The sequence below is a fragment of the Lepidochelys olivacea genome, assembly GCF_965140295.1.
Source record: "Lepidochelys olivacea isolate rLepOli2 genome assembly, chromosome: 9".
Classification (NCBI taxonomy): domain Eukaryota; kingdom Metazoa; phylum Chordata; order Testudines; family Cheloniidae; genus Lepidochelys; species Lepidochelys olivacea.
In genome coordinates this window covers 5,689,718-6,263,596 of record NC_140419.1, presented here as the reverse complement: position 1 = coordinate 6,263,596, position 573,879 = coordinate 5,689,718, and the positions used below count along the sequence as shown (strand labels likewise).

General features: G+C 48.2%; 12 protein-coding genes across 37 annotated transcripts; 5 read left to right on the top strand and 7 right to left on the bottom strand.

The window, feature by feature from the left end:
* Positions 1–19,841: 19,841 nt before the first annotated feature.
* PSMD1 (proteasome 26S subunit, non-ATPase 1) lies at positions 19,842–165,453 on the bottom strand. Of its 3 annotated transcripts, XM_084640172.1 has the most exons (27): positions 164,715–165,453; positions 157,441–157,554; positions 154,552–154,635; positions 143,268–143,311; positions 142,154–142,227; positions 141,721–141,890; positions 140,596–140,801; positions 139,192–139,335; positions 138,334–138,560; positions 136,144–136,204; positions 133,432–133,560; positions 132,202–132,290; positions 130,970–131,048; positions 129,082–129,255; positions 127,222–127,333; positions 126,092–126,288; positions 125,573–125,668; positions 124,874–124,938; positions 66,756–66,870; positions 63,733–63,849; positions 48,866–48,968; positions 37,237–37,406; positions 31,847–31,939; positions 29,887–29,985; positions 27,080–27,226; positions 20,692–20,847; positions 19,842–20,060 (listed from the first exon to the last, which is right to left on the bottom strand). In XM_084640172.1, the coding sequence occupies exons 1-26, from the start codon at positions 165,325–165,327 to the stop codon at positions 20,701–20,703; spliced, it is 3,669 nt and encodes a 1,222-aa protein (XP_084496298.1). In that variant the 5' UTR covers positions 165,328–165,453; the 3' UTR covers positions 19,842–20,060; positions 20,692–20,700. The 3 variants fall into 3 exon arrangements, with proteins under 3 accessions (XP_084496298.1, XP_084496299.1, XP_084496300.1); XM_084640173.1 differs by lacking the exon at positions 154,552–154,635 and having other exon boundaries at positions 164,715–165,452; XM_084640174.1 differs by lacking the exons at positions 154,552–154,635; positions 157,441–157,554; positions 164,715–165,453 and adding an exon at positions 147,463–147,626.
* On the top strand, positions 80,980–94,006 carry HTR2B (5-hydroxytryptamine receptor 2B). The gene is made up of 4 exons (XM_084639707.1): positions 80,980–81,060; positions 81,624–82,328; positions 90,287–90,487; positions 93,055–94,006. Exons 2-4 carry the CDS (start codon positions 81,980–81,982, stop codon positions 93,942–93,944), a joined length of 1,440 nt encoding a protein of 479 aa, XP_084495833.1. The 5' UTR covers positions 80,980–81,060; positions 81,624–81,979; the 3' UTR covers positions 93,945–94,006.
* Positions 165,454–177,006: 11,553 nt separating the features above from the next.
* On the bottom strand, positions 177,007–182,322 carry LOC311525868 (uncharacterized protein C2orf72 homolog). The gene is made up of 3 exons (XM_084638267.1): positions 181,645–182,322; positions 180,027–180,142; positions 177,007–177,260 (listed from the first exon to the last, which is right to left on the bottom strand). The coding sequence occupies exons 1-2, from the start codon at positions 182,225–182,227 to the stop codon at positions 180,051–180,053; spliced, it is 675 nt and encodes a 224-aa protein (XP_084494393.1). The 5' UTR covers positions 182,228–182,322; the 3' UTR covers positions 177,007–177,260; positions 180,027–180,050.
* Positions 182,323–186,269: 3,947 nt separating this feature from the next.
* RPL35A (ribosomal protein L35a) lies at positions 186,270–193,885 on the bottom strand. 3 transcript variants are annotated; one of them, XM_084638796.1, is made up of 5 exons: positions 193,784–193,885; positions 193,244–193,286; positions 191,068–191,220; positions 188,483–188,627; positions 186,270–187,471 (listed from the first exon to the last, which is right to left on the bottom strand). In XM_084638796.1, the coding sequence occupies exons 2-5, from the start codon at positions 193,252–193,254 to the stop codon at positions 187,346–187,348; spliced, it is 435 nt and encodes a 144-aa protein (XP_084494922.1). In that variant the 5' UTR covers positions 193,255–193,286; positions 193,784–193,885; the 3' UTR covers positions 186,270–187,345. The 3 variants fall into 3 exon arrangements, with proteins under 3 accessions (XP_084494922.1, XP_084494924.1, XP_084494923.1); XM_084638798.1 differs by having other exon boundaries at positions 186,270–186,325; positions 193,784–193,884; XM_084638797.1 differs by having other exon boundaries at positions 193,715–193,846.
* Positions 193,886–193,919: 34 nt separating this feature from the next.
* On the top strand, positions 193,920–230,222 carry DRC9 (dynein regulatory complex subunit 9). Of its 4 annotated transcripts, XM_084638793.1 has the most exons (12): positions 193,956–194,095; positions 194,890–195,023; positions 197,849–197,927; positions 205,914–206,061; positions 209,142–209,389; positions 210,733–210,861; positions 215,111–215,192; positions 220,974–221,135; positions 223,671–223,745; positions 226,786–226,917; positions 228,351–228,452; positions 229,975–230,222. In XM_084638793.1, the coding sequence occupies exons 3-12, from the start codon at positions 197,923–197,925 to the stop codon at positions 230,107–230,109; spliced, it is 1,218 nt and encodes a 405-aa protein (XP_084494919.1). In that variant the 5' UTR covers positions 193,956–194,095; positions 194,890–195,023; positions 197,849–197,922; the 3' UTR covers positions 230,110–230,222. The 4 variants fall into 4 exon arrangements, with proteins under 4 accessions (XP_084494918.1, XP_084494919.1, XP_084494920.1 ...); XM_084638794.1 differs by lacking the exon at positions 194,890–195,023; XM_084638795.1 differs by lacking the exon at positions 197,849–197,927.
* A 6,391-nt stretch (positions 230,223–236,613) lies between these two features.
* Positions 236,614–337,910, bottom strand: LRCH3 (leucine rich repeats and calponin homology domain containing 3). 6 transcript variants are annotated; one of them, XM_084638272.1, is made up of 22 exons: positions 336,928–337,908; positions 300,864–301,008; positions 295,606–295,732; positions 292,214–292,319; positions 291,930–292,066; positions 290,808–290,917; positions 278,538–278,631; positions 277,491–277,611; positions 274,544–274,692; positions 271,531–271,607; positions 267,534–267,629; positions 267,008–267,059; positions 266,659–266,808; positions 264,845–264,892; positions 263,636–263,689; positions 259,753–259,833; positions 256,963–257,011; positions 256,345–256,458; positions 255,531–255,649; positions 252,172–252,309; positions 249,577–249,654; positions 236,614–241,004 (listed from the first exon to the last, which is right to left on the bottom strand). In XM_084638272.1, exons 1-22 carry the CDS (start codon positions 337,325–337,327, stop codon positions 240,879–240,881), a joined length of 2,571 nt encoding a protein of 856 aa, XP_084494398.1. In that variant the 5' UTR covers positions 337,328–337,908; the 3' UTR covers positions 236,614–240,878. The 6 variants fall into 6 exon arrangements, with proteins under 6 accessions (XP_084494398.1, XP_084494403.1, XP_084494401.1 ...); XM_084638277.1 differs by lacking the exon at positions 259,753–259,833 and having other exon boundaries at positions 336,928–337,906; XM_084638273.1 differs by lacking the exons at positions 236,614–241,004; positions 259,753–259,833 and adding an exon at positions 243,467–247,124 and having other exon boundaries at positions 336,928–337,909.
* A 1,540-nt stretch (positions 337,911–339,450) lies between these two features.
* Positions 339,451–364,425, bottom strand: FYTTD1 (forty-two-three domain containing 1). Its single transcript, XM_084639732.1, has 9 exons — positions 364,230–364,425; positions 359,270–359,401; positions 353,570–353,715; positions 349,778–349,890; positions 347,014–347,110; positions 345,794–345,858; positions 344,687–344,761; positions 343,612–343,738; positions 339,451–341,773 (listed from the first exon to the last, which is right to left on the bottom strand). Exons 1-9 carry the CDS (start codon positions 364,402–364,404, stop codon positions 341,678–341,680), a joined length of 1,026 nt encoding a protein of 341 aa, XP_084495858.1. The 5' UTR covers positions 364,405–364,425; the 3' UTR covers positions 339,451–341,677.
* On the top strand, positions 364,277–431,133 carry RUBCN (rubicon autophagy regulator). Of its 3 annotated transcripts, none has more exons than XM_084639729.1 (21): positions 364,277–364,397; positions 384,031–384,184; positions 390,218–390,301; positions 393,381–393,540; positions 394,926–395,032; positions 396,117–396,273; positions 397,827–398,390; positions 399,266–399,310; positions 402,615–402,710; positions 403,258–403,373; positions 405,730–405,931; positions 406,288–406,389; positions 412,127–412,187; positions 413,237–413,369; positions 417,107–417,252; positions 418,443–418,507; positions 419,966–420,204; positions 421,172–421,233; positions 422,233–422,386; positions 424,982–425,072; positions 426,281–431,133. In XM_084639729.1, exons 2-21 carry the CDS (start codon positions 384,146–384,148, stop codon positions 426,442–426,444), a joined length of 2,787 nt encoding a protein of 928 aa, XP_084495855.1. In that variant the 5' UTR covers positions 364,277–364,397; positions 384,031–384,145; the 3' UTR covers positions 426,445–431,133. The 3 variants fall into 3 exon arrangements, with proteins under 3 accessions (XP_084495855.1, XP_084495853.1, XP_084495854.1); XM_084639727.1 differs by lacking the exon at positions 364,277–364,397 and adding an exon at positions 371,011–371,135; XM_084639728.1 differs by lacking the exons at positions 364,277–364,397; positions 399,266–399,310 and adding an exon at positions 373,068–373,218.
* Positions 431,134–431,150: 17 nt separating this feature from the next.
* Positions 431,151–440,874, bottom strand: LOC311526567 (deoxyribodipyrimidine photo-lyase-like). Of its 2 annotated transcripts, none has more exons than XM_084639730.1 (10): positions 440,736–440,874; positions 438,726–439,240; positions 437,957–438,102; positions 437,253–437,435; positions 436,091–436,249; positions 435,466–435,664; positions 434,732–434,884; positions 434,369–434,490; positions 433,739–433,898; positions 431,151–433,478 (listed from the first exon to the last, which is right to left on the bottom strand). In XM_084639730.1, the coding sequence occupies exons 2-10, from the start codon at positions 439,108–439,110 to the stop codon at positions 433,324–433,326; spliced, it is 1,662 nt and encodes a 553-aa protein (XP_084495856.1). In that variant the 5' UTR covers positions 439,111–439,240; positions 440,736–440,874; the 3' UTR covers positions 431,151–433,323. The 2 variants fall into 2 exon arrangements, with proteins under 2 accessions (XP_084495856.1, XP_084495857.1); XM_084639731.1 differs by having other exon boundaries at positions 433,339–433,478; positions 434,732–434,879.
* Positions 440,875–452,546: 11,672 nt separating this feature from the next.
* Positions 452,547–459,050, top strand: MUC20 (mucin 20, cell surface associated). Its single transcript, XM_084640319.1, has 4 exons — positions 452,547–453,474; positions 455,494–455,607; positions 456,938–457,023; positions 457,835–459,050. The coding sequence occupies exons 1-4, from the start codon at positions 452,556–452,558 to the stop codon at positions 457,907–457,909; spliced, it is 1,194 nt and encodes a 397-aa protein (XP_084496445.1). The 5' UTR covers positions 452,547–452,555; the 3' UTR covers positions 457,910–459,050.
* Positions 459,051–471,458: 12,408 nt separating this feature from the next.
* MUC4 (mucin 4, cell surface associated) lies at positions 471,459–490,187 on the top strand. Of its 2 annotated transcripts, none has more exons than XM_084638438.1 (13): positions 471,459–471,628; positions 475,175–478,057; positions 478,719–478,823; positions 479,127–479,266; positions 480,123–480,287; positions 480,681–480,836; positions 484,177–484,307; positions 485,047–485,135; positions 485,748–485,927; positions 487,139–487,291; positions 487,979–488,098; positions 488,807–488,851; positions 489,938–490,187. In XM_084638438.1, the coding sequence occupies exons 1-13, from the start codon at positions 471,568–471,570 to the stop codon at positions 489,940–489,942; spliced, it is 4,233 nt and encodes a 1,410-aa protein (XP_084494564.1). In that variant the 5' UTR covers positions 471,459–471,567; the 3' UTR covers positions 489,943–490,187. The 2 variants fall into 2 exon arrangements, with proteins under 2 accessions (XP_084494564.1, XP_084494563.1); XM_084638437.1 differs by having other exon boundaries at positions 478,716–478,823.
* Positions 490,188–494,426: 4,239 nt separating this feature from the next.
* On the bottom strand, positions 494,427–572,563 carry TNK2 (tyrosine kinase non receptor 2). Of its 10 annotated transcripts, none has more exons than XM_084638966.1 (17): positions 571,182–572,561; positions 553,353–553,671; positions 528,251–528,428; positions 524,975–525,045; positions 522,006–522,215; positions 521,242–521,394; positions 520,655–520,932; positions 520,230–520,356; positions 518,318–518,464; positions 517,144–517,238; positions 506,998–507,192; positions 503,435–503,526; positions 502,354–502,398; positions 498,420–499,732; positions 495,882–495,977; positions 495,259–495,386; positions 494,427–494,563 (listed from the first exon to the last, which is right to left on the bottom strand). In XM_084638966.1, exons 2-17 carry the CDS (start codon positions 553,548–553,550, stop codon positions 494,557–494,559), a joined length of 3,333 nt encoding a protein of 1,110 aa, XP_084495092.1. In that variant the 5' UTR covers positions 553,551–553,671; positions 571,182–572,561; the 3' UTR covers positions 494,427–494,556. The 10 variants fall into 10 exon arrangements, with proteins under 10 accessions (XP_084495092.1, XP_084495094.1, XP_084495099.1 ...); XM_084638968.1 differs by lacking the exon at positions 571,182–572,561 and adding an exon at positions 554,367–554,441; XM_084638973.1 differs by lacking the exon at positions 506,998–507,192 and having other exon boundaries at positions 571,182–572,563.
* Positions 572,564–573,879: the final 1,316 nt, after the last annotated feature.

Sequence of the window (573,879 nt, the reverse complement as noted above, 5' to 3'; positions counted from 1 at the left end):
CTCTGGGTGCTGTTTCTGTTGTCAGAGTATTGCTTTGAGTCTCTCTCTCTGTGAATTGCTTTGAGAACAGACTCTGTCTTAGAATGTACTAACACAGTTAGCAGCTTGCAAGTTTCACACACAGAGGGAGAGAAACAGCACCAAAAACCAAGAGACCTCTTAATTAGTAATACCCTGGAATTGAAACTCTGGGGAATCAAACTCATTTGTGATTTTAATACAGAACTTCTTTAATATGATCCAACACAAAAAGGTGCGATCGTAAGCCAACCCGACCCCACAGTGTGCTGGGCAGTGTCCTTTTCCTCAGTTTCCCACCTTGCAGCGTGAAAGTCTGACAAACGGCTCTTCCCTCTCCCTCCGCTGTGCCCCACTCGCAGCCGCTGCTGACGCCTCCTCACAGGCTGGTGCTGTGCACTCTGTCGCCGGTCACTCGGCGCGGCTGCCCCCCCTCGGCTACCAGCCACGCTCTGCGGTGCCACGTTCTGAGGTAGCATCACTTGACCCAGCTCTCAGCGGCTTTGCACTGTCTGTCCTATGCATTTCGTCATCACCCTGCAGGTATTTGCCACGCTTCCAGGCAAGGGCTCAGTGGGGGGGGTCTCCCAATAGCGCTGGGGAGGGATTCCCACAGGGGTCTCGCTTGCCACAGCCGGCATTGAATGGCAGCGATTAGGTAGCTACTTGCTAACTGCCTCAGTCACCACCTCTGTAATGAGCACATGCAGGTGTACTGCCCTCTACTGGTGATGATGGAGCCGGCGGCTGTGGCATAAACACGGCGGGCTGGCCGACGTCTGACTCATCCCTATTACGTGATGTTGGGAGCAAAGCATTTTGCCTGAGGACAGATGCATGGCCCCTTGCTATGCAGCTGAGCCCAGGAGAGTGCATCAGAGAACTAGGCCAGCTGGATACAGCAAATGGAGGAGAACCTGAAAATGTTCCAAGATTTAGTTCAGATAAACACTCAAAAGAGCTTAGGGGATTCTCTCACCCCTTTACACCGTCCAGGCCGGAAAATCTTATTTAAATTTTAGTCATGCCTAGAGGCTCCAACAGAGATTGGGGCCCCATTTGGCACAGTCCCTGCCCTGAAGATCTTACAATCAGAATAGACAAGACAGGCAGTGGGTGACAAGAAGGGTGGCAGTGCGAGAAAGAAAGGGTTATTATCCCCATTTTTCAGATGGGAAATTGAGGCCCAAAGAGTTTAAGTGACTTGCCCAGGTCAGAGAGGAAGTCGGTGGCAGAGCTGCTGAGTCCCAGTCCCGTGAATTAACGATAAGATTTTCCTCTTACCTGTAAACCTCATACAAGGAAAGCATGTCACGAGATTGCATTTAAATGTCCAGTCAGGCTGAAAATATCACAACACACATCCTGCCCCTGACTGTATGTCTACACTGCAGTTCCAAACCCACGGAGGGCCCGGGCCAGCTGACATGGGTAAGGGGCTGTTTAATTCCCGTGTTGATGTCAGGCTGAGGCTGGAACCCAAACTCAAGGACCCTGCGAGGTGGGAGGGTCCCACAGCTCAGGCTGCAGTCCCTTAGCTCAAGCCCCGCGAGTCTGAGTTAGCTGGCTCGGGCCAGGCACCGGTGTCTAATTGCAGTGTAGACATCCCCGGCTGGTACTGAAGCCTGGAAATGTGGTTGGTGACGAGGCAGTTGGATGTTTCCTTATGAGCTGCCACCTAAACACCTCCTGCCTGAACAGGCCCAGAGCTCAGCCTGTATCATGTTCCCGATCTCAGTGGAAGATACAAGCTGACCGAATGGCAAAATACACCCTCTGCCAAGCCGGCACTCGATCTTTACCAGGAGCAGCAGGCGTCTGGGCTTCGAATGAGAGAGGAGGGTTAAATCAGAAGAGGCAGGGGAAACAGGGAGCCAGGACTCCTGGGTTCCATTCCCTGCTCTGTCTCGGACTCACTGGGTCCCTTTGGACAAGTCAAGCTCTTGGCTCTTTAAAACGGGAATAAATCCTCTCTCACGTGGCGATGACAGGGTTTAACGCTTGAATCCTGGGGCTGTGTGTCCCTGTCACAAGCTTTTTGAAGCACCCAGGTTTGTCTGACGGTGACAAAGCTGCACGGAAGAAGCCGTAGCCCAGAAGGGTGACATAGGCGACAGCAGCTGCAGCGGCTGGGCCTGCGGGCTGGGACCCGGCTGAGAAGCACCCTTGTTCCCAAAGCCGACGAGACAGCCTGGAGGGAGGGGGAGCTTTGGAGATGTTGCTGGGAAAGAGCCATCAGCCGGTGTTCTCCATGCACACAGTCACAAGCACTCAGGGGGAAATTACCGCACGCCGGTGGATCCCGGTTAGCAGACGAGGAAGGGAGCGGACGTCTGCTACGGTTGAACTCAGCTTCGATGATGAGGCATTGCAGCTACAGGCTCCTGTCCCCTTGCAAGACACGGTGTCGCTTGGCCGCAAGCTCCCGGAGCAGGCTCTGCGTTCGTGGAGTCTGGGCCCATTAGCAGTCTGGGAGAGTGCCCAACAGCTGCACGGAGAGCCGACGGAAACAAGGGGCTGTGCGGGGGGGACACACAAAGCAATAAGCTCTCCCAGCAGGAGCCAGGATTGCGGCTGCACTCAAATGCTGAGGTGTATTCGCGATGCAATCCAGCCAACGTTCAGGACAAGCCACCCCGACTCGACAGCCAGGGAGGGATTTCAGCTCCTTCACAGCTGCCAGAGGACACCCTCAAACTGACGGTTACAGAGCATCTGAATGGCACAAACCTCCCTTGTCCAGAGCTAGTGGCCAGAAGGAGGTGCGGGGGGGGGAGGTGGAGAATAGCCTGAACGCTGCCCGTTTGCCACTTCCAAACCACTCTAAGGAAACGGCGTTCTTGGGGTTAGCACGGCCTGCCAGGAAACCCGCCAGCGCCATGGCTGAGGGCACAGGGCCATTCTCCTGCTTTGGGCCATGGCAGCCATTTGCCTGAGCAGGTGGAAAGATGCTGACCACCGAGGAGAGAGAGAAAATTGTCCAGGGCAAGGAAGGTCCTGACTGGAAGGGGCAGCCTGAGAGCTTTAAGAAAAGGAAAACGTAGGCAACCGGGACAAATCCCCGACAAGGAGAGATGGCTCGGATGAGGGAAGGAGCGCCCACCCCTCCGAAAAGAACGGGCAAAGCCCTAAAGCGGGGGATGCCAGATGTACTCCTAGCGCGGCCCATCTCCGAGCACAGACACGGGCCGGCTGGCCCAGAACAGGCCGCAGCAGGAAAGCTGCACTCAGTGGGGCGAGTGGATGGGCACGTTGAGAAGCAGCAAGCGCTCGCTGACTGAAACGAATCACACACCTCTGGGCAGCTGGTACTGCGCGGCCAGGATCCAACTTGCAGGCGCCCGCTGCACGAACGGCTGAGCTTGCAAAAACCCCTCGGCTCTCGGCAGTGGTCAGTCAGCGCTCGGGACCTGCCAATCTGCTGGCACATCCTCCCCTTTCCTCACACCCAGGCTCGCAGGCACAGTTCACTTTCCTTGGCAACAGGTGCGGCTGGCTGGCGAGAGGCGGCTCCGAATCTGCAGCGACAGCAGATTGTGTGGGACAGCCAAACCGCACAAAACCCCTCCCTCGGAGACAGGCGTGGAGGAAGCCACTGATGCCAATGAGAACACGGAGGGAAAGGTAGGGGAGAACCGAACAATGAGGGTGTGTGTTGGAGTTTATAGCGCTGGGCGCTCGCCTTCTCTTAATGCTTCAGCAAGATGGATTGGCACATTTATTAAGAAGGATTTGGTGATGGGCCAGGGCCCCTTTTAAACGGAACCACAGAGTAAATGTCCACAGAAGGGCAGAATACTGGATTGGGAAGGCATGGGGCCCGAATTAACATTGTTCAGGGCAGACTAACAGGCCTGCTATTGGTATTATACTGGCACCTGGATGCCTGGCTAAGTCACAGCCCCATTGTGCTAAACTTTGTATAGACACAGAGAGACAGTTCCTGCCCCAAAGCACTGACAATCTTAGTCTAAGCCAAAGAGATGGAGGAAACGACACCCAGAATGGGGATGAAGAGGAAAGTTGGGGTACCAGTGATACAAGCATGTTTTTAAACCCTAGTACAACCTGTCAGATTGTTGTTAACAGAGACAAATAAGCCTTTCCACAGCGGTATCCTGAGCTCCCCAGCTGGCCTGTCGGCTTTTTGAGACCTCATGCATGTTGTGTATTCAAAAGAAAAGCTAACGCTTGAGAAAGACCACCCAATATTACAGAAATTAAGGGCCTGATCGAAGAACACCACATCACACACCCACACAAACAGAGAGAAGAAGAAACAACCCATCTGCAGTCAGGGAATGTAGACGTAGAGCTGAACAAAGGATCACCTCCAGAATTGAATGGCCACAAAGAGAAGTCAAAGTTAACCCCCACAATTTCCTCTTTAAGCAGCAAAAGGTCGAGTTTAAATGTTGTGTGCATGTGACATGGTTTAAAAAATGTTCATAAAACCAAGCATATTCAAGTCCCTGAGCATGACCGGCAGCAACGCTAAGGAGAAGCAGGCTATCTCATGGGTGAACTGGAAAACAGGACGCAGTTGCAAACTGCAGTAGTAACAGCGTCCGTACTCTACAGCTATATTTTAAGAGCTCATAAAAATAATAAACTCTTCTGGACTTTGGCTTAACTGTAGATCTAGCTGTGAATTTATTTTTCCACTGTGGAAAGTTTAAACAAAAATGAATGTTTCTTCTTTTTTTTTTTCTTTTTCAATTAAGTTCAGCTTTCCACGAAAGATTGTGAATTTTCATCAGAACCATGGAATTGTTTCAGTTTAAAAGTGAAACATTAAAAATTCATTTTCCAGAGTTCTAGTTTTTCAATGAAAATCAAACTCTATTTTTTGCAAAAATAATGATAATAACAATTAACAACAACCATTTGGTCTAAAAAAAAAAAAAAAGCCAATTCCCCCCCGAGAAAGCTACCAAAACCTTTCCAACTAGCTGTAGGGAGCTATAACCTTCCCCTCACTATGCAAACACCATTGCTCCAGAGCTGGTTCTATGGGAGATTCCATACCCCATCTGCCCTGAGGCAGGGGCTGCTCCTGTCTGACAGCAAGTCAAAGGTAATTTGATCCGCCCATAGGGATCTGTCCTCCGAGGCCCCATTTGTATCTGGTGCACTTGGCTCAGGAGTTTGCAGACTGGAGAGTAGCCTCTCGGTGGACACCTTTCCACCACCTAAGCTAAGGGTCCTCTAGCACCATAACACAGTCCATGGCTGTCTTCATCTTTAAACCTCTGTTGGTGAGAGAGACAAGCTTGTGAGCTTACACAGACCTCTTCTTCAGATCTTCATGCCAGGCCTGGAGCAGAGCTCTGTGTAAGCTCACAAGCTGTCCTCTTTCACCAACAGACGTTAGTCCAGTAAAAGATATTACCTCACTCACCTTCTCTCTCCAATATCCTGGGACCAACACAGCTGCAACGCCACGGCATCCATTACACAGTCTTTGGCGCACGTACCATTTCTTGTGTCTGTGCAGCATCGAACACAATGGGACCCTGTAGCCACAACTGGAGCCTCCTTCAGTGCAAATAGTATATAAAAATAATGGGGAAGCGTGGACTGCAGAGACAGCACATCCCAGCCCTACAACAAACCGAGCAATACATGCAGCCCGTTCGTCAGTACAGATGCAACATTTCCTGACAAGACAGATCTGGGTTTCAAGCTCCCAAGAGGTTATTCTAAATGAGGAGTGAAAATGGAATGAACTGAAAAACACTCAAAGCTTTCTTATCAAGGGTAGGGACGATGGCTCGTTGTTAGCATCAATAAAGGCCACGATCCATTTCAAAACCAGATGATCATGTCGAAACCTTGATTCCCTCACCCCGAGACAGCCAGAGGACACGGAACAGTGGAGTGTACTTAAAGCATGACCCCCAAGCAATATTTCAAAAGCTTTAAATCTCCATCCAAATCACCGCAACACCCTGCCAAGAGCTGCCGCTGGGCAGTGCCCAGGAACAGTCAAGTTTGTTTTCTTAAATGGATTTTTATGTAAAATAAATCACCGAAGAGTTGGAAAACACTGAGTAAAGGAAAGCAGAAAACTGCCCAGGGCCAAAGCAACAACCGGTACCTGCACAGCACGAGAAAGCTTGAGCCCTGCGGGTATGCTTGGTTATAAAATGTAATGGCGTCTATTACTTCTGTTCTGAAAAAGTCTCCTTTAAAAAGGGAAAAGACCAGCCGGGACAGGACAACACAGACCCCGTTTGGAATCAGATACATTCCAGCACTTGATGAAGATAAACTGGACCCGAGTGCATGTGTGTGTGGCAATTTTTGCCTCTGCCCCTGCCATGGAGAGGGGGAAATGAGGGTGCAGGGCTGTCAGCAAACCCAGCCAGCGCAGCGTGAGACTGTGTAGGCAAAGGCGGGTCACAATCCGGGCGGGAACGGCCCCTTTTGGTGAGACTGCTCCTGGAATACTGGGCAGTTCTGGCCTCCAACACATTGCGGGAGTTCAGAACAAAGCCAGGAAAATGATTAAGGGGCTGGAAGAAGCAAATTACAATGAGTAAAAGAATTAACTTGTACAGTTTGGCTAAGTGATGGCATCGGAGGGCAGGAGACATAATTGTCTAACATCCAGGGAGAGGAAATATTCAGAGTGATCCAAAGGGGGTATAATGGGCTGAAACCAAGAAAGGGATGTCATAGGCAGAGCATCAGGAAGACTTTAAACACCAGAGATGCCAAGAGAAACCACAAAGTTTGCTGCCGCTGCTTCTGCTTCTCCAGTGTCACCATCTTGAATTTCAGGGCAACCTTTAGGGTCACGGAGGTGGTGTCAGTGTTTAGACCTTTCTGCAGCAGTAGGCAGAAAGGCTCCTCCAACCAACCACCGTTACTAGGTAGGACACTAACCTTCTATGAATCTATGAATCTTCACTGCCCAGTGCAGGAGCAGGTCAGAACTAGGAGATTTCTGGAGGTGAGAAGAAAGAGGAGGCAGCCAGCTACTGGGGAGAGAAAAGGGGAGGAGTGGTCTGGCCAGTGGCCAGAAAGAGAAACTAAGAGCAGACCAGTTTGCTCCATTGAGTGATAGAGCTGGGTGGTGAGAGAGATCCAGGCTGTTCAGAGGCTTTGCTTTGTTTTATTACAGCAGCTCAAATCTGAAGGAAAATTGCCCCACCCAGCGACGGTCTGAACACCCCTTTCGCTAACCGCTACAGATGGGTCAGTTCACACAGAATTATTCACACCAGCTCACGCCACAGAAAACAGGCTGCTCCTCCAGGGCTTGCAGCAATGTGTCTGAACAGCACCAGGCACAACGGGGTCCTGGCTTGTCACGACTGGGGCACCGAGGCTCTACCAGGATAGCACGATGGCAGAGTTGTTGAAACCTTTGGTTTTCATAAAAACATAAGAATGACCACAGTGGTCAGACCAATGGTCCAACTAGTCCAGTATCCTGTCTCCCACAGTGGCCAGTACCAGAGCTTCAGGGGGAATGTACAGAACAGGGCAATTTTGGAGAGATTCACCCGTCTTCCACTCCTGGCTTCTGACAGTCAAAAGTTTAGGGTTGGCCCGAGCATAGGGTTGTGTCCCTGACCATCATGGCTGACAGCCATTGATGGACCTGTCCTCCATGAACTTATCTAGTTCTTTTTTGGAGCCCAGTTATACTTTCGGCCATCACAATATCCCATGGCAACAAGCACCCCAGGTTGACTGTGTGTTGTGTGAAGAAGTCCTACTTCTTGTTGTATTAAACCTGCTGCCTATTCATTTCATTGGGCGCCCCATGGATTTTGTATTGTCGGAAAGGGTAAACCCATTTCTCTACTCACTTTTTCCATAACATTCATGAGTTTATAGACCTCTATCCAACCCGCCGAGTCATCTCTTGTCTAAGATGAGCAGCCCTAATCTTGTCTCTCCGTCCTCCTATGGAAACCGTTCCATTCCCTCAATCATCTCTGTTGCCTTTTCATTGACTCCTGAGCAGCCTGAGCTCACCTACCCACTGATGAGCTGAGTTCAGACTCATGCTTCTTCCTTGGATGTATCAGTCCAGCTTAACGAGTCCAAAGAACTGGCCCTCAACTACTACTAGAGGAAACTAGTGGGCTTTTCATAGAATCATAGAATCATAGAATATCAGGGTTGGAAGGGACCCCAGAAGGTCATCTAGTCCAACCCCCTGCTCAAAGCAGGACCAATTCCCAGTTAAATCATCCCAGCCAGGGCTTTGTCAAGCCTGACCTTAAAAACCTCTAAGGAAGGAGATTCTACCACCTCCCTAGGTAACGCATTCCAGTGTTTCACCACCCTCTTAGTGAAAAAGTTTTTCCTAATATCCAATCTAAACCTCCCCCACTGCAACTTGAGACCATTACTCCTCGTTCTGTCATCTGCTACCATTGAGAACAGTCTAGAGCCATCCTCTTTGGAACCCCCTTTCAGGTAGTTGAAAGCAGCTATCAAATCCACCCTCATTCTTCTCTTCTGCAGGCTAAACAATCCCAGCTCCCTCAGCCTCTCCTCATAACTCATGTGTTCCAGTCCCCTAATCATTTTTGTTGCCCTTTGCTGGACTCTCTCCAATTTATCCACATCCTTCTTGAAGTGTGGGGCCCAAAACTGGACACAGTACTCCAGATGAGGCCTCACCAATGTCGAATAGAGGGGAACGATCACGTCCCTCGATCTGCTGGCTATGCCCCTACTTATACATCCCAAAATGCCATTGGCCTTCTTGGCAACAAGGGCACACTGCTGACTCATATCCAGCTTCTCGTCCACTGTCACCCCTAGGTCCTTTTCCGCAGAACTGCTGCCTAGCCATTCGGTCCCTAGTCTGTAGCTGTGCATTGGGTTCTTCTGTCCTAAGTGCAGGACCCTGCACTTATCCTTATTGAACCTCATCAGATTTCTTTTCGCCCAATCCTCCAATTTGTCTAGGTCCTTCTGTATCCTATCCCTCCCCTCCAGCGTATCTACCACTCCTCCCAGTTTAGTATCATCCGCAAATTTCCTGAGAGTGCAATCCACACCATCCTCCAGATCATTTATGAAGATATTGAACAAAACCGGCCCCAGGACCGACCCTTGGGGCACTCCACTTGATACCGGCTGCCAACTAGACATGGAGCCATTTTCTCTGAATGACTGACTTGCTGCACTCCACAGTCACTGACCAATAGCCAAGCTGGCTAAGATGACATCAGGCAAACTTTCATTTACTTGGAAGGGGCTAAGGGAAGGAATCAAGGTCTTTGGATGTTCTGAGGCTTTGGTCTCGTTGTTGAGAACAGGGCCAAATTTGCCTGGACTGTCCCATTTTTGGAAAAGAGACCTCTAAGAGTCTGTGCCTCTGTTCAGGATCTTAGAGCCAAGCGAACAAGAGCACCAGGCAGTGGTATCTAGTTGTGATGTTTTGGGGGTCACCCAGATGAATAAGAGGTTCTGTCACCACCTGCCTTGTAACCTGGGGTGCTCTAATGCTGTACTGCTGTAGCACCAGGAGCCTGTCCTCCAGCACAAGCTCTCACCCAGGCTTCCACCTGCCTAGTTACCCTTCCAGGGTGACACCACCAGCCCTTCCTGTCCCGAGTCTCCCCAATTCCATCCTCCCCGAGTGCTTAACCACTGGACATTTGGATTTCCCCCCTCTGGTTCGTCACTCCCGAAGGTACGAAACCCACCCCTAGTCATCCGTTTGCTCTGGCACGAATACTCCCCACAGCTTGCACAACAGAGACCTGCTTGGGGTAAAAACAAACAAAAAGGTTTATTGAATAGAAAAATCACAGATTCAAAGAGGAAGTTGCCAGGAGCTGGCACTGGATGACGGGGATGGATCACTCTATAAATTCCCATTCCATTCAGTCCCCTTCAAACATCTGGCACCACCCACTGTGGGAAGACAGGATCCTGGACTAGATGGACCATTGGTCTGACCCAGTCTGGCTGTTCTTATGTTGTAAGAGGATAGCAAACGTATACAAGTTACACAGTAAATAAACAAAGACGCCATGTTAGGCTTTACACTTCCATATTAGATAACTCGTATCAAAAAAGGAATTTTGCCTATTGCCTTTGAACAGGTTCCCAGTGTACCCCCTAACTGCAGGGGAGAATCCAGCATTTCACAGACCCCTTCCTGCTTAGAGGTTGTCCATCAGGGCTTGTCTATAGATACACCGGTGCAACTGCGCTTCTCCCATCAGCGCTGGTAATCCACCTCCCCAAGAGGCAGTGGCTATGTTGGCGGGAGAAGCTCTCCCGTCAACATAGTACTGTCTACATGGGGTGGTGAGGTAGGTATAACCACATTGCTCATGGGGTATGGCTTTTTCACATCCCTGAGAGGCATCGTTATATTGATATAAGTTTATAGTGTAGACCTGGCCTCAGTTTCTGGATGGATTTTACTTCAAACCTCTTCCGTTCTAAAAGGGTTTGCTGTGTATTTTTTCTTCCCTTCAGTCAATCTAACGATTCAAAGTGGGGGAATTCCAACTTGTCTCAATGTCTTTCCGTTTTGATGGCACTCTGTTGTCTTTTCCTGGGCTGGTGAATGGATGGGTACTTAAAGCTGATTTTGTACAGACAACTGGTTTGGGAAGCAGCCGCTCCCAGCCTGATCACTTAATCACCCCGTTGGCGCATTGCTAAAGATGTGCCACAAGTTACTATTTACATTTTTCTCTATATCCCCTCACACACATTTATAACCAGGGTCTGTCTACCGCTGAGGTGGAGTGGGCCCTGTGTGCGCATGCCTGACGTATGCCTACCAAAACCATTTCTGTCCGCTCAACTCATCAAAGGAGAAAGGAAACGCAGAGTCCAAAAGAAACGCCACAAAGACACCCTCAAGATAAACATCAAGAGATGTGGCATCGACACCACACACTGGGACACAGCAGCCCAGAATAGGGAAAACTGGCGAAGACTGGTCTGAGAAGGGACAATCACTCCTAAGGAAAATCGCTTTGTCCTGGCCACGGAAAAATGCCAGAAAAGAAAGGACAGACGACTGTCGTGCAGCAATTGTGGCCAGACCCTGCCTTCCATCACCACCTGAAATGTCTGCCAACAAGTTTGTGGCTCAAGGATCAGACTCCTTAGTCACCAAAATACCCATACAAAATAAAACTTGTGGAAGAGATCATCCTCGACCTCGAGGGATCATCGACAACATATCACATGATGACAATCAGCTACAGAATATTACAAACTCTCATGAAAGATCTTACTCAGTATACTTCCATAGCACAATACAGCATGCAATCAGTTGGTTCAATTACTCATTTTTGGGGCCTAAACCTTCTGTGTCCCCCTTAGGGTGTCTGGACTCTGATTGTCCCATTAGTGCACAGAGCCGAGGGGCTGGGAATTAAGACTTATTGCAGAAAACGCACATTCTGACATTAGAGTCAGAACACTAAACAGTAGAAAAATGCTCAATCATTTTTACAGGAGCAGGGAAAACTGTGTGTGCATGCAAAAGCAACAAGGGGAAACGGAGCAGGTAGACGCCATCATAATTATATCAAGACGGGAAAGGACATGGGGCGGAGGGATGGAGGAGAGCAGAGCTAGGAGACAGCATTACAGAACTGGAGCTGATAACCATTTTTATTCAATTGTGCTGTCAAACTCAAGTTCATGTCCTCACCTGACCTTTGCCCAGCAGGCTGCCTGCAAGGGATCAGCCTAGCACAGATTTTCTAGCTCACAGAGGACTACATTTCACCAGCACTGTGTATCTATAGCTGGGAAAGTACCTTAGGATCCTTTAGTAGGGTATCATCATCATGGCAAATCCCAAAGAGATGTAGCCTCCTTGCAGATGCAGTGCTAGATCAATCTCTAGCTAAGACCTTACAACTGCCTGGTTGGATGGTCAGCTTATGTCCACCCTTCCTCCAGCAGGACAGGAATAACAGAAGTGTGAAACTCCTTTGAGATTCTTTTCAGTGTTCAGCCACAACTGGTCAGGAGACCGTTTGGCTCAACTCTTTTAAGGTGGACATTTGAGAGTTTAGTTTTCAGTATTTCCCTTTCAGAGAGACCTAATATCTTGGACCAGCAGGAACCAGCCTCTCCGATTTCTTCCAATGCCACCTACATCCAGCGGTGTGTGTGGGGCCTGATAAGCTTAAGAATTTTGCTGATCCACAGGAACCTTTATCAGCACCTTGAACCTGTATGAAACTGACATGAAATTTGCCCTCATGGAACCAACATGACGACAGCACCTCAAAAAGCAACCAGATTATCTTTATTCTCCAAAGTCAGAGCAACAGAACATCCTTCATGAACATCCCTGACCCATCTCAGATCCGGTCATTATTACCTAAGCTAGTCGATGTGCCACTGTCAAATGGAATTTGCAAAGCAGTAGCAATTAATTGGGCGGGGGGGGGGGCGCAGGAGGAGAACCACAGAAGAAATGAGAACTCAGCCTACCAAGAAACAGAAGCACGTAAATTCTTCAGAGAAAAATGCAGGGACTGCCATCTTTAACAGACCAATGGGCCATGCTTCAAATGAAGTTCAAAACCTCCAGAATACAGCAAATTAATATGCAGTGCTGTACATCCAGAACACACCTAATATAGTATGCAATACATGAGGGAAGCATCTTCATGATCACTGGTCCCTGGAACAGGGGGATTGATGGCCCTTGTCTTTCTATCCTACCTCGCACGGATACAAATGTTCTTCCTATTGAAATAAAAATCTAGTCTTGCTTTGAATCTTACAGCTGTTTGCACCAACATCCTGTGACAGGTAGTTCCACCGGTTAATCAGTTACACCAATATTTCATTTTCTCTCTTTCAAATGTGTCACCTTTCACTTGCCAGCGCACCATGCTTGAATGCCTGAAACGAGTAAATGAGAAGCTCAGCTTTGCCTTCTCTAGATCATCCATTTCACAGACCCCACATCTCACTTCTACCCAACCAGACCCCTAGTGTGGTCATTCAGTTATATGAAGCACACCACAAGTCTGGTGCCTCTTCTCTGAAAGGGAGAGAGTTTACCCTTTATCCTTCTGTTTTTATTCAGACTCGAGTTAGTGATGCTGTTATGAAATATATTCAAGAGACCAAATAACCAAGGTCAGTCAGGTTTATTTCTCCTAGCCAATAACAACAGAATAAAGGGAAAGTTCTAGAGGATATCAGTCTCTGGGAAGCCATCATGTGTAGCATTTTTACATTTACTTTATGCAGGTGTGTTCCCCAAGTTACATTTCAGCTGGTAGTATTTACTGGATCATTTGACAAGTTACACATTTCTTTACATGTCACTAAAATAAACCCATCAGTCTGTCCCAGTTCCTTTATGTGTTGTTCTGTTCCTTTCCTTATCTTTGTTTTAGATACTAGCATTCCAGGTACTGGTCCATGAAGGTAACTTCTAGGTTTGTACCAGGGTAGAACAATCATTATGTCTTGTCCTCTTCCTTTGGGACATTCCAGTCCTGGCCTGTAAGAATAAGTCTCTACCTACTGCTATGGTAAAATACTCATATGTCCTTATTGTGACAGCTTTCTTTTCTATTTAAGCCAAGTCTTACTTCAGCCAATGCAAGGGGTTATGGGATACTTAGCATAAATTTACAGGATTATAGTAAAGGTCTACGTAGGCCAATTTAGGCTACATAACTGCTATACTAGTTGTGCTTAATGCATACTGACGTGTATAGGGTGCAGATAATACATAATATCTAGCCAGCATACATTGTTGACCAATTTCTTCCTGAAAGTAGTGCCTTTCTCCTTATCTTGTCCAGCGTTTCTCCATCTCCTCTCCACCCTTCCCAGTTTTCCCTCAAGGAACAAACAAGATTAAAGGTCTAGAAAACATGACCTACGAGGGAAGAGTGAAAAAAATTGGGTTTTTTTAGTTTGGAGAAGACAAGACAGAGGGGACATGATAACAGTTTTCAAGTACATAAACGCTTGCTACAAGGAGGAGGGAGAAAAATTGTTCTCTTTAATTGTTCTCTAAGAAACAATGGGATTAAATTACAGCAAGGGTGGTTTAGGTTGGACATTAGGAAAAACTTCCTGTCAGGGTGGTTAAGCACTGAAATAAATTGCCTAGGGAGGTTGTGGAATCTCCATCGTTGGAGATTTTTAAGAGCAGGTTAGATGGTCTAGATAATACTTACCCCTGCCTTGAGTGCAGGGGACTGGCCTAGATGACCTCTTGAGGTCCCTTCCAGTCCTACGATTCTATGATTGTCTTTTAATTAGTGTCTCTTTGCCTCTGACAAAGCTACACATCATGAAGAGAAGAGCCAGGGGCTAGGAAACATTTTTCTGTATGCACCACTTTTTGCTTCACTGTTTGAAGAGCGTGGTTCCCACCGATGCTTGCTCAGTGTACTGATAATACAAAGAACCAGATGAATGCTAAATCTTAATGCTTATATTGACACCAGAGGTCCCATTCATAAAGACTCTTCATAGAATCATAGAATATCAGGGTTGGAAGGGACTTCAGGAGATCATCTAGTCCAACCTCCTGCTTAAAGCAGGACCTAATCCCCAACTAAATCATCCCCGCCAGGGCTTCGTCAAGCCTGACCTTAAAAACCTCTAAGGAAGGAGATTCCACCACCTCCCTAGGTGACGCATTCCAGTGCTTCACCACCCTCCTAGTGAAAAAGTTTTTCCTAATATCCAACCTAAATCTCCCCCACTGCAACTTGAGACCATTACTCCTCGTTCCGTCATCTGCTACCACTGACAACAGTTTAGATCCATCCTCTTTGGAACCCCCTTTCTGGTAGTTGAAAGCAGCTATCAAATCCCCCCTCATTCTTCTCTTCTGCAGACTAAATAATCCCAGTTCCCTCAGCCTCTCCCCATAAATCATGTGCTCCAGCCCCCTAATCATTTTTGTTGCCCTCTGCTGGACTCTTTCCAATTTTTCCACATCCTTCTTGTAGTGTGGGGCCCAAAACTGGACACAGTACTCCAGATGAGGCCTCACCAATGTCGAATAGAGGGGAATGATCACGTCCCTTGTTCTGCTGGCTATGCCCCTACTTATACATCCCAAAATGCCATTGACCTTCTTGGCAACAAGGGCACACTGTTCACTCATATCCAGCTTCTCGTCCACTGTAACCCCTAGGTCCTTTTCTGCAGAACTGCTGCCTAGCCGCTCGGTCCCTAGTCTGTAGCAGCTCATGGGATTCTTCCGTCCTAAGTGCAGGACTCTGCACTTGTCCTTGTTGAACCTCGTCAGATTTCTTTTGGCCCAATCCTCTAATTTGTTTATATCCCTCTGTATTCTATCCCTACCCTCCAGCATATCTACCACTCCTCCCAGTTTAGTGTCATCTGCAAACTTGCCGAGGGTGCAATCCATGCCATCCTCCAGATTAATGAAGGTGTTGGACTGACCCTTGGGGCACTCCGCTTGATACCGGCTGCCAACTAGTTATGGAGCCATCGATCACTACCCGTTGAGCCCGATGATCTAGCCAGGTTTCTATCCACCTGATAGTCCATTCATCCAGCCCATACTACTTTAACTTGCTGGCAAGAATACTGTGGGAGACCGTCTCTAGAGCTTTGCTGAAGTCAAGGAACAGACTTCCTTTCCAATCAGGAGTCTGACAACTGCTACTGAAGACTCCACTGAAGAGCTTTAAGCAACTAATTGGAGAGGAATCTAATTACTCATTCCTTTAACCTCTTGGAATAGGAGACCGTTAGAACTCCACCTTCAAGTCTCCTATCAGTCCCAAGCATGAGATCATCTGAGGCTTTTGAATGTTGCATGTGTCAAGGGAAATGCCAGAAGATAACATTGTCTAAGGGAGGAGTGAGGTCAAGGGAAGAGGAAGGAATAACATTTGTACTGAGAGCTCTGTGAAGTGTAATCGGGTCATCTTGACTGCGCCCTACACAAAAATCAACCTGAAGGGTTTGCGAGGGGAAACCGGTGTGCAAAGTAGCTCATTGTGAACTGCTTTGCTTGCGCAGATTCAGTCCGGAGCTAGACTGAGAATCAACTCCCAGGGAATGAGCAGGGAAGTTAATACGACATTCCTCTACTCAGTTTCTCAGTTAAAGAGCTTCAGGCCAAGCTAGTGGATATGGTGGGGACCATTTGTCCCTATAAAGCATCAGCAAGGTCTTTCAGATCACCTACCAATATGCACTCTCCAAAAGTACCTACCATGGGCCACCAGTGTGTGGTACTGTCACCTACACGCTACGTTCTGGCTGGTTGTGACTGATACCCTTTCCCTCGTCTCCTCCTCTTCAGGTCCTGGACATGGTGAACCCAGAACAGCAAAACTCTAACACCTTCACAATCATTCCTTTCTTCTTGGAATGTCTGCCCACTAGAAGTCTGGTCAGGCAAAGGGAAGAGTTTGCAGCAGCTTCCAGCCCCACCATCGTCTGGAGTGGTTGAAGCCATAGGTAACAGTGCAACAAAGGGCTTGTCTACGCAAACATTTACTTCCCAGCAAGCTGGGACGTGAGTCTACCCCACAGAAGCCTGTTACAGACTAATTGTTGTGTGGACCCTGCTGACGCACCTTAACAGTTCATTCATGTGCTTTGATCCAGTGCTCTTTGAAACAGGAGTCAATCAAAGCACATTAAACTGGTAACATGTGTCAGCAGGGTCCATGCAGACAGTTAGTCCGCAGCAGGCTAGTGCCAAATAGATTGACACCCCAGCTTGCCACAGACTAATTGTTCACGTAGACAAGCCCAAAGAAACTTTGAGACTATAGCATGTTGGATGGACACCTGATTTTGCATGAGCATTGCCTGCAGTAGAGGATTTAAACCAGTAAATGCAAAGCACTGCTAAGGGCAAAGAATAGAGATGCAGCAGTGAATAATTCTTCAGTTCTATAAGCTGCCTTCTGAGAAATTCATGCTTCTCCTAATGTGCTTATCAGCATGGTATTTTTCTCTGCCTCCTCTCATATCTTCTTCCAAACCACATCTGCCTCACATAATTGCCAAAGAATAACTCATCTTTCCATTTCGCAAACTAGATGATGGATGGATGGAAAGATTGCCTAAAACATAGGCAATACTGACTGTGTGAAGTTGCTGATATGGAGAGGAAGGATGGTCTTATGGTTAAGGCTAAGATTTTGTCATGGTTATGTTTAGCAAAAGCCATGGACAGGTCACAGGAAATCAGTAAAAAAAAATTCACAGAAGATGTGACTTCTCTGTGACTTTTACTACTGCGGCTCCATGGTTTCCCCACCACCGTGGTAGCTGGGAGCTGTGGGGATCCCAGTCCGTCCGCAGCAGCTGGAAGCTGCAGTGGGGCCCCCCCTTTGCCCAGGGCAGCTGGGCGCTACAGGGTGACCGTATTTCCCAAAGAGAAAGTGGGACACACCCAGCCGCTCACCCGAGGCGTCTCCCTCCCCCGGCACGAGGCTCTGGCCCCTCGCTGGAACCCTGAGGAGGGCCCCCTCAAGAGTCTGTCACCTGTCTCTGGAACCTTTCAGGGGGCCCCCTGTCGCCGGAACCCTGTCAGGGCTCCGCTGGTTGCCAGCTCCAGAGTCCTGCAGCCCCTGGGGCAGAAACAGAGAATGTCACAGAGGTCTCTGGAAGTCACGGATTCCATGACCCTCCGTAACATAAATGTAGCCTTATTTATGGCTAAAGGACAGGAAATCAGAATATTGGGCTCTCTTCCTGATCTGCCACATACATCGTGAGTGACCTTAGAAAAGTCACTTTTCCTTCTGGTGCCTTAATTTTTGTATCTGTAAAATGGAGACACCACTTCCCTATCTCACATGGGTGAGGTTCACTGTGAGACTAAAGCCATAAAGGGAGGCAATATAGCCTGGTGCATAGGGCTTCAGGAATTCAATTCCTAGTTCTGTCACTGGCCTGCAGGGTGACCTTGGGGAAGTAACTTCCCCGCTCTGTGCCTCAGTTTCCCCATCTGTATAACAGGGATACTGATACTGATCTCCTTTGTAAAGCACTTTGAGATCTAAAGATGAAAAGTGCTATTTGTGAGCTGCTTCAAATACTACGCTGAGAAGCCTAATAAAAAATATACACTAATAAAAACCGGTACCCTTTCATAGGCTGCCTCTCCCCTGAGCTCTGCAAAGCCTCATTTTGCTGTTTACACTGTGCCAGCCTCTCCATTACTCATTCAACCATTCACAGTGTTATTCTCTTCCTTTATTTCTTGTACCATTACACCTGTGCTGGGCTTTGGATTCTAATAGTTTGTGCAGGGGCTATCCCTTTGATTCTATTCTTTTATGTACAATAATGTTTTACATAGACCAATGATAGTCTATTTTGTGTCAAGGCCCAAATTTCTTGGTCAAAGTATAGTCAAGCTCCATACTCCAGAGAAAAATAATAAAAAATAATGATGATAAATAAATAAAAATAAAATAAGAAGCAGCAGTAAATAAAAAGATTTCTGGGTTTGTCCAAAAGTATCTGGCAGTCCAGATTTGGCCTGCAGCCCGCCTCTTGACTACCCCGACATAGACTGTAAAAAGCCCCTTCATGCTTATCTCCAATTCTACTCTATGAAAAAAAAAATGTATCTGAATCACGTTCTTAAAAGAACCCTGGGTCAGGACCAGCACAGATTTAAGGAATGATGCTTTTAGCTTTGGTGAATCCTGATTAAAGTCTTGGATGGACAGATGCTACTTTTCTGCTCAACACCTTGTAAGGTGTATTTTACATACCTCTACCAAACGGACACGTAAATTCTGCAGAGAAAGTTGGCCAACTGGTCTATTAATGTAGAAATTAATAAACGTCTTGCTGGAATAAACGAGATACATGGAAGATTGGTCTTGGATATTTTACAGACCTAGCTATGATGCAAATGATTTTTTCATTAAGTTCACGTGGGACAATATTCTTTCTTGGATGCGATACACTTAATTAAAAACTTGTCAGGTTTAAGGGCTGGTTGTTTAAAGTGATGCACCTTAGACAAGAGGCTGTTTTACAGTTGGCCACATCTGAGGTTCTCTGACTTGAGTGTGACGCAACCCAAAGCATCACTGCTAGGGCACAAGAGGTGAAGCCCTAGCAATTTAGACAGTGAATGGAAGAGTTGCATTCATTCTTTCTGACTGAGGCAAATTCCATGCTCCCAGCCATAAATTTGTCCTTGGCCAATGATTCACTCTTCAGCGTAGGAACTTGCATGTCTGGACTCATCCTGTCTAATTCCAGAATGCACTTTTAGCCGACTGACTAAACCAGCTACATTTCCATATTGGGAGAAAAGAATCAAGGCACACAAAACAAGGGTTTGCTGGGGTGTAAACAAAAAAGTGCATTTTGAAGCTACTAATTTTCTTTTTCCAACACGGGTGCTCAGCACCTTTGTAGCACACCAAGGAGACCAGCAGAGATCTATCCTTGTACCTGGATGACCGGTGTAAAGATTACTGCTGTTCTTAAATCAATGAGGGTCAACTTTGCCAATGCCTCTGGGCAGATGCTGGGGAGCAGGGCAAACAAACAAAATCAGTCCGTCGGATTAGCGCCAGGGCTGAATCAGCCTGGGTTTACTGGCATCCCTTGGCATAAACAAGCATAAAAAAAAGGAGCAATGTGCATGGGTCATTTTTAAAAGGCATCCTTATTGTTCTAGTCTACCATAGGTTAAGGCCTGCCAGCAGCACTGGATACAGCCGGGCACACCTATAAGAGGAAACCCACCTAATATAGGAAGAAGAGGGAGTCAGAGGATGACTCAGAGCCTGTACATTCAAGTGCTGGGAGGCTGATGAATCTTCCCCTCCTTTAGATAAACTGGGACGTCAAAACAAAAGCAAGTTTTCCATCAAGAGGTTTTAATATATTCATTTGAAAACAAAGTTTTGTGAAAGAGTACACTAAACGGCATATATCTCTTCTGCACTCAAACCACAGACCATCAGCATCAGGTCAGCGCAGAGGTGATGCTGCATGCATTGAATGGCAGGTCTCCATAGGAATTTCCTTGTGTGTTTCCAATATCAGACAAAGCATCTTCTTTAGCAGAGCTTGTCCTGGAGACGGAGACCAGAAAGGTAAAAACATTAGCTGAGGCCATCTTCTGCCCAGTCCCAAAAGAGCCCACATTTGTATGCTCCTACAAGCAGCTAAGACCCTCTGGGTCTGGTACTGAAGCCCCAGTGTTCGTGACACACCCAGTTGTTGGCAAGAAACGAGGTATCCCGACTGACCACTAATCCATGCGCATTTTTAACCCTACAATCAGAAACAAGGCAACTGGATTCTGATTTTCATCAGCAAACCAGCATGTCAGCTCAGTTCCACACGTCCCATGCTATTTATGAAGGAGCCTGCAGTTAGATAATGTAATGCCTGGAGTAGGTGGACTTTGGCTCACTCCGTTTAGTTCAGGGATACGGTCACAGAAGCTGAGATTGTGGCTCGTATCCCTCTCTGTGCACAAGCCTGTACTGCTGGGACAAGAAGACTAAGGTTGGAGAGAGGGAGCCTTTCCCTTTCAGCTAAAACTGCCATTGTGAAAAAATCAGCACAATGTACTTCCATCGACACAAAACCACACGACCCCTTAAAAAAAAAAGAGCAAAACGTTTAAACACTGGGTCCTCTGATGGATGGAGTTTTTACTCTACCCATTAATGGAGGAGCTAGAGAACTGCACCATACCTCAGGATCCTAGTCATCAATGTACTCAAAAGGCTCTGGTGGTTCAGGTTCTTGCTCCTCTTCCTCAATCTTCGGGCCATGGGCTGCCACTGGTTCCACCAGCTCCTCCATATCTGCACTGGTGTCCTTCAGAATGATGATGCCACCAATGGAAAGCTAGAAGCCAAGTGCAGAGAATGTGTCAGTGGCTAGAGACATTCAAGAATACCTCTGTCTCGTGTAGGATTGTCCTTGACCTAGGACAGAAACAGGACCCCAAGTCCCCTGGGTTACAATCACCCCATCAGTGTGAATGCTCCACTCAAAGCAAGGGGTGAAAACAGCTTTCCGTGGTTTGTTACAATGAAAGCAAAGTATTCTCCCATTGTACATACCAGTGTCACACCACCAGGGGCAGACAAAATGTAAAGGGACAGGAGGGAAGGGTTAAATACATTGATTTATTAAAATGCGGCACTTGGAAGCTTTAGATTGTCTCAAATGTTTATGAATCAAATTGGAAGCTAGTAGGCTTTACGGCCAGTGTGTTTATGAGTTACTGAAACACTCTGAATAGAGGCATCCAGTCATTCACATTCTAGCCTCATAACAAGGGGAATGGAATAAGTGACCGTGCCTATGGATCTATGGACATGCATATAGCATATGCTTCTGGATAATGTCACGGTGTTGTGCCCCTCTGTGGTTTGGGACTTTGCTACCTTGGAGTGCCTCACTTTCTAGGTAAAAAGAACAGGACGACTTGTGGCACCTTAGAGACTAACCGATTTATTTGAGCATGAGCTTTCGTGAGCTACAGCTCACCTCATTGGATGCATGCAGTGGAAAATACAGAAGATGTTTGTTTTTATACAGACAAATCATGAAAAAATGGGTGTTTATCACTACAAAAGGTTTTCTCTCCCCCCACCCCACTCTCCTGCTGGTAATAGCTTATGTAAAGTGATCACTCTCCTTACAATGTGTATGATAATCAAGATGGGCCATTTCCAGCACAAATCCAGGTTTTCTCATACACATTGTAAGGAGAGTGATCACTTTAGATAAGCTATTACTAACAGGAGAGTGGGTTTGTGTGTGTGTGGGGGGGGGGGGAAACCTGGATTTGTGCTGGAAATGGCCCACCTCTATCACGCGTTCTTACAACTATAATACCCATCTGCTGAAGTGAAGAACCAGATTGACAGAGCCAGAAGAGTACCCAGAAGTCACCTACTACAGGACAGGCCCAACAAAGAAAACAACAGAACGCCACTAGCCGTCACCTTCAGCCCCCAACTAAAACCTCTCCAACGCATTATCAAGGATCTACAACCTATCCTGAAGGATGACCCAACACACTCACAAATCTTGGGAGACAGGCCAGTCCTTGCTTACAGACAGCCCCCCAACTGAAGCAAATACTCACCAGCAACCACACACCACACCACAGAACCACTAACCCAGGAACCTATCCTTGCAACAAAGCCTGTTGCCAATTGTGCCCACATATCTATTCAGGGGACACCATCATAGGGCCTAATCACATCAGCCACACTATCAGAGGCCCGTTCACCTGCACATCCACCGTGATATATGCCATCATGTGCCAGCAATGCCCCTCTGCCATGTACATTGGTCAAACTGGACAGTCTCTACGTAAAAGAATAAAGGGACACAAATCAGACGTCAAGAATTATAACATTCAAAAACCAGTTGGAGAATACTTCAATCTCTCTAGTCACTCGATTACAGACCTAAAAGTGGCAATACTTCAACAAAAAAAACTTCAAAAACAGACTCCAATGAGAGCCTGCTGAATTGGAATTAATTTGCAAACTGATTACAATTAACTTAGGCTTGAATAGAGACTGGGAGTGGATGGGTCATTACACAAAGTAAAACTATTTCCCCATGTTTATCCCCCCCACCCCCACCCACTGTTCCTCAGACGTTCTTGTCAACTGCTGGAAATGGCCCACCTTGATTATCACTACAAAATGGTCGTCCCCCAGCTCTCCTTCTGGTAATAGCTCACCTTAAGTGATCACTCTGGTTACAGTGTGTATGGTAACACCCATTGTTTCATGTTCTCTTTGTATATAAATCTCCCCACTGTATTTTCCACTGAATGCATCTGATGAAGTGAGCTGTCGCTCACGAAAGCTTATGCTCAAATAAATTGGTTAGTCTCTAAGGTGCCACAAGCACTCCTTTTTGCGAATACAGACTAACACGGCTGCTACTTTGAAACCTGAGTTATAACTGGGAGTTTATTGTGTCTAGGTGCCACCCTGTTGGCTACACTGTATGTTAATGAAATAAACGGCCATTCTAAGCTACCTCTGCTCTTCCATTATCTATCTCTCAGCTTGCTTGAAGGTGACATCTGGATCTGTGGATTTATGTAGTGACTATAATCTGGCACTTTCCATACAGCTTTAAAAATCAAAACACACCAACTGTTTCATGAGATTCAGTCTTTGCAAGACAAACCAGAGTCAGATCTTGGCTCAACCCCTCCCCAGAGACTCTCAGAAGCAGAGCCAAATCTGATCATCAGCGTCCATTGACTGAGAATTCCATTAGCAGAACCTCGTAAGACAAAAGAAGAATGAAGCACAAAACATACAACTTGCCAAAGCTAGCGGCTGCCTGCAGAGGTACGGAAACATGGACACTGTGTCGAGGCCTGGCTGGAATTATAGCCTTCCACACATTTGAATTCCAGGGTATAATCGGCATCTCAAAGTGACCTTTTACGAAGGGGCCCCACCAGCAGAAACTTTAAAAACCAGCACTCTGTGTCGACGCTGGGAAGCCACCTTGGTCCCACTGTTCCATCATGGCAAGACACACACTGCTCTGTTCTTTCAGGAAACCACTCGGAGACAGAGCGGATACTCCACTCACTGACTGCCTTTGTACTGGGGGTGGCTTGGCTCCCCAGTGAGGCTTCGGGCCACCGCTGTCCTCAGGGCTCCACCACTCTCTGACTGAGACACCGCGCTGCCCCTCGCCAGGCTGCAGTGCTTCTTCCCGCACATTTCCCTTCTGAAGGGCAGCCACGTCTTTACTCCCATGCTGCGTCAGGCCCAGGGCTTCTCTTCCCCAGGAGCAGACAAAACACACAACTGCACACGTCAGCTGAGTTTAGGGCTGACGACTGTGCGCATATGAACATTTCAATTGCAGAACTGAGCTCGTACTGGGCTGGGCAGCAGCTCTGTCCAGGCTGGGAGGTCAATTGGGCCACCTCCTCGTCTTAGAGATCTGGGACAGAACCACCCCTTCCCAGCTGTGTGAAAGAAGCTGTTCTCAAAGCTTCCACGTGCTGATGAAATACCAGTGAACGCAAGTGTATTAAAAACAAGAACTGATTTTCTGGGCAGGGTATTCATTGCCAGGGTGCACGCTCTCACACACAATTACGAAACAGAGTAGGCCCCATGTTCATCCATTTCTTGCACAATAACAAAAGCCAGCAGAATTTGACTCAGTCCATTTGCAGCCTGACAATGTGTTCATTAGCCTTTCAGTGTACCACAGCGTTTCACAGACTAGCTGGCAAACCCATGGGCTATTAGTAAAAGGTCTTTTCCATCTCCCATTTCCATAATCCGATGCCATTCCCTCTGCATGTTAACAAGAGACCAGGACTTTTTTGAGGTCAGGTGCAGTGGAATAATAAATCTATTCAGTAAATAATAATAAATAATAACAAATCTATCCTCACAAGCGGTCCATTTCCTGGACACTACTGTGCTAATAAGCAACGGTCACAACGACCACCCTATACCGGAAACCTACTGACCACTATACTTACCTACATGCCTCCAGCTTCCATCCAGGACATACCACATGATCCATTGTCTACAGCCAAGCTCTAAGATATAACCACATTTGCTCCAATCCCTCAGACAGAGACAAACACCTACAAGATCTCTATCAAGCATTCTTAAAGCTACAATACCCACCTGCGGAAGTGAAGAAACAGATTGACAGAGCCAGAAGAGTTCCCAGAAGTCACCTACTACAGGACAGGCCCAACAAAGAAAATAACAGAACACCACTAGCCGTCACCTTCAGCCCCCAACTAAAACCTCTCCAGCGCATCATCAAAGATTTACAACCTATCCTGAGGGACGATCCCTCACGCTCACAGATCTTGGGAGACAGACCAGTCCTCGCTTACAGACATCCCCACAACCTGAAGCAAATACTCACCAGCAACCACACAACAAAAACACTAACCCAGGAACCTATCCTTGCAACAAAGCCCAATGCCAACTCTGTCCACATATTTATTCAAGTGACACCACCATAGGACCTGATCACATTAGCCACGCCATCAGGGGCTTGTTCACCTGCACATCTACCAATGTGATATATACCATCATGTGCCAGCAATGCCCCTCTGCCATGTACATTGGCCAAACCGGACTGTCTCTATGCAAAAGAATAAATGGACAAAAATCTGACATCAGGAATCATAACATTCAAAAACCGGTAGGAGAACATTTCAACCTCTCTGGCCACTCAGTAAAAGATTTAAGGGTGGCAATTTTGCAACAGAAAAGCTTCAAAAACAGACTCCAAGGAGAAACTGCTGAGTTTGAATTAATATGCAAACTAGATACCGTTAACTTGGGTTTGAATAGAGACTGGGAGTGGCTGGGTCATTACATATTACATATTGAATCTATTTCCACATGTTAAGTATCCTCAGACCTTCCTGTTAACTGTCTAAATGGGCCATCTTGATTATCACTACAAAAGTTTTTTTCTCCTGCTGATAATAGCTCATCTTAACTAATTAGCCTCTCACAGTTTGTATGGTAACTTCCAACTTATCTGTATGTATATATGTTCCATTCTATGCATCCGATGATGAGGGCTGTAGCCCACGAAAGCTTATGCTCTAATAAATTTGTTAATCTCTAAGGTGCCACAAGTACTCCTGTTCTATTAAGTAAAAACACCATCTATGCACACAACCCACTGCATAGTAATAAAATCCCAGCACAAGTGATAATGAATTTCACAGCATTGACACCCAATCTAGAAGACATTTCAGAGCTATATTAAGATCTAAACTCAGTGAGCACGATGTACTAGGCTGAGCTTCAAGTCCCTTAAATGTATCTGAGAACACTAAAAAACTTGACTGCTGCAGCCCACCAGTGGGATAGCAGTTCTCACAGCTCTGACCTCAGGGACGCTGGCTTGGAATGGAGACCACTGCCCTCTGTTCTAGGCAGAATACAGGCCGCTAGCACTGGGAAAGCAGCCCTTGCAGGCCCAGCCATGAATGACAGCAGCAGCTTTGGGGGAGACAAGAGGAAGGGAAACATACCATCCACTCTTGAAACATCAGCTCCTGGAGAAGGGGCATGAGTGTTGCAAGGCCCTATGTTACACTCCAAATGAGGTTTCTCACTGCCATCCTTAATCATTATGAACTGCCATTTCCCACCACTACAAAGAATCAACTGGACTGACGTAGCCTCCTGTCCATCTGCCACTAGTCCGCTGTGCATCGTGGCCGGGCAGATTTCATTATTCCCGAGCCATCCCTGATATATGGGGCTGTAGACAGTTCTCCACTGGTGGAAATTTCATAGCTCCCCAGGGCAGCTTTTTCCAGCGAAAGTTAAAATTTTCCCTGCTGCAGCGTAGAACCCTTGACTGGCTTTTTTTCCTTACTTAAGGAGAATAAACCGACCCCTACTTGCTGTTTATACCATACGTTTCAAATCTGCAGACCATTCTAGACTGAACATGCCCGCTTCTCAAAAACGTTGGCACAAATCTTCATCCCCAAACCTTTTATCTTTATTGCTTGCACTGGAATGCTGTCCAGTCCATCTGCCCTTTCACCTTAGCACCTATGGAGGAGTGCAAGACAGAGAGAGAGTAACGGTAAGCTAACTCCAATTCTCCGGTGACCCTACAAGCTACAGATCCAGGCTTCAGATTGCAGTTACTGCAAATCGTTACACAGTCTTATGATGGTTCAATTCCCCAGTCCCCCATGAGGTTTTTATTAGGTGTCAATGGGCATATCATCAGTTTCTGGGTCAGGATCTCTGAAGAGAGCACAGGGTAAGAGAATGTAAAGTAGCAGCATTAGAGCATTATAAGGGCCTAGAGTAGCTCTGCCTTCCAATAACTACAAATGTGTGAAAGCAATTGAGAAGAGGGACATAAGGAAGTAAAAATGAGACATGGGGATATATCATGTGGCCTCTAAAACACAGTACAGCCATCAGCTGTTATGGTTTTAGTTCTCAGGAGCACACACAGCTGTCCTGTCCACATGCAAGATCCCAGGGCAAAGCACGTCCGCTGGGAACTCTCCAAGTGTGAGAACAGGGTGTTAGGTTTGCACAAGGTAGGTTGCACCCACTGGTTTAAAAGGCTGATATCGGCAGCTCTCTGTCACGGTGAGGACTTTCAGCTGAGCAGGCATGACTCTGGCTGGGTTATCCAGCAGCTGGAAGTTGGGTTCGGGCTCCTTTTTCTTTTCTTTCTCTTCCTTCTTCTCAGTCTCATCCTACAAAACACAAGGCCACCATGGTTTACCTGCAGCCTTCAATCCTCTCACATTTGAGGCTGGGGTCAAACTTCCTACTTGATCCACACAGCATGAGCAGTAACTCAAAAACCTGTTTAAGAGACATTCTCTTAAGATAAAGGAGTCAATCAGGCTAATTCCCCACCACAAAGCACAGTGAATACTTATATAAACCCAAGGCACCTGAATTCCCCCAGAGCAGAACCTTATTGTAAGAGCAATCCAGATTCCAGGGGCACAAGAGTTAAATAAGAGGTTAGAGTGGCCCAGCAAACTTCCACTTTCAATAGCCACTCAATAAAGCCCAGGACTTTTCATACTGCATGTTACAACCTGGCACACAAAAGGTGCCAAATGCAGGTGGGATTTTCCTAGCTATAAAGCTGTCACTGACATCTTATGTCATTGGCAGTCATGGCAACTTGACCAAAATGACTCCATCCTGGTGACTCTTTACAGACGGTTCCAGGTACAATTCTGCTCAATTCCGGATTCAGCAGAGGCTGCAATTTGAGACAGAAGCATTTATGCAGCCTCATGAAAACATTTCAGAGTGTGGGTTACCTTTTCCCTTCTGCTGGTCACAGTTTGACAAGCGGGGAGGAGGTCAGAGACTAACTAGGTACTTCTAGAAAGCAGCTGTGTGATAGGCACCAAATGTAACGTTCAGAGCAGGCACCCCTTGTTACAGCAGAAGGCACCCTCTCAGGTACCAGATTCACGAACAGCAGCAAATTCCAAAGGACTCCAGCAAACCTCATATGAGCTGTATGAGAAAACGGGAAAGCAGAGATGCAGCCAGGACCCTATGTCAGCTCAAACACAACAGGGGGCAGCAGTCTCTCTTTGTCTAGTTGCTTTTCCTTCTCAGACAACTCAGTGTGTCTAGGTCAGCTTTCCACACAGCTGACACACACAGAGCCCTTCTGACTCACCGTAGCCTTTCTTCACTTTCACGTGATTTTAGACCACAGAGCTGTTTGGAGGAAGGCTCATTTGCCTGGCACGTTTTGCTTAGTGTACAGTGCTGTGTGAATAATACAACCCAAAGACTATGTTAATGTTACAGTTGTGCTTTGGAAGGGTCAAGAAACACAAAAGTTAAAGATCCCAACAGCTGCTTTAACTCACGTGCAACTATGTTGCACACAGATAATAGTAGTACACAGCCTGAAAAGTGAATAGAAGTTAATGCGTTAGAAGTTGTCCCGTATATTGTGTGCACGCAATGTGGTCACGCTCACGTTGCCGTAGGCACGTCATTTTAAGTGTGCCACCTTGATGGTACACTGCTGTTTTTCCACATGCCATTTTGTTTTCCATTCGACAGAATAAAGAAGCTGCCCCTAATTCATAACCTCAGCGAGGCCCAAGCAGACTTTGACATAGACACCTCGTTAAGGTGAATGAGGCAAAACGAAACCCAATCTCAGCAACTGCTGCTGTTTACCTGGAAGGAGTTTTCTGCAAAGATGGGTTATCGGAACATTTATTATTTATATAGTGCTGGGTAAGGGGAGGTATTTGGAAATGGAAAAACAATGGAATTTGAAGAGTACAGAATTTACAAAACTTTGGGAAATGCTGCTAAAGCGATGATGTCACCCCACAAATCCAGAATCTGCAATTCTCCCCCATACCTGCGATCTTTTCACACCCCTGATTTTAAAGCAGATTTTGGGGAGGTTTTTGCTGACTTTCAATATGACAGTTTCTCACGCACAAACTGTTCCAGCAGCAACAACTGCATGTTGGGATATCACAAAAGTAATGTTCTTCATTAGGCTACGTTAAGAATTTTAGCTGCCTGAGTCGTCTCAGAATCAATTCCATCAATCGTTTATAATCCAGCTAATTCCATCTCCTTTCCCACAAACTTGCTCCTGAAGATACTCCTCAGTGTGTCCGACTTGCATATAAAGTTTCACGTTCTCAGGCCAGATTGTCAGCTGATGGTAAGTCAGCAGAGCTCCATGGAAGTGACTGTAGCTATGGTAATCTACACCAGCTGAGGACCTTGCCCGCAAAGTTCAGCTATTGTTGGAGGATTGGGGGGTTGGGGGGGTTGCACACTGCAGAAATAAAGTCCAACAATGGTTTAGAATGGAGAAAGTATTTCCCCCCCTCTGATAGATCAGCACGCATGAAAATTATAGGCAGAAAGATAAATATTTTCAGAATGTAATGGGGGTGTGAAAACAGTGGGTTAGAATTTAACTAGCTTGGGAACCTTACCTATAGCAAAAAGAAAAGGAGTACTTGTGGCACCTTAGAGACCAACAAATTTAAGGTGCCACAAGTACCCTTTTCTTTTTGCGGATACAGACTAACACGGCTGTTACTCTGTTACCTATAGCAGTCACCTCCAAGCAACTGTTATAAGAAAGATGGTTAAAAAGTCACCAGTGGTGCACCAAAGAACAGGAATTTTATTACATGTCTTCCACAGCCCCACAAGAACCTTGTGCCTGGATAAGTTACTCAATATATTGAATCATGTTAACACGGTTCTGAGAAACTACGGTAATGCAGGTGATGATGGGAACAGAGATGTGTATAGGAGCCAGTGTTCATGTGATACACAGCCCCCCAAACAAAACTCGCTGGAGGACATTTTGATATTTATGGCTTATACCCACCACTTCCATTTTCTCTTCTTCCTTTTTCTCTTTCTCTTTCTCCTTCTCCTTCTCCTTCTTCTTGGCTTTTGCGGTGATGGACAACACAGCAGTAGAAACCTGGACATTTCAACAAAGAAGGCTTTCAGAATGGCTTCAACACTGTACGCAGGGCTCATCTCCCAGCCAGGCAAGCAGACCAAAAGGAGAGTCAGCACTGTGCCAATTTTCAGTTTCACTACCCACCCACTACCTTATAAGCAGCACAAACAGAGGAGCACGCAGAAGACGAAATGGCAAGCAGGAGTGGAAAAGGGTGTTACACAATCAGATCTGGTTAGTTTCTGTAAGTGAAGAGAGGGCAAGCTCCCTAATGTAGAGATTACTCAATGCTGTTTTGTTTTCCCTACTAAGGGATTTCTTTAAATTTGAGGAGTGACAAGGAATTCTTACCACGGGAAAGTTCGCTCCCATGGTTTCAGTGACAAGGCAACATCAAGCCAGAAGAGAGATTCTTGACAATGTCGTAATCCTTTTCACCACTCCTCTACCCCGGCACTACTGTAATCCACAGCTGTTATGGGTAACTGGCACACAATAGCAGACACACTGCAACAGCCCAGGATGTGAAAAGTTTCATCCGAGGAAGAAACAATTGGGCTGATCTTCTCTGAGTGTCCACAGCATCTTTTCAACAATCAGTGTTAGACAACACCACCACCACCACCACCGGGTCAGCAGGCAGACCCGTGTCAGCCCTGCCCGTCCGTTCCTGCTCCTGGAAAGATTATCTATTCCTCTAAGGTTTTGGTGGAGTCTTAAGGTGCCATATCAAGGTATTCTAAGGGTGGGCCATAATCAGCCACGGGGTTTGAATTTTGGAAAGGGCGGGATATGTCCAGAAGCACCTGCCACTGTGAAATTTCTTATGATATTACTTGCCTTTGTGCACAATCCGGTCCTATTCCAAGGCAAAAACCAGCTGCTTGGTAGTAGTCTATTGCCCTCATTTGGGCTAATTTCTACAGGCTTCTGTTCTCTAAATCCGAGAACCCCTCATTTCTAGTGTTCCGTTTTCTTAAACTGCTTAGCAGTTTTCACCAGATGCCACACACATTAGCAAGACATGCCTGAGTACACACCTCTGCTGCCTCTCTCTGGTGGCTGGCAGGTCTGCTCTGCCTGCTGCAGTCAAGTCACGGATGGTGATGATCAAGTTCTATAGGCACATGAGCTGCCCTCCTTTGTGTGAGGACACCTATCCTGCCAAAGACGACCACCTGAGGCTCAATTTTCTTACCTGGACGTTACCATTTCTACATTTACCGTTTTGCAGCGCACAGGCCCACAAATTCTACCCATGAATGCTTAATGCCTTGCGTTAGCTGTTGGGACACTTTGGACTTCTGCCCTCAAGGACTGTTATTTATTATTTGTATTACCATTGCACCTAGGAGCCCTAGTCATAATCTCACTGTGCTCAGTGCTGTATGAATACAGAACAAAAAGATGCTACGCGCAAAGGAGCAATATGTACATGGTAAATACGCCTGTAACAGCTCTCCTGCTCATCCGGCTAGTCAAGGAAGGCGCCAGTCAAATCCCAGCACAAAGATTACAAGCGACAGTGAATTCCAGACTCAGCAATGAGAGAGACAGAAAGGTGGTGAGCTCAGTGAATTAAAATCAATGGGCCAATTTTTATGGCCACCCTCACCCATTTCACAAAGCTCATGTGGCAATAAGAAGCGTCCAGGTATGTTGAGTGCAACTGCTATTACAAAGGAAAGAAGTCCGTGAGGAAAAGAATGCTGCTACACGGCCAGAGTTACGTAATATTTACTCTCAGAGATACTAGCAACTGACAATCTTTTCTTCATTCCTAAAGGAATACGTTGCCATGGGCTAATGCTGGGAAGGTTAATGTTCATAGTGGATGAGTCCACAGAGAGTAGAAAAGTCAGCCGATCAGCTTACCAACCTTTTCCTTCTCCTTTTCTTTTGGTACCTCCAGAGGGGCAGGATATGCAAAGGTAGAGGGCTTGCAGTTGGATTTGTACTGGACTTTTGGCATCTAAAAAAAAATACAGACTTTTGAAAGAATTGTTACAGGAAAGTAAAGGGAAAGAACCAAACGATAGCTCAGTGGTTTGAGCACTGGCCTGCTAAACCCAGGGTTGTGAGTTCAATCCTTGAGGGGGCCATTTAGGGATCCGGGGCAAAAATTGGGGATTGGTCCTGCTTCAAGCAGGGGGTTGGACTAGATGACCTCCTGAGGTCCCTTCCAACCCTAACCTTCTATGATTCTATGAGGTCAGCAGAATAGCTGCCTTGGTTGCCTTTTCCTCCTTACAAAGTTAAACACAAATCATCTAAAGTACAAAAGCTTCCCTTTTCCCCCTCCGGAAGCTGAGAAGCTGCCATCCGTGGCAAATGTTCAGCTGTAACATCGTTATTCAATTATGATATAATTCAACTCTGGTAGGGCATTTTCTGCTTCTCCAGCTTACTGCACACTATGCACATCCAGCTGTTTCTTCATTGTTATGATGCTGTCATGGTTTAGCTGTGGCTGTCTTTTGCACAAAACTGGCCTTAAGACCTAAAACAGGATCAGCTTTATCTGCACACAGCAGACTAGACCACGCATCTTCCGCCATTCACTTTTTCCAAGACAGCAGTACAAGTTTCACTGGTTTCACATTACATTACGCTCCCCCGGTTGGATACGGCCAGACAGCTTTCTTCTATCTATCCATCCAAATATTTATACTGCACTCACCACCACTGTATCTAAGCTGCTTTTCCTTCCCAACACATGTCTTCAGCGTCAGAACAGGTAAGAGTTGGCAGAGGCCAAATGAAAGAGCATTGAAAGCTATATGACCTACAAGGTTTGAGCCAGTAAAATTGAGTTGCTCAACTTACATGAAAAATGTTGTGCACCTTAAAAAATCATCACAAGGAATTAGAGCACAATTAGAGCTGAGAGCCCCAGAAAGCTGAGGGAGGAACGATGGCTGTGTGGTTGTGGCACCGGATGTGGATTCAGGAGATCTGGGATCAAATCCCAGTACTGCCACCAATTCCCTGGGCGCCCGCTGTTAGTATTTGAGAGGTGGTCTGATATTACCACTGTGACGTTGCACTCTGTATGATTTTATGAAAATATGCTAATGAGTGTGAATATAATGGAACTGGAATATGCTTCACGCAAAAGGTCTCTTGTAAGGTATCATTACAAAGCTTATAAATCTACTGAGCGTGGTCATCCTATTTGTATAAATGTATCACTCTTGTACCTGAAACTAGAAATATGAAATATAACTCTGAGGTCCTATTGTAGTTGTGCAACATGTGGGCCATTAATGGTGGTTTGGAATCTTGATGGCTCCTATCAGCCAGGACAACTGACTGTGGATGGCTCTGTTTGCAGGCAGGCCTTGCTGTGAGTCAGCCTGGGAGGAATGAGGGCTTGAGGTCTTACAGTGACATGTGATCATGTCACCTGCTACTGGAATCCATCTTTAACCTGGTACTTTTCCATTTAGAAGGAGGGGTGGGAACCCAGAGAGACAAAAGATTCCCGCCTTGTGCCAAAGCTATATAAGGCGGTAGAACAGAACAAAAGGGACTACAGTCATGAGAAATCCCCTAGCTATCACCTGAGCTGGAACAAGGGCTGTACCAGGGGAAAGAATTGTGCCCACACCAGGAAGGCATCCAGTCTGTGACAGAAGCTTATTGAAACATCTCTGAGGGTGAGATTTTATCTGTATTCAGCTTTCCTACTGTATTAGACTTGGGTTTTTTATTTTATTTTGTATGGTAATTCACTTTGTTCTGTCTGTTACTTTTGGAACCACTTAAATCCTACTTTTTGTATTTAATAAAATCACTTTTTACTCATTAATTAACCCAGAGTATGTATTAATCCGGGGGGGGGGGCAACTGTATATCTCTCTCTATCAGTGTTATAGAAGGTGAACAATTTATGAGTTTGCCCTGTATAAGCTTTATAAAGGGTAAAACGGATTTATTTGGGATTTGGATCCCATTGGGAGTCGGGCATCTGAGTGTTAGAAACAGGAACACTTCTTGAGCTGTTTTCAGTTAAGCCTGCAGCGTTTAGGGGACATGGGTCAGACCTGGGTCTGTGTTTGCGGCAGGCTGGCGTGTCTGGCTCAAACCAGGCAGGGCACTGACGTCCCAAGCTGCCAGGGGAAACAGGCTCATGGGTAGTCTCAGCACATCAGGTGGCAGTTCCCAAGGGGGTTTCTGTGATCCAACCCATCACAACGGCAATGGGGAGCTTACACAGAAATGGCCTTTTGAACCAAGCTCCTTTCAGACTAACTGAGACATCACTCGTTAGCTGCACACAGAAGGGTGCCATCATTTAACACTAACATACACAGAACGGGAGAGCATTCCGGAGTCGCAGTCCCTTGGCACAGACAGCTCTGCTCTGACGTTATGCCGGGTGATGGCAAACAGCTGTAGCCCTGTAACTTGGACCAGTCCTGCTGACTGCTTTGAAGGTAAGAACTGTAATCCTGAATTTAACCCATATTACACAGGGAGCCAGTGCAGAGCAGGGGGGTGACAGCTTCTCAGAGCCCTGTACTGCTTTATTTGGAACCTTAAAAAAAAACAACAGCTGCTGGTTTCATTCTTTGGCGGAGAGAGTTACATTAGCCAACCCAGGGGGATGGATTCAGGGGTCACTGAGGCTAAGTCTGATCCTCACAGGAGGGGGCAGAGTAGACAGAAAGAGAGCTTCCCATGACTGTAGCTATTTGGAATCCAGATGTGGTGAGAAGTCCAGAGCTCACCATGGCCGATGGCTGCTCTCACGCTTGGAGGCCCTTGATGGAGGCGGATGCCATGGAGGCAGTGAATTCTTCAAAGTGCTTCTCTCTCTCCCCGCCAAAGTCACCTTAGCTGTTCCTGGAGGAAGTTGCTGATCTCAGCCAGGTCCCAGCCCAGCTGGGATACAGCGCTCTATGGGTGAGTGAAGGTGACGGAACTGGGTTCAGTCTGGGCATTGCTGGCGTTCCAGTCTATGCTGTTCCACAATCTCCTCTGGTCGTTTTACGTAACTATGGAACAGGATGAGGGAGAAAGTGGATCCATGTGGGACTCCCCAGGGAGGCTGGAGGCTGAAGGCTGAAGACCAGGAGCCCCTCATGAGTCTCTGGGTATGATCGGGTGATATTGAGTTGAGTTGGAGATGTAGTTAATTAACAGTGGAACTTGAACTGGTCCCACTCTGGAGGCTGAAGACCAGGAGCCCCTCATGAGTCTCTGGGTATGATCAGGGAAGAATGATAGGGTGATATTGAATTGAGTTGGAGATGTAGTTAATTAACAGTGGAACTTGAACTGGTCCCTTCATAAATGTGGGGTCTTAGCCAGGGCTTAAATTCTCTTGAAATATTTTCTGAAGCCCCCCATGCCCTCTCCATTTTCTGCCTACCAGACCCGGGGGGGAAGGAGTGGAGCTTGGGGCTTCTGCCCTGTGGTGGGGCTAGGGGTTTCTGCTAGGTGCTGTGACTCCAGCCCTGTGCAGCCCCACGGACATCCTGGAACTGGCTCACGGGCCCCCAGAGCCATGAAAATATTACCAGAGCTGGGCTCCAGACAGTTCTAGCTGAATTTAAATCCTGGTCTTAGCACAATTTTCACTGTAACAACAAACAAGAACTACAGGACTTGGGCACTGTTACTATATCAGCAGTGCAACAAGCGTGTTCCCCAATCCCTTCAGTGTTAACGGAAGAATCAAATAAATACTTTGCTGAGGGGAGGATAGCCCTCGAAGTGCTACAATGTAGGGAGAGGAATTAGCTGACCAATTGGTCCTTTCACTACTTTTATACCTCGGAATCCAGAAAGCGTGTCCTATTTCTAGCCTCACTCCTGAATCCTCATGGGCATAGTTTGACAGTTTGGTGGGTTTAGAATCTACCAATATTTTAATGAAGCTAGTGCCATTTGATGAGAGACTCTGAAATTGCAAGGTTTCATCTCCCTGTAGTGAAATGTACACAGTGCAAGAAAGAAAACCAGATAACCAATACAATACGCCAGTGCACATAAATAAGCCTGCGAAAGATTGCTGTGCACGATCGGGCTTTTCCAGCACAAAGAGGGAGACTGCAGAACAAACTGCAAAACATTCAGGCTTCCATCACTCTAGATTCTGACTCAACTCAAACTGCCGATTTACCAATGACTTTCACTAGTGTCAGAGTGAAATATTGGCTCCTCTCATTCCACGTTTTAGGCATATTTTTCAAACCCAGAGACTGAAGCATCACATCCTTAGCCAGGAGGCACTAGGCTTTCTGTAATGGGAAGCTTTAAAGTGTAACCTTTTGAAGGGCTTACCTGATGCAATCTTTAATACTCAGATCTCTACCCACAGGGACTGCATGATTCAAATCCCACCAGTCACCCACAGTAATATCAGCACTGTCTACGCTAAGGCTCAAACAAAATTGAGGCACTACGATTAATATTAGCTTTTCACACTCTTCCAGCTACAGTTTCTAGCATACTTTAGCTAGCTACAGTGGATGAGGTCAAAATATGTTTAAAGCCATCTCCTAGCCTATCCTATATTACAGCCCATGAAGAGGTCTTAAAGCACCATTACCAAGGCACACTATAGTGTTTCAATGGGCACAGTGCAGTCAATGCATCTTTGGAACTCTTTCCTCAAACAACTGGACTCCTTCAGAGATTTACAATAGGGGCTGTATTCATATCCCCCCCACACTGTAACATCCATGATTTCTCTATCTCCTCCCAAGAAGGCAAGGTTATATAATAAGCAGCTAGAACATGATGGCCAGGCAAACTGTTAGAAGCTGGTTCAACAGGAACAGAGTTTAAAAAGAGTTCCCAAACTTGGATGGTGCCCAAAGCTCTGCCAGGCTGACCTCCACAGATTCTCTGCAGATGAACTGACAGCATTCAGAATGAAAAGGGGGTAAACCAGAAAGCTAATGCAGAGGCCAGACACAATGGTACTGGTACAACGTAAGGACCCCAGGAAGTTAAAACTTACAGACTGAATTCCCTTGGCGATGAAAAGAAAATGGTTAGGAAAGGCCTTGCTCTCTTTGTGCCAGCAACTCATAATGTACCAGCAATTCATCATAAACATTCAGATATTGATACTCGTCAGCACCATGCAGAACACATGATTCTTGTGCTGTTTGTAGTAAGATTCCCTTCATGAACAAACTCGCAGAAAGCTAATGATTGGTGCTTATGATGGAAAACATTATGGAACGGCAGGCAGTTGTCATCCAGCTATTTCATCTCTCATCAGACTACTGTATCAACCATGGAAGCACATACCTTAAGGTCCTTGTTAAGGCCAATGACACAGGTTGGGGTGTAAGCCAATGACAAGAAGTGTGACAGGGGGAACCAGAACCAGAACTGAGTGAAGACCAGTACCCCCACCACTGAAGGCATGTGAGTATGTCCTGTCCTTGACTGCAGCGAGATAGTTACATTATGGCCACCTGAGGAGAAGGGGAGAATCACAAACAGAGTCAGTTAAGAGAGGGCAGCCAGTCCGCTTCTCAGCGCTGCTCAACACAGACACTTCAATGAGCTGCCTCTGAAACAACTGCCAGGAAGACAGCTATAGCAGAAACTAAACCACAGTGTCCTCAACACTCAACTTGAAGAGCAAACCCTCTGGGACGCAGTTCCCCTATTAGTTCAGCTTCTGGTCTCAGGTTATGCACCACCGCCTGTGGCAATGGAATTTACAGTGGTGCTTTGGGCAGCTAGTTATTGTCCCAACATGGAACCAGTGGAGAGACAACCCCTCCCTGCCCCCAGCAAATGAATTTTGTCAAGAGGGCATCGAGACAATAACACTTCAATTGTGGTATGGACAGCGGAAGGGTCAGCGCATGAGCAAACAGCCAGACCTGTGGTACTGCCAATTTCACCATGCAAATCACCGACAGATCACAGGAAACACAGACTGTGCATCTGGTTTTCTATGATATTCATTTAATAGGACTGTTCTTACAATGCTAAGGCTTATGCCCTGAACTGCTATTGTCCTACAGATAAAATACGCCTATGCTTTTATTCATCCTAGTAGAAAAAAATGTAAACAGCAGCAACTTCGACAGTAATTTCTAGAGGTTATCAATCTAAGCAGCAAAGAGACAAGCTTGTGCAAGCTTTGCAATAGAATTAAATCTCTGTCAGACAACAAAGTCTTTAGCTTTGTACTAGCAAAGCAGAGACCAAAACAACTTAACATGTTGACGAAGTGCAGAAACACTCAGCTAGAAACTGAACTGGAAGGCAAGGGCTGCGGGCAAAGAGCGAAAGTGTAAATCTGATTTTCAGTCCTCTGATGGGTTTAGCAGACTGAGTTGAAGAGGGCAACAGGCAAGTCCATTACCGCTGACGAGGCCAGGTGCAGAGAGGCTAATTGTGTTAAAATACAATCAAGCACTCATTCCGAGTGCAGTGCAATTTATAACAGATTCCCAGACCCAGATCAGCATTCCTCTGCCCTGCATAAAATAAGTAGCCACCTGAAGTGGAGCTGCTCAGTGCTGCTGCTGCCAGAGTTTGGGAGATGCACCAAGAAACAAAGGATAATGAGATCAATTTTTGCTAATATGCTAGCTGATTAAAATCAGATCTGCTGCTTATGATCAAGCTGGGAAAACCATTGTTTAAAACACACACAAAGAAAGGAAAAGGATTCTTGCATTGTGCCATCCCAATGCTCTGCACACCCACTTTCTCTGGGGCTTTCCTGTTGTCACCACAAGATTTCACACTCATTCCTTTGCCTTCTGAAAGAAGGCAATGCGGTGCTGTTTTCTTACTGAGGAAAGAGAAGGACGCCATCTCATCTTACAAACATCTCCTATGTGCTCCACCCACTGCTCTCTTGCAGTTCCCCTCTTTTTGGTTTATTGTTATCAATTATTTGTACTGCAGTAGCAGCTAGACACTCTATTCAGAGATCAGGACCCCACTGCAGTAAGCACTGTACAAGCACAAACATACTCCCTGCAAATAAAGACATTGCACGTTCCTGGTTTCTAGCCTTTTCTCCCTTTGTACGTTTAAGCTTTTAGTTTACTGTGTTACTATCTATATGATCATAAGATAGACTGTGAAAAGCAACCAACTGCACATTGCTGAAGCAACTTTAATCTTGTTTTATTCTAACTACTGGAATTTTATTTTCCAACCTTTTATTTTTAACCTTCAGAATTATATTATCCACTCCTTGGAATTTCCTGGCTGAGTGACAGATCTCAGAGATACGTTCATGCCATTTTCTCTGCTCTCCATAAATGCACACTCAACATTCACATCCACATCGGTTTTGTGGGGGAGCAGGAAAGATGGAAGGACCTTGTGTTGCATAACAGTTATTGCCTTAACAATTAAGCAGCAGCACCAACAGGCTCAGAAGAGAGACATTCCAGGCCAGAGATGATGCCTCTAATGAGGTCTTAAAGGAGATTAAACATGGAGAATCTTCAGGGCTCCTAAGATAACCATAAGATTCACCCCCCACACCTATATTGCTACTGACACAAAGTCTGTTGGACCTACAGTGTGTAACCCTAAAGTTACCAGGATCTGCTATGCTAGATTTTATATGGACTCATAACAGCAAAGAACACAAACTAGGTTATGCTGTTATATACCCCAGTGAATTCAGTCCTTAAGTGGCTGTGCTGCAAGCATCTAAGGGCTTGTCTACAGTTACCGGAAGCGACTGATGCATCGGCGGTCGATTTAGCGGGTCAAGACCCACTAAATCGACTGCCGATCGCTCTCCCGTCGACTCCAGGATCAAGAAGAGTAAGGGGAGTCGATGGGAAACACTCTCCCATCAAGATGTGTAGCGTGGACCCCACGGTAAGTAGATCTAAGCTATGTCAATTTGAGCTACGCTTTTCATGTAATCCAAATTGCGAAGCTTAGATCGACTTTTCCCTTTAGTGTAGACAAGGTCTAACTTCCATGATTTCCTCCCACCCAGTTGTAAGTTTGTCTGATGGGACAAATCCCTTGCTGAAGACACTGTGAGAGCATGGCCCAGTGCAACACGATGGTGTTCAGCTCATCATTACTGGGTCACATCAACATACAACAGTGTGATGGTACTTCACAGCCCCTGGAAAAAAATGCCCAAAGGCTCCCCCAACACTACCATGCTGATTATTTTTTAAATCAGCAGAGGCACATAGCTTACTTCACCTAGGACAGCACGAAGACCACCTGTGCTATATTTCCAGAGCAGAAAGGTCAATATTTCATCCAATAAACCACCAAGCCTCTGGCAGAGTCAATGTCAACTTGTGTCCGCGAGGTGATTCGCATATGCAATAGAACACAAAAGACAGCACTCATCTAGCAGGCAAAAGTATTAATGTACATAATGGCTTATGTTTCTAATAGCTAGAGTTACTGATGGAAGGTATGATTTTAAATTGGAACTCTGTAAACAGAGGCGGGCAAGGATGGGAGAAAGGAGCAGTGCTTTTTCCGTGTCTCATAGGAGTTGAAAGCAACACTGAATTGGAGGTATATGAGGGAACCCCTCTGTGCAGCTGAATGTATTCTTGCAAGAAATCAAAAGAGTTTAGGATTTGAAACAGGAAAAACATTTCCTGACAGATCTATGTTTACTGGGGTAACAATACTGAGGTGGACTTACAAGCACAAATCCAAAGTGAGCTCTTCCCTAAGTAATTTGGAAGGAAACTTCTTACCTCGCCCTCCTAAGAGGTCTTCCTAGCATCACAACCACACCAAAAATACATGATGGCTTGGTCGCACCTGCCCTTACCCCTGTGGATTTTAACTTCTTCTTAGCCATTCCTTATTAGTTAAGCTTCAATTCTGAGCTCTGTGCTACCCAGTATAGGACATAAAACCAAGATGGTACCTGGTGCAAGGAGCTCACAATCCAAAAGACAAAAGGACCCATTCAACTATCTTTGGCGCACTCCTTATCCACCCACCTCCACCACACTCTTGACTGAGAGGGAAGATAATCCCCACTAAAACAGGGCCCTGCAAAGGGCAGTGCACTGTCCTGCACTTGACTTGTTTAAAGTCTCGGTACTTTACTTCTGTTTGTATTTTCCTGTTAGAATGCAACTGTATTTTTCTCCCTTTGCATTTAGTTAACACAGATGTCTTTTGTTTCTTCAGTAGAAACTGAAATTAACTTGGTTGTGTTCTCACAGCCTCAGGATTGCCAGTGCTGTCAATTTTAACTCAGGAGCAATTTAGTTAGCAGCTGCTCCTGAGCCAACCACTGGAGCAGAAAATGCATTTTGGGGGCAGTACATAAATGCTGGCTTATCGACCTTGGCTGGTGTTTCCTTCTCACTTGTAGAGAGGGGAAGATTTAAAACCAGGATAGATACTTAGAGCACAGAGGATCTCTTGAAGTAGGTTAAACTGTGAGGTCTAAAAGAGATCACAAGTTCACTCCTAGAGCTTTAACCTACTAATACATACTTTTTCAGATACGGTCTGTCAATTTGGGAAGGGACAGAGAAAGAACCCTTGTCAGCTAAGGACAAGAGAGGAAAAGACTACACAAGCTTAGGAGTTTCGGGAGAAAACCCAGTTAACATTAAAAAAAAAACCCTGTACACTGAAACTAACAAGGCAAGTCTCTAGCGAAATGCAGCTGCTTAGGCCTAACAATTAAACACTGACCAAGTTCTTTATTTCCACTTCAACAGAACCCCCCTCATGCGACACCACAAGTCTAATGACTACATCATTGTGGGAGCAAAAAAATGTGACAGCTCTCCCCAACTCTCTGAAAATGCTGCCCTCTGTATTAAAGCCCTGTCGCTGGGATAGAATTGCTCCCCTTTTCCTTCCCATAAAGGATTACAAGTTCAACTGCACCAGCTACGGCAGATGACACTAAGCTTCTCTGCCTGTAACAGTGAGTCAAGTTTCAGCCTCTGCCGTTCCCTGCCTCAGAGAAGCATTTCTAGTAGAGCAGCGAAGATCAAGGGAATTCAGGGATTAATGTATGTTCTTTTTGAAGAGTCTCCGGTGAATGAGGTAGCAGGTTATGAAAATTTTAGTCCATGGCTTTCTTTGAATTCACACACACATTGAGAGTATTCAAATGGAGACGTCCAAGACTGAGGAAGCTATCCAGCTAGAGAGGACTTCTGTTATGCTACTGGGGGAGGATGATATGGCTCTGGGAGGTCATAGTGGATCACAAACTAAATATGAGTAAACAGTAGAACACTGTTGCAAAAAAAAAAAAAAAAACCAATCATTATTCTGGATGTATTAGCAGGAGTGTTTTAAGGAAGACACAAGTAGTAATTCTTCCACTCTACTCCGCGGTGATTAGGCCTCAGCTTGAGTATTGTGTCCAGTTCTAGATGCCACATTTCAGGAAGGATGTGGACAAATTGGAGAAAGTCCAGAGAAGAACAATAAAAATGATTAAAGATCAAGAAAACATGACCTCTGAGGGAAGATTAGAAAAAAATGGGTTCGTTCAGTCTGGAGAAGAGAAGACAGAGGGGACATGAGAACAGTTTTCAAGTACATAAAAGGTTGTTACAAGGAGGAGGGAGAAAAATTGTTTTTCTTAACCTCTGAGGATAGGACAAGAAGCAGTGGGCTTAAATTGCAGCAAGAACGGTTTAGGTTAGTCAGGAAGTTTTTCCTAATGTCCATCACAGTGGTTAAGCACTGGAATAAATTGCCTAGGGAGGTTGTGGAATCTCCATCATTGGAGATTTTTAAGAGCAGGTTAGACAAACACCTGTCAGGGATGGTCTAGATAATACTTAGCCCTGCTATGAGTGCAGGGGACTGGACTAGATGACCTCTCGAGGTCCCTTCCAGTCCTACGATTACTTCATACACTCTCCCCCTCTCTTCACACACACACACACACACACACACACACCCTACCTCTCTCTCTCTCTCTTCCAAGCTGCTGTATGATAAATGAATAAGATGGAAACAAGATTTTACCTGAATTTTTTAACTCGATACTGACAGAGATAAAGCTCAAAGCAGGTCCACATCTATGAAAGAAAATCTATGACCCAGCTGGCCTGAGGCTTCATGGCAACATGCTACACCACAGGAGACTATGGTTTGGGAGTAGCCTTGAGTCTTGTGCCAACCAGGCTATTGGAGCTCAGGTCTGATAAGGGGGAGGGGTGATGGCGGAGGAAGGAAGATGACTGTAGTGATGCCAATGTCTCCTACCAGCCATGGTCCTAAAACATAAAGTTCAGTGTCTGTCCTCTGACCAAGCTGCAGCAAGTGTGCTGTGAATGAAGCTCTCAGATGTAGGATGAGAGGATTCAAGGGGGGAAATGGCCCGTAGTACAACAGGACAGGAGGTGGAAGTCACATTTGATTGTGGGAAGAAAAAAAAAAGGTTACCTTCCTTTCGTAACCGTTGTGCTTTGAGATGCCTTGCTCACGTCCATTCCATTCTAGGTGCATGCGCACCCTCGTACACAGTCATCGGAGACTTTTGCCTTAGCGGTATCCGCGGGGTCGGCTGCGGCACCCTCTAGAGTGCCACGCTCATGAGTTGGTATATCAGGCACCACCGGCCCTAGGCCCTCTCAGTTTTTGCTTGCCAGCAACTCCGACAGAGGGGCAGGAGGGTGGGTCATGGAATGGATATGAGCAACACATCTCAAAGAACAACAGCTATGAAAGGTGGGTAACCGTTTTTTCTTCTTTGAGTGCTTGCTCATGTCGATTCCATTCTAGGTGACTCACAAGCAATATCCCTGGAGGTGGGCTCGGAGTTCACGGTCGTGCATTTTCCAGCACTGCTCTGCGAAAGCCAGCATCATCTCGAGCTTATTGGGTAAGCACATAGTGAGATGTGAACATGAACAGACGACCAGGGAGCAGCTCTGCAGATATCCTGAATGGACACCTGGGCCAGGAAGGCCACCACCGAGGCCTGCGTTCTAGTTGAGTGCGTGGTGACAACTGCCAGCGTAGGCACCTTCGCCTGATCATAGTAGAAACTGATGCAGGCGGTGATCCAAGATGAAATCCTCTGGGCAAACACTGGATGACCTTTCATCCTACTTGCTACCGCGACGAACAACTGAGTTGACTTGCAAAACAGTTTGGTCCTGTCTATGTAGAAGGCTAGCGCACTCCTGATGTCCAGGGAGTGCAATCTATGTTCCTCCTCAGACTTAAGAGGCTTTGGAAAGAAGACTGCAAGAATATGTCCTGGCTCGTATGAAACTACAAAACCACCTGGGCAGGAAGCCAGACACAGTCGCAGCTGGACCCTGTCCTTGAAGAACACCATATAAGGCGGTTCCAGGATGAGTGCCCTAATCTCGGAAACCCTTGGGGCAGAAGTTATCGTCACCAGGAATGACACTTTCCAGGAGAGCAGAAGAAGAGAAGAGGATGCCAAGGGCTCGAAGGGCGCTTTCATGAGCTATGTGAGTACCAGATTAGGCTCCCAGGGAGGGACAGGATCCCAGACTTGAGGATAGAACTGCTCCAGACCTTTTAAGAACCGGACCGTCATGCCATGCACGAAGACCGATTTGCCCTGAAATGGATGAAAGGGACAACCCTTGGAACTGAAGATGCACAAGGTAGTCCAGGATCAGCAGCAGCGAGGCTTGCTCAGGCCCAAACCCTTGGGCCGAAGTCCAGCACGTGAAGCGTTTCCATTTACCTAGATAGGTGGCTCTAGTGGAGGGCTGTTGCTGGACTCACGCTGAGCACTCCTGCTCTTCCGCAGTCAACCATGGAGCAACCAAGCTGTGAGGTGCAGAGCTGCCTGGTTTGGGTGCAGGAGCCGGAGATGATTCTGCGACAGGAGATCCAGCCAGCAGGGCAGCAGCATCGGGGCCAACACCGACAAGTCCATAAGCGTGCTGAACCAGTGCTGGGGAGGCCAAGCCGGGGCAATCAGGATGACTTTGGCCTTGTCCTGCTTGACCTTCTTGTGGAGCAACAGCGCTGTCGGGAAACCATACATCAGATACCCCGACCACGGGAACAGAAAGGCATCCAACAGGAAGTCCCTGTCGATCCTCCAGAACAAGCAGAACAGGTGGCACTTCCTGTTGTGGCGAGTCGCAAACAAGTCTCCCTGGGGAAACCCCCGCCTTTGGAAGATCTGGTCAACCACATCAGGTTGGAGAGACCACTCGAGGCGAGACGAGAAGGTTCTGCTGAGGCGATCCACCAAAACCTTCCTGGTTCCAGGGAGGCACACTGAGTGGTCCAGCACCTTGACTACCAGGTCCAGGTCATGCCTGTTGGGCACGTAGACTGACATTAACCATGCCTGCAGCAGGCAGAGATGGAGCCGGGCAAGGCGGACCAGGTAGGTGCAGGACGCCATATGACCTAACAATCGTCAGCAGGTGTGGGCGGTGGTGAGTGGATTATCCCTCACCCAGGAGATTATGTTTGACATGAAGCGGGACTCCAGAAGGAATGTCCTTGCCCGCATGGAGTCGAGAACTGCCCCGATGAACTCTATCCATTGCACTAGGGTTGACTTCTTTTCGTTCACTAACAGGCCCAAGTCATGGCATGTGGCTCGCACCAGATTGAGGCTGCTCTGCATGTGATCCCGTGATCTGCCCAGATGAGCCAATCGTCAGGATAAGGACAGATCTGGACCCCCTGGGGTCTTAGGTAAGCAGCACTGGGGGGGCATGCGTTTTGTAAAGACCCACAGGGCCAAGGATAGGCCAAAGAGGAGCGCCGTAAATTGGAAATGGTGCTGGCCCACGACAAAACGAAGGAACCGTCTGTGTCCTGGCAAGACAGAGATATGAAATAAGCATCTCTCAAGTCAAGAGCAGCATACCAGTCTCCCGGATCTAGGGAGGGAATGATGGAGGTCAGGGATACCATGCAAAACTTCAGCTTCTTGAGGTATTTTTTGAGCCGTCGGAGTTCGAGAATGAGATGTAGGCCACTTTTTCCTTCGGGATCAGGAAATAGCAGGAATAGAACCCTTTCCCCCTCATTTCCGGAGGGACCTCCTCCACTGCCCACACTTGTAGTAGGCGGTTTACCTCCTGAACGAGGAGTTGCTCGTGAGAGGGGTCCGTGAAGGGTCCCGGTGGACTAGCCTGGGAGGGCCTTGCCACCGCCTCGTCTGGAGAGGAAGAGGATGACTAGACTACTGGGGGAGGGCCCGGGGCATCTTCCCCTGCAGGGGAAGGAGGTCTCGGGGTGGGCACCTGCTCCTCCACCGCAGCGCCCACCGGCGTGTCCTGCACCAAGCCTGGTGCTGCCGATGCCGAGTGAGGTTTGTCCAATGTGGCGACTGAGGACTGGTGGGACAGGGGCATCGGCATAACGGGCATGCCCCAGGTGTTTCAATAGGGCCATTGGGTCAGTCACTGGCCCTGTTGCCAGGTCGGCATTGCCACTGTGTATGCACCTTTCAGAACCCAGTCGTGTTGCTGTGTAGATGAGGGACTGAGCCCCATCTCCATGCCGGAGAAGTCCTCTTCCTCCGGAGACCAAGGCGGGGCCGTCGAGGCCTGGGTCTGTCGGCTAACCGTTGCTGCAGATAACCGGTGCCTGGAATAGTCAGACTGGTGCCAGGAGTAGGGAGAGCGGCGCTCAGCTGGGAGTGTCCCCAAGGCCTCGGTGACGGTGACCGTCGCCATGAAGACGGCCGGTATCGACAGTAAGATGATTGGCATCTCTCTAGGCGAGCCCTGGCGCGAAGGCAGAGACCGGGAATGCAGTGCCAGTGACCTGTTGTGGCGAACCGGCGACCTGGGCTGAAGAGAAGACCAATGGCATGATGACACAGGGCTCTGCCTTGGCTCTGGAGACCGGTAGTGCTTGCTTGCCTTCTGGGACGCCTTCATGGCCAGCTTGCCCTCATGGGGAGCCTTAGCTGGGTCCATCCTTGTTGCTCTCCGGGTGCCAAGAGGGCGCTGACCGTGCCATCAGCCTGGTTCCCCTACTGCTCCCTGGAGTTGGTGATGGGTCCTTAGGGGGGTGCTACTCCCTGTGGCAGAGCCCCCTTGCAGGTCCGGTGTGGGCGGGTGGCCCGAGCAGGATCCTATACCCAATGTCCCTTGATCTGGCTTGCTTGGTGCCTGGTCCCTCTTCTTGGGCACCAGCAAAGGGGGCACCGAAGTCGAAGCGCTGTGTGCTGTGCCCAGCCATGCCAGCTCCAAGTCTGAGAGGAGGGCCTTCAAGTGAATGTCACGTTCTGTGTCCTGGGACGCAAGTTTTTACAGATGTGACACTTCTCTTTTTATGGGATTTCCCCAGGCACTTCAAACAGCTGCTGTGCGGGTCACTAACAGGCATAGGCCTGTTGCAGTCAGAGTCGGGTTTAAACCCCTGAGACTGGGGCATGCCCCGCCTCCGGCAAAGTCCCCTCCGGGTCCTTAACTGACTGACTGACTGCTTACTTCCTAACTAAACTACTATAAACAAACTATTTACAGCTCAAGCACAGAGCTCAAGCAGGAGGAAAAAAAACCGCTGACCACTTGTGAAGCAAGGGTGGAGGGGAGGGATAGCTCAGTGGTTTGAGCATTGGCCTGCTAAACCCAGGGTTGCAAGTTCAATCCTTGAGGGGGCCATTTAGGGATTTGGGGCAAAAATTGGGGATTGGTCCTGCTTTGAGCAGGGGGTTGGACTAAGTGACCTCCTGAGGTCTCTTCTAATCCTGATATTCTATGATTCAAGGGAAAGAGGCGTTCATAGAATCTCAGGGTCGGAAGGGACCTCAGGAGGTCATCTAGTCCAACCCCCTGCTCAAAGCAGGACCAATCCCCAATTTTTGCCCCAGATCCCTAAATGGCCCCCTCAAGGATTGAACTCACAACCCTGGGTTTAGCAGGCTCAAACCGCTGAGCTACCCCTCCCTCTGACCCTCCCCGGGCGGTAACAAGGAACGGAGAGCGCATAGGGCCCGTGGTGCCTGATATACCGAGGCATGAGTGCAGCACTCCAGAGGGTGCCACAGCCGACCCCACGGACACCGCTACGGCAAAAGGCAAAAGTGTCTGACGACTGTGCACGTGGGGGCATGCACGCCTAGAATGGAATTGACATGAGCAAGCACTGGAAGAAGAATAGGAACATCTGATATCATTAAATTAAGAGCCCTGCAAGAGTGAGCTCTTGAGAAAGGAAAGGGCACATCTTTTAATTTGTTTTCCTTTTCTCCATGGAATCTTTCCTTAATAGGTCTTGTTGTTCAGCACCAGGAGTTATAAAGGCTTTAGTAGTTTAAATCCATGGTGTAACACTTAGTCACTAGAAGTCGTGTAATGAAATTCTCCAAACTGGCAAGCTACAGACCTACGCAGATGCCCTCTGATGACAACAGCTTTGGCTTTTCTGTAATAATACTGATACAATTAATTGTGCTTCCTTCTCTGAACCTTTTCCCCAACAATGAGGAAACATGCTCACTAATGGAGTTAAAAACATAATTTAACACAGAACCCAAAGAAAGCTGAGAGACAAATACCGCAAGGTTTCCAAACTGACTTGTGGAGAAACTACTTTCAATAGAAAGGAAGCAACATATGAACACCACCTACGTACTGTAAATCAAGGCTCTGGATGACAAATGGATTCAAAGGAAAATGACACTTTGAGCAGAAATCTGGAAAAGGATTACCTTTAAAGTTTGGAACAGTTTTACACTGAAACTGTGTTGAAGAGGTTTTATTTTTGCAGTCAGGTGAAACCCCCTGAAAACGAGGGGTTTATGGAAGCTCCGATACCCCTGTAACTATCATACCCTTTGTGATAAGCCTCCGCCTGTGAAACTCACATGTAATGATGAATAGCTCTAGATTAGCCAGAGCTCCAGGCTTCCAAATCCTTTTCACCATTGGCTTCAAGAGACCAAGAACACTTCCGGAGGCCCTGGTCAAAGTCTTAGAACTTTTTACTGCTTTAATATTAAGGAAATTACCTGCATCCAAGATGCCCTGGGCCAGGATTGCTCCAAACTTGGCCATAACATCATCATGCTTGTCATTAATGACTTTGGAATAGAGCTGTCTGAACTGGCTGACCTGTAAGAGGAGAAAGAAAACCAGAGGTAAAATATTGATTCACACCAGTAACAGAAAAGCTAGCCACAGAAAACAGGGAGTTCTTCCTCTGTAAGGGTTCAATCACATTCAATCACAGTAGAAAGAGGCAAGTCAAACAACTAGGATTCTTTTATGTATCTCCAGAGTAGACATGACATCTGATGGTAGCACCAGTTTCCCTTCATTTCCTGTTTCTGCAATAAGCCCTCCCAAACGATATCTATGCCCCCCACGCCTAGGAACTGAAAAGGGCCCATCAAAAAGACTCCTGCCATTCCCAGGCATGGCTAGAAGGTGGTTTGAGCAGGCTTCTTCCCCTATGGTCAATTTTGCTGTTGGTAATCCCCAAGTCCTCTTACCAGGTACTCACTTCAGCTGCAGGTAAGTGAGCACATATATCTGCACTCGGAAACAACAGCTGATCCACAGTGAGATTTCCAACATTCTAAACGCAGTTTTAAAACTCTATCAAGAGCTGATGCTCACTTCCTGCCATAACATACTTCCCAATACCTATTAAACATTTTCCCAGAGGACCTTCTTCTCCAGAGAACAGTCCAGACCAATCAGTGACTTTGCCCCCACTGATGAGCGTTTGAAAGAGACCCTTGTATTTCTGCTTGTAAGACACACTGTGGTTGGAGTAGGTCAGGAGTTCTCCAGCAAAACCAGTATTTGATGGAAAATGCTGGTTTGTTGAAACCAAAATGTTCCACAAAAATTTGTTTCAATGAACTTCCTATAAACACAGACAGTGTTTGACAAAACCTGGCCTGGCTTTCTGCCAGCACACCTGGCAGGCTGCTGGGGAGCCCAGGCTTCCAGGACTCCTGGCTCTGTGGCAACCCTGCCATGAAGACTGCTCCAGGGCTGGAGATCCCAGGTCTTCCAGACTCCTTGCTCGGAACCACAAGCCTGGAAAGCCTGGGGGCTCTCAGAGGTTTCAGGCTCCCTGCCTGGGACAGGGCTGATGGGGAACTGGGACCCTGAGAGCGTGGAATTTTGGAAACAAAACAATGAGCATTTAAAATTACTTTTTTCAGATTTCCATTCTGTAGAGATTTTTGAAATTTCTATTTTTCTTCTTTTTGAAATGGAATGCGTTTTTCACAATGTCCCATGTCATGGAAATTATGACATTCAACAGCTCATCTTCCACCCACAGCTGCCTTCTTAGGTATTTTATAACTGACAATTACTATAACAAATTGTTGGTAAGACTTGGAACAAGGATTTCAGCTCAGGTGTGCCTGATTAGGGAACAATGTACAATCATAGTTTCTACCCACTGTGTACAGGAGACCTCAAGCACTGGAACTGCACTAGTTCAGCCGGTCCTGCCTCGCTCCATCCCACAATGCACTGCTTCTTATTTTGAAATTAACAAAATGTCCTTGCTCCCAGCAACAGTTCTTCAGGAGACCCATTATATATTAGTGCAACCATGGGCAGAAGGTGTACAGGGCAGGAATGCATCAAAAGAATGGATATACGGAATGGTGCAAGGACAACAGTAATTGTTGCAATCAATATCTCTATTTCCTTGTCTAGTGAAGACCAAAATATGAAGTGCCAGAAGTAGGATTAGAATTCAGGAGGTCCTGGCTCCTACTACTGAGTTCAGACTATTAGATTCCCCACCTGCACCTCATAAGAAAAAATATCCAAAGAAAGATTGTTCCATCAAGACCATTAACATGACTCATAGGACTTTACGGTCAGAAGGGATCATCACGATCATCTAGTCTGCCAAGTCTTGAAGTCAACAAACCAGAAAACCATGTTAGGAATTACATTTTATGAGACCAAGATTCAACAAGGCTGGAAGAAAACAATCATAGTCAGTGAGGACCAGGAGAGGACTGGAATCCAAGAGATATTTTACCATAAAATATTGCTAGGTTTTATAGTAAAAATGTTTACGGGAGGCTCAAAACACTATGTGAAACTGGAAACAACACACTTCAGGGCTAAAAGGAATCAATCTCTTGTTCCAAACTGATAGCAAACGATTTCTCCACTATACTTCATGATGCAAATTCTGGACTAGAGGTATTAAGAAGCTGCTGAAAAATCTATAGTTAGAGAACAATGGTTTCTTTCCAAACATGACATGCTGTCTCTCAACACTGCTGATTTATTGATACTTACAAAGGAAATGGGATCCTATCCAAACAAATATTTGTTTTCTTTCAGTTACTGTTTTGGAACTAAATCCGTGTTACCTGAGCTAGTTTTAAAATTGGTTCAGGCCAGCTCATTTTAAAAAAGATAGTTTAGTCAGTGACTGTGGATGGGTCAAGCCTTGGTTTAGAAACTGTCCTTTAGCCAATGTAGTGTTCCATCCAAAAAGGTTTTTCCTCAGACAGAAAAAATGCACTATGCTGGCTGAATCACAGCTGCCTTAAAGGGAAAGTGCACTGTACCCCATCCTCTTTCCTTGCCCTTCTGACAATTAATTCTGGTTATAATAGCAATCAGCTCCTTTAGAAGTCACCACATTTAATCTGGAGGCGCTCTCGACCAGTGGCTCTCAACCTTTCCAGACTACGGTACCCCTTTCAGGAGTCTGATTTGTCTTGCGTACTCCCATCCCCCGCAAGTTTCACCTCACTTAAAACTGCTTGCTTACAAAATCAGACACGAAAATACAAGTGTCACAGCACACTATTCCTGAAAAAATTTGCTTACTTGCTCATTTTTACCATCTAATTATAAAATAAATCAACTGGAATATAAATATTGTACTTACATTTCAGTGTGTAGTATATACAGCAGTATAAAAAAGTCCTTGTATTAAATTTTCGTTTGTACTGACTTCAGTAGTGCCTTTTGTGTAGCTTGTTGTATAACCTGGCAAATATCTGGATCAGCTGATATACCCCCTGGAAGATCTCTGTGTACGCCCAAGGTGAGAACCACTACTCTAGACCAGTGGGTCTCAACCAAGGGTTTGGGGCCCCCTAGGGGGCTACAAGAAGGTTTCAGAGTAGCAGCCGTGTTAGTCTGTATCCGCAAAAAGAAAAGGAGCACTTGTGGCACCTTAGAGACAAATAAATAAATTTGTTAGTCTCTAAGGTGCCACAAGTGCTCCTTTTCTTTAAGAAGGTTTCAGGGGGTCCGCCAAGGAGGGCCAGCATTAGACTCACTTGGGCCCAAGGCAGAAAGCTGAAGCCCCACCGCATGGGGTTGCAGCCTGGGACGGAAGCCAAAGCCTGAGCAATGTAGCTTTGCAGGGCCCTCTGTGGCATGGGGGCCCCAGGCAGTTGCCCAGCTTGCTACCCCCTAACACCAGCCCTGGCTTTTATATGCAGAAAACCAGTTATTGTGGCACAAGGTGGGCCGTGGAGATTTTATAGCATGTTTGGGGGGCCCTCAGAAAGAAAAGTTGAGAACCCCTGCTCTAGACCATCATCATGGTGAAGGACACACCCACTCAGATCAGTAACCACCATTTGTTAAACACCGATTGCTACTTTTCTTTTGTTCTCCACGCACATTACACTTGTAACCAAGGAGTGACAGATCAGCCATCTTTAAACAAAGGACAATGCAGCTGAACAACAAAACATTTCTCAACAAGGATAGAAGGCAGAGACTTCAGGAGGATGCAATTACTCTTGTTATTCACTCTTTCCAAGAGAACAGTAAATCAAGCCAAGTTCTTGTTAATAAGGTTCTTCCTCGGCCAATTCCCCCTCATACTGAGAATTGCTTTTGTTTTTGTTTTTTTTAAATTAAAGAACCTAAGTTTCCTTAAGGCTGTGAATGCTAAAACAAGGAAGCAATTAAAAATTTTATATATACATTAAACATACACACAATGTACTCTCAGTATTTGAGATATCTTGTACCAAAAAAATCCCCTCTATTTTATGTTTTACTTATTTTTGTTATGCTATCATGAATTTTATAAATGTAAAATCTTGTACCAGGGCTTAGAAATCATTTATTTATTTAATATACATGTTTTTACTCATGTTTATCATGCCAGATCTCTTGTGCCCTGCAAAGAGACATCCGTTTGCATTTAGTGTAATATTTCTAATTGCTCTTCCTAGTCACAGGATCTGAGATAGTGTGTGTCTTAACAGCTATCTCCTTTGGAATCTACCCTGGGTTTTCAATTATAAGAACTATGGCTTCCGTGGCATTCAATGGGACAAAGTGAATGAACGTTTTGAAAAGGAAGCCGCAAGCACTAGTTGTGGCCTCTGTCAGTGCTATCTCAAACAAACAGGGACATATACAAAACTATAGAAGATGGAGCAGAACAGTATGTTGAAGAGACTAGTTTGAGTATTAGATTGCCTTTCGTATGAAGTATTGTCACCTCGTTCCTGTGGCTCTGGGCCCTGTTTTTTGGGTTCAGATTATTTATAAAAACTGACAGCTGCTACAATGCTCGGCAAAATTGCTAGCCACGTGGCCGTAATCTGGAATTTACACAATAATCAAATCTTCAGAGAAACAGATCCTGTATGAAGCAAAGAGACATTCAGCAGAACTGCTAATGTTCACACTGGCGTCTGAAGTCTGACAGTGAAGTGCCTCTGTGCACAGGCCAGAAAGGCCTGGTTTGGGAAATGAGAGGCAGATCTTGGGGCAGGGGCAGGAAGTTATTCACTTCCATCTGTGCATCAAAGCCCAGCAAACCTTAGTCACAAACTATTTGTAGATGGTTTATGCTGCTGACACTCACGCACGTTAAATACATTTCTTTTAATGAACTAGAACATACAAATCAAATGTATTAGCACCAAGCCTGAACCAAGAACCTGTGAGCAGTGTCATCACAGGATCAATGCAGGTCCAGCAGGGTTAGCCATGGCATGAGGAGTGTAAGGAACCAAACTAGAATAAAAGTCATCTTGCTGTCACTAACTTTATCAGGCCACTCATACCAGAGCTCCATATGAAACAATACGGCCTGTGTGGAATGGGCACAGAGCAGCTGTTAATGAATTAATGTCTAATAGCTAGAATGAAACTATTTCAGATCAAGTTGTTATGCTGTTTACTATCTGAAATGAAAGACATTGACTACCACTGCAGGAGCCATTCTGGTCTTGGATAAATACTATGGGTGATATTTACCCAAATTATTTATCCAAGAGCTGATCTGACAGTTTACGTGCAGGGTCATCCTCAGTAGTATTTGGGTTGAGGCGATTTTGCTGGCAGTTCCTAGATACGAACACATGACAGCAGGACTCCATCAGGGTGTTTTCAGACAGAGGTTCCCAGCTGTAGATCTACAAGGGCAAGCATTGGCTGACCTTCACAGTGCAGCGCAAGGACTGACCAACTACTGCTGGTGAGGTTTCTCTCATGATGGACTGGAGCAGTACAGGTAGGTAGGTAGGTGCTGGCTATTGAGGGCAATTTACTTTAATCTGTTCCTTGTTTTCAATTCAAATCATGTTGTCAGATGTCACAATGAGCAGCACATGACAGTTCTTAAATAGTTTTTTTAAACTGTGGTATGAAGCCCAAGGAGCTTTGTTTTCCACCCCCGTAGTATTTCTCGGCACTTTCAAGTTTTACAGTATTTAGAAAGGTCAGCTCAAAATTTATTTTGTGTTCTCCTGGCAGTAACCCAAAACATTTGAGCAGTGACTCATTTGATCTCTGGTAATAATATATAAAGATTTACCATCTTGATAATTAAAAAAGGCCAAAACTATAGGCCATCATTTCATTGAAAGCTGAACTATCCACAAGCAATATCTGAAATGCTGAGGAAATAACCCAGGCTCACACAGCTGAGGACAAATGCTTCGAACACAAGAACAAACACAGAACTCTGATATTTTGTTTGATGCAAAACTAGATGAAATGGTTCATTTGCAACTAACTTTCTGGCAAATAATTTTTTTTAAATGAATGAAAATCAACTTCTCCACCCCTGTGCTTAATGAGCATCACACATAATATGCAGACTTTGAAAGACTGTTTACGAAGAAGGAGGGAGTGCTTAGTCATTGAGCAGCACACTGAAGACAGCTGTAGCCAATTGGTGCAATGTACACAATCCCCCTCACAGAACCAACCAATCATTCAAGGTCAAGATTATTTAGGGAGCTGTGGCTCCAACCCACCTCAGCTCCTTTCCACGTAGACATCATCTGTATCAGACTTAGAAAAGAGTAAGGTTTTGAAAATGGGGAATGGGTGGATCAATACGAGTTTATTGTTAGAAGAGCTGAAGTTACTGTGTATGCACACCTTTCTCCTTTGAGTAGTGTCACTACAAAGCCCACAGCTGGGGAGATTCATTCGTTATTCTTGTACTTCCCTCCTTTACAGATTTGTTAAGGCTAGTTAATTGTTCTCCAGCATTGGGAATCAGACCTAGCTGTCAAATCTAGAGGAACACTTCATAAAGTAGAATACAAATAGAATACCGGGTAGCAGAAATGCATCTCTCTGTAACTATTCATCAGAGACTTTCTAGGGAAGTTGCTTTAGACAAAGTGAAGTATGTGTTTTAAGACTTTCAGACACAGGGACACCTTCAAAGTAGGTGATCGTAATCCTTGTGTATGATGAAGAACCTAGATACAGTAAAACAGTGCTTGGCAAATGCCTAATAGATAAGACAGCACACTAAGTTTTATTCATCAGAAAATCCCTGATCAGAGATGTTATGCCACCGCTTTCCATCCCCCCTCAGCTTTATCCACACAAGCTAAATCTAATCTAGGCAATTTTCATATGGACTTTGCCCTATTTAAATAAAAGCTAAGAGCATAACATCTAAGCTATTCAACCTAGCCTCTTCTGGTGCTAAGTGAAGTTTAGGCAAGACTATTTGGAGATTAATGGATTGGTTAAAATGGAAATTAGAAATCACTTTAGTCAGCTATTTAGGATGCTGCATAAAGCCACCTTCCCCTTATGACTCTCTGTATAAATGAGGGCTGGCCCTCAAGGCTTGGATCTCACAGACTCTTCTGGCTGAGGTCATCATTGCACAGAACATGGATCTGAGGGATAGAGGATACAGAGAGCATCCTCTCAAAGGTTCAAATGGCGATTTTATTAATGTCGTGAGTATTAGGATTGAAGTCACAGCAAGGCGGCAATTCACAAATAGGTGAAAATACATATTTAGTGCTTTCAAAAATGTCTTCACAATAGAATGTACAAACACTAAAGATCCTTCTATTAGAGGCTGGTAAGCAGATCTGATTGCCAAATGGTCCATAACAGGGGCCAGGGTAACAGTCCAGGATTGGAGGACTTGGGTTCCTGAATAATGCTCTTGCGAGAGACCTACAATGGAAAGTTTTTACTTTAAGCACAGGTTTTCCATGCTGGGGGGTTTATTATTATTAATTACGCCTCCCCAGAAAGATTTTCTGCATCATATATATATGTTCAAGTCAGAGTTCAACAAAATGCAAACATGAGACTTCAAGGCTCAGAGATTTTGGATCTAGAGGAAGAGCTCAGCACTGGTCCTCAGACAGATCCGCAAACGCCAGCACTAGGACTGGAAGTTCTGGTAGCAGGGCTAGGAGTGGTCAGAATAAGATGCAACAAGCCAAAGTTGGAGCTCTCCATTTCTCCTGAACTCTGTCCTGTCTGATTCTGTGAAGATATCGAAGCTAACCCACAGTAAATCAGATTTAACATGTCAGACAGGTAGTGTTTCTCCCCCTTTGCTTTCCTAACCAGATTTGCAGGTTCCTAACACATATCATGAAGTTGTCACATATTTGTATTGCAATGTTCTCATTGTATCTATAGTGTAAGGTTGTGTTTCACAAAGTAAGCCATTCCTGCTGCCTTCCTGGTTAAGAAAGAAGGTGGATTTCATGCAAGACAAACAGAGAAGTGGAGTTCTGTGCTGTGCTGTACATAGCTAGTTTGGTTCTTCACACTTATACCTAACAGCAGAGGTTTAAAAAGGAATGTTGGATATTCTCCCAGCGCTGCACCCAGTGAGGAGGAAAAATTAAAGTTTCGACTCCAAAGAAACCTTCTCAGTTTTGCACAATCTTTGCTACATAGTTTGTAACTTCCAGAGAAGTATAAATAAAATCTTGGCTTTGTTTGAACTACTGAAGTCCACTTGCCAGAAGATTGCACATGATGCTTTCATAATTTATAATTCCATTAGGCAGCCTCCCCTCCCACTCAAAGAGGACTCTGTCCCATGCAGAGATAGAAACAGTGATCATCTAAGAGTTTGTTGTTGGGGTTGTTAGAGAGACAGCTCTATGCATGTGTTTAGGTGATAGATTTGCTTCCTCCCCAAGAGATGGAATGGATCATAAAACTAACTGCACATCATACATTAAAGGAGACAAACTACAAATTGTACAGATATGGCTATAAACTATAGCACTCTCAACCTCCAAAACAGAATTTAATCCAATCTCATGGGTAACTGAAAAGGTGGGTTTCATGCAATGATACAACAGACAGAAGTGGAGCTCTGTACTGTTTTGATACACACCCTAGAATTTTTGGTTAAAAAAAAAAAATCAGATTTGCCCCATTCTACTATGAGTGCAAAAAGATGATTGCTTTTGAGATAGTCTTGAAGTGTTAAGCCATCAACATAACAAAATATTGTTTGTAAGCAGCGCTCGGAGGGAGATGAGGGAAAATAGAATTTATAACAATCACCAAGTTCCAAACAACAAGGGATAATTAACCAGTCAGATGAACTCATTTAACAAACAAGGCTTGTGAAATAACCATGATGCCATTCAAGCAAGACTCTGCTTAGTAGTTTACAGCAACCACCTCCACAACCATTAATTCTCTAAGTCCATTTTACCCAGGGCTGATGCTGGAAATGTATTTTTTAATCGAGAATGGTACCCTACAGTAAATGGGGTTGTTTGAGAGGCTGTAATCCGCGTGGAACCTACTGCAAGTTAAGTAACCATTCTTTCTTCTTCATGTATGTGTCATGGTGGATCTGACTGTAGGTGTCCTCCCTGGACAGCCAGAGTGAGGAGTTTCAGCTGTGTTAAACAGTGACAGAAGTACTGATCTCACAAATTGGACATCTAACCAGATTGCCATGTCAAGTGCATAACGTTTAACAAAAGAAGTGGGCTGCTCCACATGGCTGCCTTGAGGCTCTCCGAGACTGGCACATTTCTGAAACAGGCAGAAGATGCTGCCAGTGCACCTTGATTTCACAGGGAGAGACTCACCAGCCAAAAAATAGCAGGTGGAAATGGTAAGTGGATCACACAGTGAGAGTCTCTGCAACAAGATAGCCTGACCTCTTGTGGTCCATGATGTGGCCACAGAGAGGCAGGGAGACAGCCTGAAAGCTTGTTTCTGTTGAAACAATAGAAAAAAGCTTTGGAGATGTCAAAACCTGCTTTCCTCCCAGTGAGGGCAGCTTCAGAAAGGAGACTTAAAATAATCATTTGGCTTAGGTGAAATCCTGAGACCACCTTAGTGTGGAACAGTAGGAATGTTACACAGGCTAGTCTGATAGTCCTTGGCTCCAGCATGTACTTGTGAAGTTCCAGGTTGTCTCAAGACCATGTGCCTTGTATTTGAAGATGGGTCAGGTGGGTGCCCCAGCCTCTTCTTGATGCATTTGTGATAAGAGTCATTGTTGTGAAGAGAACAGAGAATGGTACCCCTTTCTCACAATTACTGAGTCTAGCCACCAAGCGAGCTCTCGTGGGACTTGAAGCAAGACTGATCCTCCTGTTCATGAGACATCTGCAAGGGGAGCCTCAGTTGTAAGGGTTGTAGGTGAAGTCTGGCAAGCAGCATCATGTATGTGCATACCAACATGTGGCCTAAAAGTCACAGGCACGTACTTACTGTTGTTGGACTAGCCCACAGGTCTTTTACCACTGACTGGAGGGATTGTCATCTGGCAGGTAGATTCTTGCCGATCTTTAGTTGATTAAAGCTCTTGTGAACTTTATCAGCTGTGATAATGTGAGGAAATGGTTTTTCATAGTTCACCAGAAGACTAGTTGAGAGAACAGGAAAAGGATGTATTGAAAGACTGTCAGTCTCCTGCTGGGACTGCCCCTGTTCAGCCAGGTATAGGTAGATGTGAATTCCTTGTGAATTCCTTGGTGCCACTACTGCCAGGCATTTTGTGAACATGCTTTGTGCCGTGGAGAGTCCGAAGTGTAGAATCATAGAATATCAGGGTTGAAAGGGACCTCAGGAGATCATCTAGTCCAACCCCCTGCTCAAAGCAGGACCAATCCCCAATTAAATCATCCCAGCCAGGGCTTTGTCAAGCCTGACCTTAAAAACCTCTAAGGAAGGAGATTCTACCACCTCCCTAGGTAACGCATTCCAGTGTTTCACCACCCTCCTAGTGAAAAAGTTTTTTCTAATATCCAACCGAAACCTCCCCCACTGCAACTTGAGACCATTACTCCTTGTCCTGTCATCTGCTACCACTGCGAATAGTCTAGAACCATCCTCTCTGGAACCACCTCTCAGGTAGTTGAAAGCAGCTATCAAATCCCCCCTCATTCTTCTTTTCCTCAGACTAAACAATCCCAGTTCCCTCAGCCTCTCCTCATAAGTCATGTGTTCCAGACCCCTAATCATTTTTGTTGCCCTTCGCTGGACTCTCTCCAATTTATCCACATCCTTCTTGTAGTGTGGGGCCCAAAACTGGACACAGTACTCCAGATGAGGCCTCACCAATGTCGAATAGAGGGGGATGATCACGTCCCTCGATCTGCTCGCTATGCCCCTACTTATACATCCCAAAATGCCATTGGCCTTCTTGGCAACAAGGGCACACTGTTGACTCATATCCAGCTTCTCGTCCACTGTCACCCCTAGGTCCTTTTCCACAGAACTGCTGCCTAGCCATTCGGTCCCTAGTCTGTAGCTGTGCATTGGGTTCTTCCGTCCTAAGTGCAGGACCCTGCACTTATCCTTATTGAACCTCATCAGATTTCTTTTGGCCCAATCCTCCAATTTGTCTAGGTCCCTCTGTATCCTATCCCTACCCTCCAGCGTATCTACCACTCCTCCCAGTTTAGTATCATCCGCAAATTTGCTGAGAGTGCAATCCACACCATCCTCCAGATCATTTATGAAGATATTGAACAAACCCGGCCCCAGGACCGACCCCTGGGGCACTCCACTTGACACCGGCTGCCAACTAGACATGGAGCCATTGATCACTACCCGTTGAGCTCGACAATCTAGCCAACTTTTTACCCCTGTAGAACTCTGTACTGATAATGGTTGGTCCACACTGGCCCCCACTCTCACCAATTCTCAACACTGTGCAGGGCTTGGTGTACTCCTTTCTGAAGGCTCTGCAGTGTTTGCCCTTACGGAAAGACACGGATATCCTTCTCGAGCTTCTGCACTGGTGGTCAGAGCAGCCCCTCTTGGGGCGTGATTTCCATACCAGAGGTGTCGGTGCTGGTTTCAATGCTGGAGCCAATGTCTGTGCCAGATCTTTTCTCCATGCTAATTTTAGGCATTGCCTATCTGCTTGACAAGACACCAGAATCCTACTAGTGGACAAACCAGGATTGTTCGGAGTCCCTTTCCTTGGGTCTGACAAAACCTTCAAGGACTGACCCAGAAGATGGAGCATCAGCCTTGCATCTCATGCATTCCAGCAGAGGACAAGCATACCAAGCATCTGCTTGGAATATGCAATTTCCCCTGGCAAGACACACACATACTGGTGTGTCTTCACAGGGATCTGTCCATTCTGCAGTGGACTGAGCTTGAAGCCCACAGATTTTCAGTCTGACACAAGGAGCCCTGTATAGAGAAACGGGGGCGGGGGCAGGGTCTAACCGATAGAGTTTGGTCCAGACAGGTTGGAACAGTTCATAGATCAGAAGTGGTTTGGAAGACTGTGGAAGGTTTTGAAAAAGTTTAGAATGAGGTAAGAACTAGTGGGTCAGAGGCTTGCCATGTTCCGTCTTGCTGCTATAAGCGTAAGAGTGAACTGAGGGCGGATCACAGCTGCCCTGCTGTTATGTCCTATGGGAGCACCCTGATAGCCCAACAATATAGCAGTGTCTTTCTCCTCCCAGGACTTCAGAAGCTCTGGGAATTAACTACACAAATTAAAAAAATTTCAAGCCCAGACCTGTATCTCTCAACTCCTTCCCATCCTTGAATTTCATTGCCTTTAGGAGCACCCAACACCTTATTTTCAGAAAGCTACTATGAGAATAGTTTTTCCATGCTGCAAGTTACCCTGGCTCTAGAGTCTAGCAAAGCTAAAGCCAACATTCACTTTCATTACTCCTGATTAAAAGAATCTCTCTTCAGACTAGTAAACCGCACTGAAGAAGTTTTCCAAGGATAATAATTCTTAATTGGCAATGTAACCCCAGTGCATCCAGATAAAGTACAGAGAATTCTGATTCCCATTACCCTAGAACCATAAAAATTAGAGATATGAAAAACTAGGACATCTAGTCCACCTCTCTGGCAATGCAGGATAGTTTCCTGTAATACATAAGACTTCCACTCATTTCCTTTAGGAGGCATTCCACAATTTATTACATCTGTGAGGAAATATTCCTTTAAATGTCATTCAGTGCTTTCACAAGGAGAAACTACCTTAATCTTTCATGAAGGTCAACTTTGGTTGCTCTCCTAGAATAGTTTTCTGATCAGCAGCAAGGACTGAACAAGCAACCTTTGGCTGAACTTCTTCCTTGAAGGAGGGTGAAGCTGATCCACTTTGGGTTTTGCTTATAAATTAGCTATTTTCAAGTGTCTTGGTCCTGCTTGTATCCCCTCCCCCTCTATGCATGGTCAATTAAATTACCATCTACATCTAAAGTAAGTAACCGAAAATTCATAAGTGGCAGCTTGTAAATAGTACTTCACTTTTTAAAAATATAATGGTCACATGGTACCCCGGCTTGTTTTATAAACCACTCAACCCCAATTTTATGCCTCTCATCCTACATCTGCCTGGTCAACTGTGTTTTGTTAACCTTGGGAAGAGCATCCAGGTATACACCTCTACAGTCTGAGTTTTCAGTCCCATTTTGGTAAAAAAGTCTCCCAATTTTCATCAACCCTTAAAAACATCTAATTCTGCAAGTTATTTCCCTGGCTGCACTTTTCTTTGGATAATCACCAAAAAGTCTTTTGCATAACACCGCTCAAAACCCGCTAGCATTACAAATGGACTCAGTAGGTAGTTCATATGCAGAATCACTCTGAGGCAATTATCTGGCCCCTATAATCACAGTATCTGAATGCTGCACAATCTTTAATATATTTAGCCTCACAATATTCTGTGAAGTAGGAAAGCTTTATTATCCTCAGATGGGGAACTGAGGCTATGCGATTTGCCCAAGATCACACAAGAAGTCTATGGCAGAGCACAGAATTGAACCCAGGTCTCTTAAGTCCCAAGCTAGAATCCTGACCTCTGGACCATTCTTCCACAAAAGTTAGAGATTGCTTTATCATATCTAAACTTTTCCTTTCCTGAGTTTATTTCCATAGTAGAGATACATTTACTTCATATAATTTGGTCTACGAGGATATGGGGATTTGCTAGACCTTTATTTTTCACTGCATAATCTAGCAGAATTATAATAGTGATATAAGGCACATTCAGTCTCTTCCAAATGAAATCCCAGTGTTTTTTGTAATAGAGTTAGGACACTAGTGATATCTAACAGCAAAATCACACAATCCCCAGCAGACTCACACAGAAGTGCTTGAAAATATTTTAAAAAAAAACCTTGTCTGCGCAATTTCCCTTGGAACTAGTTATTCTCCCTGACCCCACCATTAAATGTGTGTTTCTACCGGAAAAAGCTTTCTGCTGTCTCAGCAACTAAGTGCAACTAAAAAAAAAAAAAAGGTGGGAGGGTGGGGTTGGGGGGCAATAAAAGGATGATTTTTTTCAAAAGTTAAACTACACTGCAAAACAATGCCATTGAAAGTTACCATGCACAAGGCAGTGCTGTTTTAGCAGTATGCAGTATAACCAGCAAAGGCTTGCTGCATCAGTACCTCTCTGGGCTGATCAAATGTGAGAGCTCCGAATTGTCAGCATCTGATTCTGCTAATGTGGAACTTTTTAGTCTACGCAACAGTTTGCATATTACTACCTATCATATTCACAGGCAATCTAGTTTTAAAAACTAATAGTGCATATTAACCCATTTGCCTTCACAGTGACAAAACTCGTTTTTGAAAAAATGAGTTCACTCTTTAGTTGCTGCAACTTCTTAGGGCAGCAAAATTGTCCCAAGCGAAACTGAAGGACAAGCCACAGCAGAAGTGGAATTACTGCTATGCAATATAACAGGACTTTCCCTGATAGCAGGTACGTCAAACGTTGCCCAGGACTAAATCGAACATAACAAGAATCTCTTTAGTAAAGAAGAGAAGAAAATATGTTCACACATGCTACGCATGCATAAGTTTAAGTGCCTGTTAGCAATTCCAATCTCGCTTTCATCCCCTTATCCAGGGTTTCCAATTTTGGGGGAGAAAATGTAGATGTACTTATATAACACCAACAGTTAAAACAGTGACAGTTTACCTGACCTGTGCCAGTCAGTGTCCATCTCCCATTCAAAAGTGCATGCTCTACCATGCCAAGAGTTTGCACTATTCTAAATTTCGCTCTTACAATCATGAGCTCTTCAAGGTACAGACCCCCTCTCTTACTACGTGTACATACAGCACCCAGCACACTTGGTCCCTGAAACATCATCATTACCCAAGGCCATTTCTCACCATACAAGCCGATGCATAACCTATGGCTCACCTTTGGACAGGTGATCTCAGTCTGCTGAATCATGATAAGGGCAGATGCAATCAGAGCTCCTTGACGCACATAGTTCACAGGATCATTTGTCATTGGCTCAAGCAAATTAATTGCTTCCTAAAAAACAAATACACAAATTAAGCTTATTACTTTTCAAACAACAGGTTTCAGACAGTCTAATAAAGGGTTATTGAATTAGGCCCATCAGCAAGGTGGCAATGAGGTATAGTTTACCATATTTATATTTTGCCCCTCACTGTGATATCTGGGCAAATTTTACAGAAATGTGCACTTATGCTAGTGGACTTTCGCTCAAAGCTAGAGGAGTTCGAGGAATTTGCTGAACAAAACAATGCCAGAATGACTAAAATCTGCATTTATTGCAAGCAGAAATGTGAAAAGTATTTGGCAGGTTAGAATTATTAATAATGATAAAAATATCATACTTTGTACTTCTATATCTTGCTCTTGCCTCACTTATACACTGCTTCCCTTTCTAGTGAGCACAAAAGGTAAGTAAATGTTACCTTCATTTACCCAACGTGTAAAAAGCATAGAGGTGTCAAATGATTTGCCCAAGGTTATATAGTGAGTCAATAGCAGAGTAATACAACATAGGTCTCCTAACTCCCAGTCCTGTGCTTTATCCACTAGTCAAAGCTTTTAATTCTAAGAAAGAACATATTTCGCTTCTAATACAAGTGGTGCTATCTCCACAGATATACACATATAGTGAATCTATGTCTTGAAGACCGATATGTTGCTTCAGAACTTATGATTGCTTTCTTTACATTCCATGGCTTGAGGTCAGTTGACAGTTACAAGCGTGAAGCCAACATGACATACAACAGATGCGTCACTAAGCATTTCTAAAGCATGTATCAACAAGTATTTCAGCATCGCACATTGATTATGTAAAGAATCAGGAACTGTCCAGAAGAGAGTTTATTGTATGCGTGGATACCCGGCGCTCTCGTCCCTTTCTGTAAAGTAGGTGTCAATTTGGTATGTTGGCAAACTGAGCATCATATACACCTTTTATCTCTATCCACAGGAGTGCAGCCACTTTGTAAGTCATCCTTTAAAATGCTCTTCTAATTGCTTACGAAAAACAGTTACTACAAATCAAAATTATATTTTCAATAGGGCTCTTCAAGAGCAAGAGTAAAACTACACAGAAAAAAGGTGTCGTAACTACTTGTACGTCCCTAGGTCTCCAGGGATCGGCCTCACATGGGCACCTACGGGGCATTCTGCAATACTTTGGGGGGTGTCTTTCTGAAAGGAATTCATCCAGGTGAATGCAGAAACACAGAATGCAAATAGCGATCAGTAATACCTAGTTTGTTCATAAACATTCCTAGGACTCCACCCTGCTCTAGAGTGGACATCAAATTACTTTACAACTTAGTTACTGTACTACAATCTTTTGATTGTAAACTGGATTCCATCCTGTTTTAACTCTCTTTTGTGCAGGGCTTCCATATTGGCAATGTCCACACCAATGTCGTAATTTCCTAGGAATACATCAGAAAAACTCACAAAAGCAACTTGACTTTAACCAGAATACTAATGCCAAGAACCATTTCTAGGTGTTACATTGCAACATCAGACCTACTTTTTGCCATGTGAACTTTCTGTGCTCTGTCTTCTTACATGTATTCATTTGTGCCTCACAGAAACATTGTATGTGTTCAATACTATTTATAGAATATGCATGATGGAAGTGCCCTTCAGCCTAACAAAAAGCTTAACTTCATTTCCAGTCTCTCAAGTTACGATGTATTAACTTAGCCTTTAAACAGGCTGATATAAGCCCCAGAAGACACATTCAAACATAAACAGATGCTTCAGATCTTTATTTAAGAAATAAAAATAAAGCACAGAACCTCAGCCAGACAGGTTCTAATATCTTGATCATACAAATTATCTGGAAATAAAACAGATGTGGATTGTATAACTATGAGCATTTTCATTAATGCTGTCAGATGCAGCATGTCCATGAACATTAGTTCCTCAATGCCACATTCCATTTGAAAAGAAGTAACTTAGAAGAAAATATGGCTTCCAATTTGCTTTCAGGCTATATGCAAGTCAGTTTATGAGTGCAGACAGAGAATGTCATAACTATGTGCACTTCAAATAGGTGTATTCATGAGTGTGCAGGAACATGTAAGAATCTAGAAATGGATTTTTAATAAAGGCTAGGAAGCGGGGGGAGGGGTGGTGGTGGGGAGACAGGGATAAAACTGGAAACCACAGATGAAGTTATTGACCTTTAGAAAAACCTTGTACCACAGCAGATTGAAATCTGCTAATCCGATCAGTTAAAATTTAGTCCTCCTTGTAGCAGTAAATAAAGTTATATTTCCTAACTATTCCCCACCTACCATGACAGCTAAACACTATACACATAGTGCTCACTCCCCTAAGAGAAAGAACCCTCAATGTACAAGCATTTAAAGTGCAAAATGTTAGATGAAGCTTCATTTTTGCTCTCTGACTTTGCTATGTGGCTATCATGCCAATTATGAAACAAAGAAAAGAGTGTCAGGATAATACATATGATTTCGTTTTTTCCCCCTCAGGGCTAAAAAAATAAAAAAAATGTAAGCCAAAAAAAGGTCAAACTCTGGGGTAAACCACAAATGTTTGTGTCTTGGAACAAATGTTTGTGCCATATCCAGAGCTGTACAAACATGCAACCCAACAAGTTAATTGGCAATTGACTAGAGTTAAAAAACCCTTTGCTATAGACAAACTCTAAGAGGGTGGAAATTGTGAACAAATGTATTTTGTTCTGCCTCATCTACTTGCTCTTCCTACAACCAGAAGAAAAGATTGCTTCACTCAATGCAATAAAGCACAGAATCTGAGGAAATGCGGATACACTCCAACTGGCTGGAAGACCGTGTGTGTGAAAGAACTCTCTATTTCTGTGATACTTTTCATGAACGTTATCTGTAGAAGGAAATATAGCAGAAAGAGCCTTGGAGTAGCTATCATTGGCTTTTTGTCCTTACCTTATTTCCTGTGCCAGCACAGCAGATGCCCAGAGCCATGGCAGCCCCATAACGCACATGTGGGTTGTAGCTTTCTGACAGCAGAGAAACTACACTGGGACACTGTTCAGGAGTCCTAGGGAAAGACAAAAAGAATAGCTCGGATTATTATATCATTTGAGAACTTAAAGGCTTTACTTCTTGACTATATTGAAAAAAATATATCCTCCTTCCACATAATTTGCACATGTTGCCTTTTCGATTAAGCTACACAACTGTGCTAGATAAGGACAGGCATGCCCTGTGAACTTCCCTCTGTAAAGTGCTCTATTGTGCACAGCAGATGACACGCACAAGTCCCATTGGTAAAGGTTTATAGATAACCGACAGCGTTACTTTAAAATGATTAGAGTGCTGGGATCAGGGGACATATCTGTGAAGACAGAAGTTCTCTTTGTCCCTCAAACCCACACACCAGTGGCAACAGCAGGACAAGATTGCTTCTAGGCGAGAGAGGTGCAGAGTCCATAATCCATTCAGTACTTTGTCTCAGTCAGTTGACACCAATAGACTAAAAATGGTACAGACCCAGCACATTTCAAATATGCCAGCAGTCGGCTAGGCCTGTCAATTCACTACAGTAGTGGAATTTCTAACCCAGAGCCTGTGGCAATGAAAGGACGGTGAACATTTAATACCTGCGAAGCAGCACACAAGCCGCTCACATTTGTGGGGATATTCATTTCTCTCCAGTATTTACAGATCCTATTTTATCATTTAATTAATCTGAGAGACATATACAACTCTTCAAACTAATGTGAACAGCCTGTTTTAACATTTCAGATGTAGAAAAGCAGAAGTTCTTCAAAGTGAGCCTACCGAAGTGAACTCTCCCCATTCAAAATAAGCCAGCGTTCTCTTCACAACCAAAGCTCATAACTCACTAGCACTACAAACGCTCTCACATTTGTCAAGGCTAATCTTTTAAGTATAGCCTGCTTGACAACGCTACTGACAACAGCAATATATTGAGAGCAGTTAGCACATACTTGTTCCTGAAAAAGAGGGAAGGGAAACTTTGGGTCATCATTCAGTCACTGCAGCCATCTAGGTATTTCTATAGTGCCCATCACTGTATTATTTAGGCACATCTCACAATACCTTCCATTCTAGACTGCTCTTGTATGGATGCCTGTAATTTTAAACCCAGATTTAACACCACACAACTTAACCCAGTTTCTATTAAGAGGCAGCTGTAACTAACAATTTGACCAGGAGGTGAGCCAGGAACTCCTGGGTTCTAGTTTTTAGTTCTGACTCAGTGTGTGACCTTGGCCTACTCACTTCATCTCCCTGCAACAGCTTCCTCTCTGGAAAAATGGGAACAGAAAACCACCTCACAGGGAATTTGCGAGGATTAATGTTTCCACACAAGTAATACAGGACATCTAGAGTAATTAAAAGGTCAGCATTCCATCAAAAGACATTCAGGTCAAACAATGAGCCAGGTGAGCCACCAGAACAAAAAAAGACAATTTACAATTCAACATTTGGTTTTTTATTTGAATGTACACTTAACGTCTGGGAGTGGCGACCGTGTCTTCCTCTGTTCTATACAGGACTAACTTCCCTGACCATACTTAAAACTACGTGACCAGGTCCCAGATCCACTGTCTACAGACACCCAAAGAGCTTCTACTCCACAATTCTGTGCTGCTAACCTTCCCCTCACAAATTCTCCCAATAGCTCTCATTGCTATCTTCATTGAAACTCCCCTATACAACACTCCACGCCCACCGTTGCCTCCCACTGCCAACTAACATCTGCTGTTGCCTGCCATTTCTGCTTTTAATGCTGCTGAAGCAGTTCATCTTGACAGGCCTCTCAACCATCCAACAGTAATGGCACCAAGTGGTTGTATGGGAATAAGATGGTTGGCTCTCATAATTCAGAGGGAAAGCCATGAATTCTGAGCAAGTGCACACCCCCTCTACCTAGCCACAAAGATCACTTCCCCTTCCAGCATATCCCTTCCTGCTTCCAAGACTCCCGCGCTAAAACCTATAGATAGCACAGAGATCATCCAGTCCAGCTCTTTCGGAAGAGTAATGACAACAGTTGAGAAGAAAAGCCAACAAAAGGGGAATGACTCAAGTTTGTTTCTGTCAAGCCAGGCTGGGAGCTCACTGTCTCCAAGATGCAGCCTTGACTAAGAATGTAAATAGAAGGAGGAAGAGCTCAGGGTCAGTTAAGCGAACAGCGCTGGATCCTACCTTGCAAGCTAGAAGTAGGCGTGAGGACTATATAAATTATAAGAACTCACAAAATGATTTATCTTCTAGCTCAAACAACAGCTCAAACACTGACAGTGTCTTTAAAAAACGAGCTATTGTGGAGACAGGGAATGACAAATCCTTTAATAAATGAGCCTAAGCATTCAGCTGTGCAGAACATTTAGGCTGGTGTACTAAGGTTCTTAACACCTTTGTGTTTGCTTTATTTGAACTTTTGTTGAACAGGCAGACAACAAGCCGAAGTATAGAAAAACATCTTTGGGCAAAGATATGATTATAGTTTTGCTAGCATCAATAGCCACATGAATTAATCATGCTGTGAAACCTAGTTTTCTGAACCTGAGCTTAATGACAAATGCCTCAGAGCCAGGATAGCCTGCTACTAAAAATTTAGGATTACTTTAAACCAATTTATTATAGAATTCTCAGACAGATGTACAACAATCAAGAGGATTTCTGACAATTGTTTGGAATGCTTTTATCTATAGCCCATCATTAAAGTAGTGAAATGCTATCTCAAGGGTGGTCTTATGTAGACCCACTTTTGGAAAACAAAACATGAAACAGTAAGTAATGAAGTCTGATGATATTTTCCAGATACTTGAAATGTGCAAAGCTAATGTACCTGTCTGAGTAAGGAAAAAATATTAGCCATTAAACTGATACAAATATTTACTCTTTGGATAAACTGAGTCTCATCACTAGACATGCAGGAGGAAAGCATTCTCTCTTAGTAACTGGAGCTCTCAATACAGACCAGCTTTCTCACAGAATCAAATTGTGAATTATTTGCATGCGTATCTACTCTGCTGACCACCAGGCAGCTAAGCCTAGAAAGGCTTGACTGTATTGTGGATGTACAGAGGTTAACCATTTGGGGAATCCCATTTCTTCTCAATAACCCCAGTTTGCTCCACAGTAGAGTCTCTATCATATGTTTTCCCACCCTCTGAAGAGCTAAAAGGTGGAAGCCAGGAGAATGAGCTAAAGTATGAAACAAGGTTCTATAAAACTGCTTTGACAAAAGAAGAGCATAGTGATGTTAGAGGACAGATTTTAGCATCAGTGCTTAATGAGTAACACTTGCCAGCCTCTCTGTGGGTAACAGGCTTACAACAGTCTACGGCAGAGGTCCCCAAACCGTGGGGCGTGCCCCACTAGGGGGGCATGGATGTATGTTCAGGAGGCACGTTTGGGGCCTGGGCCAGACCCCATAGTGGGCAGGGAAGAACCACCACCCAACTCTGCTCCTGGCCCCAGCCGCTGACCGAGGCCCCCGGCCAAGGCTCTACGCTCGCTGCCACCCCCAGCTATGGTCCCAGCCTCAGCCCCTTGACCCCTGCCCGCTTCCCTCCCCTCCCGGAGCCACGGGCCCACTGCCAGCCCCAGCTCCGGGGTGTGGGGTGGGGGTGTGGGTGTGGACAGGGGTAAGAGAGGCTGCAAGGTAAAAAGTTTGGGGACCCCTGTTCTAAGGTTTATGATAAAGACTTGATTTGGGACAAAATGGTGGCCATGTTTAGTGCCATTTACAAAACACAATGCCATTTTGCAAAGTGATCAGATGAAAATCTAAAAAAGAGTAACAAGTAACAACCAGACTTGTATCAAGTATAAATCTTACACATGGAAGTAAGCATGACACACCAGGATAACATTTTGAGATTCAGCGGATAGGAATCTCAATGAGGATTCAACTTTGCACTACAGCTTTTAGAGGGGGAAAATGTGAAAACAGATATACTTGACAGATTTTAAGGCCACAAGGGACCATTATGATCATATAATCTGTTCTTCAGCACAACACAGGCCATACACTGAATATCACCCAGTAATTCCGGCACTAAAACCCATAATGTGTGATTAAACTAGAACATATATTTTAGAAAGACATAAAATATTTATTCTTAAATTGAATTATCTGGGTTCCTTCCTTTTGTTTCTAACAATATGAACATGGCTTTTGCACAAGCAAATGTCAGAAATCTTTTTTTAAACAAATTAAAGTTTTGTCTTATATAGCCTGACCATTTAAAAAAATTGTCATTTTAACAGCACTAGCAGATGTTGCTCTAACAAACCAGTTAAAAGAATAAACATCCCAAAGGAAGCCACATCCTTGTCCACTATTGGAACAAATCTTCTGAATTAATACATACCTTATCAAGTAACACCATGTAATAAAACCATGGAGCCCTCTTAAATGCATGCTTACTCAAGGACACATCCGTTAAATGCATGCTGTATTGAAGTCTTAGTTTAACAGGTTTCTTCTACAGTCCAAAGCTTTTCACTTCATCAGTACAGAATCTGGCCATGCTAGTATATCTTTGTCAACATCTGATACAGTTTTCTTATGAAGTTCCTTCCCCCCATGAACTGAACACAAGACAGCTTTCAATGCCCGCAACTTATATTTTCATATGTAGCCACACCCCCAGCGCTTAATTTGTAATGAAAGATGTTGGGGATCAAGCATTTTTTTTATTTATTTTTTTTTACTTTCACAGCTGACATGGCAAGCCCAGAGGTGCCTGGGCTATGAACTGCTTGCCAAGCCCAAAGGTGCCAGGGCTATGAACTGCCAAACCTGGCAAGCCCTGGCACAAATTAAGCACTGCACATCACAAACTTTCCCAAAGACTTCAGTCTCTATCCCTACCATTTCCCAATAGGAAAAAAATTACACAAGTATTTTAAAGTGAACTGGAAAGCTCTTTATCTCTCTAGGCCTAAATCCAGAGTTTAGCATTTCTCCTACAAGAGCTAACATCCTTATGCTGCTTTACACCATTAGTAAAAAGGAAATCACTGAAATCTTATTTGGGTCCTGACAGATAGTTGAAAATTGTGCCTGTGTCACCTGCCAAGTGGACTACTCAAAGAATTACTGCAATACCGAACCTTCCAGCTCTAGTACACCAGTTATGAATCTATGGCTTGGGCTTATTACTATCTGATGGCTGCTCAATGGCTCCTATGTGGAAAATGAAGCTCAGATCTTGGTGAACCAGTATCCATATCCCAAAACACACCAACACAACTGGTGCCTCTTAGTTGACTATCTCAGTAGAAAGGCCAGAGACTGAATGGGCCCAGTCCAGCAGCTGACCCCACTAGGATAGGGTGGAGACAATTTCCAGAAGACACGGTCAGGAAAGATTTTACTGCTTTGGTATCTATTCTGAGGATAAAAGACTTCAGTCTCCATGTCTCAAACTGGCTCACGTTACAAGCAAACAAACAAAACCTTTAAAAAAAAAAAAAAAAAGATTTAAGGGAGTCTACCAGGACAGCAAAAAAAAAGATTCTCAACAGAATAAAATGGCTGATATTTTATTAGCTTTACTCACCAGTTAGTTCATCTGAAAACCTCTAAAGAAAAACAAACAGCTCATGCAGCTAAGGATTTTGGGTCTTTACAGAAACACGGGGCCAGAACAGAGACAGCATAGAACAGCCTCTTTAACTTTATCATCCAAAGGACCTGGTCCATTTGAACTATTATCTCATTAGTTCTTAGAGATGCTAGTCTCCTGTAAACAGATAAATCAATTAGCAACTAAGCATAGCATTGAATGTTCCCAAAAACATTATTCAGAGGAGCAAAAATGTGGGATTCCTCACCGCTCCCAGGGATGAGAGCTTTTCCTAAATCCACAATGCAAAACTTCATACAGTAAAAGCAGAAAATCATATATGGTAAGATTGTAATAAAGTCCTTGCAGAGGATTCAACCAGTCAGAACACAGGGTGGTCTGAGTACAAAAACATCTTGATCAGCTGACCATGGATGGTCATGTTTCAGTGGTAGTCATGAATGGCTTCCCCTGATCTCCAAAGTTATCAGAAGTTTCCTTCCCTTGCCCCTGTGACCCAATTTTTCGTAACATGTATGCTGGGATATTTTAAGGCATTTTATTTGGGGTTTCCCTTGAAAATCACTTACAGTCCCAACTACTGCAGAATGCAGCTTAGTGGACTTGTCTAGAAGGATCTCATTGAGACATTCTTTGGTGTATGCACCCTCTTCTCATTCACATTCCTCCTCTAAACTCCCTTCTTGCAGAAAGTATATAAGCACTACATTAAAACAAACTTAGCTCCTCTGCAGGGGTCTCCCAGTGTCTAGCCTGCTTAGGTTCTTATATCATGCTCATTTTCCAAGGTAACAGCATTTCAGTGCCTCCCATTTTCTGTGTCCGTTTTGTACACTGTGCACTCTTCAGGACAGGGATTGACTTTATTTCCTCTGTATATTTCAGCAACACTTAATTAATAAACCATTAATATACAGAGAAGATTAGCAATATGTACATAAGGCTGCTGAAAGTAAACGATCACATCATGTGTGCGGTAAGAACTAAAAATGGAAGTGTTTGAACCATCACTGAAGTTATGCAAGCATTTATTTTTTTTAAAGACTCTAAATATTTTAGGATTTTACAATTTAGAGAAAAATAAGACTCTTGAAAATTAAAGAACAATGCCAAATATACTTTTAAGAACTTCTTAATTAATTCTCCCTGCATATTTTTCAGAAAGTTCCAAATATTTATGACTTTCCCCAACTATTGGACCTTAATAAATCATACAATATGAAACTATTTCCATACAGGGAATATCTGGCATGCTGATACTGCCATGACAGATGACGCAGAAAAAGTTATAATTACTTCAGCAATAATGACTTCACAAAGCGGAAAAATTGACATCTAATCACAAGATCTGGAGTCATTTCTACAGAGAGAAGTATCAATGGTTCTTTACAGACAAGGCAAGGCAAGGCAAGGCAGTCTCTACCCCAAAGAGCATGCAACTGAAGAAAAAACAGACTATGGGGAAGGGGGGAGAGAGAATGCAACAGGATGTTATGCAGTTTGGTTATGTTTGGCAGGCATTTTCTAATTCTGCTCATCAGCTCCTCTCTCGAGAAACTCCAAACCTTTGTCAATCCATTCCCATGCCTGGAAAAACTCAATCCAAGCTGTGCCCAATCCAGCTTCATTCCCTGCAGTAGCTTTCTCTAAAATACTTCCAGTTGTATATTCAGTGCCAGCTAGACAGAGGGAACTTCCGAGAGATTTAGCAGTTGGTCACCCTCAGGGGAAGCTCTTCTTTACACTACTGCATTACATCTACATTAGGGGTTGGCACCAGTTTGATGGCATAGCTGTAGTTTCACTTGTGCAAGTTTATCTAATATGGAGAGGGAAAAATTCAATAAAATAGTATCAATGATCTCGAAAAGAGTGAACAATGAGGTGGAAAAGTTTGTAGATGTTAAATGAGGAGAGTTAATTCTAGAGAAGGCTGTGAGGAACATGAGTAGGATCAGGCAAGACTAGACGAGGGAGAAGTATGCAAGTAGATGAAATTAACACAGAATCACTCCTGCTCTGTTAGTCCCTCAAATTGTCAGTTATATTTTAAAGATTGGAAAATGACTAGATCTAAAGGACAAAAATGAAAAATATAAGATTGTACACAGCTAAAGCATAATATCTCAGGATATTTCACTTCTCCCCTTGGACCTTCCCTTATCTCCTGGCTTTCTTTGCGATCCTGTACTATGCTAGGTCTAATGGCTGGAATCTCCAGAGTTCAGAGTGCCCTCAATCACCAAAGGCCTCAACAGAAATTGACAGGTTTCAGAGTAACAGCCGTGTTAGTCTGTATTCGCAAAAAGAAAAGGAGGACTTGTGGCACCTTAGAGACTAACCAATTTATCTGAGCATAAGCTTTCGTGAGCTACAGCTCACTTCATCGGATGCATACCGTGGAAACTACAGCAGACTTTATATATACACAGAGAATATGAAACAATACCTCCTCCCACCCCACTGTCCTGCTGGTAATAGCTTATCTAAAGTGATCATCAGGTGGGCCATTTCCAGCACAAATCCAGGTTTTCTCACCCTCCACCCCCCCACACAAATTCACTCTCCTGCTGGTGATAGCCCATCCAAAGTGACAACTCTTTACACAATGTGCATGACAATCAAGTTGGGCTATTTCCTGCACAAATCCAGGTTCTCTCACATCCCCCCCCACCCCCATACACACACAAACTCACTCTCCTGCTGGTAATAGCTCATCCAAACTGACCACTCTCCAAGTTTAAATCCAAGTTAAACCAGAACATCTGGGGGGGGGTAGGAAAAAACAAGGGGAAATAGGCTACCTTGCATAATGACTTAGCCACTCCCAGTCTCTATTTAAGCCTACATTAATAGTATCCAATTTGCAAATGAATTCCAATTCAGCAGTTTCTCGCTGGAGTCTGGATTTGAAGTTTTTTTGTTTTAAGATAGCGATCTTCATGTCTGTGATTGCGTGACCAGAGAGATTGAAGTGTTCTCCGACTGGTTTATGAATGTTATGAATGTTAACAGAAATTGAGGCACTCAGAACCTTCTAGAATTATGCCCTTAGCTTAACTTTGTGGTTGTAATTATCAAGCATAGCTATGGGGCTGAAGAAATGGTAGCAGTTCTTTAAAAAAAAATGTATATATTGTAACATAGGTTTTCCCTCTCCCTGAGCAAATGTGAATTAAAGTTTTAAGAGAAAGAGTTAGGCACCAAACTGGGGCAAACGACCAGGGGAGGAAGGCTAGCCAAAGTAGCAAATATTCAGTTAGTGAGTCATGCATCCAATGAAGTGAGCTGTAACTCACGAAAGCTCATGCTCAAATAAATTGGTTAGTCTCTAAGGTGCCACAAGTACTCCTTTTCTTTTTGCGAATACAGACTAACACGGCTGTTACTCTGAAATGAGTCTCTGCTGTTACCTAATGGAACTTGCAGAAGGAAATGCTTCCTGGACAGCTATTCAGACCTGGGCAGGTACAAATCCAAACACCATCACACAAGGAATTCAGCTTTCTAGCCAACTGGAATCAGAGATCCACAGACTCTTAAGAATATCCCCTATACCAGACCTCAATACCACTATATTAACACTTTTTTGTACCAATCAAGGAAAGCTTATTTTCCCATAGGCTGTGTGTAAAAAGCACTCCTTTTCACTGTGAGAGAGAGAGAGAGAGATACAGACACACACAGCCAATCACAGTGGACAGTAGTTGCCTTTACTTCCTTAAGACACGTTTTTTCGTGCAAAATAGCAAACATCACAACACAGGACTGAAGAAAAATATGTCTCAGCAGGCTCTAAAAGTGAGCCCATTCTCACAGCAAGGAAGCAAGAGCCATTTGTATGGTACAACGCCAGAATACAATCACGTGTGAGGCACTCCAGAAGAGTACAAACACTTAATTTTCACTTCAGCAAGGAACAGCCCTCACTGCATAAGTCAAAATAGATGTTTCTCAGACATGTAGGATTCATAATAGAAATTTCTAGAACAAGTGATGTATTTAAAACCAGCTGGAGACAGCGAGTCCCTTCACAAGAGGGAACAGAGAATTTAGGTTGACAGAGTTACACTTTTATTGCTCATTTTCCCCCTTGAAATGGTTTAAGGTTAGTTCCTAACATGCTGTGAAAGAGAAAATTTAGAAATGTGACAAGTGAAAAATAATAAACCCCTTTGAAAATAACGACGCAGATCCAATATAGGCCGATATCAATAACTTATGTGACTACATCCACAATTTTTCAGAGCGCTAGTGTGTATTTTTCTCCAGAGGTTTTACTTCGGTTTCTTGAATTTGAACACGTGAGGCCAAGTCCTCGACTTCCTATACCCACACAAGTGGTCACACTGAAGTCAATGGGATTAATTTAATCCCTGCGGTATCTTTTAATGTACTTGGGTACTTTTCTGGATTTTTGAGCGGGGGGGTGTTAGAGATTCAGACACTAGCAACCGTTTCATTAGCATATTGTCATATTCCCAAACTCTCTTGCAAAGGGAAAAAATAGTTCAGCCAAGTCTCAACCATGGAGGAAGACGAGACTTATCTACATTTTCACAGTAGGTGCAAGCCTGGCACCACTGAAATCAATGGGAGCTTGGGTGTGGCTTCAACAGGGCTAGGATTACACCAAAGACGTTTTTCAAAATTTAAAAAAAATAAAGTAAAAGCTGAGCAAGGGCTTGGAAGATGGAGATAACATGCTGATGTAATGAGGTCTTGGAATAGATGGGGGGCGGGGTACCTTGTATTGCTGAATAAGAGTCACAAAGGAGTATATACAAGTGATGTCACTGGTTTGAATTAAGCCGAGGTCAGTGGCAAGCAAAATGCTTTAACACCTACTGTCTGGTGGTCAGTATAAAAGGTGTGGGTGACCTCAATCCAGATGTGTACATCAGAAAAGTCAGCAGGGAGAGAAAAGACCTTGCGACTGGGCCACCAAGAAGTTATTTTTCCGGTCTACAAAAGGACACCAATCTACATCCTACGTGGTGTGTTCCTTGCCTACGGCATGGCTTTGTCTATGCTAGCACATTTCACAGCCTTGAGTCACCCCAGAAGAGCTCCACTGAAGTGAGCAATGGTGGAATTGAAGCTGTAGGGTAGACAAGACTCATTCGTTTTGATCGCTCATCCGGCCCCTCTCAAGGTGGTGATTTATGGCTATGAAGTTTGCTAGTGCTAGGACAGCACAATTTGGCTTTAGCACATGGAAGTGTCTTCTACTTTTCATCCTCTCTTCCTTCATTTCCCTCACTCTCTCCCACTTTCTCTAGCTACCTCTTAACCCTCAAGTAGCTCAACAAATCAGAACTACTAACAAATAGGACTGGATTTTCAGAAACAGAGTCCATTTTGTGCCTACAAATAAATGCAGGTGCATTTCATAGCACTTAATCTCCACTTAGAATCATACAATACCAGGGTTGGAAGGGACCTCAGCAGGTCATCTAGTCCAACCCCCTGCTCAAAGCAGGACCAACCCCCAACTAAATCATCCCAGCCAGGGCTTTGTTAAGCCTGACCTTAAAAACCTCTAAGGAAGGAGATTCCACAACCTCCCTAGGTAACCCATTCTAGTGCTTCACCACCCTCCTAGTGAAAAAGTTTTTCCTAATATCCAACCTAAATCTCCCCCACTGCAACTTGAAACCATTACTCCTTGTTCTGTCTTCTGGTACCACTGAGAACAGTTTAGATCCATCCTCTTTGGAACCCCCTTTCTGGTAGTTGAAAGCAGCTATCAAATCCCCCCTCATTCTTCTCTTCTGCAGACTAAATAATCCCAGTTCCCTCAGCCTCTCCCCATAAATCATCTGCTACAGCCCCCTAATCATTTTGTTGCCCTCCGCTGGACTCTCCAATTTTTCCACATCCCTTCTATAGTGGGGGGACCAAAACTGGACACTACGCCAGGTGTGGTCTCACCAATGTCATATAGAGGGGAACAATCACTTCCCTCAATCTGCTGGCAATGCTCCAATTTATACAGCCCAAAATGCCGTTAGCCTTCTTGGCAACAAGGGCACACAACCTTCTTGTAGTGTGGGTCCCCAAACTGGACACAGTACTCCAGATGAGGCCTCACCAATTACGAATAGAGGGAAATGATCACTTCCCCCAATCTGCTGGCAATGCTCCTACTTATACAGCCCCAAACATCACTTATACAGCCACTTGATGAGGCCTGCAAACCAGGTAGAGATCTGTGGACTAAAAACTGCCCTCATGATTATTTTCATTATAAAAATCATATCTGCAGTTACATGCAGGCATAAAATCAAAGACCTAGTTGAAGCCTTGAGAAAACTGGATAAAAATGGTCACTAGAGTGATATTTTCTTCTCTTTGCATTAATTTCAGTTTTATTTTCATGTGCATGATATTGTTTATTTTTCTGATACTTCAAGAGGGAACATGATGGTTAGATGCAGGTGGCAGTTACCGCACCTGGACTTTTCATTTCCTAAAATAATTTTTTTTCAGAAGATAAAATGTCTCGGACCCTATGAGACCCCTAGGGATTGAGATAACAGGAGATCTTCCGTCCTAGTTCCCTTATATAAAATAAGGGGCATACATTTTTCTGGAAATTCTATTCCACCTTCTATTATGCAGATATAAGATATGTGTGTGCCATGTAGACATGTCAGAAAAAATGGAAGTAATTCTGTAGCATTTATTTTTCATAACGTAGGCAACTGTATTAAGGCATTGGAATACTGGATGTCATTTGTGACTCTCCATCCCATCTGCTCGGCAGGGAAATAGAGGATCCTTAAAATAAATTGTTCACCGTAGTTGAAAAAGATATTGACAGCCCACAATAGGAAACAATTCTATGTTAAATTTAAAGCTTACAGAGCAAAGTGGGAACAGAGTGTTTTTTTAAAGCAGTATAAATAGATGCAAGTGCTGGTACGATCATCTCTTTAACCATTCACATATTACTTGCCCAGGCCTAATCTGGTTCCAAGTGGGAGGAACAAGCTATCATGTTATTAATGTAATTTAATTTTCCATTCATCCATGTGAAATTAGTACAAAATATGAGCATATTAGTACTATATAACCATCACTGTAATACAATACGAATGTACAGAATTAACATGGTGGAAAGAATATACTACAAACAGATTCTATGACCTGAGCAATAGGACCATGAAATGGTTAAAATACAAGTATGCATATTTTATTTTTTTCCTATTAACCAGCAAGTATTAAATGGGGGGTGGGGGGGAGAAAAACCTTTTCTTTGACATAAAGAAATCCTAAACTACTTTATCTGTAATGTGCACTGTTAATCTTAAGAGGTTGCTGTTCAGGTTCAAAAAATGTCATATATTAAATTATTTCCATAATATATTTACAGCAGATTTTTCTCTTCACCTATGTGGATTCCAGGAAGTGGATGCAATTTTTAAAAATTAATACAGAATGAATCATGATTCACTGGGGACCTGGTCCTGACAGAGCACGACGAGTATAAGCAATTCACTAAATTTAATGGTCTGTGATATACAAGTTGATCTAACTGATCTAATGGTCCCTTCAGCCTTAAACTGTAGAAATCTATGACCTCACCTATGTCTGATTATTACACACTTGCCATGTGGCTGTCCTCAGAAGTAAATTCAATTTCTGTTTTATAGATGGGATGTATGATCAAGTTAACAACTTTCAACTGTGTTGGAAGGTAAGAATAGAAAATACTCTTAAGTAATAAAAAGCAGCTGTATCTAGGAAGGCTTAAAGTGACAGTGCATGCATTTAAAAGGATATGTTAGAACACACTTTTCTAAAACAAAACACTTCAAAGCCTAACAAACTAACAGAAGAGTTTACACTAACTCTCAACTTTCCAGGGTTAACTGTGCTCATGTTGAGAGAGAGAGAGAGAGAGAGAGAGAGAGAGAGAGAGAGAGAGAGAGAGAGAGCGCGCCGAGAACTACTTTGAATACAGTTGTATACTGTAGTGTGAAGCGTGGTCATACACTGCATCTGCACATCCAGACACAGGGACAAGGAATGTACACTATAGGTCTGGAGCACTAAATAAATAAAAAGGAAATAACCTTCCTTGGCTCTTTTCCAGCTGTAAAAAAAACCCACTCATTTATTTCCTTGTTTTCAATCACTGGAGCTGGATGCACTGGAATGAGTCAATCAACAAACGATAGCAGCAGATGGCAAGTTTTGCTAACAAACGCAGAGAAAACTGCACACAGAATGAGAGGCAGGAGAAGAACTGTGAAACACTCAAGAGACATGTATTAAGCATGTAAGTAAGATCCCCAAAAGACCAGGAGAAGCGGAAAACCAAGAACTTTGCTTTTAAAAACAAAAAACAATGTGGCGAGAATTATTTTTCCCCTCCATTCAATACCAGTTGGAGAAAATACACACAAAGAACTTGACTTTAAAAACAGAAGAAATTCAATCTTGACGTTTAAAAACAAATGGGAAGGTATGGACAAAGGTTTTTGTTTTAAGAAGATTCCAAGAGGAATGAAAAACTTGTCTTCTAGAAAGTGATGTTAAAAAATTATGTGCTGAAATCCAGCATGTGATGAAAAAGAAGATCAAACTGCAGAAGAAATTTATCCCTCTCGAACCCTCAGGGAAACAAAATCCAAGAGAAATCTAAGGTAAGGCTTTCTTCACAGAAAACCTGCAATGAACCAAATCTAGAAAATATTTAAACATATGGCTAGTTAAAGTGTCTGCTTGTAAGAGGGAAAAGCAAGCGATAAGACTTCAGCAGAGTTTAGAGCTCGGGGAGGCTGTGTTTAATTAAAGTCTTGCTCAAGCCTTAAAGAAAGGAGCTCCAAACAGTGCGGATTTTACGTGTCCCTCCCATTTAAATAATGAGTAACTTTAAAATGTTCGAGTTCCATAAATTGTCTACGACTCTCTTGAGATGTAGTCACCAGTGTTTTACTGTTAGCTGCTCTCTGACCTACATCTGATAAATGAGGGACTGTAGCCATTAAAGAAATCTTCTATATCATTCGCAACCATGCTCTGGGGGATGATAGCTCTTTGGGGAAACAGGATTCTTAACAGGGGAAATATAGGTACTGTACTCTGCCAACATGCATGCTAATATAGACTAGACACTCAGAGGAGGAGTTGTACATACACAGCATAAGCATCAGGTTTTTGCACTTTGTAAATAAAAAATGATGCAATCTATATATTTTGTATGTAGGGGGAAGCTGTCGGCATGCAAGTTCACACACCATATTTCCTGCTGTAGGAAGACACAAGAAGCAAAAAACTGTCGCCTTCTCGCAGCCATTGAATTCTCTCATAAACCCTTCTGAAACCTAAGCTTCTCTAGAAGAGTAATCAGACCATTGGACCCTGCCAGCCGGAGTCAATACTTTCATTTTTAAGAGGAACGTGCATGCAGTAAGGAACGGAATACAAGTTTAGATCTAACGCTCTGGCATGGGTGCAGCATATCACAGCATCAGATGACCAGTTTACCTTACTGACCATGCTGACCTTTCTTCAGGATCGTACCGGACCAGAGAGGAACAGCCAGCTGCTATATCTTACAACATGTCTGAGCAAAACTCAATTCCTGAATACATCCTGCTGGGTACAAAGACGTCCTATCCCTTAAACGGGTATGGATCTGGCAATGGATCTTTGACACAGCTCTCAGTAACAGGGGAATTCAAACAGAACTACTTGAATGATGAACAGGGGAATAGACCACGGTGGGCAGCTCTGCTGACCCTAATGGTTATAATCCCCACCATTGGGGGGAATATACTTGTTATACTGGCTGTGTCCCTGGAGAAAAAGTTGCAATATGCCACAAATTACTTCCTTATGTCCCTGGCGGTGGCAGACTTGCTGGTTGGATTGTTTGTGATGCCGATTGCCCTTATCATCATACTGTTTGGTAAGTATTTCAATTTGTTCCTGCCATCAAGCTTCCATAAGTGGAGCAAATATGCTAAATATACTTTAAATAGGACAACTGCTTGTTTACATACCCCGCTTAATTGTGATAATGTTATTTTCTGTGAGCATATCTGGCTAAACACTTCTCAATTCCCCCTACCTCTAATTATAAGATACATTTTCTCAAGACGCAAGCTTAAACAAATCTACTACGAATATCCTTTCCCTTGTCTCCCACCCCTTTATCGGAGAAGCTAACTACACCTCTGAGGAGCAACTACAGGTACCACACACTGGACAAAAGGTATAGGGTGAATGATTATTAGCAGTGCAATGTTGAACATCCACTCTCGTTAGATATTATACTCATAATAGAAATTTTCTCTTTCGGAAGTGCTAAGCAGTTTGGGATAGTTGCATTGGACCGAATAGCTTTTCACCACATCTCAAGGAGTTGGTACCACTCAGTGAGAATAATTTTCGGTATCATTTATATAACCCAGGTACGCGTTTCAGATAATCTCTGGGATCACTGACGGCAACAATTCTAAGGTGTCACTTGCAGAAAAACTGATTTTTCAACTGCCCTAGGGAAATGGCAAAATTCATAATGCACTCCAAAGAGAGATGGTCCATCTGTCCAGCTAGTCCAATATCAGGCCATCTGTGCACCTGATGCAAGAGATCCAGGTTTCCATTTACCCTGACTCATGAGGAATAAAACAGATTTTGATGAGATTATACGCTGGAGTTTGACATTTTCTTGTTTATTCCATAATGACTAACAAAAACATTCATATTTTCAGGGACCTATTATTTAAAATGTTGTATTTATACGTAATTTGGTAACAATTTTATGGGAAATTTTCTGAATGGTTTTTCTTTTGTTGTTGTTGTTATTGTTTAAACTTGCTTAAAATTTTTTTTTAGTTGTAATTTTTTTTTTTTATCTATTTGGCAAATATTCAGATGTATAACAGCTACAGTGATGTTGTGTCTATTTTTTCAAGTGAACCCCATGCAATACCCCCATGCTGGTAACCAAACCTTTGAGATAAAGTGTACCACTGACCCATAACTAATGACAGACAGCAGAAGTTCTGTGTTTTTATATTAAATCTCTAAGGGTTGATCTTGGGACAGCAGACACAAATTTAAAGTATTCAATGCATAGCGGTAATCAGCAGACCTACCTCTCCACAAACGACTGCTGTCAATTTGGTGACAGTTTCTCTTAAGTCATAAAAATGCCTCACAGTTAGTTTCTCTATATAAAGTGTTACTCAATATATAAAGATGTCAAACTGACTACAGAACAATCAACACAGTAAAGATAAGGGGCATGTTCTTTTCAAGCAACAGTTTCTAGAAAATGACTATGCATAACTAGTATACAGTTTTCCAATTGGAAAGAAAAAAATCTGTTTCAAAATGTACACAAATTTTGAGATCTTAATATAAAATTTTCATAGTTTTTCTTTAAAAAAAGCTCAAATAAGACTAATCCCCTTTCCCAATACCTCATTTACAGAGCAGAAGACAGTGTAAGAAATATAGGCTGAAAGAAGACACCTTAAAGAATCAGAAAATTATTAATAAATCATCATAAATAAGCCAAATCCGAATAGCAGCCAATACAATGTGAAGCTAAACTTTATCTTTCTGAATTTCACTAGTCTCCCAATAACCGATTTTGCCTAATTTTCCTACTTTTTCTTTTATTGCTACTTAATCTCTCAATTAATCCGGAGCTAAAGCTGTTGTAACCAAGGTTAAAACATGCTAGGAATCTTAATTTAGAATTCAACAAAAGCATCTTTCATGTTGCAGGATGTTTTAAAGAAAAAAGTAAAATTAAAAATAATTAAATGGGTGTAGTAAGGCCATGGCAGGCACTTCACATAACTGACCAATGCTAAACACTGAAATTACTTCTATAAGATGTCTCCTTGGCAGCAAAATAGAAAAACATTTTGCCTCCTCAGCAGCTGGTGGAAGATGCTGAGGTGTTTATAGAAAGTTCAGACCAGGAGCAAAACGTTAGGGGTTGTTGGACTGGAACAAGATGGTTAAGCACACAACAAGACCACAATATCTAAGGTTTATTAACCAGATAACTATTTGAACAACAGAGAATAATCACTGACAGAGGCAGCCAATTAAAATCTACCCTTCCCATGTTTTCAGACAAGAACATTTTCATAATAGTGAAATAAGCATGTGCCAGCTATTGATACAGAATACAAATATTTTGTCTCTGATTTTTGACTTGTATCTCATTACATGGCAGATATGTGGGGAAAGGTGTGAACTATTTAAAATGCAGCAGCAGCAATCACTTTAATCTTTGCTGGTAACATGCAACAATATGTTTAAACGTAAAATCCACGACAGAGACGGACTCCACCCAGCGAATACTTACAAAAGTTAACACTAATAAACTTAATTGTTCCAGTAATAGAGGCTCTTTTTTACACATTTGACCTGTAACAACTTCACTAATATAGTGGTGTTCTTAAATGAAATAGTATAAACTTCAGAGTGAGTGATTGAGCCATATTTCAATGCTGATGGAATGCACATGGTGGCTTTAATTTAAAAAAAACTTTAAAATGTCAGAATGTGTGAACTGTTCATTGTTTTTATTGAACTGCTAAACTGTTTGCACTGCTTTCATTAACAGGTTAGCATGTTAGTAAATGGAAGTATGCTCTGTTGTCTCCATTAATAATATTTGGAACCACTGGCTATAGCCGACGAAAGCTTATGCCCTAATAAATGTGTTAGTCTCTAAGGTGCCACAAGGACTTCTCATTGTTTTAACAAAAGGTTTTGTTACTGATCTGCAAATACGATCAACAAGTACTTGTGGAAGAGGGGATAGGAGAATCATAAGGTTGCAAGAGACTACAAGTGTCATCTAATCTAACCCCTGGCAAGATGCAGGATTTGTTGTGTAAAGATCCTTCTCTTTTCTATGAGGTTTGAGGCTGGAAGCTCAGTACCTGAGATTTTAGGGAGAAAGCTGGTTGAGAGTATATCGTGATTTTCCTTTAACTTAAAAAAAAAAAAAGAAATCAGTATTCCTAGTGTTGATGTATTTCAAGGGCGCAAAATATCCTTTAAATAAAATAAAAGAACATGTCGATTTTCTGAACAGTAAACTATTATAATGTCCATCACCCAAGAAAACTGGGAATCTCAAGCACTCTCATGCCAGTTATAGTTAGGTTACATTGCAAATCATTCATCTTTCCTTCATTTATGGGAATATAGTGAAGATAGAAAGTAAACAATTGTGAAAAGACTCCAGAAATATCACCAAAAGAGATCAGACCAACTTCATGGATGGCTGACTATTTTCAAAATCTGCAAGACAGAAGGAAACTAAAACAGTTTCAGGACAATTTTAATAAAAAGCATCTTTAGTTAACTATTAAATAAAGGTACTTTGGTAAATAACTTCTCCCCGACTACAATTTTAGTTATATGGATCAAGAAAATTTAATGTAATCATTCAAGCTGAATAAAAAAGCAAGAAAAGCAGCTAGGAAATCAAAGTCAATGAAGGCCCCGCCATCAAGTATTTTCATCAGGATAAACCATACTTGAGAGGCTACACACGCAGTAACTTCTAAAATAAAGCCTGAGCTTACATCGATATGGAAGAAAAAAAAAAAGTCAAACTTCCACCTCAATAAAAAAACCTTACATCAACAAAATGACTCATAATGAAATCCCTTACAGGCAACAAATTTCAATAGACTATAGAGCACATTACAACAAAGTTGAAAATAATAATTTCCAACACTTATGTGAAGGACTTCCTTTATCTCACTTACATGAATACATAATTAGTGCCGTCTAATCATAAGCATTCAAAGAATCTTTCAAGGGCTTAAATCAGGAGCAGCTCCTCTATACTGTATCTAGTTTTAAGGATTACCTTGAAAACCCATATTCCCTATAAAGCTTTCCTTCTCATTTCAGTAAATCAAAGCCAGAAATTGTCTGTAAAAACCCATCGTTTACTCAAGACAAACCAAAAAAAAAACAAAAACGAACATTGGAGCTCCAAAATCAGGAATATTTTATTAAGAAAAACACAAGTAATTGGGACATTTAAAAATTTACATACTTTTCAAAAAAAATCTACATTCCTATTACCAAGAGGCAGCATTACAGAATAAGCTTTAAACACACAGCTAATTATTTGCCCCAGACAAAACAGACATTTGTGATGGGAGAAATCACTATTTCTAAAATCCCAAACTAAACCAGACCTGTTAAAAACTTTACCTCCCTGCTCCATTATTTCATGTATGCGAGTTTTACTTTCAAACCAGAGTTTATGAATATTTACACACCGGGATAATACATTTATCCAACAGGTTACTATAATGCTCAAGGATCGAAAACTGTTCTACAAGTATTTGAGGAAGGCTCTATTATGTTTCCTCTCCCAATCCCCAAGTTTCAGAAATATCTGAAATGACAATTCACAGACAGAAAACTCTACTATGTACCTGAAGAGGTGGAGATCATGAAAATGCAACCATTAAATATATTTTTGGAAGGCAGAGATTTATTTTTAACAAATATTTTTCTTCAACACCTTCTTACATGTCTGCCAGTCTTGGTCAGGATTCTATAAAGGGCAATTTGCCACAAAATGGTAGAGAATCATGTAGAGAATTTTTTGTTTTATATACTAGGATTGTTTGTATGTACCTAATATTACAGGATACAGAGGACAGAACCCATGCCTACTGATTTAAGTGGTGGCAGGATCAGGTAACTGAAAGGGCCCTGTTGGCAGTGCCAGATTGGGAAGCAAACATTAGTACCCAGGGTAACAAGACCAGCAAAGCAAAGAGGATAGCCAAAAATGGTCCTCAAACACTCCGATGAAGTGGATTTTAGCCCACGAAAGCTTATGCTCAAATAAATTTGTTAGTCTCTTAGATGCCACAAGTACTCCTCATTCTTTTTGTCATTTCAGAGCATTCATCTTTTATCACACGTATTTGCAAATAAGTCAACAAGATTAAGGAATACAGCAAGAGATGTCACGTTATTAATCTAGCAAAGTAGTTCTCAATCAGGGCAACACTTACCCCTGGTGGGTACGTAGAGGTCTTCCAAGGGGTACACCAACTCATCTAGATAATTGCCCAGTTTTACAACAGGCTACATAAAAAACACTAGTGAAGACAGTACAAACTAAAATTTCATACGGACAAAATGAGAAAGTAAGCAATATTTCAGTAATAATGTGCTGTGACACTTTTGTATTTCTATGTCTGATTTTTTAAGTAAACAGTTTTTGAGAGAGGTGAAACTTGGGGTATTCAAGACAAATCAGACTCATGAAAGAGGTTCAGTAATCTGGAAAGGTTGAGAACCATGATCATATTGAGCAATTCTTAATACAGAACTACAAAATGACAGTGTTAAAATTGTAATTTTGTTTCAAACAAACAAAGATTTAGGATGACTATATCCCTCGTTTCTCATCAACTACTGTATTCAAAAACTCTGGAGTAATTTTTGGTGGAAAAACCATATCTTACACAAGTTCATAATATGAGAGGCTGCTACTCCTCTCCTCCCTCTATCAAAGAAAAATATAAACAGAAAAAGGTTTCTACATTTACATTGTGGTCAGCAATTACTAAAAGCTTTGCAGATCTTATAAAAATTTTCAAGGCTTCATTGCATACAAAAAAAACTTGAGTTCAGAACAAGGAAAGGACAGCTCCATTGCCAAGCATTAAAGGATGCCTTTTGTAAGGAACGGGTTAACTGAAAATGAAGAAAATCCATTTTACTGCAATGCACATGTCCCCTCTCTGCAAGGCTACCATTTATGAGATACCATCTAAGGAGTACTGTATAAGGACTTTTGATAGGAAACACTGAATCATTCATTTGAAATTCAGCTATTAATGCCAACTGAACATCCTTTAGTATGCAAAATGTACACGTTTGCAGTTCACACCTCATTGTCAGAACTGTGCTAACTTCACTTATTTCAGCCATAGTAGAGTTCTTGCCTTTTTAGAGAGAAGCTCAGCATTCCAAAAACTTACCAAATTAATTGGTTGTTTTAACTACTTATTTTTTCTGGCATGCTGACTTACATAGTTGGTTGAATGACTGCACGACAGGCCTTTTAGGTTAAAAAAAAAAAAAAGATATATCTTACAGCCTAATGAAATTGTGCACAGAAAGGTAAAAGTGAATGTGTGTTGAATGCTCTAATAATGTATTTTTCCATATATCTGCACCCTACCTCATTAATCAACTTTAAATTATTTTCTGTAACTAAGTTTCCGCTCTGCCTGATACTCAGGAATCATGCAACTGAATATCAAGACTTGTGGTTAGTTTATTCAAAAGTAGTTAATCTTTTTCCATTATGCCTGACCTCCTATTGCAATCTCACCTGGAGCTCACTACTTTAGGAGAGGTGCAGTAATATTCTCAGTCTCCATCCATTTCTTTCCTTGTCCAGATGGCTAAGTCTCAACATATACATCAGGGCAGACCAGCGTAATTTAGCCTGTTTCAACGCAATTTTCCCCATTCCCCTTTGCTTGAAACTCAAAGCCACTGCACCACCATATCATTTCACAATAGTCTCAGCGCGAAATCAAGCTTCAAATCTTAAACTGCTGCAACATTACACCGTTGATAAAATAACGGACTCAGTTACTACATGAGTTCATTTAACATTCTCAGGACAGTCAGTCCTTGTTTATTCACAGCAGGGAGTTCAAAACTAAATATGTTTAACCCATCATTTTACAAAGAGCTGATAATTTTCTGGCAGTACCTTAACTGCACCTACAGATCAGTATGTTCATATACATACAAAACACTAAAGCACCTTTTAAACTCAACAGCCACCCAGCAGCAGTGGCTTGTGACACAAACCACTTGTAAATGAGATCAATTAGTTTATAAAAAAAACTGAATAGCTTCATTAATGTCCATTCGCTGATGTTCAGCGTAGAAAATATTTATGAGATCTTCACTGGGGAAGACACAGCTCTCAAATACCAACCCTTTGGAAGGTGAAAATACAAAGTGAACGTCCCAATCCTGAACAGAAAGCAGCTGATGGACTATTTTACTTCCTACACAGATAACATTAAAGCAGATTAGCCCTAGTCAAAAATACAACTTTTAAGACTGTGTGTAGAAGCCTGAGCTATTGCTCTTGAAAATGACGTGAAGGGGAATTAGTCAATTTCTTTTGAATAAAAATAGGTATCCACTCACTGATGGCAGAGTCCTGTTGAGCCGCCACACATGTGATGCAGTGACACGGCAAACCCTTTCATTATAAAACTGTATGCACTAGAAAGACTGTTCAAGACATCCCTAACCCTGGAACTTAAGCCATGTCTCTCCATCGCTATGACAGACAAGTCACCACTTATTTTCTCCATTGTTAAATATACCTCTAATCCAGTGGACTTTATGGAGATAGTAACTGTGAAATACAATCAACATGGTTTGTTATTAATCTTGCTTATTACAGTAGTGTCTGGGGACCAACCAAGATCAGGGCACCCTATTGGGCTAGACACTGTACAAAGTTGTAGACAGTCCCTCCCATGAAGAGTTTACAAGACAGACAGACAAAGAGAAAGGGAAATAATATACAAGACATCACTGTGATGGCAGCAAGCATTAGTTCTACCATTTTTGGCAGGGGAATTTGGGGCTGGGGTGGGGGGGAATCATATGAGGGATTAGCTAAAGAGAAAAACAAACAAGGGAAGGAAGAAAGGAGAGGAGAGAAAGGTCTGAGGGCAGGTATGGAGTAAGGTATGATTCCAAAGAGTTTATTAAGAGGCTTCTATGACATGCATGAAGGAGAAAATACATACTGAACACTCAAAGGACATTAGAAATAAACCTAATAGCTTTCCTGTTTTCTTTCAGATAACGCATGGCCGCTTCCACCTGACTTGTGCCCTGTCTGGCTATTTCTTGATGTCCTCTTTTCCACAGCATCCATTATGCATCTCTGCGCCATCTCACTGGACCGTTATATTGCCATAAAAAAGCCAATCCAGGCCAGTCAATACAACTCTCGGGCTACAGCTCTCATCAAAATAACTGTGGTGTGGCTTATTTCAATAGGTAAGTGGGGTTTTTGATACTGGAAAGGGGAGAGAAACCCTTTCACTACTAAATCATTAGTTCAAAACTGGGGCAAGACTGCAAATGGCAAAGTACTAGCTGACGGCAGCCTATATCAACGGAGCTGATCTCGGTCCATTTCCTAGTGAGCAGGTGGCTACGTCACAAAATCCATTTAACAGGTACTAGCTGGCCGATTTATTGGAGAGGTCAAGGACTGAATAGGAACGAAGTTCAAAGATTTTTTTTTTCCACCCACAGAAGGATGCAACACACGAAGGGGCAGCATGGGGTGGACTGCATTGCAGCTGCTTATGTTGCATCTTTTTTAGGGATGCAAGACTTTAGGTTCCAGTGCCGGCAATCTGATGCCTGTCAGTAACAGATTTGATTTTAAGCCCTGAAACTGTTGCTGCTGAAATTCCTGCCTCATTTAAAACTACCCAAGGAGAAAAACCCTATGGATAATAGGGTTGAGAATTTTGTTTTAAAGCTGTGCAGAAAGAGGGATAACTATGTAAAAATTTCATCTTTCAATCATGGATTCAAGTAAGTGAGCTCCCAGTAACATTCATTTCAGAAATTAAGGTGTGCTGTCAAGATACAAAAAGTCAAAGCTTAAGTGTTTAAAAAAAATCTATTTATAAGTGAAATGCAAAATGTAATGGTTTATATCAGTGGTTCTCAACCAGGGGTCTGGGGCCCCTGGGGGGCCGCAAGCAGGTTTCAGAGGGCCGCCAAACAGGACCAGCGTTAGACTCGCTGGGGCCCATGGCAGAAAGCTGAAGCCCCACAGCATGAGGCTGAAGCCTGGAACCCTGAGCTCTGCTAGCCAGGGCTGAAGCAGAAGCCTGAGAAACTTAGCTTCTCGGTGCCCTCTGTGGTTTGAGGGCCCGAGCAATTGCCCTGCTTGCTACCCCTTAATCCCAGCCCTGGCTTTTATACGCAGCAAACCAGATGTTGTGGCATAGGGGGGCCGTGGAGTTTTTATAGCATGTCAGAGGGGCCTCAGAAAGAAAAGGGTTGAGAACCCCTGGTTTATATACACTTTTAAGTGTTTTTTGAACTCTTTGTATATGGCATATGGCTCATCTTTAATACATTTGTGCACAAACGGAACTTCAGACATCGGTTTCAGAGATCAGAGAAGCTAAAGCATTTAGTTCAGATAACTCGTTTGCAATGACAGTAAGATACAGAAGTGGTGCTAGAAAAGCAAATAATGCCACACAGAATGAGCCACACCCTGCCAGGAGCATAAACTGTTTTCTCTGGGTAACTTAGGCTACTGATACAGCATAGGTGAAAAGAATTTATAACTATGCTCTTGACCTACATATAAAGAAAAGGAGGACTTGTGGCACCTTAGAGACTAACAAATTTATTTGAGCATAAGCTTTCGTGAGCTACAGCTCACTTCATCGGATGCATGTATGTATCCCTAACAACAGAACTCCCAATATGAATACATTTAGAGGACTACTTTGATGACTGGAGAAAAGATTTATCTCTACTTTAACAGGAGAAAGGAAATTCCAGTGGAGGCAAGACACTTAGAAGCTGACCTTTTAATATCTGATTTACTTCTAATAATCAGCACTGTACTTCTTCCTTTCTTCTTATCTATCATAAAAAGTACTCAACGGCTGAGCCCTGGCTTCTTGACTCAAAGGTTAATTTGAGTCAGTCTTTGTTTTAAATCTTTGCTGTTTCCAAAGGTGTGTCTGTTATTAAGGAAGGGATCAAGTGATTGAAGGCTAGGTCATTTCACAGCTTTCAACCGACACCACTAAGAATGCTGGGGAATGCAGAAGTACAGTAAATCCCTAGATCTTACTGAAAGGTGTTGTAGAGAGTAGCACGAACAACCTTCATCAGACAGGAACCTGTTTTTATCGTCAGATAGATCTTTACCAATAGAAATACTGACTGTAATTTCCGTTAGAGAAAATTAATTTAAGACAAGCCCTCTGAGGTATTTTTTTAAAAAACTGTTAAAACAGCAAAGCTTCATTTAAAGACTCTAAATAGCCAAGAGACTTTAAACAACAAACCTATACTGAGCACACATTGCATCACTTTAACCACTTGTATATTCAAGAGAGTCAGCTCAGGTGAAAGGCTGCTGGCTGACTGAGTCTCATCACTTGATGTGCTTCAAGATTAAATAGAGTCAAATTGTGCCTATTTTGTGGATTAGGTCTTCAGAAACCCCAAAAGTTACATTCAGGAAGGGTAGGAGATAGTAGGAAAAAATGTTACTTCAGTATTGCAACTGCTCCAGAGTTTAAATTAATATTAAGGTCTACCCTGATTCCTGAATTGTTTAAGTGTTGGGGTCACCCTCAGTTAAACAAGGCAAGCTTTTAATACCAAGCTTGCTGAATTTATTAAAGTTGTATTTACCCAAATCTCCAGCTAATATTCTTAACTACAGATACTGCTGTGCTCACTTGCTCAGTGTAGCTCTCTCATATCATGCTCCCTTAGGACACTCTGAAAATGCAAAACCAAGTGAGAGATTGAAGAGGATACCAAGCTGAACTATTTCTGTTTTTCTTCTGTAGGCATTGCCATTCCAATCCCGATCAGAGGTATAGAGGATGGAGACGGCACGTCCACAAACATCACATGCGTCCTGACACCCGATCGTTTTCGTGACTTCATCCTATATGGGTCACTAGCTGCATTCTTTGTTCCGCTTGCAATTATGATAGTCACTTACTTTCTGACCATACAAGTGCTACGTAAGAAGGCCTACTTGATCAACAAGCCACCTCAGCGCCTAACTTGGTCTACCGTGTCTACAGTATTCCAACGGGATGGAACACCCGGCTCATCGCCTGAAAAGGTGGCCATGTTAGATGGCTCCAGAAAGGATAAGGTTTTGCCCAGCACAAATGAAGAGATGTTCATACGCAGAATGTCCACTGCTGGAAAGAAGTCTGTGCAGACCATCAGCAATGAACAAAGGGCCTCAAAAGTCCTGGGGATTGTATTTTTTCTTTTCTTGTTGATGTGGTGCCCATTCTTTATAACAAATATAACTTCTGTTTTGTGTGACTCGTGTAGCCAGGAAGTTATTCAAAGGCTCATGGAAATATTTGTTTGGATAGGATATGTATCCTCAGGGGTGAACCCTCTGGTCTACACGCTCTTCAACAAGACTTTCAGGGAGGCTTTCGGCAGGTACATCACCTGCAATTATCGGACCGGAAAGCCAATGAAGGCCTTTCGGAAATGCTCCAGCAGGATCTCCTTCAGAAACTCAATGGCAGAAAACTCCAAACTCTTTATGATGCACGGGATGCGAAACGGAATTAGTCCCGTTATGTACCAGAGCCCAGTGAGGCTTCATAGCTCACCAATCCAGTCATCGTCAGCCATTCTACTAGACACATTGCTGCTCACAGAGAATGAAGTTGATAAAACAGAAGAACAAGTGAGCTATGTATAATGGAATGAAAACCATGTCCACAACTAATTATACGACTACATATTGTACGTAAATATGCTTTATGAAGGATATAAATATTATTGTCTTCTGTTATTTATAACAAGCAAAATCTTACTAAAGCTATATTATATTAATTCATCTCCTCTAAAACTATGGTTCCTTTATCTAGGGTCCCCTCTACTTTACCAATTTAAACACAAATATCCCACAGAAGTAATAGCAATTTCATTCAACTATAGTGAATATCAGAGCATTGTAGTTTAGAAGCGGAGGGGTATAAATAAAAGAAGCTAAGGCAACTCTTGAGTGTGTGACTTTGGTTTTCCATTATCTCCAGCCTTTTCAAAGTACATTTCTAGGAAGACACACACACACCACTACTTTAATGCTCTCCTTGATCTTATGCTTAAAGCAGATAGGACTCATATAGGCTGGTATTCTGCCCAAGATAGAAGGGATGAAACAACCAAGTGCACACAGGCTTGTTGAAATGCCAGAGTTCTGATTTAAACATCTGTCGAGCATACAGAACATATGACTTTATGATAGCACACAAGGGATCAGTACAGATTTTTATTGGATACTCTCATTCTGTGTATCAAACTATGAGGTAACACTGTTCCAACAGCAGTAACCCACACTTTGTTTCCTACTCACTCCTACTGTGCCGTGGGGAAAGGGTGCCAAAGGAAAATCCACTGGTATCAGAGAGAAATTTTCCCTCGCCCATTCTGCAGGGAGCAAACTCTGTACTTGCCAGTATAATGAGATAGGTTTCAGAGTAACAGCCGTGTTAGTCTGTATTCGCAAAAAGAAAAGGAGTACTTGTGGCACCTTAGAGACTAACCAATTTATTTGAGTATGAGCTTTCGTGAGCTACAGCTCACTTCATCGAAGTGAGCTGTAGCTCACGAAAGCTCATGCTCAAATAAATTGGTTAGTCTCTAAGGTGCCACAAGTACTCCTTTTCTTTTTATAACGAGATAGAAATTCCACATGCTGAAATTGCCCCCATGTGTTGTTTTCTGCATAAGGGAAAATCTCCTACCTTATTGAATTCTTTTTCCCCTCTGCGGCACTCACACATGGGTTTGTTATTTTCAGATTACTCATGAACATTGAGCTGTTAGTTTATTTTATCAGAAGAAAAGCTGAGGCATTTATTTTAGGAAGAAGGATGACATGGCACTTTTCTACTTTGTGTGTGCAACGGGAGGTCAAGAATCTAAGAATGCCTCTTACAGTTACCCCAGTTATAACTGATCTAATAGGTCAAATTCCCATTTTGGGTCCCTGTTAATAAATTAAATCACCTTCCTTGGCCCAATATTTACACAGTCACCAAATGAAAAGACAGAAAAGCCTTTTGCCACATACACTGGAATGTGTGCTGATGGGGATCCTTTTAAACCCTATGCATGAAATCCTAGCCTCCATGAAGTTGATGGAGATCTGCCACTGGCTTCATGGAGTCAAGATTTCAGTCTGAATACACAAGATATACCAAACTGATTCTAGATTTTTGCTAAAATTTGGCCATCAGGAATTTCATTGCCTTAACTGGGGTCAGATGACCTTGGGACAAGTGGACATCGAACGATATAATTGAAAACAACATCAATCAGTTCCAACTACTAGGTCAGGCAGGGTTCTTTTCAACGGGCGGAGAAGAGGGGTGGAATTCAAAGATTCAACACATACCTGGCCATCTATCCTGAACACTTATGCTTTCCACTCTCACAGAATGCCTAAAATATTTTCAGAACGTTAAACAAGTTATGTAAGCTCATTTGTAACTCTGGCACTCATCTTTTATGTAAATATTTTACAATATTGCCATAAAAACAAGATTTACCAACTGTCTAACAACAGTTAGGGTTTCCTGAAAATTCAGTATTTTGGTGGCTTCAGCCTTTACCTCCTCAGATAAAGTTTGTGAAACTGTGGTCTGCTAAGCAAGCATGTTTTAAAATAGTTTGTACTAAGACAGCAGACAATATTAACTTGGTAACCAAACTAAGAGTAATTAGTAATGCTGATAACTTGGGCCCTGACCAGCTACAGATATCTTCAGATTCTATCCTGTTTCTTTTTGGTTTTCTTTTAAAGAGCAGGAGGAAGAGGCATTCTTAAAATTAAGCTCAAACACGTATAGGGAACTATGAAACCTAAAACTAGTAAAGCGGTCTTTACTCCCTCTGGAACGTGATCGAAGCACAGCCTCTTCCTTCAGCTTTGAAGCAGTTATTGCTTCCAGCCTCATACCCCAGGGTACACCAGTGTGCATTAATGACGATAATGCACTCACAAACATATGAAAATGTATTACCAGGGAAATAGAGCAGGGTGAAACTCAAGGCACTTAGGCCTTTAATGCCTTAATTTATCAGCAGGAGAGAACAATAACGTTACTTTGTATTTATACAGCAACTTTCATCAGAGGATGGCAACACCCTTTAAAAAAGGGATGAAGTCACTTTCTTAAGAAGAGGAAATTAGGGAGCTAAGAGCATGTGACTTTCTTCAGACCAGAGTGAGTCAGTGGCAGAGTATGGAAAAAAACAAATCCAAACCCTCCTGAATTCCAGCATCCTGCTTGACGACTGAGCTTTTCCTAGAAAAGGGAAGATAGCAATGGTAGGATATTTTTCTTTTTTTTTTTTTGGGGGGGGGGGGGGCATAATGCCAGTTTAGCTCCTTCAGAGTAGGTAACACTGGAAGCGCTAATGAAATTGGACAACTTGTTTTAGGGTTCACTCCTACACCCTTTCAAGCCAGTGGGAGTGTTGCCATCGACTTCAATGGGTGCAGGAACAGGCCCCTTGGATCCTGCCAAGGTGATGCTGTTCTAATCAGGTTCAGATGACATGGAGTTTAAAATGGTGTAAGCAGCCAGTAGCCTAACTACACTATGGCTCCCAAAGCTAGTACCAACAAAGGGACCTACTAGAACATTTCCACATTGGCTAGACCTGTACACTAATGCACCTCAACTGAATTAGAAAGAATTACAGATTCTTAATTAGAATTAAAGAATCAGAAAGAATTTACATCTAACAACTTTCTGCAGCCCTTGCAACAGAGTCATCTATGACACAAATCTACAAATATGTGCTGCTAAAGGAAAGGGAGTCCCTTTATCTCTCCCAACAAGCTGTAAAAACCTAACGCAATGCCTACTGCAGATCCGGGGGCTCAAAAACTTTGACAGTTCCAGATGATTACATCAGTTTCTTCTTGGGAAGGAAATCATAATTTCCCAAAGCTATTTTAATTTTTACAGTCTGCAGGCACTCTGTCATCTTTTCACAGTTTTCATTTATAACCTGTATCAGCTTCAGCACAAAGCTTCCCCCCACTCCCCTTCTTTAAGCTTTTAATGCTCCTTTTTAAAGCTAATAAAGCCCATGCAGCAAAATTATTTATCTACAGAATGGAAAGCACTAAAGATAACATCCTTCCAAATACATTTTGTATAAAAGAGAACCTGAAGTAACAATACCAGAGAATTCCAGGAAAGGGATTAAAAACTTGTTTCATTGGTAGTTATATTACATTTTTCCTACCCCGCCCCGCCCCTCATTAAGCAATAAAAAAAAAAAACAAAACATTGGAATCCTTTTCTACTAGTCTAAATTTCTGCTTGATACCTCTGTCATCATAAAGCCCAGTAGCAATGGGTTGTTACAGCTGTGAATAGCAGCCAAACTTCAAGGGAGAAAAAGCTGAAAATCAAAAGCCTCAATTCGATCTGCATTATCTTCAAAATATTTTTAGAAGAAAAATTTAGTTTAAGGGCAACAAAAATATTCAACCAACTTCAGGTATATACCTAATGGAAAATACTGCACATTATCACTCATCTTATAAGGAGGATGCTCTGAAACCACACTGGAGTATAAGTGTGTTCAAATTCAGATTTGCACTGTTCTGGTAGCTGTGTTGGTCGCAGGATACTAGATACAGAAGGTGAGTGAGGTAATGTCTTTTATTGAACCACCTTCTGCTGGTGAAAGAGACAGCTTTCAAGGTAGACAGAGCTCCTCTTTGGGTCAAATTCATGGGTGGTCTGATCACAGCAGACAAGTAAATGCACTAGAACGATTTGCAATCAAAGAAATATCAACCTTCCTGAAGGGGGAATATTTAAGACGACAAACTAACCCCGCACGCAGTTCACTTTGGATTGTCTAGCACCATAATAGTGCCAAGAGACTAAGTTTTTGAGGAGCAGGGCATGGGTTCATACAAATTAGCAAGTCATAAAAAACGGTCAGATGGCAGACAATTACATCCATCCTCATGCTGAACGTGCATATCAGGTAAAATCCCTCAACCTTCTTCAGGAACTGTTCTAGATTTAAAAAAACAAAAACAAAAAAACAGCTCTCTAATGTGCTTCTGACGAAAGCTACTGGATGCCTAAGGAAAGCAAGTGGTTTATTTAGTCATGTAGACCCTATCTTGGGAAGGAAAAACAGGATTGGCAATGAAAGGGTACAGCAAAAGCACAGACAGCAGTATTAGAAGTTTCTCCTCTCACTCCACCAACCACCTCAACTATGGCCGAGGATGGAGCACCCTGAAGGAGCGAAAGGTAATTTAGCTCATCTGCTGTCTCCGTCACAACTTTGGTAGAGCTGACAGTCTGTAATAAGAATCCCAAGTCAAAGTCCAGTTTGTGTCCTAGTCGTAGGCCTGGTCTACACTAGCGGGGGGGATCGTTCTAAGTTACGCAACTTCAGCTATGTGAATAACGTAGCTGAAATCGACGTACTTAGAACTACTTACCGCGGTGTCTTCACTGGTAAGTCGATAGCTGGCGCTCTCCCGTCGACTCTGCCTGCGCCTCTCGCCCTAGTGGAGTACTGGAGTCGACGGGAGAGCGCTCAATTTATCACATCTAGACTAGACGCAATAAATCGACCCCTGCTAGATCGATCTCTGCCTGTCAATCCAGTGGGTAATGTAGACAAGCCCTTAGTGTGTCCCACAGGATGACTTCTGTGAGAGTAACAGCAGAAAACAAACCCCTGAACAGGCTTTCATGAGCAACTACCTTACCCAAGCAAACATGTATTTCAACAAACCCTCTTTCACCCAGCAAGTAGTGATCGAAATTTCATTGCCAAGGTTTATGTACATCAATAGAAATGCCTATCAGCCTGTCCCAGTTACCCAATTTAGACATTGAGTAAGGAAACCTCAGCCATGTCACAAACCATATCCAGGAAGAGATTGTGTAAGACTAGATTTTAACTTCAAAATCCAGAAAGGAAAAACAGGCTAGTTAGAGAAGAGCATGATTCTATGTAGAGACAAACATCTTGGTGAGAGGACAATTCACAACAGGATATGTCTTCACTACAATTAAAAACCCATGGCTGGCCCATGCCAGCTGACTCGAGCTTGGGCTAAGGGACTGTTTTCATTGTGGTACAGAGATTTGGTCTTGGATTGGAGCCCAGACTCTAGGATCCTGCGAGGTGCGGAGGTCCCAGAGCATGGGCTGCAGCCCAAGCCTGAATATCTTTGACCATGGGATGGAGTTTCAAGAAGGAGGAGTTCCAGGCAGAGACGGGCTCCACCTAACGAAGAGAGGGAAGAGCATCTTCGCAAGCAAGCTGGCTAATCTCGTGAGGAGGGCTTTAAACTAGGTTCACCGGGGGAACAAGACCAAAGCCCTGAGGGAAGTGGGATACCAAGAGGAAGCACGAGCAGGAACGTGCGCGAGGGGAGGGCTCCTGCCTCATACTGAGAAAGAGGGACGATCAGCGAGTTATCTCAAGTGCCTATACACAAATGCAAGAAGCCTGGGAAACAAGCAGGGAGAACTGGAAGTCCTGGCACAGTCAAGGAATTATGATGTGACTGGAACAACAGAGACTTGGTGGGATAACTCACATGACTGGAGTACTGTCATGGATGGATATAAACTGTTCAGGAAGGACAGGCAGGGCAGAAAAGGTAGGGGAGTTGCACTGTATGTAAGGGAGCAGTATGACTGCTCAGAGCTCACGTATGAAACTGCAGAAAAACCTGAGAGTCTCTGCATTAAATTTAGACGTGTGAGCAACAAGGGTGATGTCATGGTGGGAGTCTGCTATATACCACTGGACCGGGGGGAGGAGGTGATGGACGAGGCTTTCTTCCGGCAACTCACAGAAGTTACTAGGTCGCAGGCCCTGGCTGTCACGGGAGACTTCAATCACCCTGATATCTGCTGGGAGAGCAATACAGCGGTGCACAGACAATCCAGGAAGTTTTTGGAACGTGTAGGGGACAATTTCCTGGCGCAAGTGCTGGAGAAACCAACTAGGGGCAGAGCTCTTCTTGAACTGCTGCTCACAAACCACGAAGAATTAGTAGGGGAAGCAAAAGTGGATGGGAACCTGGGAGGCAGTGACCATGAGATGGTCAAGTTCAGGATCCTGACACAGGGAAGAAAGGAGAGCAGCAGAATACGGACCCTGGACTTCAGAAAAGCAGACTTTGACTCCCTCAGGGAACTGATGGGCAGGATCCCCGGGGAGAATAACATGGGGGGAAAGGAGTCCAGGAGAGCTGGCTGTATTTTAAAGAATCCTTATTGAGGTTACAGGGACAAACCATCCCGATGTGTAGAAAGAATAGTAAATATGGCAGGCGAACAGCTTGGCTTAACAGTGAAATCCTTGCTGATCTTAAACACAAAAAAGAAGCTTACAAGAAGTGGAAGGTTGGACAAATGACCAGGGAAGAGTATAAAAATATTGCTCGGGCATGCAGGAGTGAAATCAGGAAGGTCAAATCATACCTGGAGTTGCAGCTAGCAAGAGATGTTAAGAGTAACAAGAAGGGTTTCTTCAGGTATGTTAGCAACAAGAAGGAAGTAAAGTGTGGCCCTCCTTACTGAGGGAGGCAACCTAGTGACAGAGGATGTGGAAAAAGCTAATGTACTCAATGCTTTTTTTGCCTCTGTCTTCACGAACAAGGTCGGCTCCCAGACTACTGCACTGGGCAGCACAACATGGGGAGGAGGCGACCAGCCCTCTGTGGAGAAAGAAGTGGTTCGGGACTATTTAGAAAAGCTGGACAAGCACAAGTCCATGGGGCCGGATGCACTGCATCCAAGAGTGCTAAAGGAACTGGCAGATGTGATTGCAGAGCCATTGGCCATTATCTTTGAAAACTCATGGCGATTGGGGGAAGTCCTGGACGACTGGAAAAAGGCTAATGTGGTGCCCATCTTTAAAAAAGGGAAGGAGGATGATCCTGAGAACTACAGGTCAGTCAGCCTCACCTCAGTCCCTGGAAAAATCATGGAGCAGGTCCTCAAGGAATCAATTCTGAAGCACTTAGAGGAGAGGAAAGTGATCAGGAACAGTCAGCATGGATTCACCAAGGGCAAGTCATGCCTGACTAATCTAATTGCCTTCTGTGACGAGATAACTGGCTCTGTGGATGAGGGGAAAGCAGTGGATGTGTTGTTCCTTGACTTTAGCAAAGCTTTTGACACTGTCTCCCACAGTATTCTTGCCAGCAAGTTAGAGAAGTATGGGCTGGATGAATGGACTATAAGGTGGACAAAAAGTTGGCTAGATTGTCGGGCTCAACGGATAGTGATCAATGGCTCAATGTCTAGTTGGCAGCCAGTATCAAGTGCAGTGCCCCAAGGGTCGGTCCTCGAGCCGATTTTGTTCAATATCTTCATTAATGATCTGGAGGATGGTGTGGACTGCACCCTCAGCAAGTTTGCAGACGACACTAAACTGGGAGGAGAGGTAGATACGTTGGAGGGTAGGGATAGGATACAGAGGGACATAAACAAATTAGAGGATTGGGCCAAAAGAAATCTGATGAGGTTCAACAAGGACAAGTGCAGAGTCCTGCACTTAGGACGGAAGAATCCCATGCACCGCTACAGACTAGGGACCGAATGGCTAGGCAGCAGTTCTGCAGAAAAGGACCTAGGGATTACAGTGGAAGAGAAACTGGATATAAGTCAACAGTGTGCCCTTGTTGCTAAGAAGGCCAATAGCATTTTGGGATGTATATGTAGGGGCACTGCCAACAGATCGAGTGATGTGATCGTTCCCCTCTATTCGACATTAGTGAGGCCTCATCTGGAGTACTGTGTCCAGTTTTGGGCCCCACACTACAAGAAGGATGTGGAAAAATTGGAAAATGTCCAGTGGAGGGCAACAGAAATGATTAGGGGACTGGAACACATGACTTATGAGGAGAGGCTGAGGGAACTGGGATTGTTTAGTCTGCGGAAGAGAAGAATGAGGGGGGATTTGATAGCTGCTTTCAACTACCTGAAAGGGGGTTCCAAAGAGGATGGATCTAGACTGTTCTCAGTGGTAGCAGATGACAGAACAAGGAGTAATGGTCTCAAGTTGCAGTGGGGGAGGTTTAGGTTGGATATTAGGAAAAACTTTTTCACTAGGAGGGTGGTGAAACACTGGAATGCGTTACCTAGGGAGATGGTGGAATCTCCTTCCTTAGAAGTTTTTAAGGCCCGGCTTCAAAAGCCCTGGCTGGGATGATTTAGTTGCGGATTGGTCCTGCTTTGAGCAGGGGGTTGGACTAGATGACCTCCTGAGGTCCCTTTCAACCCTGATATTCTAGGATTCTATGATTTCTACACTGCAATTAAACATCCCTTTAGCCCAAGCCCCACGAGCCCAAGTCAGCTGGCATGGGCCAGCTGCAGGTGTCTAGTTGCAGGGTAGACATACCCAAAGAGTGCAGTTATGAGCGGGGAGGGAGGATATGAAGAGGAAAATGGGGTAGGGAATAAAAAAAAAGTCATATATAGGGCAGAAGAGTCCTCATTTTAGCAACAATATCTACAAGACTACAGAAAAACTAAAACAAATTACCTCCATTAGTAAGAGGCGCTCTAATATGAAGGAACTGCTGCAAGATATTGTTGGAGGGGGTAAGCAATTTGTTATACAACAGCTAAATATTACACTGTTCAGGGCGCAGAAAAGTCAGATGGATAGACATTCCAGCTGCTAGCATCAGCGTGAAGTAGCATAAACTTGTTTGGAAAATAATCCTTTTGCTGTCGTTGCACATTTCCTTTTAGCTGCACTTCCAAGTGAGAAAGCTTTGCAATTCTCAACTTCTAGTACGTATAGGTATCTGCATAAACAAAAATGATTTATAAACATTTATAATGCAGTTAATCACTCACCAGCAAAACTCAAGCCCTTTTTTGGATGAAAGCTACACTCTTTGTTTAATAAAAAATGGTAAAAAAAAATCCATTTAACCCTTAAGATCTGAAATCTACACAAGTACCAAAAAAAATAATCCGTGTTTGGGCTGCAGTTCTCTTAATTCTTACAGAACATAGCCCATGCTGTGCTAAATCAACCAGCTGGAAACCCCTATATGTACCAGGTACAAAATGGAATATTAAGTTATGCAATTCCCAGTTTGCTTGATTTTTTCTTTGTTACAGAAACTCAGATTTGGTAGTTTAATTGCCTTTTTAAGTTACAAGACAAAAGATGAAAATGCCTTAAAACGGAGTTAAAATACACACTAACATGGGACAGAACGGTTCCTTCAGAATTGTTACGCTTGATCATACTGTTGTTTATTTCTTTAAATTTTTAAAATATATCTACAGATACTTATCTACTGCTCCGGCTGCATGTCCCATAAGTCAAAAATTACAACATAAACAGAGACAAAAGGCCTGCTCATAAAAATATCCGCCTCCACTCACATCCTCCTCAACAGCCTTGACAAAGGGGGTGGAAATTATGAGCTTTGCAGCATGCTCAGCAGTTAACAAATCTGGGATCTTGTAGACTAAGTGGGGGGAGCAGGTTCTAAACTCAAGGAACACCCTCTATCCCCAACAATCAAGAATGCCCTCCCAACAGCTCTGCTGCCTCATTTGTGGCAGTATACGATGAGGAAAGAGGGGTCTCAGGCAACCCGGTGCCATGCCATTTAGGGCTTCATAGGTTAGAACTCAATATCCTGAATTCTGTTCAGAAGCTTACTGGCAGCCAGTGAAGTTCACAGAGCCCAAGTCTAGCGCGCTCCCACTATGAACTCCACTTAAGTGGGCTACAGCATTCTGCATTAGCTTCAACTTCCAAAAGGTTCCAAAATAAAAAAGTTCCACATAAAAACATATTAAAGATTTGTTTAACATGAAACATACAACGTTCTGCGTATTAGAAAACTAGCTTTACAGCTGTTAATACAACTCTAGCAAAACTGGCATGTTTTCCATGGAGTTTATCGGGGGTGGGGGGGCAGTATTTGTTTAAACTATTTCCTTACTACAATGGAAAAGTCAACTTCAGGAGCTTGTAAATAAAAAATGTAAGGCAGCAGAAGTTGGTAGTGGTTTACAAATTTCTTTTTATGACGTATATCGTATGTAACATCAACAATGAAAGTAAAATAATCCAAGGGCATCAAATTTTTTGATGGAACTTTGAACAACATGGAAACTAGCAATGTGAAACTGCAGAAAGCATCTCTCTGTCCACCAGAAATTGCTATAGGAGCACCTGATCCTTGCCTTGCAAAATGGACACAGAAGTACCAATATTCTGACTCATACCTAAGACATGTATTTAATACCACCATAAAATGACCTTACTGTATAAAACTTCTTGATCGTTCTGATTAAAACATACTTCTGTCTGAATTTTTTAAACTGCTATTGTTATACAACTAACCACCACGTACTAATTGAAAGCAGAAAAATTCTCTCTTTATATAGTGTTTACTAGTTTTGCATTTGACAGCACTTTCTAGATAGCCACTTTTGAGGTTTCTCTATATTCAGTTTCTCCTCAGTTTGCAAGGGTCTTCCAAACAGCAGCAAGGCAGACAGACTTTTTTTTAAAAATAGGAAACTAATCACAGGAACTATCATCTTCTTTTGAATCTGCATTTATTTTATTTTTTTTAATTGACTAAATTGCAAGCCCCATCTGTTCAGAAATTTTTAAGGCCCCCCCAACATCTTTGTATGTGAATCCTTCCCAGATATTTAAAAACAAAAAGAACAGCGTCCCTTTAAATGGAAAGCTCTTTGTCCTATACGGAATCATGTTTACATAAACACGCTTCTAGAAATACGGTGGATTCTTTTATTTTACAAGAGCAAGGTTCATTTCTCATAAAGTCACTAAACAGTGCATAACAAACGACTTATTTTGCAAAATACGCAGGTATAATATTCTCTAGTAAATATCCAACAGTAAGTTTCTCTACCATAAAAGTTATTAATTCTTCACCAAACAATTTCATTTCATAGTTCAAGTATCTCAGTATTTTCTCCTGACTTTACCATGAAACTTCCTTTTCTGAACAGTCCATTTTTAAATTATCCAATAAAAAAAAACTCCGCTAATTTCATGCATGGTTCAAGTCTCAGTGGGATAAAAATAGGTACAGACTGCTGAGCCACCTAGCTCAGGTTTAAACCCAACACATCAGTCCACTTATGCAGCCTTAGCATTCCAGCCTACAATTAGGGGTTGAAGACACAAAATTTTCAAAAGCCCGTAAGAGACTTAGGAGCTTAAGTCCCATTTGCAAAGGTCTTGTCTACACATCAAAACGTCCCCAGTGTGGATTCAGTTATACCAAAATAAAATTGCTTATACGGTATAGTTCACTCCTCTACGGAAAGATGAATAAGTGCTGTTAGCATAAGCTAATATAACTGCGTCCACACCTAGGGAGTACCACCACCACACACCTTATCGTTAACTGAAACGGGTTTATTGATAGAATTTCCAAATGTAGCTCAGACCTTAAGCACTTGTGAGAACAGCTGTGCAACTGACAAATTTTCCAGTTTGCAGACAATTCTGAAAAAAAATTAGATGTGGGTTGACCCAAAACAGATTTTTTTTCAAAATTTCTGGTGAATCAAAAAGCAATATATATATAGAGAGAGAGAGAGAGAGAGTTGAATGAAATGCTTAATTTGACCTGAAATGTTTTGTTTTCATCTTTCTTTCCCTATTTTTTACTAAATAAAATAGGAGGTGATTTAGAAATGAGAGTCAAACGTTTCAATTTGAAAATGTAAATATGAAATTTTTTTTAAGTGGTTTTCAACTAAAACAATTCACCAAAACAACACAAATTTGGGAAATGTTTCAGTTGACCTGAATCTGCATTTTTCGCCAAAAAAATTCAGTTTAAAAATTTCACCCAGCTCTACTTAGGAACCTAAATCCCACTGACTTTCAATGAGGGTCACACTCCTAAATCACATAGCACTTCTGAAAATTTTACCCATTGTCTTAAAAATCCGATTTTTGGAACAAGTTTCCTTGCGTTATACTAACATGAACTCTGATTATTAAAACTGACAAATTTGTAAAGTTCTAGATCACTTTCATGATGAATGCTGTTTACTTTCTGTAAGACACTCTGCTCTGGTTAATGAAAATAGACTAGTCAGTTTCACTAGTTTCTAATAATTTTCGACTTTCGGTTCTCCTGTACCAGCATAAGGCGAGGGTTGCAAACACTCACGGAATTTTTAAATCCAAACAGTTTTAATTTATTTTTTTCCCTAAGTTATGAAGGCATTTCTGCTATTAAGCTTTTGTTTTTAAGAAAAAAAGGTCCCTTTTAACAGGCAAATAAAGATAAAATAGGTGGAAGGGTAAATAAAACGCTTTTAACCTTTTCTGTGCAAGATTAAACAATTGGGTAAATTTGCTTCTCCAAACGTTTCCCCTTCCTGATTAATATGTCAAGAACATAACAGGTTCAGATCATGAGAGAATGTCACTTAGGTCTGTATTCAATTAGCCAGAAAAGTTGCCATCTGCCTTTTGCACAAAAGAAGGCTACGTGAGCCTTAAAAAAGATTTTCTAAATGTTGAGGGAGAAAATCAAGTGTTTGGGTTTCGTTTTTGTTTTTTATTTGAAACCAGCCCTCAATTGCCAAGATGTTGAGGGTCTTTATAAAAAAAAATACCAGAACCTAAGAAATCATTCATGATATCTCATTAATACGTCCCTACTATGATGAGTTTAGTATAAGCTACAGCATTCCACTAGCCGAAAATATATTTGTCAGGTAATTTAGGCCCAAATTTCTAAACTTATTATTAGAAGTACAATAAAACCTCAGAGTTACGAACTGAACGGTCAACCACACACCTCATCTGGAACTGTAAGCACTCAATCAGGCAGCAACAAAAACCAAAAAAAAAAGCAAATACAGTACAATAGCATGTTAAACGTAAACAACTAAAAAAATAAAGGAAAAGTTTTAAAAAAGATTGGACAAGGTAAGGAAACTTTTTCTGCACTTGTTTCATTTAAATTAAGGGTTTCAGAGTAACAGCCGTGTTAGTCTGTATTCGCAAAAAGAAAAGGAGTACTTGTGGCACCTTAGAGACGAACCAATTTATTTGAGCATGAGCTTTCGTGAGCTACAGCTCACTTCATCGGATGCATATCGTGGAAACTGCAGCAGACTTTATATATACACAGAGAATATGAAACAATACCTGCTCCCACCCCACTGTCCTGCTGGTAATAGCTTATCTAAAGTGATCATCAAGTTGGGCCATTTCCAGCACAAATCCAGGTTTTCTCACCCCCCCCCCCCCACACACACACACAAACTCATTCTCCTGCTGGTAATAGCCCATCCAAAGTGACCACTCTCTTCACAATGTGTATGATAATCAAGGTGGGCCATTTCCTGCACAAATCCAGGTTCTCTCACCCCCCTCCAAAAAACCACACACACAATCTCACTCTCCTGCTGGTAATAGCTCATCCAAAGTGACCACTCTCCCTACAATGTGCATGGTAATCAAGGTGGGCCATGTCCAGCACAAATCCAGGTTCTCTCACCCCCCCCATCCTCCCCCCCAGGGACACACACACACACAAACTCACTCTCCTGCTGGCAATAGCTCATCCAAACTGACCACTCCCCAAGTTTAAATCCAAGTTAAACCAGAACGTCTTGGGGGGGGGGGGGCGGGGAAGGAAAAAACAAGGGGAAATAGGCTACCTCATTATGCAAGGTACCCTATTTCCCCTTGTTTTTTCCTCCCCCCCCCCCCCCCCCCGCAGACGTTCTGGTTTAACTTGGATTTAAACTTGGAGAGTGGTCACTTTGGATGGGCTATTACCAGCAGGAGAGTGAGTTTGTGAGTGGGGGGGTGGAGGGTGAGAAAACCTGGATTTGTGCTGGAAATGGCCCAACTTGATGATCACTTTAGATAAGCTATTACCAGCAGGATAGTGGGGTGCGAGGAGGTATTGTTTCATATTCTCTGTGTGTATATAAAGTCTGCTGCAGTTTCCACGATATGCATCCGATGAAGTGAGCTGTAGCTCACGAAAGCTCATGCTCAAATAAATTGGTTAGTCTCTAAGGTGCCACAAGTACTCCTTTTCTTTTTATTTAAATTAAGATGGTTAAAAGCAGCATTTTTCTTCAGCATAGTAAAGTTTCAAAGCTGTATTAAGTCAATGTTCAGTTGTAAACTTTTGAAAGAACCACCATCACATTTTGTTCAGAGTTACAAACAACATCCATTCCCGAGAGGTTTGTAACTGAGGTTTTACTAAAAAAGAAAAGGAGGACTTGTGCCACCTTAGAGACTAACCAATTTATTTGAGCATAAGATTTCGTGAGCTACAGCTCACTTCATCGGATGCATACTGTGGAAAGTATAGAAGATCTTTTATACACACCAAGCATGAAAAAATACCTCCCCCCACTCTCCTGCTGGCAATAGCTTATCTAAAGTGATCAGTCTCCTTACAATGTGTATGATAATCAAGGTGGGCCATTTCCAGCACAAATCCAGGGTTTAACAAGAACGTCGGGGGCGGGGGTTAGGAAAAAACAAGGGGCAATAGGTTACCTTGCATAATGACTTAGCCACTCCCAGTCTCTATTCTAGCCTAAGTTAATTGTATCCAATTTGCAAATGAATTCCAATTCAACAGTTTCTTGCTGGAGTCTGGATTTGAAGTTTTTTTGTTGAAGAATTGCAACTTTCATGTCTGTAATCGCGTGACCAGAGAGATTGAAGTGTTCTCCGACTGGTTTATGAATGTTATAATTCTTGACATCTGATTTGTGTCCATTTATTCTTTTACGTAGAGACTGTCCAGTTTGACCAATGTACATGGCAGAGAGGCATTGCTGGCACATGATGTGTCATAAATATAAAGGGAAGGGTAAACCCCTTTGAAATCCCTCCTGGCCAGGGGAAAGCTCCTCTCACCTGTAAAGGGTTAAGAAACTAAAGGTAACCTCGCTGGCACCTGACCAAAATGACCAATGAGGAGACAAGATATTTTCAAAAGCTGGGAGGAGGGAGAGAAACAAAGGGTCTGTGTCTGTCTGTAGTCGGTACAAATCGTCTGTAATAACCAGCCAAGCCTAAGAAGGATTGAACCTGTTTCTTTGACTTTGGGACAGGCCACTTTTGGATAGCATCCACTTTGGCCTGTAGGGGGCTGACAGTTCCTTGACCCACCTGGTGTCCAAGGTAAGTCACTCTGTTTAGGCCTATTTGACACTTCTTAGCCTTAACAGTTAGTCCTGCCTCCCTTTCTTGTTCCTTCTTCAGCTGCATGAGTTCTATCTGTCTTTCATGTTCCCTTTGTCTTTCCTCAGCCTGAAATTTGGCTAATTCGAGCTGTAGTCGAGCCGCGGATTTTGCCATTCTAACCTCTCTGTTTTTACTAACTTTACACCCGAGGTTTAGAAATAAACAAACAAAACTTGGCTGTAAAATTTTGCTGTGCTGGAATAGAATACCTATTCTCTGATAGTGATTGTCAGCCTACAGAAAAAGACAATTCCCTTGTCTCTGCTCTGGGCCCAAATTAAAGTAAAAAACCTCCAACTACTTGGAAACCTGCTTACCCAGCCCAAAGAAAAAAAAAATTCCTTTTCAAACCTGTGCTCCTTGTAAAACAAAAAAAATCAAAATCCTAAAAAAAAAACCCTGCCACTTTTGTCTCCAGGCAAATGGGTAGAGCACACCCCCCCTATTTACTTTTAGGAAGAAAAGAAAAAAAAAACTCTGGGTTGGAAGACTGTGAATTTCCCTGCAGGAGTTAAGTACCCTGCCTCCAGGCAAAGAAAACCTGCAATTCACAAAGATAATCCCCTTTTGTCTCTGCTTGGCCACAAAGCAGAGAAAAACCAAGCTACTTTCAGTTTCAAAGCTTTCTGGACTTCTTAAAAATTCCTTTTTAAAATCTGTATTTCTAGTTCAAAAAATCTCAACTGGATCTCAAAATGATTTCAGGTTAATCCCACCACTGTGCCACCATGTCAAGGTTCCTCCCCCACTCTGAACTCTAGGGTACAGATGTGGGGACCTGCATGAAAAACCTCCTAAGCTTATCTTTACCATCTTACATACATGTGTGTGTATGGGGGTGGGGGGGATGTGAGAAAACCTGGATTTGTGCAGGAAATAGCCCAACTTGATTGTCATGCACATTGTGTAAAGAGTTGTCACTTTGGATGGGCTATCACCAGCAGGAGAGTGAATTTGTGTGGGGGGGTGGAGGGTGAGAAAACCTGGATTTGTGCTGGAAATGGCCCACCTGATGATCACTTTAGATAAGCTATTACCAGCAGGACAGTGGGGTGGGAGGAGGTATTGTTTCATATTCTCTGTGTATATATAAAGTCTACTGCAGTTTCCACGATATGCATCCGATGAAGTGAGCTGTAGCTCACGAAAGCTTATGCTCTAATAAATTGGTTAGTCTCTAAGGTGCCACAAGTACTCCTTTTCTTTTTGCGAATACAGACTAACACGGCTGTTACTCTGAAACCTTACTAAAAGTTCTAAGACTCCATTCCTGTTCTGTCCCTGGCAAAGACGACTACAGACAGACACAGACCCTTTGTTTCTCTCCCTCCTCCCAGCTTTTGAAAATATCTTGTCTCCTCATTGGTCATTTTGGTCAGGTGCCAGCGAGGTTACCTTTAGCTTCTTAACCCTTTACAGGTGAGAGGAGCTTTCCCCTGGCCAGGAGGGATTTCAAAGGGGTTTACCCTTCCCTTTATATTTATGACATGATGGCATATATCACATTGGTGGATGTGCAGGTGAACGAGCCTCTGATATTGTGTCTGATGTTATTAGGCTCTGTGATGGTGTCCCCTGAATAGATATGTGGGCACAGTTGGCAACGGACTTTGTTGCAAGGATAGGTTCCTGGGTTAGTGGTTCTGTTGTGTGGTATGTGGTTGCTGGTGAGTATTTGCTTCAGGTTGGGGGGCTGTCTCCCAGGATTTGTGAGTGTGTTGGGTCATCCTTCAAGATAGGTTGTAGATCCTTAATAATGCGTTGGAGAGGTTTTAGTTGGGGGCTGAAGGTGATGGCTAGTGGCGTTCTGTTATTTTCTTTGTTGGGCCTGTCCTGTAGTAGGTGACTTCTGGGAACTCCTCTGGCTCTATCCATCTGTTTCTTCACTTCCGCAGGTGGGTACTGTAGTTGTAAGAATGCTTGATAGAGATCTTGTAGGTGTTTGTCTCTGTCTGAGGGGTTGGAGCAAATGCGGTTGTATCGCAGAGCTTGGCTGTAGACGATGGATCGTGTGGTATGGTCAGGGTGAAAGCTGGAGGCATGTAGGTAGGAATAGCGGTCAGTAGGTTTCCGGTATAGGGTGGTGTTTATGTGACCATCGCTTATTAGCACTGTAGTGTCCAGGAAGTGGATCTCTTGTGTGGACTGGACCAGGCTGAGGTTGATGGTGGGATGGAAATTGTTGAAATCATGATGGAATTCCTCAAGGGCTTCTTTTCCATGGGTCCAGATGATGAAGATGTCATCAATATAGCGCAAGTAGAGTAGGGGCGTTAGGGGACGAGAGCTGAGGAAGCGTTGTTCTGAGTCAGCCATAAAAATGTTGGCATACTGTGGGGCCATGCAGGTACCCATAGCAGTGCCGCTGATCTGAAGGTATACATTGTCCCCAAATGTAAAATAGTTATGGGTAAGGACAAAGTCACAAAGTTCAGCCACCAGGTTAGCCGTGACATTATCGGGGATAGTGTTCTTGACAGCTTGTAGTCCATCTTTGTGTGGAATGTTGGTGTAGAGGGCTTCTACAGCCATAGTGGCCAGGATGGTGTTTTCAGGAAGATCACCGATGGATTGAAGTTTCCTCAGGAAGTCAGTGGTGTCTCGAAGGTAGCTGGGAGTGCTGGTAGCGTAGGGCTTGAGGAGGGAGTCTACATAGCCAGACAATCCTGCTGTCAGGGTGCCAATGCCTGAGATGATGGGGCATCCAGGATTTCCAGGTTTATGGATCTTGGGTAGTAGATAGAATATCCCTGGTTGGGGGTTCCAGGGGTGTGTCTGTGCGGATTTGATCTTGTGCTTTTTCAGGGAGTTTCTTGAGCAAATGCTGTAGTTTCTTTTGGTAACTCTCAGTGGGATCAGAAGGTAACGGCTTGTAGAAAGTGCTGTTGGAGAGCTGCCGAGCAGCCTCTTGTTCATATTCCGACCTATTCATGATGACGACAACACCTCCTTTGTCAGCCTTTTTGATTATGATGTCAGAGTTGTTTCTGAGGCTGTGGATGGCATTGTGTTTCGCACGGCTGAGGTTATGGGGCAAGTGATGCTGCTTTTCCACAATTTCAGCCCGTGCACGTCAGCAGAAGCACTCTATGTAGAAGTCCAGTCTGCTGTTTCGACCTTCAGGAGGAGTCCACCTAGAATCCTTCTTTGTGTAGTGTTGGTAGGGAGGTCTCTGTGTATTAGTATGTTGTTCAGAGGTAAGTTGGAAATATTCCTTGAGTCGGAGACATCGAAAATAGGATTCTAGGTCACCACAGAACTGTATCATGTTGGTGGGGGTGGAGGGGCAGAAGGAGAAGCCCCGAGATAGCCCAGCAGAAGCAGCTGTCCTGAGAGTATAGTTGGATAGGTTAACAATATTGCTGGGTGGGTTGAGGGAATCATTGCTGTGGCCCCTTGTGGCACGCAGTAGTTTAGAAAGTTTAGTGTCCTTTTTCTTTTGTAGAGAAGCAAAGTGTGTGTTGTAAATGGCTTGTCTAGTTTTAGTAAAGTCCAGCCACGAGGAAGTTTGTGTGGAAGGTTGGTTTTTTATGAGAGTATCCATTTTTGAGAGCTCATTCTTAATCTTTCCCTGTTTGCTGTAGAGGATGTTGATCAGGTGATTCCACAGTTTCTTTGAGAGCGTGTGGCACAAGCTGTCAGCATAGTCTGTGTGGTATGTAGATTGTAATGGATTTTTTACCTTCAGTCCTTTTGGTACGATGTCCATCTGTTTGCATTTGGAAAGGAAGATGATGTCTGTCTGTATCTGTACAAGTTTTTTCATGCAGTTGATAGATTTCCACTCCATACGGCTAAATGCAGTGCCTTGCATAATGACAGGTTTCAGAGTAACAGCCGTGTTAGTCTGTATTCGCAAAAAGAAAAGGAGTACTTGTGGCACCTTAGAGACTAACCAATTTGCTGGTAATAGCTTATCTAAAGTGACCACTCTCCTTACAGTGTGTATGACAATCAAGGTGGGCCATTTCCAGCACAAATCCAGGGTTTAACAAGAACGTCGGGGGGGGGGGGCGGGGTTAGTGTATTCTTTGTAATACACAGAACAGAGTGTGAGAGTCTTTGCCCCCTCTAGTGGTTTCCACAAGAAAGTAAAAGTCTACTACAGCTGCCAACTGAAGGAGTTGTTCATTAGAATCATACTTTTAGCACTTTAAGTCCAGATTCAGGCCACCTAACTACAATTGTTACATTTATAGATCGTTTTTGCATTTCATAATTCTCCTGAAGTGTTTTCAAATCTCACAGCATTGTTCTAATGCAGTGGTTCTCAACCAGGGTACCCCTGAGGGTATGCAGAGGTTTTCCAGGGGGTACTCAACTCATCTAGATTAGTGTTTCTCAACCTGGGGGTGTCACAGGACAGGTTTAGGGGGGCCACAAGTGCAGGGCCAGCACTAGGGGGCAGCAAGCAAGGCAACTGCTCAGTGCCCCACGAAGCTAAGTTATATTATTCAGCCCCCTGCCTGGGGTTTGGGCTTTAGAAAAAAAAACAGGCTGAATCACACTGAAATGTAAATAGAATATTTTTATTCCAATCGTCTTATTTTTTTAACTATATGGTAAAAATGACAAAAAGTAAGCAACCAATTTTTCAGTAATAGTGTGCTGTGATACTTTTTTGTATTTTTATGTCTGATTTTGTAAGCAAGTAATTTTTAAGTGAGGTGGGGTACATGAGACAAATCAAATTCAAAGGGGTACAATAGTCTGGAAAGGTAGAGACCTGTTCTAATGTATGAGAACGTAAAAATGAAATTGACTATAAAGGCCATTCCTAAGCTGAGCAAAGAGCAGAGTGAACGAGAGGTTGTGAAAAATAAAGAGATTGTAGGTTTCAGAGTAACAGCCGTGTTAGTCTGTATTCACAAAAAGAAAAGGAGTACTTGTGGCACCTTAGAGACTAACCAATTTATTAGAGCATAAGCTTTCGTGAGCTACAGCTCACTTCACGAAAGCTTATGCTCTAATAAATTGGTTAGTCTCTAAGGTGCCACAAGTACTCCTTTTCTTTTTTTTAAAGAGATTGTAAGAATTCTTACCAGTTAGTGTGATGGTAATGCAGGAAATGAAATTTAAAATTATTTTTATTTTGACAGTTCCTCTTAAATGAAAAAAGGTCAGAAATCATAAATTTAAATGCTGTTTTCCATCAGCTACAATAAATATTTTAAAAACCACTTTGATATTATGTAGCACATAAACATCAGCAAGGAGAGAGGATTTGTAGCCCATGATCAGCAGCAAAATGAGCAGGATGAGGGGAAAGCAGACAGATACACTACAGCATCAAAGTAAACACACCACTGAGCCTTCCACTTGCTTTCTGTGCTACCCTGCAATCCACTCCCTGACCGTCAAAACATTTCAGGCTTTATTCATGCTTCCGTGCTGCTTTACAATAATATTTTACTTTGACGAAGCCTCCCTTAAGGATTCATGCATTTAAAAAATGAAGCCGTAAAACCCAAAACTTTCAAGCCAATGCCATTTTTGGCGTTACTAGCTACAGATGCTTATTACCCTGAGAGAAAGATTTCCCAGTATACAGTTTACTTTGAGAATTTATCCCAGTAACATGAAACCCTTGAGAAAAAGATTTAATTGATTGCTCCATCTTTGTGAGGCTCTAAGTTGAAGAAAAGCCATATCAAGTTATACAGTCTCTCCCGTCAGCTCGGCCACTGCAGGATTGGGCCCTACACTGTATTCTCCCAGTACTTTGCTACTTGGAACATACAAAAAGAGACTGGGCAAAGCTGCTACTGCTGTGTTCCTAAGCATGACATGCAAATATACAACTGTCATCCAAGTATATAACACCATGATAACCCACAACCTTCCTGAGACCCTACGTCTTGCTCTCTACTCTCATAAGAGCATCTCTCCCCACAACCTGATTTCATGCACAGTGGAGCACTCCTTGCACTGCTCAACCTGATATAAGGGACTTGCTGAGCAAAGACTAGCCCCCTTGCTACAGAAATGAAGACTTCACTGTGATCTTTCCCCATCCCTCCAAGCAACCAAGAAACACTTTGGAGTGCAGTGTTGAAAGAAAATTTCTGAACACTATGATCAAGAGATGACTTACCATGCCTATAGTTATATGAGACACAAAGATAAGAAGTACTACTGTACTGCATTCTAATTTAAAAGTGAACCATAATGAGGGAGTTCTTTCACATCCCCAAGTCTCCTCTTGCTCTAAATGCAACTCCCTCTCTATCTCCTTAGCAAAAAGCCAAGAAATCCTTAAAATAAAAAACTAGGAGGCACTTTTCCTTACAGTGCATGAACAATGGTCATTTATTACAGTGACTAAAGCTACTGCATTATTTAAAACTGGAGCAAGTCTTCTCTCAGCTTTGGCTACTAATGCAATTTTTTAAAAATTTTCGCTACTTAAACAAATTATTTACAACATGCACTTTACAATGTCGCAGGTCATCTTGAAATCGGAGCAAGATTTTAGCACTCTCGCTAATGGTGATGCCACCTTTTCTGATAACCATTACCTTATTTCTGGCTTAAGGCACTGAGTTTCTCCCTACCCCGTATCAAGGTTGTTTTTTGTGCAGAAATATTTGTTAAGATAATTCCACCTGTCTGAATTTAAGTTGTAACCCATAACAAAAATCTTCAAACTCACTACAAATGGGAGAAAAGGGATCATATATTTTAAAGGATAGAAGGGACCACTGTAATCATTTAATGTGACCTCCCACCTAACAGGCCATAAATTTCACCCTGTAATTTCTGCATCACGCCTAATAACTTTTGGCTGAACCACGGCATCTCTTTTACAGAGAGAGACCCAATCCTGATGTAAAGATTTCCAGTGATAGAGAATGTACCACCTTCTTTCATAGATTGTTCCAGTGGCTAATTACCCTTGCTGTTAAAAGTTTCCCAGATCACAAGTTCATGCTTAAAAAAAACCCTGTTAATCACCAAGTTAGAGCTATAAAGGTTGATGCTTTCAAAAAAATCTAATGTCAGCTATAGATTAAAATGTATTTCACTGTGGCCATGTCAGTGTCACTTACTTAAAGGCCAAAAATACGCAGACACCTGCCCAGACCTGTGGCAGAGTTAGCTCCATGAACAATTATTTTCAGGGATTTGTTCTATATGCATGCTACTGTACACTCCCAGCCTTTCCTAGGTATAAAATACGCAACAGAAGTATCTATCTGACCAAAGGGTTGTGATCTCAGGGAAAGTTAATGTATTAAATCAACCACCTTTCAAGTACTGACAAAATAATTAACAATTAGGAATACATGGCACATGGACTAATCTGAGAACCACAATTCTCTGCTGCATACTGATTATGTATTAAAACTTTCCTCTGCTCATTAATGTTTTTGGCATCAAGCCAACTCTTAACTGTGAAGTAATTTCAGATCCAATAGCCAAACACAGTATCATATACTTGAAAAAGAAAAGTCAAGCTGTTTTTATCTTTGTTAAGACTATGCTAGAGGACTTGTTTACAGATTTACTTGTCGCCCAAGGGGAAAATATGTTTAATAGCATGTGATGGGGCCATTAACAATAATTGTCCTACAGCAGTAGCACTAATTGCCTAGGGAAAACATAAATCATTAAGCAAATCCATTCTCCTATTTTGTGATCATCTCCACATCTGTCACATCAGAACCATTTGCACAGAGAATTCAATATGCCCTCTTCCTGTGGAAGCCTTGATCATACTCCAGCACTTAAAATGAAACATGTCTTATCCAGCTTCGGGCTTGACCCACTGTGCTCAGAGATTAGGCCGAATAAAAATGTAAGGATTTTTCAAGTCAAACGGGACAACTCCCATGAAGAAATAATTTGCAAAAGAGTAACAACGCCCAACTGCATGTGAAACATCAGAGGACCAGCAGTTCACTGAACTTGCTAGGAGTTGGTGCCCACTCCTCTATTGGCTCTCCAAGGCAAGCACTTCCAATTAGCCTCCAGCAACCCATGGATGTTACTTTAGATCTGAACTTGCACAGGTTTAGGAACCATCTGCATGTGGAAGATGCTGCAAGGGCCACAGAGCAGAGTTAGTAGGAAGGTGAAGGTATTTTCGAAAGGGGAAAGGCAATAAACTGACAGAACACGGCGGCTGAAAAAAACATTTAAAAAAAAACTTCTAAATCAGGGGGCTCGGCACAAGACTGGGCTCGGGTGTAAATACCTCCAAAAGCCAGTGTGAGATCAGCCCTTCCTTTGCTGACAAACCGAAGAGGAGACTGACACTGCCTTTCTAACAGATGTCAGCATCTGGAACAGCACAGGCGCCTCAGCTCACAAACAGGACTAAGAAGCGTGTAAAGCGCTACGTAAAAAGGGATCTTAAAATGGCCACAAACACGGTCACTGTTTCCTCCTTCCCACAACGAGCCCGAGGGCATGCTGCAGTAACCAGCTCCTGACCTGGGTGCCTCAGTACCCGTGTGCATAAAGGGCAAGCACAGTTTTAGCAATTTAAAGGCTGATCTCCTTCCCATGCTGCAGTCCAGCTACTTCAAACGTTCTCTGCAGGCAGCTCGCTCATGTCCACCGAGTACAAAACAGATGTAAGCCATAAACACGCAAGGGCTTTGATTCCTGATTTTCAGAGGGGCTGAGCACCCACCATACTGGAGTTGATAAGCAGCCCAATTCAAGCCATCGCTTTCTAAGACAAGAGAAGCCATAGTTTATAAATAAATGTTTTTTACCATCATGCAAGAATACGTTGGTCTTTAATTCTCCAGTGTGGAAGGGCAGAGGCAGAACAAGACTCATAGTGGTTTCAGGGTGCGAACATGGGCATGCAAGACACTATTCAAATTCCTCATCTCTAGCTCACGAGGTTTTCCTAGATTCCAATGACAGAAGAGACCATTGTGAGAGACCATCTAGTCTGACTGCCTGCATGGCACAGGCCAGAGAACTGCCCTACAATAATTCCTAAGAGCAGAACTTTTAGAAAAACACCCAATTTTGATTTAAAAGTGGTCAGTGAGCGAATCCACCACAACCCTTGTATATTGTTCCAATGGTTAGTTATCCTCATTGTCAAAACGTTCACCTTATTTCCAGTCTGATTTTGTCTAGTTTTCAACTACCAGTCATTGGATTTTGCTATACCTTTCTCTGCTAGACAGAAGAGCCTATGATTGAATATTTGTTCCTCACGTAGATACTCTCAGACTATGATCAAGTCACCCCTTAAGCTTTGCTTCGTTAAGCTAAATAGATTGAGTTCCTTGAATCTCATTATAAAGCATGGTTTCTAATCCTTTAATCATTCTTATGGCTCTTCTCTGAACCCTCTTCAATTTATCAACTTCCTTCTTGAATTGAGGTCACCAGAACTGAACACAGTATCCCAGCAGCGGTCGCAGGAGTGCCAAGTGGAGAGGTAAAATAACTTCTGCTCCTACTCAAGATTCCTCTGGTAAGCATCCAAGGACTGCATCCAATCCTTGGCAGTACAGAGGCCAGGTCAGACCCTGCTTGGTAGCCTAGCATTTAAAGCTCCTCACTCTCATATTGGTTGTTCAGAGTCAGAGGAAATGCTGTAGCCAGGGAAAGGATTAAGGACAGGAATGGGCATAAGGACAGGTTCAGGACTTTCAGCTCACCTGGCTAGATTTTAGCATGCCCAAGACCTGTAGCTTAGTTTAAAGAGATGCCATGTGCTCTGTGCAGGTCCTATTCTCACTACTCGCTGGGGGTACTGTGGAGGTAGAGATGCCAGGTTACATGTCAAATTTAGGGAAAGGCACAGCAACAGAAAATAAAAAAGATACCTACAGAAGCAGACTGGTATCTAGTGCCCCACAGAGATGTCAGGATACAGTAAACGGTTTAAATCAGAGCCCTGAAAGCCTCCCCTTGTAGTAAGAAGTTATCAATGACCAATTATGCTTTGTGTTGGTGGAGAGGGGAAAGTGATGGTGAGATCAAGGAACAAAAATGTTGTGCCAGAACCTGTTTGGATGAAAGATCCCTGCAAGAATGGAAGGAGCGTGTGGAATTTTCCTTTTGTTTACAGACATACAGAGGTCACTTAAACAGTACCAGTTGGCCTCTGGAGATGCTAGCTCCCTGTGTGGTGAAGAACGGGTTGTGCCCATGTGCATAGTAGAACAGCTCTTGGGAGACACCTGCTGCCCATGCAGGGAATTCAGAATATTTATAAAAAGAGTTCATTATGTCAACCAATATGCGCTGAAGTCTTGGATCACACTCAAGAGAATCAAACTGAGTAGTTTTCAGATGACGAATAGGACAATTTGTGATCAAGACTATCAAGTGACTAGTGATTTGTGGTAACCCCATTTTTGGGCACCCAGCTTTAGGCACTTCTAAGAGGCCTGCTTTTCAGAGAGTGTGAATTCATTCTTCTTTGACTTACTGACATTCTGTAAACAAAGGTCTTAAATGGTAAACTCCTAAAATTAAAACAAACACATAATTAAACCTGACAACATACTGCATGTCTACTCACCCTCTTCTTATCTATTCAGAATGCCACTGCTAAACTCCTCTTGGCTCACTGCTCTGAGTACATCATCCCTTCTTTTTAAGTCCCTGCACTGGCTCTCCCTAATCCAAAGCATCAACACAAACCTCCAGTCTTTTCTGACAAAGCCCTCCACATTTTAGCCCCACCCTAACTGTATGCCCCATTAGCTTATTGCAAGGTCAATTCCGGCCTTTGCTCCAACAATGAAACCAGCCTCCATTGCCCAATTCTCTGATAAGCACTTCTATGTTTTCACCCACATCGCCCCTTACAAGCGGTGAAAGCTCCCAGTCAAAATCCAGAAAGCTATCACCTTGTTCTCCTCCAAGTCCCTCCTCAAAATTCACTTCTTCCATAGAGTGTTTGGGTAAACAGCAACCTGACTGCAAGGCAGAGGAAAGCTGCAGTCATTCTACTGACCAGCTAAGAGTTGTGTGTGTCCTGTTATATTTGTTATCGTGTCTCCCAGACCCTACCCCAGCTTCTTTGTTTGTCTCCTCCACCTGCTATGTCTTTGTCTTAAAGCCGGTCCACTCTTTCGGGCATGGCCTGACATTTGTGATAGGTTTGAACAGCCTCTAGCACAATGGGGCCCAACCTGGTTATGGCCTTTTCCACACTGCAGTAAGTGTTAAATAACGATGCAGCAGGTATTTTGCCTTCTGCTTGAAATAGCCAATAAAGAAATAATACTTCACACAATAATATTTTTCACCTCCGCTTCTCACAGGACTTTATGAAAGCAAATATAATTACCCCATTTTAAAAACAGGGCGCACGCACCAAGACAGCCAAGGCCACACCTATAAGTCAATGGCAGTGCAGGAAGTAGAACCCAGATGACCTTCAAGTCCTTTTAGCCACTAGAAGATAATGCTGTCATTCACACCAAGGCCTCCAATACTAACCAACGGTCTGGACAGTAACTCTCTTGAAGTGTCCATGCTGAAGCAGTGATGTTTAAGGAGTCTTTTTACTGAAATACTTGCTGTTAATGAGATGATGGGGTTGCTGTTCAGAAAGCAGGCGTGGCCCTCTCCCCTTAGGACTGGCCACACTGCCTCTAACAGACTGAGTGAATGAACTAGAGTGGAATTGGGAACTTTACTGTACCCAGGCCTCTTGGGGGAGGGGGAGTCTATCTACACAGCCAGGCAACTCAGACTCACAGGGCTTGGGCTGCGGGGCTGTTTCACTGCTATATAGAATTCTGGGCTTGGGCCCAAGCTCTGGGATCCTCCCGCCTTGCAGGAGCCTAGAGCCCAGGTTCCTGCCTGAGCCCAGATGTCTACACAACAGTGACACAGCCTGAAGCTCATGAGCCTAAGTCAGCTAGCACACGCCAGCCACGGGCACCTAGATGATGTGTAGACATACTCTGGCAGCATGTCACCAAGCCAGCCCATGTGCTATTTATATCATTTGAAGCAAATGCTTATCCCCCTTACGCAAACCTCTATTCTTGCCTGCATTTTTGCCACTAATTTCCCAGGAAGTACCTGCGAACTGCCCAGTGAAGACTTTTAAATACCTAGGACATCCACCCGGTAAGCAGATCTTTGCGCTAACATGTGAAGGCTACAAAGTCACAGAGCCGGGGCATCTAACAGCGATTTAGCTTCTTCTGGTTTCATATCAACGCGTGTGAAATCACAGATAACGTTTCTTGTGAACGTACACTGCATGTGGTTGCAATGTATCTTTCAGAACCATATTGTCTCTTACACTTAAAATCTCAAAACCCCATTATATGGAGATAGGCCAGACAGTATGAGTTATACAATATTCATCGCCTTTTTCAGACAATACAAATCATGTGTATTTGTATGTTCCTGGAATCACAGGGGGAGTAGAGCAAAATCCCAAGGCTGGCTTTGAAGTCTGACCACCTGTCAGATAAAAGAAAGGACTGATTTACCTGTTTTCAAGATGCTGGGAGTCAAAGCAAGTCTTTGTTATAAGACACTGAGTATAAACAGACTCAGGGTCTTCTGTTTGACTCAGCAAATGGATAGGACTTTTGGTCCTGGGGGGCCCCCCCAACCCTTACTGAAGTGTAGGAAGGCCTTTGGCCTACCAGGACCCCATAGGGCTGATCAGCAACTACCGAGTATGCTTAGTAAGCATGTAAATCCCTGCATTGTTTTTAGAGGTTTTCCCTGTGATGCTTTTGCCCTAAGAATCAATGTAATCTGCTTTGTGAAGGCTGGGTGGTAGCTTGCATAACCCCCACAAAAAGAGTAAAATACAGCTGCTGGACCCCAGTCTGACCTGTTGGGGAAATCACAGTGAGACACAGAGAGACTAAGTCTAACCTCCACCCCGATCTGCATGTAGAGGGACACCAGTCTCTGCCTGAAAGGGGTGACTGCTAGGACACCTGAAACCTTAAGAGGGTGCCCACGAGGAGGTTAAGGGTGGGGTGTGTTAAAGGGGTGGATAACCCTGAAATGGCGTTCCTCCACAAAGTGCTTCTTCTACAGCCACATGGGAGACCCTTAATTAAAGTTCTGACTTCCCAGAAGTTGATTCTTTAGTGTTTGGAGCAAAGCAGAGACAACAACACACTCAGCTCTGGGGACAGCAAGTGTTCTCCGTTGCTACTGCAAAGATGACTACTGCCCATAGAGAAGCAGCTCTCCTCAGGCAGAAAAACAGCTGTGCCAATGTGGAAGTGTGGGTAAGTAAACAGGGAGTCCCAAAAAGCACCAGAGATAGGTTGCCCTGGGAGGGAAGCGACAGAAGTACTTCCATACAAAGGCTGACATGAAAAGCTTTTTATTCATTTATTTAGATACTTTCACTATTGGGAAATTAGCTCACCTCACAACTGTGCCTAGTATGGCGATGCTACCAGCAAGCTTAGTAACTGGGCAATCATCCTCTCTCTGGTTTACTCATTAATAAGCAAAGATTGTTTTCACTCACTATCCCCAACACCTTATTCTATTAGTGTGAGCGTTAGGTTTAAAAAAAGACAAGGGAATACAAGGGTTTATGGCAAAGCACAGGACTGGGAGCAGCAGAGTCAGCTCTTTCATAGACTTGTTGTATGATCTTGGGCAAGTCACATCACCCCTTGTGCCTCAGCTTCCTCCACTGTAAAATTAGGTTGACGCCTACCTAACTCACAGGGTTCTAGTCTAAATTCATTAAGTCCTTTGAGATCGCCAGACAAAAGGCATCATAGAAGAGCAAAGTATTAGTAATACAATTTTACTTACCCAGAATTATCCCATGTGTTGTGCAGACTGCAGACCCACTCTCTAGACTTGGGCATGCAAAGGTGGGATTTAGGGGCCTAGAAGGGGATACCAGTACCAATATACAAGAATGACAGTCCAAGTCTGAAACTTGGCCTCCCATGTCAATATATGAATGAAAATTTCAAGTCAAGTTTCCATCTTCCCAAGTTGATAAATAAAGACACATGCCTATGGCATTGTAAAGTGCTACCCACAGAATCGGTGAGAGAGTGATTTGACATTAGGAGAAGATGGCCAAAAAATATTTGCTCCTACTAATTTCAGAAGATGAAAGACTTACTTGAAAGTACATGTCCCATTTTGGCATTACAGCCTGCATAACTAAAAGGTGGTTTTCAAATGTAGGGGCTATTTTTAACCAAGTCTGATTTTCAAAACAATCTCCTACCTTCAGAGTTAGTTCTAGAGAAGCAACTGCTTCCAACAACGTTTTAGGCAGTCATCAGGCAGACACATTTGTTTTGGAAGGGTCATCTCAAGGGTGTCTAGTAAGAGACTGTATATTCGACTTTTAATTAACTTATCTTGCAAATGGAATGAGGAATTCAAGTTTTCCAACTTCATCTCACTCTGTTCAGGCAATTGGGCCATATGTCTGGAGACCTCCTAAATAGCTCATTAAGTTGTCTGCTGAATATTTATTTAGGAAGTCTACTGCTATAAATGACTGCGGTTTCTTTAAAAAAAAAAAAAAAAAAGAAGTTACTTTATCCAATATGTACTGAGCAAAACTGCTGTTCAAGTGTTACCCACCCATGATTTGATAAAACCAGACACATTCCCTAAATCTGTAACTAGACTTCACTTGCTTAACTCTACTTGGCAACTCGCTGTGGAAAATTTCAATACAAATTTAATTAAAGACACAGAAGTTTTACATGCTAGAGCGTCTCAGAAACTTACTTTAATCCACTATTTCCTTGTACAAAACGAACCAGAGGCTACATACGTGAAATCCAATGTTTCCTATAAAGTGCCCAAGAGTTGGTACCAGCTCAGAGGGTCAATTTTTATTTTCTTCATACTTCGCATATTAGATTGAAGCCAATTTCTCCTTAAAACATGAACAGACATTGCAACTTTCATCTCCAGTGTGTGGAGGGTAATCAAAAGTCAGCTCAGTCAAAGCCACTTAGAGGAAATACAAAATACTACATCAGTCAAAGGTTTTGACTAAAAAGATGTGTTCAAAGTATACATTCTGCACCAAAATGTCATTGCCCACGTGTAGATTCACCATAACAGGGCACTGTGCAGTTTCAGATTACTTCTCACAAGGGACCACACCACCACTCACAATGCAAGATTGCATGACTCTTTTTCCTTCTATTTATATCTCATCCCAGTACATACCAATACATCCACTGGTCCATGAAATGCACAGGAGACGGGTTCTACTACTTACCTAGATTTCATTCTCCCTCTATTCTATCCGTTTACAGCTTCCATTTAGTTAGCAACTGATTCAGTTAGTGAGATGGATGGAGCACACGTTTTCAAAAAAAAAAAAAAAAATCTCCCAGACAAGTCATATTGAAGGACTGATGCAGTTAGAAATTGTACCTGAACAGAATGAACCCAAGTGACTCAACCGCAGCCCGCCTCACATCATCATTGACATCACTCACCTAATTAAGGAGGAAACAAGATGTTAAGAGAATGGTTCAAACCCCCAACCTTTCGCGTCAGTGCTCATGCATTTAATTTGATCTGGGATATAGGCCTGGGATTACAGAGATAGAAAAATGAACAGTTACATTCAGCGAGGTAACTTACCCTTGGCTGAAACAGACTCACAAAGAACTACCATTCCCACACTGTGACATGTTTTAAGTTCTATTTTTTTTTTAATCACAGACCTATTAGTCAGAAAGAGCTGATGGCCTCCATATTTTAGAGGCTACCCTGTTTCTGCTCAGCACAATAAATTATTATGAAGGTTATCTGGAGCAGATAAGAAACTCTTAGGCCCAGCTAGCAAGTACTCTTGCTGTGTTCTACTTTTTAGAATAGTGTTGCTTTAAGCAATATTGGAGTTTGTTTATTTTCTTGCTGAATGTCTCTTAGCTTTAATGTTTGCAAACCCTAGGACTTCTAATCCTCGTGTTTCCATTAAGCAAAGAGAGGCCACTTATTCCCTTTACATCACTGTTTTAGAATAGAATATTAGCATTCCAGCTACCGAGTTCTGTCAATGGACTGCGTATTTGCTGCCACCACGCCAGCTATCCCGTTACCTGCCCCAGGCTCTGCAGAACTTACAGCAACATGCAGCAGACGTCTGATTGCCTTGTTGTTCCCTGAGCCGCAGTAAGCCATAGCTACAGTGTACATTCCTGAACGACGGAGGATTGGATCCTGGAAGATAGAGAGTGTTTCAATATTTATATTTCTACGGACACAGCTAGGACTCAGAAGTTCAGTTTCCAAGTCTCCTCAATTCCTGGGCTCTGAAGCTGCCAACAAAGGCGACAACCGGCTATGGGCACCTGTCTACTAGGCATGGGACACGCCGCAGAACAGCCATCAGGTGGGAATGCCATTTGGCACTAATGACCTAGAGGCAAAAAGTATCATGATCTGTGAACTGTCCAACCCTTTCAGAATAACTTTACTGACCACTGCCACACATCGTCCAACAAGTACATCGACACATTCAGTTATTTGGAAAAACTTTTCTGGTGAAAGCAGTCATTCTAACCAAAGCTGGAGATTTCAGAAGGGAGCAGGGGGAAATCTCTGAAACAGACCATGATAGTATCAAAACACAGGCACACTTACCTTATCTCTGCAGAGACTCTCTATGAGGGCATCTGCTTCCTCCATCCTCCCATACATCACCAGAGCAATGCCAACAGCCAGGCCCCGCAAGATCTTTTCATGCTGCGTTTCCTGTGCGTAGCCAACCATGTCCTCAATAGCCTGAGCATTTTTAGATCCCAGCATTACCAGACCCAATGCCAGACCAGCTGCTTCACCTGCACAGCAGCAAAAGGGAATCAGTAAAGCATGCAGAGCTCCCAAAATAGACTAATATAGCAATGCCTGTGTAAACACAATACCCAGCAGCCTCTCATCCTACTGAGATACAGGTCAACACAGAGTTTCTAGACACTGTGCCCAGCAGACCTGCTGCTCAGCATGGTGTTTGCTCACTCACGAAAGCTACAGGAAGGAAGGAAGGACACTTCTAAAGGAAAATTGCGAATGCATACCAATGATGTTTACACAGAGCCGCAATAGCAGCTCCAATAGACAGCAGTATAATAAAATCACTCCCTGGGAAATAAAGCTACTTAAAAGATTGTTAATGCAGCAGTGTCTTCATTTTAATGACTCACTATGGAAGGTGTATTGGATTGTATGCCCGTATCATGTTACTAGACACCAGCCCATGAGCCCTGGAGTTAGTGCTATGCCCTCCCAGGTTCAATGTGTTTCTCATGCCAGTACACATGCAGATCATCTCATAAGCTCTTCTGTGAACCTGAACCAGTGCAGTAGTGGCCTTCATGAGCCCCTCCACTCAGCTTCTCTTAGCCAAAGGGGTCATCATGAGATCTGGCAGGAATGTGGGGTCAAAACAGGTTTAAAAAAAAGTGTGGGGTAGAAGAGTTTCTTTGAGGCCCCATGAGTGAAATAAAGGACCCCCTAAAAAGAAGCATCAGCTCACTGAATCACAGTCCCTGCAATTCTTAGGCTAATCTTCTTATGGCAGCGGCTGTCTCTTGCTAGGTGTCTGTACAATCTCCAATACAATCAGGCCCACAGGTATTACTGCAACAAAATAAAAGCCCCTTGTAGGTCATGGAAAGGCCAGGACAGAGTTGCACGGGACGCAAACGCAACGTGGAAATAGTCTATACTACTAGCAAGGTCTCAAATTTTTGTTTTAGAAGCAGCATCTTTACCTGTCACTGCATCGTCCTGGTAGAGGTTTGTTTTCAGCAAATCATACACATCCTGGCGTGCAGTCCCCATGGCAGCCAGACCCAGACCCAGGCTACCACCATGTCGGACAATCTGCAAAAAAGCACAACCATTTTCCTTACTGCTCAATGTATTACAATGGGAACATGTCTACTTCAGCTGAAGAAGCCAGAGCTTTAAGCTGGAAACAATTAGTGTATGGCCCTACCCCCCAAAAACTCAAATGAACTGTTGCCCCCTAGTTACAAATCCCAATTTTACCTTTCCAGCCAGCCCCAGCCAATCGCTGTCTCTGATCAAGACAACAGCTATATTCCCAAAGCCAGCCCATAGATCTGCTCAGTAAGGGGTGCTACAAGCCCACTAGAACAGATTTTCTGATGCTTTATTTTTAGCACTCTTCCCAAGGACTTATTTAAATAGGACCACAATTCTACAGAGATAGGCAATGGGCAAAATGTGTTGCACCAATACACCCTGAATGGAAATTTATACAGGTATTCTCTGAAGGCAAAAGGAGCAATACGATATAAAATAAAGCCCAAAATGAGCATGATCTTTCCAGCTAGAATGATTCACAGACCTAGTGGGAAACTTAGGAGATACCCTCAAAGAACATAAGAATGGCCATACTGGGCAATACCAATGGTCTATCTAACCCAGTATCCTGTCTTCTAACAGTGGCCAATGCCAGATACTTCAAAGGGAATAAAAAGCACAGGGCAATTATCAAGTGATCCATCCTGTTGTCCAATCCCAGCATCTGGCAGCCAGAGGTTTTGGAACACCCAGAGCATGGGGTTTGATCCCTGACCATCTTGGTTAATAGCCATTGATAGACCTATTCTACACAAACTAATATAATTCTTTTCTGAACCCAGTTATGCTTTTGCCATTCACTACATCATGTGGAAATGAGTTCCACAGATTAACTGTATGCTGTGTGAAGTAGTATATCCTTTTGTTTGTTTTAAACTTGCTGCCTATTAATTTCATTCGGTGACCCTGGTCTTGTATTATGTGAAGGGGTAAGTAACACTTCCTTATTCACTTTCTCCACACCAGTCATGATTTTATAGACCTCTATCTTATCCCCCCACTTTAGTCATCTCTTTCCCAACCTGAACAGTCCCAGTCTTTTAATCTCTCCTCATATGGAATTTGTTCCATATCCTAATCATTTCTGTTGCCCTTCTCTGGACCTTTTCCAATTCTACTACATCTTTTTTGACATGAGGAGACCAGAACTGCACACAGTATGCAAGACATGGGTGAACCATGAATTTATATAGTGGCATTATGATACTTTCTGTTTTATTATCTATCTTAAGAGAGAGGGAGGAAGGTGCTGGGCAAACATTAATTAGGAGGCTGTTCCAAACAGAAGGGTCAGTGTTGCAGAAGCCCAGGAGCGGTCAGGAGCAAACCTTTGCTGAAGCTCTGTTTACACATAAGATAGTTTGGCAGCACAGTTGCTTCAGCAATTTATTCCTTTGGTAGGTAATTGGAGCCAAAAACACAGCATAATACAGTAAGTCAACCGTAAAACAAAGGAGGGATGGGTATAAAGTCATGCTGTAGATGACATTTATTTTGAAACAAGTATACAGGTCCATCCTAAAATCCCACTTGTATTACTAACAAGAAGGGCATTAAGGCTATTTGCTGTAGCCATGGTCTTAGTCATGCCCTTCTCCTGTTATCAGGCTGTTTATGATCATCATTAGTTGTGTCATATCTGTTTTAAAGCGTAAGCGCTCAAAGGCCTGGTTTGTGTGAAGCACCTAGCGCACTTTGGGTACAAGAACACAACTAGGTTCATTGTTAAATCTAGTACGCACATCATTGCTGGCATTCTTCAACTGGTTCAGCAGATAGTCAATGATGTCACCACCGTGATTAGCATGAATCAGACCCAATGCATAGAGACCTCCGCCCTCCTGATAGGCCGAGCCCGGAGAGGTGTCTTTGGGTAAATATGTTGCCATTAATTGTAGAGCTTCCTTCTCATGACCCTGCAAGTTCATTGCCCAAAGGGGTTGGGGAAAGGGGGAAAATAAGAGGAGAAAGAAAACAGTGCTTAAAAAATTGTAACAATGTCTTCATAATTAAACACTTAGTAGGAAACATCTGCTTTAGCCACCAATTTCCATGCTGTGATCTAACACAACCGCAGCATGTTCAATCTTTTAATGCTGTGTTCTCTGCACTTCTGAGCTACTTATTCACACAGAGGCATGTGACTACACTCTGGTCACATGATTGCTATCCAAAGCCAACGCAAACAACTTTGGCCCAGGAACCATATTTGGCCAAATAATCAGGATGCTTTAATTAAAGGTTCTAGCCCCACAAAACAATTACAATGGTTTCCCACTATTTTAGATTGGCTTTAACCCTCCTTTCCCACCACTAAATCGGCAAGGTCAGCCACCATCAATGCTCCTCCAGAACATATCATCGTACGAAGCTCAGTAACATCATGAAGCCACAAAATAAAGTGATAAAACCACAGACATTTAATTTAGGTAAGTGGAAGCCACCATCCAACTGATGCAAAGGAGGGCAGAAGAGTGGTCTCTCTTACTGTACAGTAGCAAAAAGAGACCCCTCCATTTTAATTAAGCTGGACAAATATTTGTCTAGATCACAGCTTCACTGCACATATTCAAGGCTAGATGTGACCTATCAGAAATGGATTAGAGAATTAAATCCACTTCACAGGTTTAGTATTCACAGGTCCCTTCCATCCAAATGGTCTTTGTAAATTCTTTAAATCATCTGCTCATTCACTTTATTCTTCTTCTGTGCACTTAGATTTTGGTAAGTCAGTTGAAGGTTCTTCCCTTTAAGCCATATTTCTCCAACACTCTTCTGACCACAATTACACTACATGCCCTTGATGAGCCCAGTGCATGTTCTGCTAGATGCATGTGTACTTTCATAAAAAAAATAACTGGAAATCAGCTGAGTCTTCGCACATCTCTATGATTAAGAAGCTGCCACGTGTATTTGATGTTTCTTAAAAATTAGATGTCCAGTTTATGATATTTGGAGATGCCTGTTAAAACATTCTGTCCTGTCCACAGCACAAGTTTTAACAGTGGTTTTGTAACCAGCTAGAGGCCAAATCACCTAGATTGGTTATAGGTTACACTGTGCAGTTTGTGTCCACACAGCAACTGTTCTGCCATCAGAGACACGTTTGCATGTCCACAGGCTCCCTAGCTATGTTTGTACCAGTAAATCTGGGGAAAGTCTAGGCAGCTCTTCTATGGTGAGGTGCCTCCGTAAGAATCAAGTGCCTGGAGAACATACACAAAAGGTATGCACATGGGACAATGCACTCCGAGATGACCTAAGGTTCAGCCAAACCGATTACACCAACATGGTTAAAGTGTCTGGGTTGCACTGCAAATAAAAAAAGGACCAAGCCGTTCACAGAAGGACAGCCAGGGGCCAGCCAAGGGCTCTGGCGTGGGTCAGGCACCATTAGCTGCTTTGGTTCCAGCCAAGTTATAATCGGGCCATGCAAGGAGATAAACCACATTTAAGTCAACCTTATCAGTGACTGGTTACAAACTTGGTTATGAGTTGGAGCATGACCAGGACCTTAGTGTATAACCCAGAATCCCCACTCCATTCCAAAACAAAAAAACAAACAAACAGTCTCAGCATTGGCATGGCAAGAGTTTACATTGAGGCACACAGGAAGGAAGGCAGCATTACCTTATGTATGACACCCAGGCTGGCAGTAGCAGTAAACTTAGCCCAATTAGTGGCTCTGGCCAGCCACTCCAAATTATCTCTGGAAGGAGGAAAGTCAGGGGTTAAATATAGTTTCTATAACACCCAACGACATATTTCATCAGGAAAAACTGCTGTCAAAACCGGCACGTGTTGGAGACGGGAGGGGCTGTTTCCATGCTTCGCTGCCTAGAGCTGCCCTGATTTCTGGCTGGTCCCAGCTCAGCCGCTGAACATTGGAAATCACCGTCCTGAACAGCAGCATTAAGTGACAATACAGAACTACATAAATCTACTACTTCAACATATTCAAAGACCTGGCTGCAGGCTGAGCAATCCTTCCAGAGAGCTGGATATTGCTCATCATGCAGCCCATCAGCACTGTTCCCAGCTCAGCTGCAGGGATTTGATCAGTCATTTTCTTTCTGCACCTCCCGCAGTGGGTTCAGTCCCCACCTTTGACCTCTTGAGTGTCACTAGCTCATCAGCAAGCCAGCTTCTATTCACAGGAAAACGGGAACTGCCAGACTAGATTAGACTAGTGTCCATCTGGAGCAGAATTCCATCTCTGACAGAGGCCAGACCCAGATGCTTCAGAGATGTAAGAATTCCACAAACAGGCTGATGTGAGACAATCTGACCCTCACACTTGGTCTCATCTTGATCTCCAATAGTCAGAGAGTGGTTTAAACCATAAAGCACAAGGTTTAATATCACTTTCAAAATTATATTTATGTATAGAAACTCTGGATAGTCTAGATATCCATGTAAATATCCAGGGCCTTTTTGAATCTTGCTAAATTCTTTGCCACAATGATTTTCTGTGGCAGTGAGTTCCACAGTCTAATTACATGAAGTGGGAAAAGATATTTCCTTCTATTGGTTTTGAATTTCCCACCTTTTAAATTCATTGAATGTCCCCTTGCTCTTGCATTATGAGACAGGAGATCAGAAGCTCCCAATCTCCCTTCTTTAGACCTTTCGTTATCTCATACACTTATCACCTCTCTGCTTATCCATCTCCTTTCTAAGGGAAACAATTTTAACCTTTTCACACTCTTCATCTGACAGCTTTTCCAAGCCCCTGATCATTATCATCACTTTGCTGATCTTCCTCTAGTTCTGCAATGTCTTTTCGGAGACACGGTGAACCATACTGAACATAGTATTCTAGCTCTCTGAATGCTAACTGGACTTCTTTGCAATATATTTACCGAAGGAACTGGTCACTGGTTGTCCCACAGTGCATAAAGGAGTTTGCTATAACCGTTGCTGTGTGGCATACAGAGTTCCGCACTGCATCCTGGAAGAGCAAAATAGGCAAGTATCAATCACCAAGATGCAAGAAACAGACACCAGGTTGCAGCAAAGAAGATTCACAACTAAGACGCAAAGCTCTGCTCACTCTGCACTTGTACTAGAAAAATAAGTCACAATTAAAGTTGTATTAACTAACCCTAACCTAACCATGATCTTTTTCCTGATGGGGATGTATTGCTTGTTAATACATACCTATCTAATCTCAACCCAATTCATCTAGTGCAGACAATTCCTTGCTGTAAACTTCTGGAACGAAGCAACAGCACAAAATGAGAAGAGAACCCTCTTAAATAGCCAGGAACTCCAGGAACCTACTGCTACACCATAGGTGCTGCTGACAGCAATTTCAAGCCCTTCCTAGAAGGTTACGCTGAATCACTACCCAAAAGAGTTTTATGCATTTCCAGTGCATTTAAAATGGAACCTCCCAACAGATGTGTTCCTGCTTACAGCAACAGTTTCACACCACCTCCTGCTGAGGACAGAGGTTACATTTCAGATTCAAATAATCTCTCTCTTGTGATTTACAATAATCACTTGATTTAAAGGACAGAAGGGAGAAAGCTTGCCATGAGCGAGGGGGGGGGGGGGAGGGAGGGAGGGGGGGGGGGGGAGAGAGAGAGAGAGAGAGAGAGAGAGAGAGAGAGAGAGAGAGAGAGTGTGCGCGCGCGCGCGAGCGCGCACTGTCTCTCTCATTAGTATCTTCCCTAGTGGGATAGAAAGTACGCGAGGTCCCCAATACATTCAGTTTATTCCCTGCATTAAAATACTGTAATTGAGCAGCTTTATCTTCAACCCACAGATACAGTGAAAGGTGCCTACAAGCCACACCTCAAGATTCCCTGGGCCACACGCCGGGGGCTGATCGGTTTGGGCCAGACGGTGGGAACAAGCAGCCTCCTTTAGCCTTGGAGTTTCAAGTTTTAAAACCAATGTGGTCTGATCAATATACTAAATTAAATCCTTGGAAAGAGAGAGACAGAATAAACAGACTCCTCCAAGAGACATACAGGTCTTGCTAAAGCCTACAGCTTCAAGGAGGAGACTACGTTCAGTAATGAAACACAGTCACCAGAAAATCTGTGATGATTCCAGAAAGAAAAAGACAATCCAAGGTCTCTTACCTTTGTGTTTTTGAGAATCATCAGGTCTGTATTGTTGTTTCGTATTAAAAACTGCAGGTGTAACTCAATAGCCATTTCACCACTTAAAATTTTAATCATTTTTGAAATCTGGTCCTTAGGCTCTGGGTTCTTCACACACGAACAACAAAGACAAAAAAAACAGGTCATCAGAATCCCTGCATTCCCCCAGGATCAAGCTCTGCGAAAACACTGGCCCAGGAGAGAGCTAATAGATGGGCATATTTAACAGTTCACGCCCCGTCACGCGCTTCAGAGACCAGCACCTCTGGGAAGAGAGAAGGGCATTAATTCTTCCCACAATGCATATAACCCAGCTCCCAGAAACATTAATGGGAGTGCCTCTATGTAGGGGACAGACCCCCTAAGATTAAATGCAGCCACTGAACTGAATGGAAGGTATTGCAAGAAGACTGCTACCAAATGCCAAAAAGGTTCAACATTGCTGCTTTGTTTGGTGTCTCATACCTTCAACAGATGAGAAAAGACTCTCCCCCAAGAGACAGTCACCTATATTCACACTGTGCTTATACTTCCTTGGATATTATACTGGGGAAGGACTCAAAGCAGCAACACTTTGGGCATCACAGGCTGCACCTCATGATGTGGCTAGAACTGCTCCGAACACACCTTAATTCAATGCGGAAGGTCAATGGAAGCAGATGTGCTAAAGCCACCCTGCTCTGATTTACAATGGCTAGGGAGGGAGAACCCAGTGTTATGACTTTTGAAACAATTTACCATTCACGGCTGTATTTCCACTGCCTGTGTGTTTCCAGTTCTCTGCCAGAATAACCCGTCCCCACAGCCCTAGGTAACTTCTGCAGGGTAAGTCTCTGCTTGGTGCTCTGTCGCAGAGGGTGGAAAGTACATCAGGTCTCTTTGTAGCAGCTTTATGCTAAAGAGACCCACGGAGTACAGCTAGGTTAGCCCTTCAACTAATCTCCTCAATTATTTCTTTTCTGATCTGGGGCAGATTAAACTCAGGAATGCTTCAGGCCACAAAGACTGCTTATGCATGCTTTCCCCTTGTCACACCCAGTGGTGTTCAGGTAACAGAAACTAATTCAAGACACCCTGCCCCGGAGTGCACTGCTCAAAGGCTCTTGACAAGGTAAGGACTTCCACCCTGTTGTTTCTTTGCCGGAACCTAGTTTCAGCAAATACCTCAACTTACATCTACAAGACAATCTCAAAGATTCCCATGACTAGTCCACGTGTGCATTACCTTTGGGTAGCATTTTATTTATTTCCTTTCACCAGCCCCAGAAGATATACAGCAGGCTACTACATTTGCTGCTTAGGGTGTACGCATATTTACTTCAAACGTACCTGAGAGAGAGCAAGCTTTACACAACAGAAAATCTAATGAACAAGCCAAGTAGAGCAGCAAAAGCACAATGTGCACTATTCCCAAGCAGGGATCAGAACTCAAGCACCAAGCTCTGTCCTTCACTGTGGGCTGTAAGCACTGCAGAGGCAAAGGGTACAGCCCCCAGGGAACATGAGCGCCTTGTATTACTCTAGCAACTCCTTCTGGCATTCCAAAAGCAATGTCCAAGCTCTCTCAGTCAGGAAAATTGTTACTGAACGACTTGTGGGGCAGTGGGCCAATTCACCAGGCAGTGCATCAGAATGAAGTGCCCAACAGCAGCAGAATTTCAGTGCTTTTCTTTGGGGAGGAGTTAATTTCCTCAGTACTAATACAGTCCTAATCAAACAGATAAACCAGGTCCTTCTACCTGGCCCCTTCTCCTGACCCAGAGTCCCCTGCAGAAGCCTACCTGCTTCCTACAGTTTTCTCTCTCTCAGCTGCTTACTGACCTTTTATCTTCAGACTATCATCTGACCCCTAGCTTCAAACCTATCACTTAGGATAGGGTTGGGCAAATTTTTTGGCCTGAGGGCCACATCTGGGTATGGAAATTGGATGGTGGGCCATGAATGCTCACAAAATTGGGGATTGGGGTGCGGGAGGGTGTGAGGGCTCCGGCTGGGGCATCCAGACTGGGGCAGGGAGTTGGGGTGCAGGTGGCGGAGTGAGGGCTCCAGCTGGGGGGTGGGCTCCGGGGTGCAGGAAGGTGGGACTGAGGGGTTCGGAGGGCAGGAGGGGGATCAGGGCTGGGGCAAGGTGTTGGGGCATGGGAAGGAGTCGGGGTGCAGGCTCCGGGCAACGTTTACTTCAACCAGCTCCCGGAAGCAGCCCTTCCCGGAAGCATGTCCCACCTCTGGCTCCTACACGGAGGCGCGGCCAGGCGGCTCTGCGAGCTGCCCTGTTTGCAGGCGCTGTCCCTGCATCTCCCATTGGCCCCGTTTGTTAGCCAATAGCAGCTGCAGGGGTGACACTTGGGGCAGGGGCAGCGTGCAGACCCCCCTGGCTGCTCCTATGCATAGGAGCCGAAGCAGGGACATGCCACTGCTTCCCAGGAACCGCGTGAAGCAAGCCCCCAACCCTGCTTCCTGGCAGGAGCTCAAGGGCCGGATTAAAACGTCTGACGGGCCGGATGCGGCCCTCGGGCCGTAGTTTGCCCACCTCTGACTTAGGAGGAAGCTAATTTAATCACAGCTAGGGGTACGCCCAACTCCCTTAGAGGATCATCCCACCTTGTGACAGGGAAGAAAAGGAAGGGATCTAAGCAAAACGTGTATGGAGAGCTGAACACAGCACATTTGATTTCACAGAGTGGCACTCACAGATTCTGCAGACTTCGCAGCACAAGTGCTACTTGGCTTCTCTTCTGTTTCCATAGTGTCACTGAAATGAAACAAAAAATACAACCCAGTTCACATCTCATGACTGCCACATGCTCTGGCAACAGCTGCATGTGGCGCCCTGTCACAGGAGACTGGGGTGTGAAGGTAAGCTCCGGGGATAAGAGACCTTGGGCACGGCCCAGGGCTGACACACACAGGTATAGCAGCCCCCTCTGCAATCTGAGTTAGAGGGGAGTTAGGGATAAAAGACTGAGAGAATCCTGGCCCCCACGGTGGCTGGAAAGTGCAGCGACTAGAGAAGCTTGTATGGACTGAGAGGCAGGGGAGACATGAGGGAAAGCCACTGGTGGAAACGTGTTTGGGAGCGAGACATAGCAAGGGAATTACCTCCATCCTCAAAAGCCATGGGGCCACCACTGTCAGTAAGGATGGACGTAGTGACGAATGGGAAAGCAATCCAAGCCATTAAGCTAGCGCTGACGCAAGGCCCTGACAGACTTGCGTAGTGCATGGAAACGTTCCATTTATCGCTATAGCCGAATATACTGTACAGACTCCCTCTGCCTGACATTGTAAAATAAACACAGGCAGTTTTCCGGTCTCTCCTGGGGAGTGCCATGCCAGCCAGAACACTTCAGGCATCATCCATCTCTCTCACCGACACGACTGGATGGGCAGTATAAGCAAGTTGGAGGGGATAATTATTTCACATCTCATCCAAGCAACAGCACCTACAGAAGCATTAGGCTCTGCCAATGCTACAACAAGATGTGGGGAGAGGAATCTGTCCAGGTTTCTCCGAATGATCAAAAAATGCATTTCCAGTGCTCAAGGGAGAGGGCTGCTGCCTGCTGACCCCTACAATGCAATCTACAGAGGCAGTGCTCAAAGAGGACTAACTGAGGTCAGACGTTGCACAGGCTGATTTATAAATTGCTTTGTGGGTACATATTCCCCCTTACTGTAGAGCATCACAACAGGGGAACATCTACCTGCTACATACGCACTCTTGACTGAAGAAACAAAGGTGTTTGGAACCAGTTTCCTACATTTCCATAGGCCCTTGTGTTTTGGTAGGCTTGGTTTGGACTACAGTCCCCATTAAATGCTATTTAATTAGATGTGGGTGCTTGTCTGGCAGCTCCAGAGGCTAAAGAACAGGCACAGCAAGAACAGCAGCGCTACAAGCTTCCCCCACAAGGCTGTATCCACATGCCTCCATCTTAACCTAGAGAGGTCCACCTCTAGGAACGAGAGGGTAGTTCATTCTTTGTGCCACGCGGACTACTTGTGAGGGACCAAAGAGGAGATTAAATGTGGCGACCAATTAGCACCAATTCTGGGCGTGCCTTGTATAATGTGGATATCTGGCCACTAAGATCGTGTGATACAGATTGCTGAACAGTCCCCAGACGGTCGTAATCTTCTTGTAACAGAGATCTAGGCTGAATTTGAACTAGTGAGCTTTGTACAAGAGGTGAAAGGCTTTGTATCATATCAGTAATAATAAGGCCCTTCATTTCTGGTTTTTACTGAAAATTTCCCACGTTTTACAAAAGTTATTATTCAGTTTTGAACAATTTTCACCCAAACTGTAGACCACCGAAGTACATGAAAATACTGATTATGCTAAGAAAATCCAATATAGCACATTAGGTAAGATGTTTTTATGTCAATAAACAATTAGTTTAAGTGTAATTAAATTCTCTCTGTTAAAGTACCTCTGGGCTCCAATAGGTTCAGGTACCATCTAATAGCGCTACATATTATGCAACTAAATACTGTTCATGAAATAAACTACCACAGCATCAAACTGCTTTTACTTTCAATACTCTTGGCTTTTCTCTGTTGCTTTTTTCTGTTCTCCCATTCCTCAGTATTAACCCCGATATTTACCCAGAAAACCGTCTCATCAATTTGTTTTCAGCAATTTTCACCTTTTAAAAATTTTGTAATAAATGCCACAAAATCCCCAGGAAATTGTAAACAAAAGAAAAACTGAAAACTAAGGGACTTACATATTACTATTCCCTGGGCCATACATTTCCCAAAGTCTAAGAATACTGATGCATGCTCTTCCAATGTTCCTGCGTAATTTAATTTACTAAAATACAATTGTATTCTAACCGAACATGACAATTATATTTCTACACAAGCCAAAATCCCCACCTGTCTTTCTCAGGTCCAGGGACAGTCCCAGTGTTGGTTGATCCAGGCACAGAGGCAATAGGGGTGCCAACAGTGTGAAGATTCTGGATCACAGAAGACAAGAACTGCTGGCTGGCACTTTCATACAGATCAAAGCAGATCTGATAAGCCATGAGAAGATTGTCTTCCTTCACCAGCTTTTCCAAGATGTCACTTACAGCCTGGGGGTCATCCAGGAAAATCAGGCACTGAAAAAAATAAAATGAAGATAAATCCACCAGGTAGAAAACACTGCAAGAGGAAAGAACAGGCATCAATTCCCCATACTAATTTCTGTACTGTTTCCCTGGGACAGACGTCTCCCCCACCCAGGGCAGATACTAATAATCTTACAACAGTTATTGTAAGTACTTAATATTTTCCTTAGTCTCATTTTAAACACAATTACTGTCAGAGAACCTTCTTAAGAATTTTTTCCCCCCCTATGTATAACAGCATCTTCTGAAGATGTATGGGGCATAACCTACAGTACATCCACTTCATTACTTGAAATGATGGTGTAATCTCATACTAATACTAGAGCAAGACTGAAAGGTTTTTACCAAATGAACTTGTACCATTTTGCTAAAAGGCTTGTTTTAGACCAAGCTTCGTTTCAAAAGAACGAGCATGACCGAGTATGAGATATCAGAGTCCATCTTTAATATCGACCTCCATTCGATACATATTTAGCCTCCCCCACCTCCCCCAGGAAACTGAATTTCATTTGTTTAACTAAATATGATCAAAGCCCATGTGGGAATTGAGATAGATACACCTGGAAGACAGTAATTTTTATTAAGCAAAGAGTTTATGAAGAGCAGAGCTACATAGCATTACCTGGCACACGTTGATGAAGTCTGGTTTCTCCAGGTTCATGTAGATTTTAACCAGAACTCGCAGCACTTTATTACGGAACTGCTTATTCTGCATCAGAGACATGCAGAGCTTTAAGCTGTAGGCTAGCATTCCAGGAACATCATTCTGAAATTGAAGGAAAAGACACAGTCCAGATTTTGTAACACCTTGTCAAAAATCAAGGTTAAGGAATAAAACCATTTACACGTAATTTCTTTTATGCTTGACATCTGGTCTCTTATTTTTCTCTCTCATAAAAACTCAAAGACCACATGCATACAAACGTGACCCAAAGAGAAGACCATTTATAACCAAAACAAGCATACGCCACCACCAAGGAACAACACTCATGGAAAGACGCAAATTCACTCCAGATTAAAGCCTCAAACATAAGCACAAATGTACCTTGAGAGCTCAATACTTAATCTTCTGTCCCACACACTTTTTCCTGACCATCAGATACTCAACCCAGGGAAATGCAGGTGTTCAACATACAAAGGTTAACAAAATGGACCATCCAGTCAAAGAATTCCTCTTATACACATACTTCATGCAGGAGATTGAGAAGAGAAAGGTCTATTCAGCTCTGATATGTGTGAAAAAAACTTCTATATGAGAACTGAAAAGATCAGGACCATTTAGCTTAAGAGACGGAGATTAGTAAGGTGGGACATGACAGAGGTATACAGAACAACAAATGGAATAGAGAAGGTAAGTTGGGCACTCCTAGCTACCTTCTCTCATATTTCAAAAACTAGGGTACATTCACTGAAATGGAAAGGCTACAAATTTAAAGTAGATAAAAAGAAATACTTTTTTTGAATAATGCATGATCAACCTATGTGTCCCACTCCTGCAAGACAACATGGAGTTCAAGAGCTCTGCAAGATTCAAAAACGGATGGGTCATTTATGTGGATAATCAGAACGTCCACAGTTACAACAGGTAGGTTATACATAGCTTTAAACAAAGAGAGGGTCTTGCACTTCCTGGTGAACACCTTTTTGGGGGAAGAGGTGGTTTAATTATTGCCCACACACACTTCATTCCTCAGATTTGTTCACGAAAAAAGTTTCAAATTATTTTTTAAATTAAAACTTCACTAGAACTGAAATGTATCTGTATGATGCTTATCCACCACAGTACATTAAGTGCCCCTTTAAATATTAAAAAGGGGCAACAGAGAAAATAAACAAGACATGACAAGGTAAAAATCATCATTCAAGTTGAATCACTGGGTTTCACCAAACACATTTTCCCAATGAGCGTCACTTTCTTATTTTGCCCCCAACAAAATCTGTAGTTTTACAGTTACTTGAACCTCTCTTTTCTTGATCCAAACCCTGAAGGGGAAAGTTAAACCCTACATGTGAATACTCAACCTACCGATTCCAGTATGGTTTTCTCAAAGACATCCAGCCTGCGGGTCTCTAGTGCAATCCCAATGGCCTGCTTGTACTTGTGATCATCCAAACACCGCTGGAACATCTTGTTAACAATCCCTTCCAACCTTTCGTCGACAGGTTTCTTCTCCACTTCGGCCAGTTCTGCATTCTCCACACACTGCTTGGTGTAGTGGTCAATACATTTTGCTGAGATGGAACATAAAGAACAATCACCTTCAGTTTCCTAGACACACACAGCTTTAAAAGTAGTATAAGAGAGTTGAAAATCTGACGACTAGGGTTTGGGGAGAAAAATAAGAACCCTCCAAGAAGATGCATGTCTACATATACAGGCATTTAACATCACCTTTGCCTTGTCTAAATCCATTACATTAAAAAGAAAAGGAGTACTTGTGGCACCTTAGAGACTAACAAATTTATTTGAGCATAAGCTTTCGTGAGCTACAGCTCACTTCATCAGATGCATTCTAATGCACAAAAGCTTATGCTCAAATAAATTTGTTAGTCTCTAAGGTGCCACAAGTACTCCTGTTCTTTTTGCGAATACAGACTAACACGGCTGTTACTCTGAAACCTGTCATTAAATTAAAGTTACTTGGCCCACTGCATGACCACAGTCTAGGGTTAAATTATCAAGTCATTTACATCCCACTATCAACCTACTTAATAGTTCCCTTAGTTACACATGGGAACACAAGTAGCAAGAGACATGGAAATCACTTGGGTGGTCACTAGTGCTGTTTACTGGGGGAAGATTTATTTGCCCCAAAGTCTTGATTTCAGTGCTGAAGGCACATACATGTTTTACATGACTGTTTCAAATAGGAGATTCTGGGGAGGGTACAACAGCAGGAGACTTCCCAGATGCACAGTATTTATTTGCATTATAACAGCACCTAGGTAAGCCGGTTCTTCAATCTAGACAAAATTATAAACAGTGAAAGTCAAGAAATACTAAGCTGGAAAAAGCAGCTGCAGCATCTGGTTAGCTAATTCTACACAGAGATCAGGGAATTTGGAGGACAGCAGTAAAGGCAAATGGGATCTCAAGTAATAGTAGTTTTACCAACTAGTGGGCTTTCTATTTAGAGCCACTGTCAATTACCAATGATAGTCTCCACATATTCTGAATTGTCATTGACATTGAAGAGATCGCCTGCTCCCAAGGCATAGTTCAGAGACTCCTCAAAGGCTCCCAGGTGATAAAACACTTTGGAAGCCACCAAGGCAGCAAACTGGCGACTCCGGAAGCCTTCATCTTCATAGAGAACTTCACTGAAAAGGTCAGAGAAAAGACAATCAGTTGAGCATGCAAAGCTCCTCCCAAAGGCATAGGCCAACTGAAATTTTTCAACCTCACCAGCAACTTTGGGAGAATAGATTCTCAAACCAAATCCAGCTAAAATTAACACTTTTTGGAAAATGGGGAGATAACTGCTACATTAACCAGGATCAAGCAGCCAGAGGAAAGGCAAATGCATTACATTCCATGTTCTATTTGAGCACCCACCCTTCCAAAAATAGATTTCTTCTCTTACATTTTATCCACTGACTCAGAGATTTCTGCCCAAAAGTCATTGACAACAGCATTCAGTTTGTGAAGAGCGAACTCCTATGGAAAGTAATAGAAGTTTAATTGTTAAAGAGTTGCATTCATTCTATTTTTCTCCTCCTGACTGCATCCTACAATAAGATCTCACAGCCACCAACACCACGGCTTACAGAGCAATCCTCATAAACATAATTTATTCTTATGACTCCCCTGGGGGAAATGTAGGGTTCTTTATCCCCATTTTATAGGTGGGGCTATGGAACCCTGATCTGCTTCCCCCCAACTTCACTGGGAGCAGCACTGGGCCAAACTGATTTATTTACTGAGATTCCTTAAAATGCTTGGAGTCTTCAGAACTGACTCACAGCTGTCTTTGTCCCTGTTTTCTTGCAGGTTGGCTAAAGCAGCCTATTTTGGAAAACATATCCCATAGGGAATACAGGTCACCCGGATTACACCCTGTGAGCAAGGTGATGCGATCAACCTGCCAACTGCCTCTTTGTTCTGCTGATTTGGGTTGTTTGTTGGGTTCAGAGGGCCTCTGTTGCTTTTTAGTCTATATGCATATTTTATAAACTGTAAGGTCTCCATGGTTATTTTTTTCTCCCTCCACTAGGGTTACTAAACATTTTTAGAAGACTATATGGAGGTTAGATTATTTTGGTTTCTCCCTCTCCCAAATTATGTTAGAGACATGTGAAAAGAGATTAACTCTGACTCAAACAGTAAAATACAGAGTAAAAGAACATCCAAAGTGCAACCCCTGGACCATATGCAGCCTACAAACTCCTGCCATCATCAGAGAGGCAGAGCCTCCAGAAACTAGAGATCCCAGCATGACCCATGTTGGAACCTGAAGACATCCTGGGCATTAAAAGAAGAGGTTGGCTGCAGTTAGCTGAATTTCACATGAATTGCCTGTGCATCTCAGGCTTCTGGCAATGAATCCTTTTGACTGGATGCAGCTTGAATGCTACCTGTCCTTTTCTGGCTACTATGGTTGCTAGAATCTGCCTGTTTCTATTGTAAAAAAAACAGGTACAAAGTTTCAGCTTTTGTGGTTTGTTGCTCTCAGGTCTAATCAACATTTTCAAGCTTACCTTTAGCTGTGGCTCTTCTTCATCCAGAAGAGAAATAATTCCAGCTGCAAAACAAGAAGCTTGTTATCCGGGATGAACTTTTATGCATTGCAACAGAAAATGTAACTTAGTCCCAAAACAATATTGTGAAAAGAAAAGGCATGGTTCTAGCTTATGGTTTTAGTTATTAGGTAAAGACTTAAAGACTGACTGCAAACGTAAAGCAAATGTATCCTTTAAAACAGCATATAAGTGTGTATAAGCTTCTTGATCAAAATATTAAATCACTATGACACTTAACAATGTATCCTTTATCATTGATGTATGTACTATACAGCCTGCCCATGCCCTTCCTGGCGGGGAGACCAGGTAGGGGAATGAATCTTATACAATCCTACTCCACATATAGGATTCTTGTAAATTTCAATACCTTATTGATTTACCAGAAATAGCAGCCAGGAAGCAAGCCTATGCTATCTCCCTCCAACTCCTACCAATTTTTTATTCTTAAAATAAACGGGTCGTTCAAAACATGATCCCAATTGATTCTCCCCAAACAGAAATGGGATTTAGACTGAGAACTGAGCTTTTAACTATCAGGGACAGGAAATCATGATTGCAGACTAAGAAAAAAATAACCATTAATTTTTTCCCTGAACTCTTTTTTTCTCTCCTGAAAAGTGTTCAGGCAACAGATACCTCAATAGCAAAAACCAGGTTCAATCATTAATTTTTTCCTTTCTTGCTGGCTTTGCCCAGGTCTCCCACATTCTAGAATCTTTACATTGGCTTCCCTTCTTCCAAATATTCAAACTTCTTGTTGACTTCAAAGCTCTCCCTAACTCTGCACCTGCCTCTCTCTCTGCCTTCCTCTCTTCCTATACTTCCTGATGAGCCCTATATTCTGCTAATTGCTAACCTCACCCTTCATCTTTTTCACCCACTCCAGACTTCAGATCTTTGATCATGCCTCTTCCATAGATCTGAAAGAGGCTCCCAGTCATTGTACACCTAGCACACTGCTCACCACCCTCACTGCTTTCAAGAAAGCTATAAAAACTCATCTATTCAGTTTTCAGCTATAACATCCAAACACCCATGTTTATTCTGGACAATAGCCTCATGTCTCTACACTATAACTTCCATGGAACAGTGATCTGTTACTGGTTTGGCACAGTCACTTGCATGCAGTGGACAATGATCGTACTATACAATTTAAAATAAATAAAGTTAAATAACTATTGCTATAAGACTAAGCCAGAAACTACACTGTTATTCTACAGGATCTTACCAACAGTATTATTCTTACTGTACCAAGCCCAATTCAGATGCAAAGCACAAGTGCACTATTCATTTCAGTTTTCAGAGTAGCAACCATGTTAGTCTGTATTCGCAAAAAGAAAAGGAGTACTTGTGGCACCTTAGAGAATAACAAATTAATTTGAGCATCCGATGAAGTGAGCTGTAGCTCACGAAAGCTTATGCTCAAATAAATTTGTTAGTCTCTAAAGTATTCATTTCAGTGACACTTTGCAAAGGCTGAGCAGAAGCCCTGGAGCTTCAGGTGACTGGAGCAGTCAGATGGAAGGGATTAGCACCTCTCCCACTAGACACCTCTCCACATACTCAGGAACAAGCAGTTCTGATTCCATCTCTCCCATGCCACAGAGGAGATAAGGGGTCATTTATTGCTCTAACTAACCCAGGAACCTATCCTTACAACAAAGCCCGTTGCCAACTCTGTCCACATATCTATTCAGGGGACACCATCACAGGGCCTAATCACATCAGACACACCATCAGAGGCTCGTTCACCTGCACATCTACCAATGTGATAGATGCCATCATGTGCCAGCAATGCCCCTCTGCCATGTACATTGGTCAAACTGGACAGTCTCTACGTAAAAGAATAAAGGGACACAAATCAGACGTCAGGAATTATAACATTCAAAAACCAGTCGGAGAACACTTCAATCTCTTTGGTCACTCAATTACAGACCTAAAAGTTACAATTCTTCAACAAAAAAACTTCAAAAACAGACTCCAAGGAGAGACGGCTGAATTGAAGTTAATTTGCAAACTGATTACAATTAACTTAGGCTTGAATAGAGACTGGGAGTGGATGGGTCATTACACACGCCCCACTGTTCCTCAGATGTTCTTGTCAACTGCTGGAAATGGCCCACCTTGATTATCGCTACAAAAGGTTCCCCCCCACCAGCTCTGCTGGTAACAGCTCACCTTAAGTGATCACTCTCCTTACAATTTTCAGAGTAACAGCCGTGTTAGTCTGTATTCGCAAAAAGAAAAGGAGGACTTGTGGCACCTTAGAGACTAACCAATTTATTTGAGCATGAGCTTTCGTGAGCTACAGCTCACTTCATCGGATGCATACCGTGGAAACTGCAGAAGACATTATATACACACACAGAGACCATGAAACAATACCTCCTCCCACCCCACTGTCCTGCACTTTGAAAGAGAGTGGTCACTTTGGATGGGCTATTACCAGCAGGAGAGTGAGTTTGTGGGGGGGCGGAGGGTGAGAGAACCTGGATTTGTGCTGGAAATGGCCCAACTTGATGATCACTTTAGATAAGCTATTACCAGCAGAACAGTGGGGTGGGAGGAGGTATTGTTTCATGGTCTCTGTGTGTATATAATGTCTTCTGCAGTTTCCACGGTATGCATCCGATGAAGTGAGCTGTGGCTCACGAAAGCTCATGCTCAAATAAATTGGTTAGTCTCTAAGGTGCCACAAGTACTCCTTTTCTCCTTACAGTGTGTATGGTAACACTCATTGTTTCATGTTCTCTACGTATATAAATCTCCCCACTGTATTGTCCACTGGATGCATCCGATGAAGTGAGCTGTAGCTCACGAAAGCTTATGCTCATATAAATTTGTTAGTCTCTAAGGTGCCACAAGTCTTCCTGTTCTTTCTACCAATTCTGTGTTATTTAAGATTTTGACTAGTAGTAGTCAGGCCTGGATCTGCACCCCCTGAATAGGTAGGGTGGCCACTCACACATTCTCAGGATACCAAACACACCAGTACTTCGAGGAATGATGTGGGCCTGTCCACACTGGCAGGACCTCACCCCCACTTGGCATGGCCTCCCACACCTGGTGTGAGCAAGGTCATGCCAGTGGGGGCAGAGCAGTGCTCTTTTTAAACCTGTGCCCCCCACGTGATACCAGACAAAGCCAGGTCTGATTTTGGCTCAGTACCAGATGGGGGAATATCATTAGGAAAGTAGGACCACGGTTTAAACCTGGACAAATGACCATGCCTATGACTAGGCATCCCTACTGCAATGCCAGAACTTCAGGATGGAATCCTGCTAACTCCACAGGGGAGTTCAGAGCACCAATGAAAGTGGATCTTTCCCCCAAGCGCGGCAGCTGACACGCAACAGTAGATGTCAAGGACTAAACACATTTTGTGATTCCTGTAACTAGTCCCTAAAATGTCTATCACTCAGGCAGTGAGTCACCTTAACTACAGGAAGTTAAAAGAAAAAGCACAAAATCAAATCAAGTTACTAAACTGTTTAGACAAATAAATGTGTCTTGAGATGAATATTGCTAAACCTGGAGTTGATCTGATGAGCCAGAGAGCAAGATCCAAAGAGGGTAACCGCCTCTGAAGGTGCCCAGCTGGCAAGTCAGAGCCTTGAAACTCAGTTCCTAGCACTCAGTGCTTCCCATGCTGATCTTCACGGCTGTGACAAAGTGAAGGGAAAGAGCTGCCTCCCAGGAAAAAACCAACACGTTTCCCTTCTACAGCCAGACTGCTCTGAGAGCGTAAAGCCCTTTGGGAACATCAGCCAAGCCCCTGCAGATCGCTGAAAGAAATCAGGGCGGTCTCTGCTCTCTATGGGGAAACGGAGGCACGTACATCAGGCCGATCTCCGTCCTAGACGGGGAAACGGAGGCGGGAAGTGACCTGTCCCACGCAGGGAGGGGGCGGAGACAGGAATGGAACCCAGGAGTCCGTGGGGGGTGAGTGGGGGGGGCCCAGTGGGGAGGCAGCGGCGGTGACACGTCGATGCCCCCACGGTGGAGAGCCGGGTGTCCCCGCCGGGGGCGCCCCCTGGAGAGGAGGGATGGGTCCCCAGAGGCCGGCGCGGCGCGGCGGCTCCGGCTCTGCCCAGGCACCGGCCCTGACTCAGCTAAATCCCGGGCGGGCGGGCGGCCCCGGCCCAGCGCTCACCGGCCGAGGTGATCATGCTGCCGCTTGGCCTGGCCCGGCCCGGGCTGCTCGCTGCTCCGCGGTAGGGGCTGGGGGCTCGGGGGCCGCCGATGCCGGTGTTCGGGTCCGCGCCGTGACCAGCACTACTGCCGCCGCCGCCGCCTCCTCCTTCCGGCCCGGAAGTGTCGTCAAAGGACCCCACAGGCCCCCGGCCAGGGGGCTGCCCTCGCAGCTGCCAGATCACAAAGCACCGGCGGCGCCGTCAGGAAAATGCGGGGCTCAGCCCGGGAGCGTGGGGAGAAGGGGCATGGGCCGAGTCGGCCCCCGGCCTCCGGGCATGAGCCCGGTAAAAGTGACAGGCAGGAGCAGGACGACTCCTCCCTCCCCGCGCGGCGTGGGCTGCTGCAGGGGAGCATGGGGCAGGCAGCCCCCGGGCCGGGGGAACCGATCCGCCTCTTCGCCCTACAGGGGCCGGTTCCCTGCTGCAGGAAAAGGCTATGCACGGCCCCAGCCCGGCCCCCATAGCAGCTAGGGCAGGGGCAGGCAGATCATCCCCCCCCCACACACACACGTGCCTAGACCCCTTTGCATTGCAGTAGGGGTGTCGTTTGCCTTGGGGCAGTTGCCCCCCAAGACTTTTCATGGGTCTGGCTCCCCTCCCCCCAACCGCCCACCCCCGACTTTGCAGGATGCACTATCTATAATCACATAGGTGAAGAGTCATCAGTTAGTTTTGGTCAAGATCTAAATTTCTTGGTCAAAATATAGGCAAGGTCCAGATTCCAAAAGAAATAATAATTTTAAAAAATGGTAAGTACATAAAAAGACTTCAGGGTCCATTCAAAAGCATCTTTCAGAGTCGCCGCCGTGTTAGTCTGTATTCGCAAAAAGAAAAGGAATAAATTTGTTAGTCTCTAAGGTGTCACAAGTCCTCCTTTTCTTTTTTCAAAAGCATCTGTGGATCGGGCTTTGGCCTGTGCGCTTCACCTATTGACTACCCTGAGATGGGGGGGGTTTTGGACGGATACAACTTCCCCCTCGCCCAAAAAAATCTGAAATGATGCCCTTGCTGCGCACAACATGCTAGAGGCACAATTCCTCCAAGTCCTGTCACCTCTGCACGTCCCTGGCACCCAGCCCATGGGTGTCACTGTAGACCAGGAGCTAGGGTTGCCAAGTGTTCAGTTCTTAATGGGAATGACCAGTCAAAAAGGGACCCTGGCGGCTCCGGTCGGAAGCAGCAGCATGTCCCCTCTCCGGCTCTATGTGTAGGGTCAGTCAGGGGGCTCCGCACATTGCCCCCACCCCAAGCCCCAGCTCTGCAACTCCCATTTGCCAGGAACTGTGGCCAATAGGAGCTGCAGGGGCGGCACCTGTGGACAGGGCAGTGCGCAGAGACACCTGGCAGCACCTCCGTGTAGGAGCCGGAGGGAGGACATGCCACTGCTTCCGGGAGCTGCTTGAGGTAAGCGCTGCCCAGAGCCTGCACCCCTGACTCCCTCCCAGGCCCTCACCCCCTGCCCCAGACCTGATCCCTCTCCTGCTCTCCAAACCCCTCAGCCCTAGCCCAGAGCCCCCTCCTGCACCCCAAATCCCTCATCCTTGGCCTCACACCAGAGCCCACACCCCCAGCCAGAGCCCTCACCACCCCTGCACCCCAACCCAGAGCCCCCTCCCACACCCTGAACCCCACATTTCTGGCCCCTGAACCTGCACCCCCAGCCCAGAGCCCATACCCGCCCCCAGAACCCAACTCCCTGCCTCAGTCTGCAGCCCACTCCCATACTCTGAACCACTCGGCTCCACCCCCCAGCCTAGAGCCCCCTTCTGCACCCCAAACCCCTCATCCCTGGCCCCACCGCAGAGCCTGCACCCCCAACTGGAGCCCTCACCCTCTCTCACATCCCAACCCACTGCCTCAGCCCGGATCCCCCTCCCTCACCCCAAATGCCTCATTTCTGGCTCCACCCTGGAGCCCGCACCCACAGCTGGAGCCCTCACTCTGTCTCGCACCCCAACCCCCTGAGCCAACCTGATAAAAAACGAGTGAGTGAGCGAGGGTGGGGAGAGCAAGCGACAGAGGGGGGGGGATACATGGGGGTGGGACCTCAGGTGGGGTGGGGCTAGGGGCAGGGCAAAGGTGTTCAGTTTTGTGTGGGTAGAAACTTGGCACCCAACCAGGAGCCATGAAACATGGAGGAGAAAAGGAACACTGAGCGAGCATGTGATGTTAAGAATGGGAAAGCTTAGGCTGACCATCGGGGAACTTCCTAAGGGCTTGTTTACCCCCAGCTCTTCACTGAAACAAGCTTTGCTGCTATAAGCTCTCCTAGCAGTAGAACTGTCCAGTCATGGCCCAGGCTGCATTGGGCTAGGTGCTGTACAGACACAACAAAAAGATGGGTGCCACCCTGAAGAGCCTACCCAGTGAGAGGTGCTCCCAGCTTCTACCAGAAGTTGGGGGTGGGGAGGAAGGTGGGTTTTTTTTACCACACACCTGCAGGAATCACAGGGCAAGGCCAGGCGATACAGCAAGGAAGAGCCCTCATGGTGGGTTTTCTCCCATCTCATCTAAGTTCACGAGTTGAAAAAAAGGGAAACCTGCCCAAAAAAGCATCCAGTCCAGCTATCTGCCTCTAACAAAACATTATCAAATCCCTCTCCACCTCAGCCTGGCACAGTTTGCTAACACAACAGTGCAAGGTCCAAATGCCCCCTCTGTTTTTTCATGTAGTGCCCTGGTTATCAGCACAGCATTTAGGCTTGTAAACTCATGCTTTGGTTCCAGTTTGGATAGATCTGACATTCAGGTCGGGAAACTCCGAGGAGAGGAAAAAGTCGGGCTAAACAGAAAATTGAAGTTTTACAAAGTTTGTTCTGGAACAAAAAGTTCTGACCCTTCTCTAGCACCGTCAATTTCTGCAGATTCTGACCTAGTAGGAAAAGTGTTACATGCGGAGTGTCTCAGAACCCACTAAGTCAATATAGTTGAAGGTGCTCAGCATCCTACACAATCAAACCCTGGCATTGGAATTATAATGGTCATGTCTGAAAAGGCAGTACAGTGGTCCCTCTCCTCAGTGAGCATCCCCAGGTACCAATTGTTCGGTCACTAGTTAAAGCCCACCTGTGCGCTGTGGATTGCCACCAAAGACAGGTTTCACTATTCCCTTCAGTGCTCAAAGGGTTATATATTGACTTCCATCTCCCCCAGCTTAGCTTAAATCAAATCAATTGAAAGTCAAAGTAAGCCACATATCCGTGGTATTGGGGAGAACATTCTGGTAGACATCAATAAAACTTCAGAAGCAATCTACAATATAGGATTTAAATCTGTTTATTTATTTCTCAGATCAAGTATCTAAGGTAACAATGTCCCAAAATTAGTCCCCCAATTAAATAATACATAAAATATCTGCTTCACCTATAAAAGGCCAATTAACCTGTTTAAAAACAAACATCCAAGTCACTTTCCTTCTTGAAGACTAATGTCCAGTGGAAGATACATGGGGCCAGCTCTGCGCCCGTTTACTTCCATATAAATCTAGAATATTGAAGTCAATGGAATCAAAGTCACTACACGTGTAAATCTGGAGCAGAATTTGGCCCCAAGTCCATATACATTGTGTTGGTCTCTACGGGGATATTTTAAATGGTTAATTCATCAGGCCTTAACAGATTACAAAGATTTGCATAACACTGTCAGCACTGTTATGGGAGTAAACATTTAAATTAGTATGAAGAGTTTGAATAAGTGACCTGCTCTTAATTTAGAGACAAACAAAGAGAGACATAAATACCTAAGACTCAGGCCTGGTTTACATTACAGTTATGGTCAACCTAAGGCAGCTTACATCGACCTAATTATGTCAGTGTGCACACTAGAATGCTACTTCTGTCGAAGTAAGTGGCCGTCTACACCGACATAACTACGAGAGGTGTGGCGCATATGTTGATGTAGTTAGGGTGACGCAGTGTCCGTGTAGACACTGTTACTTACATTGCCTTTGGACTGTGAGCCCATGCACGGCTGACAGCTCTGGCTGTCAGCGGCGGCAAGGGGGAGTGGGCACAGCTGTGAACCCCAGGGCTACCAGGCTCCAGCTGTCAGTGTCTCACAATGCCCCACTTCAGTCGGCGGAAGCACTCCTGGTGAGGACGCGCCCCACTGACAGAAGGAGCAAGTGTGGATGTGAACCACTGCTTTAATTACTGCAGTGGCTAGACGTCAACTTAACGTAAGTCGACTTTATATTGTAGCGTAGACAGGCCCTCTATCTCCCTGCACAGCTCCCCAGAGGAGCTCTGCTAGAAAATAGCGCATTAGCCAAGATTCACTTCAAGGAACTGATCAACTGTTTCCCACTCAGTGCTGAAATCCAGCATCACGTACGCAGCCACCCACAAGAAATGACTTGACTAAATCACATTATTATATTTGTATTTTCAATTTGCTTGTAACCATGTTCCCTCAAAGCAAATTTAATGTACAGAATACCCCATGATCTGGAAGCAGGGTGGTGTTGGTCCTCTCTATATAGACTCATATATATAGACTCATGCTGTGACTTTACAACCTTGGGAATGGAGGTTGTTCGTAACTCTGAAATATCCGTAACTCTGAACAAAACTTTATGGTGCTTTCAAAAGTTTACAACTGCATATTGATTTAATACAGCTTTGAAACTTTACTACACAGAAGAAAAATGCTGCTTTTAACCATCTTAATTTAAATGAAACTAGCACAGAAAAAGTTTCTTTACCTCATCAAATCTTTTTTTTAAACTTCCCCTTATTTTTTTAGTAATTTACTTTTAACACAGTACTGTACTGTATTTGGGTTTTTATGTCTCTGCTGCTGCCTGATTGTGTAATTCCAGTTCCAAATGTGGTGTGCGGTTGACCAGTCAGTTCGTAACTCTGAGGTTCTACTGTATTATCTACCTTCTAGGTTCTGTCTAAAGCCTTGTCTACACAGGAAAGTTTTACACAGGTATAACTCCAGGCGTGGACACACATACTAAAATAAGAATGGCTTTTTTCAGTTTAGCTTAAACCCCTTCCCAAGTGATATAAGCTAAATTTAAATAAAAGGCACTCTCATACCAGAATAAGAGTGTCCACAGAGAGAGTTATACTGGGATTAAATTCTCACCTTAGGTATACTCAACCAACACACACAAGGCCTAAGTCATGAGCCACAAAGACTCCCAGCAGCAAAGTTCTGAAGTAACCTGAATTACAACATAAAATTCCACCAAACACCACTCGAGGATCAGAGAAAACGTTTCCCCATTTACCCAGCTACTCTGTCACTCCCACTCCGCCCCGCCCTGACACCTAATGCTCTTTTCCACTGCTCAGCAGCCACTAAATCACCACAGATGCAGCGAGCTGCTTTCATACAGCAGAAACATCACTGCAGCACCATTGGGAGACCCCAGAAGGGAAATCCATGAATATGTAGACTATAGTACGCTCTTGTTCTCCCATTGCCCTTTGCCCTTCTCTGGCACCTCCAAGGATCTCACAGCACTTGTCAGAGACAAAGGAGGCCTTGCAGCTCCTGCGTGAGGTAGGTAAATATCAAAATCCCCATTTTACAGTTGAGGAAATTGAAGCACAGAGAAATTAAGTTATTTGTCCATGGTCAGAGCTGGGTAAAGAACCCTGACTGCCCACCTCCTACTCTACACAATAGAAAATGATTGCCTACGGCACATTTCTCTCAGGAGGAACAAGATCAATTTTTAGCAGATCAGGAGATGGATTGGCTAGGATTACATAGTGCTCACTTATTAGCTGCTTCTCTGCCAACCAAAGAACAAAGGAAGACAAAACGATTGTAGATGGACTGACCCAAATAAAAGAGCCTCCCAGCAAGCCTGGAGGACAGTGAGATGGGACATAATTGAGGAGACACAGTCCTGCCAACAGCCTGATCCAGATGAAAACTTGTAACAGAGAGCAAGGAAAACCAAGACAAACTCAATCGTACTTTATGTTGTAGCCGGACATACCCAGGGTCCCATTAATATTCCATGTAAATAAAAGCCTAATTAAAACAACTCGTTGCCAGACAGGTTAAAAAAATACCTTTGAAAACTATTAAATATATAGATTGTATTTCCTAAAAACAACATATTAAGTCACATCTTTAAGAGAGATGAATGTAAGGGGTGGTCTTCGGGGCCTGAAAGCCATGTGGTTGTTGGGAACCCACTGTTAAGGAATTGGGGGGTGGGGTGGCTGGACATCTGTCACCCCCATCAGAACGTGGAAACGCTATAAGCACTGTCCGTTGCTCTGCCCCCAGAGCAACCTGTAAATCACTCACTTAGCACCAGGATTAGCCGTATGGAATGAACTGCTCTCTCAGACCATTCTCCTATCGACGTGATCATCAGTGACTTCTGCATTGTGCACGGGAGTTGTACGGCATGACAGTAGCCTTTCTTCACATTAGATTATTGCATTCAATCCTCTTCAACTCGCCAGTATGTCCCAAGGCCTGTACATGGAGATGAGCTATCCCACCGTGACCTCCCTGCAGCTCTATCGCTTCCCCCACCCCACTTGCCTGTTGTTTCCTAACAGGGAGGCAAACAGAAAATGGAAGTTCTATTGAGGCCATTATCTGGAGCTTTAGAACAGCAATTAAGCATGAGGACAAGGCAGAAGATTAGCTCCATCAGCAAAGAAACCCTGAAGGCCTCTTGGAGGGGAATTTTGTTGTTCAAATGAGTGACTCTCTCTTTTAGCAGCTGAGCACATTTTATACCTGGGATTCCTGCACTGTCACCCCCCCCAGTGAAATGCATCCAACGGGATTTCTTAAAGGCTCACAGTCCATTTTAGCATCCACAAATTAACTCTACCGAATAGTAGAACATGACCCTCCTCTGAGTTTTGCTGCAGCAGTGGCGGGGTGGGAGCAGGAAGGGTATCTGGTTCGGACACAGAAGGTAGCAGCTTTTCCCAAGAACTGCGTGATGGCTTCCATGTCCCCTTTCCAGGAGATCAGCTGGGTGAACTCATCCCAGCGTTCTCATGCTATAAGAGGACATCAGCAAGAGTGGTTCCTTGACACGATCCAGGAGCTCTAAGCACCTGTGCCTCTGCCTGCTTCTTCACAGTTTCCGTTAAGCGACATGCCTGTCAGAGCCACTCCCTCCTCGGGGTCCTGCAGGCCACCTACAAGGAGCAGGGAAAGGGAGACACACCAAGGTCACTGAGGAAGATGCACACAGGAGTCCCAGTTTTCAGCACTCTCATTTTATGCAAATCGTGACTCATATTTTTAATTAAGGATCAAGGTTTAAGCAATAAATTAACCATAAATTGGAGACTTGTCATAATCGGCTCCAATTTTGGGCATTCTGGCAGCGTACAGGATTTTAAACTAACACCAGAAGGTGACTCACTTCACCCGCTTGTGGGTAAGGAGCTCTGGGTCCCACTCCTGGAATCTGATCCACACAGACAACCCCCATTCCCATGTGATGCCTCATCAACTTTCATCCGTCTGCCTGAAACCGATTGCAGGATCGGGGCTTGAAGGTTTATTGGACTGGATTTTCTTGCCACCACAATTTTCAATGAAGAAAATGCCCTTTCTGTACCAAATATTAACTTTTACAAACTGGGCATTTCAGTGCTTTGCCCATTTAATCTGAAGCCCCCCGTTGCACCATTGTCACCTAACCAATTATTATAACAAGAGGGTTCTCCAAGTGGGGTGTCCTCCTCACCATCGGTCATGGATCAGTTTGGAAATTAGCAAAAAGATACATTGACTATGAATAAAGGTATTATTCAGGACTCCTCCTGAAGCAGTCTGTAGCCTCTGGCCAACGGTGCTCCTGCAGAAAGGGGATCGTTGATGGGAAATGCAAGAATTGTGGGAAGAGGATTTGAACCTGCATTTCCAAAGGATCTCAAGAGTGATCTGGAGTAGGGCTCAAAGTCATTATTTAGAAACAGGGATAAGTTCTGTGTCCGGCCTTGTCTACACTAGACAGTGGCATAGTTATACCAGCAAACCTTCCTAGTGGAGATGCAGCTTATACCAGCAAAAGAGTTCTTTGGCCGGTATAGCTTACACCAGTTCGATGAACGAAATAAATAATCTATACCAGCGAAAGGACCCCTTTGGCAGTGTAACTGCATCTTCACTGGGGCTTTTGCCAGCACAGTTATGTCAGTTAGAGGTGTGAATTTTTTCACTCTCTTAAATGACATCACTTTGCCAGCAAAACTTAAGTGTAGACCAAGGACATGGCTACACTTGCAGATGTAGAGTGCTGGGAGTGAAACCAGCCCTCGGAAAGCGCAGTAGGGAAAGCGCTGCGGTGTGTTCACACTGTCAGATTCAAGCACACTGGCATGGCCGCATTAGCAGGTCTTGCAATGCCACAAAGAGCAGTGCATTGTGGTAGCTATCCCAGCATGCAAGTGGCTGCAACATGCTTTTCAAAGGGGTGGGTTGGGTGGAGTATGACAGGGAGTGTGTTGTGTGTATGTGGGGGGAGAGACAAGACAACATGCTGACATGCTAAGCTCAGACAGCAGCAGACACCCCTCCCCTCCACCTCTCTCTCACACACTCTCAACAGCAGCATTCCACATTAATGGCTTGCTTTGTCCCAGGGCAGATAAGCATGCCGGCTGTCAGAAACGGAGCTTTGAAAGGACATATCCGCATTCCTACAGCCAATTCCAAAACAATGACAAGAGTGGCCACTTGGCTTAGGGGGATTATGGGACGTTTCCGGAGGCTGATCAAAGCGCAGTAATGCAACACCTTGTTCACACTGAAGTTGGGGCGTTTCACCCAAGGCGCAGCAAGCGTTGTGCTTCTTGTGGAGGTGGATTACCAGGAGCGCTCCAGTCTGCAGAGTCCAGGCACTCTACCTGCCTTGCCAGTGTGGACGGGTCATGAGTTAGGGCGCCTGGGGCTGCTTTAATGCGCTCTAACTTGCAAGTGTAGCCAAACCCAAAGTTTCAGTGACACCCATAGAAGTCCACTGACTTCGGTGACACTGCATGTGTAAATAAAGAGAGAACTGGGCCACTACGTTTTTGTTGGACCAGATAAAACACCTAAAAGATCCTGGCAAAGCACCTACCAACCCAGGGTCCTCTGCTACTGCAATAAAGACAAGGGATGGGAGAGGTAATGAGTCGGACCCAGCAGGGCGAGAGAGAACTGGAACATTCATGGTGGTGAGACGGTGAGAGACTGAAGAAAGCGGGTGGTCAGAACAGGGGGGATGTGAGTTTAGAAGACCGGGAGGGTACAGATGCACATATAGCAGGGGCTGCCTGCCTTGGCGCGGTGCAGGTAGCTGCCAGACAGCACTTTGAAGACGCTAATTGCTGCGGCCCAGTTAGCGATTCGTAGTTCAGACATGTTCCGGCAAATCCACTGCCACATTACAACCAACACTGCGTGCAGGCCACTGCAACCACTGCAGTGAGCACAGGTAGATAGAGGGACCCAGCGCTGTGCTCATAAAATACCAGGGCAAGACAACACTAAGAGAAACATCCCAGCCAGCGTGCCTCCGGGATGGTCTCTCAGCATTTGGATGTTGTGGGGGTGGCTGAGCCTATGGTGTGATACGTGCTGCCACCAGAGCCAGAAGATAGATTCCAGGGGCATTTAGTACTGATGCATCAGCCGGTATATACGGAGACGATGTTCTCCCTAAGGAAGCCAGCCAACATTAGGCTTGGGAATCTGAGCCTGCTGGGGTTTCACTAGAAAAGGACCATAGGCCAGACCTTGTGGCTTAGTGGGAGCACTCGGCATCATCATAGGGGAGATTCAGGTTCCAAATCTTCTCCCGATCGACCATTCCTTACACTGGAAAGATCTGGGAATGCTGCCGGGGAAAAAAAACACGGTTGCCACACATCATAAGATACATCTGTCCTGCTAGGAGCCCACTGCGGGACGTGTGGAGAACACAAGCACCTCCAGGGCGCTGAACATACCCTCATGAAGGTTGTTGGCAGCTTTAGCCGAATGGCCTCTTCTCTGGCTCCTCCTGCCCCAGGGGATGCACTGCAGGAGGGAGGGGAATCTCCGCTTCTCTCTCTCCTCCCCACCTTGGAAATAAAAGAGCACGGGGAGTTCAGAATGTTATCAGCAAGAGACAGGGCTTTCTCAACGCCATGCTGACAATAGGGGGACCTGGCTTATTCTGGGTCACGTACAGTATGGCTGTTCCCTGCTGGCAGACAGTGGTACCCCCATGCTACTCAACCTTGGTGTGTTGGAAATTTGGGCCTCTATATAGAATTCACCATGTGAAATCATTAAACGGTACCCAGAAATCCATTTCTCCCCGGTGAAAATTCTTACCTAGTCTGGACACATTCAGAATAAGGACTAACTATTTGTCCACACTTTCTTGCTGCCAAGAATTTCCTTAATGATTTTCACTAACAGTTGGGTTTGGATGGGTTTTGTGTTTGCTTCAATGAGAGGACTGTCGGCAGCCTCAGGAGGCACAGCAAGGAAGCTGGCATGGATTTGCTCGTGAACACACACAGCAGCTTTGAGAACTAAAACAAAAATGAAGAGACAAGGCAGGCAAAAACCTCACATCCTGCATCTGGGCCTCGGCCCCAGACACTTATATTATTGCTCCCTATTGATTGACTAGTTCTCCTCTCCCAGGGAGTCCTGCTGGAAATAGAGAGATTTGTATTGTACTTAACAATGCCGTAGAATCTGCATAAGGAAAAGAACATTGCAGAGGAAGGTGAGTTACTATTAGGTCTTGAGCCTTTACTGTAAAATACTAGGGGTAGCTGCATTAGTCTGTAGCAGCAAAAACAACGAGGAGTCCTTGTGGGACCTTAGAGACTAACAAATTTATTTGAGCATAAGCTTTCGTGGGCTAATTCACAGGAGTCAAGACTGTTGGGGGGTTGTCTGTAAGCGAGGACTGGCCTGTCTCCCAAGGTCTGTGAGAGTGAGGGATCGTCCTTCAGGATAGGTTGTAGCTCCTTGATGATGCACTGGAGAGGTTTTAGTTGGGAGCTGTAGGTGATGGCTAGTGCCATTCTGTTACTTTCTTTGTTGGGTCTGTCCCATAGTAGGTGTCTTCTGGGTATCAGAGCCCCTTCTTGTCAACTGCTGGAAATGGGCCACATCCACCCTCACTCAATTGGCCTCGTTAGCACTGACCCCCCACCTGGTAAGGCAACTCCCATCTTTTCGTGTGCTGTATATTTATACCTGCCTACTGTATTTTCCACTCCATGCATCTGATGAAGTGGGTTATAGCCCACAAATCTTATGCCCAAATAAATTTGTTAGTCTCTAAGGTGCCACAAGGACTCCTCGTTGCTTTTGTAAAATACTAGGATATTAGACAAGGGTAGTTTTACTCTCACACGGCCTCACGTGACAAGCAGCTTATTGCAACTATCGAGTATCCCCAAATCCTAGGATATGCAATATCTCATCCACCAATCAAACCTTATCTCCTAGAAACGTAAGTTATCAGCGGCTTTAGCAGTGACTCTCCTGACTAAGGCAATCAATCTTACGCAACATTAAGCTGCACAAAGTGATCGATATTTCCTCTTGACGAACAAAACAAATCCCCCAATAAAATAATTTTTACATGACTGTTCCCCTCTTTTAGTCCCTAGTGAACATGGATGAATGTCATGCTCAGGGAAAATAGGTTAGCACACTAGCATTTCCCCTCTTAGCGCTTGGGTGCCCGATCTAGTTAAGGCCATAAGTGTAAGTGGATATCCATTGTCTCCATCCACATCCGGCTGGGTCCGCACTTGGAACGGTTACCAATGTTGCTGCATTGGTCAGGGGTGTGACCAACACAGCTATGCCAACAAAACCACCAGTGCAGAGTGCTTCTGTCAGCATAGCTAATTTTTTGGGGGATAAGGGGGTGTTCCTACATCAGCAGGAACATAAGAACAGCCATACTGGGTCTGACCAATAGTCCACATATCCCAGTATCTTGTCATCCAACAGTGGCCAATGCCAGATGCTTCAGAGGGAATGAACAGAACAGGGCAATTATCGAGTGATCGAGAAAACTCCTTCCATCAGCATATACTGCATCTACACTAGGGGGCCGTGCTGACATAAGTTACATCGGCACTACAGACCCTAAGTTCAAGAGAGGTGTGGGACCAGAATAGCAAAGAGGTGCTGAAGTTCAGGGCAGCACTGGGAGGAGCTGGGTGGTGGCATGGCTTGAATAGCAGAGAGCTGCAGAGCAAAACTGAGATGCAAGGGGAAAGGCAAAGGCTTGTCGACACAGAAAAGTTGTACTAGTAATACCAGTATAGTTACACTCTTGCATAAGAAAAGGAGGACTTGTGGCACCTTACTAGTACTAGATGCATCCGGTGAAGTGAACTGGAGCTCACGAAAGCTCACGCTCAAATAAACGGGTTAGTCTCTAAGGTGCCACACGTCCTCCTGTTCTTTTTGCGAATAGAGACTAACACGGCTGCTACTCTGAAACTCTTGTATAAGAGTGGCTTTTTTCAGCGTAGCTTACACCCCTTCCCCAGTGACATGAACCAAACCAAGAACAAAACACACTTAGTCCAGAATAAGCATCCTCCCGCCCATACTGGGCGTTATACCAGGATAACTCCAGCAGTTTAAAGTCACACCTTATTTATAACAGTGTAACTTTCCCAGATAGACATGGCATGCCCTCATAACACTGCAACAGGCTCAAATCACTGCTGTTCATCCCTCGCACAAGTTTAAAAATACTATTCCCCAGTGCATTGGTGGTGAAAGCAATTAGGGCCAACCCCTGAAGTCCTGACTTCTGTGAATTCTCCTCATGCACATGAGTAAGCTCACTAGGGCTTCTAGCATGGGTATGGGTTGTTATCACATGCACCAGTTTAAAACTACCATCCCCCCAGGCCAGCTACAGTGACAAGCATCCTCCTGACACCTGAAACATGAGTGTATGGGACCCTATGCAAACAGGCCTTCTGAAGCACCCACTGAAGGCTCCTAGAGATGCTGCTCTCTTCTTTGCTACCTGCCAGGTTATTCCCACCACCGCCAGAATTAAGAGCAGGAGGGGGGTCTATCAATATTTGTGAGAATCCACAAGCACCAGTTTCCCTAGCATCAAAGCAAAGCTGCTAAGGCACATGGTAATGCACAGAGGGATATGTTTTTCCATCTCTGCTGCTGTTCTAGTGGGATGTTGGAACCAAAAGGATCCAGAGGGTTCTGGGGCACTTGGAAGAGTGACTTAAAGAAGAGGGTGTGAAGCAAATGCCGAGACCCCAGCAGTATTCCCTTGATGGGACAGAGATGGGCGAAGGACAGCAGTGTCGGGCACATGGAAGTGAGAGATGGAAAAGCTGTGTGTTCCGGCCTCAGTACAAAGTCACAGGCACAAAGGTTGCAACCGCCACTAGCCTCGGAGCACCAGAAGAGGGCAGTACAGGCTTGAAAGGGGTGACGGGACTAGGCCGGGATCAGATCCAAGCTTCCCCAAAGTGCAGATTCAGGGTTCCAGGTCAGCTCATTAGAGAGATAGCACCTAAACCACGAAGATCGTGGCTGGATTCATTCAGACCTGAAGTTCAGGGAAAGGGAAGAGTAATCTGATTGCTTCTGATTCCATCTGGATAGAAATGGAGTACTTGTGGCACCTTAGAGACTAACCAATTTGTTTGAGCATAAGTGATGAAGTGAGCTGTAGCTCACGAAAGCTTATGCTCAAATAAATTGGTTAGTCTCTAAGGTGCCAGAAGGACTCCTTTTCTTTTTGCGAATACAGACTAACACGGCCGCTACTCTGAAACCTCTCATCTGGACACAGACAGGCCCAAGTCGCGAATTTCAGACCCGGCGCCAAATCTCACTGCTGGATCTCTATTACACCCCAGGTTCCTGGCCTGTGGGATCCAACGTCCCAGTCTGGGTACAAACCTAACAGAGGTTTCATCTGCAACTGTGTGAGACCAGTTATGTGGCCTGACCCAGGCAAAGGGGAACATAGGGATGAGGGTCAGGCCCCTTTTGACAGAAGACCCACGACATCAGCCCAGTATGGTTCAGTGGAGCGCAGAAGGGGAGCAGACAGGCCAGTTGTCCCAAGGCTTGCGGGGGCAGAGGTCCCATGTCAGCGAGCTGGGTCTGAGCTGTCTGCAGCTAATGACAGAGCCAGCGGGGGTGGGGGGGGGGGAGGGCCTGGTGGCTCCACCAGCAGAAGAAAAGAAACTGGAGCCAGGACCAGGAGGGCAAACAACAGGAACATGAGGAGAAGCCAAGAAATAACATCACGGAGCAGGGATCTGAGGCATGGGAAAGAAACACCCAGGAACAGGGATGTCACTGAGTCAGTGTCTCCTCCGGTATGCACGGAAGTGGGGAGGAGACACAACCCAACCCCAAACCCTGCAAAGTCTCCCCTGCCCCATGGCACCAGCCATGCAGCTGGCTCCTGACCCAGGGAAGATGAAAGGCCTTGTCTGGAAACTCAGCAAGGGAGCTTTTCTGTCCCGCCCCTACAGGTTTCACCATGGGAAGGAGCCAACTAGGCCAAAGGGAAAAATAAAAGCACTAAGGGCAAGGGGAGGGTGAAGAGGGGCGTCCTCTGAGAGGGGACTACAGGGACTGCCGCCTCTGGGGAGCCTATGAATCCTGGCTGAGGGCCTATGGATCTAGAGAGGGTCTGAGGAAAATGCATTTGAGGACAGCTGCAGGCAGAGATGCTGGAACAGTTAGTATAGCGGGGGTGCTGAGAGCCATTGAACCAAACTGTAAACGCTGGATATGATGGAAACCACTTCAAGCTGGGGGGTGCAACAACACCCCTAGTTCCAGCACCTATGGCTGGAGGGACCCCTTAGGGCAAGAGGAACAGGGAGGAGTCTTTGGATGGGATCCAAGCATGTGGAGAAAGCCGTGAAAGTGAGGGGGGAAAGAGAGAAAACAGGACAGACTGAGGCAAGTACTTTCAAAAAGGGAAGTGAGCTGCAGGGGTGCGGAGGCAGGGTTGAACTGCCACTTGTTTGCACATAAATATGCAGATGAGGTACTGGTATACCTACACCAGTTAGGGGTATGATAATCTAGCAAAGTGTTTATACCAGTATCGCCCCTAATGGGGACGTAGTTATAGGTGTAAAGCTTATTCCCCTCACAGGAATAAACTATACCGGTATCTTTATACTAATGTAAATGTGGCTACACGTACACTACAGACTTCGGCCAGCATAGCTACATTGGTCAAGGGTGTGATAAGACATCGTCTGTGACTGATGCAGCTGTGCAGGCAAAAAGCCCGGAGAGGAGATGCAGTTATACTGGCAACACCATGATTCTGAGCAAGCTGCTTGTTCTGCTCCAGGAGAACCAGAGTGCGAGCAGCTGGAATACACTGTACCAGGAAAAGCACACTTACGCTATGTAAGACACAGGGCCAGAGAGAGCTAATTAACTCACAGACTGACATAACCCATGGCCCGAACTTTAAAGACTTGTTAGGAAGAGATGTAAATAAACAGAGCTTTGAAATGCAAGCCTGCATTGTTAGAGATAGAAGGGTAGGTGTTTGCTCAGGGCTTGTGAGGTAAGCAAACAAGTCTTGTCTATTGCTATGGCTTTGATTCAAAGATCAAAAAAGGAATATTAACATTTAGGAAAACACTTGAGTGAAATAGTGTTATTGTCTATATGTCTCTTTGAAGGTTGGGGTAACCTGTATCTGAACTGTTTAATGGATAAATTACCCTATGCTAATTGCCATGATGTTTGGGAGACAAAGTTAAGCCTGTTGTTTTCTCAGGCCAAGAGGTTGCTGGAAATATATAAAAACCTTGGGACATGATCCTTCTTCATCTCGGATCTGCTTTGGGTTTCAAGAAGGGGAAACCCTAAGCCATAAGAATTGAGATCCCCAGTCACTGACTGGAGTCACCCTGAATATGGACATTGGACTATAACCTATGGACTATTTCTAAAAGAACTTCAGGCAATTAAAACTCACCATCTCTGCTATGCATCTGGACCTCAAGAAATTGAACTCAAGTCTATATGTATATTGATCTTTCAACCAACTCTCTCTCTTTTCTTTTTTAATAAATTTTAGTTTAGTTAATAAGAATTGGCTATCAGCGTATATTTTGGGTAAGATCTAAGTTTTCATTTGATCTGGGTCTGGGGCTTGGTCGTTTGGCATCAGGAGAACTTTTTTTCTTTTATTGGGGTATCAGTTTTCATACTGAGTCATCCCCATAAGGAGTGGTGCTGGTGGCAAGACTGGGAAACTGGAGTGTCTAAGGGAATTGCTTGTGAGGCTTATGATTAGCCAGTGGGGTAAAAACCAAAGTCCTCTCTGTTTGGTGGGTTTGACGTGCCTTAATAATAAAGGACACCCAGCTTTGGGCTGTAACTGCCCTGCTCTAAACAATTTGTCCTGAATTGATACTCTCAGTTGTGTCCCACCAAAGGCAGCATCTACAATAAAAGCACCCTGCTGGTATAACACAGCAGTATACCTATACCTGCATCCACACTTGTACCTCTTTAATTATACCGGTATAATAAACCCAGTACAACTTGTGCCAAGCCCCAAGATAGTGCTGCTGAGACAGAAATGGGTTCAAGACCATGGCACCAATCAGCTGTAACCAGTGGTGTTCCTTACAGCTATGAATTATTATAATACATGTATACCTGCCATCCCGTCTTGTGCCGTGATCCCATCAGACCTAATGAACTGAGCCGTCAGGATGGGTCAGTCCTGGGCTGGGAAACCCACAGGGGCACCTGGGACTAACTAAGCAGGTGGCAAGGTTTGTTCTGAACCAATGCCCCAGCAAGGAAATCCGTGCTACTGGTGTGGGATCATGGCCATTCCCGGGGCGCTCACTGAAGGAAGGCGGGGGGGTTGGCTCTGGAGCGCTTGCCCATCCCAACTCAGGGAGCCACCTTCCCCTTGCAAATCCCAGGGCCTTTTGATTCCACTACCCCCCACCCAAGTGCGGCTGTGTGTCCAGCGAGACCCAGCGCCTTCCAGCCACAGCTGCCTGCCCCACTGTGTCATTTGTAAGAGACTCTGGGCGGAGAGCTGGTGGCGACCAGCAGGGCCAGCGCTCCTGGATGCCAGCCGGTGCTGACACAGCAGCTCAGCTCGCCAGGGGGTGCACACGGCAACCCGAGGCAAGAAAGAACCCGACGCCCCCGGCCTGCTCTCTCCCCGCTCCCCCCATGCCCCGGCCCCCGCGCCCCGTACCTGCTCGGTGCTGCAGGGCCGCTCGCAGGGCTCGGCAGGCGGCTCTGCGGACCTCCAGCGTCCCGCCCGGGCGGCCGGGGCTGCAGGCGGCCGCTTGCACCGTGTCCCGCAGCCCGGCCCCGCGCCGCCCTCCCTGGAAGACCTCGCAGAGCAGCGCCTCCAGCAGCCGCTGCGCCGCCGCCGCCTCCTGGCCGGGGCCGGGCTGCACGATCACCCCCACCAGGGCGGCCGGCGGGCCCCGGGGCAGCCGGCTCCGCAGGTCCCGCGCGATCTCCCGCAGCCGGGCCCGGGCCCGCGGCGGCTGCAGGGAGCCGGCCCGGCACAGCAGGAAGATGAGCGGGGAGCGGATCTCCCGGCCGGCCGCGCCGCCGGGGCCGAGGCACACCCGGACGTGGGGAGCCGGCTTCCCCCGGGGCTGCCCCCCGCTGCCCGCCGCGGGCCCGGGCTGCTCCCCGAAGAGCTCCCGGGCAAAAGCCCCCAGCAGCGCCCGGGTCTCCCCCGCTTCCAGCACCTCCCCGACCAGCAGCACCTCGGGCTTTCCCCCGACCAGCTCCACCAGGGCCTGGAGCTCCTGCAGCGCCTGCTCCCCGCGGCCCGGGGACTCCCCCGCCATGGCCCTCCGGGCGCTCCCCGTCTCCCTCTGCAGCGCCGCCCCGGGGCCAGGGCTCAGCGCCTTCCCTGCCCCGCCCCGGGATCCCGGCACAGGCCGCCCCCTCGCCGCTTCAGGCTGCGACCGGGCTTCTTCCCCCTCGGCTCCTGCTCCTAACTCCACGTGGGGTGCAGGGGCGGGGAACCAGGGGCCCAGAACGCTCCTGACCCACCCGCTTGTGTGGGCCAAAGATCCGCCCGCCCCAGGCTTCTAGGGTCAGCTGGAACCAAGGCGTGCTGCCGGGGGTCAGGCCTGCCCTGGTTGTAGTCTTCCAATTGCAGCAACAGCCACACCGGGATCGAAGGAAAATCCAGAGACTAAGAGGTGCCGCAGAGGGGTCAGAGTTATAGTCCATCTAGGCCCCTCTGCTGTCTCCAGTAATGGCCAGTACCAGAGCTTCAGGGGGAGTGTGCAGTTCCGATAACTGGGTAGTTATCAGAATCCTGCGCTCCCCCCTGTTCTCCTCCCGGCAGAGGTTTAGGAGGGTCACCCTGAGCATGGTCGGTCACCCTCTTGGCTAACCGTCCACTCCTCAATGAATTTATCTCATTTTTTTTTTAACCCAGTTGTACTTTTGGCAATCACAGCATCCCCTGGCGAGAAGGTCCATAGGTTAGTTGCGCACAGTGTGAAAAAGAGTGGAAGGAAAATTCTGCTTTGGGAATCAGAAGCCAGCTGACAATAGAGAAAAGTCCTCTTGCCCCGGAATCCTGAGCCCCTCAGACACTGGGAGGGGGAAGAGAGAATGAGAAATGAACAGCACAACCAACTGCACACAGTACATCAACCCTCTTCCTGCTGTGAATCCTGCCCTGATAACTAACTGAGCGACCCCCAGGGTTTGTTAGTATTATTATAGTAAAGCTGCTAGAAGCTTCAGTCACGGACCAGGACCCCATTGTGCTAGGCGCTGTACCAACTCAGAAGGCAAAGATAGTCCCTGCCCCAAGGAGCTTGCAATCAAGTATAAAGGATGGATTCAGGCAAATGGGGCAACAGAAGGAGAGAGGCGGTGGTCACAACACACCAGCAGCCTAACTGCTGTCAAAGCTTTTTGTAGGCCTCCTGGCCTCACAGCAAAGGGGAGTTTTGAGGGATTTGAAGGTGGAGTGCGACTGATACAACCTGACAAGGTGCAGGAGAAAGACTCCTGCGTGTGGGTGTGATGGGACTGGAGGGCAAAGAGGAACATACCTGACAGAAGAAAGGCGAAGTGCATTAGTTCATCCAGTTGGTACTATAATATATAGTACACATATATAGTTCATACCACAACCTTTGTTTGAAAGGAATTAAGGTTAGGTGAGTGGGACATCCTCCTAGCCAAAAGCCTTAAAAGCAATGACTTGCCAAGTTACAGGAGACCTTCTAACTGTACCGTACAACCCACACAGCTACCCACACAGCTTCGGTCCACAAACACTGACAGACTATGCAGCCTCCTCACAAGCCACTTCCAACAGTGCCATAAACACACAACACATTAATCCCCCTCCTGTAGAATGCAAACTCTTACTCACAGGGTCGGCAGCATTAGCAAATATTCAGTACTAACCCAGGTGCACACACCAAGCATGCGGGGTGCGGGGGGGGGGAGTACCACATCTAAGCGAAGGTTTTGTGTTACCAAATATAAAGCCCCAGTTGTGAGTGGTGAAATAACTGTAGTGGAACTTGGCCGTGATGGTTGCAGAGGCGAGCTCACTCTGATCACTAAGCATACAAAGAAGTCCTAATCACATGAACGGACATCAGGTGACACACAGCCAGGGGAGAACATACCCTGAAGTTTGCAAAATGGACAAATGTGTGTCAGCTGGGCTGGGAAGCTGCATGGATCAGCATCAAGGCAGATGGGATTCTCATGCTGCTTTTCCTTGATAAACAGGGCCACTCACAGTCCTAAGAGAGCCCCCGGCAGAAGGTGCAATGCTAATCATTTACAGGGCTTCCAGTTGATGGGCGTTACTGTGACACCCAGCACCGTATGTTTAATGAGCCACATCTGATTTGCAAAGAAATTGGAATCTATTTAGCCACCAGTGGCTATGTGCAGTCCTCTTTAACATTAAAGGGACAGGAAATAATGGGAGGGTGGAGCATTTACTTTCACTCCACAGTGATAGTCCAGCCAGACACAGACAAGCTAAGAGGAAGAGTCAGGGCAGGGGTGCTCAAGCTGGGGATGAAGGTCCCAACCACCCTGCCATTCCCTGTTGCTAAATGGGAAGGCGGGGCGGAGGATGTCCCAGTATAGACACGGAGGTCATGCTAGGGAACAGGTTGAGAACCATTCAGTTAGGGGACTAGGTTACATTCTTTCCCTACCAATGACTGGTGCCAGGGAAGCCCACAGCGAGTGTGGTTTGATGATGTGGCTAACTGGATGGGATGTGGTGTCACCCTTCTCTGGGATGTGTGAAGACAGCAAAACATGGAGAAAGATCGCTGGCCAATGACTCGCCTGGGTTGTGTTCACTGTGATGTGACTTTATGGTGCTTTGCACTCTGAGAATAATAAAAAAATACATACATTCCTTACATCAGGCTGGCAAAGTCCCAAACTTTATAAGGTACTGTTCCACCTCAAAGGCCTGCCCAAGATGTGAAAGAATCAGTGGTTTAAATATTAGGCATGAAAGCTCTCAGGTCACAGGAATCACCAGTTTGGGGTGTGGCAATGACATCACCCCTTCCTTCCTCCAACGGAGTTCCATGACATTTACAGAAGGGCTGTAACATTTATGGCTGCTTGTGCACCCTGACCAGCACCATTTCAGTTTGCAAGCATGCTGGCTGCAGGGCTCCTGCTAAAACAAGGGTTGTGAGCTGTGACAGGTTGGATCACAGAAACCCCCTTGGAAACTACCACCTGATGTGCCTAGACTACCTCTAAGCCTGTTTTCCCTGCCAGCTTGGGACTTCAGTCCCTTGCCTGATTTTAGCCAGACACACTTGCCTGCTACAAACACAGACCCAAGTCTGAACCATGTCCCCCACAAACTGCAGACTTAACTGAAAACAGCTTAAGAAGTGTTCCCGTCTCCAGCACTCAGATACCCAACTCCCAATGGAGTCCAAATCCCAAACAAACCCATTTTACCCTGTATAAAGCTTATACAGGGTAAACTCATAAATTGTTCACCCTCTATAACACTGATAGAGAGAGTTGCACAGCTGTTTACCCCTCTCCCCCCTGGTATTAATACATACTCTGGACTAATAAGTAAAAAGTGATTTTATTAAATGCAAAAAGTAGGATTTAAGTGGTTCCAAGTAATAACAGACAGAACAAGTAAATTACCGAGAAAAATAAAATAAAACACGCAAGTCTAAGCCTAACACAGTAAGACAGTGATTACAGATGAAATCTCATCCTCAGCGATGTTCCAATAAGCTTCTTTTACAGATTAGTCTCCTTCTAGTCTGGGTCCAGCAATCACTCATGCCCCTGTAGTTACTGTCCTTTGTTCCAGTTTCTTTCACGTATCCTTTGGGAGTGGAGAGGCTACCTCTTGAGCCAGCTGAAGACAAAATGGAGGGTTTTCCCAGGAGCTTATATAGTTTCTCTCTTGTGGGTGGAAACCCCTCTCTCCCCCTGTGTAGAATCCAGCTACAAAATGGAGTTTTGGAGTCACCTGGGCAAGTCACAGGTCCATGCTTGACTCAGTTTTCTGCAGGACGTTCCTAGGAAAGCTCAGATGTGAATTGGTGCCTATCAAAGTCCATTGTTAACCAAGTACTCCCAATTACTTGAATAACCCCTTCACTCTATGCTGACCACATCTGCCTTAGGTGTTTTCTACGGCAAACACTTTAAATACAAGCATAGAGCCAATGCTCATAACTTCAGATATAAAAATCATACATGCATACGAATAGGATGAATACATGCAGAAAAACATAACCTTTGCAGAGATATGTTACATGGCATATCTAGCATAAAACATATTCCAGTTATGTCATATTTACACTCATAAGCATATTTCTATAAAGCATTATGGGGTGCAACATCACATGAGTACTTTGCACCATCACAACCCTGCTCCAAGCATACTTTCTTCCACAGGGGCTTGCCCCTTGAGTTAGACCAGAAAGAGCTGGCTTAGCCCAGGTGAGTCATAGGCAAGTGACTCGTGAAAGTAACTTAATAATTGACAAACACTGATAAAGAGGGGAGAATCTTAACTAGGGATCACATTCTGCTGTCATAAGACCATATGTTGACCTACTTCATTGACAGCAAGGTAACCCACTTCTGAAAAGAATGGGCCCTGTACTAAAGCTATACAGGTTTCAGAGTAACAGCCTTGTTAGTCTGTATTCGCAAAAAGAAAAGGAGTACTTGTGGCACCTTAGAGACTAACCAATTTGTTTGAGCATGAGCTTTCGTGAGCTACAGCTCACTTCATCGGATGCATACTGTGGAAAGTATAGAAGATCTTTTTGTACACACAAAGGATGAAAAAATGGGTGTTTTCCAATAGTGGTAAACACCCATTTTTTCATGCTTTGTGTGTACAAAAAGATCTTCTATACTTTCCACAGTATGCATCCGATGAAGTGAGCTGTAGCTCACGAAAGCTCATGCTCAAACAAATTGGTTAGTCTCTAAGGTGCCACAAGTACTCCTTTTCTTAAAGCTATACAATGAGATACAATCTAATAGACAGGAATGGCCTTTATTTAGAGCTTGTGTAAGGATTTGTTTTCATTTATTTCAAGTCTTGTCAATCACCCTTTATCTAATCTGGTGTAGATACAGTACATTCTGTATCTAATACTACAGACTTTTATAACAACAGGGAACAATCATAGGGAACAGCCACATAGCTGGGGCCCCCTGGATTTCACTTCTTATTGCTAGATTCCAGGAACTCCATACCCAATACCTAATTTATTATAGTTTTCCTTTCGCTGAAGCAGATAATGGGGCAGGAAGGAGATTGACTCTATTTAGGGATGAAGCTGGGGGAAATGTATTCTTTCCCTCCACTCCCCCACTCCATAGCACCGAGGGAGGTGCTGTGGGAAGCTGGGATCTTATTCCAGCAGTGAGTCAGGAAGGAAAGATCTCTAGAAAGAGCCCTGTTGCCGAGAAGAGAACCAGCGGTAAGGTCTTCTTCTTCGCTCCCCAGCCCCGGCAGGAGAGAGCCATGCTTTACTGTTTTGCTTTGGATTTTGACTGATGAAAGCCCTTCACTATTGAAGTTTGGGCCTTAAAGGGGCAAGGCATTATTTATGCCGACTGATGACAAAGCCCCCTACCACGCAAAGGTGTTTAAATTGTGCCTGAGTATGCAAAATAGTTTCTTGTGCCATTCGAGTTGGCTCACATGAAGCTAAAAGAATAATCCTTATCTGGAGTATGAACAATAATACCTAGCTCCTATGCAGCTTTTCAAATAGTAGCGTCCAAACCCTGACCTGTTCTGGGACAATAACCCCTCCAGTTGGAAGCTCTATGGTTAATGTAGGTACATCCTAGACATAAAAGGCAAAAGAATCCATACTTAAATTGGATGAGCATCACTGATTATTTTTGCTTGGCAACAGATACCTGGTTTATCTGAATAAAAAAAACAACCACTTTTCAAAATGAAAGTGTCTGTAAAGCTCCAGTTCTTTTTTTATGCTCAGCTGTAATTCCACAACTCATTTTGTTTAGATGTTCCGTTGTCACTATGTTCATAGGAAATGTGAACATAATCCACCATATCCAAACAACTGTGTTTACATTTCTCTATTCATTAACAAAGGTAAGCTCTAATTGCCAATGCAGTTTTCTCTTCCTACTCATTGTTTTTAAAGAGACAGAACTAGCTCCTAACAAATAGAGTTTAAAACAGGTACCGATTTAGTGGTACATTGCAAGTGACTTCCATGTAGCTCAAACTAAATCTTTTCAGTGGTAGGACCCAAGCAACCATATCAAGGGTGCTTCTGAGGCCAGGAAGTTGTAGACAACACTGGTCTTTTCCCAACTTGTTAGCAATTGGAAGTGAGGTCCTGACTAAAGCTAGACACTGAACTAAAGAGATATGATCTGCACTGTTATTCCCATCCTGGATCTCTCCTGAGGAGGGAAAGTTAATCTGACCAAGAAGTCCTTGGTTCCAGTTCAGGTTTTTGGACCATATGAAAGTAGGTTTGTTAGCTCTCCTCCTAGGTCCTGCTGTATTAAGTTAGTTGGAATATATGGACTAAAGGTGTTAACACCCAATCACTGTCCAATATTTAAACAGTGTTAAACTAGGATCCACTGTTTGGTATGCAGAGAACTCAGCCTCCTTAGTGCCATGGCAAATATATAATTCAATTCATGCCAAAGGGCAGAAGTTTATTGATTGAAACACACAAAAGGAAAATAATCCAGAGGAGGTAAAGAGCACTGCCACTGAAATTAATAGTTTATGCAAAACAAACAATCAAAACCTAGCAAAGTCCCTTTTTGGAGACAGCGGATATTGGTTAAAGTCTCTTATTCAATCCGTCAAACAGTGCTTCTTGGTGGGGAAGAAAGGTTTAGTGCTTGTTGTTCAGTTTTGAATAGGGAATAATCATCACTTTCCTGCTTTAGAGAAATCGAGGACACAGACAGGGAGAGAAGACATAGGAGAGTAAGGCTGGGGGAAATTCAGCTTTTGTTGATGTTCTTGGGATACAGAGTGGCTGGTCGGGCACAGATGGATGCTGGCAGGTTGGCCATGACAGCTGTTGCTCTGGACCCTGGCTCACCTCCTGGGTCAGGGGCATCATCTGGTTGGTCTGCTCAGTTCCTCTCATTCACTGGTCCTTCTCAGGTTGGGCAATGCTGGATGGGCTGTCTCGTCTCACCAACCTGGTGCCGGGCAGTACAGCTGATTTCAGGATCAGGTGAAAAGCCGAGAGAGATAACACAGAAGGAAGATGGGGGGCAAACAGAAGTACACAAGGGAGGGGAAGACAGAGCAGGATCTCACATTTATCAGTTTGAGGTCCTTGCTTTTGCAGCACTGATGGTCAAGTGTCCCTACTGGAGTATCCGTGTGCGGTATCAGGCAACAATCCTTCCACTGCAGCTGCGGTGATGTCAGTAAGGTTTATTCTCCCCTCTAAAGTCTCTTTAAGGGCCCCCAAAGAGGCGATGGGTGGAATAATCCATCCACTCATTATTTTGTCCACCAAGCAGGCCTAATTTCCAACACACCGATTTTGGTTCATTGATTTCCAATCCTCTGCTCCTCTTGTTCACCAGTCATGACCTTAACACGGTCCTTCTGTGGGATCGGACGATCATTTCTGTTTAAATTAATTCAGTCAGTCTATCTCCTTCTCCTATCTTTTTTAAACATTTATATCAAAGGTCATTGTAACAATTCATAAACCTTTACCTACTTTTCAGCAGTTAGGCTAACAATTAACAAAGGCATGGTCTCGGCATATCTGGCTGTGGGCTTGATTCAGTCCCATTGATCTCAATGGACAGTCTTTCCATGACCGTCGCTGAACACAGAAACTGGTCCTAATGACTCTGCTATTCTTCCTTCTCCTTCACAAACAAGCTAACACACAGGTTCTAAGAAAATCACAGGGACTGCTTTACTCTCCATTTGTACAATAGGATTCCGAAAGCTGAACAGAATTTTCCCCCTGACATTCCATGTGGAGCCAAATGAAAGTCTGATATTCCTTGTCACCTTTGTTTTGCTACTGAAGAGGAGTAAAGTCTTTATCAAGGTGAAAATCCGATCAAGAGGAATGAGCTGGGACTATGCCCTATGTCCACAAGCAGAGAGAAAGAGGGGACCATGTAGTCATAAAAATGGAACAAACTGAATTCTTAAAATGAAAAGGATCCTGTGATTAATCAGATCCTAGTGCTATGTGTTGTTGGATTCCACAGCTGTTTATTGTGTCCAAACCCACTTTGTATATCACTACCCACAGCACAAAATCCCCTAAATCCTGCAGTCTCATAGGCTTCAAAAACTCATTGAGTTGTGGAAACAGTTTGTTCCCTTGGAGAACACAGGATATGCATGCAGCTGTTGCAGGCATGCTGAGCATGAATGAGAAAATCTAACATCAAAACATGAAACAGAAAGAGAGAAACCCATGTGGGGTTGAGGGAGGCACACGGGGATCAGATCCAGAAGAAGGAGTCCACATAGAGGAATCCATATGCTAGGCAGAGCATTGTGAAAAGGACTTTGATGTCAATTTTATTCCAGGAACGGAATTCTGCAAGGAGAGATTTTATTTTATACTGCAGAGGTGCCTGCTGTAAAAATCTAAAAACACACCACCACCCATAGCCCTCATCAGCTGGTGGTAGCAAGGGCCCATCACCCTGCTACCGAAATGGAAAGCAACCCACTGTCACCGGCTTAGACTGTGCACCTGGTATGTAATTTAATGCAAACACAGCAGAAAGGCTTCAGATGTTCTCTCCCTCCTGACCGAAGGACTACATTGTTATACGCCCTTCATACCAGTCTGTACTCCCAGGTCATGTTGTACCTAACCAGCTCAGAAGGTCCTTCAGGGGCCACAGATGGGATCCAGACAGATTAGGGGTTGCCAGGGGTTAGCTATCAAAAACTAGTGGATATTCTGAAAGTCACCAGGCACCAATGACTTTAGCCCCTAATGAGCTCCTCTCCTTCCCACTAGACACCAGCCACATAGCCCACACCATCTGCGCTCACTGGACGCAATCACATTCAACGTAGGAAATCCATTTCAGTTAGAGCCATATAAGGCCCTGGAAAAATCATGCTAAACTCATAGTCTTAGTCCATATCGGCGGTTATGAACCAGCCATGCTGCTTCCAAAAGGACCAGTCATTTCTGCACAGCAGCCAAACCCCACAGCATAGAGCTCTCCCCTCTCCCACAGCTTCTCTTTTGCTCTGTGTGTGGCCACGATTCTTCGCCCATGGCCATGTCTTCCCCCAGAATCATGGTACTGCTGCTAATGCCCTGAAAAGCAGGCCATAACCCGACTTGTGAGGGGAATTCATTTTATAGCTGAACAGTTGAGTAATAAACTCAGGTGTCCTCACAGGGCAAAGCCTTACTTATATTAGGGTCATGCAGTGGTTTCAGAGCATGGGCTCCCTTCACTTAACGTAGGCCTTTCGCCTCATAGGTGTTGACAGAGTGGTCAACGCTCACAATTTTATGGTGAAATTCATGATACTGTGAATAAGAGACTTTAACCAATATCCTTGACAGCAAGGTTTGAAGCCTGGCCTATCAGACCCCTAGCTTAGGCCTCCTGAGTTCAGCAACTAAAGGAGGACTCAACACACTGCTTCAGAGGGTGACACAACTGTGCTAGATGTCAGGATCACCACGGACATCAGGAATCCTGGTCTGGGGAGAAAACACAACACCACACTTAGCCTTGGTTTGGGGAGAAGAGGGTAGCTTATTGGTTTGAGGCAGAACGTGCTTTTATCATCCTATCTGAAAGGCAGTGTGATGGCGCAGCTAAGAATTGGATCTCTTATGTTACCATGAGTCTGGGTTCTGATTCCCAACCGCGCTTGCCGTGTAATCACTCTGTTAACTGTGAAATGAAACTGTAGCTCATACTTGGATGCCTGGCCTTGACTAATAAGGGTAGAAGGGAACACAAACCAGTCGGCAGAGGTGAGATCTGAACTCATGGCTATTGCCTCCCCCAGTTCAGGGAACTTCCCCATAGCTTACCTGAGTATTTGGTGGAGGAGACTAGTGTCTCTCTGCCTCCTCCAACAGAGGCTTTATACCTGCGGGTGTGTTACATCATCAGTGCTAAATGCAACTACTCCCATCCCCCAAGCACCTACACGGGGCCTTCTGCTGTCTTCCTGGAGAATCTGATTGGTTTGCAGTCTCCACCACCGACTCTCAGTGAGCCCATCCCTGGTGAATGGGATAAGCTGTGATGGAGTTTGGCTGTGACCAAATAGCGCCCCTGTCCCACTTGTACTTGCATTGCCTCTGGCCTGCGGAGAAAGCCAGAACTCCAGGCTGTCTGAACAGGAAGCTGTTCACCTTAAAGAACGCAGACTCCTTAGCCATACAGGATGTGGGAGCAGCCCAGCACTGGCGCCGTCAATGGGACCAAGGCTGAGAGAACTCCCTGAAAACGTTCCTGTCTGGGGCACTATATGAAAAGGCCAAAGGGTGAATGGACCTTGCCCCGTCATGTCAGTACACAGTGCTGGATCGATGGGGAGAGGGATTTGGCAAGGTTTTGTTTGGAGGCAGATAAAGCTGGAGCTGCTTAGAGTCCTGGGCACGGGCCTCTTTTTGATCCACGTTAGGAGGTTAACAGGTCAGCGAAACCTAGCAGGGTGATTGTGCCTGAACGGAGCAGCGAGCCCTCCTGTTCCCTTGGGACGGTGCAGCCTTCGCCAGGGTACGTTGAGAGGGTGGAGCAGCCTGATCCCAGCGTTCAGAAAATTGTGCTTTGAAGGAATCCTAAAAGTTAGAGGGAAGAGCCCTATTAGCTCTCCTCTAGTCCATCACCAGCTGCACCCCCTTTCTCTCCGGCCTCCCAGACACGCACATGCCCCCCGCCGGTTCACACAAAATGCTGCTACAGTTTGAACCACCCCCCCACCCCCCCGGCTCCCCCTCCGCTACCACATCATATTCAAGCTTCTCCTCACCGCCTGCAAAGCTCGGCAGAACTGTGCCTCACCCTGCTTACCCAGCCCCTCACCATTGCCACCTCTGCTCTGGCAGCAACGCCAGCGTCATCCGCCCACACGGGTCAGCTTCTCTCAGACATCTCCGTGCCTTCTTCCACACTGCCCCCTGCGGCTGGTCCAGCCTCTGTGACCTCCTCCTCTCTGGATTTAAAACCCTCTTGCAAACCCCCTTCTGCTGTGCTACTCAAGGAACTGAGCTGAACTCAGACCATGAAGCCCAGGACACTGGGAAGGGTGACCTTTCTCTGTCAGCGGCCTGCAGGGTGACCTTGGACAGCAGATCCTGTTTTTTAAAATTTCATGATTTTTTGGAGCTTGACTTGTGAGCTATGAATGCTTGGAGCTGGTGATATTAGCTGGCACTCAACACCCTCCCATACCTACAGAGATTCAATTCCTTTCAAATTAAAACCAACTATAAGAAATGAAACGTGGGAAGCAAATGACAAGATGCACCACTTCAGGCCAGAGAGTTTCCTCCAGAATAATCAGGCTGCTTTTGTGTGACTCCCAGAACCGTGCTAGGTGCATTACAAAACATACAAAGGTATGTCTACATTGCAAAAAAAATCCCAAAACCCCACAGCAGCAAGTCTCAAAGCCTAGATCAGCTAACTCCGGCTTGTGCTCTGGAGCTAAACACAGCAGTGTGGATGCTCCGCCTGAGCTGGGCTTTGCAACCTGGAAAGCGGGGAGGGTCTCGGAGCCTGGGCTCCAGCCCGAGCAGAAACGTCTACACTGCTACTTTTAGCCCCGTAGCTCAAGCCCAAGTCAGTTGATCCAGGCTCCAGACTCACTCCCATTGGTCTGTTGTTGCTGTGTAGACGTAGATTCCAGACTGAAGAGTTCATGAGTTTAAAATAGACCCAGATAATGATACAACTAAACAAGAAATCACGTTTTTTGGCTGTGAAATATTTTAAAAAATATTTAATGTTTGATGTTAAGGGTTTAAAATAAATATTTAAGCAGCTGTAAATATAAAGAAGAGTCCACTGTCATTACATAATTCCTCACATGAAAACTGTCCCAGGACATTTTGTCTGCCCTGCTGTAAGTGATAAATGGTTTGAAGTTTATACATACACACAGGCATGCAAACAGAGAATAAACTCCAAATTTTAATGTGTGGGGGTTTTTTGTTGTGTAGTTTTTTTGTTTTTGGTTTTTTATTTTGGTGGCAGTTCAGATCTTAGCTGGATACAGGAGCTGTAAAAAAAGAGAGAGAGAGAGAGAGAGAGAGAGAGAGAAACATTAAGTCTCTAATGCAAAAATGCATAATTTGTAACAACATTTGTATAACTGCAGCACCTAGGAACCCAGGGATGGGCCCGGATCCCACTGAGCTTGGTGATGTACAAACTCTGAACAAACAGACTCTCCCTGCTCCAAAAGGGATTATAATCTAAGTATAAAACAGAGAGGACAGATGGACACAGACAGAAAGGGGAGACAAGGAAACAGTGAGACACTATTAGTCAGCATGATAGGCGGTGGTGTCAGTCCACCAGCAGTCCAACTGTTGTCAAGTTAATCAATTAATCATAATTAGAGCTGGTTGGGAATTTTTCAATTAATTTTTTTTTAAAGTGTTCACAAAAAACCCCACCCTGAGATCCCAGAACAGTCAATAGGCTGGGGTTGGGGCACTCAGCTGAGATTGGGGAACCCAGATACAGGTCCCCGTTCTATCTAATTCAGAGCAAAGACTGGAACATGAGTTCCCCATCCCAGGTGAGTGCCCCAAACCTCAGACTACTACTGGCTACTTTGGGGTGGGAAGGGGTGTTTATGTAGGTTTTTTCCCTCCCTCTTTTTGTGTGTGAAAACTTTCAAAAGGTCTCAGTTTTGTCCCAGTGCAGAATGGGAAAATGTCTGGAATCTCAACATTTTATGGGGAAAGGAAAAGTTTCCCAGCCAGCATTAATCATAACCTCTACAATGCACCAGTAAGGATGCAACTATTCAATGGGGTTACTTGATATTAGATTCAAATCACCTACCTCCCACAGTGCCTCTTCCCTCCCCCTGAAAAAAAAAAATCTAAATACCTCTCAGGGACATTCTCCATCAGATTATACCAAACCGTAGGCAAGTTGCATCACTCCTAGTGTCTATTTAACATGATCATTGTACACATGGTGAAATCAGTTTCTTTCTATGGAGATCAACTCCACAGAGGGGGTAGTGTGTACTTGAATGTGCTAAACACAGTCCATTTTACTTGGAGCAGGGAGTTCACAAACCTGCACTGTAGGTACTCCACGTTACATAGGAACCTAGCGAAACTGATTCACACAAAGCCACATATCAAGATGCAAGATCTCTCTAGACCAGCTAGAGCACCCAATCACCATAGATACAGCCGTACCAAATTCAGGTCCGCTTTGGTCATGGGATTTTTAAAATCGTAAATGTCATGGTTTCGGATCTTTAAATCTGAAATTTCACAGGGTTGTAACCATGGGGTCCCAACCACGGGGGGCGGGGGAGGCGGGGGTGTCACAAGGCTATCGTCGGAGGGTTGCAGTCTTGCCACCCTTACTCCTGTGCTTCAGAGCTGGGCATCTGGCCAACATCCATGGAGCTTCCTGAAGCCAGGGGAAGATCCCCGAGGTGGGTCTGAGCTGGCCCTGAGAGTGGCCTGTGCCGGGGAAGAGAGAGTCCTGTCCCTCCCCCGCCTGTCCGGGACTAGCAGTTGGAGCTCAGTGCACAGTCACAGCCCCCAGCTCTGCCTCTCCCTGACTCCAGGCCCGGTGCTCAGGAGTTAAAGGGGCCACTGGCTGGCTGGCTGGGTGTGTGTGTTAAAGGGGCCTCGGGCTGGCTGTGTGTGGGTGTGACCACGGGGCCCTGGGCCGCCGCCCACTTGCCCACCTGTAAGGCTGGGCCTCCCTCCCTGCCCCCCAACTTGACAACCCCCCCATACCATGCCACCTTTACTTCCGCGCTGCTGCTGGCAGCGATGCTGCCCTCAGAGGTGAGCTCCCTCCCGGCCAGCAGCCGCTGCTCTTCAGCTGACCAGCTCTGTGAACTCTAGTCTCCTCTACAATAGCCAGATTTCCTGGGGGCGACCAGATTTCATGGTCCGTAATGTGTTTTTCATGGCGGTGAATTTGGTAGGACCCTAACCATTTATGCTGCTACTTTGCCACAACTTTTCAGAGCTCTGCCTCCCCCCTGACTTCTCACGGCAGCTGCACCATGCAAATCAAAATTCTGCTGATGCACAGGGATGGAGGGGACCTAGGAAGCTGATGCAAAGTCCTCTAAAGTCCCCGGAGGACTTGCCATTGATTTCAGAGGGGGTCGGATCAGGCCCCTAGCATGCAGTGTAACAAACAGGGCTTGGCTTGTCGTCGTCTACCGGTGGCCCTGAGCATTGGTGTGGAGGACAGCTTGGTAAATGCCACCCTGCCAAGGGTTAATGGCAACAGAAATACTGTAAGGTGAACTAAAGGGAAGAAAAGGACTGTTGCTGGATTGCTGGAGCAGCAGCTCTCCCTGCTGACGACAGCATGCTCAGAATCTAGCTGCTAGCACGAGTTTTGTTATCCCATCGAGGGGAGCATATATGGCACCCCAGGGATTTGCGCAGCATTGCAGGACTGTGCATGTGGCCTGGGGAGGAAGGGGGTGTCCTATAAAAATCTGTCTGGCCTAGGGTTTTCTATAGCACCATTACCACAGTATCTAAGCCCCCCCGCTCCCCTCCCACTGCTCTCCCCGTCCTCCTTCCCCCAGCCCAGCACAGCCTGCTTGCAGTCCCAGGCAGGGAGAAAGGGGAATTTCCAAACTCCTGCCAGGGGAGAGTTGTGGGAGTGGGGAAGGCATCTCAGGCAAAAGTATCTGCAGGAGTTGGCCTGCCTGGGAGCACTCCTCCAACAAGTATGCTAGGAGCAGCCAGCAAAACGGGTTTGCTCGTACAGTAGCAGCATGTGGATGTTGCTATGAAGGGACGGGCTGAGATGCACCCACCTTCCAGGCACATTGCAATGCGGCCTAAGGGAGCCTGTCCTCATACCGTCTTTCATATCCTGTGTTGCACACACCCAAGCTGAGTCGGATGGTAACTGGATCCTGGGGAGTCATTTCTGGGGGGAGGGGAGGAACACAGTGTAAATGCCGCTGGCTTGGGGAGCATCAGCCGCAAGGTTGGGGCTGGGCCGAGCATGAACCACTGAGCAGAGGAGCCTGCGACACGCCTTTGCAGAAGAGCCACACCACCGTGCAGCCTCTCCCACCTGTTCTTCCTCGCAGCGCATGCTGTCGCCAGCAATCCCAGCTTCTCAAGTGGACCACAGAGGGGATCCAGCCAGGCTAAGGGATCAGAAGGGACTCGCTGGCACCTATGTGAGGACTCTCCGGTCTCGAACCCAGGCCCCCAGACAATCCTCAGATGGCGACCTGCACCCAGCAGCTTGCTGGTCCCAGAGTGTAGGCTGGTGGAGCCTCGCTCACCACAGGCCCCACCCACGAAGCTCCCAACGGTAGGAGATGTCCAGCCTCTCAGATTGGCGCAGACTCACTATTTAAGGCAGGAGGTGGCACAGGAAGTTGTCCAAGCAACAAGGTGAATCCCTGGCATGCAACAGGACCCTGCCTTCTCCACTACCTTCAGAGCCCTGCCTTGCTCCTGTCCTCTAGCCTCGACCCAGATCCCTGCTGCTACACTCCCCCCTCCCACCACACCCCCCAGCTTGATTCCTGACTCTAGCTCTGACCCTTGGCTTGACTCCCCATTCTGTCCCCGCCTCTGACCTCCGCTTTCTGGCTCACGATTGCCAGCGCTGACCGCCTAAGTCCCAGTTTATGACAGCACCCAGCTCTCTCCGACCTGCTGGGCAATGACTGAACGTCCCCCCCCAAACCCTACTCAAACAGAGCCTGACCTACAATCCTCCTCAGCACTGATTTAACATGCCCCCTGCCCTCACACTAAGTAGGGCTGGTGGACTGGGGCAGGTTGCCCCTATGTAAAAGGCCCAGACATTTATTGACACCACCACATAGTTCCCCAAAAACCCACGGACACCGGCTGGATGGCCCCTGAACCAAGACTTTCTCCTCAGAGCTCTCACACACATGCAAGATGCCTCCTCTCCCATCTCCTACTCAAGCTCTGTCTAGCACATGAGCTCAGCTTCCCAGAGCTGCTTCCTCCTGTCAGTTAGCAACAAGGAGCAGCAAATCTACAGGGCTCCGAGCCATGCAGCTCAAAAGAGCAGCTCCTGATGTACTTTCTTGAAGGCCCTCCTCAGGCCCTGCAGCACCATGGGTTGCTGAAAGGGATACGGCGGTTCCCCTTCCCCAGTCTAGTTTCCAGCTCATGGGCCCCCCATGCCCATCCCAGCCTCCCAAATACCGCCTTGCTCAGCTCCACCCTGGATGCCCACATCCCTGATTTTCATGTCTCTCTGGTGTGTCTCTCACGCCTAACTCTGCTTTGATCTCTGCTTCCCCTCTGCACCCAGCTCAGACTTCCACATTTCCTTCCACCCACCTAGCTCTTTGTCTCTCCTCCCCAGCAAGACCTGCTCTTAAGTCCCCCTTCACATGATGCCTAGCCCTGTGTGACCTCTGACCCCTCCAGTACCTTCTTGGCCCTTCAGAACTTCTCTCAGGGCTCTGCAGGCAGCTCTCTTGACCTCCAGGGTCCCGTCTGGCTGGCCTGGGCTATAAACAGCTGCTTCCACCACCAGTTCCTGGAAGCCACCATCTAGCAAGCACTGCATTCTCCTTAGCGCCCCTACCGCCCGTTCTGATTCCACCTGCTGGTGCTGCAGGTCTGGCTGGATCATCACCAGTACCAGAGCAGCTGGCATGCAGGGAAAAAGATTCCTTAAGTTCCAGAGTGTTTCATCCAGGTGTTCCCACTGCATGAGCTGCCTCAGCGTGGCCGATTGCCAGAGCATGAAGACCAGCTGTGGTTGCATCTCCTGCTCTTCCTCCTTGATTTCCTCCTTCCGGTGGAGTTTGGCCTCTAGGTCAATCCCTCTGAAGAGCGCCTGGGCAAAGTCCATCTGCACAAGCGGGGCTGCCTCATGTACATCGTCCATCTCCATCACTAGCACCTGGCCATTCCGCCTGCCCACAGTGTCCAGCAGAGTCAGGAACTGCCCGTGCACTGGCTCTGCCGGGGAGCACACAGGCATCTCCCCTAGCAGCTCGGACTCCATATCTTCCTCCCAGACTACAGCGTCACTAGAATGGCAAGTGGCTTGTTACAGGGAGCGTAAGGCAAGCCTATGCCAATGTTTCTGTGGGAGTGGAAAGTGTGTGCAGAGAACAGCTAAGGCTCTGTGGGTCCCAGGCCAGGTAGACAGCTCACCCTAGTTCAAGCAGAGCACATAAAAACAGCAGTGTGAACATGTCAGCATAGGCTAGCTGCCCTAGCCCAAGCCTGCCCAGCTAGCCCAAGTCACAACATCTACAGTGATTTTTAGCATGCTAACTCTGCTTGAAGTAGCCTGAGTCTCTTTACCTGGGCTGGGAGACTTGCTCTCAGCTGCGGTGTAGACATGAACTGCTCACAAAGAAGCAGGTTAGATATTGTGGGTTTATTCGACAAGGGATCAGAATTCTTGCAAAGCGAAGAGGAAAAAGAACAACAAATGGGACCTTTCACTACAGGAGGATCCAAAATTGGTGTCATTGGCCATTTTTGCAGTGAGCAACCCAGGCCGTTGGAGGTGCAATGCATACTGTATACTGTATACACATCCTCCCTGGGAGGCAGAACAAAGAGGAATTGCCAGTCCAGTTCAGACAGGAATTTATCCAGCACAGTATGTGATCACCAACAGCGTCCAGGAACAAATACTGCAGCAGAATAGGCTAGAATCCAGGTGATATGAAAATATGGAATAACTCAACCACTGGGAAGTTTCTTACTAACTTCTTATGGCTGGAAGCATAACAATCTCTCCGCCCCGGCCCTCCCAATCTAATGGGGCTTGCTCATGTCATCCATATATCAGATCCTGGTAAACTCTTGGACTCTGGTATCTTGTGGGAGAGAATTGCACAGGTTGTGTTTTGCTTAAAAGAAAAACTATTGGTTTTAAAATTGTTGCCTTTCAGCTTCCTTAAATGTCCCGTTCTCAGAGTAAGAGAGGCCCGCCAGGGAGAGCAGATTTTACCTTCTCTGCATCTCTACGTCCCCTCCTCCTCTTTGTTGCCTCTATAAAGATCTTAAACTTCTCACTCTCCCCTCACAGGCCACACATCTAAACATGATTTGTCACCTCTGACCAGCTTTAATTTCTGCTGTATCTTTTAAAAGAGATTACATTTAAATAGCGTGAGACACAATGAAGAGCCCAGAAGTTCTTGCTTCAGGGCCTCAGACAAGGTGAAAACTGGCTATTGTATACACTATGCTACCCTGCCTCCAGAGGCAAAGGAGGGAAAGAGAACATGAAAGACTTTCCCCTAACAAGGGAGGTTGGGAGAGACAAACTCATACTTCTCACACCAGAAATAGACCAGAAGGTGAATTATACACATTGTGTCACTCACCAGGAAAAGGACATATAATCGATATTTAATAGATTAGCAACAGTTCCACTGCCAGATTAAAAAGTCCCTGATTCCACAAGCATGAACAGAGGGCTACATTTCACTAACACAATGTGACTGAGTATCAATTTTCAGCATCTTAAACAGGATTAATGTATCTGTTACCTATGGCCAGTTCTAAGGTAACTTACCTGTGTTACCATCTAGAGAGGAAAGCTTTTTCTAAGAGTCTTGTAATCAAACTGTTTGCAGTAGGCAAATTTGCTGCTGAACTGTATGTGGATTGGCCAGGTGATCTCTGATGTCACAATCCCACCCTTTCCCAAAATGACCTGTTACTCTTGAAATCAAACTTAAATTATTTAACATCTGTATTATGATTAATGCCTAGTGGTCCTGACTTGGGGCCCTATTGTGCTAGGCACTTTACAGTGACAGCTTCTGCCCCAAAGAACTTACAATTGTTTTTCTTCCCTGCATGTTTAACAAACCCAGTCCTAAACATACATGAAGTAAAGTAAATGCAGTATATTGATTTTAAGCCAGTTTTCAGAAGGGAGAGAGGTAAATAGTGGTGTCTCCCAGGGGTCTGTACTGAGACAAGTCCTATTCAACATATTCATAAATGACCTGGAAAAAGGGGTAAACAGCGAGGTGGCAAAATTTGCAGACGATACAAAACTACTCAAGATAATTAAATCCAATGCAGACTGCGAAGAGCTACGAAGGGATCTCACGGAACAGGGTGACTGGGCAACAAGATAGCAGATTAAATTCAGTGTTGATAAATGCAAAGTAATGCACACCAGAAAACATCTCAGCTATACATATAAAATGATGGTGTAAATTATCTGTTACCACGCAAGAAAGAGATCTTGGAGTCACTCTCTCAAAACATCCACTCAATGTGCAGTTTTCAGAGTAACAGCCATGTTAGTCTGTATCCACAAAGAGAAAAAGAGGACTTGTGGCACTTTAGAGACTAACACATTTATTTGAGCATGAGCTTTCATGAGCTACAGCTCACTTCATCGGATGCATGCAGTGGAAAAATAGTGGGGAGATTTTATATACACAGAACTTGAAACAATGGGTGTTACCATACAGTGATCAGGTAAGGTGAACTATTACCAGCAGGAGAGAAAAAAACCTTTTGTAGTGATAATCAAGGCGGGCCATTTCCAGCAGTTGACAAGAACGTGTGAGGAACAGTGGGGGTGGGGGGAATAAACACAGGGAAATAGTTTTACTTTGTGTAATGACACATCCACTCCCAGTCTTTATTTAAGCCTAAGTTAATGGTGTCCAGTTTGCAAATGTCATTACACATTACGGTGTGTATGGTAACACCCATTGTTTCATGTTCTCTGTGTATACAAAATCTCCCCCCTGTATTTTCCACTGCATGCATCTGAGGAAGTGAGCTGTAGCTCACAAAAGCTTATGCCCAAATAAATTTGTTAGTCTCTAAGGTGCTACAAGTCCTCCTTTTCAATGTGCAGGGGCAGTCAAAAAAGCTAATGATGTTGGGAATCATCAAGAAAGGGATGGATACTAAAAGAGAAAAATCCATGGTACACCCATACCTTAAATACTGTTTGCAGATGTGGTCGCCCCATCTCAAAAAAGATATATTGGAATTGGAAAACATACAGAAAAGGGCAACAAAAATGATTGGGGGATGGAATGGCTTCCATATGAGGAGAGATTAATAAGACTGGGACTTTTCTGCTTGGAAAAGAGACGACTAAGGGGGGATATGATAGAGGTCTATAATAGGCAGCAAGTTTAAAAACAAAAAGTATTTCTTCACACAACGCACAGTCAATCTGTGGAACTCCTTGCCAGAGGAAGTTGTGAAGGCCAAGACTACAACAGGGTTAAAAAAAAGAACCAGAAACCCAGTATGGCCCTTATGTTCTTAAATAAGAATTTTTTTCTTGTTAAAAGTCTAGCGGATAACCAATATCTAACAATCCTGGAAAACAGCAAGTCAAGACTTGTGCAGAGGAAACATGCATTGTGGTGATGGAGAATGAAGGGATTTCAAACAGGTGGCAGGTGTGTAACTAAACTACATAAAGTGGAAGTTAAGAGGTAGGTGAGAACCAGAGGATTGTTCAAGGGTGCTAAAGTCCTCGTGAGTATCTCAAGAAGCCACTACATCTTTAAATGTGAGTTGAACCAATCTGAATCTTGGCAAATAAACTGAATTCTGTATTACACGTGAAATTACAAACTGTAACTGTACAGAACTGTATTATCTACATGGATTTGTCAGAAGAATCATCAACCAGTGCAAGAGAAACAAAACTTTGAGCTTTCATTTTAGTAAGCAGGCAAAGTGTTTTTCAAATACTGTATGAAAGTTGCATTTGTTTTCAGTTTACATGCACAATTTTGAGATGTTAAACTTTTATTGAAGAGCACTTAGATACCATGATGGGAGTTGCAGGAAAAAAGCCACAGGTAGATAACAGCCATTCATTGTGATCTATTTTCATTTAAGAGGTAATTTTCTCTTTTGATGCTTTGGTCAGTAACAAATCCAATTCCTCCCTTTATCATCTGCTATTACTAGGCCATTGTCCTGTTTTGTGGATTATGTAACACTTGTAGAAACAACTGAAAGTGAACTAGTTATCCCCCACACCAGCTGAAGGTCATAAGAAATCATTAAAAACAAAATATACAAAAAGGAACAATTTCTGAATTTTATTTTTAGTAAAAATTTAGATCCTAGATGGATACAGCATCTGAAAAACAAAAACATCAGGTTAGATCTTGTTACTAAACTAAAATGTTAACACATATTTCTAATTAATCATTCTCTAAATACCCATGCGGATAGCTAGGAGTCTGCATAGAGAATTCTTTGACAGGTTACTGGTCTAGTGGATGGAGGGAAGTGGTAGGTGTGCTATCTTGATTTTAGTAAGGCTTCTGATACGGTGCCACCTGACATTCTCATTAGCAAAGGAGAAAAATGAGGTCTATACAAAATTACTGTAAGCTGGTGCACAACTGGCTGAGACCATTCTCAAAGAGTAGTTACCAATGGTTCATTATCAAACAGGGATGTGGTATTTGGGGGTGGGGTCACGCAGGGGCCTGGTACTAGTCAATATTTTCATTAATGATTTGGATAATAGATTACCCAAATAAATATGCTTATTTAATTTGCAGGTGACTCCAAGATCTAACTATAATGGTAGATAAGCTCCGGAATAGGCTTACAAGGCAGGATGTGGAAGCCGCACCATTGGAGGCTTTTAAGAACAGGTTGGCCAAACACCTGTTAGGAATGGTCTAGATTCTCTTGGTTCTGCCAAAGCAGGGGGCTGGACTAGATGACCTCTCAAGATTCCTTCCAGCCCTACATTCCCTGAAGTAGTGATGATTCCACATCAGGGGTGGGCAAACGTTTTAGCCCGAGGGCCACATCTGGGAATAAAAATTGTATGGCGGGCCATGAATGCTCACGAAATTGGGGCTGGGGTGTGGGAGGGGGTGAGGGCTCTGACTGGGGGTGCGGGCTCCGGAGTGGGGCCAGAAATGAGGAGTTCAGGGTGCAGGAGGGTGCTCTGAGCTGGGGAGGGTGAATGGGAAGGGGTGCAGGCTCTGGGGGGGGCTGGGGATGAGGGGTTTGGGGTGCAGTAGGGTGCTCTGGAGGGGGATCAGGGCTGGGGAGTGGGAAGAGGCTCAGGGGTGCAGGCTCCGAGCAGTGCTTACCTCAAGTGGCTTCCGGAAGTGGCGGCATGTCCCTTCTCTGACTTCTAGGTGGAAGCGCTGCCCCATCCGCAGGCACCACCCCTGCAGCTCCCATTGGCTGTGGTTCCTGGCCAATGGGAACTGCAGGGCAGCACTTGGGGTGGGGGCAGCTTGCAGGCCCATGGCTGCCCCTAAGGGTAAAGGCTGGAGGTAGGCAATGCCGTTGCTTCCGGGAGCCGTGTGGAGCGGCCTCTGACCCTGCTCCCTGGCTGGAGTGCTGGAGCAGGGCAAGCCCCAGACCCTGCTACCCAGTGGGAGCTCAAGGGCTGACTTAAAATGGCTGGCGGGCCAGATTTGGCCCGTGGGCTGTAGTTTGCCCACCCCTGTTCTACATGGAAGAATGAAAGAGCACAGAACATGGCTCAGTCTTTGGCAAGTGCTCTTTGCAGGGGTAGCCCATGCACAATCTTCGAACCTAGCTGGGGGAATGAGAGGATAACTGCTCTCTTTTGCCCAGCTGCAATGAAGGATAGTACTTGTGCTCCTCCTACAGTGGTTTTTCTACAGGATAACGAAAGCTGAGCAGGGTCACATCTCACTCTGATACTGTTCTTGACAATATAATTAGGATGACAGTGTGTACAGGAGCAACAGTTTGAGTGGTGAGAGACAGCCAGCCAAGGAGGAGGTTATCCTGGAGGTGCATGGGTAACAGCACATGTGAGTTTTGGGTCCATGACTGGACTTGGGAGAGATTCATTTAGTCCTCAGCCAGAAGCAGGGCTGATACGGTGAGGGCACTTGGGGAAGATAAGGGAAAGTAAAAAAAAGACCCCAGAACACCCTGACCCAAATAAAAGGGAGAGTGGACCAGGAGACTCGGGGAGAGAGGAGAAGAAAGAATTAGATATACAAAGTTTGAGGGAGAGGGAAAAGAAAGCAAAAGTAAATAATCTTTGAGGGGTGATTACAGTGAAGTTAAACCTTTCCCATTGCCAGAGTACAGGTCCCAACATGCACCTATGACAGGCCCTGTGGAAGATGCACACTGGAAACAGGGGAAAGGGAATTTTTGTATATTTCCCCTCCACCAATGTAACATTTTCTCAGTGTTCTTTGAAAATCTTGTATCCCAAAAGGTATAATTTAGTTAAAATAAAATCATCACTATAGGTTCAAAGCTGTTAGGAAAAACTACTCACCACTCTGATTCTGTGCCCAATGGCCTTGGCAGGAAGGTTGGACCGGAACTTGGCACGAACCATGCCACTGTTTCCATGGGCACGTGTTACTTTCCCCCAGATCACTCGTGTTCTGTTGGGCTTCCCACCAGGGGTCACGGTATTGCTAACAAACAGAAGACTGTTAACTCCTGGGCATTCCACTTCAAACCAAGTGACGGTCTACTTAAAGCAACAGTGGCAGGTTAAAACCACCACCTTTTAAAAGAAGTTTCATTCCTTCTATTGTCATGGCTCCCTTGGAATGGTCAAACTCAAAGTTTAGAAACATTTATTTGGTCACTCATAATGCAGATTTGCTTTCATCCAAGCTGGGAGAAATGCACATTTTGAAGAGATTTTTTGGTGATCTCATTAGCATGAGGTGGTGATGTTTGGATTGCAAATACAATAGGGCAACGGGTTTAAATCCAAACATAAAAGCACGAAAACATGTCTGTACATTTGCCCCATCAAGTTGTGGGTGAACCTAACAGTGTCCCTTTACAAAACATCCTTCAAGCAACAGTATTCTACCTGGCTTATATTAAGTCAGTAATTTACAGAATTAAATCAAACTAAATAGATATAAGCCAGCTGGCAAACTTGTTGAGTTGTGTCCACACAGAGATTTGCACCAGTTTAAACTAAATCAACTAGTTAAACCAGTGCAAGTTTTGTGTGTAGATTAGCCTCCTATCTTAGATTTACCTTTCAGAACTGCTATGTCTGGGATTTGCAGGCTTCAATCACTCCCCTCTGATCCATTCCAAACACTGTATCTATTTCCAGTACTGGTACTAACTGGGGAAAGTATTCTGCCTAGTGATTTACTGGATGATTTGTAAATAACTATAATATATATTCACGCAAACAATATTACACATTAGAATTCTTGATTATCACTACAAAAGGTTTTTTTCCTCTCCTGCTGGTAATAGCTCACCTTAACTGATCACTTTCGTTAGTGTGTACAACACCACCCATTGTTTCATGTTCTCTGTGTGTGTGTATATATATATCTATCTTCCTACTGTATTTTCCACTGCATGCATCCGATGAAGTGGGTTTTAGCCCACGAAAGCTTATGCTCAAATAAATGGGTTAGTCTCTAAGGTGCCACAAGTACTCCTTTTCTTTTTGCGGATACAGACTAACACGGCTGCTATCAATAACCTTAGTGTTCACTAGCTTTAAATTCACACATTAACAATCTAATCCACTGGGAGCACAGCTTAAAGCCATATGCAACAGTAATTACAATTCACATCATGTAATAAGACTCTAACCTATCCCCAGACCACCTGCAAGAAAAATCAAAACCCTCACGCGGTCCAACCCACTTCTGTTAAAACACAAGAAGAGAAATGCTTCACTCTGTGTGTCTGGCAAACTATCAAAGGGAAGAAGAGGGCTTCCCACTAAGCATGCCCTGATTCCCTCAATCCTTTTAGATGTATTAATGTAGAAGTTATCAATTTGAGTGACTCCTGTGACTTTAACTGTAGAGGAAAAGGAGAGGTTTCTAAGATGTCCAGGTCCAAATCAGAACCTTGAATTGCACCCAGAAACATAATAAAAGCCAGAATGGTCTCTGGAGCACAGGGAAAAAGCACTCGCTGTATGAAACATTCTAAATGGGAAACCACATTCTGCACTAGCTGTGCCTTAAACCAGTGGTTTCAACCTTTTTTCATTTATGGACCCCTCTAAAAAATTGCAAATGGAGGTGTAGACCCTTTTGGAAATCTTAGACATAGTCTGTGGACTCCCAGGGGTCCGTGGGACCACAGATTGAAAACCACAGTTCTATGGTAACACTTTTTTGTGGACCCCTCATACATAGTCTGCAGACCCTCAGGGGTTCGAGCACAGGATGAAAATCACTGCCTTAAAGTAATCTAATCAGGAAGTAACAAAGGCACAGATATCTGCATCAAGGTCCACATCAATAGAAAAATTCAACCTGCTATGCAAGTAGAGAAGGGAATAACCACAAATGTATCAAACCTACAGTACTTCTGGGGCATCCATCAGCATAGTAACAGCAGCAGCAATGATGGTGATCAGTTATATGCACTCCCAGAAGCAGATGAGGATTGATTAAATCCCTTCAGGTTACAAAGCAAACCCTCACTGAAGGGGATGATATTAATTCTGTCACTTAAAGCACTGAAGTACAACAGTGAAGGACACTTCAGTCCAGTCCATTACTGACTTGACTTCAGTTCACACCAGTATCCTGGAGGCGAGAAGACTCATGTCCAACCCATCACTCTTACCAGAACCGTTAGTCTTCTAACCCAGCATTTCTACAAGAGCAATCATACTGATGTTTAACACATTATCATTTAATAACTGAATTAATTTGGTACCTAGAATTGTGAAAGCAAAAACTAAATCTCCAAAACTGAACCCTGTCTTGCACAATTCTACTTGGCCATTTTGTTTGTTTCACCATTATCATGGCAACAGGTATGCAAATACATTTATTGTGGCCTGATCAATTTTTACGACAATTTTTACAAGTCCTATTTGGCATAACAACAAGGAGTTCAGCTACTTACTTTTTAGCTTTGTATACATAGGCACATCTCTTGCCCAAGTAGAATTCAGTCTCATCACGGGCATAAACTCCATCAATTTTCAGAAGGGCAGTGTGCTCCCTCTGATTTCGGAGGCCACGCTTATAGCCAGCAAAAATGGCTTTGGACCACAGTCTAGGAAATATTGAACATATTAATGAATTGCCAACCACTAAAGCGTACTGCACGTGAATACGTTTTCTGAACAAAACTTTCTGAAATAATTAGATATCATGCTAGTAGAAAGCATACAGGGGAAAAAGGAACAGTGCTTCCCTTGAGCAAATACCCCCACATTCACAAAGTGCAGCTTCTTTAGCACAAGACATCAATTATAAAAATCCTGCACTAGCCTTCTCCTTCCTTCCTTTTTTATACTAGAACCATTTCTAAAAAAACGTTATTTTCATTTTTTTAAACACACAAACACTTGTCGCAAGATCCCAAAGGGATAGACAGTATATTCCATACATGGTGAAATAGATTAAGAACTTGGGGCCTGCTATCCCACAAAAGTCACCATGTCAAACAACTTAGTTAAAATGTTCTCTTTCAACATGGTTAAATCATAACTGCATCCCAGCGTCAATGGGTGGGAGAAAACATAATCATGTCCGCTGTGACCAGTCCAAGTCTTTAGCACAATTCAGGACACTTAAAATATGTTTAAGGTCTTCAATGTTGATAAATGCAATACACATTGGAAAACATAACCCCAACTATACATATAAGATGGGGTCAAAATTTGCTGGAACCACTCAAGGAATAGATCTTGGAGTCATTGTGGATAGTTCTCTGAAAACATCCACTCAATGTGCAGCAGCAGTCAAAAAAGCAAAATGTTGGGAATCATTAGGAAAGGGACAGATAGTAAGACAGAAAATATCACATTTCCTCTATATAAAACCATGATAAGCCCACATCTTGAATGCTGTGTGCAGATCTGGTCACCCCATCTCAAAAGGTGTATATATTGGAATTGGAAAATGTACAACAAAAATGATTGGGGGATGGAACAGCTTCCATATGAGGAGAGATTAACAAAACAGGATTTTTCAGCTTGGAAAAGAGATGCCTAAGCGGGGGGGATATGATAGAGGTCTATAAATTTGTGATTGGTGTGGAAAAATTAAATAAGAAAGTGTTATTTACGCCTCCTCATGACACAAGAGCTAGGGGTCACCAAATGAAATTAATAGGTAGCAAGTTTAAAACAAACAAAAGGAAGTATTTCTTTACACAACCTGTGGAACTCTTTGCCAGAGGATGTTGTAAAGGCCAAGATTTATAACAGGGTCTCAAAAAAAGAACTACCTAAGTTCATGGAGGATAGGTCCATCAATGGCTATTAGCCAAGATGGGCAAGGATGCAAAACCATGCTCTGAAGCATCCAGTCTGTTTGCCACAAGCTGGGAATGGGAGACACAGGATGGATCACTTGATGATTACCTGTTCTGTTCATTCCTTCTGAAGCCCTTGTATTGGCCACTGTCAAAAGACAGGATACTGGGCTAGACAGACCATTGGTCTGATCCAGTATGGTCGGTTTTATGTTGAGAAACTATGTTTAAGCAATTATACTATAAAGGGGTTTCTTAACATAGTTACTTTTACAGTAGAGATCTGTCCAGGCTACACTTAACTCCATAACCAAACTGTAACACAGGTAATTGCATATGCAGTTTGCATCCATGAACAAGACAGGTAGCTTCCAACTGTAACACATCAGTAGGTTGCAATCAGATTCTAACAACTCTTGACGCATAGACAGGCCCAGTTACTATGTCCGTGTGACCTAATTATCCAGTCCTCCTTCCTTGGTCTGTGCAGAGCACTCTGCGAACTGCAGTGCGCTGTGCAGCAGCGTGGGATAAGCGTCAAGATGTCTAAGAACATACTGATCCAGACACAACTGTGCAGCGTAACAGGCAGGGCAAGATTTTCTAGCTGACAGATGTTTGGGACAGGAAGAATAGTATCGGTCATGACAACCACATCACAACGGAGGGTCAGAGCTTAGTTAGGTTTAACACAACACGTTCTACAGCTGAGATGGGGCTAGGGAGAGGAAATGTGTGTGATTTACGAAGCCCGCCCCCCCAGCCAGTGTAACGTGTCCAGCGACAATAAAGGAAGTTTTCAGAGCCCATCGCTCACCTTCCAGACATGGTGTCGTCCTGAAGTCCTGCTCCCAGCAGGGCTGCGAAGCACAAAAAGACTTTAGCCGCCACACTCGGGAATTTAGCACCAAGCGGCTGTATGACCCCCCCCCCACGCGGCGGCCGGCACGTCCCACGGGATCCCAGGCTCCCCCACTAGGCGGCTGGAGAGGGGAGCAGCACCAGGGGCCCCCAGCTAGAGCCCGGCCAGTTGAGGGGGGAACCCAGCTCTGCACCGGCCGCCTACGTTAGCCGGGCCAGGCCCCCACCCCGCGGGCCTTATCAGGGCAGCAGCCCCGCGATGTCCAGTCAAGCCCCCCGGGCCCCTCTCGGGCGAGTGAGAGCCGGGAGGCGCCGGGTTCGGAGCCGGCTCAGCCCAGGGCCTAGCACCATCCGCCCCGCATCGGCTTCATCCCGCCGCCTGCCCGCTCCACGCGCCCCCCGCTCCACAGCCCGGCCCCCGCCGCACCTGCCCCCGCCCCACGGTGGAGGGAGAAGGCCGCTTCACCAGCCGCGGGACCTCCGCTCCGGGACTCACCCCCGCGCCTCCGACCCAAGATGGCGGCGAAAGGGAGAGCGGCCGCAAAGCACGCCGGGATATGAAATCGCAAGGACCCTTTAGGCGACCCTAATACTGCCTGACTAGAAAACGCTCGGTGGAAGGGTGACTAGACTCCAGCGACGGCCCCTCCATCCCTCTCTGCCCCTTTCTCCATAGGCAAAAACCCTGCGAGGGCGTGGTTGAGCGGCTATGCCTGACAGGCACCCGCTAAAAACCAATCTGGAGGATAGGCCCCCTGAGTTTGGTGGTTGCTATGGAGACCAGCTCTGTCCAGCCTGAGGCCTCTGTGTGAGTCTCTCCTGATTGTCGCTGATAATAGACCCCCCCAGTGGGGGGAGGGGAGAGAGCATCCCAGTGCAGGGCCCCCCCCCCCCCGGGTGGAGGGCAGTGGGGCCCCTGGAGCTAGAGAGCGGGCAGCCCACCGGGAGCATGTCGAAGCCCCTTGCGGGAGGGGGGGGGCATGGGGTCCCCCATGCTGCCCCTGGCCCCAGGGAGCACAAAGGCCTGTAGACCTCATGCTCAGACCAGCCAAGCCGACCCCTCCTGTTGAGGGCCCACGCGGGCAGTCGTTTCTCCCCCGCCCTGGGGCTGCCCATGCCACGGCCATGGTGGGTGCAACTCCCACTCCCCCGCCGTTAAACACAGCCTGGAAACCTCGGGGATGGGTTAACAACATACAGAAACCAGGCACCAGTCATGGAATGAACTGGAAAGGGGGCAAAGTGCAGCCGCGGGCAGGCCACGGTTACGATGGACAAACGGGCAACCGCGGAGGATTAAACCCCAACTAGCCGGTTTTCAAAAGGGGCCTTTAACCCAGCGAAGAGAAGCAACTAACAGTGGCTGGGTTGAGGGGCAGCTGGGGGGTGTAATACAAACAAGTGCAATAAGATGTGCATGAGCCATCACGCTGATGTGTGTTGTGCCCGCAGCCCTACCTCTGTGTTGGGTCTTTTTTTTTGGCGGTGAGCTCTTTGGAGAAGAGACTGTGTCTTCCTATGCACTGGGACAGCCCCTGGTGCTTCTTCAATGCTACTGTAATAGTAAATAACTTTAAAATTTACTTTTAATCCTTTGTTTAGATCTGGATTGAGGATTTGGGATTCATTGGAACAAAAGGTTTCAGAGTAACAGCCGTGTTAGTCTGTATTCGCAAAAAGAAAATCAGCGGATGAAGCGAGCTGTAGCTCACGAAAGCTCATGCTCAAATAAATTGGTTAGTGTCTAAGGTGCCACAAGTACTCCTTTTCTTATTGGAACAAAAGCACATTCTTAAGTGTTTTCCTGAATAGGAATGGACTTAAGCATGTGCTTAGCTGTTTTCTAGAATCAGGGCCTTGTCTCTGACATCTATCATTTCCCCCATGCAGCTAATGCTATTGTATTAGTGTAAAATTATGAATTAGTGTAAAATTTTGAAAAGTGCCATAAGTGACTTAGCAGCCTAAACTCCATTTTCAGAAGTGACTTTTGCTGAAAGTTTGGCTCCTAAGTGACTAAGTCACTTTTGAAAATTTGATTTAGGCTCCCAAGTAGCTCACATGCTTTGAAAATGTTAACCAACTCTATGATAGACTCCTCACTCCTGGGGGCTGAGGGTTCAATCTGAGAAGGTGCTGAGCCCTCTGGCTTTGATGCAGTAAAGTACTTAAACACTCAGCACTTTGCAAGATTTAGCACTATTAATGACATTTTAAAAAAAAGCACTGGAGGAACTGTTTCAGGCATCTGATAATATGATGTACTGTAGAGCACATTTGCCGGCTTTGACTGTGTTTACAACTGCTCCCACATAGGGAACATGAAAATCAGTGATGTTCCCTTTGCCAAATCCTACTTATTTTGTCAGCATCAGTAGGTTGAGCCCTAGAACCACTGTATCTTAGAGAGGATCCAGTGTGGTGAGGTCCAACTATGCTGAAAATGCTTGCCTCTGTGTTAGCATGCCCTGATAATATGATTCCTGCAAGAGTTCGCAGCCACTGAACTCCAGGTCAGCTGCTGCTCCTGGATTCCCTTCACAGGGTTCTATATTAGAGATGGAGCAAGGAAGTTAATGCTGAAGGAATTTGTATTAATTATTCTTATTTTAACAGCACCAAAAAGCATGCTAGATTCCTCTCTGTACAGCCAAAGGATGTGATCCCTGCCTTTACAAACTTAACTTACCTGAAAAATCCCACAGGTTTCCAAGGGGGTTGGTGCCACAGAGAGTGGATGTCCCTGAAGTCCTGTCTTCACCTATGCTATGCAGGCTAAACTCTATGTAGGAACTTCTGCAAAGGGGGCTCTTCCATGCTCCCCCCACTCAATTCCACTAGGTTCTCATCCCCTCCAGCCATGTATCAATATTTATTTTTTAAAATCAGCAACTTGCTTTCTGATATGCGTAGTGCTAGTCAGGGTTCTGTACAGCCATTGTCCAATAAAAGCGAGGGCTTTTCTTATTTAAGCCTCAGCTGCTATGTGAACTCACCAGTCTGACTCTGCCAATATGCTGGCAAAACACAGTGAATTAGGAGTCAAGTGGCAGCCCCTGCTTTGAATTTCCTCACTGGTACCCATGATTATCATCACTTCTTAATTGGCTGAAAGGAGCATTTCAGAGTGATGCAAGGTGTTTCCTGAGTTTCCCACGCCTGCAGCTGTATCAATCTACCAGGTGGCAGGATGGAGAAAGACATGACTACAAGGCTCTCACCTAGCAATGTGTGGGCTGTAATCCCCAAAGGGGTACCGGGCCAAACCATTTATATTGTTTTTTTTTAATTATTTCCAAACTTCCCCTCCCTTTAGGACAGAAGGGAGAGCATATGATAGTTTGCTCATCACCCCAAAATCTTGGGGGAAGCTCTGAGTCTCTTCCCATACCTTGTCTTTTCTTGTAATTAAGATTTGATCAAGGAGTTCGGTTGAGTACAATAATTAGTGTTGATGCCAGTGACTGAATCAGGATGGTCTTTTCTGTGTGTATAGCTTTAAAAGTTGACTTCAACTAGAGGAGCTCCTTATTTGTAATATTTCTCAGTACACCAGACAGTGGTTTCCTCTACATCTATAATAGAACATAAACCCTGGCAGAGCTTACGGGTTTGGCACCAACATCTGCTGAGTATATGGATATACGAGGAAGCATACAGGAGGAACTAAGGCAACATTAGGCTTTAGAGAAACATTACATTCCAGCTTTAAGTTTTCTTAAAAGGCATTAATATCTTGAATTAATTATCTCCTGGATAGAAGTTGCTGATGGGGAGGAGGTGAAGCTATTAAATTCTGCCTTTGTACCAAAAGAAGTCAGTTTTTCCTACAAGAACCTTCAACTATTTTATTCTTCTTTTAAGATTGCTGGCATAATCATCTGTCACAGCTCTTTCACAGAGAATCTTTTGAACCGTATTGTCATCTTTGTGGCTGCACACTTTATATAAGCCAGATGCAAAGGGACTCATCTCATGTAGTTTAGACCCAAAATTTCGGTTGTTTAAAAAATGTCAATATGAATAAAACACATTTTTAATTTAAAACATATCTCTACCACAACATTGTACTAGTGCACGTTAATCCAAAGGGAAACTATCTAAGGCATTTATAACAAGCAAAATTCAGTCAGAGGGACTTGTATTTTCCACTTCTTCCTTGGATTACTAGTTTCTGAGTATAAGAAAAAAAAATTTTTTTTTTACACTAACTTGATTTACTAGACTAATTTCACTGTCAGAGTTAAATGAAAAGAATAAACAAACATCATTAATGATGACAAGTAGGAATCAGAGTAGCAGCCGTGTTAGTCTGTATTCGCAAAAAGAAAAGGAGTACTAGTGGCACCTTAGAGACTAACCAATTTATTTGAGCATAAGCTTGTGAGCTGTCGCTCACAAAAGCTTATGCTCAAATAAATTGGTTACTCTCTAAGGTGCCACTAGTACTCCTTTTCTTTTTGACAAGTAGGAAGTATTTTGACATTCTTTGTTTTAACAATCTAGGTCATATCAGTAACAGTTGTAAAGGCATTTTTTAAAATGTGATTTCTTTTGACAGTGTTCATTTAAGAGACAAAGCTGAAACAATCTTGGAACCGTTAGTGATTATCTTTGAGATCTCCTGGAGGATGAATGAGGTACAGAGGATTGGAGAAGGGCAAACATCGTGCCTGTCTTTAAAAAGGGGAACAAAGAGGACCTGGGGAATTATATAGTAGTCAGCCTAACGTTGATACCTGGAAAGATGCTGGAACAAATTATTAAATAATCTGTTTGTAAGCACCTAGAGAATAATAGGATAATAAATAATAGCCAAATGCCAAACCAACCTAATTTCATTCTTGGATAGGGTTACTGGCCTAGTGGATGGGGGTAAACAGTAGACATGACATACCTTGATTTTAGTAAGGCTTTTGACACATCCCACATGATATTCTCATAAGCATACTAGAGGAATATGGTCTAGAGCAGTGGTTCCCAAACTTTAACCACCTCTGAACCCCTTTCACTAAAATGTCAAGTCTCGCGAACCCCCTTCTAAAAATGAATATTTCCAGGGATTTTCTCATTTACCTGAATATAAATTATAAAAGCATTGATCTTGCAAATATAAAATTTGTTTTTATGACACGCTTATTATACACTATTTATTATTATTTATCATTACAGTATTTTTATTACATTATGAAAATGGCAACACTCTTCCAAGATCTCACTTTCATAGCTTGTAACACTTTGAATAAGCCTGTTATAAGACAAGGCTCCTAGGTTTCATCAAGGAGTATCAGATGTGAAACAGCAGGAAGGGATTTAAGAAGCCAACTCAGAGTTCCTCCTACACAAGCGTTCAGGTCTTGCGCAGTCCTGGCAAACAATGCACGTTACAACAAAGCTTAAACTTGTTCTTCATCATAATTTTAAAAACAACACTAGCTGCCTATTTAATTTTAAAAACAGCAAAACATATCCACCTCCCTTTCCATTTCTTCTAAGGAGTCTTGAAGTTTAAATCTCCTCAGTGTGATAGATATGCTTGCTTTGATCTGCTTAGCTCTTGGAAGTCCAGGGGCTCCAGGCTGCTGGCCCAGTACTGCCCAGGGTCCCTAGGGACAGCGCTGTCCACCATTATGGAATTTTTTCCCGAGAACCCCCTGTAACATTTCACGAACCCCAGTTTGGGAACCACTGGTCTAGAGCAGTAGTTCTCAAAGCCGGTCCGCCACTTGTTCAGGGAAAGCCCCTGACGGAACGGGCCAGTTTGTTTACCTGCCGTGTCTGCGGGTTTGGCCGATCGCGGCTCCCACTGGCCGCTGTTTGCCGCTCTAGGCCAATGGGGTCTGCAGGAAGGGCGGCCAGCACGTCCCTTGTCCCGCACTGCTTTCTGCAGCCCCCATTGGCCTGGAGCGGTGAACCGCGGCCAGTGGAAGCCACAATCGGCCAAACCCGCGGACACGGCAGGTAAACAAACCAGCCCGGCCTGCCAGGGACTTTCCCTGAAAAAGCAGCAGACTGGCTTTGAGAACCACTGGTCTAGAGGAAATTACTATAAGGTGAGTGCACAACTGGTTCAAAGGCTGTGATCAAAGAGTAATCAATGGTTCACTGTCAAACTGGGAGGGCACATCTAGTGGAGTCCTAAAAGGGTCAGCCCTGGGTCTCTTACTAGTCAATGTTTTCATTAATGACTTGGATAATGGAGTGGAGAGTGTGCTTATATAATTTGCAGATGACACCAAACTGTGAGGGGTTGCAAGTACTTTGGAGGACAGGATTAGAATTTAAAACTACCTTGACAAACCAGTGAATTGGTTTGAATCCAAGAAGCTGAAATTCAATAAAGACAAGTGCAAAGTACTTCGCTTTGGAAGGAAATATCAAATGCACAGATACAAAATGGGAAATTACTAGCTAGGCAGTAGTTCTGCAGAAAATAATCTGGGGGTTTTAGTGAATCACTAGTTGAATATGAGCCAACAATGTGCTGCACTTGCAAAAAAGGTTAATATAATTCTGGGATGTTGTGGTGAGACAGGTCCCCACCCCCATCAGCAAATAATTAAAGAGCTTCTCAGGGCACAATCTGCTTCAACCAAGTACACCTGTGAGGCTTGCAAAGCCTAGATATGGGTGGGTTCTTTAAAAAGGAAGATGCCAGGTCACTGTAGGGTGGATAATAATATATGGGGAAAAGGACTGCTGCCAGTAGAACAGAAACAAGCATTGGTGATGCCAGTTAAGAAACCAGGCAAGGTACATACAAGACCTGATGCTTATAAACCTATTGCTCGCACATCCCATGTGGGGTAAAAACATGGGGAAAAGTGTAAATGTAAGACTAGTGGAATACTTGGAGAAAAATGATATTCCTGTCTAACTGAGGTACAAAGTGGTTTCAGAAAAGGAAGATGCAGAGTTGACCATATCATGAGACTAGAAACTGCTTAAAAAAGCATAAGGACTTTGAACTTTGTGATAACAGTCTTCCTGGACATTGAATAAGCATTTGGCATACTAGAGGGAAGACGTCCTATATAAACTAGCCAAAATTGGAATAAAAGGGGAAATGGTTTGATGGATAAGGGAGGGCATTTTTTAGTTAAAATGGGAACAGCTTTATCAAAAACCTACAAGCTTACAAATGGAACTCCACAAAGGCGTATTTACAGCCTTGTTTTGTTTTCCCTTATGATAAATGACTTCCCAGAAAGCATGCAGATGTCTGTGCTATATAGACTAAGCATAATACACTTAAATTAGATGGGAAAAGACAAATGAGGTACTCCAAAGAATTTCTAAGTGGGGAAATGATCGGGGATTTAAATTCTTACTTGCAAAAATTAAGGGAATGCCTTTAACCAGAAAGAAAATTAGAGAAGTTTGGAACTTATTTCTTTACGGTGAAAAAATTCAGATCGTTCAAAAGGTTGTGGTCCTAGGAGTAGTGTTTGATAATAAATTGTACAGGTCACAGACAATATCATACAAAAGTGTAAAAGTAGGATGAACTTACTCAAAAGCGTAGCTGGAAACAAATGGGGTGCAGATAAAGAAGGTATTGATGATGATAATGATGTACAGAGCATTGATCAGATCAGTTTTAGACTATGGATGCCAAGCTTTAGGTTCAGTCTCAAAAACAACTCTTAGGCCAGATCTACACTAAAAAGTTAAGTTGACCCAGCTACATTGCTCAGCGGTGTGAAAAATCCACAAAGTAGTTAACCCTCAACCTAATCCTTGGTGTAGACAGCGCTAGGTCGATGGAAGACTTCTTCTGTCGACCTAGCTACAGTGTCTCGGGGAGGTGGATTAACTATTACAGTGATGGGAAAACCTCTCCTGTCTCTAGTAAGTGGCTACCCTGAAGCACTACAGCAGCACAGCTGAACAGCTATTCCCCCATTTGTGGATTTGGAACTGCATGAAAAAACAAGGAAAGGGAAAAAACACTTATTATGACCAATAAATTCAGAAATGTTATTTATGAAAAATGGGACCAGCTTTGCAAAGTCTATACAGATGGATCAGAAGATGACAGCACGGGTAGAGTGGGAACAGCCTTCTGTGTTCCTAGTTTTGGAATCCAGAAATCTAAAAGACTGTTGAATTATGTGACCACACTGATGGCTGAACTAATAAGGATAATGTTGGCACTAACCTGGATAAAAGATGTGCGACTGACCTGCACTTGAACCTGTCCCGCATTATGACAGTCGGAATTTGGAAAGCAGAAATGACATAAGTGAAATAATGTTCCTAACTACAGAAATAATGCAAGCAGGTATCTGTGTAACAATAGCATGGATTCTGGTATATATCGGAATATCTGGACATGAGAGGGCTGACAAAGCAGCAAAATAAGCTCTGAAAAAATGAGGAGGTAGATATTAAGATACCTTTAAATAGACAAGAATTCAAAAGTGTGGTAACAAAGGAGCTTGCGAAGGAATGGAAAGAACTATGGACTAAAGGGGGGAAAAAAGGACTTAAGGTTTTAGAATGTATGATCAAAAATTGAAGATAATACCATGCTCCACAGTCATGTTAGGAAAAATGACATAGTCCTTTTTAAAGGGCTAACAGGTCATTGTGCCTTGAATAATAAGTTAAACGTATTAAAAAGAAATAAAGATGGGCTGTGTAATGTGTGCAAAGCCAAGGAACCTGTTAATGATGTTCTATGGCATGGTCTCCAATATTTTTATGCACAAGATCGCTTTTTGAATTTAAGTGCAACCCAAGATCTACCCCATTCCTTCCCCAAAGCCCTGGCCTGCTCACTCCATCCCCCCCCATCACTCACTCTCCCCCACCCTCACTCACTTTCCCCGGGCTGTGGCAGGGAGTTGAGGTTCGGGAGAGGGTGCAGGCTCTGGGCTAGGGCCAAGAGGTTCGGAGTGTGAGAGGGGGCTCTGGGCTCAGCCTGGGGCAGGGGATTGGGGTACAGAAGGGGGTATGGGGTGCTGGCTCTAGGAGGGGGCTTAGGGCTGGGGTGCAGGCTCCCGCCAGGCGGCACTTATTTCAGGCGGCTCCCAGTCGGCGCCACAGCGGGGCTAAGGCAGGCTCCCTGCCTGCCCCGGCCCCACGCCACTCTCAGAAATGACTAGCATGCATGCCCCTGAAGCTCTGTGTGCTGCTCCTGCCTGCAAACACCACCCCTGCAGCTCCCATCACGCAGTTCCCCGTTCCCAGCCAATGGGACTTGTGGGGGGCAATGCTTGCAGGCAGGAGCAGCGCACGGAGACCTCTGCCCCTCCCCTTCGGGACCTCAGGGGTGTGCTGACCTCTTCCGGGAGCAGTGCATGGCCAGGGTAGACAGTGAGCCTGTCTTAGCCCTTATGCTGCCAGACTTTTAGTGGCCGGAGATCGCAATCGACTGGCAGAGGCTCCAGGATCGACCAGTTGATTGCGATCTACGGGATGGTGATCACTGTTGTATGGCATTGTGAAAAATATTCTATAGAAAGTAAGTTTCTGGATGAAAAATTGAGTCAGCCCAGAATCAAAGATTTTTCCCTACAGGGACTAGTGAGAATGTCAGGGAAATGCAATAGTGCAAAAAAGCCTTGCTGTAGAAGGATATTTAAAAAACCAAAACTTGGCTAAAAATGAATGAAGAAGGTGGTGGTCAGAGCTTCATATGAGGAGGCTGCTGTGTCAAAACACTAAAGACAAAGTGCAGGGTGGTACTTTGTAGAAGCAGGACTGCAACTCAGAGCTTCCTGGCAGCAGGGGTAACTGACTGGGGAAATGGGTTGGCTTCCCAGGTCCTCTCAGAAAGGAGAAGGGCTGGTACTTTCCTTTGACTTCTCAAAGGCCTAGGACGCTGGTTTTTGTGGGCTGTGGAAGCAAACAGACTTTTTGTTTGGATTCCTTTAGCTCCCCTCTCTCCTGCAATTTGCCTTGAACAGCACAGCTGGAGGCCTGAGCCTAGACTGAGAGGCAGCAGCAGTGCCCACCCTCTCCCCAAGGGGGTGCTAGAAAGGTATGGCCTATTACAAGTGTATAAACAGGAGCGTGCTAAGACATGAGAGAGAATTGTTTCACTCTTCTCGGCATTGGTAAGGCTTCAGCTAGAGTAGCGTGTCCAGTTCTGGGCACCACACTTTAGGAAAGATGTGGAAAAACTAGAGAGAGTCCAGAGGAGAGCAACAAAAATGCTTAAAAGTTTAGAAAACCTGACCTATGCAGAAAGGTTAAAAAAACTGGACGTTTAGCCTTGAGAAAAAGATGACCAAAGGGGGACCTGATAAGTCTTCAACTACATTAGGAATTGTTATAAAGAGAACTGTGATCAATTGTTCTCCAAGTCCACTGAAAGTAGGATAAGAAGCCATCCACTTAATGAGCAGCAAGGGATATTTAGGTTACATATTAGGAACAACTTTCTAACTCTAAGGGAAGTTAAGCTCTGGAATAGGCTTCCAAGGAAGGTTGTGGAATGCCCATCATTGGAGGTTTTTAAGAACATGTTGGACAAACACCTGTCAAGGATGGTCTAGATCAGTGGTTCTCAAAATAGGGAAACTTGTTCAAGGAAAGCCCCTGGCGGGCCACACTGGTTTGTTTACCTGCAGGAAGGGCAGCCAGCGCTTCCCTTGGCCTATGCTGCTTTCTGCAGCCCCCATTGGCCTGGAACGGCGAACCACAGCCAGTGGGAGCCAAGATCGGCCGAACCTGCAGATGCAGCAGGTAAACAAACCGGCGTGGCCTGCCAGATGCTTTCTCTAAACAAGCGGCGCCCCTAGTTTGAGAACCGCTGGTCTAGATATTGTTGGTCCTGCGTCAATACTGGGAGATGGACTAAATGACCTCTTGAGGTCCCTTCTAGCCCTGCAGTTCTATGATTCTGTAGAGTCAAACTGAAGATGCCATCAGGAGCTAGTTAAACCTTCTGGAAAGGATTAATATCTTCAAGGAACATACTCCATGAAACAGAATGTCAAGAAACAGACAAATTAAAAATAGAGGGTCCTTTTACTGCACCCCACCTTTTGTGACGCTGAAAATGTGGTAGGCCTGAGCTAACAAATTATATTCATCTTCTGCCTATTTGAAACTAATTTCACATTCTAATATTAAATTATTACAGTTTCTTCAAGTCAGGAAGTTGCTGAAGAAAGTAACTCACTCTAACTGCAGTGCAGATACAGAGTATGGCTGAATCTAAACCTCTTTAGAATTCATAGAGCATAACAGTGCCTCAACCCTATTAATCACAGGTCTGATCCATTTCCAGAGTGTGCTTGCAGACTGGGATTATAATGTTCTGCAGACTTTGAGTGTTTGTTCAAGAGATTTTAAACATGGCCCAAGTCCAACAGCAGACAGAGAAGGACTAGTGGAGACTTCTATTATTAGACTTTATTGTAATACCCAGAAGGCCCAATCAGAATCAGGGTCCTATTGTGCTAGGTTGCTGTACAAACACAATCTCTTTTGTGTGTGTGCGCATGCATGGTGGAGGTTTGTGGGGGTGGGAAAGAGGGTTGTAACATGGACCAGAAGCTTCTATTCAAATACCAAATAATAATTCTGGAAACTTACTTAGCAAAAATAAAGTTTGCATAAGATCTTGACTGGCATTTGTTCCTTTTTCTTTAAAAATAACCTGCACAAATTAATAGTTTAAATTGTATGAGAATCTCAGCACAATCATGTTTATTTTGCCTTTTAAAAAACCCACTGGCTGCAAAAAGCTAAATCTAAGACACATTCCTCCTGTTTTATTGTTAAAAGGGATAGTATGATTAAAAATCCTGTGTATGTACAATAAAAATGTCTTTACCTATGTTACAGTTTAGATGACAAAGTCAAAACTGAAATCTCTACTTTTCAAGCTACTAACATACTTTTCTCACTGTTTATGGTGATGTTTACTTATGTATTTTGCTCAGCTTGGACAAAGAAAATAGGCTGGTCAATTTCCATTTAGCTTCAGTGTAGTCTAATGCTGTGTTGTTTGATTTGCAAACGTGGCATGGGAATGCTGATTTGTATATGAACATACTTTTTCCATTTGAATTGAAATAAACTTGTTCAAGATTTCAAAAATAGGAGGTGAAAGTTAATTTCCTCAGTCCATACGTAGGCTCTTGCCCTGATTTTCAAAAAGTGCTGAGTTCCCAGCAGCTCGTATTAAGGTCAATGGGATGATCCAAAAATATTCCAGGTAATGATGAGGAACAGTTTAAAGCATAAGTTGGCAAAAGTGCAGCCTATGGAGTTCAACATAGCTAGCAGGCACCTTCATTTTGAATATGGATAGGGAGTCTACAAATCTCAGTACTAAATGCTCCAATCTGAGCTGGGGGGGGCCAGGCCACTTGACCCAATTTGGAGCATTGCGCTGTAGGATTCAGGCTGCCCAAACATAACTAAGATGAGGGTGGCTGTGAAACTATTTTGTTAATGTGAGTTAAGGCTCCCACTATGTTCAAATGCAGCCCTTAGGGGAGCATGATGTTTGGGGTAATGAGTGCAAGATAGGCTATGCAAAAAATAGAAAAGAGATGAAAGGCTGCAGATTTAAGGCCATTTAAGTATCTACTATTACTTAAACTGCTGTTACGAACTCCACGCTGTCTCTCATTGTCGTCACATGCTGTGCTTGTTCCTTTTAGCAAGAACATGGCAAATAAAAAGATGGAAATATTCTCCCCTCTGGAAGCTGTGCAAATCTGTGCTGTGCTGGAGGACTGTCTTGATCAGCTTGCTATTCTTGGATATATTATGCCAGTTTCCTATGAAGGCAGGACAGACATCAGCAATGTAGGTGCCTCAATTTTTTTAAATTCTCTGATTTTCCTTCCTGTCTTTATGCTACAACTTCTTACCTTCTTTTGACTCCTCTTAAAAATAAATGTTGATATATTTTCATTGTAAAGTGCCCCACAGCCCGTGAGAGAAGGAACATTCTGTTTGCCAGAAGCTGGGAAAGGACGACAGGGAATGGATCACTTGATGACTACCTGTTCTGTTCATTGCCTCTGGGGCACCTGGCACTGGCCACTGTCAGAAGACAGGATACTGGGCTAGATGGACCTTTGGTCTGACCCAGTATGGCTATTATAAATGCATCATCTTGTTCAGCTGTAGACTGATTTTAATACTTATATTTCAGTAGCACGCAGAGGCCCTAATAAGGATTGGGGTCCCATTCAGCTAGGCACTGCACGAACATAAACAAAAACATGATTCCTATGCCAAAGAACTTACAATCTAAGATAAAAGTCAAGATGCAAAGGAGTAGGGAAAGGAAAACGATCAAGCATAGCTAAGTTGTATATACCTATATGCATTCTCTTTTTAAAAAGCAAAGAACAGGATTTTCAAAAACACTCAATTCTGATGTAATTCTGCTCCCACAGAGGTCACTCATGAAACTCCCATTGACTTTAGGGGGAACAGAGTTGGGCCAACACTGAACATTTTTGAAAATTCCACCCTAGATCTATAACTAACCAACTGCCCCTCAATCTAGAGACATTAACTGGCTGATTTCATATTAGGCATCACAGCATAAGTGGGTCTTGAGGGGAGATTTGAAAGAGAGGGCAGCTCAGAGGGGTGTTCCATGCATTAGAGGCAGCCTACTGGAAGTGCCGAGATGTTTTTGGAGAAGGAGGCAGTTGCAGGGGATGGTACAGTGGCGAATGAGGTGATAGGACACAAGAGTGGGCCTAACCACCTTGAGAGGCAAATAGTTTTCATATCTGCTATCACCTCAAGAATCTGAACGTTTACTGAAGGCAGCAGCCAATTTCCAGGCTGAGCAGTTATGAAACTTTTCCTTATGAGTAAGGAACTCGAAATAATTGAAGCATTATGACTGAGGTGGCATAAACTACTGGAACTTAGTTTATCTGGTGTAATGCGGCTTCTTTTTATTCTACTCACTATGCCTAAAGTATCAGCAGAGAAAGAAAGAGGAAGAGTAAAGTAAAATTTAATTTTGTATAGCAGTCCTTTGTCTCTTATCTGTTTTCAAGAACAAGAAGTCTATTATATGGTGACAGAGAATACTCAGGTTTCAGAGTAGCAGCCGTGTTAGTCTGTATCCGCAAAAAGAAAAGGAGGACTTGTGGCACCTTAGAGACTACCATATTTATTTGAGCATAAGCTTTCGTGAGCTACAGCTCACTTCATCGGATGCATTGAAGGAGCTGTAGCTCATGAAAGCTTATGTTCAAATAAATTTGTTAGTCTCTAAGGTGCCACAGGTCCTCCTTTTCTTTTTAAAGAATACTCAGAATCTGAAGTGTGTACTAGATTCAGAGCCTGACTAATGCTTAAGCCATACAGTAGAGGGCACTCCTTCCCTGAAAAGAGATCTATGGACTAGATCCACCTGTTCCCAGATATGAATTCTCATTCACTGAATAGCGTGAGGAAAGCTTCTGATGTATTAGCAGTGAACGCTCACAGAGAAAACACATTCCTAAGGATTCTAGGGGGTTTTCTCCTCCTGACACACACGTTCAGTTTGTGATAGTGTCAATGAAAGTCACGCCCAATATAGAGAACAGCTATGTGCTAATTCCATTGCTCTGTGATTTTGTCACTGTATCCCATCCTCTATTTTTCAATTGTAAATTGTCAGTTTCATTTCAAGGGACCCTATCTTCTGCCTAGCACTTAGGCATGCTATTGCAGCTGTAGAAGTCAATCATAGTTATGACATTTTATATAACACTAATCACAGTGTCAGCTGATAATTCATTAACTTTCTCAATCAATGACTAGGGCGCACTGCTCCATTTCATGTGTCCCCCCAGACGAATGGAGTGTTTCCATTTGCTGAATTTAGTGCAGTTGCCTCCTACACTGTGCCACAAAAATAAACTTCTAGCTGACTGAACAAAAGGCACCTCATGCACTTTACAAATTCTCCATCCTTTAGTAATTGAACTATCCCAGGGATTTTAAGGTACCTGTCAAAGTGCCTGTAGATACTACATTACATTAAAGCAGTTTCTTTGCCACGCTCAGGTTTTTCTGGAGTTCAGTCACTTAAGAGATTGAGATTCAAGCTATTTTAATATTGTTAATTTAAAGTAATTTTTTTTATTTGCACCTGTCTGTATACATTTAGTGTATACAATTTATATACCTATTCACACAAATACACATACACACCTCAGCTGGTTAACTGCCCTAACTCAATGGAGCTATGATAATTTACATCAGCAGGGGATCTCTGTTTGTTTTCCAACTCACACCTTAGGCTGCCCTAAAATATCCAAAATGTTTCCATATAGCTTGTTACGAAGGTAGCGGCCAATATTTTGAATTTCCCCTCCTGATTCTTGTTGTATTTACTCCACCACACAAAACCGCTAAACAAACACATTCACCCAGCACTTACACTTCTATTAAGAAGGCAGCACAACGCACAGTGATTGATATAGAAATAAGGCAGGCAGGCAAGCTCTAGGTGATGCTGGTGGCAATTAAATGAGAAATAGACGACAGGGTGACCCTTCCTCTCTCCTCAGTCTTCACCTTGGTCCTTGTCCTGCACCAGCCTTTGCACATGCTTAATTTTACACACTTTGAATAGTCCCATTGACCTCAATGGGCCTATGCTCCTGTGCTTAAAGTTAAGGAGGGATAAAGGTCTTTGCAAAAATCAAGCATACATTATAACTAAGTAAAGATTGCATTATTTTGGATATCAGACTCCCGTCTCTTTGGTGTGTAATTTAATACACTCTATCAATGGCTGTAGGCATGATTCTAATCTAGTTTACTGTTTAATCAACTTTTTCCTCTTCTGTTACATAACATTGCAGAGTTTTTCATTTCTCTTCTGTCCCTTATGCACATAAATCTCTTTTGTTCCCTTGTAGATTGATGCCCAAGAAATTAGTGAAATCACCAAGAGCCAGAAGGAGTTGGGGGTTAAGTTTGAACAGCTCATGTCAGCAAAGTCAGAGAACAGGCCAACAGTTCCCTCTGAGTCACTGAAGTTCACAGAACTGGGGCAGCAGCTGCAGGAGACAAGTGGAGATCTAAAAAGGGCCAATCATCTTTTTAGTAGGGCTGCAAAACAGAGTGCTGTGTCCTCCGATAACCTCAGAAAAGTTCAAGCTGATAGGTGAGTGATCAGAGAGGACTGTGGCTTTTAATGAGAGGTGGCAGATGACAGACCTGAAGACTGTGAAGTCCTTCATTTCTCTCCAGAACAGATAGCAGCAGTATACGCTTCCCTTCTCCTCCTTGCTAATGTACTTCAACCCTAACCTGGACGGAATAGGGAGTTTAGTCTTCAAGACCCTGGCTTCTGCTTAGACTGACAGCAAGGAGGCCATTTACTGTGGTTTGGGAACTAGGATACCTATCCATCAGGGAATGGACTGACACTACCAACTAATTTCTCAAAGGTTTGCAAAGTATGGCCTAGCGTTAATGACTTTTGGTCACTTTAATAGAATCCAAACTGATGACCTTTCAATAATTCATCCCTGGAGCCATCCAGTACTGGTGTTTGAATGTTTGGAATCAAGGTTTCTCTAGCAAATATTAGTTTATTAGTGAAATTAGTTTAACAGGCTGAGCATTGTCTCTTGAGCTCAGTCAATTAATGTCTCATCTGATGTCACTGTAGCACTGTTACTACTGTGCACTCGATCCTGCTTTACAGAACAGCTAATGAACACCAAGGCCAAGATTTTCTTAAAAAAGGGAAGATGATGATAGCCCATATTTTAGGCTCCTAATTAGATGGCTTGATTTGAAAGAGTGCTGAGCACATAGCAGCTCATTGATTTAAGGAGTCTAACATTAGGTGCATATATTAGAAAATCTTGGCCTGTATAATTAAGCAGCAAAGTCAAATGAATGAGTTCAAGGAAATTCAGTGCAAAAAAATTCCCAAATGAATGCAAAATTGCCACTGAGAATGTAATCACATATTCATCAGGAAATTCTACATGCTGGTAAATTGTAAGCTCTTCAGGGCAGGGACCATGTTTGTGTAAATTTCTGTACAGCACCTAGCACAATGGGTTTCCATCTTGAGTGGGGCCTCTTAGTGCTACTGTAATATAAAAGTTAAATGATAACTCAACCACACTGTATGTTCTTAAGGCATAAACGTAACTCCTCCACCATTCTACACAATATTCCAGATGCACAAGTGGGAGTTATAGTGGGAAACCTAACTCTGTCTACACCAAAGGTTTTGCTGGCATGGGTAAGGGGAGTGATTTTTTTCGCACTCCTAGCCATTATAGCTATGCCAGCAAAACTTTGTAGTGTCGACGAAAAGCCTTGGATTTGGTGTAAGAACCTGAACAGAAGAGAAGCAGGACATTACGTTACTGTAACTTTTTTAGCAGTGAACAATAACAGGGTCTGTATGTTTGAGCCAGGCATTGAATTGCCAGAAAATAACATCTTTGTCTAAGCTGCTGTTGTGTTCCTCGTTCTTGTCGGCAGGCAGTATGCGAGTGATGTGATTGCAGACACTTTGCAGGAAATGCAGACTTCAGGAACGTTTCAGAGCCTGTTGCAAGCTGTGCAGAGAGAAGAGGAGAAGAAGTTTAACTTCTACACCACCATCATCAGGTTAGGGTTGTGTTAGGCATTTTCCCAGCTTCAATCACCACTGCTCCCGAGTACATGTTCTCACTTACAGTATACAAGAGAACACAGCTTTTTCCATCTGAGCATTGCTGTGTACTTCATAAACATTTACTACATTATATTTAGGGAGAGAAGTCACTTCTGGGCCTACTGCCCTGTCTACAGTGAGAATGCCCCCTCCTGCCCATGTCCTGCCACCAGAATGCTACTGACATGCCCCCTGCCTCCTCTTATGCTACTGGGGATTGGGAGCACAGAGATGGCAGAGCTGCCTCCATCAGCAGAGAGTTACCTTAGACAAGGAATTGGCACACAAAATTGCAAGCCCATTAGCAAGAACTTTTAATGAATCTGTAAACTCAGGGGTTGTACCGTATGATTGGAGAATTGCTAACATAGTTCCTATTTTTAAGAAAGGAAAAAAACGTGATCCGGGTAACTACAGGCCTGTTAGTTTCACATCTGTGGTATGCAAGGTTGTGGAAAAAATTTTGAAGGAGAAAGTAGTTAAGGACATTGAAGTCAATGGTAAATGGGACAAAATACAACATGGTTTTACAAAAGGTAGATCGTGCCAAACCAACCTGATCTCCTTCTTTGAGAAAGTAACAGATTTTTTAGACAAAGGAAACACAGTGGATCTAATTTACCAAGATTTCAGTAAGGCGTTTGATACCGCGCCACATGGGGAATTATTAGTTAAATTGGAAAAGATGGGGATCAATATGAAAATTGAAAGGTGGATAAGGAATCGGTTAACAGGGAGACTACAGCAGGTCCTACTGAAAGGTGAACTGTCAGGTTGGAGGGAGGTTACCAGTAGAGTTCCTCAGGGATCAGTTTTGGGACCAGTCTTATTTAATCTTTTCATTACTGACCTTGGCACAAAAAGTGGGAGTGTGCTAATAAAGTTTGCAAATGATACAAAGCTGGGAGGTTTTGCCAATTTAGAGAAGGACCGGGAAATCATACAGGAAGATTTGGATGACCTTGTAAACTGGAGTAATAGTAATAGGATGAAATTTAATAGTGAGAAGTGTAAGGTTATGCATTTAGGGATTAATAACAAGAATTTTAGTTATAAACTGGGGATGCATCAATTAGAAGTAACAGATGAGGAGAAGGACCTTGAAGTATTGGTTGATCATAGGATGACTATGAGCCGCCAATGTGATATGGCTGTGAAAAAAGCTAATGCGGTCTTGGGGTGCATCAGGAGAGGTATTTCCAGTAGGGATGAGGAGGTTTTAGTACCGTTATACAAGGCACTGGTGAGACCTCACCTGGAATACCATGTGCAGTTCTGGTCTCCCATGTTTAAGAAGGATGAATTCAAACTGGAACAGGTACAGAGAAGGGCTACTAGGATGATCCGAGGAATGGAAAACCTGTCTTATGAAAGGAGACTCAAGGAGCTTGGCTTGTTTAGCCTAACTAAAAGAAGGTTGAGGAGAGATATGATTGCTCTCTATAAATATATCAGAGGGATAAATACCGGAGAGGAAGAGGAATTATTTAAGCTCAGTACCAATGTGGACACAAGAACAAATGGATATAAACTGGTCATTGGGAAGTTTAGACTTGAAATTAGACGAAGGTTTCTAACCATCAGAGGAGTGAAGTTTTGGAATAGCCTTCCAAGGGAAGCAGTGGGGGCAAAATATCTGTCTTTAAGATTAAACTCGATAAGTTTATGGAGGAGATGGTATGATGGGATAACATGATTTTGGCAATTAATTGATCTTTAAATATTCATGGTAAATAGGCCCAATGGCCTGTGATGGGATGTTAGATGGGGTGGGATCTGAGTTACTACAGAAAATTCTTTCCTGGGTATCTGGCTGGTGAATCTTGCCCACATGCTCAGGGTTTAGCTGATCCCCATATTTGGGGTCAGGAAGGAATTTTCCTCCAGGGCAGACTGGAAGAGGCCCTGGAGGTTTTTCGCCTTCCTCTGTAGCATGGGGCACGGGTCACTTGCTGGAGGATTCTCTGCTCCTTGAAGTCTTTAAACCACAATTTGAGGACTTCAGTAGCTCAGACATAGGTGAGAGGTTTTTCGCAGGAGTGGGTGGATGGGGTTCTGTGGCCTGCATTGTGCAGGAGGTCGGACTAGATGATCATAATGGTCCCTTCTGACCTTGGTATCTATGAATAAGTGTAATCCACTGGTGAGTGTGTTACAGGTTCCCCTCTGTAGCGATCTTCAGCAAATAGGAGTCTGTTACAGCCCCAAGTACAGAGCTTTAGCTCAAGCTGTAGGTCGTGCTTTTTGGCTCTGGAGGTCCTCAGTTCAATCCCAGGTGTATCAGCCAAGCTGGCAGCTCTCACATGATGGGAATTCACCACCAGCATTTTCCACTGTTTTAAGGCCACTTTGCTCTGTGTAGCAAACAGGAGGCAATGCTGCGATTTGCATGGGTGAAGCTTACCTTGATTTCAAGCAAATGTAAGCACCAGTCGTGCACACCGTGGCTTTAAGCAGCTACAGTGGTGGTCACCAACAGCTGTGATCAAGGCAAATCCCCAGTGCAGAAGAGGCCTACGTGTGAAGTGTCTAATTTCCTCAAATGGATACTTGCTGCATACAACAGTTGTCCCCTATCTAAAACTAGAGGGATCTATTCTGCTTCCCCATGCAGTGGGCAGAATTAAAATGAGTGGTGATTGTCTGTGGAATAACCATCAGATATTTCAAGCAGAAAATGGACAAATTACTACACCTGAAAATGGCATCTCAGTTTATTCTCCACCCATTAGATGTGTCTAATCAGTGCTAAGGGTTCACCTTCCTTTGCGCTTTTTTGGAGTGAGCCCTATATGTCTTCCAGTAGAACATGGCTTCTGGTTTTTGGTTTTGTCCAATCGATAAAAACATCCCAACACCAATAAACCCCAGAAATGGTTACATGTATCTAAGGGTTTGTCTAAACCCTTAGTAATGTGGACTAAAGAGGTGTGATTTCTAAAGCGCACCAATATGTTGTGGATCAATCGGTCTGTGTAGACACTAAGGGTTCCTTAGTGCGCTTTAAGGTAGTGCTGTTTGAAACAGTACTATATTAAAGAGGACTAGGGAATGTTACAAAGAGATTATTTATTACAGTATATACAAAAGCCCTGAACCCCCCGGATTTCTGGACATCTACAGAGAAATCTAAGTTTGATTTTTAACTGTCAACGTGTGCGTCTAAAAGTAGTCTTATGGAATGTATGTTGGAGTGTAAGCTCTTCAGGGCAGGGACTTGCCAAATTGCTTAATGAATAAAGTGCCATATGCACCCATGGCCCTGTGTGGATATTAGATTATAAGCATAAAACCTTAGGAAAAAATCGGAGTGACAAGGGCCACGGTAACACAAGCTGGAAAGCTACCGGCTATACATGTTAAGGCACAGATTCTGTTTTTTTCTTCTTTTGTGAAGGGAAAGTGGGAAGCTTGTGCAAATAAAAAAAAATTCAAATTGCCCATCAACAACAGAATGTATGCCTGCACCAAAGACGACCGTGATTTTGTTTTAAAATGTAAACATCTTTGTCAATTTTGGTGTCCATACATCTCCCCTTACTGATTTGAGAATTTGAACAGGTTTGTTTTTTAAAATATACTTTTCAGTTCACCCTTAACAAAAATAGTCTTATAGAAAAACTAAAGCCCGTGTAATCTGGAAATGGGCAGTGATTAGGGACATGACCCTACATTGAAATTTGTGGGATTTTAGTATAAAAGCTGTCCCCAAATAGTAAGATTCTTTCCTCCATCCTCTCAACCAAATAAATCAAGTCTTTGTGGAATCTGTACAGGCTTCTGTTGGAAGAATTCTACATTTCTTGCTTCATTCTCCCAATCAGTCCCACCTGTCTGGCTCAGCAGTGGTACGTGAGCTATGCACACATCACTGCACTGTGGATTTATTTACCATGTCATCAGCTCTACAATCACATCCCAGTTTGACTTTCAGATACATAGCCTCCCTGAAGCTTAAAATGGACAGAAAATTGCCTATTTGCCAACCAACCAAGGAAAGATGGCTCACCCTATGGTACTGCAAAGTCCTGGGGAGCTTTCCAACCTACAAGCTCTCAGGGCAAGCAGGAGGAGCAGGGCTGTGTTTTGTAAGCTGCAACACTGCATCAGAAGGGAGGAAGTTCCCTTCCTGGGGAAAGCTAACCCTACTTTCTCATTCTGTGTTCAAGGAATGTAGGTTTTCCCTCTTGCTTTTTCCTCTAGGGAGGAGGAAGGAAGGAAGGAGATAAAGTCCCTCCAGAAACAGCTACAAGATGTCAAGAAAGAAAAGGATTTAGAACTTCAGGTAAGAATATTTGAGATGGGCAGCATGCTAAAGAGGAAATGTTTTACTGAGCATGCCCAGACTGGGACCTCTCCTTCCTAGGGAGGTTCACAGTGTCCGATGAAAGGGTGTGAGCACACATGTAACATTCTCTCATTTGGGGGCAGGCAGGAAAAATATAAAGAAAACAAGAGCGAGTATAGCTACATCACCAGTGTTCTGGGTGTTGAATGATCGTTAATTACTGTTAAAGCACCAATCAGTGCTGTAGAGCTATAATAGTCTCTTCCTCAGGAAGTTTACAATCTAAGAGAGACACAGATCAGATCTGAATGCAGTGGGAAACCCAGAGGATGGTGTTAATTGGGATCGGGATGGCATAATAATCACAGAGATTAGTATTTGAAGGCCTAGTAGAATAAGTAGGTTCTAAGGAAGGAGTTAATGAAGATGGTGGGGACATAATATTCTGTGATAAAGGGTTGATCCAGGCATAAGGGAGAAAGCATGAAGAGGAGAGAGTGAGAAGGAAATGAAGGGAGTGATGCTGCTGCACACTGATGGAGTGAGGGGTGTGCGAAAAGAAACCAGAGAGATAGAGGCAGAGCCATGCAGGGCCTTGAAGGCAAGGACAAGAATCTGACACTGTGAGGAGGAGGTAGCAGAGAATCTGTATAAAAGAGTGATCTGGTTGAGTGGCAAATGAGGGTCATTTTATCGACAGTATTCTTGATGGACTAGAGGTGAGCGAGATGGAAAACAGGGAGTCCAGAGGGGAGGACTTAGCAGTAGTTGATCCAGGAGATTACTTGGTTGTGGAAGAACATTTGAAGTTGAAAGCGCATTGAGGAAGGGCTTCTTTTTATAAAAGTTGAAGAGGAAGAAGCAGCAGGACTTGGTGAGAGCCTAGATGCGCATGGAAGAGCAAGAGCCATTGAAAAATGCCCCCATGGTTGCAAGTCTGACAAGGATGGTATTGGTATAGGAGAAGAGAAGGTTTGGGAGGAAAGACGAGGAGCTCAGATATAACTGTGTACAGTATGGGGAAACAGCAGAAACTTCAAACGTGATATCAATGAGACAGGAAGAAATGTTGAAGTGAAAAGTAGATTTGAGAGTCATCAACATAGAGGTGCTAGAAGAGACAAATGGGGGCAGATGAAATAAATAAGTGTAGGAGGAAGAAAAGGAGGCGACAAAAAGAACCCAGGTGAACCTTGTAGAAAGGAGGAACCACTGAAGGCAATATTGAAGGAACAAATGGTTACAAGGTAGGTAGTGAACCAAGGAAGGACAGACACAGGAGGTCAAAGGTTTTCCAGGAGAAATGGAGAGTGAGGATTACTTTTCTAGAGGATTTCAGTGTCTTCAGTTTGGCACTACGTCTAAAGGAATCTGAGGTCAGAGACTAGTCTGCAAAAGATAGATATTTCTAGATATAGAATTTTTATAGAATAGATATTTCTTTTCTGTTGCTGAAACTGGGACTCAAGCCTATATCCAGGCCCTAAGGGGGAAAACGGAACAGCTTAAAAGAAATGTTGACCTCTGTTTGGCAGTTAAAAGAAATAAATTAGTTGTTTCATTTGACCTCAGGCAGTGTGGCAGTCACCTGAAGATTATATTTTGTCCATTTCTTAGCACATGTTGTCTCCTCCCATTCCGATTCAGGACCCCCATCGGGTAATGCTCTCCATGCACTCTACCAACATAAGGAGCAGAGCTGGTGCCAAAGTCAGTGCTCTAGAAGCCCAACTTATGCATGCTGTTCTGTTTTAATGTAGTTTCCACAGCTCTTTCCAGCGCTAGGAAAAGCGCATCACCCGCTGGAGCTTCTTTGGCCTCAGCTTTGTTAAACTTTTTTGCGTTTGGTGTAGGTGATGATCCTCTGTTTTTCAGCCTTTACCTTCTGATCTTTGAGTACCTCCCTTCCGTCTTTGCGATCAGCCTCACAAAGTGTGGCCTGCAGTCATTTTCTTTCCAGTTTAAAGTCCTCTTCCTGGGTTTCCTTATAGCTTGATCCTTGATAACAAATCAAGCTGAAGCTACTTTCAAATCCTGCTTTCCTCCCATTGCTAAAAAATGACCTGCTCTGATTAGGTCTCCTGGGAGAATGATTTCAATTCATTTCATTGATGAATTTCTGACAGGCAGCTTTAACTGAGACTTTAATGATTTGGCACATTGCCAACTAATTAAAAAAAAAGCATATTGATTATGGAACATTTTGAGCAGCGACAATAGATGGAGGTAGGGCCTAAAGCCCCCCCTGGCAGTCTCCAGTCTTTGGACTGAGTGTGAAAGAGAAAACAGAAGCAAGCAGGTACAATCATGGATTTAGAAAACAAAATTCATTGTTCTGAGTGTGTTCCTTGTATGTTCTTCTTTTGAGCTGTGTTAGCTCTTAACAAGACACTAATTAATAACTCACAGGGCTATTTTGCTGTTTTTCTCTCCTAATTCTCTGTAATGAGTCTCAAATATTCTTCCCCACTGATTTTGTCCTTTTGGCAAACATTGATTCCTCATTCACCTGTATTTCTAATAGAGCTGAAATTAACAAGGCTCTTTTTGTTCTTTCCCTTTTCTTTGTGCACCGGCATCATTAATAACTTTAGTTCAGCTCTAGGAATAAGATTTATTCATTTAGCTATAGCTGCTGCAGTGGTCACTTATATTTTGTAGCTTTTTTTTTTTTAATTTTTCATTGATGAAGTGGTGATATTCTATACAGATTATGACGATTAATTATTGAATGCCAAAAACTGTGCTTATGTAACCTTAAGGTTGCACAGTCAGTATCCAAAAGTCAGGCAATGAAAACTTTTAAGTTCCAGCAGCGCTATTTACACATCCTGTAGATTTTACGGTATACATTTTGCAGCAATCAGTAATATAGTAGACTACATACCTTTAGCAGAAAAACAATAATATAATGTTTTGTGTGCAGGAGAGTAGGTTAACATTTTGATTGGGTACTTAGCTTTTATTCATTCTTTTCTGTATAGGTTCTTATACCATGCTCAGCACCTTAATATTAATGCAGTACTAGAAAGTGCCCAAAGTAGCATGACCAACATTTGTCACGTTTGTTCTCTCATCCTCTTGCAGGGAAGAGAAGTGTGTGCAGTGTAGTAGTTTGTTTCAGAAATTTTCACAACCCCCACCCCCATGTGTTTACCATAGAGCAGCCAGGTCATGGTAACTTGCCTCGAACTTGGAGTGGAAGGTGGTGAGGTTTGTGATGGTCCTTAGTTCCTATGGGAGTTCACGCCACAATCTTGGTCTGGACCCTGAGAAAGCTCTGTCCCCTGTTCTGCAACTCCTCATTCCTTATGGTTATAGCCTTAATGTTACCTTAACCATTTCTTGGATTTAATTTCCTAATGCTTTTTAAAAAGGAAAAGAAACGATCCAGACTGACGTGTCTTACAGACTTCACAAGCTCTGCTGGCTTTGCTTTAGGAGTTTGCAATTTCCTTAAAACAAGTATGCATTTAAATAATGGCACACACAAGCACAGTATTCCTCTATTTACGTATACACCTGTATAGAGTTAAGGAAATTTCCTACTATGCATGCTCAGCATGGGCCCTGTCCAGAGCTCATTTAAGTCAATGGACAGGCTATTATTGACTTTGTTGGGCTGTGTTGGCCATTTTCGCAGGGCTGTCTCTTTGGTAAATCAAAACAAGTTTCTTTCAAACCATAGAATGACCCTAATCTTCAAGGAAAGCCTGATCCATGGCATGTTTCAAACTTCAGCCCTTTTTGGTATAGTCCTGTTCTATAGAAGAGTAGTTAGAATGTGTATATAATTACAGTGGGGCAAGTATGTGTTTCAATTCAATGTGTCGGTTTTAATCCATAAGGCCTTAAAATGGTTTGAGGGCTGCTTACCATAGTGAACCCCACTCTCTGTGTGATCCTGCTGCAGTTGCTATCAGTGGAAGGGTTTGAGCTGGACTTCCATTCCAAATGTTTTAGGGGTCTGCAAAAGGAAAAAAGGTTGAAAGCCACTGATAATGCAGCTATGTGACAAGCTCCCCCTTCTGTCTGCTGGAAGCACAACAACGCCCCCACCAGCTGCATTGTTTCATACGGAAGAAAATACAAGCCATTACCAGATAACCTTGGTATATTATGGAGCATAAATAGGTCCTGTCTCTGCTTGTTATAAAGTCATTTGTCTCAAGTCATATGACAGCATTTGGGCTGTAAAATGATCTTTGGCCTGAGAAACCTTAAAACAATTATGGATGCATGACTTTAACACACACACAAACCTCAGCCAAGGGCCCTAATTATCTTGAGCCTTATATCACAGTTTGCTTTCCCTCGCTATATCTGATGGGAGGGTGTGCGCGCACACTTTCCCTTTGAGTGTTCCAAACTCTTCTGAAAAGGGACTCCCTTCAAATGACTCATGCGGCACTGGCCTTTAAACACAGTGCTATGGAGCAAGCTGTTTTCTGGGGGATCTTCCCCTGTTTACACAGTTAAGGAATGCGGTGGTGCTTGAGAGACAAGATGGGAGCCTTCAAATCACTTAAATAATACCAGCACTTCGGTGTTTCAGCTTCACCTGATGAATGTTGAATCCACTGTAACATGACAGCAAGCAAACAGGAAGAATCTGGTTGAGTAATCAAAGGCACGTGGCACAAGAAGTAGAACCAGATGCATTAAGCTCAGTCTTACGTAACTGCAAACTAGTCTGTTATGACCTTTTGATTCTTAGCACGTCTTGTGCTTTTCATATTAAAGAGAATTCTCCTTTAGTTACGATCCTGCGTTTCTAATCTTCACGGGTTACTCCGAGAAACCAAGTAAAACTAAAAAGCCCAATCCTAAACTGAATCATTCTTCAATTCCCCAGTGCGTTCAAACATCTTGAAACACACTCAGCCACAGACGTCAGCTCAGTACCTTTCAACTCCGGAGTCCCTTCTGCCAGGGGACGCGCTCAGACACAACTTGCAGCTGAAAATCTCAGCTCTCCATTGTAGTGAGAGTGCGCAGGGAAGGGATGATAGCACATAGCCTGCTACTTTTCCTCAGCACTCCTTACTCACCCAGCGACCATGTGCCTTTTAACAAAAGTTATACTGTGCGCCCTGATCAGCTTTCAAAGAAGTAGTGGCCCATATGAACAGAGCAAGAGTCAATTTTCACCTGTTCTTAAATTTGCTTTGCAATTGTTTAGTTTTTCAGGTTACATGAAAACTCCCATGCAAGGAGCCCAATATGCTGTGCAACTAAAGAATTAAACCATAGCACTCTCACAACCGAGATGTCATTTTTTTTTATAGATGGGAAACCGAGGTACAGAGGTTGTGACTTGTCCAAGCTCACACAGTGGGTCTGTGGCAGAGCCAGATATAGACCCCAGTTCAGGAAACTACTTAAGTGTATGCCTCATGTTAAGCCATTGAAATCAATGGAACTACTGAAAGTTATGCAAGTGCTTAAATACCTTCCTGAATCAGGGCTCTAGAGGCCAGGTGTCCTGGTGACTTGTCTGTCACTGCAACCTCTAGATAGATAATCACCCTTCCCTCTTTGTTTGCTGCCTTCTATACGGTTGGTTAAAAATTAGGTTTCTCTTTGAAGCTCATGTTGAACTTGGACAACGCTCTGGGGGAGAGTGAAGCCTTCAGCCCTATGATTTTGAAACATGTGAGGTGGGACACAAGTGAGTTTACCTGGAGTAGTGGGCACAAGAAATGGGGAGGTGACTTGCATTTTGAAGCTTGCTTTTGTGCCCCCCCCATATGCCCCTCCCTCCCGCCTATTCCTCAGAACCGGAACGAGATGATTGCATACCTCAAAGATCAGCTTCAAGAGATGAAGGCCAAGACAGACATGGAGAGCCGCTATGTGAAGAAAGACACAGAGCTCCAGATCTACCAGACCCAGAAAAAGTGCAGCAACGCAGAGAGTGACCTGTTAAATGAAATTGAGGTAAGCACCGTCTTTAGGCCTGTTTGTAAAGCATCTCCAGCTAGCAAGGCGAGAGCTGGCTGCCTGCAGATTGCATTGCCACCAAACAGCCAACATGTAACTCACCATGCAAAGAGATGTTTGTGTTTTACATACAGGTGGCACAAGTGTCTCCGTCTCACCCACCTCCTTGACTCCTGAAGTTAACAATAAGACAGAACTGGGACTCGGTGGGCAGCGCAGAGCTGCCGAGTGCAGCCTCACACTCTCATGGCTCTGGCAATGTCGTGATTGTACTACCTCATCGTTAGGTCATGTTTTCCTCCTATTCTCTAAAACCATGTGGTGGTGTTCTCTGTAATTACAGGACAAGGACAGAGCTGGTCAGCTGCAGGTTTCCACTGTTGATGACCTCAAACAACCAGCCACTTCTATTCAGCTGTGTAGGGAGGGGACAGGCCAGAGGCTGCTCATTATTTTACCAAGCTCACAACAAATAATGGGGCTGATGGGATGGCTGTAACCATTAGCACTGGTAGGTGGCTGCTATGCGTGCACCCTGACAACTATACCACAGGAAGAAGTGTCTGGTTGGAAGGATCCCCCATTCCAGGAACCCATCCCAAGGGTGCAGGTTGCAGAGATCACCCAGCAGTAGAATTGCTGCAAGGATTTAATGATTTCTGGATGAGTCCTCAGGCAGGGCCTCTATGCACATGTATACACAGCGTGTGGCATGCCCATACACACTCCTCCATTAGAGGAGGCTTGCAACTGGAAAAAAATGGCCTCCTGGCTTTGTCTGCCTCCTGATGGATAAGAGGTCTGGGTGGTTTTTAAAGATAAAAGGGATTTCTTTTCCATTCATTTTTTTAAATGAGATGTTCAGGTCCTGTCTAGGCTGGAAGGTTCTATGGTGCCTGGACAACTAGTGAAATGATGACACAACAAGAAGCAAGCATGAAAGTTGAGCATTTGAGAGGGGAAGGAGTTTTTAGATAAACAGATGTTAACAAAAAACAGTCTATCTTCAGTGCCTAATGAACACTCAGGAGAAAGGATGAATCTTGAAGAGACAGCACCCCAGCCCCTTCAGTTCACGTGCGAGAGCTAACAGTATAATGCATCTTCAAGTCAAGTGCGATATACATATATATTTTTACCCCTCGATGCCTCATCTTCCTCTCCTCAGCTTTTGGCTTTCTGCACCCAGAACAGAGTACAAAGGAGAGAGCAGCGCAGAGTGCATGGGGAGAAGGGCTGACTCAGGCTATGTCTACACTACAGACCGCACAGCTGTACCGCTGGAAGGTCTCTATGGCGGTAGGATAGCTCTCCCGCCGGCATAATTAAACCACCCCCAACGAGCAGCAGTAGCTATGTCGGCAGGAGAGCCTCTCCCTCTGACATAACACTGTTCACACTGGGGCTTGTGTCAGTCCGGGGGTGTTTTTTTCACACCGCTGACTGACGAAAGGGCTAGTGTAGACAAAGCCTTAGTTCTGGGCTCCCAGTGGTAGTCGCTAATGAAGGGATGCAAGTGGAAGAGCGGCTAAGGTTTTGTCTACACTAGCACTTTTATTGGTAAAACTTCTTTTTGGTCAGCGTTGGGGGGAAAAAAGACCCCCCCTGACTGACAGAAGTGCCGGTGTGGGCAGTGCTATGTCAGCGGGAGATGCCCTCCTGCCAACATAGCTACTGCCGCTCGTTAGGAGTGGTTTAATTATGCTGGCGGGAGAGAGCAGCTACACAGGAGACCTTACAGCGTCACGGCTGCAGTGGTATAGCTGTGCCACGGTCAGCTCTGTAGTGTAGACATAGCCTTAGATCCTCAGAGCTGGCCGCACTATCGCTGCTGAGTCTTGTGAGCTGTGCTACTGGGCTCTGCAGTGCTGGGCTCCGCCCATGCCACCGGTGTGATTCGGCTTTCTGGAACTCCGCCCCAGGGCCATAGCCCTAGGAAAAGGAGAGGCGAGTGAACCCGCACCAATGCTGCGATAGGTGCTGGAGGATGGAGAGCAGTATGGAAGGCAGAGGGTGAGGGGAGAATATGATGGGGTGCACCAGCGAATGGGAAAAGGACTTGACTTGCTGATCGCAGGTGTAGGAGGCTAGTAAATGTGTTTTCCCAGGGCATCAATACAAGCCCAGGGCTGGCTCCGAGGAGAGGGGGCTGATTGTGATGTATGCACAGTACAGGTGTGCCCCTCTTCCATGATGCTGGACATGCCTTAGTGCAGGTATCTGTGCACTTCTAGGGCTGGGGAAGCTCTGGGCCAATGCTCCCATCTCCATGCCATGTCACTTCCCTCAACAGCCAATACCACATCACCATTTTGATGCTGCTAATCAGCTCCCCGACCCGTTCGTTCCTGGAGTTCACTCTCTTACATAGAACTGGCTTTTTACTGACACTGCAGCGCAAGGGCCTGTCACTTTCAGAAGTGCTGTCCATTCACCACTACAAGCAGTCGCTCACCGGCGCACCTCCTCGCAAGGTATGCGTACATGCCTGCCAAGATAGCCTCTGACCCGTTCTGTCTTTATTGATCACAGATGCTGAGGATCAAAACTGATGAGGAGATTAGAGTCCACATGGAGATAGAAAATTTCCTCAGGCAGCAACAGATGGTGGGTGACTCAAATGTTTTCAATTATCACTTAAGGCAGCAACTTACAAAACATCACATGAGCTTATTCCTATGGTAGCAATTAGTGTCTTAAGGAAAACAGCTAATGTCCATCTACTCCTCAACCAGCTTCAAGACTGTTATTGGAATTACCATTTGCCCTAAAAACATAACACTGGTTACCTGAATTTTGGATTATTTTAAATCAAAACTGAGATAGGACAGATTTGTTGATCCAAATACTGTGGATTCTCCCCGCACCACAAGATGTTCAGGTGATTGGGCTTTAAGTTGAAGTACATTCATTGCAAACAGGTCAGACGTCCAGCAGCATCATGAGCTGGCGTTAATACATGCAGTATAACTACAGCTTCACAGGCCCAGGTATTGCACGTGTAAAGTAGGACACAGGGGACAAGGAAAGACATTATAGAAATCATCAATCTGTTTTTGCTTTATCCTAGCCTGGGTAGGATAAATGTCAATTCACAACTCTTTTGATAGACTCAGGTAGCACACAATCCATAATGTCTATTATATTAATTCAGGTTGCCCACGATCCATAATGTCTGTTGTATTACTTTATACAGAAGAAAGGACCCAAAGAGTCAAAGGTGTTAACACGACCCTGAAACTGTTTAACATTAAACAGCATTGGACAAGGTTCAGGGTTTGCTCTATAGAGACTTCAGCCTGCTTAGTACCATGGCAAACATGCCATTAAAATCCTTTATAACCTTTTATTAAAGATACAGAAAAAGGAGGAAAAGCAGTTAAAGCATTTGAAATGTAAGGTATTAAGTAAGGTTTTAATTTTAGCATCCCTTGTTCCCTTCCTTTAAGCTGTAGAGAGTCTTTAGAAGATTTGCAAAAAGAAAAGGAGGACTTGTAGCACCTTAGAGACTAACCAATTTATTTGAGCATAAGCTTTTGTGAGCTACAGCTCACTTCATCGGGATGCATACTGTGGAAACTGCAGAAGACATTATATACACAGAGACCATGAAACAATACCTCCTCCCACCCCACTCTCCTGCTGGTAATAGCTTATCTAAAGTGACCACTCTCCTTACAATGTGTATGATAATCAAGTTGGGCAATTTCCAGCACAGATCCAGGTTTTCTCACCCTCCCCCCCCTCCCCCAAACTCACTCTCCTGCTGGTAATAGCCCATCCAAAGTCACCACTCTCTTTACAATGTGTATGATAATCAAGGTAGGCCATTTCCAGCACAAATCCAGGTTTTCTCACTTGGATTTGTGCTGGAAATGGCCCATCTTGATTATCATACACATTGTAAGGAGAGTGATTACTTTAGATAAGCTATTACCAGCAGGAGAGTGGGGTGGGAGGAGGTATTGTTTCATGGTCTCTGTGTATATAATGTCTTCTGCAGTTTCCACAGTATGCATCCGATGAAGTGAGCTGTAGCTCACGAAAGCTTATGCTCAAATAAATTGGTTAGTCTCTAAGGTGCCACAAGTACTCCTTTTCTTTTTGCGAATACAGACTAACACAGCTGTTACTCTGAAACCTGTCTTTTTAGAAGATTTGTTTCCAGTAGAAATAAGGAGGTGTTAGTACCGTTATACAAGGATCTGGTGAGAGCTCATCTGGAATATTGCGTGTAGTTCTGGTCTCCCATGTTTAAGAAGGATGAATTCAAACTGGAACAGATACAGAGAAGGGTTATTAGAATGATCCAAGGAATGGAAAACTTGTCTTATGAAAGGAGACTCAAAGAGCTTGGCTTGTTTATCCTAACCAAAAGAAGGCTGAGGGGAGATATGATTGCTCTCTATAAATATATCAGAGATAAATACCAGGCAGGGAGAGGAATTATTTAAGCTCAGTAACAATGTGGACACAAGAACAAATGGATATAAACTGGCCATCAGGAAGTTTAGACTTGAAATTAGACGAAGGTTTCTAACCATCAGAGGAGTGAAGTTCTGGAATAGCATTCCAAGGGGAGCAGTGAACGCAAAAGGCTTCAAGAGTAAGCTTGATATGTTTATGGAGGGGATGGTATGATGGAATAGCCTAATTTTGGCAATTAATTGATCTTTGACTATTAGCAGTAAATATGCCCAGGGGCCTGTGATGGGATACTAGATAGGGTGGGATCTGAGTTACTACAAGGAATTCTTTCCTGGGTGTCTGGCTGGTGAGTCTTGCCCACATGCTCAGGGTTTAGCTGATCACCATCTCTCGTTCAAAATGATCCCACCACTACCACCATGTCAGGGTTCCTTCCCCACTCTGAACTCTGGGGTACAGATATGGGGACTCGCATGAAATACCCCCTAAGCTTATTCTTACCAGCTTAGGTTAAAAACTTCCCCAAGGTACAAACTTTGCCTTGTCCTTGAACAGTATGCTGCCACCACCAAGTGTTTTAAACAAAGAACAGGGAAAGAGACCACTTGGAAACGTCTTTCCCCCAAAATATCTCCCGGGGCTGGAGCACTCATGGGGAAAAATTGGTGGATGCTCTGCAGCCACCAGCAGCTCCCCATCCGGCCCCCTCACCCCAGCTCACTTCTACCCCGCCTCTTCCCCAAGCGCGCAGTGTCCCCGCTTCTCCCCCTAGCTCCCAGTGCTTGCCGCTGTGAAACAGCTGTTTTGCGGTGGCAAGTGCTGGGAAGGGGTAAGAGGGGGAACGCGCTCAGGGAAGAGGCGGGGCCGGGGTGGGGATTTGGGGAAGGAGTCCAATAGGGGGAGGGACTTTGGGGAAGGGGTTGGAATGTGGGCGGGCAGGGGTGGAGTCGGGGCAGGGTGGAGGGTGGGTTGAGCACCCACCGGTGCTGGGAGAAGTTGGCGCCTATGCTGCAGACCACGAGTGGCTCAACACTAGCTCCAGGATTTTGGCTCTTTGAAGGGTTGGGGTATGCTGAGGAATTGCTGTGCTGTGTAACGTCAATGTTACTCTTACAGAAAGACGGCAGACTGAGCAGACGATAGAAAGTTTTCAGTAGCATTACTAATCCTTCCTGGTGCATTCTGTCCGCTGTGCTAAATGTCAGTGTCTCCCAAACAGAAGTTGGAAGAGAAGCTAGAATACTGGATGGAGAAGTATGAAAAGGACACGGAATCTAAACAGCAAGAACTGAACACTCTAAAAGCATCCAAGGCAAATGATTTAGCAGCACTGCAGGAACTTGCCAAGCAGGTATGAGATCAGCAGTGGACTAAAGGATTCAGTGAACCAGCATGTCACTGCCCAGGCAGCATCCCAAAAGCTGGGCCCTGGGCACTTCCCCACCCTCACTCTTTTCATTCACCCAGAACAAGGGAGGAGAACTATGGGGAAGAAAAGATTGAGTAACCATGGAACTGTTCAATTGAACGGGCAGGAACAACCCAGCAAGTGGTGTCCGGAGGGAGCCACAGGGGGCATAAATCCTCTGTTCTCTACAGGTGACTTTGGTCAAGAAATGCCATTGTTTGTTGTTTTTCCTATGACCGTTTTGGATGTAAGAGAGTGGCAAGTAATTGAATGGCTATTGTGAGGGGCAAGGGAGGACAAACTCCCTTCCCAATGTGTGCCTCACCTTGGGTCACACAAGCCATTGCTAGGCCAGGGGAGAGGGGCTTCGTGGAATTTTAACACGCTTGCTTTCATTGCCGGCGACCGCTGGCTGCTGCAGACTAAGGGCTCTCTCTGAGAGCTTGTTGGCTGCCCTACAGTTCGGACTCTGGGGGCAGGAATAGCAGAGGCACCGAAGCGCTCGCGTAATTCCCTCCTGTGGGCGTTAACTAAAAGGTTCCTAGTTCTAATCAAATCACTAGAAAAGGACAGATTGTCGGTGTTGTAATGATGCTCACTCTGAACCATGGTAACACCCTGTTAAACAGAAAGCGCTGATGACAATATTCCTGCAGAATCTCTCTCAACAAAAGCTCACTGTGGAAATGATTGTTCTGTTTCCAATATTTACATGGCAAGGATTTGTAAACATGTAAAAACTTCCTAAATAAGTAGTTAAAAAAAGGTTCCTAGTTCACATTAACATAGTCCTGTTGAAGAGGGTTACGCTAGTGCACACTATTTGTCCCCACCCCGGTAGTCAGAACTGCGGGGCAGCGTGCACATAGCTTAAGTTTACTGAGTTCTAAGCGCCTGCTTGTGGAGTTAGAGGACACTCAACTCCTTGCCCCATCGAGCAACTCCTCTTCCATTCTGCATGTAAAACTTAGGTCAGTTGTCATCCCTATGTCCCAATCATTCTACCACATCCCCATGTGCTTGGGGTGACTTCCTACCAACACCTGTTCCACGAGAAGCTGCACAAGACACACTTTCTGCAGCATAACATCAGGGGGTTTGATAAGTTCAGGCAATGAAAGGTTTCAGTTAATGGGGCAACTTACTGCTTTACGATGGGGAACACAGTTATACGCAGCATTTGCACTGCAGAGCTGGGACAGCTCACAGGGAAAGGAACCGAGGGAGAAAGGCCCGTGGTTTGCACATCAGCCCCCATGGAGTAGCTATGAGGGACAAGCCTTGTACAGGGAGCTCCAGAATTCAAAGTCATCATGATGCCCTCAGTCCATTTCTAAGCGAAGCATGTTCTAGAGCGTCTCTGTGCATTTCTGCAGTGCCGGTTATTCGAACAAGTCATGATTGAGGATCGGGTGGAAAAGGAGGCAGCAAGAAGAAAGGTAGAACAGGATGCGTTGGAATTAAAGAGCGTCAAGAAGGTAAAAGGGAAAGTGCTACCAGTGACATGGCTCATTAATGATCTGTATGCGAAGTGGCTCCTTTCAGTCAGCAACACGTAATAAAGGGTTTGGCCAGCATGGCCTGGGATTAGCAAGCGCTTCCATTGCGTGAGGAGAAGAGAGGTGTCTGCTGCATGTCCAAGCTGCTGTTTGTTCTCCCCACCCTTCCAGTCCCTCCCTGGGTAGAACAGCCACACAGTTAATAGCCACCGACCGAATCAGGAAGGAAATAAAGGGGAAAAGTCTTGGCTCCCAGAGTGAAGATTCGGGGGCCTTTTGTCCATCACACCATGTGTGCAGCAAGGATGATGCCACAGAGGGAGGGCTGCAATGTAATCCCTGCCCTCAGTGCAAGAACCTCACCCCACAAATGCTCTGTGCGTGCTCAGCACACAGACTATCCCATAACCTAGTGACTACGCAGGCCAGGAAGTGCAAGGGAGGAGCCCAGCCTGCTACAGCTTAGGACATTGGTCCCTTTACAGTAGGTGCCACAGTCTACACCGTACCTGGCAGCCTTCTTGCTTTCAAACTGCCTCACACTGGCCTTTCACGGGGTGTGTTGCAGGGTCACTGGTGCTGGGTTTTTTTAATGTGGCTAAGGAAAGTAGCATTGAAGTACTTGCTGAGAACAAGTACGGGCATGTCGGACACAGTGGGGGCTGGGAGTACCAATTACACGTGCAGTCCCAGCCTAGGTGGGCAACTGCGTGTGCACATGGGACTTTTTGAAAATGCGGCCCCAAGAGCTAATGAGAGACGAATATTTAACCATGACCTGCAAAAGGAAGGCAGGTGGAGTTGGACCCATTGTTAGCTTCTTTAGGACAGGTTGGGTTTTAAGCATTTCTAATATAAGGCAGACAAAATCCGGAACACTGAGTCTGGCCTTTTCTGCTTTTGCTGGAAGGACTCACTGGGGTCTCCTCTGCTCTAGCCTTTTACTTGAATAACACACTGAGCTAGCAGCTGAACCGGGTGCAGCCCGTAAGCTAGCGTACGAAGCAGCTAGTCTATAGTCTAGACTGCGTGGAAGTCTATCGAGGGGTTTTCTGTAGCGCCCATCACCTTAGTAGCTAAGCACTTACAGTTGGAATGTTTCCAGGGCAAAGGGTTGGTGCACATGGAGCCCGCTCCAACAGCTCTATGCTGAGGAGAACGCTGGCAGCTGACACCGGGCTGCTGGCCTAGGAGAAGCTGGCGGACAGCAGACTTAGGGTGGGATCCAGGTTCAGACACTCCCAGTGGGTGCCTCTGGAGTAGGCTGGAGATCAGAACGTGTCGCAGAGCAGTATTCCCTGGCACTCTCAAGTTCACAATTTGGATTTTCTTGTAATTTTCTTACTTAAACATCTCAGAAAGCCCGTCCCTTTTCCCACAGCACTGAGCCGATGGGGCGGCATGTTGCGATGGCAGCTGACTTCCCCAAGACCAGCCGCTCTGAACAGGGAAGTGTCTGACTTGCTTTGGAAAACTAACTCTCCCTCTTTCCTGCTTCCAGCTACAGGCCTGGTGGAGAGGCACAATGGTTCGCCACAACATCGGCCCCTATAAGGCCATCAAGAAGCCTAAAGAGGATGAGACAAATGGCAAAGACAAAGGGAAAAAGGGAAAAGCTGGAGCTAAGAAAAAGTGATGGCTATAGAATCCTGCTCTCATTAGACTCACAGGGCCCTGGAAGCTTTGGACTCTCATCGGGGAGGAGCACTGGCTTGTGTACACAGAGTAAGAAATAAAGCATTCAGCAGAGTTCAGGGCCAGGGCTCTGGGCCAGGCTCGAGTTTGTTTTCTTGACAGGAAGGAGTTTAAGATGAAGTTTCTTGCACAAAGGTCTGACCTCTCCAGCTCAAGGTAACTCTAGAGCTTAGCAACCAGCTACTAAGATTTTTAACCTGCCCTGTGCTATGCACACACGTTATTCCCCTGAGAGCACAGGAAGCTGGAACAATATGGCCCTCAAGATTTTTTGCAGCCTTAAACTAATTAGTCATCTGGGTATAATTCACACTGTTCACAGGCTTGAAAATGCAGCTGTTTTAGAGGCACTCTGCACTCAGAACATTCACCACTTCTCCCCGTCACTGCGCTGGCAGCCGTCCAAGTGCTAGCATCATCTGGGGGCATGCGTCCTTCACCACCGTTTTGGCTAATGCGGCTCAGAGCAGGTCTAGACGGCTTGGTGGCAGTCACTCACATCTGGTCTTGGGTGGCGCTTCCATTCTTAATGCCAGTGCTAGAGCAATGGTAGCAGAACTGCTGAAGAGTCTCAGTGTAGAGGGAGCCTTGTTCACGGAGTGTTTGTGTTTCCATTCTCACAGTCCTCCTGCCAGAAGTCACTATAGCCCTGCAGGAGGTAAGGAAAGAATCATGCCCTAGTGAGGGTGGTAATGGAATGTCCTTGGTACAGAGCAAGACATCCTTTGGCATCTGGTGCCCAAGAGCTGCTGCTCTCAAACCCCAGAGTGCAGTGAAGTGATGACAGCCTGGCTGTTACCTTGAAAGAACTGGGGGTCGGGGGAAGGTGGAGTTCTGCTCTGTTATCCAAGAGTCCTCTCCCCGCTGTGGGTCAAGTCCTTTTAAATGAGATTGTACTGCAATCAGTGTACACAGTGGAAACAGCCACGAGCGCTATCTACACGGTGTAAAACCGCCGAGGGGGGTCGGGATTTTTGAATACTCCCACACTTTGAAAGACACGGATCAGAGCATATAGAATCGGAATGAGGCTGTTTTCACTCTGAGACCATTTAAGAGCTGTATCAGGAGCGTGTGTAGCTGTCCAAATTCATTCATATTGAAGAGTCAAGCTGTGCCAAAAGTTCTCTTAAGATCAAGCAAAATTACTTCAACTGCAAGTGGCAAAGCTGTTTGGCTTTGAATTCTGAGAGCTCAGTGGTGGCTGGAGCCTGTAGTTTATTCTGCCTTAATAGATCATGGAAGTGACTGTCCGTAGCTTTCCAAAAATTCACACACTCCAGGCAAGCTGGAGTTACAATCATTGGCATCATTACTCTTCCAGTTTATCAGGAAGAACTCCCTTTTCAGTCACTGATCCCAAATGAGTCTTCCTTACTCCACACTGGGGTAAGAATGGGCACCACTCTTGTATGATGTTTACGTCACACGTCTGCAGCAGGCGCCTCATAGCAACCACTGCAGTTAAGTTTAATTTTATCTCCCCCTTTCCATGCGCTGAGAACATTTTGAAACATTTCATTTTGAGGCTAAAATTTTCCAGGCTTGGTATGTGCTGACAGGTGATTTTTTTTTGTGAAGTTTGAGCAAAATCCCTTCAGACATTTGAGTTCTAGAAAAGGAGGGGAAATGCACTTTTCCTGTTGTAAAAAAAATCCTAGCCACACGTTTAGACACAGCTACAGCACAAACAGCTGACGTTTGAAACACAGCATGGGCAGAATGTTGAGTCGGGATCAGCGCCTTCGCTTGCTTTGGGGCAACAGCACATGAAAATAACGTTGAGTGAAAAATCACTTCTCATTCTAAGGACATTGTCTGTTCCGAAGCTTCACTTCTGGGTTCCGGTTCCTTAGCATGAATCCAGTGGAACTGCCCTGGCTCTTGCAAGGTTTTTGATCCTTGAGGATTACTGTAGTGGGGTATACTGCAAGCCAGTGATATCACATGCCAGGTGCTAGATGTAAATTACATCCAAAGACGCCATTTGTGTGACCCAGCTGCAGTGAATTATGATGCAAACTGGAAATGAGCAGTAATGATGGTTATGAAATTATCCAGTTATCACTTTTAGTGAAATGGTTCTGACTATCTCTCAAAAGGGAAAACATGCATAAATACCAGAATCCACTCAAATTATAACAGTTTGTTTCTGAAATTAGGAGGAAATTTTACATGTCAGTTAAAGGAACAACAACATTGGGTTCATGTTCATTTATGGTGGGTAAATGGACCCTGAATGGTTTTCATCAAAAAAGCATCCATCCTCTCCCCACACTTTGCTGTTTCTTATCAAACATACCCTAGGAGACTCCATGGTAACTGGAAAACTAATACAATTGAAGAGTGAAAATTAAGCAAATGAGAGGAGAAAGGGTCTTCAGTCAGACTGCTTAGAAGTTGGAGTTTTACCCTTGTTAGCATTTATAAATCAAACACACTTGATTTTGTTAACAACACTCCTGCCTCTCAGCTGAGCGTAAGAGCTCACAATACACAAGGAGCTGCAAGAGGTCCACCAAAAGCATGGGAGATCAGCCTTTACATTCATATTTTTCTAATGTTTCTAATGGAAAAATGGAAAATTTTAAGAAAGTTCAGACCTCCTCTATACATTTAAAGGACATAAATCTGATCAAGCATCTCTTCCAGTTAGCCAAATGCTTAGCAGCCCCCCAGGGCGGCTGCCTACCCATTCTCCACTGTTTGGAAGGTAGAACTGGGACAGGCTGTGGCAGAGAGGGCTGAAACACTGTCATAGGGCTGCAGGGGGAGGTTACTGTCATCCAGGTCTAACAGGAGAGGAACAGAGCTCAAGCTCCGACAGGGCTTCTTACAAATTCCCTCAAAGCAGCTGCCTTCCCAGCTTCAGAGATGATATCCTGCTGGGAAACAGACCCAGAGGAAAGTCAAATGGGCAAGTGGACAAGCTGAGGTGCCCAGAAATGTAGCCATTTTGGTGGAGTTTGGCATCAGAACCTGGAGGTGCGCGCAGCTTGGCAAAAAGCAAGCTAGTAGCACCCGGGGGCCGCCAGGTGCCACGAATACGAGCGGATGTTCTGTGGCTGCACACTTGCTTTACACACAGGCCTGGACTTTGGAAACTTCCCAGTAATTTGGAGGGGAGGAAGTTCTGGGTCTGAGGGTTAATATTAGTGATGCGGGTTTGTGGAACGATTCCAACTAAGTTCCATATTTGGAAGATTTGCCTCAAGGTAGATTTGTGGGGACTTAACAGCGTCAGTTCCCTCACGGTGACTGTCTGATATGTCAGAGTGAATCTCCTTAGGGGAAGCTAAGGTTTCCCTCAAGTGTCAAAGCCAAATGTTGCTAGGTTATAACTCCAGCAAAGAAGGGTCAAAACCAAAACGACCCCTCCAATTTCTGCTGGAAAAAATTCCAACCTTGTAATTTTAATTGGAGAGATGAAAGGAATGCTGCTGCTTTATGGCTCAACGGACCAGCGAGCCCAAGTATCACCAATAGAGAGCAAATGAAGCAGTGTAGCTCTTTGAACTGGGGGGAAGTATATACTGCATCAGAGCAGAAAGGATATGCTGACTCGGCTAAAAGACTGTTTCGCCTCTAAGCATCAATAGCGACTAAAGGTGCTTAATTAAATACTGTAGTCAGGGGAGCTTGGAAGATATAACGAGCTTCTCCATGATCCGTAAACAAACCCATATGCTTTACAGCCATTAGGTGCCTTGTGCCATGAAACAGCTGCAGAGTCAAGCTGTTCAAGTCCATACAATAGCTATTTAACAATTGTTGGCCTCTGCACTCTCATGTACCTATCTGCTGTGCACAGAACATGCTGCTTTCTCTGGTGACTGTCTTCCATTGACAAAGATGTTAATAAGCTTAACACCCAATGCCCACACCAACTAAAAGGCAGGAATTAAGATTGCAGGCACATATTAGTGATTTGAATTAGGGCTGTCAAGCGACTAAAAAAAATTAATTGTGATGAATCGCACTGTTAAATAATAATATAATACCATTTATATAAATATTTTTGGATGTTTTCCACATTTTCAAATATATTGGTTTCAGTTACAACACAGAATATAAAGTGTACAGTGCTCACTTTATATTTATTATATTTGCACTGTAAAAATAAAACAGAGTTTAAAAATACAACAACTGTTAGAAACCCGGGAAATGAACGGATAAGGCTGCATGTATCTCAGAAAGCAGCCAGTAATTTTGTTGCTATTAAATTATTATTACACAGGTGCCATGGAAACAGAATCCACATCAGAATCGGTGACTGGGGCAGACGACTGAGGTCAGGAAATCCCTTAATTTCTAAGTTCTTTACTGAGATGGGTATTACCCACTTTTTTCAGATGTGAAACCTGAAGCCCAGTGAAGCGGCTTAACCAACGTCATACAGCAAAGTAGTGGCTGAATGGCTCAGGATGGTATTAATCATGGGACAACACGCAGTGTCATTTTTAGGCTTCTTGATCAAATTCAGCCTACTTTAGTAAGTAGCTGCAAGTTACCATACAATGACTTTTAGGCGACCTATATAAAATGACATGGAAGGTCTCCATGTAGTTTTCAGCAGACAGGTATCTACAGCACAAAACCACCACCACACGGCAGCCATCCAGACTGTTACAACTCAGCAGAGACCTCAAGGACCAAACGGAGGGTCCACTACTGCATTCTCTCAGCCCAGCAATGGCTCCCCAGGTTCAAGTGAAGAACAGGACACGGAGAGGAAGATTACACTACTGCTTACCTGCAATACTCATCTGTAGATAAAAATGGAGAACTTCACTCTTCAGGGCTGCCAATTCTGTTGCTTTACTCAGCATTAAAGTTCATCAAAAAATTAAAAGGTTTTAAAAGAAATGAAGCCGAGAAGTTCTTGGTGCAAGGAGAGGAAGACTTCCTATTGCTGGGAAAAGGTTGTCAACGCTTCACCTAGAACAATCTAGAACTGGTGCATCCCTGTGTCTTTAATTTATAGCCAACTCTGCCTGTGAACTCTAAGGGACCGCTTCTCCACCACTTGTCTACATCCCCAACAATAAGATGGATGCTAGATGGACAGAAGATAAAGCACCTGCCTTGAAAGTCTTACAATCTTACATGTAAAAATGGAAGGAAATACAGTGCAACAAAGAGCTGCAAGAGTGAAAGATGGAGTCCAGCATGGTTCTTAGTAGAGTCACCATTTTTGTTTGGATTTAGCAGGGGAAGATCAGGCATCCAAACCTAAAACTTCTCCTTGTGGAAGACTAGGGGGAATAGACCTTCTGGAGGAAGTATGTTTTAAGGAGGCACACAGAGCAACAGGTGCAGGCCTCATAGGGCAGTCAAGAAGAGATGCCAGGGATAGAGGGCCAGAGACAGCATGGAGAATGGACTGTGGTATAGGAGGTCAAATTAGATGATCTGGTGGGTAGTCCCTTCTGGCCTTAAGCTCTATGACTGACTGACAGAGAAGATCACACAAGGGGTGATTAAGTCATGAGGATGGGGCAGAGCAGACGGAGGTCGGACCTAAGCAGTACAGGGTCTTGAAGGTGAAAACACGGAGCCTGAAAACCGATGCAAAAGTCAAGAGGGAGTTGGTCAAGAGATCAAAAGAATGGACCTGGAGTGGGGGACACAGCTGATGTGGTAGCATTGTGGACCAACTGGAGATGGAGTGGGAGGGAGAGCAGCATGTATGAAGCAAGGCAGGAAGTTCTGTGGCTGCTAGCAACTTTTAGGCCTCTCGCTTGTTTGCTGTAAACTCTAGTTATGAGGGAGGGAGGGAGGGAGGAAAGGAGGAACAAACATTTTGTGCCATCAGAAAAACTTTCCTATTATTGAGGGGAATACTGGTGCAAACTTCTCAGAATTTAAAACTAGACAGGATAAATAACATGAGAACGTAATACAGAGAGCAACTGTGCACTGGCTGTGGCTCACAGCCCACGTGACCTAAAAGTCTTCTTCAGTTTCCACAGTATGCATCCGATGAAGTGAGCTGTAGCTCACGAAAGCTTATGCTCAAATAAATTGGTTAGTCTCTAAGGTGCCACAAGTAATCCTTTTCTTTTTCCACCACTAACCTCTAAGAATGAATAGGGCAGCTGATTCTGAGGAACACTAGTTACCCTCAGGGGGAGGGGCTAGAAAAGCTGCAGAGAAACAGGTTCTGATTACATCTGCTGAAAGAAACGTACTGAGTGCAAACATACGCAGTCTCCTACTCTGGCCCGGAGGTTGTTCGTTATACTGAAAGAACAATTTTTTCTATACCAGGCTCCTAAGATGACCAGAAAAAAATTCCGTCCTCTTAATAAATATGACAATTCAGAAAGTAAATCCACACTTGATACACAGGAATTGACAATCACTGATTCAAATATAAAAATATAAGGAGGAAGAAATATTTCAGTTCATGTAGGTTTTAAAACTTTATTTCAAATTACCCAAGTATTTGGTTTTATATTATCAGTGTGTTAGAAGTTCACACAACTAACAGCATACAGGCAATTTAAAATAAAGTACACAATATTCTGGCATATTTATACTTAACAGTCTTAGAAATTATGGAATGTATTTACAGACATACAAGTATAGGTGGGAGCTTTAAAATCCTTTACTCTATTAATTACACGTTTACAAGGTTTTCAGAAACAAAATTAGATTGTAAAACAGAATATCTATACAAAAGATTTTTTTAAATGTTTAAATCCACCTTAGAATTCCTCTGCTTCTAAAACAAAAATGTCAAAGAACCATTTAAAGTCATAAAAGGGTACAAAAATCACCAGTTACCACGTTACTGCTAAGAGCAACAGAATAGTTCTCAGTGCTGTAAAATGTTGTCTAGAAATTAATAACCCAGCAAGGAAGGGGCTTTCCTAACCAGTTTCCCCTGTCACTAGCTCCCAAGAAGGAGAAATCAAAATCCCCTATTTCCTGACCAGATCATTCCAACACCATCAAGGACCATTAAGTGCCAGAGCCATTTCAATTTCTATTTCGTAACATTATCGATCCTCAGTTTTCTTCAGTGCTTAACAAGGCTTGTGTAAGGAACAAACATACTAGCAAGTGCTAAACTCTGAAATGGATTTTTCCCCACCACCAACGCCCCAAAAGGGAAAGACTACAATTGATACTAGCTTTAGCACACCAAATGAAATCCAATGTGTTTTCTTTAAAATATTTTTTAACTGGCTATAACAAAAAGTGCACATAAATATACCAAAAAATCCCATCCCATTTCATTACAACAGAAACCAGAAGTGTTTTTTGGTATAATCCATCAAGAATAAACCATATCTTGAAATTTCAGATTTGGATTTTCATCCTCAATGTCTGGTCAATGTTTAGTGTTTGCCAGCATGAAAACACAAAATTAAAGAGTCAAACTAACATGACCACACAAATGTGTACTTGCTAGAGTGAAATGTTTGTTTAGAACTGTAAAGGAAATAGGAGCATACACCTGACCAGGCATACAAGCATAGTTGCTGATGTAAAATTCGGCTACACACACGTGTGTGCAACAGTGGCTGATTTTACAACACACACTGAGAAGTGGCCATTTACTGAAAGTCAGACTCAAACTCCAAATTGTTAGTTTTCCAAAAATTAACATTTATGAAATGTCCAACTTCTACCAACATGAATGCTGTTAAAGTCAGTTTCCGTAAGTCCGGGAAGCTGGGCTGGAGCAAATAACAAGACTCTCACAATTCCACATTAAGTTTAACAGATTTCTTACAGTGAATAAATCTAAATATTGCATCCTCCTTTCGATCTATTAAACAAAACCTAATACCCAGGTACAGAGAATAAAAAGTATCTAGTACTGAGAAGTCAGATTAATTTGTTACTCCCCTTTAACAATGACTTGTAGACAACCCATAAGGAAACATTTATGGTCTATGGCAGAATTGTCTATATCAGAGTTTCCCAAACTGGGGGTCAAAACCCACAGTGGGTTGCAATATTCTGAGCCATCAGGGAAGAGGGGTAAGGAGCAGTGTGAGGGAGGCAGGGGCTCTGGAGGGGACATGCGTGGCATCCAGTCCCGCTCTGCCTGCTGGGCCCTCCAGCAAGAACCCATAGCATCTCCACTTGGCGTTGCTGGAAGCCTCGAGCCAGCAGGGAGGGGAGGCAGGGAAGCTGCTCATGGTCCCATCCTGGGGTGCATGGAGCTGGCTGCAGAGAGGCTAGTCTCTGCTGCTGGCAGAAGAACCCAAGGAGTGGTGGTGCTGAAATGAGCCCCCCAGCCTGGCAGGGAGCTGCAGCACCAAGGAGGGACGGGGAGTCTGTGCTGCCACCAGTGATGGGGCAGGGTGCCCAGTCCGTGTGCTCTGCCTGCTCCACACTGCAATGACAACTCCCTCCCAGGTACCCTGGGGAGTGGGCGGCGGGGGAGAGTAGGGCTGGCTGTGGGGCAACCCAGGGTTGCAAAAATGTGCCCTCCTCCCAAGAAATATCTGAACTGGCACCACTGCTTCAGGAGATGGGGGCGGGGGAGGTCAGGAAAAAGTTTGGGAACCACTAGTCTATAATGTCAGCGGTGAGATGCCAGAAATCTACATCCCCCATTCAACAAATGGCAGAGACTGCAGTAAAAAAAATTCTCCTTTCACTGCCACATAATCCTTCAAGGACCAGTTCTGTCCGTTGCAAGCCTTCCCTTGGAACACGGTACTGTGAAACACAGTCTACACCGTTTGCTGGGGGAAGGTGTACCTGTAGAGAGCTGCTCTCTTCCTTTTTATGATGCACGTTACTGGCATACTCAGATCTTCCAGAAACCAAGACAGCCACTTACACATTATGAAAATATTTTCCCTTATCAACCGTGCGACTCTAGTTTTAAATATCCTTCATGTGTTTTTCTAGACCTATGGTGTGATCAGTGGTGTCAACACCAATATGAAGCAAAATACGTCCTTATGCGAAATCATTGGGACAACAGTTACCACAAGCTACCCATGAAATAATTATTAGGCAAACAAATCAGAGTGAGAATGGAATGACAAATCCAAAGGGAAAATTCAGCTAAGCCCAGACTTCTGTGCTTAAGTGTTCCCATGACCAGGCTTATTACAGCAAAGAAAACTTTTAACTAACCTTTTTTCCATTTCTTCTGCCCACTTCATCCCTTCTGAAAACCTCTTGGTATTACTGGTTCACTAACAATACCCCAGAATGGAACACCACAAATACCAGAAGTCTCATTCACACCCTGTGCAATCCATGATAATGGCAGAGGTGTCTTCTGGGATTACCCCAGGAAATATCAAAAGGATTTCACTGTGGGAGAAAAGGATTTTTAAAACATTACTATATATAAAAGTTACTGCAGAGCTGAATGTGACCCAGCCTCATCAGGGGGGCCAAGGCAGCACAGAAGTCTGGACTTTGTCAGTCACCTTTAAAGTAACATGCAAACCTTATTTTCAGTTTCCTGTTCACATATTTTGAATGTCCACTTTTTGGGGAAAAGGAGGTAGGCAGAAGGGACAAAAGGCAGTTTATACCACTGAATGAACTACAAGAAAACATACTTTATTAACACATTCTGTCAAACCCACCCACAGAAATTTCCTTTTGCAAAAGACTGCCACTTTGAAAGCAGAGCTAACACACAGAACCACTCTGGGAATTCAATAATCTCATTCTTTCCTACAATAATTTGTTCCTACATAACTGGAGTCTTCATTGGTGTAAGGGGGTGGCTGTGTGTTGTTTTCAATTGAAAACAGAATTGGATAACAGATCTCTAATGGATGGTTTCATAGCTCATGATTATTTGCAGTGGAATGAAAATAGGTACATGATTCTTCATAGGAAAATCTTCAATCATTATTTGCAGCAATTCGAGCCATAGACCAATTTAACATTACTGTTTAGTAACCGAGTCCCCATGATGGGTAGGAGAGGGCATGAAGGGTGGTAAGATGTTTTCCACTGAAGTGGGAAAGATTCCAATACAAAGATAGATTTATAACCAACCGAAGCTTAAAGCCAGCAAATATTTTGATTTAATAACAATATTTGAACAGGGTTAGGGCTTAGTATCTCTCACTGCCATGTCTGTTCCTTAGGGAGGTAACAAGCAGTATGGGTTTCCCTGGGAAAAAACCAACAGCACTATATAGTTATATTTTAATATTGAGGACATGCCAACCCAGAGTAAAAAATCCGTTTCAGTCTTGCTTTGAGAAACTGAGTATCATCAGCTTCAAAACACAGTCTTAACCTGTGATCTTTATATGCAATGGAAAGAGCTGGCGTTTCTTAGAAGCAGGGAAAACTCTCTCTGGGACTCATGGGGAGGACAAGCAGTCTCCATCACTGTGTCGCAATGGAAACATCCCCTTTGGAAATACATCCTAGTAGGAATCTTACAGCTTTTCAGACTGTATATATAAATCCCCTGAATCTACATAGTCAGTTTTAACAGATGCTTCTCAACAACCAGAGAAAGGAATTTTCCCCAAGAAAAAACCTCACTTTATAAAGGGGAAAAAATATTGGTAAAAAATTAAATGGAAACTGGTGTGATCTCCAAAAAAAGTGGAGAAATGAAGCAAAACATTCCTGTCAGGAATCACAGAAGCTAATTTCCTTCTTAGAGCAGAGCTCTGTGTGTTTGGATACACTGCACCAGCAGTAAAGTCTTCATGTTCTTCTGCTTAGCCAAGGGAAACCAAAAGGTCCTGGAGATCTTTACGCAGCAGACAAGTGGTGATGCTGCTGCTTTGGGGGTGCAAGCTCCAGAAGTGCGTGGACTGTCACTGCTACCTGTGTCAAACCTTTCTCTTCTAAAATATGCAGAGGCAAACATAATCGCTCCTAAATGGGACAAACACAACAAAAAGACAAAAACAAAGAAAAGGGATGAAAACCACTTAACTGAAAAGAAAAAAAATGCAAATTAAACAAGCGGAAAGAGACTGAAATATGGAATGGTATGGACACCTAAACAAAAATATCTATGGAAGTAAATCTTTACCTATGGATAAGCCAGCTGTAAATGTAACAAAAGTACAAGGTAACAAACCAGCAAACTCTTGGACAATCATTTTGTTAGTTTATTCATCAGCACTCATGAAAAATATATGTACAAATAAGGACAGTTTTTGGGGACAGGTGAGAAGAGGGAAACCGCACATTTGCCCTTACCCCACTCAAATGATATCACTTGATGAAATCAGAATTGGACTGACTCTGGGGAGTGGGGCCTTTATTTCAATCTAGTAAACATGATCACAGATCAAGAGTACAACAGGAATGGTGTTTACATTTCCGTAACACAACAGGGATGTGGGAAAGTCCTCACAACACTGTCGTGTTCAGCTACCAGATGTGAATACGCAAACACACTTTTTAAAGCTTTTAACAAATACTGAGATACTAGCATGTGCTTTGGAAATATTGTGCAATAAATCTGGGAAGTATCCACATGCTTAATAGCAGTTCTTCTCAACAGCACGAGATATATTATCTGCACGAAAACCCTCTTAAAACAACACACCACACATTTGGTCTGATATTTCCTACTAGACACACAGCAGAAAGCCATGCGAAAGAAGAAAACAGAAGAGCACACAAGTTGTTTTATGGCAAAATAGGGTCCTGTTTATATGCATGATTGATTGGCCTTCAAAAAAGATTAGGGCTGTCAATTAATCACAGTTAACTCATGCGATTAACTCAAAAAAATTAATCGCGATTAATCACACTTATAACAATAGAATACCAATTGAAGTTTATTAAATATTTGTGGATTTTTTCTACATTTTCAATATTGATTTCAATTACAACACAGAATACAAAGTGCACAATGCTCACTTTATATTATTTTTGATTACAAATATATGCACTGTAAAAATTATAAACAAAAGAAATAATATTTTTCAATTCACCTCATACAAGTATTGTAGTGCAATCTCTTTATCGTGAAAGTGTAACTTACAAATGCAGATTTTTTTTTGGTTACATAACTGCACTCAAAAACAAAACAGTGTAAAACTTTAGAGCCTACAAGTCCACTCAGTCCTACTTCTTATTCTGCCAATCGCAAAGACAAACAAGTTTGTTTACATTGACGGCTTCGTATTTACAATGTCATCAGAAAGTGAGAACAGGTGTTCGCATGGCACTTTTGTAGCCAGTATTGCAAGGTATTTACCTGCTGGATATGCTAAACATTTGTATGCCCCTTCATGCTTCGACCAACATTCCAGAGGACATGCTTCCATGCTGATGATGCTTGTTAAAAAAATTAAATTTGTGACTGAACTTCTTGAGGGGAGAATTGTATGTCCCCTGCTCTGTTTTACCCACATTCTGCCATATATTTCATGTTACAGCAGTCTCGGGTGATGACCCAGCACATGTTCGTTTTAAGAACACTTTCACAGGAGATTTGACAAAACGCAAAGAAGGTACCAATGTGAGATTTCTAGCTACAGCACTCGACCCAAGGTTTAAGACTCTGAAGTGCTGTCCAAAATCTGAGAGGGATGAGGTGTGGAGCATGCTTTTAGAAGTCTTAAAACAGCACCACTCTGATGTGGAAACTACAGAACCCAAATCACCAAAAAAGAAAATCAACCTTCTGCTGATGGCATCTGACTCAGATGATGAAAATGAACGTGCATCAGTCCGCACTGCTTTGGATCGTTATCGAGCAGATCCCATCATCAGCATGGAAGCATGTCCTCTGGAATGGTGGTTGAAGCATGAAGGGACATATAATCTTTAGCGCATCTGGCACGTAAATATCTTGCAACGCCAGCTACAACAGTGCCATGCAAACACCTGTTCTCACTTTCAGGCGACGTAAACAATAAGCACGCAGCATTATCTCCTAAACATTTTAACCAACCTTGTTTGTCTGAGTTACTGGCTGACCAAGAAGTAGGAGTGAGTGGACTTGTAGGCTCTAAAGTTTTACACTGTTTTATTTTTGAATGCAGGTTTGTTTGTTTTTTACATTATTATGAAAGTTGAACTTACAAATGTAGAATTAAGAGATTGCACTACAGTACTTGTAGGAAGTGAACTGAAAAATAATTTGTTTTTTACAAGTGCAAATATTCGTAATAAATAAATAAATGTATTCTGTGTTGTAACTGAAATTAATAAATTTGAAAATGTAGTAAACAACCAAAATTTTTTAAAATAAATGGTATACTATTGTTGTTTAACAGTGCGATTAAATGCAATTAATTTTTTTAATCACTTGACAGCCCTAAAAAGGATACCTGTTAAAAGTGCTGTTCTTACTGTTAAAAATAATACAATGAAGAATTACCAGGAATATTTTAAAGGCAAATATCCTCAAGATAGGAATAAAAAAGGGTCGTTCTTGACCTATCAGTTATTCATCTTTCAGACACTCTTTTTTAATAGAAGTCACCTCAGAAAAGCACCCTTATTAAGTCGTAGTATTTAAAAATATCTAGTGTGGAATGAGCTTTCAAGGCATTTACGGAATTGTATTTTTGTGTGTATAATCTGAGTTTAGGGCCTGATCTTGCAACCAACTCCACAGAGGCTCTCTGCCTGTGCTCAGGCAGAATCCCACTGACTTCAGTGAGGCTTCATGCAGGGGTTCAACCATGTAGAGTCAAATGCAGAATCAGGTCCTTGCATTTCTACTTAAAAAAAAAAAACTGATACCCCATATTTGGTCACTCTATAAACCCCTGGAGAATCTTTATACATTTCTGTACATATGCACATGGCAAGCTGATTTTCTACACTGCTTGCATCTTCTGTGAAGACTTAAAAAAAAAATCTTCAAATTCTTGGCAATGTGTGAGTGATCAGAGCCTGGACTCCTCATGTGGAGACCTTGAGTGCAACCCTGAAATTCTTGAGGTAAGACAGGTACCAGACTGACACCTTTAAAGTTCCAATAAACAAGAGACTAGAAAGAAGTACAATTACCAATAAAATATCTGTGGATTTCAGCCTTTTAAAAATATATAAACACAGGGAAACGATTTGGAATGAATCCATAGCACAGAGATAGACAAAAAGGCTTAAAACTGGAAGGCACCGTTATTGTGAACCCTTTCAGTTTTTAATCACAGTGTTCATTAAGAGAAGTTAATATAGGCAATTGAGTTAGTTTTAGTCCATACCAGTAAACAGTGCAAAAACAGCTCCAACGGTCAATTTTTTAAAATAACTGTAATCCTGCCTTTTGTGGGGGAAAACAAGCACGTTCTCCTCAGGCAGAATTCCCAGACAGGAATGTTCTGTGTCAAATCACAATGTGATCTGAAAAGGAGGCAGGCAACTCCCATTAACCTACTCTTAGGTTTGTTAGCCCAACTTTTATTACAAGGCTCAGCAGACCATGCATATTAAAAAAACATTTTCAATGGCAATTACAGCATTTGCAACTCAGCTATGTATGATGCAGTGCTTCAGACTTACTACTGTGTTACTACTGCTGAAACACTGGACTGCAGCAGCTAAGATGGGTTTAAGAACGGTTGACCATATTTTCTTAGGATTAAGAAGAATTCATTGAAACACATTCAGAAAAGGACATCTACACTGGGGAGACATGGTCTCTTGCACACAGCGTCAGGAGTGCCCTGAAGTGGGAGGGTAAAATGGGAACTCAGTCTAAACATTTAATAATTTAGCAGGAGAGATGTGCCAAATCTGGATTAAAAACTAGTCTAATGGGTCCCAGCCTTTGTGGGTAACAATCCATGTACTGGGCTAGGACTGCAGCTGAACTGATCATTGCCACTACTGTGGTTGGTCTAACCTGGAACAGAGCTTATGCGGCTCCAAATGCCACTCCTGCCAACATGACATTGATTTTTAAAGGAGTCCAAGCTTCACAGTAAATAGTAACTCCCTTCCCCACATGGGCGCAGGGCAGGGGTGCATTGGCACCCAGCACGGAAGCTCTTCGTCTAGTTCGGGAAGAGGCAGGTTGAGTACAAGTTACAGAAATTTGAAGGACGACTGATTGAGAAGCACCAGGCTAGCTAACAGTGCCCAGAAGAAAAAGTAAGGAGTGAGCTCCATGTAGCGGCTCTGCAAATAATGGAACAGAATGGATCAGTGTCTAACTACTTTTGTTGACAAACCCTGAAGGAAATGGGGCTCTAATATAGAGTTCACGTGACAGTCCCATTAAAACAATAGCAAACAACAGAAAAAGGCAGATAATTGGTTTGGTGTCAAAAGAAAAAGTTGGATGGACTTTGTCTGCTCCTTTTAACATCCGATTTATGGATCACAGTCTCCCTGAGAATGCATGAAAGCAAAAGAATGCAGTGTGCAGCTGAAAAATTCTGAAAACTACCTGAGTTTTGCAAACCAATGAAGAGTGAATATGTTATTAGAGCTTTTAGCCCACAATTCTATGATGGAAAGATTCTGATCATGAGGAGGAGGAAGAGACTTATGGAATAAGGTTGAGTTTGAACTCACACCAATCAAGTGGCTGCTCCAGAAGTTTGCTATGAGGACCACAGTAATATCCCATGATAGCTCATCTTTTACCAGGAACCAGATTTTTCCCAGTGTGCATGAAAAAGTTCAACTCCTCTCCAAACTCCAGGCTTGATGTATTAGGCTATGTGTCCACTGTGTCGCTGCAGCCGTGCCATTGTCAGGTGAGCTGTGTGGCTGCTCTTTTTTGCTGGGAGAGAGCTCCTCCAAAGAGGGGCAGCAGCTTCATCCCACCAACGAAGCGCTGTCCACGCCAGTGCTTTTCATCGTTAAAACTTTTAGTCATTTGGGGTGTTTTTTTACACCCCTGAGCAGCAAAAGTTTTAACGAGGCAAATGCCAGCGTAGACAAAAGCCTTGGTAAGGTGAAGCGGCTCAGGATTCACGGTCAGCCTAAGTGCCTATTTTTAGGCTTTGTCTACACTACCACTTTGGTTGGTCAGGGGTGTGAAAAAAAACCACACCTCCTGACTGACATAAGTGTCACCGGCAAAAGTGCTGGTGTGGACAGAGCTATGTCGGCAGGAGACGCTGGTTGGGGGTGGATTAATTACGCTGGCAGAAGGGCTCTCTCCTGCCGGCAAAGAGCGGCTACACGGGAGATCTTACAGTGGCACTGCTGTAGCGGTATAGCTGTGCCGCTGTACGCTCTGTAGTGTAGACAGCGCCTTAGTCAAATGAGACACTATTCAGAACCTAACAAGACAGGAAATCCAAGACTTTAGCAAAAAGGGTTAAGGAAACAGGCTTGTAAAAAAACACTCTAGTCCTGATAAAAAGAATCATGGGTCACGTCTCCTAAGACACTAAGCTATAACAAGGCACAGTGACATGTAAAGAAAAAACAATACTTTGCACATGTAGGGATCACTTTTCATCAGAGGAACTCGAAGCTCTTTATAAATGCGGGTGGTATTCCCATTTTACAACTGTGGAAACTGAGGTACAGTGGAGCTGTGATTTTCCCATGTTACACAGCCATTCAAGAGAGTTGTGACTAGAACCCAGTGCACTAAATCCTAGTCCCTTACTCTAGCCACTGGACAATAATGCCTCCCCTTGTAAGCAGAACGCTTGCTAAACATCACACAAATACAAACTTGTAACAATGTCACAGATTGTCAGGTGGGTGTACCAAAGAGCATTTTTACATTGTACATGTCAACTCTGACTGGTTATCAGAAAGAATGCACTGCACTTATCCAAACAGTTCTTGACAAAAACAAAGCCTTTACCAATCGCTGAAGTGATGTAGCAACTCAGCAGCACCACTATCCTTCAGCTAGAGGAAAAAGACCCAGCGATAGAACATACAGAGTGTTAGCATTAGAGTACAGTAAAATGCCGCAAAGCCCCCAAGCTGGATGGGAAGAGAGACAAGAGTGGATTCTTCTGACTCTGTCCCCAGGGAAAGAAGAGTTTCAACTGTCCTTTTAACGCTGAGGTTTAGCTGAAGAATGTCAGAAGGGGAACAAAGATTGTCCTGTCCAAAGTGTGTGAGCAGGAAGGGAAAACAGACAGAAAAACAGAATCAGTTGATCAACCGTGTAAGTATCCATGAAGCAGTCAGTCATCTGATATCTCAAATACATCCAACAATTTCAAAGAGTAAAATGCAACTGGTTAATTCACACAAAGGAATATGCAAGACTCCTGTTCTAAAGAACTGCCTCCTTATATGCATTTTGCATTCAGTAGTGTGTCAATCTGTCTAGTTTAAATATATAATAAAATCTCTTCAATAAAACAGCTAACAGTTGTCATAAGTCTTAGTTCAAAACAGTTCTATCTTGGAAGTCAGAAACAAATTGGATAAGGTATTCTTAATCTACCACTGGCTGTATATGAGTCTTCACGTTCTACATACTTAATCCATACTTTTTAATTAGTGAAATGATTCAAAACGGCACAAACAGAGCAGATTATTTACCTGTAATTGATCTCTGAATGTAGTATTCTGCATAGATACCGAATATTTGATCACATGGCTTAAGTGTTCTAAAATTATCAACATTTCCAGACCTTTCACCTCCCTTCAACAGAGGCATCAACTGTAAGCAATGATGGATAGGTGCGAATATAGCATATCATAGTGTCCAACTGTCAGTTTCTTTTGATCCAAGACCGCTAAGTCACACAGTCTTTTGTAACTATTCCACTGGAATACTGGAATATGAGTGTGGCTCTACGCAAGATACTACCTTTAGAGAACAATAATTACAGGTAACTAGTTTGCCCTCTTAAAAGGTAAGTATTTCTACATAGGTCCATACTTGGAGACATCCTTCTAGTTCTGTAATCTCAGAATTTAAATGAAAGGAGGCACACACAGGCATTTTTTCAATAATGATAACTAGACTGGCATTCTCATGCAGACATCCTACCTTCTCTGCTCAGGGGCAGAGGAGACATGTGAGGGTAAGTTAAGAGTTCAGGTGGGGAGTCACTCAGCTAAGTATTCACAAAGGCCTTGTTCTTCAGGAACTCTAATTTGAAGCTCAATGCAGGAGAAATGAGAACATAATAAGATTCTAGGTAGGTCAGTCTTGTCTGCCTCTGTGCACCTGCATGTACCAAGGCAGATCTAGCATAATAGAGTCCATACCATAGACTTGCATTCAGTGCACAGACTTGAACAGTGTAGTAGATATGACCTACTATTTCACTTGTCCTCTCCCGTTAACTCCATGGAATGTGAACTCACTCTGAGTGAGACTGACCAAGTGAGTGATTCTGGTTTACTTCAGGACACCTAGTTAGTGCAGCACTCCAAAGTAACAGTGGGTCCCTCACTGTAGGGGTCCAACCTCATGCACTAATGAGCCTTAAGAGATTAATGGGCAGCTAAATAAGGTTTTTATCCTACATTTTTGATGGCTCAAGGCAATCAGCTGTAATACATCTTGGAAGTGAAGCTATCAATGACTTAATCCAGGCAAATACTGCTTTAGCAGTGACTGTCCAGGAATCACTTTTAGAAGTAGTTATGAGTCCTTGGGTCCATTTTTCCCTTTCAGAGAAGTCTTTCCAAAAGCAAACAGGATAAAAAAAACATGAAGCAAAACTGCAACATGAGTTCTATCACTTACTTTGTAATGTAAGGAAACATAGCAATTAATGCACCAGAGAGAAAAACAGCAGCAAAACAGAGCAAGTAGCTATTAAAACATCAAAGTAACCTTTGCACTGAGATCAGCTGGTGTTAGAAGTGAAGTGGGGAAGGAGGGAAAGAGAAAGAAAAGACAGTTGGACTATGATGTGCTATATTGTATATATATATTTCCATCTCTTCGCTCTTGCCCCAAGAGCAAATGTGCAGTGTTTTGGAAGGTGAAGAGGAATTCCAGAAGGTACTAGAGCTTGAGAGCAAGAACATATAACACAAGGAGTGGAGATCTATGCACAGATGACTACCCAGCAGAGAACAGACCAATATCATGGTTTCTTCTTAGACAATCAGAGTGGTCACATAAAATAATGGAGCAGTAGGCTTTGCTCTGAAGGCAGAACAGAAACCTTGGTACTTGGGGAAAAAACACTCAAAACTGTATCTTTTAAAAAAAATTTTAAAGCCTCTTGGATTAACACCCAACATATGGTCTCAAGAAACCTGAATGACCTTTTTTCAAAACTAGATTCTTAATGCACCTCCTCATTCTGCTTGACAGAATCAGAGTGAATCCAACTATATGAACTTTATCTCAATCACAGTAAGTGAAAAGTACTCTTTGCAAACCATTATTGCGACTTTATTTTGCTTCCTGAAACAATGCAAAATCAAATCAGCTCTTCATAGTTATATGTACCTTACATGTGAACCTACAGTACTAAACTTGACACATTTGCATTGTCCCCAAAGGTTTCAGAAAGATCTCTTTTGTAAAGTAGTATACAATACAGTATACCTCACAATACAGAAATAGGAGGGGATTTACCTGAGGCACACCAATCTTTCTGCAAGCTTCCAGGAAATTCTCCACATTTCGTCTGCATTTTGCCATTGTTAGTTTAGGCTGCAAAGAAACAGGAGAAGAAGGCATACAAAGTTTTTAATTGGCAGGATTTTTAAAAATAAAGCTTTTGGGTTAAATAAACGACTAATATAGCTGCAGTCCAAAAACACATTATGATGACATAAGCTTATCTAACTCAAAACAGAGCTCAACATTTCCTTAGAAAGGCAGGCATGAAGTGAAAAGCTAACTCATGAAGTGCTGAGATGAACATTTTAATGGAAAGAGTATTTTGATCTGTGCAAAATATACACACAAAGTGTTATAAAATAGGCTGCACATTTGGTGTCTATTTTGAGTGGCTGCAATAACCTAATCTTAAAAATACATTTAGAATAAAACATCCATCCATCGCTCCAGTACGGTGACCTTTGAATTTCAGAGTAATTTTATGATGTGAACCAACCTGGAGCCTATTCTGAGTTATTAAGTTATATACAGGTTTAAAATGTATTTCAGTTAAAGAGGTACAAAAAGAGCCAGATGAAACCAGAGAAAATGGAAACTGCTGCCTAAGTTCCTTACAAGTGTGTTTCATGTGGTTAACAGCAGAGTTCTAAATTGTATTTATCAGATTCTTCTTGAATAATGGGTATTTTCTGGTAAACTTCAACACTTTTACACAGACCTTAACTACTGGAAAAAAAAACAGACTAGACAAACAGAAACAAGACATAAGATGCCCCTTTTCTCCCTTGTGCTGGTTACCCACATTGTGGGTAACAGCGGACTGGGCAGCTTCTGTGAGGCTAATATTCCCCCCTCTAAGCAGGTGGGTGGTAAGCTGGTGGAGCTTCGGCTCCACACCCTCAATGTGCCAGACAGCACAGCTGATCTGGTACAGAGGGGTAAATAATCTGTGCCAGGTTAAGGGTTGATGCAGATTTCCCTCTACTAGAGTAATGAGGAAAAACAGAGAGCATATTATGGCTGAGTCACAATATAACCCCATTCCACTCTCAGGCCACTGCAACTATATGCTGCCTCTTACTCAGGGCTTGTGGCAAAGCCATGATTTAGCTCACAATGTAGACTTGGAACCATCCAATTCCACAGAGGACAGGGCACAGAGAATATCTTCATTATGAAGTGAGTTTACTGAATAGCAGCTATAGACATCCATTTCTCGAGGATTCTGTAATCTGCCTAAAATGCCATCATATCTGTTTAGTCTGTTATCTAAACTATGGGGACATCTGCATGATCAAACAAGACCACAGAAGACAAGCCATAATGATATGGTACACAATGCTGTAAGTGCCAGTTCAAGTTCTAACACAAGTACTGTCTCCAAAATAAGTCAAAGCAAAACTTAACATACATTTTTCAACATTTTCCCCAGTGACTCCCTTTGGTTTACTTTTTTTATTTATATCGTCATTCACCTTGTTTTAAAACTGTAACAAGCAAAAAATCTGCCTTTATGAGAGCAAAATGCACTTATATATTCAAAATACACTTGTATATTTCAAGTAGGCAAGAGCCCACAGGGGGTGGTGTCTTGTATAGCTCTGTTGGAATTTAACTTATGAAGCACACCTGTGAGTTTGCTACAAGCAGTAAGGGAAGGCAGACAATTTCCCATGCTCCACTGATCTTCAAGTTGTCCTTTAGGTTGCCTAAAAAGACTCCAACGAAATGAACAAACTTGCCACAACAACAGGATCAATACTGTAAGTGACTCCTCTTCATTTCCTGATTCTCATATCTTCTCTAGCCACATGTGGTATTTTGGTGGTACACATTTTTAGTTGCCGTTGATGAAGTTATAGATACAGGTACTTTTCCTGCATTACTTTCCAAAACTTCTAAAGCACTGTCCAAAATGTTGCAGTCAGGTAACACAGAAGTATCTTCTTAAGCAATTTCTATTGCTGGGTGTACTTCCTGCTACAAACACTCCCAGAATACACAAAGATTAAGTTCTTGTCCTACTGTTCCCACAAGTGTGTGTCTGGGCTTATCTGCGTTGTGCTCCAGGGACTTTGAACAACCTGATCAATATGCCCTATCAAAATTCCTAAGAGAAAGAGTTGATGGTAATTTAAGTGGATCCAGGAATGGGAGTCTATTCACGTCAATTGAGATGGAATTCCGATTCCCTATTTCTTTCTTATGTTTTCTGTATTGTGTTGCCACACATCCATTTAAATGCTATATATCCCAGCTATCTGTCCTTTTCTGTTTTTAAGACCTTTTGACCCTCTGAAATACCCTGTTTTAGTTCTCATATTGAATCCTGCCTTTTGTTTTACTAAAATATAAAGTTCTCAAGTCCTATAAGTAGTTCAATTAATAAAATATGTGTTAGAAGTAACTATGTAAAATAGACAAACACAAATGTCACTAGTTTTTTATGGCTTTGTTACACATTCTGCTTAGGCAAAGGAGACTGGTATTTTGTTATCTCTGCCCAACATCAGAAAGAGATGTTACATGTAGTCCTCACATGGACTATGAAACACTATGATGGGACCCAGACAACTACAACACACTGTTACATCTTTGTATACTTACTACAGCAGGAGAGGGGACATGGATGCTGGGAACAGATCGAGGCCACACATGATTGGCTAAGTGGCAGAGAACAACTCCATCAGTAAGAGCTGCTCCAAGATCACTGGGCAAAGACACTTTTAACCGTGACTCAATATTCTACAAAAGAATGAAAATTATGTATCATACAAAGCAAATACGAATACAATTAAATGATTAAATACAGCTGCTCTTCTCAACCTTATTTATTCTGCAGCACATTTCATAAGAGCAGAACCTCTCATGGATCAACAACCCTCTTAATTCTCTGGGGCTTGGTTCTCAAAAGGTTTCATTCTGTGGACCACCAGGATTCACAACTGACCACAGTTTGAAAGCTACTGAGCTAAAAGACAAATGGAGTTTTCACAGTGCAGCATATGGAATTAAAATCCAGCAACGGAGATAAAAAGAACGTTACTCAAAATCGATGAAAACCACAAATCCCAGGGTGAGTAATCAAGGTCCAAGAAATATATTCCACATCCTCCAGGTACTCAGAGAGTAGATGTACTATGAAAATAGTTGTCTTAAAGTGTAGGAGTGGAATGTACTCACCAGAGGCAAGAGATAATATTTTCCCTGCAAAGGAAAACTGAACTACTACATTTAATCAGTTTAAGTTATCTTAAGCAGGAAAAGGCAATGAAGTGTAGTGGTTACACGAGAAGAGAACAGGGTTCCAATTCACGGGTTCTATTCTGGTCTCATTCAATATATCATTTGCAGTCAAGCTGTAGCGGTGTTGGTCCCAGGATATTAGCGAGACAAGGTGGGAGAAGTAATAGCTTTTATTGGACCAACTTCTGTTCGTGAAAGAGACAAGCTTCCGAGCTACACAAAGCTTAGAGCCTGCCTATTTCATTCAGTGTATGACCCTTGGCAAATCACTCTTCTGTATTTCAGTTTATATATCTGCAAAATGAGTTTGGTTTTACACTTAAAACTAGGAAGTAGGTTGTGAGGCTCAAAATATGCAAAGTCCTTTCAGATCAACAGATCAAAGGAGCTAGAGCTACATCAGTACAAAATATTATTTAGAGAACATGCTGGGTTATGGTTTCCTTTAAGTCAGGGCTGGGCAAACTACAGCCCGTGGGCCGGATCCAGCCCGCAAGCCGTTTTAAGCCGGCCCGCGAGCCGCACCTCACAGCTCGGCCCCGCTCCGGCCGGGGCGCTGGGTTGGGGAGCTGCACCAGCGGATAAGCTGCGTTCCAGCCGGGGCGCTGGGTTGGGGGCTGCACCAGCAGCTGGGCCCCGCTTCATCACTGGGTTGGGGCTGGACCACGCGGCTTGGCCCTGTTCCAGCCTGGACGCTGGGTCAGGGCTGGACCATGCAGCTCTGCCCTGCTCTTGTGCTCCAGCCAGGATGCTGGGTCGGGGCCCCATCATGTGAGTTGGACCCACTCCGGCACTCCAGCTGGGGTGCTGGGTTGGTGCCGCACCACGCGGCTCAGCCCCACTCTGGTGCTCCAGCCAGGGCACAAGGCTGGGGGCTGCACCATGCAGCTCCCGGAAACCACGGCATGGCCCCACTCTGGCTCCTACGCGCTCCAATGGGAGCTGCAGGGGCAGTGCCTGCGGATGGGGCAGCCGCCTGGCCGTGTCTCCGTGTAGGAGCCGGAGAAGGGACATGCCACTGCTTCCAGGAGCAGCTTGAGGTAAGTGCCACTCAGAGCCTGCACCCCCCTGAGCCTCTCCCCACACCCCAACCCCCTGCCCCAGCCCTGATCCCCCTCCCGTTCTCCAAACCCTTGATCCCAGCCCGGAGCACCCTCCTGCACCTCAAACCTCTCATCCCCAGCCGGAACCCGCACCCCTGCCTCAGCTCTGATCCCCCTCCTGCCCTCCAAACCCCTCGGTCCCAGCCCAGAGCACCCTCCTACACCCCAAACTCCTCATCCCCAGCCCCACCCCAGAGCCCAAACCCCAATCCCAATTTTGTGAGCATTCATGACCCGCCATACAATTTCTATTCCCCAAAGTGGCCCTCGGGCCAAAAAGTTTGCCCACCCCTGCTTTAAGTTCATGAGTGGAAGAAAAAAATCCATTCCGGTGAAGTGCTTATATTCACTACTGTATTAGGATCAGCATTTATGGAATGGGTAAGAAGTCTTATTCCTTGACAAAGTCTCAAACAATTACAACGATAACTTACATTTTTAGGTTTCAGAGTAGAAGCTGTGTTAGTCTGTATCTGTAAAAAGAAAAGGAGTATTTGTGGCACCTTAGAGACTAACAAATTTATTAGAGCATAAGCTTTCATGAGCTACAGCTCACTAGTCTCTAAGGTGCCACAAGTACTCCTTTTCTTTTTACATTTCTAGGTAGCTTTCATCCCAAAACATTCCAAACCACTTTACAGACACTTCTAAGAGTCACTTCCTGCACTACAGAAATGCAGCCATCGCTGGGGTGAAACACCGCAGCAGCATAACAGACCATAGCATTTTTATTATTTATTATGTGTACTGTGGTTGTGTAGTGCCAGTCATGGACCACAGCTCCACTGTGCTAATTTCTGTACAAACACGGAACAAAAAGACAGTCCCTGCTCCTCAGGGCTTACCCTCTAAGGGCTTGTCTTCACTACCAGGGTAAATTGACCAAAGTTACGTTATTCCAGCTACGTGAATAAGGTAGCTGGAGTCGACGTAGCTTAGGTCAACTTACCCTGGTGTCTTCACTGTGCTGCGTCGACAGGAGACACTCTCCTGTCGATTTAGCAGGTCTTCACTAGACCCGTTAAATCGACACCCGCTGCATCGATTGCAGCAGCATCATCTCCCTGGTAGTGAAGACAAGCCCTCAGTATAAGACAGGAGACAATAGGTGGATACCGACAGATGGGTAGTAAAAGGAAACATGATATTAGTTAGCAGTCGTCTGAGCATACCAACTGCCTAACCATTACCAAGCTTTTTGTAGGCATCATGGCAAGGGAAAGTTTTAAGAAGGGTTTTGAAAGAGGACAATGAGGTGGCTTTACGGATGTTTACAGGGAGTTCCTCCCAACTGGGAGGGGCAGCCTGGGAGAAAGCACAAAGATGCTCTTTAAGTCTTCAAACAAATGGGTGATGAACGCTGGCTTCATTGGCAATCAGGTGGGAGTGGACAACTTGACAGTGTATGAGGAGTGACATTACACAACAGGATGAAGATGAAGACTACTGTATCCAACTGGATTTTTAGATTGTGAAGTTACTAACATTTAATCTATCCAAAACACTATGGTTGGCACTGGTTAAATGAAGCAAGTCCAAAATAATGAAGAAACATTTGTCGCGTACTTGCAGTGAATTTGCTAAAATGCTTGTACAGTAGTTACTGCTAGTACACACCTTCCGCAGTTGCTCTGTTAGTTCCAACTCTTCCTCACGTTGCTTGGAGTTCTGCCTTGCTCTAGGGTCTGTAGAATCGTTAGGAGGACATGAGGCAGAAGAGGGAGATGAAGCAACAACTAGAAAAACCAGCATGCAGGAAAGTGACAAATTGAGTTTGATTGGGAGGTATTCCTTTAATGCAGTATTACACATGCACAGTACGCAAGTTTGGGTATAGTACATTGCTATTCACAAATTGATTTCCTTCATTTGATTATTAATCTAAGCAAGGCTTAGATGCTGTTAATTTTCTTTTGCCCAATAAACACTTGCATAAAAAGGATTAATTTTAGATGATGAAAGTTGTACAAAGCTACATTTCAGCTAGTCTTACTACAAAGGTATGAATTCTGGTATGTACTACAGTACAATGCAAAGTCTATAAAGCTGCCTTTGTCACTATCAAGGGGCTTAATAAATAGCATTACAATAGCCTCTGTATAGGTGAAAGTATAAATCCAGGAGAGCACAACACTAATCTCCCCACACACACACACCACAAATTTGCACATCATATTCTTTGATATTTGCTAAATTTATTTATTACCAAGACAAAAATACAACTTATTACAAATCGACTTATTACAAATAGGACTATAATGGCTTATTCTAAGAAAGTTTAGCGACTGGTGTCCACAGATAGGTCTCTAAAGCTAATTTCCTGAGAATAAAGCTACTGCCGCCAAGATAATTCAATTGTGCACAAAGTGGTTAACATGGAAGTTAATATAACTTTGTAACACAGTCTAGCTTCTCCAGCTCTATAACCTACCTTTGTTAATTTCATCCCTTACAGCTGCTCGGAAAAGGAAACTCTCAGGTCGCTGGGAAGGGTTTCTATAGGAAGGAGGAGCAGCAGGGCCAGGATACAGAGAGGAAAGATGGACTGAACAAATGTGGAAAGGCACAGGAAAGGAGAGGAGAAGAAAGAAGTAAAAAGGTTACGAGTTTAATAGGAAATGGGTTCAGCACTGTAATAATTAAAAGAACAAAATAAAATTATAACCTAATGACAAGATGAATTACAGCCATGCATGATAAAAGCATAGGGCAGAAAGAGGCATCTTCAAGAACACTTGCATGCTAAGCACATTCCATGCACTTTTACCAACAAATTGTTCCATTTTGTATTTAATGTGTCATTAGGGCAACGCCAATGCCAGAGCCTGGAAAATGTGGAGCCCCACCACTTCCCACAGAAGGTGCCAACAGCTCTGTGCTCTATTTACTTCTGTGACTCAAGAGAGAACTTAACAACAAATCAGACCCACAGACAGAGCAGTCCAGCTTATGGATAGGAATGACATCCTTAACAGTCTACTTATGCAAGCAAGCAATTTAACCTATTTTAGCCCTTCTTTTTAGACTTTTTGCACCTCTCTCCTGTTACCTGTTTGAGTAGTAGGTGAACCTGGTGATATAGTAGATCTGTCATCACTCTGTGGACAAATAAGTAAAACAGCATTAATGATCCTTATTGAGACAGGCTACGACTAGCTTTTCAGAAGTTACCATCCACCTAGACACATTTCAGAAAAAAAAAAAATAAGGGAAAAAACAGCCTATTGTTAAAAAAAGATATACAATAGGCACTTATTTTGTAGAACTGATGGAAGTCGTCTTCTTCAAGGAATAAAATGGTGAAAGAGGTATTGCTTCCGGAAAGGACAGCGGCAGTGTTGTGTTTGAATATTTTTCAGGGTGGGAACAGGGACATGACCTGTTTTTCAATTAAATATCATGCAAAACATGCAAGACAGCAGCTTTGATCCGAATACACAGCCCACTCTAAATCTTTGCAAGAGCAAAATTAGTATTAATTGAATTTCACTCTCCTGCCCACCCTCGGAGTAATATTGTAGTTAGAACTAATGAAAGTGCTGATTAAAGATGAGTTAATGATGGATTAATGATTTCTTGTGATTAAGATTTTTTCTGTTCAATATAATAAAGTTTCTATAGCAGATGACGATGTACAGGATAATCATGATTTATGGTAAGAGTAAACTTGTAAAGAAAAAAAGCAATGACATTTCCAGTAAGCTACAAGTCAGTAGATGTCTTAAGGGGAGATAAAATAGAAGAAATGGTGACAGGCAACAAGAATCTAAGAATCAGTCCATACAGGGATTGAAACCCTGCTAGCTACTGACATGTTTGCATGGTTTAGGCTCACTGAAGACAGGACCAAAAGCTAAAGCAACGTAAAACCTACTGCAGTTTAATCAGGTCAGTCAAGTTCATAACCTCTTAATTTCAGATTAGAAGCTGACAGACTAACACATATTAAAATAGAATTGTGGATCTGAGGTTTTTTTTGTTGGCTTTACTGGTGAATAATAGCTAGAGATACCTTGACAGATCTGAAGGCATTAGGCAGGGTGGTAGCATAGCCCTCTTGATTCAACCCTGACAGCGACTGAACACAGAAAGAAAGAAGGCAGTACCAACGTTAGCGAACAGTTGACAGGATGTGCCCGGGCAAAATGCACCAGTAAGATTAAAAAGGGCAGGTACTTACAAATGTTCAAGTGTTGCAAAGGTATTAGTGGGAAGAGATAAAAATGCCAGAAAATTTATTTGATTAATCTAAAATACAATTAAAATGTTCTATCCTCAAAAATATTAGTCCATTAATTTGAAAGATGGGATGTTTCATTTAAAACAAGAACACAATCACATCAAAAGCAGAACTAAGAACAATCATACTGGTAGAAAGCTCTTCAGTCATATACTGCACTGGTCACCACACTAACTGACACAGAAGCCACTAATCAGAAGGAACAGATTTTTGTACACTTTCAAAATACAAATTTCATGTTGAATTGAATAGGTTGTTTTCCTATTAACTTCATGAATGTGCAGAAAACAACATCACTTGATTGGCTCCAAGGCACAACAGTACTGTGCCTATAAGGAAACACACACCAACATCTGATTATTTTCACAATGAAAAATTTAAAAAGTGATATTTGTGAGTTAAAAGCAAGCAAGGTAAATAAAATCCTAGAGACAGAAACTAAGCTATCAGAGAAGATGTCCGAAATGAAGCTTTTCAATGCTTTAGTGAGCAAATTGCCATCATATTTTAATAGATGTCAAAGAGGCAGAAGATGAACTACGCTTCATGTTTACACAGTGGTTCTTGCTTTTTCCTGGTAGAAGTTTTTAAACCAACAGGTGCAGCTTGGGGACCAAAGTCTCGAAAAGCAATATTTGGTGCCCTTATGCTGGCTAGCTATGGATCCCTCAGCTGTTACGACTGCTCTCAAATATGTGCAATGAGTGTGATGAAAAGGCTATGGCCTACATCATCTGCTAGAAAACAAAGGAGAGTCGACATAAAGACACACTGACTATACACCCTGACTGCTAAGTCTTGCCCATGATTCAACACACAAAGGACCTGTAGTGTGTCAACACAGCAAGTTATAGGGGAGTCTGGATCAGGCACAACAGTTTCACTGTGGTTCTACCCAGTCCTACATTTTCCTGCACACATGAAATGCAAACTCAGAACTGTGCCCTTAGATTTTAAGTGGCACGAACTAGACTATATTCTTCAAGTTATTAGAGAGTATACTCAAAGCAGCACAGTTCAGGAGCTGGATGAGAAAAGAAGGGACCAGTACTTTACAAAACTGCTTTCAAATAATACTTGAACATATACAAAACAACAAAAGGTTACTACCTCCAACAACCATCTAGGTGTAATGCACACATACTTGTTTGTTGAAATCTTAACATGACTTACCACACTGCCCCTTTCGAAAAAAAGACAGTAAAAAGTCATCTCTTACAGAAGGTATTTGCAGGACCAGCCTTGAGCACAAGTATCTTGGTAGCCTTAGGGGCTCACAAAACAACTCCCTCACCACATTAATATAGTGTGGGGAGGAGAAGGGGTGTTGTGAAGCCTGGTTCTTGCCTGGGGCACAGTTGACAAAACAAGTAAAGAACCCACAGGCTTTTAAATAATGCCTAAAGAAAGGGATTTCCGCAGGCCCACAACATTAACTTAACACTTTGTTTCTATAAGAAAAGATCAAGTCATCCCTGACACAGGCTAACAGAAGGGCTTATACACAAATCACACACCCATCAGCAGGCAAGAGGGAGGAAACAGTGGTACACAAAAGGATAAGACAGCCACAACAGTAACACACTGCATGCTCTTCACCTGTTTGAGAGTCCCCGGCCTTCTTTTAATGGTAGCGGTGTTATTGTCAATCTCAAACACAAAGAGAGGCTCAAAGCCATTCTGTCAGGGATAGCAGAGGAAAGAGAGAGGAAAAAGAGGAGGAAGTAAAGTGAGACGAAGAACCATCTTGAGATTCAAAGACAAAGGAACCAGGATACTGGTCTTGGTGACAGGCTCAACAATTCATTCCTAAAATATACTGCTGTAAACTTTTCACTTGGCCTCCATGCTCAACTCTTATTACTGAAATCACAAGAACTTCCCCTCACTAGGACTAATTGCAGCATATAGGGATTGTACAGAGCAGATTCAAAAGAAGAACTGTGCCCTAGATGAATCAGGATATTACAATTTAATGTCTGTATTATGGGTGAATTCAATAATTAAGTATTTAAATACTGAAAAGGACACCCTCTGTCTGATAGTTAGAAAAATCAAAAATACAAGTTACGATATGGCTAAATCCTGCTCACTTTACTCACACAATTATTACTGCACTGCCGTAGTGCTTACAGGTCCTAATTGTGGATCATGGCCCCAACGTACTAGGTGTGTACACGCAATGAAAAGATGGTCCCTGACCCAAAGAGCATATGATCCAAGTATAAGATGAGACATGACAGGTGAATACAACAAACAGGGTGAGGGCCCAGGCAACCGTGAGAGGACAAATACAGTAAAAAGCAGCGGTCACAGAACAGGTTGAGACCTTGGTATTGTCAATGCAAGTAACCTCAGTTACAGTCAATGGGACTACTTTTGTGAGTAAGGCAAGCAGGATTTGTTTCTACTGTACAATTGACACATGGATAACAACCCCCTTTGATCCCACTCAGAGAACACCGATTTCTCACTCTCATTTTTTAGCAAACTTTTAGTCGGACTAGCTGAAATGAATCAGCAAGATTGAAATTCATCACAGTGTGCACATTTCCGATACTATGGCCTAACTCCACTTGTCATGGAGTCACCTTAATTCACACACATTTAGAAGAAATATACAACTTATCTGTACTACTGTTAGTGCTTACAGGAATAGTATGTGTATCTGTGCATTGTGAGGACAACAGACCTTTATAAAAGGAGAGTGTACAAACAAAATGAAGAACTACAGCTGAAAGTCTACAGCTTTTCACAGATCACAAAATTAGGCAAAGTTTATCTTTACAGCAACCATTCTCATGGAGGGCAACATTTACAAAGAGGCCCAAGGAATATATGGTGTGAGACTTCAAAAGAAAGCTGCAAACTTAAGTACCTTTTCCGTTACCACTTTCTGCACATGCAAGAAGAGCATAAAGGGGGGAAAAGCAAACAAACAAAGTTTTCCAATCAACCTGTAGGCATAGGTATGATCATTCTCAGTTCCTTACAAGCAGCTGAAACCATTATTTAGAGCAGCGGTTCTCAGACTGTGGGACAGGACCACAAAGTGGGTCGGAACCCTGTTTTAATGGGGTTACCAAAGCTGGTGTTAGATTTGCTGGGGCCTGTGGCTGAAGCCGACACCTGAGCCCCACCACCCAGGGTGGAAGACCACACCCAGGGGCTTGAGTCCCGAGCAGCGGGGCTCAGCTTACAGGCCTACACCCATCACCCCGCTCGGGGCGCTGGGGCTTGGGTGTGCTCAGGCTTCAGTCCACCCTCCTGAGGTTGTGTAGTAATTTTTGTTGTCAGAAGGGGGTCATGGTGCAATGAAGTTTGAGAACCGCTGGTTTAGAACAAAAGAAAAGCAACGTCTCAGTTTGCAGAGCTCTGACGTAATGAGGGAAATGCCAAACAAAAGGCCTTTATTATAGTTCTACATAAAACTCCATTGTGTTTAAAATAGAACACTAATCCCATAAAGCAAGAGTAATTGTTAGAGTCTCCACTAGAATAAAATTAGGTACTTTCAAATAAAATTTATCTGCAAGTTCAGAAGTGCACAATAATTACTTAGGTCAAATTCACTAAGATCCATATAATCATGCATAGTTTTTTAAAGCAGAGAAAATAAAAGTAATGTTTATTCTTCCCAAGTCCACCTAGACACATTTCAGGAAATAAATATAAAGGAAAGAACAGCTATCAAGAAGTGGGAATGAAGCATGTAATGCTCTCTGCATATCAGTGGAAGAAGTATGGAATGTACAAAAGCTAGCTGTGAAAGAAAAATAAATTTGCATTTCCAATCCCTAAAGCAGGTGAAAGTGACAGATGAAGCCTAACTAGAGTTAAAGTAGTTTTAACTCCAATGACAAACAACTCTTCTGGAGCAGACTGATAACTTGCCCAATAGCAAATATCTATTCTTTTTTAGAAACAGTACTGTTTTATAAATGTACATGCTACATTTTATGAAATTTCCATGGCTCAATGTTTCAATTACTCATTAGAAAAAGTTTTCCTGGTTTATATAATCAAAAGGCATAGGTATGATCATTCTCAGTACAAAACAATCTGCAGAACATGATGAACAGTTCATCAGAACTGGTATTTTCAGGCAAAGAGTACTGAATTATTATAATTTAATAATTCTGCAAAATAGTAAAAGAAACAGAATGGGGAAACCAATTGATTTAAAAAATTCCCTATTAGCCTGCCTGTTACTTGGTGACATATACAGATGTGAACATGAGTGAAGATATTAAAAGAAGTCCACAGTGATGAAAGTCCCATTTCTGAAATCTCCATGTGGTTATGTACAGCATATAAAATATAGTAGATTAATTTAATACCTCACCAATAGAACAACAACATCAAATAGAAAAGATTCCCTACAATATGCCTTATAAATATATTCCAAACACCTGAAGTTCACAAAAACTGAATATCAACAACTGAAGAAAAATAACCTTTTCTGTTTAGTCCCGTCCCCTGCTCCCCGATTATACAAGAATAAGTAAAATATATTCTATCATCAAGTTTCAATTCTCCTGAGCTGCACTTGATAACCTTGCTGTACGCAGGAAAACTCAGGCAGAGAACTGAAGGATATGTAATAAAAAAATTAATCTGAGGCATGCAGTCATGCAATGGCAGGCAGATCTGATGCATTTTCTGTAGGCGATGAAAGGAGAAAACTACTGCATTAACTCAACTCTTTAGTTACTATGAATCTCTCTAAGGTACTATGAAAGGAATAGCATAAAACATGAATGAAGTAGCTCTATTGTTTAAACTTTTTTAAAACATCAAGAACTGGTGATTTTATACACACTTCCACCAATAAACAGTGAAACAGAAGCAAAGAATAATCTGTGACTTGTGAACTTCCTCTTCTGTTACCATAGTCTATGATGACTAAGACCCTAGATCCAACAAATCAGACAATGATTGGTAGGCAAACAAGATAAGGCAGGAGGACACATCTCCAAGCTTTATATTAATGTTGTGAAACTAAGTGTTACGTAACGTGCAGGTGAGCCAAATAGAAGGATGTACTAAAGTTGGACTGTTAATGAGGTAACACAAGAGACAAAGGAGTGAGGTAATATTTTTATTGGACTAACTTCTGTTGGTGAGAGAGACAAGCTTTTGATTTTACACTGAGCTCTTCTTCAGGTAACACTGCATTTTAGAAACTGTTCTCCAGCAACAGTTATATCATTACACTCTTATTAAAATGTTTAGCTTTTGCAAACATGGGAAAATTTCAGTGCAATAACACTGGATGTATAGCAGCTGGAAGGCAGTGCAAATGTGAATTCAGTAGTATCAGAGTTCATAACAAAATCACTTTGCAGAGAAGATCATCATGTTTTATGCTATTCAGATTAGCTCTAACAAATCTATCTAATCTGAGTGAATCATAACATCATGCTAACTCTATGTTCTAGATTCTGTCACATAAACAGGCCATTTCGTGCAGGGTTCTTACCACTAACAAGGCACTATCATCAGTGTGCTGAGACCTTCTGGATGGAAAAGGACACTGAGGAGGTGGGAGAGATGGAGGAATGTCAGAAACATACAAACACAATGACATAATATACAAACTCACACAAACATTCTGGAATATGGTGAGTTCCTTTATCTTGATAGCATTTTGGGGCAATTTTGCTATACTGTTTACAACGCAATATAGTATGTGTAACTAAACAATAGAAAATGCATTAATATGTAGTCACACGATCTGTGGATTAGAATGTATTCGTACCAATTCAAGAACGAATTATTTTATTTTCTGTTGCTGTTCTTTTCCTTACTATGGAATTGCAAGGGAATCCTTAGAAAATATTAAAAATCAGAAGATCAAGTAAGAAAGGAGGAAAAACTATTTAAAACAGTCCAGTTTGCATAATTTTCACATGAAATAGTCAATTGGAAAATGCTTCTCAACTAATTTTCTGCATACTGTAGTCATTACAGCTTCCGATCGGATTAATACTGCCAACTAAAATTATCTTTCAATAGGACAAAAAGCTATTTTATTACTCTGCAGAACTTTGATGTGGAAAAATGAACAAATGCCATTAGATCAGGTCTGCTTTTAAGCCAGGATCTGTGTCAGCACAATGTGAGACCATTTGAAAAAAAACCCCAAAAACTCAAGTATAATTTAATTTATAATTTATTAGAATTTAGGTAATAAGAAGAGCAAAACCAAAGCTGGTATTATTTACTGGTAACACAAAAAGTTCTGATGCTTCATTTTCAGGGGGTACTTAGTAATCTAATGATAATGAAATATGTAAAGAAACGGAAGAGAAGACACTAGGACAGAAATGACTAACACAGAACAAGTAAGTGCTTACGTTAGTACTTCCAATAGAAAGTTAATTAACCTGCCGCACTGCTTCAAGAAGAATCTTAAATGTAACATGAAGTGTATTATATATAAACACGAAAAGCACCCAAAAGCAACACAACAAAACACACAGAGCACAGAGGAATCATACATGAAAAGGAAGGGAAAATATTCCACAATAAGCAACAAAAAGAAGAATTGTTGTTGTTTAGCTCCTGCACAGTTTTCTTTAAACTAACCACTGACGGTTACATCACAAGCAACAAACCGTTTCAACAGAGGGTTCTAAAAATCAGTGATAAAGTCAGCCCACACATTAATACATTTTGCTGCTCTTACCTCACTATCCAGAGGACTTTGCTTCTGAGGACTCTGGGATGCCTTTTGCTGCAGAACAATCAAAGGAATGAGTTAATAGGAGTTGATAGGCAAGCATAAATTAGATAACAGGAATAAAAGAGCAGTATTTAGAGGTGTTTTAAAACACTGGAAGCCTTAATTTTAAATAAAATAGGCACTGAGGAACTTTCAAGTTTTCACTAAACTAAACTTAGTGAATATTCTCAATCTAAAACTTCTACTTCATTTTTAAAACATTTTAATATTCAAGTTATACAAAAAGCCCAAAATATTTTCCCGAACAGGAAGTACTTAGCTGAAGATATCTAATTGCTCATGAACAACAATGTTTTCATTCAGTTCTCTTTAAGTCTAGCAACGATTGTTCTATGAGAGTCAATTGTTTTGGGCACTTGTGTAAGCTCTTTAAACAGTTGTAATGACATGACATTGCTAACAATCATATATGCTACAATTCTGTGGAATTTTAGCACAAAAGCATGGATATGAAATACATCAAGTCTGAAAGGGAGCGGGGCTTGCATCTTTAACAAAGACAGCTCTTCTCCCAAGTGTTGCAAAGAGTCTGAGCTAAACAGGTTTTAATAGAAACCAGAGTTTTGAACGGTCCACTAAAATCCCTTCCTTAAAGTAGCTTCATACAGTACAAAGACACAAAATGACAATCTTCTTCGCTTGCAGGTCATCCTTAATCATAAAGTATAACTGTAGCATTTTCTTTGTGATAGCTAGAGCTGAATGTGGATCATAACAGCAGTGGGTTGAGCTAATCACGGACACAAAAATAGATCTAAGGTGCGGAAATTGGTTAGACCACAGTCCCCTCTCATCTGTACAACCACGTCCTCATCTTCCAAATCTCTCCTCAAAGCCTACTTCTTTCTACAATTTCTCCAACAAGGCTAACCTTATCAAATCTAAATTAGTGAGAAAAGTGATGAACATAATGCACCCTCTGTGAAAACAAGACATTTCGTAACTGTAAACCTCCCTCTCCTCATTTCCTTAATATCATCTCTCCCTGCATCAAGCTATAGTTAAAACTTAGATTGGAAGTTTCCAGGAGCAGAGACTATTTCTTTGTTCTCTCTGTAAAACACACTTATGGCGTGATATACCAATGTTAAATAATAATTAGAACTCTGTCTCTGTCATGGAGGTCGCAGAAGTCACGGATTCTGTGACCTCCATGATTTCTACAGCGGCCAGCTGCTCAGGTGGCCCTGGGGACAGCCACACTGGCCGCTGCTGGAGCGGCTCCGCAGCCAGCCACACCGGCCGCTGCTTGGACGGCCCTGGGCAGCTGGCCCCAGGGACTGCTTGAGCAGCAGCCGGTTCAGCTGGCCCCGGAGCCACCTAAGCAATGGTCCTGGGGACAGCAGGAGCAGCCACAGCTCGGTGGCCTCAGGCAGTGGTCCCAGGGGCGGCTGGAGCAGCGACGGGGATGTGGCCTTCTTGGGGGCAGCCAGAGAGGCTACTGCTCAGCACCCCCTTCCTCCCCCTGCCACCGAGCAGCGGCTCCTCCCGGCCTGCCCCTATAGCCGTCTCTTCCTCAGAGCAGCGACTCCCCCCAGCACCCCCTAGCTAAGATTTAGTCACGGGTATTTTTAATACAAGTCATGGACAGCTCACAGGCAATAAAGAAAAATTCACAGCCCCGTGACCTGTCCATGACATTTATTAAAAATACCCATGACTAAATGGCAGCCTTAATAATAAGCCACACAATTCAATTTGTGGAGGATCCAGGAAAGGTACATATTAGACATCAAGTAAATACTAAAATGACTTACTTTGACAAAGTCAAGCACAGCATCCCTCTGGATCTGTTTCGTCCTCATCCTGTCCTCCTCATACTGAAGTGCTGCAAGCTGGGCTTCTCTCCGAGTGCGCTCCACTACGTGCTCTCGCCTTCGGTGAAGTTCAGCATCTGTATGAGAGATCTGGAACAAAATAATTATCCACTGCATAACAAAAGAAATGCATTAAGCTGCAAGACTGAAGATAGGTGCAAAGGGAGCAGTGGGGAGATTACAGAGCTGCAACACATGTTTCTGTGGATCAAGTGGGTAAAAGCAAGTTAGTTTGTCATAAAAGAGAAACACACTCAAAAGAATAAAGCAAAGGTGTACAGTGTATTACCTGATTGTGGTTGCTGGACAGAGACAGAAGGTAAGATGAATCAGCTGGGGCTCTGATAAACAAAAAGACAGCCATACAGAGAATAAGTATACTTCTCTCATTAATTAAATCATTCTTCACACACCAACGGTCAACAATGATAAGACATCCTAATCAACACTGGATAAATAACTATGTTTTGTAAATTAACACACAAGTTGTTAAATCCAACTGCAGCAATAATGATCCAATATCTAATAATTTCTTATTATATCACAGACAATGGACAGTAGTTAGTGTCACAGTTCCAGTGCAAAACCAAAGTCCTTTTACAGCTGAAAGTGTATTGACAATAGTGTGAAATTTGGCTTATCTCAGAACTATATTCAGAACTTAATAACCACTATCTGACAGTTTTCAGTAAGTTACTTATTTAACTGTCTTTAAGACCTTTTTAGTTCAACCCCATATCAAGAAGCAATTATCAGGCCTATTATTGAGGAGATACTTGATTTTAAAACAGAAATCACATGCTTCTTTTCACTACCTCTCTGCCTTGTCCACATAACTCCTTTGTCCTTGGTGTCGCTCTCTGTCCTGCATCAAGCTTAGTGTTTCTGGTCTTCGTAATTCATCAGTATCCCTGAAAGTAAACACAGATTGGGAGGTTGGTTATTGATGCATAGAAATGGCAAACAAATGTAACTTTTTTTCTAATTATCAGCTGCTTATAAAAGTAAATGAGTAAACAGGTAACTTCCGATAACATTCAAGACTAAATTTAAAGATGACACCAAAGCAAGGAAGTTCAGATTTAAGGCTAGGCTAACAATTGTTGTAATATATATATAAAAGCACTCTAGTAATATCACTATTGAGTGCAACGATTTTAAAAGGTGCAAAAAGACGGAATTTCTGTTTTAACGCTGACTTCTTGGGTTTTGGAGTGTAGCTAACTCTGGGAAGTTAAAAAAAAAAGTTAGTTAAAAAAAAGTCAGTGAGGAACTTCATTATTCTCTCTCACACTTTTAGAACAAATCTGCTCAGTTCCTTGATCAAAAGATTATTTTTTAACAGTCAGTGTTGCAAACTCCATCTGAGTCCTTTCTGTCTCATATACAAACACAGAAACAGACATCTGTAAAGACCTTAGCTAATAATTTGTTTGCTTGTAAGTGAGGGAGAACAGAACACAACTTGAAACGAATCAATTAAATTAAGTGTCCAGTAACTGTGTCAGTAACAAAAGAAGGTATACGCAAAAAGCATCTGAGTTTTCACTATGAATTGTTCTCTGGTTTAAAACATAAGGCAAAATATTTTTTAAAACAGGCACTTAAGTAATATACGCAAGACATACCTCCTCAGGTACAAACAAAACTGAGCACGCAAAATATGCAGTTGCATGGGCAAAACAGGTAACTGCATTCAAATGGGTAACTGTACATGTTCCACAAGGATGTATTTTGTGTACACAACTTAAGATGCCTATTTTTAAAATTAAGCTCTATATGTAGGATACTATACATGATGCACCCATTACTGTGTTGGCTGGCAGGAAGAGCACTGTGTCAAGCGAGCAACAAAACGCAAACTCCATATGCAGATCTAAGTAGCACATAGCACTGCTGAATCAGGAACTTTTTACAGACTGCACGCTTGTGCAAGCTGTATTTAACTAGCTACTCTTAAGATGAAGTCTGAATTACGTCTAGCTTTACAAGGGCTTTAATGGCTCCAGTGTGCTTGGGGGGGGAGGCTTCTTGCCAAGGCATTTACAGAAAATTGTTGTGGGAGCTTACATGGTTGGCACAAGCAAAATATTCCAGTACTATGAACTTCATTATACAAAAAAAAATATTGATTAATTTTGCACGGTGATTTTTCCTTAATTTTGGAAGCAACAACAATATGGTCTGTTTTTTTAGTATCTTATTAAGAATTCTATTTCACAGCAGTGTAATAAGAATGTGCTGCAATTTAGTTAGATGCTGGATTACAAGCCTCTGCTTAAAAATCGGCTGCTGCCCCGAGTTACACTTTGAAATCATCTGAACCCTATTGAACTATATAATTTCCTTTATTGTCATTGCAGACTGCCAAGATTTGTATACGTAAATAGAAGGTCTCTCCTGTCTAACTAGACTTGTCTTGTCCTATTTTCTTCAGCTGTGTCATGCAGTCCAATGTTTGTGAAGTCTTGTAAGTTATTTCCATGTAAAACACAAATCAAAAGGCGGGTAAAAAGAGTCTTTCAGACCAAGTCATCATTTGTGGAGAAGATGGCAGGCTGCTCTATTATTCAGAGTTTACTGGTGGACACGACAGGGTAAGGAATGCTGGCACATGCTGAATTAGTTACCATCTATGATGTCGGTACAGCTGACACACTAATTGAACATGCACACCAACCGCATGAATCAAAATTCCTTAGAAAAATCTATGAGGGGTAGTTGCTTCCCATGTACATTAACAGCTTTTGAAAAAAAATCTCCTGTTCTTAGTTTCAGTTTCCCTATAATAGCCAGAAGAGATAGGTCCAATTTAAGGGACTTGCCAATTCCATTTCAAAAATTTGCTTCTAGTTAGGGCATACAGAGTGAAGTATCCAAAACCAGTGTGTGTCTTACTCAGAGTTTCTCAAATGCGGCCACCAGGGGCTTCTCTTGTGGCCATTGCCTCCTGGGTGAGGGGTTACCCTTCCCCAGGGCCACCAGCAGGGGATGATCTACGTCCCCTTCTGGAGCCACAAACACTGTAGGAGCAGGCGGCCAGCGTGAGTTTCCCACCTTCCTGGTGGGGCTCAGGCTTCAGGCTTAAGCCCTGGGATGGTGGGCGACAGGCTCTGGCCATACAGCAACAGGCTCCATCCCCCAGCTGCAGGAATCCAGGCTCACCCCCCACACATCGCCCTCTGGCCCCCGCTGCCTCCTCCAGTCCCTATCTGTGCACCAGGGCCCCAGGCTCCTGCCCTGGGCTCACCTCCCCCACCTCCTTTGACCCCCCCCACCTCCCCATCCAGGGCTTCATTTGTCCCCCAGCTTGCCAGGGCTGAGTAAGTAAGTCTAAAAAAAGAGCAACCAAAAAAAAAAAAGGCAAAACATGCAAAGCACCTTATTTGTGTTTCTGTTCTGTTTAGGTCCAGTAAAGAATAGGTAACTGTACATTATTTTTAATTATGGAGTCTGCAAAAAAACCTACATAAATTACAAATGATTTGGACACATGTATGTGCATATTTATTTGTTTTTTCTAAAGTTAATTAAGTATTTTAGGAAACACTGTCAGAGCAGCCACCAGAAAAAGTTCGTGGCCGCACTCTGATGCCACCCAAAAGTTTGTTGTGAGACCCCCTGCTCTAATATTACTATATATAGCCAAAACGATTTTTATCCTGCAAGTCAAAAAACAAAACCAACAACTTTCTGCTCAGTCCCTGCATACCCAGTTTTAACCAAAAGCAAAAACCGCTCAGTGACCTATCAAAAATGACAGAACCTTAACTTCAACTGCATTAATGAGGCACTATAAATACACTGAATTATATCTCCTCTCCTTCTGCTCTTGTCTCTGGGCATCCTTCCATTTGACTCCCTAAACCTGAAATACTCTTTATCCTGCCCACCATGTTACCATCCTCACCAACTCTCAGTTTAACACACACTTCTTCCACAACTAGTATAAACCTTACTATTCCAAACGTGACTATCCAAAAAATTCTGTGTAACCCTCAAGAAGCTTGCGTCATTAATTCATTCCAAACAAACATATGATTTTATTGATGTAATCCTTGCTTTCCTTTCCTTCTAATCTCCCTTCCTCCATGGCATTTGAGATTTTGTCTATACTAGCAAAGTGCACTTGTTTCATTTAAAAACTGATCTAACTAAACCATGGAAATGCCTCATATAGATTCACTTAAACCATTTTAATCCTTGCTTATACTGATTTATTTTAAATTCAGAATTTATATAGATTTAGCTTGCATTGATAAATTGCCAATTTAAGCTAAAAATTGATATTAGCATGAGTTAAACCAGTTTAAACGTATTGGAATTTAAGCAGATAGATTTTTAAGTCACTTTAGTTAAACCTGTGAACTTTTGTACTCTAGGCAATATTTTTGTCACCTTACCACATCATTCCTCATTTTAACTAGACTGTAAGTTCCTGGGAGTGGAACAATATCCCGTTTGTAAAGTGTTGCACATTTCTGACTAGGTAGTAGAAAACTGCATCCACTGTTCAATGTCACTCAATGCAATCTGTAATGTCACTTTCAGCTACAATTTCCCCAATCTACAGTATTTAGCAAGAGAAATGTATGCTCTTCTGCCAATCTGGTCTACTTATGAAAAGAAGAGAAATGTTTATGCAGGTATAAATATCAGCCACAACTTCAGAGTGAAATCATGTGTTGGTTTCGAATTATCATGTAGATCGTAAATATTTCAGAGTAGGGCACCTATCTTACACATCTATAAAGTATCATGGATGCCACCGGCACTATCATGAATAAAGGCACTTTCATCAGGTTCTTCTACCTATTTTGATGCAAGTATCGTCTTGTATCTTCTGTTCTCTGAAAATCTCTGATGGGTACTGGCTTTACTGGTGAGCCCTAAGCAAAACAAAACAGAAGACAATGAAGTTAGTAATGTATCCAGAATGCTGTATGTGCAAGTCTATGAATTTCTATTGTACCAAACTAGGTGTAGGTTCCATCAATTTGTCTAGATCCAAATGTGTGATTACTGGTCATTAAGATGTCTGATAAAGAAACAAAATAAAACACAACCCATGGAAGATACTGGAAATGATGCAGAATCATTTTTGTACCTTGCATATAATTCATTGAAAGTTGAACTTCAAAATTAAGCATACCTGTTGATAAATTATAGTATAAAAACAGAACCAGCAGGCTATGTGGATGTATAAAATAACTAATGTAACTTATAAGTTGTATGGTGTTGGAGACCAAAGTACACATCTACAGTTTTAGCATACTCTATTCCAGGCTCTTTCAGACAATAAGATTCAACAGCTGGTGTTCTGTGATGATACCATATAGACAAACTAGAGAGACAGGAAGGAAAATGTTAGGAGAAAGTCAGAGGAGCTGAATGAAAACACTGGCTGTTCAGTTTTGGATATTAAGTCAGTCATCCTTTTGGGAGCAGGAGTATATTGCCCTTGATGGTCAGTTTTATAAAACTCATCTCAAAATCCATCGGTATTGCCAAATACAGGTATTCAGGGCTAACTTGTTAGTACTAATTCACATACAGATGAATCATAGATTCATAGAAATGTAGGCCTGGAAGGGTCCTCAAGAGATCATCTAGTTCCTCCCCCTACCTGGCCCCCTCACTGAGGGAAGATCAAGTATACACAGAAGTGGGCACTGATATACTGAATATAGTTATCTACCCCTTAAAATAGATTAAACCCACTAAAGTGAGATCCTAAAATGTTTTTGGTTGCTTTACCGTTAGAATTAAAAATAAATAGGTGAGCTTTATAAATTAAAATGGTACTCATGTTAGTTTATCTCTAGGATGAACCAATGCATTTTCACTATTAATTTTTAAGAGGTTGTTTAATTTTGTAGAAAAGTTTATTTTGTATCACTAATCTCGCTCCATAAAATTCACTTCTCAACGAACATTTCAAACGGTACACTGTCCCCTTGACTTGATATTGTGTTTGTGGCACTTGCAGAATCAATATATTGTCAATGGAAATCTGGGTCACTGCAGATTTCACTAATGTAAGTAGGAGAATGACAAAGTGGACAAAAATAAGGACACAATTTAGGACTCCTAAAGAGATACTGACAAAATAAAATAAAGGAAATTAAGAAAGATCTTTACCTCCTCAAAGCATTAAAACAACTTATGAAGGAATAGATACATTTTAATTTGAGCACAATGTGTATTGCTTAAGTGCTTCAAGCAAGGTAAAAGATTATCTGAAACAGGTTGCTTATGCAGTATGTAAGATTACCTTTGTGCTGAGACTCCTTTACACCTACACACAGGGGGATGAATTTAGATTAGCATGACATAGAGAAGGAAATATCACATTGCTTAATGCTTCCTGAATTTAATTTTTGTTTTATCCAGAACCTTTACAATTTTCCACTTCCTTGTGTCCAGACGGTCACAGCAGGGATCAGTTTCTCTTGCCTTACGTATAACAGTAGATGTGATAACCAAAAGAAAGGTGTTTTCCAGTTGCAGGGAGTCATACAGTTTTAAAGAAACAATCATGGAATTTTGGTCAAGTGCACACTAATCTATATTCGATCACAAGGTACTAAAATTAATCAAGGTCTCAAGACAATTGCATTGTAACTGTGTCGGAGTGATCACCCCTCCCCTCAATGCTATCATTAGGAACTAGAAAAAGAGCAGTAAAAGCAGCAAATAGTAACAAATGATACTACAAAATATGTAGCAAATTAGGGGAAAGCAAATAAGAAGCTCTTCAACCCATTCTGGTGAAATGAGTGCTTGTGGTCTGACCCACAATGCAACTTAAAATGCTACTGCTGGACTAGTGAGATCGCTCAGATTTCTGAAGTGTGCCATTCCAGCTCAAATACCACAGACTGCCTTTAAAACAGAAGGCCACTCAAGGATAGAAAATAAAAGTACATTGTTCAGGTTTGTCTGCAATGACGACAAAGAATATGGTTTTTAAGACAAAAAAAAAGCTATAACCTAAGGATGCTTAGTTTTTAGCCATTTGTAATCAATTCTCCTAACAGGTTTTTAACAAACTTTAATTAGCCCTATTTATTGCCCATTTACTGTATCCTGGGATTGACCTCATAAAAATACTGTGTCACACAGTTAAACACGGAATTTTTGCTCAAAACTTTGTGGATATGCATTCCCAGTTTGTATCCCTGGTGATTTTACAGAGCATTACTCAAGATGTTAACATGGAGCAAGCCATCATCTATTACAAAATATCAGACTTTATAGCAAATCCTCTTTTTCATTTAAAATCTGCAATTACAAGGGATGCCCAGTCTGGTAAATGTATTGGCATTTAATTTACAATCCATAGGAAAGCCCCACCAAATTAACATAGCTGAAAGATCCCTATAATAAGTCCTTGTGCTGGCAGAGAGCAAGACATTTGCTATGTTTTGACCTCAAACAAGACAGCATTTACTAGGTATTACCAAATGAAGGAGACATGAGTGGTTGCCTGGGTGCAAGCATGTATAGGAAGCATCAACTTTAATATTTTCTGAGGGAAGGGTTCCTTTGGGAACCCCATTTACTCCCCCCACATCCTGCAGGAATTTTGCCTTTGAACAGAACTCAATACAGCTGCCCGTAGAACCATTCTGAGTGTCTGAGCCAAGTGTAGTTTGTAGCAGCTCAGGACTCAAACTCAGATCCTCCACAAGGCAAAGCTTGTTGCTCCAAGCCAGCTGTCACATTGTGTACCAAAGTAAACCTCTACAGACAAGAAATATTAACACCATCACAAAGACTTTCATTGGTATATGAACTTAACTAATTTAAATAAAAGCACCACCTCATGAGAGATTCGCCGTTGTTCAATATATGCCATGAATTGTGAGCTGAGGCTCTCTGACTCCATGCACTTGGGTTGCCTCACCTCTTCCTCTTCCTCTTCAGTGGCACAGCTATCAATATAGTCAATCTGATCCAGATCATGTTCCACTAGACACACATACACAAAGGAAACACCCAAAATTAGATGAGCAGTGGTAGAAAAAACATAGCAGCAGTCTCAGCAACTAACGTCTGATTTCACTTTTCCTCCACCTGGGAAAGCTTAAGCTGACATCTTTTGAGTTATGCCTGGTTCACTAATATTTGTTAAATGTCAGATTTTGAAATAATCTTAAACAGATTTAAAATCAATGAGGAAAAATATTCCAAATGTAACAATTTAAAAGATATGATTATATGTAGTTTCTTAATTACTGCAAAAACAATGTCATACTTCCCAATTCATTGTTAACAAAGGCCATTGGCTACAATTTTTACTTCTGTATCATGGACATATCTGAGAAGCAAGCAATTTACAACCAAACAAACATATCATTAGAGTATACTGATTAATTTATCTAGGCTCCACTTAGCTGCATACTTCCTCATTAATAAAGGCAGCTGAGGAGAGCCTAGGTAAACACTTGCGCAATATGAAATGTCAGACTCTAGACAGAGTCTGATGACAATAAAACAGAGAATAGCGTGACCAAGTTAATTGCATGAGGTTGCTTTAAATATGAAAAAGGTATGTGGTAAAGAAACAGACAACAAAGAAAGCAATACAAAAAAAAAACAACTCAGGCTACAGACATTTTATTAACCAAAGAGGAAGGAAGGAATTAAAATCAGGGAACCACTGAAATTAAATGAGTATGAAGTACAGGGTACAGTTCTGCTCTCATTTCTGCCCATGGCCATGTTGCTATCTGGGGCATTTTTTATTCATCACTGCTTTTGTAGGTTTCTGCCCACGGATTTCAAGTGTCATGACATTAAACAAACAGCCTAGTGAAAAGCACTGTGCTAACAGATCGGACATCCAGAGTCAAAAATACCCTGAGGACTTCCATCTCCCTTTCTCCCCGCCACCCTTCCACACTAGGTCTTCATGTCCCACACTTCATCATCTCTTATCAGAAAGCTCGTGTTAGCACAGATGAAGACGACATGGGGAAAGAGAGGTGATTAAGAGGGGAGTCTAGAGGCAGGTGTTTTGAAAAGGATATCACTCAGGATGAAATGGCAGGCACTAGTTCAACTCAGATTACCTACTTCAAACATTATTGCTTCCTTGTTTTTAAAATCCTGCAAAAACTTGCTCCTGCCTTTCCCCCGTATATTATCACTCTCTATTCCCCATTCCTCCTTGTCTAGAACAGGCCTCCTTTGCCTCACCACACAATCTGGCTACTTTAAGTGCTAGAACCATCTCCTCTGAAACTCCAGCCATCCAAAACAGCTTCCCTGGATCTTTCTGCCTCATTGAATCTCCACCTCATTTAAAATCTTAAGTGAAAACCTCTTTTCTCCCTTAGCTATTTAAATTTAATTTATCTCACTCTCCATTAATATTATTTAACAGCTGTGTTAACTCTAAAGCATTATGAAAGACCATGTGTGTGAAAAACCAGTTAACAAGAAGTTGATACCATAAGCAGGGCTGGTAGCACTGTTTGGTACTAAGGCTGCGAGACGCTTCCTATGTAAGATCTGTTTTCAGTTGTTCATAACTTTGCCAAACTGTCTTTACTGAAATTTTGCATGCTGGGTGTCTACCACAGGGGGAAGAAAATTAATTTTCAGACAAAATGGCTCAGCCGTTTATGAGAATGAGGCTAGGGAAAAATATATTGCAGTAGAAGGAAGAGATTAGAACAAGGACCTGGTGGAGAGAGGGAAGAGACTGAGACTAGTGGATGGAGAACTGGGGTGGGAAGACTGGGACTGGCTGGGAAAGGAGATTGGGACTGGGAGAAGACTGAGATCAGATGAGGAGCTTGGGGAGGAAGACTGGGACTGAGAACCAGTGGGGTGGGGGGAGACATCTGATGTGGAGCCAAGGTGGTGGTGGTGAACTGGGAATGACTAAGAGAGAGACTGGGACAAGAAACTGGGGGAAACACAGAATAGAAGAGGAACCTAAGGAGGGAGAATGAGCTGGGGAATATGGGTGAAGAGATATTCTTGGAGGCCAAGATGGAAGAGAGAGAGAATTCAGAGAAGAGAAAAGGAGCCCAGGATTACCAAATCTGAGGAGTGGCAACTGACTGAGTAGACAAAGAGAATAGAACCGGCACAAGAAGCCAGGGGTGGAGAAGAGACAGGCCTGTGATAGGCACGGGTTGGAGGGGAGACAGCAGAAGGAGTCATACTGGGAGAGGGGGGCCGGTGAGACACAGAAGGCTCTGTGCCCGCTAGAGAACACCCCCCTCCAGAGCCTGGAATGGAACCCAAGATTCTTGAGTCTCACCATTCCTCTGCTGCTAGCAAATAGCTGTGAAAACCACAGACAAAGTGTCCCATCCCCCTCTAGTGCTGGTCCTCACAGAGGATGACAACCTCCTACAGTTATCAGTTACTCTGTCAGCTCAAGTGGCAGAGGTCTGTGCTCCAGATCTAAAGATTCCAATCCTGCAGATGACTCATGAGTGTGTCAATATCATGCAAAAAGCAGCATGTGATCACGTAATTAAAGATGGTATCATAATGCATACGCAGAAAGGGGCTGAATTAAGGTTGCACAAGCAACCTTACCTTCGGTCTTTTCTAACTTTTCAGTGCTTGATTTTGGAACCCTAATAATGTTCTTTAAATGTAATTTGTGTGTGCAATTATAAATATATTAAGCCCCCACCACTTCTTTCCTTTAAAACAGCAAATTACCTATAACTGCCAAATATACATTTTGGAGCTTCAGTTATAACAACCAGCTGAATAATTAGCTATCAAAGACTGCTATTTACCTCCACCATTAGTTACAACAGTGCTCCCTCGGTTTTCCTGGTACTCTCTCTCTCTTCGCAGTCTCTGCTCTTTAGTGATCTCTGCCACTCGCAGAGGGAGGTCTGAGAACTCATCTGTAGGCTTTATAAAACAGACAAAAAAAAAACAACACTCTCTCATCCTGAGCATCATCTTTCAGTTAGTTTTCTAACTTGAGCCTCCACTCCATCTGTCCTGCTGCATTTTGCTCCCTAAAACTATTAATTTAAAAGAGACACAACTGAAATGTACTGTTTTTAAAATAAGGTCGATTTAGGACCTCTCTTCCATGAAGAGTCTGTCTATAGTTTTAAATTTATTTTCCCTCTGAAATGAATGCATATGCTAAAAACATTCCAGGCTGGATTTTGAAGGCCCTTGTAAACACCAGGCTAGGATCACAGTTCGCAAGAGCACCCCAGGCCTGGGTTGCAGCCATTTGCACAGCCTCCCCAAGAGGACAGAAGAAGCTGGCTCCTGTTTCTTCTTCCCAGTACCCTTCTTCCTTGGAGATCAGGTCTTGCTTCTTCTAAATGGTAAAGCGACAATCTATTTGGCCATTTGAAAAAGCTACATATAAAATCTTATTTGGAAAATCTGTGTTCATTTAAAATCTGTTTACCTGATTTTATTTTAATGAAACAGAAGCTCTTGAGTAATGGATAAAGATAAGCTATGCTAATATAATACAATAAGTAGCTCATCTTTTGTAAGTTTTCTTATCACTTGTTTATATTAATTCATTTCTACAAAGTGCTCTTCTGTATTTTCTCTTGGGTTTACACTTGTATTTTGATTTTTAAAATGTTTCAATAAAAAATATTAGTAAAAGAACAAAAGATTCATTTAATATAAAAATGGTGCTAATTCTTTTTCCAGGAAATCAACAGTAATCTGTGAACTATGGAAATTATATTTTTTATTATACATAAGCATCACTCCTTGAATATTCTTCCAAATCTATGCCTTCATTATTTGTTTCCTGTACAAGTATTGCCACCCAACAAAAATAAAGCAACTACACTTACTTCGTTCCCTGACCATCTTTTGTCTCCGCTGTCCACACTATTGAAACCAGAATCTAGTGCTCCATACGGACGACTGGAGTACAGTTCCTCATGGCTGTCAAGCAGATAATTTTAGTCACTATAACATAAATGTCACTGAAAAATTCTTACTCGTGACAGAGCTGAAAATGGAATTAACTATTAAGCAGAGCTGAGCGGTGTCCACAACACGTTAGAAGTTGTCACATGGCATTCACCATGCATAATACTTTCTAAGAGGGTATATTCTTCCAACTACAAACATTCCCATCTGTTAGCCAGCTGACATGATGCAGCTGCCTTATGCTTTCAAGAGCTGATCTAAGCTTATGGCCCAAACAATTCTGACAAATGGTTTTTTTGTTGGCAAACTGACCTATTAAATTCTCCTTTAGCAAGTCAGTTCATTTTATGTTACTCAGGTGTTTTAGTTGAATGACTCTTCCCAACCCCAAAACCACTTTTTCCCCATAGGGAATCACACAACCATACATTTATTACACATACATAGAAACGTATAGGAATGAGCATGCGCCTCTTTTAGGAGAAGTATGACAACAATCAAAATGTATACTTAATGCATGATACAGAAAAGAGATGTATAGTTAATCTAAAATACTCCATAAAATACACCACACATTTCAAATGAAATATATCACCACTTGAATGATATACAAATTTAGTTTTCACTCATTAAATTGACTTGTCAACGACTTGCCTAGACACAGACATTACATATGTGCAATGAAGGGATGAAAATATAAACCATAACATAAGGGGCTGTATGCTGCTTTTCTTGCTCTAAGTGGGTACAGAGACTACACAGTTCAGCAGCGTGGCCATCACAGATGTTGAATCTGGCAACTGCTGCAGATAGCTACAGCAGCAGTATAACAATGGGACTTGTCTGATCCACTGCAGATAGCATTTCACAACGGATCAACTGTCCTGCTGGCACTTGATGCCTGAGGGAAAACTGCAGCAAACAGCAATTACTGCATAATACACTAGAAAGAATTTCAGGAAGCTGATTGCTCCACCCAAGCATAGCTAATTGTAGGTCATTCTCTCACTAGTATTGATCTCTAGTTGTCCCTCTGTTTAAAAATCCCTCATCCAGGAAACAATTATTTTTAAATGACTGTTATTACTATTATTTATGCAGCACCATAGAGTCATGGTGCTTTACAGAAAAAAGTGACAGGCTACAGTCCTGAGGAGTTTGCAGTCCTAGTTAGACACAAGGGGTATGTTTACACTGCAATTAGACACCCATGGCTGGCCCAGGCTCCTGGAACTCAGGCTAAGGGGCTGTTTAATTGCGATGGACATTCAGGCTCAGGCTGATGCCCTAGCTCTGGGACCCTCCCACCCCGCAGGGTCCTAGAGCCTGGGCTGCACCCCAAACCTAAATGCCTATACTGCAACTGAACAGCCCCTTAGCCCAAGCCAGCTGGCACAGGCCAGTCATGGCTTTTTAATTTCTGTGTAGACATACCCAAGGAGAGATTACTCACAATGTGCCATAATGGTGGTTCTTTGAGATGTGTGTCCCTGTGGGTGCTGCACTTCAAGTGTGCTTATACCACTTGTGCCTTTGACGGGAGATTTTTGGTAGCAGTACCCATTCAGGCCAGGCATGCAACTCTATGCTTCCTTATGCCCTGCTCTGAGGATACATAAGGCTACACAGGTGAACTGCCTTCAGTTCTTTCTCCACTGCCAAGTCCCCAGAGGAAACTCCAAAGCAGAGGGAAACGAAGGCAGGTAACAGAGCACCCATACGGACACACACAGTGAAGAACTCGTTACTGCACAAGGCAAGCAACTTCTTCTTCTTTGAGTAGTGTCCCTCTGGGTGCTCAACTGCAATTGACTACCAAACAGTTCCCCCAGCTGCACGGGGGGCTCTGGAACCAAGTCCAAGATTGAACACAATACAATACAGCATTTCCAATAGCAGCATCTGATCTAGAAGACTGGACCACTGCATAATGCTTGGAAAAGATACATATGGAAGACCAAGTGGCAGCCTTACAGATGTCCAGAGCAGAAACATTCTTGAGTAATGCCGTAGAAGTAGCTACAGATTTTATGGAATGGGCCAACGCCCTTGAAAGAGCTGAATATATGAAGTTATAGCACAAAAGGACACAATCAGAAATCCACCTGGAGTGTCTCTAAATCGCTGTGCCTTTAGATCTATCAGCAATAGTCACGAACAGTCTGCTTGACCTCCTAAACGACTTAGCCCTTTCCAAATAAAAGGCTAATGCACTTCTAACATCCAGAGTGTGTAAAAAAGGCCTTCACTCTGGACTGATGAGTCTTTGGGGGGAAAATGGATAATCTCGTTGATGTGAAGTTCATATGACACCTTAGGTAAAAATTGTGTGTGTGGATGTAACAAAACTCTGTCCTTGAAAAACACTGTAAATGGAGGATCTGCCATTACAGCCCCTATTTCTCCAATCCCACAAGCAGAGGTGGTAACCACCAGAAAGACAAATCTTCTGAGATAAATTAATGAGGAAAGAGGTAGCCGTTGGCTTAGACGGGGGCATAGGGCATCAAAGTACTGCATTCAAATCCCAGGTAGGAATGCGTTTCTAAACTTGGGAGAAAGTTTCCCAATCCTCTCAGAATCTTACAGTTGCAGGATGGGTGAAGAGTTAGAATCCCTCAACTGCTGAATGAAAGGCTGTTACCGCTGCCAAGTGCGCACTGATAGAGCTCATATAGAATCCTAACTTTTTCAACACTAGGAGGTAATCAAGGATGATCGAGGGGGAAGAATGAACAGGTACAACACTTCTGGACACACCACATGCTGAATCTTTTCCACTTGTGGAGGTAAGTGTATTTCGTGGAATCTTTCCTACTGTTCAGCAATGCCTGTTGCACTTCCTTAGAACAAGTCAACTAATGCCTCATGACCCATTGACAAGCCAAGCTTTGAGGCAAAGTATCTTCAGGTTGGGATGAAGAATGCAGCTGGCATCCTGAGAATGAAGACAAGGAATGGATGAGAGTCTGACAGCTTGACAGAGGGCTAGGTGAATCCGGTAAGGGTACCATATCTGCTTGAACTCTGTTGGGATTACTAATACAATTCTGGTTTTGTCATGCTTGATCTTCTTGATCACTTTCAGAATCAGGAGTGTTGGAGGAAATGCACATGGAAGGCCTCGTCCATGGAACGAGAAAGGCATCTCTAAAGAGAGAGGAAACCACTCCGCCCCTTAAACAAAAGCGTTTGCATATCTTGTTGGTCACAGTGGCAAAGAGGTCTATTTTTGGAACTCCCAAGTTCAAAAAATGTTATTGAGAATCTGAGGATCCTACTTCCATTCATAGTACTGGAAAAAGTGCCTGCTTTTGTCTGCTAACCTGTTTGTAGTTAAGGCAAGTTGCTGAAATAAGTTTGCAGTTGACTGTCCACCAGTTCCAGAGCTTTATTGTTTCAGTACAAAGGGAAGGGTACCTGGCCCATGCCTCTCAGCTGATGAAGAACGTACAAGCTATGTTGTCCATGAGAATCTTTATGTTTTTTTTCCTGATTAAAGGCAGGACATAGATACAGGCATTCCTGAGTTCCCTCTGTTTGAGGCGGTTGATATGTAGTTTGTCTCTGTTGGGCAGAGCATTTGCCCTGAATGGTGAGGGTCCCCAAGAGTACTGTCCCAGTTCATCATAGATGCATCCATTGTTATGATGATAGAGGGAAGAGACTGAACAAATGGAATCCCCATGCAGACATTGTCTAGGACCCTCCATCACTTGAGTGGAGACTAAGACCTGGCGAGGAACCGACAATAACTTGTTCAAGTTGTGTTTGGAGTATAAACAGTCTTGAGGTAGCCCTGGAAACATTGTAATGGTATGTGACAGACTCCATCTTTGAAGGTGAAGGCTGCTATATGTCCAAGTAATTGAAGACAACTTCTTATTGATGTCTGTAGGCTGATTTAATGTTTGAGAAGATTTCCTAACATTGAGCATCTGTTGGAGAGGAAGATAAGCCCTGGCTGGTGTAGCATCCAATGAATGCCTGTGAACTCTATTCTTTGTATGGGGCTCAAAGGGGATTTCTAGATGTTGAGCTTAACCCTAGATTGGGGAACAAAGATCTCATTGTCTTTACAGCATCAAAAACCTCATTGTAGGACCAGCCCATGACCAGCCAGTCATCGAGGTATTGACAGGAAGCCCTCCACATGACTACTGCTGTAGAGCAGCAGTGTTGGCTGCATCCAATAAGGCCTTTAGCTTTATTTTAGTTAACAGCTGACGCTCGTCAATAATAGCCTGAAACTGGTCACACTCCTCAGCCAGCAAATGCTCAGTAAAGGTTGTGAATTTGGTAAAACTTGAATGACTGTATTTAGCCATGACAGCTTGATAGTGTGTGATGCTAAATTGAAGAGTCACAGATGAGTAGGTCTTTCTGCCGAGTAGATTAAGGCATTTTTGGTCCTTATCATATGGTGTGGTCTTTGCACAATGTTGTTTGCCATGTTTTTTCACTGCCTCCACAACCAGGGAGTTCAATGTTGGATGGGTGAACAGAAATTCGGAGTCTCTAGCTGGGACATAATATTTTTCATGGGCCCTTTTACAAGCTGGTGGAATCATTGCAGGGATCTGCCAGATGGATTTGGCAGGATTCAGAGCCTCATTAAGAGGCAGAACAACTCAGGTGGAGGGAATCCATTGGAGGATATCTAGGAGCTTATGTTATGACTCTCTGACCTCTTCCAAGGGATCTGGAGGGAATCCGAAATGTGCTTCATTAACTCTCGGACGTGTCTGAAGTCATCAGTCATAGTTGGTTGGAGAGGCATAACCGCTTCATCTGGGGAAGATGAAGAAATATTTGTTTGGGGAGAAACCTCTTGATCTGTCCTGGCCTCCTGCTCTTCAAAGGATTCTTGTGCCTGACGTAACAGAAGAAAAGCAGTTGGAGTACGGGAGCATCTCCCTGTATACTTCGTATGAGAGAGACTAGGGGCATGTGACAATTGCAGACGATTTGCAGCCCGAGAAACCCAGTACCGCCACTGGAGAGGTCCGAAAGGCACTGGGGGTGGTATCCATCGGTTCTCAAACCAGGTTGGGGGGACAGGGGTCCATCTGTGGTACAACTCCCCACTCTTGACAAAAGTGTCAGGATGGAAATTCCTTGTCTGAAGTGTCAGGGAACCCTGGACTGAAATATCTGAATTGGAGGAAAATTCCTCCTCTTCAAGTGGGGGAGTCCCAACACTCTCTGAAGGCGCTGGAGAGTCAAGTGGTACTAAGAAAAGGTCCCACTTCAGTGACCATGCTTGTCTCGGTACTGAACCTTTCGGTACCAACTAACAAAGGAGATTCCAGCTCCTCCGAAACAAGTATATCCTTTGAAAATCTGAACTCTTGCGGTACCAGGTGGATTTGAAGAGTGGGACTGTTGTCAGTACTGAGGCCATACACTGCTCTGGTAAGTTCACTCGAGTTCAGTGGTTCTCAAATCCGGTCCGCTGCTTGTGCAGAGAAAGCCCCTGCCGGGCTAGACCGGTTTGTTTACCTGCCACGTCCGCAGGTTCGACCGATCACGGCTCCCACTGGCCGCGGTTTGCCACTCCAGGCCAATGGGGGCTGCGGGAAGGGCAGCCAGCATGTCCCTTGGCCCGGGCCACTTCCCGCAGCCCCCATTGGTCTGGAGCGGCAAACCGCGGCCAGTGGGAGCCGCGATTGGCCAAACCTGCGGACGTGGCAGGTAAACAAACTGATCCGGCCCGGCAGGGGCTTTCCCTGCACAAGCGGCGGACCGGCTTTCAGAACCACTGTGCTCTAGTTGACGTAGTCAGTACTGATGTGAGGCCTTGAGAGGTATTCAGACCATATGAGAGGCACAACATCTTCCCAGTACTGAGGCAGTCTTAGATGTCGATGGTACCAAAGGAATTTTGGGTAACATTCTCTTAGAGTTGGAAAGCTTTGATGTTGCAGTATCCTGCTTGTGCAGCACTGAAGGTCCCAGTATCAAGGCATGCTTGTTGCCCCTTTTCTCTGCAGAGCCTGGAGCCCTATACACAGGATCAGTACTGAGAGGGTCTGCAGCCTCAGACATACCCAGGGTGGAACATGAGGTCTCTGCAGCAGTCTTGCATTGCAGTGACTGAGGTCTTTTTGAGGTGGATTCTTCCTGTGGAGAATGACTCAGTTTTGTATGGGTTTTCTTCATGGATTTACCTTGGGTAGATCCAGGTGAACGTGACGAAGTTGACGGGGCACTGTGTTCACTCAGCAACTGATGTCCGGAGGGGGAAGGGTGTATCTCCTGGCCTGGACCTGAGGCCAACTGGAGGGAATGCTCCATCATTAAGAGTCTCAATTTTAGCTTCCAATTTTTTCTTGATTCACCCTTAAATGCAGAGCATATGGAGCACTTTTGTGGGACATCAGACTCTCCCAAGCAGCGGATACAACAGGAATGGCTGTCGCTGACCAAGATGCACTCCTGGCAACAGATGCACTGTTTGAAGCCCAGAGATCCTGGCATACCCCAGGGCAATGACGTCTAGCAGGGGAAGGTCCCCCTCCCAAAACGGGAAAGGGATCAAGAGAAAGATCTCCCAAATCCGTAAATAAAAAGTAAATAAAATAACTAAACAATAAAATAAAGACAGGTAACTACGCTAAGAGATTTCAAAGTAACGCATACTAATGCTCCATCTCAGGCCAAGGCAGTGGAGAAAGAACCGCGGGTGTTTCGCTCACACAGCGCTGTATAGCCTTAGAGCGAGGCATGAGGAAGCATAGGACACGTGTGCGGGCTGAACAGACACTGCAACCTAAAATCTCCAATTCAAGGAGAAAGGGGTGTGAGCACACATGAAATGGAATGCCCATAGGGATGTTACTCAAAGAGGAACTAAGGGATAAAGGACGAGGGAACAAGAGCTGCAAAAGTGAAATATGCTTATTTTTATGTACACATCTGCAAAAGCATCCACAGGCAGACCCTTAACCCTATACAAAGCCTCATTTAAGCTACTGGGGCTCTGACTCTATGGACCAATGTGCAGGATCTAGCACTATGTTTGTTCCTCTGAGTCTGTAAAAGATTTAAGTCATGTACTAAAGTCTGGGGATGGTATCTGGAATGAAGGCAAGAATGGAACTCAGTGATGCTAAACAAAGTTAATATTCACATTAGGGATCCTTCAGCAACAAAGATGGGAAGGGAACCACACCTCACTTCTTTTGGGTGAGAGGAGAAAAGAATAATCCTGAAATTGCTCAGTGTAGTTAAAAAAAAAACCCTTTGGATTTTTAAATGTATTAGCTGTGTCATGCCTTTTGTTCTATAGAAAGAGTTAACAATGCCTACAGTGGCCCCAGGAATACATAGCTATAAGACACTGTAATCTACTTTTAAGGCAAAAAAAAAAAAATCCTAACAAAGTACTCTGAATTATACAGACAATAGTAATATTGTTTTTCAATTAAAGACCAGCTGGGGAAAGAAAACTTCAGGTAGCACATGTAACAGCCTACATAGTGACCACATTCAAACCAATAATTCACAACATCGAAATACTGGATTAAAACCACTGTTTTTTTAGAAATTATAAAAGGAAAAATAAAATGAGAAATGGGTTCCCACATGACACACTACAATAATTCCATTTTAATCATGACTACATCAGTATTCCGAGAATCTAAAGAGAAACCAATTTTGCACTGAACAAGCACTTAAAATTGAAGAAGATCAAAATTCAATAGTTAAAAATCAAACAGTATTTTTCCTTTTGGATTACATTTTCTTCATATTCTATCCCTCCTATTCAATTACAGTTTTTGAAAAATACTTCATCACTGAGACAGTCTGGTAACTCAGAAATTCAGTTACAGTTCACAGTTCCTACGCTCTCCCCTACTTCTGAAAACAGAGGGTTACTGACTGCTCAGGGCTTTATATGTTCATTACAGACAACAGCCTTTAAGAAATCCTCAGAGACTGCAGATCCTATTCCTCACTGACTAGCTGGCTAAAGCAGCAATAATTAAGCAACAAGACAGTGGGCAGTACATTTTTACAGCATGCTTGGGTTCCAATGCATAAGGCATGACGCTGAAAGTAGAGTAGCTAACCACCTGAGAAGTGCAATAATCACTTTGAAATGCAGTGTCTAAAGTACCTTTTTGTAATGAAAATAAATGTAATCCATAAAAATAAGGGGAACAAGATGTGCACTGACATGAAGAGATCATCCCTCGCAGTCAGAGTTCTGAAGTCACATTGTAATACATGCATATACTTCAATCTCCTTTCTATCCACGGAATATAACTACCAGACCCTTTCAAAACAATCAGTACAACTGATTCCTACTCCAGAGACCCATGTATCAGTACTTCAAACTTTTATGTCTTGCATTCCAGACTCACCCTCCCTACCTCAACACTGAACCTAGTGCTAGGCTCCTGTGAGGCACTGCTGCTGCCTCCCTTCCATTCAGTTATGCATGATCCAATGTTGAGCTTGAGTGCTCCACATTTCAGTCACACAGCTAAGAGATTGGTCTAGAACAGCCCAAAGGTTAAAGGTCACATAACTTAACAGGAGTCTAAAGACACTGATCGGTACAGTCAATATCTTATTCTGGTAAACAGATACAATTGTCTGAAAGACTGGGAACCAGTTCTCTATTGAAAATGGTAGTAACAATTAAATAAAGCAATAGTTTTAAAACCTGGGTAAAACATAGGAGAGAGCACTGGTATTGTGTTTAGGATAACTTTACATGAGTCCAAAAAAAAAAAAAGGCAGTGTGGGCCAGCAGCAAAATTCTCAGTTAGAAATATTTATAGATAAAGAAGCCAAAATTTTCTCCTGGCAGAATCTACAATGATTTAGTGCTTCTGATTTCACTAGCAGCACTACAAGTTTGTCCACTTAATCAGAGAATTTTACATTTGTGTAAAACTTCAGTGAAATTACTACATATGACACCTGCATTATTCTTATGAATACTGTATGTGACTGTTTCCCTCTTCAGTTTTGTACTGCTGCCTACTTGAACGCAAAGGTTAAGTCAGACCAGAGCTGAGGGTTGGTCTAGGCAGGAAATGCAACAAGGACCAAGGCTAGTCTACACTGCAGCTGCGAGGCGTAATTCCCAGCTTGAGTAGATGTACATGTGCTAGCTCAAGCAGAAATGCATAAAAATAGCAGGTTTCAGAGTGACAGCCGTGTTAGTCTATATTCGCAAAAAGAAAAGGAGGACTTGTGGCACCTTAGAGACTAACCAATTTATTTGAGCATGAGCTTTCGTGAGCTACAGCTCACTTCATCGGATGCATACTGTGGAAACTGCAGCAGACTTTATATATACACAGAGAATATGAAACAATACCTCCTCCCACCCCACTGTCCTGCTGGTAATAGCTTATCTAAAGTGATCATCAGGTTGGGCCATTTCCAGCACAAATCCAGGTTCTCTCACCCTCCACCAAACCTGGATTTGTGCTGGAAATGGCCCAACCTGATGATCACTTTAGATAAGCTATTACCAGCAGGACAGTGGGGTGGGAGGAGGTATTGTTTCATATTCTCTGTGTGCATATAAAGTCTGCTGCAGTTTCCACGGTATGCATCCGATGAAGTGAGCTGTAGCTCACGAAAGCTCATGCTCAAATAAATTGGTTAGTCTCTAAGGTGCCACAAGTCCTCCTTTTCTTTTTATAAAAATAGCAGTGTGGCAGTAGACGCCTGCGTGGTGGCTTGAGCTAGTTGCCTCGGTACAATCGCTCTGAGATCCTAGGTACGTACTCAGGCAGTTAATCCGAGCAGCTGCCCATGCAGCCACACTGCTATTTTTAGCATGCTAATTTAAGCAGAGCTAGCACATGGAAGTCTACCCGAGCTGGGAACTACACCTCCCAGCTGCAGGGCACACATAGCCTAAGAGAGAAGACAGCCGCAGGCACACGCTTTCAAAGAAGTCCACTCCAAAATTCCACCCCAGAAGGTAAAGCCACAAGGCCTGACACCTGCTGGGGTGCACTCAGTGAGACCCTGAGAAAGGACTGTCATGCAGTTAGCTTGGTAACTGTCACATTAGCTTTGAAACCAGCTTTACATCAACTCAGGTTTAATTCCATGCTTTTTCAAATTGCCCAGGGTCACTATATAACCTCCACAGAGCAAAAGACAAAGGTCAGGTACATATATGCTGATTATTTTTAGTTTTTTCAACAGCCTGTGAAATCGCTGACCAACAGCTCTGTTGACTTGCCTATGGGCATTAACTGGATTACACTGTATTGTGCAGGAGTTGTTCTGTTCTTTCATCTCAGAAATTCTAGAAGAAATTCTGACTTTGGGCAGCAGCTCATCTTCTCCATTGGCTCCTTTATGTTGGTTCCTACAGAAATCTATTGTCTTCCACACATATTTGCTCAATATGCATGTGAAGCCACTGTGGGAGCCACTAAAAGAGACTGGTAAGTGATATAATCAGTACATGAGCAACAAAGAGTTCTATGCCATCTCTCTTATCCACTTCAGATATATCTACTTTCATGGTGCCTGGCAGGGATGGAGACATGGACAAAAGCAAGCCAGTCCACACATGCTTGAAGTAAAATTGACCATCTGGAGGAGGCACTGTGAGTGGGTTCTGCCCAAGCTTTTATATTGGTACTGTGAATAATGGAAAAATATGTGAATTCTTTCATTACATGAAATGAAAATCTTTTCAATAAACACATACTCTACTTATCGATCTTATGCTTTTCAAAAGAAAAACTACAATGGAGATCAATAGCTTTAGATACAGTTGGTTGGACTGGGCAATTTATGTCACAATGAAGGTGCCCTAATTTCCTTAGCCTTTCTGAATACAGATGCTCCTTAGATCCCTGTATCAGCTTCTTTTTTGCAATATGCACTTTATTACAATAAGAAACTAAGACAGCATTATAAATTTAGCTAACAAAAGACCTAAATAATTTTAATCTAAACAGTATTCCAAATGCGGCCTCACCAGCGTCACATACAAGCTAGAATCACATACTCTGATTTATATGCCACAACTTTATTTGTCTCAAATAGCACCTGATTGTGCTAGGTGTGATTACTCTCTAAAGAGACAAGTGACTTTCAGAAAGCGTTCATGTTGACCCCATCTGGAAAGGTGCTTACCAAATGTGGATTCTAGACTTGATGAGGAGCTGTCTGTTGGCATAAAGTCTCCTTCATAGGCCTTTGGTACAACTGCACTGGCTTATTAGATTTATTTATTAATCGTGTTCAGCCCATGGTGCATGTTATAGATATATATTTCCTCTGGCTCAGTGTTAGTTTGTCTGATCACTGAGAATATATTATTTTTCTTCTAGTTAGTCTCCTACCTCATTACTTTGCTTTTCTCTAAAATGTGTAGTATAAATATATAGTGTACTCCTACTTTTCACTAGACATCTTAATTTAGAAGCTGATGTGGTTGACTGTTCTAATACCTGTTTCAGAGTAGCAGCCCTGTTAGTCTGTATTCGAAAAAAGAAAAGGAGGACTTGTGGCACCTTAGAGACTAACCAATTTATTTGAGCATAAGCTTTCGTGAGCTATAGCTCACTTCATCGAATGCATCCGATGAAGTGAGCTGTAACTCACAAAAGCTTATGCTCAAATAAATGTGTTAGTTTCTAAGGTGCCACAAGTCCTCCTTTTCTTCTTTCTAATTCCTGAGTTACTGTATTAAGCATTTGTGCCAAATGAAAGCCTGCCAAGAATAAAACAGTTTACTAAAGGGGTGGGATCAGCACTTATACCTGTAGTTACAGCAGAACAGTTATACAATCATGTACAAAAGATTAAAAATCACAACAATGTTAGACTGTAGTAGATATTGGGAAAACCCTAAGATTTTATTCAGTAAAAACATAGATTAATGTCTTAAAAATAGAACTTCCTTCTACCATAGCCTGAAGACACCAAACTTTTTTTTTCCCTCAAGAGTGTGTGCCCTTTAGCACTGGCTGAATTGTGATATTACTTCATTTTTCCTTCTAAACTGTCTTGACTGGACTCCTGCTAGAACGGCTCACAGGGTGACACACACCACATTGTTCTTCAAGGCCACAATTATTGGTGAAATGTACACTAACCAACAATCAGTGGATCTAGTTTCTGCCTCTTCTGAATTCAGGAGAGTAGACAAGTTTTCCCCAATCCACATCAAACAGAATATGCACAAACTTACCAAGAGCCAAATCCTATGGGCCTCCTATCATAATCAGGCAAGTCTTGAGCGATCTTGCACGCTTCTATGTTCAGGTATTTAAATATGTGGATTTTTCCTTTTATGCATATCTACAAAAAAGGAAATCCATAAACATATTGAGCACTTTATTTCATCAAAGCGCTGTACAGACATTAACTAGCTGTTGTGAATAATGTATTACTCAAAGGTCAATAAATAAATGCTTATAACATCCTTACAGCTCTTCATCCATTTTTTGAACCTTCCCCCATTACAAACAACTGCATTGAAGTGTCACAGAATATATGTATAATAAAAAACTGGAAGCTTTTTCCAAAAACATCTGGACTCTGTGGAGCCCTTTCTGTAAACTTGCTCATAATGGTTTATCATGTCAATGATCTTCTCTGAACAAGGAGCTATATGTATTTGTAAGGGGTAAAACTTGGAACTACAGCAGAGGCATGCAAACCTTGACCAACCTAGGTGGCAATGGCAGCTTGCCAAGAGACAGGCCTAATTTGAATCAAGTGAAGTCACTTCTAACTCCCTTCATCTTTAATATGGAGGTAGAATCTATGGAAACTATAAGTCACAGCACTTCCCACTCTGATTCAGAGGAAGCAGGTCATTCTCCAGAGCTATACATACATATTAAAGATGAAGTCAGCCATTGACCACATTGTATTTAGCCTGCAAGCTGCATTTTGGGCAGGCTGCCGTAAAATGAATGAAAATGCATTGCACTTTTAGTTTCCCAGTTCACTACTTCAACAGCAGAATGGCTCAAAAATGTTTTTTGTTCATAGCTCTTCTTCTCCCCCAAAGCTTACTCTGATCTAGAGCCACTTGCTTATTTTACTTATACTGTACAATGAGATTTTTATTCAAAAGGTTAACAAAGGAATTCCTACAGTAACCACATACCTACTAGCAGCAGAACTAAATTAAGGGAAGTGGAAGGGTATTTCTGCCATGGGTTTCTTTAAGGTCTCTAGAGAAATACAGGTTCTTTAAAATCTTACTGTTCACAAAAGAAAGTTTTAAACCATTCAGTTTCAAATCTCATTTTACATCCTCTAGTGAAAATAGCAGACATTCTAATTCCAAATTATAATTCACCTGTGCAGGGGGTGACTGTAGCGGGTTGTTGTCTAGTGTGATTGTCTGAAGATGCCTGAGGTTCCGATAACAAACAGGGATTGTTGTGATTTTATTGCAGGAGAAATCTAATCGAATCAAAGACAATTCTGCAAGTTCTGGAGATAGAAAACAAACATTCAATCTAGTAGATATAATAAACAATATGCTTACTACTAGCTCTTAGGAAAACAAGCTTTAAAAAGAATAAAAGTGTCAAAAATCTCAGTTGTTACATATGACAGACTTTCATCCGCTGATCTCACCTTCAGGTAAATGCACCAAATGATTTCTTCTGATGTTCAGGTCACGCAAAGACTCCAGTCTGCCAATCTGTGGAGGTATTGTCTGTATTTCATTACAGCTCACATCCTGCAAAACAAAACTACGAAGTGAGACACTGTTTTGATACTGTTTCAGAGTAGTAGCCGTGTTAGTCTGTATTCGCAAAAAGAAAAGGAGTACTTGTGGCACCTTAGAGACTAACCAATTTATTTGAGCATAAGCTTTCGTGAGCTACAGCTCACTTCATCGGATGCATTGAAGGAGCTGTAGCTCACGAAAGCTTATGCTCAAATAAATTTGTTAGTCTCTAAAGTGCCACAAGTACTCCTTTTCTTTTTGCTTTGATACTGTCAGCCTGTTTAAATAAATCCCAATGCTAGCAGGCAATTCCTGCCTTCTGGTTTTGTAGGTGTATGTACATTAACCCTGACAGGCAGTGTTTTATTTATAAACTTGAAAAAAATAAACACTTTTATGACACCTAAGATTGTCAAAGTGCTTTACTAACATTCATTAAGTTTCAGCACTGTGACAAAGTTAAGTATTAATTATCCCCATTTTACAGATGGGGAAACAGAAGCACAAAATAATTTTTTCAGTGTCCCAACAACAGCAGAGCAAAGAAAAGAATGAACCCAGGAGAAATGACACTAGATCATAAAAGCTCTTTAGACAAGTGACACATTATGGAAAAAGTGAAGGTATAATGATATTTCCATGTATAGTAAGTTAGCAAACTAGCATGTTAGTGTACATTTCTATCATTCCTCCACAGATTGTCCATTTCCCATTCCTCCACAGACTCTGAAGCAGGAGAGCCTGGAGACACACTACCTGCCATGTACTTTATCTGGATATTTTCAAGGGCCTATCTCAAAACCTCTACGCAAATTTACAACAACATTTAGAACATACAAAAGGATAAAATACATACTAAATTGCCAGTACAAAAGCCAGCCCAGACTAAATAACTCACCCAAAAATAATATTAACCTCACACGCATCTGGGCATTAGCAGGTGTATGCAGCAGACAGCCAGGGAACAAAGTGAGAAGCTCTAGTAGAGCTATGTGGTGTAGCCCTTAGCTCTACCAGTGCACCTCACTTCTCACTATTTGTCTTTTACTGAGAGCCAAGCTTTTAAAAAAAATCTCAAATGTACACACACGAGGAATACTCAGAGTATATCATTAAAGAATATATGCTTGTAGGCCTGAAACGTGCACATGCGAATCCCTTATGCTTAACAATCTGTCCCACCTTGTATTTAGCTCAGATGCTCTGCTTACTTTTTCCAGGAAGAAGAGCTCTGTGAAGCTTGAAAACTTGTCCCTTGTACCAACAGAAGCTGGTCCAATAAAAGATATTACCTTGCTGTCCTTGTCTCTCCCATTAAAGAATACACGTACTTTTGTAATTATATGCCATTCCCAAATATGAGTTACACACTTATCAAGATTCCATTGCAATTGTCTCCAACATGTCAAGTTGACTAGATTGTTTTTTAAATCCACAAGTTTCATAAACACACTGAAAAACTAAATTAAAAGCTGAAGTATTTGAAAAAAAATAAGATAGCTATCTGTATAGGAGCGACCAATCCCCACCAAGAATATCCCTGGGTGGCAGATAAGTGGAATGTCCTGCAGATACGCAGGACACCTGCAAATATTCAGTAAGCCATTGCAGACCAACTGGCGACATGTCTCAGGATGGGTAGCTGGTGGCATGGCTACCTCTATAAAATATCACTCCCTAAGATCAGGACAACAAGAAGAATAAAGACTGCCTTAAAATAAGTTTTGCTGAGGCAGGGGAGGCTAGGAGAAATAAAATTCCAATTTCAAGCCTAAGGTATCAGGTTTGGACAGCTGACCTGTAAAGCTCATCCAATAGACACGTTCATGAAAACTGATGTCCATGTCAAGTGTACCTCCGAGGGCTAGGGTGTTCCTCACAATTGACATCCAACAGCCTTGTCTGACTGTTGTAACTTGGCAAAGGTTGCTAAAGCTAAAGAAGTGAGTGAGCCAGCCCAGATCCACTCTAGGACAGCTGGAAAATGAAGTAAGTACAGTAGAACTTCAGTGTATCAGGGCAACATTTCTAGCTAGAGCTTTCAGGCATTCATTACAAATACTAGAATATTGTGTCCAGTTCTGGTGTCCACACTTCAAGATGGATCTTATGATGTGAATCTTACGGGGGTTAATCTGTTCAGCTTATCGAAGAGAAGTGAGAGGTGACCTGACCACTGTGTCCAGGTATTTTTACATGGAAAAGTTATCGGCTAGTGGGGGATTTGCAGTCTTGCAGACCAGGACATAACAAGATCCAATGGCTGGAAGCTGAAGTTAGACAAGCACAACCTTAAAATAAGCTGCAATTTCCCAGCAATTAGGATAATTAAACACTGGAACATCTAACCAGGGCTGGGGGTGGACTCACCATCACTTGAAGTCTTTACAATGAGATTAGGTTTCTATCTAAAATACTGCTTTAATCCATAAAGCATAGATCACCTACTAGGATCATTTGGGCATACCCCACCTAACCAATTCCCTGAGACTGCAGGGGCGTGGGCATTAGTGGCACCTAACTCTTTCCTGTTCTCTGCCTGTGGCACACAACAGTTAGTCTCCTGAGGACTGAAATGCTTTAGTCTAACTCAAGTTACTGGGCTCAACACAGGGGTAACTGGGCAAAAATAAATGGTCTGTGATATATAGCAGGTCAGACCAGATGATCTATTGATCCCTTCTGGTCTTACACTCTATGAACAAATAAGGCCATATATATCACCACTCGCAACTGTCTCTACCAGATACGGAGAGATCCTGGGACATCAGACACTAGCTATTACAGGACTGTATACTCTTATTTATAGGATAATATGTGTATGGCAGGGAGCTGGACTCACCCACACGGAACTTTTACTTGGAATGCAGAATATATGATAAATTAATGTGGATGTCTTAGTAGCACTGTATTTGTTTAAACAAAGTTCCATTCTGATTCTATCTTAGGTATTTATCTAGACCCCATTACTGTTGTATCTGAGCACCTCACAACCTTTAAACTGTATTTATTCTCATAACACCCTAGTGAGCCAGGGCAGTACTATTATCCCCATGTTACAGATGGGGAACTGAGGCACAGAGAGACTTGCCCAAAGTCACACAGGAAGTCTGTGGCACATCAAAGAATTGAACCTGGTCTCATGAGTCCTGGACTAGTATCCTAATCACTGGACCATCCTTCCTCCCTCAGTTGAATAAAGCTATTTCATCTCAATGAAATTTAAACCCACTAGAGCAAATGATTTATAAATTAAGGACTGAACAGCAATTATTAACAATAAGTATATACTCACAAGCTCTGTCAGGTGTCTGAGCTGTCCAATTTCTTCAGGTAGTGAGACCAACTTATTATTACTTGCTATCAAAACTTTCAACGGTAGACTACACATGTGTACTGGCAATGTTGAAAGCTGGTTTCGACTTTTGGGTAGGAAAAAAAAAAGTCAGAATACGGGAAGAGACCATTTACCAATTTTAACACAACATAAGAGAATCCCCAAATCACGTACTCTATTTTGACAGGATGTAAGAGCATCAAGTCAGTTTCGACACACATTTATAGGTGAGCTGGTAGCTCGCAGTTTCTTCTTTACACATCTTTCTTATCCTTTGCTTTATCAAGATGTGTTGTAAACAGAAGCTCTGAATCTGGTACTACTCCTGGCAGATGGGGAGATAGGGCATTTTTGTAGGAGACTTTTAGGCTCTGGAGCTTACTTCCTCTTTCAGAGTCTCGTCATATTTATGCATCATGCAGATACCATTTTCTTATTTTTTTTTTTACTGCGCATTAGCATGTGGGGAACAGCGTAGGGTAGAATCAGCATATTACTTGCTCAGTAGAAATGTTAAGTGTGTGTTTTAATTATTTAATTTGTAATAGGGCCAATTATCATGGTGATAAACATTTAAGAAATCCTTGTCACAATGAATTTGGACATGTTACAATGCAGTATTTGACACATCACAATTTATGACCATCAAAGCAAACATGAGGTCATGTAACTGGACTGCAACCTCAGTGAATGAATCAGACAGGAAAAGGTTGGTTTATAAAACGAGAATGCTATGATTTATTTGTAAACGGAAGCAATCAGACTGGAAAATGACTAGAAAACTAGCGAAAAGTTAATGTTACCTTAAGGAGATTTTAACAAGATATTAAACTCAAGTTTATTAAAATATGGCATTGTTCTTCTCGTGTGTGGAGTCTAAATTTCCCACTACAAAATCCTACTCCTGAGCAGTACATGAACTAATGGCAGCTGGTATCAAGGGATAATAATTTGAAATACACCTGTTGGAGATCACAGCAATAGGAAATCCATCTCTGACTCACATCCTATTCCTACAATGCACATCATAAAGCAAAAAAGGAAGATAAGCAAAAAGTAATTGGCAAAGGGGTAACACCAGATATAATGCAAAATGTTTTTGTTTTTTCTTAACTAGTACCATTACTAGTTTGTGAACAGGGGTTCTGCATACCTCTTAAAACATTGGTTTTAATAATGCAGGTTGCAGTATAGAGTTGAACTTCAATAATAGGCTACAACACGGTTATATTACAGGTCAGGAAATTAATTTTTATTACAGGTAGACATATGTATTTATGTTTTGTAAAAAACTGTTTAAAAGCTACCAGAGCAATGTACTCAAAGGAAAATTCCCTGTACTTTATTAGAAGTTGCAATTAAATACTTCTCTTTCTTGGTTTCAGAGTAACAGCCGTGTTAGTCTGTATTCACAAAAAGAAAAGGAGTACTTGTGGCACCTTAGAGACTAACCAATTTATTTGAGCATGAGCTTTCGTGAGCTACAGCTCACTTCATCGGATGCATACTGTGGAAAGTGTAGAAGATCTTTTTATATACACACAACGCATGAAAAAATACCTCCTAACACCCCACTCTCCTGCTGGTAATAGCTTATCTAAAGTGATCACTCTCCTTACAATATGTATGATAATCAAGTTGGGCTGCTTTCAGCACAAATCCAGGTTCTCTCCCACCTCCCCCCCCCCAAACCCACTCTCCTGCTGGTAACAGCTTATCTAAAGTGACCACTCTCCTTACACTGTGTATGATAATCAAGGTGGGCCATTTCCAGCACAAATCCAGGGTTTAACAAGAACATCTTGGGGGGGGGGGGTAGGAAAAAACAAGGGGAAATAGGTTACCTTGCGAAATGACTTAGCCACTCCCAGTCTCTATTCAAGCCTAAGTTAATTGTATCAAATTTGCAAATGAATTCCAATTCAACAGTTTCTCGCTGGAGTCCGGATCTGAAGTTTTTTGTTGTAATATCACAACTTTCATGTCTGTAATCGCGTGACCAGAGAGATTGAAGTGTTCTCTGACTGGTTTATGAATGTTATAATTCTTGACATCTGATTTGTGTCCATTTATTCTTTTACGTAGAGACTGTCCAGTTTGACCAATGTACATGGCAGAGGGGCATTGCTGGCACATGATGGCATATATCACATTGGTGGATGTGCAGGTGAACGAGCCTCTGATAGTGTGGCTGATGTTATTAGGCCCTGTGATGGTGTCCCCTGAATAGATATGTGGGCACAGTTGGCAAAGGGCTTTGTTGCAAGGATAGGTTCCTGGGTTAATGGTTCTGTTGTGTGGTATGTGGTTGCTGGTGAGTATTTGCTTCAGGTTGGGGGGCTGTCTGTAGGCAAGGACTGGCCTGTCTCCCAGGATTTGTGAGAGTGTTGGGTCATCCTTCAGGATAGGTTGTAGATCCTTAATAATGCGTTGGAGGGGTTTTAGTTGGGGGCTGAAGGTGACGGCTAGTGGCGTTCTGTTATTTTCTTTGTTAGACCTGTCCTGTAGTAGGAGACTTCTGGGAACTCTTCTGGCTCTATAAATCTGTTTCTTCACTTCCGCAGGTGGGTATTGTAGTTGTAAGAATGCTTGATAGAGTTCTTGTAGGTGTTTGTCTCTGTCTGAGGGGTTGGAGCAAATGCGGTTGTATCGCAGAGCTTGGCTGTAGACGATGGATCGTGTGGTGTGGTCAGGGTGAAAGCTGAAGGCATGTAGGTAGGAATAGCGGTCAGTAGGTTTCCGGTATAGGGTGGTGTTTATGTGACCATCGTTTATTAGCACTGTAGTGTCCAGGAAGTGGATCTCTTGTGTGGACTGGTCCAGGCTGAGGTTGATGGTGGGATGGAAATTGTTGAAATCATGGTGGAATTCCTCAAGGGCTTCTTTTCCGTGGGTCCAGATGATGAAGATGTCATCAATATAGCACAAGTAGAATTGGGGCGTTAGGAGACGAGAGCTGAGGAAGCGTTGTTCTAAGTCATCCATAAAAATGTTGGCATACTGTGGGGCCATGCGGGTACCCATAGCAGTGCCGCTGATCTGAAGGAATACATTGTCCCCAAATGTAAAGTAGTTATGGGTAAGGACAAAGTCACAAAGTTCAGCCACCAGGTTAGCTGTGACATTATCGGGGATAGTGTTCTTGATGGCTTGTAGTCCATCTTTGTGTGGAATGTTGGTGTAGAGGGCTTCTAAATCCATAGTGGCCAGGACGGTGTTATCAGGAAGATCACCGATGGATTGTAGTTTCCTCAGGAAGTCAGTGGTGTCTCGAAGGTAGCTGGGAGTGCTGGTAGCGTAGGGCCTGAGGAGGGAGTCTACATAGCCAGACAATCCTGCTGTCAGGGTGCCAATGCCTGAGATGATGGGGCGTCCAGGATTTCCAGGTTTATGGATCTTGGGTAGTAGATAAAATATCCCAGGTCGGGGTTCCAGAGGTGTGTCTGTGCGGATTTGATCTTGTGCTTTTTCAGGGAGTTTCTTGAGCAAATGCTGTAGTTTCTTTTGGTAACTCTCAGTGGAATCAGAGGGTAATGGCTTGTAGAAAGTGGTGTTGGAGAGCTGCCGAGCAGCCTCTTGTTCATATTCCGACCTATTCATGATGACAACAGCACCTCCTTTGTCAGCCTTTTTGATTATGATGTCAGAATTGTTTCTGAGGCTGTGGATGGCATTGTGTTCCGCACGGCTGAGGTTGAGGGGCAAGTGATGTTGCTTTTCCACAATTTCAGCCCGTGCACGTCGGTGGAAGCACTCTATGTAGAAGTCCAGTCTGCTGTTTTGACCTTCAGGAGGAGTCCACCTAGAATCCTTCTTTTTGTAGTGTTGGTAGGGAGGTCTCTGTGGATTAGTATGTTGTCTTGTTTTTTCCTACCCCCCCCCCCCCCCCGACGTTCTTGTTAAACCCTGGATTTGCGCTGGAAATGGCCCACCTTGATTATCATACACATTGTAAGGAGAGTGGTCACTTTAGATAAGCTATTACCAGCAGGAGAGTGGGTTTGTGTGTGTGGTGAGGGGCGGGGCGGGGGGCGGTGGGGGTGAGAAAACCTGGATTTGTGCTGGAAATGGCCCAACTTGATTATCATACACATTGTAAGGAGAGTGATCACTTTAGATAAGCTATTACCGGCAGGAGAATGGGGTGGGAGGAGGTATTTTTTCATGCGTTGTGTGTATATAAAAAGATCTTCTACACTTTCCACAGTATGCATCCGATGAAGTGAGCTGTAGCTCACGAAAGCTTATGCTCAAATAAATTGGTTAGTCTCTAAGGTGCCACAAGTCTCCTTTTCTTTTTACAAGACTTTGAGTATAGTTATTTTTACCATTTCCCCCACACAGCCAGGCTTTTAGCCATTTACATGGGTCTTTCACACAGCAATAGGAGAAAGAAGAACATGTAATGAACAGGTGCTGGTGTTTGTACCACTAATGCTAATAATAGTAAATACCCTTTCATTTCTATAGAACTTTCCACCAGAAAATCTCAAAGCACTTTACAAACATCAATCAATCAATCAATACCCTTATGAGGTAGATGTCACCATTTTATAGATGAGGAAAGTGAAGCACAAAGGTGCAGTGACTTGCTCAAGATCACACAGTAAGCCTGTGGTAGAGCTGGGAACAGAATTCAGATCTCCTGAGTCCCAATCCCGTGCTTTGTCCACGAGATCATCTTTCCTCTTTCATTACTTATAGTACCCAGAAAACTTAATTTATCATCCAGAACCTCAAGAGCTGTCATTTAAAGATCCCATAGGAAAGAAGAGAAAACAAAAAACAAATCCTTTCACATTACAGACCTGCATAAAAAAATAAAATGGAGAGAGAGCAAAAGGAATCCAGACTAGTTAATGAGGACAAGTAGGCAATTTATCTTTCCTATGCCCTCAAATCTACAATACTGGCCAGATGGGATATGTTTGAAATCACAAAGAAGGAGCAGTGGCTGCCAAGATTTGAAGCAAGCATGCACAAGAAGATTTCAGGTAGTTAACATGAATCCAGAAGTGCCAAAAATTAAGATTACTACTATCTGATGTCTCCTCATTGAGGTAATTGGTAGAGACTGGTCCAGACTGGTGAATCTGATGGCATGTAATATCAAGACACACAGGTTATATACTAGGTTTGTGTTATCTTCTAATGCTCCAAAGGTTGCAAGAATCTATAACATGGATATTAAAATCAAGATTTAAATGTGATGGTACCTGATATTTAGAAATGTTAAAGACTGTAGGTTCAGGATGGCCTCTGGGATATAACGAATGCAGTTCTGGTACAAGTTAAGGCTCTCAAGGGAAACAAAATGACAAGCTTCTGCAGGAAGCTCCGAGAGTCTGTTCCGTGACAAATCTGGAGGAAGGGGAAAAAAAAAGAAAAGAAGAGAGAAACAATCACCAAATGACCTTTGACTGAGTTCTTTGGGTCAGGAATTGTATCTTTGCACATTGTGGGTGCTATAAATATAATATAATAATGGTCACCAGCATCAAGCCTGTAAAAGGTGTGTTATGACAAATCATGTAGTTACAAAAAGAAAAGGAATACTTGTGGCACCTTAGAGACTAACCAATTTATTTGAGCATGAGCTTTCGTGAGCTACAGCTCACTTCATCGGATGCATACCGTAGTTACAGTTTCTGGGGTTGTTTGGTTTTTTGTTTTTAAGGGGGAAAAAGGAAAATCTTGTGTTTATAAAGACCAAAGGACATAGCCCAGAACATATGGCTTCCTTATACACCCTAACCCTTAACAATAATGTATATGTATTACCAAAGCCAAGAGAGGTTGTTTAGTGTCAGTCCTAATTTCCTTTAGAGAACCTGCCTGTTTAACAAACTGCATGACATTTCACCTCTTCAATGTCCAAACAAGGGCAAACATTTACCAAAGCAGAGCTCTCTAGTCAGCCCAAACTATTATCGTGCATGAGAAAAAACAAATTTAACATCATTTTATGTATTAATTGTGAATTATAAACCATGCCCACCCTAAAGTCACGTCACACTAAGGTTAAAAGAAGGAATACGAAGCTTACAAGGTAAACTGAACCATAGCAACTTTTTTATCCACATTAGGGCCAACAGTTCCTATTTCTTTAGCCTTCACAGAACCCACCCAACAATGCAGTCTATTCTTGAAAGCCTGGCAAATCAGATAGGCCTCGCAATGTGTCGTGAAGGTCACTTTCAAAGTAGAGGGGCCCCCCTTACTGAAAATGCCCTGCCATCAGATTCTTCCGGGCTGAACCTGGAGGTTGTTTAGCCTGTGTGCCTCTGCTTATCTCAACTGTGCATATCTTATGATGAGAGATGGCTTCTAAGGTAGACAGGACCCAACTCATTAGAGTTTTATACATCTAAACCATTACTTAAAATTGTACCCAGAAAAACTGGAAGCCAGTTCAGGTCATAGAGTCCAGGAGTAAAGTGCCCCCTCATCCCCTGCCTCCAAAGGAAGCACTGCTATTTAAGTAGGCACTACATCTGTGCAAGCTGAAGTTTTAGAATGGTCTTCAGGTAGAACGTCATGTAGAGTGCATTTCAGTAATCCAATCTCAAGGTATGATTATGGCTAACTGTAGCAAAGGCCACAATAGATCTAAAATGTTGCAGCCTTCATGATGTGCAGATGGGAGAAAAAGAAAAGTCATGACAAATCTGCTAGCTTGACATACAATTAAAACACCAAGACTGTGAACTTAAGTGACAAATGGCAGACACACACTCACATAATCAAAGGAGATGGAATAATGGAATAACTGCTGCCCTTTCCTTCAGCTGCTTCCCATAGTCTAAAAGCATAACCTTAGTTTAAACTAGGTTGAATATCGGAGAGCTACGATATCAGTCATATTAAATCCTAATCTTGATCAGACATTGAGTGAATCACTCAAATACACATCCTGGTCCAATAAAACTGAAACAATGCTAGGGGTATCACACCCCACAAGTCTCTCCCTAACAGCCTCTCATTGGGCAGCTGGGGCAACGAAGTAGAACCCTGAAGAGGCTTGCAAGTGAATCTTTGGGATAAACATGTCAGGAAAGATAGGAGTCACAAATTAGCAACTCCATCCATTCCTGTAGGCTTGTCTTCAATCGTATCAAAATATGCTGATAGACCTAAAATAATCTGCAAAGACATCCGGTTATCCACTATGAGAAAGATCAACCAGCAAGGCAACCAGTGCACTGTTTGCATCATATCCAGGACTAAAGCTAGATTGATTGCGGTTTACAAAACTGGAAGACTCCAGCTACTGTGAGAATTACTACTATTTAACTTTATCAATAACATTCCTCCTTCCCCCGCCATCTCAGCTGGGAGATTCAATACAGGGTGGTAACTGACATTCTTTCAGTCAAGAAACAAATTCTTGAGCAGCTGTCAAGTAAGAGATGTTGGCACCCTACTTTCTCAAACGGAATTGACAATAATGGAACAGCTGTCTCTACAGTGAGGAACAGGTCCAATTCACAGGTTGTTGCTCAAAGTTTTTCCAGCCCCTCCAAAACCAGGCTGAAACTCAAGCAGGAAAGACTCCTTATTTGTCCCTGCCTTCCTTCTTCCATCACTCTCTCCATCCATGGTTCTGCTACCAAGGGCGAGAGAATTCACAGCTAAGATTCCTTAAAATCAGACTGAACTAGCTTGAACACATCTCATTGTATGCAATAGTTGACTCTGTACCCAAGTGGATACATCCTGGATTAACCATGCTCTTCAACACCTGGAACAGTTCAGATGTTCAAGCACCTGTAGATGCTAATGGAATCAAATAAACTTCTCTATGCTTCTTGCACCGTCATAGCACACAATTTCAAAAAGTCTTTATGCCATAAGCAATCAGACTCAGCACAAGACCTCTCCCAGTGATGCTCTAGTCCAGCAGCTCCCAAACTTTATTGGTGCACGTACCACCTTCTCAAAAATTGCTGTGAAATGAATGATGGAACATCAAGCTCATGTACCACCAATGATTACAAGAACCACATTTTGGGATCCCCTGCTCTAGACATTTCCCTTTCCAAAAGTTCTTGTTCTTTTCTCCCACAGTTTGTCTGATTCACGATAGCATTCCTTTTTGAAAAATGATAGCAAACAAGAAAGAAAACTTGGCAAAAACTATATAACTGCTACAGATACATAAGACTCTGTATTACCCAAAACTATCACATCCCCATTGGGAACCCTTCTGCTCCAATACTGTACTAAAACGTAACATGAGAAAAGCTATTTCCAAACAAATAAAGTATCTCAACACAACAGAAAAATACCATAAACTGGGCATTGAGGATAGCCAATTATGTTATTAGAAATCACTAAAATCTGCAGTACACTAAAAATATTTTAGATACACAAATTTGCCATATGCTAAAGCACAACTGCACTGTGACATTCATAACATATGAAAAGAAAGGAAGGTCAAGTTGCCTCCAATTATTAAAAAAGTTCAAACAAGAAATAGGCGCAGAGTATAATTAAAAGATATACAAACATGATACCTGTTTAAATATCCACTCATTCCAGAAGCTAAAATAGCTTATGTCCACTCTAGTTCCTTTAAATAATTACTACAAAATCAATGTCACCTACAAGGTTTAAGACTTTGTTCATGTTTCTTGGGCAAACCCACCACCGCCACCAATCCCACTGTCATTATCTCAATCACACACTCAACTCCTTCCAACACACATTTATTTCTTTCCCTCCTTCACACAGATGTGCTGTCAAGAAGATTTTATTAACCATTTTAAAAAGGAAACAGCTCTCTCAATTAACAAGTCTCATTTTCTGGCAGAAGAGGCCAGGCAGCAATGGAATGAATGAGTTTGACAACTGACATAAGAAGTCTCGATTGATTTTGGTTGCATTTGAATTTTACTAACCAGCATTTAAAACAAATCAAAACAGGCTTTATTTTGTTGTTCAGATCACAAGCATATGAATAAACAGTACAGAATACTGATGTTCTGAAGAGCTTTGTTTCCGTATTTTCTGAAGGAAGAAGTCATTGCAAAAGCACGATTAAGTGTGAAGAATAAGGAATCTTGCAAAATACATTCAATGTTAGTAAACTGTATATAAATTAGCATAACAGAGCCACCAAAGCATGTGTAAAGCAAAGGCTTCACATTTTTCAAACAAGGCTTGCCTAAATTTAGTGTAACTTTTACAACTCTATATATCTCAGCACAGTAGGAATTCAATAGAAATCTGATCAACTGGATTTATTTTTACAAGATCTTCAGAACATAATTGAGTTGAGGTAGAAGCATGGACTCTAAATCATCAAAAGAAGGCCTGATTAATTAAAGATTAGTTAATGGGGCAGCAGCAGTTTTACTCAAATGGAAGTCACCAGTTTGCCATCCTCTGCTCCAGGCTTGCTTTACAGAAAGTCTAGAAAGAGCCTAGGCAAGAGCAGAAAGACATCATATATTGCGAGGGGAGAAAGGCACTGCCACAAGAAGAGTCCAAGATGACTGTAAAATAGGAACTGCTTAATTGGACCGAGCACCTCAAGAGCCTGACAGAGGAAAGGTTATAGCAGAAAATCAAAATGACCATTTGTGAATGTGAAAACTGCAAATTAAGTGTTTCACGTGCAAATTATGAAGGTCCAACAAATGTACATACAATACCTCTTCATTTAAAATTCCAGTTAATCCAAGCCAGCTCAGTGCCCCCACCTTCTTAGCTTTGTCAATTAAGTGGAATTTTGCATTTTGTATGGTGGCGTCATTAGTCTAATTGGCAGATTCCTCTGAAAACTACCCTCCCCCGTCTGGAACAATCAGACCAATAAATCATTTAGGCAATACAGTAGTCCTATTCGGAAACAATTTAACAAAACAAAATCCCTAAGTGAAGAGAATAGCTCTAGCAAAAACAGGAGAGAAGAGTTATAAAGAACAATGAAGTGACTGGTCATACACGTATTAAAGTTGATTTGCAGCATAGCACTTCATGGTACATTTCAAAAAGGGAAAAGTGTGTATGTATAAGAACACAGACAAAGGCTAAGGGATTTTATTGGGGGAAAAAAGTGTCCTAAAATCTCATATATTCTTCTTCTGCTGAAGAGGACATAAAAATAAAGTGGAAGTAGCACTAAAGAAACAGAGACTGCAGAAATTTCATTGTCACCTCTAATCTGCACATCACAAAATTCACACAAACAGCTGGCTCCCCATTTCTCAGCAAAACTTTTAATGCCAAAGTGTTTTAGGAAGGCCTTGTTATTACTGAGACCTCAATATTTTTACAAGACACACTATAATACTTCTACTAATACAATAGTTTCATTTATTAATTGACAATAGTCAAATTAAGCAAACAAAATATATTTTATAATGCATTATCTCTACCTAATTTAATGTTTGTTCACTTCCTTATTTGACAAAATTCAATAATATGTAATAAATACAGTCACTGATATAAATTAGTGAAGTTTCACTACCCATCAATTCTTCTACAAGAGATCAAAGAGCAACTGCTCAACAATTATTGAGAGTGAATGTATTAGTTAAATATGGACTACTGTACTTTGGAATGGGAATTACTTTTATTCAGGTTGACCTTTCATGGATTAGAATTGCTGTTCTAATCTGCCGTACAACAGGATCTTGTAGGTTGCTAAAAATAGGTCAGTTTTCTGGGAAGATCATGTGGGACTTTAGCAAAAAGGAAATGTTCTTTGGAAACTAAGTTCTTTGTGAAAGATAAAAACCTATCCATATCAATAAAAAATAAAGTTTCATAACAGGGTCAGACTGATAGTGTTTTCCATATTAATCAGGGTCTTGTCCTGAAAGGCAGAAAATCCAATTTTACATGTGACATGCAGACAATATATTTACAGTTGCTTCACGTATATTAGATAAAAGCTCTCACTACATTCAAAGAAGAATGGCATAAAGATACCAAAATATTTTAGTGCAGGATGATTCGCTTCTAAGGGCAAGAGGATGGTCTGCTTTGTCTAAAACATCAGCATACAAGCATACATGCAGCAGTATGGCAGGCAGTTCACAAGCATTCTCAAATAAGTCTAGTCCATGGGTTCTCAAACTTCATTGCACCACAATCACCTTCCAATAACAAAAATTACTACATGACCCCAGGAGGAGGAACTGAAGCTTGAGCTCACCCAAGCCCCACCACCCCAGGTCGGGGGCCAAAGCTCAAAGGCTTTCAGCACCAGGCAGGGGGCCTGTAACCTGAGCCTCACTGCCCAGGGCTGAAGTCCTCGGGCTTCAGCCCCAGGCAGTGGGGCTTGGGCTTGGGCTCCAACCCCGGGCTCCAGAAAGTCTAAACCAGTAGTGGTGACCCCATTAAAATGGGGTCACAAACCACTTTGGGGTCCTGACCAACAGTCTGAGAACCACTGGTCTAGTCTAAAGTGAACAACCCAAGGGACACAATGCTATAGACACTATAAACAATAAAGGTAAGATGACAAGAGCTATCATTTCAGCAACCAAAATGTATATGGTAGATGGCTAGTACAAGGGAACAGGGGAAATAGCAGGATGAACAAACATCGAAAAGGAAACACAGTATAGTAGTTCTGTGAGGAATTACATGTTCAAAGTCTGGAACTACATTAAATAACTTTGGTTCCCTCGTGTTTACATCTTTTAAGACCATGACTGACTCAATATTTCCACAATGGTGACAGTAATTAGGAACAGACCCTACTGTTACCAGCTTCTCATAAAACATTAATGTATAACTTTCATGCACTAATTGATGTACTCTGTACATGAATTCAACTGTTGATCTGAACAAACTCATTTGTGACCATTTCCCCAAACAGCCAGCCTGCTCCTTTGGGGATTACCTTCCTAGGTTATAACATCCTCTAGATTGGTCACAAATTGTTCCTTTTGAAGAATATCTTGATGTTTGACAGTTCAACTTTGATACAGTATCTTTAGAACAAAACTATCAAATCCATTACTGAAATCATCAATTTTTTTTGGTCCAGTTGTAAATAAACATGGATTTTTTGTTTATTTTTAATTCTTTCTACCACCTTGGAGGATCATTGGGTACAGTGAACTGTGTCCTTAATAAGATTTTTATGGATTATTTTTATAAGAATATGAAACAGAAAAGAAGGAGTGCATAATCCTAACAGGATGAATATATCCAATGGTATGGCACCAATTCCTCTCTCTTGTGTAAGAGAATGGGAGATTACTGTTCTGAATGTTATAAACATGATTTGGTAGGTCTCAAATGTGAGGACACTGTTTTTTGGTCTCTGAACTCACCCACTCGTGAGAGTCAGTCAGAGCTATTCAATCTGCTAGAACATTTTCCTTTACCTTACAAGCATTAGGAAGGTCTCAACTGACAATATCCAGTTTCACATGTGGAGGATTTCCTGACACAAGAGGACTGATCTCATTTCTTCCTGCTTGCTTCATACTGCATCAATATTTTCAGTATTAACGCCTATTTTTTAAAAGCAAAATCTAACACTAACACCTTCAGTCTATTCAGAATTTCTCTCCCTGACTCAACTCCTCCCCACCAATCCCTCACAAGCATGAACTTTCTTCAAGTGCTTTCGTACCAAGGTTAGACATATCACTTAACATCATTTAGGATGAGACACTCTGCAAGTTCTTGACATTTATTTGAAATGGAATTCAAGGCATGACTGGGAGAATCTGACAGTGTTTAACCATTCATTCATTCTTAGTTCAGCTCATTTTGCCAAGATATTGCACAGGTCTGAGTGCAATATTACACATCACCCATGCTGCAATACATTAACAGTAGTCACACTCAATGTTCTTCTCAAACGCAGAATTTTTATGTCTCAGTAACAAACTGACAAATGGTCTTTCATTTTTAATTTTCAGTTGTAGATGTTTCACAGTGTTAGAAAGACAGGATTCACACACCTGGTCTATTTGTGGTAGAAATTGTGTTCTTGTTTTGGCTGGAACAATTTCCTTGCTCTTTTTGCAGATGGCGGGTGTTACATATAAATCCCTGATGTGTGAACTGACCATAGAAAAGGAGGATTGAAATGGGCACAAATACCTGTTACTAAATCTCCTTTTAAAACGGCTAATATTGGTAATGGGAATATTGATGTTTATTCATTTGGGGCACTCTTCCAATATTGGTAAATCCTGAAGGACAACTGAGAAACAGAAGTGTTAACTTGGAATATTTGTTTTGGCTTTAAATTTCTCTCTCCTCCATTTAGACTCTTGTTATAGAATATTCTACAAAAAATGTTTTGTTTTGAGTTATTGTATTTGATTTTTTTAAAGTAATCAGTATTAATGGAAACAGTTTCTGCTCATTAGGAGCAAAATCTGACCCACATTAGAACAGCTGGAGCTTTGGACCTGATATTTGTATGTGGCAAAAAATAACTAACTACAAGCAGGGTTGTAAACTTAGGCCCCAATCTTGCAAGCTGCTCCATATGGGCAAATCCCTGCCTCTGCACAGAGCCCTGCTGAATATATAAATTGCCATACTAGTTCAGATCAGTGATCCATCTAGATCGGTGTCCTGTCACTGACAGTGGCCAGTATTAGCTGTTTCAGAGGAAGGAACAAGAAACCCTGCTGCAGGCAGTTAGTAATAATCTGACCACAAAGTTAGTGACTTCAGTGGTTTATTCTGCAAGCATATATTGTATAATTACAACACAGTTAGGTGCTGAATAGAGCAATGTGTAATTTAGAAATAATTATATTTCTCTCGTGTTTCAATTAATTAGAACAATTTTATACTGGCTCATTTATGAATAGGTGTTGACCATAAATATAATTTAGTAATAAGCACACAGCACTTTATATCTTCAAAGTACAGTATTACAGAAGACTGTCAGGTCTGCTATAGTTAGGTTAATACCAGCTTTTTGTTTCAAATAAATACTAATACCTCCTCCCACTACTCAGAAACTAAGAGACCATCTATACAGTAGGAACAATTGTGCTGGGGAACATGATGAAAACATGGTAGCCAGCCCCCACCACCTGGTTAAGATAGTTCTCTCTCTGCTGGAAGATTGGATTGAACTATGCCTTAGCTGCTTTTGGGGACTAGCATTTTGTAATCATATGCCTCCAACATGCTGATACCTACAGCATTATGGGCTTTACGTATTAACCTTTCTGCCTCACTTTCCTCATCTGTAAAACAGTGTAAGTGATTTGTCCAAATGGAAACTGCAGTAATGCTGTAATTGGAACTCAGTAGTGACTAGCTCCAAGTCCCATGATCAGTCCTCTATACTACAGTGCATTAAAAATGTATTGTCTAGTGTGCCAGTCATAAATTTAACACATATATACTTTTAGATTTTAAATAAGTATTTGCTGGTTTACCTTATCAAAGGCAGAGCAAATAGTGATTTTTATAATTTGGCTAAATCATAAACCTTTGAAAAATAATCATTTGTACATGTGCAGCTTGCTAGACTCTGGCTGTTAAAGCAGTGTTTCCCAAATGATGGGTTCCAACCCACCAGCGCGTCACAGATGGGCCACCAAATCTATAGCTAGAGTAACCCATCCCTGGGCCCTAGGCAAGCATGCACTTCTCCTGGTCCAGTGTAGAGGGGAGGCCCTCTCTGCCGTGGCAGCTCCTGTCCCAGCTTTTGACATCATGGAGAGATGGTAGGCCAAATCTGAGTGGTGCTGCGACCCCATGCGCCAGGTTCAATGGCTGAAGCAGGAAGCTGAGCCTAATCCCATAGGAGAGGAGCCGCTGCTGTGGGGCAGGCTCACTCTTTGACCCCCTACTTCCTGCTCAGGGCCTCTCCTCCACAATGAGCTGGGATTAGATTGCAGTGCTGGTGAAGAGGGTGCATATATGTAATGGCAGATCCAAAAAACCAACAACCCTCAAACAAACACAAAATGAACAAAAGTCATCTTAGTAAAAAGTTTGGTAACCACTGTGCTAAAATCTCTGAATATTCTATTTACACTAAGCATGCTCTAGACCTCATTGACCTTCCACTACATAGAAAATGCTCCCTGGCCCACACAGCCTGAACACCAGACAAGACACAAATAGCTATTCCTTTAAGTCAGGGGAAGGAATGCTGAATTGGAAACCGTGGGAAACTATGAGTTTTAGTGCTAGTTCTTCTGACTGGCATAGGTGCTGGAACTAGGAGTGCAGCAACACCCCCTGGCTTGAAGTGGTTTCCATTATATACGGAGTTTACAGGTTGGTTCAATGGCTCTCAGCACACCCACTATAAAAATTGTTCCAGCACCCTGCTGACTGGTGTTAATTCTGTGCCCTCCACAGCCACTGTTGAGCAAAACCATACACTCCTATCTTAGGAGAAAGGCAAGCAACATTGTCCCAGTGGGGTAATCAAGAAGTTGCACCATCTCTTCAAGCAGAGCTGGGAATAGACCATTGTCTCTAATATGGCAAACCCAAGTCTCATACATATAGCCATGCTGCCTTTCACAATTAACATACTGTATCTATGACCTTGAGAGACACCCACTCACACCTGAATATCCAGTAGCGCAGTGGTGAGGGCATTCACCTGGGTGATTGCCTATTCTGTGGGGAGGATCTCTCTCTTTTTTCATAAAAATTTTCAAAAAGTCTCAGCTTCATTTCATATCAGAACAAAGACAAATTTCAAAACCTCCATTTTTGTGTGTGTGAGAGAAGTGGAATTCTTGTTTTCTGACCAGACCTACTCATTATTAAACCAACACGGTGTACAAAAATTAATAAAGGTAAGAAGTCTCATCCAATTAGGCATAGATACAGTCCTTTACATAGCGTTATTATGGAAAACTCCGCAATATCCAACACCAAAAGAGTAACACATGGATGCAGTTTCAACATTAACTCTGATTTTCCTTCTTTTTGTTGTTTTTAATCATTTTAATGTAGATTTTTCTGTGGTATAACCTCACATTAGTGAAAACCTCATGGGTGTTACCGTGAAAAATACTAAATACTATATGTCACAAACATATATTTTATAGCACATACATAACGCAGTTTGAAGATAAGCTGTAGTTGAAAGTGGAGAATGCTGTTCACAAAGTAAGTAATTCAGCCATCAATATGAATACCCATAGTAGAAGAGGTAAACATCCCAATCAGAAACATAACTCAGGAGAAATGCTATTTCTCTTCCTTGCGGAATAATAGTTTTCCATTGTCAAAAAATAATATTGTTTCCTGTTTGCTGAAGGAAGAAAGGTTGAATGGGATCTACATAACAAAGCTAGAGCAACTGTATAACTGCTGGCAAGCACAGCAGGCAAGGGTATTGAACTGTGGTCCTTATAAGGAAAAGAAAACTGCTAAAAGTTGTTAGACATCATTTGCTTATGTTTCAGTAGGCCCTGGAACAGGAAAACCAGCAACCTGGATGAGTTGAACAGTTCTGCAGAATTTTACTTTTCACTCAGGTTCCCTTACATGCACATTTAAAACAACACACACACAGCTTTCCTTAGACTAGCACAATTATTTTATGGATGTGGGCAGGACTTAATCCCAATCTTTTGCTCCCTAGGGATGTGTGTTTTGCACAGGGAGCATGTATCCTTTAAGGGTGGGGAGTGGGTGGAGCAAAGAAAACATTTCAGGCTCAACTGCAACAACCCCTTCAAATGATTAGGGTGCAGAGTTCAGTAGCACCAAAAGAGATTTCTGAACAAGAAAGATGGACGATCTGAAAGCTGGGCCTCAGGAGTGGGCTACCTAAAGAACAGGATACAATAGGAGAATTTTACAGGTGAAATTCTAATTTGGGGCTTTCAGCTGCTGCCCTTCACTATAGTATCTGAGCAGAGTGACATATCAGACCATCCTGAAAATGTTTTTTAGGTCTTGAAATGATACAACAGTGACAGCTTAATTGATGTGGAGATGAGTATTAGTAGTGGAGAGCACAGATTAACCCTAACCTTTCCTTATGAAGGTTGAAATTACAAAATTTAATATTTGCTGTACCTCCAGGAATTGGAGCTTTCTCCCATGGAATTCCAGAAAAACCTAGTTTAATAGTTTCATTCCTTTCCCTCACTGAATATGGCTCCTAGCCAACAGTCTGATGATTTTTTTTGTCTTCATACAGCAGTAAAACACTGAGCCAAGTTAGCTAAAATAAGATGAACTAGGAGAAGTAAATTGAAAGAAAGCTTCACTGTGAAATGAACCGGGGTCTCAGGTTCACAAAGGCTGATTATATAAGAGAACAGGTTCTTTTCTTAGATGGAAGGCTGACCTGCAGTCCTTCCTGTTATTCACTGCTATTTGCTGTTACTTGGGCATAAAATGACTGTAAAACACCCATCTCAAGAAAACAAGCTCTTAGACCTCCCCTACACACAAACTTGCAACACTTTAGTTAAAGCAGTGCAACCCCCCGTTGTAGACCTTCTTATTTTGGTTTAAAAGTGGCTTATTTTGATTTGTCTTAAATCTATTCCTAATCTATTTAAGATATATTGAAATAAGCCTAGTTTAAACCAAAATGAGAGGTATGTCCATAGCTTTTTGGATCCATTTAGTGAAATGGATTTAAAATTATACCTTAAGTTAAACTGGTACAACTCTGCATGCAGACAAGTGCTTAGCCTTTCTCATAAAGAAAATATAAAAAACAAGTGGTGGGGGGAGGGAAATTATTTAATAATGTCATTTTAGCCAAGAATTTCAAGGAGTAAATTATTTGGAAACGAATACCAAATTGAAGTTCCTATTACTGCAAAATTCAGTTTTCTTTTAGCCTTAAACTACCATCACATCAAAAACTTGAAGGAGATTAAAATCATCTTGGTTGGTAAGAGTTTTGCTGCAATTGCATTAGTTTAGAATTGAACAAACTTTTATCAGGTTTTCTAAAATAGATTTGAACACCTCAATTCTAGAATGCTTGACATGAAAATCTGCATTTAAAATGTAACCCTTGTCCTTCAAATACTTTCCACCTCATCTCTCCTGCACGTGTTTTCCCTTCCTAGCCTATTTAGAATACAAAGTCCTCGGAGCAGGGACCTATTTTTCCAATTCATACGCGCAGAGCCATTGCACAACTAAGGTATTATAGAATGAATACTAATAAGTGGATGCACTCCAAGTCTCACATGACAAACAGTGATCTCCTCCTGACTTCTCCTTCTGTGGGCCTGGGCTGCTCTTAAATGTCTGCCCCTCCCTTGGCCACTCTATCCCGAGAATCCCCCTCACGTCATCCAGACCCCCGCCCCATCTCCCCAACCACATTATCATTTCCTATGTGTTCCTACAGCTCCTCTCTTCCCCAGACCCACCTCAAGAGACCGGCTGCCCCCATGACTCTGCACCAGACCACAAGATGATATGAGGGCAGGGTGGGCTTGGCAGTCACTCCATAATCACTACCAATATGCTTATGATTGAGATGATGTGGGTTTTTAAAACTCATTTCCACATATTTCAGTTCTTAGAGGATATAAGATGCAATTTCCCTAATACAAGGAAATCAGTGTTTTAAGGCTGAATTCAGCCTTAATACACTGAAGACCACAATGGTGTTTTGAATGGCCCAGATTAACCCTCCCCCTTTGTAAACACTTCACCTCTACCCAACTGGTTAGAGTGCTGTTTGCTCAAAAGTCAGGCTCTTTTCACATGCACATTTTGTGTAAACACATATGTTTTTGAGGAGATGTTAAAATCGACAATGGATAGTCAGACTGCCAAGGAAAAGTTTCAGCCAGAACCAAATTCCAAAATCTTCCTATTAAAAATTATGAAGAGAAACCATCCAGGACTGCATAGCAAATGTAAAGGTCCTAAAAACTAACTGTGAAATTTTACATGAAAGGACCATGTATTTATACAAAAAAAAACAGGCATTAATGCTTAGTTTTAGAATGTAGCTCTATGTGGCTGCTACCCGGGTGTCTCCACAATTATGACACTATAGGATACTGCTTATCAGTCTGCATAACTCGGTCACCAGATCTGTCTCATTCCATTGCAGACACTAGCAGATGTCTTCAACAATATGGTATTTTACGGAGTGAAAAAAAACCTAGCAGTCAAAAGGCTTATTTATGTTCTTTTAATGGACTCCTTGAGGCCATCCCACATGCTGACATCATTCTTAACAAATAGAGCCTATTATGCTTTACATACACAATGCTGCCATTTCTAACAGGACAATTATTGCCAGAATGCTACAAAAAGCTGAAAGTATGCCAAGTCATCTATATAATACAAGCCACTTCAATGATGAGACATAAATTAACAATATAGGATATGTATGAAGAATATCCTGTGTCAAACAGAGACATGTCCAGAGGAGGAGATATAACTAAGGCAATTGCCAAAGCATATCAAATAAATGTAGACTCTGGAAGCAATAAAGGTCCCCTTCATTCTAAAGGACACAAGGACAGATTTATGCAGTAATCAACAAACTATGGGGTCAGCTCCCAAAGTTTAGTACCACGTCCTCATACAGAATATTTTAAATTTTTAAAATTTAAATTTAAATTTTTTTAAAATGCTATAATCAAAATAATTGCTACATTCTCAATAAAACACTGAATAGACTTACACCTATCCCAGTGGTTCTCAACCTGCAGCCCAATCAAAACACATGTGTGGCCCGTGTGACATCCTCAGGGCCATACAAGTAGTATATATATTGCGTGAATGAGCCCCACATAATGCACAGAGAGTTGCTTATGCGGCCCACAATGATAAATAGGTTGAGAACCACTGTATCCTTTCATAAACATCCAACATTATAATGAACAGTTAGCAGCATACATCACAAACAGTGACAATCTCCTTTTTAAAACATTACTGATGGTGGGCTTTAAAAAAAAAATCCTTGTTTAGGAGAACAGATGATTCAAGGCCTGATTTCACCTCTGGGAGAAATCAAGCTCAGAACAGAATTGTTACCATTGGAGCTGTTTGATGCCCCATGTGAAATGGGTTGATGGTGTCACTTCAGCTAGGATTCCAAGCCACAAAAAACATGACTGCAATTAGAACAACTGGTTCAACATAAAAGGGTCAAGGAATAGAAGAATAAGGAAAATGAGAACTCTAGTCTCATTGCTAAAGATGTTCCCTTGAAGTCAAGGTTTTGACACACTTGGAGTGATGAGAGGAAAGACACATGGGCTATGTCCATACTCTGCTTGCTCTGTAGATAAAGGACTTCGGTTTCCATAGCTGTCAATCAGGCACCTTTCATGAGTACTGTTTTCACTACTATTCTAGTTTAACGTTATAAAAGCAAATTAGAAATAAAATAAAATACAATTCTTCAAATACTTTTTTAAAACAAAAGCCCAGAGTAACACTCTTGAAATAGAAAATCGGAGGGGAATTAGTTCATGCATTCCAAAATATGACATCAGTATAATGACTCTAGAAAAACATACTAATGATCCTCAGCAACCTGACACCCCATTGCAGGTCCACTGCTAGAGAAATACTAGACTGTGCTGCAACAAAACAAGGTTTCAATTTACAAGTGAGCTATGGAATTAAGCTAGAAGAGAGAGGAAGTGTGCAGTAAATGAACAACTCCCCCCACCCACAAAAAAGTTACTTTAGGCTAAACAAGACTTATCACTTCAATGACAGCAACTTATATTTAGACCAGATGAATTTTTGTTTTTTACTTGTCATTTCAAAGCAGAAGTTATTCAACAAAACCTATTAAATTTACTTTGTTTAACTAAAATGTCACATGACAGACATGAAAGGACAGTAGGAAAGGACAGCTATATTGGCATTTATCAAACACATGCTCATTGTACAAGCCTCTAAACCCATACACAACTTTAAAAACTGAGAGTGAATACCAAAAACTTACTACAAAGTAAACAGAAAAATCCTAGATTCAGTATCAACTCAAATAATTCAAGGAGTACTTGTGGCACCTTAGAGACAAAACCAACAAATTTATTTGATCATAAGCTTTCGTGAGCTACAGCTCACTTCATATCTGATGAAGTGAGCTGTAGCTCATGAAAGCTTATGCTCAAATAAATTTGTTAGTCTCTAAGGTGCCACAAGTACTCCTTTTCTTTTTGCGAATACAGACTAACAAGGCTGCTACTCTAAAACCTGTCAAATAATTCAAGTCCCATCCAAAACCTCATTCAGACAGACACCTGTATAAACAGATAGCGAACAATCTCAAAAAAAAAAAATTGGAAAACCTGGGAGGTAGGCGGGCGCAAGCCCACCCACTGCTAAAGGCCCCTCTCCCAGCCTAGCGGGAGGGACTACTGGACCCAGGGACAACTGATTGTGGGGGACAACTAATGAAAAACAGGGAGCAGAGTGAAGGTCAGAGGTTCAAAATGAGAATACCGGACGGGGATGCTGAGCAGAGAACCCCAGACAGCGCTCACTGCTCCTCAAAGCTGTCGAGGGAGCCAGCGGACGCTGCCCAGTGGAACTCTGCCCGGATGCGTGAAACTAGGGAGGAACAGAAATAGGCCCCGCAGTCGCAGAGCACCCTCTCGTCCAACATTCTCCTCCTCATATTATAGATGGAGACTTCGGCCAGAACCAGGAGGAGGTTGACGAGGAGGCCAACAATCTCAAGCTCTGGTGGACCAACAGGGAAGTGAGTTCTAACACCAAAAATGCTATGAAAAAAATACGCCAGAACAATTATCCTGGAATTTAAATCAGTAGATTTAATAGGAATGTCTCTACTGATCTTAGCTTTCAGAATTCTTCATGGAAAGAGAGGTAATCTTTGAGTTAGTGAAGGTCCAGGTAATTTCACGTTTTAAACCAACTCCAAAAGCTTTAATTGTACTGAGAAGTAAAGAAGAAGCCAGTGACCATATGCAGCATAAGGGAAACGTACTCAAGATGATTTGCACCACTATGCAAGAGTTTAGAAGGCAACATTTGTAAACATATGCAGGCATAACATTTTAAGAGATTAATGTTATCAAAATTTAAAAATAAATGTGGAAGTACTAGATCTGACACTGAGAAAGCAGATAAGGGTAAGGAAAGTTAAGCAAATCAGAAGATTTAACTAGATGCTTTATGAACAAAACTGTTCATAAACAATGGACATATGAAATGAAGAGTGACATTCTTAACTTATACTTGAAATATGACTGAACTTTTGTTCCCACAAGTAAAGGATTAGATCAATTCAAAGATGTTTAACATAGCCTCACTAAAAGCACAAACCTATTTCTATTAAAATAATGTCTGACTACTAACTGTGGTACATCAAACAAGCCTTAAACTATAAAGCAAATAAAGACAACTTGTAAAGGAGTCACCAGAAAATGAAATTTAAAGCAAGAACAGAAACACAACAGATTAATATTTATACAGTGCATTTCACCTGATAAATTCCAAAACTACAAACAAGAATCCATTCATCCCCACTAAACTGAAACTGCTTTCAGAGCAGAAACAGCTATTTTAACAGTGAACAGAAACACTGTAGAAAACTTTTAGTACAGGAAGTGAAGAACCCTGTATTCCATTTACGGCAGGGATGGCAGTGCTCAGTAGGCTGAATGCAATTACTTGAATTGGAATTGGGTCAAAACATCAGGGTTTAACATCTTTGTGAACAATGGTCAAGATGTCAGTTTTACAAAAACACTGAAGGAATAATCTTTACTCTCTCACTGACCAGGACAAAGTGGAAAAGCTCTCATGGTGAGCAAAACTCTAGGCAACTGTTTCACTCTTGCTGCTCAAGTGAAAATTTCACTTTAGTACCCTAGCAAAGAACAGAAAACACCCTCTAGCTCAGGGGTGGGCAAACTTTTTGGCCCAAAAGCCACATATGGGTATGGAACTTGTATGGTGGGCCATGAATGCTCACAAAATTGGGGTTGGGATGCAGGAGGGGGTGAGGGCTCTGGCTGGGGGCGCGGGCTCTGGGGTGGGGCCAGAAATGAGGAGTTCAGGGTGCGGGAGGGGGCTCTGGCTGAAAGTGCGGGCTCTGGGGTGGGGCTGGGGATGAGGGATTTGGGGTGTATGAGGGTGCTCCAGGCTAGGACCAAGGGGTTCAGAGGATGGGAGGGGGCTCAGGGCTGAGGTAGGGGCATGGGGTGAGGTCTCTGGCTGGGGGTGCAGGCTCTGGGGTGGGGCCAGAAATGAGGAGTTCAGGGTGTGGGAGGGGGCTCTGGGGCTAGAGCAGGGGGTTGGGGCACAGAAGTGGGTCAGGGGTGCAGGCTCCGGGTGGCGCGTACCTCAAGCAGCTCCAGGAAGCAGTGGTATGTTCCCCCTCCGGCTCCTATGTGGAGGTGCAGCCATGTGGCTCTGCACACTGCCCCATCCACAGGCGCTGCCTCTGCAGCTCCCATTCGCCGCAGTTCCCAGCCAATAGGAGTTGCAGGGGTGGTGCTTGGGGCAGAGGCAGCGCGCAGAGCCCCCTGGCTGACCCCCTGGCTGACCCTTAATGTAGGAGCTGGAGGGGGGACATGCTGCTGCTTCCAGAAGCCTCAGCACATGCATGCGGAGCGGCCTCCAACCCTGCTCCCTGGCTGGAGTGCAGAAGCAGGGCAAGCCCTAGACCCTGCTCCCCAGCAGGAGCTCGAGGGCCAGATTAAACCAGCTGGAGGGCCGGATATGGCCTGCAGGCCATAGTTTGCCCACCCCTGCTCTAGCTAGAAAAACCCAATATGTGGTTTCAATTTAATGTGTGTGTGTGTGTAATATGAAGGAAACAAATTTAGCTTCTCACCAGAGCACTGCCCCAGACCAGAGGTGGGCAAACTATGGCCCGTGGGCCACATCTGGCCCCACGGGACTCTCCTGCCTGGCCCCTGAGCTCCTGGCCTGGAGCACTAGCCTCCGGCCCCTCTCCTGTTGTCCCCCCTCCACCGCAGCCACAGCTCACTGCACCGCCAGCGCAATGCTCTGGGCGATGAGCTCCTGAGGCAGCGCAGCTGCAGAGCCCAGCCTGATCCGGTGCTCTATGCTGCACAGTGATGTGGCTGGCTCCAGCCGGGTGGCGCAGCTGCCTGTCCTGGTGCAGCCCCGCTGCCAGCCACCAGTGCTCCACGCAGCACGGTAAGGGGGCAGGGAGCAGGGGGGTTGGATAGAGAGCAGGAGAGTTCAAGGTGGTGGTGGATAGGGGTCAGGAAGGTCAGAGCGATGGGAACAGGGGGGTTGGATGGGGCAGGGGTCCCGGGGGGGGCAGTCAGGAAGGAGGGGGGGGTTGCATGCGGCGGCAGAGGGCAGTCAGAGGCAGGGGTTCTGGGAGCGGTCAGGGGACAGCGAGCAGAGGGGGTTGGATGGGGCAGGAGTCCGGGGGGTGGGGTGTTAGAGGACGAGAAGTGGAGGAGGGGACGGGGGACGACAGGGGCGGGAGCCGGGCCACGCCTGGCCGTTTGGGGAGGCACAGCCTTCCCTAACCAGCCCTCCATACAATTTCCGAAACCCAATGCGGCCCTCAGGCCAAAGAGTTTGCCCGCCCCTGCCCTATCCCCTGGGAGGTGGGTCCCAATGTTTGTATTTGCTTGTGGGGTTAGAAGATACCCAGTACATTTTTAAGCCTCCCAAAGACTAAAGTATAGGACGGGGAGTTTGGAGACCCAGGTACCATTCCCAGTTCTGTCACTGACTCACTGCACAGTCCTGGACATCTCATTAAGCAACCTGTGCCTCAATCTCCCCAGCTCTAAAACGGCCACCTTTGTCAACCAATTTGAGACACTTAAATGAAAGGCACTGTTGTGTGCAAGTTGTTTTCCTCTCGCACCTGAAAGGACACCTCCAGTATCCTTGTGCTCCATCATCATATGGGAGGCATTGGTTCAAACAAAAAGTGCCACCTCATTAGCCACAAAAGCCTGCAATCCATGGATAGTTCTTAGAAGTGTCCCATCCAAGTATTGATCAGCCCTGACCCTGTTTAGTCTGTAAAATTGTATGCGATTACATCATGCGTGGTGTTGCTTCAAACTCTTGTTTTGTGTGAAGTAGCAAACATAAAAGTGTCCAAAATGTTCTAACAAACTAGTACTACCGGTAGTAGCAAAATTAATTTCTGTACTACAAAATTTTAAAAATTCAGCTTTAAAAGAAGGAAAGTGACCTGTGATTTTATTCATTTTTCCTGGTATGACTCAAAACTACAGAATACAAGCCTGTAATTAGATGTGTTTGTATGATCATTGTTTGGCTTTTGAGGTAGACACCTTTCTCTCTGAACGTATCAGACACGACCACAGATCACCTCAGCATTAGCAGCCAGGAAGCAGGATGTGCCAGTCAAATGAGGAGAAGGAAGAAGATATGTAGAAACAGGAAATACAATGGTAAAAGATTTCTTTATGCAGCCAGAAAAAAAAAGTCAATGGGGAGAGAGATGAAATTCAGACATTTCAGTTTGTTTTGACTACAAGGATATTGAATATGAACTTTTGTTTCTCTCTCTTGATGTGGTACAAAAAATAGAAAGACACAAGATCTCCAGTGCACCAACATATTCAGAGTTTGACAGTATACTCAGATTAGTGAGAGGGGCCGCCTTAAGCTATCAGCTTCTCATCAACTGAACCTTTAAAAAAAAGGAGTGAGAGCAGTGTTACTAATTCTTATTGTTAAAGACAACAGTTCACATATTAACTGCTTTTAAAATGATGTAGTGCTGACTTCCTCAATCGGCAGACAGGTAGCTCAGTGCCTCTTCTTTTACCTAACAAGAACACAGTGAAATTAATTTGACTCTTGTCAGTTTCCAGACTGCCATTCAGATCCTTGCAGGCAGCAGTGAAAACTGCCAAGAACCACATTAATATCATGCTGCTGCTGTTTGGGAAAGCTTTGCAGAAGCAAGCACTGAAGTTATTCATGTGGGGAGAACCAAACAGAGTAATTTTATGGAGTAGAGGTACTGGAGTAGAATTGAGACCCTACCTCCATCCCTGCAGCAGCAGGACGTAGAATGCAAGAGGTAGGAAAGGAGAGAAGACAAGTCTCCTTTCTAGCAGCTAGAGCAGGCCAAGTTTTTAACTTTCAGCCTAAATTGAATCAGACACCCAGAGCTCTAGCCAGAGGATAATATAAAAGATGGAGCACCCAAGCTCCCTGGTGAAAATCACATCATCTTACCCATTCCCAAGAGCTAACAGGGCTGGGAGATTGGTCCTTTATACAGGGCACTGTCCCTGGACCTAATCTGGTGCACTTTCACAAATTTCATAACTATCACTGGAAAATATACACTTCCAGTTATTAAGCGTTCAATATATTCAGGGCTTGAACAAAGTAATTGTATATTGAAGGGACACAGTCAATTCAAATGTTCATTTCATGCATCTGAAGAAGTGGGTTCTTTACCCAAGAAAGCTTATGCCCAAATAAATCTGTTAGTCTTTAAGGTGCCACTGGACTCCTCGTTGTTTCAATCAACTCAGAAGTCACACTTCTGTCTGAAAATCTAACTACTGTTAGATGTAACATCTATCTTACGAAAACTGAAATAAGAATGTTTTCCATTTAACTTTGCACACCTGACAGCATTTTGTGTTTGGTCCGTTTCCCTATTTTCCTTGTATAGTTTAAGTTAGTCAGTTTGCAATTTCCAGTCTTGTTTTACACGTTAAGAGAAGAAACATGTTTCAAAAATAGGAAAATACAACTGTAAAAACAACAAAATTTGGCATCAAGATTCAAGGCAGTTATAGTACATGAAACTATCTTTTTAAAACTAATTGGAAGTTGTGTGTCATATTAGCAGAAATATTCTATTGATTTTTTTTTAAATGGTAGCTAATCCACTTTTCTAGAGTAGCACTTCAGAGCAAATGCATATAAATTACACTGTATTAGCTAAAATTTAACAGGTAAACCAAGGTGCCCCATTTTAAATTATATTTATAAAAGAAAAGATAACATGTTTTAAAAGTTATAACCATAGGGGCAGCCTAAAATTCCTCCTTACCTGTAAGGAGTTAAGAAGCTCAAGTAACCTGGTTGGCACCTGATCAAAGGAACGAATAGGGACCAAAGATACTTTCAAATCTGGGGGAGGAAGAAGAGGCTTTGTGTTGGGGGTTGTTTTGTTTTTTTTTCTGTGGGCCGTTCGCTCTTGGGACGAAGAGGGACTGGACATCAATCCATGTTCTCCAAATCTTTCTGAACAAGTCTCTCATATTTCAAACTTGTAACAGTCAGGCAAGGCGTATTAGTTTACCTAAAGCTCATGCTCAAATAAATTGGTTAGTCTCTAAGGTGCCACAAGTACTCCTTTTCTTTTAGTTTACCTTTGTTTTCTCAACTTGTGAATTTTCCCTTTGCTAGAGGAAGGTTTATCCCTGTTTTGTTGTAACTTTGAAACTAAGGCTAGAGGGGGTTCCTCTGTGCTCTTTGAATTTTCTGCTACTCTGTAAGGTTAACTAACAGCCTAAGTTTACAGAGATTATTCTTTTACCTTTTTCTCTTTAAATAAAATCCTTCTTTTTAAGAACCTGACTGATTTTTCCATTGTTCTAATACCCAGAGGTTTGGGTCTGTAGTCCCTTTGGTTTGGGTCTGTAGTCCCTTTGTAACCAAATGGTGAGGATATATGCTCAAGCCTTCCCCAGGAAAGGGAGTGTAGGCGTGGGGGAATAGGACTCCAAGTGGTCCTTTCCCTGACTGTTTGTTAAATCACTTGGTGGTGGCAGCGATCCCAAGGCAAGAAAGGGAATCTGTCCTTGGGGAAGTTTTAACCTAAGCTGGTAAGAATAAGCTTAGGGGGTCCTTCATGTGGGTCCCCACATCTGTACCCCAGAGTTCATAGTAGGGAAGGAACACTGACAGTTACATACTAGTGCACAGCCATAGTACTTCATTCATACTCAAATCCTGCACTAGAAGGTATTCAAAACAATTTAGCACTTATACAGCACTTTACAACTTCAAAGTCCTGTACAAATATTAACTAAGTAATAGCCCTAAACACAATTCTTTTCTTTCCTCTGAGCAGTATAAAATGGTACAGAAAAGCAATTTAAACTATACAAAAACATACAGAGCATTTTAACTTCACAGGGAATAAAGCTTTTGGCAAGAACAGCTATTTCTAATTATTTATTTCATTACTGTTATTGCACTTGGGCCTATATGAAATCGATGAACTGACAGATGACCTCACATCAAGTAAAGACAACACGAAATGTGAATAGAGTAGGAAGAGCATTAAAGCAGGATTACCTACAATGTACTACATCCAACACTATTTTCAATTTCTGAAATACTGAGTTTTTAGAAAACACATTGTGTGGAGGCGTTTGTGGCCACAAAATTATACCCTTAAACGAACCTACAAGATGCAAACCCAGGGTAAAACTAGATTACAGCATTCATAACAGACTTTTCATTATGGTCACCATATACATGCTTCAATTTGCAAGGCATATGAAAATAGAATTATAACAAGATGGAGTAAACCAGATTTTTAAAAATGAAAAAGGTATAGGGGCAAGTAAATTTTAAAAAAATATATTATACCATATCACAATCAGCCACAGAGTTCTCAAAACAACTGAAATGCAGATGTGCTTCAACAATCTATTATACTTCGGGCCTCTGCTACTAACCTTTTCCCCAGTGCTATACTTTTAATTCTGTCAAAATACAAAAAGCCAAACCCAATACAGATATAAAAATTTTGGCACTATTCCGTGTATGTCATGTGACTCTCAAAACCATATCTTTGAGTATTATAAATGAGTTATCAAAGCAAATTGATATATTATGTAAACAGGAAGCTATTAAAGGGGGAAAAGCCTTCTGACTTTATAGGAACAGAGCAACTGCCATACTGAATCAAACCAATAGACAATCTAATCCACCTCTAATTCTACAGATTTGAAAATCTGTATGAAAATACAGATTCAAGAATCCGATATTCCAAACCAGAATTGTGTTTCTTAACCCCGATCTAAAAAGAGAGAATAGAAAGATCCTAACATTTTCAACCAGAACTCAAACAGAATTACTCAGTATTCAAACACTGACAAAGTTGTAACCAAAATTCTCTGCATCTTATTTCAAACCATTTTTGTACAATGTATAGATGTAGTTAGATAATACTGTATGAGTGGAGTTAAAAATAAATTGAGAGAGTCTACCTTCAACACAAAAATCTTTGGAAAAATGTTTCACAACAATTGCAAGAACATACCAAAACCAGATGTAAAACAGATGTGGCTTTAATCATTGTATGAAGCTTGTAGTTTAATGCAGTCCTATGATAAATGACATGACGGCACCTTTTACTGAAAATGGAGCTCAGCAAACTCATGTTTAATCAAAAACAGTATCCTCAAGGAGAACAGAAACTTCAGAAGGCAGACCCATATGCGCCATTTTGTGTGCGTGGAGGGGTTGGAGGGTACAGATCAGTGGTGGCCAACCTGAGCCTGAGAAGGAGCCAGAATTTACCAATGTACATTGCCAAAGAGCCAGAGTAATACATCAGCAGCCCTCCCTCCATCAGCTCCACCCCATCCCAGCACCTCCCACCCACTGGCAGCCCCACGGATCAGCACCTCCCCGTCCCTCCCTGCACCTCCTGATTAGCTGTTTCGTGGTGTGCAGGAGGCTCGGGGAGGGGATGGGAAGGGGTGGAGTGGGGACAGGGCCTGTGGCAGAGCCAGTGGTTGAGCAGTGAGCACCCCTGGCACATTGGAAAGTTGGTGCCTGTAGCTCCAACCCCAGAGTTGGTTCCTATACAAGGAGCCACGTATTAACTTCTGAAGAGCCGCATGTGGCTCCGGAGCCACAGGTTGTCCACCCCTTTATAGATGTTTCACACCGTTTACTGACAATAAATATTTTCATTAAAAATGTACTGAATAAGTATTTCTGTGCTCTCTATTGTTATATCATCATCTTCGTATTTCTCAGCGCTGCTTGCTTTCTCCTCGGTTGTTTAGCAAATAATCCTGTGCCCATAACACCAGTTTGCCATTAGAGAAATAACTGATATCAATCTCAGGATTAGGATGTCAGTGAAAAAATCAAACAGGAGGCAATAAACTCTAAGGCGGCAAACCCCTGCAGCAAAAAATAGTTTTATAATTAGTAGCGATATTAAGGAAAACCAAGATTAACATGGTAAGCATAAATTGCTCATTCTACATTGAAAGATTTTTCCCACTCATTGAAGAACTAGCAAATTTAAGCATCAGTATAAGATAATTAAGGTAGTCTAAACCTTCCTTATTCCCACACCATTTGTAATCATAACCATGATAAGGAGTACTTGTGGCACCCTAGAGACTAACCAATTTATTTGAGCATAAGCTTTCGTGAGCTACAGCTCACTTCATCGGATGCATACTGTGGAATATACAGAAGATTTTTTATACACACAGACCATGAAAAAATGGGTGTTTATCACTACAAAAGGTTTTCTCTCCCCCCACCCCACTCTCCTGCTGGTAATAGCTTATCTAAAGTGATCACTCTCCTTACAATGTGTATGATAATCAAGGTGGGCTGGAAATGGGTGGGACTCGACTAGAAGAAATTCAACAGTCCTGGTAAATAATAATAATGGATTAAGCAGGGTTAAATTTCCACTTGTCCCATCACCACCCAAAAATTAATTATCTGGCTTAAAAAAAAAATCTACCAAATTTCTTTATAATCATGCAATTTGTTTCACCTTTTAATATGTTGACTGTTGAGAATTTGAAAGAGCAACACACACAGCACTGAGGCAACAGTTATCAAAGCTCAGTTTAGATGGACAGGTCATGTTATCAGAACAGGTGATGAGAGGCTCCCGAAATATGTCCTCTATGGAGAACTGAAACTTGGAAAGTGCACAAAAGGTGGTCACCATAAATGCTTTAAATACAGCAATAAGCAGACTCTCAACTTGTGCAGCACAAATATTGATAACTTTGAAGACACAGTCAAGGATGGATCTGAATGAAGAGCAACTATCAATAAAGGCTGTAGGTAATCTGAGAAAGACTGATGCAAAAAACTGACTGAAAAAAGGCCAAGCATCATTCAGAGTCTTCAAGGGAAGTCCACGCATTCCTATGTGACATCTGTTCATGACCTTGCTCCTGGCAGATCAGACTATACAGCCACAAAAGAATATATGAGATGCCGTGACATCATGATCAGGTACAACCACCATACTAAATGAAAAGCAAACTATTTACAAAAATAAAAATCTGAATATTTTCTTGCCAACAAATAAGGATCCATTTCTGAGGTATAAGCCAGTGTTATTTTGCATAATTTCTGATGGCTTTAACGAGTTCTCACTCCAAGAAAATAAAGGTACTCACCAGCTACCGTGGTTTGAGTTTATTACTTTTGCAGATTCCCACTTTAAAGTCAAGTGCACAGCTCCCACAAATGAGGATTACTGAGGCAACTCTCAAAGCAACAGTATTACTTCTGAATATAAACAAAAAGATCACCTTTCCCCAGACAATAGGGTTTTACTACATAGGAAAATCATTCACAGATTATAACAGCATGAAAAGGTAAAAATATTATATTTACTTAATTTCCCTCCCTCCCTACCACATACTGAAACAGACAAGGCAAAGTCCAGGATTTCTGGAATTGTGTGAGGTAAGAAAAGAATTGCTCTAACATGTTCTTTTACAGTATTTAAAAAAACTCAGAAGTGTCAGATATCATTAACCTCTAGTTTTCATGAAAGACCAACTTCACTCTAATAACACACCAATGAACCAGTAATATTTATCTTTACAGAACTAGAGGTAAATTAAATTGTCTTTAACTAGGACATTTTATGTTCAGACACCAAAAATCAAAGAGACGATATGAAACATCTGCCAGTAATTCCTATGAATCTAAAATACTGCATGCTTTCTTACAGCCCTCTGGAGTACTGATTTGGCAACCCTTGTGCCTCGATTTATTGGAAATATATTTTGCATTTACGGGTTGGGAAGCCATGTGTTTTCCAAAATACTCAGCAGGAAGTAATTTTGGTGAAATCTCCCCCCCCCCCCCCACCTGCATAAGTGCATTCAAATGTGGGTTATAGACTTGATAAAATTGGGGGGTGGACAGAAAACTGGAGGCCAGAGGGGCAGGGGCAGACAAATCAGATGAACAGCCAGGAGAGGAGAACTAGTCTGTATGGGAGGAGGGGGAGAGACACAACACTGGGAGGACGGCAGACTGGGACTCTGCAGGGAGACTAAGACTGACTGGGCAAGGAAACTGGGACTGGTATGAGAAGCCTAAGGACTGGGACTGTATAAGCAAGGGGAACGGAACTGTGACAAGGAAGCAGGAGTGGGGAAAAGACAGGATTGGAACAAGGACAGAATGCAGGGGATGGAGCAGAAGACAGGCAGAAAGGTCTGTGCAACCTTAATGCAGCCCCCCTTTGTGCATGGGCATTATGATACAGTCTTAATTACATGGTCACATACTATTTTCCCCCCACAGGACCCTTGCCTCATTCAGTGCACAGGATGGATGGTGTTCAATTAATGAGCAGCTATTCAATACTGTATTTTCTCTTCATTGTGCAATATGCAAATCTGCTCTGGGGATGAATCAGGGTTACGTAGTGAAGTAGGCTGTTGTCTGTAACACACCTGGCTCATTTGTTGCAGAAGTTGGAAGGTGTGCAGTGAATGCAGCTGGGGATTACAGGTAGAGAAAGGATGGTCTCATGGTCAAAGCAGTTGAATGTTGCCCTGAGAAACTGGATTCTACCCCTGCCTCTGCCACAGAATTTCTATGTGATGCTTGATAAGTCACTTAAACCAATCTTTTCACAGGTATTCACCAACTATGTGCTTCCTATTTTCGGGGTGCCTCACTTAATATCCGAGGGTCATATCTGCAGAAGTGCTGAGCACTCAGAGCTGGGCTTTGACATATTAAGTGCTATTTAATTCTACATATTCTGAAAAATCAGGTCCTAGGCATCTCAGATTGGGCACTCAAAATCAGTAAACACATTTGACCTTAATCTTTCTGTGCCTCAGCTCCCCAGCTGTAAAATGTGAATAATACCCTCAGCATCTCACAGCTGTGGAATAAATTAATGTTTATGAAGCATTCACTATAGTGATGAGTGCCAGAGAAAAGCTGACAAGGAAACGAATAATTCTGTTTTCAGCGCAAGGTTTGAATAGCATGCAGTAAATAAAGTCTACAGCCACACACTGAACGTGAGGTGAAGACAAAATATCGAATAGCTGCTTGTTAATTAAGGACTGTCTTCCCATACACTGAATAAGACAGGAATCTTGTGCAAAAAACAGTATGAGATCATGTAATTAAAGACCATATCATAACGCATATGCACAAGAGATATGAATTAAAGGTTGCATAGGCAACCTTAATTCTGGCATTTCCTTAAGTCTGAATGCTTGACTTTATAATCTCAAGAACCCAATATCTTTTCTGCAAAAACTAAGAGAAGCTCATTTCCCATTAAACTATTTCTCTTCTGAGCAGGCAAGTTTTGAGAGCATTACATGGTCAATGCTTTTATCCTATGTGGGATGAGGAGTAAATGCTTTAAGTTACATAACAGTAACACTACTGATTGGTGAAGGATCATAATTCTCTCTCCTTAAAGACACCCCCAGCCTCTGAAGGTAGAAAGGAAGATGATGGCATGAAGGGAAAAAAAGTTGTTTCAGAGTGGAAGCAGGGTGTTCTTTCCCCACTTCCACAAGGATATATTAAAAAAACACACTTGTCGACACTATGCAAAGCTATTTTATAAAAAAGAACACTGTATGATACCACTAAATGGCTTCTCTAAATACCTATAATTTAGAGATCTAAAGAAATATTTTAACTCAATTTTTAGCCCACATAACCAAACTGTAAACCCCTAAGATGCATTTATAGCATGAATGTCGATAATGAACACCAATGGTTCAAGGAGAAAGTATACTGCACAGCCCATAATCTTCAAGTAAATGCATAGCTACAAATTCAGGTAGTTTGGCTGATATCATAAAGCATGAAATTCCAGCATGATTAATTATTAAAGAGAAGAACCCCTGAATAGAGTTACACCTTGTAAACTATCACATCACATTGTTATTTTTAGCAAATTCAATATAATTTGTAAAGTTTGCCACACACCTCTAATTCTTTACTGCTGTTTTCTGTTATTGAAGAAACCAATTATGTCAGCTTCAGTCGAGAGCTAAACCATCAGTTTAAAATTACTTGCTTAAAATAATTTGTTTTGCTAAATGGGAGCACATGGGAGCCAAGTCTGTCATCAGTAGAATGCCACTGAATTCAACTCAGTTCAAAGAAAAGCTTTTCCATTTAAAGTCTCATTGGCCCAAAACCTAGAGCATATAAACTGTAAAACAATGTGCTGATCAAGAAACTTACAAGAGATTAACTGTAAATGGTTACAAAATAACGTAAATATTCAACGTGTAACTAACATAAATTTGCTGCCTTCAAGCATAAGTTCAATCGAAGAGGAAGGGGTGTTGGAAATAGAATGAGGGGAACATCAAGGGTGACCAGATTGCAAGTGTGAAAAATCAGGACGGGGTGGGGAGGGGTAATAGGTGCCTATATAAGACAAAGTCCCTAATTTCGAGACAGTCCTAATAATATTGGGATGTCTGATCACCATAGGAACATCCACACAATTTTTTCCTATCCTCTTGATATCCCATTCAACATGCTTGCAGGACTAAAGCATTCTCATACCAGTTTTACTACCCCCAACCTTTTCCCCCCCAACATGGTTGTCCCATTACTTCCAGTAACGTATCTATAGCATGCCTGTAGATAGCAAGTACTTGATCATGAAAAACCAGTTTGATATATAGTGGTACGAAATCTTAAAGGACAGCCTAGAATCAAATATAACTGGGAAATGGAGAGGAGTTTATTAGAAGACTAGATTTTTTTAAAAGGTCAGTTTAACAATATACAGAAGTGAGACTATTATTATTTATTATTGTATTGCAATAGTGCCTAGGAGGCCCAGGCAGAGACCAGGACCCCAGTGTGCTAGCCGCTGTACAAACACACACAAAAGATTGCCTCTGCCTCAAAGAGTTTAGACCAGTAACGCAAAGCTTAACTCTCTAGTAAACAGTAATATGATCAGGATTCATTAAATAAATGTGCCAGTGTACATTCAAACCTCACATTTCACTTTTCTCTTCACATACCACTTAGTGTAAAAAAGGAGAAATTAAGAGAACTAAGACAACGTTACTGAAACATTATCCTGGGTTATTTCTGTTAGCCAAGACCAAGGATCCAGCAGTCATGTCTGGAGTTCAGACATTATCCAGGGCACCAGAAATTGGAAGCATCACAGAAAGCAAAGACTGGGGAGCAAGCACTTTGCACAATTAGAGACCCTGTTGATAGCAACTGGAGATCAGATCCCAATGTGACCATATTCAAATAGCTAGAGTCTTGTCCAAAGGCTATGCAGCCATTGTTGCTAAACTGCTAGGTTTGGGTGAAGAAGTAGGCTTCTTCCTCATCTCTTCTCTCCCACAACCACTCTTAGAATCTCTGAACAAAGCAGTGTTCAGGTCTTGCTGGGGATGGGTGGGTGCGTTTGGTCCCAAGAGTCTGAAGTACTTTCATCAAATGGATTGCTAATTAGGGAGCCTAATGAAGACAATTCAAATTGTCAATATTGTAAACTATTTCATTTTAGCAGAAACATCTAGATATTTGGATTTTAAAGAGTTATATGGTATAAGGCCAGAAGGGACCATCAAATCATCTAGTCTGACCTCCTGCACACCAGAGTTCACTAAAACCCGCCCTGTTACCCCTAGGTTGAGCCCAATAACTGGGATTCAGGGTGGATAAAAAACAATGTTTGTTACTGGAAAAAAATTTAAAAGAAAACAGAATTTGTTCCATTTTTTTTATTTTGTTATCGAAATAAGAAATTTTTCTTTTTAAAAATAAACATATTTAAAATGAAATCTGAATTTAATACAAAATATGTTAAGGCCTACACCTATACTATATCAGCTTAAAACGTATAAATATGCTGAATGCTTGAGCCTCTATCAAAAACTATGAGGTAAAGGCTGCTTTTCTATATAAAGAAAGAATGGGGGGGGTAAATCTAACGTTTAAGTTCAATATTCATAAATATGGCACAATAGCTCATGTAGGACTTGTTTAGTTTAATAAAAATTAATTTTGTGTGATGTTTTGTGTGTTTAATTAAATTCCAGTTACCATCCTAATGCAGTTTAACACAAAACATTAGCAAAAAGTTAACTATCTAGTAAATAAGCACTATACCATTCACCATTTTCTAACACACTAAAAAACATACAATTAATAAGCCTGAAAATATTAAGCTATATAATAGCTTAAATAAATGTATATAGTTACAGTGAACTCTCCAAGGTAACAAAAAGATACACCAAATCTAGTGTAAAGGATTTAATACAGTGGTCCCCAAACTTTTTATCTTGTGCCCCCATTTATGGAGCTGGGAGTGGGACCATGGCTCCAGGAGCGGGGGGATGCGGACCAGGATAAGGGGGCTGAGGCTGGGGCCACAGCTGGGAGCGGACCCTCAGCCACAGGGCTGAGGCCTGCAGCCGCAGCCGGGACCCTGGGCTGGCAGGGAGCAGATCCCCCAGCACACAGCCAGCAGCAGGGGCTAGAAGCGAAACTATGCAGTACTCCCCCTCCGCACCCTGTGGGGGCTGGTCCCGGCCCCAGCCACAACCCCTAGAACTTTACTCCACACCCCCGGGGAGGGGCATCCGACAGATTGAAGACCTCTGATTTAGTAGTAAATCAGCATGTTTTAATGGTCACATCAACCAATGAGAATCCACCTTTCTTCAGAAAATAAAGGAAGTACAAACAGAAACATTGATTTAAATTGTTTATTTAAATTGAGGTTTTCCACATTGTGATTTAGAATCACTGATTCAGATTGCTTTGATTTAAGTCAATCCACCCTGCCTGAATTAGACTCAAGTATTACAGCCATCAGGAAACTAAACTATCATTTGCCAAAAGTAGAGAACAGGAGAGACTACGGTGCACCAATGCCCACGCCTGTGCAATGTCAGGGAACGGATTTGGTGAGCTATACCCTCATAAGCTTAGCATTGTGAACATAGTTTGAGTAGAGATCCAGCACTTCTTCCTCCCAATCTGAGCTCATCTGAACTGAACAGTATTATGAAATGAATATTCATGATATAATAACCCAAAGGAGTTTTATTTAAAACAATTATTTAATTTTAGTAGGGTTATGACACTGGTTTTGTGGCTTTTTTTTTGCCAACATTTCTTAACTACATGAGCCATACTGAGTTTCTCAAGACACGTTATATTTCATTAGATAATCTCATCTAAAATGTCAGCAACTGATAAAACTACTGTGAAGACACCCTATAGAACAGCTGTAGAACGAAGCCAATTACATTAATCCGCCTCAGTGTATGTAACCTTATAATGTATAGAAGTGTGTTTTGCTAACATTTTAGTCCTGTTTCTTATATTACCAAAATATTTTCCCTGACTTTGTTAATGATATACCATTTTAAAAGGTGGCCCTGACGCTGGACAGATGTTACTGGATATCTGGTCAACTGTTTGCAAGTGAAATTGCAAAGACACAGTGGGACAGAGATTGCAATCACATGGGCTAAATTATGTTTTGAAAACGGCATGCAAAATTATGGTGCTTTACAAATTAGTAACATAATACACTCAATGACATTTCTTATTACTTGTGTCATTACACATGTAGTTTGGGCATGACCTGCAATTACTTCTAAGGTAAGACAAAACTTCTTGAACAATCACTGAAAGACAATATGTTATTGTGTTTACACAGTATATTAAGAATCTCAGAGTGTAAAAATTTTCAGTGTTTATTCTTTATAAGTAAATAGGAACATCTGCTTTCAATTTACTCCCCAAAAACCTATCAAACTACCGGTAAGGGACCCATGTTTATTCTGTGGAAGCACAACATCTCTTTTGGAAAAGTTATTAAAATGTTACAAAAACAAACAAACAATCTGGTAGGGTAGCAGTCTCAAAATATCTTTACCTTAAGTATTGGTTTAATACATAAAACAGTGAGAGAAAATTTAACCAAAGTAGTATTGTGCCATCACATCCATTATTTATTTGTGGTTTACTTTTGGATGTTAGGAAATAAAATGTTAACTGCCTGAGTATAGCTGATCTTGGAACTGCTTAAAAGCAGGTACAGTAATGAAATTTATTAACTTCTGTTTCCAAGGTGTTTTTTAGCTCAAGACTTGGTGTGAATGTAGTGCATTTACTACACTAACATAAAACCACTATGACATTCACCCAACCCATGTACAGAATTGGGAAATATAATAAATTCACAGTTTTATACGAACTGCATCTACTGTTCTGATTAACATTGCTTGAGAAACAACAGGGTTTTAAAAAGTGAATTAGGGAGCCAAAGTTTCATAGAACCTTGCTTTTCACAAAGAATAGCAGTAGTAAAATACATTTGTTTTAGGACTTCTTCCCATTTACAGTATAAAAATACCAATTTCAAGACTTACACTGACTATCCAAGTAAATTTGATCTTATAGCTGTAATCTCTACATCCTAAGACTCCCCCTACTGACCCGACTTCTTTTTTAGGTTCACTTATATCAGATCTTGCAGTCAAGCCCATTGAACCCGTGAAGATTAGGCCTGGTCTACACACAGTTTTTGTATGGTATAACTATGTCAGTTAGGGGTCCGGTTTTTTAAAACCAATATAGTTATACTAGTACGACCCCCTAGCGTGGATTCAGTCATAGCGATATGGTGCTTTATACTGGTATAGATTATTCCTCTTCCTATATGGTAATAAGTTATACCAGTATAACTGCATCCACACGAGGCAGGTTTACTGCTTTTATCTCTTTCAGTATAGTGAAACTCAAACTTTTGTGTAGACAAGCCCATACACATGTACTTATCTTTATACAATGTGAGTAGTCTAGTCTTATTGATTTTAATGGAACTACTAACAGCACTTAAAGTTAAGTACATGTGTAAGTTTTTTTCAGGATTGGGGGCCTTAGCTGTACATCTTCAAGGTACAAAACTGTCTTTTTTAGGTACATGGTGCTCCCAGCAAACTATGAGTACTATATATAAGTAGACTCCACATGACTGTAAATAGAATTAAGTACGACTTTCCACCCAAAGGAAATTGATGTGAGACGGAAAAGACAGAAATTGAAATAAATTTATACTGCGTGCGCAACTGATATTCAGATGTTAGGAACAGCTGTATGATATTTTTCTCCCATATTCAAGCCTCATCCAAAACAAAGAATCATCATAAAATATGTTCCACCAAAAATGGAAGAAGACACCTGTAGTGGCCTTCCCAAAATAGATTTAAGCACAGCTTCTCACTCAGGAAAAAAGAAAATACACAGCTTTCCATTCACTATTTAGAAAGTTTCATTGCTCATTGTTATGACGATGCATGAAGTGTATGGTGTGCGTTGCTATTTATTAGCATTTACGGTTCTTGAACAATTACAATGCAAATATTAATCACAATAGATGGGAACACTTGTGGAAACAAGAATTCCCATAATTGTTTTTAAAAGTACAATAAATGAACAGCATTTTAAACAATAAAAAGGACAACCCCTTAACAGATTTTTCAACCTTATTCATTAGTCGCATTTATACATACATACTAGACAACTGAGCATTCATTCTCTGATTATATTTACATACTCTTCCGTACAAGATTATTATGGTATGAATAAAACAAGGAACATTTTATCTGTCCATTGAGGTATATTAATTAAATAAACAAGCCAGATTTTTCCTGAACAGTATGGCTTTTTTATTACTATCTGTAATTATCCTTAATTATTTTTTCCCAAATACGATATGGCATACAGACTATAAAGTTAAACCATGTAAAGAACCAAATGGAAAGATTTAAATAAACTAACACCCTGTCAACACAGCCAATACACTTGTGAATGTACTTGATAGATTTGGAAGTTATTTAAAATAAAACACAGTACAGTTTATTTTTAGCTAATGTCCTTGGAACCAAGGCACCACAAACTAATTTTACAGAGAAACAAGGAAGAGATTAGCTCAAATATCAACAATGAACAAAAATGAATACATAAAAGAAACTGAAGTTGAAGGCTAATAGCATGGCTGAAGCCTTCCAAGATTAGCTGAGATATTCTTTATACAACCAGACAGTAAAATAAATGTAGGGAAAATTCCCCCGTATAATGCTTTAAGAAAACACAAGTTCTACATTCCAGGTAATAACTTCATAAGCATTCCTTACATAATATTCCTTGATATGCCCTTCCCATCCAATATTTTCATTATTTTATCCAAAAAAGACATGTACAAGACAAACATTTTTGTCTGAAAAGGTTTTGCCTCTGGCTACAAGTAACATCTAAGATTATTGGTTTCAGAGTAACAGCCGTGTTAGTCTGTATTCGCAAAAGGAAAAGGAGTACTTGTGGCACCTTAGAGACTAACCAATTTATTTGAGCATGAGCTTTCGTGAGCTACAGGTCACTTTTGGTTAGTCTCTAAAGTGCCACAAGTCCTCCTTTTCCATCTAAGATTATTGTAACTGAAAGAGAACAGAGCAAAAAGGATTTTTACAGGTGCTTCACTTAACACATTTGACAGTGCAGTCAGTTTCACTCGTCAGTGTGAAGCTTTCCCACAGCCATAGAAAAAAAGTTGTTGTTTTTTTCCTTTTTAAAGCAACGTGAGATTATAAAACCACAATACTCAGCAGTGGGGCTCGGAGGACCTGTTGCTACTTTAGTTCAGACACGATTTCCTTAATCGGCATGTTATATAATTTTAACATTAGCTTTAATAAAAAAAAAAAAATTAAGTCTAGCCAATTAAAAAGGGACATCAACGCCTTGACACATAAAAGCAAGCCGAACAGCCCTGGCGAGCCTGACAGCTCATCGGGCTGGCAAGATACTCGTGACTCCTCCAAGCCTCGAGGGCGTAGAGTCAGGCCGGGGGGGGAGCGGCGCAAGGGCTGCAGTAGGCAAGGCAGCTCATCTACTCCGAAGCGACTCCGGAGCGGGCCGCGCCCCTGCTCCAGAGCCCAGCCCAGCCCGCGCCCCGGGCTCCCCGCACTGACCCGGCGGCTGGGCGAGCAGCCCTGGCTCGCGGGCCCCGCCCGGGCGGCGCTGGGGGCAGGGCGGGGCGGGGGTGTGGCGCGCGGAAGATGGCAGTTACGGTCCCTCACCCGGCCCCGGCCCCGCGCTCACCGGCCTGCGTGGTGTCGCTCAGGTCGTGGTTGGCGGCGCTGCCCCGCGGATAGTCCCGCAGCTTCCTGCCGCTCAGGCTCAGCGACCCGCTCACCGCCGCCTCCTCCAGGGCCCGGTCCAGGGCCCGGCTCCACGAACCCGGCCCACAGGGACCCGCGGGAGCCCCACACGCAGCCGGGCTCCCGCCCGGCATCACCCCCGAGCTGCTCTCCACCGACACCAGCACCACGGCCGCCATTTCCCCCAGCCGCCGCCGCCGCCGCCACAGAGCTCCGGCTCCGCTGGGCAGTGCGCAGGCGCGGAGCCCTGAGCTGTGGAAACGAGCGCGCATGCCCGGAGGACGAGGGCGGAGTCCACTACACCGAGACTGACAGCATGCAGGGGGCATGCACGGCTGCATCAAGCCTCGGCGCTGGCCGGCAGATCAGTCAGGCGCTCTCGCGGCCCGGCTGGGCTCCTAGGGCTCTGCTCCCCCCCCGCGAGTGGCCGAGGATCCCGTCCTTCCTCCTCCCTGAGAGGCACCCTAGGGAACCTCTGTCCGCCCCTCAGGCATGGAACCTGGGGGGCCGAGCAGGCCTGGTCCACTGCACTCTTCTGTCTCCTCAAGGTGGAGGCCTCCCTGAGACCGGTGCTGCAGAGGGCCCTAAGCAGATAGGCCCTGCACTTAACCATTCAGTGAGACACAAAAGAGGACACTTCACCCCTCTCCCAGCTATGAGGCCACGGGGGCTGCATACAGCATAGCTAAGCAAAAGTAACCAAAGCAGAGACGTTTAAAGCTTTTCTTTCAAACAAACTGAGGTGCCAACAGGTACTCCTGACCCCCAGTGTTGGGGTCCTAGCCATAAAACCGATAGTGCTTATGCCTTAAGCCAGGAGCGGTGCTGTCGGTGCAGTTCTCTAGTCATAAAAACACTCAGACATACTCACCCATTTTGATTCAGGGCTGGTGTACACTTCACATTTAGGTTAACCTAGCTATATTGCTGAGACACGAAAAGAATTACTCCAGTAAGGCAGCCGCTGCCCTTTGCCGAAGGGGTTACCTACATAAATGGAAAGGGTTGTTCCGCCAATCTAGAAAGCCTTTTCACGAGGGTGCTATACTAGCATAGCTGCAGCTGTAATGTCCATAGTGCAGAGATGTCCTGAGAGTACATTGATTTAACAATGAGGTTTCGTATAGATTTAGGCCACAGAAAGTATTTCTGAGTCATGGGCTAGATTCTCAAGTATAAACAGGTACAGCTCCACTGGAACGAGCAGAGCTCTGCTGGTTTACAATAGTTGAGATTATGTCCTAGTGTTTTTATGCCAATATGCATCTGCAGGTCTTTTATAGTTCTTAGATATGAACATGCAATCTCTGAGACCCTAGGTTTTGCACGAGGCTGCTCTCTCAGGCTATGGATGAGGAGCAGGGATTTTGCTACAAGATTCTTTGCCTCTGGCACGTTAACTCCCAAACACTACAAAACTCACTGTCCTTATATGGCTGCAGTTATTTTTGGAATTACAAATTTAATGCAACTCTGTACTGGAGAAATGATTACATATCCCTTTTTTCACAGGCAAAGATTTCTGCCCAGGTTTTAACACAGAAAAGCAACAGGTGTTAGTTTGATGCAAATCCTAAACCTTTGCTCTATCAATGTTCAAATCCAATGTTCACAGTCATTCCAGCCCTTCAAAAAAAAAAGAAAAAAAACACCGGAAGATAAGTTTCAACACATACTTGTTTAGCACCTATAGGTATCTGCAAGTAACTTCTTCCACTGACCTAATGATATTTGGTCCACAAGCTTTAAAAAAAATAAGGGGGGAAGGCAGTTCAGGTGAGGCAAAGGCATTGGATTAGGTTACTCAACTACATCCTCCCAGCCTGCTTCTATTGGTGGGAATTCTGAATGTGAATAAGGTGTGTTTCTTTGTGAACTAGGGATAAGTGGCAACCCTTTAAAACACTTTTTTCCTTTAAGGTCTATCCCAGTCATAAGTCAAAAATAAATGACTCATTTCATCACTATAATTTGAGATGTCTGCACAAGAGCTCACCTTGATCTTTCAGGAAGGACAGATATGCTACTTTGCAATAAAAGCCAATGCATGTGTCTCCTCAGATAATATCTGAGCAAGCTCATCATTCAGGCCTTAGCTGGTAATGGAAAAGCAGGGAATTTAGATAATCCAGGGGCCTGGCCAAGTACTCACTACAGTTGAAATTTTATCAACCCTATCTAAAGGCTATGTTTTGTCTACAGCAGGAATTAGAAGTGGCAGTTTTACTGCAAATCTAAGCTCTTGCTGGCATCTCACTGAAAAGTGACCTCATTTGAGACTGAATGGGAATCTGTCAGGGACAAACATGCTGATCCTGTAATGCTGGTTTAGATTAAAGTTTATCTTCTGATTAGTGAGTGAATGATACTAAAGCAACATGAAAAGTGGTTTATGTGCAGATGGATCTTCAACTGGCAGTGTGTCACAGACTACATCACTTTTCAGGTAGATAGTACTTGCTAATAGAAGGCTCAAATGTCAGTTTTAATTAACATATTCATCAAATGAAATTCAGAGTTCATACCATACAGCAGCAAGAAGTGCTTGTCACAGCTCAGGACGTAGGCTGACTCAAGAGTGCAGATTTCTTTATGTTAACCTTCTGTATGTTTCTTGAAACATTTAAGAGCTACAGGTAACAGTACTGAATTCTCCTTTGTGTGATATTCAAAATCTGCATAATTTATCAATGTACTGGCCAAAGGTTTATAAGCAGGCACAAAATGTGAAACCTGTAACATTTTATTTTAAAAAACCAACAAGCTTCAGAATAGATCCAAATGTAGTAACTTCTCCAAAAAAATATCAAAAGGTACAGTGTAAAGCCATCTTTCTCATTAAATACAAACTAGCTTTTCATGATGCATTGCATCAATGTTTTGCATCTTTGTTGTATCCTGGTACACAGGAAATGTATGCACTGAAACAGGATGACTCATACCACATTACCTAAATTCTAACAGAAGGACTTTTTTCAACAAAATTTCTACTGGTAATTTAAAAAACCTTAACATTCATGAAGTTTAATGAAATTTTTGCTAGGTACGTTTTCAAAGTTAAAAATAAAGGGTTAAGTACTGAACAGTGTCAAAGATGTATTTTGACTTTAAAACTGCTACATGAAAGAAAGCCCTTCCACTGTCAAATGCTCTCAATGTTAAACTCTTGGGTAAACAACATGTTTACTCGGAATTTCAGAAAAAGTGCAAAGAAACCACTTTTAAATAATTGAATCCATAGTCTTCCAAGCAAGAGTATTAAAACTACTTTGCACCATAGACATTTGTGGATGCAGCAAGCCAACAATTCCTTTTATCTGGCTATATCCAAGTCCCATTGCTATGAAACAGTTGAAAATCCACTAGTTTATGGAATTAAAGGTAATTTTACCTGTACAATTTTGAACAGGTGCTTTGTTTCCCTTAAGGGTGTGAATGCACAGTGAGGATGCTCCAATTTGGCCATCATCCTACAGATAATTATGCACATGCCTAGCTTTTACGCATGCTAGCAGTCTCATTGAAGCTAGTGGGATTACTCATGTACATAAAGTTGAGCATGTGCTTAAGTCTCTGCAAAATGTAGGCCTCTTCTCCCAGCAATTTTTCCCCAGCTTCAATGGCAGTCAAGATATTTGACTTTATTTCAGATCAGGCTAATCCTGGATTTCTCTTTGGTATATACAAACAGGTGCCATTTGATAGTTTATCTGTGTGGCTACTTCTTAAAAGACTGAGAAAACCATTTAGGGGCAAGGTATATGACATTAAAACCCAGAGTCTGGGAGGGTTAGGAAACCAAGCTTGTTACCCTTTCTTATATGAAAGTCAGTATTTACCCTTATAAAAGGGACACCAAACAAAAATATTGCATTAAATTTGTGAAAACCTAACAAAGGAACAGAAGGGTAGAGTTTAAACAAAATGCAAGAGAAAGTTCCATTTACTGAGGAGGCAGATACAATATGAACAGCTGCAGTACAAGCTTCTCCCACACTGCCCAACCCTGACTTTGAGGGACCACTTTTAAGGATGAGTAGTATAGTCTTCATGCCTGTTAAGTATCTGGCCTCTCTGACAGTGGTTTTACTTTTTCAAATGACGATGCAAAAATTTTAATCTCCAAGGGGAAAAAAAACAACTTGTGTCAAAAGCACAAAGAATTACAACCAAACCCCTATGAAGGAAAAGGAGGCGGCTATGTCTTGAACAGAAATACTCACACTCAGGCTTTATGCCAAACTGCAATCTGGAGGGAAGCTTTCTGGCAGACTCTCTGCCCCTCTGAAAAGAGAGGTTTGTAATGGAAATGTTGACACAATCTTCACTACAGCAGGATTTGAGGAGCAGATATTGAATGTCACTAACAAAAATAGTTAACTTTTGCCTGCCATTTGTACTTGGGCTGTGAGGGGAACTGAAATAAGTCTATTGCCTTGATCACCAGCTGGGGTTACACAAAATCTGTTCAGATCAGAACACAACACCACTTACCAAGCCGATCAGTTGCCCCTCTAAGTCATTGTGTCTTTTTACTATTAAAAGTAAAATCAATAAGGATATTTAGTTGTGTCAGCATCCTAACAAAAAGTCTGGAGAACTTCAGTGACGTATGCTATACTCTTCTGACCACTTTCATCCCAGTTTCTCAGATCGGTGGAGTCTTTATATATGTGTCCTTTCCACAGCCTCTAACCCACTGTTACAAAACGGCTTCCTTTGTTCTGAGACAGGGCTGTTCTTTGTTCCTTGAGGATCCCAAAGCGCTCATTCAAAGTCATTCCAGTCTGTAAAACAAAATCATTTCATAATAGAGCTTGCAAAATATCAGACTGATCTGTTACAATACCAAAGTTAGGACAATGAGTATCACCCCTGCCTAGTTCTGCTCAATCAGATTTTTTTTCATCCATACTGAAACAGGCATCTAAGGGTTGTATGGAAACAAATACTGAAGATTAACTTATCTTGTTTTCCTTCTTTTGCAGTATTTAAAAAAAGATGAGTAGAATATATTAACTCTATTTATATGAGATTCAAGAACATTAATGCAGGTCAGTAAAGCTGAAAACAGAACTTTTACTACACAGATCTGTTCTCCATACATATTAAATTACATCTGCGAACTTCAGTGACTAATACAGGTTTTTACTATTTTACACTCCTGTTGTTTTCAGACTCCACACAGTTGAGAGAGCAAACTGGATTCTATTCTAGCTAACAATTCACTTATTGCACTTTGTTCACAAGAACACTTGCAATATTCATTACATGCGATTCCCACAAAGCAAGATTTGATCTGGAATCACTGAAAGTCATACAAAACAACAACGACATTTTTATGGGGTATTGTCCCAGTATGATTTTAGTTTCACCACCTGTGACATTGACGAGTTACCACCAGTCTGAACTTGTACTTTTGTATTTCCTGATATTCTGAATGTCATTCCTCACCCCCACCCCTTATTTAGTTTTCCTTTTCACTTAAGACACAGCTGTTGCATAACTGTAGAGTGATGTAATTCAGTCTAGCAAATTTGTTAGATACAAAAAGCCCAAATTCCTAAGCCATAAAATGGCACAATTTTGTTTTCCTAAAATGTCAGATTTTGATGTGCTCCACTCTGTAGACCGGGGTGGGCAAACTTTTTCGCCTGAGGGCCACATCGGGGTTCCAAAACTGTATGGAAAGCTGGGTAGGGAAGGCTGTGCCTCCCCAAACAGCCTGGCCCCTGCCCCCATCCACCCCTTCCCATTTCCCCCCTCAGAATCCCTCACTCATCCAACCCACCCTGCTCCTTGTCCTCTGACTGCCCCCTCGCGGGACCTCCTGCCCCTAACCGCCCCCCCCCCCCCCGGAACCCCACTGCCTATCCAACCCTCTCTTCTCCCTGTCCCCTGACCTCTATCCACACCCCTGCCCCCAACAGGCCCCCAGGGACTCCCACACCTATCCAACCTCCCCCTGTTCCCCATTCCCTGACCGCCCCCAGAACCTCCACCCCATCCGCCCCTTGCTCCCTGTCCCCTGACTACTCCCCAGAACTCCCTGCCCCCTTACCATGCCGCTCAGAGCAGCATGTCTGGCAGTCGTGCCACCCGGCCAGAGCCAGCCATGCCGCCAAAGCGCTGGCGGCACAGCAAGCTGAGGCTGCAGGGGAGGGGGGACAGCAAGGAAGGGGCTGGGGGCTAGCCCCCCCGGCCGGGAGCTCAAGGGCCAGGCAAGATGGTCCCATGGGCTGGATGTGGCCCGCGGGCCGTAGTTTGCCCACCTCTGCCGTAGACTCAGGAGCCATGGCACTGCACATAAACAAAAAACAATAACTAAATTCCCAAGGAGATTTTCTTCAATTTTATACATATGCAAAAAAGTTTCTGAAGAGTCATTGTTTTCAATCCTCATCTGAAGTTGAATTAATCAGATTTTTTAATAGGAGGACCACGGAGGTTAGGTACTTGTCCAGAGTAACACAGCAAACTAATGCCAAAACTGAAAGCAGAATCAATAAGCCTAACGACAAGTCCCCTACTTTAGCCCGAGACAAGTCTATTAACAAGGAGCCCCACACCTCTTTTATTTATAATGTTGAATCACGCCAAGTAAGGGTTAGGAAACAGCTTTTACCTGTTTTCCAACACTGTTGATATCAAACTGCAAAGTAACTCCTTTGGGAATCTTCTTCTCTTCTGGTTGCTCCTTGTTCATTAGAAATGGGGGCATAGGAATACGAGTTAACCGTGGCTTCTGGGAACTGAAAGAAGACTATTTTTAAAATGGTACATTGAATAAAGGTTGATGTAACAATAATCAGGTGTTACTGTCTACAAAGATGTACTATGAAAAGACAGGAGACCACACCTCCAAGTAAACTGCCAATACCGCAACAGAAGGAAGAATTATTAGAATATGGTTGAAACACTGACTGGATAGTTGGGAATGTTTGATTTCAAGGAGGCAGAGTATAACCATTCATCCTGTCACTGAAAACTATCTATCCGCAGATTAAATGGGCTAAAAAGCAGGGAGGGAAGAAGAAGAGAGCCAGTATTTTAAAATTAAATATTTGCATATTTATTTTAAACCTCTAGCACTATTGATATATAGTGATTCTTTACTGTCAATTTTACAAGATTTAGCTATAAAGAGCAAGGCTGGTGCAGTTCCCTTTTGAGGATAGGTACCTCTGACCAAAGGTTTGCTCAGAGTTCTGAAGCTGAACACTAAGAATCTTAATATACAGCTGTCTTGTCCAATTTACAAAAAGGAACACAAGAATGTCTGTCTGATTTAAACTCAATTCTACAGTTATCTCTACAAACTAGGGAGGATTCAAGTACCAATTCCTGGACATTCGGTCATTCAAGACTTGGTGAGGGAAGGAGAACTCAGCCTAGTTATGATGGGGTAGAAGGTGTAGGTGAAAGTTTATCCACTTAGTAATTCTAAACTGCCACAAAAACTTTTCAATTTAAGCCCACACCAAGCTCCTAACTGAGGAACCTCAAAGTGCATTCCAACAATTACACATTATCTGAACACAGATTGAGAAACAGAAAGGGCCTGATTTTGCAAAGCTTCCATAGACAGAACTCCCATTCAAGCCACTGGGAACTGTAAGTATGAAGAACTTGCTACACTGGGCCCAGACACAATACCTGGAGTTATGAAGGAAGAAGATTGTTTGGAATGTTCTACTCACACTGGGGATGGGATTGCTCCAGGGTTGTCAATAGATACAGTCAGAATTCCTCCATTTGTGGTGGAAGTTCGCCATCTAGTTTGAAAGCATAGGAATCACTTATGCAGGCTGAAATTCCAGTGTACCATTTGGGCTTCACATGAAACGCACGTTCCTGACTAGCCACTATTTTAAAAAAGTCTGTCAGAACTCTAGAGTTTTCAGAGTATAGGGTGGTATACCAAGACTACATACAACCAGGCACAAGCTACACATCTATATGGACCACTAGCAGACTGAGCACAGGCCTTTGAAGCCACTAAATTGTCCAACTATTCAGAGCAGCTCCAGATGACATTGGTGAAGAGTACCAACACATAATCCACCCTAGCATTTCAATAATTGCTAGAGCAATGGTGGAAGTTTCTGAAAATATTGAGTGCAGATAAGACCAGGTAGGTCCATCAAATCCAACAGCGAGTCTGAAATTCTGTGACACATGCTGCTCTCATATGAGCTGTCTATTCTTCCTACTATAGCTTGCAGCAATCCCTTTTGCTTATCCATGAAGAGCCTGGGAAGTGGAGATTCCGTCTTTCCTCAGAGACATGTCTATCTTATCTCCCTTTTCACACGTAGGCCTGGAAAATGGCTGGTCTCACTGATTTTAAACTGTTTTACAGGCTCTGGATTTATAAATTTGGTACAGTAGCTGCTACATCGACAGGAGGGGAGAAACTGCTGTCCTATATAGAGCCTAAATTAAAGTTTTAAAATGATAGAGCCTTGGGAGCAGAGCTTATTTAGTAGCTCTGAAATTGGCAATAGATCCCTCATTCCTGGGAGCATCTTCTGCAAGTGATCCTTCCAGTTAAACGAAGAGTTGCTGTAAAAGCAGGAAGGTAGGCGGGAAGAAGGGAGAAAAGGATGAAAAAAACTGTTTCCCACCAAACACATAGTACATCATCCAAATTCACGTCACTACTCAACTCAGAAGCCCACAAGAGAAGGTTCCAGTTGCCACAACAGGAGCAAGTTACAGTACTCTGGATACAGCAGGACTAAAGCAAAGCAGTTTAAATGAATAATCCCTTAACTGTAGCTCTTCAGCTGAAATATGACACTTACTGGCGAGTTCTCTTTGTTGCCTGATTATCCAGAAGTTCTTCTACTGGCTGCACTTGTGCCTGCACCTGAAAACACAGAAAGATGTGTACAGGATTTGAATACTGTTACACTTCCTGATCTGGCAGCGTGAGGTTTTAAAACAAGTATCTATGAACACATCCAAAAGATGTGTACCAAAAACAGACCTACAACTGTTCAACTGCGGACAGTCACCTTAGGCCCCAGAAACTCATATTCCCTTAGAGCATAGGCAATTTTTATTAAGGGATTAAAATAAAATATATTTGCCAAAAAATGTAACCCAAAAGACAAGACACGGAGGAGAGAGATTTTATCCAGAGTCATAAGGACCAGACAGGGTGGAAACTTACCCACACACAGGGTTGGAATAGAGGAGAGAGATTCACAAACTGGGATGTGGTGAAAAGAAACTTACTATAAGAGATTCTGTATCTAATGTCACTGAATCCCCCTACCAGTCTGCAGTTTTATCACATTTGGATTGTGTTTTTTAATCTCCACTGCTGCAGTCTGAAAAATCCTCACTAAAGCAAGTGACTCCACATTGACCCCTGCATCTGTGCAGAACCCCACTGAAGTAAGTGGTGCTCATGTGTACCCATGCAGTGCCAGTTGCAGTTAGGGCTCAAACATATAAAGGAAAAACTTAAAAACCACTTCTCTTTACATTCTTAGTTATTTGACTGTTACTTATGAGGCTGATGGTTATACATATTTATTGTTAAACCATATAAATCTATATCAATTCATGATTTAAGGCTAAACAAATCTGCAATTCTGAAGCTTACTGCTTTCCATCCTTCAACTAAAGGCAACTTTAAAAGCCCATACATACCTTTAAACAATTTACCTTCAAGAAGCAGCTGCAAGCTTGCCACTATCCTGAAATACACACCCCAATTCCATGCACCTCAGAATGATTCAGCTGTTTTTGGGGTACAGAAAGACTCACATACTGCTCTACAAGAAATCTTTAACTCAAGATGGGACCAGGTTTGTTCCTGGAATGGTAAATATATGGTTCCAAGATCACTGGAAGTGTTGTCTTTTCAGAGATCAAATAAAACACATCAAATGAGTTTATTCAGAGTTGATCTAGATAGTCTGATCCATCAAATGGGGGGCTGAGGAAGAAAATTACATTCATTTTAGAACCTAGTGCACAGTATTCATTTTATTTAAGAAAATTTTTACTGTACCTTCAGCCCCCTCCTGAAGAGGAAAGTTGCTTGACGCATGTCTTTCTGCTGGTTTAGTTTATTTCCAATTCTGGCAAAAGTGGATGGTATATTACTCCTGTAACATTTTACAAAATAAAACCAATATCATTATCAAAAACGTCTATGGACAGCCAATTTTTAGAGAAAAATAGAATACTGTGGATAATGGAGTAAAGAAGCAAAAGTCTCATATTCCCCAATGCATCACTAAGAAAAGTCACACCCTAGCTTCATTTAGAGACTGAGCCTTTCAACTTTGTTTGTCCCAACTAAATATTTAAATGGGATAGAGCGGGTTTATTAAATCTACATTTTTCTTTTAAAAGACACATGGAGTTGTCACGACTACAGGGAAAACCGCACCTCAGACCACTTTTTAGTCTCTCTCTCAGGTGCTCCCTTTAGGTGATAGGCCTGGCTTCCTGCACCTCATTTTGAATGGAACCGCCCAGTCCAAACACACTCAGACTGGATCTCTGGCCTACAGTCCCCCTGGTTCCCAAGCATGTTAATGACACAGGGGTAACTTAGGTTCGACACCTGTAAGAGTTTCTCTCTTCAGGAACCTTTGCATGAGCACAGAAACAGTGTCTTCAAAATAAAGCATTATTTATTCATTCCTCAAAAGGTATTTAGGAAAATGGGCTAACAATGAAAGTCCTAGATGCATGCCTCCTTACCTATGTTTAACCTTTCTATTCATAGCTCAGGGACATCCAGCTTATCCTCATATCTCAGAGTTGATTTGGGAGAGCCCATCTGTTCTGCTCAAAGCTGCGTACTCCCGCGTCTCTGTGACCATCAATCTAGACATCAGTTTTTCCTCTGCTGACAACTGACTTCCCCTTTTTCTCCCAGGGTTGCATTGCTCCCTCTGGATGTGGAGGCCCCCCAACAGGTCCAAAGTGAATGGACTCAGAGAGGCTCACAGAGAGAGACTGGTGTGCTGAAGGCTCAGAGGTGTGGCTGCAGGAGGAGGCAGTGCCTAAGGCTTAACCCCCTGAGAATGTGACCCCCCAAGGAGGGCTGTCACACTGAAGGAGGTTCCTCCCAGAGACCGTACGGAGCCAAGAGAGCATGGGTCCTGTGAGTCTGTGACAACATGGTAGCAAGGATGGTTGGCAAATGCACCCTGTAGACGATTAGCAGGTAGACAGCAAACTCGTTGCTTTGGTCACAGCATCAAAATGAGGGTAAGTTACCTCTCCCATGTGGAGATGGGCAGGGACTAACCCTGGGTCCCACACTTGCTTGGCTACCTTGCTTGTAACAGCAAGCAACACACCATATACAGTACTTTGCAAATATTAATCCTTCCAAAACCTAATAATTACGTAGGGGAAACAGAGATTCAGTGCAAAGAGGTTAAGTGGCTTGCCAAAATCTACACAAATCTGTCTAAACTGGTTTCAAATCAAGCATTCCCAGCTCTCCGGTCTTGTGCCTCTCTGCAATGTGTCCTGTTTAAATGGTGTTCCTTGAGAGATTAGTATACCAATATAAGTCAATCTTTTAATTTAGCTCTGCCCTCTAGAGAGAAAACTGCCTATTTTTAAGTGAGAGATGAATGATAATAAAATTGTTGAAGTTGTTTTACCAAGTTATTATGCTCTAATTGCCAAAACCATTTTGGAAGACAGTAGCAGATTTTTTCTTTTTTTAATGATGGAAATCTGGAGACCTCCAAGAACATCTACTAAGTTACTTACTCCTGAACAAAATGGGGCGATATGGAAGGGGAGGAAGGAAATCAATTGACGAACAAAGATTAGGTTGATTTCCTTAAGTGGAACCAGCCCAGCTCTCTAATGAAGTGTGTGATACATCCAATATTTGGATAGAAATAGAAAGTAGTCTGAGAAATATTCTACCCTAAAACAAAAATTTAGCCTTATGCATCTCATGACTCCACAGTCCACATATTTAGCATTTCCACTTGAACAGGACAGTAGAAGTACCTGGTTTATTTTGGCCGAAACCAGAGAATCCCTGTCCACATACAAGAGTTGGATGGACAAACCCCCAAGTCATTTGACTCACAATAGAGTGAGACTACACAACATACATTTTACGCTGCAAGTTACTTACTCTCTTGCAGCCTTTACATTAGAAGGCCCTAGTCTCAATGGAAAGTCTACAATTTTAAACATAGTATTCAAAAGGTGAAACAATAAGTGTTTCAGGTGTCCCTAAACCTCTGACTGCCAGGAGCTGGGACTGGACAACGAGGGATGAATCACTCAATTGCCCTGCTCTGTTCATTCCCTCTAAAGCCTCTGCCACTGGTCACTGACAGAAGACAGGGTACTGGGCTAGATAGACCATTACTCTGACCCAGTATGGCCATTCTTAATTTCTTAAGTGAGCCAGACAATTAATGGGATTCACACCAGTAGCTATGGGACAAGGTTTAATATTTAGTATGCACCTAAGATTCCATGTATTAACCACTTTTATAGAGCTGGAACACTTGAGCTACATGCATATTAAATGAAGGTAAGTACCAGGTGTAAGTGAAGAGAGCTGCTCCCTAACAGTTCCAGGAAACAACTGATCCCATCATCAGGGAACACAAATCAGGGTACTGCATGAGGGCTACTAACTGTACAAGATTCTATCCTACTACTGCTGCCAGTCTTAGCTCTCTTGGTCCCAAGTCAGCACTGCCAGAAACAGAACTCCTCATCATTATCGAAGGGATGAGCTGGAAAAGGCATCTCAAAACAGCAGTTAGAAATCTCACCTCCTGTTTAATGGGACAGGCCTCCTGAGAGCTGGCATTTGTTTTCTCTGCAATTCAAAAGGCCTCTGAAGGGTCATTTTCCTTTTCAAGACTGGGTAGTTTCGCTGTGTGTTCTTTAAAAATAAAAAAAGAATTAAATATCCAAGTAATAGTTATTTAGATGGTGCCCTTTCACAACTCATTCAAAGTTAATGATATCAATCTAAATCAGTGGTTTTCAAACTCTTTTTCTGACGACCCAGTTGAATCATAGAATATCAGGGTTGGAAGGGACCCCTGAAGGTCATTTAGTCCAACCCCCTGCTCGAAGCAGGACCAATTCCCAGTTAAATCATCCCAGCCAGGGCTTTGTCAAGCCTGACCTTAAAAACCTCTAAGGAAGGAGATTCTACCACCTCCCTAGGTAACGCATTCCAGTGTTTCACCACCCTCTTAGTGAAAAAGTTTTTCCTAATATCCAATCTAAACCTCCCCCACTGCAACTTGAGACCATTACTCCTCTTACTGTCATCTGCTACCATTGAGAACAGTCTAGAGCCATCCTCTTTGGAACCCCCTTTCAGGTAGTTGAAAGCAGCTATCAAATCTCCCCTCATTCTTCTCTTCTGCAGGCTAAACAATCCCAACTCCCTCAGCCTCTCCTCATAAGTCATGTGTTCTAGACCCCTAATCATTTTTGTTGCCCTTCGCTGGACTCTCTCCAATTTATCCACATCCTTCTTGTAGTGTGGGGCCCAAAACTGGACACAGTACTCCAGATGAGGCCTCACCAATGTCGAATAGAGGGGAACGATCACGTCCCTCGATCTGCTCGCTATGCCCCTACTTATACATCCCAAAATGCCATTGGCCTTCTTGGCAACAAGGGCACACGGCTGACTCATATCCAGCTTCTCATCCACTGTCACCCCTAGGTCCTTTTCCGCAGAACTGCTACCTAGCCATTCGGTCCCTAGTCTGTAGCGGTGCATTGGATTCTTCCATCCTAAGTGCAGGACCCTGCACTTATCCTTATTGAACCTCATCAGATTTCTTTTGGCCCAATCCTCCAATTTGTCTAGGTCCTTCTGTATCCTATCCCTCCCCTCCAGCGTATCTACCACTCCTCCCAGTTTAGTATCATCCGCAAATTTGCTGAGAGTGCAATCCACACCATCCTCCAGATCATTTATGAAGATATTGAACAAAACCGGCCCCAGGACCGACCCTTGGGGCACTCCACTTGATACCGGCTGCCAACTAGACATGGAGCCGTTGATCACTACCCGTTGAGCCCGACAATCTAGCCAGCTTTCTACCCACCTTATAGTGCATTCATCCAGCCCATACTTCCTTAACTTGCTGACAAGAATACTGTGGGAGACCGTGTCAAAAGCTTTGCTAAAGTCAAGAAACAATACATCCACTGCTTTCCCTTCATCCACAGAACCAGTAATCTCATCATAGAAGGCAATGAGATTAGTCAGGCATGACCTTCCCTTGGTGAATCCATGCTGGCTGTTCCTGATCACTTTCCTCTCATGCAAGTGCTTCAGGATTGATTCTTTGAGGACCTGCTCCATGATTTTTCCAGGGACTGAGGTGAGGCTGACTGGCCTGTAGTTCCCTGGATCCTCCTCCTTCCCTTTTTTAAAGATTGGCACTACATTAGCCTTTTTCCAGTCATCCGGGACTTCCCCCGTTCGCCACGAGTTTTCAAAGATAATGGCCAATAGCTCTGCAATCACAGCCGCCAATTCCTTCAGCACTCTCGGATGCAACTCGTCCAAGTTGAAGAAGACTGAAGAAGAATCTTGAAGAAGATTGTTGATGCCTGTGACCCAATGGAGCTGGGAACGAGGGGTTTGGGTTGTGGGAGGGGGCTCAGGGCTGGGGCAGAGGGTTAGGGTGAGGACTGCAGGGTGGGGCCAGGTATGAGGGATTCACGGTGTGGCAGGGGTCTCTGGGCTGGGGCAGAAATGCAGGAGAGAGACAGGGCTCCAGGCTGGGGGTGCAGGCTCTGGGGTGGGGCCGGGGATGAGGGGGTTGGGGGGTGCAGGAAGGGGCTCTGGGTTTCGGGGGGGGGGGCGCTCAGGACTGGTGGAGGGGACTGGGGCACAGGGTTACCTCCGTTGGCTCCCGGTCAAAGCAAAGAGGCAGACTTCCCACCTGTCCTGGCACCGTGGACCACACTGCACCCCAAAAGCGGCCAGCAGCAGGTCCGGCTCCTAGATGGAGACATGCAAGCAGCTCCACACAGCTCTCGCCTGCAGGCACCGCCCCCACAGCTCCCATTGGCTGGGAGTGTGGAGCCGGTGCTTGGGGCAGGAGCAGTGCACGGAGCCCCATGGCCCCCCTGCCTACAAGCTGGACCTGCTGCTGGCCGCTTCTGGGGCGCAGCACGGTGTCAGAACAGGTAGGGACTACTAGTTTTTACTGGATGGCCACCAGGGTCCCTGGGTGCTGAGCAAGGCGACTCAGTGCCATGCATTCCCAAACTTTGAAAACCACTTATCTAAATGTCTCATGGATTACTTCACTGAAGCTGATGGACAGATTTACACCATCAAGAGAATTACCTCTTTGTTATTAAGATTACTTATTCCCTTCCTCCAAGCCCTCCCTCACCAAAAAAAGTAGTCATAATCTAAATTTGACCATCTGTCCAAGACCTTGTTACAAGTTGTAATTTAGAGAATATACTTAAGCATAACTTGTATACCTCTGAAAATATACACTACAAGCAGTTCTAGGATCCTTAAAGAGTCACCATGGTTTCAGCAAACTTTGTTAGATGTTACATCAATTCAACCATACTTTCCTTAGTGTTGATTCTCCATGTGTAAAACACTTCCCTTCCTCTTATAATTAGCTTGCTGCTCCTGCTGCCTGAATCCTTAAGAATATCACTATCCACTGTGATGTCAAGGATCACTTCCATAATTTTGATGAATTCCATATTCTAGCATACTTGCCACATGAGACGAGCACACCGCCTGGCCTAAGTCAACTCAAAATTAGAACCTTGCTGTTAAGTTTAAAAAAAAAAAAAAAAATCTACTACATTTGTCAAAGACTTGGTATATTCAGTCTTGGACCTGTGCCAGACTATTTCTGCTAGACCAAGCAATCAGTAACAGATTTAGAGTCTGCTACCTCATGGACTACCAGAACTAGATACAAGTTCTGTATGCCATTGTAGAGAGAATCTCAGGTTTCATATGGCAGTTTTTTTCTGTTCTTAACTTTTGCACATCACAAGTAAGCAGAGGTTAACAGCCACATTCTGATTACTTTTGTTACTCCCCCACCTATACTTGTTCTAGGATTTTAATCACTTCAGAGATGATTATTCCAAAATGCCTTCACTTCATATGATACAAAGCATTATATTCTGGCTTTAAGTGTTTGGGATTATAGCTCTAAACTGAAGTCAGATCTGAAGTAGGGTGAAGGAAAAGCTAGATAGTATTCAGAGTTAGCATTTAAAATTAACATTTTAATGTAATGTTAAGGGCTAGAAACATTGTTGTAACAGTATAAATGCATTCAGGTCTAGTAAATCTTTCAAAGAACTGGTCTTGGACATGTTATCATGACAAGATTTGCAATACCTAATTTAACACAGATGTGTTTTACCAGATACTTGTGTTACCATTATACTATAAATACATTTAGATATTTTAAAAACTAGTCATTCTAAAATCTTTTACAGTCTGCTTGTCACACTAATTATTCACTTCTTACTTTAGGAACAACTCTCCCATTGCCAAGCACAGACAGTTATACAAGGTACAAAAATTATATTCCTACCTTCTCACTAAGTGGTTGTCTGTTCAGAGGACTAATCCCTCCACGTGAACCTAGCACTTTCCTCGCTGCCAAGCCAGTTATAACTCCATAGGGACGCTTCTTCCCTGTTGCCCTCCTTCTGCGTCCCAAACGGTTCTTACTGAAACCTACAGTGGAAAAAAGAAGCACTACTAAACTGTTTCAGAAAGACACCATAGCCTATAGCCTTGGGCACATGATATTCAGTGACTGCTAGCTACTCAGTTACAATGTAAGCTGTGAAACAGACGTTTTCAAAGCATGGGGCATGCTGCCCTAAGGGGGTACAACAAGGTTATGGGGGGGGGGATGCTGAACAAGTGGGTGGGGTTCTATGCAGATTGTCTCGCCAGGATCAGGCTCCCTGCCCATCTTGCTCCCCCTCTGCTGCAGCCACAAAGTGGCAGTCACCCTCTTCTGGGGAGGCAGACACGGACTCTGAGTGGGGGGCTGCAGGCTGCACCCTGGGAATACTGCCCTTTCCCTGAGAGACAGAGACCCCTGCTGGCCCCAGCCCTTCAGCACAGCCTGAGGGCACAGAGCCCCATCCACATCCCCTAATGGATAGGGCCTGTGCAGGGGAAGCAGACAGGACCATGCTGAAGGGCCCGGGGCAGTAGGGTATTGAGTCTGGTGGAGGGATGGGCAGTACTCATGGGCTGCAGCCTTCTCTTCCCCTCCTGACCCCGGCCCTTCAGCATGGTCTCATTTGCTTCCCCGCACAGGGGGAAGGGGGACAGGCAAGGAGCCAGGTCCTGGCAGCCAAGGCCACCTGACCACTATAGAGAATGGAAGGCTTCCTTAACTGCTACATGGTGAGTACCCCCACCCCCTATTGTACCATTACTTAAAAAGAGGGAGACATGCACGGGACATCAATCTCTGAAGAGGACACAACAAAAGAGTTGGGGAACCTCTGTCTTAAAGCAAAAGCTATTAGCCTCATGTTACAGATAATGATGCTACATCACATAAGTCAGTTCAAGGTTGGCCTTAAACCAAGAAGATAACTGAACCAACTCCCAATATGGACCATGCAGTTTTCCTGCACTTCATTGATCCAGCGTGTTGAGAACTCTATGGCAGAGACAATCAATAGGCCAAATCCGGACTGCCAGATGCTTTTGAATGGACCCTGCAATCTTTTAAAAATCACAATAATGATAAGTAAAAATTATTTTCTTCTCTGGAGTCTGGAACTTGACTATACCTTGACAAAAAATAGACTACTCCTACTCTATGGCATTTGTCCAGAAACAGTGTTGTAGGATGAAGATTCCACTGTTGGGTGCAGAGTTCCAGGGAACCAGCAGCACCCCATCCGGGTCTATAAACAGTAACTATATCAGACCATAGCCAAACAGCACAAAATGGCATATTTTTATTTCAACTTTCTGATCATACAGCAAGCAACAACAGTTTGGAAAGTCCCAGCTTATATAACAGGAATTACACTCAGGTGCGATCTACACTGACAACATCTACCATCCTGGAGGGCCCAGCTGCAACAGCAGGCTCCACAGCAGGATTCTAACAATTTGGTTTTGTGCTATAAGTGAGACAGAACCACATTTTAACCATATTCTTAAATAGCATTACACCCTGCGAAGACCAAGATTAATAGGATTTGAGAACACAAGTTGGTCTCCCTTCTACAGTAATGACCAAACCTTGCTCTGTTTTTGCTCTGTTTTAAAGGGGAACACAGACTGTTATATACATGTTCAAGGACAGATTTTTCAGTATATAATGGACTGGACATTAGAAACCAGAGGTAGATCCCTTCATTTTAGGTCAGCAGCACCTAAAGTACTGTAGGTTTCAGAGTAGCAGCCATGTTAGTCTGTCTGTATCCGCAAAAAGAAAAGGAGTACTTGTGGCACCTTAGAGACTAACGAATTTATTTGAGCATAAGCTTTCGTGAGCTACTAAAGTACTGTAGTTACATCTGACCAAGGCATGGAGGATTGTCTCAAAGTGACTTCCTTCCTATTAGAAATGGTATGGAAAGCAAAAAAAAAAAAATGGGTGAAGATTTTTTAGACTGTCTTCTACTAACTTCTTCTGCTCACCCCCCACCCCCAATCTCTTGCTCCTCTATCCTTGATGTCCTTCTGAAGAAGTTTGACAGCACATTAAAAGACCTCCAGAAGCTCATTTCTGCTATTCTGCCCATGAATAGCAAAAGATCTGCTGCAGCATCATTCACCAGGTTCCATGTATTCCATGATTCCACAGTTCCAGTTTACAGTATCCACCCCTTGCCTCAGAATTATGCTCCAGAACCTAAGATTTCATTTAAAGTTTCCAGTCCTCATGGTTGTGAAGATCACTTTGAAAAAGTGAAGTGAGTATAATCAATGCAGCAGCTCTTCTTAGTCTGCCAGCTTGAAATAGCAGGTCTGGGATGTATGAACTGTCCTACTCATCTCAAAACTTGCATTTCACAATCATTTTCAATTTGAGCACTAATTATTATATTGTTGATTATTGCATCTGATGCAGCTTTGGAGATGAACTTTGCCTGATGTATTAAGTACAACACTGGACATGGAATATCGGCACTTGGCAACATTTCATATGAGGCTTTTCTTCACGATATTTTCCCCACACACATATCTCTAATTCAAGATATTTAAACACATTTCTAAATTACACAGTGAACACTCCTTACACATTTGATCCAGGCTACCCTAGTAAAAAACCTGAGGCCTGAAACAGACGTATGAGGGAGCATCCACGCTAACTTTTACAAATGTGTAAAATACCTTGAATTGGGGGTAAAAAAAGTATAGTAAAGGCCATATAAGCTGCAGCAGAGCATAGCAAAAAAGGAACTAGATTCAAGTTACTAAGGAATTCACAGTAAGAAAATGTTTAGTCAATACGTTCCTATTTTGGTTTCAAAGGACCTAGGCAATGAGAAATACCCAAGAACCAGATGTGACAAATGAGAATAAGGTCTAATTTTTTTTTATATATTGTGTGATTTGATTTCACTGTTCAATTCAATTAACTGTCTGAATGCAGAGAGTTAAATCAAAGGAACCTGTAAAACGTTTGTTAAAGAGCCAAGCAAGAAAAGTAATACAATGAGACAAAGAAGAGCCTCAGGTATACAGCTTCAAAGGTGTGTTGACATAACAATGGTTTTGCCCTTTCCAAAGCTGAGCCTAACATCAAAGAGTAAATTAAATCCTTATAGAAGCTGAAAGATACACAGACAGACAGTTCGGTGAATGGCCAGAGAGGCTAACTAGTGTGTCAGTGAAAAAGCGAACAGGCTGGGAAGACTCACTCAGAGACCGAAAGAGTATAATGTAAGCCGGAAGTGTGTTTCTCCCAATTCAGAAATGGGGAGTAAGCCGGACCTGCCTGAGTTCTGGATAGAGAGATTAAGTTTAAGGAAATGTGTGTAGGACTCTTGTTTTGTATTGCAGCCCTGTGCACTTTGTACCTTTGGGTGGAAGAATAAATGCTTTGTTTTGAAGAAGTTGTTTGTGAGACACTTTGATCAACTGCTGTCCCACGCTCCCAAATTTGGACCCACTGAAGTAGTCTTGGTTGATATCCAAAGGGGCCGTAACCCAGATCCTAACCTAAGAGTGAGAGAATTGCACAATTCCACCCCAGGAGAGATAGGCTCAAGGCCTGACATCTGTGGGGGTGCACTCAGACCCCAAGACAGGACAGTGGCGCTGCTGGTTCAATTTAACAGTGTCAATAAAGATGAATTAAAAACAATTATTGCTCTATCAAGGCAGAGATATGATATTTAATATTCTGGGAATAAAGACCCCCAAAACAAGATCAGTGAATGGCAACAGTGCATCAATGCCTGAACAATGAGTCAATAAATGAGTAGCTGTTGATATGCTTTGGAGAAGAACTGTTCAGAGCCTTAAAAAGCATCCATGTGAAATGAGTAGGGCTCATTTCCCCACTAGAGGTGATCCTGTCTAGTTGTGCAGGAAAGAACAGTTAGAGCTGATTTTTTTTGAGAGAGACAGATTTCAAATCTGAAAAAGTTCTGTGACATTTGCTTTTTTTAAGCCAGCTCTAGTAATAGTGAATACAAGCCAAAGAGAGTAGTTCCCCAAGAGACTACGGGACTGTCAACGTAACTGTATTTAAAAGTCCAATCTGCATTACTAAGTGCCATTTAAGATACTTGTAATATTTTCTGTTCTAATTTTCATGTTTGCTGTTAACTTTTTCATTTAGCACAGCTTGGTCAGTGAAAGGAGGCTAGTATATTTATGATCAATTTCCAGTCAAAGATACTTACTCCTTCTTATGCACTTTATTCTAATATTTGGGCTACAAACACAGCAGAGGTGCATTTTTAAAGATTTCCAAACAAAATTTATTTTAAACTAACAATCAATTTTATGAGTTAGGTTTGGTTTTCCTACAAAGCCTATGTTTTGGGGCTAAAACACATAACCCATTACTCACACACTATACATACTTAAGTAACAAATCAAACACACATCAAACATTTTTGTATTAGCAATTGTCTCCTTTAGTTTCTTACTAAAATTCTGCTGTATCCCTAAGAGACAGCTGCGAGCTTAAGTTAAATTACTTGCTACAAAATGAAAAAATGCAAGTGAAATTTTTAAATGCCTCATAATTCGCTTTAGTGCATCATTAATCAAAAGCTTATTCTTTCATTAGAATTAGACAGTTTAACTTCGTATAGCTTCCATTATCCACAATGCTAAGAAGGTACAAATAGTTACCTTTCAAACCACCAGTGTCACAGCCACATGTCTAGTTAGTGCCTCAGGAGCATCTGAATACAGTCTACTGGAAACATTCATCACTACCAATGAAATCTTTAACAGAATTAGATAATGTAGGCTTAAAATTTTCAACTGTACACCTTACCTCCTCTTCACTGCCCTCTTTCTCTACACCTCTAGTCCACTGTAACACTGTGGACCTGCAAAGTGAGACATGGCAAGATCTTGTGAACAAAGGAGGAGCTGGAGCAGCTTCTCTCTCAAGCACTCTGATCCGTCCTTTTGTGCATTCTGGAGAGTAAAGAACTCAGATTTCACTAAGTCTCACTTTGCAGGCTTGCTGCATAGAGGCAGTATTCCAGTCTGGAGTAGGGTACTGAAATGCAAGATATGTAGATAGCAGTTGCCTTTGTGAAAGGTCTGATAGGTAGATACAACTTAATTAATGTAACAGTTTGGTTCTGGTTTACAGAAAGTTTTAGGGATTGGCAAGGACTCCCGGTTTCTCCACCTACAAACCCTGACCATTGTGATATCCCTCTCTCCCACTCCTCAGAAGAGGGTTAGAGGGATGTAGTTCACAATATACTGTCAATACAACTTCCAGGAGAAAGCCGAGCCAAGAGCAAGACTCTCTGACTCCTGGAAGAGGTGCAGTACAGCCACAACTCCTTTTTTCCATAGAAATCTAAACACTGAGCCCATGTGGAAGCACTGACACAGAAAACTTTTTTAAGCGGATCACAAACTAGAGCTGAATTATAACTTTAAACTCCACACATGACAGCATTTGGAAGAGACTGAGTGAACTATTAAGTCAACCCATACTTTTTTATAAAGTACAAAAAATGTTGCTACATGGCTTTACTTAGTAGGTGACATTTCACTGCACAGTAATTATGAGAACTGTGTTGTATTTTTGTAAAGTACATACCTGTCTGCTGTTGGATTCCCCACCTGGTCCCCCTCATCCTGAACTGTCGAGTTCCATTCTGTTGAAGCCTTCTGTTCATTTTGGGGGAATACTGCTTTCTCTCTTCTTTCTTATTCAATTTAATTATATCATCTGTAAAAATAAAGGTTTTATGATACACTTTAGACTTAAGTATTTTAAGTAGCAATAAAATCTTAGGTGCTTTCAGTTAAGCCCTATAGCCCTTACTCAGGCAAACTCCCAGGGTCAGTCTTTTAGGAATAATTCTCAATGGGAGAGTAAAGATGGAGCCAGGGCTACTTATTTGGCCCTTCAGATTTATTGGTGGGGATGTCACCTGCCACTCACTATTCTTTCTAGTATTTCTCTTGCATTAGGTTCTCTAAGACCAATAATGAACATTAAGCTATCCAGTAAAGACTCAGCAGTTAGTAGTGCCCAGAGAGTGGCACCAGTTTTTCTGCATTGTACAATTTTTTACATTGATAAGTTACTATTACAGTCAAGTTGCACTACTGTATTCAGCATAGATATACGAAATCTTCATTTTTTCCATTCTTTTAAGGGCAACAATATTCAAAAAGCCTTACTCTGGGCTTCACAGCATTACTCTCATGCTACCGTTTGAATAATTTAAATTAAACTTTCTCCTAAAACAATAGCCTCATTATACAATGTTTTGCGGAATGCATTTATATATATATATATATATATATATATATATAGTGGCTATTTGCGGAAGCTATTAAAGTAACCCAAGTTCTGTAGATCATTTTAATAGCTGGAAATACGTCAAGCATACCATTTTTGGGCTAACTGTATGGAGGAACCAGAAAAATCTACTTCTCAAAAAAAAAAATCTGTTTCAAATGAAGTGTCCGGGAACACAGTATAATCAATCATACAAAGTCAGAAAATACCAATATTCCAGAAATATTACTTCTATAATACTGCCTGGTCTATATATTTTATGCTACATGTTACAATATTTAATCAGAAAAAAGACAAGATACTATGACATTCATACAAAGCAGCCCAGTTAGCACTGGAATTTTAAGCTTCCAAACATTTATTTAGTCCATTTTAAACACATTTTAAAGCAGATGACCCACCTACCACATCACTTTAGGAAATTTAAAGTTTAAAAAAAAAAGACAACATATTAGACTGCAGAACAACTGACAATTCAAGAATATCTTTGAAAACACATAGACTAAGCAGGTGAAATAATATCTTATTTCACCAACAGAAATTGGTCCAAGAAAAAAGCTTTAGAGCTCCATAGAGCTCTTCATCAAGAATCATGAACTCAGGCCTTGTCTGTACTTACAGCACTGTAGTGGGGCAGCTGCACCATTCCAGCGGTTAGTGAAGATGCTGCCTATGCCAACGGGAGAGCTTCGCCTGTTTGTGGTACTCCACCTCTGCAAGAGGCAGTAGCTATGTCAACAGAAGCCCTGTCTACACCAGGGTTAGGTTGGTATAACTATGTCGCTCCATACCTCGAGGGATGTAGTTATACCAACATAAGTTCCTAGTGTAGACCAAGGCTCAGGCCAGGTCTACACTACAGACCTGTCAGTAACTACATTGCTCAGGGTGTAAAAAATCCACACCTCTGAAGAACATAGTTATACCGACATTAACTCCTCTGTGTAGACAGCGCTATGTCGATGAGAAAGCTCCTCCTGTCAACAGAGCTACCACCTCTCAAGGAGGTAGATTAACTACGCCGACAGGAGAGCTCTCTCCTGTCTGTGTAGGAGCGTCTTCACTTAAGCACTACAACTGCACCAATACAGCATTTTAAGGGCTTGTCTACACTACTGCTCATATCAATATAATGTACATAGCTCAGGTGTGTGAAAAAGCCACCCCCTGAGCGATGTCAGTTATATCAACCTAAGTCCTGTTGTGTGCAGCAGTACGTTGGCGGGAGAACAGTTACCACCTCTCACAGAGACATAGTTATTATGCCCAAGGATGTAGTGCTTCTAGTGTAGATTAGCCCTCGGGACAGACCTGGTCTTCAACAGAGACATGGGGTTTGTGTCTCATTACAATAATCTCTAATCCACTAACTCTCCTTCATCCTATGACTGCAGACATGTTAATTGGCCACTTCATTTTGAATGGTTTCTTGCAATCTGTTCCACCGACTTCCTTCGGAAAAAATAAAATCAATCTAGGAAAAAAAACTAATTTTGTCTTCCATCATGCTTAAAAGTAAGCTTGATTCTTACAACACGACCATTTGTTGCTACAGAGAAGGTTGTGAATTCCCTAACAGTGCACTTTGGAGATACATTTAAAAATAAGAGTATGACCATGATCAGATTAATCTGCCTTCATTAGTGAGGGAGACTGAGCAAAGATTAAAAATTGCTGATGGTTCAGAGGAATAATCAAAATAAATTAGCAAACTAAAAACCCAGCCTCAGATCAGTAGCAGCATAATATGTGAGCATCAGAAAGGGTTTTAAGCTTTATTGGTGTTGGAGCAGAGACAATTAACAACTTTTCTGACACCATGACAAATATGGGATTTCATATAATCCATGATCCTGTCAACCCTACAACAGATTACAAGCCTTTAGGTGAGGGACAATTGGAATGAATGATTCTATTTTCATGTAAATTACCTCAGTAAGAAATTAAACTGATGACTAGGGAAAATATGAGGAGAATAATTTCCAAACAAGGTGTCACCCCATGATGGCACATTAGCAGTACTCTGTAAACTATTGCTATTGACACACCCATAGTAAATCATTACCAGATAAAAAACTGGACCCAAAGAGAAAACATTAAAGTGAGACCAGAATGAAACAAACTAGGCAACCAAAATAAGTATCTCCCCAGAATCAGTGTGTATCATAAAACACTATACACAAAAATCAACCCCCTATCCTCCCACATTCCTACCTTTAAGGGAGCCCTGAACCAGTGTTTTATAAGTTTCGCCCAAATGAAGGACTGGGTTAGTCACTTGGCAAAGCCCACTTGATGTGCAATAAAAATGGGCAAATTGTAGCCACCCTCATATTTTAAGGTGACCCGCAAAGAAGTTTTTTGCATCTTCATATTCATAAAGGCAACATGAAGTTGTCGTCCCCGCCCCCAAAGAAAATCTCATTTACATAAAACAAGTCAGGTCGTCTTCTCCCCAGAATTTTGGGAAACTTGATGGTTGGATAACTAACAGGATTAAGACATCACAGATTCAAAGTAAAACTGAATTGAGAAAAGATATGAATTCTTTTAGGCAGAGTGCTTAAACTCAGCTGTTTTGGTTAACTGCAATTAAATCCAAAGTCTCCTTAAGAAAAAGAAAAAAGCTCACTTTGCTAAAGCCTGAATACCCTGACCACTTCAATGGTGAGTTCACCTGTATTTCTGAGGCTCTGCCAATGGGTCAAGCACCAAAAATAGGCAAGGCTGGCCATTGCTAAGGTTAGAGATCCAAACAGCAACTTTCCTTCTGTCAGGGCTCCTTCCCCACTCTGAAGTTTAGGGTACAGATGTGGGGACCAGCATGAAAGACCCCCTAAGCTTATTCTTCCCAGCTTAGGTTAAAAACTTCCCCAAGGTACAAACTTTGCCTTGTCGTTGAACAATATGCTGCCACCACCAAGCGTTTTAAACAAAGAACAGGAACCACTTGGAGATGTCTTCCCCCAAAACATCCCCCCACACCCTACACCCCCCCTTTCCTGGGGAGGTTTGAGAATAATATCCTAACCAATTGCTTACAAAATCATCAAAGACCCAAACCCCTGGATCTTGGAACAATGGAAAAATCAGTCAGGTTCTTAAAAGAAGGATTTTATTTTAAAAAAAAAAAAAAAAAAAGGTAAAAATCATCTCTGTAAAATCAGGATGGAAAATACTTTACAGGATATTCAGATTCAAAACACAGAGGATCCCCCTCTGGGGAAAACCTTAAAGTTACAGAAAACAGGTTTCAGAGTAACAGCCGTGTTAGTCTGTATTCGCAAAAAGAAAAGGAGTACTTGTGGCACCTTAGAGACTAACCAATTCATTTGAGCATGAGCTTTCGTCACTTCATCCGATGCATAGTGTGGAAACTGCAGAAGACATTATATACACAGAGACTGCCGTTTCCACAGTATGCATCCGATGAAGTGAGCTGTAGCTCACGACAGCTCATGCTCAGATAAATTGGTTAGTCTCTAAGGTGCCACAAGTCCTCCTTTTCTTTTCACATAAAACAAAAGATAAACTAATCTACCTTGCCTGGCTTACCTCTACTGGTTGCAATATTGGAGTCTTGGATTAGGATGGATTAGAGAAGATGGATTTGTCTGGCCTCTCTCAGTCCCAAGAGAGAGCAACCACGTAAACAAAGAGCACAAACAAAAGCCTCCCCCCCAAGATTTGAGAGTATCTTATTCCCCTATTGGTCCTTAAGGTCAGGTGCCAGCCAAGTTAGCTGAGCTTCTTAACCCTTTACAGGTAACAGGATGTGGCCTCTGGCCAGGAGGGATTTTTTTAGCACTGTATACAGAAAAGGGGTTACCCTTCCCTTTATATTTATGACACCTTCTATGGGGGGCAAAAACAGGCCTTTATATAATAACAAAAAAGGGGGCACAAGCCTGGCTCACTGCACTGGGCCTAGTCCCCCTCCCTGAATATTTTCCTTTGGAGGGCATGCCGGACCAGGCCTTCCTCCCTTGGGGGAAGGCTGCCTCCCCCCCCCCCCCTTGAGCCAATGGGCCTGAGTGGGACTCACCGAGCGGGCCCGGCCCAGTGCGCCCCCCCCCCCGCCCCTGTCCGTGGTCGGGTCCGTGCCAGTCACACGCTGTCCCGTCCGCGTCCCCTCCCCCGTCACACATGGTTCGGTCCGAACGACTCCCCGCCCCCCAGCCCCGGCCCGCGCCCCAAAGGCGGCGGCCTCGGGAGGGGCCGAGGCGGCCCGGCCCGCGGCTCTCCTCACCCAGCGACATGTCGATCTTCTCCAGGCTCTCGCTGCTGGCGCTCCGGGCCGCCGCCGCCGCGGAGAACCCCAAAGGGGTCGCCCCGACACGGAACCCGTTCATGGCCGAGCTGAGAGCCGCCTCCCGTCCCTGACTGAGACAACGGCCGCCCACTCTGCGCACGCGCGGTAACATCCGACCCCGCAGCCGGAGCTGTGGCTCGCAGGCGCTCGCGCGATTAGACGGGCGCGGGCGCGGGCGCGTGCGCATTCAATAATTCGCGAGGGGGTCTGCGCAGGAGGTCTAGTTCCTCCGGGAAAGACCTGTGGTCTCAGCCTCAGTACGCCCCCTGCAGGTCAGGAGGAGAATGCCAACCCAAAGTAGGCTAGTGACTTCCCAAGGGGCCCATGTGTAAACACCCTCGCATACGACTAAAGACCCTGTGCAAATGCCCCGTGAATGATTAAATACCGCCAATCCAAGCACACGCCTTTGCATGCAACTAAAGATCTCCTTGCTTCAGTGCAACTACTCCCACATGTCATTAAACTGCCCAAATACCATGTGCCCTTGCCCCAGTCTGATCCCAACTGAATACTCGAGTGCAAATATCCTTGTGTGGCCAATTAAGTGCCCTAACACACAGCTAAATAACCCAGTGCACTTCTATATATACCTACCTCTGTGTGCATGCAAATATTATATATCCCCATTGCTCTCTATTAAGGTTTATTAATCTTGCTAAACTAATGAATCATTAATTATTAATTATTATCATGAAAATAGGCATTTGTCTAGTGGTTAGGTTAGAGGACTCTTGGACTCAAGGTATGTGGATTCTAGTCCATGCTCCAGCTTCAACATCCATCCACTGGATCACATTATACCTTTCCCTGCTAAATTGATGAGCCCATTTTTAAATACTTGTTCCCCATGTACATGGTTGTAGACTGTAATTAAGTCACCCCTTAACCTTCTCTTTGTTAAGCTAAATAGATTGAACTCTTTCATTCTATCACTACAAGGCAGGTTTTCTAATCCTTTAATCCTTCTCTTGGCTCTTCTCTGAACCCTCTCCAATTTATTAACATCCTTCCTGTACTGTAGGCACCAGTACTGGACACAGTATTCCAGCAGTTGTCACACCATTGCCAAATATAGAGGTAAAATAACCTCTCTACTCCCACTTGAGATTCCCCTATTTATGCATCCCAAGACTGCATTAGCTCTTGTGGCCCACAGCATCACCCTGATGGCTCATATGTTCAGCTGATTATCCATCATCACCTCTAAATCTTTTTCAGAGTCACTGCTTTCCAGGATAAAGTCTCCTAGTCTATAACTATGGCCTACATTCTTTATTCCCAGATGTATACGTTTACATTTAGCCATATTAAAATACACATTGTTTGCTTGCTCCCAGTTTACCAAGCTATCCAGATCGTTCTGAATCAGTGACCAGTCCTCTTAATTATTCACCACTCCCCCCATTTTAGTGTCATCTGCAAACTTTATCAGTGATAATGTTATGGTTTTTTTCCAAGTCATTGATAAAAATGTTAAATAGCACAGAGCCAAGAACCAGCCCCTGCAGGACCCCACTGGAAACACACCACTCAATGAAAATTCCCCGTTTACAGTTACATTTTGAGATCTATCAGTTAGCCAGTTTTTAATCCATTTAATAATATTGTTGTGAATTGGCTAGTGTGTATTTACACCACTTCTTTCTAGTGAATGGATTGCTCAGTTGTGTGTGATAGGTCCTCTATAGCTAATGACTAATAGAGAATCTCCTTTAGCTCTGGTGGGGGTGATGGTGCCCATGTTCCTTGAAGATCTGAGTTCAGTCTCTGCTGTTACTGTGAAGTTTCATGTGCTCAGCACAGTGATAGATGTGAAGTCTTGGGGGCCACAGATTTGATGTTTTACTTACCTTCTTCAAGTGGTTGATGATAAGTCGGGGTTGTGAGTCTTAATTCATTCATGTTTGAAAAGTTCATTTATATTCTCAAAATGGATGGTGCCATAGAATTACCAAGCCAAGTACTAATGTTAATATTACTAAATGTCATATATTTTATGTAAAATTGTAGACCCGATTTCTGTGTTGATATGGTGCTGGGATGGGGCACTGGCTGGTAGTAGCATTCATCAACACTAAGATACAAATGCTTTGTTAAACCCATGACAAATAAGTTAGCATCAAAGGTGGCAAAAGCTGTTTGCCCAGATAACAGATGGAAATCACAAAACTCAGACAGACTGCACAACAGCTATTGATGGCTCTTATTATCCAGACCAGGAGGCCAGCTGTCTAAAGCTGGACATATACAAAAGAAAATTGAACAAAGGTTTGATCTGAAGGAAAATGAACTTCATCCTCTCAGTGCCCTGAAATGGACAAAGTCTTTCAGGGGTCATTGAGGGGGTGAAGCAAACATTAGGTCTTGGATTTATATCTAGATTTCATGAGTGTGCAAATGGCTACCTAAGTGACAGCTAAGAGGAACTGCATAGTGCTGCTGCTATAATGATGGAGAACTAATCTTTAACCTTATAACAGGTTTAGCTCTATCCCAGACTGTATTTCTATGGTCTCTTCCACCCCCAAACCATCCTTAGCATAGACTCTGGCAATGCTATTGAGAATAGTAATGTTTGTTCTTTTACATTTACTGGAATTAGGTTGATGTGTATGGATATTAGCCCATTCCAATCAATTTGTAGTTGTTTGTTGCTTTTTTAAATCTGCAGAATTAAGATCTTTTTAGTTTATTATGGGGATGAAGATACTGTGAAAAAAATTATAAAACTGGGCCCAATCCTGAAGTCCTTACTCAGTCAAAACTCCTCATATGAAATCTTCATCCCATTGAGTCAATGGCAAAACTCACATTAACTTCAGTGTGGATACATTTCACCCTGCTGACTTCAAAAAGCCTCTGAATGAGAATGTAGGAACCAGTTCAGCTCCCACTTCATTGAGACCTGTATTGGGTTTTTAAGATCTGATCCAGAGCACATTGAAGTCAATGAGAGGCTTTCATTGATTTCAAAGGTACTGAAACAGCCCTTTCCTAAAGATCTCTGTATCTAATCTAACCCATAGTGTTATGTTGAAAGGTGTCTTGCTTATAAATTGATGTATAAACACCAAGGTGAAACTCTCAATAAGAAGAGTTAAAATTGCCATGCAATAAACTCACCCAAAGAATGATGAAAGCATATTCATAATTTGTACTATTTAAGTTCAGAAGCATTAGATCATCTAGTCTGGCATCTTGTGTAACACAAGCCAGAGAATTTCACCCCTGTATTGAGCCCAATAACTTGTACTTGATTCCAGTGTGAAGCGTATATTCCAGAAAGGCATTCAGTCTTGATTTAAAGACATCAAGGGATGGCGAATACACCAAAGCTTGTTCCAAAGGACAAATGATAACATTTATTCTAGTTTTTATAATCTGGAGTAGTCTTTTCTGGATCTCCCTGTCTAGCAAACTCCCCATCTCATGATAAAACATCTGTCTTTTCCTTTACCTCTGCATTTTGTAGTTTATCTTTTCCATTGTTTTTATTATTTAATATAGACAAAACAACATTTTATTATTTACAAGGTGTCTATTTATAGTTTGTATGGAAAGATACCCCCAAAAGAGCCTGATCCTACAGAGTTTATTGACATGAGCAGTCTCGTTGACTTCAGTGGGACTAGGTTGCAGGCTTGAGCCCCAGAATTATGTTACACTGTTTTGCATTTCTCTCAGTTTAAACAATGAAACCAGAGTTATCAGTTTCATTTGCATTTATAGTCAGTTTCACTGGGCATGATCATATAACCCTTGCTCACAGGAACAGTTTCAATTACTTTCAATTTTCCACAATATTTTTACAGTGACAATCAGTAAATATACTGATGCTCTGGTACTGCCTGTGATATGCACCCTGCAAATTTTACAGAAGGGATGAGAATAGAATAGGCCTGTGTAACATTTTTCTTGTCTCACAAAATGTGCTGGAAGCCATATTTTGCTGGTAGCAGTAATCCCTATGGCATTGTGAGAGTTCTAGTCTCTTTCTTGAGTGCCTTCTAGGGAGTGTTATTATTTGTATTACAATAGCATCTAGAGTCCTGTAGCCTCTCAAATCACTTGGAAATATTAAATTTTATGACAAGTGTCATAAATATAAAGGGAAGGCTAACCACCTTTAAATCCCTCCTGGCCAGAGGAAAAAAACCTTTCACCTGTAAAGGGTTAAGAAGCTAAAGATAACCTAGCTGGCACCTGACCAAAATGACCAATGAGGAGACAAGATACTTTCAAAGCTGGCAGGGGGGACAAAAGTTTCTCTCTGGCTGTGTGTTGCTTTTGCTGGAATGCAGGTCAGAACTCCTGTAAGGGGCTAATAAGCAATCTAGTTAGATATACATTAAATTCTGTTTTTTTAAATGACTGATAAAATAAGTTGTGCTGAATGGAATGTATATTCCTGTTTTTGTGTCTTTTTGTAACTTTTTGTAACTTAAGGTTTTGCCTTTTGTTTTGTTTTGCATTGTAGACATACCCTTAGAGACAGGATGTTTACTCAGGTGGAATAATGTAAAAGAGGCTGTGTGATACAGGCTGTCATAAATATAAAGGGAAGGCTAACCACCTTTAAATCCCTCCTGGCCAGAGGAAAAACCCTTTTACCTATAAAGGGTTAAGAAGCTAAGATATCCTCGCTGGCACCTGACCAAAATGACCAATGAGGAGACAAGATACTTTCAAAGCTGGAGGGGGGGAAACAAAGGGTTCTGTTGGTCTGTGTGTTGCTTTTGCTGGGACCAGAGCAGGAATGCAGGTCAGAACTCCTGTAAAGGGCTAATAAGCAATCTAGTTAGATACACGTTAGATTCTGTTTTGTTTAAATGGCTGATAAAATAAGTTGTGCTGAATGGAATGTATATTCCTGTTTTTGTGTCTTTTTGTAACTTAAGGTTTTGCCTAGAGGGATTCTCTATGTTTTGAGTCTGATCACCCTGTAAGGTATTTACTATCCTGATTTTACAGAGGTGATTCTTGTACTTTTTCTTCTATTAAAATTCTTTTAAGAACCTGATTGCTTTTTCATTGTTCTTAAGATCCAAGGGTTTGGGTCTGTGTTCACCTATGCAAATTGGTGAGGATTTTTATCAAGCCTTCCCCAAGAAAGGGGGTGTAGGGTTTGGGAGGATTTTGGGGGGAAAGACGTTTCCAAGTGGGCTCTTTCCCTGTTATATATTTGTTAGACGCTTGGTGGTGGCAGCAATAAAGTCCAAGGGCAAAAGGTAAAATAGTTTGTACCTTGGGGAAGTTTTAACCTAAACTGGTAAAAATAAGCTTAGGCGGTTTTTCATGCAGGTCCCCACATCTGTACCCTAGAGTTCAGAGTGGGAAAGGAACCTTGACAACAAGTAACACAATAACTCTTAGAATATAAACTCTTCAGGTCTAGGACTGAGTCTTCCTATGTGCCTTGACAGTGGCTAGTGTGACCTGGATGCTAGCAGAATACAAATAAATAAAACATAATAATCGCACATGAACAAGAGTTACTGAAAAAATAAAAATACAGAAATCTTGGGTCTCTGAAAGGGAGGGAGCTATAGCACATCAAGCAACTTCACAGCCATATTTGGAGTTTATCCCCTATGATCATTCGATTATTCCCAATCTGGTGGTAGTGATATATTTTTCCTTTCCCCCAGAGTTATGCACAGCTTCCCTCATCACTTTTGAGAAATTTTTTTATATTTCTGATAATTTGTGAAATTATTCATCCCATGCTCTCTCGTACTTGGGGCAGTGGAGCAGAAAATGTCTTTACATGTCTCTCTCTGCTGTTACAGTTGTTGTACAGTCATTCCACTCTGGGTTGCATTGGGCTTTGTCTCTGTTTCCACCACTAGTTTCTGATCACTCATTCTATATTGAGTAGGCAGATATCTGAGTCTTGCACATTTCACTATGATACAGGGAGTACCAGCTCTAGGCACCAGCAAAGCAAGCATGTGCTTTTTCGCTCCGGCTGTTGCACGCTTGGGGCTGCAAAAAACCTAGAGCCAGCCTTGGATACAACAACCTGTTAGTGTGAAAATTATATTCAGGGGTCTGTAGCAACCTAGTTTGTAGTTTTTGATCTCTTACATCCAGTGAATTGTCTATAGTTCAGGTTTTGGGCTAGGCTAGGGTCTTGAGAATCAGTGTCAGCTAAAGTTGCTTGCTTCACTAGTCTGATGATTAGTGTTGCTGAAGCATGGGAAACCATGGGGGGGGGTGGATTATGTTTTAGCTGCAAGCATTTAGTCATGTAGCAATTCAAACGGGAGAGAAATGTCCTGTTTTGGTTGAAGTAGCACCGGCCGTGGACTGACCGTTCTGAATACAGCAGCGATAGAGTTTTTGTATTTGAAATGAAAATCCTGTCCCATAATCCTCCTGGCAAAACTGAAAATCTCTGTGCAAGTATCTCCGCTGGGCAATTACATAACTATGGGCAAACAGTCTGAAGGCACGAGAGACCCCGCTGCAAACACCCTCCCGCGCCCAGCTAATCCCCCCTCATGCACAGCTCAGTGTTGCAGACCCTGGGTCCCTGCCCCGCGTGCTCAGACGAGACTCAAACCGCAGTGCATGCTGGGAGCTGTAGTTTCGTCGGCGTGGGGCATGCTGGGAACTACAGTTCCGAGGCGCTTCGTGCGAGGGGAGGGAGGGGCGGCCGTGTGAAGGGCATGCTGGGAGCTGTAGTCGCCCTGTCGCGGGGCGTGCTGGGAGCCGCCGTTCCAGCCGGCCGCGGGGGTGGAGATGGAGGCTGCTGGCGGGGGCCGCCCGCGCTGAGGCAGGCGGGCCCCGGCCGGCCGGCATGGAGATCGGGCGCGGCGGGGAGCAGGAGGCCAGCAGGTGGGGGCGCGCTGGGGGCGGTGACCGGCGGCAGCAGCAGGGACGGGGGTAGCGTAGCTGGTTCTCAGCTGGGGCGCGGCGGGATGAAGGGGGGGGGCGGTGGAGTAGCTGGGGCACGGCGGGGGTGGGGGGCGGCGATGGGGTAACAGGGGCACCGGGGGCGATGGGGTAGCGGGGGGCGGCGGGATGAAGGGGGGGGCGATGGGGTAGCTGGGGCATGGCGGGGGTGGGGGGCGGCGATGGGGTAACAAGGGCACCGGGGGCGGGGGGCGGCGATGGGGTAGCGGGGGGCGGCGATGGGGCAGCTTGATGAGGGGGGCAATGGAGTAGTGGGGGCATGGCGGGGTGGGGGGGCGGCGATGGGGTAACAGGGGCACCGGGGGCGGGGGGCGGCGATGGGGTAGCGGGGGGCGGCGATGGGGCAGCTTGATGAGGGGGGCAATGGAGTAGCGGGGGCATGGCGGGGTGGGGGGGCGGCGATGGGGTAACAGGGGCACCGGGGGCGGGGGGCGGCGATGGGGCAGCTTGATGAGGGGGGCAATGGAGTAGTGGGGGCATGGCGGGGGTGGGGGGGTGGCGATGGGGTAACAGGGGCACCGGGGGCGGGGGGCGGCGATGGGGTAGCGGGATGAGGGGGGCAATGGAGTAGCGGGGGCATGGCGGGGTGGGGGGGCGGCGATGGGGTAACTGGGGGCGGAGGGGGGCAGTGTGGTAGCTGGGGCACGGCAGGGGTGGGGGGGTGGCGATGGGGTAACGGGCACCGGGGGTGGTGATGGGGTAGCACGGATGGTGGGGTGGGGGACAGCGATGGAATAGTGGGGTAGCTGGGGGATGGCGATGGGGTAGCGGGATGAGGGGGGCAATGGAGTAGCGGGGGTACGGCGGGGTGGGGGGGCGGCGATGGGGTAGCTGGGGGCGGCAGCGATGGGGTAACAGGGGCACCGGGGGTGGTGATGGGGTAGCGCGGATGGTGGGGTGGGGGACAGCGATGGAATAGTGGGGGGTAGTGGGGTAGCGGGGGGCGGCGATGGGGCAGCGGGATGAGGGGGGCAATGGAGTAGCGGGGGTACGGCGGGGTGGGGGGGCGGCGATGGGGTAGCTGGGGGCGGCAGCGATGGGGTAACTGGCATCGTGGGTGGTGGGCGGTGATGGGGTAGCGGGGGGCGGTGGGGTGGGGGATGGTGATGGGATAGCTGGGGGTGGCAGGGAGCAGCGGGATGAGGGGGGCAATGGAGTAGCGGGGGCATGGCGGGGGTGGGGGGGTGGCGATGGGGTAACAGGGGCACCGGGGGCGGGGGGCGGCGATGGGGTAGCGGGATGAGGGGGGCAATGGAGTAGCGGGGGCATGGTGGGGTGCGGGGGCGGCGATGGGGTAACTGGGGGCGGAGGGGGGCAGTGCGGTAGCTGGGGCACGGCAGGAGTGGGGGGGTGGCGATGGTGTAACAGGGGCACCGGGGGTGGTGATGGGGTGGCGCGGATGGTGGGGTGGGGTGGGGGACAGCGATGGAATAGTGGGGGGTAGTGGGGTAGCTGGGGGACGGCGGGGGGCAGCGGGATGAGGGGGGCAATGGAGTAGCGGGGGTACGGCGGGGTGGGGGGCGGCGATGGGGTAGCTGGGGGCGGCAGCGATGGGGTAACTGGCATCGTGGGTGGTGGGCGGTGATGGGGTAGCGGGGGGCGGTGGGGTGGGGGACGGTGATGGGATAACTGGGGGCGGCAGGGAGCAGCGGGATGAGGGGGACAGTGGAGTAGCGGGGGCACGGCGGGGTGGGGGGGTGGCGATGGGGTATCCGGTTCACAGCTGGGGGCACAGGTTGGGTTAGTGGTATTGGCACATAGCAAGGGTCAGTCGTGGGGGAGAGCCAGTTGTGTGTGTTTGTAACTGGGGCATGGCATGTGGCAACATAAGACTGGTGTGTGTAAGGGCAGGCATAATGTCCCTCGAGTCTGGCTCAGCTCGGAGCCTGCCCTGACCCCCGCCTGGTTTGTGTCACACATGCTCTTTGCCCCACCCTGTGTAAATGCTCTGGCTGAGTCAGGAGCAGTCCGGGCTAAAGAAGTCTGGCCAGAGCTGTCTGCACGGGTGAGTTGAATACCTGATGCTCCCTAGGTTCCAAAGACAGCAGCTGGCAAGTCTCATTATTTTATTACGAGCTGTCCTTGGATGATCAACCATCCTATTCTAATGATGACCCTTATTTCCAGTGTCTAGTCAGGGTCTTGGTTTGGGATTACGTCTCGTTCGGTCCCTGGAAACTGGTTGTGTTTTTCTTTGGAAATGTTGCCTATTTTAGATGTTTAAAATAAATCCTTAACCTTAACCTAAATACTTGTCAGAGCAAGGCCTCCCGTGCTCCGCTGCAAGGTGGGCCTTGGTTCTGCAGCACTGTGGTGCCATACGCTGGTAGTTAAGTTAAAATAATGCAGGCTTTTAATGTAATGACAATGATTAGTCTAATCAGTCAAGTACACAAAGCCTTCTACGTTATTTACTTTGAAAATAAATTCCATTTGGTCAATCCAATCCCCATGGTATTGTTGAGTTTTGGATTGGCAATGCAGAACTGGGTTATAGAAACTGACAGATGCTTTAGTGGATATGTAGGGGACAGTTGAGGCTGTTGGCATCTGGGGCAAGTGTTTGGAGGTAGTTTCTGATAAGCCCATTAGTTGGATGTGTCTGCTAATATTATCAGCAGTGAAAAAGTTAACTGCCATTTAAACTGTAATCTAGGTTTTGAAAGTTAACCCATTGAGATGAATGGGGCTATTCCCACATCTCTGAGCTATTGTTTCACACTTCCAGGAGATTCTGGAAGACACCCTGCATTGATGACATTTTTCTGAATTTTCTCCCTGACCAGGAGGGACAGAAACAACATTTCTTGCTTCTAATGAAAGCTCAGAGCCTGAAGTGTTGAATTCCCATGCTATGGAATAAACGGGGATGTAGCAATCCCCAAATGGTATGTTAGAAATATATAGATAAAGATGGATCACAGTGCAGCCTTGTGATTCTCCTTGGGACTGTTATGAGTCCTCGAAAGCAGGTACATGTGACTGTGAATGAACTACAAATAATGCCATGGTGGGCATCCCAGAGTTCACTTCAGTCCCCATCGAAAGAAGAGGGCATTGTCTCTTCTGGAGCTAGCGCTGTGGTGGCTTGCTCCATTGTTTGCAATGTACATGCAATGGTATGTGCTAGGAAGGGTTCTGGCATGTGCCTTGTGCAGCATCATCTCACTCGTTGCTAATGAGTCCAAGTCTCCGCTCTACCTGTCATTGCATTTGATTGACGTAGTTGTTGAATATGGTACATGATTGATATTGCAGGTGGAGGGAGAAGGTTTTGCTAGGTTCAGCATCCTGCCTAGGGTCATAGACCTGTTAGGTTGTGGCCAGCAGATGAGGGTGATCTTCTGCCTGCTTTTTTTTCTCCATTTGTCTTTGGGGAGAGAAGAGAGCAAAGACTTCACTGAAGATGTCCCGTGTGTGTGTGTGCAGGTGTGTGTGCTGTTTGCAGGTAAAGTACAGAGCACATGGTGCTTCCAGCTTCACTACCAATTTGAGTATCAGAGGTACAGTGCCAGCAGATCTGAGGCATAATTTCCCAGCGGGCCTCCTCTGTCCTCTGTGGCTGGTCCTGCATGAGCCTGTTTCCTGAGCTGAGGAGAATAGGCTTTCTTTGACTTTTTTTTTTTTGCTGTTCCCTGTTGGTATCAATAACATGACAGAAGTCTGCTTCTCCACGCCCCCTTCCGGAAGTGCCATGCCTGTGTAAGGAGCAGGCTGTGTGACCCACAAAAACTTCCTGTGTTTGCAGCTTGGTTTCCTAGACGACAGAGTTCAAAGCACACTGTTAAATGATTGTTTTGCAGGCCACCTCTAAAGTTGAGACAAAGTGACAGCGAGCATGGTGTTGTCCCGCTGCAGTGCCCACAAACTGATCTCTGAAATGTGTCAAGACAGATCAAATGACTTCCTCGGGCAGAGAACAGTGTTCAAGCAGCCATGTACTTGCGAGATTCTCCTTATTGAATATGATGGCTCCTGCAGCACATTTGCTGCTTAAAGGACACATATGCCTCTGATTTAACCTAGTTTAAAATTTCTACTCTGAAACTTTAACTGTTTTGTTTTTTAAAAAAATCCTTCTTTACTCAGCAGCACAGCTCCATGAGTGTGTTCTGAGTCACTATGCTGACTTCATTGACAAAAATACATTTTTGCTCCTTCTAGCTCTGTGTATCCAGCTTAGCCCTGGGTCAGCGTGTCAGATTCTGTTCTGACTCCTGCATCGTCAACTGCATTGTTGACTTGAGTTCCAGCTGCAGAGCTGGATTCTGGCCTCAGTTACACCTGTGAAACCCTACTGGTCGCAAGGGAAGGGCACAGATGTGACTCAGTGTGGCCTCTGGCTGTAAGAGTGTTTGTTACTGATGATAATGCACCAGCTAGGAACCCAGGTGTCCAGGTTCAGTCAGCAGGGCTGAACCAGCCTGACAGCACCCTTTTATAAATTACGTACTTCAAGTAAAAGCAGCAAAGAGTCCTGTGGCACCTTATAGACTAACAGATGTATTGGAGCATAAACTTTCATGGGTGAATACCCACTTCTTTGGATGCATGAAATAGCAATTTCCAAATTCCACGTAGTGGAAATTTCCAGAGGCAGGTATAAATATGCAAGCAAGAATCAGGCTAGGAATAACGAGTGCTATTACCAGCAGGAGAGTGATTTTGTGTGGGGGGGGGGAGGGGAAGGGGGGCGGAGGGTGAGAAAACCTGGATTTGTGCTGGAAATGGCCCAACTTGAGTATCATACACATTGTAAGGGGAGTGATCACTTTAGATAAGCTATTACCAGCAGGAGAGTGGGATGGGATGAGGTATTGTTTCATGGTCTCTGTGTATATGTCTTCTGCAGCTTCCACAGTATGCATCCGATGAAGTGAGCTGTAGCTCACGAAAGCTTATGCTCAAATAAATTGGTTAGTCTCTAAGGTGCCACAAGTACTCCTTTTCTTTTTACCTAAATAATGATATGCTGATAAGACAATACAGGGTTGCATGAAAGTAGTTGTAATGATTGTTCTGTAGTGCTGTACCGCATTTCTGCCTTTCCCTTGGATGGAGGAGACTCTGATTTGTTACGGATCCTTCCTCATATTTGTAATTAAGTACAGTAGTTTCTAAAATAAAATAAAACCCTCTTTAAACTGATCTCAGTACAGGAATGCTAGAAGGCTCCAGCATCCACCTACTGAGTCTTGCTTTCTGCACGTGCCCACTTGGAATATTAATAATGTGACACATTAGTATATGTCTGTATATCATAGAATCATAGAATATCAGGGTTGGAAGGGACCTCAGGAGGTCATCTAGTCCAACCCCCTGCTCAAACCAGGGCCAATCCCCAATTTTTGCCCCAGATCCCTAAATGGCCCCCTCAAGGATTGAACTCACAACCCTGGGTTTAGCAGGCCAATGCTCAAACCACTGAGCTATCGCTCCCTCCCTCCCTTCCTATATCCATCTGCAGACTCCATTTGGTTTTGTGAGTGCCATTTTGATAATAACCTATTCCGTGCCCTTTGCTTTTGTACTGTAGTCTGGGACACCCAGGAGGTGTTAAAAGGAATCCTTACACCTAGCAGAGAGGCTAACAATAGGAAAGCCATCAAGAGTCACCAGCCTAGATGGTTCTCCATTCAAATGAGTCCACTCTAGAAGAACAGGCAGGCTGCAGACAATGGGAACAACTTTTCCCAGGGTATGGCTATGCTACAGCAGCATAGCTATGGTCATGGTGCTGCCAATGTAGAGTAGATGTTTCCTAGATGGACAGAAGGTTTTTTCCATTGATGTAGTTACCAAACTTCGCACCTCTTGATAATCTATATGTTATTCCCTGATAACCAGAAACTTCTACTCTTAAACTCTACTGTTTTCTTTTTATTTTAACATCATCTTAATAAAACTTTAAAATCCACCTCTCCAAGAGGGGGTAGCTAGGTAGATGGAAGAATCTCCTGTTGACCCATCCGCATTTATGTGGGGGATTAGGTAGACCCCCTAAATAAGTTGCTCAGGGCAGAACCATTTTTCACAGCCATGAGTGACCTGGTAGGTCGGGGTGGGCAAACTTTTTGGCCCGAGGGCCACATCTGGGTAGGGAAATTGTATGCAGGGCCATGAACGTAGGGCTGGAGCAGGGGATTGGAGTGCAGGGTGCGCAGGAAGGGGCTCAGGGCAGGGGATTGGGGTGCAGCGGGGGTTCAGGGCAGGGGGTTGGGGTGTGGCAGGGGTTTGGGGTGCTCAAGGCAGGGGGTTAGGGTGTGGGCTCTGGTCTGGCGCCGCTTACCTTAGGTGGCTCCAGGATGGCAGCAGTGCATAGCCTGCCCTCGTGCCGCACCGCTCCCGGAAGTGGCCAACATGTCCTGCAGTGGCTCCTGGGGGTGGGGCGGGGCGGGGCAGGCAGCTGTCACGCTGTCCTCGCCGGTGGATACCACCCCCGAAGCTCCCATTGGCCACAGTTCCCCATTCCTGGCCAATGGGAGTTGCAGTGGGGCGGTGCCTGCAGGCGAGGGCAGTGCACAGAGCCCTCCGTCCCCCCTCCCCCTCCTTCAGGGTCCACAGGGACGTGGTGCTGGCCACTTCCGGAGCAGCACGAGGCCAGGGCAGGCAGGGAGCCTGCCTTAGCCCCACTGTGCCACGGGGCTGGCAATCCCACGGGCCGGACTGAAAGCCGGGCCGGACTGAAAGCCCTGTCGGGCTGGATCTGGCCCCCGGGCCATAGTTTGTCCTCCTCTGTGCTAGGTGGATCTATCTTTTTAAGCATAGACCAGGACCCAGTTTGGGAGGTGAGCCTGGAGTTAAGCAACCGATCGCCTGACAGGGATTTTGAAGCTGCTTGGGGGTCACTTGACAGAGAGGGCCAGAACATCATCTTGAGCTGGGGGCTCTCTCCTCCTCCATCCATCAGCTAACAGCAGGAAGGCTGAGCAGGAGAAGTGGGGTGCAGGAGGTCCTGGCACCCTGAGTGGTGAGGACACTGGAGGGAGGGCTTTGCATGCAGGTGTTGGTTGGTTTTGCCTAGGTATGTGTCTGGTGCGGTGTCTGAGGGAAGTGTCTGGTCTAGATGGTCCTTTGCAAAGCCTGTGCATTCTTTTGCTTCAGCTGTCACATGGTGCCTGTAGACGTTTCTGCACAGGTGGGACTGTGGGGAGGGGTGTGTTTAAGCTGTTGGGGAGACTTAGGGGTTCAGCACTGGTCTTGGGGCCCAGGGCATCTGAGCCGTGGGGGTCCCATATCCCAATGAGGGCTAACAGACAAGTAATCTGCACCCCAGGAGCGTGTCTGAGAGGCCAGACTAAGGCTGGCAATTGAACGACCAAACTTTTGTTGTTCAGAGGTGCTAACCCCCCCCCCCACTAAAAGGCAAAAGTTTTGCCGTGGCAAGTGTTAGTTTGAACAGCGCAGCTCCTGTCGACAACGTGAACACCGCTTGTTGGGGGTGGAAATATTTTGTCTGCAAAAGTGCCCGACTTTTAGTGACACAGCTGTGTCGCTAAAAGCTGTGTAGTGTAGACAAAGCCTTAGAGACAGCATCTTGGTGCTGCTCAGACCAGCTGGGCCTGGAGGCACACAGGATCCAACAAATGAGTCCAGTACAGCGGCCTGGCGTGTGTCCCAAGTGGGAATTCAGCCAGGGCTGTAACAATGAGCTGTTAGAAAAATACCCATTCTGATTAGCTGATCATCTCTTGTACAGTGCTGGGTACACCTGTGGTGCTCTGGAAATAAGAATCCAGCCTTTCCTTAAACATCTTGAGCTGTAGCATCAGGTGCTGTAAATCAGCATAGGTCTGACTTGAATGAAGCTTTACCAGTTTACACAGGCTAAGAATTTGGCCCCCAGTTTTTACTCTGTGTATATCCCACTGTGTGCCGTCATCTTGTGACTGGTGGAGTAAGTTGGAAGCTCTTTAGGGTAGGAATATTCTTTAGTCACTGTGGCAATGCCATAGTACTGTATATAAATAATAAACACTGCTGGCTGCAGAGAGACCGAAGTCCACTTACCTGCTTCCTGATATCAAACCTGTATCATTGCCTCCTGACCTACCCCTCTCTGCTGCTCTCTCTGGAGTGAGATCATTCAGGAGTCTTGCCTAGATAACTTGACGTTACTTTCTTATGTGTCATTTCCCAGATCTGGTTGGAATGCTTTTACAGCTCTGAGAAATTTGTTTGCTTTTCTGGTATTGATTGAATGAGCCATTCTTCCAGCTCAGTCTGCTTTCTCCCCTCCTGCTCACGCCAAGTCACCTACAGGGCCTCCCTCCTTCACTATTTGTGAGAACACACCAGTTATCCTGATAGCAGGCTACAGCTACACAAACAAACGATTTCAGGAACAGGCTGAACCGAGAGCAAACTGTATGAGTCTCTGCAGAATTGCTCAGCTGTTTGCCTGGGGAGCATGGCTGGCTGTGATACTTGATCACAAAATATGCATTAAATGTGGTATGATTTCTAAAGGGGAAAGTCCTCTCCTGAAATGTGACCCAGGTAAAGTTCCCCTCCTCTTTCAGGAAGTAGATGGCTTTTTTTCAGAGGGCTGGGAGTCCCCTGGGAATTTTCTAGGGTTATTTCAACACCCCATGCCCTTGACCCAATAGGGCTGGGCTTAGTTTTCTCTGGCACCTATTGGTGCTGCTCTGAACATCTGTCAGAGGGGGGAGAGTAGAGAGAAGCTGGAGTGGAAACCCATTCAAATGGGGAAGCGCTCCATCACTGCAACACTCCCCAGGCCTTCCTGCCAGGCTCAGCAAATGAGACTCTGAAGCAAATCTCCGACACTACAGTCCTTACAGGAGTTAGGAGTGTTATCCTATAGGTCCAGACCAAACTCCAATGTGGGTAGCTCAGTTCTGCCTCTCTGAATTCCTCATGCATTTGCTGTTGGCTGTAGAATTTTTAATTTCTTATCTTAAACTGTTGTGCAGTGTTGCTGTGTGCCGTTACAGAGATGACACTTCTCAACCCAGAGGTGGCTGCATTTTCAATGATGAGCAGATTCTTGCATGTCTAGCTTGTGAAGTGCTTTGGGTTGAAAAGTGCTATACTGTAAAATCATTGAGGAGTACTTGTGGCACCTGAGAGACTAACAAATTTATTTGGGCATAAGCTTTCGTGGGCTAAAACCCACTTCATCGGATGCATGCAGTGGAAAATACAGTAGGAAGATATATATACACAGAGAACATGAAAAAATAGGTGTTGCCATACCAACTGTAATGAGACTAATCAATTAATGTTAGTCTCTAAGGTGCCGCAAGTACTCCTTGAGTTTGTTCGGGTTTTTTTGCTGATACAGACTAACACGGCTACCCCTCTGAAACCTGTAAAATCATTGTCAGGAGATCAGAGATTTTAATGCCTATTTCTCTTTCATCTTTCTACCAAATAACTTCCTACCTTTCCCTTTACATCTGTTTTTGTTTAGCTGATTGTGGTTTCTTATGTGTATCTTGGTTCATTGACACAGTGCCTTAAACAAAACGACCCCAAAACTCCAAGGACGAATTCTGTGTCAGCAGAGAACAGTGACTCCACTCCCTTGGAATGCAGTTGTTTTACCTTTGGAAAAGATGTGCCAAGGCAGGTTTGCATAAAAAGGGCATGGGGTTTAAACACCTTCCCAAGGCTCTGATGTGTAGTGGACACACCCCTGCAATATGTGCGTGTTGGATACTTTTTATAGCACAATAATAACAACTAAAAGGGAGTTTCCTGGAATCACGAGCTGTAAGATCTAAATTCAGACTCTGGCTGCGCTTTCACTCCCACTTCCCCAATCTGACTGAGGCCTGGAAATATCCCAGAGGTGACAGAGCAGCTGCTAGGTTAGCACAGATCTGTGGCTAGAGGCCTCTGCTTCCTTCCCCTGTCAGTATGCAAAGCAGGCTCACCTGGTGTGTGTTGAGACAGAAATTTCTGTGTAAATTTAGAAGAATGGGTTGGTGGGGTGCTTTTTTAAGCTTTTTACTGTCTCTAAATGAGCCAACCAGTTAGGATCCAAAGAAGGAGGCTGGCCCTGGAATCTGGTTTAGAATTCGCTCTCTCCCCAGAGTCCCAGCTGAGTTAGGTCCTGTTTTCTTTTAATAATTTTTGGAAGCTGGGGCTAAACTATCTGACAGCTAGGCTGCTCTTAAGGCAGCTTGGGGGCCAGTGAGAATCAAATGTAAAATCAGGGGGTTAGGGTGGGGGCAAACGTTACATGCGCACTCAAGTTGCTGGATTTGTCTGTGTATTGTGTAATATTTAGTAACCGTATCTTGTGCATAGGCATTCCTGTGCCAGCTCAGACTATTGGTCTGTCTGGACTAATGTTCTGCCTCTGGCACTGGCATAGATCTGAGGCGTTCGGGGAGTTGTGCAGCTCTGTACGTTTTAAGGGTGGGCTAGAATGCCGTCCTGCCTCTCCAACGCCATCAGCTTGCACCCTGAAACATGAAATACAACCAGCAGGAAATCTTGAAGCTCTGAGTGTATTAACATGCATGCTACGTTTTATCCTGTTTACTGTTTCACCCCACTAGGAACAGTCCTTCAGCATGCTTTACAAAAACTGCCAAGTGACTGTACTACGAAAGAAAGAAGCTTGCATTAAGTGATATTGGAGAGTTGTTCACATTGGCTGTTAACGTCACTTTAAGATCTTTGGGGAATTTCTGTGGCACAATCCTCTGACACAGGTTCTGCAGATCATTGGAGCACTAGTGTTGAGTAGAGGTTTTTACTGTAAGATGAACTCCTCCATCCTGGTTCGATCTTGATCCTTTCAAATGCTGTGTGAGCTTGTTATTTTGCATGTCTTTGAGAAGCAACTGGTCCTGCCCTTAATTCTTGATGAATTACTGCACTGTCACTGAGTTCCTTATCAAATGCCCTTGGCAAAATGAATAGGCCCCCTCAGCAATTTAAACTGACAATAAACAACGAGAGCTGTAGCTCACGAAAGCTTATGCTCAAATAAATGTGATCGTCTCTAAGGTGCCACCAGTCTTCCTTTTTTCAAAAAAAAAATTGGGGGTTGTCAGAGAAGGCTTGGAAGAGAGCTGAGTGTTTCTCTCATCTGCTGATTCACTGTAAACATAACCAGTGCTGAGATGATAATGTAATAGTTCCAACAAAAACACTATTTGTGGCTGAGAAAAAATTATTTTCAAAGGTTCAAATATCAGTATTATTTTGCTTTTTAAAACAGATGTCCATATCTATGCTGCAAATGCTGCCTCACATTAAAAATGCAAGCCTGTTAGAAATCTAATATATTTTTCATTGTTTATCCTGCTTTTTCACTTTTTACATTTTAATCAGCTTAGGCAGTGAGAATAGATAATCACTTCATTGCTAAAAGAAAAGGAGTACTTGTGGCACCTTAGAGACTAACCAATTTATTTGAGCATAAGCTTTCGTGAGCTGCAGCTCACTTCATCGGGTGCATCGGATGTAGCTCACGAAAGCTTATGCTCAAATAAATTGGTTAGTCTCTAAGGTGCCACAAGTCCTCCTTTTCTTTTTGTGAATACAGACTAACAGGGCTGCTACTCTGAACACTTCATTGCTTGTTTTCTGGTCAGTTTCACTTTTAGAGTTTCCTCCTAGCATGTGCTGTAATGCCTGGGTTACAAACCCTGCAGGGACCTGTTTGTTGGGATTTCTGAAATGTCTGTGGCAGCGTTTCAGTTGGTGTATAGTTCTATGAAAGATTGCTTTTACAGAATATCATTTGAGGGCTAAATATGAACTGATTGAGCCTTTGGGACTAGTCTTTTTATTTAGTTTTTTATGCATCAAACAAATATTCCTCAGTACAGTTGTCTCTTGTTTACTTAGGGATTTATATTTCTCAGGCAGAGTTGTCTAGGGGCTAATGCTGGGGATCTTGGGGTCAAGTCACCTGGGTTCCATTCCTGAAGTTACTACTGACTTCCTGCATGACCGTGGCCAACTTCTGTTACCTCCCTGTCCCCATTTCCTCATCTGTAAAATGGGGGTGTGATGAGGTGCTCAGTGTTTGTGAGATGCACTGTGGAAGTAGTAAGTTACCCAGGATGTGTGGCTTACATTCACCTGGATTGGAACACAATTTCATTAAAAAGTTTTTTTTAAAAATCTCCACTTGGACTCAATACAGAATTTAGGGACTGAGAGAGCCGTTCTTGATATTGTCCTTACTGTAGAGCTGGACTTAGCCTACCCATCTTCTATTTAACTGTATAATTATTATGTTTTAGTCACCTGATCCTGGAGTTGGATTAGGAAATTCCCATTAGACTTGCATATCCTTTGAATGATCAGCAGATACCATCCTGAACTCCCCTCTCATGGTGTTTCTGTGTAGAAGAGACAGTCTCCCCCCCTGGAAGTGCTCAAGCACTAGATTGCATTGAGGGCTGCATGCAGGGCTGAGATCTGTAGATAGCATCAGCATTAGAGGGAGGTAGCATGCAAACATGACCCAGCACAGATAGAATCTGAGTCAGCTTTGGCATCCATCTTTCTTATGCAATGTTCTGTTGTATTGGTTCCCTCCAAGCCTGCAACATCTTGCGTTCAGTAGACTGTGCAGGCATATTCATGAGTGGAGCAGTCAATACACTAGCTAGAGTCTAGTGAACTTAAACCCTCGGGCAGGAGGCCTACAGCCCAGCAGTGTGTGTACAGATGCCCATGCCATGCCGGCTTCTAGATCTCCTACCCAAAGGTTTTAATTTCACCAGAGCCCAGTTGGGCAGCATTTAATTCTGTTGTCAGGCCACTAAACTTTGATCGATTTGAGGGGAACTAACTGGCACTGTGTGTTCTTTTGCATGTGCAGGAAGGAGCATTGGAAACTGCTGGGCAATTTGAAGACCACAGTTGAGGGATTGGTGTCCAGCAACAACCCGAACGTCTGGTCTAAGTATGGCGGCTTGGATCGGCTGTGCAGGGATATGCACAGCATCCTCTATCACGGGCTCATCCACGACAAGGTAGGGTTTTGCATGTGGGGCAATCTGGCGTTTATCACCACGTTGCTGTTCTAACAGGTGGTGCTTTGATTACTGAGACAGTCCTTTGGTCCGTGACTTCTGGAAGTCACGAGTGAGATGATCTGTAGTGAGCCTTATTTGCATTGAAGCCGCAGGCTGATGGTTTTATTAGCATCAAGTTTGCAGAGGCTAAAGCTCTAAAGGCGGGATTGTTTTCTGCAACAGGACTGAAAGTCAGGACTCCTGGGTTTTTATCTCCTGCTCTGTCACTGATTTGCTGTTTGACCTTGGGCAAGTAATTTCCTCTCTTTGTGCCTCATATTTCCCGTGATGATCCTGCCCTACTCAGAAGGGGATAGGGAAGGTTAATATTTATACAATGCAGTGAAATCCTCTCATATGGGTAAATTGTCAGTCTGAACATAGGAAGCCATCAACCCAGGGAATGGTCTTGCCTCAGGCTTCATCACACTACGGAAAACCCCTGCAGCTACTGGATTTGGGTGCCTGTCACTTCACCTCTCCTATCATTTTGTGCCACGTTTTGCTAAGCATTGGTGATCTCTGCTGTGAAAAGCTGGCCCCACGCACCCATTTGTTTCTGCCTGTTGGATCCCCCAGCAATGACTATGCTGAATTTGTAATGAGGCAATCTGGTAACATGGAACTAAAATGTGGGGTCTTGGGCAGGGTTGCAGCTTCTTAGCCTGGTCTGGGAGGAGAAGCCCTATTCCTTAACGTTCTTGATTATTGGATAATAAATCACTCTCTGAGTCCTGCATCCATACTTCACACAAACATGATCTCTCTTGTTTTGCCCTCACTGTTTCCTGGCTGCTGTTGCTTATATCAGTGGTCCTGGGGGACTACGAGCAGGTTTCAGGGGGTTCTCCAAGCAGGGCCAGCGTTGGACTTGCTGAAGCCTAGGGCAGAAAGCCAAAGCCCCCCCATGGTGCTGAAGCCTGGGACCCTGAGCCCTGCCACTGGGGCTGAAGCCAAAGCCCAAGCATCTTCGCTTAACGGGGGGGCCCTGTGGCATGGGACCCCAGGCAGTTGCCCTGCTTGCTATACCCTAACGCCAGCCCTGGCTTTTATATGGAGAAAACCAGTAGTTTTGGCAGAGGTAGGCCAGGGAGCTTTTATAGCCTGTTGGAGTGGGCCTCAGAAAGGAAAAGATTGAGAACCCCTGGCTTATCTGGATCCATTCCCTTTACCATTGCTGCTCTAAAGCCAGCCTCTTCTCTCCCTCCTTGCCCCTGCCCCCAAAAAGATTCTTTGCATTCAGACAGAGCCCTGAGACTGTCTACCCCTCTGCTTACCATTTCCACCCTGCAGTAGTTTCTTCTTGAATATTTGCCCGCTGTTGGCACAGGTGCAAATGAACTTGGGTGGGTGATCAGCAAACCTCGAAATAACCTGCTGGCTCTTGATTTGTGCTAGATGCATAGTACTTGTTTTAAGGAAACACACTTCAGACAGACCCTGTTATTCATTGATTACACAGTTGGAATAACTGAATGCTTTCAGTGCACTGGGGGTTGTTCATGCCCAAGGATCTGTGAGCAGTTTAGATGTTGGATCTACTTAGCAAGAGCAAGTGCCCCCCCCTCCCTTTTTTTTTTTGGTGCTTTTATTACATAGGAAGAAGGTTCTTTTCCCATTTGTTTTTTGTTATTAGAAGTAACAGGTCTTGACTTTCCTTTGAGAAATTGGGATTGCGACATCACAAGAGACTGAATGGATAGTAGCTGGGGAGGGGGTATTGAATCTGACTCTTCCACATTGTTTTCTGGTCACACTTGTTTCATTCAGACTCCTGACACACCAGGGGAGAAGCACTTTTTGGGAATGATTCAACAGTGACCCTACCTACTGGCTTCCAGTTGAAAATAAATTATATCTACACACATGCACACTGGAGAACTAGGGTGGGAGTTTTTTCAGCCCTGGGGGTTATATATTTTTATTGTATATAAAATAAAAACTCTGTCTCCAGGGCTGAGAACTCTCACCCTAATACTCTAAAAAAAGAAAAGGAGTACTTGTGGTACCTTAGAGACTAACAAATTTATTAGAGCATAAGCTTTCGTGAGCTACAGCTCACTTCATTGGATGCATGCAGTGGAAAATATAGTGGGGAGATTTTATATACACAGAGAACGTGAAACAATGTGTGTCACCATACACACTGTAAGGAGAGTGATCAGGAAAAGTGAGCTATTACCAGCAGGCGGTGGGGACGGTGGCGGGGGACCTTTTGTAGTGATAATCAAGGTGGGCCATTTCCAGCAGTTTACAAGAGCAGGAGGAGGGGAAATAAACAAGGGGAAATAGTTTTACTTTGTGTAATGACACATCCACTCCCAGTCTTTATTCAAGCCTGTCTCCCAAGATCTGTGAGAGTGAAGGGTTGTCCTTCAGGATAGGTTGTAGATTCTTGATGATGCGCTGGAGAGGTTTTAGTTTGGGGCTGAAGGTGATGGCTAGTGGGGTTCTGTTATTTTCTTGGTTGGGCTTCTTTTCCATGGGTCCAGAAGATGAATACTCACCAGCAACCACACAACAGAACCACTGACCCAGGAACCTATCCTTGCAACAAAGCCCGTTGCCAACTGTGTCCACATCTCTATTCAGGGGACGCCATCATAGGGCCTAATCACATCAGCCACACTATCAGAGGCTCATTCACCTGCACATCTACCAATGTGATATATGCCATCATGGGCCAGCAATGCCCCTCTGCCATGTACATTGGTCAAACTGGACAGTCTCTACGTAAAAGAATAAATGGACACAAATCAGATGTCAAGAATTATAACATTCAAAAACCAGTTGGAGAACACTTCAATCTCTTTGGTCACTCGATTACAGACCTAAAAGTGGCAATTATTCAACAAAACTTCAAAAACAGACTCCAGCAAGAGACTGCTAGAATGAATTTGCAAACTGGGTACAATTAACTTAGGCTTGAATAGAGACTGGGAGTGGATGGGTCATTACACAAAGTAAAACTATTTCCCCTTGTTTATCCCCCTCCCCCCCCCGACGTTCTTGTTCACTGCTAGAAATGGCCCACCTTGATTATCACTACAAAAGTTTCCCCCACCCCCTCCCGCTCTCCTACTGGTAATAGCTCATTTTTCCTGATCACTCTAGTTAGAGTGAACACCCACTGTTTCATGTTCTCTGTGTATATAATCTCCCCACTGTATTTTCCACTGAATGCATCCGATGAAGTGAGCTGTAGCTCACAAAAGCTTATGCTCAAATAAATTGGTTAGTCTCAAAGGTGCCACAAATCCTCCTGTTCTTTTTGCGGATACAGACTAACATGGCTGCTACTCTGAAACCTAATAGTCTAGTTTTCAAAAAAAAAAAAAAAAGCCCAAAACTCAGGGAAGAAAACAATTGATATTTTTGATATTTCTAAGATAAAACATGTTGTTGTGGGTGGGAGGGAATACCGAGGCCACTTTTATACCTCTCCTAAAGCAGTAGCACATGGCATAAACAAAAAATATTTCCTTTGCAACTGATCTTTAACAAGAAGCGTAACTAATAAAACGGGATAACCTCTCCAAAGAAAGCAGAGACAGACCTCAACTGAGAGCAAATGAAATATGCCATCCTAGCAGCATGCTGCATTAAATTTCAAGCCTGCTTCCTAGCTGCTTAGCAGTGCAGGAGAGCCCATTGATGGCTTGCAATGTTAGAAGACACACAATCTCTGCTGCTTTGTTTGCCAGGATGTTTTTGTGTTGGCCTCTGTCCCTCTCTGAAGTTAGACTCCTTTTGCACTGCTGTCTGGTCAGAAAGCTCTTCCCATGCTGCTGTTAAGAAAGAGAATACTGATAACAGCGGCTTGTGCAATGTTGAACTTGGCAAAAATTTCAAGAGAACAAGTGAAGAGAGGCAAGCATGCAGCTTAACACTGCAAACAGCATTCAAATGTCCCCATTCCCAGATTTGCTTTACCTTGAAAGCAGCTGGAATTTGGGGAACATTTCCCTCTGCCTCTGAGCAACCAAGCCCACTAGCTCTCTTTGGTTGGGACCTTACAAGAGTGTTGTACTCTCCTTGAGCCTGTGGGGAATAATTCTGATTCAGTCGCACAGTTGTGTTCCCAGGGCTGGTGTAGGGGAGTAGAGTTCCACTTTAATCCAGAAGAGCCAGGGTCCTCATTTCCCTCCTTCCTGTCATGAAAGGTCACCCCTTAAATTAACCATGGCCCTGTTGCAAGGAGATGGGACACTGTCCCTTTAAGACACAGGTTTCAGCCTTAAAATTAGCCCTTTCCCCTGGGTTGCGCAGTAGAGCACAGAAGCACGAAGCAGGTGGTGATGGTGGCCATGAAGTAACCAGGCAGAGGTAAGGGGGAGAAAGGTCTGATTTCACGCCTGAATCTCTCTGCCTTGTGCACTCTGTCACCCTGGGGCTGGTGTAGAGAGGAGGATTTATTTGGAACGTTCCCCGCACTGCCTCACCTTCCTCATGCTGCAGCCTATAACCTGCACTGCCTTCCCAACAGGCAGAATGGTGATCCGCTCCCCATTACTTTGGTGTGGCGTCACCTTGGCGCTGCATGGAGCTAACAAGGTTGTTACTTTGCAATGAGCCCCCTTGGTGTGGCCGGGCAAAATTTCCTCTCTCCTGCTTTGCTTTGCTGGACTCTGAACGACTCTGCCCTCCCAGCTTGGATTGTGCTTTGTTTCGCCCTCGATGTGCTAAGGGTCAAATATGCCCAGGCTGCCAGCCCAGCCTGCAAATAGGTGGGATCTCTTCACTGCCAGTCCTCTCCTCCAGCTGCTTTCCTCCTGCACTCTTCTGCCCGCTGGAAATCGGAGGACAGCTGGGCCGTTCCTTGTCCATCTGGCAGGGCAGGAGGTGCGTCTGGCAGAGTGTTTGGCACCTGGGTTGTGAGCAGCGGTCCAGGTGCTAGTTCCCAGCCGCCTCCTTTTGTTGGGCCCCCTGGCAGTAGATTAATGAATAACCCTCTCCCTTTCACACCAGACCGCCATGCAATTGCTATGCTTTGCCTTTTTTCCTCTCCATATGCTTCCTCTCTTTTTACTTCCCCTTCCCCCCCCCCCCCGCCCCCTCTTGTTTTGTTGCTCCCTGTGCCTGTTTGCAAAAAGGCTCCGGGCTGCTGAGTGCCAGGGGACATCTACTGCTGGTTCTTCAGGGGCCCCGGTGGGCTGTGTAGCAAGATGAGACCCAGACAGTACCAGTGCGCTGCTCCTGCAGCCCTGTGCCTGAGTGTCGCTCCTGTGGCCAGCTGCGTGAGGAATGGTTTGCTGCAAGAGCAGGCAGAGGGGTAGTTCAATAAGCTGCTCACCACTCATGTTTGCAGTGGGGCCTGAGAGCTGGCTCTAGGGTCATGCAGATCCCGGGTCCCGCTGCTTATCTCCTGCCCTGTGTCTCCTACAGCAGATTATTGCACTCCGGGGTGGGAAATACGAAGTTACTCCGCAGTTCAGTCATTCGGTGGAATGTGCTGGCACTGAAAGCAATGGGTGTCCTACTGGCATGGCTGACTCGTTCACGTCCTGCATGTGTTAGGAAAGGGTTAATTAGATAAGGTATGTGTGTCTGTCCATTATCCCTCCCCTCCATATGTGTGTGTGTATAAGTTACTTCTGTCGCTCGCATCATGGAAGGAGCTGAGAACCTCACAAGCAATGAGTTTATGCACCCCACCTACCTGTGAGGCGAGGCAGGGCAGGGCTATTATCCCCATGTCACAGATGGGGAACGGAGGCACAGAGAGACTTGCCCAAGGTCACTCAGGAAGCCTGTGACAGGGCCGGGAATTGAATCCAGGTCTCCCAAGTCCCTAATGCTGCAACCCCTAGGACACCCTTCTTCTCTCTCACCCACATCAATGCCTGCGAGTGACTCGTGCTGTCAGCTGAGCGGTGCGGCGACCTCACGAGAGGCTGCCGAAGGTCGCATGAACTGCGCTGGTCTCTCAGCACCTGTCATTATTGTGGCGGGGTTTATCAGGCGGAGTCTAACTGTGCGTTTTCCGGGCAGGTGTACTGCAGGCAGACAGATTACTGGCAGTTTGTGAAAGACATCCGCTGGCTGAGCCCACACTCTGCTCATCACGTGGAGAAGGTGAGTTCTGGCGTGTTTGGGATTGGAGGACAGGGCTGGCTTGGAGATCTCAAGGCTGTTGCTTTCCCTGGCCAGCAAAAAGTGACTAAGTTGCACAGTTTGATTCTTACGATGAACTGAGTGACTGAAGTGTTAGGCTGCGGTTTGCCTGCCATGGAGCAGCTGGGACACCCTGGCAGTGGAGTTCGCTTCCTTGGAGTGATCCTCTTGTCTTGGTTTGACAGATTGAGGGAGGAGACATTTTGTTATAATCCCTCTATCATGTTTAATTTGTGAGTGAACTCAGTGCCCCTTAAACTAAGGGGGATGATCAAAAGTATGCAGCCTCGTATTCTGTACAAGCTGCATCCCAGAAGGCTTGACAGAGTTCAATTCAAGACCACGGATGACTTGTTGTCTATGAGAAACAGGTTTTTGGTCTCTCATTCCTGCAGCTCCTTCACTAACTGCCACCACAGCTGGCACTAATTGCCCCTGCTTTGTCCTAAACTCTTCATACAAAACCCAGAACAGTGTCACGTGCTTTGAGGTCACATATATGGCAGGGCTCATCTGCATAGCTCTTGATAGACAAAGGACCATGTCCTTCCTCCAAAGAGCATGTGGCCTCAGCTGGGACCAAACACGCTGAGAGATGGGGATAAGCACTAGGAGGGCAGGGAATACAGCAATCGGACCGTACCGTGGTTCAGATCAGGAATGCTTCGTCAGTTCTGATGATGTTGTTGCTAAGTGGCAAGACTAGGCCTCAGAACAAGTCAAAGATGGGGCTTAAACTCTGGACAGTCAAGTGTAAAAGTATAATGAGGCCGGCCAAAAAAGAATTTGAAGAGCAACTAGCCAAAGACCCAAAAACTAACAGCAAACATTTTTTTTAAGTACATCAGAAGCAGAAAGCCTGCTAAACAATCAGTTTATGCTCAAATAAATTGGTTAGTCTCTAAGGTGCCACAAGTACTCCTTTTCTTTAAGCAATCAGTGAGGCCCCTGGAGAGTAGAGATGCTAACGGTGCATTCAAGGAAGACAAGCCCATTGCAAAGAAACTAAACAAATTCTTTGCATCAGTCTTCACTGCAGAGGATGTGAGGGAGATTCCCACACCCGAGCCATTCTTTTTAGGTAACAAATCTGAGGAACTGTCAATAGAGGAAGTTTTGGAACAAACAGTAATAAGTCACCAGGACCAGATGGTATTCACCCAAGAGTTCTGAAGGAACTCAAATATGAAATTGCAGAACTACTAACTGTGGTATGTAACCTATCATTTAAATCAGCTTTTGTACCAGATGACTGGAGGAGAGCTAATGTGGCACCAATTCTTAAAAAAGTCTCCAGAGGTGGTCCGAGCTTAACTTCAGCACCAGGGAAATTGGTTGAAACTAAGAAAAGAATAATCAGACATATAGATGAACATGATTTGTTGGGGGAAGAGTCAACATGGCTTTTGTAAAGTTAAATCATGTCTCACCAAGCTATTTGAATTTTTGTGGGGGTCAACAAACATATGGACATGGATGATCCAATGGGTGTAGTGTACTTAGACTTTCAGAAAGCCTTTGACATGCTCTTTAGCAAAGTAAGCAGTCATGGGATAAGAGAGAAGGAACTCTCATGGATCAGTAACTGGTAAAAGACAGGAAACAAAGGGTAGGAATAAATGGTCAATTTTCAGAATAGAGAGGGTTAAAGAGTGGTGTCCCCCAGGGGTTGGTACTGGGACCAGTACTATTCAACATATTCATAAATGATCTGGAAAAAGGGGTAAACAGTGAGGTGGCAAAATTTGCAGATGATACAAAATTACTCAAGCTAGTTACGTTCAAAGCAGACTACAAAGAGTTACAAAGGGATCTCAAAAGACTGGGTGACTGGGCAACAAAATGGCAGATGAAATTCGGTGTTGAAAATGCAATGTAATGCACATTGGAAAACATAATTCCAATTTTATATATATATATATATATGGTATAAATTAGTTTTTACCACTCAACAAAGGGATCTTGGAGTTCTCTGAAAACATCCGCTCAGTGTGCAGCAGCAGTCAAAAAAGCTAATAGAATGTTAGGAACCATTAGGAAAGGGACAGATAGGAAGACAGAATATGTCATAATGCCTCTGTATAAATCCATGGTATACTCACGTCTTGAATACTGCGAGCAGATCTAGTTGCCCTATCTCAAAAAAGATGTATTGGAATTGGAAAAGATCCAGAGAAGGGCAACAAAAACTATGAGGGGTGTGGAACAGCTTCCGTATGAGGAGAGATTAAAAAGAGTGGGACTTTTCAGCTTGGAAAAGAGACAACGAAGAGGGGCTATGAGAGAGGTCTATAAAATGTTGACTGGTGTGGAGAAAGTAAATAAGGAAGTGTTATTTACCCCTCATAACACAAGAACTAGGGGGCACCCAATGAAATTAACAGGTAGCAGGTTAAAAACAAACAAAAGGAAGCACTTCTTCACACAAGGCCCAGTCAGCCTGTGGAACTCATCACCAGGGGATGTTGTGAAGGCCAAAAGTATAACTGCATTCAGAAAAGGATTAGATAAATTCACGGAAGAAAGGTCCATCAATGTTTATTAGCCAGGATGGGCAGGGATGGAACAACATACTCTGAGTGTCCCTAGCCTCTGTTGGCCAGAAGCTGGGAGTGGATGACGAGATGGATCACTCGATTGCCTGTTCTGTTCATTCCCTCTGAATGGAGCCCCTGGCATTGGCCACTGTTGGAAAACAGGACCCTGGGCTAGATGAACCATTGGTCTGACCCAGCCTGGCTGTTCTTATGTTCTTATTGACCTTTGTTGCGCAATTCCCTCCCAGTGCAGCTGTTTCCCTTGTAAATGTGCTGGCTTGGTCAATAGCTCCCCCCGTCTGTCAAGAGTGGATGGTTACAGTGCTGCTGCAAGACAACTGTATGCCGTCAGTCAATGCCTGGTGATAGGAAGTTGCTGGATGGCCCAGTGTCCGCTACTGAACCTAAGATTGGCTTTCCAGGTTTAGCAGACACTGGTGCATTGCTCTCGTGAGCCCACTAGTCTCTGTCTGACTTGACTTGTGTGTGGTGTCCATTTCCAGTTCATCAGCCTGCATGAGACTGGCCAGCCAAACGCAGATGGTGTAAGTCGTCGAGCCATAGCAGAGCTGTGGCTACAGCACAGTCTGCAGTTCCACTGCCTCTCCGCACAGCTGAAACCGCTGCTTGAGAACAGACAGTACATCAGGAAATTCTACACAGGTAAACAGCACCGTGGAGACAATCTCCTTCCCCCCATGAGAACATCTAGGCATGCCCTTCTCTCCAGCCAGGGACACAGGCTTCGGTAGCACATAGAATGCTGGGATGGGGGAGGGTAGGAAATTCTGTAGCCCAGAGGATGCCAGGATGTGAGGGATTCCATAACGAGTAATTTGGGGATGGATTAAGATTCCTTATAGCACTGCTTGGGATCTGTCCAGTGGTCCTTGCAGTCTAGGAGCCCGTTTCTGGCAATGTCCAATGCCAGGTCCCGCCTCTAAGCAGGTGGGGGCAGCAGGGATACAAGGTCTGGTTTTGTTCCTGAGCCGCCCTGTGTCTGTCTAGGTTGAAATTAGAGCTGGCTGGGAAGTATTTGATGGAAAGCTTTTTTGTTGGAAAATACCGATGCGTCAGAACCCAAACTCTTCACGGGAAAGGGTCAGTTTCGGTGAGTTGCCCATTTCAAGCATTGGTCAGAATTGTCAGGATCCCATTTTGACATTTTCTAAACAAAAAATTTCATTTTTGACTCAAAATGACTTGTTTAGAATTTTAACTTTTATTTGCGGGGGGACGTGCTTTAAAATAAAGGTAGAAAATGGAACGGTGTGACCTGATCCACATTTTTTTCAGATTTTTGGTTTGCAAAAATTGGAGACTTTTTGACTTTTCATCCCAATTTGAGAGGGGAAAATGGTTTTAAATGATAAATTCTGGCAGGACAGGAAAACTGTTTCCCACCAGCTCTAATTCAAAGAAAGGAACCAAAAGGCTTTGGCATAACAATAACCTCAAACAGGAAGATCCCAGTTCAGGATTGGCCACTGGATCTGGAGTGCGGCCTTTTCCAGGGACTCTGACCCTGAGCCCTGGGTACCAGCTTAGTCACTGACACCTTTCCAATGGATATCAGTGGGCTTTATGTCCGCCACTGGCCCTTTTTCCATGGACTTCAGCCGGCTTACGGCACTTTCCAGGTACTCTCTGAGAACCTGACTGACCCGGCAGTGCCCAGCCCTGCCTACTTCTTGTTCAGCCATGTGAGAGAATCCCTGGCCTGTTGATAATAGATACTAGGACAGCCGTGGCCATGAGGTGGGCCCATGATCTTCCTGATCCCAAATGATTATGCCCAGATGATTGTCATCTTATCCTAGCTAGCATGGCAGCAGAGAGACTGTTCTGCAATTGTTCTGTCTTGCCGCAACGGAGCTGGCCAAGGCTCTGGCTCAGGGAGGGACTGGGAGGTTGTCTCCAGTGTCATGTATTAAATAATTGCATAGTCCCCTTTGCATCACACCACAAATCCCTGTCTGCCAAGGGCAGCAGCGGGGTGCCATGAATCTCACCAGCGTGACCAACCTTCAGCTGCCACTTCCTTCCAGATGCTGCCTTCCTGCTCAGTGATGCCCACGTCACAGCCATGTTACAGTGCCTGGAGGCTGTGGAACAGAACAACCCCAGACTTCTGGCTCAGATTGACACGTCCATGGTGAGAAGAGCCCCTGCTTTGTGTCCGTCTCTCCTTGGTGAATGGTGACTCCCTCGCACAGTGTCTCACGCAGAGCGCACGCAGCCCCTTGGAGGAGGCTTTTACTCCTTGGCTGGGGTTCTTCGCAGAAGGGGCGAGAAGAGAAATGGGAAACAGCTGATTAGGAGCTGGCTTCTCTGCCAATGATGCCTGTGTGATGTTAAAGATGGGCTGCAGTGGGCATGGGGCTGTCTTTGTTTAATGGAGTTGGACATTCAGGGCACACACTGGGCCATGTCCTGTTTTGATTGGCTTCCAAGAGCCACATTTTAGTGGGGGGTGGTAGGAACCAGTCAATTCTCTGAAAAGAGCCTTGAAGTTCTAGGTGTGTGGGTTTCCTAGGGATTACAGGTGGAATGTGATGTGTGTTACATGTTCAAATCGGGGCATAGTAACAGGAACCAGGACTGCCACTGGGAGGACACCAATGGACTGAAGTATACAGTCTGTTGGGGAGAAGAAGCGTTCTGGAGCCAGGAGAGCTGGGTTTTATTTGTGCCTCTGCTGCCACTGACTTCCTTTGTGGCCTTGTGCTGGTCACTTCACCCCTTTGCTAGTTTCCCCATCTGTACAACAGGGTGAACAGGTCGTCTTCCCCCCTACCCCCCCGTGTTCTCTGCAGAGAGCTTTGAGGTCTCCAGATGAGAAGTCCTGGTGACTGTTTAATAAACTGTGGCTGTGTTCTCTCTGCTGGATGGAACAGCAGGATTGATGGCTGTGTGTGCGTCAGGTCCCTCCGCTGGCCCTGGATCATCACACTGAGAGCCTGGTAGTTTCCACATGGGAGCCTGCTGCTTAATTGAGAACAATGGGCTGGTTCCCTGTTTTACTATGGCTTTTTCACCCTATCGTAGAGAGCTGGCAGCATCCCACCTGACACCAGAGCTGCAGCTGTCCTCCCCGTTTAGTAACAGGCACTCATGCTGGGCACTCCTCGTTGATTCCTCTTTGACTCAACAGTTGTGGCTTTCAGGGCTCTGAGTCCACTTCCCTTTGTCACTTAACACTGTAGCTCTGGTTTATTAACAGTGCTGCATCTGTTCAGTTTCTCAGAAGGAGTGAGGCCCCATTGCCTGTGACGAAGAGTCAAAGCCTGACAGCCCTTCCTGGTTCTGTGTGTATCCCTCCTATGGACTATACACAACACAGGTACTTCGGATCCTTCTCCAGTCTGCACCAACCAGCCTCCACCAGCATGTCAGGTAATAGGAGTGGGGGTTCTGTGTTCCTGCTGCACGTGGGAAGCTCAGAATGTGACCCACTCTCTTTTATACAGGGTCTGTTTGCAGAGTGCATAGTTCAGGATCGATCTTTTCTCAAAAGCCAGGCCCTGCAGTCCTGTAATAACATGTGCGTGTCACTCAGGCTTCCTGAGCAATCCTACTGTAAACTACGGTAGTGTTGATTGGTTATGGGATTGACTAATATTGATAACCCCTTTTAAACTCTAGTGTTAGACAAAAGTCGGAGCTCCATGGCTCCTCCAGCATTTGAAACATTAGGGCTAACACCACCAGGTGGGGTTGCATCATTGTTGGAGATCTGAGAAGCATGGAGGGAACAAGGATCTCTCAGATAGAACAGCCCAATTAACATAACTGTGCATAGATTGCAATGGTTAGCGAAAACCACGTCCAGCCCCTACATTCCCAATAACAGTCGCTTCTCCTTCTGGAAGCCTGAAGAATGGTGGAGTGTCCGGCTCCTGTGGAGGGTCAGGAAACTGACCTCCAGCCATCTGCCAGCTTATACTGATAAGAAGTTATGCATATGCCCACCAAAACTTATTAATATGCATGAGGGTTAAAACCCCTTATGTCCATCTTTGGGACTGTCACCCTAATAATACTGGGGGACTTGTCACGTGATAGGCCACTTGGATAGTTCCTCTTTCAACTTAGTAACATTTATGTCCCCTTATCACCATAGTAACATGCAGTTATCTTAAGGAAATCTCTAACAGTTCACTTTGGCTACCAAGGGTCATCTCGTGGTGTCTACTGATCTCTTCTAGTCGGGATCATCCAAACTCAGCAGTTATTATTCAGAACCTCAGCATACAAACATAGACACAAGCTCAGCACATTTATTATTAACTTACTTATGCTAATGTATCTTTATAATATGGCTAATTTATCGTAAAGCCTAATTTGGCTAAGCTAAATATCTGACAGGCCTTAGTCCATAGGTTTCTTGCATTTCAACTTTAAATCTTAAGCTGGTTTTTTTTTTGTTTTTTTTTTACCTGTTACCTAGCAGGAATTAGTCTCTTATATTCTAGTGTTTTAATAGATTAATTTATTAACGATAAGTTACGCTCCTGTGGCCACACAGAGCCCTGCCTGTCCAAGCAATTGACAATAACACACCAGGGTGTGCATATGCATGCCAGGACTTCCCAAAAGTACCACAGAATAAATGGTAGGTTTTGTGCCTGGCCCTCTTGCACCAACCAACAACAGTAAACCAGCGTTCCTGTGTGTCCCAGCCTTCCTGAGCAACCCTGCAATAACACCCCAGTGCACTGGATGGAAATTAAGCTTCAGTGAGGACATGGGCCTTGGTTTTCAGCTTCCAACACATGCCTGGGAGACCAATGGGAGTGGTGGGGAGGAAGGGATTTTTAATAAAACCAGCGATCCCTTGGCCGGGCCTTCCTGCGCTGGGTTTGTTAGTGTGTTGAGCCAAGTGCTCGTTGCCCTCATCTGGGCTGTGGTGCACTTGTGTGTGACCTCTCCCTCCTGCCTCTGTCCAGACAGGAGACCAGCAAGCTCCTCCGTGTGCAGCAGCACGAGCCCGCCTCTGGAAAATGCCCTGTACAACGTATCCCTCTTGCTGCCTGAGGACAGGTCCCCTCAGGGCCCACCTGGCCTCCCCCGGCTCAGTGTTACCTCCCCCAGAGACTCCTTCTCTTCGGTCAGCGAGATGAGCACCAGCACCGTGACCAGCCAGAGCGAGGACCCCTGGGCGGGTAGCCAGGACGACGCCCAGAGCGACGCCAACGATGGGCCGGAGTATCTGGCTATTGGGAACCTGGGGCGACCGGGCCGGGCCTGTAGCAGCCAGAGCAGCACCAGCACTAATGCCACCAACAGCAACAAGAGCAGCAGCTCCAACCTGTTCTCATCCAGCAGCTCCCAGAAGCCGGAGTCCATCTCCTCCTTGGAGGACCAGGGTGCGAGCAGCGGCAGCAGGGGGATGAGCCTCTTGCGCAGGTCCAGCTTTTCAGAGGGGCAGACATCAACCCCCCAGGGGATCCTCAAGAGAAGCCATGCACGCTCGCACTCCGATACCAACGTGGCCTCTGGGAAAACTCCTGGTAATGGTGGGGCGGCATTTAGGGAGGGATTCGGTGGGTGGGACGTTGATCTCGGGGTGAGAGTTCAGTGGGCATCACCATCGGTTTTGTGCACCGTTAAGGGGTGATATGAGCACTGGGCGAGGAGGAAGGGAACGAGCTAATTAAAGGCCTTGCAATGTTCTCTTCCAGTGGAGCCTGGGGACCTGAAGTTAGCTGCTGGACTGGCCTTGGGCGATGCCTGGAATAGGCAAGGAGGGATTGCATGTGCAGCTAGCTGGGGAAGTCCGGCCTCTGCCCTTTGGCTTATCCATTGCACAGAGAGCTCTCTGCACTCCCAGAGACGGAGAGGGAAGCCTCCTACCTCCCCCAGCAGAGCTCTGGGACCCAGCCCTGAACGTCCAGCCTGCCTTGGTGTCTAGCTTCACTTCCCTTGGTCAGCTGGCAGAAGGTGTTGGCTTACCCATCTCTCTCTGCCTCGCTAAGACTATGGTGCTAGCCTAGCCGCTCCCAGAGGGACTCCCTGAACCTTCTCTCCAGGGTCTCATTCGGACTACAAATAGGGCCTGGCTGGGGACTGGGTCCCAGAATGCAGGGACAGCCCTGTGTTGTAACGGTAGAACCCTCGTCTCGTTCAGTTGGGAGAATAGACTGGGTGCATACGTTCCCTGAACAGCTCCCCATTGTGTGGGTGAGTGCTGGGCCTTTTGGGGCCTCTGTGGGTGGGTACTGGGAGGCCAGGCTGGTTCCCAAGGGGATGCCCCTTCAGGGCTGAGGTGCTGCCTTCAGGTAGAAAATGGGGCTCCTGTCTTGGTGAGTAACCAGTCTCTCTCTCTCTCTCTCTGTTTTCTCTTCTTTCCGTAATGCTCTCCTCTTCCTCCTTGCTGTCTGCCCAGGAGGCCTCAGGGATATCACCATTATAATAGAAGATCCAGTGGCAGGTTTGGGAGCCAGTAGACACCCCCTCATCAGTGATCATTGCACTGCGTTCAGGATTTCCATTATCACATTGGTGTCAACTTAGAAAAGCCTCTCCTTCCCCAAGTCGCTGATGGCTCCTTCCCCTCTCCTTCTCCAAGTCACTTTGAGGGAGCCCCAGGTTTATGCATGAGACCTAAATGAGGATCCCTGCTTGGTTTGAGGCCAACAACATGCTGGACCAGGAATTGCCCCTGGCTTCCCTGCATGGCACTGTGTGGCGTTTTCCGATAAGCCCCTGGATTGGCTCCTATCCTCTCCCCTTCGCTTTGGAAACCAGGCTAGATCGTACGCCTTGTGCGGGGCTAAGAGGTAGGGAGGGATGGCCCATACTGCTGAATAGCGTCCAGTGGAAGGATATCGGATTAGCCGAGCTGGGAGCAGCATTTCCTGGGGACGTGGTGCTCTCAGTACCAAGCACTCTGCTTACAGCTGTGGTGTAGTGCTCAGATCAGACACTTGAGTTCTATTCTGGGCTCGGATTTGCTGCATGAACTAGGAAAAGTTGTTTTATGACCTGACTTACACAGAGTTGCAGGTGCTCAGTATCTCGGCAAACCAGGCCACTCACCTGTATGCTTCGGGTCGCCTTCCCCTCCGTAAAATGGGGATAATTCCTTCTGGGACATAGGAAGGCTTGAACCGTTAATGTTTACAAAGCCCTGTGAGTTCCTTGGCTAGAAATACTGAGGATAGTATCCGAGCAGTCTGCAAAGGTGTCCCAGGTGGGGCATACTGGCAGATGCACCAGGCCGGGCCAGCTGTTCCCACGGAATCTCTGCAAGATTCTGTCCCCTCCCAACTTTGCTTGCTGCACCTCTTGCTCTCCATGGAGCTGGCAGGTTAAGGTGCCTGGCTGCTGTGGGCTCTCAGAAGACCTGCCTCAGCTTGCTGTTTAGTGGCGCTGCTTGTAGCGGGGTGGACACCGGCTTGGGCCCAGAGTGGTTTAAGACAGCCCTGGGAGAGGGCTGGGGCAGGGGAAGAGCTGGGCTGATTGGCAGAGCAGCTGCAGCTGGGGGCCACGCCCCAAACAGACCCAGCGGGCCTTATAAAAGCCAGGGAAGCCAGGAGCAGAAGAGCACTCTCTCTCTAGCTCTGAGAGGGAGGGACCTGGCTGCAGAGACCTGAATAGAGGACCTAGTTTGGAGCAGGGCTAGGGAAAGGCCAAGGGAGCCGGGGAGCTCTGGCCTAGGAAAGCCCCAGGCTGCAGGCCTGGGCAGGTCTATTAGGTACGGGGGTTGCAAGGGGCAGCCACGGGTAGGCAGAGGCAGCAGGTCCAAACCCAACCTTGCCTGTGATGAGTGGCTCATACTGCAGTCTGCCCCAGGGCGCGGGGTCTAGCTGGTGACTGGCAGGAGCCTATGACTGAGGCGAGGTAGGGATAGTGGGTGGGGGGTTCCCCTGGGAGGGGAGGACCCAGAACTGTGGGGTACTGCCAGGGGTCAGCACCCAGTGAAAGGGGCACCAGGGTCCTGGGAGGGACACGGGAGCCAGCAGCAAGGCGAGACACTGGCCTGAAGAGGGCGCTCCGGAGGCTGGTGAGCTAATTCCCAGAGATGAACCAGCAGGAGGCGCCACCGGTGAGTTGGCGTCCAGTTACGCTGCTGCTGCTCCGAGAACTGGCAGCCCCCCTTGGGTTTGGAGATCGGTTCCATGCACTGGGCCAGGCAGTGGCCCTGAGGCTGTTTCTGTGCCAGTTTTTGGAGGTTCTTTGCTCTGTGGTAGATGAGTTCTTGGAACCTTGTGCTTGAGCAGGGGTGGTCTGCTGAGTTCTCGGGATCTGCAATGAGATGTGGAGCTTCTTCCCCGAGAGCACTGGTTCAAACCCCATCCAGGTCAGGTCTGATCACCTGAAAGCTGTTTTGTGGCCTCAGGGAAATGATTTGGTCTCAGCCCAGTTCCTGGCAGCTACTTCCCAGCTGGCGCCGATCAGTCTCTGGAGACTGAGCTCCCTCACACCAGGGGTTAAAGTGTGCTTACCGGGCAGCATGGGGGGAGCTTGCCCAGCAGCTGCTTGTGCGGCAGTGCGAGCTGCTCTGCTGGTTGAGTTGACACCAGTGGTCCCTTCCGTGTTCCCAGTGCCTGGAGCTATTGCATGTTCCACATCACACATGTCAGTCCCATTGCTCTCCCCTGTTCCCTTGTGTGTGTGTTCAGTCATCATTTTCATGCCAGCAACAGCCGAGGGCTTCCGTTCTGAGATCAATCAGTCCTCAAGTCATTTGGTCTCTGCAGCAGCCCATCCAATCCCAGGGGCTGGCTCATGGTGCTGCAGCCTCCCACAGGTGTTCACGTCTGATTAGGCTGGCTAGAGGCAATCCCTCAAAGAGCTCTGCCCCTGTGAGGACGTGAATTGCTTCACATGTGTGTGCGGAGGGTGGGGCGCCGGGTGCACCACGTGTAGGTCACCTTCACATCCCTTCCGTGCTCTGCCAAGTGCAGCGGTCGGAGTCCTTAAGCCCTGGCTGCTGCAAAGTCAGGGACTCCAATGTGCATGGAAGACTCCATTCTCCCCAGCTATAATCAGAGGCTAGAGGGAGTTGGAGATCACCTCCTTCTGCTGATTTCCCCCCCCCCCCAACGTTGTCCTAGGCATCCTCCAGGACTGCAGAGTCCCCAGGATCCCATTGCTCTTACCCTGGTCACTCGCCCTGTGGCCCAGCAGGACCATCTGGGGGTTCCTCTCTGTCAGAGGGAGTGCTGCTGAAGGCTGGGAGGCGCAGTGTGCTCCAAACAGGCTCAGTTAATTTCCCAGCCCTGCCACCACAGGTGCAAGAGAGCAGGGCATCCTTTGTAGTTCTGCCCCTGTCCCCTGCCACATTAGCTGGCGGAACAAATGAACTCTGCACTTCCCAGGCTCTTGCACGCTGTCCCATTGACCCTCTCTGGCGGTCCTGTTGCGTGCTGGAGGAGCTGCCGATCCAAGGGAGGAGCAGCTCTTGGAGATGAATCCTGCCAAGCTGGTAATTGCTGCCTGTGGGTCTGCCAATTTGCATTTTAGCTGCCTGAAGTCCCTCGCCCCAGGACTGCCCCCTCCTGGAACTGACCTGGATACAGCATAGCTCTCTGCCCCCTTTCTCCCTGGAGACCAGCTGACTTAACTCTTTTCTCCCCACTTTTATTCCTTTTCTATTTTATATTTTTTTATGGTATGTTCTTGTGACGTCCCATTTGCTCCCTTCCACTGTGTCCCGGGGGGCTGGGGTTAATCACCCGGATGGACCCTTCTGCTATTGACGAGCATCTTTGCTCTTGTCTCTCTTAAAGAATCCCAGGGTGACGCCTCAAGGATGATGGGTCATGTCTCTGGTTCCACCCAGAGCAGCGAAGTGAGCACTCCCAGCTCCCTTTACATGGAGTACGGTGAGTTGAGCAGGGGGTGAGCAGAAAGGGTTAACCACCAATACGGCTGGGTTCGGGTGCTCAGTCCTTGTACGTTTGCGGGACAGCTTTTGACTGTGCACACGTGGGGATTTGCTCACGAGTGTGGTGTCTTGTGCGTGAGGCCAGTGCTCTGAAATCTCTGCGTCTCTCTAAATCTAAGAGTGGCTGGTAGGGGCTGGGGAGGAGAGTTGAGTGGCCCAAGGTAAGCAGCTGTGATCTCTCACTAGTAGGGATTAGGATGAGACTTTGGGATCAGCTGTCCCTCCGCAATCTGCCTACTGTGGGGATCTTGCCCCTTCCTCTGAATACTCTGAGGGTGGTCACTCTCGGGGGCTGGATGCTCGACTGGCTCCAGCCACGCATCATCTAGTCTGGCAGTACCTGTGTTAAGGCCAGTATGACGCCCCATGTCCCTGGGCTCCCTGGGGCCATGTAATGGAATCGTGCCTGCTCTGATCTCTGACTCTTTAGCATTGTGGGTTTGCAAAATGCCCCTGCTTCATTTGCTTCTCTTTTGCTTTCCTAGATGCTGGCCAGTACCTGAGTTCGGGGGAAGGGATGTTCCGAAGACCCTCGGAAGGACAGTCCCTAATCAGTTACCTGTCTGAGCAGGACTTCGGCAGCTGTGCAGACCTGGAGAAGGTAGGAGATAGCAGGGGAGTGATGCAGGGGGATATGTGTTCCTTGGTTGCTGGGTCAGTGACTCCGGTTCCACTGGCTAGCAGCCCTACCGAAAAGCCAATGTTAGTGCCGTAGCATTTCCAGCCTTAGAGCTGCGCAGAGAACTCGCCGGTCTACTTTCACACTTCAGTTTGCTCTTTGGTGTTGATCGCTCGGGGCTACCGTGCAGCGTGAGCTTATCGCAGCTTGCTGGGGCTCCCTCCGCTGCTGTCTTCCCTGAAGTCAGTCCGCTGTTTGCTCCAACCTTAGGCAGTTGGGAAGTGGTGGGGTTCAGGTGTAAGGATCACAGAGCGTTTTACCCTCCGAGTGCAGGTAAGGAACAGTGACGCTCCTCTCTATAAGCCCCATAATGTTCCCTGGCTGATGTGATCCTCTGCTGTTTAACTGTGCAGAGCCACAATCTGCAACTAGTGTTGAGTTGGGAAAAACCAAAGCCAGCTGCTCTCTTTGGGTGCTGTGTGACCCGCAGATGGTGGAACTTTGGAGAGTGGGGCTGTCACAGTGGCAGGGCTAGCTGCATCTCTATCCCCTTTCTCATTCCTGAGTGCACCCAGCTTCCGTCATGGGCCTCTAGCCCTCTCGCCTGTCCCAGGGAGGAATCCCCCTCTTAGCCTGGGACTCGCTCACAGGGCCCTGCATACACCAACTGCCCTGAAGGCCCAGCTGGGTTTCACGCCCTTGCCTTTCTTTGTGCTGGGCACCTGTGACCATGAGAGTGACCCCAGCCTCCTTAAGACCAAGTGTTTTTTCTTAGTTGGAATACAACATGAGAGGCAGAGAAAAGGATTTAAAAATACCCGACACACATCTGTCACCCCTAACGTCCTACCATCCTGTAATGGCGACCCAGGCAGGCCTAGCTTCTTCAGACACCCTTCCAGCTTCATGTGTCCGAGTGTGTCTCGGTCTGGATTTTCCCTTTGCCCCCGAGAGAGTCCTTTGAAAGCCAGCCAGGACTCTTTGTTCTCCAGTAGGCTTCTCTCTGCGTTGGTGGGCTTGGGTCCCCAGTCAGACCGCTCCCATGAGCTATGGGGGTCGAGCCAGAGTTGTCAGAGAGAATAGTTCTGGCATCATCCCTCAAGAACTCTGAAGTGGGGTCTGATAGGTGACCATCTTGAGCTGTCTCCTTCCTGTCTGGATCCAGCCGGTCTCCTAGCACAGTGGTTCTCAAGAGTATTGGATCGCGCCCCCGCCTTCTTTGTGTGTGTAATAGTTTACCCCCCCCGCCCGGCACACCAGTACATATACCAATTAAAAAAAAAAAAAATCAACATGCAGCTCTCAGTAAATATTACGAACAGCGAGGCATTGATTGAAACCGCGCCAGTGATTCACTGTGAGAGGAGCAAAAGCAAAGCTGATTGAGATCGATGGTCACAATTAAATACATGCACCGTACAGTCAGCCGCGACTTGTATAATGCTGTGCAAGCGTAACCGAAATCCGTCCAAATGCATCGTGCCATCCAGAATCAAATGCATGGCACCATCTGAGGACCTGACCTGTCTGGAGGAATCCACTTTGCTAGTTATTTGTTGCTGTGGGTAAAATGTTCAGAGTAAGGTGTTTTGGGGGTTTTTTTTTTTGGTCCCCTAAAGCTTCTCACGCTCCCCCAAAATACATTCCGTGCCCCCAGAGCGGGGCCTGCCCCCCAGTTTGAGAACCTCTGTCCTAGTAAGAAGCACTCAGAAAACACCAGGTGAAGGCAGAGTATTACAACAGGGCACTCCATGTGCACAGGGCTATGGACTCAAGAAGGCTTCTGGCCTGACTGGAGGGGATGGATTCCTTGGGTTCATTAGGAAGTGAAGTCAGAGGTGCCAACTTTCCAATGTGCTTGTGGGGTGCTCAACCCCTGGCTCTGCCCCAGGTCCCGCCCCCAATACACCCCTTCCCCCAATGCCCCGCCCTACCTCTTCCTGCCCTCTCCCTCCTCCAAGTGCGCCATGCCCTTGCTCCTCCCCCCTCGCGACTCCTGCATGCCATGAAACAGCTGATCGTGGTGGGCAGGAGGCACTGGGAGGGGGGGGGGAGGCGCTAATTGGTGGGGCCCGCCGGAGGTGCTGGGGGGGCTGTTAGGGGGGCTCCCGGTGGGTGCTCAGCATCCACTATATTTTCCCCCCATGGGTGCTCCAACCCTGGAGCATCCATGGAGTCGGCGCCTATTAGAGAAGTCTTCCTCTACTGTGGGAAATCCCAGATAGCCTTCTCTACAGGTAGGTTCTCTACTGTGGGGTGTAGGGGATGTTGTAATGCTGCATTGCGGAGAACCTCAACTTCCCGGCTCTCTTGCAATGGTTTGGCCTCTGCCTCCCAGGAAAACGCTCACTTCAGCATCTCTGAATCACTGATCGCTGCCATCGAGCTGATGAAATGCAATGTGATGAACCGGCGGCTGGAGGAGGAGGAAGAGGAGAGTGATAAGGAGATCCAGGAGCTCAAGCAGAAGATTCGCATCCGGCGCCAGCAGATCCGCAAGAAACACGTGCTCCCTGCCTACCGGGAGGTGGGCTCAGACAGTGAGTGCTGCTTTGGGGGCCAGGCTGGGGAGAGCAGGGGCTCGTTACACCATCGCAGGGACAGACAGGAATCAGGCACCAGGGGGCTGTGAGAATTCACATTACACTAGCTCTGAATAGATGGTGACTCTAGTGTGGAGGGCTTGCTGTCACTGGGTCTGTCTGGGTATTTATCATGTACACACCATGGTGGTGTCAAAGTGTAGGACATAGCTTAATTCTGGGTCCGTGCTGGCACCCCCGTCACCCAGCACTACCCGCCCTAGCCAACTCCTCTGTCAGTCCTCAGTGTCGCACTTAAATTACCTCTGCTGACTTTGGGGCTCTCTCAGACCTTCTGCCTTTTACCCCTCCAGGCTTCGTGGCTACAGACAGCGAGTCCCAGTTCAGCTCCCGTGACTCCATGTGGCTGTCTGACTCAGGCTCAGCGGAGGACGTGGAGGAGTACGAGATAAGAGGTAAGATGGGGCAGCTGTACCAGATGGAGATTTGGGGCCAATCTCCTCCTTGGGGTAACTGTGCTGAAGTCAGTGGGGAGGAGCACGTCCCTTTGCATTTAGAGATTGCCATTCTCGAGTAACGCTGAACTGTGAGTTGAGCTGGGACCCCAGATTCCACCCCTGGACTGCAGTAAACTGATTCCCTTTGGGTAGGTGGGCTTGTGCGCACATAAAGGCTGAAGGATTTGCCTCTGGGAGCTCTATTAGCGTCTTAACAAGCCCCTCGTTTGCTGTGTCGCTGGCTTCCTATGAGAGATCCCTTTCATGGGTAAAATCCTCCGGGCTGGGAACGGTCAGGCTGAGGTTGGGGAGCTAAAGGATTTGAATGCCCACCTGTGCTGTCCTGCTCTTCCCACTCGACCCAGCCACGGACTGGACGAGTCAGTCTGGGGACTGTCTGCTACCGTTCTTAAACTCTGTCTTTCTGTAGCAGGGGCAATGGGCTGTGTACAGACCCTGACCTCCAAGGTACTTTGCCCACACACAGTCAGGCTGGCTCCCATGGCCCAGAGTGCTCCCTGCAGGACACAGGCGCCGACTTCCCCTCTAGCTGGGGGGTGTTCGACCCCGCCCTCCCCCCAACCCCACTCACTGCCCCCACTCCACCCCTTCCCCCAAGTCGCTGCCGCTGCTCTGTCCTGTCCCGCCTTTTCCCTGCCTCCTCCCCTGAGTGCGCCCCGTCCCCACTCCTCCCCCTCCCTCCCGGAGATTCCTACACACCGCAAAACAGCTGTTGGCGGCGGGGAGGAGTTGTTTCGCGGGGCTGCCAGCAGGTGAGAGGCACTGGGAGGTGGGGGGAGCTTGGCTGCCGGTGGGTGCTGCTGAGCAGCACAATTTTTCTCTCCATGGGTGTTCCAGGGCTGGAGCACCCACAGTCAGTGCCTATTCTGCAGGAGAGCTGGCCTTGAACCCTGTCCCTCACCTCCCTCCTGCACTGGTCAGGATAGACACTCCTTGTTGCTCAGCAGTGCCCCTTCTGGCTGACTTTAAAGGTGCATTAACCAAGCACTCTCCAGTCTTCACCTGGGACAATGGTGGATGGACTGGGAGGTTCAAAGACCCCTGCGATGGACACCCTCCATCTTCCTGCTCCTCTCTTCATGGGTGTGAATAGCATAACCCCGGTTTGGCCCCCTGCAGCTCAGAGGTTTGACTTGATATTGCAGTCCGAGGAGGGTGTTTGAATGCTGTCCCTGGATGTCTCCCAAAGGGTGCCAGCAGGCTCTGCTCTCTTGTCTCTGTGTTGATACCCTTTTTCTATGGCCGGGCCGAGCACTGAAGCGAAATGTTTTGTCATCACCATATTATGCAGATGGTAACGATGGATCTAACCTGATTCAAATGTCCAAGAACGGCCTGTCCGTGTCAATGGCTTCCTTGTTTTCAGGTAGTAGCCCAGAGCGCACTGCGCCGCGTGCGTGTCTGTGTGTGTGTGCGCTTGTCCGTGGGCCTCGCCTGGGCCCGTCATGGGCCCACAGGGCGAACAGAGGCTCAAAAGCTGCGGCTAAAACTGAGTTCACGCTGCAACAAGCCGGTAGGCTGCAGCCCGGACACCAAACCACCAGCCCCCAGCTCAATCCACCAGCTACTGTGCTTTTGCTATTTCCCGTCCCAGGGCTCTGTACAGGTGGCTGGCTCCTTGTCAGCTGCTCTCTAGAATTTCTCTGCACGCTCTCCATGCAAGGGCCTCTGGGAACAATCAATAATGTCATCTGAGCGGGAAAGGGAAAGGAGCTGGCGATGCATGTAGTGGATGGCAGACAAGTGGGAAAAATGTAGCAAAGGTCTCAGTTGCTTGGCTGCTTGCCCAGGCTCTGTGTTGCCACCTTACGATGTACCTAGAACATCAACAGAGGTGTGTCTGGCCTGGCAAGTGAAACAGCAGAGCAGTGGTTCAGTTTAAAAGTGCTGCAGCCATTAAAGGTAAAGCACTGGCCACATAACTACTGTAACCCGAGAGAGGAGACTAGAACACTCTACTGCATAGAGACTAGCTGTCCTTTAAAATGTAGCTTCCCTACAGCTCCCAGCCCGCTGCGATTCCAAGACAATAGCTCTGTTGATCAGAGGTGTTAAAAGCCTTCTCTAGGGACGCAGGCGCCAAGGCGCCAGACTCTTCATGCGCTGGGGCCTTGCTTTTAAAGTGACGGTACTATCCCAAGAGCTTTTCTCCGCCAATGTAGCACTAGTGAAAGGCTGACACCCTCTGTAGCCTTGAACTGTGGTATGCAACCTATCATTTAAATCCGCTTCTGTACCAGATGACTGGAGAATAGCTAATGTGACGCCAGTTTTTTAAAAAGGCTCCAGAGGTGATCCTGGCAATTACAGGCCGGTAAGCCTGACTTCAGTACCAGGAAAACTGGTTGAAACTATAGTAAAGAACTTAATTGTCAGACACAGATGAACATGATTTGTTGGGGAAGAGTCAACATGGCTTTTGTAAAGGGAAATCATGCCTCACCAATCTACTAGAATACTTTGGGGGTGTCAAAAAGCATGTGGACAAGGGGGATCCAGTGTGTATAGCGTACTTAGATCTTCAGAAAGTCTTTGACAAGGTCCCTCACCAAAGGCTCTTAAGCAAAGTAAGCAGTCCTGGGATAAGAGGGAAGGTTCTCTCGTGGATTGGTAACTGGTTAAAAGATAGGAAACAAAGGATAGGAATAAATGGTCTGTTTTCAGAATGGAGAGAGGTAAATAGTAGTGTCCCCCAGGGGTCTGTACTGGGTTCAGTACTATTCAACGTATTCATAAATGATTTGGAAAAAGGGGTAAACAGTGAGGTGGCAAAATTTGCAGATGATACAAAACTACCAAGAAAGTTAAGTCCAAAGCAGACTGTGAAGAGCTACAAAAGGATCTCACAAAACTGGGTGATTGGGCAACAAAATGGCAGATTAAATTCAATGCTGATAAATGCAAAGTAATGCACATTGGAAAGCATAATCCCAACTACACGTATAAAATGATGGGGTCTAAATTAGCTGTTACCACTCGAGAGAGATCTTGGAGTCATTATGGATAGTTCTCTGAAAACATCCACTCAATGTGCAGCAGCAGTCAAAAAAGGTGAACAGAATGCTGGGACTCATTAAGAAAGGGATAGAATCATTAAGAAAGGGATATTGTCTCTCTGTAAATCCATACTATTCCCACATCTTGAACACTGCATGCAGATTTGGTCGCCCCATCTCAAAAAAGAGGCATTTTGGGTGGCAGTGTCCAAAGCATGTCATATTTGAATAGGAAACACCTAGGTTGGAAGATACCGTATTTGGAGTGGGGAGAGAGGGCAGAGGGGTCCTAGTTCTGGCACCTCAGCCTGCTGGGGAGGTGGGGTTCAGATTTGAATCCTCCCGCGAGATGCCTGCTGTACGCTGCTCACCCTCGCTGCATGTGCTCGCCCTACAATGCTCAGACAATGCTGAATGTGTGCGCCCCCTGTTTGCTTGGGTCTGTTTTAGCCTGGGATCTCTGAGCCATTCCATAAGGACCGAGAGAGGCTGGTTTCCTCTCCCATTCGGGCAGCAATTTTGCTGTGTGGGGAGGCCACTTCCTCTCTCTCTGTAGCTGCAAACCTTCGGTTGTACCAGGTTGTAGATAACATGGGTTTCCTAGTCCTGAGTGCACCTGCTGCTTGCAGCGGGTATCAGACTGGTAACTGCCTGGTGCTAAAGGTCTGACTCCCACTTATGGCTAATCCTCTATCCCGGACTCTCTGTTGACTCAAGTCCAGAAAGATACTTGAAGGAGACACTTACGATTTAGCCCAGCATTTAACACCTCTTGAGATGCACTCCTGTTTCTTAGGTTGTGAGTATTTGTGATCAGGGCCTTTGTTGTCGTACCCTCTGGTTATACAAACAACTGTCCTGATCCTTTGGAAAGCCTCACACCCTTTCCCTTCCCAAGGACTGTCCCATGGAGAATCCCACCTTCCCTGCTGAAAAGATTCCAGTGCTGGTCACTCTTGAGTTTCCCTACCAGGATGTGCTGCCCCTCTGCTGTGCCTCCCTGCTCCCTCCTTCAGAGCCGGGACTGAAACTGACGAGTCCGGCAGCAATCAGCAAGCAGCTCCCATATTTCAGTATCCAGCCTAATGGGGGAAGAGGAGTTGAGAGCCGAACCAACAACTACACACCCATTAACCAGACCCAGCTGCCTCTCTAGGTCTCCTCTTACCCTCCTCGATGGGGTCCCTATGGATTTTGCGGGTTGGCCTCTTTCCTGCCTTGATCTATGATATTTTCTCCCCTTTTCTGTAAATTCTTTGGTGTTAAAACTCAAGTTTCCACCCATAGGGCAGTCCAAGCCTCCCTAGCCAAGTCATGCCTCATGCGGCTCGTGGGCTTGGCAGGACAATACAGACAGGAGATGCAGAAGTCAACATTGTTTTTAAGGCTGACTTGGGTTTCCAGGGATAACGGGACCAAATCCAGTCTGGGTGTAAGCAGGATTATTCTCATGACTGGTGGGAATCGTACCCATTTACCTTAGGGCTGAATTTGATCTTTAGTGTCAAGATGTTTCACCAGCCCCCTTCTTGGGGCTGGGGGCAAACCCCAGAGGAGTTCTGCTGCATTCACTTCCCAGTTCAGTGTAACCCCGCAAAGCTGCGAAAGCAAGGAGACTGAATTGCTGAGTGGCTGTGTCGGGAGAGACACTGCGTCTAGTGACCACGTTCCACCATGTTTAAACACTCTTGTATGGTGGCAGCCAGACCAGCTCCTAGAATTCTTTGAGCACGTGAACTGAACCTTGAATAAAAGAGAACCGTGGTCATCATTATTATGGGCTCTCAGCTCGTCTTTGACAAAGTCCCTCACTAGAGAAGGTCCGGGGATGAGCAGCGAAATGCCACCATAGATCAGGACTGGCATATGGACAGATAGCAAAAAGTAGGGATAAGTGGTCAACTGTTATCCTGGCCAAGGGTTAGCTGTGGTGTAGCCCAGCCCAGCTATGGGTCCATGGTCAGTATTTATTAGAAATCTGGAAGAGGGCAGTGTGAGCAGTGTGGTAGCAATATGCACAGATGCTACACCTGGATTTAAGTTCCTCCCCTGTAGGGAGGAAACTGATCCTTCTTTGTGGCCTGTTTGATCCTGGGTGCCTCAGCAGAGGGTGGCCAGCAAGGCTGCTGACCACTGCCACGTGGTTCTTTTGACATTGACCTGTGTCCACTGGGAGATGAACTCAGGCCTCCAACTCACGCCAATGGGCTGCTGACAAGCCATCGGCGTACAATCCGGGCTGGATTTGAACCAGAACAATAGCAGTGAATGGCCTGTGTCCCATCGCCAGTCCCTTGCAGTGTTAATGCTGTTCAAAAAACCTAATAAGCTACTAAATTTCATAACTAACGCCAGTGTCCTGCCCTTCTAGCCCCAAGTTTGTATGTGTGTGGATTTCTCTAAGTTCTGTAATCGCTGGTAGCTAGTGTGTGCCCTGTACAGACCGTAACATTTCCACTCTAACCCCACTGTAGTTTCATCTCACAGCCACAGGTTCTTCTCTCTCCCCGGTAGATTGACCAGGTGACTTTCTAGCTGCTGCTTATTGTCCCTGGTAGAAATAGGTGCTGTAGCTCACATGCTTTTACAACCGTGTGATGGTTTTTAATGCAAAACTACTTAGCCTTTGTTTAAAATAGGAGTAACTCTCTGCTCCGCCCTCTCTGTTCTTGATGCAGATGCGGACATCAGGCGGGATGCAGCGTCTAGCAGGAAGTCTTTCCTCTCCTCGGAATCCATGTACGTCCCATCCATTCCCGTCCATCTCCCCCCCCCCCCCCCAGAGTGTGAGCCTTTGATCCTCGCCTGGGCTCAGTATGCTCAGCTTTGGGGACAGTCCTGTGGGGAAGCTGGGCAAATGGAAACTTAAGTTGAATGCTGAGGGGTTTGGGAATCCCTGCATGAGGGACCGATCCTGCATGGGTTGGGCATGAATTAGATTCTACACGAATAGGCCTCTTCTGCCACTGACTCCTCTATAAGCTAATGGTTAGCGGAAGGAGAAGGGGCTGAGAACAGGAACCACAGTGAATTAGGAAAGCAGCCCAAGGTGATGGGGACACATACATTCCCCACCAGGCTCCCAGTCAGACCTGAGATTCACCCCAATCTCCCACCACACCATTCCTGTCGTCTTACTTGAAGTCCTGTGTTGCAGTCACCATCCTTACAACTAGGAGCTGGACAGGACTCCCCATCAATGCTACTCCTAAACTGGCCAGAGGAGGCACTATTGAGTGGCTGAAGGCATTCCTCCTCCCTAGGAGACTGAGCAATCTGCTGCCTCATTACTATTCCCAGCTGAGGTGGAGGATGGGTCATCACAGTCCCTTGGAAATCTCTTTGGTCTGTTAATCTCTGGCAGCTTTCCAGAGGGCTGGTGGCAGGGCCCCCTCTGACTGTCAGATGCCAAGTAAAACTAGGCCCTGCTGGCAAAGATCACGTCACTTTATACTGTGTGTTCTCCCATGTCTTGTCCGGATTCCAACTTCGTTCGTTCCATTCCACCTCCCAACTCCCCTGCAGTTTCTTTGATGCCCTGTCCCAAATTGCTGGGCCCTGTGTGCGTCCCACCCCAGAGGTAGCAGCGTGGGACAAGTGATTCCTGTATGTAGTTTGAGACAATATCTTCCAAGAGGAGTCGTCATTGTTAGTGCAGACTCTCACAAGTGGGGCTGGGAGGGTCACCAGTCAGAAGACCCAGGCTTTGATCTCCTTTGCACCCTGGCTGGGGGTGGGGGGTTATGCCCCGTCTGTTGTGGTGCTGATCGTCCTCTCTTGCTGTGCAGATCCCACTCCTTCCTCCATTCGAACTCAGCGGAGGCTGTGGCCATGGGCCTGCTGAAGCAGTTTGAAGGGATGCAGCTCCCAGCCGCTTCTGAACTGGACTGGCTAGTCCCAGAGCAGGATGCCCCTCAGAAGGTAGGTGTGTGGGGAGGGGCCTCGCTGGGGCAGTCGCACTGATGCATAGAGGGCGCTGTTTGGGTGTGCAAGGACGGAAGCTGGATGTGAAATCAAGGGGATTCGTTTAAGTCTAGAGGGCAGAGAACCCACTGCCTCCACCAGCGAGGGAATCCTTTGCACGAAGCTCATATCTGGTGCTTTCTGCCAGTCCTGAATGCAGGGCTGCAGCCGGTCTCCACCTCGCCATGGCTGTAAAAGAGGAGGGAAGGCACTGATTACGTCCCTCACGTACTCCCAGAGCTGCGTCCCTTCCACACAGTTGGCTGCAGTGCTGCCAGGCGGGTGCCTTGCACTCTGCTGGCTCCTGTTGTCCTTGTATATGAACAGGGAGAGCAGGAGGACAGGGATGGTGGGGAAGATCTAGGGACCAGCCAAGGATCAGCACCTGGAAGCAGCACAGAGTCAAGAGCAGTGGCCCTCGGCCTTCACCAGCAGCCCAGGGGTGTTGCCCACACAGCGCCTTGACGGGTTGTTTGCTGTTGGTTTGCAGGGCCCGAGACGGTCTCTCAAAAAGCTCTTTAAGCGCTGCCAGTGGTATAAGAAAAGGCAGCTCTCCAAAAAGCTCCGGCGGGTACGTTGGGAGTGGAGAGCCTGCGTGTGCGTGGGGCGCAAGTCACTGAGTGTACTAACCGCTGGGACGAACCCCTCCCCCCCCATGTGGCATGGGGCAGCATGGCTGTGGCTGCCCCACGGTGGGGTGACGCGTGGCTCGGTGTGGGGCGTGGGAAACTCAGCTGATCGTGGAGTTTGTTGTTGTCGCTGTTTGAACCCTCCGCTGGGACCGGCTAGAGGACGTGTTAGAAAGCGAGCGATCTCCATGCTAACCGCAGTGGCAGCTAGAGCCCCTACAGCATGGGCAGGTGCTGTGCAAACTTTCTCATGTAGCCAGGGCCGGATTAACCTTCTGTGGGCCCGGTGCCAAACATGTTTGTGGACCCCCATGGGGGCAATGGAGCCTGGCCTGGGGAGGTCAGTCCCCGGAGCGAGAGGCCAGCCAGAGGCAATGGGGCATGGCATGGCAGGGGCGGCCCCGCTCCACCCAATGCAAGGGCACTATTGACAAACCGGCAGTTGCTAGATGCACAGTGGCCTGCCCAGCCCTGTGCTGCCAGCATGCCCCTTCCCCTCGGGGGCAGGCCCGTGCCAAGCCACACAGCCCCCCCACCCAACACCCCCGACTCCCTCTGGCCAGAGCCACCCCGGACCCACTATGCCCAGCGCCCCGCCAGACCCATCCACAAATGCACAGTGCCCTACACAACACCAGCCCGCCCACAGCCCCACTCCCTACTGCCCCAACACACAGATCTTCCCTGCCCCTTCACAGCCCAGCACTCCCCCCCCCCAACCCACTCTCCCACACCCTGCCTCCCGACTGCACTCACCGGCCTGCTGGGAGGTGACGGTCTGCCGGGCTGAGCCAGCAGTGCAGCCAGGGCTGGTCCCAGGGCTGGAAATCGCTCCGTCCCTTCGGGAGTGGCGCGATCAGCCAGGCCAGGGCCTGCCCCAGCCAGGCTCCCTCAAGATGCACTTGTCTAGAGGGGCCCAGCAAAGCCCTCCATATTGGCTTTCTGCCCCACCCCTGCCACCTGGCTGAGACTGGCCAGGCTTCTGCACCAGTTTCAATCAGCTGAGCTCCAGGGAGATAGGTGGGGCCACACAAGTGGTGGGAAGCAGAGACTGCCCGGAGCCAGAGGTGCACTGGGGTCCAGCCAGGGGGCTGAGAGGAGCAAGGGGTGGGGCCGGAGGGCAGAGAGGAGAACTTGGCCGGCCAGCGAGCAGGTCAAGAGGAGCAAGTGGTGGGTGGGGGAAGCCAGTGGGGTCTTGGGGCTCAGTGGAAGCGGAGCAGGCTGGGGCCCCTTCTGAGCATGGGCCCGGCTCCATGGAGCCACTGGAACCATTGTAAACCCGGCACCGCATGTAGCCCCTCAGTCTTGACCCCCAGCCTCTCCCATTCTGGGCTCCCCATATCCAGCTCTGCCCAGGCCCCTCAATCCCAACCCACAGGCTGTCACTATTCTAGTGCCTAGGCCTCTGCTGAGGTAGACGCTGCCAGTCCTGCCAAACCGCTCCGTTGTGGGGTACTGGAGTTGATCTCCAACTGAGTGCCAGCGGGGCCCCGTGACGGGAGTAGAGGGGGTTTCGGGGGCGTTCTAAGAACCCCGCAGCACTGTGTGTGGTGTAAATGGCAGGTCTGTATGCACTAGTGCTGCCCCACGGAGCTGGTGTGGGTGAACCGCAGGCTTACACAGAATCCCCGCTGTGTCACGGATCGCTGCCCTGCCACCCCCAAGCCGAGCAGTGGTCCTGCTGGGCAGCAGTGCATTGTGGGGTTTGACTTTCTGACTACTCATAAAGACTGGCCCCCAGCCACTGGCCCCAGCACAGTCTTGTCCGCCTGAGCCAGGAGGTTTACTGTCACCTGCTTGGTTTTCTCTAACTCCGGGTGGCTTGTGGGGCATGTTCTGTTGTCCTTGTGCTGCAGGGCTCCTGTCCTCTGGCTGGTGTGGTTCTGCTCTCTAGTTCCCAAGCAAGTCCCCTTGGGGGTGCAGCTGAAGAGCCGTCCCTGATGTCCGTCTAATCAATCCGTCACGGGGCAGAGGCCATCTCAGCTACTGCGCTCCGGGTCATCACCGGGCTCACCCAGACTGCTCAGGGGGTCGAGTAGCCAGTCTGCTCCCCTCCGCTGCACTCAACAAAGGCTGCGGCAGCTTGAGAGTGGCCAAGTCAAAGCTGGGCCTAGAGCCCCAGAGCATAGAGCCCAGTCAGTCACGGTGCTACTGCCCACGGCCATCTCTGCTAGCACATGACTTCATCCTGCCCTGGCAGGGATCTAGGGGCTCCGTATCCCCAATGACCCCAGCTCTGCTCCCCCTGGCTTTGAAGGTCACCCCAGAGCCCGCTGCCTTCCCCGGGCTGAGGGTGGTTCTCTGGGGTGCTATGCAGCCTGGAAGCTGCCCTGTTCTCCCTCATAACTGTTTCTGTCCCCGCGTGAGCTCTGCCCCTGTCAGACCTGCTCGGCCCTTACAAACCCAGGTGTGATCCTCATCCTGGAGACCTGACGCCTCTGGTACCCCCTGGAGTGGCTGCTGCCTCCCCTCTGGGGTGTCCTTCTCTTTGGGACAAGTGCAGAGTTTCATGCTTTGTGGAATGTAGCCTATGCCCCAGTGAACCCCCAGCACTGACATGCCGGCTGCTCACTTCGGTGAGAGCCCATGAAGCGTGCCCTGCTCACAGAGAGGCTGGAGCGGCGCCCCATAATGGTCTGGGGACAACCTTGCAGCATGGGGGATACAGAGAGACTTGGGGTGATGGGAAGCGTGTGGAGGAGAGTAGGGAGGGGAGGTCCAGCCAGGGTGAAAGCGCCAGGCTGAGCACAGAGCACTGCACCCCCGCCGCCACCGTAGAGGCTCTCGGCACTTCTGAAGAAGGGGTACCAGGCCTCCGGACATGCAGGGAGAGCAAGCATGCTACTGTACGTGCCGTGATAGCCCAGCAGCAGAGCACTCGGATTGGACGGGAATTGTTCTCCAGCTCCCCTGGGAGTCCTACGATTCCTGGGGGTGGGGTGGGGGTGCGGGACAAGCACACAGGCAGTTTCCCCAGGGATGGCGCTGGAGTTGCCCAGCAGGGCAGACCGGCGTAGGCCTCTGCAGTAAAGTCCGGAGTCTGACCCTCTCACCTGCCTCTTGCAGCTCCTGCCAATTCCGGACTCTCTGCCCATCTCGCCTGACGACGGAGAGCACGCCGACATCTACAAGCTCCGAATCCGGGTCCGCGGGAACCTGGAGTGGGCTCCCCCTCGGCCGCAGATCATCTTCAATATTCACCCAGCCCCAACGTAAGGAGCTGCGTGGGCTGCCCTGGGGCTGCCCATCCCCTCTGGTCCCACAGAGGCTCTCCATGCCCCTAAGATCCCTCTCTCTGCTTCTCCTCTTCCCACCCCGATTCTGCATCCTTCCAGCTGGGTAGGCTTGGACGAGTCACTCCATTCACAGCTCAGTAGCTCCACTTCAGCCATCTGGATGGGCTGCTGCTCCTGCCGTGAGATGACGTCTCTGCCCCCCTCCAAGCTCCTGTTGTTTCAGACCTGGACTGGGAATTGAGCCCTGCTTGGTGCGATATTAACCACTAGGCCTCCAAGCCTGGCGCTGTGTGTGTGTTAAATGAGACCTGCCCTTCCCCTTTTGTCACTGTGCACTCACTGCTCTGTGATAGAATTACTGTAGGACCTCCAAAAACACACCAACAGTGCAAAACGCCCCCAAGCACTGCTGTTCCAGGGCCCTGTGTGTCCAGCCCCCCTCTGGTGGTGTTCAGGGTACATGGCACTGAAAGGACATTTGCGACCCACATTCCTGGCTGCACTTACAATAGATCCCCTGCCTGCGTCATAGCGGGGGCATGAGAGGGGCCCCCCTGCCCTGCTGAGCTGTTGTCCGTATGTGCATTGCCAAGGAGATGTCACTACTCCCTGGCACTTGTCGCTGATGCCTGCACCCCGGTGCCAACTGCTGTTCCTTTGCCTGGCAGCTGCCTTGTGCTCTTGGCTGGTGTTGAGTGACTGGCTGCCGACACCTCGCTCATCAGCTGAGGGGCGTGCGGGGAGCGTTCGGATCCACAGGGCGCAAGCAGGTGAAGGCAGTTGCGGTTGGTGCTGCCCAGCCCCTGCCCCACACACACAGATGGGAGATGTGTCCATCCCCCCCTCGCCAGTAGCTGGGCACTGGCTCTTGCAGCTTTTGCCATATCCTGCTGAAACCACAGGGTAGCTTCAAGGCCGATCCAGCCACCTGGCTCATTATTTATCTGTATGATTGAGGCCCCTAGGTGCCCAGTCACGGGCCAGGTGCTGTACAGACACAGAGCAAAGTCAGCCCCTGGCCCCGAGAGCTCATGCTCTAAGCTTATGGTCTCAGCAGATCCACTTGGCAATCAGCTGCTGGGTGAGAGGGGAAGCCCTAGTGGTCTCTGCCCAGCAGCCCTGCTGAGCCACGAGAGAGCTCCAACACACGTCTTCTCTCTGGGCAGGAGGAAGGTGGCTGTAGCCAAGCAGAATTACCGGTGTGCAGGCTGTGGCATCCGGACGGACCCCGGTGAGTGCTGGAACTCTGCCCGGGACAGGAAACTCAGCCTCCCCAAGGGCGGGCGCGGGGGGGCGGGTGCTGCATGCAGGTGAGACAAGAAGGGACAATAGAGACGAGGAGTCAAATGTGGGGAGGTACAGATGCCAATGAGCTGGGGGATTGTGGGGGTCTCAGCGCAGGGCGCCTTGGAAGCTGGTGCAGCTTTCAGGCCTGGCATGAACAATGAAAGAAGACAGAAGTGGGGAACGGAGTTACCAATGGACAGAGCCTGAATTCACAAGTGGACTTGTAACTAACATGTAGCTAGTAGCTGAAGAAGAGGAATGGGTGATAGGCTTGCAGCTGTGCTCACAAGCACACTTCCTAGGGCGTGGACGGCTCATGAGCCAGACAGGGACTGGCTCACCAAATTGGGAAGCCAGTCATAGTGTGATGCAGTGCTGCATGTAATGGGCACGTGTGAATCTGTTTCGGAATACGTAGATCATCTGATTTACGGTGATGTATTTTGGAGCTGTGGGGCGCCCTGACCCCGGCCCCTGCTCCTGAGCCTGATCACCTCAGGCGTAAGCGGCGTGGAATGCCAGGAAAGACACCTCCGTGACGAGTCCGGATTCAAACGGCGGGTTTGGATTCCAGAGAGCTGGATAAAGTGTTCTCCCATAACTGGACGGGGTGTTCTGGATAAGCCGAGCAGAAAAGGGGTCGGGGAGTTCCAACATCTCCCAGTGAATGAGTCTGCCCTGATTGGCAGCATTTCCCATGGCAGGCTGTCAAAAGGGGAGCCTGTGTGCTATGATGCCCTGTGGATGGAACAGCCTGTTCCCCCAGGAGGCCATGGGGCGGGGCAGGGCAGGTAAGGGGTGGCCAGTCTGCCTCTCTGAAGGTATTAAAGTCCCTGGTCTCATCACTGAGCAGCGTCAAGTAGGTGAGGGTGGCTTCACTCATTTGGATTGGTCCGCTAGTGTCTGCTCTGATCCTTCCTCTTCAGTTCATGTAGTGAAGCTGCTTTACATCAAAATCCCAGAGGTGATTGGGCTGAGGGGGCCTCATACAGACAGCTGCCTTGATACAGCATTCACCTGCTGTGTGTTACCAGTAGGGGCTCTGAAGCAATAGCTTGCCCTAACTGTATAGCCAGGGATGGCTACATGTGATTCATAGGCCGATCTGGGCCTCCTAGACTGCAGGGAGACCACAGACCCCAGCATGCCTTGCTCTGAGCTGAAAAAGGTGCCTTGTCTGTGGGGCCATTTCGGGTATGTCTGCACTGCAATTAAACACCCACGGCTGGCCCATGTCAACTGAGTCGGGCTCACATGCTGGGGCTGTTTAACTGCAGTGTAGAGGCTCAGGCTGGAGCCCAAGCTCTGGGACTCTGTGAGCCCAAAGCCCGAGCCCCTCTGCCGAGCTGGGCAAGGCCTGGGCCAGCTGGGCGGAGGTTCAACTCCCTCTCCGGTCTGCCAGATTACATCAAACGGCTGCGGTACTGTGAGTACCTGGGCAAGTACTTCTGCCAGTGCTGCCACGAGAACACCCAGATGGTCATTCCCAGCCGCATCCTGCGTAAGTGGGACTTCAGCAAGTACTGCGTCAGCAACTTCTCCAGGGACCTGCTGAGCAAGATCTGGAGCGACCCACTCTTCAGTGTGCAGGACCTCAATGCCGCTCTGTACCGGAAGGTGAAGGCTCTGAATCAAGTCAGGGTAAGGCCATGTCCTGTGCTTTCCAAAGGAGACCGAGTTCAGCCTTCTCCTGAGGGGCAGGTGTTGCTCCCATCCGTGACTCAGGGAGGAAGACCCACAGGGTGGGGTTTCTCAGGGTGGGGGCATCGGCGCCTTGTGCGGGGCACGCTATCTCCTGCTCTTTCATTAGTGGGCCAGAATACCTAGCTGCTGCTGCTACCTACCCTTCTATATGGGGCCTCTTGTCCATAGCTTTCAGAGCATATAACAAAGGTGGGTAGGTATCCTCTCCATTTTACAGTTGTGGAAACTGAAGCACAGAGAGCTTGAGTGACTTGCTTGCGGTCACCCAGCGTGTTGGTGGCAGAGCTGGGAATAGAAGCCATTAGTCCTGACACCCAGTCCTGGGCTCTACCCACTGGAAATACTGCCCCTCACGCCTGCTTAGAGGAACCTCTGCAAGTGTCCAGCTCCAGGCAACCTTTCTGTTGGCAAAACCTGCCTGTTTGTCATTCCTTGTAATGTCCCTTTAAGGGGCCTGGTGGGCAACGTGAGGAATCTGATGTTCCAGAAGATCTGAACTAAGGAGGGAAGAGACTGTTACTCGTTGAGGCCCAGTCAGGATTTCTCTAGACTTATTCTGTCAGAGTGTGGCTGATGGGCAGATGTTTCAGAGGGAGGCTTAAAACTCCCATAATGCGTTTCCATTGCACATCTTGTTCACTGTGCAATAGTACATGGTGGAGAGGAATTTCTTCCTAACCTCCAGCTGGGCTTCAGTTTATGCCTTGAAATATGAGGATTGCTAGCCCTCCTGGTTTTATCCTAGCCATTTAGCTGCTTCAGTGCCCAGAAACCCAAAGCTGGCTGTCAGCAGAAACAGCTTCACAAGAGCATGAGTTGAAACAGACTAGAATGTTTGGTTTGATTGAGGCCTGCAGTTCTGTTTAATGACAACTTTATACTTGTGTGTTTGTTTTTTCCCCAGCTGTTGAGAATCCAGCTGTTTCACTTGAAGAACATGTTTAAGACCTGCCGACTAGCTAAAGAGTGAGTACCAGGGCCCAACCAGAATTTAACTTGCATCGGTTTCAGTCTCTCCTGGCTGGCTGTCGCTTGGCAGCTTGACATGTTAGCTGCTGCCCAGACCTCTGCAGGGTGGGGTCTTTCAAGGATCGTGGCAAAATGTTCAGCAGCATCGGCGATCAGTCCCCCCGCTTCACCCCAGTCTCTCCCACGCTCAGCGCTGTGGCAGGCCACCTAGAAGCTTCAATGCATGCAGCACTCAGAGCAGGCCAGGCACAGATGGGCCCAGCAGTTGGGTGTGCGACTACCTTCCGCTGACGTTTGTTAGAGAAAGAAGTGTTTGAGACTGACCCTGTGAACCGGGACCAGGTCTCCCCTTGGGCTTCCTCTGCGTCCCTTTGGGATCCCCCACTTCCCAAAGGCGCTGCACCCTTCACCGTGATGCTTTGCGCGGCAGCTATCACCTCTCTGGCTGACAGTGACTGAGTCGGGCTAAGTGGCCGTGAGGGGTCACTTGAGCGATGAGCTGCCCCTCGCTTGGCACAAAAACCCAGCAGGCCCTGGGAGGTTCTCAGATGGCTCAGAGTCAGCAGAGACACGTGCCTTGTCGTAGCAGGCTCTGCCCTCTGGGTGCCTCTTTCACTTGGCTGCTCTCTAGACTTGGGCTTGCCTGGCCCCTGTAGAGGGGAAAGGACAGCGGCTTTATCAGGGATTGGAGCAGCCCGAGCACCCTAATGGGGACCCTGCAGCTGAGTGGGACGTGCAGGAGTCGGCTGGGACAGAACCTCCTAAACTAGAACAGCGTGCAGCAATAAATTGGGAGGCAGACGCTACTGCTGGGTTTCCTAGGGCCCTGCGTGGAGGGGGTGGACTCTAGAGAGTGGTGGTGCCCGCTTGGGGTGGGGAGGCCGAGCAGTGGGTCGCACAGAGTCATTGGCCCAGTGAAGTCACCGTAGTTCTCAGTCTGTAGAGCACTCGCTCGCTGATGTGTGGTGCTAAGCTCTGGTGTCTCCACCCCTGCAGGCTCCTGGATTCCTTTGACTTGGTGCCAGGTCATTTGACGGAGGATCTCCACCTCTACTCCTTAAATGACCTGAATGCCACTAAGAAGGGGGAGCTAGTTCCCCGCCTGACGGAGCTCATAAAGGCAGGTACCCTGCACGTTGAGAGATGCATGGTGGGTAATTTTATCATCTTTTTCACTAGAATGTTTTTTATTATTACTGGATTAGACTTTACTGTATAAACAGCCAAGGAGCGGGATCTGGCTTTATAAAGGCAGCAGCAGGATCTCCAGAACAGCTGCTGAGGGCAAATACATTTTGTCAGGTTTCAGAGTAACAGCCGTGTTAGTCTGTATTCGCAAAAAGAAAAGGAGTACTTGTGGCACCTTAGAGACTAACCAATTTATTTGAGCATGAGCTTTCATGAGCTACAGCTCACTTCATCGGATCCATACCGTGGAAACTGCAGCAGACTTTATATATACACAGAGAATATGAAACAATACCTCCTCCCACCCCACTGTCCTGCTGGTAATAGCTTATCTAAAGTGATCATCAGGTTGGGCCATTTCCAGCACAAATCCAGGTTTTCTCACCCTCCACCCCCCCCCCCCCATTTTGTGTTAGCTGTTACCCTCTTCCAGTTAGTTTCTCATATGGTTGTTATCCTGTGTGTGTGCAGAGGCGTTTCCGTAGTACAAGAGATCGGTGTTGAAGAATAACACAGCTGATTGGTTCAGTTTCAGGAAGAAGCTGCAGTTTCCCATAACCCGCAAAGCACCCATTGCTGTCTCCATCTCTGCTTTACAAATATGGGCTGTATTCCCTCTGAAATGCATTGGGATGTGCTTTGCCACATTCAGGATGGGGAGGCAGCTTGACTGGTGGTTAGAGGAGAGCACCGAGAGTCAGGACTCCCGCGTCCTACTTTCAACACTGTCACTGATTTGCTGCATGACCAAGTTGTGTCCCTCAGTTTCCTTACCAGTAAAAACAAGAAACTTCCCTACTTTGCAGGGGGTGGCTTTGAGATCCTCCGATTGGAGGATGCTGTATAGTCACAGTAATGGTATCCAGCGTACAGAGCACCTCCCCTCTTGGCATACAGCGCCCCATGTAGCCTGGCTAAGAGATCTATGGTCACCGTCACCACGGCTGTGGGGAACAGCATGTGAACTGCATCCCTGGCAGCCTGAACAGTTGGGCATTTCCCTCCACTTCATTCCCAAATGGGCTGGACATGTGTGATCTTACAGAAACAGTCACTCTAACAACATGTTTAGATGCAAAAGCCCTGCATTAAAACAGACTGAGTGTCTGGGTGAAGAAATACCAAGTTGTGAGTTTCCAGGCAGCTGTGACTGCAGATAACAAACAGAAATAGGAAGGGATGCTCCAGTCTGCAGGGGAAGAGGAATTTGGGGGGCACTAGTGTGTCTAATTTTTTTTATTAACCCTGTCTTTGCTGATCCATTCGATCATGTTGCTGTGCTTGTGCTTGTTTTAACTATTCCCTTTTCTCTAATGAATTTGATTTTAAGAGATGAAATTTAAACCCAGCTTAAATGTGGGGAGGGATGAGGTGAGGTTTGGAGATGGATCCCAGCAGGGCCTGAGATGTAACGTTTGCTTTCATCTCCTCCCTCAAGGCTGAGCTACACTGCAAAAACAACAGTGGGAAGTTGGCTACAACACATTTGAGGTGGTTAGAACACTGTTGCATTGTTTAGTGTAGATGGGACCTAACCGCTGCCCTGAGCCCTGCTGCAGCCCTGATTTCTCCAGGACTGTCGCCAATTCAGGGTCCCGTGTACACTCAAGATGAAACCGTGTTTTAACTCTGTCATTGGCAACTGTGGTGTAACTGGTTCCTCATTAAAGTGTTTTTTGTAGGGTAGATATGGCCTTAATTTTCTGTATGAAAACTCAGTGTGATGGGTGACTTCACTAATTGTCTTTAAAAACATTCCAGATGGGACATTCCAAATGGGTCGCCTTGAGTTGCAGCTGTTGGCTGTGTGGGCCACCCATGTGAAGGCAACAGTGCTAGTCACCTCCTGTGGACACGTGTTTGGGGCAAAAGACCAGAGAGGCTGCATTGGCCTCCGAGTTTTCAGTCCAAAACTGAGAGGGTCCTTTTCCTGGAACTCCCAATCTGACTGGGAAGTCAAAGGGGACAAAAATAACTGGACTGCCACTGGTTTAGCAGGGTTGTGAGTGCAACCTACTGCACAGATGACACTGTTGTGGGTGTGTTTATGGTACGTCTTTTGGTATAACCGCTGTACTTGCATTGTCTTGTGGTAGCATTGACAATACTCTGGCACAGCCCATGTACACAGCAAGAAATGGGCGTTGCCCCGAAGCGCTTGCTGGTATGTGTGTAATCTAAGAGATGCAGACCGCCCGGTTCCTTCACCACCACCCAGCAGACAGGCAGCCCTGCTGCTCTGAGATAGTGCCATCAGCCAAGCCTCCTGTGCTACGGGTACGCTTTTGGCCTAGGGCATCTCGAATAGACCATGTCTCCAGGCCCCTGGAAAGGTTGGAATCTCGTGGAGCCCAGCCTAGCTTGTAGCGGGTGAGAGACCAGCTGCACAAATGCTGTTCTAGAAGCTGGTGTCGTCGCATCCCGGCAATGGAACGAGCCTCTGATTTCCACGTTACTCTTGGCTCGAGATGTCTCTGACTTTGCCAGGGAAATCGGGCACATTTGCCTCTTTTCCAGGGCGTTTCTTCTTCACTCCTCTCCCCTTCTGTTGTTACAGCTGTGCCAAGCCAAAGGCTTCATCTGTGAGTTCTGTCAAGAGGAGGACATCATCTTCCCCTTCGAACTGAACAAGTGCAGGACGTGTGAAGGTGTGACTCTGGCAGGCGGGGTGCTGGGAGCCATTGCTGGCCCTGGGAGTTGGCTGGGCCGGGCCCGTGACTGCTCTGGAGACTGAGCCAGTACAGACCAGGCAGAGTCAGGAATCACTGCTCTGCAGCGTTTGTCCAAGGCTGTAACAGCGAGTGCCTCAGCTGCCTCCAAGCATGGCCTTTCTGCATGCTGCTTGTTTAACATTTGTCCAGCCACCTGGCAGCAACCCGTGTTCAGCCTACGCCTCTGACCTGGATCAGCACACAGCTGACTCTCTCTAGCCGGTTTGATGTGCTCCCTTGCAGCGTGGCCAGAACCGTGCCTGTGTATCTGGGGGTGGCCAGTAGAGTGCACTGCACCCAGCGCACTGCGGGATAGCTGCCCACACTTACGCTTGCACAGATGGGCAGTGTGCTAAGCGGGGGTGCACGAACTCATTTCCAGGGTGGCTGCAGCCTGCCCTACAGCTTGTAACTGGGTCAGATGCATGACACGTATTTGGAGTGTGCACTGGGCACAGGGCTCCATCTTCATGGCCGTTCTGACTTTGGTGCCTTTAAGGTTATCAGCCAAGGAGTCCGGTAACCACAGCGCTTTGGCCATGTGGCGCTGGACTGAGACTATGCAATCATTTTACTGAAGCCCCCACGCCCTGTAGTTGATAACTGCTTTTGGTCACTTCGACCTTTGCTGATGACCACATGCACCATAGCACCGTATCCTGGCTCCAGTCTCCTGAGCCATCCAAACCGCCCTTGGCAATCTACAAATGTGGCCGTCTCTTTAAAATTAGACTCTCTCTTGCCGCCAGTGTTTTCAGTGAAGGCCTTTTGTTTAGGGTCACCATTTCCTTGGCAGGGCAAGAAACCTTTGGGAAAGGGATGAGATGCAAAGTGCAATTGACCTAACATTGCTGTCCAAAACTGAGTGAAGTGCCCCAAATTACTTAGTTTCCAAGTGCATGCGGTGGGCTGGGCGCTTTCCAGTCATGTGGGCACCATCCCTACTCCAAAGATCTTTTTGTTTAAGAACCACGTAAGAGGCGAATTAGTCAGAATTGTAACACCTTGAGATTTGATCTCAACATGCTCTGTCCCTGTCAGTGACTTAGCATCCCTCCCGTTGGGTATGGGCAGGCTGTGCCCGGAAGGGGGAGCATGCCGACGCATGCCTGTGCTCATGGTGTTGCTTTCTCTCCCTCCCTCAGAGTGCAAGGCCTGCTATCACAAATCCTGCTTCAAATCGGGCTGCTGCCCCCGGTGTGAGCGCCTGCATGCCAGGAGAGAGCTGCTGGCCAAGCAGAGCATGGAGTCCTACATCTCTGACTACGAGGAGGAGGAGCAGCCGCCAGGGGCAGTGGCCGCAACATGAGTGTGGTGGCGGAGGGGGAAGAGGAGACCAGCAGATGTATTTGTGTGTGTGGCCTTCATCACCAGAGACTAAACTAGGGACTAACCTGACTCTTCCACCGTAAAGGAGCCTGTGGGAGGGCTGTATCATGGGAGATCTCAGAGCAGCTGGCCCTCTCGCACTGACGGTATCGGCTTGGTTTGTTTCAAGAGAGCTGGTTTCTTTTCTCTCTACACGATGGTGTTGGGGACGGCGGACTCCGGACGCTAGTTCTTGCAGTCGTGACCCTGCCAAGGTGGACACGCTGCTGCCTTCCTACAGGGTCCGGCAGCGAATCCTGTCTGTTCCACACTCGGAGCGCAATGAGCGATTGTATGCCTGGGTGCTCCACCTGATCCCTTCGGGAGGAGCTCAGCCAGCAGACTGTGTTAGCCAGGAGCTGCGCTGTCCTCCCTGAAGCAGGTTCTTGGGGAGCTCCCACCAGTTAGGAGGTGAAAGCTCCTGTCCAGCTCAGCCCTCCAGGGGGAGTAACTGGAGTCCTGCTGCTCCCTAGGCTTGCTGCATTGGGGCAAAAGAGAAGGGGCTTTTGCCAAGTCCTCTGCCTGTAACACACCATATCCTTTGCTGCTGACGTGATCTTTTTAACAGTCCCTTATTCAGAACTGATATGACTTGATTTGGGGGCGGAGGGAAGATGAAGCAGCAAACAGCGCCTTGTCCTCTGCCTGGTGGGAGCAGTCACTAATGGTGGATACCTGCTGGGCTGGTAGATCAGGCTAGGGCACGCGGACTGTAGGTGACAATGGAGTTGATCTGATTTTTCCCTTAGGCTCGGCCCTGCTTTAGCTGCATGCAGGCTGGAGGAGAGATCTGTGCCAGTCGCTGTTGGGATCAGCCACTTTCTCCGCTATTGATGTTCGGTTCCTCAGACTGTGCCTGGTGCCGACGGAGCCCTCACCTGCTGGGTGAAGGGCTGGGCTTGTCGTCCCAGAGGCGTGATTGCCACCTTTCCCACAGCGCAGGTGCCAGGAGATCGCCCTGTGCCATGCAGCAGGTGAACAGGGGGCTCTCGCTCTTCGGGCCGGAAGGCGGGGAGGCCACAGACAATGGGACAGCTGCATGCCCAGCATGGGGAGATGAAACACCTTAGCTGAGCCGGAGGAAGCAGCAGGTCTAAAGCCGGATTCTCTCTGCTGATCTTGGCAGGAGTTGAACTGCTACGAGTGTGGCTACCGAGTGCTCCTGTCCCCTGGACTGGGGGCAGTGTTCGCCCATGTCTGTCTGCTGGGGGGACTGAGCAGTTACGCTTAGATCCGAGACCAAGGGTCAGTTTGAACAAAGCCAGAGCTCAATCCCTGGGTGCCAGGCGGCGTAGGGGCTCCTGCACCAGGCCCGGGGGGAACCCGCCCGCCAGCGCCTGGGAGAGCAGGCTGTGTGTGCGATGGTGCCGCCCCGCCCCTGTAGCCTTGAATGCTCAGCTTGCCTTGTGGCGCTGTGAGGACCCCATCCTCACTCAGGCCAGTGAAGTGTAGACAGGCGTCTTAGCTAGAAGCAAACATCTGGGACCACGGGAGACGTGGCAGGGGCAGGGGCCTGGATCTCTGCCATGTGCTGGGCACTCAGATGACTCTACATGACACTCGCCCCCACTATTTCAGAGCTCGATGAAGCCACAGTCGGTCTCAGTGGAGCCTTTCTCCCATCCATGCTGCACCCTCAGCATAAGGTGTCCTCTCTGCAGTGGATTCTGGCCGTGCCCCTGTTCCAGACCTTGGCGTTGGTGCATCGGGCCTGCCAGTTTGTGCTGGGATCCCCTGATGCTGTTCTGTGACATGCACCTGTCTCTCCTGTCACAGGCACCCTCCCGCTAGCAGTCCAGTACCTGCTGGATCGAACGCTCGGGGAGGCAGACAGTGCAGCTGCTGAGCAGCCCCACGCTTCAGCCAGCTCCCTTGGCTTTAAGATGAGAGCTGCACTTCTCATCTCCCTGGATCGGGTGCCCGTTGGAGTGACTGAGTAATGAGCATGTTTAGCAGGACGGCCAATAACCTGGTAAAGGAGCCACCCCCAAGCGCACTGGGTAGAGCTGGCCTTGTGATGTGGAGCGCCCTGTAGTCGGGAGATTAGCCCAGTCCAGAACTTCTCCCCAGTACCCCATGCTCCTCACTCAGTGCCTCAACCAGTTTGTTCTACTGAGCTGTGTGTTTGTGTGGAGAGAGAGCCTACAAAGCATGTGGTCTTCCACAGTGCCCACTGGCTGCCCCCTGGCCCAGCGTTCCTCAGAGCTGGTATCTGAGATCAGGCCCCCTAGCAGGTGTAAAGCTGTTTATTTGCCATCCTGAGCCCTCCTCCCCCCCCCCCCCCTCGAGAGCAGGTGCCCACAGCCAGCTCCTCTTCTCAGTGTATCATTTCAGTTGGGTTGATCTTTGTGTATATTGGGTTATTTTAAGTTGATCTCTGTTAAAGGCAATTGCTCCTGTCTTTTAAATGAGCTGCTCTCGTTTGAGCTGGTCACTTAGGGCCAGATTTTAAAGCTATTTAGGTGCCTAACTCGTGTTGATTTCAATGGGAGCACGGCACCACACATCTTTAAAAATCTGGCCCTTAGTGTCCATTGCCAGCAGTACGGGAGGCATTTTCTGCCTGGCTGGACTGTCCAGCATAGACAAATTGCACTCCTCCAGCCCTTCATGCTAGTTCCTGGTACGGGATGTCCTGATGCCCAGCTGAGCCTGGGCAGAGTTCTGTGGTGTGGCACAGATGAGCAGCGTACTGGTAGTTGGTGTGATTTAGGGGAGTGTCCAGAGAGTCTACAATGTGGCCTGCAGATTCCTTCTTCAATATGGAGATGCAGCCTGTAGCAACTCCCCGTTCGGGTATTCAGTGCGCTCTCGGGGCTGCACACGGCAACTGGACATCTTTGCACACTGGGGCTTGTGATCTCTGCAGGTAGCGGCTGATCTCGGCTCCGGTTTATGGAAGATGGGTGTGCCCCCGTTTTCAGCGCGGCCTTTGTCTGGGCACTCCATGCAGTCGTGTACATCGAAAGGCGCTGTTCGAGAGGTGGGGAGGTTGTGTATTGCCTGGAAGTGGGGGTGATGGTGGCGACTCTCCCTCAGCTCCTGCCCTGATTGGTGGCTGGCACGTCAGGCTGAGCGCAGGGCAATGCTGGGGTTCTAGCCTCTTGTGGACCTGGCCCCATTCGTGCCAGCGGTGAATCCCTGGGAGAGCTGCAGAGGCTGGGGCCGAAGTGAAACAGGCTGCAAGTGCCCTTGGAAGGAGGGAAAACTGCCAGGGCCGTCTGAGGGCAGAGGAAGGCTGGCTGCATTTGGGCTCTGTTTCAGACAGGATGCACTCGAGGAAGCAGCCTCTCCTCCCGCCCTCCCCCCCCCAACACACTTTTGTCAGTTGTGTAGGTAGGTTGGCTTCCTTGCAGCTGCTGCTTCCTCTCCTGCTGGGGGGCGGCAGACAAGAACTTGGGTGGCTCTTAAAGCAGCAGCTTGGTGGGACTGCTGTTGTTTCCCCAGGTGCAGGGCATTGGGAGGTGGGCATTGAGGCTGATGGTGGAACTAGGTTCAGATCAACTGTTCAGTGAGAGATCTCAATACTAAAGGTATCTGGAAGCCAAGGAGCAACTGCGACAAGGGTGTTACCCCACGGAGCAGGCAGCAAGGGTAGGTGGTTATACAGGGCAGGCCTGGGTTTTGGCAGGTGGTTTAACAGAGCTGAGAGTGCAGGAGCTCTAGAGGTGGTAAAGTCCAGGTAAAGCAGAGACACTAGCATTAATATCCCATTTCTGCATCAGAAGGATGGTGGGATCAAAGCCTAGGGCATCTGTAGCTTGCCCAGAACTGACCTGTTGCATGTGCCTTAACTTGAGAACTGACAGTCAGGGTCTGCTTTGTGAGCATACTTTGATCCCCCCCCGCCCCCCCAGCTGTATTCTAAATGCCCAGCCCAGCGATCAGCTGCCCTCCTGTTTGTCACATGGGCGCCCAGTGCCACCTCCTAGCTTTCAGCCTAATAACGCCGCTATATGCCACTGATGGCTGGCAAACTCCAGCTGGCTTCGAACTTTGCACGCGCTGTGGCTGACAAAAAAGCCGATCCCGTCCTATGAACTGCAGGATGATGATTCTCACTGTCCTACAGCCGTCAAATCCCTCCTTTAGTGTCAGCCGTGCCTGGTCTGAGACCTAGCACTACTGTCCAGACCCTTGGTGGTGATGGCTGACGAACCGATTCCCTCCCATGTGCCGGCTCTGACCCAAAAGAACAGGACCTTCTATGTTTTGTTTTGAAGCACTTTAACGTTGTGGGGTGTTTCCCTGGTGGCTAAGTTTCTGGGCGGTTTCTAGAAGCACTGATTCCACTTCGAAAGACAGTGAGTGGATTTGTGGGTTTTGTCCCCCTTCACAGTGGGACCTTTCTCGCTGAGACGGGGACCCCGCCTGGGAATTCAAGACAGCGGAGGGTTTTAATGCAAAATGATGCACAACACTAATGAAGCTGCTACTGACCCATTTGCCAAGCTATTACAGTACTTACCACTGTAAATAAGCGTAACTGTGTGCGTACAAGCTCTTTGTAAATACAGAGAAGGGTCATGGTACAATGTACATGATGATCAATTGGATTCCTCTCTGCTGTATTATTGTACAGCATAACAACAACAAATGCCGTCCCTAATAAACTAAGTTAATAAACGCATCATTGGCTGCTCTTGCTTGACCTCAACTGTATTGGAGTTTATTAAAGCTGGCTGAAAGAAAGAAGTACAAAGATCTTGCTCATAAGAGCCAGGAAAGCACCAGTGCTGACTTCCCCAGAGTGCCGCTCACCTGCTGTTTGTGTGCCTTTAATTTAAAAACACAGTGATGGACAAGTAAAAAAAAAACCGAGGCCAACTTGCTGCTGGAAACCAGGGAACTACAGGCTGAACCTCTCTGGTCTGGTACCCTCAGGACCTGACCGGTGCCGAACCAGAGAATTTGCCGAAGCACGGGAGGTCAATGCAGAGTGCCAGCGGATCTCCATAGGCGGGGGAAGTAGGGGTGCAGAGGGTGTTGCAGCACCCCCAGGCTTTGCGCCCAGCATGGCCCCCTGCCCGGGGATCCCACTGCCACCCAGGCTCTTGGCTGCTGGCCCCCCACCCAGGGGCTCCGATGCTGGCACCAGGTCCTGGTCGCCAGCCCCTCGTCCAGGGTCCTGGTCACCAGCCCCCCTGCTGCCAACCCAGGGTCCTGGCTATGGGGCTTCACTCCGGGTTCCACAGCCACCCCCAGCTATGGTCCCAGCCTTACCCCTCACTACCCCTCACTACCCCATGCCCCTCACTACCCGAGGCTGGGACTACAGAGGCGTGGGAGGGAGGAGGGGGGCAGAGGGGGAAGCTTGGTGCCAGTGGATGCTCCACACCCACTAATTTTTCCCCAGGGGTGCTCCAGCCCCTATGCCAGACTACGGATGTTGCCGGACCAGGGAGTGCCGGATTAGAGAGGTTCAACTTGTAGGTGTGTTATTAAGCAGGATCAGGCCTGGTTACGATGTGGATGGGTGACCAGCCCAGAAAGCCAAGCGATGCAGGAAGAGATGTTCTAATTTACCTGCAAGTCAATATTCCAGTTGGATTAAACCCCTGGCCCGATGCTGTGCAGTTCAGGGTAGGCTGTATAGGTATGGTCTTGGCTTTACCTTTGACCCAAGAGCGCCCCCCTAGTGTTCTGGGTAATGTGAGCACTGATGGGGGAAACGCTACGGCAGGGTAGACGCACACATGCAAAGACCTGCGTTTGTAACGGTGCGAGCTCTGAAAACGGGACCGAAGCAGAGTGCGTAGTAACACGCCACAACCTCGACGCTTGTGAACAAACGTGGGCTGGTCTGACCGCGTCTAGGCCCCTGTGTTTCACGGCCTCGTGCAGCACTAACGGCTGGGGGTAGCCAGCGGTGCCCGACTATCCCCTTCCCTAGAGCATCTCGGGCAGTCAGAGCAGCCCCAGGCTGGTGGACCGTCGCGCTGAGCTGAGCTGCTGCTTGCTAAGCTTTAGGGCAAGGGCTGGGCAGCCCCAGTTCTTGTCTTCCTCTGATCCCATCGAAACTCTGCTGACTGCTGCAGGAATGACACAGACACCAGGGCTGGGTGTGGTAAGGTTTACGAGACAGACCCTGCTGCAAGTCACTGGGCTTTTAACAGTCACTCTGAAAACCCTGCTCGCTTGCTGCCTGGGATAAGACAAGCCTCCACGTCTGCATGTGGTGGGGCAGGAAAGCCCCTAGAGGTAACGCAGCCCATTGAAGTCAGTGTGTTTCGCCAGGGAGCTCCCATCTGAGCCCCGGCCAGCAGCGGTGGATTTGCTCCGAGATCCCCCTGCCTCACGCAGTCAGTTCAGAAGTGCTAAGCTACAAGCCCAGCGTGCGAAATGCTGCTGTTTTCCATCCCACAGCTCTAAGAGCCAGGCCTGTCTACCTGCTGCATGCAAGGGCTAGACTTGTCTCTCCTCCCCCAGCAGTTGGGGTGGTTGGCGAACCTGTCCCCCCTCGAAATATCAAATAGCTTTTATAGCTGCCATAATTGCTGAGCTGTCCCCGGCTAGTAGGGGGAGGTGGCACATCTGGGGCTGTGCCAGAGAAAACTGGGGGCATCCCGGGAAAACCTTGGGCTGGCTGCCCCAGCTCCCGGCATGATGCCCAAACCGCTGCCTTGGAGGCCTGTAGGGAAGAGGTTGAGCAGCACCCTGGCAAGGGCAGCAGAGTCCCTGCTGGCTCTCGTCTCAGAGGCTCAGAGGTTTCAATGTTATTTAGGGGAAATGAAAACGTTGGAAGGCCCAGCATAGAACCCCCCCCACCCTCCACAAGCACCAGCCATCCTGCTTTCAGCAGGAGTTGCCCCCGGCAGGGCTACTGGCCCAGTTTGCGGGGATCGTATCTGCGCTCGAACTGCCCCACGTCGAATTTCCTCTTGCAGCCGGCGTAGTTCATGTAGCGGATCTTCCCAAACACGGCCCGCTCGGCCCAGCCCTGGTCGTGGATCCCACAGATGGACCACATGCAGCCTGCCAGGCACAGAACCCACAGTCAGGTCTCCTGTACCCTCCTGCACCTCTTCACAGGCCCCCAGGAGCCTGCTACAAGCCCTGGCAAGGGAGGGATACAGGGGTGGGGGCTGTATGAGGGAGAGGGAGCTGGACAGGCTATGTGGGGGCAACTGGGGGCCCTTTAACCTGTGTAAGGGGACCTTGGCAGCCCCCAAGCAGACAGGATCCCCCTCCCCAAGCTCTCAAGGGTTTCTCACTCCCATGCGCTAGTCACTAACCTACGTAGCCGTTGGGATCCCGGCCGTCCAGCTCATAGCGATCGTTGAGGTAGATGGCGAACTTCAGGGCCTCCTCGGGGGAGCGGGTCCACTCCAGGATTTTCTTGGCCCAGTACATGCGTAGGAACCCATGCATCTTCCCCTCGTGAACCATCTGGAGCTGCAGGGAGTGGGAGAGCCCAACATGAGAGCCGCAACCTCGCCCCAGCAGGAGAACCCAGGCTGCTCGGCGGGGGAGAGGAGGGAGGTGAGAACAAGACACACCTGTGTGGAATCTGGGGTGAAGAGTGAGGGGTGGGGCCTGCCTGGACCTGGCCTCAGCCTCAGTTTCCCATCTACCTAGGAGTTTTATGGCTACCTTCCTCACAGTCTCCCTCAATGGAGAGAGCCAAGCTCTGGCCTGCAGGCCCCACCTGGCCGCTGGAGCTCTCTGCCCTGCGTGCTTGGCTGGGGAATATCTGCTGTAACCCATATTCAAAGGGCACACGCTGGCCAGGGGTGCAGAGAAGCAGGTGTGCTCTATGGCCGGCTCTGTTATGGGAACCCACCAGGACTGGGGCTGTTTGGGGTGCTCGGTGCTAACACCCAATGGATCCAGGAGGGGAGGCAGAAGCTCAGGCTGGTTGGTACCTGGGCAGCGTTCCAGAGCGGGTCGTGCGTCTTCCCCTCCTCCAGCTGCTTCAGCTCGTAGAGGTGAGACCTCTTGTCTTGGGCGTGGAGCTTCAGGGTGGTTTTGGCCCAGTCGTACGCACCTTCAAAACATAACGGTCGGACTGGAGAGCACGTAGCCGGGGGAGCCAGGCTCCCGAAGACAGGGACTCTGCCGCTGGGTGATGGAGCCGCTGGGCTGGAGGCTCCAATCCTGCCAGCAGGTCTGGGCAGAGGCAGGACTAGCTTCCCCCCCCCCCCAGTCACTCCCCACGCACCAGCGTGCTCTCGCGCACCGTGAGTACCACAGGCTGTCGCTCCCCCAGGGCGCGGGCCACGCGTTACCTTCCACCTTGTCGTAATTCCTGTTGTAGTAGCAGAAGTTGTCGGCCAGCTCCCTCCGGACCACGGCCTCCTCGGTGAACCCATCCACCGACTCCTTGTACCGACTGCGGTATTTCTGCACCTCCAGGATGGCCCGCTGGACGGAGACCTGGCCTGTCCGGGAACGGGGCGGGGAGAAGAGACGGGGAAGCAGAGAGGGCGTTCGGCCGCTGAGCCCTGTACTCTCCGGCTCCCACGGGAGCTGGCATGCTGCCGGCCTGGCCTGAGCACGTGGGATCGAACGCCAGAGCAGCATAGGATTAGCTGGCACAGCCCCAGTACCCATCCCCCTTCAGGTGCACGGTGTTTCCTCCGCTGGGATTGATCCAGTTCATATAAATATCTACAGCTAACCTCAGTGCAGCATGAAACACCAGCAGCCAGGCCTTTGTACCCCCCCAAGCTGCCATGGGGCTCAGAGACCAACTCAATCAGCCCCGAGGGAGAAACCTGGACCAATGCTCTTCCCTCCGGCAGCCCGGATACCGTTCTTAACCCATCAGGGGACAGTCACCAAGGTGAGGAAAGCGACTGAATTAAACCTACAGGAGTTACGGCCCCTCACTAGCCATCTCTCCTTGGCCCGGGCCACTTACCTCCCTCCAGAGGCCATACTGTGCCCGGAAGGGGTAATTACCTAGATCAGTCAAGCCTGTTGCCCTTCAGAGCTACGTGGGTTTCCAGGGGCCACTCACCAAAGTGGAACCACGGCGAGAGGTTGCTGAGCGCTGCCCTGGTCGGGTTGTTCCGGTCGGTACCGAAGGATTTCAGCCGCTCACCTATGAACGACTCCAGCATGGCCAGCCCCGCGGCCGTCCCCGGCGTCGCCCACCTCACCTCCTTCACCGAGCAGTCCACCTGCAGGCTGGCGCGGCAGGCGCTCCAGTCTATGGGCTGCACAATCGCAAGGAGGCTTTTGCCAAGCTGCAGATGTTCCCGCCCTGCCCAGGATGCTACGGCAGACAGGGCCGGTTCTGATGGCTGCTTTGGATCAGACAGATCCTACCCTGCCCCCCCCTAAATACACCCTGGCCATAGCTTGCTGATACTCCATCTGCTTTTGGTGATGCTAAGGTTCCTTTAAACCCTACTGCACCAGGGAATTGGAAATTCGGATTTCTGATTTGTTCCCAGCTCCGCCACTGCCTTTGTGTGACCCTGGGCAAGTTACTTCACCCCACAGCCTCAATTTCTCTTCCCCCCCCCATTGTAAAATGGAGATCACGCCCACCTTCCAGTGGGGTTTGAAGCTTAGCTAGTGTTTGGGATGCTCTGCTGGGAGCCGCCTGGGGCGTGCGGCTAAAGGACTCCAGACGTTACCTCTGCCGGGGCTGTGGGCGGGAACGGGTGCTTGATGACGGGAGGGAATTCCGTGAGGAACTCGGGGAGCCGATCGTGGATCTTCCGTCGAATTGTCCTGGCTCCGTACTCCTGCTTGTCTGAGGTAACCCAGCATGGGACAATGTTGTGAGCATCAACCTGGAAAGCAGCCGGCGAGCTGGGAATAGGCAGGCTGCACGGGGGATGAGAAACATGACACCCCCCCACCCACACTCTGACCGAGCCCTAGATCCACCCAAACCTTCCCATGGCTTTGTTTTTAATTTCAACTCCCCCTCCCTGCCCGCGATCAAGCTAACCTTTCCCTGCAGTCTGGTGCTGGGCTGTGGGGCCTGGAAATGAAAGTGACTAGAATCAGGCCAGTCTAGGAGCAGGAGGAGATGCCCACTTGGATCCATCCAGGGCTCCACACACCATGGTCTGGGGAAGATGGAGCTCAGCTGCATAACAGCTCGGCCGGTGATTTTTTTTTTTAATTTAAAAAGAATCTCTTTGAACAAAAAAACAGGTGCTGAATTCAGCAGAGCTGACCCCACCCCAAAGGGCCTTGCGTGTTTCTCTCTTGGCCCAGACATCTGCCAGGAACCTGCTCAGTCCCAGATTGATTCTCGTGGGGAATACGAATGGGGCATTTGAGGTGAGGGGGAATTTCTCCCTGGAACAGTACTTGTAAGGCATTACTCCCTGCGCCTGCAGTCACCAGCTCTGGGCAGTGGCCGCGTGTCCCCATGAAGGGGGATGGCCCCGGTATAATCTCATTCACTCCCCCCTCCCTCCAACTCCCTCCCTGCCCCCAAACTTCTGACTCCGTCCAAGATACACTTACACGCTCAAAAACCTTCCAAGCGTCAGAACGAGTTCCCCGCCCTGCTGCCAATTACCTGCTTGAGTTCCACCCCAGTCCCCAACCTTCTCTAAAGCTGATCTTGGGGCCACAGCAGCACCCCGCTGTTCAATCTGCAGCGACCAGCTCTCGACGCTTTCATTCTGCCTCTCAGCCCCCTATTTAAAGAGCTGGGAGCCAGCTGTTAGCCCCGTTATTAACACCACCGCCTTGAGATCACCTGCCAGCATGGAGAAACGGCCTATGTACAGAGCCCCCAGCCCCACGCTCCCCCTCCCCCGCAGCCCAGACCCCCACCTGTACAAACGGCACATCTCCCGGGAGCCTCTCTTTGACGTCTTCCACCCACTGCATGGGGACGCGGAGCGGGGAGAAGTCTGTCACCACTCCGCCGAGGCCACGGTCCGTCACGAAGGCAGGCAGCACATCCTTGGCAAAGCCGATGAGCAGGTGGAAGGGGATGTCCAGCTCCTGGCACTCCTGGAACGAAGGGAAAGGCTCTGTGAACATGGGGCAAAGAGCCTGGTTTCTATAACTGCTCCTCCAGGCCGAGCTGCCCAGTGCCACCCCAGCTGGGCTCCAACCAAGAGTTGGGTGCTCCACGTCACTCGCTTGCAGCACCCAATCCCTTGCGTGGCTTTGCTAATCTCTGCTTACAGTGACAGGCTATAAAGATCCCAGGGTGGGCTGGGTCCCTGCAATTGGCGTGACTTTGCTTTCCAGACAAACGCTTGGTGTTGCACAGAGATGTTGGGCCTGCGAGCAGCCCTGTAGAGCCAGGAGAAGGGAAACGGATTCCAAGTTCAACTCCCCTCTGCCCCCATGAGAGAAGACAGCGCTGGAAAAATCCCGCAACGGTACTCTTGGCAGGATCGGGCCCTTCACTCACACTGGGACATTGCTGAGAGCCGCACGCCTGCCCCCATTACTGTGTGTCCTAGGCCAGCGCTCCGCCCCTGCTCTGACCCTCCCCTCTATGGCATTTCCTAAGCAACCGGTACCTCGGCCACTTCCTGCAGGCCTTTCAGCATGAAGCCGAAGTGACGGATGGTGGCCTCCAGGAACTTGGGCACCAGGCAGAAGCAGACATGCAGAGGGAGCTGCTGTTTCAGGGCCAGGCGCTGGGCGTACAGGAAAGCCCAGTTATCTGGAGAGAGAGAGAGAGAGCACCTGACTGCATTGGATGGACACTTTGCATTACTACAGAGCAGCCCTGCCAAATGCTCAGCCCATGGCTCAGGCCCAGGACTGGGAGCCAGGAGACCTTGGCTTCACAGCTGTCTTGCAGGCACCGAAATGAGCGGAATGTGCCTCAGTTTCCCCATCTGTAAAAGGGAGCTATTGATACTGACCCACCCATGTAAAGCCCCTAGCAGAGTCGAAGCCGAAGCCAAATCCATCTCTCCTCAAGCCCACCCCAGCTCACGGCTTGGGGGGAGCTGAGCTACGGGGGCGGAGGTTCGGCTAAAGCCACGAACTCCAAAATAAAACCCACGGAGAACTGGTGCCTGGGTAAAGAGAAAAATCACACGCTCTAGCCATGAACATTGCCGAGGGGGCTTCCCAAAAGGAATCCTACTAGGCCATGATGCTGGACGGGGAGCCCAGCACTGTCTGCATCAGCTGAGGGACCAGGGATCTCAACTGGCGCCATCAAGGTCTCAACTGCAAGAACTTGCTCTAGGGGCAAGGGGGAGGGGACAAGGGCTTTGACTCCCCATAGACTTTCACGCCCCCCGTGCTGCATCCTGGTCCCGGGATGGATCGTACCTTGCACCCTCTGGTCTCGAGACATCCAGTACACAACGCCCTTGGCGGCATCCTTGAGGTCAGAGCTCTCTGAGACCAGGCGCACTCGCTTCTTGTTGTACTTGAACTCCTGCACAGAGGGGGCAACCCGCAGCCGCGCCTGCCGCACAGCTTCCCCCAGGCTCCCAGCTCCTCCCCCCTCCACCGCCTCCCCTTCCTTCCTCCTCCTCTTAGCCACGGTCAACGCCTCCGCCCCACTGGGCTCTGCCAGGACCTTCCGTTTGCCTTTCAGCTGACCACGGGGCACCGCAGCAGTTCTAGTCCTCGCTGTATCCCCACAGCCAGCAGGACTGGCCGTGGTGTCCTCCCTGCCATGTGCCCGCCGGTTCCTGCTCTTCTGAGACATGCTCGCTGCCGTCCTATGGGGCGGGCACAGCCCCGACACACCATGCAGTCTCCAGCAGCCACACCAGGCAGCTGCAGACGAGCCGACTCCAGCCAACCTTCCCAGCAGCAGCTTGTTGGCGTGAAACTATCTGTGGGCAGAGAAACACACACCTCTTTGTAGGCCTCTCCTTGGAACTTCTCAGTCAAGACAATCGCTCGTATGTTTCCCTGAAGCCTTCGGGGGCTATTCGCAGTTGCCAGTAGGCGTTCTGTGCCCCCAACAGGAATCTAATACCTTACTTTCCTTATAGCGCCTTACAGACTCCGATCCCAAAGCACTTCATCAACCGTACACAGCAAGAATCAGTTCCCCACTCTGCAGTGGCAGCCACCTCTGTGTTGGAACACGGCCACTAGTCTGATTCCTCCTGCATAGCTCCAAAGGTGGCTGCTCAGCCCCGCCATTGAACATAAAAGCTCACAAATTCGATGGGTGGAAAAAAAACAAAAAACCCTGCTGCATATCTTGAACTTGCCTGATGAGAGACAGACCTGGCCCCCAGCCACCCTCAACTGCAATAGGTGTAAAAACTGCAGAGACTACAGCTCGTGGCATGTTACACTCCGGCTCGAGCCCAACAGAAGGCCCCTCGGGGCCAGAGGCAGCAGGCTGGGACCTGGCAACTGCTGCAGAGAACTCCTGACTTTTTGCTGTCTCCTGGGAGTCTGCATGTTTGTTTGTTTTTAAGTCCCAGCTTCTGGAGTCATGTGATTATGGGAGACTCTCCGCTTGCATTAATAGAAAGGGGGGAGTTTCCAGCTTTTGTGATTGCAGGGAAAAGCTTGAAAAGATGGGCTCTGGGGTCTCCAACCCCAGCAGGCATAGTCCCAGAACGCCAGCGATGTGCTTCTTTCATGTCTCATTATTTCTAAATTGCTTTCATCATTTTTGAGGGTGTAACTGATGGTTTTTGAGCGGTTGGGGTGGGGGACACTGGAGCAGCTCTAGCCCTTGCTACAAAATTCATCTTTAGAACAAACTCCACACCCCATGCTGCAGCCGGGACTGGTAGGCCCGAGCTTGTGTACCGGGGGTGGGATTCCGGAGTTGCTGCTAGGGAGGAACTATTCCTGCCCGCCCTTTCTCTGGAACAGCCTCCCGCCAGGGCCTTAATCCAGATTAGTTAATCTGCTTTCAATTCACACTCATACTTTAGTCCTGCCTGACTCTCACTGATTTAGACTGTGCCCATCCCTGCCAGGTCTGGGCGCCCAGGCTGGGGCAGTGAGACCCACGGCGGGCTGCTGCAGGTCCCGAGGCTTGGGGAGCCCGTGGGCATGGATGTAGCAGCGCAGCCTGGGATGGGCAGAGGGCCAGAATCGCCCCCTTGGCTGAATTTGCCCGTGCGAGCCCTGGCCCGGGGGCTGCTTTAGGGTCAGCCTCAGGACAGGGCAGTAGGGACAGATGCGGGGGGGCGGGGCAGGGGGTCCCCCCTATCTCGAGTCTGTGCACGAGCAGGGACCCGCTCCCCTCTCCCCTGCGTCCTGTGGGGCAGGGAGCGTGCGGGGGAGCCCGGAGCCCCCCTCTAGCCCGCCTTGCCCCACAGCCTGCCCGGGGACTGCTCCCGCCCGCCACCCCCTCACCTGGGCGGCGGCTCCGGGACCCCGGCGACCCGCTTCCCGGCCGGCTGCAGCGGCTACTCCGGGCCCGTTTACACAACGTGGGGCGGAGCGAGCGGGGCGGAGCCTGGGAGGCGGCCCCAGAACCACGGTGTGGACGGGGACCGCTGGGGCGGAGCCCGAGGCAGGGGGCAGCATCTCTGGGGCGGACCCCGCGGAAGGGTGGGGGAGATCGGGGGGATCTCTAGGGCGGCCCCCCCCCGGAAGGGTGGAGGGATCTCTGGGGCGGGAACCCCCGGAAAGGGGGGGGGAGGATCGGGGGGAATCTCTAGGGCGCCCCCCCGAGAGGGCGGGGGGGTACCCGGAAGGGTGGAGGGATCTCTAGGGCGGGGCCCCCGGAGGGGTGGGGAGGTCTCTGGGGCTGGGGGGACCCGGAAGGGTGGGGGGGATCTCTGGGGCTGGGGGGACCCGGAACGGTGGGGGGATCTCTAGGGCGGAGGGTGGGAACGGGGTCGGGGGGGGATCTCCGGGGCGGGGCTCCCCGGAAGGGTGGGGGGGGTCTCTGGGGGGACCCGGAAGGGTGGGGGGAGCTCTAGGGCGGGGCCCCCCGGAGGGGTGGGGAGGTCTCTGGGGCTGGGGGGACCCGGAAGGGTGGGGGGGATCTCTGGGGCGGGGCTGCCCGGAAGGGTGGGGGGGTTTCTGGGGGGACCTGGAAGGGTTGGGGGGGTCTCTAGGGTGGGATCCCCCCGGAAGGGTGGGAGCGGGGTCGGGGGGGATCTCTGGGGCTGGGGGGACCCGGAAGGGCAGCATTGAATCCTGCAACACTTGTCTTGTGTAACTTGTTACATGGCACACGTGAGAGTTGCCCGCCCTCGCCCGGCTAATCCCGATTTGGCGCCGGGCGGGGAGAAGCCCCGGTCCCCATTGAGCCGAAGCGTAACCCCTGGATATAATGGAAACCTGCTTTGGCCCAGGACTGCCAGGGCAGAGGACACGGATCTCCGGGCCTGCTGTACTTATGGGCCTGCCTCAGCAGCGGGATTTGGGGCCCCAGTCCCAGCAGCATCCCCACTTCCTGCCTCCCGCTGCCCTGGGGCTCTTTTCCTCTGCTGGGGAGCCAAGAAGGAGCGGGGGGGGGGGAGTGTAGGGGGGCGACAAGGAGGAATAAAAGAATAATGAACGATTGTTAACCATTTGGGCAATTAATTGAGATTCACCCCCCAAAAAAAAACAAAAACAAAAAACCCTGCCTGTATCCTCATTTCTGGCTCCTGCATATTTATGTAGTTCTAAGTCATAATAAAAACGTTACCATACTGCATCTTACGTTACTTATTCAGGATTAATATTCAATGAACCTGGCTAAAGATTCTGGCTGGGGGGTAGGAGGGTGGAACCGTCTTCCTCTGGGTACATTAAAAAGGGGTGAGCAAATTTCTAAATACCGAACCTATTTGTGGTGCTTCTCTCGTGGACATGGTGTGAAAACTTTTCCATTACAAGGACAGTCCATATGTCACGGTACCACAATTCCGTAGAAAGTGGAGTTCCATTTTTCCAGTCATGGCAATTCAAAGTCGAGCTGCTAACAACAGAAAATTGTTTGCAGTGTTGTTGTAGCCATGTTGGTCCCAAGATAAGAGAGAGACGAGGTGAGTGGGGTAATATCGTTTATTGGACCAACTTCTCTTGGTGAAAGGGACAACTTTTTGGGTTCCAGCGAGCTCTTCTTCAGCTCTGTAAGCTCAAAAGCTTGTCTCTTCACCAACAGAAGTTGGTCCAATATTACCTCACCTATCTTGTCTCTAACAATAGTAAAGAAATTACTTTGTTGTTCTATTTAAAATGTAGATCCTTTTGTGGAGCATGAAGTAAGCAGGTCAGGGGAATCTCTAGGAAGCCGGCATTTTGTTACACAATGAATCTCTTCAATAATTTCCTCCCCAAACTCTCTCATTTCTGGACACAACCTCCACATGTTCAGGTGTGTTCCCTTTTCCCCTCCAACAGAACACCTCCCTAGTTACAAAAATATGATGGCTCTTAACAGGAGGGAAATGCCATCTATACAGTAATTAATAAAAATGTTCTTGATGAGGTACATTCACATTACTTTTGAAATCTTTTGAATGTGACAATTGATTAGTTTTCCACTGAATGCATCCGATGAAGTGAGCTGTAGCTCACGAAAGCTCATGCTCAAATAAATTGGTTAGTCTCTAAGGTGCCACTAGTCTTCCTGTTGTTTTTGCGAATACAGACTAACACGGCTGCTCCTCTGAAACTTGATTGCTAAAGCTGCTGTCACAGCCACCCCCAAACCAATGGAAGGCATGTTAGTTGGTATCTTCTATTTTTTCAATGGACGTGCACAAGGAAAAGAAGAATATGATCAAGGACAACTCAGCTCCACTACTGATACTGGTCAAACATGGTGGAACTAGATGGCTAACTCTTCAACCCGCTGTAAAGATGCAATATCCAAGGGAAGCCCGTTCTCGCACATTACAACAGCAGTTCTGAAGTGGCGAAGCAAGGCAGAGTTCAGCATGTTGCTTGTTACTTAAAAGATGCTGAAATGGTCTCTTTTAGGAGCATTCCCTGAGTGGTGTAGTGGCATCTTCTTTTCGGTGGAAGATTCCAGGGGTGCCTTTGAATGGGAGGAGAGCATGTGTCTTCTCAGGAATCTCCTGAACAGATCTGTGGTGTTAGAGGCAGTAGTAACCAGTGCTGCTGATATTTCCTCTCTGGACTTCAGGGACCAAAACCTCCAGAAGGAAGATGGAAAGCACCAAGACTAAAATCTCCCTGTCAGCCAACCCTGATCTGGATCCTCTTCCATGGACAAGGTTTCATAGTGGGGTGAAAAAATTCCAAGTTGCAGCCTGCAATAAGTTGGTGGAGAAGCTTCCACTGCAGGACCAAATTGTACGGGATTTAGGGATGCTGCATCCTGAGATGAAGTTTCCCACGTTGGTCTCCTCAGAAGGAAAAAAGAAGGTCTGCCATGAGTGGAGAGGATGGTAGAATGAGGTTGCCTACAATGGCATATGGCCCACCTGCAACTGCTGTTAGCAAATATCTCCAATGGCTGGGCACTAGATGGTGAGGGTGTTGAGTTACTACAGAGCATTCTTTCTCAGGTGTCTGCCTGGTAAGTGTGACGATGTGACTCAGCAGGGAGGGGGGAGTGTTGACCTGGGAATGTGCCCTGGGGATGGGAGACCTGAGAGCCTGTCACCTGAGCCAGGAGGGGGAGGGGGAGGTGACACCTCTGCCCAGAAATGTGGACAGAGGCTGCAGCAGGGAACCTGCTGGGTGGGTTTAGTTTTCAGTTTGGGGCTGGGGAGAGGAACACAGGGAACCCCAGGGCTGGGGTCTAAGCTCCCTGCTCCCCCAGAAGGATGTGATTGAGGGGTCCTGGTTGTACCCACAAGCTCTGTTGTGGACTGTGTTCCTGTTGTCCAATAAACTCTTCTGTTTTACTGGCTGGCTGAGAGTCTCAGTGGATCCCAGGAAGAGGGGTGCAGGGCCTGGACTCCCCCACACTCCGTGACAGTAAGTCTTGCCAATATGCTCAGGGTCAACTGATCGTCCTATTTGGGGTTCTCCGGGTCAGATTGGTGGAGACCCTGGGTGGTTTTTTTTTGCCTTCCTCTGAAGCATGGGGCGCGGGTCACTTGCTGGTTTGAACTAGAGTAAAGGGTGGATTCTCTGTAACTTGCAGTCTTTAAATGAAGATTTGAGGCCTTTCAGTAACTCAGCCAGAGGTTCTGGGCCTATTGCTAGAGTGGGTGGACGAGATTCTGTGACCTGCAGATGTGCAGGAGGTTAGAGGAGAGGATCATGATGGTCCCTTGAGGCCAAAAAGTCTATGAGGGGAATGCATTTCAGGCAGATTGTGTGGTGGAGGCAAGTGTTTGTGTTGAACAAAAGCGGTTCACAGGAGAAGCATTCCGCACATCTACCAAAACTGATCAAAGCTCTCTTGACTCTGCCCTATGATCAGGTTAGCGTCAAACGAGTGCTTTCAGAGCTGCGTAGAAATAAACCAGCGTTCTGGGGGTGTATGTCCAGGGAGCTGCTATCTGCATGTTCGTCCGACTCCTGGCTGCCGGGCGGAGAGCAGGACAGAGCGGCTTCTGCCTGAGAGAGCCTGCCTGAGTGGCGGCCTGCTCCCTGCTTCTGCTCGGCTGCCGGGGGCCAGGGGACCAATGAGCTGGAAACATGCCAGGGCGGAGAGGGAGGCCCTGCTGCCAGGGACCGGGGCTGAGAGAGCCGGAGCCTCCCTTCCCCCGCATGCTGCGCTCTGCCCTCTCCCCCACTGCCTCCTGTCCCCCGCCAAACAGCTGATCAATGGGTGGCTGGTGGGTGCTGGGCACCCACTATTTTCCCCTGTGGGTGCTCCGGCCCTGGAGCCCCCACGGAGTCGGCGCCTACGCTCTTGCTCACTTTGCTTTATCTCAGCAGGGCCTGACTTGAGTTCAGACCTTAAGCCTTACAGCAGGCCTCATGTCTCGGGCTCTCTCTTTCTACCACCCATGGTAAAGAAATCTGAAGTCCAGGATTCACAGTAACCAAACTGAGTCCTCTCCACCTGGTCCAAACAATGCAAAAATACAACTCTCAGCCCCCTTCATCCTCCATCCCCTATTCCACCTGTCTGCTGCAGCCGGGGCATCTCACCTCCCCCAGGAAGTTGTCCCCAGGGCCCTCGGCCTTGCTGCTCAGGAGAGAACTGAGTGTGGAGCCAAGGGCTGCTCCCCCAACGAATTCTGCCAGCCCTACGCCATCCTTTGCAGTGCTGCTAACACGCAGCCTGTCTGGGTTTTGTTGCATTGGTTATTTCAGGGAGGTAAGGGCAGAGAGAAAACACGGGACTATGCTGCTTCATTTGCCCTGGGTCTCCTGGCCCCGCCTGTCGGGTCTGAAAAGGGAGCATTTATTGTGGCCGCAGATTAACAGAACTAGTGATTTTGGTGCATCCGTTTGTGGGGGCCCAACTTGGGACATCTGAAAGGGAGAAGGTTCAGAAAACCAGGCTGCCCTTGGTTGACCACCCAGAAAACGAAGGCATCCCCAAATCACCGCTCCCTTCTGAGAAATCAGACGGCTAACTCCGAGAAAGAGCTGGGAGAGTGAAAGGAAGAGTGAGAGAGGCGCTCTGAGGGCAGACAGAGGAACTGCAGCTCCTCATCCCGGTCGGTTCTCATTTCTCTGGACCCTGCTACTCTCTTCTTCCTGGCTGGGGCCCAAGTCTGTACCAAACTCCAGCATCCAGAGAACAAGTCCAACTCCAGGTGCTTATGATTCTTCTTTCCGTTGCAACTGATACAAACAGGATGGCAGGTGTGGTTGCAGGCGGTCTGGGTCCTACTTGCTGTGTGACCCCGAGCAAATCCACAGGACAATTTGATCCTAAGCGGCCATTGATTTGGAGATCCTCCGTTTTTGGTAACCGCCTTATGACATCTTGGTCCTGATCTGCAGAGGGGCTGAGCACCCGCCCCAGTCCCCCTGACCTTCTATTGGGAGCTGAGGGCACTCAGCACCTCTGACAGTCACACCCGAGGAGGGACACCCTAAAAAATAAGATCCCAAAATCTGAGGCCACTTGAAAATGCTGCCCTCAACTGCTCCCTGCCTCAGTTTCCTTAGCTGTACATTAAAGAGACTGATACTGGCCCACTTTGGTGACAGAGCCAGGGCCAGACACTGCTCTAGAAATGCCATGAAGGGTGTGACCATCACGAGGAAGAATTCTTAAGGAGTGAGAAGATCTGTCCTATCCAAGGGCCGTACCTTATGCCCTGGATACACGCAAACATAAACACAGCTCTTTGTTATGGGTACCTATTATTTTGTGCTTACAATGAGGAACCTGAGAGGCCTTAAAAGGAGGGAAGGTTGTTTTCCATGGGCTAGAGCAGTAAAGTGGAGGACAGGACTCCTGGGTTCTATTCCCAGGTCTGTTACTGACTCACTGCATGACCTTGGGCGAGTCACTTCGCTGCTTTGTGCCTCAGTTTCCCCATCTGAATTGCAGCAGGTTCTGAACATTCCCCAAAGTTCCAGAATGGTGGGAAATTGGCTTTTCAGTCCATTCAGTAGCCATGGGTCAGCCACAAAGCGAGGAGCAGCTTCCAGACCCAAATGTCCCGGCAATTCAGACGCTTTGGTTCTGTGTGACCTCCACCAATGACCTTGATGGGCTGAGTGTCAAATGCATCTCACTTTGTGTGTTACAGGGTCTGAATAGGAGAAAGAGGAAATAGAGGGGGGAAAATCCCCCAGTAGGTGTGGAGGGTGGCTGCAGATTGCCTGAGGGCCAGAAGCATGAAAGTGGTGCTAGCAGCCCAGGGAGATGCCGTGTGTAGCGCTGATTGTCATCAGCTGTGGGAATGAGGAACTTGTGCAAGGAACAGCTCTCGCTGTAACAACAGCTTTCAGTCATGAGGGGCACTGGGGAAGTGATGTCTGTAAACACCTGGGGGGAAAGTCCCCAGGCTGGGCTCACTGGTTGGCCACAGGCTGCCGCCGGCTTTGCGAGCAGTGCCCTGCAGCTTCCGCACTCATGGAGCACCCCAGAAAGAGCCCCGGGGGACAGGTCCCCAAAAGATCTGAGCACCGGCTTCCCCGGGCTCAGCACCCGCACTCGGGGCCGGCTTCCCCCAGGCTCGGCGCCCGCAGTCGGGGCCGGGTTCCCCGGGGCTCGGCGCCCGCCGTGGGGCAGGAAGCTGAGCTCCCCTTTAGGGTGCGGAATAAGGACTGCCCTGCTTGCGGGTGTGGGGGGGAAGGGGAGCAAGGCAGGGCCGGGCAGGGGAGAGCTGGGGTGGGGTGTGGAGGTGGCGCTGTGAGGCGGCTTCTGCTAATACCTTCGGCGGAGCGACAAGCCGTTACTGGCAGCTTTGTAACGTTGACGTGGGTGTTTGCGGCAGCCTGATCCATGACTCACACGGAAACAGAGGGCAAACGCGGGGCCAGATCCTCAGCTGGCGTAGATCGGAGTAACGTTGACTTCACTGCCGCCGTGCTGAGTGACGCCAGCTGAGGATCTCGACCCCTGTGAGTGGAGAAGCCACAGCTGCCTGCAGCATCTGTCGGAGGCATTGCCCTAGGGCTGGGTAATGAAGTGACTGGAATAAAGGGTACCAAGCCAGTGTCACACATGCACTTTGTCCGGGGCTCTCATACTCCTCCATGTCCCCTTTTAAAAAGACAGTCGAGATGGAAACAGCACAAATTATTTAATAAGCCCCCATCCCCCCTTGCCCTGCTCAGCGCAGGCCTCTTCCCTGCTTTGTCCTGGCTAACCAGGGCATCTCCCCCTCTTCGCTGGCTCTCCCATCTTGGAAATCTACACGATGTTCAACCACAGGCTTCCATCACCCGGCTTTATCCCACCGCTCTCTCCTGGCTGTTTAGCCCCTGCAGACGCAGGAAGGTGGCTCTCGGGTCGCCTCCCCTTTAACCGTCAGCCAACAGCACAATCTTTTCGGGTGGGTCTTCCCAAAGTACCTGAGTCTCATCAACTCCCTTCAGTGCTTGTCCAGGCTCAAGCCACGTCCACACTAGCCAGGTTTTGCTGGCGCGGCTATACCAGTATACCGTACCACCCAAGTACCCCAGTGTGGATGCGGCTTATAGCGGCAAAGCTGCGTTTCTGCTGGCATCGCTTATTCCACCCCACCCCCCTCCAAGTGAAACCAGCTAGACCAGTGAAAGCAGAGGTTTGCCAGGGTAGGTGTGTCTACACCAGGCACTTCTGCTGGCACAGCTTTCGGGGTGGAGATCACCCCAACATAGCTGTGCTGCCAGAAGACTGTGGTAGAGGCATGGTCTCAGATCTAATCTTTCCCCATAAGTTGGTCCCTTCAGTTCCTTTGATGAGTTTCTCTGCACTCCCTCTAATATTTTGCATGAACGTCGCTCCTTTTATCCAAGGACAAGAGCTGGTCAGAAAATATGGCGTGCGTGGGTGTGTTTGTTTGTATTCCCTGTGGAATTTTTCAAACTTTTTTGTTGAAAAATACTTGAAAACCAAACCTGTGGGGATTTTTTGGCAACTGAGCATGGAAAATATTCAGCCGAAAACTGCCCCAAACCGAAAATATTCAGCCAAACCCTTTGAAAACCAAATAATTCCCAGCTGAAAACTGCCATTGTGTTTCAGTGTCCCAGTGTCGAGGAACACCGATCCGGGCTGGGAAAATTTGCATGGAGTCAAAGACCCAATTTTCCAGAGAAGAAAAGGCTTGACCTAAAATTTTCAACCAGCCCTCCTGAGGAGCTCAAGACATTCTAAAGAGGGGGAAACTGAGGCCTGAGGTCACCCAGCGAGCTGTCTTGTCTACGTCAGAAAAGGACCAGCAAAGCTTTCTAGTGCAGACACAGCTTTTATACGCCCGCAAAAGTGCTTGAGCTGCTGTAGCATACACAGCAAAATAAGCCCTATTGGGCTTTTGCCAATATAAAAAAAGTCACCAAAATACCAGATTCCGGACATTATTAGACCAGCAGTAGTGTCTAGCATAGACCTGGCCTTGGTAGCAGAATTGGGGTGAGCACCCAGGTCTCCTGGCTCCCACACTGCTGTTGCAGTCACTCGTAACTGGCCACGCTGGGCACATACTGGGATACTGATGTGTCCAGAAATGCACCCCAGGGCTCGATAGTGCTGCATGGAGCAGGGCTCTCGCTCCTCCCCCTCTTCATTCAGTCCTTTGTAAAGGAAATTTGCCTGGGGGGGTGGCTCAGGATGGCCCTGCGCGGGGTGTTGGTGCTCCACCCAGAGCAGGGATGGTTTTAAGCCTGGCGTTTGATTAAACTTAGTAACCAAAAAACCCCATTGCTGTCCTGTCCTGCTGTGTGTCCTTTCAAAGCACCACAATCCCCCCTCAGCCGACCTTCAGTCCTTAAAGGGACAGGGCACAGGCGGGGGCTCTGGAACAATTTCTATAGCGGGGATGCTGAGCGCCATTGAACCAGCCTGTAACCCCTGCATATGATGGAAACCACTTCAAACCAGGGGGTGCGGCTGCACCTCCAGCACCGCTGGTCCTAGCACCTATGGGCACAGGTGAATCTAACCTCGCCGTTCCCTCATTTGCGCAGAATGTGCATCTGGTGACAGGGCATGACCTGGCTCATGAAAAAGCAAGTCGCTTTCAGGGTCAGGTGCCCGGAAAAAAAACACCTGAACACTCCACCTCCAAGTGAAGCGAACCAGGAAACCATGTTGCTAAAGCAAACAGAGGGTGAGGGCTCCCAGTAGGCGACTACCAGCACAGAGCAGACTCCTGTTCCTAGCCCATGCAGGCAGGGCACGCCGCAGATGTGCTAAGATGGGCTGGCAAGGTTCATGGGGGCTGGTTTTGCTCTTGGGCTTTCTGCTGCACTCTGGGTGGATCCTGCAAGCGAACACTGCTGGTAAGGGCTAAGTCTGTGTTACCTGTTTTATCTCAGCAGGGCAGGGGGGAAGGGGGTGGTTACGATATTGACCAATTTGTATTGCAGTGTTCAGTGAGCACATTAATTCTGCACATTCCAGAGGGGTTGTTTTCTGCCCTGATCTCTGATGCACCACTCTAGAGACAAGATGCTGCCTTTTTGTTTGCTTGTTCTTTGAGAAATTGGCTTTTACTGTTTCCTTCACACAAGCTGAAGGAGGCAACATGTAATTAACCACGAGAGAAGCTAGGGTGGGATAGAAAACAGAGAGGCCAGGCCAGGATCCAGGACTACGAGTGTCTGGAATATCACTTGCCTTGCACTGGAATATTAGAATAAAGGCCTTCACCACAGGGGCCCTACAACACCATCAATCTTTCTGTCTGCTTCCATAGATGTTACTCCCTCTACATGTATCCCACAGCCGTCCCGTTCAGGGAATTCTGCACCAGTGCAGGGGCCGATTCTGATCTCCCCAGGGTAAATCCGGAGTAACTCCACTGCAATTTGTGATGTTACACCCGGGACATGCGATCCGACCTAGGCTCACGAGGGTAGAACATCAGAGCCGAGATCCATCCGTGTGGCTATGAAAGCCGAATTCCCCCTCCGTTTCCTTTCTGTTTCTGTGCCGAAGGGATTGTTTAAACAGGAGCTCGCTCGTCTGCGGCATGCTCTGAGGGAGCCCGTCACAGCGAGGAGGAAGGAAGAGCTGTCATTGTGGTTATTTTTGTTAATTAAAACCAGCGGGGCTGAGTCTCTGCTCGGGCGCACAGCTTTGGCACCAGCACAGGTCCACCGACCTTAATGGAATCACTCCTGATTAACACTGGTATAACAGTGAGAGGCAAAGCCGGCCCAGTTTCTTGAATTCATCATGATAATAACACATAGCAACTTTTGTACTTTACAAAGAAGGTCAGTATCACGACCCCCATTTTACAGATGGGGAAACTGAGGCACAGGGAGGGGTCGGGGCAGTAAGAGGTCAAAGGGCTCCTTCTGTTGGCTGACGTGACACCCTAGATGTAGCCCCAGTTTATGTATTTATTTGTTTCCCAGTCTGTGTATCTTGGTGAACCAGGCAGCAGACCTTGGGGAGAGCAGCCTTTGATTAAAAACTGCCTGTGATATCAGTTTCTAGGTCCTTCTAGGAATGCAAAATGGAGCTGGGATTCCCACAGGGGCCGGCCGTGTCCTCCCCTCTTTACACAGAAGCTAGCCCTGTGTTTCTCTGCAGCCAGCACAATGGGTTTCCCCCCCCAAAACAGCCTCTGAAGTGAATTGAGTCCCTGTCACCAGGGTCTAAATTACTGAGGACTGGTCCTGGCTGAGAACACAGGTGCTGATCATAAAAATGCAGCATTGAAAATAAGTCCTCCGAGTACGGTGTCACTCAGCGGCCACCCGCGCTGCTACGACCAGCCAGAGGTGTAAGTCTCCTGGGCCGCACTTTGCCTTTCTTTGCTGGCTGCCTGTTGCAGGTGCCTAGCGCTGGCTCAGTGGTGTGAGGTGTCTGAGGGGGAGGAAGTATCAGGCAGGCAAGTTTGGGGACGTAAGGAGGTGACACAGTAACAAAGTGGACACAACACTGACAACATAGCGGTGGGTGGCTGTGTGAGCTCCAGAAACGTTCTGGGCGCTCCTGAGGGGGGACCTGCCCAGCTACCACCAGCAAGCGGGAAGGCTGGGGCTGGCGCCCCCCGAATCCCAGAGCGTGAGGAAGTTGGGCACCTGAGATAACATGGAACCCACCCCAGAGGCGGTGAGGTCGTTGGGCCATGCGGGAAAAGCAGCAGGCCGAGTGTTGGCCATCTGGGGAACTTCCCAAGGCTGGGAGGTTTGCAGCCTGTTAGTCACTCAGCAGAGCTGCGTTCTACTGGATGATGACAATAAAAGGGAGCGCGCGGGCTGCCGGGCTCGCTGCGGAGGTGATTTCAGTCATTACTGGGAGAGCGAGAGTCTTGCGCCGTTGACTGTTCACATCTATTTACAGCGGCGGGGATCACAGGAACAGACCCAGAAGCTCCGGCACCCTCCCCAACAGACCCTGCTACCCCAGCGCCAAGTGAGACCCCAGCTCTACCGGCCACCATGACAGCAGCTTCGGCCACTGGAGCAGCGACTGTCTCTAGCCAGCATGGTCCAAGCACAGCCGCCGAAGCCACCAGCCCTGCAGCAGAGGCCAGCCCAGCAGCCCGGGCTGCCCTCACGCCATCTGAAACCACCTTAGCGGGCAGCACGGCGACAGACGAGAGACTCACGGCAGCCCCACTCAGTTCTGTGACAGCTGAAATCCCCAGTGCAGCCCCAGAGACACGTGTCCATTTTACCCTCCCACCGGCTGGAACCCCTGCTGGTGCGGCCACCACCCCAGCCGCAGAAACCACCACAATGGTCACCCTCGCGATGGGGAACACAACCGGACCAAGAACGGATCCCACTCCCGGAGCAATGACAAGCACAGCCTATCCCTTCTCTACAGCAGCTGCATCTAGGTCTACGGCAGCAGGGACAAACACAACCGCACAGGATACCCCCCCACGGGTGCTAACTACACCGGTAGCGGAATCCACACCAAATGCAACCCCAGCTTTACCAACCACCAGCTCGGCAGCAGAGATGGCCAGAGCCAATGCTGCCATCAGCCAGCCCGGCGGAACCGCAAAGACAGCGACCCTGACCACAGCAACCGAGGCTGTCCCCACGCCAGCCGACATGACACCCATGGCAACAGGAGAAACCTCCCCAGCAGATCTTACAACCACCACACACCGGGAGACAACTGCAGGAGGAGAGACACTCACAACAGCCTCTGTGGTCGCCATGCCAGACACAACCACAACTCAAGGGGCTATCCCCACAGCGACAGAAACCAGCCCTTCACTGAGGGTGAGTACCAGGGCTGCTGAGATCACCGCACCAACGCCTGTCACCGCGTCCACGACGGAAACAGCATCAAGCGTGGGCTCCAGCACAGAAACCGCTCCGGCGGCCAACAGCCCCACTGGCGTGTCGCGTACTGCAAGGAGCGAGAGCACAGCCCCAGGTCCTCACACCGCGGCAGCAGAAAGGGGAACTCCAACAGACACCGTGACAGAGACACTCACCACCGACAGAACAGCCAATGCCGCAACGGCCGGCAGCTCCACGGCAAGAAGAGAGGTTCCCCGAACAGTCCGTGCTACCGCCGTCCCAGCTGGAAGCACGACGGTTAAATTCCCAGCTACAGCTAGCCCCACTGCGGCCGCACCGAGCAGCAAGGTGCCCCCGGGTACCACTCCCGCCACTCAGAACTTCAGTGCAGCTCCAAGTAAGGGGTACAGCGTCCGGAAGTAAGGGAGGTGCTGTGCCGAGATGCATGGCCAGCCGTCTGGGAGAGGGAGGCAAGGATGGAGCAAGAGGCAGTGTCGGGACTGGGCCGGGAGGGAACCAGGTTTGAAGTAATGGGTATTTGAATATCAGGATGGCAGGGTTTCAATGTCATTGGAACGTGGCGCGGCTGGGTCTACGCAGGAAAGACCCAATTGCGTCAGCCCCACAGAAGGTAATAACGCAATCCTGCTCCGGGGGAGATCAGGTGTTACAAATGGGCCACACCAATGGCCGCCTTCGGCCCGAGGTTGGGCCCTGAGTGCAGCTTGCGCAGCCTCTGGAACGCAGCACTCAGCGTTTATACCAGCTTCCCCGTGACCACGGGCGTCAGGGGTGGCTGGGATTTCCTGAGCTGGCATAGCAGGATGGGTTTGGGCTTTCCCCTTGGTACCGAGCGGATGGAATATGGGTTTCTCTGTAGCCAGCACCAACGGGGGGGAGTCTGTTTTTCAGACAGCCGCACAAGCCATTCCGAGCCCTGGCCCCCAGCTCACAGCCGGGCGCGGCGCTCATCCCGCCAGGCAATAGCAGCACACACGACAAGTCCACCCCAGTCCCCCACCACCCCCGCTCCTGCTGCTCGCACAACAAAGGGCCTTCGGCATGGAATGAGTGTAAATATTCCCCTGTATTCCTGCAGGACGAACTTCATCCTTGGGCAGAAGGGCCGTGACCTGGCCTAGGTGCCGCTTAGGGCTTTTCAATAGATCTTAGTGAGCTTTATGAGGTTCAGGAGCCCTGTGCCGGACCTCTGCAGAGGAGTGAATTTCACCTTCCTCTCCTAGTCCCGTGGAGCTGCGCTAGCTTGGTGCGGCTGGCACGGGAAGAGGTACAGAAGGTATCTGGAGTGTTTGCCTGGGTGCATGATTTCCAAAAAGCCGGCGTGCTGCAAAAAAGCAAACCAAGCATTGGACATGTAACCACTGCAGGGCCTTGTTAGCCACCAATAACAAGGGGGCACATTCATGTGCTAGGTGAGGGCTTGGGAGAACCCAAACAAGGACATATTGTGCTGTGGATAAATGCTTCCACGCCGGGAATGGCAGAACATGTGAAATGGGAACCCAGTGGCATGGGGGATGATGTCGGAGAGGCAAGGGAGGAATCTGGGAATTCATTTGTGTTCTGAAAAATCATCATCCTACAAGTTCTAATAAATAAAGACTCCCCTAGAGTATATAGCCAGATGGATGTGTGTACCCCATCTGGGCTTGGGTTCTCTGTACAGAGTTTTGTCAATTTCTCTGACCTTTATTATTTGATTACTAATATGGTTTGAGAGATGGAAGGTGTGTGTAACACTCCTCCACCACCGGTCATCAGCAAGGTTTGAACTCTGAACTGTCCACTTGAGGTAAAGGAATAACTCCATTAGCTGGCAGGAGTAGTAGGTTGTTATCCTCTAGGTGAACCAGCCACTGTGTGGGGCGAGGAGGGGCACACCACTAACTTTACAAGTGTGCTACATTTCAGCTATAGTTTATTACATTCCAGCACAGATTATAACCCTGAAAAACACATTGTCTATATGTGGGTTTGTCTACACATGAAAATGAATACAGAATAAACTAGGGTATAAATTAAAGCAGATTAACTATGCCTGCTTAACTCCCTGTGTGGACGCTCTCATTCCAGAATCAGAGTGTCTTATTCCCAAGTAGCTGAATCCACTTGCAAAGAAGGCATTATTATTCTGGAATAAGAGCACCCACCCATAGATTTAAGCAGGAATAACTGCATATAGACAAGCTCTGTTGTGGAGAGGGGAAACTCAGAGGTGGAGGTATCAGAAGCCGAGGAAGAAGTGGCAGGTTTATGCTGGTTCTTTCCTCAGAGACAGGACTTACAGAAGAAGGAAAATGCTTGGCTTTTCAGAGCTGGGCTCCCCTCCATTGCATCCAGCGCAGTATCTGCATGTCTCTGCAGACAGCACTGATGGCAGCTTTCTTTTAAACAGCCACGGAATCCGCCGCTAGGCCTAACTCCACGGCCCTGCCCTGGGTCCCAGGTGTCACGACGGAAGAGCAGAAAACAGCGCTGCCCACCTGCCACCCTCCAGCTGCCAACGCAAGTAAGGGCTGTAACTGCTGGGGGCAAGTCCTCATCCCTGCTTGAGTGGCCGGGCTGCGTGCTGGCAACCGAGAGAAAGGGATCCTCTTGCCAGGCCACGCCATGGCAACTGCGGCATCCTCGGAGCCTCTGCTCCTGAATGGCTAGTGGATCTGGGCAGCCGCAGGCCCACCAGCCCTGCCCCCTGCTGGTTCCTCTCCCCTCAGCTATGGGAGGTCTGGCAGCGAGTGCTGCACCCCTGACAAGCCCGACGTTCCACAGGTGCCTTTGTAGTTTGTAGTTTTTAATCCCCCTCCCCCAGATCAGCTGTGCCATGAATTGAGAGACCTTGTCTCTTGCTTTCTATGCACAAGGAGGTCTGTTCTCCAGCCGGGGTCTCCGGGGATTCCTGGCCAAGGACCATGGGCCAGGTCTCGAGCTGAATGTCCAGCTTGCTGTTCCGGCCTGTCTTTGGAGCCGGAAGGGCGTTCCGGTACAATGGCTTATGAGGGATTGGTCCAGGAGTCCCCGGAGTCCTCACCCGCTGCCTGGATGCGATAGACAGTGACACACAGAGCCTGTGAATCGAGGGCAGAGCTGGCCCAAAGCAATATTCCCTCTAATTTTTGACAGGCCGTGTGCGCAAAAAATTTCTTCTGTACACATTTTTGTGCTTCTGGGAAAATTTTTGAGCACATGGTGTTTCGCCGTGCGCGGGGTTTAGGGTCTGTGTGGGCGTGCACACGCCCACAGCTTAGAGGGAACAGTGGCCCAAAGGGTTGGTTTAGGGATTAGAAAGGAGAGGAAGGGTGATCTTGTGATAAGGCATCGGGCTGGCTTCAATTCCCGGCTGTGCTGCAGACTCCCTGTGTTCCCTTGGGCGAGGTACGCGGGGTTTGCAGGGTCTGCAGTTAGACACCCGCAGCCAGCCCGGGCCAGCTGACTCGGGCTAAGTGGTTGTTAATTGCGGTGGAGACATTCGGACTCCGGCTGGAGCCCAGGCTCTAGGACCCCAAGAGGTGGGAGGGTCCCAGAGCTCAGGCTGCAGCCCAAGCCTGTCTACACTGCAGTTAAACAGCCCCTTAGCCTGAGCCCCAGGAGCCCGAGTCAGCTGGCACGAGCCAGCTGTGGGTGTCTAATTGCAGTGTAGACAGACCCTGAGTCTCTCTGTGCCTCAGTTCCCCATCTGTACAATGCTCTTGTCTATTTAGATTTGGGGCAGGCTCCTTCTCATTCAATAAGTATGTACAGCACCTAGTGCTATGGGGCTCTGATCTTGGTTGGGGAGTCTATATACTACTGGGATGGAAATTCTTGGTAACCTAATAATAATTTGCTCTCTCCATTCCTAGCTGGTGCTCACATCTTCCTATCGGTGGGACTCACCACTCACCTGAACCTCAGGGAGCCCCAGGTTAGGCGTCTGGTTTTGTCCAAGGTGAGATTTGTGAAACCTGACATCTCTAACACAGAATGTCAACGCAGCGTATGAAGTAGGCCGCCAAGGGGTTTGCCTTTAAAAGCAAAGGTTGAAGAGTTGGGGCTGAATAGCCGCTAGCACTGTAAAAAGATGCAGTCCATGGTCCAGAGGAGGATTAAGGTTTCCTGGGATCCTGGGCCAGAGCAAGTGGGGAACCCCTCCCCACCCCTTCTGCCTGCGGCCCCGCCCACAGACCCACCCCTTTCCGCCCCTTCACCAGGGCTCACCCTTGTTCCACCCAGGGTCCCCCCCACGCTGCCTCCCCCACTGCAGCCCCGCAACCCCTTTTGCTCCTTTCTCCTCCCCCACACCCCACTGCAGCCCCACGACTGGAGAAGCTCTGTCCCTGCACCATGGCCCTGGGGCGCAGTGGGGAATGAGAGCTCCTCCAGTCCTGGGGCCGGGTGCTGAGGCTTCCTCCCCTGCCCCCCCAGCTTCTGTAGGGGACCAGGGTCAGGGCGCTCGGGCTTCTCCAGCCCCGCCTGCCCAGTGCTTCTGCCACAGAGTGGGGTTGGGTGCAGGGGCTTTCCCTGCTGCCCCATGGCTTCTGCTGGGGAAAGGGTTGGGGCATGCTGGGTGTGGGCGGGGGGACGGGGGGTTTCCCGCTTCCCACGGCTTCTGCCAGGGACAGGGTCAGAGGCTGCTGGGGGGGATTTTCCCGCCTCTCCTGCCCAGTGCTGCTGCCACAGAGCGGGGTTGGGACACGGGGGCACTGTTTTTGCGCTATCCTCATGCTATGTGGGTTTCATCCCCGTGCTTTTCCCCACAGCTTGAGCAAGAGCTAAAAATGAAGTTCACATGCACTGAGTTCAATGTCCTCTGGAAAGGAGTCCGAGAAAAGTGAGCAGTGACTCTGCTGGCCCCCAAGGAACCGCCGGCTTCGTGTCTCGGTACCACAGTGAGCGGGACAAGGCCCACGACACGAAAGGGGACCACGACAGGCCACGCGGCTGCAGCTACCTGTGCTCCTCAACTCCGGAGTGGAAACCGGAAGATACAGGTTTAACCCCAGGAGAAGAAATCTCTCTTCTGCATGCTGAGACCTCAGGCTTTCTTATGCCATAACCCTCCTGGACTCTGGTTCTCAAAGGCCAAAGCCCTTGGGAGATTCCATAGTCAGTAAGAATTCAAAAAAGAGGTGAATGCCCTTTAAAGGTCCCAGTGAAGATGAAAAATGTCAAGTCTGGAGATTTCCCCTTTCCGTCCTCTCTTCCTGTATGAAAGGAGCCAATGATTTGAATTGCAAGCTCTTGGGGCTGTCTCTGACTATATATATGTACATCCTAGCACCATATCTCAGTCGCAGCCACTAGGCCTTGCTGTCATATAATCAATAATATTGGGATCTTGTGGGCGAACAGCGAGTGGAGGCTCTGACTGCTGCTGCATTGTTGGCTGTCCAGGTGCAGGCGAATCCTGCGAGCCCAGGGTAAAAGGAATTGTTTTTTCCAAGTTATGTTTATGTTTTGGGTCGTATTGACCCTGGACCCAGAGAAATGGAACGGGTCACCCATCAGGGACCAGAGAGGCTAACCTCCCTCCCAGGACGTGTCCCCAGCCCTGCTGCCTGCACTTTCATTCTCTGGAATAAATTCTTGGCTGTAAGATCTGGGCAGTTGTTTCCGTGGTTCCCACCAGCCCCCGGGGTGGAGCGGGATGTTTCTCTGTCTGTTTCCAGAATGAGTCGTTATCTGGCAGGTGGTGGGCTGATGGGCCTGGAGATGAAAGTCTTCTGTCTACCACTCAGCTGGAGCGAGGACTGCATCGGTGAGAGCTTTCCCACACTGTCCTGCCAATGTGCCTCCCTCAACCATCCTCTGGAACAGAGAGAAAGGTCTTTGCAACCCAAGGCAATGTGCAGTGAATGCTAAGCACCGCATAGGGCTTAAGGGCAACTTAAAATATAAGTAGGCCTAGTGCGAACCCCCCAGAGAGGAATGAATTTCACCCCCCCTAGTCATTAGCTCTCTGCCTCCTTCCTGGGCCCAGCCCTTCCAAACAACAGTAGCAGGGAAATAAATAAAAGAAAAATCTCTTCCTTGTTCCTCTTTGGCAGTGAACATTCAGCCATCCTGGCACGCCCGGGGAGTGTCACTCCAGCAATGCGCTCTGTGTTAGCAGCAGGAGCTCCGCAGGGCAGAGGATGGCCTCACCCTTTATTCACACCCCTGCTCAATCATTATTCCTCCTTTTTGACCCCTGTTTTGCATTTTTCATAGTAGTTTGCTCCTCCTGACAGCTGCAGCCCATCCGCTTAGCAACACAAGCCACTGTGAGCACACCGCTTAGGGACTCTCTGCAGTGGCTCCCCAATGAATGCAGAGTCCATTTTACATCTTTGTCCTGATAGTTAAAACCCACCCTAGTACTGACCCTGGCTACCTGGGAGTATGAAGGAAGCAGTGATGGAAACCCAGTTCTGCAGGGTCCTTTGCTGGATTTTTCCAGTCCCAGCTAAGCAGTTTGTCCCCTCCCCGAGGCAAATGAAACTAGTAATTCATTAACTGGTCAATCAGCCAGATAAAATCACACTGAAACAATGATTAGTTCGAGCAATTTTTTAAACCCTCCCCTTGTTTTAACAACTCCAAAAAAACAGAATTTTGGGAATTTCAAGACCAAATCAAATAATAATTTTTTTTTTATTTAATCCCTGGCCTAGCACTGGATTCAGACTGGAAATAAGGTGTAATGTTTTTAACCGCGAGAGTAATTAACCACTGGAACAATTTACCCAGGGTCGCAGTGGATTCTCCATCACTGGCAATTTTAAAATCACAGTTGGATGTTTCTCTAAAATATCTGCTCCTGGAATAATCTGGGGGCCATTCTCTGGCATGTGTTACGCAGGAGGTCAGACTAGCTGATCACAATGGTCCCATCTGCCTTGGAATCTAGGAATTCTCAGTTACACTCTGGCCCCTGTGAGCTGCTCGGGCAGAATAACGGGGCCTCAAAGAGGACAGAAATGGACCCTGAAAATACACTGGCGGGTATAGAACTGAAGACTAGTTTCATGATCTCAGAGAACCCCAAACCAGGGCATAACAAAATGACCATTATCACATGATTTGGGTGGGCAAATCTCTTTACCAGTTAATAATTGTATTTGTTATATTCTTCTTTGCCCTCACCCGTGAAAAAGCTTGGACTTACTTTATTGTATAATCTGATAATGGTTCTCTACTCCGGCTTAGTTACTGTTCTTTTCTTTGTTATCTTTATTAGCTGTGTTAAAATAATTTTAAAAGACCACTCTGGGCACAACTGGGTGCGATCTGGGATGGCCCCCCCGCTGCCATTCCCCCTTCAGTTCTGCCCCCCTCCCCCATCCTGTGCCCAGCACAGGAATGGAGTAACTGAGGACTTGGGGTCCTATTCAGTGAAGTGTGCGTGTTCTCCTTGGCTAACATGCTGAACTTCCAATGCTGATCTGAGGAATTCACCCTCTTATATTTGTGGAGAGAGGGGAGCCCCTAAAAGAAGCTATAATGACTTGCAAACTGATTAGGCTGGAATAAACCTTACCCAAGCATTGACCAGATCCCAGGAGCATGAATCTTATCTGAAGTTAAACAAATCTCAGTTAAATTGTAGGTTCTTCCCACCCCTACGAGTGGCCTGAAATGCTGAACGTGGCACTGCTGGATGCTGCTGCAACACATGATCAGCCATAAGGAGGCGGTGAGAGGTCACATATAGCTCAGTACGTGGACCATGGAGCGGGTAGGATGCATCATATGTTCTGGGCACCAGTCGCACACTGGCAGCCCTACCCATGTGTGTGTCCAGCGCCTGGTTTCCCCCCTTTGTTGGTTTGCCTTTCCCTGTCTGTGTGCAATGGGTGTGCAAGGACCCAGGAATCATAAGGATGTTTGGCCCTTCGCGGACGTATGGGGACTGACCCTATTTTTCGTCCCGTGTGGGATTGTGCTGCTGGTGTGTCCCAGTAGGAGCACGTTCAATACGGTGGCGGTAAACTAACAGCAGCTACACCCATATCTGCGACATCTCTGCCCCTCCTGCACATGGACCCCGCTGGCCTTTTTCCTTTTCCAGGAATCCAGGAGGCGTGGGCTGGGTGACTCCCCATTGTCACGAGACCGAGACTGGTGTCGGAGCGCAGCTTCCCAGCGGGAGACAGGACAATGTACCTGCAGCTCTCGCCGTTGTCACCTGCCAGAGAGGTTCTCGCACATTGCATTTTGCACACCACTTCGGAAACCATTCCCTTGTGGACCCCTTCTGGTCCCAGTCCCGCACCGGCCGTGCAGAGTTCTGTCTGCTCTCATGGTCCTGCCGGCCACGAGAGAGGTCTCTGCAGACCAGCAGTGGTCCTTTCTTAGGCCATAGTCTGAGCATCACTGATACGCCTCATCAGATACAGTGGTGATGGGAACCAGGTGGGTGGATGGACGGATAACAGGGCTGATGCAAGTTGGGTTTCTCTTCCAACCTCCAAGCCCAGGGAGCAAAGCTGCTGGTTCTGATTCTCTCCCACATCATGCTGCATATATAAAACACAGAAGACCCCCTTATGTAAACTGAGGCAGAGCCTGTGTTCCCAGCCAGGAGCCCGGCTAGTGCCCTCTCAGAGACTAGACTGCTCACCTGTGTTGTTTGCACTCTCTTTACCTCCCCCCTACCTTTAAAGGTAAACAGCTCCGATATGTGGGCTGGCCCTAAGCAGTACGTTTTCCAGGGCCCTGCGCTAAGTAACACATAGAATCATTGAAGTGTAGGACTGGAAGGGACCTCGAGAGGTCGTCTAGTCCAGTCCCCTGCACTCAAGGCAGGACTGTGTATTATCTAGACCATCCCTGACAGGTGTTTGTCTAACCTGCTCTTAAAAATCCCCAATGATGGAGATTCCACAACCTCCCTAGGCAATTTATTCCAGTGTTTAACCACCCTGACAGTTAGGTAGTTTTCCCTAATGTCCAACCTAAACCTCCCTTGCTGCAATTTAAGCCCATTGGTTCTTGTCCTGTCCTCAGAGGTTAATGAGAACAATTTTTCTCCCTCCTTCTTGTAACAACCTTTTATGTACATAAAAGCTGTTCTCATGTCCCCTCTCAGTCCTCTCTTCTCCAGACTGAACAAACCAAATTTTTTTCAATGTTCCCTCAGAGGTCATGTTTTCTAGACCTTTAATCATTTTTGTTGCTCTTCTCTGGACTTTCTCCACTTCGTCCACATCTTTCCTGAAATGTGGCATCCAGAACTGGACACAATACTCCAGTTGAGGCCTAATCAGCGGGGAGGAAAGCAGAAGAATCACTTCTTGTGTCTTGCTTGCAACACTCCTGCTAATACATCCCAGAATGATGTTTGCTTTTTTTGCAACAACGTTACACTGTTGACTCATATTTACCTTGTGATCAACTATGACCCCCAGACCCCTTTCTGCAGTACTCCTTCCTAGGCAGTCATTTCCCATTTTATGTGTGTGCAACTGATTGTTCTTTCCTAAGGGGTGTAGTTTGCATTTTTCCTTATTGAATTTCATCCATTCATTCATGTGGGGTTCTATCCAGGTTCCACCCCATTTACACCTTCATCTCCCACTTCTCTGTGCTCACAGCACCCTCCCTGGATGCAGGGAACCTCAGGCTGTGGAGCGACTGGAGGTTGTGATTGAGTGTCTGTGTTCTCCTTTGGGTGTTGGCCAGCCCAAGAAGAGGATTGCCAATTTGTCTAGAATTATATGCAGTGGAGTAGAAATAAACAAAAAGTTTATTTGTAGGGCTGTTGATTAATCGCAGTTAACTCATGCGATTAACTCAAAAAAATTAATCATGATTAATTGCAGTTTTAATCGCACTGTTAAACAATAGAATACCAATTGAAATGTATTAAATATTTGGAATGTTTTTCTACATTTTCATATATATTGTATTCTGTGTTGTGATTGAAATCAAAGTGTATAGTATTTTTGATTACAAATATTTACACTGTAAAAATGATAAACAAAAGAAATAGTATTTTTCAATTCACCTCATACAAGTACTGTAGTGCAATCTCTTTATCATGAAAGTGCAGCTTACAAATGTAGATTTTTTTTGTTACATAGCAAAAACAAAACAATGTAAAACTTCAGAGCCTACAAGTCCACTCAGTCCTACTTCTTGTTCAGCCAATCGCTAGTTTTCTTTTCAGTTTCAAGTTGTTTCAGTGCTTTCCCATAAATTTGAATGGTCGCCCATTGTCTTTCCCTGGCTGGACAATAGATGGGTACTTGACATTGGTTTTGTGTAAACAGCTGGCTTGGAAGCACACACACACACAACCAATAAACAGATCTCCTAATGCCCATCAAGTTGAGATCATTACAAGCTTTCATAACAGACTTTATTTGATATCTATTTGTACATAACAACGGTGTATGCAACCAGTCGATTCAATTGCTTATTTTTTTGCTTTCAGACCTGCTGTCCTCTTCTGGAGGTGTCTGATTGTTACAAGAGGGCTCCTTTGAGCTCTCCTCATTCTTGGCAGTGCGGAGCTGGGCAGTGGAGGATCTGGCCACTGGAGTAGGGAACCAGTAGGTTCTCTTAGCATTAGACGTTCTTGTTAAACCCTGGATTTGTGCTGGAAATGGCCCACCTTGATTATCATAGACATTGTAAGGAGAGTGATAACTTTAGATAAGCTATTACCAACAGGAGAGTGGGGTGGGGGAGAGAAAATCTTTTGTAGTGGTAAACACCCATTTTTTCATGGTTTGTGTGTATAAAAAGATCTTCTGTACTTTCCACAGTATGCATCCGATGAAATGAGCTGTAGCTCACGAAAGCTTATGCTCAAATAAATTGGTTAGTCTCTAAGGTGCCACAAGTCCTCCTTTTCTCTTAGCATCCAGCGATTTCTGGAGTTCTCTGCTGTTGAGTCTCTAAGCTATCAGAAAGGTTGCAAACAGGGTCAACAGGGTCCTGGTGTGGGGTTTATACTAGGGCTACGTGACCTAATCCTGAAGCTCTGCCTACGCCTTGGAACACCTCCAGGAAATTAGTCCTCCCACACAATGTCCCACTGGACTGATTTCGATGGCTGCTGACTCCATAACTTTGGACCCCAGGTCATGGAACAGATCCAAGGCCGGTATAATCAAGCCAACCTGCGTCACAAAGGAAGGGAAAGATTCCAAGGGCTTGCTCTGGTGCTGGACTCAGAAGGTGACTATTCCCACGGTTTGAACTGGAGCCAATGTGTACCAGCGGCCGCTCAGCGTGGCTCCTGGGCACTCAGGGATGCTGAGCAGAGAGAAGAGATGGCTCAGTTTTCCAGTGATCCTTGTGCCCCTTGGCCTGGTGACGCCTCTCAGCAAATCAGGGCGGGTCCGGTCAATCAGGATGTGCAGCTGCAGGTCAGCTAGTGGGCCCAGGCTCAGCTGCAGGCCAACATGCCTGACACCTGCTCTGGGAAGGGGTATACAGCCGGTGCAGCTAGCTGCAGCTTGAGAAAAGCACCGTGCTCCCGACGCAGCCACATCCCACCGGCAACAGCTGGCTCTGGCCTTTTGCCGCAGCAGCAGGCCTGGCTCCGTTCACAATCTCTTTCAGAGGAGCGTGCTGCTCACGAGAGCCAGTTAATTGTACCAAGACCTTGCTGGGGGCTCAGTTCACAGGCTGCTGCTTGAGCTCAGAGGCCAGCCGGTAGCTGCCAGCCTCTCTCACCAGGCTGCTGAGCTGGTTGTTGGGAATTAATAAGACGGGTGCTGAGCAAATGCTGGCTGCCTCCTGGATTGCAAGACTGTTGACCAGAGAGGAGACAGTCTCCAATCCCTCCATCGCTGGAGCAGGCAGATGCATGGGAAGCTTATTAAGGCCTGGAGGGGAAACTGAAAACTGGTCACCCCAGGTGTCCTGGGGCAATGCCAGGTCACCAGGCAGCTGGAGGAGTGGAGCTGGCGTGAAACATCGGGCCAAGGTGCAGGTATGGCAAAGGGTCCAGTAGGAGCTGTCAGAAGTAACCAGCTAACCCGAAGGAAACAGAGCCCCCATTCGGTCACAGGGATCCGTGCATAAGGATCCTGCAGCTGGTCCTGGGCGCTGGCTGATTCACGTCCAGTCCTGCCTCGGGGGACAGGGGGCAGCGCAAAGAGGCGGATACCTCCTTTATGTGCCCTCAAACCGTGGCCTGCCGGGCACTCAGCTGGTGTGGAGAAGCAATCAGGTGGTGCCAGCTGCCAGCAGCCGCAAGGGCTCACCAGAGTGTGAGTGTTCTGGCCAGGCCCCTTTCCCCTGGCCATGCCCCCTACGCTGGCAGGCTGGGAGAGAGCGACGTACAGCCGGCCACACTGACCCTCAGCCTGGCATTGCTCTGGCCGCAGATCTGTGTGCTGGCCTTCGTAGACTGCTACCAGGGGAATCCAAATTGCTCCTCCCAGAGCCTGCATGGAGGCTAGCCACAGCCACTGCCCCAGTCTGGGGGCACCTAGGCACACTCTTGGGGTGCAGACCCTTTGTCTAGCAGCCTATCCTGCGAGCTGGAACCTGCTATCCAGTTGCCTAGCCCCAGGCTCCAGGCTGGCTCTTCAGACTCCCCTGTACTTAAATACACCCTCTCCCAGAGCTCTGGGGTACTGCGGAACCCTCCCAGAAGGCAAGAAGGTGGCAGTTGTGAAGCAGATAACAGGCACACACACTTTGCACAAATCTGGCACATTATTGCTCTTTTATTTCATCCTATAAAGCACAAGAGTGCATGGATCATTTAGTAAACAACGGACCTCCTGGCTGCAATGCCCCTCACTAGCTCACCTTTCCCTGGGAAGGCCTTGGGGGCCCAGCCGGGCTCAGGAAAGCAGGCAGGTTCACCTGCCCCATGAGCCTGCTACATGCTGGGTTGCTTCTCCCTCATGGAGACTTCTTCCCCACTGCTCCCTCTTCCCGTGCCACTCTCTGGAGTTTGCACGCTCCCCTCTCCACACCTGGATTCCTTTGTTCCATCTTTTGGTGGCTTTCCACTGCTCTCCTCTTCCTCCCCCGATCAGAGGGGTAAGGGCTGCTCTACACTATAAAGTTAGGCCAGCTTAAAAATTTCCTGCCCGGTGCGATGTAATTAAGCCAACCTAACCCCTGGTGTAGACACCGCTGGGTCGAGAGAAGGATTCTTCCATCAGCCTAGCTACTGCCGCTCAGAGAGGTGGATTTCTTCCATCACCACGCTACAGTGCTGCTGTGGCATTTCTAGTGTCGACTTACTCTGAGATGAAACTGGTTTTCCAAGGTTGCAGTTACTCTTTAGCATCCTACTGTGACCAAAGTACCACCCTCAAATGTGAAATACCTTCTGATTGTCCTCAGGCTGAGGAAGTCATGCCTCTCGACCGGGCAAGACATAGAATCCTAGAATCTCAGGGTTGGAAGGGACCTCAGGAGGTCATCTAGTCCCACCTCCTGCTCAAAGCAGGACCAATCCCCAATTTTTGTCCCAGATCCCTAAATGGCCCCCTCAAGGATTGAACTCACAATCCTGGGTTTAGCAGGCCAATGCTCAAACCACTGAGCTACCCCAGGCAGAGAGACATTCATGATACAGCCATTTTGATAGAAACACGGTGTAATGTCAACCAGAACTTGTAAGCTGAAACAGATCCTCAAATTTGTCACGCCTCTGCCCCAGGGGAATCTCCAGCTGGCTTGTTCCAATTACAATGACTGTATGGCTGATTTGCACTGTTGGTGTGGTGCAAACCAGCCTTAATGATGCTGAGGACCTGGCCCACGGACACCCTGGTCATCAGTAAGGATCAAACTGGGTCCTTGGCTACCAACAGCCCAGGCCCCTGTCACTCGAGCTAACAGGGCACTTGTCTGGCTGAGTGAGCAGTGACTTGCCAGAGAGACGTGCTCAGATGCATTAAGTCAGTGTATTGCACACACCTGGCCCTGGGAAAGGCTCATCCTGAGAGTCTGAGGTATGCGGGAGTTCAGGTCCCACCTAGGGTCCATGGGTCCATTGCATATTCATCTTGGGCAGCCTGTATGGCACTTATCACAACTTTTACAAGGCTGTTACACAGAACGTAGCAGGATCTATGGTTAACCCAGCCCTTTCCAGTGCATTGGCAACCATGCTCAGTGCTATAAAACGATGGGGCGAGCCAAGTGAGATGTGCTGTAATCTAAATGGTAGTGGAACAACTGCTCCATTCATTTGCTCAAAGGTTGCTGATGTTCTGTGTATCCCAGCTCAAACAACACTGACTAGTTGACAAGGCACGGTTGAGTTTAGAAATCTCTGTCAATAAATCCGCCAATAGCATTTGGACAGATCGTGGTTAACGTACATAGATTCTAGTCTAAAGACCATCAATAGGTGTTGTTATGACTCAGATTCAAAGCTATTATCAATCTTTCTTTATCCTACACAAAATCCCTTTATAGTTCTAATACCAAAGAGTGCATGCCATGCACTGCTGGATGGTTCTGATGCCCCTAGATCTTTACTCAGCTTCCTCTTTAGCCAGACTTTAGTTCCCTCTGGCATGCAGCTACATTTCTGTTCTACTAACCATTAGTCCTCAGTGCTAGTTTGATGCTAATGGGGACACACCAGGGTACTTAAAATATTATGGCATAACTTTGCTAATATCCGCTCTAAACCATGTTGTAATGTTTAATTATCCCTTCATTGTACTCCTGGCATGTTTCCTCCATGCTGTGCCCTTCCACTTGTGCTAAGCTTCTGGAGCCAGGTCTAAAACGACACTCCGTAGAACATTCAATTTCTTTCCTGGAGTGCCAATTTGTGAGGCTTAGGGACTAGATGTAGGTGACTCTTAGAAAATGCTGCAGAGTTTTGCTTTCCCTCATCAGCTCTGAGCATCATTGTCCATGTCACCAGATGGAGTTCTGGCTTATTTTGTTACATGTTTGTTTCACATGAAAGTAAGCGGAAGGGATTTGGGGGGGTTTCCCTCGGACTAGTTGCAAATGCAGGCATGAGCAGAGTGATTAGCTGCAGGCTGCTGTCTGTGTGTATTAGATCCCGAAAGCCAAAAGACCGTGACAGAAGTAGTGCATAAAGTGGGCCAAAGAAATACCTGAATCCTCTCATCCATTTCTCCTTGTAACAGAAACAACCCAGTAAGACCTGAATATTGGCTGGCCCCTTGGCCCAACAGGGGCAAAAATCACTATTTCCGCACTCTGCCGGTGGAACCCACCTGTTTGCTATCTGCAGCTGTTTGGAGAAGCTTGCAGGCTTTGCCAGCGGAGGAGGTTGTAAGCTTCTTGGGTGACAGATGGGCTGCAGCATTTAGGAGCTTTGGATTTAGTTGGCTTTTAGAGAAGGGAAGGTATTAATTCTTCAAAGGTAAGCTTTCCCCCCTGTGAAGAGAAGAAGCACAAGTCCTAGACACCACCAGAGCCTTTCTTAACTGCCCCCAAAGAGGGCTTAAGTGGTGGTCTAGGCGTTGTACAGGCCCTTTGCAAAGAGGTGAATTATACCCTAAAGAGTGTACTTGTAATTTCCTACTTGTATCCATAGACTTTAAAATCTCCTCAACTGATTTGCTTCAAGACTGTCTTGTTTTTTAAACCTGAGTGAGATCTGCAAAACAATGAGATCTGTAAAACAAGACAAGTTTGAAGTGCCTTGTTTCTGCTGTTTGAGTTGTCTGGTTGGCACAAAATAGGAAAAGTGCAGTTTCCTCCCACGTGCCCTCACGTAACTCAGAAGCAAGCTGATGGGAGCAATTTTCCTCACACTTTAAAAAAAAAAAAGTTAGCATTGGGCTGATGCCAAGATTGGAAAATTCCAGTCTCAAAGGAGCACGAAAAATGTATGCACTACTAAAAAGAATGGAAGCTGGAATTCAATCTTACTGGTACCAGATCTTAGTCCATCCCTCATTAACCTTGCATGATTCTAAACTGATATCAGCTCACTGTGATATTTGTCTATATGTCCATTCATAAGCCATTTCCCCATTATCACCTGTGTCAGATTTCATATGCTGGTAACATGTGGCCCTTTCCTAGCTTTGCAAATGGGTTTGAATTGCTCTTGGCATTTGTTCCAAGTGAGCGGAGAGCCCTTAATGATTTGCAATCTGTGACCCCATCAGCAGTGCTAATGGACCGCTCCGGCACTGCTGGAAGCAGCGTGTTTCTACTCCCAGCTCTCATCAACCGTGATGTGACTTCACTTGGCATTTCCCTTCCAAGTGCTGCGGGTTTCAGGGCAGCTGGCCAGCCGATTGGGTGATGCTCGACTCTAGGGACAACCTAAGGCACTGCTCCCTGGCAGACTGTCCTGGGACACAACGTACTAATTGTTTGTTGCTTGCAACACTAGCAATGACACCTAGCAGCAATCACTTTGGGCGCTTGGAGGTAATTACGGCTAGGAAATGCATCTAATCTCTTACGACAGTAAATGATACTTCGATACGCTGCATTTACACGCCTTTCGTCCAAGGATCTCAAAGCACCTTACAAATGGGGGCTAAGTAGCATTACTCTGTTTATTTGATGGGGGAAACTGAGGCACAGAGCGGTTATGTGACATAATAAAGAGTCGGTGCCCCTACTGGGGAATCAAATTCAGGTCTGATTCCTCTCTAGCCCTCTCTTCTCCTCCTGCCTCTCCCAACAAGCCCCAGGAAACCTCTACTTATCTTAGATGTCTTCTCAGGTGGCGGTGACAATGTTGACCGGCTCCTGACTTCTCCTGCAGTCTCTAGGCGCTGGGTTGCGCCTCTTTGGGTGTTGGGTGAGTTCACCGGTGTTGTGAGCTGCTGTGAAGTCTGAATGGGTTTTTGAGGCAAACATTTTGAGGCAAACAGCTATAGTGCTGTGCTGGGTGTGTTTGCCATGCCCCCATTCATCAGGCCCTGTGGATCACAGCGCTAGGGCTCCTCATGTAGGGGCCGAATGGTGGTACCTGGTGATCACAGGCATGGCACCTATGTTTTATTTTTGCACGGGTGTCTGGTAATTTCATCTCCTCCGAGGGTTTGCTGTGTGGTGTCCCTTATATCCTTGGCTTCCTGCCCCTTGGTGACAGGCATGGCGGTGGCTAGGTGTGAATTCAGAGTGTGGGGAGCGGTGTAATGTAGTGGGTATGGAAATGGATTGAGAGCCAGAAGAGCTGGATTGGATTCATGCCTCAACACTGGCACCATCAGGGACATTTGGTGCGCCTCTCTGGGAGTGTTGGGTTCAAATCCCACTTCTACCAGCATGTTTCATTAGCGATAAGTGATGCAGCGAGCAGGCAGAGTTATAGGAAAAGGATCTTCATTGAGCCGATGTGGAGGCCAGTGGTACGTGCCAAGAAGCCTGTGTTTATCTGGTAGCAGCCTGGTTCAGCGTGTACCCTCTGAACTCCAAGTGCTGCACCAGAGTTGGGCCCCCCTGGAGCCTGATCCTCTTTCTCCAGTTCCTCTCTTCATGCTAAAGTCACAGGGAAAATACCTTCTCCAGAAGGGCCCCAGTGATTCCTCCCTGGTGGAGGGAGTGAACTACCCCAAAGGCAGGTGTCCCCCACCCCATTTGAACGCTGGACCACTGTAGCATGTCGTTATGGTAGGAAGGAGCCAGAACCCCACCGGCTGCATGTGATGCATAGCACAGTTCAGAGCAGACTCTCTCCAGAGCCCAGCAGCCTCAGCTAGACCTTGTATGTAAAGAGTGGTACTTGCTGGTGGGTTAGTTTTCCCTGGCCACCATAGACCTTGGCCCAGATTCACAAAGGTATTTAGGTAGCTAACTCCCATTGAAACCAATGGGCGTTAAGCTCCTAACTAGCTTTGCCTCTGGCCCATGTTCTAAACGGGGTCCTGTGGCCCTACTGTTGATTTGAGCCTGGTTAGACACCCCCTACCCCCAGGGGCAGCTCCTCGTGGGGGAGGCTGGAGGCGCAGGGCTTTCATACCTGTCTCTGATGCAGAAAAGGGGGTGAGCGGGCTGGTGGCAGGCAGAATTTCAACCAGCCCCCCAGGGTGTGTCTCTTCCCTTACATCCCCTTCCCAGTGTTCAGGGCCCCTAAACGGCCACCCAGGGCACCACGCCCCCGCCAGTCATGTTCTCCTGCGGTGTCCGCAGTCGCCCGTTGGGTAGCATGGGCACCCCTGGTATGCTTCTCAGCCCTGTGTGGTAGGGACCCAGGCGGGAACTCAAAGCCAAGTGCTGACGCTCGGACACTTCACTTTATTGCCGGGCACTCATGTGAGAGTGACAGGAATGTGTGTTCTCAGGGGCTGGCCAGGAACATGTACAGTAACAGGAAGCTATTGGGGAGGGGGTTTTCGGGTGGGGGTGGTGTGGGGGAAGAACATGAGGGGGCACAGGGTGTGATGCAATCATTGCAGCCCGCCTTCTTTTGTCAGCCCCTATAAGTAGCCGTGGGCGGGAGCCAGGGGATTGCACCTGTTTCATTCCAGCTCCCGGAGGACGGAGGGAGGAGACCTGCATCTCCCATTAGCTACCTTTTCCCTAGCACACTTCTCCGCCTTCGCAGATCGTACTTGTTGGCGCGCTTCACTGAGACATGGGGATGTGGAGACCAATCCCCTGGACCTTCTTAGGCTGCTGGGTGTGGATTCTACACGGTGAGTCCTGCGTTTTGCTCACTCGTATGTGTTACTGTAAACTGGATCAAGCTGCTGACACAAGCTCGCCCGGCCTCAGAGACAGGGAGGCTCAGAGGCAGAGATTGTAAGAGACTATGGCCTCTTGGTAATGTCTGAAGCTTTATTAACAGTACTCCTGCACTTTTATACCACAGTCTTTCATGAGAGGGGAGACAACTGCTTTACACAGGTAGGTCTCCTGATAGCTGGGGAAACTGAGCCAGGGAGAGTTGAGAATAGAACTTGGGCCTGATCCTGAGATCTGCTGGTCATTTCCTCCAAGGTGCTGAGAACACAGGAGTTAAGGCAGCTCCCTAGTTTGCAGGCGCTGTGCAGCATCTTGCAGGATCAAGCCCAAGAAGAGGGTGAATTAACCTGTTCTCCTTAAAAATGGCATTTGGTCCCAGGTGTTTCTCTGTAAACCCAATGCATTACAGAGGCGTTCTTTGACTGAATGCCAAAGATTTCTGGCAACAAGTTTGTGCTTTGATAAACCAGCCCCACCTCCCCAACCAGAGGGAAATATGCAAGAAGGTACAAATGACAGGCAGAGTAATACCCATGTGTTGCCCTTTGCAGAGAAGCTTCCATCAGAGGATGTGAAAGTACTTGACAAACGCGGGGATGTGTTGTTGTTCCCATTTGACAGCTAGGGAAACTGAGCTAGGGTAAGTCCCATAATGTCCTTCTCAGAGAACATAAGAACATAAGAACGGCCATACTGGGTCAGACCAAAGGTCCATCTAGCCCAGTATCCTGTCTTCGGACAGTGGCCAGTGCCAGGTGCCCCAGAGGCAATGAACAGAACAGGTAAACATCAAGTGGTCCATCCCCTGTCTCCCATTCTCAGCTTCTGGCAAACAGAGGCTAGGGACATCATCCCTGCCCATCCTGGCTAATAGCCATTGATGGACCTATCCTCCATGAATCTATCTGACTCCCTTTTGAACCCTGTTATAGTCTTGGCATTCACAACACCCTCCGGCAAGGAGTTCCAGAGGTTGACAGTGCATTGCGTGAAAAAATCCTTTTTGTGTTTGTTTTAAACCTGCTACCTATTCATTTCATTTGGTGGCTCCTTGTTCTTGTATTATGAGAAGGAGTAAATAACACTTCCTTATTTACTTTCTCTATACCACCCATGATTTTGTAGACCTTTATCATATCCCCCCTTAGTCTTCTCTTTTCCAAGCTGAAAAGTCCCAGTCTTATTAATCTCTCCTCATAGGGAAGCCGTTCTATACCCCTAATAATTTTTGTTGCCCTTTTCTGAACCTTTTCCAATTCCAATATACCTTTTTTGAGATGGGGCGACCACATCTGCACGCAGTATTCCTGATGGCCAGTTTATATCCATTTGTTCTTGTTCATAGGTACTGAGCTTAAATAATAATGCACATAAAATCTCCCCTCCACCCAAATAAATAAGCCGTGTGCTGCAGTTTACCTGTTGGTTACCCTGTGAACCAAGGGGCACGCCTGGGTCTGGGGTGGGGTGGGTGGGGGCAAGGTGCTACTCAGCATGGCTAAGGGCAGCAGGATCAGGATCTAGCAACCTGGCTTTTAACAGCTGTTAGGCAGGACGGCATCTGGCATTCTCCCCAGGAGCCTTGATTGCAGGCTTCCTGTCGTAGGCTCCCGGGTGGCTGCCTGGTCACAGCAATGGCACTGGCCGCCTAGAGAGGCACCCATATCCCACTGTGGGTCCCCTAGAAATTTGCCTATAGGGGACATAGCATCGAGAGCGTTCCCTGAAGGGGGCCCTCCGTGGTGTGTCCCATCCCGGCACCCTCAGGCAGCTGCTCACAGCTGCCAATGATTCTGGGACAGAGATACCCCCCCACTCCCCCCGGCTCTCCCTACCCACCCACATGTTCCACCTCCCTGCCCCAGGTCCCCTCCGAACCCCCAGTCCTATCTACCGTTTGTCTGCTGGAGTGTCAGCTTTTGTCCTACCCCATGTCACCTTCTGCCCCTTGGAACTGTACCCATCGAAAGGCTTAGAGGGTGGCACGGTGCTGGGGGCCTGGATGTTAATGATCTAGGTGGGGCTACGCAGAGCAGTGGTTGGCTGGCGTACAAGCAGTTATGCAAATGAGCGACTATGTATTCAGCACCTCGCTCCTTCCGCACCCTGCATGCTCCTTCCGCCTGAACAGATCCACCTACGCGAGGAGTCTGGTTGCACCATGACCAGTCAATAGACTAGCCACACAATACCTCAGCCCAGCTGCTTGGAAAATGCCCCCGTCCTATACTAACCTCTGTAGGAGTGACCGGCTTTCTCACCCCTTGCAAGTCAACTTCCCTAAAACATCTAGCTGACGGCAACGCCCAGCCTTCTCCTCACCCCCCTGAATCATCCCCCTCTTAAAATACCTGAGGGATTGAAGCACAGATTCAGACTCCTGGATGGACCAAAGATACCCTGGGTTGGATTCTCAGCCCCTTTTGCTCCCTTTACATCACTCAGGTGGGGTAAAGGGAATGTGTAACAGGCCACAAGTCCTCTGCTGGGTGGGGGAGTCTCTGGTAAGTGTAGAGCCAGCGTAGCCAACTCCTTCTCCTCCCTCTCCACAGCCCCCGGTGCAGGAGAAGGTGAGGGGGAGTGACCATAACTCTCTGGCTAGTCCCAGCTGGTACGTGGTTCCCTGGGACTGTTCTGCGCTAAGATGCACCTTGGATCAGGCTGAGACTCAGGGAGTCCCCCAGTTCTGCTACCCCCAGTGTAAGGTGGACAAAACAGGGAACTTGGCCTCCTGAGTGTTTTGGGAAAACAGCCGTTCCAGTCTGGGCCCCATCCTTGCAGTGAAGTTTGCCCCAAATTTGGCTTAGGGTAAGCAAGGTAACATGGGTGATAAGGGTCATATTTTGAAGGCTTTATACAGCACTTTCCTGCACTGTAAAGACATTAACTAATCGGTCCTCACAGCATCCCTCTGAGCTGGCTGTCACTATTCCACTCTGACAGAGAGGGAAACTGAGGCACACAACTAGTGGTTGATGGCCTGCTTTTCCAAGGGGGTGGCCACCCTCAGCTTGCCAGCAGCAGCAAAGCAAGGAACTGAACCCAGGAGTTCAGGCAATTCAGGGAGGCTGCCATGCTCGCTCTGCTGCTCAAAACCAGCAGGCTGCCCCCCCAAGGTGTCAGAATGGCGTTGCCAAGATGCCATTTGCTCATAGAAGAATGTGCCAGGCCAGGCCCATTTTTAGTAATCCTGGGGGTGGATTACCCTGGGGGGTGTGCAAAAGCCTGAAAACACAGGAAACCAATGGAAAATGTGTGACCTGCTGCCCCTGAAGGAGAAAGCACCTTATGTGGATTCCTTACCCGGCAAACGGAAGTCTAATTGAATTAGCATTGATGCCCGCTCAGTGTCTGAGCCCTTTCCCGGGCGCGCCAAAAGAACCCTGTTCGGTAGCATTGTCCTGCACAGAGAAGCAGTGAGTCGTTTGCGAACCAAGCTGGATTTATAACCAAGCTGCTTCTTAGAATTGCTTACGCCTTTGTTTCATCTCCTCCAGCCTGCGCAGACCCGGGGCCCACCTCTGCTGTCCCAGCTCCTCCAGAGAATGAGCTCACCCCTGGAGCCAGGTCTCCCCCAACGGCAGAGCGCGGTTTGCTCCGTGCCGCAAGCCTGGCAGCCCCGGAGACAGCAATCACCTCGGCAGCACAAGCTCCTCTGTCCCTGTCCGACATGGCGGCCAACGCCGGCGTGACCACGTTGCCTGGAGAAAGCGCCATTTCAAGCGACCACGCCAGCGAAGCCGGCTCCTCCTTTCCGGCAGAGGTAGCAACAGCTAGTTTGGTGTCAGCGGTGAATGGGGACAATGTAAATTCTGCCCCTGAAACAGTGTCTTCCCCGCCAGAGCCAGGGGCCAGCGGAGGTGAAGCAGCCGAGATCCCGACAGAAGAAGCAGAGACTTCAGCGAGGGCGACAAACCCTTCGCACGCCTCTTCAGAAAACGGGACAGTTGCCACAACTCCAGCAGGAGAAGCAGCCGTCACGTTGGCCTTCTTCTACTCCAGCCCAACAGACCCTCACCCGACCCTCTTCTCACCTGCCGAGCTGGAGGTAATGAGATCCGTTCCTGGCGCGCTCCCCGGGGTCACCACCTCCTCTTCTCTCTCTGCAGCTGCTGAGAACGGGAGAGCCACACCCGGCACTGGAGGGGGACCAGAGGACTTGGCATCCACTGGCACTGCTGTGTCCAGTGGAAGGCCTCTTTCTCCATTGGTGGGAGAGACGGAGTCAACTCGTGCAGCGTTCCAGTCTCCTGCCGCCCCTGCTGCTAAGGCCTTCGTTTCAGAGACCGAAAGCCCAGGGCATGATGGAGCTAGTGCTCCGGCATCCCCAGATCCACCGTCAGAGAGCGAGACAGGACGAGGAACATCTGCACCGGCAGGGGAAACATCCCCACCTGCCTTTGTAGCCGGGAGGGAAGAGGTTGGGTCATTAGGACCCGCAGAGACTGAGAGAGAGGGGCTCCCCCGAAGGGCGTTTTCTAGCATTACTGGTTCTGCTCACCCGGCTTCAGAGAGCGAGACAGTTACTGCCCCTGCAGCTCCGGAAGGAAGAGAGGAAACCCCAATATCTGTGATTGATACCCAGAGCCAACCAAATCCCTTGCCCTCTGACGCAGAGCAGAGTCTGGCTAACACAGAGGAGCTACCTACGGGAGATCCGGGGGCTTTGTCCAGTGCCAGAACTTCCCCTCATTCCTTTCTAGAGCCTGGGACGGTGACAGCCATACCTACGCCGTCGGGAGAAACGGCCCCGTCTGCCATCCCAGCTCCCAGTGACATCCCTGCCGAGCCGTCCATTTTAGAGAGTGAAAGTACAGGATCCTCCTGGGCTGGATTCTCTGGTGCTCCCAGTTCTCCCCAGGCCCCTCCAGACGCTGCAGTAGGGACAGCCCCTGTTGCTGCTGGGGCAGGAGAGGAACTGGCAAACTCTGCCCAGCCTAGTGTGAAGGGAACACCCCTTGCTCCATCAGTCCTGGAGTCTGCGTCACCCGCCGCAGCAGCCAAAGGGCCTGCGGGAGTAAATGTTTCTGGAGGCTTTGCCAGTGGGGTAGCTGCACCCTCCAGTGCAGAGCTAGCAGCCAATAGGTCAGTGAACGAGGCAGCCACAACATCTCACGCTGGCACCTGGAGTGAAACAGATCCCTCGCCCCGGGGCGCAGAGCCGAATCCAGCTCCCATGGGCGAGCTGCCAACCGGAGAACCCAGAGCGTTGGCTATGGATTCTCCTCAGCCATCCTCGGCTCGGGAGACAGCCCTGGCCCCGGCACCCTCAGGAAACGGAGAGGATATGGCTAGTCCGGTATCTGTGGCGCATGGAGAAACCCCGATTTCCAACCCCTATCTCCAGAGTGTGACAAATCCCTCACCCTCCGTCCCAGAGCTGAGTCCCGGGGACACAGCAGAGCTGCCTGCAGGAGAAACAGCAGCCGTGGCCAAAGCTGAAGCTTCCCCTCGTGCGCCCTTAGGAGACGGGACCATGCCAGGCAGACTCACTCCATCGGGAGGAACGTCCCCACCTGCCTTTGCATCTCCCAGCGGAGCCCTGGCTGAGCCGGAAACGACGGGCGATGCAACAAACGGATTGTCCGGTGCCCTGGGGGCTCCCTGTCCAGCCCCCACAAGGGAGACGTCGGCAGCCAGTGAGGGAACATCCGCGCCCGTCTTTGTAGTGCTTGGGGACCCGGCCTCTCTCCCCTCCATCTCACACTCACCGGGAGGCCCCAGCGCCATGGGTTCTGCTCCTCTGTCTTCAGCTGGCGAGAGAGAAGGAAGGGGAGACGCGGCTGCAGCCAACGAGGAAACCACCACCTCTAACCCCGATGGCCAGCCTGCGGAGGCGAGTCCAGCAAGCAGGGCAGAGCTGCCCCTGGGAGAAGGAGGTGTCTCGGCCAATGCTGAGACCTCCCCATATTCACCCTCAGGAGATGGGGGAGCCACAGGAATACACGCCCCGTCAGGGGAAACATCCCCAGCTGCCTTTGCCTCTCCCGGTGAAACCGCTGCTTGGCCCTCAGCTCCAGAGGCTGCACGGCCAGATCCTTTGTTTTCTAGTGCCCCGGTGCCCGTCCCTGCCTCTCCTGAGGGGCCGACAGTAACTGGGCCCGCTGGCGTTACGAAAGAAGCAGCCGTCTCTGCCAGTGACTCAGGAGTCCCTGCAGCATTACCAGGACTGGAGGCACGTACCGGGCAATCGCTAACGACGCTACGCCTGGCCACCTCTCGTGCTCCCTCTGCCACGGGATCCCACTCCCCTTCCCTCCATGCGGAGAAGGGGAAAATGCCCCCAGAACGGGGGGCTAACCTGGGTTCGGCTGGTGCCACCACTCCAGCACTCTCCAGAGGACGGGCAGAGACACCGTTCCCCTTCTTGGGAACAACAGGTATGTCACGCACTGATAACTAGTGTCCCCAGATGGGTTCATTTCAGGCAGTAGCACGTCGTGGGTCTCCCGAGCTCAGGTCTGGGGCACGTGGGGAGACCTGGTTTCGTGGGCAGTGTGGGACAGGGGCCCCCGGGATGGCAGATGGCCAGGGTGGAAGCCATGTTGGTTTTGTGGAGCTCAGTTATGGAGGGTTACTTAGTGTCTTCTGTGAAAGGCCCGGGTCCTAAATGGAAGTGAGGAATTCAGCGCTTGTGATAGGAGCCTCATAATATTTACTCACGTCTTTGATCTGTACTTTATTTGTGCCTAGCACCTCGGAAACAATGGCCGATACCCCACTAGGCCTCTCCCTGTCAATGCAGGTTTGGGTAAAGCCTTGATCTCCGAATACTTTCACAGCCTGCTTTCCAACCTAGCCTTTCCCTTTTCGCTGCTGGCCCAAATAACTGAGTGCTGCTGAGGCTAGTTATGTACTTGACCATCTGGCCACGTGTCAGGTAGTCGAACACCTAAGTTATATCATTTGTGCCTGTAATAAGTTGCAGAGGTGTGAAAACGGGCCGTAAAAACCCAACTTGTGACGTAAACATCGAGGGTTCTGAGTGGCGTGTGATTTCCCCTCCCAACTCCTGAGATATTGCTTTGGTTGTGTCAGCAGCCCTTCGGTCCGATACTAGAGCAGGGTCTGACCAGGAGCGAACAGCGTCTGTTTCAGCTGGGACCAGAGAAGCCACTACAAGTGGTACAGGACAGTCAGCAACACGTAAGTCACCTACCATGGATTTCTGAGCAAGAGACAGATTTCTGCAACCGAACACGACCTCCACTGTCCCCCTGATGATTTACCCCCGTACAATAACACCTGCTGCTCTGCGGCTGACTCATTGCAGCATCGGGGTCCCCTCGGACCCGAATCCTATGGTCTAAGGAACCCGCCTTAATTCCACGCTGCTTCCCCTGCCCAAACCAGGTCTTTTGGTCCCCTGCCATCTGCTCAGTCCCTTTGATATTTGAAAGTCTTCAGCGAGTGAACTAAAGGAAGCTGCTTGTAATCATTGTGTTTTAGTTACAGCTGTGCCACTGTATCCGTATGGAGCAAAGGAAACCGATAAGCAATTCGTGGAAAGAAGAATGGATTTTAACTCCCCTGTGTTCAAACCCGAGATTGGGTTCCCACTTGGGAAAACGCTGCATGATTCCCTATACGTGAGTCTAAATGAGATGTGCACTTGGCCAGTCCTTTGGAAACGGACAAAGATCTATTGGAACTGGCACAGTGTATTAAGATTTTAGCTGGTCGGGGATAAATGTGGGGTTTTTTTTCTTCATTTTCAACAAATGTGGATTAATTTTTGTAGAAATAAAAATCATTTTTATTGGTGGTTGGAAAAACTATTCCTTGGATTTTATCTCCCATGTCTGGGCCAGGGGTGTTTTCATGGGATTTAGAGGATTTATTAAGATCAGAGTCACTTTCTAATTAAAAAAAAAAAAGTTTTGCAATGAAGCAGTAAAAAATTAAACTACAGTGGGGGCTCCCTTTTCCCCCAGTGCCTGCATGGCATCTGGCTCAGTGCGGGCCTGGCCGGTGACTGGATCTGCTAGGCACTTCAGCAATATAAACAGCGGTAATAATGATCGAATACACACTTCAGTTAGGTCTGATCCCCAAAACCCCTAAAGTCAACGGGCGTCTTTCTATTGACTTCAGTGGACTCTGCAGCAAGCCCATAACTCTCTGTCTACACAGCAAAGGAAAACCCGCAGCTGGCCTGTGCCAGCCGACTTGGGCTCATGGGGCTGTTCCATTGCTGTGTAGATGTCTGGGCTTGGGCTGGAGCCTGAGCTCTGGGAACCTCCCACCTTGCAGGGTCCTAGAGCCCAGGCTCCAGATGGCTACCCAGCAGTGAAGCAGCCCCGCAGCCCAAGCCCTGCGAGCCGGTGTCGGCAGGCACAGGCCAGCTGCGGGTGTCTCGTGGCTGTGGAGACAGACCTTGTGCCTCGTTAGGCATTATTTCATCTCTCCCGTGAAGGAGCTAATGTAAGGAATACTGTCGTTTAGTTTACAGACAATGGACAAATCATTTTCCCAGCCTCGGACAGTGACATGTTCCCGTCTCCAAACCCACCTCCCGGAGGATTTACTGGCCATGAGAAAGTACCAATGGTCGCTGTGTTTTGGGCTAACGCGGATTTCTCCGAAGGCGTTGGCACCATGTTTTACCAGGTCAGTTTTTACACGTGGTGAGGCCCAGCGAGACGTGCTCAACGGCAGGCTCAGTTAGGCTGCCCTTCTTCGCATTATGCAGCGTATGATTTAGCAAGTTGTTGAATAGCCTGCCGCTGTGGAGATGACCGAGCAGTGGGGTTTACAGGCCTTGCCAGATTCAGCAGTTCCTGCTGGTCCCCTAACGTCTGAGTCCATCCTCACTCGGCATGAAATTCGCCCCTTTGCAGAGGGTCTGCGTAAGGCCTAAGCATCGTTTAAGTCCTTAGTCAATGGGAGGAATGCTTGAGTGAGCCGGGGGGGTTCCGGTCGCCTTTGATACCTTCGCATGCCTAATGCTAGTTCTGCACTTCCCTGCCCTGGAGGTGTAACATACCTGTGCAAAACCCACAGGAGTTTGTTACTCTGGATTCTGCCGAACACCCGTTTGTCCAAGACGTGGAGGCCAAGATTCGGCGATACCTGAAGACTTCGTACTCTGCAAAATGGACCCTTAAGATCACCTGGGAGAAGGCCCCGGCCTTTCCAGCACGGCAGCCTGTCACTCGGGTAAGTGGCCACGTGGGCTTCAGGAAGCTATTGTCAAAGTGGCTTCCTGCCCCGTACCTCCCAGTCTTGGTCAGGCTTAGGCTGCTGCATTGTGTCTGTGTCCTGTGATACACGGGGCATATTTAGACACCCCCGGCAGCTTTTCTCAAGAGCGCTGTTACTTCTGGATTGGTCTGGATCGATTTCCAAATGTTCTGGGGAACTTCTGAGGAAGGACGATTCAGTGATTAGGATGCTAGTCTGGGACTCGGAAAAGTTGGGTTCAGTTTACTGCTCCACTACACAGGTCCCATGTGACCTTGGGCAAGTCCCTGTCTCTCTGTGCCTCAGTTTCCCATGTGTAAAATGGGACAGTACCTACATTAAACACTGTGAAGTGCTCAGATGCTCATGACGAGGGCCAGATGACCTACGATAGACTGAGTTTGTGAACTTAGAGCGGGCATGAATTCAGAACCCGTGGTACCATTACTCCTGTGCACTCGTTGGGAGAAGCAAGTTAACTTTTGAGTGTTTCACTTGAACATTTATCAAAGATAAATTCACTCCATGCATGAGACCTATGCAAAAGAGGGCTTAGGTGGGTCTCTAGATAAAGCCCCCTATGCTCACTTTTCATTGAGACACCCTAAGTAATATAATCTTTCTGTTTGTTACATGATCAATTGCGTACGGAGCTGATCAAAAACTATCACATGTTGAAACCAATTTTTAAGTTTTTTGTTTCAAACCCTTTGAAATAAGCCCGTTTTTTGGTGATCTGGAATTATTTTTCAAAATATATTTTCAATTTGGCATTTATACACATTTTTATTGGAAACCTTTTCAAAGTGGTTATGGGAAGCTTTGCTTGACCAAAAGAGCTATTTTCAGTAAATTAAAGTGTTTGACAATTTTAATAACATTTTTGATAAAACCTTAGACCTAAAATGTCACAACGCTTGTTAGAGAGCTTATTCCTTCACTCTCCCACTTCCCTGCTCCTTCTCACATGAACAGAGAGCAACAATACCCGAAGTCCAAAGGTGCAAACAATTCGATGTTTATTGGGGTGAACTTCCAGCAACCATGATTCCAGTTTCCTTCCTTAGTGTCCCCCTTCCCCGCTCTGACACCACAGAACCTTACGCCTGTGTCCCTGTTCCCATTTCCCCACCCCCATTCCCTGTTCCCATTTCCCCCTTTAGCAAAACATGATTCCAGTTTCCCCAGTCCCATTCCCTGTTCCCATTTCCCACCCACCCACATCCTGATTGACTGCAGACTATATGGTAAAAGCGTGAGTTCTGCTTAGCTATGCCTTAGCCAATCATTATCTCTGAAATTTAACTAACCAATCCTAACATAAAAAGAAAAGGAGGACTTGTGGCACCTTAGAGACTAACCAATTTATTAGAGCATGAGCTTTCGTGAGCTACAGCTCACTTCCTCAGATGCATATCGTGGAAACTGCAGCAGGCTTTATATATACACACAGAGAATATGAAACAATACCTATTCCCACCCCACTGTCCTGCTGGTAATAGCTTATCTAAAGTGATTTCCAGCACAAATCCAGGTTTTCTCACCCTCCACCCCCCCACACAAATTCACTCTCCTGCTGGTGATAGCCCATCCAAAGTGACAACTCTTTACACAATGTGCATGACAATCAAGCTGGGCTATTTCCTGCATAAATCCAGGTTCTCACATCCCCCCCACCCCCATACACACACAAACTCACTCTCCTGCTGGTAATAGCTCATCCAAACTGACCACTCTTCAAGTTAAAATCCAAGTTAAACCAGAACATCTGGGGGGGGGGGGTAGGAAAAAACAAGAGGAAACAGGCTACCTTGCATAATGACTTAGCATTAGTATCCAATTGGATACTATTAATTTAGGCTTAAATAGAGACTTGGAGTGGCTAAGTCATTATGCAAGGTAGCCTGTTTCCTCTTGTTTTTTCCTACCCCCCCCCCCCAGATGTTCTGGTTTAACTTGGATTTTAACTTGAAGAGTGGTCAGTTTGGATGAGCTATTACCAGCAGGAGAGTGAGTTTGTGTGTGTATGGGGGTGGGGGGGATGTGAGAACCTGGATTTATGCAGGAAATAGCCCAGCTTGATTGTCATGCACATTGTGTAAAGAGTTGTCACTTTGGATGGGCTATCACCAGCAGGAGAGTGAATTTGTGTGGGGGGGTGGAGGGTGAGAAAACCTGGATTTGTGCTGGAAATCACTTTAGATAAGCTATTACCAGCAGGACAGTGGGGTGGGAATAGGTATTGTTTCATATTCTCTGTGTATATATAAAGCCTGCTGCAGTTTCCACGATATGCATCTGAGGAAGTGAGCTGTAGCTCACGAAAGCTTATGCTCTAATAAATTGGTTAGTCTCTAAGGTGCCACAAGTCCTCCTTTTCTTTTTGCGAATACAGACTAACACGGCTGTTACTCTGAATCCTAACATATTGTTAACATGATTAGCTAACCAATTATATCCCACCACCTTAATTAGTTTACACCCAGCAAAATTAATTATACAGCAGACAGAAACAATCACAGAACCAGACAGAGATTATACAGACAAACAATGGCAAAGGGGGAACTATAATGACAAAACAATACAGAAGTGAGGATTTCACACCCCAGCTATTGATAAGTGAGTTCTTGCCAGGCAGGATGCTATCAAACTACGTTTCCTTTCACATCTTCTAGGCACTTCCCTTTCTCTGGAGGCAATCGGCATTGTCAGGACAGGATTGTATCCTAACAGCCCAATAGCACCTTATTTCAATGTGATTAGTTTGGAATGTGAGGAGGTGACCGGTCGCTTCCCAGTTTATGGCTGCCTCTGCTGCTTAGCCAGAGGCCTTAGCCTAAGCACAGGGCCTCAGACTGTCACAGTAAGAGAAGGCCCTTACACCGGCAGACAGTGATTTTGATTCTTTCTTTTATACCTCTATAACTAGCCAAGTGATAAGAATACACTTAAATTCTTAGAGTACAGGCCTTTACAGACAGGCCTGAATATCTATATCCTAACAATGCTTTCCATGAAAAATAAGAAATGTTGACAATTTTTGGTGGCCAAGTTTGCTTGCCCATTCTTTGGTGGCCTGTGACACTTATTTCGAGAATTACACCTGTTGTTGCTTCCTGTGTCAGGTTTTTATTACTGCCATGCTTTCCGGGAGTTGCACAGATTCACCCTTACGCCCCATTGTCAGAACAGAGAATTCCTCTTTAGCATTAGTGCTGTTTATTGCCTCTCACTGAATAGTGATTTGTACCCCCTCATTTACACTTTGTGGAACACAGCCCCTTCTTCCTTACCCGCACATTTTGTGTTTCTCTAGACAAACACATACCAGGCTGTCCTCACCACGGATGGAATCAAGTCTTATGTCCTCATCCTTTACCAAGATGGCGGCATGCAATGGGATTACACCAAGATGGGTTTGACCAATGTGCTGATGGGCTACTCCAGGTGCTGTATGCTCACTCCTCTATGGAGCCATTAATTCGAATCCCAATTACCCTTTTGCAGCTGGGTAACATTGCAACCTCAGAACTACCATAATGTGCCGTTGACCGTGCCCTTCTGTCTCCCGAGGGTGTTGTGTAGTTCAAATCCAGGCGACCCCTTTGAAGGCTGAGGATTTACAAATATAACTGAGCATTGGGTGTCTTGTGAACTTTGGACTGATCACAATTAAGGGATCTGTCCATTGCTTTGCTTGCAAGTTAATGAATGAGAGAGTCACTCCCGGCTGACTCTCTCCAGATCCAGAGACCAGCACAGGCTTTCAGTCTTTTAGTCTAGATGAAGCCAAACAAGTCCAATACGACTCAAAGTCAAGTTCCCCTGGGAGAAAGCAGAGTGTGTGTGTCTCCTCAGTAACAGGCTACACTCAATGGCGGCAGTTCTCTGCACACTCCGTGAAACCTTAAAAGCAGCCCTACCCCGCCAGCAAAGGCATGGAAGCTTCAGAGCGTTCAGCACCATAGCTGCTTCCTGGCGAGACGGCCATAGGCTCAGCCCTGTGCTCTGTGAGTTGGGGGTGCTTCTCCGTTGATCAGCTGTGTGCCCCCATCCCCCCTGCGTATGAGGTGGGCGATGGGATTGGCAGGCCGGGAGTTGTTCCTAGAGAACTTGCTGGGGCTGGTGTGGAGACGAACCCTGCTCCTGCCAGGAAGGGTGATGTAGGGTTTGCTTTGTTGTTCAGCGGGGATGGACTTTACCGAAATGCTGATCTGACCCGAAGGCCCCCAGCCGCCAAATATCGCCCCGACCAGGTCAGAGGCTACAACACAGGTATGGGCACCGCAGCCAAAGGGTTTCCTTCTGCTGCTGAGTGGAGATGGGCAAAGACTGTGCCGAGGTGAGAGATTCCCAGGTTCTCCCAGACGCTGTGGGTGAACTCCTGGCTCTCTTGAAACCAGGGCAAAACTCCCAGGGCTGTCAGTGGGACCAATCTTTCACGGTGAGTTACTGGTCCCTGATGAACCGCTGAATGGCCACCTGGATGTTCAGCTAACTCCCCAGGAATGCCCCTTGCGCGGTACTGGACCCAGGCAGACATGCCCCTCAGGACTGGCTGCGCCCATGGCCTGTTACTTTGCAAACCGGGGATGATTCCTACGTCCACTCACAGTGACAGTGCCTAGCTGAGAGACCATCCCCGAGCGACCGCGATGGTGCTTTCAGACTCGGAGCGTGAGTTTCTGGAGCGTTCCAATGGCGACATTCGGAGGCTGTAACAAGGCCCGGGTTACCACCCCATTTCAGAAAATATCACCAGTTAGTCTCCTGTATGGTCAGAGCTGTCCAAGAACTCAGCTTAGTCAAGTCTCTCTCTGCCTGAGCGAGTACAATCTTGCTGTTGACTCAGTAGAAGGCAAAACCTGTTGATTGTTTTTGCCCTAGATCTGCGTGGGCTGTGGATATACAGTCTAGCCAGTCATGTGCGTGTGAACTACAGACTGAGGTGTCTGGCCTGGCTTAGCACCCAGCAAGATCCAGCGGGTTGGAACAAGGATCTGCCGTCCTGCCCTTGCTCTCTGCGACATGGAGCGTTGGATCGGCACTACCGACAGAGCCGAGGAGGTGGGGTATGCTGACAATGCCAGGGCCAGATGGGCCTGTTAGATCTAGTCCTCACCACGCTCTGAGCAAGGTTAGCTCTAACATGGCACCTCGCTTCACTGTGAATGAGATGGACTCATGGCTTCTCCTTACGAGGCTGTTACGGGTTAGTATGGAGAAAGCTCCTGCCCCACAGAGAGGGCCGGACCTGCTCGTCTCCATAGAGACCCAGCAGCCGAGAAGGGGTGCAATCCCCCCAGTACCTCTTCCCCTGCAATGACAGGGAATTAGTTACGTGGACCCATCCCTCCCTAAGCAATGATCCCAGCTCAGCTCTTGTGGGGAGAGAGAATCCCGGTTCCTGCCAGCGGATATACAACTCACCATGGGTCCCAAGCCCATTCAGGCCCCAAACTCTGTCCCCTGTAGTTTTGGGCTGTCTTCTCAAGAATGGTGCTTAGCCATTTTATCTCGTTTATCCTCAAAACACCCCTAGGGGCAGGCAAGCATTGGTAATTAACTCTGTACACAGTGGGGAGACTGAGGCACTGCAGGGTCCATGAACCCTCTCTCCTGCTGTGATCTGAGACAGGTCAAAGACAGGCCACACCCAGCCTGTGTGCCCAGCACTCGACCAGGCTACTTTGTCTGGGATTTAGCCTTTGCAGGTGAATTGATACTGTTTGCTCATGTCTCCCCTTTGCGAGCGAAGCATTGCCTAGAGAGGCTTGAAAGAGACAGCAGCAGGAAATTCACCCAGCTCCAACTTCACTCGGTCCCTCTATCCGTTTACACTCGGTTGTAATTTAATGATTCTGGGGTGTGTCTCTGCCCCGCCCCCCCTTACGTTTGTTGCTGCAGCGTGAGTGGACCCTGGAATCACCACAGCCCGCAGCAGCCACGATGCATAATGAATTGACCCGGGCTGTGATAAGGGGCCGTCAAAGGTCCTGAATGCCCAGTTAGAAACCAGGTATTGCTGGATATCCCCATTGCATGGTGAGCTGGAGAATAAATCCCGACACAAGAGTATGTGAGTTCAGGGGCTCAGAGGAGCTTTGTGGGAACTGGCTTGCTAAGATCCTGAGTCAAAGCCTGCTGAAATCCAGGGGAACCTTTCCATGACTTCACTGGGCTTTGGGTTGGGCTGGAAACCCAGGGGCTGCACTGCCAGAGAGGCCTTTTGTGCTGCACGGCTCCGGGGCTGCCGCGCAACTGGTGGGTTGTTGCAGGTTTGGCGGACGACCGTGTGACGATGCTGTATCCAGCCTCCCCGAACCAATACGGCGCCGGTGTCCGCTGTCTCTACAACAGCCAGAACGAGCTCGTTGACGGGCGGCAGGAGAGATCCTGGAAGGACTCACGCCAAGTGTCCCCCGACCGTGGTAAGCGCGTCTGAGGAGTTTTGGCAACTGGCTCCCCCGTCGTGCAACGGGAGCCACGTGGGCTGGGCCTTCCTCAGCTTTTTGGTGATTTTTCCACGGACATTAAGATTTTTCTTTGACTGTCTGGGTAGCTGTGAGGCCAGTGGGTGCCTGCCCAGTGCAATTCCCAACCTGTTACTAACTGGTCCACACCAAGTGCTGGAGGCACGAGACAGGGCAGACCAGGTTGCAGCGGGATCGGCGTATTACTAAGATCAGATCCCGCTAATGAGAATAATGTCACTAAATTGCTCTGAAATATGAGTTCCCGGTGTTTGACATTTTTTCACTCGAAAGGGCTTGGGGTGGAGTTCCTGGGTTAATTAAAATGCCCTCTTGGCTCTAATGGAAGAGTTAGGTGAGCAAAGACTGCAGGATTGGGCCCCCCGCGCTGCATCACACGGCTGATTCGGCATTTGCCATTGCTCATAAACAAGGCTTATGAACCGTTTTAACTTCTCTGCACATCAGCTTTTGTCAGTTTGTCTGCTAAGGGAGGAGCGACGCGTGGGACCCAATCCAAGAGCTACTGACAGAAATGGGGTGTTTTCTTCACTGACTCCAAGGGGCATCGGATTCTGCCCAGTTTCCTGGCAGATGTTTGTAACCTTTCCCTGTGTAACACTGCGCTGTAATTTCCATCTCCAGATACAGAGTTAAAGTTGCATGACTGGTGTTGCCGGCAGGCGGGGAGCCCCCAGCTCTGTGCTAAGTACAGTCAGAAGAGACCAAAGATCAGCTGTGCTGGATACAGGCTGCCAAACCAAAGTGAGTTCCTGGAGCTGGGACGCAGGGAGTGCACCTGTCATCTGCCAGCTTAGGCGTGATTCTCCTAGGGGCTGGGGGCTGAACGTTAATGCACCTTTGGCTAGTTTAACAACAGCCAGCAGCAAAAGCTAAAAGCACTCCAGAGAATCCGTGCATGGGTCGCTTTCTGTCTCCACCTTTACGTTATTTTCATCCCCTTGTACTGAGTTCTCTGCACACCTGGTGTCAAGATTTCCAAGCAGAACCCACTGGGCCAGGTGAGGATTTTTACAGAATCTGGAGCTGGTTGGCTCTATGGGTCTCAGCTTGTATGGTTGTACTTTGGACATCCATAGGACAGGGGAAAAGGTTGCAGTGAAATGGATCTCTGTGTAGCGGGCCAGCGCCAGGCCTATGCACTACTGAAGTGCCACAGGGAGAAATTTACACAGTGTAAAACTGTTCACGCTCAGTTTTTCATGCCTTCTTCTTGAGCTGGCTACTGTTGAAGCCCGGAGACTAGACTCAATGGGTCACTGCTCAGAGCCAGTATAGCAAGTCATATGCTTCTTGGTAAAAGCTCTGATTTCTCCTGCACCGATCATGTTATTAGACCAGGATCCCAGCTTGTTAATAAGCTGTCACAATCGGAGGATGCTAGACTCAAGTGAGAGTAAAGAACAACGCGATGCCAGCCCACACCATTTCCTCTCTTTCTTTCTCCAACAGCAAGGTCCTCAGAAGAGGCAGAGAGCTATTCCGAGGAAGGAAGAGGTGAGCACGCTGGGCGGGGCCGGGCTTTGCGTTCCTTCCTGTACCCTGGTCCCCTGGCCCGAGAACTTTCTTACTAGCTGAAAGCAGGCAGAGCAGCTCGGAGAACTGGGGAGCTCCACCAGCAGGCAGACGTGGAGGAGCTGATTTGTCCAGGATGCTGAGCACCTGCAGCACCAGTGAAAGCCAACGGGAGCTGTGGGTGCTGAGTGCAGGAACTGGATTCCTGCAGTGCCCCACCAGGGCCTTTGTTGTTTTATGGGGCTTCCAGCCCCAAGGTGTGCAGGGAGCAAGGGACCCTCAGCGGAGGGAGCTGCATTTCCTCAGAGCACAGGATCTGTCGGTATAAATGTGCCTGGTCGGTTTTGCGAGGGGGGCAGTAAGTGAGCAATTTGTGTGGATCCTAACTGTGCTGCCCCATGGGTGGTAGCTCACTAGCCTTGTTCCCTGGCAGCTGTGGTCATTGCTTTCGCATCCTGGGCTCTGGCTTTTGTGATACACTCCCCAGGGGCTGGTCCTGGGGCTAACGCCCGTTGAAATCAATAGGAGTGATGCACCTAAAGAAGCTGGATCTTTGAAGATCCGGGCCTGGTTCATTCTGTCCAATGCGTTTGCCATGGCCAGGGAGACAAAGAGCCGACAGCTGTCCCGTGTTATTGCACGATCCTCTCATTTTCATCAACTCCCCCCACCCCTTGGCGAGAGGAAACGCGGGTCGCGCTGATTTCACTCGTGCTGGGACGGGCGTCGCTAGTCATGTACGATTTCTGTGGGGTTTGTTCACTGACTGGTCTGCAGCTTGGAAGCCTGCCAGGATTTTCCTGGCATGAGCAGGACAAATTTTCGCACATGGGTGTTATTCCGCAAGCCGGGTAGCGAATGTCCCATTTCAGCCACCTCCGTGCTGCTGCAGGTGTGGGTCTAGGCTCGCTACGTGAAGGCAGTTATGCCATGGGCCAATGTTCGACACTTCAAGCTAGGTCCCGCCATCTTCATTTCAGGCCTTCCGGTAAACGACGGTTAGGTACGCCTGCTGGTGGTGGTGTTTCTTTAGCAGAAGCCCTTGGCGCTTCTTTTTATTCGTTACAGATTGAGACTCCATCTGCTCCAGGCCTTTGGCTGTTCTCCACGGCCACCCTCGCCCCTGCTTCGCTAAATGGGACCCGTAAAGAACCCGTAACACGATGGGAGATCTCCTCCGTGGAGGGTAGGGCTGAAGCGTTCCCGATTCGCAGAGCTGCTGGGACGCTCTGGGGGGGAAATCCGGCAGGTTTTGTAAGAGGGCGTCCGTGTTACCCAAAGAGCAATTCCTCTTTGCAAATAAAGACTTGGAAGAGTATTCGCACCAGTGACCGAGCACGCTGCTGGCACACGGAACACGCAGTCCGACCTGGCGGTGGCAGGAACGCCGACCATCGGGGTATTCGAGCACCAGCGTAGGGGGTCACCCGGGCCCGTGCCCATGGCTGGGGAACCTGCTACGGGGGGAGGTCACTGGTGCGCTGTGGAATGCTTTTCTCTGTGGTGGATCACCACTGAACAGCGTTTCAAAGGGAGTGAAAGGAAGAGTGAGAGGGGGGCTGCTGGCTGCAAAAGGAGGGAGCTGCAAGCAGAAGGGAAGGAACCACAAAGCCAGGAGAGCCACTTAACCTTGGACAAAAGGGCTGCTCCTGCTGGACTGGCTCCTGTGACTAGTGCCAGTGACATCAGGCAGCTGGAGAGCGGGTTGTTGTGAGCGTTTGACAGTCAGTAACTCTGGCCCGTGGCACGTTTCTGCTCCCGGCTGGGCTGAGCAGAAGCGGGGAGTTGGGCTCCAGGGCGGACACGCACAATAAATGGGAGTGGCGCATAGGCCTTGCGAATGGCACCCGGTAAGTCCTCCCTCAGCCCTGTTCGGAGGCCGTCAGCGGTGTGGGGGCTCTGTGGGGGACATCTGGGCCCGGGTGAATTTCCTCCACAAGATGAACAAGTTCCCCAGCCGGAGGCCGAACAAAGGCCAGTTGGTGGCAGGGAAGGGAGGTAAAGTCAACGTGGGCACACGGGGCAGCATTTTCACAACGGGGCAAACTAACCTTTGCAACAGCGCCCCAGGAACGCGGCCGAGCCGCCCGCACTTGACGGCAAGCCTGGACGTCTCTTTCGAAGAGATCTGCTCTTGCGCCGCCAGAAACGAGGGGCTGGATGGAGGAACCGCGGGCTGGAAGCCTCTGCCCTGGGTTACACAGCTCCGACGAGGTGATCAGCCCGGTGCCGTCTGGCCTGGGAATCGAGGAGGCCCGACGCCCGCCCCTACGCTAATGGCCAGACCAGGGCGCCAGTGTTTTGACTGGCTGTGTTGACTCACCTACAGGGGCGGGAACTCCGCATTCCCTTTGCGGCGCTGGCCTTGCAAAGCAAATACACCCTCACTTCAGCAGCCCTTCAAACCTCCCCTCGGTTTGCTTCCACAGCTGGGACAATTTGGCTGGGAAAGGTGGGCACAGTCCCCTGGGCAGTCTGCAGCCCTGGCACTAAGCCAGCCCTGCTGGGAGTGAGGACTCATGCAGTGAGGACTCAAGTCCGTTCTCCACCCCCCGCCCACCCCCCCCATTCACTGGGGCCCGGGATCCAGCCAGGGCGTGGCACACAGCCTGGGGCCCAGCAGATCAGGGGTGAGAGTACTGGGGGGTGGGGGTGGGTTTAAGGGCACAGACGGAGGATTTCTATAGCCCACCAACCATGGCCCATAACACGCTTCACAGGCATGGATGAGCTGGGACACACCCGTACCCTATCATTGCATGCTGGAGAAGGGGAAACTGAGGCCCAATGAGCGGCTGGGACCTGCCCAAGGCCACCCAGCAGGTCAGAGACAGAATGAGGACCAGAACCCAGGCGTCCGGGACCCTGCTCTGCTCACTAGAGCAGCCCATTTGTTTAGCGGAGGGTGTGTGTGTACCTGATGAGCCCAATTCAAGGGCATTAAAGGGGCAGCAGCAGGTGATGGTGGGCGACCCTCAGCCGGGGCCCTTTGCTGTGCGTGTCAAAGCGAGTCTCAAACTCTGTCCAGGCCGGGGCCACGTGCTCCCCGTGCAGCTCCCCTGCACTCTAGCTGTGGGGGGGCAAGGGCAGGGCTGCCAGGGCAGACCCCTTCTGCAGGGAATGGTGGGTGGCCACAGCAATGGCCCCAGGTGCAAGCAACCCTCGGACTCACCTGGACTAGCTTCCTCCGCAAGGAAAGGGCATCCTAATGCCCATGGTCACTGCCCCCATTTCTGTGTCAATGGGCCCAGCCCCCCGCCCATGGACATCGCCCCATCCCTGTGTCCTTTGGCACTGTCCCCGACGATACCCGTGGGCATTGCCCCAGCCCTCTGGCCCTTAGTGTCCACGGGTGCTGGCCCCATTCGTGTCTGTGGGCCTGCCCCATCTCTTTGCCTCCCAGATAGGGCCCATGGGCACTGCCTCCAATCCCTCTGCCCCCTGATCCTTGCACATGCAGCCACTCTCCCCACCTCTCAGGCAGTGCCAGTGGGCTCTTCTCCCCCCCGCGTGCCTCCCCTTTGGGTCACTGGGCACTGTCCCATTGGTGTGATGGACGAGGCCACTAATATGGGGCGGAAGCGAAGCAGCCTTGGGGAGGAATCGGGTGGGGGCACAAAGTACTCACCCTGGGGCTGATGCGGGGGTGGCTTTGGCCCCACAGTGAGCTCTGTGCCCTAGGGCACCAGGCCTGGGCTGGGCTCTCTCCCCACGCTCCTCCCCTAGGTTGGGCAGAGGCATGGCTGGTGCTTGATGAGCCAGTGTCTGCCCTCGCCCAGCCCTGCCAATGGAGTTTTGCCAATGTTTCTTGACTTTAGCAAAGCTTTTGACACGGTCTCCCACAGTATTCTTGTCAGCAAGTTAAGGAAGTATGGGCTGGATGAATGCACTATAAGGTGGGTAGAAAGCTGGCTAGATTGTCGGGCTCAACGGGTAGTGATCAATGGCTCCATGTCTAGTTGGCAGCCGGTATCAAGTGGAGTGCCCCAAGGGTCGGTCCTGGGGCCGGTTTTGTTCAATATCTTCATAAATGATCTGGAGGATGGTGTGGATTGCACTCTCAGCAAATTTGCGGATGATACTAAACTGGGAGGAGTGGTAGATACGCTGGAGGGGAGGGATAGGATACAGAAGGACCTAGACAAATTGGAGGATTGGGCCAAAAGAAATCTGATGAAGTTCAATAAGGATAAGTGCAGGGTCCTGCACTTAGGACGGAAGAACCCAATGCACTGCTACAGACTAGGGACTGAATGGCTAGGCAGCAGTTCTGCGGAAAAGGACCTAGGGGTGACAGTGGACGAGAAGCTGGATATGAGTCATCAGTGTGCCCTTGTTGCCAAGAAGGCCAATGGCATTTTGGGATGTATAAGTAGGGGCATAGCCAGCAGATCGAGGGACGTGATCATTCCCCTCTATTCGACATTGGTGAGGCCTCATCTGGAGTACTGTGTCCAGTTTTGGGCCCCACACTACAAGAAGGATGTGGATAAATTGGAGAGAGTCCAGTGAAGGGCAACAAAAATGATTAGGGGACTGGAACACATGAGTTATGAGGAGAGGCTGAGGGAGCTGGGATTGTTTAGCCTGCAGAAGAGAAGAATGAGGGGGGATTTGATAGCTGCTTTCAACTACCTGAAAGGGGGTTCCAAAGAGGATGGCTCTAGACTGTTCTCAATGGTAGCAGATGACAGAACGAGGAGTAATGGTCTCAAGTTGCAGTGGGGGAGGTTTAGATTGGATATTAGGAAAAACTTTTTCACTAAGAGGGTGGTGAAACACTGGAATACGTTACCTAGGGAGGTGGTGGAATCTCCTTCCTTAGAGGTTTTTAAGGTCAGGCTTGACAAAGCCCTGGCTGGGATGATTTAACTGGGAATTGGTCCTGCTTCGAGCAGGGGGTTGGACTAGATGACCTTCTGGGGTCCCTTCCAACCCTGATATTCTATGATTCTATGATTCTATGGAGTGAGCCCAGGCTCCCCGCCTGCTCTGCCAGTCAGTCCAGGGCTAGGTGGCACCAGGCTGAATGCTGACCCCCTGCCATGGAAGGGCCGCAGGGGCTGGTCTGCCCTTCTCCTCTGGGCCCGTGGGCCTGCTGCAGGGCTGGTCAGCGGGACGTTGGCCCTTGCCCGCCGCAGGGTGCCCTCCGGGCCTGGCTCCTGGTGCTGCAGACCCCGGGAAGTATGCAAGGCTGAAAGGGGCCTGTGGGTGATGGCTCGTCCCTTTTGTGCCAGGCCTGGGGCTGCATGGAGCTCGGGAGAGAAGAGCCAGGTCCAAGGGGGGCAGGATCTGTGCTGAGTGCTGCTCTCTTGCTCTGCGCTCCCTGGCACCGGAGCCGGGGGCAGGGGAGGCCGCTCCTGAGCCCCTTCGCTAGCCGAGGCCCAGGGGCAGGCAGGGCGCAGCACACAGCTGGGGGGCACCGGGTTCCTCTCCAATAGAATATTTATATATATATTAAAATTACATTTCTCTTTACAAAACAATTCCTCAGCGAGCTCCTGGGTGACCCCCAGCGGGATCCTGGGGGCTGCCCCTCGCCAGTCCTGAGCCCCTGGTCAGGCTCTCAGCCCTGCTCCTGGCTCTCCAGCCACGCTCTGGCCGGCTCAGTCCAATGTGGGGGGAAGGCACCGCAGAGGTGGCAGGTGCCTGCTCCAGGTCTGACTCAGCTTCCCGGCCTGCCGCCGTCACCGCCTGCAGGACAAGGGGAGCAGGTGAGCTGGGGGCCCAATCCTGAGACACAGCGGGCCCTCTGTGCTCACAGGGGTGCCCCACAGGATCAGGCCCTCTGCAGCTGGGCCCTGCTCTCTGGGTCTGAGCCCCACCGGCTGCCTGGCCAGTCCCTCCCTGGGCTGGAATGTGCCCTTCCTCCCCACAACCATGCTGGGCAGCAGGCTCTGCTCCGGGCCACCCAGTCCTGCCTGCACGGGCAGCCGCGCTGTCATCGGCTGGAGCATGTGCTGGGGGCCCCACACAGCTCCCAGGGAGGGGCTCCCGCAGGCCGCAGGGGCAGAGCCTGGCCCTGAGCCCCTGCTCCTCCCCTGCTGGGCCCCACCCCCTGGGGAAACACAGCTGTGTCCGTTCCCCCGTCTCTCCAGCCCAGCTCTGCCCGCACCCTGCCAGGGACGGGGGCTGGGCTCCGTGGCCAATTCCGAGAGTGGCGTCCATCCTGCTGGGCGACAGCTGCAACTCCTTTGGCAGAGGTCACCAAGCAGCCACGGGATGGAGGCTGGCCGGCCCGGGCAGGCCACAGCTCCTGTGGTGCCCCCGGAGGGGCCCAGCTGTCGGGTTACAAAAGGGGCATCCCCGAGAGCTCGTGCTGAGGCTGTGAACCCCTGGGGTTCGCCACGCCAGCGCAGGGGTGGGGCTGGGGCAAGGGGGTGGCCTACTTCTGCCTGGCGGCGCTGGCGGGGTCCAGCAGGTGGCAGCTGGCCTGCTCCAGGTTCCAGTCGAACATCTCCAGAACCCTGTGGCACTCCCCCCTGGTCTTCAGGCCCAGGCAGAAAAGCTGCTCCATCTGCAAACCACAGGGCACAGAGGGTGAGTGGGGGGCGCCCCGGGCAGCGGGAGGGGTAGGGACGCTGTCCACGCAGAATCCTGCCATTCCCCAGGAGCTGGGCCAGCCTGGCCCATGCGTAGAGTGCGGGGCGGGGGCTCCCCTGCGCTTCTTCATCCCCGCATGGCGGGTCTGATAGGCAGACACGGTGCCAGCGGTGGCTGACTGTACCCAGGTCGGACGGGAGGGGCATGACCTGGGCGCACGTGCCCAGCTCTGCTCCTGGGCCCTCCGGCATCGAGCGTCAACCAGTGTACGAACAGCACCCCCCCCCCGCCCCGGTGGGATCAGGCCACCCCCAGCGGGGGCGCTCCAGGCTTGGTGCCGTCACACAAGCCAGGGCTCAGATCCTGCTGCCCACCCAAAAACCACGGCCCGTCCCTGCAGGCACTGCACTGCTCCGGACACGGCCTGCGGGGTGGGGGGTCCCAGAGCTGCCCGGCCCCTGCCCCGTACCTTCAGATACTGGATGGCCCGCTGGACGCTCCAGCCGTGGTTCTGCAGGGCGGCCTGGCACTCCTCGGTGGTCACGCCGTGCACCATCTCTTGCACCTGTGGACACAGCCCGTGAGCGCTCGGTCCGGACAGGCTGGCACTGCCGGGGGCTGGGAGGGAGCCGAGGGCTCGCAGCCCGTTGAGTCGGGGGGAGCTGGGAGCTCTGCCCAGCCCCACTGAAGAGTCTGAGAGCAGCACGCCGAGGGCAGGGTGGGGGCAGGACTCCGGCCGTGGGCGCGTGGGCAGGCTGTCCTTGGGCAGCTCATCCCCCTCCGCACAGGCTCCTGGGGCAGCACGGGGCCCAGGGCTCTGGTGGCACTGACTGGGAGGGCTGGTTTCATATGGCCAGGGCAGGGATGCGGCTGCAGCAGCCGCCTCTGGGCTCCCCAGACGTTTCAGCAGCACCCAAAGGCTGCGTTATGGGCGTCAGTAAGGATGCTGGGGGAAAGCAACCAGCGCAATCTGTATAGGTGGGTACAGCTGAGGTGCCCATCCTCATGGCATCTGGGCCCCAGCAGCAATGGCAATGCAGATCGGTGACATGGAGCTCACCCAGTCTCCAACCGTTTGGGACCATCAGCCACCCTCACGCCCCCGCTGGGCAGCAGCTTCACCTCAGCCCCACTTACAGATGAGGAAACTGAGGCACACAGGGGCGGGAGAGACAGTGACTTGGCCAGGGTGACAGTCTCAGTGTCAGGAAAAGAACCCAGGAGTCCTGAGCCTCGCCCACCTGCAATGGCTGCGGGATGCCCAGGCTGGGTCAGCGGGGAATGGCTGCCCTCTTTGTAGCAGAACGTCCCCCGCAGCCTGTGGCTCCCCCCAAGACCTCCCCAGGCCCCACTGGGCAGGCTGCTCTGTGGGCCCCAGCAGCGAGAGGCTGCAATCTCATGCTGGAACAGCAGGTGGCCCCCCAGGCCTTCAAGGGCAAGGACTGGGCCCCGCTCCAGACAGACCCTGCAGCACTCGCTAGAGACAGGGCCTGGCCTTGGGGCTCCACCAGGGGAAAGGGGGTCACCCCCCCCGCCCCATGAGCCGCACGGGTTGGGGAGGGAAGCGTCCGAGTCGTCCCACCCCTGGCCCCGGCGGTCTGCTCCCCAACATGCCGTCCGGCGCTGGTGCAGATCTCCTGCTCTCTGGCCCAAACGGCTGCTGACCACGGACGGCTCCCGGCTCCGTATCTCCGAGGCACAAACAGGAAAACGAGGTGCAGAGAGCGGGAGACACGGCCCCTCGGGCCGCCAGCGGAACCCAGGTGTCCTGGCTGCCAGGCCCTCCAGCCAGCTCATCCAAGCCCAGCCAGGTCCCAGCCTGTTCGTCCCCCGTCCCCTCCTGGGCCGGGATCTCCAGCTGCAGGGGCGTCTGGGTCAGGGGGCCGGCTCCAGCCCGGCTTGTCACTCTCACGCCCTGCCCCCCCACAGGGGTTATTGGTGCCCTGCCCTAGGATGGGCTCAGGGGGCGGCTGGATCCGCGAGCGCGATGTGCCTGGCTGCTGCGGGGCCAGCAGCAACAAGCTGTGCTCAGGAGGGACCGAGCTGTGTAGCCCGATCAGCTCCAGGGCGCAGAGCCCAGCACAGGGTCTGGGGGCACTTAAGCCACGGTGGTGCCCAAACCTGCCAGGGGAGACACTAGTGACGCAGGCTGGGTAGTCCTGCCCTGAGCAGGCAGAGGGCAGAGCGGGAGCGCCCTCCCTTTCGGGGCTCCCGGCAGCACGTCACACCAGCCGTTCCCAGGCAGGGTGGCCTCCCCCTGCCCCGGGTGCTACTTTCCAGTGACTGCACTTCGCTGGGCAGAGGCAGCCGTGCAGCCTGCCCTGGCACTGGGGGGCAGCCAGCCAGAGCTGAGCCCACTGGTGCCCTTCATGTGACTGTCAGGCCTGGCGTGCCGGGGTCGGTGTCTGCCCCACCACTACATGAGGGGCAGGGGCACATGGGGTGGAATCACGCAGGTCCAACCAAGCAGGATCAGCCCCAGAGAGTTCACTGCCTGGGCACTGGAGCGGGGCAGGCTGGCTCTGACATTAGCGATGGCGAAAGGGGCTGGAGCCTGGATCCCACTGAGTGGGTAGGGCACAGGCATCGCACCCCACGCTGCCCCACAGTCGGGCACCCACCTGGTGCGCGCCTGCTACGTGGAAAATGCGCAGGGTTCCTTTCTCTGAGGGGCTCGGCCCGTTCGCACCCAATTCATTTGCCTGCCCCCTCTGGGAAAGGGGCCTGGGGAGAGTGGGGAAACTGAGGCACGGCAAAGGGGTAGGATGTGCCCCAGGTGAGGCAACGAATCTGTGGCACAGCCCTGCTCTCCCAGGCTGAGCAGAGTCAGCTTCCCGCACTGGCCCCTGGGCTCTCCCCCTGCTGCGAACTCTGCGGGGCAGGGACGCTGCAGCTGCTCCCCCCGCGGCCAGGGGCAAGGCCCCGCCGTCGCTCGCCGGCTGGGCCCTGAGCTGGCCCCACCCCACACTGGCCCCCTTCGCCAATCGCCCCGGGAGGAGCCACTCACCAGCTGCACTTTCTCGGCGGCCCGGCAGCCGTCGCTGCTGTCGTAGACGATGGTCTGGCCGCTGCAGGAGGCCCCGAGCGCCCCCCGGGGGCCGGGGTTGCTGTTGTTGGCCGAGCAGTTGGACTGCTGCACCCTGGGCCGGACGGCGGCGGTGCTGACCACGCGGGGCGCCGGCTCCTCAGGGCTCTGGGCTTCCTTGAAGAACTTCTCGTACTTGTGCAGGTAGGCCGGGCGCTCGGGCAGCAGGTAGTAGTGGGTGTTGCTCACCTTCCGGCCGTCCTTGACAATGGGCAGGATGCAGGGGCCCCTGGCGCTGTCCTTGTCCTGCGCCAGGATGACCTTGGGCGTGGCGTACTTGGGGTCCGAGGCGAAGCTCTGCGTGGTGGGCATGGCCTTGCCCGGGGAGGTGGAGAGGCAGGCGGCCAGGGCCAAGGGGGAGCAGAGGCTGGCCCTTTGCTGCGGGGAGCCCACCTGCAGCGCCATGGGGCTGGGAGTCCTGGAGGTGGGCTGGGATAAGGGGTCGCGGGGCGGGATCTGGGGCGGCCGGTCTTCCTCACCCCCCGAGGCCGGGGACAGCTCCCCCGACCAGCACCCGGGCTCGTTCCTCCGCAGGGGCCGGGGCGGGATGGGCACGCGGGGCGGGATCTGCGGCTTGTCCTCGCTGGGGCCCTGGGGCACGTGCAGCCGCTTCATGCACTCCTGCTGCAGCTCCTGGAAGATCTCGGTAGTCTGCGCCAGGCTCGGCTGCTTGGCCCCGTGGGGCGGCAGGAAAAGGTTGTCCTCCAGCGGCGCCGAGCCCCACTCCCCCGCCGCCTTCTCGTCCTCGGCCCAGGCCGGCCGCCCCGCCAGCCCCTCCACGCTGTTTATGGAGCACACCTCGAAGTCGGTCTCGTCCTGGGCCACGTCGTCGTAGGCCGGCGGCGGGGGCAGGGGCCGTGCGTCCCAGTCCACCACAGGGGTGGGGTGGAGGGGCCGGGGCAGTGCCTGTGTGGGGCTCTGGGGGGGCGTCTTGTCCAGCAGGGAGAAAGCCTCCATGGCCAGCCTGGCGAGGGAGGGGGCGCCCAGCTCCCCGACTGGCGAGGGGGTGGTGGGGGAAGGCTCGTCCCCAAAGTCGATCAGTGGTGCCTCGCCACAGTAGGTGACCCCGCCCTTGGCCCGGCTCGGCTGCCGCTCGCCCACCTTGGTGCCCGACACCCAGGCCGAAGGCTTCACCAGCTTCAGCCCCTTTGTGGGGCCCGGCTTCCTCAGGCACAGCCGCTTGAGGCCCGTGGAGAGGGAGTTGTCCTCCCCACTGACGGGGTCGTACGAGGGCTCTGGAACACAGGGAGGGGGAGATCTCAGCACCGCAGGACGCCCATGGGCCAGGCACTGATGGGGTGACCTCCGCACCTGCCCAGCATGGGTACAGGCCCTGCTGAGGGCCCCTTCTCCAGGCAGTGCTGCGCCCGGCCCGGAGCCCTGGTGGGAACTCTGGGCCCCTCCCCATCTGGATCCACATTGCGGGAGGAGGAGATGGTGCTGCTCCCGCCGTGGGGCTTTCGGGGCAACTGCAGGGCAGTTTAGCATGTGCCTGAGAAGGGCTGATAGTCCCAACCCACAGGCCCTGGCCATCCCAGCCGTGGGCTCCCCAAACCCAACTCCACCAGCGCCCCTCAGTCCTGACCCGTAGCCCCCTGCTAGCCCAGCCCTAGGCTCCCCACCCCTAGCTCTGCTGATGCCCCTCACTCCCGACCCACAGCCCCCTGCTAGCCGAGCCCTGGGCCCCTCCTGAGCACAGGCTTAGAATCACAGAATCGTAGAAGACTAGGGTTGGAAGGGACCTCAGGAGGTATCTAGTCCAACCCCTGCTCAGAGAAGGACCAATCCCCAACAAAGTCATCCCAGCCCGGGCTTTGTCAAGCCTGACCTTAAAAACCTCTACGGATGGAGATTCCACCACCTCCCTAGGGAACCCATTCCGGTGCTTCACCACCCTCCTAGTGAAACAGTGTTTCCTAATATCCAACCTCCCCCACTGCAACTTGAGACCATTACTCCTTGTTCTGTCATCTGCTGCCACTGAGAAGAGTCTAGCTCCATCCTCTTTGGAACCCCCTTTCAGGTAATTGAAAGCAGCTATCAAATCCCACCTCATTCTTCTCTTCTGCAGGCTAAACATCCCCAGTTCTCTCAGCCTCTCCTCATAAGTCATGTGTTCCAGTCCCCTAATCATTTTTGTTGCCCTCCGCTGGACTTGCTTCAATTTGTCCACATCCCTTCTGTAGTGGGGGGCCCAAAACTAATACTCCAGATGTGGCCTCACCAGTGCCGAATAGAGGGGAATAATCACTTCCCTCCATCTGCTGGCAATGCTCCTACTAATGCCCAATATGCCGTTAGCCTTCTTGGCAACAAGGGCACACTGCTGACTCATATCCAGCTTCTCGTCCACTGTAACCCCCAGGTCCTTTTCTGCAGAACTGCTGCCGAGCCAGTCGGTCCCTAGTCTGTAGCGGTGCATGGGATTCTTCCGTCCTAAGTGCAGGACTCTGCACTTGTCCTTGTTGAACCTCATCAGATTTCTTTTGGCCCAATCCTCCAATTTGTCTAAGTCAATCTGGACCCTATCCCTACCCTCCAGCGTATCTACCTCTCCCCGCAGCTTAGTGTCATCTGTGAACTTGCTGAGGGTGCAATCCATCCCATCATCCAGATCATTAATAAAGATGTTGACCAAAACTGGCACCAGGACTGACCCCTGGGGTACTCTGCTTGATACTGGCTGCCGGCTAGACATGGAGCCATTAATCACCACCCGGAGAGCCCGACAATCTAGCCAGCTTTCTCTCTACCTTACAGTCCAATACTGTAGGAGACGAATCAAAAGCTTTGCTAAAGTCAAGGAATAACACGCCCACTGCTTTCCCCATATCCACAGAGCCAGTTATCTCCTCTGGCAATCAGGTTGGTCAGGCATGACTTGCCCTTGGTGAATCCATGTTGACTGCTCCTGATCACCTTCCTCAGCACAGGCTTCCCGGATGATGGGCATGTGAAACTGACAAGCAGCCACTGGGGCTTAGGAAGGGAGGCCACCAAAATTCAATGTTCACTCCTGACCCATGCAGGATCCGAACCCAGGACCACCATGTATTTGCCCTCTACCTTGCCCTCCTCAGTCTCTCTGTTTAAGCTTTTCCTGGACCAGGTATCCCTGAGCTTTGCCCTAGAGGTCTAGGTCTGGGGTCAGAGCTCGCTGCATACATCCAACGCCCCCTACCCCATGTACTGGGCTCTGCTCCCCAGGGGCACACTCCTGGAGGTGCCAGCTCTCACCGCAGCCCCTGCCCGCCTAGCGGCCTCCCGCCTGCTCTATCTGCCTCCAGCCCAGCCCAGAGGTTAGTACATGCAGCGGAGTCCAGGCCAGTGAGAGCCTGAGCCGGACCCTGACAGGGTAGGGGGGGTTCGGAGTCGCCAGCGGGTGGGAAGCAGAGAGGGGCCTGAGTCACTGAGCCGAGGGCTGGTCCCACGGGGAGCCTGGGTGTGTGTGCCAGTCGGGTGTGTCTGGTGGTGGGAGAGGCCAGGGGAATCCACCAGCCTCTGCTGCAGCCAGCCAGCTCAGCCGAGAGACGAAGGACTGAATGGGGCAGGGAGCATGGACTCACCTCTGGCCCCTGGAGGGGAGCAGGGCTGGGACACTCCGAGCAGGGCCATGCGGGGAAGCTGGCACTGCCCGCGCTCACACAGGGCGTGTGCTCATCTGTGTCTATGCGCGGGGCTGGCTGGCAAGAGGGCTCTCCTTGTGCCCGCACTGGCAGGCACCCCATTGGCACTGGCATCTCGGCGCAGGGAGCCAGCAGCTCCCCGGCCGGAAGCGCCCCGCATGCCCCCGTACCTGGCAGAGAGGAGTGAGGAGAGAAGAGAGAGGACAGGAGCGGAGAACGGCCCAACTTACTCGAAAGGAGGATGGCCGGCTGTGGTGGCCGAGGCGGTGGCTTCCCTGCAGCAGAAGAGAGAGGCCCCAGAGGAGAGAGGAGGGGTTAGCTGGCAGAGCGCAGAGGCAGGGAAGCCAGAGGAAGCCGGGAGGCAGCTGGTTTAGTAATGGAGCAGGTAGCAGGCAGGACTGCCGGGGCCCAGGGAGCAGCAACACAGCTGGCCGGGGATCCGGCTGGAACAGCTAACGCCGGGTTTCTCCGACGTGGCCCCTGACTCTGGATGCCCCACTGGAGCCAGCTGGGCGGGAGCCCCCTCAGCTCCACCTGGGTCACTGGGAGCGGCGGGCATGGGGCACTGCAGAGAGTCAGGGCCAAGCGGTCTCCAGCTGGGCACCCAAACCTCAGGCAAATTTTCAAGGGTGCCCAAGCATTTGAAGCTCATCACGGAACCGGCCCGACAGGCCAGGCCTGTGCCAGGGGCCTCCCTCCTGGGACCCTTAGGGCTTCAGCACCACCTGAACACAGCAGGGAAGGAGCGACCCACTCCGGGCTGGCAGCTGAGCTCAGCAAAGCCGCTCGACAGTTTCGGACAGGAAGCAGAAGCCAGGGTCCTGCTGGAAGGGCAGGAGATCTGGGGCGGCAGAGTGGCGGGAGGAGCTCTGCCGCCGGCCAGGGCTCGGGGGCCGGGACTCGACCAGCTCCGCCAAGCGGCCACAATAGAGCCATGGAGACGGTCGAGCGCCGGGGAGAGCTTCCCTTGACAGAAGGGAGGAAGGTCTAAGGCCGGCAGGAGCAACACGCCCGCTTCGCTGGGCACGCTCGTCCCTGCACCCATGCTCTCCTCCCCCTGGCACCATGCGACCTGGGAGCCCAGCCGGGGGCTCCTACTGCAGCTGCCCTAACCTAAGGGGCAGGAGCGGCCTGTGGAGACTACAGGTCCCAGCAGGCAACAGTGCTGGGGACAGCAGGTGCCAGGGTCCCACAGAGCATTGCATGCTGGGACTGGTAGTTTGAGGTCCAGGACCATTACGGGCCATGCAGCATGGGTTGCAGGCATGACTGTCTGGGCAGTGCCCGCAGCAGGATGGCAGCGTGGCTTACTTTTTGCCCGGCCCGGGAGCTGGGTGGGTCTGGCTGCGTTCAGGTCCACGCCTAGCACATCGGGAGGGTCCATGGGGTTTCCCAGGTACAGCCTGAAGGGAGAGAACATGTAGGACGGTCAGCAGCACGCCCCGCACCAGGGGCTCACCACCCCGGTGCTGTGGGGAGCCCGGCCCTCGGGCACTCCTGGCACCCGGCCACATGACGCTGCCCCTCTCAGGCAGGAGCCCAGTCCCATTCCGTCGGCTCAGGGCATGGTGGCTGAAAGGTGCAGCCTGTCTGCAGGGCCTCCCAGGGCGGGAGAACCACGTGGCAGGGCATGGGGGGCTACTCGGGTCTCCCCTGGGCTGGCCCCAGAGACCAGCACAGCCTGTTAACCCCTCCCGGCAGAGGAGCTCCCATTTTGCCACTCTTGCCCCTCCCAGGTACTGACTGTGGCTGGCCCTCAGCACGGCCAATCCCCAGCGGCTGGCAACCCCCACCCATGGGGCAGGGCCAGATTCTCACCCCTGGGTACAGGTTGGGGGCTGCTAAGGGATGTGGCCACGGTCAGACAGGATGTCAGTGGCAGAGCAGGGGATCGACGTGGGGTCCCCAGAATCGCAGCCTCTTGCCATAACCACAGGCCACCCGGCCTCTTCCCAGCCTTGGTGCATGTGTGCCCCAGGGGCCATACACTCAGCTCCCATGACAGCGGAGGTCTCCGCCGTCCAGACCCCATGGGCTGCGCCCCCTGGCGGCTCTGCGGGGCTGAGTTCCGAGGGGATTTCATACTCCCCTGGCCCCACTCAGACCATCTCCAGAGCCCCTCCCCCAGCTCCATCCTCATGGCCAGGACCCCAGGAGCAGCCAAGGGCCAGGGCACAGGGCAAGGCCGGGGCCAGTGCCCAGGGATGGCAGCAGCAGGGCTGGGTTCTCCCTGGGTGAGCCATGCCAAGCAGGGTGTGGTGGGAAAGTGCCAGGCGAGTGAGAGGGAGGGATCCGGAGGCCTGGGCGTAGGTTCCCTCTCCCTGGGTACATGTCAGCCTGGGTGCCACATCCCCATGCTCCGCACCTGGGCAGGGCAGTGCAGGGCTCCTGCTGGGCAGGGCCTGGGAAAGACTTGGGGGAGATGCAGAGGGTGATAAAGATAAGCAGCAGGGCGGGGAGCTTAGTGCCAGAGTGCAGCCAGGCAGGGGTTGGGTATGAGGCACCGGCAGAGCTGCTTACAGGGGCCCAGGGCTGGGCTAGCAGGGGCTGCGGGATGGGATTGTGGGGCACCGGTAGAGCTGGGGTTGGGGAGCCCAGGGCTGGACTAGCAGGGGCTGCGGGTCGGGAGTGGGGATCACCGGCAGAGCTGGGTGTGGGGAGCCCAGGGCTGGGGTGGTAGGTGGCTCCGGGTCGGGATTGGGGGGCACTGGCAGAGCTGTGTACAGGGGCCCAGGACTGGACTAGCAGGGGCTGCAGGTTGGGATTGGGGGGCACCGGGAGAGCTGGGGGTGGGGAGCCCAGGGTTAGGGAGGCAGGTGGCTGCAGGTCGGGATTGGGGGGCTCCAGCAGAGCTGGGGACGGGGAGCCCAGGGCTGGGGTGGCAGGGGGATGCGAGTCGGGATTGGGGGGCACCGGCAGAGCTGGGGACTGGGAGTCCCGGGCTGGGCTAGCAGGGGGCTGCGGGTCGGGATTGGGGGGCACTGGCAGAGCTGGGGACGGGGAGCCCAGGGCTGGGGTGGCAGGGGGCTGCGGGTCGGGATTGGGGGGCACTGGCAGAGCTGGGGACGGGGAGCCCAGGGCTGGGGTGGCAGGGGGCTGCGGGTCGGGATTGGGGGACACTGGCAGAGCGGTGTACAGGGACGCGTACCCAGCCCCAGCCATCACCACTTATTCCATGCCGGCCGTGAGCTGAGGTCAGGCGGCACGACCCAGCTCCCCAGGCACCACGTCCCCTCCGCCCTGCTCTCCGGGCCGCCCCCTGCCTGGCGGCCTCCCTGAGCCCGAGAGCTGGACGTGGGCTGGCCGGAATCCAGCTAGTGCGTCACGACCGCGGTGCAGCCTGTGCAGTGCGGGTGGTGCCAGCCTGGCGTGGACCCTGGGCACATCCTTGGTTTGCGAGACTAGGCTGCCAGGCCCTGTGCCAGCTGGCCCAGCTTTTGCTGCACAGCCATACCCCAAAGGAGGGCTCCTGTCCACGCTACAACGTCCCAGGTCACACACCACAACCGGGCTCAGACGGGATCCACCCGCCGCTGAGCCCCCCCGAGGAATTCAAGCCAGTGTTAAGAATCCCAGCCGGGGCGGGGGCAGAGGCTGCTTTGTGGGGATTTGAACATAATTCTACAGCCACCCGCTGCTGCTCCAGGCCTCCGCGGGAGCCGGCTTGCTGAGCTGAGCCTTGTCACCAGTTTCTGCACCGCCCCGCCCCACTGAAGTTATTGGCATTGTGCCTTGGTGGGAATGGGAACCAAGAGGCTATAACTCTCCTGGCACGACCCCTGGCATGTCTCAGACATCCAGAGAGCTGGACAAGCATGGGGGGGGAGGGGGAGGGGAACTGTACGTGCCTCTGACTTTAAACCCACTGTCCTGATTCCCCAAAAGAAGCTTATTTCTTAGAGCTCAACGGGATCTACAAAACAAGCCCAGTTTGACCCCCAGTAGTTGCATCGTTTCTCTGTGTCACACACGGGGATGTAGGGTTTTTTCATGGACACACAGAATTCCAAAATGGCAGAACCAAAACTGAGCAAACCTCTCCCTGGAGCCGAGAGCGAGTGTGGGCAACGTCACAGACTTGGTTTGGAAATCTGTGAGCAACCACGAAAGGGAGGTTTTAACAGAAGCTGGAACTAACATGTATGCTATAATCATGCACAACCAACAGGGAGAACTTCCCACCTCGCTGAAATGCAGCCACCTCTGGAGTGGAGCGAGGCAGCTGTTTAACAGCTCAGAGCAACACATGGCAGTTTAGGGCCCACTCCATTAGAAGGGAAAGGGGTTCCTCAAGGACAGGCCTCCCGCCCTGCTCACACAGCGCCATGACCCCAAACTCTCAGGCAAAGGGCCCAGGGGAGCCAGGAGAGGTCTGGACACTCACCCGGCTGATAGCGCCCGATGGGGCACAGCAGCTGGTAGGATCAGGGATCCGCGCCTCCTGCTGAATTGCCAGCTCCTGCTGGCCCCTGCCCGAGGGCTGGTGTGCCCGGGCCCCTCCCAAAGCCCCAGCAGGGGCTGGGGGAGATCAGCCATGCACGTTAGTACGAAGAGAGGGGGAGGAAGTTAGATGCCACCAGTTATGTGGCCCCCATGCGGCACGATTCCTGGCATGTCCCCCTGGTGCCCAGGCTCGCTGCGGGCTCCTCAGCAGATTGTGCCTCTTCCGGGGGGCAGGGAGGGAAGGGTCGTGGACAGGGTGGACTGGCCTGAAGCCAGAGCAGACCAAACAGCCACACGGGCCCCCCACGTCCCCTCAGGCTCCAAGTCCACAGAGGGCAGGCGACTCGTGCCCCCCACCCGTCCCTGCACCCGGGGCCACGGGGAGTGGAGGAAAGGCAGAGGGAAGCAGAGCAGACGGACGTGGTTCTTACTCATCGATCTTATCGGGGAAGCCCCAGCAGTGCTGGGAGTTGGTGTCTCCATGGCCAGTGTGGATGAAGCTGTTTTTTAGCGGCTGGCTGATGTCGTGGGCCGACAGCCCTGCCACGGAGGTCACTGTGTTTCGGGGGAACTGCCCCACTTTAAGGGTCCTCTTATTCTGACCCCGCCACCAATAATTCTCAGCCCTAAGGAACAAAAAGGCCCTCGTTACTGACACGAGAAAGCGTCTAGCCATGGCCAGTGCTGCCAAGAGAGACTCGGGCTCTGGAAAGGTGAGCACCGCAGGGCCCTGCCGGGACGCACAGCCCTCCTCGCGCCGGCCAGGCTTGTCCCTGCTTTGCACCCAGGGCTAAGTGACTCACCCAAGCTCACCCGGCCAGTCAGTAGCAGAATCCGGAACAGAACCCAGGAGTCCTGAGTCCCAGGTCCCAGCTTGGACCAACTTGCCTTGCTCCCCCCACGAGAGCCAGGAGCAGAACCCAGGCGTCCTGGTGCCCAGTCTGACACGCCCTCTCTGGCCCTGGACTCCATGGGATTACTTGAGGGCAAGAAGAGCTGTGCACAGGCCAGCCAGAGGTGCGCAGGTGGGGGCGTGTAATGCCGACGGGCAGCCTGCCCTGCCCTGCCCCTCAGGCTGTCACCAGCCTAGCGGAATCATTGTACCCATTAGTGAAATGCAGCCACCTCTGGGGTGGAAGGTGGCAGCTGCTTAGCATGGCACAGCAACACGACACTGCAGGGCAGTGAAACAATAGAGGAATTTTGGGGAGCCGTGTGCCAACGCCCCAGGTGGGGTTTGGCCAGGACACTGGGCTGACGCCCAACTGCCCCAGAAATTGCTGCGGGATGGTCAATGGCCACTGCTGGTTGGGACCTCAGATTCCAATCGAATCTGACAGAGGAACAAGCAGCAGCCCTAGGACCACAATGGGGCGCTGACTCTCAGGGGAGAATGCCCCCACTGAACTGCCCCCACAGCGCCCCCCGCCGACCCTCCGCCGCTCCCCACAGCGCCCCCGCTACCGCTCCGCCGCTCCCCGCAGGGCCCCCGCCGACCCTCTGCCGCTCCCCACAGCGCACCTCCCCCGCCGACCCTCTGCGGCTCCCCACACTGCTCCCGCCGACCTTCCGCCGCTCCCCGCAGAGCAGCTCCCCCAACGACCCTCCGCCGCTCCCCGCACGACCCCCGCCGACCCTCCGCCGCTCCCCACAGCGCAGGGCCCCCGCCGACTCTCCGCCGCTCCCCGCACGACCCCCGCCGACTCTCCGCCGCTCCCCGCACGACCCCCGCCGACCCTCCGCCGCTCCCCGCACGACCCCCGCCGCCCCTCCGCCGCTCCCCCGCCACCCCTCCGCCGCTCCCCGCAGAGCAGCTCCCCCAACGACCCTCCGCCGCTCCCCGCACGACCCCCGCCGACCCTCCGCCGCTCCCCACAGCGCAGGGCCCCCGCCGACCCTCCGCCGCTCCCCGCACGACCCCCGCCGACCCTCTGCCGCTCCCCGCAGCGCAGGGCCCCCGCCGACCCTCTGCCGCTCCCCGCAGCACAGCGCCCCCAACGACCCTCCGCCGCTCCCCACAGCGCACCTCCCCCGCCGACCCTCCGCCGCTCCCCACAGTGCCCCCAACGACCCTCCGCCGCTCCCCACAGTGCCCCCAACGACCCTCCGCCGCTCCCCACAGCACAGTGCCCCCAACGACCCTCCGCCGCTCCCCACAGCGCAGGGCCCCCGCCGACCCTCCGCCGCTCCCCGCACGACCCCCGCCGACCCTCTGCCGCTCCCCGCAGCGCAGCTCCCCCAACGACCCTCCGCCACTCCCCACAGCGCAGCGCCCCCAACGACCCTCCGCCGCTCCCCGCACGACCCCCGCCGACCCTCCGCCGCTCCCCACAGCGCAGGGCCCCCGCCGACCCTCCGCCGCTCCCCGCACGACCCCCGCCGACCCTCCGCCGCTCCCCACAGCGCCCCCGCCGCCCCTCCGCCGCTCCCCGCAGAGCAGCTCCCCCAACGACCCTCCGCCGCTCCCCGCACGACCCCCGCCGACCCTCCGCCGCTCCCCACAGCGCAGGGCCCCCGCCGACCCTCTGCCGCTCCCCGCAGCGCAGCTCCCCCAACGACCCTCCGCCACTCCCCACAGCGCAGCGCCCCCAACGACCCTCCGCCACTCCCCACAGCGCAGCGCCCCCAACGACCCTCCGCTGCTCCCCGCACGGCCCCCGCCGACCCTCCGCCGCTCCCCACAGCACAGCGCCCCGAACGACCCTCCGCTGCGCCCCACAGCGCACCTCCCCCGCCGACCCTCCGCCGCTCCCCACAGCGCCCCCAACGACCCTCCGCCGCTCCCCACAGCGCCCCCAACGACCCTCCGCCGCTCCCCACAGCACAGTGCCCCCAACGACCCTCCGCCGCTCCCCACAGCGCAGCTCCCCCGCCGACCCTCCACCGCTCCCCACAGCGCCCCCAACGACCCTCCGCCGCTCCCCACAGCACAGGGCCCCCGCCGACCCTCCACCGCTCCCCACAGCACAGGGCCCCCAACGACCCTCCGCCGCTCCCCGCAGAGCAGCTCCCCCAATGACCCTCCGCCGCTCCCCGCAGCGCAGGGCCCCCGCCGACCCTCCGCCGCTCCCCGCACGACCCCCGCCGACCCTCTGCCGCTCCCCGCAGCGCAGCTCCCCCAACGACCCTCCGCCACTCCCCACAGCGCAGCGCCCCCAACGACCCTCCGCCGCTCCCCGCAGGACCCCCGCCGACCCTCCGCCGCTCCCCACAGCGCAGGGCCCCCGCCGACCCTCCGCCGCTCCCCGCACGACCCCCGCCACCCCTCCGCCGCTCCCCACAGCGCCCCCGCCGCCCCTCCGCCACTCCCCGCAGAGCAGCTCCCCCAACGACCCTCCGCCACTCCCCACAGCGCAGGGCCCCCGCCGACCCTCTGCCGCTCCCCGCAGCGCAGCTCCCCCAACGACCCTCCGCCACTCCCCACAGCGCAGGGCCCCCAACAACCCTCCGCCGCTCCCACAGCGCAGCGCCCCCAACGACCCTCCGCCGCTCCCCGCACGGCCCCCGCCGACCCTCCGCCGCTCCCCACAGCACAGCGCCCCGAACGACCCTCCGCTGCGCCCCACAGCGCACCTCCCCCGCCGACCCTCCGCCGCTCCCCACAGCGCCCCCAACGACCCTCCGCCGCTCCCCACAGCACAGTGCCCCCAACGACCCTCCGCCGCTCCCCACAGCGCAGCTCCCCCGCCGACCCTCCACCGCTCCCCACAGCGCCCCCAACGACCCTCCGCCGCTCCCCACAGCACAGGGCCCCCGCCGACCCTCCACCGCTCCCCACAGCACAGGGCCCCCAACGACCCTCCGCCGCTCCCCGCAGAGCAGCTCCCCCAACGACCCTCCGCCGCTCCCCGCAGCGCAGGGACCCGCCGACCCTCCGCCGCTCCCCGCACGACCCCCGCCGACCCTCCACCGCTCCCCACAGCGCAGCTCCCCCAACGACCCTCCACCGCTCCCCACAGCTCAGCGCCCCCAACGACCCTCCACCGCTCCCCACAGCGCAGCGCCCCCAACGACCCTCCACCGCTCCCCACAGCGCAGGGCCCCCAACGACCCTCCGCCGCTCCCCGCAGCGCAGCGCCCCCAACGACCCTCCGCCACTCCCCACAGCGCAGGGCCCCCGCCGACCCTCCGCCGGTCCCCGCACGACCCCCGCCGACCCTCCGCCGCTCCCCACAGCACAGCGCCCCGAACGACCCTCCGCTGCGCCCCACAGCGCACCTCCCCCGCCGACCCTCCGCCGCTCCCCACAGCGCCCCCAACGACCCTCCGCCGCTCCCCGCAGCGCAGCACCCCCGCCGACCCTCCACCGCTCCCCACAGCGCCCCCAACGACCCTCCGCCGCTCCCCACAGCACAGTGCCCCCAACGACCCTCCGCCGCTCCCCACAGCGCAGCTCCCCCGCCGACCCTCCACCGCTCCCCACAGCGCCCCCAACGACCCTCCGCCGCTCCCCACAGCACAGGGCCCCCGCCGACCCTCCACCGCTCCCCGCAGCACAGGGCCCCCAACGACCCTCCGCCGCTCCCCGCAGAGCAGCTCCCCCAACGACCCTCCGCCGCTCCCCGCAGCGCAGGGACCCGCCGACCCTCCGCCGCTCCCCGCAGCGCAGGGACCCGCCGACCCTCCGCCGCTCCCCGCACGACCCCCGCCGACCCTCCGCCACTCCCCACAGCGCAGGGCCCCCGCCGACCCTCCGCCGCTCCCCGCACGACCCCCGCCGACCCTCCGCCGCTCCCCGCACGACCCCCGCCGACCCTCCACCGCTCCCCACAGCGCAGCTCCCCCAACGACCCTCCACCGCTCCCCACAGCGCAGCGCCCCCAACGACCCTCCACCGCTCCCCACAGCACAGGGCCCCCAACGACCCTCCGCCGCTCCCCACAGCGCAGCGCCCCCAACGACCCTCCGCCGCTCCCCACAGCGCAGGGCCCCCAACGACCCTCCGCCGCTCCCCACAGCGCCCCCAACGACCCTCCGCCGCTCCCCACAGCGCAGCGCCCCCAACGACCCTCCACCGCTCCCCACAGCGCAGCGCCCCCAACGACCCTCCACCGCTCCCCACAGCGCCCCCAACGACCCTCCACCGCTCCCCACAGCGCAGCGCCCCCAACGACCCTCTGCCGCTCCCCGCACGGCCCCCGCCGACCCTCTGCCGCTCCCCACAGCGCAGCTCCCCCGCTGACCCTCCGCCGCTCCCCGCACGGCCCCCGCCGACCCTCCACCGCTCCCCGCAGCGCAGCGCCCCCAACGACCCTCCGCCGCTCCCCACAGCGCAGGGCCCCCAACGACCCTCCACCGCTCCCCGCAGCGCAGCGCCCCCGCCGACCCTCCGCCGCTCCCCACAGCGCAGGGCCCCCAACGACCCTCCGCCGCTCCCCACAGCGCAGGGCCCCCAACGACCCTCCGCCGCTCCCCACAGCGCAGGGCCCCCAACGACCCTCCGCCGCTCCCCACAGCGCCCCCAACGACCCTCCGCCGCTCCCCACAGCGCAGCACCCCCAACGACCCTCCGCCGCTCCCCACAGCGCCCCCAACGACCCTCCACCGCTCCCCACAGCGCCCCCAACGACCCTCCACCGCTCCCCACAGCGCAGCGCCCCCAACGACCCTCCGCCGCTCCCCACAGCGCAGCGCCCCCAACGACCCTCCACCGCTCCCCACAGCACAGCGCCCCCAATGGCCCTCCGCCGCTCCCCGCACGGCCCCCGCCGACCCTCCGCCGCTCCCCACAGCGCAGGGCCCCCAACGACCCTCCGCCGCTCCCCACAGCGCAGCACCCCCACCGCTCCCCACCAACCCCCCCACCGCTCCCCACAATGCAGCACCCCCACTGAGTCCCCACTACTCCCTGCTGACCCCCCGTCCCCCCAGCGTAATGCCCCAGCCAACCCCACACCGCTCCCTGCAGCGCCCCGCCCCCCGCTGACCTCCACACAGCACCCCCTACTGAACTCCCCCCACTCCCCGCTGACCTCCACACAGCACCCCCTACTGAACCCCCCCCTGCTCCACAGTGAGGACTGGAGCCAGCAGTGCAGAGCGCCCCCGTCTGAGCCCCACCCCTGGCAGCGCAGCATCCCGAGCATCACGCTGGGGCCAGTTCCCGCAGCGCAATTCCCCCGTAGTGCCAGGAGGGGGTGCCGGGCTCAGCACCCCCCAGTGGAGTGCGCCCCCCCAACTGGCCCACCAACATCACCCCGTCCTCAGCAGCAGCCCCACAAGCCTCCGGAGGGGAGTCTCGGGGGGGAGGACACAGAGCCCCTTGTAAAGCTTTCCAGGCGGGGGCAGGGGTATTGTCAATGACAGGGATTGAAGCACCCCCCCACCCCCGCAGATCCCTGGGTCCCTCCCCCGGCTGCTGAGGGAGGGGGCGCCGGGATCCCCGCCCAGGCTGAGCCTTGGCGTTTCCTGGAACTACCTGTGACTCACGGCAGGCCCGACTCAGCCCTTTTCCTGTTTACCTCTGAGCCCACGGCTGGTAGCCCTGCCTGCCGGCCCAGCCCCGGCTCCGCTCCGGGGCCCAGGATATTACTCAGCACCGGGACCCCTGAGCAAGCTGCTGGCACCAGCGCCTCCTCCCTCGCCTGGGGGGGCTGCTCCCCGCCAGGGCAGCCCTCTGCCAGGCCCCCGTGGCTCTCCCCGCTCCTTCTCCCCCTCCATCACCCCAGCCACCTCTGCTCCCCGAGGGGCCAGTGCCCTGTGGCCAGGAGCCCACCCCTCTGCTCTGACACCCCCCGCTGGGCCCGTCTAGTGTCCCCCAGCCGGGACGCTGGGCCCAGCCCCGAGGGTGCGAAGTTCGCAGCCCTTCATGTTTAATGCTGGGGAGACAGGGGGGCCTGCACACTGGCCCAAGCAAAGGAGAGAACCTAACGGGCTTTAAGGTAGGTCCTGCTATATTAACTGGGGGTCTATTTCCCTCTGTGGACTCTGGCTAGGAGCAAATGAGTTTAAAGTAGGTCCCACTGTATGTACAGCCTTCCAGGGCTTGTGGGGACCATTCCCCTAAGGGATGGAGCAGGTCTGACAACGGACAAAACTCGTGTCATGCAGCTAGCTGCTGTTCTCCCCTCGGGGACTCCCTTTAGCCCTACAGGCTGGTAGCTTCTGATTATCATATGGCAGAGAATCCCCAAAGAGAGGCAAGCGGGTGGGGGTCAGTTATCCCACCATTCACAAGCAGGGAAACTGAGGCACAAAGCGGGCAAGTGGCTTGTCTAAAGTCACTTGGCAAACCAGCAGCAGAGGCAGGACTAGAACCCTGGTCTCCTGGCTCCCAGTCCCGTGCGCTTCCCACTAGACCCCCCAGCTTTGGGCAGGGAAGGCCGGCCCGACGCACACGGCCACAGGGAATGGCGGCCGGTTGGGAGATATCTCCCAGCAGCGGCTGGTTTCGAGGCCCTTGCAGCACACCCCTGCGGGCAGCAGCCTTTCCCACCCCGCCAGCCTCCGCCTGCCGCAGTGCTGGGCCATCTCCTGGGTCCCAGCTCCCCAGGGCACGGCGGCAGGTGGTGCACGAGTGACCCCCAATACCGAGCCCGTCGGGCCTGGCCCGAAGCTCCCGCAGCTGCAGTGGCAAAGCACGAACTGCGCCTGTTCGGGCTGGTGCTTTGGGAACAGGACGATGCCACCTGCTGCCATCCAGGTTCCCCGATTCCCCACGGTCACTGGTCCGAACCACCGATGCCAATGGTCCCGTGGCAAAAGCAGCACTCAGTGACTGGCATTGCAAAGATGTTTCCCTTCCCCCGTGTCACTACTTCACCCTTCCCGCCGCCCAGCATGGCCCGCCCCTTTCACAGGGGAAACTGAGGCACAGGTGGGTTGAGCAGTGTGCCTGCCCCCTGCTCCCCCAGGGGGTCACTGCAACAAGAACACAGACCCTCCCAGTCCTGGTCCTGGGCTCTGTCCTCTAGCCCCCGTGGCCTCTTTCACAGTACACGCCAGGCCCCCAGCCCGCGCTCACCTTAGCCCCCCAGACCCTGCCGCAGCAGAACCCCAGCCCCAAGCCACCGGGCAGTGGCCCTGCACAGCCTGCCTTTCACCTCAGACGGGTCCGTCGGGTCTCCCAGGGAACGAGGCGCGCGCCGAACCGGCTCCTCGCTGCAGGCGGGCAGCCCAGCCGAGCCCCGCGTCAGGGCCAGCGTGCTCCCGGCGTGTGGCCCAGAGAGCGTCTGCCTGAAAGTGGCTAAACCCGCCAGCTCCGGCAGCTGGAACGGCTCAGCCCCGGCCCCAGACCATGATGCAATCGGGGCGGCGTGCACACACTGGTTCTGCATTAACTACACCCTCCGCTCCGGCTCCGCTGACGAATCCCTCCCTGCAATTAAACTGCCAGCCCTCGTGCAAGAGTCATCGCCGGTCCCTAAAGACACACAGTCCTGCCTGATTCATCCCCTCTGCCGTGACGAAAGGCATGGCCCCCGCAACACAGGCTGCTGCCCTCGGGAGAGCCCGGGTGGGGTGGGATCCCCCTCCTCGCTCTACGAGAGGAGCAGGACGGGAGACTGCAGGCTTGGATTCGGGGGTGCTTGCAGAGCTGGAGGGGAAAGCTGGCAGGATTCTGTGTCTACACACACACACACGTGTTCCCGCACAAACACCCCCTGGGTGGGATACCACCAAACACACTGCGGGGCTTTGCAGTTAGCCATGGCCCTTGGGCTGCACTCTGCCTGTCTTGGAGCAGGGCCCCCTGGTCCTGCTGCCCCCCCCATGCTGAGACCCTCTGCACCTGGTTCCGATTCTGCCATTTCAGAGCCCTCGGCCCCTCCACCAGCCACCTTGCCCAGCCCCCCAGCCTGCCCCCAAAACCCTTCGCTCGGTCCCGAGAGCTCAGCACTTCTGGAGGGTCTCCAGATGCCCTGTCCTCTCTCCAGCCCTCCGCTGGGGGGCCATCTGGGAATGAAGGCCTGGGATGTGCAGCACCAGATTCCCTGGCATGCCCAGAACGCCCAGGGATGGGGGCTCTTGACCCCTGCCCCTTGTGCCAGCACAGACACAGGGCAGCGTGGGGCCAGAACAGCAGCAAAGCAGATAGGAAGCAGGAGGCTCCTGGGAATTAAAAGATCCCAGCTCTATTCCGGTCACGATCACCACTATGTGCCTCAGTTTACCCACACATAAGCCACCGATCCAGCGCGCAGGGGGCTTGGGGCATCCAGGACCCTCCACGCTAGGGCTAAGGAAGGAGCAGCTGTTCTCTCCCCTTCCCACCACCGTTGCTCAGTTCTGGGAAGCTGTCCCAGTTTACCCCTGGCGTGGCTTCCCGCTCCAGGCGGCTCAGATAACTGTGAGCAGCGGGAGTGGCCGTGGGGGCGGGGGCGTGCGTGCCGAGGGCAGCGCTCCGGCTGCTCACAAGGGAGGGCAAACTAACAAGTGCAGCAGCACCCAGGGAAGTGACTCACCCAGGGCTGCGGGGGACAGACAAAGGCAAAGGCAGAGCAGTGGCTTGCAGCATGTAACGGGCGGGAACGGCCCTGGGCACCAAGCCTCCCTCTCCGGGCTGATCCTTCAGCTCCCTGGCCGAGGGACAAGCCCCGGAGACGGGCGGGGCCAGTGCCGCTGGGACGGTCTCTGACCTGCCACTGCAGGTGCTCGCAGAGACCCTGGGGCTCGCTTCTCAGGCACTCGGTGTGCAGGGCACGCAGGGAGTGGGGTCAAGTGGTCAGAGCAGGGGCGCCGGCAGGCAGGACTCCTGGGTTCCAGTCCCAGCTCCGCCACTGACTTGCTGGGGGACCATGTGCGTAGCCCTTGCCTTCACTGGGCCTCAGTTTCCCCATCTGTGGCAGACGGAGGATCCTCGCACTGGACAGCTCTCCCCACTCTGGAAGGGGGTTGGAGGACTCAGCCCCTTGCCGTGCACCACGTGGCCCCGGCTCCCGGTCCTTAGCTTAGCTGCCCGTCACCCCAGCCCAGCAGTGCCTTGCCCCGAGCTAGCTGGGAGCAGCCGGAGGGAGAGGCCCAGGGCAGCGCAGCATCACCCCAGGGATCAGGGCGGCCGAACCCTGCATGCAGACAGCGCCCAACGCAGCCTCAGCCAGAGCTTAGCACCTGCAGCCCCCTGCCCCTCCAGCTCTGCCATCGCCCCTCAGCCCCGACCTGCAGCCCCCCTGACTCCCCAGTTCTGCCATCGCCCCTCAGCCCCGCCCTGCAGCCCCTTGCCCCCCCCCCAGCTCTGCCATCACCCCTCAGCCCCCTGCCCCCCCAGCTCAGCCATCACTCCTCAGCCCCAACCTGCAGCCTGCCTGCGATTCCAGCCCTCAGCCCTTGAGCAGACACAGCCTGTCATGGCACCCGACGCAGCAGCCTGGGGACACACAGAGCCGGGGGACTAGGCTGGGCCGTGCTCCCTGGGGACACAGCTGGGGTCAGAAGCCAAGTCTGGCCAATGACAGGCCAGGACCCCCCATCCAACCACGGGCACTCAGCGCATGGAGGGAAGGGGGCTGATGGGAGCAGGGGGCGGTGGGGGGAGGCGCTGGCTGTGGAGCCGCCCCAGGGAAGGGGGGGCTGAGAGAAGCTGGGGGGGGAGGCAGGGGGGACGCCGTGGAGCCACCCCAGGACTCTCCAGACGATACCTGCCCTCGATGACTGTGATGACGTCGTTCATCTGGATGTGCAGCTTCTCCGGCTCCTCCACGTCCTGCAGGGCTCTCATGTCCGTGGGCTGGGCCTGGGAAGGCAGAGAGCCGGGGGGTGAGGGCTGGCAGCGCCAGGGTCCCCCCAGAGCCGTCCACGTTACGGCTGGGCCTGACCCACCCCTCAGGTGAGAGCTCACAGCAGGAGCCTCTGCCCAGAAGGGCTCTGTTGCGATAGCCAGACACCCTGTTGCGATAGCCAGACACCCAGATCCAGAGTCCTGGGCCCCACGTGGCCAGGCTGGTGACAGGCCAGGAAGCAGCCACTTGCAGGAATGGAGCCAGCTGCCCCAGCCAGCCCGGAGCCAGGCAGCACCCTTCCTGCCCTGGCTGCACGGGGCCAGGCTGCTCGCTGAGCACAGGCCACCCCTACGGCCAGAATCTCCCCGAGAGAGCTCCTAACAGTGAATCTGCAACGGGGCCTGCTCCCTGCTCTCACCACCAGGCCACACTCCCCTCCCAGCGCCATGCTGAGCAGGGGAGGGGAAGTCTCCAGGCCAGAGGTGCCCCCGGTTGGGCACCGCACGCTCCTTGCCAAAGGCCCACGGGGTGCTTGCCAGCGGCCAAGTCAAGTCTGTCCCCCACCAGAGCTGAGGCTGAAGGCTGGGGGGAAGGCAGCGCAGCCTGGCCACAGCTTCCATATGGAGACAACGGGTCCAGCATGCACCTCTCCCCGTCAGCCTGGCCGTGCCCCCCCTGGGGGCACGTCACTTCCCCATTCCCCCCCCAGCTCTGCACAGCGCAGGGGCCTGGCAGGGAGGGGCAGAGATGGGGGAGCTCTAGGGCTCCTTCCAGCTGGCTCAGCCAGCACCTGTGGGCCCATGGGCCCCACTCTGCACCTAGGCCCAGGGCCTCCCGAGGCCCCAGACTCCCAGGAAACCAGCGGGGCCGGGCCCCGGAGTTCTGAGCAGCTTGGCCCGTATTTGGGCTCCCACAGGAAGGGGCGCAGCTGGCAGCACTGCTGGCCGTCGGCGGCTCCTCCGGCAGGAATAGGATTTGCAGGGGCTCGGTGCCTGGCGCACAGCTCCAGGGAGGACACCTAGGTCGGGTGGCACAGAGGGGCATGGACCCACGCAAGCCAGGGCCAGCCGCCCCTCCGCCCCCCACTGCCTACCTCCAGCAAAAAGTCGCGCAGGGCCACGAAGGTGGGCCGGTCCTCGGGCTTGTGTGCCCAGCATTGCAGCATGACATTGTAGATGTCCTGAGGGCAGTCCTCGGGCCGTGGCAGCCGCTCGCCCTCCTTGTCAATCTTGTGGAGGATCTGCGGGCATGGAGGGCAGAGGCCGCGGTCAGGGTCGGGCGGAGCAGAGGGGGCTCGGGCAGCCATGGCAGGGGGCTGGACGGGGTCACACCTGGCAGAGGCGGGAGCGGAGACTGGCCAGGCGCAGGAGGAAGACTGCCCGACGGGGGCTTGGTCGAGGCGCTGGCAGAGGCCTGAGGCTTGCAGCATGTAACGGGCGGGAACAGCCCTGGGCACCAAGCCTCCCTCTCTGGGCTGATCCTTCAGCTCTGTAGCCGAGGGACAAGCCCTGGGGACGGGTGGGGCCAGTGCTGATGGGACGGAGGCCCGGCCCTCCCCATCAGCGAGGAATCCTGCTGGGCGAGCTGCATGGATTAGCCGTGGGGATGGACACAGCCTGTCTGGGTCAGGTGTGGGGCACAGAGTCCCCTTCTAGTGTGACTGACGGGCACCAACCCACCAGTGAAAGCAGGAATCTAACTGCCTGGCTTGAAGGGTGCCCCGGGACAGGCCGGGAGCGGGCACCTGGGAGTCGAAGAGGGTGGGCCAGGGGCAGGCGCCAGCCATCAGAACTGAGGGGCCATGGACATCCTAACCACAACACTCCTCCCTGCCTAGGGTTATTGGGGCCAACATGCTTGCCCCCCAGCCTGGAGACCCCGTTCAAATCATGCCCTAGCTTCCAAGCCAAAATCCATCGGGCAGGTCTCAGCCCATTCCCATTTCAGGGATCTCTGATGAAGAAGGACCAGGGATAGGCTAGCAGAGGGCTGTGGGTCAGGAGTGAGGGACACTGGCAGTGCTGGGTGTGGGGAGCCCAGAGCTGGGTGTGGGGAGCCCAGGGCTGGGCTAGCAGGGGGCTGCAGGTCAGGAGTGGGGGGCACCAGCAGAGCTGGGTGTGGGGGGCTAGCAGGGGGCTGCGGGTCGGGATTGAGGGGCACCAGCAGAGCCGGGTGTGGGGAGCCCAGGACTGGGCTAGCAGGGGGCTGCGGGCCAGGAGTGAGGGGCACCAGCTGAGCTGGGGGGGGTGGAGCCCAGGGCTGGGCTAGCGGGGGCTGTGGGTCGGGATTGAGAGGCACCAGCAGAGCCGGGTGTGGGGAGCCCAGGGCTGGGCTAGCGGGGGCTGTGGGTCGGGATTGAGAGGCACCAGCAGAGCCGGGTGTGGGGAGCCCAGGGCTGGGCTAGCAGGGGGCTGCAGGTCAGGAGTGGGGGGCACCAGCAGAGCTGGGTGTGGGGGGTTAGCAGGGGGCTGCGGGTCGGGATTGAGGGGCACCAGCAGAGCTGGGTGTGGGGAGCCCAGGGCTGGGCTAGCAGGGGGCTGCGGGCCAGGAGTGAGGGGCACCAGCAGAGCTGGGTGTGGGGAGCCCAGGGCTGGGCTAGCAGGGGGCTGTGGGTCAGGAGTGAGGGGCACCAGCAGAGCTGGGTGTGGAAGAAGCTCAAAGTGCCTATCCTGTCAGGCGCCCACAGGCACAAGCCGGACGTTCCCCGGCAGGCTCCCTCAGGGGTGCAGTGCGTGCGCCGCCAGGGGAGAGGAGCCCCTGAAAAAACTCCCTGGGATCCCCAGGCCTCAATGCCCCCTTGCTCTGCGACAGCCCCTCCCTCCTGCTCTGCCGGAACGGCCCTGAGGGGCCACAGCTCAGTGATGCCAGCTGGGCCTGAGCGATGCTGTCTGCGCGAGGCGCAGAAATCCCCATATGCGGGGGGCAGAGGGCGTCTCCCCTACCCAGAGGGGCCAGGCCCAAGAGTGCAGGCCCCAGGGCACGTGGCATGGGGCTGTGCTAGATACCTGGCTGCTGCTGAGGCCGACCCACGGCTCTTGCCCGTAGGTGAACATTTCCCAGAGAGTAACCCCAAACATCCAGGTGTCGCTGGCGTGCGAGAAGGTGCGCGTCTTCAGGCTCTCCGGGGCACACCTGCAGAGAAGGGCTGGCAGAGTTACTGACGCCCCCGCAGGCGGCCCCATCCAGCCTGGCAGAGTGGGGCTCCCTGCTCAGCTCCAGCCCTCTGGGGTCCCCCCACACAGGGGCCGAGGGCCAGCCAAGCCAGCTGCCCCCCAGGATGCCACTTCCCTCTCCCTGGAAGGGGGCTGGCAGGACGCCCAGCTGGAGGGACAAGGAGGCGTGGGGGGGTGAGCCACCCACAGCTAACAGGCCCCAGGCACTGAGCTGGCAGGGGGGTGCTGCGAGAGAAATGCACATGGCGGGGGCTCACCAGGCGAAGGGCACCTTGCGGTGCTCCTGCATGACGTAGTGGTCGTCGTTCTTGGGCAGCGCCCGCATGAGCCCAAAGTCGCCGATCTTGACCAGGTCGCTGGAGGCCAGCAGGATGTTGCGGGCAGCCAGGTCGCGATGGATGAAGCGCTTGGACTCCAGGTAGGCCATGCCCTTGGCAATCTGGATGGCGTACTGGCACAGCGTGGAGATGAGGAAATGGCCCTGGTTCTTCCGCAGCCGGTCCAGCAGGGAGCCCAGCGGGGCCAGCTCCGTCACCTGGGCAAATGGGGCAGAGGGGTTGAGTCAGGCCCCAGCCACGGAGAGCGGGATGGGAGGCAATCCATGGGGATGGGCTCCATTCCTGTGGTGCCATGGGGCTCTGCACCCACATAGCCACACGCCAGTCTATCCCTGCCCCATGGTGCCACAGGGCTCTGTGCCCACACAGCCACGCGCCAAGACTGGGGGTCCATCCCGCCTGGAGGAGCCAGCCCTCAGCACCAGAGACGCAGTTGCCCCCCCAGCCATTCCCTTGGGACTGGGCCGCCCGGGGGGGTGAATGCCCCCGCATGCTCTCACACTCACCATCTTCATGGGGGGCGAGAGCACCACGCCATAGAGCCGGATCAGGTTGCAGTGGTCCAGAGAGTGCATGGCATTCACCTCCCGGATGAAGTCGTCCAGCGCCTCCGGCTGGCTCAGCACATCCGTCTTGAGACACTTCACAGCCACGGTGAGCTGCGGGAAAACACAGGCCAGTGAGGTCCCTGCAGCAGCTCCCACCCCAGGGGACCAATTTGCTCACCTCTGGGGTAGGCCGTAGTGGCCGGCATGCAGGGGATGGGTATTCACACAGTCCCCCAAGCCCCCCTGCCACACCCCAGGCATGGGAGCGATGGGGAAGGGGGTGGCACTGGCTGCAAAGAGCATCAGCCCCAGCACCGCCTCAGGCTGGGAGACTCAAAGGCAGGCCCTGCATGAAAGGAATTAGTGGTCCCAGTCCAGTCTCTAGGTCCACATGACCCCGTGTGGTAACAGGGACAGATCCAGAGTGGAGGGCAGAAGACTGACCGTCCCGGGCCAGGCATGAGGAACGGTGTTGGCACCCAGGGGGTGGGCGCCCTGGCAGGGGCAGAGCCATCTGCAGATTCGGGGGCTGGTAGGGGTGGATGGTGGTGCTGGGATCCCGACTCGATGCCGATGGGGAAACTGACCAGCCTGGATTCGCTGCCTCAGCCCAGCGAAGGGCCTCAGCCAGGCAATCCTGAGTTAGCCCCATTTCCTGCTGGGATCACGCAGCCCCTCGGGCCATGTACTGGGTTCGCCCTGGCGTGCTCCGGGCCCCTTACCATCTTGCCAGTGGGCGTGCCCCACTCGCCGCGCCGCACAACGCCAAAGGAGCCATCGCCCAGCTTCTCGAAGAGCATCAGGTCCCTCTCGCTGATCAGGCAGGTCAGGGCCTGCTGCCCCTCCTCGGCGGGCGACGGGCTGGAGAGCTTGGGGAAGGGGGCCTGGGGCTGGAGCGGGAACTCTGCCTCGGGGCGCTTCCCGCTGAACACCTGGACAGACAGACAGGCAGAGGCGTGGGTCACAGGCATGTGGGCTTGGGGGTGGAGAGACACCACCAGTCAATGCCCCGTGATTCCGCCAGCATCAGGCAGTCCCTCTATGCACACCGGCCTCTGGCCCCGACATCAGGCACTGCAGAGCTCACGGTGGGAGGAGGGTTTAGGGCAGCACCTTTATGTAGTCAGAGCAGAGGATTGGGAGGGTTCGGACTCCTGGGTTCTACCCCCAGCTCTGACTCACAGCCCCGCACTGCGCCTCAGTTTCCCCATCCGTAACAGCAGCACTGACCTGTCTTTGTAATGGAAGTCGAGGGCCAGCATGCTGAGGGAGGGAAAGGCAGCCCAGGCTGGCGCGTGGGCAGAGCCAGCACAGAGGTGTCAGGTCCCAGGGCAGGGATGGGACGGGCCCTGGGGCAGGGTCAGAGCCTGCTATGGGACAGGACAGCCCAGAGGAATGGGAGACAGCGGTACGAACAGACCCAGCAGCCTGCTCCAGCCCCGTAGTGCACGCCCAGGCCTGCGGCTGTAAGGTCTGACCAAGCTACTAACACCCCTGGAGTGGCATCACACCAAAGCCCTCGCGGGAGGCAAAGGCCGGGGAGGCTCCAGGCACTTCTCTCGCTCTGTCCTTGGCAGCTGTTGTCTAGTGCCCCTCACACATGAATCCATGGCACTTCACCTTCCGTCGCCCTTCTGAGCCCACCAATGCAGCTGCCTCTGGGGTGGAGCGCGGCAGCCGTTGAACAGCACACACAGCAAAGCTTCCCAGCAGTTTGGGACAGGAAAAGGAAGACAGCATATCAGCTGGAGTCAATGCTGACCCTGTGCTGAGCTGGGGGGTTGTGCTGCCGTGCCCCAGTGGGGGCGCTCTCCCACCCGAGTCAGTGCCCCATTGTGAAACTGGGGGGTGCTGGCCCCAGGGAGCGGCATGAATGACTCAGCAGGGGGCGTTGCCCCCTCCAAGCTAGCACGAAGCCCAGATCCCCAGTGGGGTGTGAGGAGATGCCCTCTTTCAGATGAGCCGTGGCCAGGCGCTCCGGCTGAGGCAGCCCCCATCGCGCTGATTACCCCGGGGAGTTTCAGCAGGATGCGGATACTCGACCACTTCCTGTCCCCAGCTGCCCAAGTGCTGCTGGGTGCTGATACACAGCTGCCACGCTCTGCCCCAGAGGTGGCTGTATTTCCCTACTGACAGCCTGTGCTACTGCTGAATGGGTGCCAACCCAGCACTTATCACGGGGCCGACGCCAGGCTCCATGCTCCGGACAGCCCCAGAACGCTTCCTACCCCTCGGTCCCATGCTGCTGACCCTACTGGGTCCTCCTCTGGTCTGTGCCCATCATCTTGGCTTGAGACCCAGCTCTCCACGACAGGGACCACCGCCCTTGGTGCGTTTGGCACAGCCCTGGCACAAGGCCAGTGCCACGGACGTGTGGGTAAGAACAAAAGCAGGGTGCAGGCCATGGACAGCGTGGATGGTGCCCGGGCAGAGCGTTGGCTGAGACGCCTATTTGAGTCAGGGGGCAGCACCCTTGGGCCCCCCAATCTCACGTGGCTGGCACCAGAGTGCACCCCTTGGGAGACGACAGACTCGCTGCACCCTGAGGGGACTCTCCTGGGCACCGTGTGGACGCAGCACCGGGCAGTGATGCATATTCAGCTACTTAACACTTAATTGGCTTCCGGGGACACAGACTGATCACCGGGGGAAGGAATTTCCTGCCTGCCCCTCGGGCAGAGGGGCGCTCACCAACGCCAGCACCAGCCCCAGCCAGCCAGCTCCCACAAACAGCCAGCCAGCCAGTGAACTGACCCTCCGACCCGCAGGGTGCCCCGTGCACGCTGAGGGGCAGCCAGTCGCTGCCCTCGAGCCCGGTTATTGCAATCCACCGCCTCGTGATCAAAGGACCCTGCAGCCTCTGTCAATTTCTCTCAGCCACCCACTTCTTCCAGAGCTAATGCCAGGGCTGGGAAATGAGCTCCCAGCGCAGCCCGTGCACTTGGAGGGCTTGGGGCACGTCACAGAGCCCTGGCCCAGAGCTCCATTTTCCTAGAACTGGCCCCCCTCCTCCCACGCAGGATTCCCCCCTGGAGACGCAGGCCCTGCTTCCGGCCAGCTGTGCGGCCCCACAGATAACGGCAGGACTACATTTCCCAGCAGGCTCTCTGCCGCCCACTCCTTTCCCTTGCTCTCCAGCAATTGGCAGAACGGCTCCTGGCTCCAGCCCAGGCAAGGGTTGCCAACCCTCCAGGATTGGCCTGCAGTCTCCAGGATTTAAAGATTAATCTTTATTATGTCATGTGATGAAATCTCCAGGAATTCATCCAACCAAAATTGGCAACCCTAGCCCAGGCTGTTCCCCTCTGGGGATCCCGCAGAGAGCCTGGCTCAGGGTGAGCGGGTGTGAGGAGCTTCCCTTCCCCTCAAAGCAGGGACACAGACAGCGGCGAGGGCTGTGGGAGGCAGCAGATGGCAACGCCGCTGGGCATCTAAAGCCACCGGGCCAAATTCCAGCCTTCACTGCCCTGCGCCCAGCAGGGCTGCGCCGGTGTGTCTGGGGCACTCTCTGCAGCCTCAGGCCAGTCCCGCGGCCGCTCTGCGTTTCCCCATCTGGGAAATGGAGCTGCTGGTGCCAGGGCTCTCACCCGTGAATGGCCCAATGCCCCCAGGACACCAGGCTGCTGCACCAGCTCCCCGCTCTACCTCCCGCTCAGCCCGGTGCCCCGGGGTGCCCCTGCCCAGGCGCTACCTTGCTCATCCACGACTTGCGCTTGCATATGGCTTTCCGGCGCTTCACGGCTTCCCACAGCCGCCGCTGGCCTGCAGAGACAAAAGGATGGTCACAGAGCTCACCCTGCTCCCTCCTGCGGCACCCCTCCGCCAGCTCCAGAGGGGAATCTGCCTCCACCCCACCCCAGGATGTAAGGCCTTTGTCTGCAGCCGTATTGTAAGGCCTAAAACCTAAGGCCTTCCTCTGCAGCCAGATTAAAAGAGCAGCCATTAGCTAAGAAGCAGGAAGTCACATCCTCACACTCCATCTAAATTATATTAAAACAATGTAATACCAGGCTGTTAAGAAGGAGATCCTGTCCTAATGGCACCTACTATCACCAGATAAAGAAACAGATCTTAAGATGGCTAAAGAAAACTTAGTTTGATAGCATCCTGTCTGTCAAGAAATCACTTATCAAGAGTTGTGGTTGTGAAATCCTCATTTCTTTATTGTTTTGTCATTATGGTCCCCACTTCTCTATTGTTTGTCTGTATGGTCTCTGTCTGGTTCTTTAATTGTTTCTGTCTCTTACATAATTAATTAAAATGCTAGGTGTAAATTAATTAAGGTGGTGGGATAGGATTGGTTAGAGAATTTTGTTACACTATGCTAGGATTGGTTAGTAAAATTTTAGTATAATGATTGGTTAAGATATAGCTAAAAAGGACTCAAATTTCACTATATAAACTGGGGTCCAAAAGGAAATTCCTTTTGGCCAGATGATCACTTTAGATAAGCTATTACCAGCAGGACAGTGGGGTGGGAGGAGGTATTGTTTCATATTCTCTGTGTATATATAAAGTCTGCTGCAGTTTCCACGATATGCATCTGATGAAGTGAGCTGTAGCTCACGAAAGCTTATGCTCTAATAAATTGGTTAGTCTCTAAGGTGCCACAAGTCCTCCTTTTCTTTTTTTAAATTAAGAGGGTTATGCCTGGAGCCCTAGGAACTGGGTAAAGGTGGGTACCCTTGAGTGTGTGAGTAACAGAGAATGTTGTGTGGGTAACAAGGACAGCCAGACCCCCGAGAGGAAGCCCAGCAGGACTTCCTGGAGGACCGGGAGCCATGCTGGAGAGGTGTTAACCCTACAACAACAAACCTGGAGCGCCAACAACAAAGCCATGTGATCCGGGGGGGGGGAACCCTAGCAGAGAGAGATGCAGCGCTGATTGCATGATTGCAGGTGCGGGGGAGGAGGGGACCAGCAGAGACAGATGCAGCGCGGATTGCAGGGGCAGGGGGGGGACCAGCAGAGACTGATGCAGCGCAGATTGCAGGGGCAGGGGGGGGACCAGCAGAGACTGATGCAGCGCGGATTGCACGTGCAGGGGGGGGACCAGCAGAGACAGATGCAGCGCTGATTGCAGGGGCGGGGGGGGACCAGCAGAGACAGATGCAGCGCGGATTGCAGGGGCGGGCGGGGGGGACCAGCAGAGACAGATGCAGCGCGGGTTGCAGGTGCAGGGGGGGACCAGCAGAGGCAGATGCAGCGCTGATTGCAGGGGGAGGGGGGGTCCAGCAGAGACAGATGCAGCGCGGATTGCACGGGCGGGGGGGGACCAGCAGAGACAGATGCAGCGCTGATTGCACGTGCAGGGGGGGGGACCAGCAGAGACAGATGCAGCGCGGATTGCAGGTGGATTCGGGGACCAGCAGAAACAGATGCAGCGTGGATTGCAGGTGCGGGGGGGACCAGCAGAGACAGATGCAGCGCGGATTGCAGGGGCAGGGGAGGACCAGCAGAGACAGATGCAGCGCGGATTGCAGGGGCAGGGGAGGACCAGCAGAGACAGATGCAGCGCTGATTGCAGGGGCAGGGGGGGACCAGCAGAGACAGATGCAGCGCGGATTGCAGGGGGGGCGGGGTCCAGCAGAGACAGATGCAGCGCGGATTGCACGTGCGGGGGGGGACCAGCAGAGACAGATGCAGCGCGGATTGCACGTGCGGGGGGGGACCAGTAGAGACAGATGCAGCGCTGATTGCAGGGGCGGGCGGGGGGACCAGCAGAGACAGATGCAGCGCTGATTGCAGGGGCAGGGGGGGGTCCAGCAGAGACAGATGCAGTGCGGATTGCACGTGCGGGGGACGGGGACGGGGACCAGCAGAGACAGATGCAGCGCTGATTGCAGGGGCGGGGGGGGACCAGCAGAGACAGATGCAGCGCGGATTGCAGGGGCGGGGGGGGGGACCAGCAGAGACAGATGCAGCGCAGATTGCAGGGGCGGGGGGGACCAGCAGAGACAGATGCAGCGCGGATTGCAGGGGCGGGCGGGGGGGGACCAGCAGAGACAGATGCAGCGCGGGTTGCAGGTACAGGGGGGGACCAGCAGAAACAGATGCAGCGCTGATTGCGGGGGGAGGGGGGGTCCAGCGGAGACAGATGCAGCGCGGATTGCACGGGCGGGGGGGGACCAGCAGAGACAGATGCAGCGCTGATTGCACGTGCAGGGGGGGGACCAGCAGAGACAGATGCAGCGCTGATTGCACGTGCGGGGGGGGGGACCAGCAGAGACAGATGCAGCGCGGATTGCAGGGGCAGGGGGGGACCAGCAGAGACAGATGCAGCGCGGATTGCAGGGGCAGGGGGGGACCAGCAGAGACAGATGCAGCGCGGATTGCAGGTGCAGGGGGGGGACCAGCAGAGACAGATGCAGCGCGGATTGCAGGGGCAGGGGCGGACCAGCAGAGACAGAAGCAGCGCGGGTTGCAGGGGCAGGGGGGGACCAGCAGAGACAGAAGCAGCGCGGATTGCAGGGGCAGGGGGGGACCAGCAGAGACAGATGCAGCGCGGATTGCAGGGGCAGGGGGGGGACTAGCAGAGACAGATGCAGCGTGGGTTGCAGGGGCAGGGGGGGGACCAGCAGAGACAGATGCAGCATGGATTGCAGGGGCAGGGGGGGACCAGCAGAGACAGATGCAGCGCGGATTGCAGGGGCAGGGGGGGACTAGCAGAGACAGATGCAGCGTGGGTTGCAGGGGCAGGGGGGGGACCAGCAGAGACAGATGCAGCGCGGATTGCAGGTGCAGGGGGGGGACCAGCAGAGACAGATGCAGCGCGGATTGCAGGGGCAGGGGCGGACCAGCAGAGACAGATGCAGCGTGGGTTGCAGGTACAGGGGCGGACCAGCAGAGACAGATGCAGCGTGGGTTGCAGGTACAGGGGGGGACCAGCAGAGACAGATGCAGCGCGGATTGCAGGTGAGGGAGGAGCAGCAAGGGGGCTTGGGAGGAAGTCAGAGGTCATACACACCAGGCCGCCCCATGCCGATCTTCTCCAGATCCTCATTTTTGACGTACTCGAAGTGTGAGAGGCGCGTGACGTTGAGGTCATCGCGGATGCGCAGGAAATACTGCTGCAGCTGCACCTCGGCCAGGAGCTCCAGGAGCCAGTCTGTGCCCTCGTCCGACTCCATGCCACAGGGCAGCGTCTGCAGAGACCAGAGAGCGGGGTTAGGGGGCAGCCTGCGGCTCCGGGCACCGACTGCCCTGTCTCAGCCCACGCCGGCCGGGGAACCTGTCTCCCCCGAACGGCTACCTGGGCCCCCGATGGGGCATCGCTAGCGTGGGATGTACTGCTCAGTCCCAAGCCCTGTATGGCTAATAGTGGCTGGAGCGTCTCCGTTAGCTGCGCCAGCTGAAGCAGCGGCCGTGGGCTGGTCATAGCGGCAGCAGCCACGTCGCTGAGCAGCTGGGGATGGGCACACTTGGCCCTACTACGCGCCCTGCCACAACCGGGACGGGCAGAGCCGCGGGACAGGAATTCCCGGGGACCAGATTTTGCTCCTGGAGAAGCCAGTGAGACTTTGGCCATCGCCTTGCCCAGGGACAGGATCCGCCCCAGAGCCAGCAGGGCTGTCCCAGTGCCACTGGGCTGCCGAGGTCGAAGCAGAGCCTGGGACAGACAGGGAGAGGGGATCTGCGGCTACACGAGGCCTTCAGAGGTACCAGGGCACCCCACTGCCTGCACAGGGCCGCCCAAGGCGCCAGCTGGGTGGGCTATGGGGGAGCACTGCCAGCTGGCCCCCCTCACCACTCAGCAGGACATGACATAAGGAGACATATGAAAGTCCCCTTCCCAGCAGCCCCCTTCACCCCAGCTGGTGGCTCGGCTTGGCTCCTCCGCCACTGGGATCTGACCCGGCAGGCCAAGGCCCTCTCCTCCTGCCAGCCCCATGTGCCCGGTGTCCGGGCAGCACCTGGCATCTGGGGGAGATTTCACTCCAGAACTGAACCCCATGATGCATGACTGCCCAGGGGACTTTGCTGCCCTGGGGAAACCCAGTCCTCGGTCCTGCAGTGCCCAGCTCATCAGTCCCCACCCTGGCTGGGACCCCGGGCACGACGGGTGCCATCCACAAGGGTATAAGAGGCTGCTCTGTCGTTCCCAGGCAGGTGCCCACGAGGGCAGCCCAGAGACCCAGCGCTAGAGAATTAACGAGCCGCTCGCCACCCGGGTGCAGAGAGGACAGGCCAGCCCTGCCCCGTGCCCCCCACCAGGAACCAATGGGAGCCCCGTCACCCCGCCATACGTCAGCCAGGCACCAGGGAGCGGCTCACTGCTCCCTGTGCCATGCTCCTCGTCTGCAGGGCACACAGATCAGATGCATCAGTGCAGGCTGGGAGCTGCTGCATTCCCCCTGCCCCGGCAGCGAAAGCCCCGTGCCCACCGGCAATGCCCGGGAGAGGGGAACCCTGGCTGAGACGTGTGCTCACGGGGAGAGCTCAGGTGGTGGAGCTGCTCTGGGCTGGCATGGGAGCACCGAGCTTGCCAGGCCAGCCGCTGGCACAGCAGCAGCGCTAGTCTGTGCCCCCTGCAGTGCACGGAGCTCCCCCGAAGTGGGGGGGGAGGCAGGGGGGAGCCTGGTTTGAAATCCTGGAGTCCCAGGGTTCATGGAGGGTGGTGGAGAGGCAGGGCACACAGCGGGCAGCATTTCAAACAAGCTGCAGCTTGTGCTGACCTGCCATCAGCTCCTGACCCAGCCGTTGGGGTTGAGTGGGCAGAGCAGCCGGGGAGGGGCCAGGAGGTTTTGCTGCCCTCCCCAGCGGCCAGATGGTGCCCATCGGTGTCACCCCCCTGCCCTCCGAGCGAAGCTCCTGGTTATCAATAGCACAGAGAGCGATAAAAGCAAAGCTGCATTAGGCCACTGCAGCTGGCAGGGGTGCCAGGCTCTCACCCCGCCGCCCACCAGGGCTCAGCACCCCCTGGCACCGCCGAGGCACGGCACGCCAGCCAAGGCACGGGTGGATCTGCTTCCCGTGCCCATGTTTGGGATGGAAACTGGAGACGGCAGGTCTGGGTTATAAAACTGAGCGTGTGCCCCCTCCCACCCCGATCCTGGCCCTCCGGCCAGTGGGGCCTGGGCACATGGGCATGGACGTCCCATGTGCCCTGCTCCATAGACAGGTTCTGGCTTCCCCTCAAAGCCAGTGTGTCCCTGGGCCTATCTGTCTGTCCGTCCCTGGCGGCGTCTGTCGACAGCCAGCTCCAGTTCTCCCATCTGGCTGCCAGCTCCGCCTCACGAGCGGAGGGTCTGCCCCCCCGTTCTGAGTGGCAGGAAAGGCTGGCGCTGCCCATGAGGCTATGCAGGGACATGGCTCATGGGTGGTGCTACATCTTTGTGTTCATTGAGGGGGACAAAATCCCCCTGGCATCCTGCGCCCCCCAAGGCTGTCACAGGCCAGGCCCAGGGCAGCGCTCAGCTGGGCACCCCTTCCCCATCCACTTCGGCAGCATGGCTGTGCTGATCCGCACCCAGCACCGATGAGACCCCCTTGGGGGCCAACTCCCAGAGCAGGGTGACCCCAGGCTGGCTCTGCAGGGGCCCCAAGCTCCCAGAGGGGACTGTTCCCTAATGTTTGGAGAGGAAACCTGCTACTGCCCCTGGAGGTATGGGCTGTCTCCCCAGTGCTCCTGTCCATACCCCACGCACCCTGACATCCGCTCCAGAAACGACATGGCAAACCGGGAAAGCACCAGCCTGGCCTGAGCCAAGCCATCGGGGCTGCCCCTGTGTGCCCCACACCCATGGGCCCCTCCAGCCCCAGAGCTCAGCTGCCCTGCAGTCACCATGCTGGGCAGAGCTCTTCAATGACTGACGGCCCCCGCTGCAGATCTGTCCTGTCCAGTCTCCTTTACCCGCTTGTTCCATTTCCAGACATGTGCCTCCCACCTGCGCTGCCCTTCACGCCACCCCCGGACACGCTGCCCTGCGGAGAGGCTACAATCCGGCTGGCTGCGTCTCCTCACTCCCCAGCTGAGCTCTTCCACCAACCTTGGACAACCCATGCTGCCAGGAGAACCCCTCCTCTGGGCACATGCAGCACCGCGGCCACGGCCTCCCGCTGTAAGGTCTTTGGGGCAGGGCCCACCTGGGTCTGTGCAGTGCCTGGCGCCATGGGGGGCTGGGCCATACAATGACCGAGAAGCAGAAGACAGGGTGCTCCCTCCCTCCCTTCCAGTGGCACCCAGCACTTCGCCCCCCTCCCACTCCATCCCGGGACCCTCCCAACTCTGTTTGCAGCACCTCCAATCGGGGGGGTATCACTCCAGGCCAATCTGAGCCCCCTAACACAGCCCCCCCCCACCATCCACAGACAAAGCCCGGGCCTGGGGCTCTGTCTCCGGAGCTCTTGGGTTACAGCCAACAATTAAAATTCCCCGCAGTATAGTCTGGTCTAAAAATACGGAGGGTGGGTGCGGCCGGCAGCCAGCCGGGGCATGGCCAGAGTGTCCCAGCTCCCGTGGGTGGGGGGTCAGTCGCCTCATTGCCAAGCTGGGGTACAGCCCAACACATGTGGTGAGGTGCAAGGGACACATGGAGCAGGGAGCCCCAAGGATGGTGCAGGGCTCCCTGTGGCTGGTAGAGTCAGGTGGGGGGCGTCCGAGCTCTGCCCCTGTGAGGGGGAGGGGCTAAGGCTCTGGGCGGCGTCAGACCTTGTGGGCCAGGCAGGGTTGTGTGCCATCCCAACCACAGCCCCCCCATCCAGCAAAACCCTGCCACGCCACCCGCAGCCCCCCAGGGCTCGGCTCATGCTCCATGACATGCAGCGGCCAGGACAGAGCAGCCCCGGGATGCAGATCCGACGCGTCAGGGGGCTCACCCGTGGGAACCGAGCCGAAATTGACTTACGCGATAGACCCGGAAGCGGGCCAGGAACGGGAAGGAGCGGCGCAGCACCTCGAAGCGACGCATCTCTCCTCCACCACGCCGGGCACCGGTGGGAACAAGGGGCTGTTGGCTTGGGGAACCCCTATTCTCTATGCCCCAGTCACTCACGCGAGGGGGACCAGGTCAGAGGAGAAGGGCCCTTCCAGGATTCCCCCCGGGGCCTCGGGCATTACACGGCTGTCACTGGTTCCACGAGGTCCGGTACTGGCGGCAGGCTGGAGCTCCGGGCTGGGTGAAGGGCTGCCGTCCCTGTGTGCCCTGCACAGCCTGGGGAGCGCAGCCGCAACCTCTAGACAGAATAAAAGGATCCCGCCTGGCGAGAGGAGAACCACACGGGAGCCTGCGTGGGTGTCACCCCAGATCAGCCCCTCACGGGCTCTCTGCGGCACCCCGGCCAGCCCGCTGCCCCTGTGTCATGCCAGGTGGGTGGCAGTCTGCCAAGGCCCCGCAGGCACGCACGCTCGGCTCCACCGCGTGGGGACAGCTCCTCCGTAAAACCCAGACGGTGGACCGGTAACCCAGGGAAGCCACAGTGGCCAGCTGGAGCGCAGCGTCACGGTACGGCTGAATCTGACATCCGCGCGGAGGGGCTGCGAGACATCGGCAAGCCTTTGAGCCACGCTTTAAAGGCTTCTCTGTCCAAAAAACCGGACTCCTCCCAGGGGCACCGCTCTCTGTGGCCCAGCTCTGTGGCCCCTGCAGCCTGTCCGCAGCCGAGAGGCTGTTCCTGCTTTCGCGGGCCGGACACTGCAGGGCTTGTGTGTGTGTTTGCCTTGAGCCCACCCCCCTCGCTCCGCTCCGGTCCACAGTGGCTGGCTCCCACCCTCTCTCCCCGGCCGCCAGCTTGGCTGGAACAGAGACTCGATGGTATTTGCAGGGAACACTTTTTGATCAGCAGCCAAGAGGTCAGATTTAACTGCGGGCTGGAGAGGCTGTTTCCGGTGGGCCTCTGGCTCGGGATTTCACACAGCTCCTCAGTCTCCTGCACTCTTGCTTAGCCCTCCAACAAGGCACCCTGTCTACAGCCTCCCCCGTGCATCTCTCCACGACACCCCCCTGCCCGCTCCCCCACGCACAGACTGCACTGAGGAAAGGAAAATCTCGGCCCGCTCGCAGCGACCTGGATATCCGAGCCGCAGTGTTCACACTCCCCGGAGGGTTTATTTTCGTTCGCTTTGGCCAGGCTCGGAACCACAGTCCAGCTCATCTCCTCACACCGTGATCCCTGCTATTCAGAAGCCAAGATGACTGGGAGCCAGGACGCCTGGGTTCTATTTCTGGCTCTGCCATAGAAATGCTGCTTGGCCCTGGAAAAGGCTGTATGCCTCAGTTTTCCCATCAGGAGAAAGCTACTAACCCAACTGGCAGGCCACGTAATTAGCGTGCCCCCAAGGAAAGGCATTCATGGGCCCAGGTACCCTGGTGATAGGCACATGCGAAGCACTATTAACAGTTCGTAAACACCCCATGTCAATGTGGGAATCTCTCCCCCAGACGTCATTGAGATCAGCCCATTGCAGCCTCATGCACTAGCCCTCCGAGGGCTCCAGGAGCCCCCAGGGTTTTAACGTGAGCCCATGTCTGCTCTCTGGGTGCACACAGTGCCCGACCAAACGGTGCCACGCACAGAATCTCTGCCTGTGGCCAGGGCTCTGCAGTGCACGGTTCGGCTGCCCCAGCCGAACCGAGAGACAGAGGTTGAGAAGGGAGGCCCCTAGTCCAACCCCTGAACTAACCATTGCCCACCAGGGAGTGCACAGAGGACAACCTGCTGTAGGAAGGGCCAGTGGGTGGCTGAGTCACACGAATCCCCCCTTTCTCCCCCAGGCAAGTCCCACATATCCAATAACCCCCAACCACCACCAGCCTCACGCTGCGCCACGGGCCTTCTCCACATTCTTCTGCCCCAGGGCCGTCTGGCTAGGACCAGGGCCAGAGCCACCATTGCTCCACTGACCTCCAGTGAGATCAGGGGAACTCCATGCACCTCCAGTGCTCCCGTTCTTGGGGAGTCCATCAGCTCCCATGGCCCATTCCCAGCCCCTCTATTGGCAACACCCCGGTTAGGTGCCATACATACAACGGGGGGAGAGGTTGGGGGCAGGACACAGCAGCTGGGGGATGAGCCTTTAGGGCCAGGTTCCAGGCTCCTGCCCAGTGATCCCGAGGGAAGGAAGCAGAACATGCTCCAGAGAAACCCCGTCTCGGCTGAGCCGTCAGGGGCTCACGCCACTAACGGGGAGCCAAGCGCTATTGGCTTTAACAGACCTGGAGCCCAATGGCGAAGAGAAATCCCCCCTCCCCACTGTAGGGCTGTTCAGAGGCCAGAGCAGAGCCTGGGAGTCAGCAGCCCTGGCCAGGCACGATGCCGCTGTGTGCCTCAGTTTCCCCCTCTGGGGATCATGGCAAAAACCTGCCTGACAGGAATTAGCTTGGCAGATCTTGCTCTCAACTAACTTCAGTGGGAACGGGACGGGGCACTCGGGCTGAGAAGTGCTTTGAGATCACAGGGTGAACGGAGCTATAGATCCTCTGACAGAGCTGCCAGCTTGGTAGCAATTTCTCTTCTCTGCCCATACCCTAAGCAGCTCTCTAAGACCAGGCTCTGAGTCAGGGCTGAACCCGAGCCCCCTTCCAGCCACACACAAACCCATCAGGCCCTGGGTCCGAGGACCCTGCCAGGGGGTGGGTCAGAGCCCGAGGCCTGCCGGATCTGGAGTCCAAGCCCTGCCATTTTGCAGTGTGGACGCAGCTGGAATTGCGGAGCTGAGTCAGTATGGATGGGATAGCATGGCTGGGAACCTCAGGTTACAATGCCAGGAGGACGCACAGGCTGGGAACTCCGACTCCCAGGAGCCAGCTATACAATGCCAGGTGGATGTCCCCAGGGAGGGAAGGAGGCAGGCCACTGCAGGGTGGGACCACAGGGTGGGACCCTGTGGCCACAGGCATGTGGCTGCCCTGGGCCTGCTCAGAGTCTGGGAGCTCCCATGAGACAGCAGAGTGGGAAGGGGGGAGGAGAACATCCCTTTAGTCCTAAGGATGGGCGGGCCGGGGGGGGGGAGTGGAGCTAGAAGTGAAGGCTGGCTTCATGGCCGGGTGTTAGCAGGGCTGGCCCCAGCTGCTCTGGGTACAGGGACAGCGGGGGTGAGAACAGCATTGGACGGCCCCCTCTGGAGACAGCCCAGTGTGCCATGCACACAGGCAGGATCTGCCCCGTACGGCTGCAGAGAACAGGGCAGCTGTCAGCCCTGCCGCCGTCAGGCCTGCACCGCCAACAAAGTGCCCGGCTGAAAGACTGGCCCCCACGGCCGGGTGAGCCCAGCTAGCCCCACTTCTGGGCACTCAGCATCACCAGCAAAGGGGATCTCGCAGCCCATCCCCAGCCCCCGCCAGCTGGATGGGGCTGGTCCCTGCTTCCCTGAGATTCAGCCTGGGGGCCCCCCTCCCAGCCCCGCCTGGGAACTCAGCCAGGTCACGCCAGGGAACGTCTCCCCCTCCCCAGCTGCATGCAGGACCATAGCAGGGCATTTCCTGTGCTCCCCGCCGCCCCGTGCACCTGCCAGATGGCTCAGTGTGGGGGCTTGTCCCCGGTCCAAGCCGGGGGAGCAGCACTGGCCTGGCTCCCTAACACTGTGTCCTTGTCTTGCCCACGGTTCCAGCCGGTCCCGCAGGAGAACAGCTGGCTGAGGGCGCAGCCAACAGCTCCATGGAGATCGCTGGTGCCGTGAGAGAGAATAGCCCAGGCTCTGCCCTGCCCTCCTCTGCCCTCACCCTGCAGCCCTTCAGGGCCTATGCACCTGGCTGCGGCCCCTGCTCCGGAATAGGGGGGCTGCTTTCCGACCACTCCTGCGGAAGCTGGAGGGGGTGGGAGGAAGAGAGCTTGGCCCAGCCGGATTTCCCCAGATCAAACACCTGGTAGGTTTCATACCCCTCGGCCCGCATCTTCAGCACCCGTTGCCAGATGTGGGTCAAGGATAACCTCGTCCACAGCACAGCGCCCCCTGGCCCTGCACTGGGGCCAGTGCCCCCTGCTGAGTCCCCCACCCTGCAGCACAGAGCTCTCTGGCACTACACTAGGGCCAGCTCTCACTGAGGGGAGAGCGCCCCCTGCTGACCCCCCACCCTGGTCCCTGCAGCACAGCGCCCCCTGGCACTGCTCTGGGGTACTGGGGCCAGCACTGACTGAGCGGCCAGCGCCCCCTAGTGCCAGGCTGGGGTACTGGGGCCAGCACTGACTGAGCGGCCAGCGCCCCCTAGTGCCAGGCTGGGGTACTGGGGCCAGCACTGACTGAGCGGCCAGCGCCCCCTAGTGCCAGGCTGGGGTACTGGGGCCAGCACTGACTGAGCGGCCAGCGCCCCCTAGTGCCAGGCTGGGGTACTGGGGCCAGCACTGACTGAGTGGCCAGCGCCCCCTAGTGCCAGGCTGGGGTACTGGGGCCAGCACTGACTGAGAGGCCAGCGCCCCCTAGTGCCAGGCTGGGGTACTGGGGCCAGCACTGACTGAGAGGCCAGCGCCCCCTAGTGCCACGCTGGGGTACTGGGGCCAGCACTGACTGAGAAAGCTCCCTGCCGTGTCATTGCTCCCAGCAGCACGTTGTTGGCAGCCGAGAGCACCTAGCCCCTTGCAGGATCAGCCCCCCAGCTCCAGACTGCTCCTCTTGTCCCCGGCTGGGTCTTACCCATGGTGCTTTGCACACACGGGGAGTCGCTCAGGGCCGTGCTCAGGGTTTGACCATACCGTCCGCAGCTCCCCCAAACCTAGCGACAGGCACCTCAGAACCGAGTTGGGCTGCCAAGCCAGTTGCCTCTGCGCCTGCCCCCCAGGCCCAGCCCTCTTCTGTCCCCACGGGGCACCCTTCCCTGGGGCAGCTGCAGCTGCCACCTGGCCAGGCAGGCGTGGAGCTGTGAGCTCCTAGGCGGGCCGCTGTCAGCGGCAGTGGGCTGAAGACTTTGGGGCTGGCACTAATTCCCACACACCGGACTCCCAAAACTGAGCCCCCTCCCCCCCCCGACCCTTCCTTAGCAGCCTGCACGGCTCATTGTCTTCCACGCACCGCTCGCCTTTTGCGCACACAGACAGGCTGGCGTTGCTCTTCGCAGTCTGACCCCCCGCCCCATGCTCCGCTGAGCCGGGAACAGTTAATGGAACATGTGCGCGGCCCCCTAGGGGCACGGCCCATGTCCGGGCCCGGCCCTCAGCTGAGGCGCTCTGGGAACTGGGGCCCAGCGAGCCGGGGGAGGCCCTGCACACGGGGGAGCTGTGCGGCACTAGGCTGGTAGGAGGGTGCGTCCATACTACGGAGTGGGCGTTAGCGACTGAGGCACTGTGCTAGTCAGCGCCAAGCCGCGCTGGAGCGGAGGGTTTCCCTGCGGGGATGGGCCTGGAGGTTGGGGCAGCATCCGCGTTATGACTCAAGCCCCGAGACGCAGGGCAGCAGGTGGCCAGTGCGGCTCAGAGCAGCTGCCCCCTCCCCCCACACAGACGCTAAGAGCAGGTGCAGAGGGTCACACATCACACGGCCCTGCCCCCCCCCCTCCAAACACCACCCCCAACCGCTCCACCAGAGCCCCCCAGGGCTGCTGCATGCACCCTGCCCCACAGCGCTGGGACAGCAGGTCACATTTGCACGGTGGGCAAAGGAGGAGCACGGCTAGGGCTGAGGCCCGCACTTGTCCCCAGACCAGAGAGGCCCAGCCCCAAAGCCACAGCAGGGTCGCTGCCCCTCTTCCTAGAGATGGGGGTATCCCCCAGGCGTGTGCACAGGCCCGATGCTGCCAGGGGCTGAGTGCCTCCACCCCCAAAGCTGCAGTGGGAGGCGAGGAGCAGGAGCAGGCCCCATCCGAGCCTGGAGCGGATTTTCAGCCACATTGTGTGTGGGGAGGGCAGTGGGCCAGGAGCTGGGGTCTTCTGCTTCCCCTATTACACAGCGCCCTGCAGCTGTGGCGAGGGGCTCATTGGCATGCAGGCCCAGGCAGCGCTGCGGGGAGCGCGGCCAGCTCAGGGCTGCCAGGCACCACCATGCCAAGGGCAGAACAAGGCCGGCCCCGTATGCAAGGGACTCCCTCTCCCCCCAGGGCCAGCACGCTGGGGGGGCACAGGCTGGCACAAAGGGGGGCTGGGACACAGGCTCCCAACTGGCCCCATGCCATGGCCACAGAGGAGAGTCTCTCCCTCCGACCCCTGGTGCGCCAGGAACCTGGCGTGAACACACTGCAGCTCTGCACCCGCAAACATGCCCGCCAGCATCTGAGCCAGTGTCCTGGGCAGCTGGCAAGGCCCCAAGCCTCAGGTTACACAGAGGGCAGACCTCCTATCCGCCCCCAGGCAACAGAGGCGGCGCAGGCTAGTGAGCAGAGCAAACGCCTGGGAGGCGGGAAAAGAGTACAGGGGTCCAGGGAATTGGCAGCCTTGGGTTCAATTCTCTGCTCTGCCAGACTCCCTGAGTGACTTTGGTCAAGTCACTCTGTGCCTCAGTTTCCCCAATAATGCCCCTGCTCTGCCTCCCGGGGTTGGGGGGGGGTGGCAGAGCTGACTGCTGTGGGTCTCTGTCAACCGAGCACAGCCCTGCTGATAAACTGACCTGACGGCGGGTGAGCAGCAGCGCAGTGGGGAAGGGGTTAAACACAGAGTGCAGAGTCAAATCTCTGCCCTGGCCCAGCTGGATTCCAGCCCGGACAATGGGAGCTAGGAGACGCCGGAGCCAGGAGCCCTCCACAAGCAGCCAACTGAGGGGCTCCCAGTGGCAGCACCCTCCCCAACCCACGGTAGTGCTGAGGCCAGGCTCTGCTCGCCCCAGGACCTCCACCGTGCTCCCACGGCCTGACGCCAGCCATGAGCAGCTGCGCAAGGGAACAAAGCAGGGCCTTGGCCGCTCTCGCCCGGCTCCAGCTCAGTGTGGACAGGGCTACAGCTCCCAGCTATTCACCAGCTCCGCCCCACGCTGCACAGACCTGCCCAACCCCCCATAGCTCCCAAACCACCAGCCTCTGCCCCCCAGCAACAGGGACAGCCCCGATGAACTGCACAGGCCCCATCCTCTCTCTGGGCCCAGCCACCAGCCGGCAACGCCATCTGCCCCCACACCTGGGAACCCGACAGGTCCTTCAAGAAACCCGGCTGCTGGCTGCACTGATGGCCCTGGGCTGTGATGGTATGAGACCTGCCCAGCCCTGACCATGTGCTCAGCGTTGCCCCATGACATCGCCCAAAAGGTTCACCAGCCAGAGCAGCACCCCGTGCCGTGTCCCCATGCCGCTCATGGACAGAGCCCCCCTGCTCCCAGCCATTCACAGACAATGCCCTCCTGCCATGTCCCCTTCTCCTCCCCACTGACCACAGACAGTGCCCCCCTGCCATGCCCTCCCCCCCCACCATCACTTACGGACCACGTCCCCCTGCTCCCCACCATTCAGACAGTGCCCCCTTGCCATGCCCTCCCCCCCATCACTTATGGATAGTGCCCCCCTGCTCCTCACCATTCACAGACAGCGCCCCCCCGCCATGTCTCCCTCTGCTCCTCACTGACCACAGACAGTGCCCCCCCCGCCATGTCCTCCCCCCTCCATCACTTACGGACAGCACCTCCCCCTGTTCCCCACCATTCATGGATAGCGCCCCCCACCACATCCTCTTCTGCTCCCCACCATTCACAGACTGTGTCCTCTCCAGCTCCCGCCACTCATGCACAGTGACCCATTGCTCTTCACCATCCACAGACACCGCCCCCCGCCACGTCCTCCACACCCCACATCGCTTACGGACAGTGCCTCCCCCTGGCTCCTCACCATTTACAGACAGCACCCCCTGCCACATCCTCTCCACCCCCTGCCACTCACGAACAGTGACTCCCACTCCCCACAATTCACAGAAACCATCCTCCCCACTCCCTACCGCTCACGGACAGCGCCCCTGGCCCCATCCCCCCTTGCTCCCCACCGACCAGACAGTGCCCTCCCCACTGCATCCCCCCTGCCATCATAAACCCACCCACCCCCTCTAATGCACTCCACATACCCACTACACACCACCCCCTCTAAACATTATACTCCCTATACCCTTCCCTTCCCTAACACCACCTCCCAATTTGCTCACATCCCTCTACACAATACAACACCCCCCACACACTGCCCTTCCCCCCACCTCTCCAGAAGCAGGAAGGCTTGTGGGTCCCATCACCTGCCCAGCTGAGGGGCCCTGGTGGTGGCAATGGTTTTGCAGAGCATAGACTGCAGGGGATGGGGAGGGGGCATTTCCCATCCTTATTCCAGAGGCCCCGTGGGCAGCCCTCAGTCAACGCAGCCAGCCTGCGACAGCCCAGGAGAGACGTCCAATGGCAATGGAGGGGCACCTGCTTATGGCAGGGGCTGGCCCTGGCCCCCACTGATCCACCACTTCGGGATGGCTGGATTCATTCTTTGACCTCGGGTGAGTCCCGCAGGCCAGAAGCCGGCACGTTCACAGGCTGGCCACTGCTTTGCTGCCCCTATGTCCGGGACTCCCACTGGGCCTGACTCTCTGCAGTGCCCAGCACCCCAGTTCCCAGCAAGCGTGGCTGAAGCAGAGGGTGCTCGGCAGCCCCGAGCGCACCCCAGGGTGCTGTCTGCTTCCAAATATACTGGCCTAAATGACTTGCCCACGGTCGGACGGCAAGTGTGGGGATAGGACCCAGGAGTTCTGAGCCAAGCCCCATTCCTTCAACCACTAGGTAAAACTCCCTCCCTGGGTGAACAGGGCCAGTTGTTTTAGGACACGCCCAACACACAAGAGGAACAAGGTCCCCCCCGTCCCCCCCCAGCGGCAGTCGGACCCGCTGCCCAGCTGCGTTTGCTGGGAGGAGCGTGAGCAGGTGCCGGCCACCTCACCCCACACAGCCGATTGCCAGTGGCCGGCACCTGCTCAGGCTCCTCCCAGCAAACGCAGCGGGTCCAACTGCCGCTCGGGGGGGGAACTGGGAGCCCACCAATGCCCCGGTGCCCAACGACAGGACAGTATTTTCTGCACTTCAGCCAGACGAGCTCCAGACATTTGTGGCAATTGGCAGGGGAAACACGCTCCCATCTCGCCCTGCTTAGAGCTCGTTGGCATGGTGTGTGGATACAGCCTGGATCCAACAGCATACACTGGGCCACACACACCCCGGTGCTGCTCCAGCGCGCCCAGCCCGGCCCAGGAACAACCCAGCCCTGCCCATTTCCATGAAACAGCTGGAAGCCTGGACTTGGTCCAAGACCGTAGATGCAGCAAGCTGGTGACCCAGCTGCACGCGACCTTAGCATCCCCCCAGGAAGGGTGCGGGGTCTTCTGACTGCAGCCCCCATCCCCACAGCTCTGAGGACACCCCTGCTCCACACGCCCACCTGGGGTGCTTGCCAGCAGGGCATCCATGCACCTGCTGCCCCTTGAATCCCATGCCATGCTGCCCACTCTCTGCCTAGAACGGACCAGCCCACGGCCAGGGATCCAGCCCCTCTCAGCATGCTCCCTTCCCCGGATACAGCACAGTGCCAGGCCCGGGCTGGTCCCGGGCTGGACAGGGCAGGCTGCAGCCCCACACGGGAAGCCGATTGCCTCCTTCCAAGGCAGTTCTTCACCTGTGCTTTAGAAAACAGGGGCCAGAGAGCACCAGGGTCCTGGGCTAGCTCCCCACACGCTGCCCACTCCTGTACCTGCCCCCCCTCCTGCTGCTCCTGGGCTGGTCCCCTCCACCCACTGCCTGGCAGCTCACCTCAGTCCCAACCCACAGCCCCCTGCTGCTGCTGCCACCCTGCACTCCCCCGTACCTTGATCCCCCGCCACACACATCCCTGCCAGTGCCCCTCAACCCCGACCAGCAGCCTCCTGCCATCCCAGCTCGCAGCCCCCTTCCCCCAGCTGCACCTCAGTCCAGACATGAATCACACTGCCAGTTATGCCAACCCATGGGGCAGTTTGCCCTGTGCCAGGCTAGGAAAGGCTCAGATTCATGGTTGCTGGGATCCATCTGGGTCTGAGCACCAGCCAGCAGTAGGGAGGGCTGGCGCTGAACTCGCCCAGCTGCTGGAGGCCAGATCCAGACAGTGCCCCGGGGCAGGGAGCCCTGCCCCTGCCAGCCCCCCTCCTCTCACCCGGGAAAGCCAGGCTGCACCCAGAAGCCCCTCACCCACGTTTAAAAGAGGAGCCCGCCTCGCAGGTCCCCGCGGGATAGGGAGCCGGGACCCCGGGTTCTCGCTTGCTGGGGCACCTTGGCCGGGTCACAGCCCCTCGTTGTGCCTCAGTTTCCCCAGCTGTTCAATGGGGAGAACAGTCCCCCGGCTTTCGTGAAGGGCCGCAGCTGCACGGTGCGGGGCTACCAGCAAAGCCGCGCCCGAAGGAGAGGGCCCCCCTGCCCCACACCATCCCTGAAGGCCCAGCAGCCGGCCCCCGACGCTCCAGGGGTTCGCGCCTCGGGGGATACGGCCCCCCGCTGCTACCCCAGGGCCCGGCGGAACCAGGCTCGCCCCCGGCGGCGCCCCGCTGTACTGACCCTCTGGCCCGGCCGATCGCCCCGCGGGCCGGCTGCGGCGAGCGGAGCCCAGCGGCCCCCGGGGAGCCGGGCGAGAGCGCGCCGGGCGCCTGCCGCATGGGGCGCGGGGATGCCGGCGGCTGCGCTCAGCGGGGCGCCGGGCGAGGGCGAGGGCTCGGAGCGGGCCCGGCCCGGCGGCGGGGCAGGGGACGGGGCCGGCCAGGCGCATCCTCCCCGGCCGGGCTGGGCCGGCGGCCTCGCTCCGCACATGCTCCCGGCCCCCAGCGGGGGAAGATGGCGGCTCGGCCCCCCCCGCCCCGGCCGGGCACGGGCCTGGAGCCGGAGCTGGGGGGAGAGGGGCCCGGCCCATGAGCGGGGGGGCAGACGGGGGCGAGAAGCCCAGCTGATGGGTGGGGGGGCGGGCAGGCAGGCCCTGCTGGGGGGGGGGCAGGGCACGGCACACCTCGGGGTGGGGTGGGAGATAGGGGCGCAGAGGCCCAGCTGATGAGTGGGGGGGCGGGCAGGCAGGCCCTGCTGGGGGAGGGGCAGGGCACGGCACATCTCGGGGTGGGGGGGAGACAGGGGCACAGAGGCCCAGCTGATGGGTGGGGGGCTCACGGGCAGCCCTGCTGTGGGGTGGGGTGGGGGTGGGCGAAGAGAGGGGCGAGAGGCACAGCCTAAGGGCTGGGGGGCTTAGGGGCAGCCCTGCTGGGGGGGAGGGGGAGATAGGGGAGAGAGGCACAGCTGATCGGTGGGGGCAGGCAGGCCCTGCTGTGGGGGGGGAGAGGGGGGGCAGGGCATAGCCCGGGGTGTGTGTGTGGGGAGGAGATGGGGCGAGAGGCACAGCCTAAGGGCTGGGGGGGCTCAAGGGCAGCCCTGGGGGGGGGAGGATAGGGGCAAAAGGCACAGCTGATGGGTGGGGGCAGGCAGGCCCTGCTGCGGGGGGGCAGGGCACAGCCCAGGGTGTGCGTGGGGGGGGGGGGAGACGGGCGAGAGGCACAGCCCAAGAGCTGAGGGACTCAGGGGCAGCCCTGCTGGGGGGGCGGGGGGGAGACAGGGGCGAGAGACCCAGCTGATGGGTGGGGGCAGGCAGGCAGGCAGGCCCTGCTGGGGGGCAGGGCTCAGCGCGGGGTGTGTGTGTGTGAGGGGGAAGACAGGGGCGAGCGGGACAGCCCAAGAGCTGGGGGGCTCAGGTGCAGCCCTGCTGGGGGGCGGGAGATAGGGGAGAGAGGCCCAGCTGCTGGATGGGGGCGGGCAGGCAGGCAGGCCCTGCTGGGGGGTGGGGTATTCTGCCCGTGTGGGACACGGGCCATGTGGGTCAGGGGGTGTGATTCCCTCCATCACTGGTTAAGCCAAGCCTGCCCCACAGGGGAACCCCAGACATCCCCTATGTGTGGGGCTGGGCTGGTTTATAAGAACCCTTCACCTGCTTGCAAGGGCCCAACCTTGGGCATCAGCAGCCCAACCCAAGCGCCCAACCCAGCCTTGGCATCAGTACAGGGAAGTGAACGTATTCCAGACCAGAGCAACCTTCCCTAGTACACAGCTCTGCCCGCACCCCTCAATCCCGACTCGCAGCCCCCTGGTACCAGCCCTGGGATCCCCCCCCACAGCTCTGTCAGCACCCCTCAATCCCAGCCCACAACTCCCTGGTACCAGCCCCGGGCTCCCCCCACACAGCTCTGCCCGTGCCCCTCAATCCCGACTCGCAGCCCCCTGGTACCAGCCCTGGGATCCCCCCCCACAGCTCTGTCAGCACCCCTCAATCCCAGCCCACAACTCCCTGGTACCAGCCCCGGGCTCCCCCCACACAGCTCTGCCCGTGCCCCTCAATCCAGACTCCCACCCCCCTGCTGTCTCTGCTCTGGGCTCCCCACACACAGCTCTGCCAGCGCCCCTCAATCCCTACACCCAGGCCCCTGGTACCAGCCCTGGGCTCCCCCCACACAGCTCTGCCCACGCCCCTCAGTCCTGACACGCAGCCTCCTGCTGTCCCAGCCCTGGGCTCCCCACCAACATTGTATTTCAAAAATAAGGGACTGTTTTCTTAGCACCCCTGCCCCCTCATATCCTCAAATTAATAATACCAACACTGAGCGGGACTCACCCCCATTCGCCAGGGGTATTTCCTGCAGCGCTCAGCAACTCCTCTTCTTGTACAGATGAAAAAATAAGGACCCTTGTAATACAGGACTGTTCAGTGGGCGACCCTGCCTCTAACCCCAGCTCTGCCGGCCCCCCTCACTCCCAACCCCCCACATTCCAGTCTGGGTCTCCCGCAGAGGGGACAATCAGGCAGCAGGGCGAGGCCCCCACCCTCCCCTTTGTTTGTGACCCAGCCAGGATCTCAGCTCTGCCCGGGGAGGTGAAGGTCAGCATGTTAACCCTTGGGAGCCCAGCTGCAATAGCCACCACTGCAGAAGGCAGAGGCCGGGGGCGGGGGGGGGGGGGGAGCAGCTGACCCAGTGGCGCTTCCTCCCAAGCTTCCCACCCTGGGCTGAGCCCATTGACACCAGCGCCTAGAGGTGCAGAGCGCCCCCCCCCCCCGCAGCGCCCAGCCCAGCTGCAAACCTGCCAAGCACCCAGCAAAGGTGCAGACCCGCTGCCCAGCCCCCGCCCAGCAGCCAGCTAGCCGCAAACCCACTGGACCCCCCAAGCACCCATGCCCCAGCGCCCAGCCCTGCCCAAAACCTGCCAGACCTTCTCCCAGCACCCAGCCCAGGTGCAGACCCACCAGGCCCCCACGGCCAGAGCAGGGGAAGATGCTTTGGCCAGGTGGATGCTGCGGGGGGGGGGGGGGGAGCCCAATCCTGTCCCTCCTCATGGAGAAGCCTGGCTGTTCGCAGGCCCGCCCCAGGCCAGCCCACCTGGGCCAGCCTCAGGGGACTGAGCCAGGGGATACAGAGCCTTCCCCTCCCAGGGCCAGCGGAACGGCAGACCCGGTGGGGAGGTGACTTGGGGGCCCAGGCAACAGCTGCCTGTCTACCCCCAGAGCCCTGCTCCCCACTATCCCTGGGCTGAGGCTTCAGTCGAAGCCCTGAGTGATCCTCAGAGCACCCCCCTCAGGAAGCGCGGCCTGCACTGTCCAAGGGGGAGAGGGACAGCTCAGTGGTTTGAGCATTGACCTGCTAAACCCAGGGTTGTGAGCTCAATCCTTGAGGGGGCTGTTTAGCGATCTGGGGCAAAAATTGGGGATTGGTCCTGCTCTGAGCGGGGGGTGGGACTAAATGACATCCTGAGGTCCCTTCCAACCCTGATATTCTAGGATTCTATGAAGCTGCCCCATGTCCAAGGCCGGCGAGCCAGCACCCCTCCCAGCACGGAGCCCCCCCTGTGCCTTGGCCCGGCCCCATCAATACCCTGCATGGCTGGGGACAATCAATGTCTCTGCGCTCCCTGCCTGTGGGGCGTAGTCCCTCCCCGCACCTACCCCCAAGCCTGGGCCACACTTCAAAGACTACCTTCAATCTGGAGGTATGCAGGGGTTTGCCCCACTGGAACAGAGACATGCTCTCAGTCCAGCCCCCGGGCTGCTCCGGCGGCCAGTGCCCATGGGCGTGATCCCTGTGCCACATGATGCCACCGGGGTGGGGAGATTCCTCCTGACCCCTGGCTGCAGAGTGGTTGCTGCCCTGAAGCCTGGGGTTCGATCCCTGTTGTGTCACTGCACGGCCCTTTTAAAGCACCCTTGCCTATGAGTGAAGTGGCGCGAGCTTCCCCCTCCCCCATTTCCTCCCCCAGGGCAGCCTGACTCACCCTCCTGTGGAGGAAGGTGTCTCGGCCATGCAGCTCCCAGCTTGGCCAGAGGGGGTCGCTCAGGAGCTCTCCCTCTTGCCATGGATCTTGTCTACATTCGGCAGACACCAGCTATCGGCCCAGTGGGGGTGGGGGGCTCTCATACATCCCCACACTCGCCTTGCTGCCTCGCTGTCCATGTCAGGGCAGCCCACAGCCCCCCACAGGGGGCTTCACCTCAGGGGGCGTTTGGAGGGGACCCGCCCAGCCCAGCCCCAGGGAGCTCGGCGATTCATTGCAGCCCTGGGACGAGTCTAGGAGCAACTGCAGCATGGGAGATCCCTGGGCCCGGGAGCCTAGAGCCCAAGCTAGCGGGGCTCCAGCGAGACAGCGGGGGGCCGCACTGGCAGACATCTCTGGACTTGGGGTTGGGGGCTGAGCAGAGGCAGGGCATCCTGAGGCCGGGGAGCCAGCAGTGAGGGAGGGAGGGAAGGAGGTGGGTGGACAAGGCAGGGCAGGAGCCCCATTGCTAAGAGTGCACGAAGCACCGCACGAGGGGCAGCCTGTCCCCCCGCCCCCCGGGGGGGGGGATGACCAATGGGGAGCTGGGAAGAGCCAGGCTCAGGGGCCTTTCCTCTGCACGCCACCCAAGGGCGTCCCCAGCCCAGAGGTGCTAGCAGGCAGGTGGCATGGAGAGCACCCCAGCGTGGGACACGGCTGCAGCACAGCTCCCCAGTCTCCTCCCCTCATCCCACAGGGCTGAGCTCACCGCTCAGCCAGGGAAGAGCCCCGGGGGGGGGGGGGGGGCTGTAACAAGCTGGTGAGGCGCATCCTGCCTGCACATGTGTGTCACGGCACTGGCATGCCAGACAGCCATGACTTACACGTGTGCTATGCCAGCTCTGACCTGACAGGCAGAGCATGGGGACGGACACATCGCCTGCCCGGCTGCCAGCAGGGTCTGCGGGGGCTACTATCGAACACCAAGTGAACATGCTGCAGCCCGGCAGAGCAAACGTCCCCTGCACCCAGCTCCTCCTGGGGGCAGAGGGTAGCTCGGCCCCTGTGGCCCATTCAGCTGAGCCCCTCTACCGACGGTGCCCATGAGGGGTCCCTGCAACGGGGGGCCCAGATGTCCCATCCCACAGCTAGCTCCTACCCACGCGGAACTTGCTCCCACGGCCAACCCAGAAGAGCATCGGCAGAGGGCCAGCTCCTCCCCAGACACCCACCTGCCTGCCTGCCACCACTGGGAACAGAGATTCATTCACTAGCCAGAGGCAGCCGCAGGCTGGGCACTCTCCAGCCCCCGCATAGCCCCGGCCCCATGCCCCAGACACCACCTCACACCATCCGCCTCACATGTCCTGTCCCACACCGGTATCTTGTGCACAGCCCACCCCCTGCCTGCCACGCTTCAACCCCCACTACTCATCACACAGCAAACGGGGGAGCACCAGGATAAGATTTGTCTGTTATACTCCCGCCCTGGTCACTATAAACCCTCTGGGTGTCACTCACTTGAGTGGGGGGGGGGGAAGCTGCTCTCCTGGCACACTGGGCAATGCCAGCAACCCAGCCTGGTCAGTTTCAGGCTCCATTCACATCCCAGGCAGTGGGGGACATTTAAAATCCCCAGCAACTTCCAAGTGGTTGCGGGCAGAGGATCCCCTCGGACGGGTGGCAGGGAGCTCGTGGGCAGAGGGCTTGGGGCAGCCTGCACGTGGGGGCTGGCGCATCGCCACTCACCTCCTGCATCTCGCCAGCCAGGGCTGGAGTCCCAGGGCTCCGTGGCACAGCCGGCCGGCGTTTGTTTACAGTCTGCCACTCTCGGGTGGCTGGTCACATGGCAGTGAGCTCAGCAGCTGCAGCAGGCCGTTCATTCCCGGGGCAGGGCCAGGCAGAGTTTCAGGGACACTCCCCAGGGAGCCAGCTCTGCCACGAGCCCTGCTGGTTGGGTCACCTCTGGCAAGTGACACCCACAAGGCACTGGCGAGTCACGGAGCCGGGAGTCAAAGGGACACTGACCTGCGATGACTCCACCACCCGGTCCCAGCACACGGGGGCAAGAGGGAGCCATGCAGAAGGAGCCCCAGTTGCCCACAGTGACACGGGGCCAATCCCACGCCCACCTTAACATCCCCTGGAATGGGCCCTCTGCCTGCGAGCTCCCGGCCACCCGTCCGAGGGGACCCCCGACAAGGGAGCTGTGCCGGCCTGGGAGGGCACTGCTGACCTGCTCCCATGACACAGCAAGGGTAGGCGGCACTGCCCTGGCTCCGGCAGCCCCCCATACCCGCCCCTTGGAGGTGCTCCATGGATCCACCCTGCCCCCTCACCCTCCCCAGATCCCAGATGCCACAGGCCCCACAACATGCCAACATCCCATCGTGGCACCCAGCGCCCCACTGCTGGGAGGGAACGGGCACCTGGGTGAAGAGCCGCTGGCTTACAGAAGCTGGGTCCCCGCAGCCCCCCGCACTGAGGGGTGCCCCTCCCCGTGGGCCATGCTGATCTCGGTGGCTTGGGGGACTCCCCATGGCACAGCAAAGGCACATGCAGACAGTCCCCCCCCCACCCCAGAGTCCCCCCCACGGCCCATATGGCACACAGGCCCCAAGGCACTATCTGCCCCACAGCACGAGGGGAGCTATCCCCCCACCCACTGCCGCTGAGCCCCAGCAGAGCTCCCGTGTCTGTCAGAGGCCCATCCCCCGCGCTGCCGGTGGGCTGCCCTGCCTCGTACAGCTCCCCGGGCCCATGGGGAGGGGACCGACCCGGCCATTTGCCAGGTCCCACACACAGGAAACTACAACAGCCGACAGACAAGTACCCGCTGCTCCCAGGGTGCTAGTGTGGGTAACCACCCCCCAGCTGGGCCCTGGGCAGCCCCGGCCCCCAGGGATGCTGCCCCCCGCCCAGAACAGTAGGGGCCATTAACGTGTCACCGGAGCAATGATTAATGACCGCACTGCTGCTCCCAAGGGGTGCCGGAAGAGCCAGGGCAGTGCAGCCCCCCGGGGAGAGCCCTGCACGGAGGGTACGAACCCCAAGGAGGGGGGGGGGAGCAGGCGCCAGGCCATGCAGGTACCAGGGAGAGGGGCTCTAAAGGGGTTAGACGGAGCCCTGAGCTCTGCGCTGTGGAAAGTGGGCGGGCGGACAGGGCACGGCCATGACCCGTCTGCACTGCGCAGCACTCTAGGATCTGCCCCGGCGCCCCATTCCCAGCGAGTCCCAGTGCTGCGGCTCAGCAGCCCTGGCTACGCCCACCCGGGAGCTATGGCACATGCAAGCCCACGGCCCCGCGCCCCGGCCCGAGTGTGGGGCGAGCCACCAGCGGGCGACGGGGAAGAGGGGAGAATGCCCGGCACTGTGTCTATGCCCCTTCCTCTCAGAGCAGCCAGCTTGGTGGGTCGGAGCCTTGGCCCCAGCTCCGGCACAGCACTAGGGGATGCTGTGGGGCAAGCAGTGCGGAGCAGGGGGAAGTCTGGGCACGCCAGGCAGCAGCTGGCAGACTGGGGAGGCTGCATTCGGCGCACAGCAGAAGGGATGCAATGCAAGGCGCGACACAGACTCTCGGAAGAGGCTGGAGGACGCGCCACCGCTCCTGCCAGCCAGGGCGACAGAGGAACCTGTTCGCCGAGGGGAGGGCTGCAGCCCACCCTGTGCCCCCATCCACACCCAGGACAAGCCAGCCCTAAGCCGCCTGCCTCCCTCAAATCCCTTCCATATGCTGAGCTGTATGTGGCAAGGGCCCAGAGGCTGGCTGGCAGGTCCGGTGCCCCTCCCTTTGCCTGCAGAGGGACCGGGAGACGGGTTTCAGGGCACAGGCAATCTTCACAGCAGATTAGTCTGGGGGGATCCACATGGGGGGGGGGGAGAACGGGACATGTCCTGGCCCCCCATCCTCCCTACAGCCCGCAGGCCGATGCCGCGTGGGACCCCGTGCCTGACACAGAGCAGCCCAGATCTCAGATGTGGCTGCCCAGCCACTACCCAATGCCCCCTCTGCTCCCCACCGGAGCCAGCAGGGAACGCTAACCCCGAGCTGTGCCCTGGCTGGCTCCAGTGGCCGGGAACAGGTGGGGTGCCTTGCAGCTGCAGGGGTGGCCGGCTGTATCCCAGCTGAGTCCCTGACCACCCTTCTCCTTGCTGGTGGCCACTGCAGAGCGGCCAAGGGCTGGGTGGGCCCTGAAGACTGGCCCCCTTATGTGGCATAGGGTCCCTCCATGGCGGGGCTGGGTGAGGGAAGTTTGCCCTGCCATTGTCCCTGTCCTGTGCACCATCAATCCAGCCCCAGCCCCCAATAATGGGGAGGGAGCATGCATGAAACTGTACTGCTCAACTGTGTGTCACAGGCCCCGTATTGCAAGTGGTGATTCTCCCTTTGTTTGCACAGCAGGGGCCTGTGTTTCTGGAGCAGGAGGCAGGTTTCCGGGCAGCGCAGTGGCAGCCACGAAGCTGTCCTGACTTCTGGGCCTCAAGTGCAGCAAAGCCTCTGAACCATCACACCGCTCCCAGGAGAGGACACTGGCTGGATGATTTTCTGTGGCTACAGAGAGTCATTGCAGCCCAGCACCCAGCCTCACCCACCCAGCCACAGCCCCATCTATGTCTGAGCTTTGGGTTTGCTGGTTGGGAAATACCCTGATGGGCAACAGTTCCTGTGGCAAACGCTGGGGCCAGGATGCTGTCAATGGGCTCAAGGGGGGGGGGGAAGACTTTAAATCAGTTGTTCCCACCCCCTTACTAATCCCAGGTGGTTTGTTCACCCTGCCTCCGCACAGCAGCGGGATCAGCGCCTGGGCTCCTGGAGCCTAAGCCGGGGGGGTTCCAGGAAGGGATTCACTGTTTTAAGGAACAGCCCAACCCTCCCCGCACCCCAAGTGCGCCACCCCGCAGCAGCGCCAGAAGCCAGGCCGTGGCTCAAGGAGGCAGCCGGTCTGAGAGGCGGAAGGGCAGCCAAGGCGGGAGCGAGTGGGGTACGTAGATCCGGTTCTAGGGCTCTTTCCCAGTCCAAAGTGCCTTGAAAACCTGTGTACGTACAGGAGGTCGTCTCCACCACAAGGGTGAAACGCAGCAACTGCCCAACAGCTGCAGAAACCATGGACAGAACAGGAAGGAAAAGACACTAACGAATCAGGAGCAGTCTAGGGCTCCAGGGCCAGCCCTGTGCCACCCAGCATGGCTGCCCGGGACTCCACGGCAGCAACAGGGACAGAGCTCAGACCCTCCTGCTCCAAAAACCCAGGCCTAAGGAGACTCTCCATTAACTGTAAGCAGTATGGGGGCTCTGACCCACAGCGGGGCCATTCTAATTCCACCCTGTAGTAGGCAGCGCAAGGTGTCAGCCATTCACTAGGATGCTGGAGCTGCAGAGGAAGTTACACAAGCAGCCAATAACTTCAGGGGCTGGCACCTGGCCAGCGCGCTGGGCTCGCGAATGCGCCCTTGCAAAAAGCGGCAGCTTTCACCACAGTCAGTCGCAGCCAGCTTTAAATCTCAGCCAAAAGATGGACCCTCCAATAGCATGGTACCCCCCACATCGCATGGGGGCCAGCCCCTCCTGAGAGTGCCCCCTACTGAGTCCCCAGTACCCTGAGAGCGCCCCCACCCCCCACTGCCTGCAGCACAGAACTCTGGAACTGCTTGAGAGCGCCCCCTACTGAGCCCCCAGCACTGAATGAGAGCCCCCCCAGGGAGCCTCCCCACTACCTACAGCATAGAGCCCCCTGCCACTGTCTGAGAGCACCCCCTAGCATTACACTGGGCATGGGGGTGGCACTGCCTGAGAGCCCCCCACCGCCCACAGGACAATGCCCCCCCCCCGCCACCACCTGAGAACGCCCCCTACTGAGCCCCCCCACTCCCTGCAGCAGAGTATCCCCGGCACCACATGTGAGCACCCCCTGGTGAGCCCCAGCCCCCCTGCTGCCTGCAGCACGGTGCCCCTTGCCACCGCCTAAGAGTGCCCCCTATTCAGACATTCCTCCCCCCCCCCGTCTGTCTGCAGCACAGCATCTCCTGGCATCAATCTGGGCATGGGGGTCAGCACTGCAGAAAGCCCCTCCCTACTCAGCCCCCAGGCCCCATTCCCCGGAGCACAGCACCCCCCGGCATCACACTGGGCATGGGGGCCGATACCGACTGCCAGAGGAGCGTGTCCTGCTCCACTCCTGGCCATCCAGCATCCCTGGCACCACCCTAAGGAGAGTGGGCCCCCAAGGAAACTCCCTCACAACACCCTGAGCAGCTGGGTTGCCCTCAGTCATGGGAGATATACCCACATATGAACCAGGCTCCCGAGCCCAGCCCTGACCCCAGCCCGCAGCGCTACGGACGGAGCAGGACAAGCCGACTGGCAGGCAGGGATGCGGCGTGAGTCACAAATGCCGCATCAGGAGAGCCCAGGTGGGGGCAGCTGGGAGCCAGCCCAGAGCCTGAAAACAGGCAATTCCCTCCGGTCCAGAGCTGGGTACAGCACCACCCTGGCACAGAGCTGGCTTCAGCTGGGCACCTTTCTGCTTGGCCACAGGAGAGCGCACTTCACTCAGTTTGTGATACCGTCCCAGGCACCCGACACCAACCCGCCGACGATCGGTGGAGGGTGTGGGCAGGGGCTGGGGGGCCTTGGCAGAGGTGGAGGGGAACCAAACCCCCAGCCCAGAAAACAGGAGCGCTGCACTTCCTTCACCCACCTGAGCAGCTAGCCTGGCCCAATCACACCCTGCTAGGCCCAGGACCTGCTGAGAAACAGGCAGCAGAGAACCCCAGCCCTGCAGGGACCCCCAGCCCAGAACCTGTTCTCAGTTACACCAAACCCCTCCATATCCACACCAGTGTCTGGTCCTGTGGGCCTGGCAAGATCGCTCCCAGCCGGCACTGGTGCTGCCGGCCCGTGAGTGGGGACAGGCCTCTGGTGAGCACGGGAAGGCTGGCAGTGCAGTGCAGCGGAGGGCCCTACCTGAGGCTCGGGCGCTGCTCCGTCTGGGCCTTGCGGTCCTGCCCCAGGGGACTCGTCAGAGGGCAGGGGGGCTCCAGCAGCGTTGGGGGGATATTCCGGGGGGCCGGGAGGGCGTCCGTTTTGGCCTCCCACAGAGTCTTGAGTTGTACAGAGGACTGAGGGGGGCTGAGTCCTAAAGCGCCGATAATCCTGGCCCATCCGCCTCCAGGGCGCGAGATCCCAGGGGGGGTCCCAGCACGATCCAGAGGGTGGCGCCCTGCGACTTGCCAGCGCGTCCGTCCAGGGCCGGGGCCTGGCTGTGGCAGCCCATGGGCTCAGTCTGGAAGAGAGAAAAGAGGTCCCAGTCTCAGGGCACATCTCCTCCAGCCGGGCACAGCATCACGCTCTGCAGGGAGGGTGCTGCCACCCGGAGCCACCAGGGTGCAGAGCGAAGTCACTGCCTGGCCGGGATGACTCCATGCCAAAGCCCCCACCCCCCTCCAGGCACCAACCCCAGAGGGAAACCAGCCCCGCAGGGGAAGTGCCACCCTCCCATTTGAGAGGGGACCAGGGACTGGGCTCGAACCCAGCACCTGCTCACTGGCTCTGGTGGAGACAGGCAGGCAGGCTCCTTGCAGCTGGCCCCCGGCGTGCCCAGGTGCCAATGCAAACAGGGAGGCCGGACATGCCATTCTCTGGGACAGGGAGGGGGGATCCCAGAGTCAGGGACCCTTCCAGCTCTGCCCAGGGCAGAACATACAGACGGGGTTGCTAGAGCACAGCTCCCCATGGCACCGGGGCAGAGCCAGGCCACGGGACCCTAGTGGGGAGGAATCAGGATCCCTCTTTGAGCGGCCCCCAAGATGGATGCTGTTGTTCCCCCCACTGCCCCCAGAGCCCTGCTCTGCCTGGCCAGTCGGCAGCCCTGGCACGCAGCCCCTCTGGGATGGAGTGCAGCCCCATGCACACCACAGGGGAGGAAGGGAGCACTGGCCCCCACCCCTGGGACGCGGCCTGCCCCAGCTGTACCCCTACCTTGGCAGCCCAGCCCAGCCTCTAGCAATCTCCCTGCAGTGCGCGCAGCTGGCAATGGCCGAGGCTCTCCACCCGCCTTTGAGCAGCCAGCTGGGCCCCAGCCCACGGGGGCACCGTTGGAGCGGGGGGAGCCTGGCTGTAAGGCCGGAGGCTGCAGCCAAGGCCATGGCTCAGCTGCCGTCCACAAATGGCCCCGTGCCCTCCCCCATCAGCTCCCAGGGCCTGGGAGTCAATGAGCTCATTGTCCGGGGGGTGGAGGGGGGGCAGAGCTGCGCTCTGGCATTTGCCCCTGACTGAGTGGGTGCTCACCCCCCTCCCCCCACATCAGGGGCTCTCACGCAACCCCTCTCTGACTCAGGGCCCTGGCTGGATCAGCTGGGACGTCCTGTCCCTGCTCCCAGTCCTGGGGGAGCCGGCGTGTGAGGAACACGGAGCCGTGTCTCAGCCACCCCCGCCCAAGCCAGCGCTCAGGGACCCTGCCAGGGCGCAGCCAACCCACATCGGGGGCCTTGAGAACAGGGAGAGGAGGGGACCAGCCTGTTCCTGGCAGTAAAGGGCCAAGAGGTCTGGTTAGAGGGAAGAGATGGTCTGCTCCCCACACCCAGCTCTGCCGGTGTCCCCCACTCCCAACCCACAGCCCCACCACTATCCCAGCCCTGAGCTCCCCTGCTGCTCTGTCGGTGCCCCTCAATCCCGACCCGCAGCCCCCTGCTAGCCCAGCCCTGGGCTCCCCCCCAAACTCTGCCGGGGCCCCCCACTCCTGACCCGCAGCCCCCTGCTAGCCCAGCTCTGGGCTCCCCACACCCAGCTCTGCCAGGGCCCCCCGCTCCTGACACACACGGTACAGGATGAACCAGAACCCTCCATGAACTCCTCAGTCCTAGGCAGACTCAGCATCTCCCCCCTCACCCCCCACGCTCTAATGTAGCTGCACCAATTACTGCAGCTGCTAATTAATAGGCCCATTTCCTCCCCTGCTGCTGGCTCCTTTGGACCGTGTCCAGAAGAGGTGAGAATCCCACTCGGCAGCCAGCACCAGCCACCGCGCCAAGCTGTTCACTCCGGCCCCGGAGCTGTGCTCGCAGCACAGATGCTGGGACTGCGGCATGACAGTCCCCAGCCGGGCGAGGGAGATCTGCCCCCGGGAGGCTGCACGGGGGCCAGCGGGACCCCGTGGCCAGACAGGAGCAGCCTCTCCCAGGAGCAACACCGGAGGCTGCGGCTGACCCAGCAGTGGCAGGGGGGGGTCTCTGGGCCCGACACTCACATTCACCAAGAGCTTCTCACGCCACAAAACTCCCCTTGGCCCAAGCCCTCCCCCCCGTCACACAGAGGCCCCGGGGCCTGAGCTGGATACGGACAGGGCCCCGCAGCGCCACTGATGGGCTGAGCCCCACAGCGCCCCCAGGAGGTGGGGATGTCTCGCCCCCACTCACCACGTGCGAGCCAGTGCACAGGTCAGACAGTCAGCACAGCGTACAGCACCTGGCACCATGCGGCTGCTGCACGGCTCAGCCCAGGTCCCACAGGGTGGAGCAGGGAACACCCCAGTCCCCTCCCCACCGGGCCTCCTTCCTTCCCTCTCCCAGGGCAGGATCAACCCAAGGTTTCTGACTGGTACCAGCTGGGATCCAAATGCCTCTGGGTGCATTTACACAGGGGTGGCCCCTGGCTATTCACCCATCCCCCAGGCAGGAGGCCCCACCCACAGGAGCCTGAGAGGGGCCAGAGGAAAGGAAATGAAGCTGCAGAGGGTGGAGATGAAAGGCCCCAGCTCAGTGCACATCTGCTCAGCAATTAAGGCTCTTAAAGGGACAGTGTAACCCTAGGCAGTCAGGACCATGGGCCCACTGTTGGTGGTTCCGGGCTGGATGCACACAGGGCCTTGGAAGGGGTCGGGGATCATGTGGGCCAGGGCACTGTCACGTGCTGTTCAGGGCATCCAGACAGAGAGCCCTAGGGATATGGCTGCTGGGGGACAAGCCCCAATGGTGACACAAGAGCCTCAAACCCACCATCCAACTGCCCCCCCATGCAGCACACATGGACACTGGGGGTACCAGCAACATCACATGTAAGCCAGGGCCTTGGGCGCTAAGCCACAGGTCTCCGTCCCAGGGCACAAGCTGCAGGGCAGGGTATGTATCCTCACCCCCGACCCTGCCGCTAGAAGGCAGTTGCCACCCACACCACCCACTGTCTTGGAGACACAGGTGGCTGCAGGGGGGCAGAGGGGACCGGACAGATAAGGCTTGCCTTGGAGTGGGCCAGGAGTGCACAGCCAGGTGCCAGACGAATGCAGCACCCCCGGAGGGGACCCTGACCATGCTTCATGGCACTGCCCCCCATCTCACCATGCCCCAAGTGCCCTTACCCCAGTTCCACTCACTTCCCTTCCCAGCAGTTCCAGCTGCAGCCCAGCCCAGGAGAGCCATGTACTCTGGGCCTGCCAAGCAGCAGAGAATCCCAGAGCCCCCTCCAGTACCCCAGGCTGGTGGGGGACCCCGAGGGCAGAAGGCTGGTTCGGCGGGCACAGCCTCACCCTGGCAGGTATCTGTTCCCCAGCAGCTCTAATCTGCCCATTCCCACCAGCCACAGCGGGAGCGTCAGGGTGTTCAGGGCAGAGCCTTGCATCCGGCTCTCCCACGGCCAGCCCAAGGCCAGGGCCCATTCAGCAGGAAGCCAGAAGATCCCTCCAGCCTTCTCCCACCCAGTCCCCGCAGCCATGGCTTCCGCTATCACGTCAGCAGCCACCCAAATGACCCTGGAACATGCCAGGAAGGGGGTTGTGGTGTCTCAGCTCGGTGGGTATGGAGAGGGCTGGGGGGGTGGCTCCCCCTGCCCCCCAACAAGCCAGGCAGTGCAGGGGCTCCCGTGGGCACCCACAGGGCTATGCCCAAGGGAGGGGAGTGGAAGTTGCTACACCCCCTGGCCCCGGCAGCACTGGGGAGCAACCCAGCCCACGCAGCACCCTGCAGCCCAAGGCCAGGCTGGGGGAGCCATGAGCGAGTGACCAGCACAGACTCCACCCACCAAACCCCCCAGCTCCCCTCTCCGCCCACCCAGGGGAGTTCAGACCTGCTCCTGCACCAGCCGACCTGCCCAACGGCTCCGCAGCACCAACAGCCCACGTCCCCGGCTTCCTGCCCACGCCGCAGCTGCATGGCGCTCAGCCACCTCGCACTGGAGGGGGAGTGCACCTGGCGGCCCGGTGGGGGGAGGGGGAGGGATGTGCCACACCTGGAAATGGGGGAGCAGGGGGGTTCTAAGGGATGATCACAGCCCCCGGCGTCTGTTCTCTCACCATCCCTGGACGTGCTGGAGAGGGAAAAGCCCCGCTAGGTCCCATCTACAGCATTCCCTCTCCCCCCCCACCCCATGGTACTGCCTGAGCCCCTCCACTGCTCCAACTACGCGTGTTCCCCACCTGGCTGGAGCCTGCGGCCCCACTGACACTGGGAGACGGTGCCCGTGTAGCATCCCCACTACTGTACAGCTGGCAACCGGCCCCTAGAGCGCCTGCGGCCTGGGCACTGACCGGCCTCTCCCCCACCGAGCACAGGGAGGGGCAGGGACCTGCTCAGGGTCACAGAGAGCCCAAGTCTGGCCTTCACCCCAGTCAGCCATGCCCACTGGGGGACGCGCACTCCCCTCCTAGACGAGGCGGGACAGTGGGCCCAGGCAGAGACCCACATATACTCCCTCCCCCCCAGCAGTTCACATGGCACAATGGGCACCGGTGGGTTCACTGGCATGGCTTGGCTCTGGTCCCCTCACCTCCCAGCTGCCTGTTCAAATTAGCCTGGGCCAGGCATGCCCCAAAGCTGCTGTGGCCTGCCAGCCCGGCGACGCTAGCATGGACGGCGCTTGGTGGCTCTCAGCCCAGCTGGTCACAGACTAGTGACCACCGCACATTGGCACCCACAAATGGCTGCCAGCTGCCAAGGGGGAGCGCCCAGCTGTGGGGGACACTCCCAGCACCCCGACAAGCTGGGCGGTGCAGAGGGCTTTGCCAGCTAGGTCCTCTGGGGCCGCAGGTGGGAGATGCTTCCTCCTCCACAGCCCAAAAGTGGAACCTTTGGGGAGCAGAGAGACAAAACCCCCTGGGCAGGCAGCTGCCCTCAGCAGCACTAGAGGGCAAAGGACACTTTGGCACAGCAGGGCCCCTGGGGAGGGGATCAAATGGGCACCACAGGGGACCAGGAGTCAAGAGCTAGGAAGGCCAGGGAATGAACAGAGACCAGAGCGCAGGGGAGGCCTCTGTGCCGGAAGCAGCATGCCGGGGCTGCTCCTGGGAGCAGATGCATCCTATGGCGCATGTGGAATGGCCACCCCACCCCAGCCTAGAATGCCAACATCTGGCATGCCACCAGCCACATCTGGACCACCACCAGCCCCAAGCTGCCTTCTCAGTCCCCTGCCAGCCCCTCTGCCAGGGCTGTTCCAGGGGAGCAGGGGCCAGACCGCGCCTGCTTCGCTTCCCACTCGCTGCCAGGGGGAGAAGGGCCCCTTTGTCTCTGCTCCAGCCCCGGGAGACAGAGCCACAAAGGAGCTTTCTGCGGAGATCGTTGTGTGAAGGGCAGAGGTGCAAAAGGCCACGAGGGAGAGAGACAAACCCAGAGCCCACAGGGGGCTACAAACCTCCCCAGGCTTGCCTCAAGAGAGTAACCTCCACAGCTGGCCCTTCACAGCCCGCCAGCTGCACATGGCGGTCCATGCATGGCTGTCAGCAGAGATGGTCCGGGACACAACCCCATGTCCCTAAGCCGCAGTCGGCCAGAAGCTGGGACTGGATCACTCGCTTGCCCTGTTCTGTTCATCCCCGCTGAAGCATGTGGTCCCGGTCCCCGTCAGAGACAGGGTGCCAGGCTGGAAAGACGGTTGATCTGACCCAGCATGGCCGTTCTTATGCCCTCTGATCCTGCAAGGTGCCGGGTGCCTTCGAGTCCCAGCAGCTTCCCTGAGGAGCGAGGGCACTTAGCACCTGCCAGCACACCATGTGACAGGACACCTATGAGGGCCATCTCCAGGAAGAGAGGGGAAGTCTCAGGTGGGAATGGAGGGGGGTGGGGGGAAGACTGCTGGGCAGTCAGTTGCATGACAAGCACATCTCTCCTCTGGCAGCCAGAGTGCCCTAGGCATGCAGGGTTTGCCAGACCAGTCAGAGCACTGGATCACCTGACCTGCTGCCAGCAACACACGCTCCAGGGGTGGGAAAACAGGCTCATGGTGAAGCAGGACAATTGTGCAAGGCTGTACAAAGGGGCAGGATTCCTGAACCCTGCACCCACTGGTCCTGAAGCATGGGGCTTGCTCACCCATACCTTAGCTTGCTGAACTCCCCTACATTAGCGATATGGTTATCCAGCTGTAGGCTCCAAGTGCCCTGAACCCCACCGACAGTCATTTCCCCGCGTGATCCCTTGGCTTCTCACCCGGCCCTCGGCTTTGGGGCTTCACATTGCAATGGCTACACAACTCCACTGAAACAAGCCAAATCCCAGAAAAAGTCACTTCCTTCCTTCCGTGTATAAATGAGTCAGTCTCAGGCCAGCAGACGGGACCTTTACGATCCTATAGTCTGACAAGCTGCGTGGCACAGACCAGAGGCTCCCCCAGCCACTCCTGCAGCCAGTGCAGTCGCTTGCAGCTGGGCTAGAGCAGACCTTACAGAAAGCATTGACCTGGCCCCTCCTCTCCCCAGCCTTTGCAGAGATGCCCTTAGGCACCAGGCAGGGAGCTGGTGGTTCCAGTCTCCAGCTCCCCACATTCAGATAGGGCCTCTCTGTTTCTAAGGGTCAGGGGAAACATTTCAATTCGCACGCAGGTGCTTGAGTCCAGCCTGCACGCAGTGGAGTTTCTCTGCAATGCCTTAATGCTGGAACGCAGCAACCGACTGACTCCAAAACGCCCCGGCACGTTCCAGGCATCAAGGGGCAGAACTCCCCCGATCTGCAGAGAAGGGGGGGGGAATTGGAAAGCTAGACAGGGAAGTGGGGATGCACAGAGCCCTGGTCACCCGGTTAACACGCCCCTCAGCTTCAACCCCCTCTAACTGTCTACAGTTCAAAGCACCAGTTAGTGGCTGGTTGCCATTAACGCCTTCCCGCATAACATTCTTCTCCCCAAACTCAGCTCTGCTGATCTTGTCCACAGAGTGAAACTCTTGACATCCTGAGTGATGTAACTTCCAGAAAGGAAGGAAAGAACTAATGTTGAAGGAGGGGGGTGAATAGGGGACATGAGGTAGACAGAGCCCCGGACATGTAACAGAGGAGGGAATGAAGGCAACATAGAGCCCATGACCCGGGGGCAGACCAGGGGACCCTGGTATGTGGAACAGGAATGGAGGGGAGACTCGGGGGCACAACCCCTGGCATGAAAGAGGAATGTGGGGCCTGAGGGAGTCCCTGAAATAGAGGGGGATGGGAGGTGGCACACATGGAGCTGGGGGGAAGAAGCGATGCAAGGAGCCCTTTGTGTGCGACAAAAGCTACAAAGAGTGTTACTCTCTAGAACAAAACAAACCCCTTGCAAAGCAAAACAGAGGCTGTTTCCCTCTAACTCCCTGATCTGGCCAGTGAATGATTTTCAATAGTGCAGTCACAACAGGACACAGCTTTTGAAAATAACCTTGCTGGAACCTTGAACGCGACCAGCCAGGGGTGTGTCAGCAGCGTGCATGCGTACGTGCACACTCACACACACACTTGCACAAGCCGTGTGCACACACCCCACATGCCACTGCACAAGCAGCGTGCAGGTGTGTACATGCACCCCACACCCCATTGCACGAGAAATGCATGCACACCCCGCATGCCATTGCGCAAGTAGCACACACACCACTGGACAAGCAACGCACACGTACGGACAGCCGCGTGTGCTCACACCGTGCATGCCATTGCACTAGTGCGCACACACCCCACACACACCATTGCACAAGCGGTGCACACCCACTAGACAGCTCCAGAAAGACTAACTCATCAAATCAATGCAGCTAGACATGCCCCCCAGCTCAGGCCTGCCAAACAGCCCGGCAATAACTCCCCGATGAACTCACAACAATCCTGGGCAGCCCCCAGTAAGCCCGCGTGCACAGAGCTGCCTTGGGAGCAATGCTAGCAAGCAGCGAGAGCAGCCCAGCAAGAGCTTCCAAGCAACCCTACAGTAATACACACGCAGGAGCAGCATAGGAACAGTCACACTGGGTCAGACCAAAGGTCCATCTAGCCCAGTATCCTGTCTTGCAACAGTGGCCAGGGCCAGGTGCCCCAGAGGGAATGAACAGAACAGCTAATCAGCAAGTGATCCATCCCCTGTCGCTCATTCCCAGCCTCTGGCAAACAGAGGCTAGGGATACCATCCCTGCCCATCCTGGTTAATAGCCATCGATGGACCTATCCTTCATGAATTTATCTACCATATACACTCGTTCATTAGCCTGTTCACCTATAAACCGACCCCCCAAGATGGATAGGTAAAGATAGTAAAAACTGTATGACCCTTTCATAAGCCGACCCTATATTTCAGGGATTGGCAAACTTCGGCTCCCGGACCATCAGGGTAAGCCGCTGGCGGGTCGAGACGTTTTGTTTACCTGGAGTGTTCACAGGCACGGATCCCCTCAGCTCCCAGGGACCGCGGTTTGCCATCCCCAGCCAATGCCGTCCCCAGCCACTTCCCGCAGCTCCCATTGGCTGGCAACAGCAAACCGCGGCCACAGGGAGCTGAGGGGCTCCGTGCCTGCAGACGCTCCAAGTAAACAAAACGTCCCGACCTGCCAGCGGCTTACCCTGACAGGCCGGGAGCCAACATTTTCCAACCCCTGCTATATTTTAAAAGCTGGCATCACAAGAAACACTCAAAAGTTTTGCTAGAATTATTTTAATGTAATCTAACAGAAAACCTGTTATAACAACTGAACAAATATGTATTCACCTTCAAAATTACAGTCAATATTTAAAATCAGTAAATGGATATTTAAAACAAGTAACTTAGAACAATACGAGACTTTAAAAAGTCTTAAAATCCTTGAAAGTCTGAATCAGTCTCTGATTCACCAAACAGTTCATTAAACTCAGCTTCAGTCACAGCTGCACCTGTATTTTCATTGCAGATGTCGGCAGTGTCGTCTTCAGACTCAGATTCCTTCTCATCATCAGCCTCTGTTGTGTCATCATTAAATTATGGCATCATCTTCTGACCCGTTGAGTACATTGCTCATACAGCATTTCCGAAATGATTTTTCTATCATTTCCGAGGGAATGGACACCCATGCGTCCTTGATCCACTGGGAGACCAGATTGCTTTCAGGTTTCATAAGATTCCCACCTTTTGTCAACTTCGCCATGCCTGAGCACATCCATTCAGACCACATTTTGCATAGCCTGTCTTTAAAGGGTTTGTTCGGGCAGACATCAAGCAGTTGTAGAATTGAAGTTAAGCCTCCAGGTATTACAGCCAAAGTAGTTTTCATATTTTTGGCCACATTTTTCACCTCATTCGTCTTGTGTACCCTGAACATGTCCCAAACGAGCATAGCAGGTTTCTTGAAAAGTGCTCCTGGTCTCTTATTCCACACTTTTTCCAGCCATTCAATAGTCCCACTTTCATCCATCCATCCCTTTTCGTGTGCTCGTACGATGACACCAGCAGGAAATTTCATGTTTTTAGGCAAGTTTTTTCTTTTAAAAATAAAAACAGGAGGAAGCTTTTGATCAGTTTGCCAAACACGATAAAACCACGGTAAAATGGATTTTTTCATGGCCAGTGGTTTTAATTAAAACTGTTTTTTCCACCAACACCAGTTACCGGTCTGTTGCTCGGGAGATCGAATGTCATCGGTGTGTCACCCATATTTCCTATTTGTTACAGTTCAAATGCATATTCCTTTCGATATTTTATAATAAGCCTTTGGAAAGATTCTATTTTTTCTTCCAGATCTCTCAGCAGCTTTTGCGCTATCATGTTCGCTGATGAAGACGGAGACTATGATGGTTCATGAAGCGAGTACACCAACCCGCTGATGCGACAAACATTGATGGCTTTACTGACTTGTATTTGTCATCTTTCGACATTTGCAGAGCACGCAGATGAATTCCAGTTCTCGTGACAATGTACCCATCTTGTCAACATTCAACATCCCAATTAGATCTTTCTCCAGCTCAGGAAATGAAGCGCACCTCGTTGGTCATTTTTTCTTGCTTCTTGGCATGTCTTTGTTTTATTTTTTCGCCATTCTCTTACTTGCTTCTCAGGGATTCAGAATTCACGAGCAGCGGAGCAATTGTTGTTTGCATCTGCATATTCAACAACTTTAAGTTTGAACGCTGCATCATAAGCAGACCTTTTTCTTTTGATTTCACCGTTCATTTTAAATACTAGTATGAAAATAGATTATTGTTATTGTAGCTATAGATTTTGTAGGACTTTATATAGGAATGTCACCTGTTTTACCAGTGTCAAATTATTATCGTTCTTTGTTTATTTCAAAGCAGCCCTGTAGATTGGCATGTCTGTGGGGATAACAGGCTATTTCAATTTTATTAGAGATTCCATCGATTCTGCACGTTATAGTTTCATATTGGCTCAAGACTTATGAGGTCCTTTGGTAGAAATGCATGAAGAGATCAAATTACACAGCAGCGGACTGACACCAATGCTACAGTACTATCGTTCATTGTATTTTTCTGATTGGCTGGTAAGGCAGAGCATTTTGCGGAACGCATGGGTGAAATGTCATGCAGATCTGCAGCACTGCTCTTTTAGTCTTCCTTTCAAGCCAACCTGGTCCACTAAACAAAGCCTTTGCAACTTTAAAAGGCTGCAGTATTGACATCAATAAATGGGTCGGCAAACTTTGGCTCCCAGCTGTAGTAAGATGAGGCCCTGAAACAAACTCTTGTTTCAGAGGCCCAGTCTGAGGCCTGAAGCCTAAACCAAAGTACTTGCAGGCATTGCAAAGCAAAGGCTGGGCTGTGAGCCAGAGGCAGGCCCCACTCACAGAAGTTGGCAAGAAGAGGGCTGCTAGAAGCAGGTGCATCCACACAAGTGCTAATAAGAGGAACTTGTGCCAAGATGGCATCAGAACACTCCTCAGAGATAACAAGGAACAGGCAGGTGCATCTTAAAGACGTGGTCAAAAGGACAACATGTTGGATATATTTGTTTGAACCAACATGTAAGAGGGGAGAATAAAGGGGCTGCACCTCAATACGTCAGGAGGGATGAGTAATCTGTTCTGCACCTGTAGAAGAATGGGTCTGGAAGGGCACATCGTCATCCAGCCTAGGGGGCAGTGGAGTGTCCCGCCACTGACTGAGCTGTGTCCGTTGCCGGGGGCACATATTCATAGTATGTCCGGTAGAGTCTATAGGGAACTATTACTGTGCTTCGTTTGACAATAAATCTGGTCGGGTGCCTTCGTACCTTACTGGAGTCTGTGGTCTTTGGGGGTTCTCTTGGGGTCTGCTGTGCCAGCGATCTGCGCAGAGCCGGGGCAGCACACAAAGGAAACACGCACACGGCCGATCATCATCATCATCGAACAAGAGCAGAGCACCACACCGGTAGCTATTGACCACACCGGCCTGTCAGGGTAAGCCGCTGGCGGGTTGGGACATTTTGTTTACCAGGAGCGTCTGCAGGCAGGGAGCCCCTCAGCTCCCTGTGGCTGCGGTTCGCCGCTCCCAGCCAATGGGAGCCGCAGGACGTGGCGCCACTCCCAGCTTCTGGCCAACAGAGGCTAGGGACACTCAGAGCATGTTGTTCCATCCCTGCCCATCCTGGCTAATAGACCTTGACGGACCTTTCCTCCGTGAATTTATCTAATCCTTTTTTGAGCCCAAAAAGAAAAGGAGGACTTGTGGCACCTTAGAGACGAACAAATTTATTTGAGCATAAGCTTTTGTGTACTTTTGACCTTCACAACATCCCCTGGCAATGAGTTCCACAGGCTGACTGTGCATTGTGTGAAGAAATGCTTCCTTTTGTTTGTTTTTAACCTGCTGCCTATTAACTTCATTGGGTGACCCCTAGTTCTTGTGTTATGAGGAGTAAATAACACTTCCTTATTTACTTTCTCTACACCAGTCATGATTTTATAGACTTATATCATCTCTCTCCTTAGCCGTCTCTTTTCCAAACTGAAAAGTCCCAGTCCTATTAATCTCTCCTCATACGGAAGCTGTTCCACATCCCTAATCATTTTTGTTGCTCCTTTCTGAACCTTTTCCAATTCCAGTATATCTTTTTTGAGATGGGGCGACCACATCTGCACGCAGTATTCAAGATGTGGGCGTACCATGGATTTATATAGAGGCAACATGATATTTTCTGTCCTATTATCTATCCCTTTCTTAATGATTCCCAGCATTCTGTTCGCTTTTTTGACTGCCGCTGCACACTGAGTGGATATTTTCAGAGACTATCCACAATGATGCCAAGATCTCTTTTTTAAGTGGTAACAGCTAATTTAGACCCCATCATTTTATATGTATAGTTGGGATTATGCTTTTCAATGTGCATTACTTTGCATTTATCAACATTGAATTTCATCTGCCATTTTGTTGCCCAATCACCCAGTTTTGAGAGATCCCTTTGTAGCTCTTCACAGTCTGCCTGGGACTTAACTATCTTTAGTAATTTTGTATCATCTGCAAATTTTGCTACCTCACTGTTTACCCCTTTTTCCAGATCATTTATGAATATGTTCAATAGGACCGGTCCCAGAAGAGACCCCTGGGGGACACCACCATTTACCTCTCTCCATTCTGAGAGCTGACCATTTATGCCTACCCTGTGTTTCCTATCAGCCCACCACAGGAAGCTGCACAGCTGTGCAGAACCTAGCTCAGACCCCTGAATCAGCCTCTCCGAGCCTGGATTGTAAAGTGGACACTGGACTCTTCTCCCCACGCCAAGAGGCACAGAGGAGCTATCCGGGGCAGAAGACAGGTGACTGGCTGAGCCCGAGGGCTATAAACAGGCTCCTTTATCTCCTCTAACCTAAGCCCAAATCCAGGCCTTCCTGCACAGCAGGGGAATGGAAAGCTTGGGGCCAAGACAGTGCCGTGGTGTCTGAGCTCTGCTCCAGCACTCACAGGAGCCAGCAGCACCCTTCTCTCAAAGGAACGCCGAGGGCGGACGAGCAGCAGCGGCTGGGCCTGCTCAGGGCTGGCTGCTATTTCAGAGACTGATCCAGAGGCAAGCTCTGGCTTCAGCGGGAGCGGGAGCAGGCCTGAGACGGAGCTCCCTGCGCTAATGGCACTGGCATAGCCACTGATTAACGCGCTCAGCACCCGACAAGTACACAGCCCCAGGATCACCCTGCTACAGGCGGGAAACTGAAGCACGCGCAGGCAGCGACTTGACGGAGGGAGTCTGTGGCAGAGACAGGACGGAACTCGAGAGCTTCTGGCTGCCAGGACTGTGCTCAGGGTGCTCAGCCAACCTCCGGTGCACAGCACAGCTTGAGCACAGCTGCAGGACTGCTGCCCCTGTGGGGCCCACAGGGGAAGCAGGGCCAGATCCTGCTCCCACCCCAGTGCATGGAAATGTCCCTTCCTCACAAGGAGTCCCGCAGGAGCAGGATGGGGCAGGCCAGCAGTGGTCATGGACACGGACATTCCCTCTCTCTCACCAGTTCATTGCAGGGGATCTAAGCCACCCTGCCCTTGCCAGGTTGACTGGGAGCAAGGCCCGGTGAGGTCCCAGCTGCAGGGCAAGGCGATCCTGCTATGGAAGAGGCCAAGAGCACAGTTAATTACCAGCAAAGTCAAGAGAACCAGGCAGGAGAATGCAACACAGCCAATGAGCGCCCCCTCCATCCTTCCCTCTCCCCGCTGGACTCCTCCACTCTACAGGAGCGAGCAGAGTCTGTAAGGTTCCTTCCAGCCAGATTCCAACACGCTGTACACGCTACAAATTGCTTCACTCACCAGACATGCAGCCACCTCTGGGGTGGAATGCGCAGCTGTTTACTGGCCACCCAGCAACACTGCGCAGCAGTTCATAACAGGAAGCAAATAGCTCCTCCCAGTGAAGCTGGCGGGGGACACGGAGGGATGCAGAATGGAGCATCCTGGCTGGATCCCCATTAGCTGAGGGTGCTGCCGTCTTGCCCGAGGCATGGTGCCTGCCACAGGGCACCTGAGAGCCAGTGAGCAAGTCCCCACCCCTCCCAAGGGCTTCCCCAGGAGGAGGACCCTGGCGAGAGCCAGCCTGGTGGCCAGCCAGAGCTGCACCCCACCTGGAAGCTAACACAGCCTGGCAGCAGGCGAGGATTTATGGCCCTGCTGTGGGAGCCGTTCTCCACTGTGGGGCCTCACAGCAATGGGCTGGGAGCAGCTGCACAGGAGCAGCCAGCCTCTGTTTTGGCAGGATGTTCTGGGTGTCTGGCTCTCCTGGTCCAGTCCCCGCACACCGAGGTGCACACGCAGGCCCGGGGACCCAGCTGCCTTTCCCAGGATGGGCAAAGCGCTCGCAGGGTTTCCACTCGCAGACTGAGTCACTCAGCCCGACACCCACACGCAGCACCCTGGGCGCAGCCACAGAGCTGCCAGCTGCCGAGGAGCCAGAGAGAGGGGAAATCACAGAGACGGGCAGCGCGCCAGCCCGGAGCCTTACCCACAATCCCCTGCCCGCCTTGCCATGCACCCAGAGCCCGCTCCCCAGTCCCGGCCCAAAGCACGGCGCTATCGAGACCCAGGCCAGTGAGGCCTGGGCAGCTCGAGGGATCGGTACCAGGTCACAGAACCTGGTGCTGACCTGAATGCAGCCCAGGCTAGCAGCTCTGGCTGTCCACCCCCCTCTGTGAAGCAACCTAGCCTCCAGCTGTTCCTAGCAGGCAGGTGTCCACACTACCAGCAGCCCCTCACTGGCAGCCTCAGCGGAGGGGCCAAGGGCGGGATGGGTCCAGGTCTGCACTGCGCTGGCCAGACACCAGACAAGCTGGGGTCAGCAGCTCCCTCGGATTTCAGTGGGAGCTGAGCAGTACCCATGCCAGAGCTGAGAGGAGGGAGGGCTGAGCCAGCTAGGAGAGGCTGCTCGCAGTGGGGCTGCTGGAGGTGCAGCCCATGGTATTTTCAGTCCCAGCGCTGGCATCGAGCTCGGCGTGATAAGAACAGTGACCTCTTGGAAGCAAGTGGGAAAAGCAGAGCCCTGCAGGGGAGATTAACCCAGATCAGAGGCACCCGAGGGGGACAGGCCCCCAACACAAGTGCGGGTCTAAACACCCTTGAGCTTCAGGGACCCAACCTGCAGCCAGCACCACCATGACAATCATCAGCCCCCTAGCTGTCTGCTTCAGCAATGTTCCAGCCACTCTGCCAGCACGGTAATTATACGTAGTTAACACTTGCACTGTGCGTGCCATCTGCACACACCTAAGTGGCAGAAATGATCATCCCTGTTTCACAGGTGAGTGAATTGAACCTCTGAGCAGATCAAGGACTTGCCCAAGCTAGCGGCAGAGCTGGGGAGGGAACCCAGGAGTCCCGAGTCCCCCAACACCTAAGGGATCTGCCAAACCCAGTCAGAGGAGAAATGTTCGCAAGAGTGTTTCCCCATGGGGTTGGTAAAAGGGAAGCAGCAAGCCGGGCCAGCATGGCCCGATCAGTAGCCGTATTAGTAGGAACAGGAGAAGAGAGGCAAAGAAATTCTGCTTTGGGATATGCGGATAGTGTCTCTCTGAAATTCTGCTCTACGCCCTCTGGAGTCGGGAATGCAGTCCCCCTCCCCGCCTTCTGACCCAGCTCCCTTGCTGCTTGACCCCACAGCCTGAGCACCTCTGCTGTGGTACAGCCAGCCCCCGAGTCCCCCAGCTCTCAGGTGGGCTGGCTACTGCTGTTATTTCAGCCCTTGGGACGAGTTATTTGTGAGTCCTCTGGGGGCACTTCAGGGAGACAGCTGGAGGTCCTACAGCCACTGGGAAGAGGAGGCATGCCCCACCTGGCCCTCCCATAGAGCAGTACCCAGGGAAAGCAGCAGGGCCTCTCCCTACCACAGAGGAAGGGTTTTGTCCAACGGGTGGCTCAGAGCACTGGGGAGAAGGAGCACGTGGGGAGGGTAAATGTGCGTCTGCAGTAGCCCAGGGAAGAACTGCCCTGTCTGTCTGCACAACATGGCCCCAAGTATCTGAGAAGTCAAGGGAGTCACACAACGGTGTCAAAGGCAATTCAGTCTGGGGCTGGGGTTAACCCTTTCCCTGAGACGGTGACATAGACAAGTGCCCCAGAGCAGCTTCCTACACAACATCTTCTCCCGCAGCAACCTTCCTGCCCTCTCAGCTAGCAAAAAGAAAAGGAGGACTTGTGGCACCTTAGAGACTAACCAATTTATTTGAGCATGAGCTTTCGTGAGCCACTGTAGCTCACGAAAGCTCATGCTCAAATAAATTGGTTAGTCTCTAAGGTGCCACAAGTACTCCTTTTCTTTTTGCGAATACAGACTAACACGGCTGTTACTCTGAAACCTCTCAGCTAGCAGTTTGTCCTGGGGAAGCAGGAAGGTCCAGCTAGCAGTTTCAGCAGGGTTTAAGTTTTGATTTTTGAAAGGGTCTCTAGCCTCTATGGCAGAGGATGCCACCCCAGCATGGCCCAGATCCGAGCCTGATACCGCATCATCTGCCTGAGTCTGCAGACAGACAGCTCCAGTGCAGCTCAGAGTTTTGCCAAGCAGGGGCAGTGTGAAATTAACCCAACTCCAGTCAGTTTTGCACCTACTGTTCAGAATCCCCAGGGCAGCCATGACATTGCACAAATCCCAGCCGATTCAGGCACTGGAGTCGCGGTAGCCACAGGGGAGGAGGGCCTTAGCAACAGAGGCCAGAGGAGGGTCAGAACAGCCTGGGTGGGATTGAGACGCCCCTCCTTCCCCTTCTAGTTGCCAGTGTGGGGCTGGAAGGATTTCAAATTTGTCAAACAGCCACTAGCCAGGGGCTGCTAGGTAAGAGGGATCCTCAAGCTGGGTTCTGGATCAGCCCGACAGAAATCTCAGCACCCTCTCCTGTCCGAGGGATGGTGCACCAGAGTGGGAGGGGGACCGGGCTTCCCAATGGGGCCTGGTCAGTGGCCCATCACGTTTCATGCCATCTGGCTCGGTGCCTGGTAGCCTTTCTGAGCTTTGGACAGGAGTGTCAGGCTGCATGAAGGACACTGGCTGCAGGTTTCCTGCATGGACATGGCACAGATGCAGCAGTTTGCATGCGCATACAAGGGAGGGATGCAGTGATAGAGCAGTTCGCAATCACACAGTATTTATTCTAGCCAAGGGCCTCTGCCTTCCCACAAATATGGGTGTCGTTCAGTGCCCAGATCGTGACAGCCCCGGGCCTCTTTCTTGTTGAGCCTTTCCACCGCGGCAGCTCCAGTGTGCAGGTCATCAGTTTCCGCCCACAGTAACTGGGAGAAAAATTGAGCTCTGCCCATTTCCCCTCAGACAAGGGAAACCAGCTATGAGGGAACCTACAGGAAACCTTGTCTGAAGGGAAACACACTCAAGGGGTCATTGTGCTGCATGCCACAGTCTCAAAATCCACAGTAGCAGGACTTGAACTGCTCCTTGTTGCCCAAACTAAAAGAGAATTCAGTAGTGTGGGGCCTATGACACACAGATGAGCTGTCCTGACTCCCTCCAGCACAGGCCAGTGCTGCACACAGACATGCTAGCCATTCACTAGGCGCTTATTTGCCTAGGCCAGACACTTCCCGTGAGCGCATGCTCCCCTTCCACAAGCGGCCCCTGGGCATGTGACGAGAACACACAAGGGAGAGTGCTGCAGATTTGTGGGGACACAGGTCTTCAGCATTCCCTTACCTGTCAGTTTCTACCTCCAGTTCCTGCCCTCCAGACTCCACACCGTCTCTCACCGCTGCCGTACTCCTGGGCTGGATGCGGCCCTGCCACTGTACCCACAGGGCCACCTCCTTCCTCAGCTGCTGCACTGCCAAGCTGCCAGGCTGGAGAGGGTATAAACTGCCAGGCTCACTGCACGGGAAAGGCACTGCTGCTATTAAATTCCAGGAAGGCCAAGCTGGCGGCGAGGCTGCTGTATTGGACGCTGCCGGGCTCACTGCACAGCACTGCGCAGGACACTGCCGGGCTCACTGCACGCTGCCAGGCTCACTGCACGCTGCCAGGCTCACTGCACGCTGCCAGGCTCACTGCACGCTGAAGGCGTTGCTGCTTCTGCTATACTCTAAGCTAGTAAAATGCTGCTGCTCCATGTTGCCAGATTCACTGCATGCTCCAGCAGTTGTTGGCATATGTGACCAGGAGCACTGCATGCAGCTTTACAGTGCAAAGCTCACTGTGTAGCAATGGGAGGGTGCTGCTGTTTGGTGCCCAGGCTCGGTGCGTGAACGATGAGGGTGGTGTTGCTCCTATACTCCTGGCCACCCAGGCTGGCAGTGGCGTTACGGCTGGGACTCTCCAGGATTCGCCCCTCCAGGCTCCTCCTATGGGGGGATGCTCAGCTCCAGGCTCGCTGGCAAGGGATGGCACTGCTAGGCTCCTGGGCTCACTCCTCTCACGCCCTACACCTGTGCTGCTCGCCGCCTCCCCCGCTGCGGCTGCTGCTGTACATCCAGGGTCCTCCCGGCTTCCTGAACACCTGGGCTCAGCCACTCAGGCTCCTGAGGCTGCTCTTGCACCCCACGCCCAAGGGCCTCCTCCTGCACGCCCAGCCCGAGAACCTCCTCCTGCACGCCCGGCCTCAGGCCCCCTTCCTCCTGCAGGCCCCTGACAAACCCTCCTGTCTCCTGCTGCTCTCCCTGCTGGCCCCCCTGCACTCCTGGGCTCGCCTCCCCTTCCCCTTCAGGCTGGTGCTGAACCCACGGGCCCTCTCCCCACTCCTGGGGGGCTCCCAGGGCCACACCCTGCTCCTGGGGGGCTCCCAGGGCCACACCCTGCTCCTGGGGGGCTCCCAGGGCCACACCCCGCTCCTGCACCCCTGAGCTCACTGTGCCCTCCTCCTGAGGTTGATACTTTACTCCCAGGCTTCCCTCTTCTACCAGATGCTCCTCCTGTAACCCCAGCCTCACCCCCCCCGGCACCCGTACCCGCACACTTGGCCTCACCCTAGCTGCCACCCGTGCCCGTACTCCTGGCCTTTTCTCTCTGGCCACCCGCAGCCCAAGCCTCTCTCTCACTGCCACCCGCTTCTCCCGCACCCCCGGCCTCTCTCCCACTGCCACCCGCTTCTCCCGCACCTCCGGCCTGCCTCCCACTGCCTCCCGCACCCCTGGCCTCTCCCCCACGGCCGCCCGCTGCTCCCGCACCCCCGGCCTAGACTCTCTGGTCACCGACTGCTCCTGCGCTATTGGCCTTGTCCCCACTGCCACCCACTGTTCCCACACTCCTGGCTTCACCTCTCTGGCTACCCACTGCTCCCGCACCCCTGGCCTGGCCCCCCCAGCCGCCCACTGCTCCCGCACCCCTGGCCTGGTCCCCCCAGCCGCCCACTGCTCCCGCACCCCTGGCCTGGCCCCCCCAGCCGCACACTGCTCCCGCACCCCTGGCCTTGTCCCCCCTGCTGCCTGATACTCTTCCCCCAGGCCCAGAATCCCCCCTGACTCCTGCACCCCTGGGCTCACCCCTGCCTCCTGCACGGCTGAGCTCAGGCCTCCGGACTCCTGAACGCCCCACCCCAGCCCCAACTCCTGACAGTGCCACTGCTCCCCTGCGCGCACCCCCTGCCCCCTGATGGTGCAGCTGTTGTGCTCCTGACTCCCCCTGCTTCCTGCCCCCCTCAGACTTCCCCCACACCCCTGCTCCCACACCCCCTGGGGCTCCCCTACCTTACTGCTGCCCCCCTGGGGCTCCCGCACCCCCTGGGGCTCCCCTACCTTACTGCTGCCCCCCTGGGGCTCCCCCACCCCCTGGGGCTCCCCTACCTTACTGCTGCCCCCCTGGGGCTCCCCCACCCCACTGCTGTCCCCTGGGACTCCTCTGCCTTACTGCTGCCCCCCTGGTCCTCCCCTCCGCAGGGCTCCACCCACCCCACTGCTGCCCCCCTGCGGCTCCCGCACCCCCTGGGGCTCCCCCACCTTACTGCGGCTCCCCCACCCCCTGGGGCTCCTCTGCCTTACTGCTGCCCCCTGGGGTTCCCCCACCCCACTGCTGCCCCCCTGGTCCTCCCCCACCCCCTAGGGCTCCCCCACCCCACTGCTGCCCCCCTGCGGCTCCCCCACCCCCTGGGGCTCCTCTGCCTTGCTGCTGCCCCCTGGGGTTCCCTCACCCCACTGCTGCCCCCCTGGTCCTCCCCCACCCCCTAGGGCTCCCCCACCCCACTGCTGCCCCCCTGGCCCTCCCCCACCCCACAGCTGTCCCCCCGCGCTCCCCCTGGCGGCGCAGCTCCCCGGCCGCAGCGGGACCCCCGGGCCGGCTGCTCCGCAGCCTCCAGTCCCCGCTCGCAGGCGGCTCCGGCCCCCCCGGCCTGCGCGCGCCCGCCCCACGGGCCCGCTCTTAAAGGGGCAGGCCCCGCGCTCGAGGAGCGCGCCCGGCCCGCGGGGCC

Excerpts from the sequence above, each read along its gene's own strand:
- HTR2B (XM_084639707.1), top strand. The coding sequence starts at position 81,980 with ATGTCTGAGCAAAACTCAATTCCTGAATACATCCTGCTGGGTACAAAG. Across the intron at positions 82,329-90,286 it reads CCTTATCATCATACTGTTTG|ATAACGCATGGCCGCTTCCA; the intron begins GTAAGTATTTCA and ends GTTTTCTTTCAG. Across the intron at positions 90,488-93,054 it reads GGTGTGGCTTATTTCAATAG|GCATTGCCATTCCAATCCCG; the intron begins GTAAGTGGGGTT and ends TTTCTTCTGTAG.
- PSMD1 (XM_084640172.1), bottom strand. The coding sequence starts at position 165,327 with ATGGCGGGGGAGTCCCCGGGCCGCGGGGAGCAGGCGCTGCAGGAGCTC. Across the intron at positions 129,256-130,969 it reads GCCTGGGTGTCATACATAAG|GGTCATGAGAAGGAAGCTCT; the intron begins GTAATGCTGCCT and ends ATGAACTTGCAG. Across the intron at positions 31,940-37,236 it reads GCCTTAACAAGGACCTTAAG|ATGCCAAAAGTCCAGTACAA; the intron begins GTATGTGCTTCC and ends ATTTTTTTTTAG.
- LOC311525868 (XM_084638267.1), bottom strand. The coding sequence starts at position 182,227 with ATGGAGTCCGAGCTGCTAGGGGAGATGCCTGTGTGCTCCCCGGCAGAG. Across the intron at positions 180,143-181,644 it reads AGTTCTGAAGGGCCAAGAAG|AAATGACTCCCCAGGATCCA; the intron begins GTACTGGAGGGG and ends CCCTCCCCCCAG.
- RPL35A (XM_084638796.1), bottom strand. Across the intron at positions 188,628-191,067 it reads TATGTATACAAAGCTAAAAA|CAATACCGTGACCCCTGGTG; the intron begins GTAAGTAGCTGA and ends TCTGTTTGTTAG. Across the intron at positions 187,472-188,482 it reads TTGGGCACAGAATCAGAGTG|GGGCAGCCATGGGCCTGCAA; the intron begins GTGAGTAGTTTT and ends CTTTACCCTTAG.
- DRC9 (XM_084638792.1), top strand. The coding sequence starts at position 194,061 with ATGGAGACCAGCTCTGTCCAGCCTGAGGCCTCTGT. Across the intron at positions 206,062-209,141 it reads GCAGGACAGACATCAGCAAT|ATTGATGCCCAAGAAATTAG; the intron begins GTAGGTGCCTCA and ends GTTCCCTTGTAG. Across the intron at positions 226,918-228,350 it reads TGCAGGAACTTGCCAAGCAG|TGCCGGTTATTCGAACAAGT; the intron begins GTATGAGATCAG and ends GCATTTCTGCAG.
- LRCH3 (XM_084638272.1), bottom strand. The coding sequence starts at position 337,327 with ATGCAGCCGTGCATGCCCCCTGCATGCTGTCAGTCTCGGTGTAGTGGA. Across the intron at positions 292,320-295,605 it reads TCAGACACCTGACAGAGCTT|GATGTGAGCTGTAATGAAAT; the intron begins GTGAGTATATAC and ends TTTGTTTTGCAG. Across the intron at positions 255,650-256,344 it reads AAGGGATGAAATTAACAAAG|TTGTTGCTTCATCTCCCTCT; the intron begins GTAGGTTATAGA and ends TGGTTTTTCTAG.
- FYTTD1 (XM_084639732.1), bottom strand. The coding sequence starts at position 364,404 with ATGTTACCGCGCGTGCGCAGAGTGGGCGGCCGTTGTCTCAGTCAGGGA. Across the intron at positions 353,716-359,269 it reads GGGAATCCAACAGCAGACAG|GTTTCAGTAAGAACCGTTTG; the intron begins GTATGTACTTTA and ends TTTCCACTGTAG. Across the intron at positions 345,859-347,013 it reads TCTTCAGGAGGGGGCTGAAG|GTGCAGGCACAAGTGCAGCC; the intron begins GTACAGTAAAAA and ends CTGTGTTTTCAG.
- RUBCN (XM_084639727.1), top strand. The coding sequence starts at position 371,098 with ATGGAGATCGGGCGCGGCGGGGAGCAGGAGGCCAGCAG. Across the intron at positions 390,302-393,380 it reads CTGCTCATCACGTGGAGAAG|TTCATCAGCCTGCATGAGAC; the intron begins GTGAGTTCTGGC and ends GTCCATTTCCAG. Across the intron at positions 396,274-397,826 it reads AGCCTCCACCAGCATGTCAG|ACAGGAGACCAGCAAGCTCC; the intron begins GTAATAGGAGTG and ends GCCTCTGTCCAG.
- LOC311526567 (XM_084639730.1), bottom strand. The coding sequence starts at position 439,110 with ATGTCTCAGAAGAGCAGGAACCGGCGGGCACATGGCAGGGAGGACACC. Across the intron at positions 438,103-438,725 it reads TCGAGACCAGAGGGTGCAAG|ATAACTGGGCTTTCCTGTAC; the intron begins GTACGATCCATC and ends CTCTCTCTCCAG. Across the intron at positions 436,250-437,252 it reads GAGATGTGCCGTTTGTACAG|GTTGATGCTCACAACATTGT; the intron begins GTGGGGGTCTGG and ends GCTGCTTTCCAG.
- MUC20 (XM_084640319.1), top strand. The coding sequence starts at position 452,556 with ATGGTCACCCTCGCGATGGGGAACACAACCGGACCAAGAACGGATCCC. Across the intron at positions 455,608-456,937 it reads CCCTCCAGCTGCCAACGCAA|CTGGTGCTCACATCTTCCTA; the intron begins GTAAGGGCTGTA and ends CTCCATTCCTAG. Across the intron at positions 457,024-457,834 it reads GGCGTCTGGTTTTGTCCAAG|CTTGAGCAAGAGCTAAAAAT; the intron begins GTGAGATTTGTG and ends TTTTCCCCACAG.
- MUC4 (XM_084638437.1), top strand. The coding sequence starts at position 471,568 with ATGGGGATGTGGAGACCAATCCCCTGGACCTTCTTAGGCTGCTGGGTG. Across the intron at positions 480,288-480,680 it reads TTGGCACCATGTTTTACCAG|GAGTTTGTTACTCTGGATTC; the intron begins GTCAGTTTTTAC and ends CAAAACCCACAG. Across the intron at positions 485,928-487,138 it reads CTACCGACAGAGCCGAGGAG|GTTTGGCGGACGACCGTGTG; the intron begins GTGGGGTATGCT and ends GGGTTGTTGCAG.
- TNK2 (XM_084638966.1), bottom strand. The coding sequence starts at position 553,550 with ATGGGCCAGGATTATCGGCGCTTTAGGACTCAGCCCCCCTCAGTCCTC. Across the intron at positions 502,399-503,434 it reads GCTCCCGGGCCGGGCAAAAA|GGAAGCCACCGCCTCGGCCA; the intron begins GTAAGCCACGCT and ends CTTCTGCTGCAG. Across the intron at positions 499,733-502,353 it reads GCCGGCCATCCTCCTTTCGA|AGCCCTCGTACGACCCCGTC; the intron begins GTAAGTTGGGCC and ends CCTGTGTTCCAG.